Source organism: Ptiloglossa arizonensis, chromosome 5, assembly GCF_051014685.1.
Source record: "Ptiloglossa arizonensis isolate GNS036 chromosome 5, iyPtiAriz1_principal, whole genome shotgun sequence".
Taxonomy (NCBI): Eukaryota; Metazoa; Arthropoda; class Insecta; order Hymenoptera; family Colletidae; genus Ptiloglossa; species Ptiloglossa arizonensis.
Genome location: NC_135052.1, coordinates 3,982,995 through 4,559,710, shown reverse-complemented (window position 1 = coordinate 4,559,710; position 576,716 = coordinate 3,982,995). Strand labels below are relative to the sequence as shown.

General features: G+C 42.8%; 23 protein-coding genes across 63 annotated transcripts in view; 9 read left to right on the top strand and 14 right to left on the bottom strand.

The window, feature by feature from the left end:
* Nucleotides 1–14,731: 14,731 nt before the first annotated feature.
* Nucleotides 14,732–27,275, top strand: LOC143146962 (sodium-independent sulfate anion transporter). Its single transcript, XM_076311739.1, has 11 exons — nucleotides 14,732–15,162; nucleotides 15,390–15,571; nucleotides 17,691–17,886; nucleotides 17,980–18,200; nucleotides 19,490–19,634; nucleotides 19,847–20,011; nucleotides 23,254–23,415; nucleotides 24,312–24,452; nucleotides 25,207–25,352; nucleotides 26,660–26,821; nucleotides 26,893–27,275. The coding sequence occupies exons 1-11, from the start codon at nucleotides 15,126–15,128 to the stop codon at nucleotides 27,001–27,003; spliced, it is 1,668 nt and encodes a 555-aa protein (XP_076167854.1). The 5' UTR covers nucleotides 14,732–15,125; the 3' UTR covers nucleotides 27,004–27,275.
* Nucleotides 27,276–28,765: 1,490 nt separating this feature from the next.
* LOC143147482 (uncharacterized) lies at nucleotides 28,766–37,013 on the bottom strand. The gene is made up of 3 exons (XM_076312734.1): nucleotides 36,858–37,013; nucleotides 31,214–31,345; nucleotides 28,766–28,969 (listed from the first exon to the last, which is right to left on the bottom strand). The coding sequence occupies exons 1-3, from the start codon at nucleotides 37,011–37,013 to the stop codon at nucleotides 28,766–28,768; spliced, it is 492 nt and encodes a 163-aa protein (XP_076168849.1).
* Nucleotides 37,014–38,160: 1,147 nt separating this feature from the next.
* Nucleotides 38,161–42,530, bottom strand: Atg9 (autophagy-related protein 9). 5 transcript variants are annotated; one of them, XM_076312063.1, is made up of 8 exons: nucleotides 42,146–42,530; nucleotides 41,441–41,549; nucleotides 40,805–41,124; nucleotides 40,260–40,726; nucleotides 40,000–40,184; nucleotides 38,955–39,902; nucleotides 38,504–38,875; nucleotides 38,161–38,413 (listed from the first exon to the last, which is right to left on the bottom strand). In XM_076312063.1, exons 2-8 carry the CDS (start codon nucleotides 41,492–41,494, stop codon nucleotides 38,228–38,230), a joined length of 2,532 nt encoding a protein of 843 aa, XP_076168178.1. In that variant the 5' UTR covers nucleotides 41,495–41,549; nucleotides 42,146–42,530; the 3' UTR covers nucleotides 38,161–38,227. The 5 variants fall into 5 exon arrangements, with proteins under 5 accessions (XP_076168178.1, XP_076168177.1, XP_076168176.1 ...); XM_076312062.1 differs by having other exon boundaries at nucleotides 42,203–42,530; XM_076312061.1 differs by having other exon boundaries at nucleotides 42,304–42,530.
* A 1,194-nt stretch (nucleotides 42,531–43,724) lies between these two features.
* On the bottom strand, nucleotides 43,725–61,911 carry LOC143146910 (uncharacterized). Its single transcript, XM_076311652.1, has 9 exons — nucleotides 61,889–61,911; nucleotides 58,976–59,043; nucleotides 58,517–58,883; nucleotides 55,253–55,433; nucleotides 54,339–54,661; nucleotides 52,573–52,888; nucleotides 50,943–51,508; nucleotides 49,726–50,401; nucleotides 43,725–45,096 (listed from the first exon to the last, which is right to left on the bottom strand). Exons 1-9 carry the CDS (start codon nucleotides 61,909–61,911, stop codon nucleotides 44,719–44,721), a joined length of 2,898 nt encoding a protein of 965 aa, XP_076167767.1. The 3' UTR covers nucleotides 43,725–44,718.
* A 25,489-nt stretch (nucleotides 61,912–87,400) lies between these two features.
* Nucleotides 87,401–89,395, bottom strand: LOC143147418 (uncharacterized). Its single transcript, XM_076312664.1, has 5 exons — nucleotides 89,391–89,395; nucleotides 89,161–89,359; nucleotides 88,691–88,845; nucleotides 88,496–88,609; nucleotides 87,401–88,403 (listed from the first exon to the last, which is right to left on the bottom strand). The coding sequence occupies exons 1-5, from the start codon at nucleotides 89,393–89,395 to the stop codon at nucleotides 88,238–88,240; spliced, it is 639 nt and encodes a 212-aa protein (XP_076168779.1). The 3' UTR covers nucleotides 87,401–88,237.
* Nucleotides 89,396–102,589: 13,194 nt separating this feature from the next.
* LOC143146994 (uncharacterized) lies at nucleotides 102,590–386,628 on the top strand. 19 transcript variants are annotated; one of them, XM_076311774.1, is made up of 24 exons: nucleotides 114,946–115,113; nucleotides 115,490–115,675; nucleotides 129,360–134,530; nucleotides 221,646–221,693; nucleotides 253,451–253,833; nucleotides 258,028–258,054; nucleotides 260,385–260,556; nucleotides 260,668–260,866; nucleotides 262,108–262,273; nucleotides 340,577–340,739; nucleotides 344,001–344,126; nucleotides 349,729–349,900; nucleotides 352,998–353,153; nucleotides 357,764–357,909; nucleotides 359,013–359,066; nucleotides 361,609–361,677; nucleotides 362,459–362,548; nucleotides 363,070–363,132; nucleotides 366,761–366,986; nucleotides 368,397–368,516; nucleotides 370,063–370,170; nucleotides 370,250–370,432; nucleotides 371,125–371,221; nucleotides 380,925–386,628. In XM_076311774.1, the coding sequence occupies exons 3-24, from the start codon at nucleotides 129,394–129,396 to the stop codon at nucleotides 382,392–382,394; spliced, it is 9,375 nt and encodes a 3,124-aa protein (XP_076167889.1). In that variant the 5' UTR covers nucleotides 114,946–115,113; nucleotides 115,490–115,675; nucleotides 129,360–129,393; the 3' UTR covers nucleotides 382,395–386,628. The 19 variants fall into 19 exon arrangements, with proteins under 19 accessions (XP_076167890.1, XP_076167889.1, XP_076167907.1 ...); XM_076311792.1 differs by adding an exon at nucleotides 380,044–380,152 and having other exon boundaries at nucleotides 114,946–115,675; nucleotides 380,925–381,061; XM_076311775.1 differs by lacking the exons at nucleotides 114,946–115,113; nucleotides 115,490–115,675 and adding an exon at nucleotides 102,590–103,020.
* On the top strand, nucleotides 192,976–210,387 carry LOC143146934 (uncharacterized). Its single transcript, XM_076311696.1, has 3 exons — nucleotides 192,976–193,273; nucleotides 193,317–194,212; nucleotides 210,141–210,387. The coding sequence occupies exons 1-3, from the start codon at nucleotides 192,976–192,978 to the stop codon at nucleotides 210,243–210,245; spliced, it is 1,299 nt and encodes a 432-aa protein (XP_076167811.1). The 3' UTR covers nucleotides 210,246–210,387.
* Nucleotides 263,649–290,617, bottom strand: B6 (pentraxin-related protein b6). The gene is made up of 7 exons (XM_076311806.1): nucleotides 290,335–290,617; nucleotides 280,872–280,977; nucleotides 278,053–278,267; nucleotides 272,602–272,701; nucleotides 270,746–270,960; nucleotides 267,271–267,663; nucleotides 263,649–264,026 (listed from the first exon to the last, which is right to left on the bottom strand). Exons 1-7 carry the CDS (start codon nucleotides 290,578–290,580, stop codon nucleotides 263,649–263,651), a joined length of 1,653 nt encoding a protein of 550 aa, XP_076167921.1. The 5' UTR covers nucleotides 290,581–290,617.
* Nucleotides 317,231–327,288, bottom strand: LOC143147639 (uncharacterized). Its single transcript, XM_076313049.1, has 7 exons — nucleotides 327,267–327,288; nucleotides 327,110–327,146; nucleotides 326,813–326,927; nucleotides 326,057–326,401; nucleotides 323,555–323,660; nucleotides 322,871–323,079; nucleotides 317,231–317,891 (listed from the first exon to the last, which is right to left on the bottom strand). The coding sequence occupies exons 1-7, from the start codon at nucleotides 327,286–327,288 to the stop codon at nucleotides 317,283–317,285; spliced, it is 1,443 nt and encodes a 480-aa protein (XP_076169164.1). The 3' UTR covers nucleotides 317,231–317,282.
* A 421-nt stretch (nucleotides 386,629–387,049) lies between the features above and the next one.
* On the bottom strand, nucleotides 387,050–388,926 carry Mrps22 (mitochondrial ribosomal protein S22). 2 transcript variants are annotated; one of them, XM_076311811.1, is made up of 4 exons: nucleotides 388,822–388,926; nucleotides 388,449–388,602; nucleotides 387,744–388,213; nucleotides 387,050–387,656 (listed from the first exon to the last, which is right to left on the bottom strand). In XM_076311811.1, the coding sequence occupies exons 2-4, from the start codon at nucleotides 388,540–388,542 to the stop codon at nucleotides 387,165–387,167; spliced, it is 1,056 nt and encodes a 351-aa protein (XP_076167926.1). In that variant the 5' UTR covers nucleotides 388,543–388,602; nucleotides 388,822–388,926; the 3' UTR covers nucleotides 387,050–387,164. The 2 variants fall into 2 exon arrangements, with proteins under 2 accessions (XP_076167926.1, XP_076167925.1); XM_076311810.1 differs by lacking the exon at nucleotides 388,822–388,926 and having other exon boundaries at nucleotides 388,449–388,763.
* A 1,762-nt stretch (nucleotides 388,927–390,688) lies between these two features.
* Nucleotides 390,689–393,780, top strand: Exo84 (exocyst complex component Exo84). Its single transcript, XM_076311796.1, has 8 exons — nucleotides 390,689–390,764; nucleotides 390,844–391,205; nucleotides 391,276–391,578; nucleotides 391,649–391,796; nucleotides 391,963–392,472; nucleotides 392,565–392,695; nucleotides 392,789–393,205; nucleotides 393,317–393,780. The coding sequence occupies exons 1-8, from the start codon at nucleotides 390,710–390,712 to the stop codon at nucleotides 393,485–393,487; spliced, it is 2,097 nt and encodes a 698-aa protein (XP_076167911.1). The 5' UTR covers nucleotides 390,689–390,709; the 3' UTR covers nucleotides 393,488–393,780.
* On the bottom strand, nucleotides 393,594–394,960 carry LOC143147004 (sperm-associated antigen 7 homolog). 2 transcript variants are annotated; one of them, XM_076311815.1, is made up of 6 exons: nucleotides 394,799–394,960; nucleotides 394,649–394,716; nucleotides 394,481–394,569; nucleotides 394,361–394,413; nucleotides 394,076–394,285; nucleotides 393,594–394,005 (listed from the first exon to the last, which is right to left on the bottom strand). In XM_076311815.1, exons 1-6 carry the CDS (start codon nucleotides 394,875–394,877, stop codon nucleotides 393,881–393,883), a joined length of 624 nt encoding a protein of 207 aa, XP_076167930.1. In that variant the 5' UTR covers nucleotides 394,878–394,960; the 3' UTR covers nucleotides 393,594–393,880. The 2 variants fall into 2 exon arrangements, with proteins under 2 accessions (XP_076167930.1, XP_076167929.1); XM_076311814.1 differs by having other exon boundaries at nucleotides 394,076–394,413.
* Nucleotides 394,961–395,516: 556 nt separating this feature from the next.
* Nucleotides 395,517–398,359, bottom strand: LOC143147001 (uncharacterized). 3 transcript variants are annotated; one of them, XM_076311808.1, is made up of 7 exons: nucleotides 398,221–398,359; nucleotides 397,666–397,788; nucleotides 397,350–397,591; nucleotides 396,883–397,260; nucleotides 396,525–396,705; nucleotides 396,219–396,434; nucleotides 395,517–395,978 (listed from the first exon to the last, which is right to left on the bottom strand). In XM_076311808.1, the coding sequence occupies exons 1-7, from the start codon at nucleotides 398,275–398,277 to the stop codon at nucleotides 395,739–395,741; spliced, it is 1,437 nt and encodes a 478-aa protein (XP_076167923.1). In that variant the 5' UTR covers nucleotides 398,278–398,359; the 3' UTR covers nucleotides 395,517–395,738. The 3 variants fall into 3 exon arrangements, 2 of the variants coding, with proteins under 2 accessions (XP_076167923.1, XP_076167924.1); XR_012992147.1 differs by having other exon boundaries at nucleotides 395,839–395,978; nucleotides 396,070–396,434; XM_076311809.1 differs by lacking the exon at nucleotides 398,221–398,359 and having other exon boundaries at nucleotides 397,350–397,596; nucleotides 397,666–397,786.
* LOC143146998 (nucleolar protein 10-like) lies at nucleotides 398,348–401,908 on the bottom strand. 4 transcript variants are annotated; one of them, XM_076311803.1, is made up of 12 exons: nucleotides 401,388–401,908; nucleotides 401,255–401,300; nucleotides 400,971–401,185; nucleotides 400,730–400,866; nucleotides 400,428–400,640; nucleotides 400,115–400,343; nucleotides 399,625–400,044; nucleotides 399,255–399,546; nucleotides 398,939–399,176; nucleotides 398,764–398,860; nucleotides 398,563–398,659; nucleotides 398,348–398,462 (listed from the first exon to the last, which is right to left on the bottom strand). In XM_076311803.1, the coding sequence occupies exons 1-12, from the start codon at nucleotides 401,451–401,453 to the stop codon at nucleotides 398,458–398,460; spliced, it is 2,055 nt and encodes a 684-aa protein (XP_076167918.1). In that variant the 5' UTR covers nucleotides 401,454–401,908; the 3' UTR covers nucleotides 398,348–398,457. The 4 variants fall into 4 exon arrangements, with proteins under 4 accessions (XP_076167918.1, XP_076167917.1, XP_076167920.1 ...); XM_076311802.1 differs by lacking the exon at nucleotides 398,348–398,462 and having other exon boundaries at nucleotides 398,469–398,659; nucleotides 401,388–401,907; XM_076311805.1 differs by lacking the exons at nucleotides 398,348–398,462; nucleotides 400,971–401,185 and having other exon boundaries at nucleotides 398,469–398,659; nucleotides 401,388–401,907.
* Nucleotides 401,909–403,535: 1,627 nt separating this feature from the next.
* Nucleotides 403,536–405,985, top strand: LOC143147416 (exocyst complex component 8-like). Its single transcript, XM_076312663.1, is given in 7 exon segments — nucleotides 403,536–403,548; nucleotides 403,673–403,860; nucleotides 403,934–404,085; nucleotides 404,154–404,677; nucleotides 404,770–404,900; nucleotides 404,994–405,410; nucleotides 405,522–405,985. Coding segments are annotated over 7 exon segments (1,635 nt in total). The 3' UTR covers nucleotides 405,732–405,985.
* On the bottom strand, nucleotides 405,799–407,165 carry LOC143147003 (sperm-associated antigen 7 homolog). 2 transcript variants are annotated; one of them, XM_076311813.1, is made up of 6 exons: nucleotides 407,004–407,165; nucleotides 406,854–406,921; nucleotides 406,686–406,774; nucleotides 406,566–406,618; nucleotides 406,281–406,490; nucleotides 405,799–406,210 (listed from the first exon to the last, which is right to left on the bottom strand). In XM_076311813.1, the coding sequence occupies exons 1-6, from the start codon at nucleotides 407,080–407,082 to the stop codon at nucleotides 406,086–406,088; spliced, it is 624 nt and encodes a 207-aa protein (XP_076167928.1). In that variant the 5' UTR covers nucleotides 407,083–407,165; the 3' UTR covers nucleotides 405,799–406,085. The 2 variants fall into 2 exon arrangements, with proteins under 2 accessions (XP_076167928.1, XP_076167927.1); XM_076311812.1 differs by having other exon boundaries at nucleotides 406,281–406,618.
* Nucleotides 407,166–407,718: 553 nt separating this feature from the next.
* LOC143147007 (uncharacterized) lies at nucleotides 407,719–410,627 on the bottom strand. Its single transcript, XM_076311817.1, has 7 exons — nucleotides 410,425–410,627; nucleotides 409,870–409,992; nucleotides 409,554–409,795; nucleotides 409,087–409,464; nucleotides 408,729–408,909; nucleotides 408,424–408,639; nucleotides 407,719–408,183 (listed from the first exon to the last, which is right to left on the bottom strand). Exons 1-7 carry the CDS (start codon nucleotides 410,479–410,481, stop codon nucleotides 407,944–407,946), a joined length of 1,437 nt encoding a protein of 478 aa, XP_076167932.1. The 5' UTR covers nucleotides 410,482–410,627; the 3' UTR covers nucleotides 407,719–407,943.
* LOC143146997 (nucleolar protein 10-like) lies at nucleotides 410,492–414,112 on the bottom strand. Of its 5 annotated transcripts, none has more exons than XM_076311797.1 (12): nucleotides 413,592–414,112; nucleotides 413,459–413,504; nucleotides 413,175–413,389; nucleotides 412,934–413,070; nucleotides 412,632–412,844; nucleotides 412,319–412,547; nucleotides 411,829–412,248; nucleotides 411,459–411,750; nucleotides 411,143–411,380; nucleotides 410,968–411,064; nucleotides 410,767–410,863; nucleotides 410,492–410,661 (listed from the first exon to the last, which is right to left on the bottom strand). In XM_076311797.1, the coding sequence occupies exons 1-12, from the start codon at nucleotides 413,655–413,657 to the stop codon at nucleotides 410,624–410,626; spliced, it is 2,088 nt and encodes a 695-aa protein (XP_076167912.1). In that variant the 5' UTR covers nucleotides 413,658–414,112; the 3' UTR covers nucleotides 410,492–410,623. The 5 variants fall into 5 exon arrangements, with proteins under 5 accessions (XP_076167912.1, XP_076167916.1, XP_076167915.1 ...); XM_076311799.1 differs by having other exon boundaries at nucleotides 410,561–410,666; XM_076311801.1 differs by lacking the exon at nucleotides 413,175–413,389.
* A 270-nt stretch (nucleotides 414,113–414,382) lies between these two features.
* Nucleotides 414,383–422,273, top strand: Chic (profilin chickadee). Its single transcript, XM_076311816.1, has 3 exons — nucleotides 414,383–414,575; nucleotides 419,108–419,377; nucleotides 422,134–422,273. The coding sequence occupies exons 1-2, from the start codon at nucleotides 414,465–414,467 to the stop codon at nucleotides 419,375–419,377; spliced, it is 381 nt and encodes a 126-aa protein (XP_076167931.1). The 5' UTR covers nucleotides 414,383–414,464; the 3' UTR covers nucleotides 422,134–422,273.
* Nucleotides 422,274–440,574: 18,301 nt separating this feature from the next.
* Nucleotides 440,575–542,124, bottom strand: LOC143146995 (uncharacterized). Of its 2 annotated transcripts, none has more exons than XM_076311795.1 (13): nucleotides 541,718–542,124; nucleotides 536,346–536,404; nucleotides 514,064–514,128; nucleotides 475,947–476,242; nucleotides 471,522–471,702; nucleotides 469,873–470,008; nucleotides 468,810–469,773; nucleotides 465,691–466,940; nucleotides 464,070–464,360; nucleotides 453,015–453,367; nucleotides 451,492–451,733; nucleotides 441,737–441,799; nucleotides 440,575–440,984 (listed from the first exon to the last, which is right to left on the bottom strand). In XM_076311795.1, the coding sequence occupies exons 3-13, from the start codon at nucleotides 514,105–514,107 to the stop codon at nucleotides 440,710–440,712; spliced, it is 4,095 nt and encodes a 1,364-aa protein (XP_076167910.1). In that variant the 5' UTR covers nucleotides 514,108–514,128; nucleotides 536,346–536,404; nucleotides 541,718–542,124; the 3' UTR covers nucleotides 440,575–440,709. The 2 variants fall into 2 exon arrangements, with proteins under 2 accessions (XP_076167910.1, XP_076167909.1); XM_076311794.1 differs by having other exon boundaries at nucleotides 451,423–451,733; nucleotides 541,718–542,123.
* A 21,520-nt stretch (nucleotides 542,125–563,644) lies between these two features.
* On the top strand, nucleotides 563,645–568,409 carry LOC143147231 (sodium/hydrogen exchanger 9B1). 2 transcript variants are annotated; one of them, XM_076312317.1, is made up of 9 exons: nucleotides 563,645–564,001; nucleotides 564,134–565,075; nucleotides 565,148–565,323; nucleotides 565,404–565,522; nucleotides 565,632–565,793; nucleotides 565,897–566,043; nucleotides 566,104–566,205; nucleotides 566,312–567,455; nucleotides 567,562–568,409. In XM_076312317.1, the coding sequence occupies exons 2-8, from the start codon at nucleotides 564,477–564,479 to the stop codon at nucleotides 566,600–566,602; spliced, it is 1,596 nt and encodes a 531-aa protein (XP_076168432.1). In that variant the 5' UTR covers nucleotides 563,645–564,001; nucleotides 564,134–564,476; the 3' UTR covers nucleotides 566,603–567,455; nucleotides 567,562–568,409. The 2 variants fall into 2 exon arrangements, with proteins under 2 accessions (XP_076168432.1, XP_076168431.1); XM_076312316.1 differs by having other exon boundaries at nucleotides 563,645–565,075.
* Nucleotides 567,478–567,927, top strand: LOC143147415 (dolichyl-diphosphooligosaccharide--protein glycosyltransferase 48 kDa subunit-like). Its single transcript, XM_076312662.1, has 3 exons — nucleotides 567,478–567,502; nucleotides 567,562–567,756; nucleotides 567,818–567,927. The coding sequence occupies exons 1-3, from the start codon at nucleotides 567,478–567,480 to the stop codon at nucleotides 567,925–567,927; spliced, it is 330 nt and encodes a 109-aa protein (XP_076168777.1).
* Nucleotides 568,410–568,785: 376 nt separating the features above from the next.
* Nucleotides 568,786–576,716, top strand: part of Vps13d (vacuolar protein sorting 13D) — a 15,803-nt gene continuing 7,872 nt past the window's right edge. For all 5 annotated transcript variants that reach the window (XM_076311402.1, XM_076311404.1, XM_076311403.1 and 2 more), the window contains exons 1-7: nucleotides 568,786–569,236; nucleotides 569,505–569,695; nucleotides 569,766–569,997; nucleotides 570,077–570,273; nucleotides 570,364–570,531; nucleotides 570,591–570,828; nucleotides 570,899–576,716. The exon at nucleotides 570,899–576,716 is cut by the window's right edge and continues 940 nt beyond it. In XM_076311402.1, the coding sequence (XP_076167517.1) occupies nucleotides 569,140–569,236; nucleotides 569,505–569,695; nucleotides 569,766–569,997; nucleotides 570,077–570,273; nucleotides 570,364–570,531; nucleotides 570,591–570,828; nucleotides 570,899–576,716 (6,941 nt within the window). In that variant the 5' untranslated portion in view covers nucleotides 568,786–569,139. The remainder of the gene's footprint in view (nucleotides 569,237–569,504; nucleotides 569,696–569,765; nucleotides 569,998–570,076; nucleotides 570,274–570,363; nucleotides 570,532–570,590; nucleotides 570,829–570,898) is intronic.

The window sequence follows — 576,716 nt, the reverse complement described above, 5'->3', positions numbered from 1 at the left end:
ACGAACAAAGAAACGGAGAAATGAAGAAAGAAATGGAGAAACGGAGAAATAAATGGAGAAACGAAGAAGGAAACGGAGAAACGAAGAAAGAAACGGAGAAACGAAGAAAGAAATGGAGAAACGAAGAAAGAAACGGAGAAACGAAGGAAGAAATGGAGAAACGAACAAAGAAACGGAGAAACGAACAATGAAACGGAGAAACGAACAAAGAAACGGAGAAACGGAGAAAGAAGGGGAGAAACGAAGAAAGAGACGGAGAAACGAAGAAACGAAGAAACGGAGAAACGGAGAAATAAACCGAGAAACGGAGAAATAAATGGAGAAACCAAGAAATAAACGGAGAGACGAAGAAAGAAACGGAGAAACAAAGAAAAAAAAGGAGAAACGAAGAAAGGAACGGAGAAACGAACAAAGAAACGGAGAAACGAAGAAAGAAACGGAGAAATAAATGGAGAAAGGAAGATATAAACGGAGAAACGAAGAAAGAAACGGAGAAATAAATGCAGAAACGAAGATATAAACGGAGAAACGAACAAAGAAACGGAGAAGCGAAGAAACGATGAAAGAAACGGAGAAACGGAGAAATGGAAAAAGAAACGGAGAAACGGAGAAATAAATGGAGAAACCAAGAAATAAACGGAGAAACGAAGAAAGAAACGGAGAAACAGAGAAAGAAACGGAGAAACGAAAAAAGAAACGGAGAAACGAAGAAATAAACGGAGAAACGAAGAATGAAACGGAGAATCGAAGAAAGAAACGGAGAAATAAATGGAGAAACGAAGATATAAACGGAGAAACGAAGAAAGAAACGGAGAAACGAACAAAGAAACGAAGAAACGAAGAAAGAAACGGAGAAACGAACAAAGAAACGGAGAAACGAAGAAAGAATCGGAGAAATAAATGGAGAAACGAAGATATAAACGGAGAAACGAAGAAAGAAACGGAGAAACGAACAAAGAAACGAAGAAACGAAGAAAGAAACGGAGAAACGAACAAAGAAACGGAGAAACGAAGAAAGAAACGGAGAAACGAACAAAGAAACGGAGAAACGAAGAAAGAATCGGAGAAACGAACACAGAAACGGAGAAACGAAGAAAGAATCGGAGAAATAAATGGAGAAACGAAGAAAGAAACGGAGAAACAAAGAAAGAAACGGAGAAATGAACAAAGAAACGAAGAAACGAAGAAAGAAACGGAGAAACGAACACAGAAACGGAGAAACGAAGAAAGAAACGGAGAAATAAATGGAGAAACGAAGATATAAACGGAGAAACGAAGAAAGAAACGGAGAAACGAACAAAGAAACGAAGAAACGAAGAAAGAAACGGAGAAACGAACAAAGAAACGGAGAAACGGAGAAAGAATCGGAGAAATAAATGGAGAAACGAAGATATAAACGGAGAAACGAAGAAAGAAACGGAGAAACGAAGAAAGAAACGGAGAAACGAAGAGAGAAACGGAGAAACGAAGAAGGAAACGAAGAAACGAAGAAACGAAGAAAGAAACGGAGAAACGAACAAAGAAACGTTTCATCGTTTCTCCGTTTCTCTGTTTCTCGGTTTCTCCGTTTCTCCGTTTCTCCGTTTCTCGGTTTCTCCGTTTCTCCGTTTCTCCGTTTCTCGGTTTCTCCGTTTCTCCGTTTCTCCGTTTCTCCGTTTCTCGGATTCTCCGTTTCTCCGTATCTCCGTTTCTCGGTTTCTCCGTTTCTCCGTTTCTCCGTTTCTCCGTTTCTCGCTTTCCCCGTTTCTCAGTTTCTCCGTTTCTCGGTTTCTCCGTTTTTCCGTTTCTCGGTTTCTCCGTTTCTCGGTTTCTTCGATTCTCGGTTTCTCCGTTTCTCCGTTTCTCGGTTTCTCCGTTTCTCCGTTTCTCCGTTTCTCCGTTTCTCAGTTTCTCCGTTTCCCCGTTTCTCGGTTTCTCCGTTTCTTGGTTTCTCCGTTTCTCCGTTTCTCGGTTTCTCCGATTCTCGATTTCTCCGTTTCTCCGTTTCTCGGTTTCTCCGTTTCTCCGTTTCTCCGTTTCTCGGTTTCTCCGTTTCTCCGTTTCTCCGTTTCTCCGTTTCTCGGATTCTGCGTTTCTCCGTATCTCCGTTTCTCGGTTTCTCCGTTTCTCCGTTTCTCCGTTTCTCCGTTTCTCCGTTTCTCCGTTTCTCCGTTTCTCCGTTTCTCCGTTTCTCCGTTTCTCCGTTTCTCCGTTTCTCCGTTTCTCCGTTTCTCCGTTTCTCCGTTTCTCCGTTTCTCCGTTTCTCCGTTTCTCCGTTTCTCCGTTTCTCCGTTTCTCCGTTTCTCCGTTTCTCCGTTTCTCCGTTTTTCCGTTTCTCGGTTTCTCCGTTTCTCCGTTTCTCGGTTTCTCCGTTTCTCCGTTTCTCCGTTTCTCCGTTTCTTCGTTTCCCCGTTTCTTTGTTCGTTTCTCCGTTTCTTTGTTCGTTTCTTCGTTTCTTTGTTCGTTTCTCCGTTTCTTTCTTCGTTTCTCTGTTTCTTTGTTCGTTTCTCCGTTTCTTTGTTCGTTTCTCCGTTTCTTCGTTTCTTTCTTCGTTTCTCCGTTTCTTTCTTCGTTTCTCCGTTTCTCCGTTTCTTTCTTTGTTTCTCCGTTTCTTTCTTCGTTTCTCCGTTTATTTCTTCGTTTCTCCATTTATTTCTTCGTTTCTCCGTTTCTTTCTTCGTTTCTCCGTTTCTTTCTTCGTTTCTCCGTTTCTTTCTTCGTTTCTCGGTTTCTTTCGTCGTTTCTCCGTTTCTTCCTTCGTTTCTTCGTTTCTCCGTTTCTCCGATTCTCCGTTCCTCTGTTTCTCCGTTTCTCCGTTTCTCCGTTTCGATTAAATGATTAAATGATTATAATAGTTATAATTTCTATTATAAATCATTTGAGCTATAGTTAAATTATACACTAATACTCTAAGTACATATTTAATATATTTTTTAATCTCTTTAGCCTACAGAAGAATTTTCTTTATACTATTTACTGTATATAATAATTTACACAGAATCGGAAATAAATCTAATTATTTATTTATAATAATTATTTTTTATTCACTTATTTTAAAGATTGGGATGTACTCTTTAAATGTTCGATTCATTTCTTTAATTTATTCATTAAATTGAATTAATCTATTCTTCATAATAACTTTAATAAAATTAATCCCTATAATTATATATTATAGAATTCATATTAAAATTTAGTAATGAAATATATTTTATTTGCCTAATTAATGTAATTATTGCCCCTATCATTTGCTTAAATAAAAAATCAATCAAAATAATAATAGGAGATTCATCTGTTATATTATACAAACATCTATTACAGTTATTTTATTAATAATTAACAAAAATACATTTTTAACATATTTCATTTTATATTCCATAATTTCTTTAATTTTAATTTTGATTTTTAAAATAATAAAGATTAACTCTTCTTGCTTATTTAATATATTAACCTCTAATAAAAAAAAATTATTTTATACTCAATAATTATTATGTACACAAATTTCCCACCTATAGCACTCTATATACTGAAATAAATCGTCCTAGAAACATTAATAAATTCAAGAATAAAATTTACCGTGGAAGGTTTAATTTTACATTTATTCGAAAGATGAAACATACAAAAGTTTGTACAAAAGTATTTATTTATTTTATCGCACGGTAGGGAATATCATACAAATGGAAATACTTATCTCTAATGTCGGTAAATTGTACCTGTCGCGCCATCTATTTGTGGAAATTAGAACAATTCCTCGAAAAACTTGAGCGTTTCTCCGCCAGGTGTTTTCACCCCTTAAGTGTAGTTTATCCCTTTCTCCAATAGATGGCAACCCATGTAATTACCACGTTACAGGGATTTGTAATTGCGGGTTCAGAATATATTTGCATACATACATACTATAATTCCGATATGTAGAGAAATATTCATCTATTTTATCGCACGGTTTCTTCGATTGTATTTGTTCGATCTAACCAAATACTTCAAGAAATTGATGGCTTTATAGCCATTATTTATACCGGAACATTGTGAAAAATTGTTTAATAAAGAAACGGAGAAACGAACAAAGAAACGGAGAAACGAATAAAGAAACAGAGAAACGAAGAATGAAACGGAGAATCGAAGAAAGAAACGGAGAAATAAATGGAGAAACGAAGATATAAACGGAGAAACGAACAAAGAAACGGAGAAGCGAAGAAACGATGAAAGAAACAGAGAAACGGAGAAATGAAAAAAGAAACGGAGAAACGAAGAAAGAAACGGAGAAACGAAGAAAGAGTCGGAGAAGTAAATGGAGAAACGAAGATATAAACGGAGAAACGAAGAAAGAAACGGAGAAACGAAGAAAGAAACGGAGAAACGAACAAAGAAACGGAGAAACGAACAAAGAAACGGAGAAACGAACAAAGAAACGGAGAAACGAACAAAGAAACGGAGAAACGAAGAAAGAAACGGAGAAATGAAGGAAGAAACGGAGAAACGAAGAAAGAAACGGAGAATCGGAGAAATAAATGGAGAAACGAAGAAAGAAACGGAGAAACGAACAAAGAAACGGAGAAACGAAGAAAGAATCGGAGAAATAAATGGAGAAACGAAGATATAAACGGTGAAACGAAGACAGAAACGGAGAAACGAAGAAACGATGAAAGAAACGGAGAAACGAAGAAAGAAACGGAGATTCGAAAAAAGAAACGGAGAAACGAAGAAAGAAACGGAGAAACGAACAAAGAAACGGAGAAACGAACAAAGAAACCTTTTCTCCGTTTCTCGGTTTCTCCGCTACTCGGTTTCTCCGTTTCTCAGTTTCTCCGTTTCTCAGTTTCTCCGTTTCTCGGTTTCTCCGTTTCTCCGTTTCTCGATTTCTCCGATTCTCGGTTTCTCCGTTTCTCGGTTTCTCCGTTTCTCCGTTTCTCGGTTTCTCGGTTTCTCCGTTTCTCCGTTTCTCGGTTTCTCCGATTCTCGGTTTCTCCGTTTCTCCGTTTCTCCGATTCTCCGTTTCTTTCTTCGTTTCTCCGTTTCTTTATTCGTTTGTCCGTTTCTTTCATCGTTTCTCCATTTATTTCTCCGTTTCTCCGTTTCTTTCTTCGTTTCTCCGTTTCTTTCTTCGCTTCTCCGTTTCTTCCTTCGTTTCTTCGTTTCTCCGTTTCTCCGTTTCTTCGTTTCGATTAAATGATTAAATTATTATAATAGTTATAATTTCTATTATAAATCATTTGAGCTATAGTTAAATTATACACTAATACTCAAAGTACATATTTAATATATTTTTTAATCTCTTTAGCCTCCAGAAGAATTTTATTTATACTATTTACTGCATATAATAATTTACACAGAATCGGAAATAAATCTAATTATTTATTTATTATAATTATTTTTTATACACTTATTGTAGTATCGGATTTTCGGCGTCCGCTTAGGCTTGCTTCGAGCGTAGGCCTAAACAAGATAACGTGCGCGGTTGGACTCGAGTTGAAGTAAACATTTAGCGCCGATCGGCTCGCTAGCTTTCCTGGAAGGCACGAGTGTCCTTTACAAAGGGTCTTGTGCGACGACCGAGCGTGAGAATGCATGGGGATGAAAGGAAATACATGTGGTTCGGAGAAAGTGAAGAGTGTTTAGAAAAGACGGGTGATTGGGATGGCCGAGCGTGGCCGAATGTCTGAAGTGAGAGAGACTGAGGATTGGAATGAAAGAGAATGAATGAGAATGACTATATAGAGCGCGAGAAGAACGTAGGAACACAGTATGATATAGTATGACAAAGTATGACGACGAGAGAAAGTCCGAAGAGTGTGTCGCGGACGGTATGACTAAAAAGACGATAAGACGAGACAACTAAAAGACGTATCCAGCGAAACTAACCACTGACACTACATCTAACACTACCATCATTGTAATATATAATATTATTAAATATACTTTAATATACCACATCAGAGCAATAGTTATTTGGGGGCTCGTACGGGGATAAATCATTCAAAAGGATCTCTCCTTCAGAGATCCAAGTGATAGGAGGAGAGAACGAAACAACATTATTTTAAAAATTGGGATGTACTCTTTAAATGTTCGATACATTTCTTTAATTTATTCATTAAATTGAATTAATCTATTCTTCATAATAACTTTAATAAAATTAATCCCTATAATTATTATAGAATTCATATTAAAATTTAATAATGAAATTTATTTTATTTGCCCAATTAATGTAATTATTGCCCCTATCATTTGCTTAAACAAAAAATCAATCAAAATAATTATAGGAGATTCATCTGTTATACAAACATCTATTACAGTTATTTTATTAATATTTAACAAAAATACATTTTTAACATATTTCATTTTATATTCAATAATTTCTTTAATTTTAATTTTTATATTTAAAATAATAAAGATTAACTCTTCTTCCTTATTTAATATATTAACCTCTAATAAAAGAAAAATTATTTTATACTCAATAATTATTATGTACACAAATTTCCCACCTATAGCACCCTTTATACTGAAATAAATCGTCCTAGAAACATTAATAAATTCAAGAATAAAATTTACCTTGGAAGGTTTAATTTTACATTTATTCGAAAGATGAAACATACAAAAGTTTGTACAAAAGTATTTATTTATTTTATCGCACGGTAGGGAATATCATACAAATGGAAATACTTATCTCTAATGTCGGTAAATTGTACTTGTCGCGCCATCTATTTGTGAAAATTAGAACAATTCCTCGACAAACCTGAGCGTTTCTCCGCCAGGTGTTTTCACCCCTTAAGTGTAGTTTAACCCTTTCTCCAATAGATGGCAACCCATGTAATTACCACGTTACAGGGATTTGTAATTACGGGTTCAGAATATATTTGCCTACATACAAACTATAATTCCGATATGTAGAGAAATATTTATCATTTATTTTATCGCACGGTTTCTTCGATTTTATTTGTTCGATCTAACCAAATACTTCAAGAAATTCATGGCTTTATAGCCATTATTTATATCGGAGCATTGTGAAAAATTGTTTAACAAAGAAACGGAGACACGAACCAAGAAACGGAGAAACGAAGAAAGAAACGGAGAAACGAAGATGAAACGGAGAAACGAAGAAAGAAACGGAGAAATAAATGGAGAAACGAAGATAGAAACGGAGAAACGAAGAAAGAATCGGAGAAACGAAGAAACGATGAAAGAAACGGAGAAACGAAGAAAGAGTCGGAGAAACGAAAAAAGAAACGGAGAAACGAAGAAAGAAACGGAGAAACGGAGAAATAAATGGAGAAACGAAGAAATAAACGGAGAAACGAAGAAAGAAACGGAGAAACGAAAAAAGAAACGGAGAAACGAAGAAAGAAACGGAGAAACGGAGAAATAAATGAAGAAACGAAGAAATAAACGGAGAAACGAAGAAAGAAACGGAGAAACAAAGAAAGAAACGGAGAAACGAACAAAGAAGCGGAGTAACGAAGAAAGAAACGAAGAAGCGAAGAAAGAAACGGAGAAACGAAGAAAGAAACGGAGAAACGGAGAAATAAATGGAGAAACGAAGAAATAAACGGAGAAACGAAGAAAGGAACGGAAAAGGAACAAAGAAACGGAGAAACGATGAAAGGAACGGAGAAACGAAGAAAGAAACGGAGAAACGGAGAAATAAATGGAGAAACGAAGAAATAAACGGAGAAACGAAGAAAGGAACGGAGAAACGAACAAAGAAACGGAGAAACGATGAAAGAAACGGAGAAACGAAGAAAGAAACGGAGAAACGCAGAAAGAAACGGAGAGACGAAGAAAGAAACGGAGAATCGGAGAAATAAATGGAGAAACGAAGAAATAAACCGAGAAACGGAGAAAGAAACGGAGAAACGAACAAAGAAACGGAGAAACGAACAAAGAAACGGAGAAACGAAGAAAGAAACGAAGAAACGAAGAAAGAAACCGAGAAACGGAGAAACGGAGAAACCGAGAAACGGAGAAACCGAGAAACGGAGAAACGGAGAAACGGACAAACGGAGAAACGGAGAAATGGAGAAACCGAGAAACGGAGGAACGGAGAAACGGAGAAACCGAGAAACGGAGAAACCGAGAAACGGAGAAACGGAGAAACGGAAAAACTGAGAAACGGAGAAACGGAGAAACCGAGAAACGGAGAAACGGAGAAACGGAGAAACGGAGAAACCGAGAAACGGAGAAAGAAACGGAGAAACGAACAAAGAAACGGAGAAACGAACAAAGAAACGGAGAAACGAACAAAGAAACGGAGAAACGAACAAAGAAACGGAGAAACGGAGAAATAAATGGAGAAACGGAGAAACGAAGAAAGGAACGGAGAATCGGAGAAATAAATGGAGAAACGAAGAAATAAACCGAGAAACGGAGAAAGAAACGGAGAAGCGAACAAAGAAACGGAGAAACGAACAAAGAAACGGAGAAACGAAGAAAGAAACGAAGAAACGGAGAAACGGAGAAACCGAGAAACCGAGAAACCGAGAAACGGAGAAACCGAGAAACCGAGAAACGGAGAAACGGAGAAACGCAGAAACGGAGAAACCGAGAAACGGAGAAACGGAGAAACCGAGAAACGGAGGAACGGAGAAAGAAACGGAGAAACGAAGAAAGAAACGGAGAAACGAACAAAGAAACGGAGAAACGAACAAAGAAACGGAGAAACGATGAAAGAAACAGAGAAACGAAGAAAGAAACGGAGAAACGCAGAAAGAAACGGAGAGACGAAGAAAGAAACGGAGAATCGGAGAAATAAATGGAGAAACGAAGAAATAAACCGAGAAACGGGGAAAGAAACGGAGAAACGAACAAAGAAACGGAGAAACGAACAAAGAAACGGAGAAACGAACAAAGAAACGAAGAAACGGAGAAACGGAGAAACCGAGAAACGGAGAAACCGAGAAACGGAGAAACGGAGAAACCGAGAAACGGAGAAACGGAGAAACGGAGAAACGGAGAAACGGAGAAACCGAGAAACGGAGAAACCGAGAAACGGAGAAACCGAGAAACCGAGAAACGGAGAAACGGAGAAACGGAAAAACTGACAAACGGAGAAACGGAGAAACCGAGAAACGGAGTAACGGAGAAACGGAGAAACGGAGAAACGGAGAAACCGAGAAACGGTGAAACGAAGAAACGGAGAAACCGAGAAACGGAGAAACGAAGAAAGAAACGGAGAAACGGATCAGTTCCTATTTCTTTAAATTTAATTGGGGAGGTATTTTTATTAATTAATTTAATTATTTTGTTGAAAATGTTAGTAATTTTATTTTTATTTATGTGTTTTTTAAATTTTTTATATTCAATATATATATGTTTATTTATATTTTTCATGGGAAAGGTAATTATTTTTACAAGTATATAAATAACTATTCAGTATTTAATTATATAATAGTTTTAATACATTGAATCCCTTTAAATTTTATATTTTTAAATATAGTATTTTTTTATAATTAAGTTTAAATAGTTTATTAAAATTATTGATTTGTGGAATCAAAGGTATAAATTTTATTTTAAATTGTGATTTTTTTTTTATATAGTTTTATTTTAATATTCATTAATAGGGTGAGTTTTATATTTTTAAGTTTATATTTTTATGTGACAAAAATTGATTTCATTATGCAATGATTTTAATAAATTTAAATAGGATAAAATTAAATTTTTTAATTTATTTCGATTTTATGAGTTTAATATATTTAGGAGTAGTTTTATTAATTTCATCGATGATTGTAATTTATAGGGTTGGATATATAGAGGGTGATATATATATTGATCGGTATAAATATATGTTATTATTATTTATTATATCTATATGTATTATAATTATAAGGCCTAGAATTTTAAGTATTTTAGTTGGATGGGATGGTTTAGGATTAATTTCATTTTGTTTGGTAACTTATTGGTTTTATGTAATCGAGTAGGTGATGTGTGTTTCTTAATTTTAATTGTTTTGGCTTCAGTTAGGGGTTCTTGGGAATATATATTGATTGATAGAATAGGAGGCTGTATGATTTTGATATTATTAATTTGTGGAATAACTAAAAGAACTCAAATACCGTTTTCTTCTTGATTACCTGCTGCGATAACTGCTCCTACCCCTGTTTCTTCTTTAGTTCATTCTTCAACTTTAGTTACTGCAGGAGTTTATTTATTAATTCGATATAGAAATATAATTATAATGTATAATATAAATTTTTTATTAACATTAATTTCTAGTTTAACCATATTAATGGCGGGTTTAATAGCAAATTTTGAGTATGATTTGAAAAAAATTATTGCTTTTTCTACTTTGAGTCAATTAGGGTTTATTCTAATAATTTTGAGATTAGGGTACCGAGATTTGGCTTTTTTTCATTTAATTGTGCATGCTTTATTTAAATCTAATATATTTATATGTGCAGGGGATTTTATCCATAGAATAATAGGAAATCAAGATATCCGGAAATATGGCGGTTTAGTTAAAATTTTTCCTATAAAGAGGATAATTATGATTTTGTGTTTATTGAATTTGGTAGGGTTTCCTTTTTCGTCTGGATTTTATTCTAAAGATATATTTTTAGAATATTTTTGTATGGAAAAATATAATTTAATTATTATCTCTATTTAATTTAAATATATCTCTACCTTTTTGACTATTTCTTATACAATTCGTTTGATTAGTTGGGTTTTATTTAATAAAGAATTAAATTTTAGACCTTTAGTAAATTTGGGGAAAAATAGTTATATGGTAAGGTCTATAGTTATAATATTACTATTTATATTTTTTTATGGATGAATATTTATAAATATATTTATGTGAATGTATGTTACTCCTGTGGGGGGGATTGATAAGTATATAGTGTTAAAATTATATCTAGTTGGTTATTTATTAAGAGGAATTTTTAATAAAGGATTAGAATTAAATATTAATTTAGTTAAATTATTAAAATTTATTATAAGAATATTTTGTTTAAATTATTTTTTTTTAAATTCTTATGGATATTTATTTAATATAGTGTATAAATATGAAGTTTGTGTTGAAAACGGGTGATTTGAATTAATTTATGGTTTAAATATTTATTGATTAATAAGATTAAGAAAATTAATTGAAGGGGTAAAATTTAATATTATTAATATAATAGAGTGGTATATTTTATTTTTGACAGGGATGTTTTTATTAAATTTGTATTGTTTAAATAGCTTAAACAGTGTAATATTGAAAATATTAGGATAATGCATATTTTGTATTTTTAGACAGAAATAAAATAAAAAGAATTTCTAAATCTTTTAAAATGATTAAAATCATTTTATTTCTAAATTATGAAAATATAGGTATAATTTTACTATTGATTTTTAATAGCAAATTAAGTTTTATAATTTAACTAATACCGAAGTTTATATGGTTTATAAAAATATTATATTTTCAGTATAAAGATAAATCAATGATTTTATTATACTATATATATTAATAAATATCTCTCCAAATTGGTGTATAGAATTCCATGTGGAAGAATTTTTTGTACCGTCATAGTTATTTCACGTCGTCTCTTAGCGTGTAACTAAGAGATTATGCTCCTCTCTTTATTTTCGAGAGAATATAATGACAAGAAAAAGTGACTTGAAAATCAATGGAAAAGTTTCCAAAATATTAGTCGATGAGGCGATTATAATTCCTTTCACTTTGCCGAAGAAAAGTAACGACAAGAAGAATGATATACCTTCCTCGCGAAAAGAATGTCTGTGTAAGTGTCTCTTGGCTAACTTCACACACAGTGAACGCAAAGCAGCGAGCTTTCCGTTTAAATTGATTAAAAATTCTCCAAAGTGCATCGTGTTTGGACTTATTGTTAACGAAAAAATCTCGTTAATACGTTAGAAATATCTTCGTACGTAAAGAAGAAAAATTAATGGATTTCAATTTTTTATCGAATTCGTGGTCTTTGAATGCCAGACAACGGCTTCTTACAAGGATAAATACATAGTTCGTGTCGTATTTCACGGTTCGCTCGTTCCGATGGAGATACGGATAATTATGCAACGAATCAAATCTGGCGATCGTACAACGGGAATTTACCGTAAAGCAGTGCATTGTAGTTATAGACTTTGCATGGAATCTGAATAGTCGTATTCTCTGTTGGTGTTCGTAACCTAGCTGCAGGAAGGTCGAGACGTGACTAACGAAAGTTTCGTACTTTGTGATAACCGGACATCGGATTGATAGAGTCTTGCAATGTCATCGACGGTGCCAATTTGGCACGTACCAATGACTTACGAAATTTAGATCGATAATTAGTCTTAGTAACTAGCTGATACAGCAGATATGTTTTAGTGTCAAGATACGAAGCGTTTAATGAAAGGTGTTCTCTCCCCTTACGTGAATGCGAAATCGTTGCTTATAAGAGGAACGCTATGAAAATTTTCCAAAGGGAAATTAGACGTCACTATCGATCAAACTACGTAAAATAATAGTAATGTTGTAACGCCTGCGTCCATGTACAAGACTCTGTTTTGTATAATCACGTTTACATAAATCATCTGAAGATGATTCCAAGATGTTCCAAGATGTAGGTAATTTTCTAGAATCTTCTTCAGAAGTTTTCATGCAACGGAATAACGAAATTCTGAAAACTCCCATCCGTCTGGAAGTTTACCGGAAAAACAATATTCGGAGATGCTGAATCGCAGATTACCTTGCTACTCGCATGTTTGACGATGGAGCAAGACCTTCTCGCTACCGACTGTGATTCCTTGGCAATTGCATCGATCACTACGGGACATTATGAGGAAAAAATCTCTATTGCACAAACGCAACGAACATCAAAGGCCGAGAGTCGACACGCGATGCAACATTATTACGAGAGCAAGAAAGGATTGCCGTTCGAAAAGCTGCATCTGCTTTAAAAAACGTATTACAAAGGATAGGTTCTCGTAGGGTATACATTAACCTAAGAGATGACACAGTCGGATACAAACACGCCTTTAAATATATTTATTTGTATTTTCAACGTTTCGATCTCGTTTCGTTAGGTCCTCTTCGATAATAATTAAAAGAAACGTAATATATCGTAATTCTCTAACGAAAAGAAAATGTGAGAAAATGGATATGCACTTACGTAGTCAAGAGAAAAAACAAGAGAGAGAGAGATATTTTGTAGAAAATGATCATTGGTCAGCAGTCGATAAAAAAAAGAAGTACGAAGTTAACATTCCGTTTTGAATCGACGATAAATCAATCCAGGATAAAGTTAAATGCTGTAACCCGAACTACCCTCTCGCGGTAAAATTCTTTTTTTGCACGGTTTTTCTTTACGTGGATCGAATCTTCGGAGTATTTCCCGTAAAAAGCTGTTAAATACAGCCATTGAAAAGGTAGTACTTCGCGAGATATTTAAAGTTCACGTTAAGGAATTATTTTTCTCCGCAAGTTCGTACGTTTTTCCATTACGGTCCAAATGTTTCCTTTCGCGCTTCCTTTTATTTTTAATGTTTCGTCGTTACACCAAGAAAGGAATTATATTATGGAAAAATATTCCCCATTATGGCATTCCACCATTTCCTTTATTCATTTTCCGTATTTCCGTTTAGAAAAAGCTGCCGGTTGTCCCAGTTCCTGGAATAGCTCAGTATATACAGTAGAACCTCGATTATTCGGGATAAGAAATGTTTTCGATTCGATTATTCGTGGCTTTATAACCTTAAACGTTTCAGTTCCAAGCAGCATGATCGCCCTTCTTCCGTTTCCCTGAAGAGAGAAACATGGTCTACGGAAGACTTGCTCGACTTCCAGTTACGCGATCGTGATGCAAAATAATGTGAAGTGACATCGCTAAAGGAAATAGCGACAAACGTCGAAAGCGATAAGATTGGATAAATTTCTTCTGCGGAACAATTCTTTTCATAGTTTTATCTTACTTCTGTTGATCCTGGACGAGCCTCCAAAAAATTGTACTCGTGCGGTGTGTTGGTGTATATTTAAGTATATTATGTATATCATATGTTACAGTGTTGCAGTATTATTAGTATGTCGTAGTACGAGACAGTATGTCAGAGTAAGAAAAAACGGTACGTAACGGTATGTATGGGTTAAAAGACATAATAAGACAGGACAGTTGAAAAAGCGCACCAAGACGAGAGACTTGTAAAAGACGTAAGCGACGAAGACGATAAAGACGCGTGCCGAGGGCATCGAGACGATTAACTTAGTCTCATACACAATCGATCTATCTTCAGTGAAAAGAGGAACCTATTACCAATACCACGTTTAATACCAATGATACTGCAACACTGTAACATATAATATACTTAAATGTACACCAACACACCGCACGAGTACGACAATTTTTCGGAGGCTCGTACGGTGATCAACGCTTCTTTAACCGTGGTAGTTTCATCACTCTACGGATAATAGAAGCTTCGATCTGTGGAAAAATGTTTGTACGAAAAATGACGGGAACGTACGAGAAACATTGGATCGTAAATTTATAATTTTAATGCGCGGAAGAAATATCATAGTTTCGTTGGGCATTCGGGCTTGCGAAGACAATAACACGGATGGACTATTTTGTCGGTGGCGAAGTAGCTCTCTTCGAAGTGGCGCCCTCACTTAAGGTCGACAGGTTAAATCATCGGATAAAATCGCACGAGTGCTATTAGTAACCGTTGTTGAGCTTACTAAATCGTCGAGTTGTAGCGGAGTGGGGGGACGAGGGGAGAGGGGGCGTTGATAAATACATACCGGCGGCCGGTGCCACGACGATTTATCGAGAGTATACGGAACCACGATCTTCGTTACACCGTAACGCCGTAGAAACGAATAGTGCATCGTAGCAAAATTTACGCGTTCACGCGACGCGTACACGGTTTCACGTGTCCCGGAATTGTTTTCGCATACGCGTGGATGATCGATGCGAGGATCGAGTTGCAACGGCTCGGTGCGACGATCTAAGCGTTTCATCGCGATGCCGGTCTCGCGTTGCGTTCGTACCGAAATTCTCGCTGAAATCGAGAAAAAAGAATCGTTGGGAAAAAAAGAGAACGCGAACGTTGTATCGTTTCGCGAGGTAATCGAAAATGTGGTGCGCGCAACGCGATTCGTAACTGTGAACGTTCAACGAAACATTTTCAGTGTTTGAGAGGAAGTTGGCTCTCGTTTGTGTCTCGAGTTCGCGGAAACAATTTTAAGGATGTTCCATAAAACGCAAAACGGATCGCGCGAGAAAAGTGAGTTATCGACGTTTCTCACGATCCGTAAAAATGATTCGTTGTTATAGATTTCCTCCGACGTGACACGCGTGATATCCGAGGTGTTAGCAGCGAACGATAACGATTGTGTTCGACCGTGAACGCAACGTTACCCGTTTAACGCGATTCGATTTTTCTTCGTTCTTCGTTCGATCGAGACGATTATCACGAATTAACGAAATTGTCTGCTTGTTTCTCGTTTCAAGTGTCTTGGTGCAACAGAAACGCCTGCTGCGGATACGCGAAACGAAAGTTACCGGTTTTGTCCTGGTTGACGGCCTACAAATTCTCATGGTTGGCTCAAGACGCGCTGGCAGGCTTCACGGTCGGTCTGACCGCTATTCCCCAGGGTATTGCTTACGGTATCGTCGCTGGATTAAGTCCTGAGGTACACAGCTTCGAGCAACGTAATGATTATCGAACAACACGGATTTACGCACGACAGATCGACAATTACCACGTCTTCCGGTGTATCGTAGTTAGGTACCTATCACGCTCGATTCCAGAGATGGGAAATATTTTATTGGAATGAAACACGTCGAATAAAATCAACGCGTAACGACCTATTCGCAATGTTCGTTCGATCGAACGATCGATGCTTTATTTGGTCCACCCTGGACGAATAAATTTTAAAACTGTGATCGTTATTCGACGGATCACGAACGAAAGGGTAAAAAGTTGTTTATGGGAAACTTTTAACTGGTTATCAATTTTTCTCATCTCGGTTCGATTCGAATGTGCGATGTAGGAAGTTCCGAGATGTGTTTTCTTACCGCATAACTGTTTCTCTACTATAAGTCAAACGGTTCAGGGAGTTAATTAAACGGTAGTCACATCCAGAATCCCCCAAGGGTCTAGGATCCTTACCTTATGACATGCTTTTCAACGATATTGCTGTAACGACCGGGGAGTATAAAATTATTAATTTAATTATCCGAGAGTGAATTTATACTTATTTAAGATTTACGGGGTAATAAATAGCTACGACGACCCTCTTAAATCGATAGTAACAAGATGTACTTTCTTTCTCTGGTATAAGTTAGACAGTTCGGAGAGTTAATTAAACGGTAGCCGCATCCAGAGTCCCCCAAAAGCAAGGGTTAGTTAAGTCGAATAAGAATTCGTCGCGGACAAATGAATCTCTTTGAGAAACAGTTTTAAAATATATTTAAAGAAATAATTTCAAAAGTTTTCTTCCTTTCGTTCAATAACTGCCGGATTGTATTTTTTTTTAAACGATATTTAGTATCTACAAAACCACGCGATATTCGAATCAATTTTAACACCGGTATTGAAATTTTTTTTAACCGTTCTATACAGGGTCTTCCCGAATAACATGTAAAAGCGGGCTGAAGGTGATTCCTTATGAAAAAATAAGAACTAAAAAGAATAAAATTTGGTCGATTTCGAGATAATTAGTTTAATAATGAGTTGAAAAATTCACTTCGTGTTTACATATATACGAGTTGGTAACCCTGTATCGGAATTACGTATATTGTGTCCCAAGAAGGTACAATATAAGATTTTGCGGCTCACAGATTAGGTCACTCAATATCTGCGCTCGACCATAATTTCGAACCATTATTGAGAACGTTTAACGTTGCAATATCATGAAACTCTACATTTTTAGTACAAATTATTAATAGTTATCGTACGCTCTTCGTTGTTAGAACTAATTAAGTTTCATGTTTCATTCAGACCGATTAGAAATGTGCAGAATGTTCCAAAACATGTAGGCGTAACATCAGGAGCGAATTCAGCACATTAAAATAAGAAAAATAGTTTGTACAAACATATGTCCAATATGTTTATCATACGACCTTGTTTCGAATTACAATCGTATCTGTATTACAAGATATAAAAGTTATTCAACTATCTTGAAAGAAATTTTTCGAAGTGGATACTTTCGGCTCGAATGTAATCTTTGAAACGTTTTATCATAAATCCCCTTGTCCATTTTAAGTACCAGATATCGTTCGAAATCGTTGGCAATTCTCTTGGATATACAATTGGAGTATCTTCCTTCGAACGGTTGCAGGAAGAGCACACTCACGCAAATTAATCGAAGATAAAAACAACTGTAACTGGAAAAGAAAATCGTATCCGACATACGTTTGTACGAATTTCGTTGTTTATTTTAGTGCGCTAAATTTTCCTCTAAAATTATACTCACATACATTGAAACACTCTATACTTTCACGACACAAGACTCCCACCGATTTATGATACCAGAAATTCCATAAATCGAGTCGTCTCTCCGATCAACAGTTATAGCAATAATGTTGAGACCTTCCTTTGTTCAATTGCCTGTTTCACGACTCGAGAAAAGTGTCGTAACACGAGTGAATCATACGCCACTGAACAATCTTGCAACGAGATTGTTTATCGAGTGTAGACAAATAGTAGAAACACGAAGATAGAAACGAATAACAACGCTAGAGAAACAATTATCCGTGACAAGTCCCCTGTTTTTTTCGCTCACTTGGAACGTCTTTCTCTGTGGTCAGTACGGGCTGTATGCATCTTTCATGGCGTCGTTCGTGTACATTATTTTTGGATCGTGCGAGAGCATTACCATCGGTCCAACGGCTATCATGGCGACAATGGTGCAGCCTTTGGTGTTGAATTACGGTCCCGATATAGCCGTATTACTTACATTTTTGAAAGGCTGCATCATCGCGGCACTCGGGCTGCTTCACTTGGGTGAGTGGGCCGTACACCGGCAAGACAGATTCATTTAGTCGATTTCTCCTCTCAATCGGGCGAAACGAATTGAACGTGGATCGTGGATTTCAGGTTTTCTATTAGATTTCATTTCGATACCAGTGATTGCGGGATTTACGGCGGCCGCATCGATCAACATAGCCGCGTCTCAGTTCACCTCGCTGTTGGGTATACCCGGTAGAAGCGAGGATCTCGTAGATGCATTGAAAAAGGTGTTCACGAATTTGGATAGGATCAGATACCAAGACACCGTGTTGGGCGTTGGAACAATAACGATCCTGATTTTACTCAAGGTAGTGCATCGATTACTCGATCGCGCGATTCCGATTGAGAGATCGAACGAGTGAGATTACGCGCGCGAATATCTGTATCGTGGTAACGAGTACTCGTACGGTTATCGAAACGAAACGATTAAACTATCGTGAACTACCGTCTGCTGTCGTTTCTCCGCATGGTATTAGCGGTTTAGCGCGCAATATCGATTCTCCCTTAACCCTTCGGGTACGATGAACCCATATATGCGTTCGAGGAAAGCCATCGGTGCGGTGGATGCATTCGTGTATCTCTTTAACCAACGCGAGCCTATGCTTTCAATGTAAGGAGAAACGAGGAAGGTTTTGCGGTGAATTCCTCCTGTACGTGGAGTTATCACAGCGATCGTAGGAACCTCGGTTTTATTTGTTATTATTCTACGATGTACACCGACCGCAGCGATCGCTCGATTTCGAAATGTTCCGTTTCGCAAAGCGTGTTTTCGTTCGGAGAGCTTTCCCGGTGATATTCGTGATTCAATAACGTTACAGATAATTGTGAAAATAATACGCGAGATGTTTCACGATCTTGGAATTCGAAAGCTTCACAGATTCAATCGTATTCCGAGACAATCCGGGTATATTTTTGTACAGTTGTCGCGAGAAGTAGTTATTTTTCTTACGATGCGTGGAAAATATTATTCGACGATGCGATAGTTTTACGAGGGAAAACGATGATTTACCGACGCCGATAGAGAATATAGATATCCATCTAGTCTATTCGTTCTTGGATCGTGTCCTTGTACAAATATACTCCTTTGGTCTTCTTCTTGACGTATCGTGGCAATAAATCTCAAACTCGCGATTCCGGGACAAAGGCAACGTTTTGCGGATACTTGGAACGGATATAGTGACGTGTCCACGGAAATATGCGGGCACGAATTTTTGCTTGAATTTCTAGCAATAAGTTGCTCCGTTTAAATCTCTTTTCGGAACTTCGAAAACGCTAGATTCGAAAAATGACAGGGAAACTCGATTTTCGAAACTTCAAAATGAAAATACCTCTTTGATCCTTTCCTTACGGACGAATCCGTTTCAAAAGCGTGCGGTGTCTGCGGAATACTTTATTGCGAGTTCAGCTTGTACGTTCGTCGAGCGCCTGTAGTCGTTCCCTGCACACGATTCACTGATCGATGATAATGGCGGTTCAAAATTGAAAGAAGCCATCACGTTCGATCACGGAAGAGTAATATTAAATATGGCTCCGCTACATCGTAGTAAACGCGATATACAACGAGACGATTTAACATTTTTATTAAAATTTCTACAAGAATATGCCCGGACGTCGAACTGGCACTTGGATTCAAAAAGTCGGATGGAGCGTTACTTTGGCGCGTAACGCAATAGTGGTCGTCGTAGGAACCATCATTGCATATATTTATCACACGAAAGGACTAGAACCTTTCAGGTTAACCGGTGAGGCTACATCGACGATATCGAGTTGTTCGGAAAGTCGTTTCGTGTTTTTTTTCGTGAAAGTGAAACACGATTTTCTTTGGAGGGTATAAAAATTTTATCAAATTATGTATTCTCCATTTTGGAAAACGAAATCACTTTCCGAACAACCTAATATTTTTACGCGTCGTTGCTCACCGAGAACAAAAATGAATTGAAAACGATTTTTTCAGGAACAATGGGTGAAGGGTTACCACCGTTCGCTCCACCGCCTTTCTCTATTGTAGCCAATAACCGTACGTACGATTTTGTGGAAACCCTATCGGTGATAGGAACAACGCTTTTCACTGTTCCAGTGGTATCTACGATCGAGCACATGGCGATAGCAAAAGCTTTCGGTAGGTACCGTCGACCAGGTTTACGTAAATATATAAATGTTTGCACACTTGGCGACTACAGAAACACGAGCGACGCGAGGACCACTCTCCGGCGACCAATCGGGTACGCTTTGAAACAAATGCACGCGTTCAAACGACGAACTTACGTGCTGACCGAAACGTAAAAATAAGCTTCGAGGTGGAAGTGTTGTTTTTAGAAATCCGAGTCTCAAAGGACAATTTGGAATTCCCCGAGAACTACATCGATCGAGAAGTTAGAAAATTCTAATGGAAAAAGTAGTAGTGTAGGAATTTTATTTAAGTAAGTTTGTGGTGATTACAGAATAAGCTTAAAAATAAGCTTCGAAGTGGAAGAGTTGTTTTTAGAAATCCGAGTCTCAAAGGACAATTTCGAATTCTCCGAGAACTACATCGATCGAGAAGTTAGAAAACTCTAATGGAAAAAGTAGTAGTATAGGAATTTTATTTAAGTAAGTTTGTGGTGATTATAGAATAAGCTTAAAAATAAGCTTCGAAGTGGAAGAGTTGTTTTTAGAAATCCGAGTGTCAAAGGACAATTTGGAATTCTCCGAGAATTACATCGATCGAGAAGTTAGAAAATTCTAATGGAAAAAAGTAGTTAACGTGAAAGTAGTAGTGTAGAAATTTTATTTAAGTAAGTAGTGGTGGTTATAGAATAAGAGTGAATACAGTTCTAGGATATATGTGCATTGAATGATGTAGCTGTAGGAACAAAATATTAACGAAACGCACAATTAATGACTACGCTGACTACGCTGACTACGTTGATAACGCTAACTTTTCTGTTCTTTCGCGACACGATACGCTTCGACAATTTTCCAACAACTGTTTTTGATTACCAATAACTGCCAATGACTGCCCAAACGTTCTTCTTTCGCATCTTCACACGCATTCATTCCCTTTCATTCTAATTCTCAAACTCTCTCACTCAATGCGTCTGGTCACGTACGCCGAAAGTTTCTTAGTATGGTGCTTTTGGGTTGTTCGGAAAGATTTTTGTTACGCTAGGATTTCTTTGCTCTAGAATTTTACGTTACAACGTAATAAAAATAAGATTCTAACGTAGGTAAAATTCTACCGTAAAGGAATTTTAGCGTCGAGAAACTTTTTACCCTAAAATTCATTAACGGTAGATTTTTGTTACGCTAGGATTTCTTTGCTCTAGAATTTTACGTTACAACGTAATAAAAATAAGATTCCAGTTTAGGTAAAATTCTACCGTAAAAGAATTTTAGCGTCGAGAACCTTTTTACCCTAAAATTCATTAACGGTAGATTTTTGTTACGCTAGGATTTCTTTGCTCTAGAATTTTACGTTACAACGTAATAAAAATAAGATTCCAGCTTAGGTAAAATTCTACCGTAAAAGAATTTTAGCGTCGAGAACCTTTTTACCCTAAAATTCATTAACGGTAGATTTTTGTTACGCTAGGATTTCTTTGCTCTAGAATTTTACGTTACAACGTAATAAAAATAAGATTCCAGCGTAGGTAAAATTCTACCGTAAAAGAATTCTAGCGTCGAGAAATGCTACAGTAAAAAACTTCCAGCGTAAGAAAAGTTCGACGTAAAAATGTTCAATGATATACGATTCGAGTTATGTCTCCATCCAGAGTATTAAACTATCGTCGCCAATACTTACCGAGCATAGTCGTTACGATGTCAAACATGTGCACAAATTAAAAATTCCGAAATTTTGCCTATCGTTACTTTCGTAACGCATATAATAATTATTGGGTTGTTCGGAAAGTGATTTCGTTTTCCAAAATAGAGAATATACAATTTAATCAAATGTTTATGCACTCTAAAAAAATCGTGTTTCATTTTCACGAAAAAAAAAAAGAAACGAAATGGCTTTCCAAACAACCCTCAATCGCTCTTCTTTCACTCTTCTATCGTTTATTCTTCTTAAAAGCGTTGAAAAGAATGCTCTTCTTTCACTCTCTCTTCTATTCCACTTCGAATTCTCTCCGGACAACACGCAATCTCTTTCATTCTCTCGTATTACCACAGTAGTAAACTTATTTGCACGTTGCAGCGTAATTGTAACAATCTCCTCGAAATCTATTCTGTTTCTACGGTATTGAAAACTTTCGAGTCGTCGGGTTCGATCGTTTGGTTTTCGATCGTTGACGATCGATCGACAGTGAGTAACGTCTCTTAGAGCCGAAGAAGACCTCCGAACATGCGAGTATCTCGAAATTCGACACTGAACAAGATCCGATAAGCGGGATCCAGCTTCTTACGAGAACCGCGAGCCAAGAATCTCGACTGTAAATAAAGATCTCGCTCCTCGGAGTTTTACGCTCTTTCTTAACCGGTTCGGTTAAGCTCTCCCCATCCGCTTGGTTGTGTTTCGAATAGTTAGAAAATTTCAAACAGCTTGAACATCTCGAGCACCGTAGAAGAATCTTCTTTCTCGAATTGCGTTTACTTCGATTCGCGTCTTCGGGTGAGCAACGAGTCAGATCGATGTTACACTTGCTTGTATTTTATCGTCATAGTACGTTACTGTTATTTTGCACATTAGTATTTTTATACGATCCTCGGATATACACCCGGGTATATCGAACGACCTAACGGCGCACGTTTAATTTGTTCACGTTTTCATCAAATATACAAATTTTTGTTCCATTAAATAAAACAATTCCACGTTTACCCGAAAATAAATCGCGCGCATATTTATGCATGCATTTTTCAAAAACACCATCCCCTCTGATCGATACGATCTTCAATATTCAGAAGGAGCGTCCATTGATCGAATTGGCTCGCGGGTCGCAACATTAAAAATATTCGTATCCATTCTCTGTAGGGAAAAAAATAATTCCAATTTGTATCTCTCTTTTGTAATCGGTATATTTCGTTTATTTAATCGAAGTGAACGCGTTCGGACCGATTCGATTCTTTTCCACGGTGCTCGGCACACTTAAGTCGTTCGAAATATTTAATTAGCTCGAAAATGCGTGCACACGGTTCCAAAGAATGACGTTCCACGAACGAACCCGAGAGACTATCTATTCGAATAAAACGTGATCCCGATTTATGTTCGAAATACTCTCGCGAGAACCCGGATGGTACGGTTTCGCTTTTATTCGGTTCTCGTCGCGTAACGAATATTCGTATCGCTTTTAACGAGGTACCGAAACAGTTCGATTTGAACACGCGCGATTGTACGAGCACACGAGCTACGAATGTCCGTGAATCGATGTGATTTGAGTTTAGCGATGGGAAAATCTTTGGACGCCACGCAAGAGATGCTCGCGCTGGGTATATGCAACATGTTCGGGTCCTTCGTTCGATCGATGCCGGTTACGGGTTCGTTTACCCGTACAGCCGTCAATCACGCGTCTGGAGTCAAAACAACATTCGGAGGCTTATTCACGGGTAAGTGTGTTACTTAATCATCAGATTCACTGCCGTTTAGTACACCGACGATCGAGATGGAAGATCTCCCGTCTCGCGCTGCATGGTCACCGGGCAATTAACATAAACACCAGTGGCCGAGAACGGACACGATTAGGTATCTCGATGTTACTCGAGCGATTCGATACCGGAGCACTTAATCGAGAGCCTCGGTAGGTATCGAAATCTGAGGCAGTCGCCATCGATTTATCGATACCGACACCGTGACCGTGAATCTTGGCATCGAGTAGGTGTCGACCGGTACTATCATCGAAACTATAGAACACGTGAATTTAATAATACAGAAACCTGAAATAGACGTTTAATTCATCGATCGATGATGCGTGAAACTCAATTTAGGAGACAGCAAACTATTGAGTTTAAATATGATTATTTCCCTCTGTTTCTCTTTCCAATTTTAACAGTCTGCTTTTTTTTTTTTGACGCGGAAAACACAATTGCTATTGGAATAATTTTAATTTATATTTTTAATTCGCTCGATTTAAAATTGTGTATCGAAAACGATTGGGTAGATACGAAGGGGTTGCGTGTATAGGAGAAACCGATTTGTTTCGTTAAAAGACCTTTCCTTTAACCTCTTCTCGTTGGTTTAGGGTAAATTTTTGTTTTCAAAAGTGTTTCCAGCAAAAGCTTTTAAAAGTTCGATTTCCTTCGGTTAACGTGTTTGCGAATAAGTAATCAAAGCGAATATAATCATCAAACACGATTACCTCGGTAATCGTGAATCACGTGACAGGGAATCGTGAAAAAGTAGTTCAGAGAGGTACTCAAGTTACGAAATTGTTTCGGTTTTTTCAACGACGAAGAATTTCATCCTGTGACACGATCTACCGTTAATTGTCGATGGTCTTTCACAGGTTGTCTCGTGCTGCTCGCGGCTGGCCTGTTGACCACTACCTTTCGTTTCATTCCGAAAGCCACGTTGGCCGGTGTTATTCTATGCGCCATGTACTACATGCTCGATTTCAAGACGTACATTATGGTGTGGTACGCCAAAAGTAAGTAAAATTCGTATATTTGATCGCTGTAATTAAACGACGAGTAGTCGCGATCAGAGACGTATCATCGATGCGATTCTTCTTACCAAAGTTCAAAAGAATCATTTTAAACGAAACGCTGAGTATCCTGGGTCGTTGATGAACTCATTGATTGATACAAGAATCTATTCGCCGTGGACCCAATTTTGCAAATGACCAGCGCATAACACTCATCTTCTTAACGAGGCCGTGGGAACAAGTTTCGCGTTTATCAATGGGCGCTAGGTAGAACTTACCGATGGAGTTCATCAGCAACGTACAGCGAAACAAGTTCTTTTCTTCGAGGAAACCGATTGGTTTCGTTGAAAGACTTCCTTTAACCTCTTCTCGTCAGTTTTTGGGTAAATTTTTCTTTCCAAAAGTGTTCTCAGCAAAAGCTTAAAAGTTCGATTTCTTTCGGTTGACGTGTTCGCGAATAAGTAATCGAAGCGAATGTAATCATAGGACACGATTACCTCGGTGATCGCGAATCACGTGACGATTGCACTTTAGATTACGAACGAAATGGACATGTTAAAATGACGAAAGGTACGAAACACGTACACGAAAAGCTGAAGTAATCTTTCATCGATGAAAAATTTCTGATTCGTGACCGCAGATCGTAAATTTTATTTACAATTACGACTACCGTGATCGAGATACACGATTCGAATTATTTCCCCGCTCCGTATGCTCGCGAACGTTAAAATCACTCAGAAACTTGTTTCTCTTCCAGAGTCTGACTTTCTCTTGATGCTGATCACCCTGCTGTTCTGTGTGTTTCTAAAACTAGAATGGGGTATCATTATTGGTATAGGATTGAATCTATTGTTCTTACTGTATTACTCGGCACGACCCTCCATCAATACTAAGATCGAGCAGGTAAACTAATCCAGTAAAAAGTTTTCTCTTTGTTCGTTTACTTTCAATACACTTACGGACAAAAGTTAAGAAATATGTCGTGCAAACACGAATTCTGCCATCATTTTCTAACGTATTGTTTATAGTTATTTACTTCTAATTAATGGAACGATTTATTGCACGCACGAAATCATGAAAATGGGCCAAAGAATTAAGGAACGGTACATTATATGTACTAGGTTATTTCATAAGTTTTGTCGTTTGATAAATCTTACTGAACAGTATAGTACTGGGTTGCTCGATAAATTTTGTCGTTCGATAAAACTTATTGAACAGTATAGTACTGGGTTGCTCGATAAATTTTGTCGTTCGATAACACTTATTGAACAGTATTGTTCAATATAGTACTGTTCAATATAGTACTGTTCAATATAGTACTGTGCAATGTAGTACTGTTCAATATAGTACTGTTCAATGTAGTACTGTTCAATATAATACTGTTCAATAAGTTTTGTCGTTCGATAAAACTTATTGAACAGTATAGTACTGGGTTGCTCAATAAATTTTGTCGTTCGATAACACTTATTGAACAGTACTGTTCAATATAGTACTATGCAATGTAGTACTGTGCAATATAATACTGTTCAATATAGTACTGTTCAATATAGTACTGTTCAATGTAGTACTGTTCAATATAATACTGTTCGATAAAACTTATCGAAAAACCCATTAGTATCACAATATTTACGACTTTACAAATCATACACTTCCTCATTTAAATAACAGTTTGTCATCCGTGTGATATCGCATCGACCAAGTTCGCGCAAGAGCACTTGGAACCACCGCCCTGTGATTTGCCGAGTAATTAATTTTGATTAGGGAACAACCGTGAACCCGATGGCCGTTTCGTATAATCTCATAGTTACTTTATGGAATTTCGATCGGTCGAGCAGGCTGGTCCCTTCGGAACATTGATTTTCTCACAATCAGTGCATAGAAATTCTCGAATCAATTTGATAGGCAATCCGTGTACACATAGTTCGCTCAATTCGAACAAAAAGTTTAGTTTCGTTTTTAGAGTTCATCCTCAAGAGGTTACACAAATTTCACAATTGATTACACCCAACGCGAAAGTTAAACATTTTTGTCCATTTACCGTACGTATCGAATGAAACGTGGTGCAATAATTATTATTCGTTCTCAACGAAAACGTATCGTACCGAGGCATTACTTATTAAGAGAACTCGTGTTTCGAGTTTCTTCACTTTTGTCGGTAAGTGTACGTTCGATGTGCTCGTATCTCTCAAAGAGTTACTTTCTGCGCGCAGGTAGAAAATGAAACATTAATACGCGTTATACCCGAAGAGACCGTTTCGTTCCCGGCGGCGGAAAACTTCCGAGCCAAAATAATGAAGCTGTCCGAGCAGAATCAGTGCAACATCCTCCTCGACTGTGAGAACCTAAAGAGGATCGACGTTACGGTTGGAAAGGTAAGTACCGGTATCTGGATCGCCCGAGCCACGTTATCGACGAGTGGTTCAAAAGAATCGTTATCTCGCAGAACCTGAAACTCCTGGCCAACGATCTGGGCCTTCGTGGTCAAACCATTATGTGCGTGAACTGTCAGGGCAACGTCAAAGATGTCTTGACGACCGTGGCTCCGAACCTGTGAACCGTATCGAAACGACGGAAATGCACGTGACCTGTCACGAAAGTCGAGATAATCCATTTTACGTCTCTGCACTGTGTTCAAAGGTGGCATGGATTCAATTCGATTCGGGCCTTTGACGCGATTCAATAACATTCCGATACGGCAATCTTCGCTATGAAGATTATTTGCCTAGAATTCTAGTCGCTCGAGATGTTCGAGTACGTAATATCGTTCTCTTAGAATTGATTTTCCATCCAGTGCTTCGTCTACAAAAATAACAATAAAAGCTTATCCATCGAAGAAACATTGCTATGTTTTTCATCCCGCTCCCGTTGTCGATCCTCGTACAGAAACGTACAAAATTATTCGAGTATGAAACTGCGTTCTAAGAATCATTTTTCTTTTTCTTTTTTTTTTTTCTTTTTTTGCAAATAACGCCTTCTTCGAACTTATCTACGAACTTATCTCCACTTTGAGAAGATATTCTATCGTAACTATTTTTCTAATTTTGTACAACAAAATATAGTCGATAACGACGCAAACTTCGTTAATTAAGACGAGAACAAAACTACTTGTTAATTATTGCTATGTTAACATTTCGACGAGATTTCCGGTAACGAAAGGAGCACAATAGAAATGCTGTGAATAGATTCTTCAAATAACCAAGATAATAATCGATAATTAACCAGCGAAAAATTTGAACAAAATGATACTTCCATCGTATTCTGCCCACGACAATACCAATCGTCAACACCAAGAACCTCTCAAATTGCGAATTAGTAAGCGAGAACAGTCCTATAACCGCAATGTCCTCGTATTTGCGTCTGCGTTCTACTGCAGTTTCCACTCTTGCAATGTATGCAACTCCCCAATGCAGGTATGATAAACTATTTTGTAGCCACGTTGCCAAAATAATAAAAATAAAATCAGCAATGTGGTAACATTGAAGACTACCGGGTGATATTTAATTTGCGAATATTTAAATTATTATTGTATACTACTGTACATGTAATTCTACAGGGACGAAGAAGAATATTTTCCGAATTTTTGCACACAATTACTGAAAAAAGTTCCCATACCTTGTTTCATACCCTGATTATCACATTTGTATGCTTCTTTAAATCTTCCAGGAAAATAACCAATATCGTTCGTACATTTCTTTAAATATAAATTACAGCTACGTAAGAAGAAAATTATATTCTAAACACACAATGAATTGTATTTAAAATTCGGTCGCGCAACCCCTAGCCTAGACATCGTTTAAAAGTAACATTAAAGCATTTATTCTATTACACTTTTCCCAGTGTCTCCACCTTCTCTCAATTTCATTGTTATCCATTCTATATTGCTCATCGTTTGTCATTAATGTTCCACTTCTATATTTTATCAACTAAATTTTATCAAATAAATTTCATAATAATACTTTCAGTTGCACCTCGCCTCTTGAGTATTATACGTATTTTATATCGTATTATATTATATCGTGGATACGCTTCCGCTCTTTGCCCCGAAATTTTTCGCTGTGCACACGAAACGCTAATCGTTATCGTATAATTCAGTTTTCGACCTCGCAGTTATAGTTTTTCACGTTGATCGACGATGAAGCATCTTTCGATCGATAATTTCGACGATTTTTACGCACGATTGAGTATCCGATCATTTCCGCGCTTGCGAAAAGCACAGTAGACACCGGTTCTTTAGCAACGAGTTTTATCTTTGGAAAATAAAAGGTGAATCGATAGGTTGATACACTGAAATCTTATTGAAAAAGTCGACACACGCATCAGACGTTTGTTATAATACCTGGATCGATTCGGTGGGCGGTTTCGATGTGCTCGTCCATCGTTTCGTTCTCCAGTAGTATCCAGTAACAGTACTTGCAATATCTTCGACGATGGAACTTGACGTGTGTCGATAACGATAGTAAAGTGGCAATTTGCTCTCGACATAAATTGCACTTGAATCCCAATGGTCGTTGCTCTGAAAGCTGGCATTCAAACGCTCGACTATTTAGTCTCGTCTAAGAAATGACAGAATACGGAATATTTCCGAAAAGTGGTACGAGACAACGAAGACTCGTAATAATTGCCAAAATCGATGAAAATCGGCTCGACGAAGCAGCTCCGTGGATGAATACTTTCAGAGTAAACGACGATTCTCTACTTCGATGACAAGTGCGTTAGTTATCAGTAAACGGAGATTATCGAAGACGATACGATATTGTATCGTTTCATCGTTTTATACTATCGTATAATACTTAACCGTTTTTGTGTTGTTTTGTAACAGTTAAGAGCATTCTTTGTTTCGCAGTGCGTCAACATTGAAAATTGAACACTCCACACGGGCTGCAACGAATGCAAATATTAAATATTTGAAGATATCGATGACTTAAGAAATTTAATTTACGCTCCAAAATGTTATAATTCGAAACGCGATTTGTGAGCTCGCTTCACTGTCAGAATCACGACCTATTATGAGAGAAACTAGCAGAGTTTTATTCAAGTGAGCCGCGGGCAAAAAAGTTTAAGGAACACCGAGCTGGAGAACTTTTATTATCCAAGTAAAAGATCGCTATTTACTCCTAAAGTATCGATTCGCGGGCCTACGTCGATTAAGAATTTCTTTTTCATTTATTCTGGAGAGTGCTACAAGCCTGCAAAGATTCAAACTACCTCTCAGAAACACTCTGTAAATATTTTAGTATCCAAGTATGCAACATCGCCGTGCATAAATTACAGGTAATTTAGTAAATGCAGAGTAAGAACAAACTGACGCGAAATCAAACACATTAATCCTTTAAATTGTAAACACTGTATAGTAAAAATCTCATTTAAATGTTAGCGAACGTAAGAAATTTTTCATCAATGTATTCGACTCGTTCGGAAACGAACCCTCCAGTTGATTCTATCCGTTAATTCCCTTCGTATTCTTTAACTAACTTCACTTCGATTTTCCAATAATATTCACTACAAGTTCTCTGATTTCTCACATGTTTTTCTCGTGACCTATACACGCGTACAATCGAACTCACTGCACAATTAATCAGAACATGTGAATACATGCATTTAAATTTTTACAGTAAAATAATAACTCTAAATAAATAAATACGATAGAGCAAGGTAAGAAGATTGGAGTATTTCAGAGAACTCTGTCTGTATCTTAATTTGCATTTTCCAAGACACACGAGCAAGTCTCTGGTGACTTACGGACTATAATGTATCGTACAGTGAACGAAAGAACAGTCCTGGAAGAAATTTCGTGGCGTATAAGGTCAGACGAAATTGTGCGAAAAAAATTACTTCGTACAGTCTGCGTTGTATTTTTCAATAGCACACGTTCCCAGGACTAATTTTCCCTTCTTCGTACGATACACACACATCTGTAAGTATACATAGCGCATCGTTCTAGTGCGATGCATCGTGTGTAAAATACGCACGAACGCGAGATCTCTTTGAGCTTTAAAAGGTCAGGATTACGTACAGAAACCAAAAACAATTTTAGAACTTACAGACTAAAATCTACGGTGTTTGTTCCATCATCAGTCAAAACCACAAAGTAGCGTGACGTCAAAAGGTACTTATACGCCTCGAACCAAATAATATATACCGAGTGTCCCGCGCAACTGGTAGCCATGATTCTCCACCACTGAAAACTGATTGTGAGTTATGAATCTTTACCGACGACAAAGTTAAGTTTTCCACCGATTTGTATTATCAGTGTTTGCGAACATTAGACTGTGTAGTTTACAACGCGTAATAGTATACGAGAATATACTGTGTGCTAACGTGCGGAAATGTAATCTATCAAATTTTAATAATAATTTTTAAACTACTAGATCCGGAGCATAAGTATCTCGGTACTGTTTCGTAGAAATTGAAAGACTACATGGATCGGTCTAGCTAAAACTATAAAATTCCATTTAAGAAAAAGGCTGAATCGCACTTTTCGTGTACACCGATGCATAAAAATGCAATAAAATTGTATCCAGGTTACGCATCACTCGATACAATTTCGTCGTGCCTCGTGACATTTTTGTCAATTTCTAACGATGCAATATTTCTAACGAACAATATTCTAAGCTTAACCAGTTGCACGGAACACCCCGTATATCGACGAACATCGATGTTTCATTCGTTTCCTGGTATTGTGGTATGACATTTGTATCGAGCACAATGCTCATCGAGGTGCACGCCGAATAAAAAACTATAGTAACTGCGATAAAATTACTTACGCTCGTAACCTCGCCGCCAGCGCCGTAGTTGCTCTTTTCCGAGATCACGGTGTACTGCGGTATTTTCGAGTCCGAACTTTGCTTACGTCGCAGCTGTAGTGGTAACACGATTGGGAATTTACCTTCTTCCAACTAAAAGTACGTTCTTTATTTATTAAACGCAATTTGCGGTATAAAACCGATTCTCATTGTCAGAAACGAAACTGTCCGTGTATCGAAGACGCGTACGGTAACACCTCGCACGATGTCCCGGCTCGTGGTCGCGTCGGGACATTTTGCGAGGGCGGTTACGTTTCAGGAAAGGACATTTTGCGAGGGTGGTAACGTTCCAGGAAATTGCTCCCGTTATCTAGCTCGTCCACATTTTGCGCACACCGGAGACAAGTGTTGGCACAGCGAAAAAATTCCATCGAGAATTTCTTTTCGCGTTTCGATTGAAAAATATTGATCTCGAAAGCTTCATTTCGAGACTCGAATCGACAGAACGAAGTTACGGATTATTTTCGGTAGCGAACTTTAACTTCAAACGAGAACCTTTTTGTTAGAAATGATTCATTTAGAAAGAATCGCGATTCGACGGTAACGACGCTACTCGAATTTATCATCAGACATTTATTTCTCTCGGATGCTCGAAACGAATGAAAAATAACTTGAAATGGAATAAATAGTTTCCAGTGTTCTCATTTATGTATTATTCTTCGAAGAATCGATCACTCTTATGTTACTAATCTAGAATAAAAAGAAATTACCGAACTGAAAAAGAAACTGCGAGTATCACCTAATTTTTTGGTCCGGCATCCTAGTTATCCCCCTTAAATGGTTCGGAATAACTACGGGACATTGTGCAAGCGAAAAATTGAACATTATGCGAAGGCGTTACTGTACATTCGGCTCAAACGATTCTACCCTTACCACCACAGATACGCGAAAAGGGTAGCAGAGGAAGTGATCCTTTTTTAAACGAGTTTTACGCTTTTCTCAAAACTATATTTTCAAACCTGCCCGACACGAAATCTCCGGAACTACACATCCGATTTACTTCAAATTTTATAGACATATTCTCCATAGAGTATTCTACAATCTAGCGTACGATTGTTTTAATATGTCAATTATTTAATTTTTTATAAACGTTTAAAGTCGTTTTCTTTTCGATAAAGACGATTGTTTTCTCTTCGAACCTCGACCATTTTTACAATTATTATAATTTTGGAAAAAGCCTAAGCTACATTTTAGGTAATAGTCTCTACTTTATGAATCGATAGTATTTTTTTATTTCAAACCCTCCAGTTCTTGTCAACTATGACGGCCAACAAACAATGTTTCACCGGAAGGGGTTCTGTGAACAGCGAATAAATTCGCCATTTTGTACGATTTTTACTTTTGCAAAATTCTTAAATGGAGCTGAAAGTTATATTTAGATTCTCTGAGAAGGACTACATTTTTCATTTAGTAATTGCTTGGGAAAAAAATTCGCGAAATTTACCCATTTTTTAACGTCTCCCCTTAAAGTCCATTTTCATGCGACACAATATCACGTGAAACTCACGAGTTCTATGATTGGTATTGTTATTGTCGCGAGTTAATTGCACGAACTGAATCCTCTTGAGATATATGAAGATCAGGATTAACCGTGTCGTGAACGCGCCTAGTCGGATCTGTTATCCGTCAATTTGGTTTCGATTCTGGTCCCGAATTGTTCCACGATTGAAATGAACACGTTGCAAATGCTTTTGGTTGACTAGCAATCATTGTATTTACTCTAAAACCGACTCCGAATTTCCCGTGACGATCTAGAGCGGGGTCGGTAAAACATTGAGGTGGTAGTGACACTGCATATATCTCGAAATATAGAATAAATATTAATACAAGTTTTCAGGTATACAGTGTAGAATGATATTTGGAACACGCTCGTCTATCGTATTTATATAGATGCAAAATCTGTACAACGAAGAAAATAGCTCTGCAGTACCCAAAAGTTAACTTTTCTTGTTATTTTAAAAATGTGATATAAACGCTCTTTTGGTAAATATCTTCTTGTTTCTTGCTTTAAAACTTCAATTTGAACTTTCTTAAAGAAACGCTGATCGTCACTTGGCATTCATAAACATGTTGTTAATAAAAATATTTAATTAAAGTTCACAAGTGCAGTCGGAGGCGATTGGAACGTTACAACTTTTACCCAAAAAGAGTAAAAATTGGAGAATAAGATATTAATATGACTGTAACAATGGGCTTGGAACAAAATTTTTAACGAAGAGCGGAAAAAATCCACATACAGAATTCAATCGTGAATTTGTGCAATCGTTTCGTAAAGTTTTGTTACAACAGGTTTCAACTAGAGGTAGAAAGAAGCGAATGTCTTTCGCTTGTAATTACAATTTAGTTAAATAAATGTCGTCCCGGTGTCCGGAACATTCTCTCCGCTTACCACTTTTTTATTAATATCTTGAATATTACTTGACGTACCACAATTGCTGTAGCTCAAGAATGTCAGATAATTAAGTAATACGTTTGTACAAGAATTTTTGTTATAAATGCGATAGATTTTGCGTAATGGTATTCCAAAGTCAAAGTAATAGGTTGTTGAATAAATTTTATCGAACGACAAAATTTATTGAACAACCTAGTAGTATTATTGACTCCGCTCTCCCCTACCACGAGTTCGACGAATATTTTAATGTTCCTCGAAAGTGAATCGATTCTTTGCAGTCTACAAAAAGGACCGATTTTTCAAAAATAAAGCATTTGGAACGATCGTTAATCAAGATTGTTAAACAACACAATATATTGGGTTGTTCGAAAAATCATTTCGTTTTTCAAAATGGGGGATATATAATTTAATAAAATGTTTATACACTTTAAAAAAATCGTATTTCATTTTCACAAAAAAAAAAAAAAGGAAAAAAAACGAAATGACTTTCCAAACCACCCGATACATACGAGGCCTAGCGTAAGTAAACTAATCGTCCGTTTAGAACATTTAAGTTTTTGCGATATTCAATGTTATTTGTTTTAATTAAAAGTCGTAACTTAACGTTCCGTAAAATCGGACCTTTAGAAAACGAACCCCTTCCTCCCTTCTTTCTCTTTCCGTACGTCTGTGATAATATGAACAGAATTTACGCCGTCTAAGGAGAGCATGCTTTCTATTTACCAAAAGGTTACTTGTTTTGCTGCATTTATAGTACTACGCTGCCGTGAACGTTTGAATAAGGGTGAACCGTAATCTTCTCAAGTGACGTAAATTCAGCTTACTATAGTAGTCGTGTACAGTAATTCACGCTTTCAAGGCACAATTCTTACCTCAGATTCAAGTAACGGTAAGTTACTTACTACATTTGGATTATTTTTAATTATACATTATTCATATCATTCGTGAAACACATTTAAGAATGTATAATTAGGAGTAATCCGAATGATCTGTTGCTTGGAAGCGGGAATTATTATGCATACTTTCCCGTCCATAAGTCACTAGACATTTTTCTGTCCAGCTTGGAAAATTAAATTACAATAGACGTACAATTTTCTAAAGTGATCTTATTTTGTAAAATTGTATACGTAAATTAAATTATAAGAAAAAATCAACGAAAGAGTTGCGGTGAATATTACAGAAAGGTTAGGGTCAAATAAGTTAAAATGTTAATCGATAACATTTTCGAATAAGGCGAATACATTGATAAAGTGTTAACATGCATTGTACGTTACATTTATTCAATAATTTAAAGGATTAATAAAGTTAACGCGAGCTAAAGTTTGAAATTCGTTGCACAATGTCAATTCGTTTGTACTCTACGTTTACCACGTGTACGTTGACTTATGGACGGAAGTGAATAGCGCCAAAAGTTATTCCATAGTATTTCAAACAACAATCGATACTTCTATATCTTATGTACTAAATAAAAACTACTAATCGCACAGTTTAAATTAAAAGTTGGGATTACGTTTAATTGTCCGATGCGTCATCGTTACTTCCGTCACTAGTTTTAACCACGAAACTGATATCGTAGTACATAGGGCGCTCTCAACGGTATGTCGACCAAGTTTGTAGCGAGAAGACTTGTGGCAAGAAGAAATAGTTCTCATTTACGCCTCTGTATGACGCCACTTTCATAAAAAGATTGGTGCGCCATCTACGGCAAACCACCTAACTTTGTAAAGAAATAGTTTAAACGATACTGTACTTCTCACAGCAATGATATTATTCGTTAAGAAAATAAGCTTTGGACCAATATTAATCCATAAGTAAAAAAATCACAAGATTATTTCAATGCGCGTAAAGCATAATACGGTGTACAATTATGTAAATGTATAAAGAAAAATACAATACGTGAATATGCATTGTGTATTGTATAGTATTTATTGCAAAGGATTCTTGGGCTTTGAGCATTCATCATAGAGGGCGCTACCTATATTCAAAATTAGTTTAAAATTCATTCGGTTAGTTCATTGCTAAATATTTATATCATTTCGTTGCCCATTTCTTTTGAAAATTGATTAACAGTTCAAGGATTAAACTATTGTTTCTTAAATATATATCATTACGTTTTGAGCAAGAATACTAGTCACTACTACGACGTCAGAACTATTAGAACTATGATATTTTAATTGTATAATAAGTTATTAAATATTTATAAAATACTTTTTGTTCGTATCATTATAAGAATGAATTGTGATACACGCAAGCAATATTTTGCATTTCTTGTTTACACAATATATACACAAGTGTATAAAAATGTAATGATACGTATGTAATAAATAATACATAATCTGTTTATCAACATCATCTGAAACAAAACTATATTATTATTTTTCATTTCAAATATTAATTAAAAAATAGGAATAAAGATAATTCTGAGAGCGATTTTTTTTTATTTGATCGACATAACTTTGAAGAGCATTAAAAAGTACTGGAGAGTGCATGGCATGTATGTGATATTTGTGTGCATTGTACGATGTAATTGTACTTTATAAATGAAATATCATAAAACAGCGAATTATTTAACATTTTTTTCATAAAATATTTGTAAGAAGTGTTTACAAGCAAAAATTTTTTCAAATTAATTTGTTATAAGCAAATTTTTACCGATTCTGTCCATAATAGTTAGATGTATGCAAGGCGCGAAACGCGTTGCGACTATTGATTGGTAGATACGTCACGAACCTTAGTCCAATAACAGTGGGTCTCCCGTTTGTGGCGCATCTGCGTAGTATGAACAAAATCGTTTGAGCCGGGCAAACGACGAGCGACAATTTCGTTTCGAACGTTTTCGATATACGGTATTTTTCGTAATCTCGTAGAAGCAAGTTAATATCACGGGTTTAGTCGTTGAATGAGTCCAGATCTCACGCATCGTGAATTTATTGTGATTTGTTAAAATTTCGTGGTATTCGTTTCGTTATTCGTTGTAAATTTTCCGCGCGTAAATGTGACGCCATATTGACTTGTACCGGTAGCGTCACCTTCGTTTCAAATGTTCTCTCGATGTTCTATTGCCTTATACATATTCGTCAATGATATTCGTTTCATGTCTGATTTTCGGACAAATTCGCGATTAAAACAAGCAAGAGGAAGTGTTTTGTGTACACTGTATAAATACGTCGGAAGAAAAGATGACCAGCGACAATGAACACTACCACAACTTACCTTCCTAGAATTCTGAATCGGTGGACGGATGTCGTATACGAAATCCTTTTTTGTCATCTTCTCGCTGATATTTCGATTGCATCGTAGATTATACTTTGTCGCATCTCCCGTCATCGAGTCTGCTAATGAATTTCTGTAGCCCTGGTGAGTGTTCATATTTTACAAATACTACCATTTGTTCGTCAGTCGTATGTTTAGACGCTCGTTTGTTAAACCGTGCGGAGAATTGTACGCGGAACTATTTAGATGCTTACGTAGACACATGCGAACAAAAAATTTTTCAGGTTTTATTACGAAACGTATTTATTTGTCATAATGGTAAAATTACAGATAACCCTTAAATTATTATTAATAATATTAATAGTTTTCTTTATAGAATCATATATTCTATAAAGAATATATTTATTTATAGAATCATAGAATAAGATTTTCCTAGCAAAAACTAGGTTCTTATTTATTTTTGTTACGCGTTACTTTGTTTAAAGATCATTAAAGTATGAGTCGTAGTCACTTAATGCCGTTAAAAGTTGGCAATTATACGAGTTATTGCGCAACGAGAGTGGCGCATAACAAAGAATAAACACGAGCTAAATCGTCCCTAACTGATGCTTCGCGATAACCCGCAAGCATTTTCAAGAAGAATAAAATTTACTCTCGAGGTCGTTAGTTGGACCGTGACAATGTTCAGAATATGGAAAGACGCGTATTTACATGCGATTTCTCGCGTGCCTTAGCCATTAACGTTCATCCACCGTGTTTATCGAGCAACTACATTTAACAAATAAATAATCCTTTATGCTATGGCGCGCGGTTAATTTCATATGACTAGAGAATCGTGGTATTAGAAACTAGAGTTGATATTACCACATATAAAGATTCATATTTTGCAATTGAACGCAAGAATATCCCTTTTCCGGTTGTGTTCTAAAAAAATTTACACAGCTCGTTGCCTTTTGTAACGCGTAAACAACAACGTTTCGAGAGAAGGCAACTTTGTGTTGTAAATTTCAGGCAGGAAGGATTATGATTAGTTTCGATTATTACGATAGGTGTTTCCACATTGCTAACGCTAATGTCACCCGAAACAAATGTTCTGAGAAATTTTTGCTCATAAACGTAGACGTTTTACGCATAAAATATACTCGTACTTAGGCCTTCGACGTTAGAGTAGGCATTCTTTGAAATCGTTGACCTTCCTACGCCAGTCTAGTCAAGCAACATTTCGGTATTGTATTTACATCGATAACACAGATTCTTAAACGTTGAAGCTATACTCTTGATAATAAAATAAATCACGAGGTCGTCGCAATTGTAAAGCGGATAAAAACATTTTATTTTCTTAAAGATGATGATATCACTGCACGAATTATTCAGATGCTATTCAAATGAGCGTTCAAATCATATTTCGATTCTTTACTGTTTCTTATAGAGGAATCCTGATGTAACAGCAAGGGTGCTCTCTCTTGCCTAATTTCAGGAAGCGTAGCAAGCTCCTGAACGGGGTTTCGCTGCCATATACTTTTTGTGGCCATTTCGTCATAGCCCCTTCTCTGAATCTGTAATTTCGAAGGAAAATTGAACGTTTCGGAATCGTTTTGATATCGAGGGTAGAAATTGTTTATCGAAAAGATTAATGTCATGCATACTTGTCTGTGATGAAGCTCATGCAAGTACAACGCAGACAAAGATATATCGGCAGCACTCAATTCCACCGGTGCAGATAACTCTGCAGACAATTGTTGAATCGATTCAAAGACCGACGTGCCTAGAGATTGATGCGACATTCCTTGTTGCAATCCATAAAGGAATCCTTTTTCATTGTATATTGGACCCTCTGTTTTGTTCAAGCCGCGACGAATCGCGTGCGGAAAAATATTCGACTTGACATTGAGCGATTCGTCTATCACGACAGAAGCGGACGACGTACTGGGCTGATTCACGAATACGTTGCTCGCACTTGGTATACTTTGATGAATCACCATTGTACTTCGAATAATGTTCGATACTATGTCATTGTACTGAAACGATAGAAAGAACGAAATTTTATAGATCTTGAAATTCGATAAATCGCGACTTCTCTTCCGATATGATACTTACACCAGGTCCCAGACCGGACAAGCTATTTAAACTCGACGAGAGAGGATTGATCTCGCTGTGTATACACTGCACTTCCTTCTTAGCTCTTTCCCTTAACGCGATCACAAAATTTTCAGCGTGACTCGGTGGTTTCCAGTCAGGGTTCGTTAAAGTAAAATGTATAAGGGACAATTCAGTTTTTCCATCTTCCGCTTGCGTGTATTGATTCGACATAGGAATATTAAGTTTCTCCCGGTCCACGCCGTATGGATTATCATATCCCGCACTACGATCTTCGATGGTGTTTTGTGTCACCGTTTGCCACATTGGATTTCCATGTTTTCGTACATCCATTTGCGCGAAGCTACAAACATCTCCTACTCCTGTGACTTCGATCGTAAAGTTGCGATAAAAGTCGACGATATCTAAGGCTCGTTGCCTCATATGGAAGCATAAAATGTACGGTGTGAGTAAGGGAGAAACTAATTCTTCTAAAAGATGAATTGCTCGATACTGAAATAGTTGTGCCACCTGCGCTCTCGTGGATTGAGTATGAGCATGGCCCCGCCAGCTGTCCGGTCTGTAGTGTGTATGCGCTAGGACAGCGGTTAAAAGAGTCTCAGGACACCAAACTAAATTTTCATCGGGTATAAATGCCCTTGCTCCTGCTACTATTGCACCTAGTATAGTCATGGTAGTCAACACATGCTCCACCGTTAGCACGTCCTCGTCGTATACGGTCAATATTAACAGAACTACTAATATACTTCCAGCCACGAAAACAACGTTCTTCGCGATAACGGTCATAACGGGGGATGTAAATATACTCATGTACTTTGAAGCTGGACGGTATGCACGATTTAGTCGTGCGTTCAATTCATGATCGAGTTCATTGAAGTGACGAAGATACAATCGACCATACAAAGACCACATTCTCGAACCTAAAGTTCCAGGCTCTCGCTTGATGATCTGTGATCGAGACAGAGATTGTTTCCGATATGATTATTCCTGTGACAATTAATAACATCGAATGAGACATTTGTCGGAAGAAAATAAAAATACTCACCTCTCCATAATTAAAAAAGGAATAAAGTATCTGCCATAGTAGAATCAATGGACAAAGTACAATATTCGCTATTCCGACCCACAAGATATGTTTGGACAGCGTTCTTGCAAGTTCCTGCCTTTTGTTCAGCTTCTTGTAATCTCCTTTGAGATGCCAATTGTTTTCAAACGGAGACCACGGCCCCCCTACGCAAAAAGAGTCGACGGTGAGGAGCGAGTATCATTTTTAATCGATGAGTATCTAAATATGTAAAACCTTACAAAATAAAAGCAATTCCATATTGTACTTTAGTCCTCTTGTCATGAAAATAACTTCTCCTATAATAGGGACTTTGAGCCGTACAGGCAGCAAGGATTTATTTATCATAGCCACCATGTAATTTTTAAATCTCAATATTCTATGGTATATATCTAATTCGGTAAGCTCCCTTTTATGAATACACATTTCTTGTTCTTTCTGCACTTCTCTGACTCGCTTTTGAACTTCGTGCCAGGTCAGATTATCCAAGTCGCAATCGTTGATTTTGAGAGCGGTATTAAAAAACTGTTTTATATCCCAAAATTGCGTGAAATGGTATAAAACTTTTATCAAACGTAAAATCCAAAAATTTGCGGCTACTAAAATACAAATCCACGTGATCGGATTCATAGAGGCTGTGCACTCGCTGGTTGACAATATGGCGTCGTTTATCGATGTTTTGTGCGAAGTGCTATTGGTTACTTTATTCCTAAAAAATAAACAAATCGCGTTTCAATAAACAATTATTCTTAATAATACTTGTATCGCATTGTTTGCAAAACCTTACTTAAATAGTACGGAGTAATCGATGCAATGAAAGAGAAAAGTCGAAAATGTAACTACAAAAATGAATTGTCCTAGTTCAAACATTTCTTGCAACATCATACACGCGAATCCATGCTTTTGGTGATAATGGTACATTCTTGTAAAAAAAGAATCCAGATCTTCTATGTGATTCCATCTGGCTTTGTTCCCTTCTGGTACTACATGAATTATAACGCCAGACTCTTGAGGTGTTTCTTCGTGTTCGTCGTCATCTTCTCCATCTTCCTCCTCTCCATCGTACGGCTCCATACGTTGATAACTGCCATCTAATACCGTTGTCATCTACAAACATAATCTGTTTTCAAGTCCGCTTTGCAACTTTGAGATAAAAAAAGTTGCAATACATTTATCTTTTGTAAGTTTTGCAAGAGAAACACAAAATTTGTAAAGCGTCAGATTAAAATAAACTGTTGCGACGAACAAGATAAATTTAAAAATTTTATCGATTTTACCAGAATTTGAAAAAAGAGAGTATTTTTACACGAATAAAAAAAAAAATGTACGTATAGAAGAAAAATATATTTACAAAATATCACAAGGGAAAGGATATGCAATTGGATACGTCGAATATAGAATATCCTATATGACAGAGCCTTACCGTTTTTGCTCGTCGGTTTGGCTCTACACAGGTAATGACAGTTTCTCGTTTCATTCTTTCATGTCATTAAGATTAATTAACTACCGGTCAGTGGTTGCTCCACAAGCATCTAAAACGTAAGCCACCCACCAAATCAACTCGTAGACACCATTTGAGATACAACTGGATGTATCCGTTAACTACTCTATTATATCTTAATATAAGTAAGAAAAAACAAGGCTATCGCAAACCCTTCTTTGTCTAGCATTTTCTTGCATCATAAGCAATTCCTTTAGTTCTTATCTAAAGATTAAACAAAGATGTTTCTCAATCGATTGCCAATGCAACGATGGGTCATTCTGCTTGTTTTCTCTACGTATACGAAAAACTAATATTTTCAAATATACTTTTGGAATCGATAGATTTTAAATCGCGCTTAGAAACATGCATACGAAATTACCATATGAATATCATTGAAATATAGCACTCGATGTTGTACAAATTTCGTATTACTCACAAATTACATCGATTATTTCAAGAAATACGAAACACGACATACGAATAATATTTATAATAGCTGGATAGAAACAGTCAGAAACAAGAAGTCGGTCAACCAAGTGACAAAAAATATAATCGACTCTCCGATAGGATGAGTTTCGCTTTTTATATTTTTTTTCCGAAATCTAGTCGAGATTCATTGGATATATGTATCAATGTCCAGCTTACGACGTATCGTTCGTGCGTCGAGCGTCGAGCATCGCTTTGTCTTTGCTTTAGGCTGACCTTTATTCGCCGAAAATAGAAGCGTCGTAGACGCAGCAGCGAAAGCGATACGAATGTTTGGTAACACAGCTGATCTCCATAAACAAAGCATCCTGCCGTACCTTCGTTTTTCACGACTTTCGTCGAGCTCTCCAAATTGACGCGCACTTATTCCTAACAGCTGCAAACTCATGAATCCTCACTCACATATTGACCGCGAAACGGATGATTATTCACTACTAATTTAGACATTAAATCGTTACAAGCGTTCAACCAGTTGTCCGTATCTCACCATCTTTGCTGAATTTTACTTCTATTTGTAGTTCACCTCGTTCTGCTTGTCACGAACCGTACGTTGACTGTAGGAAGCATTATCTACGCCATTATCTTCTAAACAGTCGGTAACAACGATTTCTTTGTTAACATTTATCGATTATCCGTTTAAACGCAGACAAAGTGTAGAATAAACAATTCATCGCAGACAACGTGTACGATAGATTGGAAATTCAACGATACTTTTTGTTCTACGATTCGAAAAGTTTAAGAACCCCATTCTATCGGTTCTCGGAAAATATTGCAGCAATAAGTTTTATCCGTTCCCTTAGCTTCGTGTTAAAATAAATGGGAATTGAAAACTGGCAGCAATGCGAGAGCAAATGGAACTTGAAATATCCTAACAAAACTCTAGAATACACGGAATTAACAATTTTTTCAAAGCGACAGTTATCTTGGCACTTTACTAAAATGTTTCAAATCCCATCCACTTTAATACGAAATTTACCGTTGTAATATTTTTTGAAATCGATAGGTTTAATATTGGGTCGTTCGGTAAGTGATTTCGTTTTCTTTTGGTGAAAATGAAACACGATTTTTGTAGAGTGTATAAACATTTTATTAAATTATATATTCTCCATTTTGGAAAACGAAATCACTTTCCGAACAACCTAATAGAACTACAGAGCCACAAGCACAGACGAGGTATTCTCGTCTGCATCGTAGAGACGAGTTTCTCACGTTTACTATTTTACCGACTTGGATGATTCGGTCGAGTATAGTTTCCAGACTTACAGTTTCTGAACACAGAGTGCTCTACGAAACCGTTAATTTTTCGCAAGATCGGTGCTTCAATTTACGAGACAAACTACCATTGAACGCTCACTCCATTCTACGTACTCACTCCATTCTCGTTTGCGTTGGAGCTTAGAATAGTTTCCGAAACGGTATACTTTTATTCCTACCGTTAAAACAGTTGTAATCCGATACCATCCCGTATCGAAGATATCGAACTCAACGAAATAATGTCTCTAAACGTGTTCTTCGATTCGATCCTAGGCCTATGCAACGTATCCTGTACCTCGTCGAATTTCGACCACAGAGGAGGTTATGTTCTCGGAGCTTTTCGATCGTCTAAATTAATGGCGGAACTCTATCCGTGTCGGAAAGACTACGCGTAACGAATAATTGAATTAAGCGTAAGGTGTGGGGTCCGAACAGTATTGCGGTCACGTCGATGGAATAAACGAACGCTGTAATTAATTTTACATACGTTTAATTGCAATATCATATTTACAGTGTATCGTGGAACATTGTAATTACAAAAATATTATTACGATACGACACGCGTCGTACTTGGCTGTAAAAGTACGGTACTCGAGGGGATACGTATCGTCGATCGCTTCAGCAATGGCGTAGCGCGATGACTTTCTACGGTCGACGTAGCTCGGCGTATTAAATAAAGATGACGAATCGTTATTATTCATTTTCCAATATTGTGATTGTCGCGCGCGTTTACTTCGAAAAATTCTCGCAAAACGGTGGCGGTTGCCGACGGTTACCGATCGCTCGACCGTGGTATCGCGATTATATCGTTCAACAACGCGTTGCGACACCGCGTGGACGCGCGCTGGTTTCAAGCATCGATTGATTTGTTCGCGAAATACCGAAAGTGTGACACGTTCCACCGCGGCCGAATTCGAAGAAAAAAAAAAAAAAAAAGAATACGATAACGGTGTTGCGCGTCGCTGGACGTCGTTCGACGGCTCGTTGCATACGCAAAACGTTGCTTCTCAACGTTACCGTGGCGATAGGACGGTGATCCCCATTGGCGTAATTTTGAGCGGTTCTCGGCCGAATTTTCATAGAATCAACGGATCATCTTACAACGTACACGCGTACGTAACTGTCGTCGGGGATTCGTTTCGAAGTAAATCCCGCCCGAGTATTTCCATCGCGATACGGGTCGCGAAATGGTAATCGCGGAGACATCGGTCTAATCGGCGTGTCCTCTCCGCGCAGCTGTCGAGGCCTCCTCGTCGATCGTCCGTAACCGTTTCTCGTCTAGGACGAGACTTCGCTCGTATCCCCGCCGATTTCTAACAAACGCCCCACCTCGACTCGTCGAGTCGCTCGATTCGTCCCGTATCTCGTCTCCACGATGAGGATTCTCGCCGAGTGTCTCGATGGATGTGGATATAAGCTTTCGTTGAGTCCTCGTGCACCGAGTCCGCTCTCGCGAGAACCGCGCTCCCCGGTGGTGTTTATTCAGATCGAGATACGATCTGACCGGGTCGTCGTGGCGCTATCCTGCGTCTTGGCGCCAATAGTCCACCGAGTCCACGGGTCTCCTCGTGTCTCGTGCTGGCGGCCGTGCTGGTCTCCGCGGAGGTTGCCTCGGTGGTCTCGGTTTCGCTGGAGGCATCCGGTTCCTCGGACGCCTCCTCCTGGCTGGTCTGGGCCGGTAACGGTGACTCGGTCGACTTGCGACGCGGCAACAGCGGCGATCTTCTCGGGGCCAGCGACACCGGCGACCTGGTGGTCGATTTTGGATGGACCTGTAGTCTGTTACGGTTGCGCAACTTGTTCAGGGGATTCACCGTGGTCGAGCGTGTCGGTGGCGGGCTGGTCTCCGCCGGTGCCTGGACAGAAAGAATACGGTTCTTTTTCTTTTCTTTTGTTTTTTTCCTTCTTTTTTCCCCCATTACGGGGATTGGCGCGTCGCGTTCGTGACTCGCGGTCTCGAAACACGAAACACGAAACACGAAAAGTGGTCGCGAGCCAAAGTATGCCGGCTCGTGACATTTTGCGAAAGGCCATTCGGTGAAAGCGAATCTCGGGGGGGAACTTTGACGGACGATCTCCCCGTATTTAATTGCGAGCCCGTGTACCGAGATAACCGTATCGCGTGGAATCTCGCGCGGATGCATCGAATACTCCGACGAGCACATTCATACCCCTACCTCCCTCCCTCCCAGCCCTCCAAGCTACATCGAATATTCGATTATTATGACGTTGCACGCGCGGACCGTGTCTTTCATCTCGTTTCGCTCGTTTGGTGGACGCGTACGAAATTCCTCAGCAACGTTCAAGAACGTTCCTCGTTAAATATCATCCTCCTCCCTCGATAAGTGCGATTGCTTCGCGATACGACCTATGCTTAACCTCGTCTACGAGATACGCGACGATGGTATTCCTTATTATCTTGTCAATCTCGTTCGTAATCTCGTCCGTGATCTATTTCCACTGTATTTATCGATTTTCCGATACATTTTTCAATGTGTATTCTCGTTGGTACCACTCTTCTTTTGCCGGGGAAATTCACGATTTTACAAACTATTCGGTTGTTCGGAGAGTCGTTTCGTTTTCCAATGTGGAGAATATGCAATCGGTCCATTAATAATCTTGAAAAGAGAAGTAGTAATTTCGCGATAGTCAATGTTCCTTGTAGTTAATTATTTTTGAGCTTTTAAAGTGTTCAAATTGTCATCTTTGAATCGTTAGGTCGTTATTCAAGGAACCGTTGAATTTTGCTTTAAAAGTCGAATATCTCGGAAGCAATTTACTTTTGGATGAATGTACTTCGATGCTTTGTCGTTAAAATAAATCATTCAGCCGAAATCTACCGTAAAAGACTGGATATTTCGTTTTAAAAATCGCAGTCGACAAGTGTGCGCAACGTGACCCTTTCCCAATTCCAAATTTTTTGCATTAATAGTTTTTCGCTGTCGTTGAAATTTCTACAAGTTGCTCTGTATATAAAAACATCGGTTAAGTATTGGATTGTTCGGAAGTCATCACGTTTTCCAAAATGGAGAATGTATAATTTAACAAAATGTTTATACACTCTGAAAGAATCGTGTTTCATTTTCACAAAAAAAAAAACAAAAAAAAAACGAAATAACTTTCCGAACAATCTAATATTTTGCTTTTAGTCGAGTCCACTGTCTAGGGGTATTCGTTGAAATGAATCGTCCCGGTTTGGATAAATTGGAAAAATATTATAGAAAGGGATACTCGTTAAAATGAATCGTCCCATTTATGTGGATAAATTGAAGAAATATTGTAGAAAGAAGTTTCAAATGAATCTTCAATTTTCATTTCGACACGTTAAGTCGTAACCTTGACGAGAAATAATTTCACGACGATCTTCTGTCGTCGTCTTGCAAGCATCGCGGTATTCCTTTGCCGTACACCATGGTTGTTCCTTGTACACGAAAGAGCGAGTCATTGTCCGCAAGACGAGACAGTCGAGGCGTTGAAAAAAGATGGATACGCGCAAGTACGCAAATTTCTCGCGCAAAGAGAAATCGAAAAGTTATTTACCATTACGCAATCGGAGGTTTAGTAACGGAGACGCGAGCAGTTAAATTTTTTACGCGCGCAAACTTCGCGGGCACGTGTCCCACGTGTGTAAGTGCGCGTAAGTGCCGCCACGCGATCAGCTGACTGGAATATATGTAAATGGCACGTGCCGGGAGTCACGTCAGTGAACTTTAACTAATTATACGTGTATCGAAAACGTTCGAAGCCTCGGGTTGCAAAATGGCAAACGGCTTTTCGATTTCTCTTTGCGCGAGGAATTTCTACGCTTAGGTCCGTTCAATTTTTTTCTTCTTTTTTTTTTAAACACCCTGCGTTGTGCTTCACCGCGTGAATTATAGTTTCAATCGCGAGGTCAGAGTTTCGTGTCCGGTAACGGTGCAAAAGTATCGAAATGGAGCTTTCGAGCTTTCGAAGTAAATTATACGATAGGTTGCTCGATAAGTTTCGTAGTTCGAGACGAAACGAAGCTATCAGTACGAATACAACATTTGTAATTTTTATTTACGGATAAAATTCAATCCCGCTTACGCGTATTCGCGGTACTGACGTTTCGCCAGTCACCCATAGCTCGTGTTTACATTGATCCTTGGGAATTTGGAATTTAGACGGGAGTTTCGGTCGTGTTCCGTTCACTTGGAATTTTCTTTCAAGTAGCTTCGAAGAAATTGTAAATACTTGCGTTGTTATATTATAACATATTATAAATACTTGAAGTTTCATGTAGATCCGTCGACTCGTTCGTATATTTACAATTGCGCAAAGTCGAAGCGTCGTAGTATCGTTTTACAATGGAAAAACACGAAAAAACTTATCGAACAACCTAGTATAATATCGAGTTCGAAGGGGTTAACTTCTTGCGCTGGGAAAACGTTTGTTTTACACGTTTCTTTTTCAAATACTTTAAAACCTTGTAAATCTTATCTATACTTATCCAATTAGAACCACTGTATGCATTTTTACACGCAGTCTACTCGAAACTCTAACAGAAATTATTACAAGTAAAAGCTCGTTTTGGACGAGTTAGTCACGCGAATTGGCTTCTGCAAATTAATTTCCAGCCCAAGAGGAAATAACAACCCGGTACGCGTTATAATGACGACAAAAGGAAAAAATGTAGCGAAAATGAACCAGGCGTGAAAGAAACGACATCGCGGACCGACAACCCAGTCCGAATAATTTATACTTGGTCTTATCGGAGAGTTTAAAAATGATTAAAACCGCGCAATATTTTCCGGGATATCCTGTCAAGCGCACTAACGAATCTTTCATCGAGCGATACTTCGTGCAACTCTTTGTACATCCGACCGTTTCCTTTGTTTCTTTCGTTCGTTTAATACCGTTGAGGTTAGATTTGCGTGTTGCGGTGGTAATGAATATTTTTCGTACCGGGTTTCATTTTCCAAGAACGTGACTTTGATCGTTGATCGAGTACGGCTGCACTTGACAGAAACACGACGTAACGAATTTTGCTGCAAACTACTCTTATGGTTTGTTTTGTACGCGATACGAGTCGATCGATTAAATCCGGTTAGTCGCAATGGTAAACGAACCACTGCTACGTATCGCGTATACAAGAATGCATAATAGCGACACGCAGCGGAATCGTACACGCGTAATCAATTTTCAAGATCATTTTTCCAAAAAACCGAGGCTGCGAACGGAAGAACCGTTTATCGCTTGCATATCAACGATTTACGTTCCACGGACTGTTTTTCTGCATTGCGGCATTCTACCGTTTATTTTGCGCGCAAGTAGATTATAGGTTTAGGATCGAGTTGGGCAAGATTGTAAATCGATCGTATTTGCCAAAGCTCGCCCTTTCACCTTGCCTCTGTAAAACGCAATGTTCCTTTACCTACCGATATTCCGTGTTTGTTGCTCGGTCTCTAACACGGCGATTAAAGTTGTTGGATGAAAATAAATGGAGAAGTCAATTTTCGTTCACCCGGTACATGTACACGACACCTGATGCATATTTCGAAGATTTACCCGGACCATCTAGATAACGAGACTTGTTAACTTCTCGAGTGGAAACGACCCAATCTCTATAAGCTACACTCGTTACAATGTTCTCGTAATTATTCAAAAAATCACCGTATCGAATACCAGATACTTTTCATATTTTCATGCTTCCTTTTTTTTCACGACACGAATTGAAATATTTCAGATCTCTTCGTAACAATCGCGCGCGCAGAGACGCGACGAAACGGAACGATTCGAAAAAACACGTTACTCCTTCGAAATGAATGAAAAATCGAAACAGCAGGGGATATCCTCAACTCGTAATTGCTTTACAAATCTACCGTACAAAATACCAGATCCTTTTCCTATTTCCGTATTTTCCTCTGTTGGTAATACAAGCCAAAATATATCGATTTCTTCGAAAAGTCGTTTCCTTGTTTCTCGATGAAAATGAAACACGATTTTTTCCGAGTGTATCAACGTTTCACTAAATTACACATTCTCCATTTTGGATAACGAAATGATTCTCCGAACAACCTAATATATTATTTCAGATCATTTCGTAACAATCACGCGCGCAGAGACGCGACGAAACGAAACGATTCGAAAAAACACGTTACTCCTTCGAAATGAATGAAAAATCGAAACAGCAGGGGATATCCTCAACTCGTAATTACTTTACAAATCTACCGTACGAAATACCAGATCCTTTTCCAATTTCCGTATTTTCCTCTGTTCGTAATACAAGCCAAAATATATCGATTTTTTCCGAGTGTATCAACGTTTCACTAAATTACATACTCTCCATTTTGGATAACGAAATAAATGACTCTCCGAACAACCCGATACATTATTTCAGATCACTTCGTAACAATCACGCGTACAAGAACAGCTTCAAAACGGATAAAAGATCGCGAAAGAGAGGTATTCTAAAAATTTGGTAAAAATTCAAGAGAATTGCAAGTTGAAAGCGGAGTACTTACCTCGTGAGTTTCCTCCTCGGTGCCCTCTCCGGCTGGCTCGTCGATGGACGCCTCGTCCGAGGCATCCGCTGGAGGCGGAGGCACCGTGGTGGTCGTGGTCGTGGTCGGTTGACCCGGTTTTTGTCTGAGATTCACTCGAACTCCACCAGGTTTGATGACCGGTCTGGATCCCGGTGCGGGAATCCTCGAACGAACGTTCGATTTCGGTGCGGCTGTAACCGGTTCCTGGGCGGTTTCCTTGGCCGTCTCCGAGCGGGTAGCTTCCTGACTCTCCTCGCTGGCGTTCGGTGCCGTGGTGGTTGGTCTGCCGCGACGACGATTGATGTTCAATTTGTTGAAGGTCGGTCTGGAGACACCGGTCGGTCCACCGGACGACGCGGTGGATCCGCCATTGGACGGTGCCGACGTGGTCGTCGAGACGGCCGATCTCGTTGTACCGGTGCCTCCGCGGAATCTTCCGCGTGTGTTGCCCGACGATGGTCTCTCCGCGTGAACGGAGCTGGAACTTTCCTTCTGGACCGCGTCCTCCTCGACGGGTTGCTTCTGTCCTGGACGAGGTCTCTTGAAACCGCCTCCGTTGGATCCGTTACCACCGAAACGTCCTCGCGTACGTTGGGTCGGCTCCGCGGAGGAGGCCTCGGTGGTCGTCGTGCTACCACCTCCGTTCGATTTGAATCTAAACGTGACAAGTTGTTCAATAAACGGTGGATACCGCGCCTGGACCAACGTTTCCATTCCCACGGTAGCCGCGAGGTTATTTGTGCGTTACAAATCGAGAAACAGTATAGAAGTTTTCAAATGTTTTCGAAACTGAGACACGATTCTTTTAGAGCGTATGAACGTCTATACACGATTCTTTTAGAGCGTATAAACATTTACACACGATTGTTCTAGAGCGTATAAATGTTCGTACGCTTCGTGTTTCGAAAAAACGAAATGACTCCGAACGACCCAACATAACAGAAACGTACAAGTCTTCTAGGGTAGGTGTACAGCTATCGATGTGTCTAGAATTATGAGACAAAGTTTGCAAGTGTTCGAAGAATATTGTTTCAACGGTGATAGAAACGTTGGTTCTTTCGTTCGGAGGATCTTCGGTTATTCGCGTGTTTAGAATTACGAAACAAGGTTCTTCGAACGTTTTCGAAATACGGAGACGTTATCAGGAATGGTTTAATTTCGAATCGAATGGATAGATTCGTTCGTGTGGATCGTACCGGTTACGAGAAATGGCGGGTCCCCCGATTCCCGGTCTACGGAACTTTCCTCTTCCGGCGGGTGCCTGGGTGGTCGTGGTAGGCGGTTCAGTGGTCGTGGTCGTGGTGGTGGTGGTAGTCGTGGTGGTGGTAGTCGTGGTGGTCGTTGGCTCCGTGGTAGTGGTCGTTGTCGTCGGTTCGAGAGTCACAGTGGTGGCTGACAATTCCGTCGCGGTCGCGAGATCCGTGGTAGTTTCATCGTCCGTGGGTGTCGTTCCGTCGGAGGATCCGGTCGGTTCGCTGCTGGACACGTCCACCAAGTTGTTTTGACCTTGCTGGACGAAAGCGTAGAGGTCTAACGCGACCTTGTCCATCGCGGACGGATATTCGGTGGTCGGGGTTTCGGTAACTGTCGAGGCGGTGCTCGCGGAAATCGAAGAGGAATCCAGCTCCTCGGAGTCCTGTTTCATCTCCGAGGACGTTTGTCTGTCTCTGAGTTTGTCCGAGGAGCGTGGACCGTTTTCGTTCTTGTTGTCGGTCTCCTCCGTGGATTGCAACGGTTGATCGTTGGGCGTTTCGGCTTCGACCTGAAAGAGGCGCACGAATGTCACGCTTCCGTTCGTAGAGAGACGAGCGAACATTATCGCACAGAGACGACGAGAATGCCTCTGGATGTAATTGAAATTGAACGATCGAAGCGTTCGAGATATGTTATTTCGCCAAATAACGATTGAGCGGCATCGCTATCGCGAAAGTTCAATTTGCGAACGAAACAGATGGATTTCTTCCAGCTCGTAAATTATCGCACGGGAGCATTCTACGTAGCTCCGTGCAGTCTGCATACCAGTCCTCGAATAGATGAAACGCAATCGTTTTCATACAGCTGGAGAAAGTAGCGTTTTTATTCCAAGAACTGACCTTTTCTTCTCCCGGGCTGAGGCCAAGGCTCGCGTGTATTGTGAGGAGAAAGAAAGATCGGCCCCGTAGTCGAGTGGAATGCGGTACCACGAGTAAGGGGAATGTGGGCAGCGTCGAGTAATTCTTGCCAGCTCGGGGGCGTTACGAACGCTGAATAATAGGTCCGACTCGATACATAATTCCTTCTAGAATCGATCTTTCTTTGTCCCGTCTGTATCCTCCGACGAAAAGACCGCGACGAGACACACCGAGGAGGAACGAGGCGGAAGAACGGTTACCGATTCTCGGTTTATCCGCGCGGATAATTCATCCGTTGGAGAGAATTTAAATTTTCATAGTTTTCGGTACACATCCGGGAGAATGTTCGACGTATTGGCGAGATTACGATACCGAGTCCAAACACGACCTCCTTCGGACTGTTTCACGTTACGCGTAATTGGAAGTTTCCCAAAAGTCGAATAACTTGCGATTAAAAATGGTCCGAACGAGGTCGTGTCTCAGCTCGTTTTTATCGAGAAAATCTTGCCGATCCGTCGATGATCCTCTCGCGAAGATAAAACGACGATAACAATTTTAATATTCGTTAACGGTCGAAATCGATCTCGCGAGTTTGTACGAGTTACCGGCTTTACGAATCGGCGTGTCGTTCTCTCCGATTGAACAAAAACAGCGTTGATTCCGTTTCATCTATTCGGGGAGTGTACTGAATTTTGTAAGATGATCGATCGATTACATCGGGTGCCGGGGTGCCGATTGGCCTCCTTCTGGTCGTAGGAACGGGAACGTCCTCGACTTCTTCTTCGACTGGAGCTGGCTCCTGAACTCTCTGAGGTCTGCCACGCCCTCTGCTCGCTACTTTTTCCTCGGTATCCTCGTTCGGGGTAACTCCCAGAAATCTAAGCGGACCCTTTGGTAAAACTTGAGGGAATTCCGGGCCCTCCTGGTGCGTACGGAAACTGCTGGAATCCACCAGGTCCAAACTCGGTCTGGGACGATTTCCACGTGTTCGAGACGGTTCGGTGGTCCCCGTGTTGTGATTCGAACGCGACCTGTCGACAGAAAAATGTCCAATACTCTCGTAGAGGTGACAAGGGCGCTGAGAAAGAACGACCGAATCGAATTAACACCTTATCGACCCTACCTCGAGGGCCCTACCGTTGGACGTTCGTACCTATTACGGAAAGTACCGTGAATTCGTTCTTTTCAAACTAATACACTTTATCGTGTAGACGTTGGCCCCCTATCTCCCGAAATTCTATAGAATACTATAGTTCTTCCATACCTTTCCTGTATCTATACGGTACAATACTCCCCGGATAACTGAAAATAATAGGGCCTCCGGTGTTTCAGTTGTCCAGGGAAGGTCAAGCTTTCGTTCCAATAAAACTTTAGTCCGATGAAACTTAGAATTTTCACATTTTCTCTCGACACTGTACATTTACGAAAACGTCGACAATGGATCAGCGAGATCTTTTCGTTGAAAATGAGTCACTTTCTCGGATTGGTTTCAATCGTGACCAATTCTAAGGACAACAACGACGACGATTGTAAATAAAGCTGGTCCTCGTTTTCATCGAGGAAACACGCAGCGACGAATACGAGAATTTCAATATCGGGTGAAATTCGATCTCGAGCGGGTACATCCTATCTCTCTCGCCGGTCGAAGAAACATAAACAGTGGTGGGGGATGATTTCGTTTCAGTTACTCGGGACGGACTCAGTTTCAGTTAGCCGGGTTGTACTCGGTTCGTGAGCATCCGGCGTAATTTGTTAATAAGGTGTTAAATTATCCCGATCGTAGACGATTTCGTTTCAGTTACTCGGGACGGACACGTTTCAGTTAACCGGGTTGTACTCGGTTCGTGAGCGTTCGGCGTAATTTGTTAATAAGGTGTTAAGTTATCCAGATCGTAGACGATTTTGTTTGAGTTACTCGGGACGATTTCGTTTCAGTTACTCGGGACGGACTTGTTTCAATTAACCGGGTTGTACTCGGTTCGTGACCGTCCGGCGTAATTCGTATAATATTACGAATATTATACGATATATATTACGAATATTATACGATATATATTACGAATATTATACGATATATATTACGAATATTATACGAGTATATTCGTATAATATAATATACGGCGTAAGTCGTATAATAAGGTGTTAAGTTATTCCAAATCGTAGACGATTTCGTTTCAGTTACTCGGGACGTATTCGTTTCAATTACTCGGGACGTATTCGTTTCAGTTACTCGGGACGTATTCGTTTCAGTTACTCGGGACGTATTCGTTTCAGTTACTCGGAACGGATTCGTTTCAGTTAGCAGTGTTGTACTCGGTTCGTGAGCGTCCGGCGTAATTCGTCGATAAGGTGTTAAGTTATCCAGATCGTTTTCGTGGTTCTCGAGTCCCGTGATCCGCGATGGCCGCTCGTTCGGTGCGTTCGGATCGAAAGAAAAACGAACGAAATCGAGTCGCGGTCGCGGCGACGACACTCACTCACCTCGGCGGAAATCTGGTATTCGTCGGCAGTCTCTCCTCGGACACGTCTTCGGCCTCGACCAATTGCCTGCCTCTGTTTCCGTTTCTATTCGGAATCACTTCGTTGCTCGCAGGCTCCACGGTACTCGACCTTTCCGCGCTACTGTACTTGTTTCTGTTGCTGGACGACCCGCCGCGCCTAGGCGCGGACGTCGTTCTAGAAGGAACGTCGTAAGAATTGGTGACGGCCGAGTCCGTTGAACCCGCTTTATTCTCATCCTCCTCGTCATAGTAATAATATACGTACTCGTATTCGTAGTCCTTCCCGTTCGGCCCTTTCTTTACCTGTCGCAACATCCGCGAAACAGCTCAACGTTAAGACATCGATCAATCCGCGTGGCCCACGAACGCTCAACCCTTCTGTGCGCAACCGGGTACCCGTTGTAACACGAAACGTATGGCAATTCGAAGAATCGCAAACGGTAAATCTTTGAAAAACGAACACGGGAAACGAACGAACGACTTTTCGCCCAGATTGTTTAAAACGGCTCTACAGGTGTATCATAGAAAGAAAAAATGAACAGGGAATCTACGAAGTAAAGGTAATCGTTGATACTGGAACTACCGACCGGTGAACGTATCCCTATTTGTCTTAAATCGCATAAGCGTTTTCGAAGTTAGACGGGAATTGATTCACGAGTACCATCGGTTGTCCGTTTCGATAATTGTCCACGATTATCGTGGGCAAAGACACCGTTAATAATTGAGTAATTTGAAAAAGAAGCCCGAAATAAGTGAAATTTACATCTTCGGTATTTCTATGGTTAAATATCCGATAGATCGTAATTGTATGCACGAGATACCCGGTTACTCCGATTGTTCGACAACGTTGAACATTTTAGTTGCGCACGCAAGGGTTAAGAAAGGTATGCTCACCTGGATACGCGAATTTGTGCCCGCTGGGACTAAACTGACGTCGCTGAAATCGCCGAAGTTTCGGTCGCGGAACGACGTCTCCTTGCCATCATCGCGAATGATGTTGACGGGAACAAAGTCGAAGCCGCGTGCCTCGCGCGGTGTCGTCAACACCGGGATCATGGTAGTTGGATATTCGTCGCTAAGGAGCGAGACATTATAAATTTACTCCCATCTCGTCGGCGATATCGATCCCTTAATCCTCGAACGGCGGAACCTTGGATCCGCGTTCGTCGTATCCGAGACTCGAACGTCCCAGTCTTCTTAATTATTTGCTTTGGAAGGTAACGTGGTTCCCGAGCACCGAAACGTCGCGTTCTCGAACGATGCGTTGACTCCCGCTTAATTGTCACCCGTTTCAAACCAACGAAACCATCACCACTGTTTATGTTTCTTCGGTAGAGACCCGTCGATTCGCCCGGCCGACGATTCACGAGCGAGAGCGATAAGAAACGCACGCGAAATCGAATTCCATTCACTATTCGAACATTCAAATTTGTATATTCGTCGTTACGTCTTCGCGAGTGTCGTGAACGAATCGATGGAATTTTCCCGATTAAAATAAACCGAAATACGATCTCGTTCCAAGTATTTTTAATCGTACGCGTGAAAGTGTAATTAAAATTAACTCGACGGAGGAAGTATTTCGATTTATTTTAATCGAGAAATCTTGAGTAATTTATCGTCAATATCCTCGTAACGATACACACGTTTCTTTTGCATTAGTTACCGGCGCCTCCGATATACGCGCAACATCGTTTCAATATTTTAGCCCACTCGCTCCCTGTTGCATTATCTCGCTTGCACTCGATGTATCGAGTTTACTATCCTCGTTGGACATGCATTTGGTAGATGCAGATATCGACTTTGGCCTGAGATAGGAAAGTGGTACGTTCCCCGAATAAATGTAAACGAGAAGACCCGTTCGGCGACAATTAAGCGGGGTGTACTGTATTCGATACAGTAGCGACCAACAAGGACGCGTTTTCAAGTTCTCGGTTCGCTGTCTTTACGAACGGATCGCATATACAATACGAAATACAATTGTTTAAGGTAGTGACAATTGTTCAAGGCAGTGTTTCTCAAACCGCGGTCCGTGGACCATTGACAGTTCGCGAGCTTTCGGAAGCAAAAGAAGAAAAATGTATTAAAAGTACTCGTTGGAAAGATTTTTTGTCATCGATAGTGATCCCATTAAAAGAGAAACTAGAAATGAACAAATTTGCAAGTTCGTAATAGCTGAAATTATACGTAGAATTTTATCGATATTGTTTCGTGTTTGTAAAATATTCCGCGCCTTTGATTCTGGTATTTTCAGGAACAATAAAATTTTATCGATTTTTCATTAAACGACTTTTAATGCTACTCGATTTAAAAAATGTATTCACCTTTACATCGTATTAAATAAATTGCAAAAAATTCAAACGAGACTGATATTTTTCGTATTACTTTTTGCGCCTTGTTTTGATAAATAACGTATAAAAAAAGTTTGAATTGAAAGATATGTAATTATTTCAATCGAATATAAATTTTCGCGACGTAAGCTTGATTTAAAAAAAAATTGTTTCAAAACGTATGAAAACCCTCCTTCTTTCGAGGAGGGTAAAGTTTGAGAAACACCAGTCTTGGGTTTGTCTGTATTAATCATCCGGTGAAAAGAAAATACAGAATAGAGTCGTGCAATTCGATCAGGTGGTCTTTCTCTTATGGTTGACAATAGAAGAAAGTAGGACAGGAAGAAATTGAATCGTTTAATAATGTTTAACGGTATACGACACTTTTTTCCGTAAGTACAGCGATGCACCGTGAGAGTGCAACTGCATTGTTTTTTTTTTAATCGTTTCGTTGGTTGATTTTTAGACGAATCAATTTTTCATTCTATACCGCGTAGAAAAGTAGCGCGAAAACGTTTGAGAAATTAATACGTTACGCGATATAATCGTGTTTTTTAGTTACGCGTATTTTGTGCGATGTTAATCAAGAGTTTTCAAACGAACGCCGTATGTATAATTGAAACATTTTGAGCACCTCGTAAAATGTTTAATTTTCCAAAATTAACGGTCCACCCATTATACACAGGATAACGCGAAAAAAAGAAATACGATTCCATGAAAGAACAAAATGCAATTGCAGTTTGCTAATGCACGATTGCATTGGCGGAATGAGTAATATCATAGAAAGTTAGACATTATTAAACAATTCAATTTCTTTCTCCACCACTTTCTTCTATTGCGATATTTCCCAAACTTTCTTAGACGCGGAACTCTTCTTAGCTCGCGATGTATCAACGAAACATTTACATTCTTCTGCATCCGTTTGAATTTTAAAATGCAAATCGTGCAATCAACGAAGAGATGTATTTCACGCAAAGCTATTACCTATTCGTCTATTGTCGTGTACGAAGAAGAAACATCTTAAAAATTATAATCGTGCAAAAATGACGTTGTACAATAGATAGGTAAGACTCGATCGAATTGATACATACTTTTGTCGTTCGATAAAACTAATTGAACAACCTATTACGTATCGCGTAGAAGAAGAGTAAAGATTTCTCGTTTCTACCGTGAATACATTGTTTCGTTCTCGGGTCCTAGTACAATTAAGAGAAAACTATAAAACGAAAATTTACTTTCCAACGAGTACAAAAGAAATTTCACCATCGAGTCGTATTTGACTCGGCATCCACCGTTCGCTGTTCGAGGTTTAAAACACAAAAGTATTTTTCCTTTTTTGCTCGGAATAGAGCCCGTTGGATGCCAATCGATAACGTTGGACGTGCTCGTAACAATGGACTTCGTTTTTATGTTTTCTTCTCCGACCGTATTATTTTACTCCGTATCGTTTCTTTTTCGTATCGTCTTACAGAGAAGCGTATAATTTTTACATTCGGTGATTTCCCTCTGTGCAATTTATATATATTCAGTTGTTCGAAAAGTGATTTCGTTTTCCAAAACGGAGAATGTATAATCAGATAAAATGTTTATACACTCTGAAAAAATCGTCTCCTTCTCTCCCCTACCAAAAAAAAAAAAAACACGAAACGACTTTCCGAACAACCCGATAAAATTTCCTCTTTGACCCGAATCTTTGAAATTCGACAGCTTTGAAAACGATTCGAAACGTTGTTTCGATCGAAAACGATCGAACAAAGATAACGAACGGTTCGTGAGACGAGCACCGTTCAATGTTATTAATGTTCCCTCGCACCTGTTCCCTTCCATTTACCTTACGTGGACTCCAGGAATCACGGAGTCCCTCTGATTGTCCGCGCGCGATCTGTGCGTGTCCGATCTTCGTACTCCAGTCTCCTGGAGGACACCGGTATCGCCGAAGTTCTCGAGCTCGACGCGAACTTGCCGCTTCGCGGTGGTACCGTTCGTTTTGTCATCGTCCCCGGAATCGAAACGCCTGACGGGGTCGAGATTGGCCGGCTTCTTATCGAAACTTTCGAACCGTTGGATAACTTTCTTCGCGTGCTTTCCGTCCTTCGTGATCGCTTTCCTCTCCACGTCGACAACGTCGTCGTCCTCGTCGTCGTCGTACTCCGATGGCCGCGCGACACTCTCCGGCACTTTGTGAGACGTTACGAATTCTACGGACACAAATCATCATCGAGTTGTTTTCGTTTAGCGAGCGTGTCGAGGCCCACGAGGGCCGGGCAAACGTTAAAAAGGTACACTGCACCTTCGACGGTTACGGCCTTGCTTCGAGGCGCATCGTTCGCGAGCGTGCACGCGATGACGCAACATATCCTTAAACAGAGAAAGAAAAGGTAACGAATATTAATCGATCGGATCGGGAGCCAGGGCGGCTGGTCGCTGATACGTGCGACGGTTCCTCGCCGATCGGAGAACAACGGTGTCGTCGACGAACGCGTAAAATGCAATCTCAAACGAGACGAAACCGCGTTGCACCGCGAAACGCGTGCAGACTGCAGGACAACGCTCGACTCGGTGAAAGTTCGCGGCTGGTCGGTGAGCTGGAAGCTGGGACCGACCGACTCGGCCTGTTCTCTTCGGACCGGTATACGATCTTTAATACTCGGCGTGTTTCGCGTTAATGTTGAACCGCGAAAGTTGAAAAAGAAACGTGTTCGATGGCGTCGAAATTCGTCCCTCGAATCGGGGTGAACGATTCAGGGTCGCGTCGTTTTCCCCGGTTTCGCGTACATGGTCGACTTCGAGATCCTCGGTTCAACGGTTTCGAGAATTCGATTTCTCGGAAAACTCGCTTTCGAGGCGGATCCGTCGTTTTTCTCAACGACCGCGGACCGACGACGCCGAACGGTCGTTCGTTCTCTCGTTCGTAGGAAGATCGTGTTTCGCGCACGACCAAATAATTTAATCGAAAGAAAAAGTCAAGGCCGTCTAGTAGCGTGCCTCGGAATACGAGCGCGACCTCGCCCTCCTTTGGCTCAAGGTTGCACGACCGGGTTCGCGAGCGAGCCGAAAATTTTTGGAGAAAATCGAAAGCCGTTCGATCGGCGTCAACCTTTCTTTTAAACGGGTGATCACGAGCGATGTAGAACGCGGTCGGGAGCGTACGTTTCGACGAGAACGTGTAATTCAAGTTGCCAGGAAGTCGATCGATTTCCCAGCGCGCGCGAGAAAGAGAGAAAGAGAGCGAGAAAGAGCAAAGGAGGGAGGGATTGCGAGACAATCGCCGCTCTGTGGCGAAAAAAAGTAAAAGTGCAACGACGATAAGAAGGTGCACGAGTGCGGTCGCGGGCGCGCCTGTTGATTTCGTTTGCGTGGATCCGCAAGGTCGATCGGTTACGATCGATTACCTTTGCCGACGAAGGAGAGCCGCTTTGTAAAATTAAAGCGAATACCAAGGGCCGGCTGTTTACTCGAACCGGTGGTCCTGCTTCTTCCCCCCCCCCCCTCTCTTTTCCTTTTCTTTTCTTTTCTTTCGTTTTCGGTTTCGCAACGACGATCTCCTCGCCATTCCACAAAACGAAGAAGGTCGTCTACGCTCGCGCTCGCTCGTGCGCGATCTTTTCCTCTCGTTCGACGTCTTTCCGTACGATAGAAAGTAGTCGATGGCTTCGTAGGAGCCGTGTCGCGACATTTACGAACGCGATCGAAAGGAATGATATACATATGCACACCGTATCCTGTTCGCGGCGCGTAGAAACGATCGACGCTCGCGCCGATGGCATTCGGGAGGCGAAAAGTTCGTTCGTACCGAAATTTTTCCTACCGGCGCGAAAGGTCGTGGAATAATTAAGCAGGAAACTGGTCCCGTTCGTCGCGTCGATTCCGTGACGATATTCGGTATCGAATCGTTTCGGGAATCGTTCGATCGGTACGGAGGATCGAGATCGCGGTTAGGTAGAGCGGAGAGATCTTCGTAAAGAGGATTCTCGTCGGCGTGGCCGAGACGCGGACCTAGCCGAGGAATCCATCGCGATTCCATATGGAGAAAGCTGAGCTCGCTTACAAGCAGCGTATCTACGTAAGCGTACAACGTATGTATTTACGTGGGTATCTCCAGTGGCACGAGACACTCGCGTTACGTAACCCATAACATTACCGCGAAAGCCTGTTGCAAATCCGTAAATATTTTCTCGAATCACCTACGAAACGCGATTTCGCGAGCCCCGTTAACCAGCTACGTAAATACTCGAAGATGTAACCAGTGGCCGGACTTTCTATTCAACGGAACGTCGCGGGAAAGATTCCGCAAACGCGAGCGGCCCGATATCGCCCGGAGCTGGTTTTGTCGTTTCGCGCGGAAAGAACGAAACATCGACGTTCGATACGGTCGCGCGAAAACGCGAAAGTCGAGCGTGGCCCGACGCTCGCGCGTCTTTTTCTCACCGGTACGAATCCATCGGCGGTGTTTTCTCGATTAGACCGCAGGAGAGAGTCGAACTGGCCGGTCTCGTCCAGCCACGGACGAGATGCCGTGCTTGCGGATTCGACGACGAATCGAACGTTTCCTCGCGCGAGTATCCTCGAGAGAAGATTCCTACCGGCGATTCGAATCGACGAACGAACACGATTCGTGTCGAGATCGTCTCCGAGTACACGAATTGCGTCGCGAACCTCCGTTCTCGTGGAAAGTTACGCTTTCTTTCGCGTCGTTGGTCGCATTTACGCGCCACGACGCCACGCGACGTCGCCTCGCACCGTTATCGACGAGTCTCTCGGTTTCGATCGAGGAAAACCGGCGAACGAAGCGCGGATGGGACCGATCGCGGCCGATTCGGACGAAAATTACCGAGCGAACGGCGTCGACTTTTTCGTTTCCTTCTTCTCGTCAACTCTTTCTTTCGTTTTTTTTTTTTTTATTCTTTTCTCGAGCGGCAGCACTTCCACGTTAATTAGCATTCCCACGAGACGTCGTTAACCGGCGAAAACTCGTCCGAAACGAAACCGAGAGCGCGATAACGCGTCTTCGCCTCATTGATCGTGCCACCGAGCGAAACGAGTTGCGAAGTAATTTTTAATTGGACGGCCGTGCAACGAGTCGAGTATCGCGGAACGATCCGTTTCGGCTCGTTATCGCGTGGAGCGCGATCAGGGGCAAAGAACGTATCCCGTTGGATCTCGCGGCGATTCGTCACCGATTCTTAGGGTACTCGGTACTCACAGGAGCGCTGTTTTCGGCCACATGTCGACGGGGCCGGTGTGCTTTTTCCCTCGTGGTTTTCCTCCGATTTTATCCTGGTCGAGGACGTGGAGCGCGGGCAGCTGGCCGAGTGTGTTCCGTCCGAGAGTCCGTCGGGACGCGCGGGACGTGCTCGAGGGTGTGCCGATATAAAGTTGTTCTCTCTTCCGTTTCGCACCCGGGACGGAAAAAACGCGAAGAAAGAAGAAGAAGAAGAAGAAAAAGAAAAAGAAAAAGAAGAAGAGAATGAAAATGTATCTCTGTATACGTATGCGCGGACACTGTTAGGAGATCGTTCGGTTATACGATCGCTCGCGCGATGCGACAACTCGAAGGTACTGCGAACGAGGACACGTATCGTCACCGGACACTCGCGACCATCGTTGCCCTCTCTTCGTGGCGACGCTCGTCTTCCAGCTGCGCCGAACCGAGCGCGGAGTAGGACCGCTTCGTGACACCGGGCCGTACGCCGTGGATATACGCGTACGGATGGGTTTCGCGCGCGATTCGCGATTCGCGTATACCTCTGCCCGGGTAGACGATAATCTTGTGCTCGCCCACGCTCTCTTTCTCCCTCCGTTTCTTTCCAGCGACTCGCGTCTTACTCGTGGGGCACGTAACGAGCGGGAACCGAGATAACAGATGAAAAGGAGAGAAAAAGAAGCGGAAAAAAGCCGCGCGCGGAGTAAAAGTAAGAGGTAGTCGAAGGACGTGGTGAGGGTATGAGAACGGCGGCGAATGCAGGCCTCTACTTATACGCCACCCACCACGGCCACCTGGAGTACACCCCACCAGCCCGTGAAAACTGGACACCACGTAGTCGAACTCGACTCGATATACGCGTGTTGTCGGGACTCGAGAGATCCCGACTGTGCTCGCTCGGTTACTCGCTGGTTCGTTCGTTCGTTCGTTCGTTGGTTCGTTCGTTGGTTGGTTCGTTCGCTCGCTCGCTCGCTCGCGGCGGCTCCTAAGCTCGGCTGGTTCACCGTCCGTTACGAACGCGAAACTCCGCTCCGTTTGCGGTCCCTGTTCCTACGTCTTCGAGACGATACGATCGACTCGCGGTCACCACCACCGTCGCACCTCCTCACCTTTGTTCCCCGTCGGTGATCGGTTCTCCGCTTTTATCCGACGTTCGCGATTATACGGGCTCGCCCTTTCGCCTCTCGGCCCTCTTCCACGCCACCGTTCTCAAGGATCGTCGCGTTACGCGCACAGGGGGAATTCCAAGGAGTCTTCGAATCGTTTCTCGTTCGACGCAACCCGCTTTCACGTACCGCGTGAATCACATGGTTCCGTTAATAGACGACGCTTCTTTCGCCGAGTGAAAGAAGGATGACCGCCGCCGACGCCGTTACGGAGCGCGGCGGACGTTTCGAACGGCGAAAAATACCGCAACCGGGACGGACCCCCGGTGACCGTAGCCACGAGGTAATCGAACGTCACGGTCGAACGATCGTTAAACGTATCGACGATCCTCCCGAGACTTTCGACCGGCGAGACGCCGCGAGCCGCGATCGACCGGCGCGTCTCTGTCAAGGCCCGGTAAAAGCCCCGTGAGTTCCGTAATCGTATAAACTATCCAGCCCCCGAAGCATCGCGGCGAGTACCAGAAGGTAGCTCCGCGGCGTTAAAGGTCTTTGCGTCTCGTTGCGCAAGAAGAATGTCGATCCATTAGGACCAGGCCAGGCCAGGCCAGGCCAGGCTAGCTCGGGGCATGGTAATCCGCGACCGACTGTCGACGATATCGAACGCTCTCGCGTTGACACGATTTTTTACTCCCCCTCCCCCTCGAACGAAGAAAGAAACGAAATAAAATGGCCGTGGAGTCGCCCCGTGCGAACAGGTGCCCTCGCGTTCAACGTCGCGAGCCAGAGCCTAGACTCGGTCTGTTGGGCTTCGTTGGTATGCCACGGAAGACGGACGCAACCTTGTTCCGCGCGACGTTCCAGTCTAGACCGCGGTCGTGACGTAGAATTTCGATCGAGACTCGGCGAAACCTTTCGTTCGCGTCGAGGCAAGCCGCGAACGACGTTCGCCGATTCTCGGGACGTCGATTATCCATCGGCGGGCACAGTGTCGCGTTGACCATCAAAGGACAAAGTCGGCGGCGGCGAACACGGCCTCTACGACGCTCTACGCGTCGATACACCCGCGGACCTCTCTTATATACTCGTGTTTATGTACATACGCGGGTACATAAACCTGTACATATATTTTCGCGCGTGTACCTACGAGACTTTCTCTCGACAAGGAGAGCACTCGTGCGCGCCCCTTTGCCGAGGCAAGCACGCGAAACGACGCAGAACAATGTCTTCTCTGGCGCGTTATTATAGCACAATGCGCGACTCGACCGGCATAACCCGAGGAGCTGGGCTTGCCCCGTCGATTCCGGCTCGGTGCCGTTTGCGAACGGTCCTGCGGTCCGTTCGCTGAGCGGAGCGGACCGGATCGGATCGGAGACCGTAAAGTACCGCGCGTGTATTACGATTCCGTTGTTCGTATATGGACGATGAATTAGTCCCCCGGTCGATTACCATTCAGCCTGGCGCCTACTATATCCGCTGCACCACACGGACCTTCTGCGTGCGAATCGAAGGCTAAATACGGTCGGCCATTGACTGTGCGCGCCCGTGAACGCAGGTGCAACCGTGTCTCGGAAAATTACAAGACTCACCGGTTCAGAACGGTGAACTCCGAAACGTTGCGATCGTTTCGACGAAATCGCCCTTTCTCGATTTTTCCACCTCGCGACGACCGACCGTTTCGCAACCGCCCCCGTTCGAGTCTTTTTTCGTACGCAAAACGATTGCAGCAACGCAACTGCGAGCTCACGGTATGCCGCGTGACGCATCTAGAAAACAGTTTCGCGTGGGCACGTGTTTCGTCTGTTCGGCACGCCGGATAACGGGAGACTTCGACGATACGAAAATGGCTAACCTTCGTTTCGGTTAACGATCGATCGGTACCTTCGATCTCGCGCAACGCAAACACGAGTTTCAAACCCTACGGAGCGGGTTACTCGAGATCCGCTTACCTCGGATCGACCACGCCGAGACGAGACGAGATAGATTCATAGGATTCGCTCTCCGGCTCGATATCCGGTGAGACGAATTTTCCACGAATTTTTCGCGACAGATACGCGAAATTGCCGTTTCACTGTCCACGGAGTATCGATGAGACGCGTGTCCGTTTCTGCGCACGGATTAATTATTGTTGTAAACTTCGGATCATAATATCTAGTTTGTTATAATATGCAGGGATCTCGCGTATCTGGTAGTACAGTTAATGTATATATAAGAAAGTTCGAAGAAATGCGTATACAGTGATGTGATACGTCTCGATGCGAACGACGACAGTGTCGTGTGATCTTTCCAACTCTGGACTTGGAACTCGACTGAAAAGAAAAACCAAAAGGAAAACGGCCAAACAGTCCTTACAACTGTCCTTAAAACTGACATCGACCGAGACAGTCCTTAAAACTGACATCGACATCTGGCACCCTTAAGATCATTGTTGCATTCGCTCCAACAATTATTATATCAGACACCGGCGTAGGAAAAATTGCCAGTCGGGTTAGACGCTGTAATCGACTCTCGTAGGTGCACGACTACGGAAATATTATCCGAGACTGTCCACGTATCCTCGCGCGCGAACCATATTCCCTTTTACCCAGAGCTCATCTCGTTCGTCTTCTCGACCTATCCGCGCGAAGAATATTTCCTCCGTGGATAAAATACGCGAAATCTTGTTACAGATTCGTTTTATCGGATGTAAAACTTTAAGGCGGCTCGATTTTCACTCATCGTAGGAGGTGAAATTATTGCGTTTTTAAAGCTACGTCTTTTGGAACGTAAGCTCGCGTGGCAAGGTTTCCTTAAAAGTTTCACTACCGATTGCCACACGATACTTCGATCGATATTTACGTTAGAGAGTTGAAAAGAGGAGCACCGCGTTTCGAAAAATAAAAAACGCATTCTGTAACGGTATTGGGTGCAACGAAGAGAACGAAATTATTGAGTTGTTCGGAAAGTCGTTTCGTTTCTTTGGTGAAAATGAAACACGATTCTTTTCGAGCGTATAAACGTTTCATTGATTCGTATATTCTCCGTTTTGGAAAACGAAATGACTTTCGGAACGAATCGATGCATTCGCGCTCGTTTGCGATAAATTTAATCAAAGTGTGAGACGCGTGGATGCTTGGTGGGCTGGATTTATACAGGTTCTTTTCTACACGTGGTCTAGAGCGGTCTAATATGGTTTGTGTGTCCTTTCTCTCGCGTCTATGTTGCTGTTTACAGGTTCGTGCGTCCTGTTTTTTAAATCCACGACGTTATTTACATATTTCAAAGATTTATCTCCTAGAAATAAATCACGAATTGCGATAACCGTGGTCATTCCCTTTGGTGTTTGTAATTCGGTTCGCTTTGCGAGTGCAAATTTTTCATTCCAATTCGAAAATTTCTTTCCCGAATATTTTGCCAGTAGGTTATTAGAAAGTAACCCATAATAGACTTAATTATGTAAATAGTAAGTTAAGTAGGTACGGGAACAATTTGCCGTATATCGTAAACGAATGATGTAATGGAATACGAAACTAATTACAACGTGGGTATTATTAATTTATTCGTGTACGTTCCGTGTATACGATTCACGGAAGTAGGATCTTCGGTTGAGAAATGGAATTTTCTACAGAATTATTGCGATGTTTCGTTTCTTTTAAACCTACGGAGGTCGCGATCGGTTCGATGGATACGCGGAACATTTTTCTTTAAATATATTTAACGAACACATTTCGACAATGAGCAGTTCCTATACAATAATTCTAACTAATTAACGTTAAACGTTATTTTAATCGTTTACTTTTTACTTTTCGTCGTAGACGTAACTTACCCTGTTGCAATATTTTGTTCAATAATCACGAATTAAGGACAGTGATTATAAATCGTACACGATTTAATTAAAGTCTACATTTTTCGTATATTCGTATAGTTTCTTCTAAACAAAAATTTTAAACGACACATATTTTGAATTATCGTCTCGCCGAGATATCACCCTTTCGACAATTTTTGAAAAAAGAAATCGACATTAATCTACCACACGTCTTTACTAAGACTTTTATTAATATCACAGGTAGCTCCGATCTTAGCTTCTCCAAGTTTTCATGCATCGGTGTATTTTCCTCTCTTTCGAATCAGCCACTCGGCACGGATTTCGAATTACCTTCTTAATATACTTGTCGAAGAATTGAAAAAAAACCAATTCACGAAACGCGATCGTCGAAGATCGCCCGGCAAAGGACATTAATGTGGAACACGTCGGAAACTTTCGTTCGGATTACGAGTGAAATATTGGCTCTTCGAGGGTCCGATCGGGTAGCATCTCGATGCGCGAGCCGTCTGCGAATTTTGATTCCATCGACACGTTTTCCCGCGCGCTTCGGAAACAGAAAACGTCTCGGTGCACGCGCGCACGGGATACCCGCGAAGAACCGAGAACCTTGACTGCACTTTCGCGGGACTCGAGCCGCATTTCAATCGACCTTTACGGTTCACGCGATTTCTCGATACACTTTCGAGAGACGGCGAACTTCGGGGAAAATCGGCGGGAAATTTTCGCGGCTACCGAACGAAGTAAAGGGCGTGCGTCCGCTCGCTCGCTCGCTTCCGTGTTCCTCACTCCCACGAACACGCGGATCCGGCCAGACTTTCGTATCGGAATTCCGAGCACGGGCGCTCCGAACGATTTAACGTTAAAAGCCCACACCTTCCACGTTGAGTGTTTACGCCGTGGTCGTATTCGAAGTTTGACTTTCTCCGCGTTCGCGTTCTAGGTAGCATGTGTAACTACGCTCGCGGATGCGTGCGTGCGTGCGTGCGTGCGTGCGTGCCTGCGTGCCTGCGTGCCTGCGTGCCTGCCTGCGCGGCGTCTCGTAGCGCGCGCGTCATCGATCGTCCGGAGCATCGTTTCCCAAATGTTTTTTTAATCGCGAAACGCTTTTCATCCCGCCGATACTTTCACGGAACACTCGCAACGATTGTTCTCGAACGTGACGCGCAAACCGTTCGACGATTTTTTTCGAGGTAAAGAGCTTGTTCGATTACCGAACAATTTTCGACCTTACCTCTCGAACTGTTCCACGTTTTTTCTTTCCGCGAAATAACGCGAGGAATCGATTCGAGTCGAACAACGAACAGGTGAGTCCATTCGAGAGAGAGAGAGAGAGAGAAACGACAGCCAAGTTGCACTTTGCCGACGCATCGTTGCATTTGCGAAAAGAGTAAAACGTCATAGAAAGTTAGACACTATTAAACGGTTCAACTTCTACCTCCGCTACTTTCTTTTAACGCAACGTTTTTCAAATCTTTTTTCCCACCCCGAGGAACACTTTTCATCGCTGAGGAATTTCGCCGTGCATTTTTCGCGATTCGTTGTTTTCCAAAACGAAAAACGTGGCACGTATTTTCGCGTCGAAAACCTACGTACGCGTATTGTATAATCGGACGGGAACTGAATTCGTGTTCCACGTAAAACAGATTAGAGAGGAAGTCGGAGTATATTACCGCCATTGTTTAAATGCTTTGTGCATTGCGGTAGAGAAGTTTTTTGTCCTCGTTTTTCTGCCCGTCGTGAGTGTAGACGGTACTGTAACAGTGGTCGAACGCTGCATTGTTTGCTTGTTGTTAGCTCGTCGTTGAGTTCGCATCGACGGTAAGAATCTGTTGTTTTCGCTGCTCTTGATGTAAAATTACCTGCTTTCGCTGATACATTATCGTACCGTGAACACTTTGGAACCATCGAGCGGATCTCTTAACACCGGTAGCGACAGCTAATCGTTGACACTCGTTATTCCAGACATTGGAAACTTTACGACGAATCTCTTTCTGTGAGAAACGATCGTTCCAAGTAACACGACCATCGATGTTCCGTGTCGGAGATCACATCGTGTATTTCCGTTTTCAATCGCGGTAATACTATCATCGCGCGAAACAAGGAATCTATCTTCTCCACGTGTGCCTATGACGCGTATCCAGTAATTCGTGAATTAGACTCGAGAAACGCAACATGATTATCTCCGTATGATTTATTTTTTACCCGTTTCGAATACGACAACGTAAGAAGCAAACGTAAACGTAGACAAATGGCTGGCTAGCGAAGAAATATTTAGAAAAAGTTTCCGAGTATTTCACGTTTTTAACGAAATATAATTAAACGCGCATACCGTCCGATACTAATCCGCCGCGTGGAACGTACGAGCACTCCGAAGTACCCACTATCGTGTTTCTTCTCGCTGCGGCCCGTGTGGGCCGATGAAACTGTATGAAAAAATACAGAAAGTTTCAGTGCGCGACCATTGTTCACGGTATGTAAACGGAAACGTGGCGTTGCGGCTACTTGGTTCTATTTTGGAAAATAAACTGAACCGTGTTCGTATCGTACCCGATCTGTTCGTGAGTTCGTGGCTCTCGTTCGGAGGTAATTCAACGGTGATTTTTCTTACCTATTCGATTTACAAATGTATACGTGTACGCGAATTACGAGATTTCAACAAGTAGCTCGCCGAAACCGACAAGATTTACATAGTGGCTCCTATAACATTCAAGGTTGCCGACCACTGGCCTAGATCCTCGCGCGTAAATCGTAGCTCGATCGCGCCGCAAGAGGAACGCGATTGCACCAATCGATTTCAAATTTTCCGTTACTCGACGTCCCCGTTCACGAGAAGGAATACGCGGTTACGATCGGCGCGTGCTCGATTTTTTAACTCGCCGACGGAATTCTTGCAGTCTGGCCCATCGTTTCGACTCAATGTGCACAACTGCGACGATGTTTCCACGGTCGAAAAACCATTCGAAACGCGAAAGGCGAAAAACGATCGACCGATCGAAATCACTGAGATGCGTGCACAGGGTGTTTTCGAAAGACGTTTGAGAACATCGCGGGCTTGTAACGCTCGCTAAATTGAACAAGAAATGTTTATTCAACGTAGAGATCGATCGTTTCGGAGTAAACGGCAATTTTATATATCGTTCGTTTAATTTATCCGTTTATCCGTTCGAATTACACCGATTGTTAATCGTAATTGTAAAAGAGGTTCAACGCGCTCTCCTTTCACTTTGATGTGTTTTTCACTCGTATTTGACATCTACGCGTCGATGAATTTCAAATTTATTTCCTTTTCCTACACCATTGGCCAAAGTTCGTGCAATGATCGATGACTGAAATTGGCAAGAGTCAACGACGAACGATTCAAATGATCGCATAATCGATAATCGATGGAGCGCGATTAAGTTATTAATCGTTAGTCACGAATCGGGTACACCTTTCTCTACGATTGAATCGATGAACAATACGAGGAATGCTAAGGAGATGTTCGTAAAAATGTTAAGTAATTTTTCCCTAAGTAGTCACCAATTAACGATGCGTGACTACCCATTACGAATGTTATTTGAGATCATCGATCGATCTCCGCGACGTTTGATCGTTGTTATTAACGCGATTAACTTTGATCGATCAATTACCAGCCGGCTGTGCATCATCGAAATAGAAAATCGGTGTTTACTCTGGAAAGATTGATCCGTGGAACTACGTTCCTCACGCATGTTTTATTCAGGTTTAGCGAGCCCCGCCACATGCCCGGAAAGTTTCCTACCACCTTTCGAAAACACCCTGTACACGTACTTCGCTTCCGAATCGTTCGCGTGTAAATGAAATCGAACGTGTCTGAGAGGAGGCAGATTCACGGAAGGATAACGCGATCGGAATAGAAAGCGAGCGTGTTCCTTGGACTAGGAGCATCGCTCCCGATATCGCGCAACGCGAGAGATTACACGAGTAATTATGGTACTAAAGGAAAAAAAAACACGTACACACATACATACACATAAATACACATAAATACACAGCAACGGCTAGACGGTGAGAAGAATCTGTAAACGGCAAAGAAGATACGGTACGTTCCGTTTCTACTCCGGATTCGCTTTTACGAAGTTCACTTTCTCTGGTCACGGGCGTGCTCGACGCTCAGAGTATCGGTAAGACGCGATCGCGATCATTATTGACGATTCGTACGGGCGAATGTTCCATTTACGGAACACGCCGAACGAAATTACATTAGACCGTAAATCTACCCGAAGGTATCCCCACACACGGTCAATATTATCGTAAGCGCGGTATCGAATATCGACGATAATATTGGCCGTTCAGGATCGGTATCCTGGATCGACGCGAATTTATTGAAACAATTAAGAAATATTCTCAATTAAAAAATTAAGAAATTCTTATATATATATTTTATTATATATATATTTTTATTGAGAAATAAAGAATTTCTTAATTTCTTAATTGAGAATATTTCTACCAGCACACCAGCTACACACACACACACACATGAATTTATATGTTGAATATATATATATATATTGATTCGACCGACTATATATATATATATATTCAACATATAAATTCATGTGTGTGTGTGTGTGTAGCTGGTATTGGACACTATGACAAAAATATATTGCATATGCAGGGTAAATCGTCTAAGTAACTCGCAATTAGCGAACGAATAAAAATTTTTCTTGCTTCTTTGATTTCAAAGGACCTCCAAGGCGATGAAATTGTAATATTTTCTCTATCTTTTTTTATACAAGTTTCCAAGGTGACTTTCAACTCTTTTATGTCTAACTCTGTAATTGTTTTATCCTTTAGTTAGCAGGCATCGAGACGAAAAAATGATAGATTTATTTTGAAAAAAGTTGAAGGTTACCCTGAAAACATACGTTACAAAAGAGACGTATAAGAAATTTTAAAGTGACTTTAAAACCTTACATTTAAAAGGAGATGTACAAAATATCAAATGTTATCACCTGGAAGACCCTTCGAAATCGTTATCGATGAAATAGGTTCGATTCGATCACTAGTTACGAGAATAAAATTTAGTCGGTCGAATCAAACGATGCAAATATGGCGCGAGGAGAAAAATTGCGAACTGTCTGTGCGAACCACCGTTCTTCGATGCAATTGACGCAGTATTGTCGCTTCTTTAGAATTGTTAGAGAAATCGACGAAGAGTGAAGAAATACTTCCACGACATATAATTACTCTTCGTTGAAGTTTAAAGTCAACTAACCACTCTCGACTACCAGTCTAGGTTTGTCGACCCTGATCTAGGTAGATAAAATTATAAATGCGTATTCATGAATTTCTTCGTTACACTTGAAATTGTTTCGAAATGCAAATACGAGGAATGAAAGAGGTACGATTGTACCATATTTTACCAGATTAATTTAAAATTGCAAAAGACGCGCATGTATAAATGGTTATTTGATCACTGTCAGAAATTCTGTTACTGAAAACAGTCATCAGCGGTAGACTCGATGAAATAGAATTTGTGGTGAAATTTTCTTCGGTGATCTGTGCGGTTCATTACGGTAATTATTAATCAGAGGATCAGAAGTTACGAAAAAAACGTATTCGTTGCATCTTGCGTGGTAGCTTACCGTGAGTAAATACTTTTTACACTTACACTTGGACGATTGTTGGTGTACGTTGAGAATTTTACGTTTCACCGACACGAATTCTCGTACTCGATGTTATTTAAAACTCGTATTGTTATAGTTCATTGATTTCGTCTCGATATCTGCTAAGACGTAGGCAATAGAAAGTACAGGATTGTGTATAAATGCAACGAATGCTACCATGGAAACTTGCAAGAAAGAAAGACCAATGAAAAAATGTAACATTATCTATGAATCTATATCACCTCGAAGGACGTTCCGCATCGTGGTTTCCATTGTAACAAAAATTTGATTGGTTCACTGACACGAAAATAATGCAGGTGGACGTGTTACATGGTTCGGTCTGAACGATGTTAATTCACCGCCTCGACGTATATTTCTTAAAATTATTCGAAAACGATCGCCGAACCGAGAGAAATTGAAACAGTGAGTTTAAATTAATCGAATAGAATATTCCATTGAACTTTTAAATATAACACAATTTCGTACCTTTCTCTCGAACGTTCGTAAGGAAAATGCTCGCTAAAAGTAAAACTCATCGGGTAATCTATTCACGCTGGATAACCAACCGCGGAAAAAGTATTTCATTATCTTCGTTTATATAAAGTTTATATCTAATTTCAAGATCGTTCATTTCGATAACCGTACACGATTCTACCGAGGTTCATAAAGTCGGTTTCAAGTATCGAATAAATATTTGCAATTCTCAAAATATCCAATATTTCGATTCGGTCTACGCAAATGAACAAAGTTCACTGCAGCGTGTCGCCTCGTTTTCTCTCACACGAGGAACAAAATTCTCAGAGAAATGGTCCGATCGGACTAATTCTGAACGTAGAAAGGACACGATGCGCACGCATACACTTTCGATGTCGATGTTCGTTAACGCGACGGCCACGGTTTCAGTGTCCAGCGAGAATGCAGAGTATCGAAGTGAAATCTCCAAGTTGCAAAACATCCTCTCGACGTAAGGTCGAACACGACCAGCCCGTTCAATGTTAAGGACAACCGAGAACCGGAATCTAAGATACCCGTGTAAATATCGTCGATGACTTTCGTTCTCGAAAATAATAGCTTCTTTCGGGACTTGACGATCGACGGAAACCGTTCTTTTCCTTTCCTCGTGACAAAATATCGGGCAATGGTTGTTCATTCTTTCGTTACCATCGTAGCCGTCTAACGACGATATCGTTATTTTTCCAACATCGTTGTCCCAGCAAACGACAGGTAAACGATGATGGAAGTTGAACACACTATACTTAATTAAACAAACAGTAGAGATTCGTTATATTAGATACATGTCACATAACAAGACGTTTCTAGACACAATGGATCTTGTGGAAAATACTGCGTGAAACTTGACAAGAGTCTGTCGTAACAACAGTGCCGTACTGGCTTATGCTGTTACGAAAAAAAGAAATAGACACGATCGTTATAATGCCTTGCTTACACCATAAAAAAGAATATATGTGGAAGTACAAAGTACGAAAAGTTAGAAAGTTACGAGTATCGAAGATTCACGTCCGGACAAATGCTCAGATAATTTGGGTAAATCGAGAAAGGATGATCAAGGATGAAAGGTTTCGGTCGTTTTCTAAGGGAAGGTAAAACGAGGAGGGGACGGATACGAGCAGGTAGAATTATATCTTTGTTTTACGTTTTTTCAAACTTATTTTTGCGATAGAAGTAAGTCGAAATAAGATCCTCTTTCAAAGTACGCGTACGTGTGAATACCAAAAGTGATTCGTTTTGCGCATAATTACCATCCACCGATACTATTGTCACGAAGATGTACCGAAAAATATAAAAATATCGAAATGTACGAATTTGCACGTATATACTGCTTTCGTTGCTCTTTTTCCACGGTTGAAATATATTTAGAAATTTCTCGAGAAAATAGAATTTAATTATTGAAGCGTAACATCCTTCGAATATTTTTCACGGGATTCGTAGACCAAAGGCAAGGAGAAATATCGTACATTACGCGTGTACGAATGGTGGGACGCAAATTGGAGCATACATTCGCAATGAATATAAAACGTGCACCGTTCGAGAACGTTTTCGAAATATGAAAATATTTTCACCGATCGATCGTTTGTCACCCGACGTATACGAGAAACGCAAACATACGTATACTTTATTACAGTCGTTAAGGAATTTAGGAACCGTGACTGTTAATCCTTTTTTAACGATAAATATTTCGTAACGTTAGCGGCAGTCGTTTATCACCGATGCGATGAATAGTATCGACGGATGGGCAGCTTTTTTAAAATCGTAAAATTTGCCATTAAACCGTCTAGCTCCGTTATAGATGATTGTTACTGGACGCGAGGAATGCATCGACGATAATGGTTTTCGATTTCGTTGGATACCCGCGATGACGAAACCCGTCGAGGCGCCTTGAGGAATTTCATGGAAAGCGCCTCCCATCGTCATCGATTCAACCTCCCACCGGTCCGCCGGTTAACCGGTCCGGATACTTTTTTATCCCTTTATGTTTGGGCGACCGCGACGGTTAAATTGTCATCGAACGCTGATTTTGGAAGAGTAAAAAGAGACAGCTCGTGTCGCTCACAATCGCGTTTTTTCCTCTAACATCGATCGTAGATTGAACGATGTGTCGTTCGGAGGGGGGTTTAGAAAAATGTATCCATTCTTTTTCATCGCCTGGAAGCGTTCGAAACCTAAAAGAAAATTACGAAAATCGGACATTCGGCGGGGGTACGTCAGTTTTCTATGTACCGATGCATCGGCAAGTGTACGCGGTCAAATGAAAGGCACGAGGTAACTTTCAAATATCTACAAATGTTGAAAATTCGTAACATCGAGAAAACGTAACGATCGATGCATTCACCGATCCTGTCCGCGAAACGATGCTCGATCTACCGATGAAAATGTTTTCTCACAGGGAGATCTAATGACTCTCTACCGGTTCGGTCACTTATTCGTTAACTCCGAGTATTAATTAACGGGCGTGCAAATAAGCAAGAAGTAAGCACGGTTTCTAAAGGTAAAATTCGTTACGTAGAAAGCTAATTTAAAGTATCCATTAACACGGTCCGAGACGATCACCATGGAAAAGTATCCGTGAAAGCAGTGGTTGCTTCTTTCTCCGCGAGACGATCGGTGTTATCCGTTACCTCGTGAATCTTTTCCGCGGGCATCGTTTGCGTACGATTCGGTTCGTATCGCGAGTTATTTGCTACGGTCCCAAAACAAAGGGTGGGGCATCGGTATCGAATCGATCGATCTCGCTTTTCAAAGTGCACGTGGCTCGGGGCGGTGGTCGTAGCGAAAGATTCTGCGGGCAGATATTCCGGTTTCGCGAAACCGGACATCAACTTGACCCACATTGCGCGTTGCCGATCACCGAAGCTCTACTATACAATTTCGTTACGCTCGCATCGGAGGATGGAACGACCTTAACATTGGCACACGCTCGACACGCACTGCTCGAAGCGATCGAACGATACCTAAATGTCACCGATGAAAAATTAGGCGCCATCGAGGCGGGTTGACGTCCCCCTCTACCACCTCCGGACGTCGCTTCGAAAGCGACGAGGATCCGATCGGAGCGTGTACGGTGCTATCGAAAATTCCTTTGCGAGTATACACGCTCGGTGTCGTCTCGAGCGACTTTTCAACGTTGTCCTTAGCGGGTCCTTCGCGACGCAGGCGCGTGAACGGATACACGATATCAGGGAAAGCGAATAAGGATTTCTGCTCGAGAGAAAGTCCTTTCCTCTTCCTTCTCCTCCTCCTCCACCTCCTACTCCTGCTCCTCCTCTTGGTTCTCCGCTTCTTGCATCGAGACGCTCCGTTTTATTTTCGATCGGCGGCGTTATCGCGCGTTATTTGGAACGCGATCGTTTTTGTACGGAGATTTCAGACATCGAAGTGCGCGCATACTTCGTCCTCTCGCTCTCCAGCTCGACGCAGAATCTTGCCTTGGAATCCGCGCAAGAAACACGCGGACCGTTTGATGTATCAACAATGTAACGCGGTTCGACGATCGTTTCTTAATGTCGGACGCGTTTCCAACGGGAGTTCCCAGTCGAGATACTTCGATACTCGAGAGATCGAACAATTCGAAACGAATCTGTCCGTTGAATCCCTCGCTGGCTACAGTTTTCTCGGTTTGTGGTTATACGATGTATTGGGTCATCCCATAAGTAATGTCGTGTTTCGACGGTGACTTTCCGTGAAAGAAATTAATACTTGCGTTTATTTTCGATCATCGATACATCGACCATCGGCTTCGATTACCTTTTCCTATCTATCGGTCAAGTTTCTTATTCCATTTTCGAAAACTTCGGAGATTTTCAATCAAAATACTCGTTTACCGTTGATTTTACATCCTAGCTTTTGTTGAAATTTTTTCCACTTAACAAAATGTTGCATCGACCGGAATAGATGGTAGTCGCTCGAGGCAAGATCCGGAGAGTACGATGGGTGTGGCAGAAGTTCTCAATTGAAATTTTTTATTTTTTCTACTATTATCCTTGCTGTGCGTGGTCTAGCGTTATCGCGGTGGAATAGAACACTTTTGCGATTCATTAACAATGGTCGTTTTTTCACTAACGCTGCTCGAAGACGTTCAAGTTGTTGGCTGTAAATCTCAGCCGTTACGGTCCGATTTTGCTTTAAAAGCTCAAAATGAATAATTTCTCCGATATCCCACCACACGCGCGACAAAACTTTCCGGGGACGAAGCCCTGGTTTTGGACACTGTAAAGATCATCGACCAGGTGACAGCCATTGACGTTTTCGTTCGGGATCGCAGTACGAGACCCACTTTTCGTCACCGGTAACAATCTGAACGATTATTTTGTCGATCTCGCAGGGAAGCACAAATGTTCATGCGCTGGATACGGTTAGAAACCGTCAGTTCACGTGGCACCTATTTTCCCAGTTTCGATACTTTTCCCAACTGTATTAAACGTCTATGGACAGTATTGCTGCTACTTCCTAATCTCTCAGCAATTTCATCTGTAGTTAATCGTGGCTCTGACTCGATCGAAGCTTTCAATGCCTCAGAATTGAACGCTGTCGGTCGACCGGATTTCGGTTTATCGGAAAGGTAAAAATCACCTTTTCGAAATTTGGAAAACCATCTTTGACACTTTCTGAAATTCAAAGCACGTTTACCCTACACTTCGCAAATGTTTTTAACCGTGACTAGTTGTACCAGTAGAGTACCGAGAATAAATTATTGTTATCTGTAGGGGAATTCTCCATTAACGCGTAAAACTTTAAGATCTGTGAAACGAAGAATTGGAAAAGTAGATCATAGTACTTTTTTAAATTTGTATAGCGTACAATGCCGCAAATGAAGTTCGCGCACGCTCGTTTTCAAATTCTTTTTCGAGTGAAAAATGTCGATCGAACTGCATCGAACGCAACCGATAGACCGTCGAGAGAGCACTCTTTGAGCTACACGGAAAGAAGTTTCCATAAACTTATCGCCGAGATGCGATTCAAGTGTTAATTTAAAGTACGGTAGGAGAAGACATTACTTATGGGATGACCTAATATTTTCGGGGTGAGGCTTGTTGTAGAATAGGTACTGGAGAGTGCACCGTGTCGAGTAACATGTTTCGAGGTTGTGGAGATTCCAACTGTTGAACAAGGGGACACAGTAACTCAGGGTGAGTAACAGCAAACAGAAGGCTTGGTCATCCAACGTTCGTATCAACGACGCGTATCTGACTCGTTCGATGGTTTTTATTTCATCGTTCGTTTATTTATTCGTTTCTGTAGGCACATCGATTACATCGTTTGTGGACGTTGTAAAGTATCAGATACGCAAACAAACGAGGTACTCCGAATCGATCACTTTTTTCGAGCGAGGTCGGAGCGATTTTTGTGAAATTGAAATACGTCGTGGTCCTTGTGAAATCGAAAGGGGTGTGTGCCATCGATACGTCGGTTTTGAATTTGTTTACAGAATACGGGGAACTCGCGTTGCACTCGTTACCGATAGCGAACGTTAGCGATATCTCGCCGGAAAGGAATCCGATGTCGATCGATCGCGTACAGGCGGTGAGTACCGGGAATCAATTATTGTTATCTGTAGAGGAATTCTCCATTAACGCGTGAAACTTTAAGGTCCGTGAAACGAAGAATTGGAAAAGTAGATCGCGTCCATAATGTAGTGGAAAGAAGTTTAATAGGTATATAAAGTTCTTCGATACCGAGAAAAATCTCTTAAAATCGTGAAACGTTAGGAAGATTTACATAGAAGTCAGTACTTGACGGGTTAATTATGAATTGATAAGTTATGAATTGATACGTTATGAATTGATATGTTATGAATTGATACGTTATGAATTGATACGTTATGAATTGATACGTTACGAATTGATACGTTAATTACGAATTGCCCGTTTTAGAAATTGCATATTTTTGGTGAATCTTCAATCGATACTTCTACCCTAAATGTTCACACACCCCTTTCACGCGTATTTAAGGGATTTAATTATCGGATCGAATATTCTAAAGATTATGCCAGTGAGAGAATTCCTCGAGTCGACAGAACTGGAAACATACAACAGTATCGAGAGTTCTGGAATTCAAGTTTCAATTACTCGATCGTCGACCGTTGCGAGTAAATCGCAACTTAACGCCTAGCAGAGAAATTTTTAAATCATGATTCCAATTATGTATTACACCGTAGAGCGCGTATATATTTTTATCGTCAGTTTATCCGCAGGTACAAGTGCAACGAAAAGGATTAAACGATTGCTTACCGCTAAAAGAGTGTGGGAAACACTCGTCAATGCGAGCGACGATTAGCACATTTCTGAGAAGAGAATCGTACAAGTGGTAGCAATTGTTACGTGCTAGAATAATCGCATTACGATGATCTCCTTGTCCGAATAATGTCCGAGCAAACGGATCAAACTTAGAACCATCGAACCAACTGTATTTACCCAGATCTGAACCGGACCGTGTTTGGACTTCTTTCCGTGGGAAGATTACGCCAAATACAAAAGATTCGCTAAAATGGATGTAATTTTGGAAGATTACGTCAAATACAAAAGATTCGCTAAAACGGATGTAATTTTGGAAAATTCCCCCAAATATAAATAATACGAAAAGTTCGATTCCGAGAGCACGTTGTTCGATTCAAGAACGATGCGAATGATTTCGTTTCACCACCGAACCGGTGAGAAACGGTTTCGTACGATCGAAGCTGTAGTTCGCGCAACACCGGTTCACCGAGATTGTCGAGATCCGGTTCCAATTTAATAATGTCGTCCCGCGAGGACACAATCGGTATAAGTTCGAGACGATTCGCACGAAGAAGAAATTCATTTTTTCTTTTTTTTTTTTTATAGAAGTTACGGGTTGCCGCGCGAACGTCGTGTTCGCGATGCATCCTCGCGAGCGCGAGAAGGTTCCCGCTCTTCGCCAGGAACAATAAATTCGGTTATCTCTTTCCAGCGAGTGAGCTCGCGGGCACGGGTAAATGAAGTACAATTACGAGTTATTCTCATAAATCCCGGAGACGTGTTTCCTTGGGGGACACGCGACGTGGCTCTCGGGCGAACAACGGAGAGCAGCACCAGCAGCAGCAGAGCCAAAGCGCGTTACAGTTTGTGCAATATAATGAGAAATAATACCATCGCGCGTCGCATTTCTATAATCGTTTCCTCGTTTCGTAATAACTTTCCGTTTGCGACAGCGGCCGCGTTGTCGACGCCGTGTTGTATTCGCGCGTTGACTCGCGCGAGCCAGCGGAATCAGAGGTAAGCGCGGATTCCACCGTTGCGACGTGGACGCGTCTTTCGAGAACCCGTGACGGTTGCTTTTTGAGCGTCTCGCGAAATCAGTTGTTCGGAAACTTTCTAAAATTTAGACAAGCTCCGCGAGCGTATTTACGCAACATCCTTCCGGCGACGGTGTTACTTTCGACGCCTCTCCCGGCTACACGAGCGTCGTTTGCTCGCTCTCGGGGCTGATAAGCGATCGGATCGAGGCGCACCGATCTCGAAGGACGACCACGAAGCTATACAGACAAATTTCGAATGGATCTCGACACGTATCTCCCGAACCGCGAACGCTCGAGAAGAGGAGAAGCGACGAACGAACGGGGCACGGGAGAGAAGGCGCCACGTAGACAGATAGAAAGCATCGTCGTCATTATCGTTGCATCGGCCGTCGACATCGACGACATTATCCGAAAGGTCAGCGTAGGACTTGGCCTGCCTGCCATCTCCGGACGCGGATCACGAATACACGTCCACGACGTGGCGCGCTTTTAAAAATCATTACCAGCGCCGCGCGATGCGCTTCTCGGGTCACGTAGATGGATCGTACTACAGGGTGTTCCCGAAACTTACGCCCTGAGCTTTCAGAGATCGAGTCTCGAGCTCCTTGTGCGTCGTTGTTTCTATACGAGAAAATCCGCTATCACCGAGATAGTGGTATTATTATTCGGTTGTTCGGAAAGTCGTTTCGTTTTAGAAATCCTTCCTTTGGTGTAGGAGTGTATTCCTTTGGTAAAACTGAAACACGATTTTTTTTAGGGTGCGTAAACATTTTACTAAATTATATATTCTCCATTTTGGAAAACGAAATCACTTTCCGAACAACTCGATGGTTTATTGACAAGTTGACGGTCTTTGGTGAATAATGAACAAAGAATATTTCAAACACCGCGCACAAATTCGAATTACATAAACAGAGTGCAGATGGACAGAGGCGCGAGGAAAGAGAAGAGAAAAATAAAAATATGTAAACATGGAACGATTCGTCGTCGATGGAAGAAAGAAGTTGGGTAGAAGTATCTGTAAATTTGTGGACAAAGGAATTAACGTTACGCGGTAGCCCAGAGATATATTGGATTCTTCGAAAAGTCATTTCGTTATTTTTGGTGAAAATGAAACACGATTTTTTTAGAGTGTATATACATTTTATTAAATTATATATTCTCCATTTTGGAAAACGAAATCACTTTCCGAACAGCTCGATAGATACGTTTACAAAATCCTATGTAGTCGTCGTTCGAAGCGAGGAGAAAAAGTTTAATTATCCCGGAGAGATTTTTATTGAAAATATGTCCTTCCACGAGGAGAGGAAAATTATACGTAATAATAACTACTTAAAAATAACAATCGAACTCTTACTCAATAACCAGAAGTAACGAGCGATCGAATGCTTTTCAACGATGGTGCAGCTTCGTAGCAGCTTCCATTTCAAGTTGCAATCATCGAGGATAGTACGTTCGCGGAAACGTCTTACCAATCGAGTAAACTGTCAAGAATGCAAATATTCTACGAAGACCATCGGGAGAAAATAGGAAATATTTGTATTTTGGTCGGATTGAATTACGATCGAGCGTCTGCGTAATACGTATAAATAAAACTGGTATCGACCGGTGGAAAATGTAGTTTTCATTTTTCTGCCGCGTGTGAAAACGAGGATGAACAATTAGAACGGAAAATATCTTACGGAGCTTTGAATTAACGCCACGGATAGCACAGTGAAATAAGACGTTGTAATCAGACACCGAATAATTAATTTGCTTTTACGCGAGCAAAGTTAGATGTTTCGGATGTCTAACGAAGCTTTCGACTTGAAACTCGAACGATTTGTAGAAAGTATGTTCGTTCGTGTGTTCATCGATCCAAAATCGTAGCAATATCTGCCGTAGTTTTTTTTTTTTATCGATAAAAGGGAAGGAAACTTTGTTAGACGTTCCGTCTGAAGTTCTCTCTCGTTTCGAAATATTATTCAGCAAATATTCAAAGTTTCTTGTTTATTCCAATTCGAAGTGTACTTTGGTTCGTACTCGATAAAATTTTGTTCGCATTTTTGATCCAGCTGATAACCATTTCCGCGATGGAAACGAACGTTTCGATATACTTGTGTATCGACTATTTTCGAAACAAAACTAACGATCGTATCGAAATGTAAAAATCGTGTCGTGAAAAAATATGCAGAGTGTTCTTCAACGATCGATCAATACGCGAGACGAATTTGAGAACGATTATAAATTTCTTTCCGTTCTCGTAAATTCGATCGCATTACGCCTTTGTTCCAACGTTCTGGCTGGCTGGATATGCAGCGGAGCTGGATTCTTCGTGTCTGCTACCTTGTTTACAAGGTCCTTGCCTCAAAGACCCCTATTTATTTGTTAATTTTACACCTCCCCAATTTATCTTCGCATACCGAGAATTCTCCCATCGCCAGGTTCTGTCTACATCCATTCTGTACCCTCTCACCGCACTACTAAATTTCGAGCCTCGTTTTCTCATCCTACATCCGCTTATTCCTACTCTACACAATAGGTCGCCCGATAAGTTTTATCGTTCGATAAGAAATTGAGCTATTAGATTCGTGGTTTTATTTTTCGAAAGATGGTACTACTGTTAGATGAACGTGTGTGAAGTGTGTTTTAAAGCGTATAAACATTTTATTAAATCACGTATTCTCCATTTTGGAAAACGAAACGATTTTCCGAACAACCCAATAATAACCATAATGATGCATTAGCTATTTTAAATTTCAAATAGTTTCTAATCCATTCTCCTCTCTTTGTATCGCATGTTACTTAGAAAAATTAATGTTTCGATAGAGTCGATACAATTTATCGTTGTTTGTTACAAACTTTAATTTGCGTACACTGTACGACCTGTACAAAAGTAATGGTTTTAGTACTCGTTCAATAAATATGTAACATTTCCGGTGGTGTGTTATTCAATATCGAATAGTGAACTATCACCGATACGTTTCTTGGTGATAATATTTCATTCACGTGCGTTTCCTTATCCGATACGCATAATTTATATCGAAATGTATTTTGTTTTTATCTTTTTAAAAAATAAGCACCTCGAACGAAGTACAATGCACGATAATAGGTTGCTCGATAAGTTTTGTCGTTCGATAAGAAATTGAGCTATTAGGTTCGTCGTTTTATTTTAAAAATGGTACCACTGTTTGACGAACGTGTGTGAAGTTTCGTGAAGATCTATCCATTCATTCCTACATTTACAGTTGTTCAAAGTCGAAGAGTCATAGTAATTTTTTAATAGAAAAAACGACAAAACTTATGGAACAACTTAGTTAGTATCGTGTAGATCAATCGATTCATTCGTATATGTACAGTTGTTCAAAGTCGAAGAGTCATAGTATTTTTTTAAATAGAAAATGCGACAAAACTTATCGAACAACCTAGTATCGTGTAGATCTGTCGATTCATTCGTATATTTACAGTTGTTCAAAGTCGAAGAGTCATAGTATTTTTTTAAATAGAAAATGCGACAAAACTTATCGAACAACCTAGTATCGTGTAGATCTATCCATTCATTCGTATATTTACAGTTGTTCAAAGTCGAAGAGTCATAGTATTTCTTTTGAATAGAGAAAACAACAAAACTTATCGAACAACCTAGTATTTCGACTCTGTCCCGATCGATGCAAGTTCCTGAAAGATCCTTACGCTTCTTTTAAAATTCCAACTGTACGTTTCATCGTTTCCCGTATCCAGCAACGCGGAATAGTTGTCCGCTTCTCGTCCCGAGGATCAATTTTCTCGTTGCGTAACAGCAATTTTCCGAACCTTACCATTTCACCTTGCATCCACGACCGTCGTGCGCCGATATTTTCGCGTACTTGAATTTCCACGGCTGTTTACCTCGTGACGACGGGCCAGACGCGTGTTCCTCGAGGACGAAAACATCGAGAATACGTGCTCAAGTTTCGGTCGTTCGTATCGGGAACACCGTATAGATCCGATCGCGTAATTGCCACGTAATTCGGTGGGCGAACGTCGACTAATTAATTAGGTTTCGGTGCAACGTCCGTTGATCGTAACCACCGTGTGCGGGGTGGCACGAAATAGGTGTCGAGAGCTTGCCGCGAGAACCACGGAAAAGATCTCCTCGTTGTTCGCTTTCAGTTGGTAGCCGTTGCGAAACAACCCACATCCCGACAGTTCGCGAGGAAACCGTGGCATAACCTTTAGCATAATAATAGTGGGTACGTGTGCGCGTAGCAGCGTCGTCGTCGATCGGTGGACCCCACCGAGAACAGGATTTATATCCAATGGCTGCATCGACCTCTTTGTCGCGATTAACGGATCGATCGTGAAAAATCGTAACGAAAGAGAGCGATCGAAACGGGCGACATTCGTCGAACGAAGCCGAGATCGAGTCCCACTCGCGATAGAGGTCGAGTGAAACGGGAAATTCTTTACGGAATGCCGGCTCTGTCAAGGATGACCGGTGAATAGGACACCGATCGTTTCCGATTCTTAATTAAAATCTCATCCAACCGATAAATGCACGTCGATACGTTTCAACGCGTTCTCGTCTCCCACCTGTCGCGCGATCGAGTCGATCGCGCGCGTTCTACGTACGGATTTTTCCAATGGCTTCGTTCGCAACGATCTCGCGAAAAACGCAACGGTCCGTTTCGTCTCGAGACAAATAATCGTTCGCAGAGTCGCGTCGCGGACGAAACAACGGGCACAAAGGAGCACTCTCGAACCGGGCCACGTGTGCCGCGTAGCTTGCACACGTTTCCGCCGAATTTGTTGACATTCGCATGCACCACGTGCCGATCATTCGATACAACGTGGAAAGTGTCGAGTGACGAAGATGTAATTCCAGCGTGCATAAAACGAGTCGTTAAAGAAGGAACAGAGAGAACCGCGACACGTTGGTGGACGACACCGCCATTACGAAACAGAAGTTATACGCCACGGTTGATACTTATGGTATTTATGATTTACGGAAAAAGACATTTTGAAACGCATCGGTGAAAATAACAACCCTCCCCTACCGACGCGTTGTCTTTTATTCGATATCGTGCCCGGTTTTCTTTCAATTTGTTTCATCGAAAGGAGCGGCGCGATTTCGCGTTTCGCGCGTCGAACGTCTCGAGAGAACTCTTCGGACAGAATTGGCGAAACACGACGGAAAGAAGGGAGGGTATGTTTTTTAAATGAAAAATTAACGATCGCAGATTTCACGCCGATTGTGGTCCCGACGAGAGATTTATTTCGTCGTTAGTCCACGGAAAAACGATAAGTAGACACCGCGACGATTCCGCGCAATGTGAGAAAGTTCGCTTCTGAAATTCAATAGTAGCGAAAAAAGAAATACTAAAAAGCAAACCGAGACGACTCTGCGTGGAACTTTTGCACAAGCGCTTCGCGTCCGGCGGGCATTCCGAGTTTACCTGCGCGCGGTTACCTTTCAATTCCCGTAAACTTTGTCAATTTCTCGTATTTCGATTCCACGGTTTACCGGTATACTTCCACGTCTCTGAAACTTCGTGAAAATGCAAAGAAGAGGGAATTCGATCCGCCCGGACACCCAGACCGGAGATACCGACTCCGGCGATCTTCCACGTTGATACTCGCTGGGAAACTTCCGAGAGTCCCGATCTTAAAAATCTGCATATTCCGCGATATGGATTACAACCGGAATGACTACTCGCTAAAAATAAGCGATTTGTATTCCTCGCGTGCAGCGTACATCGAACACCTCAGGAACGTCTCGTTTCTTGGAAAGATTCCTCGATCCCTGGAAGAAATAAACCCTCCGCGAGACTCGTCGAAAGAGTCGCGCGTTCCGCGTTACCGCGCAACGACCTTCCGAAAACATTTTTTGCCTCGTACGGTGCCTATTTTTGGAACTCCCTCGCGAATCGACTGGGATCTCCGCGTCTCGCGAAATCCTTTAAAAATTGCCTTTTAAAATTGAATCGAATCCTCCATCGCACAACGGGCGAACGAATCGGGCAACGATGTTCGCGAATTATCCGTACTTTTACGTTTCTTCTTTTTACATAAGGTGAAAGTAGGCAAATTTCTGTAATTATTAAACGATTACTTTATTACATTCGCGCAATCGGCGTAATTATCGTTTCGTATTGCTTTCTATTTTACATTACATAAAGATCGGATCGATCTGTGAACTTATCGCGCGATAATTTGTACAACCACGGTCGATACGACTGTTCGACGAACAATCGTGTACGTTATTCGTACGAGCTGTTGTACCGAGCGTTCGTATTGGGTGACTGTGTAGCGGTGCGGCGCGAGCGTTGCCGCAACTCGACGTGTCGCGAGATAAATCGCCACGTCTATGACTCCTTTTAGACCGTTGCGTTGGAATGGAAAAGAATAATCCGTCTTTGTCGTTGTCTTTGTCGTCGTCTTTGTCGTCGTCTTTGTCGTCGTCTTTGTCGTCGTCGTTCTCTTCCTACTCTTTGTTTTCCTTTCTTGGTCCGTCGAGTTCGCCTCGGCGTGTCCCGGCGCGTTATCAGGATCGTGACGCGACTCGGATGGTCTTTGCGAGTGAAATGTTCCTCGCGAAGGCTTCAAGGCCGACGAGATACTACCTCCTCTCACTTTCGTACCTCTCGCGCGCGATACTCGTACCGGTCCGCCTTTCTCCTCCCTCCCTTTCGTTTCTTCTTCTTCGTCTTCTTCTTCGTTTCGTTCTTTCTTACCCACTGGCGAGCCACCAGCTCTCCTCGAATTCCCGAGTCGTTCGTTTTCATCGCGAATCGCGTTCCACCGAGCCCTGCATAGATCGTCGGGCCCGATTCGTCCACCGTGAGCGTACCGTGTACGCGAATCCTCGCCGAACGTAGCGTGGAGAGGCGTGCGTTTTTCACGCGGCGTATACGTACGTATGTAGCTACGTATTTGCGCGCACGGTGGTTGGAAATTCGAACGATCGTCGAAACACGACGCAGATGAGACGCGAGAAGGATACACGGCGACGAGGCGACAAAGTGGGACGACCAGCGTGGTAGGAACGTTTCAAAGTTTTTGGGAGTGGTAGAGCCGCCGAGCGTGCCAAAGGACGAACGAACGAACGAACGAGCGAGCGAACGAGCGAGCGAACGCGCGTTTCGTCGTCGCGAGATGTATAAAAGATGAGAATGCGAGAGTGCAGATGGAGCACGCCCTCGACATTCCAACGCGGCTTGGAATTTCTCCTGCTTACATCCTACGGTGCTGCTCCTCGCGCGTATATGCAAATACGTTCCTCCGGTTCGAGAAAAGTAATTTACGAGATAAGAATCGTTCGACGCGCAACGATTCATAGACTGGTCTAGCCAAGGTTAACGTATCGAGGACATTACCGCGAGCGAACCGGGAACGCTGAAACTTCAAATGGATACAAATCGGTGTCCCGCGGACGTTAATTGTACGGTTTCTCAATTTTACGCGCGGGGAGCGGCTCCCTGGCGACTCTCGTGTCGCTGGAGCGAACGAACGTTCAAACGGACCATGTTTCCTTTTTTTTTTGTTTTCTTTTTTTCTCTTTTTTCGCAAATTTTATTGTCGTATTAATTTACATTTGTACAACAAGTACCTCGAGAGTATTCTGTGAGCGGCAGTGCCTTCTTCTATATACACGTCGTATTTTCCAGAGAGAGAGAGAGAGAGAAAGAAAGAGAGAGAGACTTTTTTGTCGATTCGTAAGACGAACGATACTTCTACCGATCGTTGACCGTTTATCGCGAGCAACGCGATCCAAATTCGGTGCCATTTCGCGCGACTTCTGTCGGTGTCTCGATCTTCCAACGCGTATCGTTTCGGGGACAGAAGGGGAGCGAGAGACGTTCGTGACAATTACCGCGTGTTCGTCATGCAAGTGGTAGAAACAAATAGAGAGAGGGAGAGAGAGAGAGAGAGAGAGAGAGAGAGAGAGAGAGAGAGAAAGAAATACGCGTCGCTTCGACGAAATATCGGCGAATCGGGTATCGATCGGCGAGGGCCGCGTTCGATTTATTTATGCCGCGTGGTTAAGAGAAGCTGGGAAATTCGCGTTTCCCCGCGAACGATCTATCCTCTGCGATAGGGCTTGGGTTTCACTTGGACCTCTTCCCGTTGGGTCTCCTCGACCTCCTCCTGGATTGGTTTGCTACCCCTGGATCCTCCGAACCTGCCGCGTCCCGACGATTTCGTTTCGGTCGGAGTACTGCTTTTGGCGCGGTTGTTGGCGGCCGGTCTGCAACGGAAAAAGAAAAAAAAAAATGGCATTCCGTTGTTAATCACTCTCCGCTTGGCCATCACCGGGTTGAATTTCGATGGTTCTTTTACTTGGGTTTGGGCGTCGTCGGTTCCGTGGCGGCTTGGGTGCCCGACGATTCTCGATGGCTGGGCCCGACTTGAGCTCTTCTCCTCTTCAACGCGGCCAACAGATCCTGATTCGATCTAGGGCAAAATGTTTTCTCTTTCGCGAGTGCCGTCTACGAAGGTAAAACGATAGGAGACGCTCTCGCGAGGCGCAGTTACCTGAAAGGTCTGACCCCTCCGCGAACTTTCTTGGTCGATTCCGTGGTGGTGGTGGGAACGTCCTCTTGCTGCTCCTGATTTTCATCGAGCTCCTCCTCGGGCTCTTCTTCGTCCTCGAGCGGTTGCTCGACGGGCTTCGCTGTGGTGGATTGCGACTGCAAAGAGCGCGTTATCGTTTTTGGTAATGTCGGTGTCTCCGTAGACGATGGAAGATTTTACCCGCGGGTACGGTGATCGTTGCCGATCCTTTACGAGTCTTAGGGGCAACGATCACGCTCGTACGTCGAGTTACAGACACGGTCGCTTCGCTCGATCCCTTTTACGATTATCGTTCGAAATTGCGATACGACAAAATTCGATGCGTCGTCTACCGTGTTGTTCGCTCGGGATTAATCTACGGTGAATTTTTCTCGCGGGAACGTACGACGAACCTCGACCGTGTATCGAGAACGATGGAATTCAGGACTCACCGTTGCCGCGGCCGCCCCCGCGCCAGCTGTCGCTTTTCTCCCGACGTTCACTCGTCCTCGCGAAGACAATAGCCCTCCCAGTCTACCGGAAGCCGCTCTGGCCGGTGCCGGGGTCACCGGCGCGGCTGGTTCTTCCTCGTAATCGTACTCCTCCTCCGCCGATTTCGCCAGGGCTATCAAGCAGCCGACCGCCACCAATCTGCAACACCCGAAAACGTATTTTTTCTTACACCATACACGTATGCAATAGGTTTGTCGTTCGACAAAAACTTATCGAACGGTACTGTTCAATGTAGTACTGTTGAATGTAGTATTGTTCAATGTAGTACTGTTCAGTGGAGTACTGTTCAATGGAGTACTGTTCAATGAAGTACTGTTGAATGTAGTACTATTCAATGGAGTACTGTGCAATGTAGTACTGGTCAATGTAGTACCGTTCAATGAAGTACTGTTCAATGAAGTTCTGTTGAATGTAGTACTGTTCAATGGAGTACTGTTCAATGGAGTACTTTGCAATGTAGTACTATTCAATATAGTACTGTGCAATGTAGTACTGTTCAATATAGTACTGTTCAATGTAGTACCGTGCAATGTAGTACCGTGCAATGTAGTACTGTTCATTGTAGTTTCGTTTAATGTATTGGATTGTTCGGAAAGTGATTTCGTTTTCCAAAATGGAGAATACATCATTTAATAAATTATTTATACACTCTAAATTTTCACCGAAAAAAACGAAACGACTTTCCGAACAACCTAATAGTACTGTCCAATGTAGTACCGTTGAATAAGTTTTATCGAACGACAAAACTTATCGAGCAATCTACTACTATACTGTTCGATAAGTTTCGAGCAATCCGGTACCATACCTTTTGTCTTTCGACGAAACTTATCGAACGAGCTGGTACGCGCACATCTCGTTGCTTCGGTAGACGCGGTTTTCGTTTCGCACACAGAATCAACGAGATCGGAAAGCGAAGATTTCGAACGATAGTGAAAGGCACGGTCGTGCACGCAAAGGATCGCTGCCAGCTAGGAAACGCTTTCCTCCGTGATTAATGCCAGCGGACCGAATAATCGGCTGCAACAGGAAGTTCGCGACAGCTCGGTTTCTCGGTCGAGGCGCGAACGAGTTTGTTCCGTGAAACGATCGTGCGCGAGAAGCTGCCGAAAGTATCGTTAACGCGCCGTACGCGTACAACGCGCTCGTTTTTACATCCGTGTGTGTTTTTTTTACATATTTAGCGTAATACGCGTTCGTCCGTTAACCGTGGAACACGCGACGGATACGAGCTTCGGTACAAATTCGCGACAATGGGCTCGCGTCGCGTGCACGTGAAAAGTCGGAAGTGTCGATCTTTGTACAGGGTGCTCGTAATATCGGTTCTACTTGGACGCGACGCGACCCAGTCGTTTGTTACTTCACGGTTACGAGCCAGACACGTGGGTGATTTATTTATTTACGAGTCGTACGGCACGCGATACGAGTTCCCAAAGATACCGTTCCAGACCGTTTCGTGTTCAAAAGCAACGACAGGGACCGGTCGACCGTATCGATCGATCGATCGAACAGCCCCCAATTTATTTCTTCGGGGCTTCTTAACCCTTTGACTACGATCCAGGTCGATAGCTACGAGACTCGAGGTGCGCACGATACGCGAGATCTTCCGCACCCTGGGTTCACTTTGCGTCCAAGTTGTCCGCGGTTAAAGGGTTAAAGAGCAAAGTTCGCGTTAATAAAGCCACAGTTCCGAAGCGATTAAAGGAGAGTATACGTTGGAAAATTAGAAACATTTTCCCGGGAACTTTCGAAAATCTCGCGTTAAATACGCTTTACAGAGTTCGAGCTCGCGTCGCGAACAGAGGCCATCTACTCGTTATCTTAAACTTGGAAGAATAATATATGTTTACAAATGGACAGTCTTTTGTTTCTTTCAGAAGCTATTTAAATACAAAGCGTGTCTTCTTGGTAGTTAATTATCCGGTTTTTTACGACTTTTGGATCGTTTTACAGGCGAGCAGCTTTTCGTCGTAATAAAATATTTACGTCTAAATAAAATTATCATTTTCGTCTCGAATTGTGTTTCGATACTGCCGGATTAATTTTCGGGGACTTTATTATCGATAAAACGTTCGCGGGGATGTGAAAAACGGTTGGTTTGTTTTAAAGATCGAGAGATGCTCGAAACTTTCGCGCATCGGAGCGTATATCGAGTCGCGCGCTAACAGTGGTTGGCATTTGTTGATTCTTCGCAAATTGATCGCGTGTAACGTATTATGTAAATGCTCGGCGACGCGTACGTGTATCAATATTTGCATAAAACGAAAGTTATCGAAAAGGTAAAAGTGATTTTTTCAACGCCGTCCACTATTTCTGACATTATTTACCGACGGATAGACAGAATTGCAGACAATTTTTCAATCTTCCACACCGTAGGATTCTTTCTTGACATTTGAAAGGAACGCGCCGCGTATCCTCTTTTCTTTTCTTTTTGGAACAAATTTCTGCTTCTCGCGCGTCTGGAACGCTACACGACGCGTATCGAATTTTCGGAACGAATTCTGACAAATGCGATTCAAGCGCAAGCATCTACGAAACGAGTACAATACTCCATCGACGATTTCGATATTTCAACGTCACGATGGATCGAAGATTAGAAATCGATACTCGACGCGCAAGAACCGAAAAAAAAAACAATACACGTTTTCTCGAAACCTGGTCGTTTGATACATACGAGAGCGAATTTCGAAACGTTCCTTCAAATTGTCACGGGTCGTTTAATTACCAGCCTATTCAACGTTTCGTCGAGCTATCGCAAAGCTTACGGAACAGCATTTAGCGTTACGTTTCGTAGCTCGAAAGAAGGAGATGGGTTCGACGAGTTTCCCCTCGAACGGCAAGAATTAATGTCTCGCGCGCGTGTATGCACATCGACTCGAAAAAGACTCGTCCGTGTCACCGCAAATGCACGCGCGTAGTCGTCGCAGTGCAGCTCGGTGCATCCACTCGCGTTCTCCTCGCTACGCTATTTATGGTAATATGGACGAGTTTCTTTGTAGTCGGTGTATATACGGCGCGAACTCGCGCGCGTCATTAACTCGGAACGACGTCGATGATTTCGCGAGTTCGGACGCGGCAGAAATATTGCAATCGGTTCGAGCGTATGGCGAAACGGGCGTAATGCGCTCGAGAACCGTGCACGGGGACCAAGATAGAAAACACTTCTAACGATAGGAGGCAACGAACCGGAGTATCTCGGCGCAGGGCAAGAAATCCGTGCAATTTACCCGCTGGGATATTAGCCAGCGTGGAGCGGGAGAGAATCGTCTCCTCGACAAAAGAGATAAGCTAGAGCTCGCGAGTCGAAGCGACACGGGACAGGCGAAACTCGTTTTCGATCGAGGGAAGGTCCGCGCGCCATTGCGAGCGACCGAGTTCCCGAAATACTTGTCCCCGAAAGGAACGAATCGAGCTCGTTTCAACGCTCGCGAATGCAGCATCGTTCGTAGAACCACGTATCGGTGTACACACGCGTGACACACGCGTACGCACGCACGTACGACACACCGACCAGGATTCAATCGATCACTTTTGCAATTTAAATATTTAAATACCGAGTTGTACCGTTCAAGCCCATTAAAATATCTATTATTGGCGCGAAACGAGCGTGAAATTTTATTATTAACTTCGCGATCGATTAACGAAAGTAATCGCCCCGGGTAATCCGTTGGACCGTGAATTTAACGCATTTATGGCATACGCGGATACGATAAATGCATGATGAATGTACAAGCGTCGCGGAACAAGTAATCGCGCGAAATGAAATATTAGCGTACGCACGATAATGCGCAAAATACGCACCGTAATCGTTGATTATCGGCAAGATCGATCGGTGAACGCAAACAACGTTCGCTGTACGCGATAGTGTATTGCAACGAAAGATCACTTGGACATTTTCTTTGGCTTCTCTATCGTTGATTCATCGATTCGGTCGCAATCGAAAGTATAATTATTTCGCGATCGATGATTAATGAGTCAATCGTGTCTGGTTGTTACGTTCGCTTTGATCGTCGTTTGCGCGATGTACGTTATTAATCACGAATATTGGGTTCCTCGATAATCTTAATCGTCGATCATCGGGTCAATTACACGGTAATTGTAATCGGTGATCATTAATTGGATTACATTTTGCTCAATATCGACACGTTCTCGTAGATAAATCGGAGTACTCGCAAAAACGAACCCTCGTGTTTAAATACCGTGCGAATATCTAATTTTCAACCAAGTTTCGTATCCGTTGTTTCGCGATATCGAATCTATCGGTCTTTGGTAATCTCGTTTCGACGAGATACGGCGAGTGGAAGAAACGTTTGGAGACCACTCCGAGAAATTTCATACTAAATCGATCTTGGTAACTTTCTTCGAATTGAACTATTCGACTTTAGCTTTCGCGGGGATTGTTCGACTCGATCGTGTGATTTTGAACGGACATCGGGTTGTTCGATACCAGGGACGATTTAAATCGAAAAACGAAAGCAGTTGTCCGATATTTTTCGAGACTCAACGAGTGCAATTACTTCTCGCAGTTCGTACATAGAATATTCTCGACGATTTAACTCGTATCGCCCATTTATTTTGCGCGAATAGTTTTCGACTATTTTTCCAGACGATCGGCGTTACGCGAGTTAACGTACTCCGAATTGAACTCGATGGATCCTCGACACGGTGTGTAAACAACAGACTCGATCTTAACGTTTACGAGTGCACTCGAGGACCACTCGTAGCCGTCACATTTACATACACTCTTGTACGCTCAAGAATACAGTGGAACATCGATTATCGGAAATAACAAAGAGACGAAACAGCCGCTACACGTGTTAACGGAAAACTGATTCTTTCTCGAAATCGAACGAGTAAGTCGGGAGTACTTGTATCGTCGCCCGATAATCGGTCTGTTCGATGATAAGATTCTTTAAGATAAACGCCTTTCCCAATTGACCTTCCACCGTTTACCACTGTACAATACACGCGTATGTGTTGTTTTGTACACGTTTCGATAAACTTTTAACCGTTAATTCTCTTCTATGTACAATAATATTTGAATCGATACAATCAGACGATACAACGTTCGTTGCGTGGATATAATAAAACGTGGAAAATTAATTTCGATTGCACGCGACGATAGATGCTTCTTTTTCTTTTTCCTCGAAGCGAGTAGCTATCGAACGGTATAGTATACGATTAAAGTCACACGTTACGATACGGTGCACCGCGTCGACGAGTGCAACCGTAAGAGTTCAAGGATCTTGTCATTTTTGACAGTGAGAAACAACGCTTGAATCATTACGGTCGCTGTTATCGCACACCGTGTCCGATATTTACTCGATGGTATTATAGAAAGTGACCGAAACGACAACAATTTGTATTTATTACGTCGACGCGACGAACATATCGACGATTCAATTTCTCACATTTCGCATTCAATTATTTTATCGCGCGTCACCGTCAATTTTTACCATTTGTTTATCGATTGCGCAATTCAAGACGTTATTATCACTGCCCTAGTTCACCGCGTAATCGCTCCCTTTTCCGGATACAAAACCAACCGCTCTTACACCGACCCTGCTACCGGATTGTGTAATTTTGCAAACAATTACTTTAATTGTGTTCATTTCTTTCGTCGCTCGGTCAGTACTTTCAAACTCTCTATCTACAAGGCTATCGTTTCTTAATATATTAATACTTGCACATTGTAAATTCCACGCGCGCGAAAATAAATAAAAGACGAGGCGTAAAATTCGTTCGCGGAATTTTTCGTTATCGGGTGGATCGAGCTCGACGATTTAACGGATTTCGATATCCAATTAGCGCGTTATTTCGAGTAACGTCGAGACCATTACCCGGGCAGATCGATTTCCTTCGAAATGTTAACCACGTTGGATCGAGAACAGGAAGAATATCCGTTGCTTCTCCGGACAAGAAAATGTCGATCGTGGAAAAACAATTTACTCGACGATCTTCGATTCGTTCGTGCACGAAGAATCACCCGATGCGATTCATCGGGCCGTGTTCGCGAATCTCGCGACTATCGCCGAACAAACGAATCGAGCGCGTGGATTTCGGTTCGGGATGGATCGAAAATGGCATCGATGGACGAAAAAAAAAAAAAAAAACAAAAAAAAAACGACGTCCATCCAGCAGGAATGGCCGACGGGAGCGATCGTGCGATCGGGGAGCGATAATTACGTGGAATCGGCAAAGCAGGCAAAGCAGGCAAAGCAGCGTGCACAGCGGACAGCCTGAGCGTTTACTCGCGCGTTTGTCGTTGTAGATCCGCGTACACCGGCTGGATTTTGACCTGTGACATTCACGTACGAAACTCACTTTCTCTGCTTGGCTCGTGCAACGCGGAGCCTACTCCCGGGATTGGCCGCGGCGATCCGTTACGACGGACGTCGTTTATACGTACACGGATACGTGACGCGGCTAACAAATGTCACGAAAACTGGCCCGCGTTTGGCCGGTACATCGCCACCGTACCGACGAAATTCGAATATTTCGTGCGTCGCGTCGTTGATATTCGTCGAATCGGTAGGTTTCCTTTGCCCCCGTTCCACGAGTCGGGGCCCTCCCCCGAGAAACGGCGCGCGGCTCACGGCGGACTCGGCTCAACGGCGGCGATTTCGAAAGCAAGTTTTCCACGTACGATCGACAAACGGTTCAGACCGTTAAAACGATTCCACGGTCAAACGGAATCGTTCGTTCTTGCTTTCTCGCGAGAATCGGGCTTTGTCGGTGGTACCCTGACGCAATTTCGCTCGGTGGGCAACCCGCGACCGCAATTTTGCGATTGTGTCACAACGTCGTCACGGTTATTCGTTTTCGTGGTTATCGAGAAAAAGCGCGTCCCGAAACGAGAGAAAGGTGGCGGGGGAGGTGTGGAAGACGGAGAGTGGGAACAGAGGAAGAAGAAGAGAGAAGAGAACGAAAGAAGAAGAAGAAGAAAAAGAAAAAAAAAAAAAAAGAAACGCTGCGCTCGTAACTTTCGATCGCTCGCGATCGCGTTCGATGGGAAGACCGCGGGTGTTTCGGTAGGCTACCGATCCTCGCGTTGCGTAAGACCGTGGCTCGTCCCGAATCGGTGGTTTTCACCCGATCGGCGTCGGTTTTTTGCGTTTCTTCTGCTCGGGCTTTCGTCCTTGCCGCGACGCGAGACGACGGCGCGGTTCCGCCGCGACAGATCACGCCGAGATGCCGTACGGAATAATGTCAAGGAAAAGCAACGGTAACCGAGAAGGCGTCGTCGCGACGTAATCAATATTTTTCATCCGAGTCGATTAATGCCAACGGGGCCCTCTCGCTCTCGCTCTCGCTCTAGCTCTGGCTCTGGCTCTGGCTCTGGCTCTGGCTCTGGCGCGCTAACTGTCGACGATCACGGGGCTGGTTAACTGTGTTTTCTAATCGATTTCCTGGTTCGAACCGGGAACGAACGGCAGTCAGCGGTAACAGCAGCAGGCAGCAACAGGCAGCGGCAGCGGCAGCAGTAGCGGCAGCAACACCAGCTTACCGTCCAGGTTTGCATAACGCGCTGCCTTTCTGCATCCTGTTATTAGACGGTCCGTTCGGCCGCGCTCGATCTTACGCTCGGTATCTCGTCGTTGGTCGCGGACCGGTAACGGAACGATCGACTTCTTCGCCCTCGAACGAAATTTCCAACGGACTTGCAACGGACACCGAATACGTACGGGCTTGTACCGCCGCTCGTAACGTTAGATAGAGTAAATACACCTTTCGATCGCGTACGAGGCCGCGACTGGCCTTGGAACGAGCGAAGCGGTCACCGACTGTACCGTAGACGGTGTATCCGTTTATCACTCGCGATCTATGGCGGGGAAAAAATCCTCCGCGCGATGGATCCGCGACGGATCTCTGCGATCCTCGACGCTACCGCCAACCTTCTCGACGACTTTCCCGTTAGACTCGTTCCGCGAGTATCGGGAGCCACGGTGGAAATATCGACGCGATTTCGTCCGGCACTGTTGCCGATACCCGATCGAACGATCCGTGAACGGAGTCGAAACATCGAGAACCAGAGTCTAAACATCGAACGATCCGAGAACCAGAGTCTAAACATCGAACGATTCGAGAACCAGAGTCTAAACATCGAACGATTCGAGAACCAGAGTTTAAACATCGAACGATCCGAGAATAGAGTCGAAACATGAAACGATCCGAGAACAGAGTCTAAACATCGAACGATCCGAGAACAGAGTCGAAACATGAAACGATCGGAGAACAGAGTCGAAATATCGACGCGAGGCGACGACGACGAGGAGGACGACGATCGAAAAGGAAAATACTCACGCGAAGAGTGCGAGCTTCATGGCGTGCGTTGAACGACCGTGGACGGGTGGGTGTCGGTAGGCTTGCGGACGGAAACCTCGTCGCGGAAGCTGCCCTTCTGCGGCTGCTGCAACGTGGAGTGGAAACGGATCGGCGGCCGACTGTTACCACGGGCGCGAACCCGCGAAGAATGAATATCGAGCGGTGTAGAAGGAACCGAAAGCACACCACTGCAATCGCGGAGGCTGTGTACTTTGGAGTGCCGAGTCGAGTTTCCCCTTCTCTCTATATATATGGCACTCTCACTCTGCCAGCAACCACCCGTGCCTGAGAACCCATCCACCTATCGTACGTGTGTGACTTTGATATATCCTTCGCGATACCCAACGTACACCACGCGATATCCGCGCCATTGTTCCCGTTCGTGGAATTCCGTTCGAGGGAATCTTCGTATCGCGTACCACCGATTCGACGACCGATCGGTCTTTCGAGACCCACCCGTGGCTCGTCTCGTTTCCCTCCGATCGGCCATTTTCTCGTTTCTTCTTTTTTTTCTTTTTCTTTTTTTTCTTTTTCTTTTTCTTTTTCTTCTCTCCCTATCCCGAGGGAAAATCGCGCGAACGAGACTGCGCGGTTCGCCTCTTCCACCACGAGTACGCGCAACTTTCCGTGAATTTCCGGCTGACGGTATCCCCGCGTGTGTTGGTACGCGCGCGCACGCGCCCACATCGTTCTACACCGTAAATGTTGCGCGATCGCGTGCCAACGGTTCCGTTAAAATCGCCGCGCGCGTTAGGTTTTAGAAAAGAGAATCCACCGGAACGTTCTCTTTTTCTCCTTTCGTTTTTTTTCCTCTTTTTTCCTTTTCTTTCTTTTTATATTTACAAACCGGCAGACCGGTGGCGAGCGACTCCTCCTTTCTCTTTCGTTTCTCCCTTTTTCTCTCTCTCTCTCTCTCTCTCTCTCTCTGACTCTTTCTCTCTTTCTCGTTCGTTCTCGCGCTCGTTCTCTCTCTCCGCCTCCGCGCGTTATTAATATTCCATAAAATTTACGACGCTGTTGGAATCCGCGAGCCGTCGCCAACACGTCTCCGCGCGGCGCCGGTTAAATCATTGACCGAATTGCCATCTTTTTCTCGGGTTGGTTCGTATCGATGGAAAATATCGTTGCTCGCGACCGGATGAATTTGGAGGCCGATCGATAACGCGCGGCCGACTGCTCGAATCGAGTCGAGCGAGCGGTTCGATCGATTCGATCACCCGGTCCCCCGAAACGCGACGCGAGAACGCACCGCTTTGGACGTGTTTTATAGTTAGATCGAGCGTAAGCGGTGAAAGTAAACGACGCGGACCTGGTACCTGGCTGTGGGCAAGAATGCCAGCCAGGCACCCTGCAGGCCCCGGTGTTGTCCTATCCTTGCCACGGCTCGACGTCCGCGCGAAACGTAAACGACCGATCGATCCTGAAAAACGAGAAACGAGGATAAAATCCATCCTTCGACGAACCGAGCGAGGATTTCGCACACCGTCCCTCGCGACGCCCACCTTTCGTTCCGTTCCTCCTGTCCAAGCTGCGAATAATTCCCGATGAATCCAGAGACGAATATCCTAAAGAAAAATAACAAAGACGTCCTCGGTCTCGAGCGTGTCTCGTCGCGTTTCGTGTCCCCACTCTTGGGATCGTTTCGAATTTCGAAAAAACGAGACACGAAATATCCACGCAACCGTGTAAATTTCCTTCGAGGAGAACAGTGACGTCGAAACGCAAATTACAAGCAAACGTAGAGAAGCACGAGTATCTTCTTTCGAAAATATTACCGATTTCTACAACAAGAAAGAAAAGAAACGTGCGCTGTCTTTGATATTCGAGGCAAAAGGCCGTTCGAATCGATCCTTTCTACGTATCGGCGTCAATCGGCAATCGACGGACGCGTCCGAGGTAGAATCTCCTTGAACGGTCGTTTTTAAATACACCGCGGATCCAGGACGAGAGGCAATAATTTTCGAGCACCAGCGGCGTGGAATGCGCGACTGTTTCAACGGTTTCCGATTAAAGTTTCCTCGGGATCGGTCGAACGTCGCGTTAAAAGCCGATAAATCACCAGGAGGCTAAGAAAAGCGTTTCTCGTTGGTTTTGTTCCCTAGGCGGAGCGATTATCCTTGAAATTCCGCCGCGTTGTCCGTAGAGGTAAAAGCAAACGTCGAGAAAAATAATTAAGGGAGAGAAGAATCCCGCGAGGAGATGCATATTCGGAGTCGCTCCTCGATTCGTCACGCGATGCATCGAAAACCACCTTCTTCTGTTGCGTTCTCTTTGTTCTCGGCGTTGGAACGAACCGCGGGTGAGAATTTATTGGATACCTCGAAGCCGCTTTTCTTTTCTTTTTTTTTCTTTTTTTCCGCCGATTGAGTCGACAGGATAATAACGAATAAAGCGTCGCGGATCGCGCGATCCATTCGGATCCAACGTTGGAAAAATGGAGCGCGGTCGGTCGTATCTGTGACTTGTGCAACGACCTGTACACGGCGAGCAGCTTGACCGAATCGCGATCGACGCGAGTACGTACGCGCAAATCGGTATCCAGGGCTCGAGCCGATCGAGATCGACGAAAATCGAACGGCACGGTCGCCTGCCTTCCTTCCTCGCGTTTCGCGAACGAGAGGTGGGCCTCCTTTGTTTACCGATAAAATCAATTCCAGACAGGTCGCTGTTCGAGCGTCTCTCCGAGTGGTCGGGCTCCGCGAGATATTCAGGATCTTCCGTGTGTAAATGTCAAGAGGTATTGCGGCAAGTACGATTACGCGTTTGCAGGTTTCAGCGCGCGATCGTCGCGCCGTGGTATCGCGGCTCCGGTAAGCGAAACGGAGAGATCATTGAAATTGAACGAAATTACGCGGTATGGAGGACGATTAGCGAGCATAGGGAATCGGGATCGAATCGTCGACGACCTTGTTGCTCGATCGCGAATCTCGATCTCGAATCTTTCGGATCGGGACCAGATCTGACCTCGATACGGTCGTACGACGCCTCGATTGCACCGGTTTGGGTACGGTCGTGGTCAACTTGTTCGTGGTCGATCGAAACCGTGGGATTCCGCGACGGAGGATTCACCAAGGTCGCGTACGATCGTCTCGTATCCATTTTGAGAGATCGGTTGACTTCGCGGCTGTTCGGACGATCCTCGTGCGCGGCAGAACCTCGTGCTGTCACCTAGCGGCGATTCTCGAAAACGCTCGAAAGGATCTCGCTCGTCGCCGATTTACCATCGTCGGAGGATCGATTTTTCGATCGAGCTGCCCGCGAGAGATTGTTCCTTTTTTTTTTTTCCCCCTCGGTGTCTGCCCTTGTTCCCGTTTTCGACGCGCGAAACGTTTCTAATGGGATCGGATTGGTTCGAACGAATTAATATTCGAGCACTTTATTGGTATGCAAATCCTACGAATACATTTCGGATATTAAAATTCAAATATGAAAGTATTCATAGATTTGCGCTATTTGAATAACGCGGATACTGGTCGCAGCGAGCGCCGGGGGACCGATTAAATTTCCTCGTTGTTATTCCACTATTCGTTACATCGGCACCGTGTTAGTTAAACACGCGTCCCGTTTCTCTTTAATTCTCGGTAATTCGATGAATATACGTAACGCGTTTACGCGAATATAAATATTATTTGCATCGATGCGCTCGATGCGTTACAAGTCGTAATAAATTTAATATCGAACGGGATTCAATTGCTCGTAATTTTCAAATCGTTCACTCGCGAAAGATATTAATTAACAACGTACATAATTTCGATTCAAGCTTCTACCGTGAATCCGAAGATCGATGTTTGTTTTCGAAGAGTTCGCTTCGATTTGTAAATTTCCAAAAATTCATACCGTGTATCCGTCCGGTACGATTATTACGAAAGCGAATAATTGTTAGGGAATACGAATAAATTGAAATCATTATCTTTCGCGCGTTACAGTCGCGATCTCTGTATTCGCGTTCGTTGTAATCGGGCTCGGTCGTTTACATATTCGTTTATTTAAATATTTCTATTGAAGATTATTTAATGATCTGTTTTAAATTTATTTAGCTTATTTAAATTTTTACATATATATATTATTTAAATATTTCTTCTCGATTATCGAATTACAGTCTTCGAACACCGAAAACCGATGTATTAATAGAATGTTTGTTATCCACGTTCCTCTGCGTTAAATATTTTCTTTTCGCGACCCCCTTCGAACGTAAAGTGACTCCCCTAGGTGTTAACGCTCCTACGCGGGAAAACGGTGTCGTAAACTTGGAAATTTTGGTTTCGTTTATTTTCACTTTGTGTCACCGTTAGACGAGGGCGTCTAAATTGGAAGTTGCATCGAGGCGTTGGTAACCCTAACTTCAAGGGTTACCGAGGATCGCCATTTAAGAATTCATTTTCATCGATGAAATTTACAAGAATGTAAAAAGAGAAGGCTACGAACGACTTCGGTATACGAACTCGAAAAGTGAACTAGTAAAAGTGATGATTCTCGACGCGAAACGAAGAGAAAATTTCATTTCCACGAAAATCTCCGTAATAAACATTGACACCTATTTCCCAATTTTCTATGCAAATACACGGTCTCCGTTACTTCTGCGCGAACGATTTACCGGGAAAATCGAAAACCGAATGCCCAGTAAAAGGGTCGTTACTCCTCGCAATATATAGCTCTGTACCGAAATTAGAATTATTTCTCCAGAAAAAGAAAAAAGAAGAAAGAAGAATAGTGTAATAGAAATTGCGTAACATAATGTACGAGTGTCGCGAAAAAAGATACAGTATCGGAGGCAAACAAGATTATAATAAGATAATGGTAATATTCGAGCGCGTCGACGTTCATTGGTTAGAAGAAAAGGTAAACGCACGATAAGTAAATTCTATCGTTCTTGCGATCTCGTCGATTCGGAGTAGACCTGTTAATTCTCTCCGTCGTTTGAACGACTTCGAGCGTGTTTCGATATCGTCGAATTCGTAGCAAAAAGGAAGGAAAGTGGCCATCGTATCGAAGACGTGGAGTCTCGAATTGGCGCGGGCCGAAGTTTGGTCGTCGGTTTCTGCCGAGCAGTAGCGCCATCCGCCGAAGGTAGCCGAGGAGAGAACTAAACGAGCCGAGGAGCTTGTCTGTCACTTGTTGCATCGCCGTCGTTGGCCTGACGTTCCCTCGCTCGCTGGTTCGTTCGCTCCGGGCCCGGCGTGCTATACTCCTGCCGTACCGGTCCACACGCTCGCGCTCTTTCGCTCGCTTCGCTTCGTTTTCTCGCGTCTCGAGCGAATCTGCGGATCGTTTACGTCGATCTTGGCGCGAGCTGCTCGCGAGAAAGGTTGTGCGCGCAACAGAATACCCGAGAGTTTCGCGAGTCGGTAGTGGTTCTCTGTTCCTTTTCTTTTTTTTTTTTTTTTCTTTTCTTTTCGGTGGTGTCGGTCCGCAGATCCTTGGAGGTCCAGCGTGTCCCCCTGCTCTCCTTTCCTCGTCTCACCCGGCTATACACGATGGTGAGTAAACAACGGAGACATTCTCCGCGTCTGAATCGTAACCACGAAATTCGACGATCGTTCGCGTACACGAGTCGCGTGGACGGCGAGGATAATTTCGATCGGATTCTGCATAACGAATATTATTCCCGAGGTTGGCTCGATTCGTCGCGACGTTACGCGGGTAACTTTGAATCGCTCGGGTGTTTCGATGACGAAACGCTTCTCGATTTCCCGGTAATCGTCCCCGTCTACCCGATGCTGGCCGATTCCGCGAAATCCTTCGGTCGGAGAGGCTGGCTGGTTCGCGACGGACGAAAGCTAGAAGAATACCGGCAGGTTGCTCGTATTCGCGGTGAATCTCGTCGCTCCTTCTCGGCCGACGAGGAGAGGGAATACAATGGCTGCGTGCATGCGAGAGGAGCGAGCGTGGTGCGTGCATGCGTGCCTGCCTGCGTGCGTGCGAACGACGAGCGTACGTGCGCGTGTGTGTTCGTAGGGAAGAAATTCGGTTCTTTCGGTGTGCTTATCGTTATCGCGTTCCTCTTATCGTCGGAAAAAGTTTGCGGTCGAATCGAGACGCGAGAAAAATACCATCGACGATACACGAACGAAATTTCGTCGCGTCGTTCTCGACGAATGAAATTTTCACCGACTCTGCGCGAACGCTACACTCCGAACCTTATCTTATCAGCGATTCCGGGTTTCTCTCGACGGTCCACTCCTTTGTTTCCTGGTCTACCTCTGCGAATACGATGGACGATGCTTTGGACTACGTTCATTTCTCGCTCTCCCTTTCTCTCGTCATTATACCTTCTTCTTCTTCTTCCTCCTCTTCTTCTTCTTCTTCTGCTTCTCCTTCTAAATCTTCTTCTTCTTCTTCTCCATCTTCTTCGTTTTCGTCTTCTCTTCTCCTGCTTCTGCTTCTCCTTCTCCGTTTCCGTCTCGGGCTACTCGCGCACGAGCGTTCCCTCGAAACCAGTTTCCAGCTGTCAGCGTCCAGTTTCTCGTACGACGCGATATACGTGTACCGTACACACGTGAATGCACACCTACGTGTCCAGGATAGCTATATGCAATCATTTTTTCGCTTCTCGGGTGCTCTCGTGCACACGCTGCACGATCGCGCGGCGGTCCCGCTGACCCACGGTAACCTCGTGCCACCGATCGCGATTGCATTCGCAACCTTCTCTTTTCGGTTTCGAACTACCTTTTTTTCTCTCTCTCTCTCTCTCTCTCTCTCTCTTTTTCTTTTCTTTACGTCTCGGGACTTCTTCGATCGAAGGACGATCGATCGCGCGTGCGCAGCGTGGCCGCGAACTGTCGTTAATCGTCGAAATGAAATACAGCAGAAACGGACGGCTCGCGCCCGGAGAAAAGAGCTCGCTTCGACCGAAATAATTTTCTCCCCTAACGAAAGCCGAAGGGCGCGCGTCTCGACCAAAATAGGCGGATGCGAGACGCGGCAAAGGCGAAGCGGGCGGGCGGGCCGGCTCGATGCTTTACGTTACCGAATTCATTCATAGAAGCGAGACGGACGAACGGCAGACAGGAAGAGACCCGTATGCGAGAGAGAGAGAAAGGGAGGCCCGATTCAAGCGTCGAGGCTTAAATTCGTCGTATTCCTACTACGAGATTTTCACGTCTACCCCACCGATCGTGTTTACTCGCGGCTGGCTGGATTTTCCACGCGGAAAGGAACACTCTCCGTTCCGAGAAATCGGAGAAATAAAAGAATCAACTTGGAAGACCACCCGCCAGTCACGAGGGGAATTCTTCCGTCTTTCCCTGCCGAAACGGCCAGTTCGGATGTTCAGAGTTTGGCAGTATTCAATGAAAGTAGCGATGGGATCGAGCGCGTCGCGACTGATCTTACTTTGCGTGATCTGTATGCGATCAAACGAACCATCGATTACATTAATCGACGCGATTCGATGAGATTCGGAACTTGTTCCCTGCAATTGACCAAAAGCGCGAAAGTAAAGTTTAGATGTAAATAATCGTTTTGAGTGAAATACTATTGGGTTGTTTGAAAAGTCATTTTGTTTTGTTTTTTTTTTTTGGTGAAAATGAAACACGATTTTTTTAGAGTGTATAAACATTTTGTTAAATTATATATTCTCCATTTTGGAAAACGAAATGACTTTTTGAACAACCCAATAGTTTTTTGGGAACAACCCGTTTCGTTTTTTTTTTTTTTTGGTGAAAATGAAACACGATTTTTTTTAGAGTGTATAAACATTTTATTAAATTATTCATATAGTAATATTATTTTTATTCTCCATTTTGGAAAACGAAATGACTTTCCGAACAACCCAAGAAATGGTTCGATAAGTTTTGTCGTGTTTCTTATTTTAAAAAAATATTACGACTTTTCGACTTTGAACAACTGTAAATATACGAATGAATCGACAGATTTACACGATACTAAGTTGTTCGATAAGTTTTGTCGTTTTTTCTATTTAAAAAAAATACTACGACTCTTCGACTTTGAATAACTGTAAATATAGGAATTAATGGATAGATCTTCACGAAACTCTACACACGTTCGTCAAACAGTGGTACCATTTTTAAAATAAAACGACGAATCTAATAGCTCAATTTCTTATCGAACGACAAAACTTATCGAGCAACCTATTATCGTGCATTGTACTTCGTTCGAGGTGCTTATTTCTTAAAAAGATAGAAACAAAATACATTTCGATATAAATTATGCGTTTCGGATAATGAAACACACGTGACTGAAATATTATTACCAAGAAACCATTACTTTTGTACAGGTCGTACAATGCATGCAAATTAAAGTTGGTAACGAACAACGATAAATTGTATCGACTCTATCGAAACATTGATTTTTCTAAGTGACACGCGACACAATGAGAGGAGGATGGATTACAAAATATTTAAAATTTAAAATAGCTAATGTATCATTATGATTATTATTGGGTTGTTCGGAAAATCATCTCGTTTTCCAAAATGGAGAATACACGATTTAATAAAATGTTTATACGCTCTAAAAAAATCGTGTTTCCGTTTTCACCGAAAAAAAAAAAACGAAATTACTTTCCGAAGTACTTTAAAGTGACTTTAATTGTACACGTATATGGACGAATAGAGAACGCGTAAAGGACATGAAACGTCGAATAAAGTTCGACGAGAAGGTTGCTCGACAATCACGAAATCGTAAGACGTTTCGAGTCCCTCGCTAGAGACGACCAAAGTAGGAGTTGGGTACAAAGTGGAGGGGTTCTCGTTCCTGGAACTTCTTCCCTTAGCCGAGTCGATTCTTCCGTTTATCCGGTCTTAGAAAATTGTCGATTCGTTACGAAGAGCTACGCTCTTTTGGGAAAAGTATGCGAAAGAGACGATCGTTGAAAGCGCGTACGATCAGGTAAAATTCTCGTGGGACCGTAGCTGCCCTAAAATGCAGGTTGCTCGATTCCCTAGCGGGACATTTTTTCGCAGGTATCGACTGGAAATATCCGTGTATACCTGCGTGTCTTCGCGGTGTTTGCGCTTCGTAGAATTTACGATCCTTTTACCGCGCATGGCCGCGTTCGAGTTTTCAAACGACGAGAACACTTTCGACGTTTTCCATCTCGCTGAAAAATAGAAGCTAAGCTCCGTGAATCCCGCGCGAACCTTTCGCGAGGATTCGCCCGATGTTTCCTTGTTTCGATTATTAACGACCCGCGCGATTCCGTGCAACACTAATAACAACGGAAAACGTCTAGAACGGAACGTAGCGAATACACGTTACCATCGACTGTAATATTTCACCTCACCGTGGAAGAGATTCGAATTATCCGTATAACAATTGCCCGGGAGAACAATGAAATTAATTGGATCGCGATATCTATGCTTACTTTTGTAAGCGGGAGATAGAACAATTGAATTTCCTTTATAGTATTTAGATGGTACGCGGAGGTTGGTAAGACTCAACAGGGGTGAATATTTCATCGGTCCATTAATAATCTTGAAAAGAGAAGTAATCATTTCGCGATTTGTCAATGTTTCTTGTAGTTAATCGTTTCTGGGCTTTTAAAGTATTCAAAGGGTCATCTTTGAATCGCTGGGTCGTTATTCAAGGAACCGTTGAAATTCTGCTTTAAACGTCGAATATCTCGGAAGCAATTTGCTTTTGGATGAATATACTTTCATACTTTTATCCTTGAAATAAATTATTCGGCCGAAATCTACCGTAAAAGACTGAACGTTTCGTTTTAAAAATCGCGGTCGACAAGTGTGCGCGAGGTGTCCCCTTCCCCAATTCTAAATTGTTTTTATCGATCATTTTTCCCCGTCGTTGAAATTTCTACAAATTTCTCTGTACGTAAAAACATCGGTTAAGTAATTTCTGAAACGTATCGAAGAAAGTATTCCAAGATTGGAGCTTTGTGGGGTACGAGGTAACCAAGATTGTAAAATACGATTGTCAACAATCTGATTAATTTTCAAATCGTGATAAAAAACTTTCTTTACGCGCTATTACAATTAGCGTAGGTAGCGAATCGATCGGGCGTCCCGTGTGTTATTCCGAAACCAGTGAAAACAATACTTACTTGTGAATTAAACATTAAAGAACACGATACGAGGTTTGAAAAAAAAGCCAGAACGTGGAGATTTGCCAGACACGGAACCGTGTACAGTGTGGTTTTTAAAATAAGTGGCCAAACTAGAGGAACCAGTATATTCTACTTGTTACACTGCTGAAAAATATCGTGTAAACACTGCTTCATAAATGTCGTTCTCTCGAGTTACAAAGTGGAAGAACTCCATCCTCCAAATAAACTCTCAAGTGCGTAAACATTAGTTGCTATTGCCGAGCTACCACAAAGTAAGATACTAATTAGACACCGAAAAATGCCAAGAACAACGGTGGTAGTTCAAAATGTACAAATCTATTCTTTGCTCCGAATTTTAACGCATAATCGTATGAACAATACGAATGGATAATTATCGCTCTACATTGATACAAATGGATAAGTATCGCTCTACATCGATACGAATGGATAAATATCGTTCTACATCGATACGATACGCACAAATCACCGCAATTATTAAAATTCGCGCGTATATTGTAATATTTTATTTCAACTGTATTTATCGGATCTCGAACGACTCGCGACACGTAAAGAATATTTTGTTCGTTCGAGGGAAAGAAATTCGGCACCGAGGAGGCTGACGTGCCAAACGCGATAATTCGAGGAGAGAATATTTTCAGTCGTACGATTGCACGACATTTTTCTATCGGTTTGAAATATGTTCGAAAAGTTTGTCCGTTTATTTCAAGAGCACTTCGTGTATCTAGAAGGGAACTCGAAACTCGACATCGAGACGAAACAGACACGGGACGCGTCGAGACAAACGCGTACCCGTGCACGGGCCCGCATTACGACGTGCATTATGCAACGAGCGGCTTTTTCCCGCGTAATTGCACGTTTTAACTCCATAAATATTAATGAAGAGCCGAAGAAACGATGCTCGTCTAGACGACCGAGCCCCGAACCGTTAACCGAGACACTCGGAGAAAGGCGCCAACAATGTTTTCGTTTTCCCGCTCGAATTAACAAACGGTGTCTTCGCATCGTATCGACAATGTGGAGCGATATTTATCCATTCGTATTGTTCACACGATTACGATCGATCTCTCGAAACTGATCTCGACAAAAATTACGACCGATTAGGGATGTACATACTTGATCGGTTGCGCGCAAATTTATGAAACTCGAAATTTACGATCTATCCGTGTGCACGCGATATCGGCCTCGCTTATTACGTATTCGTCTCTATACAATTTAAAAAACTTTTACAATTGATAAGTTGTCGAACTTATTAGAAATAAAGCTTGTATTGAATTCAATAGTATTGGGTACAGTCGTGAGAAACCATTTGTTATTTTCGTTTGACGTTTACGTCTCTGATTATCTTTGAAACTATCGAAACTGTGTAAGATAGTGTCGCAGAAAGAAAAATGATATTCGTTTAGATGAATCGAAACGGAAAGTACTTACAATGTTCGAGCATAAAATATAGAAATGTAATTCGTATGTATTATACGTGACGTATAATGTACTTCGTATATATTTAACTGGTTTAGATAGGAAAAATATGTGCAAAATTATAGAAGATGCGAAATATGTGGCGATATTTAAAAATAAAAAAGCATTCAAGGAATCGATCGAATTGAACAAAACGAAGGTACAGAACAAAGGAGAACGTCGTTACTATTTAAATAGTAATGCGGATGCGGTGAGTCTCGTGTTCGTTGATAAGTATTATACAGCCGGAAGTGTGACGTAACCAATATAACCACTGATAAGTTGTGTACTAATATCCTTTAACCCTAACTCTTACCGAACGTAAGAAAAAATTCCGAGTTAAAATGTGAAAGAAATATACGTAACAATGGTCGCGAAGAATGACAATAATATTAAATAATAATGTAATACAGAATGTACACCTTGTGTTGAAATATTACCAGAGAAAGATCACGAAAGATTGTTAGAAAACGTTAGACGTGAATAATAAACGGCTCGTTGCGTGAACGTTCAAAATTGTTTATCGAATTGTTTGTCGAACGACAAACCTAACTCTTACCAAACGTAAGAAAAAATTCCGAGTTAAAATGTGAAAGAAATATACGTAACAATGGTCGCGAAGAATGACAATAATATTAAATAATAATGTAATACAGAATGTACACCTTGTGTTGAAATATTACCAGAGAGAGGTCACGAAAGATTGTTAGAAAACGTTAGACGTGAATAACAAACGGCTCGTTGCGTCAACGTTCAATATTGTTTATCGAATTGTTCGTCGAACGACTAATACACGAATACACGTCTATATGCGTCTATACACGTACGTCTGTTCGTCGAAGCTCGATTTCGAGAATTTAACTTACGGTGATAATTACCACCCGCAAATTGCTGCAATCGCATTCATAGTTACGAGGAATGTATAAACGTTACGAAAGAAAAGAGAGAAACCCATTGGAAGAAGACGGTGGATGGTATCACTTAAACCGAGCGTACAAAGGTAACTGACATTTTATTGCTTCGTGTCGGACCGGTGCAGACGATCACGAAAATAGCATTGTTCCTCGCGAGTGTAGCGTAAACCCAGCCACGTGTTCCTTAACGATAGCCCGAGCACCATTTTCAAGCAACACGACACGCTCCACGGTGATATTCTCGAACGCGCGCGTGTTTCGATGCGCAGTCGTTTATCGACAACGAACGTGAAATAATCGTGGTTCGGGGAATATCGAACACGCGCCATCGGTCATTCATCCGTGTTGCACACTGGATATTTGCCGTATGACGAACGCTCGTCATTCGTCGTTCATCATTTCGCGAACACGAGTTTCGGTTCGTGGTTAACTAGTTTTTAAGGTGTACGATGTCGCGAAAGCTAACATCCACCAAATTGATTTCAATGGACACTCGTCTTAGTGTGCGAATAATAGACTCGTTAAGATTTTCAAGTACCACTTCGAATCACGGTGTCGAAACGTCGATGAATTATGTTCTCTCGAACCGTAGAAGCAATTGACTTTGGCTCCGGATACAATTTCCATTCGACGTTTTGCTTCTTCGACGAAGATGCTCTTCTGGGTCGATGATGCATCGTTACGTAGTGCTTCTCGACAGTATCTGCGATCTCGGTATAACTTTTTCCGATCAATTTTCTTCCACACCGCATATCGGAGATGCCGTTGACAGCTCGATCAGCTTTATTAAACATCGTTGCTCCGATTTGAAAAGACCTTCGGCTTCGATCGTTTCCTCGTAACGCGTTACGTTGTCTCCAAGTCGTGTGGAAATGCATCAACGACGTTCACCGCGATAACTTTCTTCTTGGACTTTGATATTTGGAGTTACGTGTCAATTACGCGTCGCTGGACTTTCGTATCTGACGGTACCGGGCAAATAGACACGTAGACTTTGTTTCTTTCGTTGAGCTCCGCGAATTTCAACAAAAATAAGGAAAAAATAACGAGTGTGTCGACAAACCGACCGTGTCGATCGGACCACGGTTTTCAACGTGCTTTACAGAGATACGCGTGCACGGGACACAGGTAACGCGTGTTAGATAATTAACACTCGGCGTTCTCAATATACGGGCAATTACGATTTTTATTCCCCGTCTGCACAGACACAAGTGTATCTATAATATTTTTCGTCGTATTCTCAGACACTGTGCACAACTTACTATTTCTGTATCGCAACGGACGATTGATTCTCGAAAACTATTCCTTGCTCGCTTTGCAATTATCTCTTTGGATTCGTTTCACTAATTCGCTGCTAATTCACCGAAATGAGTTACGTCGAAATTTGATTTTTTCATCCGCGCGGAATTTTTTCAAAATTCGGGGTGTGCTTTTCGGCTGTCTCGAGTTGTGTATTTACGCAGATAGTGTACACGTGCTCTATCCGAACGTGTTCGCGTACACGTGTGCGTCGCAAATTGCACGAATTAAAATACAGATCGTATTAACGGCACGTGTGCACGTAAAACGGAGACAGCTCTCCTTCGTTCGACGAGAAATTGCAAAGTCCTCGAACGTTTCTCGTTGCTGATAACGAGCCTCGAACTCGCGGCCGCGGGAAAGTGGAATTCGAGGAACGTCGCTTTCTTTCGGTGTCCTTCGCTTTCGTTTTCTATCGAACGATCGAAATAATACGCAAGCGTATTACCGCATCGATACTCTTTTACCTTCCCAGAGTTGGTTGCACAAGCAGTCGTTTACCTTGCAGCAAAATCTCGCTACGGTTTCGCCTGTGCTCGCTGTTGCTGCTCGCTCCCCGCGCTCGTTGCTCGTTCCACGTTTCGCTCGATATACGTGTACGTGCACACCGTAATCGTATTGTATTCGACCAAGCGATTCGATTCGGACGAGACAAAAGTCGGTGAACGGAACGATCGAACGTGGAGCGAAGCGGCCTTTTCGCGGGATACATTCTGTTCGCGAAGTCGAGAACGATACACGTATCCGTGTCGAGGTCGCCGGAGACTCGTTTTAAACGCGAAAGGTTATTTGAGCAGAGAATTCGAGACGATCCCGGCGAAGGAAAAAATCAGGGGCTCGTCGAGATCGCTCGAGAAGGTGGGGCGCCCGTATCGTTTCTTATCTACCGTATGCATCGATATCGCGGAAAATTTTCTATAGATACGATCGTCGAAGTCGAGTCGGTTCGTCGAGGGACAGAATGATTCGCCATCGTGCCGCCGGAAAGCGCGAGACACCTTAAATAATAGTAGCCCAGTGATCTCGAGCGAGGTCGTTTCGTTCAATCTGTCGTTCAATTTCGAACAATTCCCGCTTCTTGTGGACATTTTCCAAAACTGTTCCTTCTGCCGTTTACGTGTTCATCTGGAACGTGAATGGGTCGTTTGTTCTCTTACGTTGAGTGCATTACATCACAGGGTGATTTTGGAACCGATATCGCGAAAATATCGCCTATTTGAAAATTACTTTGGTCAGTGTACATACTTTATTCGTTTATTTACTTATTTGCTTAGTTATACTTATTTATTTATTCATTCACGGGCAGTAAATCCATCGATTTACAGAGAAAAATAAACACGGTGCGTAAATTGAAGAAAAAAGATTTGAAAAGATCGTTCGACTGAAATTTGGCGAAAGATACATTGAAACAGAGAGATACAGAGTATTTATTGGACGAAGTGCAAATGCGAGTAATAGAATTAAAATTAAGGAAACGAGAAGTGTAACTCTTTTGGATGAAAATGCCAATAAACCTGAAAGATAGCCACGGTTAATTCGATAATTTACGATTTTGAACAGAAAAAACAAGTCGGCGATAGTTCTACGAGATTCGAGTGATTTTAGATTCAGCGCGCTCGTAACTTGGCTATAATCGTGATTAGGAACATCCATAGGTGTATCTAGTTTATAAGACCCAAATCTTAAGAATCTGTGTTGCATTCTTTCGATTAACTGTTTATACACAATTTGTTCGGGTGACCAAATAACAGATTTGGTATTCAAGTATTCAAGTCGTATTCAAGTCGCGGCCTAACGAGAGTACAATATAGTAATCTAATACTACGGGTGTTGTTAAAATCGGAGCCGAAACGTTTCATAAAACCAAGCTGCTTATAAGCCGCGTTTACGATATCGTAAATACGAGAAGTAAAATTTAGCGACCATGTGAAAGTAATTCCTAAATCTTTAAATTTTATTTTAATTTAGAAAAAAAACTTTCGCGTACGTATTAAAGAGATTATTCGTTGGTTGTTTCGTGGCAAATGTTCAATATTTTTTACACATTCAAAACGGTAAAAATGTGTCACTAAGAGTATCTAAATACGCGCTCGCAAAGGAGTAATATTTGAGAGTTTGTGTTAGATAAATTCTTACGTTGTAATAATAATAATAATAATTATTATTATAATTACAGGTATTATTATAATAATCATTACTATAAACGTATCACGAGACAATTCGTAGCGGTTGCTACGGGGAACAGAAAGAAAGGAGCCGACTTACTATTTGTTTAGATGATATTTAGCGGCAATGTAAATCGTAATTTCGATACTTTACAAGTTTAATTCACCGTGTAGTGAAATCACGAACTTCCTTTTAGATACAATTGTTTAAACTCCACTTTGCCCTCTCGAATCCAATAATTGGAATATCCAGTCTTGTAAACACCTACGGTCAGGAAATGAATATTTTTCCTAGTTATTTACCATTAGTTCGTTTCACGGTATACGAAAAGCTGCCCGCGATAACAATGCACCGTAATAACGTAACTTTGATTACTTTGCCTGTTTTTTTTCTACAATGTAACCGTATTCCGTTTGTATTCGAAGGACTCTGCCCGGTTGCAATAACAGGCAATAGTTGCAAACAGAGAATCGACGCAACCGTTCGATGCAGTGATTTTTCATTCGTAATTCACCGAAAGTACCCGCGAGAAATTATTTTTGCAATTCGTTTCTCCAGCCGTCTATTTCCGTTCGTTGCATCCTTCAACATGGTTTCTCCCAAGCTTTCCCGTTCCTTTACGATTTCCTGCCTGTTCCTGTTTCAGTTGCCTCTGGAGCATCACCTAAATTTTATTCCATTCAATCGTACACGTTTTCGTCCATCTTCGAAGCAAACTTGTTCCCTCGCGTCGTGTACTTTGTATTCTCGGTACGCTGAAAGGTCCACACTGAGAAGAGAACTGTTGGCAAAAATTGAAACTCAAGGAAAAAATTCGAAGAGTTCCAACAGGAATTGTTTCCACCTCTTGGCGTAAAAATGACAACTCGTAATGGTCGAATGCACACCGCGTATTAAGAAACTCTAACGGTACAAGCGAGCCCAGAGGGCTCGAACGTTCTCATCGCGGGAAAATGAACGTCACGTGCTTGCTGAAGGTGATCGAGATTTCGGTGAATACCGATGATCTCGGTGTGCCGTTTCGCCGCAACAACTACGAATGAATAATTTCTTTCGTTTACCATCTATTACCGTTTTTCTCGAAACCGCGTCGAGTGTAAACAGTCAAGGTTAAGAACCACTGGCCACGGTCGGTTATCCGAGCGACGATCGCTCGAGACACGACGCACGATCATCGACGCGGTTTGAGAGTCACTGACCAGGGATACGACGCGATGCGTCATAAGTAAATACACCGGGCGTACCTGTAACTCGTTATCAGCGTTTAACGCACGGTAGGGACTGGCTCGTCTAGGAAGCAATTGGTGGAGAGCGTGTTCGGTTCGGTGAAAAGAGAGAATCGGTCGCGTTCCGTGTCCGTTCGCGTTCGCGATCATGCACGTACTCCGAAACCATTCTCTGTTCGTTATTCCCGGCCCGTCTTGCTCTTTCTCGCGTTCTATCCCCCACCTTCTGTTTCTCTCGCTCCGCGCGCATTACGCGAACGACTCGCAGTCAGTCAGCACAGGGGCATCGTTGACGCCGTCTCGTCCCTCCTTTTCCCACTCTTTCTTTCCCTTCTCGATTCCCTTTCGCTTCTCCCCTGCGATTAATACCTCTATCGGTCGCGTTGTTCCTCGCGATGTCCCGTAGATCCCGGAACGACGATACACGGCCGCGTCGCGATCCTCGTCCGTGTTTCTCGTACGCGTGAAGTAAGTTTACTCTGTACCGTATTCTACGTAAGGTCGATCGACGCGTGGATCGTGTCAGTGACCAGTGGCGCGCGCAGTGATTTTTCACCAAAGTACGCGATGTCGTGGACACGAGAGAAACGACCGCGACCTTCGTAACGCGTTTCGGTAATAAACCGTTTCGGTAAAAACGCACGGCACCGTTATACCAGGAGTTCTCTGCGCGATACACCGACCAAACGGAGACGCCGTGGCGATTCGATCGAGCGCGTTAATCGCCACAATTATCGATGACGCCTCGCGCTCGTCGTATCGGTGATTTGGCGCGGTTTCGTTCACGCGGTTCGACCGGCAAGCTGACAGAGTCGATGGATAAATGAAACGCTTGGATTTCCAGAGAAACTTTTCAAACGGTTAAAGCGGACGGTGTTACGTCGTTGTTAAAGTTATCGTTCCGGAGGTTCCAAACTCGTCTCCCCGTTTCGAGGCGCAGTCGAGTGCTCGATACTTATCGCGTCGAGTGCTCCTCGTGGTAGTACACAGCGATAGTAGTACCGAGTTACCGTGCGCACGCGTACCACGGGTGAGTACGCCTCTTTGAGTAAGCTTCGGTAAAAAAATGTTCATTTCGTCGGGATGTTAAAAGGTCCGTCGTTTCATAAAGGATGCGAGGGGTTGTCGACTACTATGCCAGTTTTTCTTCTTAAACGCGGCCCGTTTTTATACCCGGGAACACTTCTCTAATTAATTTATCCGTTTATTTGGCGGGAATTAGTCCTCTTTCGTACGGACCTTGAACGGAAAGAAAGAAAGGTAATTTTTGAGCTACGAATCACCCGAAAAGTACCAATTAAAGAATACATCGAAGAAGTAGGTGTAACGGTAAGAAAGACAAACGCGATTATCGGTCGACGATTAGATAAAACGTTCCTATCCGGGGCAACAAGTTCGGGATTGAGGTGGTTCGAAATATTAAATTGATTGACTTTCTCTCGCAAGAGGACGATTCGCGAAGGTGTACGTAGAATTCGCGAAAGAAATATCACGGAATCGATTCGACGATCGAGAATGTGCGTCGTTGTTAATTAATTCAAGCAACGCAGAACAGATGCAACGTATATTGCTCAACGATCGGCAAAAAGGTTATCGCGAATTTCTCCGGTCTCGGAGCCACGCGAGCTTAAACGGTGCAGAGTCGGTTCATAATTACGTCCAAACCTTTGCATCGGTTAACCAAGTGTTCGTGCTTACGAACGAAGGAACCTCTGTTTGTGTATTCTCGAGTCGATTAACGTATTAAGGGTACCCAGAAGTAATCAGCCGTTTCGATACAAAAGATAAGTAATTTTAAACAAAGAGCATTCGGATTAACCATTGACGTAATTTCCCGTCGTTACGGAACAGAGCTGGACACTTCCTAACTAACGTTTCTCGAAACACTGTTCAAAGTAACGCGCTAGTTCGTTTCGCGGGCATTCGTTTCGGATACAATTTCGTTATTTCGTTTGGTAAAATTATTTTTACAATGATACTTCGGTGTAACGAAACAACGAAGTCTCGAGAACGACCAACGCGATTCGATGATTCGATGAGAAAATAATAACGAAAAAGGAAATTCGCGTAAGAAAATACTTTGATAGTTTGCGCGTCTATCGTCCGTTCGCAGATATTCATAATTACGAACACGCGATGCGGTAATGATTTACATAAAGCAGGAATGTACAATGTGTCCAACAGGTTTCGTCCGGCTAAAAATAAGACGAAAGTTTCACGCGGTTTCGTTGAAAAGTAACGCGGTTTTTGTTCGCGAACGAGGAACGAACGTTTACGAAAACCGGATAAATATTCGTTCGTTGTGTGAACGGTATCGTTGTTGTTTCGCAGCTTATTTCGAATACTTGTTATTTCGGTTAACGAAATAATTCCGTTAAATTGAACGCGAAAACGAAACAGCGTACAATTTCGCGCGTGCACTTCCGAAGGTGTGTAAATTCAGCCATTTTATCGCGGAGTGATAAAAGTCTGTTTGTTTGGTTCAAAGCAATAAATTCGCGACGTATTCTACATCTATCCGCGTCTACGTTTAACGTTCAACCACTGCGAACGACGAATCGTGTTCGAAATAACGACTCACGAGTGCATCTGATGTGCAATTCGACGCGATCACCGGACTGGGTTCGCGTGAACCAATCGATGCATCGCGTAGAATTTTCGAAGGTTCGTGAATTTTTGAACAAGCGACAGGATCCGATACACGAGATATTCCATCGTTGGTGGATCGTTTCGATCGTCCAACCATCGAGTTGCATCGTCAAGTCGGGATGCACCGTGCTTGACTTTTCGATCTTTCGGTATCGATCTTGTTTTCTTTTCATTTTTTCACGAGCGTCGCGTGTTTCGTAACGCTCGCACGCGGAATGTCCCTGTTGGCGCTTCTCGCTTACGTAAGTGCATCCAGTCGCGATTACGCGCGGTCTTTTATTCGAACAACGGATGAAAAGTAAAAATATTTACGCGCGACGATCGTTCCAGCGAAGATCGTTCACTTCGCGCGTTCGTTATTCGCTCGACGCGAAACGTAATTTCGTTCACGAATTTTTAATTCTGCGCAACGAATAAGGGATCATCGTTGTATATTTTTTTATTCGCGCAAAGGATTTCAAAGTCGACCGGTGACCGTTCGATTAAAATTATTGTTGGCATTGTACGGTCTACGTTGTGCAAATAAATGCAGTCTGGACGTACAGAATGTATAGGAAGTAGGTGAAACGAAGTTCGTGCGAACTTACTACCGAGTATGCTTCATTGAAAAGTTCCACTCGTTCGGTGACTTTTATCAATTGTTACGTCAATTGTAATAAACGTTCGAATGTTCCTTCTGTAAGTTTTCATTCGTCGTGCCGACCGTCGATTCTCTTTCGAGTACCTACAGTATTATAAATAGTATTAATATATTTCGAATGCGTTCTTAAAGCTGGCCTTCTATTTCGATCGCATTTGAAGCAACTCTTTCGCGCGACCTCTTAAACGGAAGTCAAGAGACGTTAAATCTGGTGACACAAGAGACCAAACGGTCCGCGGGACGTCCTGCCGTAACTCGACACAGTAATGAACACAGTAAACAATAACTAAGAATTGCGTCTGTCCGCTATTCCGTGCAACCAGTCATAGAAACACGCGTCCGCGAATCTCTAAAAAATATAAAAAATATTAAAATTATTCCGTATAAGTAAAAAATATTCCGAACGTAAGTTTCGATAAATTTGTCCATCGTGTCTTTTCGATCATCCTGTACACCGATAGAAAAAGTAATTTACGCAACGAGGTTGCTTAACAACGGCCAGGAGCTGTTTCTCGATCTAATCTCGGACTTGTAACGCGAATATCGTTCGTCTCGTCGTCGTTTTATTATACGGATAAGAATTTATTATTAATTAACACTTTGCCGACCGCACGCGCCACAGTCAACTGTTCGGTTTCCACCGCGCTTGGGAAAGCCAAACAGCGCTGTCCACCGCGCATTTTTCGGAAGTAGCACGGACTGAATTTCACTATTTGAACTGAAAAAAGTTCGGAAACTAGCCATGCGGGCAATTAGGTTTCACTGCAATAATCTCGTTTAACCATTTCACGTATTATTTATACAAAACGTAAAATTAAAAGTCAGACTTTACGACTGGCATAACTTGTGCGTTGGCGGTCTTTAGAGGTCCCGAAATCCCGAACCGAAAGAACCGTAACAATAGGCAATAAGACGCCTTCGAAATTAGTCGATTTTATTATACGTCGTGCTCCATAGCAGCAGTCCGTCAGCAATCGCGAAAAAACCCGAGGCCGAGGTAGTTAACGATGACAGAAAACGAGAAACGCGTTGCTAAAGTCAATACGGGGAGATCTCCCCGATCGGTCGAACACCGACTTTCTTCGAAATGGGGAGATCTCCCCGATCGGTCGGCAATGTGTTAAGATATATATTTATTTATTTATTATACGGATAAGAATTTCACCCGTCTCTGGACGCGCCACGAAGGAAGATGCACAGGTCGGTGAAAAGACGAGAGGCGCGCCAAGCGTGCCACGAGACGCTGCAACGCTTATGCATCCTGCTGGTGGAAACCGACGGTCGGCAATCGGCAAAGGAGCTCGTTCGACCTCGCGATAGTATCTAACGACGATAATGGGATAACGAGACTCGCGATAATTAACCGAGAACGCCGGTACTCGTTGAACTAACCGCCGCGCCGGCCCTGTCAATTATTAACTCGCCCTAGACGTTCGTTTCGGATCGGCCGCGTTCTCGCTACTCTCGTTTCTCGTTTACTACTCTTTGGACAACTATTACCGGCCGATTCGACCATTGGACAACGCGAGTGCAAATTTACGATTGTTCGAAGAATTTCCAAGCGATCGGTGCACACAGCCCGATGGAACACGCCGCGGTACTTTGTGCGCGATGCGAAACGATCGCACGGTGCACGTTTAAACATTTAACGCGGAGACGGGTTAAATGTTTACCTGGACGAGCGTTTCGGACAACGAACGAAAGATAAGAATGTAATAGGTCGTTGGATGAATTTTCTCGTTCGATGAGTTTTATCGAACGACCTGATAACTTTTGTATTTGGTACTCGTCGAACGAGAGTTCGAGGTACGAAGCGAAATCTTTCAGGAATGGACGAGCGTATGTGAATCTTTCGTTCGAGTGAGACGAAAGTTTGCAGGGTTGCGAATAATTGAGAAATTTCATCAATCGTGACAACTCGAATTGAAAGAAGAAACTGTCCTTTAAAGTTCGATACCTAAAAGTATTAACCCTCGAAGGATGGATCATTTCTGACCCGTGCCAGAATCGCGCATAAATAGATTTCAAAATACAATTTCTTGTAATTTTATAATTAGTTTCGTTACGGAGAAAAAGTATAGGTTTATTGTAGAAAATTGATCAATCGTTCCGAAAAGATCGATTTATTACGTGAAAAAGAAACACCAGCGTATTTAGAAAATAAATAGTATTTCTTAATTTTCTGCACAATTTCTACACGAAATTCTATTGTTCCGAATAGAATTGTTACAAGTGTGTCGTTGACACTCTTTACACGCAGAAGTGTATTTGTTATCGTTTTTTATACAAATATAACATCTTCCGCGTTTACGCAGCTGTTGGTTGGTAATTCTAAACGTACGGTGAAACTCACGAAACAATTCGACCGCTCTGTCGAATGTCTGAAAAACGTTAAGGTCTCGAGTGTACCCACGTTCGTCCTGCGAGCGTTAATTCGAAAACGGTTAGAGACAGAAAGGAACGTTTTAATTAACGTTGAATGATCTCTGACGTCGTAAAATTTGCGCAAAATAAACGTATAATTAAATTGGCAAACGTTTCGGGTCGGTATTGGTTTGGAATTTTTGTTCGTTCGAAACGAATTATCAATCGCGATGAGAACTGGGTGGTGTGCATCGAACGATAGAAAAACGAGATATTCCGTGCGATAGAGAGATTTCTCGACAAATATATATTTGCTAGAAAAATATTACGATCGAACGAACGTATTTATACTATACTCCGTTGGTCACTGTTGGGTAAACTGTACGAGCAAGAAATATTTAATCGTAGTAAGTCGGAAAATCAATGTTGTCGTAGTTAGAAGCGATTGTCGGTTTTGTTAACGCAAGCGGATTCCTTGCTTCTCTTCGCGTATACAATTTCTAAACAAAGGATTATCTTACCGTAATCTTCTTTCAGTGTTTACAAAAGGTGTTTTATGTTTCTTCTGTATATTTGCACGTGTGCTTCGTGTTACGGAATTGCGCGTTCTTTTCAATATTTCTAACTCGGTTCGAATCGTTCGACAAACACATTTCACTTACCAATTGTATCGCTATCGATCATAATATTAACCACGTACGCTTGTAAGTTACATTAACGTATTTCGCACTATCCTAGTATTGTTTTTATCGTCGAGGAATCGAACCACTTAAAAATCGCTACTTTGGCATCATTCATTTTCCATTCACATTTTCAAAGTTTGTAAACATTTCTGTTCGACAGCCTGCGCGTATATTTCTTATCTATTAACGCGTTGATCGTCGAGTCGACTTTGTACAATTTTCCTCGTGAGAACCACTCGGAAGTTTCTCGTTAATTTACACTTTTGAACCGATACCTTTCTTTCGATTAACTTTGCCGAAAGTTTTCCCAGAGAGGACATTTACGAACACTCGTTGGAACGCTACGTTGCTCGTATTCTGCCTTTGAAAATAACGTTACGTCGATCGAGACATTCTTATCCCGTGTTCAATTTTTCTTTCTCATTGGCGTTTCTGTAACGTTCGACGAAATCTTCTTCCCCCGTGTGAATCGTACACGCGAGCTACGGTCACGGTGACAAAGTTTATCAAACTCGACGACTTGGATGTGCCGCGTGGTTGCTACGATCTTTCGAAATTGAATTTGCACTTGTTCGAGGATTCGATCGACACTGAGATCGAGAACTGCAATTCTACATCGGATTTCGAAGGTATTGGGTCAGGGTAGTAATAGCTCGAGGCAAACTTACAAAGGTTTCGACGGAAGACGCGGAGGTAGATGACGCAAGACCCCTACCACGTGGATTACACGGAATTTACGTAACGGATTCGTTAAATGAAAATTGTTGCAAAGTTCGGATTACAATATCTGGTTTATTATAATACACGGGCATCTCACCCGGTAATATCGCGATTTAATACGATGCGAACGACGAATAGTGTCGCGTGCTTTTCTCGACACTCCGCTTGCGACTAAATTGAAGAAACTGAAGGAAAGTAACGACCAAAGTGTTCACCTAACGATTCTTTTTCGGTGATGCGAATACAGTCCTTAAAATTCAAGTAAGACTGTTCGCTATCAACGTGTGACACTACTCGAGTCATTGTTGCATTTATCCCAACGAAAATTATCGTCGAAACTTTCGAAAGTTTTCCAGAGAACCGTATGTGCATATTCAGATTCGCACCCGGACGTTTAACGGAGCGATGCAACTTTGAGTTGCATCCACCGAAGGAGGAAGAAATTTAAATAGAGACAGGGTGTCCCAATCATCACCGGTCGATTCGAATTTCGTGCTATTTTTCAAACGTCGAATCGATCGATCTAAAACTCCGCATACGTCATTTAGACAGATGGGAAATTAATCGTGGAAAAGTGCACGGTGAAAGAACGCGTGAAAATTATTCAGGCGTATTACGAAAAATCGCGATCGTTAACGCTAACGATTCGAGAACTTCGTAATCGTTTCCCTCGAAATCGTGCGTCGACAAAAAGCACCGTGCAAAATTTCATCGCTAGATTCGTCGAAACTGGTTCACTTGGAAATCTGAAAAAGTCACCGCGTCTCTGTATCGCTCGTTCGAGTGAAAATGTTGCTGCTGTTGCTAAAAGTGCGAGAGAAAGCCCGGGCACATCGATTCGACATCGTTCTCAGGAACTGAACACTTCGAGGACCAGTTCGCAAAGGATTTTGACAAAAGATCTTCGTTTGCACGCTTACAAGATTCAATTATGCCAAGAACTTAAACCATTGGACCGTTTCCAACGTCGTACGTTCGTGGATCGGGCGCTGCAGAGGAAAGAAGTCGACGATGATTTTTTCGACAAAATTATCCTCGGCGACGAGGCGCATTTTCATCTCGCTGGCTACGCGAATGAACAAAATTATCGCGTACAGGGCTCGGAAAATTCACGACAGGTTGAACAATTGTCGATGCATCTAAAGCGAGTCACCGTTTGGTGCAGTTATCGGTCGAAAGGCGCGATCGGGCCATTTTTCTTCGAAAACGATGAACTGTGAATGGGAAACGATATCACGATACATTGACTGGCTATTTCTGGTATCGATCGAAAGATCTTGACACGGCTGATATTTGATTTCTACAAGATGGTGCTCTTTGTCACACAGCGAACGAAACAATGGCACTTTTGCACACGAAATTTTCGCAACGCGTAATTTCTCGAGGTGGTGATGTCAATTGGCCACCAAGATCGTGCGATTCGACACCTTTGGACATTTTTCTTTAGGGTCGCGTCAAAGGTAAGGTTTATCCCGACGATCCAGAGACAATTCCAGAGCCGAAAGACAACAACAAACGTGTCGTTGATGAAATCGATCCGAGTTCGTGTGAAAACGTCGTGAAAAATTTGACGAAAAGATCGGTGTACTGTAAAGAAAAGCCGAGGTGGCCATTTGGAGGATACCTTATTCCGTTATTAACTCCCAAGTTTGTACTTTTAAATAAAAGAAAAAGTATCGAGATTACTTGAACCGTTTCAGTTTTATTCGAAAAGTAAATCGACCGATGACGATTGGGACACCCAATTAAGAATCCGGTGTCCTCGAGTAGATCACAGAAACGAGATCTCAACCGTACAAAAACCAATCCAGTAACGCTTCGTGTGCCGTTCGACAATTAAAACCCACGTTCGTGAATTATTTATCGCTATAGAAACCACTCGTAGAAAACTAGAGAACTTTTTTATCGCATCTGGTCGAAGGAACCTCTCGAAAATAAATCGCCAACGAAAGACAACCGACCAAGTACATTTACAGACTGCTACGGACAGTCGATGAATAACATACTTCTCGATCGAGAATTCGAGAAACAAATTCGACCGACTCCCGAGACGTTACTGCACAGAACACAGTCCCTGTACGTTACGGTAGTCGACCCCAGTGTTTGCGTTACCGAGAAACCGAGGGTTGCGAAAAACGTTTACACGCGCGAGAAACTGCACGTAGATCGGCCCGGGTATACATTACGCGTACACAAATTCCTTCATCTCCGTGTCGACCGGATCAAAGTAGTTGCAAAACTTTGGTAACTAATAGCGCGGCAATTTCTCACGTTCGCCACGATCGACGGCGAAAGGTATACTTTCGATTTTATCCACGGTTTTCGACGATCGTCGCGGATCTCGAGTATTTTTCGTACCGTTCGTCGATCCAGCTGCGCGGGTACGCGCGGACAGGGCACGAGCGTGGTTTACGTAATCGATGGCGACAGCGCGTACTAGATTTTTACGATCCGAGCGCGCCTCGTAAATCAACACCGACGTATTCATTTCAGTAGCCAATATTGCGTTTCTCCCGCGACTTTCTGTTCCGCCGGTCGCCACGCGTCTTTTCGCGAAAGATGTCTCGAACGCTTGTTTCAAAATTGTTTTCGTCGCTCGCGAGAAACACATGCGTAGATACGCACGATCGAAGCGGAAGAATCGCGTCGTGCTTCTCTTCGATCCGTAGGAAAACGGCGCGGTAAACGCGGGGGCAACGAGACCGCGAAAACGTTTTCGCGCGGTCAAAGGAAGGGGAACGGGAGCGCGAAAACCGCGAGCTAAAAAGCGAGCGGAGCGTTGGTAGGCTCGTGCGCGCTCGGTCGCGTTTCGGCGCGCGGTGTCGCGAGGATCGCTCCGGAGGAAATCGACGTTACGGTCGTTGCACTTTGCGGCTTCGCGGCTTCGCGGCGATGGATCTCGTCCGTTTGAACAACGAAGAAAAGACGACGAACCGGCTCGTGGGATCGCGAGTTCTCCTGGTGTAGTTTCGGTTACGAGTTTCGACCGATTTAACGCGGTTCTCGATGTTGCACGCGCGAAAACGTAAACGTAGACCGTGCCGCGTACGATACACGGCGTGTATATAGTAGGTACAGCACGGTCGAGGCTCGTTTCAGCGGCGCGAAATAGGAAACCGAGCGAGCGCGACGCCGGGCGACATTCTTTCGGCAATAACGAGGCACGAGTCACGTAATATGGAAGTCGAGATGAACGCGCGTACGCACGTATGCACCCATGCACCCATGCACGCATGCAAGTACTCGCGGACCGAGATCGGTTTCTCGTAATCAAGGTAACGCGACACCGCCGCCGCCGACCGCGGCAGATATTATCCCGGCGCCTGCATAGCGCCTCGAAGCGGACGCGAACCTTTCGCTTCGGCCTCGAACAACACCGTTCGGTTTTGCGGCTCGTTACCGGGAACGCGGAAATTTTGCCTCGGTGCGACGAAACGCGACGCGAGTTTGGTAAGGGCCCTGTAAAAATTGGCAATCGTTGCGCAAAACATCGCGGAATATACGAGAGCGACGGATCGATTATGGTAGTCGCGAGGTGCGTTTTGACTACCTACGTGGACCTCGTGAAGGTCTGGATCGGTGCTGAACCGTGCCAAAATCACGCATAATTAGATTTCAAAGTATAATTCCTGAGAATTTTATAAATAGGTTTATTATAAGGAAAAATGTAGGTTTGGTGTAAAAAGGTTAGAAGTCGTTATAAAAATAGAGATTTGTTACAGAGAAAAGAAAAATCAGACGGATCGATTATGGTAGTCGCAAGGTGCGTTTTGACAACCTACCAGGACCTCGTGAAGATCTGAACCGTGTATAAATAGATTCCAAAGTATAATTGCTTGGAATTTTATAAATAGGTTTATTATAGAAAAAAAAATATGTTTGGTGTAAAAAGGTTAGAAATCGTTATGAAAATCGAGATTTGTTACAGAGAAAAGGAAAACCAGCATATTTAGAAAATAAATAGTATTTGTTCGTATCCTGCACAATTTTGAGAAAAAATTGTATTTATCGAACGACAAAACTTATCGAACAACCTATCAGATTCCAAAATGTAATCTTTCTCTTCGTATTTCATGAATAGGTTTATTACAGAGAAAAAATATAAAAATACAATATCATTGTAACAAATTTATAAATTGTTATTAAATAATGGATCTGTTTGGGTGAATGCAACAACAACTGTTCGCCATTCGCATAAAGTTAGGCGCTATATTACCGGATACGCGAGAACTCTGCGTATTGTAACAAACCGGACATTACAATCTGAACTTTTGCGACAGGATTTGTTACAGAGAAAAGAAAAGAAGAAGCGTATTTGGAAATTGAATAATATTTATTCATTTTCTGCACAGTTTCTACGCAAGATCGTTGACACTCGGTCATTCTGAACGTATGGAAAGACTCTTGAAATACTGCTCTATTGAATGTCTGAAAGACGACTAACGTAAAAACAGCTAACGTCTGTGAAACAAGCGACTTTTACTCCGAATGATCATAAATTACTTTCCGCCGACCTGGAGGCTCGAGTGACACAGATGTGCCACCAAGCCTTCCCGATCGGTAGAAGTTTTAGTTGTCGTAAAACTTGGGTCTCGAGTGACCCACATTCGTCCTGCGAGGGTCAGGCGGTAGGGTTTGCTCGACTCTGACTCACTTCGACGAAAATCCAACCAAAAGTGTTTCAATCGCGCTACTCTCGAACCCTGTACTCTCACACGCAATACTTCCCTTTCGTTCTAATTCTTAACCCTTTGGACTCGAGAGGAGATCCTCGATCACCACCTAATTCAGTGTACTATTTTCTATCCGGAAAAACTTCGCGGTGTTGGAATTCAAATTAGAATTTAAATATTACGTTCTCGTAGAGTGTAAACGCGCGTATGCAAAGTATACAAAAATGTTTCATTCCGGATTAATTTTACGACTCGAAGGATTTTCTCGAGGCGTCGGTTTCCGGTAGTAAAAAAGCCTCGAGTGCAAAGAGTTAACCTCCCTCGTTCGATGTATCTGGTAAGGTTCAAAATAATTCCTCAATCTGACGCCATTTCGATTGCTCGTCTTTCACACTTTAATTTACACTTTAGCCGCAAAAAAGAGTCCAATTTTTTGTTAAGAAATGAATTTTTCTAATGCAGTTTCATAATAGAATAATAGACGTAGAAGAACCGATAAAAATTTTTGAAAAATGTCGTATAGTTTGTGAGAAATATAATGTCAAATTTGGAGTATAGATGGTACTTTTAACGGAAGACATAATGTTAAGATTACAAGTAACCGATAACATATGATGAAATAAAATTCTAATAATTTAATTATATACATCAAAATGAAGTATGTAATATACATCGAATCAATAATTTTGTTATTGTTTCGAATAAAACTCTCACTTAATTAATTCAAACTCTTATTTAGTTCAGGTTCGTCATTTTATTTATTGACTATTTATTATCTCTGCGAATTCAGACTACTAAGACGTAATAAATAAATTCGATATCTCCTGGATACTGAGATATACGTGACAACAAAATACAAAAGTATGACAATTGTTTAAAATATGTATTCAATAAACCGAGTCTACCATTTTGTCTTCAGCAATTTTTATTTCAGATTGATCAGCACTGATCAGTCAGTGCTTCCATATTGATGTTTTATCATTTTTTCCGGATTTTGCCGGTTTCTAATCATTGTGCGCCATTTTGTTTTAACATTTTTCCTTTCACGCTTTGGAAACACTTCGTTCGCTCGTTTATCTCAAACACTTAACATTTTCTCTGAATCACACGCAAGATTATACGTTTTCGCACATTATCACATAGAGACTGTCTCAATCGTTAGCATTAAAGATTGCGATTTTTCGCAATTGGCCTGAATAATTCGCGCGCGTTCTTTCACTGTGTACTTCTACACGATTAATTCTCCATCCGTGTAGATGACGTATGTCAAGTTTCAGGTTAATCGGTTCGACGTTTTAAAAATAGCGCGAAATTGAAATCGACCGGTGATGATTGGGACGCCCCGTAAACAATCGAAGATACTGTATGTCGTTGGTCGCCAAAGATCGTTTACAAGATCTACGCGAAGAAAACACTCGAGGATTCGAGGAAAAACCAACAGTCTTATCTGTCATGGGACGATTGTTCGATAATAAATCATCTTCACTGATTTGCTCGAAATTTCGCGTACCGTTAGATTTGATAATTTTATTAGTTTCTTCGTAAACTCATTTCGTTTTCCAAAATGGAGAGTATAAAATTCGATAAAATGTTTATACACTCTAAAAAAAGTGTATTTCATTTTCACCAAAAAAAAAAAAAAAAAAAACGAAATGAATTTTCGAACAACCCAATATTTACGAAAATCATCACAGGGACAGAGTTTTTCGATACTGGAGGCTTTCTAAAAGGGTTTCTTCGTGGATAAAATTTGTCTCCAGGTAAACGTTTCGGATAATAGATAAACTTTCGGTGCATTACTCGTCGAATGAAAATGAAAATTTGAATTACGGGATAAAATATTTCGCAAGGAACGCGTAAAAGTCGCGAATAAATCGCTCCAGCTTTCGAGCTGGATCGAGTAACAAACACTCGTGGATTCTGCGGGCCAGGGAGCAATATCGAAGAAATTATCTATATGTACACAGTATATGTATACTTTCTATACCGAATGTGTTTGCACAGGAAAATGTATGGGAAGGAAAATTCTATTTGTCCGTTTAATTTTTAACTTTATCGCCCACATGCTCGCGGAAGATACCAGGATCTGGTGATTTTCTCATCTTCGACGTTTAACATTAGAAATTTACAAATGGAAAGAACAGCCCGTTTCTTAACGAAAAGATTAGATTATAAATGAAATTATTCGACGAGCACGAATAATAAAAGCACGGATAACGGAGATTTTACCGTGTTTACGTACGAGTGTGGTTCGAGTGTAAACTGGAACTTGTTTTTATAGATGGATGGAGGGAATATTTTGGCAAACCAATAAAGGGTTATTTTTCTACACGGCATTCGTTTCCGTCCGTGGGTCTTTGACAGCGTATTGACAGATTTGTGCAGCCGATATCGCGAAAACTCGCGCACCGAACATCGGAGGCAATTTCGTTTATATTCGAAACCACCTCTGTATAAAATGAAAAACGAAATTTATAAAACGTTCGTACGAGCCGACGGAACGTAATCGCGTGTAACGTTTTCTCGATAAATTAGAGAGAGAGAGTTCAACGAGGCACGGTTGCTCTCGGTTGAGCTTCTCGTCGATTCCGAATCGTTCGAATCGATCGTAAACGCGTAAATCCTTAAAAATTTCGTCGCAGGGTGCATTCCAACCGCGTTTCCTCTCCTATGCGCAATATTAAACCCGTAACGCGGTAAACCCGGGTACCCAGGAGAAATTATTTTACCCTACTGCGGGGAATAGGGTTATTGTAGGCACGGAGGTCGACCTATTTGGTATTCTTCTCCCTTTGTCGCGTTTTCAATAGCTCGTTTAGTTCTCCCGCGGTACAAACGAGCGTGTTTGTCTTACGCGCGTATTATCGCGAATTTGTAGCTGCGAAGGCTCCCGTCGAAAGTAAACGCGCAAATAAACAAAACGACGGGGAACGAGTAGGCATAGGAACGGACACGAGAGAATGTTCGCATGGTTTTGCATTTTAGGCGCCGTTGAGCGGTGATCCGTGGGACGCGAAAGATGGAGGCGGCGAAGGAAGTCGACGCCGCTGAGGAACCATCGAGAACGGACGTGCAGCTTGGCAAGAAGGAGGAGCCCGGGAGGATTCGAGTCCTCTCGGTCGACAAGCTCACCGTCGAGAAGATCGTCTTGGAGTCCTCGAGCGGATCCCGAGAAGTGCTCCTGACGAAAAATGAGAGTTCCAGGAAACTCTCGATAAAGTCCGAGCCGGGAAGGACGCTACCGACGCGAGCCAACGAAGAACGCAACGAGTCCACGGACGTCAAGTATCGCGCCTCGCTACCGGAAGACGCGTTCGCGTCCCATTCGAGCGTGAACGTGTCCGGTAACGCTCGATCGAGCGAGAAAATCTCGAAAGCGACCGATACCAACCACCACCAAACCGCCCGTAGCGTCGAGAGAAGGATCAAGCCGATCAAACTTACCAAGAGTCCTTCCATAGGTGGTATCGTGGTCACGGGTTTGAAATCCACGTACCCTGGTAACGCGAGGAACAAGATTCCACCGAAGGTACCCGAGAAACCAACCGCGAGGAACCTCGCTCTCTTCGCGCGTAACGAGAAGGAGATCTCGGTTGTTGACTCGAAACACGACGAGAGGTCGATCCTCGCGAGGAATCGGATCCTGGACGAAGTGTCTTCGAGGAACGTGACGACGAACGTGAACGTCGAGTCGGTTGAAGTCGCGGAGCGTAAAGAAATCGACGAGAAACCCGCCGTGGAAACGCGCGAACGGATCGCCGAGAAACAACGAGAGAACATCGAAGAGAATGGGGACGATACAACCCTCGAGGAGATCACCGCGAAGGATCGTTTAGAGAAGAGTCAGTCGAAGATCGAGGTACTTCAGCAGAACCTGAGCACCAAGATCGACGCAAACACGGCCGAGAAGTACAAGAGGAGGTTGCTGGAACTGCGGGCGAGCTGCGCTCTGAAGCTGCCGGTGGTCGTCGACGCGAACGCGAACGTGAAGCTCGTCGGTGATTTCGCGTTCGACAAGGAGTTCCTTCGCAGGCACAATCTCGACCAGAGGTTGAAGATCGAGGAGAACCGGGTGTTGGAGACCGATCTGGATCGTGTCTCGAACGGTGAACGCGGCGACGAGGAGTCCAACGAGAGGATCGTCACCGAGAGGAGCGCCAAGCCCAGTTACAGCAAGAAGGTATCCGAAGTGGAGAAGAGGTGGTCCGGGGAGTTCCTCGAGAATCGTTTGGAGCGTCGTTCCTCGGAGTCGTCCAAGTCCTCGTACGTCGAGGAGTTTGGTAGCGTTTCCTCGAGAGAGAGCGTGGGAGAGGAGCACGTCACCGACGCGGCGTTGTTTCTCGAGCAGGGAAATCGTCGGACGGAATCCGAGGAGGGTGGTGGTCGGTCCTCGATCGACGTAGACGGCAGACAAACTTCCGAGGAAGTTCTCGCGGACAGTACCGACGTCAGCACGGTCGACTCCGACTCGTGTCTCGAGGACAGAATCAAAGCGGTGGACGAGGACATCGACGAGACAACGGACGAGACCGTCGACGGAGCCGATCGACGACAAGTGGAATTCGAGCGCGCCAATCGTTGGATAGAGTCGATAGTCCCTTCGAAGGACCAATTCCACGATCGAAGAAACGAGGGGATCACCGATCGCGACAAACGCCAGCTCGGAAAACCTTCGAGCTTCTATCGGGACGCGGGACTCGGCTCGACGGATTCCATCGACTCGTCGTTCGCGACTCGGAGTCCATCGGAGGGGGACGGATACGCGACACTGATAAGAGAATTCACCATGGAGACGAGCGCGATGGCGGCCGGTTCCTCGCGAGCCAAGAAGGAGGAGAAACAGAAGAAGAAGCTCGGTCTGCGTCGACTTCTGCCCGGTTTCTTCTCACCGAAGGACTCGCGAAAGGATTACAAGAAAAAGGAGTCCAAAGAGCGTAAGAGACAGGACGATAGACACTTCGCCCGGTATCAACAGAACGGGAACTACACCAGGTCCCCGGACACCATGAACTTGAACGAGGACATCAAGAGGAACGTGAAACTTGACAACAGTCTGAACGGGTCGATCATCGAGGAGAGGCTGGACGAGATCAAGCGGGAATTGTTCCCGGATCAAGGCCCGATAACCAGCACCCCGGACCATCTGGCGCGGGACGACGATCAGAATCTTCTACGCGATCATCGAGCCGGACCACCGCGATCCTACACCACCGACTCGAGTCTCAGCTCGATCGCACCGGACGAGAGATGGAACGAGAGGAACAACGCGCATCTTGGTATATCCCCCGACATCAGGAAGTTCGAGCAGAGACAGAAGCGCGAAGAGTTCGGGCAGAGGTACGGGCAACTGGAGCGCAAGCACAGCTTGCAGGAACCGAACCACGCGACCCGCTCGTACTTCTTTCACCGAAATCACGGACCTTCCGGTCGTATCTCGGCCCCGCCTAGCGAGAGGTATCTGGTACGACCCAGAGCGATACACCCGATCGACAGACCCTTGCCAGCGATCCCTCATTCGCGCACGGAGCTGGCCAATTACGAGAACTATCTCGAGGAGCTCGAGGAGATACCGAGCCAGACACCCAGGTACGGGAAGAACGCGTACGCGTACGGTCTGACCGCAGATAAGTCCACCTACTCCAACGAACCGGGTCTGTACGAGAACGACAACGCGTCCGGGCTGATACTGAAGTCGGTCTCCGCTCAGGTGAAGATCACGCGGCAGCCGATAGTGAATCAAAACCACAGAGCGCCTCTGGTGGGCAGATCGCCCAAGTATCCATCGTCCGGGTCCAGCCAGAAGTCCGGTGACTACGCGGACTCGAGTTGCACCCCGAACTCCAGCCAAAAGAGCGAGTTCTCGCCTTCGAGCTCGAAGAGCGGCGAGTACTACTTGCACTCGCCGCGAGACAGCGGCTCGCCAACCGGCAGAGACTTGGACGACGATTGTCGCCGGGAGGGTATCTACGAGAACGAGAAATCGCCCTCGAGATCCTCCACGCGTTGCATGGACGAGCGGATCTACGACGAGAGTCCCTCGTCGGCCTGCGAGGATCGCGCCACACCCACAAACGTCGCCAAGCAGCTGGACCGCTCGATGGAGGACTCTATGGAGAAGAGGGACGCGACGCCGAATCGGAGTCCCGCGAAGAGTTTGCAGATAGCCGAGAAGCTCGACGATCCTCAAAGACACGAGCAACCGACCAACCAATCGGTTGGACGCAGTCCGGCGAGTTCGCCGAGCGGTAGCCAAGGTAAGACGGTCCCGTCGCCGGGTACGCGGGCTCTGCCGCCGTTGCGAAGGAGTCAACCCAACGAACAGATCCTGATTGCCTCGCCGAAGCGAGAATCGCCGTACGAAACACGGATACCTCGACCATCGAACGAGTCCAGACGTTACGCCGTGGAGTCACCCGTGCACATCACCAATTCCCCGCGCCGACTGCAAACGGTGAACTCTCTGGACCAGCGTGGCCAAGAACCGAGCGCGAATCCACGGGAGGATCGGTCCTTCACCGGGACCAGAATGGCCAATTTCTCGGGGCAAGGTTCGAGCGCGAACTTAACCGCGGAACTACAGCGTCCAGAGCCCATTTACGGTCACAGGGGTCAACCGGTACCGAATCAACGATCCACCTATCGGGTGAACGCGCAGAAGAAGGACTGCGAGGACAGGGTGGCCTGGGTCCAGGGACGGGCGTCCTCGCCGGCGAAGAGTCCCCAGAAACGCGGCGATTCCGCGAGAGGAGACGTCGAGAGAAACGGTACGCGGACGGAGAAGTCCGGTAGATCTGTGGATCCACAGCCAACGGAGAGTCAACGTCCTAGGCAAGGTCACGGGATTCAGTCCCAACGTCCCGTCCCGTCGCACGCGTCGGAACTTCAACGATCCAGGATCCCCTGTCAAGAGAAGAGTCAACCGGTCGCGAATACGGGACACGTGGACTCGCCGCGTCCTATTCAGCAACAACCGCAACAACAGTCGCTGCAACCAAGATCCCTCGAGGAACCGGTGTACGTTCAAAGAGTCGCGGAACCCGTATACGGGCAAAGAGGTACGATCGGTGGTGCTCTGTCCCCGTCGAAGCAACAGACGCGACAACACTTGGAGGCGTTCTACTGGCAACAGAAGGCGCTCGAAGCGCGCCGTAAGTCCGTTGCGACACCGGCGAGCGCGAACCCGAGGCAAACCGCGCGAAAGATCGATTTACCGGAGGTCAGGGAAGCGGTGTATTGGCAGCAGCTCAAGAAACTGGACGAGGAGCAACAGAGGCGGATCTACGAGCAAAATCTGATCGGGGACACCGCGGTGGCTCCCGGTGGATCGAAGAGCTCCGGGAGACCGAGCGGTTCGAGGCAAGGCACTATACGGAGTCCCGCGACCACCGATCTCTCTGTCTCTATCCCTATCGGGGATCCCGCCTCCTGGGTGGACGATCGTCGTCGACCCAAAGCGAATCCCACCGGGAAACCGCCGTTGATGCAGAGTCAAAAGGGTCAGAATCAGCCGGTGTTGATCGTCAGACCCCAACAGGCTATCCGTGATCGTCGCGAGGTAGCGACCAAGCCTTTGGATCCCGCGAGACTCGAGGCGCAGAGGTCGAAGAGCGCGTCCCCGCATTTTCATCGCGGCGACGCGCACCAGACGGTCCCGCGAAAAATCGAGGGACGTTCGATTTACGAGGAGGAGGCCAGCGACGTCGATGGGAAAACCGCACCACCGCCGATATTCAAGCGAGGTAGTCTCATAGGCGGGGAGTCCGTGGAGTACGGTAGCGTCGGAGGCGCGAAGAGAGTCAGTTTCTCGAACCAGTCCACCGTTGGTCCCGATTTGGCCAGCGGTAGCTGGCCGACGAAACACGGCACCGCGCCGGAACCTCCGACTCGAAGACACAGAAGCGAGGACAGCACATCCGACACCGACTCGGTGTTTTATCATCAGGACCGTTGCGACGCGCCACAGTGCACCGACGTCGCCGAGTACGACGCAGACAGACCGTTGCCACCGCTGCCCAAAGATTCGCCCACCAACGCGACCAGACCCGCTGTCACCAGGAACAACGCGTACGGAGACCTAGGATGGAACGCCAACCCTGACCCCAGACGCGCTACCAGCCCGATCGCCGATCAGGTGCAGCAGATGCTTCGCCAGAAGGGTGAGTGACTTTATACTTGTTCCTTCGAAACTTGGGTACGAACAGTTTCGTCCTAGCGATTGGCGCGCGTTTAGCAGATATCGCGGTGTGTTTTTTATTACATCGTCTTATTTTGTGAACTATATCGTCGAAGCATCTGCAATATTCGAATCTGATAACTCTTTATGTGGAAGTTTGAGTTTCCTGCTTCCCTGAGTGGAATTTAGAGTTTGCTACTTCCCTATGTGTATGTCAATGTTCCCTACTTCTCTATGTGGACGTTAGAGTTCACTACTTCCCTTTGTGGAAATTAGAGTTTGTAACTTCCCTATGTGGAAAGTTAGAGTTTGCTACTTCCCTATGTGGAGGTTAGAGTTCACTACTTCCCTTTGTGGAAATTAGGATTCGTAACTTCCGTATGTAGAAGTTAATGTTCGCTACTTCGTTATGTGTAAGTTAGAATTTGCTACTTCCCTATGTGGAGGTTAGAGTTCATTACTTCCCTTTGTGAAAATTAGAGTTTGTAACTTCCCCATATGGAAGTTAGAATTTGCTACTTCCCTATGTGGAAGTTAGAGTTCGCTTCTGCCCTTTGTGGAGGTTACAGTTCGCTACTCCCCTTTGTGGAAATTAGAGTTTGTAACTTCCCTATATGGAGGTTAAAGTTCGCTACTTCCCTTTGTGGAAACTAGAGTTCGTAACTTTCCTATGCGGATGTTAGAGTTCGCTACTTACCTATGTAGAAGTTAATGTTCGCTACTTCACTATGTGTAAGTCAGAGTTTGCTACTTCCCTATGTGAAGGTTAGAGTTCACTACTTCCCTTTGTGGAAACTAAAGTTCGTAACTTCCCTATGTGGAAAGTTAGAGTTTGTTACTTCTCTATGCGAAGGTTAGACTTCGTAACTTCCCTATGTGGAAGTTAAAGTTCGCTACTTTCCTATGCGGAGGTTAGAGTTGGCTATTTCCCTACGTAGAAGTTAAAATCCCGATGCTTCGCGCCGTAACAATTTATGGTCGTAAAACCCATAGATGGACCAGATACGCACGAAAGGCAAGATCCTTCCTCGGTTGTTCACGATCACGGTGTGCGTAATTGCGCGTTCGCTTACGTTTTCGAATTATTTCCCGGCGATATTTCTGCGCGTTGCAACCGTTGTTATAGGAAACAATCGAATCGCATTTCGACAGTGTCTCGAGCGCCGCGTATGGACAACGGTTTCAAAAATTTTCTCGTCTCGATGTACAAACGGTTTTACACACAAGACAATACAACGGGTCGGGTCGGACTCTGGATACCGGCACGTAGGTCGGTACATCGACACCCCGCTTTAAGGGTTAACCGTAGGGGTAACCCGAAGGGATCTGTTACGATCTCCATTCGCGTGATTGATTCGACGCGAGGCGGTGCACCGATTTGAATCGTATCGACGCACCTTCGATGCGCAGTCTTAGTTACGAAAGTCGATTACGATAATTCCCGCTTCCAAGCGACAATGGGGTAGTTTGTTCGCTCGAAAGCGAGGTGAGTTGCGATTTGTACATCGAACGATGGATATTGAGCGCGGAAAGGAAGGGAGCGAGAGAGACAGAGCCGTAGCGCGCGAGCCTCGCACTACATGCGCACGATGGCCCGAAATTTCCAAATGACGCGCATCAACGTATCAATGACCAATGCAACGTCTGCGTTTTTATATCTCTCGTTGCGTCTTGAATGTCAACGATGAATCGACTTTTCCCGAGAGAACGAAATCTGTTGCCCCGATAATAAAATTGTCGCTTGGAAGATAGAATTACTGTAATCGTACAAATATTGTCTTCGGTATACTCGCAGCGACTAATGATTTTCTACATTGTACCTGAACAAAGTCGAAAGAACTCAAACCCAAGTCCCTCGAAAGATTATCTCTTTCGATTTACTTCGCTCGATTTTCGACAAATTTCCGAACTTCGAAATTGTATTTCGTAGGAAAAAGTCCACGTTTCTAATCAATTCCGTTTCGTCCTCGTTCGTTCGCGCGTCACGGAGATTCTAAGGTCTAACGACGTTTTCTTCAGGCGCCAAATCCCGCGTAGAACGCGTTGAATAATTCGTCGATCCTTTCACCGATCGTCGAGTTGTTCGCGTATCCCCCTTCTGCTATTTCCTCGCTCTATGTTCCTACCAGATCGTAATTTTATCCGGACAAGGTGCGAACCGCGCCTCGCTGAGCGGCGTATGACCGTGCATTTCAATGAGCCCCTTAAGGCAAACCGAGCAGCATCGCATCGCATCGCGTACAAGCACGTTCCTGCGCGCGGCAGACAAATCTCGCTCTTACGACTTAAGCCTCTTTCCGATTCAACGCCGCTATGGTTTCGTGTACCAGTGTACGCGTGCCGGGTCTTTCTACGGGAATACGATTTCGCGAAACACCGGGAACCACCGCGTTTCTCCCGCGACTCGTTCGTCCACATCATCGACCGCCTTTGTCGTCTTCCGATGAACGGTTGCAAACTCGAACGCGAACTCGGGAGATTACTATCGTTATCCGTAAACGTCTCTTATCGCACACGTGTCGATCAACAACGCGAATACGTAACAAACGAAAACGAAGAGTCGGTAAACACTGTCGTTGAAACGTAATCTCGAACGTTCTCCGAAACGGTAAAAATAAAACGACAATATCCAGCGATGGGTAAAATAACGGAAACGTGAATGAAACGCGGACTGGGTCGAGTCGTTGGAAAATGTCTGTCGGAGGAACGACACGTTTAAACGAGGTAACGTCGAGAAGAGGAACATCCTAATATTCTCGCGAGAGACCTTGATTTATTAAAAAAAAAAAAAAACACTTCGAACGGGGCAGATTTTCGTCGTTAAAATTCCGCCGCTCTATCGGCAATATCCCTCGCCAAGATATAACGAAAAGTATCAAAATTTAAATTTTCATTGTGGCGAATGATTCATGGCCGCCCATCGATCTTGGCTGTCAATCGTTCGCGCGCTTGTAATTCGAGACTCGCTCTCTGTCGTCTGGCTCTTACCGGCGCGAGAACGCCCCGTCTCGTAGATTTCGAGGAAATTTCGCTAGAGCGTTCGAAACTGAGCGACATAAATTTTTTTGCAGCGACACTGAGTCAAATTTAAGGGGTGAAAACCACCCTCGGAAGTTTCGCGTCCCGTGTCTCGCGGAGTATCGTAGATACACGGGGTTGTCTTCGCGATAAATTCCGTTAGGTTTTTGTAGTCTCCGTACGAACTCGGAAAGTTTCGTCGAAACGGAGATGGACCCTTGGGGGACGTTCCTCGTCGATGTATTCGTTTACTCGTCTCGTCGTGCGATGCGTCCAAGGTCTCGACCTTGGTCCTCGACGAGAGAAAGGTCGATGTCTCGGTGAAAAAAAAAAGTGGTAGCCTCGACCCGCGGAAAACCGATTCGATTGCGTAGAAGCGGGAAACGCGGTGTTCGGTCACGGGACGTCGTTCGAGGTCAAGATTTTCTTAATCCCACGGTACGTGGGTAGGATTGCGTCATTTCGTGAGGCGGTTACTTGGCGAGTCGAGACGACGCGACGCGTAAAGACTCGACTCGACTCGACTCGACTCGACGCGGAGTAGGTACGAGCGGTCACGATTACACACAGTTGCCCTTCTAGTCAGCCACGAGGAAGGTCGCTGACCTTGCGACTCGATAAAACACTCCTAACACCGATGCACTCTTCCACCCACCGTGCCGCGACGTAAAACCGCACCGAGACGCCCACGCGATTCGAGATGTCGGTTCGTCGAAACGCTCGGCAATCGCGACGAAATCGACGCCGACCGATTCTCGGGAACCGGCGTCGCCGAAGACGACGACGACGACAAAGACGACGACGAAGTTCCATCGATATTCGCGCGTCGCGTTTTGTAAATTCAAATCCCGGTCGTCGTTCGACGATGCAGCGAAATTAAAACGAATCGCCACGGTTCCGGTAAAAGTGGGCGAAGAGAATACGCGACGAGGCGGTGTGGCGGGTGGCGGGGTTTTCCGGGTACTCACGGTCTCTGTGTCGAGTCCCAAAGCACCTTTCCGGACTCGTTCGTGCAAAATCAAACGGGCGACCTTCCTACGCGACATTAAAGTTTCATAATTTCGGAAGCTTCGCACAGCCAGCCTCTCTTGGTCGTCGTCAAAGCTCGAGACTTTTCATCCGTTGCGCGACTCTATCGGCGTTTCTTTCGAAAGGGTTTTCCAGATCCGTCACCTCGAGAGGTAGGTGTCCTCGTCGGTCGTCTTCGAACGAGCTAACGGCCGGCTAACGCTCCGCTGGCCGAAAAAAAAAGAAACGACACGGTGCCGTAAAATTTCGACCGGCCGATGCGCCCCGTTCAATATGTATGCAAATTAGCGGAGTTCGCAAACGAGAATGCAGATCCGAATGGCCGATATTTGGAAACGAGAATCGTGCCAACGATTCACGGGACGCGACGCGAATAGGGAGGAATCTCCGAGCAGTTCGAATCGCGTGTCTTCGGCACCGACCAGAGTTAAACGATCACCGATTACGCGTATCGGCGATTGGTTCGTTCAATACCAGACTGGAAATCAATTATCGCGATATACGGAGAACTCCTCGATAAAGGTCGTAAACTCCGAAATCGTTCCGAGACTTTTAACGGGTATGGTATTCGATTTCGTTCCAGGGAGTTTTTTCTTCTCAATTCGATCGTCGTGTGTAGCGTTTCGAGAGGAGAGCGAGCGAGACAGAGCAACGACCATCGAGACTCGGGTTACGTACACTCTATGGTCGAGTAACAATTTTCATATTTTTCAATCGTATCCGTGCAACGTTTTGTTTTTCAATTCGATGAATTTTCACGTCGCGCGTAGCGTTTGGTGAGAAGAGCGAGCGAGACAGAGCAACGACCATCGAGACTCGGGTTACGTACACTCTATGGTCGAGTAACAATTTTCATATTTTCCAATCGTATCCGTGCGAGGATATTACCGATGAATCCACGAGAGGTTCACCCGAGAGAAACAAAATCTCGTAAGGAATACTTTCGATTCTACGTTGTTTGAATTATTTTGGACAAATTTTTAACGAAAACTCCCCAATTTGTTAATAATATTCTCACGAAGACGCAACGACGAATATACGAGCTTCGATTTTCATTAGTGGACGAGGCTCGTTCTAGGTGCATAAGCGTAAACAGTGGTGGGGATAATTTCGTTTCGGTGAGCCAGACATTAGTGTAATTAACGTTCACCGAGAAAAGACCGGTTATTTACCGGTAAAGCGCAAATACGCGATTCTTTCGTAGAAACGTGAAGCGTATTCGCGAAAAATACGAATTATCGTGGAAGTCGTGCCGTTTGAATTGTTTCTGGGCAACGTGCGTAACGTGGTCGACGTAATTCCCGCGTGGGAGTGCGCGCGATTATATTTAACACCGTTGCCAACGCAAACGTAACGTCTTCGGAATAAATAATAAATAAACGATAAATCGATAAAATACGTAAATACGTGTATAAAGTAGAGCGCGTAATCCCTTCTAATTTTCGCTGAAATGCTCACGGGCCGGTCGTTGTAAAGGCTCGAGATATTCCGCAAACGGTTACGGTGCATCAGTGTCAACGAACGTTACCGGACAATCGATAGGTCGTACGACACGTAACGAGGAGCGAGAGTAAGAACGGGAGTAGAATAGACTTAGGAACGAACCACGCGAAGTGGTTCGCAAAATCACGGGAAAGTTCACGATCGTTGAACCGCTAATAGGAAACGCGAGTTACGTTAGCGTTAAACCAAACAACGAGGAGTTAGATATGTATACGGTGCGCAGTCCCGCGAACAACGCGGTGCAATTCCGACGTAAAATGGATAAATGCGGATGCAACGAGGTACGCGCGGTGAAATACATAATTTATTCCCACCGATAGACCCGATGACAGAGTATTGTCCGCGTTAACGTATCCGCGCGAGAGTTGCGCGCGACTCCTCCTCGCTCGACTTCAAAGAAACTCGCGAACACGTTGCACAGAAGACCCTTAAAACTCTGGCTTTTATTCAAATAGCAACCGTGGACTCGAAGAATCCGCAAGTTACCAGAACTCTCTGCACGACGTTGGCTTTACATCGGGTCCACGGTCCGCCCGCCTCGATATAGAAACCGTTCCGACCCCGTGAAAAGAACCTTGCCAAAGCTTTTCACGATGCGCTCGCATTCGAGATCGATCGATCCCCGCGTTAACACGAACACGATCACGATTACGGCTCAACACGCGGAAGATCCGTACCATCGAACACGGGGAGAACAATCACGGACCCGATTCCTGTATTTACAACGTTGAAACGTTTCTACCGAGTTGCTCAAGAGTATCGTTAGCAACGGTACACCCCCTCCCCTCGTCCACTCGTGAAATTAGTTGGATTCGTTCTTCCGTCGAAACCGGCAGAAACCCACAGAACCGAGCTCGTTCACGGAGACGCCACCAACAGAATCGCAATTTAGCGAACCAGTCTATCTTGTTTTCGGATTAAACTTGCGTTCGTTTAAACGCTGCTAGGGGGCGTCAGACCGGTACGATGATCTACGGAGAACCGGGGGAAAAATTGTTCCATGTTTTTCGCAACGGGAGCGCACGCGAAACGTTTGAACAGCATTCCGACGGAACACATTTTCAAGATTAAATTGGAAAAACTGGTGGAAAATGTCGAAACGAAAACACTGCCGGCACTGAAAACGCTGCGCCCGAATAAACAAGACCGAGTCGGTGGAACATCTCCGTAACGATTTCATCGAAATGAAATAACCGAACGCGTTATCGAACCGTGGAACCTTCGGTAGGGTGTAACGCGGAGTAAACGATACGATTTTTATTTTCACATACGAACCCCGTACCCGTGAGCCCAGTCCCTTCTCGCAAGATTGGAAAATCTTCCTCGCGGGTTCATCGGTTCGACGTACTCGGAAAAGCGCGACCTGTCGTTTACTTTGAATGTACCGGTTGTATAACTTGTCCTCGAATCCTCGAGTTAATTAATCTCCCTGCTCCAGCCGCGAACCCAACCTTTACGCGAGCCGGGTTCGGCAAAGCCCACAGGTGCGCGTTACGTGCATTACGCGATCGACTATTTATCGATTGAATCGAACAAAAGTTACACAATTTCCACGGACGCGACGAAGGAAAATTCTTCACCGATCGATACGAAAATCTTTGTCGATTAAAAAGAAACGAATCGAGAGTATTTGTCGATTAAATCGAACAAAAGTTACACAATTTCCACGGACGCGACGAAGGAAAATTCTTCACCGATCGATACGAAAATCTTTGTCGATTAAACAGAAACGAATCGAGAGTTCGACGAACAGCCGCGTTTTCTTTCGAACGATCAAGGGAACGTACTGTTCCTCGCATCGAGATCCGTCGAACGACTTACGGCAAATCTAGCCGTATAAATCTAACGCGCGAGAATGTTAATGCTTCCTGCGATAAATTACGCTTCTTCGGAGGGTTGTTATCCTCCTTTAAACGTAATTTATACGACATGATGCGTATTTATTACTTAGCCCGTTCACGAGTCACTCTGCTCGTGACCTCGCCTAGTACGTATCGCGTGTTAATTCTTCTCGTACTCTCTCGCTCTACGCCATAATTATTTATCCTTGTACCACAGGGTGCTCCGCCCGTCGAATAAATAAGTCAACCGGAGGTTAGATTTTATCCCATCTTTGGTCGTACCCCCGCCTCCTTACGTGCCTTAATTAAATTTTATCCGAATATACGCGCGTACGCTTGCACACCATAACAGCAACGATGATATCAAAAACGTTGGATCGCGTTAAGATCGATCCGTAATCGAAATCGATAAAGAAACGATCGAAAAGAATCGAACCTCCCCCAAAGAGTTACGCGCCTTAATTACACTTTATCTCGATATATTATATTTCCATACCTTAGCAACGATGATAATATTGGATTGTTCGTTTCGCTTTTTTTTTTTGGTGAAAATGAAACACGATTTTTTTAGAGCGTATAGACATTTTATTTAATTATACATTCTCCATTTTGGAAAACGAAACGACTTTCCGAACGACCCGATAAAATCGACACTGGCCCGCGACCAAAAATGGCGAACAAACGATCGGAAAACATGGAACCTCCCCCAACGACTCACGCGCCTTAATTACAATTTACCTCGATATACTTTCACACCTTACCAACGACGATAACGGTAGGTCGTCCCGTAAGATCGTTTACACTTCCTGGGATACGTTTCGTAAACGCACAGAGCTGTAAGGAATCGGGTGACCGTAAAGAGCATTCGAAAGCCACGGATCGTAACGTTGCAAGAATTTTCCGTACAATACCCGGTAAAACAAGAGCGAAACGAGTGTCCATTTTCCTAATCTTCGGCGAGTTCCGAAAATGGAATACGGCAACAAGTGCGGGAAATAAAATTTGCGTCGTTTACGAAGAAGGTGTTCGCATCGGCTCGTACGTGCAGAAAGCTGTTCGGAAGGGAAATTCGGTCCGGAGAACGAGCCACGGGACGAACGAGGATCCGATTCGTGATCCGGTGAACGAAACGAGGAGTTGTTCGGCGCGAGAAACGACGCGAGCGTTGAACGCGTCAAAAATCGTGTCCACTTGGACGTTCGAAGAAAGCGCGAACGATGTCGAAATTGGACGTTCGAAGAAAGCGCGAACGATGTCGAAATTGGACGTTCGAAGAAAGCGCGAACGATGTCGAAATTGGACGTTACCTTCGTAGGTGAGATCGAAACGTGACTTCACACGGTGGAAGAACAAACGACGCGAACTCACGCGACGACCCGGTAAAAATTTCGAGCGGTCGTGTCGAAGGGCCTGGAGACCGATCGGCGATGGAAATTGGTAAACAAACGAAATCGATTCCGTCCCTTCGCGACCCAATCGAGCGACGATTCGTCCGGCTGGAGGAAGGACAATTTGTCGAGCGATGGTCGGGAGTAAAAGTAATTCGGGCGCGGAGATCGCCTGTTCTCGTTACGCCTGGTAGCCTCGGCCTAGGGCTCGGAGCATCGGTATCCGTGCGATGCGTCCCGAAACGCGGCCACGCACCCCACGCACCCCACGCACCCCACGCACCCCACGCACGCACATCCCTCGACGCGCGTGTGTTCGCCGCGGCGAGCTGCGGATACGGGGTCGTGGGAAACGCGGAGAGAGTTCGGGAAAGGTCGTGGAAAAACGGACGAATGTTTTCGGAACGGCGAGTAGCGAGGGCATTTGGGAGGATGCGTTGGTTGGCAAGGCGGGCGCGTTCGGGATCGATCCCCGACTCCATTCCCGTGACGTCACGTACAGGGAAGATAGAGAAGGAGGGAACGCGCGCGTCCGAGGAAACGGTGACGGAGAGAGGGACCGGGAACGGGAACGAGGGAACGAAAGAGAGAGCGAAACCGAGAACGAGAGAGAGAACGAGTGACAGAGAACGAGCGAGAGAGAAAGAGAGAGAGAAAGGGGTAGATAGAAAAGGAGAGAACACGCGCGTCCGAGGAAACGGTGTTAGAGGGAACGAGAACGGGAACGAGAGAACGAAAGAAAGAGAGAACAAGAGAGGGGTAGATAGAGAAGGAGAGAACGCGTGCATCCGAGGAAACGGTGTTAGAGGGAACGAGAACGAAAGAAAGAGAGAAAAACAGAGAACAAGAGAGAGAGGGGTAGATAGAGAAGGAGAGAACGCGTGCATCCGAGGAAACGGTGTTAGAGAGAGGGAGAACGGGAACGAGAGAACGAAAGAAAGAGAGAACAAGAGAGAGGGGGGTAGATAGAGAAAGAAAGAACGCGTGCATCCGAGGAAACGGTGTTAGAGGGAGCGAGAACGGGAACAAGAGAACGAAAGAGAGAACAAGAGAGGGGTAGATAGAGAAGGAGAGAACGCGCGCGTCCGAGGAAACGGTGTTAGAGGGAGCGAGAACGGGAACGAGAGAAGGAAAGAAAGAGACAGGGAAGGAGAGAGAGAGAGGGGTAGTGCTCGCGAAGGGGTAGTGGCTCGGCGAAAGGGGACGAAGAGGGCGAAGAGGGCGAAGAGGGTGACGGGGGCGTGACGAGAGAGGGGTAGGAAAGAGGAGAGTGGCGTAGCGCCGGGACTCGGGCAGATCCCGGCGACGACGTTCCGTTCGGCGGGTTTTCGACGGTGGTGCCGCTGCTGCTGGTGCCTACCGGCGTTGGCGCACCCTGCGAAACGACGCGTAGGTAGTAGCGGTCGGTCGCGGTAGTGGTGGTGGTGGTGCGATGATAGTGGTGGTGGTGCAACGCCACCGGCGGTGGTGGTGGTCGTAGTTGCGGTCGTATCTTATTTTCGAGGTTTCGGCGTATATCTTGGAAGGCTCGACGGACGGTGGTGGAGGAGGAGGTGGAGGTGGAGGTGGAGGAGGTGGAGGAGGTGGAGGAGGTGGAGGTGGAGGAGGAGATCTCTCTTTTGGAGAAGGGGGAGGAGGGTGTTTACGGGATCGATCGCGACCTTCGGGGACGCGTGTTTCGCGAGGGGAGGAGCACGCAACCGATGGCAGTGCGGTGATCGTTCTCGGAGCGACGCTCCTCGCGGCGGCTCGGAGAAAACGCGGAGAAATGAGCCCGATTCGGGGTACCTCGAGGGTGGCGGTGCTACCGCCGAGCCGGTTGCCCGTCGAGCGACCCGCGTAGTCTGGTTGCTCGTTACGAGCCGGTCGCGTCCGATCTCGCGTCGCGAGCTTTCGTATTCCCGTTCTCGTTTTCCGATCTCGGGGAACACCGGTGTGGAAATCGTTCGGCGCTGCACAACCGTGTCTCCGTATCTCGCGCGTACGCGTACCCATCGCGGGGTCGTCGTCCTTTTCGGACGAGGACGGAAACAAGGACCGTGAACGGATTTCGTGCTCGAGTTTCTCTCTTCGTCGGGATTCGTCCACTACGGAGGTGGAGGAGGAACAGTTTCGAATCGTCGCGTCGTGAAACGTTTTCGACGTTGGTGCTCGTTCTTCGTCGTTTCTCGAGAAACTATCGAACCGATCGCGAAGAAAAGGCCAGTTCGGACCATTGCAACGCATCGTGTCCGTAGTCGGTTCGTCATCGGTCACGACCTTCGCCGTGCATCGTCGTCCCGAGTAGCGAGAGCTTCGTAGGTGTTCCGAGCCGGATTCGCGCGGACGTCGCGGTGTTTCGGTGCACCGACCGTTCGCGAAATTTTAAAGACGCACGTATCGTGGTTGTCGTCGGTGTCGACGAGCGTCCCTCGGTGCGCGAGAAGAAATTTCCGCGGGACCGTCTCGAGAAGTCTTTCGTGAAAGGGTTCCCCGGATAGATCGGGGCGCTCGAGCCGCACACGGTTGCGAAGTACGAGGCGAGCTGGCTTATCGATCTCGAGCATCCGTCGGAACCATGAGCACGATACACGTGATAATATTGCTCGTCTTCTTCCTCTTGATAGTTTTCTTCTCCCTGTTGCTCTTCTCGTTCTTCTTTCGAGTGATGTTGTCGTGATACGAGTTCGCTGGACGTGTTTCGGCGACCCGCATCGGTGGTGTTCGATCGCCGGTAGAATCCGCTCCCCGCGCCCGTTTCGCTCCCGCTCCGTTTCTGTTCGGTCTTTGAAAAATATCCCGAGCATCGTGGAATCCGCGCGCAACGAAAAACGAACGAACGGTGCGGTACTCGACGTCGTGAACTCCGGCGTCGATTCGTTACGATTCGCGTATCGAGGGCCCTCGAACATGCCTCCGATCGAACTCGAGAAGCGGGACAACAGAGGTCGCGCTTTCGTCGCGATTGGTCTCCGATCCGTTCGTCGACCGAGTTCTGGTCGCTGTTGGTGTTCGAGTCACGGCGAACCGTTGCCACCGTGGGAGGTTTTCCGCGCGTAAACTCGCGATTCGTGGAGAATCCTCGAACGGGCACCACTCGAAGTGCGAGCGTTCCTTTGACCCAGTGAACCGATTATTCGCTCCGCGGCACGCTCGAGTTCTCCGCCCAACCCCTCCGCGAAGCGGTGAAACTCGCCGCGACCGGAAGATGGCGACGTCACGGCCGCCGGGACGCCGCGACGACTGTTGCGTTCGTTTCTCCCGACGTCGCGCCGGTGCATCGTCCAACTGAACCGGGCGTTGTACAAATACATATATACATATATACATATACATATACATATATATATATCTAACTACGCGTATACGCGCACCGTGTATCCGCGACCCCGCACCAGGGTGTTCCGCGCACCACCTACTGCGTCGTCGTTGTTCCAACGTTCGAGTTTTCGCGACGTGGGCGAGTTGTTCGCAGATTCCGGGCGCACGGAACCGAGACGCGTACGGCGACGGCACGCGTCGTCGTCTGTGATGAACCACGAACCGAGGAGGCGGCGGGACCGCGTGGACACGCGCGCAACACCGGTCTGCGTACGCGCGAATCGCCCGGCCGTTGCGCCGCGTTCGAGCCCGAACCGCGAGGCTTGAGGGCGCGTGCGCGCGCGATTATCGCCAGTCACGCCGATCGCGCGGTTTGGCCTACGTTCGGGACGTTCAAGCGGCTGGGAAGCATGTTGACGCGCTGGAAGAGCAAGGACAAGAGCTCCGGCAAGAGCTCCTCGGCCGGTACTACCACCATCGGCAAGAAGAAACGAAAATTCGGCAGAGAAGGTAAGAATGCACGCGGGAACGCTTCTAGAGCGTAGCTTCGATCAGAAAATACCTGTACCTCTCGACCGCGATTGATCGTTTCCTCGTTTCGCGGTACATCGTCCCCGTCTACCCACTTTCCTGCTCGTTGCCACCTTTTTCGCGTTCCCGATCGATCCTCGCGATTCGTCAACGTTGGAACGCCGCGAGACCCGGTAACTGTGAACCATTCCCTCCCCCTTCCCTTACACTATCCCCTCCTCGTCCTTCTCCTGCGAGAACCGTCCCATCGATTTTCGATAAACGATTCGACGAGACGCGAGCGACCAGATCGAACCGCTCGACGATCGGTAAGGGATCGCAGTCTCCCGGAAGTTAATTAAAAATCGGAACGATCGAACCGTTTTCCATCGTCGCGCGTCCTTCCTCGGATCTCCTTTCTATCTTTTGCACTTCCGGCTCCGATTGCGCTCGAGAAGAAACGCGAAGATTCGAGCGAGATTCGTCGTACTCGGTGTCGTTTACACCCTCGAACCTGTCTACGGGGTGTTCTCGTAACGCGCGGGACCCGTTTCGGGGATGTACCTTGTAGTACACCTGTTCGAAGGTGTACGGATCCGAAATCTGGGTGGTACCGCGCGAGAGGATCGTCGAGAACGCGTGTTCGAGAAAATCGTCTCGTCTTTGGCGTATTTTGCACGATAATGGGATCTTTATCGCGCGCGAAAAGCGAAAATTTGTCACGTATGTTTCTTCGAACCGCGAGATCGTTTCAACCGATCTGATTCGTCGAAAGTGATCGTTTTCTGTTCAGTGGATTTATTCATCGATCGTCCAGCGATGCGTTCGGTGTGTTTCTTTCTTACTATTTATAAGTGTTACGCGACAGTATAGAAATCGAAGCGTGGAGCGTTTGTCGGATTTATTCCCCGATTACGCAACAACGCGTTCGATGCGTTTCTCACTATTTATAAATATTGCGCGACCGATGTAGAAATCGAAGCGTAGGACGAAAAGGAAAAGGTATCGATTGTTTCCCGACGAAAACGTAATTAACCCTTTCCGCTCGAGAGGCGATTCTCCATCGCCATTCAATTCGGTGTATTTTCTCCGATTCGAAAAACCAGGTTGGAATTGAAATTAAAATTCGATTACTCCTTTCTTGTAAGATGTGAACGTATGTATACGAAATGTTGAAATAAAAATGTTCCGTTTGGAATTAATTACACGATTCGAAGGATCTCGTCGAGGTGCTGGTTTCTGGTAGCAGACAAGCTTCGAGTGCAAAGGGTTAACTAATTTCCTTTGAAAAATCAGTGATAGATAACACGTAAGATTACAAAGGATAAACAAGATTTATTAATTCTTTTCTGAACTTTAAATATATGTTCGTACAACAGTGTTTTAATGTAACGTTTTCGTGCAAAAATTATATTTTATAATTCTCCATCTCTCAAAACAGTCTCCAACGTGCAGTTCTGGTTTTCGGCTACACGTATCGCAAAAATAATTAGTTTGGTGTCTTCCGCCCTTAATCTTTCCGTTTGAACATAAAGAACAATCTTTACTTTTTACATCTTCATAGTGCCGCGATATGTGCAATTTTCCATTAATCCTTTCTGCTTTACTAGATTCCGTTATCTCTAATAGGAGCACCGTATTGGTTCGTTAACAGATTCTTTAGACATTCAGGTTCGTCCAAAGAAAGTGTAAACTGATACACGGTCGAATAAAGCGTAAGATTAGTATTGTTCCTTGTTGTAGTGACTGAGAGTAGACATACGAGCGCAAAGGGTTAACGTTCGTAAATATTGCACGACGATGTAGAAATCGAAGCATAGAGTGGAATGGAAAAGGTATTGATTTTTTTTCGACGAAAACGTGACTAATAGTCGATAATTGACGTTTGTACGGTGCGTGATTTAAAACACCGATCGAACGTTGTACTTTTCGCGATAAAATCTCTCTTCGAGTCTCTCTTATCTCCGTTGCTGCGAGAAGGTCGACGAAGTGTACCAACGTCTTCGAGCATTATCGTTGTTCGCGTATCGATATTTACAACTAGAAACGCGGAGAGTCGGATTACAAGGATCGCTTCTAAAGGTGTCAGGACTCGGGTTTGCACGTTTCGTACGAAAAGCGAAATTCGTTCGCGCTAACTCGTATCGAGCGTGACCCGTAACGGCGCGGAGAGCCGTGAAACGAAGGAAACGGGAATAATTGGGAGGAAAAATGAGAAAAGAGGAAAGGAAGCGCGAGTAGCGAGAGGAGAATGAAAATTATGGGCATTGAAGATCCGCGAACAGACGCGTGGAGAGAGAAATTAGGTTAAAATAAAGGGGGTACAATTCGGAACGAAGGTCTTAGCCGCGCGATGAATGGTATGAATGGCGCGGTGCGAGTGGATACGAGCGTGCAAGATTTTTAAATAGAAAGATGCAACTGATATGAAAAGGAACGGGAGAATTTGGCTGAACGAAAAACTCGGGAGCACGTGCCGTGGTGTTTTGAAGTCAAGGTGCATTACGTTGCGCGTAGAATACAAAGGTGTTTCCGAGCGTAATGAAACAAATACACCGCGACGATGGATAGTCGTAACGGAGAGATTCACGAGCGTTCGTTACGAAATCTGTGTGTCTTTGGACCAGTTGCTCGAAACCTTGTTCAAAAGTTCGAACGTATATCGGTTTGGAAGTTGGTCGTGTACTCGGCTGTATCCGAGTGCTTCCGCTCGAGGAGCGTAATTTCGTCGTTAACGTTAACACGAGTTCACCGTTATTGGCCGATTGTTCAGATCGGTGAGTGGATGTGTAACGCGATCGGTGGTAGGTTAAACGTCGCGCGTGTTGCTCGAGATTCCGCGAAGCGATCGAAGACGATAGAATCGATGTTTCTTACCGACCCGTCTTCGGTTCTTCCGGTTTCGAAGGGACCGAGAGCACGAGGAAAAATCAAATGGAAACGCGACCTTGTTCCCGAGTTACGGCCATTTTTACACTACGGTAATGCGCAGCTGCTTACCTTTACAGCGAGTCCTCGAAATGGCCACCTTCGATCCTGCCGCGAGCCTGCAGAATCTACGGTGACGCGAACTTTCCCAATCTTTCAAAAGTTCCACGTATTTCTAGGATTTCTTGGCAGCCTTGCGCACGTTGACGAAGCGTTGAATATACAATTGTTCTCGGGATTTAAATCCACGGAACGAGCTCACCGGACGATAGATACCGCGCGAGACTTGTCCGTTTTGTCGGGGGAATCGTTCGTTCGAGAACCAGCTTGCTTACTCGGCTGAAATCTGACGGTGGTACACCGTCACAAACCACGCCACGCAACATCAAACGGGACTTCTTACGATAGTTCGTTCGCTCGAGAAATTTACGCGATATCTTTGATAAGTGTTGCAACGATTTCCCGCTTACGCGCGAGAAAGAGAAACGATAGAAAGAAAAAATGGGGTAGGTAGCTCGATTTGTATCCGATGCGAGACGAACACTATCGTTCGAAACCCGCGAAGTAAAATCGAACGAGATCGCGTTCAGGCTTGTTTTCACTGGTTTGTTTTCATCATCGTTGAGCGTGTATCGACGAATGACCGTCTTGTCGCTCTGGAACGAAAAATTGCGTGGAAAAAAAAAATATTGAACACTGGAATCGCGAGCAAAACGTACCGTACTGTGAGAGAAAAATTATCATTTTGTTATTATTTTTTTGTTCATTTACCGGCTTGAAGCACTTTTGCGAATAACACGTTACGTTGATTTTGAAACGACAGAGGAGTCGTTAAGTGTTTCGTTGTAATTAAAAGATAAGGATGAAAAGAAAATGAAAGAAAAAGAAGAATAGAAAGTATATAGAATTAGTTAGAGCGAGATGTCGACAATATGTAGATGCATTTATGGAGAGATTAAAAAAGTAAAGTGGAGTCGTAATTATGCGAAAAGGAAGGCATTGACTCGTTAGTTTTTGTTGTAAAAGTTCAGATTATACTGTTTTGCCTTTTTGGCAAAACGAACACACTCCCTGTTCGTCACCAACGTTTATTTACTTATTAGTTATTCGTTAAACGGGTAAATACCCCTTATGGTACAAAATTATCGGTACATCGATTACATTGATCAAGTAGAGCTGTTTACACTTAATATTCGAAGAATTTTTTGCTCGAAAATGCCATTAGTGTTGAAGAAATCGATCAGTTTGTAGTATTTGTTGATATTGATGTTAATACTACGATTAATATGATTGTAATAACCACGAGAGGTATTGTTCTGGACGCGGTAAGATACGATGTCTATTAGCAGTTATAGTTAAAGTATACTATTATACTTTAAAGTATAATATTAAAGTACAAAAGTTAAAGTATTCTAAAATTGCAGGACACTTAATAACATTGTTTAAAGCATTATAGACAAATGTAAAATCGAACGTTACTCTGTGACATTCGAGACATACCAAAATAGTCCGTGAAAGTACGCGTGTATGGTCGTAGTTGTATATAAACATTCGATATCCCAAAGAGTGAAACACCATCTGTAAAAATTTATGCTGCACACATTCGATCTTATCAATTAAGTAACGCCGATAAGGTGACCATACGATGGTACAATACTCCGAATAAAATCGAACCAGGGTACAGTATAGGAATCTTACACTACTAGCATTGCGAAAATGTTTAGAGGCACGATAAACGAAGCCAAGTGTCTTGAAAGCTTTAATAGTGATCTTGTTTACGTAACGGTGAAAAGAAAGATCAGACTAAGGTCGATCTTTCAGTATCATCGATATTGTTCATCGATGGGAGTATCGATCCATTTAACGCGTAATCAAAGATCAAGGTGTTACTCGAGTGTCTGAAACGCGTTACACAACATTCAGATGTATCGAGATATAATTTATTTCCAACCCACCATTCGGCAAGATTATTTAAATCGTGTTATGGCACTACTTAAGTCATTGTTGCATTTATTCCAACAATTTTGCACGAAACGAATCTCAAGAACCGATGTTGGATTCTGTGCAACACTGTCAGAATGGGTTCCAAATTAGAGAGTCGTACTCAAGGTGAGGAAGAATCTCCAATGCAGAGAAGAGAGTCTTGAATGTAGTTGAATTTTTTAAACTTGACGTGCGACTCGTTAGAAAATTTAAGTCATTGTTGCATTTATTCCAACAATTTTATACGAAACAAATCTCAAGAACCGGTGTTGGATTCTGTGCAATACTGTCAGAATGGGTTCCAAATTAGAGAGTCGTACTCAAGGTGAGGAAGAATCTCCAATGCAGAGAAGAGAGCCTTGAATGTTATTGAATTTTTTAAATTTGACGTACGACTCGTTAGAAAACCTAGAGTTTTACGCGCCGAGTTTTCAACGCGCAGAAAACGATCGACGAACGAAAATGGCGATGGGAAAATCAGCAATTGACTAAACAACGGGGCAAGATCGAGCGGAACACGCGTTCGCGAGATCCCTTTTCCGTCGTTTTCGGGTCCCTACGCGTTAACGTAACACAATATATTGTAAACGAAACGCGAAAAGATTTTCCAAACGCAACGTTTGCATCGTCGTACGAACCCGAGAAGTTAAAGTTACGCGGTGGTTTTTCGTTCTGGAGTTTCTCCGATCGGGTGTCGTCCGTCCTCGCAACAATGGGAAACTGGATTTCCGGTGAAATTTTCGCTCGAGAACCTTTCCACGAAATTGATAATCGAGCAAAGCGCGCGACGAACCGTACCTTCCGAAAGGCGCGCGATGGATTTCCTTCCGGCGCGACGTTTTCTTTCATCCGCGACATCCTCGGCATTTTTCATTTCGCACAATCGCGTCCACGGACCTCTTAATAATCGCCGCGATACGTATCTCGAATCAAATACGAGAAAACGAACGTTACCGTTTCCCCGTACGTAATTACCTTCTGCTCGTGGATAACATTTGCACGCACGTCGAGGAAAATAAGCAATTCCGACGAGGGACCTTTTCAGACCGCGCCTCGCGATTGTAATACTCGTACGCCGATGTTTAATTGGTTTGATATCCTCGAATGTTTCGTGCGCGCGTATATATTCGAAACGCGGGTAGATCTTCATTTCTCTCGAAGGTTCGTTTGATCGACGAACGGATACGTTTTTTGAATCGCGAATTTTTTCCACGTTTCGCTCCGTTTGTCGTCGTGGGATACAGTTCGCGTACGAGTTCGCGGTTTTTCGAAAGCGACTTGGAAAATTGATCGTCCTCTGCACGGAAATACGAGACTGATTCGAGACGATAGGAGAAGATTCTGTATCGAATCGTATAGGCTGCACGATGCAGCGCTATCGGTCGATCTACCGATCGGTCGATAATCTGTCTGAAAGATACGATCGAAATTTTTTACCCAGCATCGTAGATAAACGGATATAGATTTATTGCCTCGAGATAACAATATCGCTCAACGGTGCAAAAACTATCGCCGTACGATGCGAAATACAAAACCGGAGCGACATCGATGCAACGAAAGTAAGGAGTTGCATCAGTTGCGTAACCTTTTCAATCGGAAACTATGCACGTTTATCGATACATCTTTACGAGATATCAACCGACGAATCGTCAAGACGAAAACGTGCCCAAACACGAGCTTCTTCCGAGTTTCTTCGCTCGTCCGAGTTTGGGGAACGCGTGGACTCGTTCTCACCTGGAGAACCTCACCGATTCATCGATACTATTCGCGAGAGTTGTAAAGTTCAGATTATAATATGTAGTTTATTATAATACGCAGGGATCTCGCATATACAGTAGTATAGTTTTTCTACATATGAGAATACAAAGTCCGAAGAAACAAGTGTACAGTGATATGTCTTGACATGAACAACGACAGTGTCGTGTGGTCTTCGTGACTCTCGACTTGGAACTGACTAGAAAAAAAGCCAAAAGAAAAATAGCCAAACCGTTGACGACCCTTCCGCGCCAATACGGAGACAGTCCTTAAAACTGACATCGACGATTCGCTATCGACATCTGGCACTCTTAGGATCATTGTTGCATTCATTCCAACAACGAGGACACATACGTACAAATTATAATTTCCATGAAAAATCCTTCCAACACCAATTTCCTTGTCTCTCTACAGTACCAATGATAATTACACCGGATTAGAAATATCTACGAAGAAAGAAACCTTTGTTACGAAAGCAACGCACGTACAACGAGAACTACGAGTACGAAGAGCTTCCCGGACATTGTCGCTCGAAAATTGTAAAACTGGCAAACTTTCGCTGGGAAATTGTAAAATTGGAGAATTTTTGCTCGCAAATTGTCAAATGGGAGAATTTTCGGCGAAAGATTGCAAAATAGAAAGATTTCCGCTGAAAATCGTCGAGAAAATAGTCTCTCGAAAGCTACGGTTCCAGTTATCCCGACGTTCTCGCGGTCCTTCGGGAACGGAGATTCTTACTCGCGAGGACACATCGAAAATCCTTCCAACATCGATCTCCTTGTCTCTCTACAGTACCGATAATAATTACACCGGATTATCGATATCTACGAAGAAAGAAACCTTTGTTACGAAAGCAACGCACGTACAACGAGAGCAACGAGTACGACGAGCTTCGAAAATTGTAAAATGGGAGAATTTTCGGCGAAAGATTGCGAAATAGAAAAATTTCCGCTGAAAATCGTCGAGAAAATAGTCTCTCGAGAGCTACGGTTCCAGTTATCCCGAGGATCTCGCTCTCGTTCGGGAACTCTCGTTTCGCGAACTCGATCTTCCATCTAAACCGTGGACGGTGTCGATCGAGGGTGTCGATGATCGCGTTTCGTTGGTTCACGGGGTGGTATTTTATCAACGGATCGTAACATCGATTCGCGAACGTGTTGGGTTCGCGGGACGTTGTAAGGGTCGTGAAAGTGGAACGGGCCGAGGAGCGATTAGGAAGAGTAACGACGCCGCGAGATCGCGGTCGTTCCCGATCGCCTCGAGTTACCCGATCGAGGCGCGGTTGTTCGCGGAACGGGCTACGCCGATAACGCGAGATAACCCACGACGCTTGTCCCCGTGAACGAAGAGTTAAGAGCGAGGCGTCTTCGCGTCGGCATCGGGGAACGATAAGATACCGTCGACGGATGAAACGACACCGTAAGGAACGAGAGGGACGGCCACCGTCATCCACCCTCACCTGTCTCAACGTCGACGGAGCGTGCATCTCAGGGAGCAGGTTGACAGCCGGAGCGCGGCTACACCCTGTGACGGTTTCCTCGACGCTTGCGCGCAGGTTACGGCACCACCACCGCACCCCTCCCCTTCACCTCGTTCCTCCTTCTTTGTACCTCTGGCACCCCGCTTCTCCGATTCGCCTCGTAACGGCAGTACCCTCCACGCCTCGCCTCGCCTCGTCTCGCCTCGTCTCGCCTCGTCTCGCCTAGCCTAGCCGCGCCACTCCTCTCGCATCTTTCGCTTCTCTTCTTCGGCCGTGTGTACTCTTCTCTCTTCGCTGGTGTCCCCGGGTGTGTGCACGACCCGCGCGCGCTTCCGCTATCGGCGGTAGTTACGATACCACCGCTGGTGCTATCGGTTGCACCTAGTACCAGCAGCAGCATCGGCGGCGGCAGCGGCGGCGGCAGCGGCGGCAACGGCGGTGGCGGCGGCAGCGGCGGCGGCGGTGGCAGCAGCCTCCGCTCGGACAATCTGTCCCACCCTCTCTGACCTGCCGGTAGTGCCGCTCCTGTCGAGAACAGTTTCGTCGCGTCGTTCCGCCGCGTAAGATCGTCCCGAACGATCCTCGGGATCGTACGATCGCGCGTACGCAACGCGAGAGTTCGAGGATCGCGCTGCACCCGAACCCGAACCCGTGTCCCCTGTACACAGAGTACGGTTTGTGCGCGCCGCGAACCTGTACCGATGGCGAACTCGTACGTTACCACCCTCGAGTTCGCGAAGAGGCGGCTGCTGCCAGTTACGCGGCACAGACTCGCGTGAACGGCTGGGTGAACGGCGATCCTCGCGATCGAAGGGAGCAACTATCCGGCACAGTCGAACGTCGGGCTCGTACGACGACGTACGCGAGAGGGAGAGCGAGAGCGAAAGCGAGAACGAGAGCGAGAACGAATCCTCCCGATCGTCGAGCGAAACGGATCGATAGCCTCTTGGGATCGTACGGGTCGGCTGGTACCGATGCTCACCGAACGCCACGAGCAGTCACGGATCATCGAGCGCGAGATCTCCGTTTAACCGCGAACCACTCGAATAACGACGCCACGCCGAGATGCGTATATTCGCCTGGAGGCATTGCGTGTCGTTGGACGGTAAGGAAGTAAACGAAGTCTGCTTGAATAAACGTGCGCGACGTTTTCGCCCAATAATGGCGATCACGGTCCGCTGTCGCTAATAATCACGCGTCTATCGATCGATCTGTCGCACCACCTTTCGCGGGACCGTATCGTCCCGGGTCGCGAGTCGCGCGCGATGGATCGCGGAGAGTTCGATCGTGCCATTATTGCGCAAAACTACCGCCCCTCCTCTTTCCACCTGCAATCTTCTTCTCTCGTTTCGACGAAGCTTCCCTCGCGTCGCCCCGAGGAATACGATCTCGATCCTCCTTGTTGAACCTTGCTCGCTAGCTCGAGGACTCTTCGCCGCGATCCGAATCTCTTCTAGGAGCTTCCACTTTGAGCGTTCGTTGCGGAAAAACTTTCCGCGAGAACACGCGAGCGATTCGAATCGAAGTTCGTGTGTTTCTTCACCACGCCTCCCGCGGTTCATTTCCCGCCCTCGCGGAATTCAATCGCGCGTTCGACGCGTACGAACATTCGCGACGATTGTCTCGCGCGTGCAGCCACAGACGAGATCTTACCGCGAATTAGGACAACGTTGAATACGTCTTTTCGTCGAGTATCGAGAATCCGAGTATCCTGACGCGAAAAATTCGTTGGAAAGCGGCTGGAACCGTACCCGCGGCCCCGGTGGATTACTTTACTTTACGGCCGGCACGTATGCGCCATCCGCGTCGAAATTACGCGACAGCGGCAGTTACTTTACGACAACGACCGGAACGGAAGAGAGGATGCACTTTGCGTTTACTAGGTAAACGGCCATTTGTAGCGTACGTCGCTCCGCATCCTGGTGACCCAGTTACCGTGCGCGAACTTGGAGACCGTGACTCGGCGAGGGCGTCGGAAGATCGAAACGCAGACCCGTGTAACGACCGCCGCCTCGTTTCTCGGGATCGAACCAGAATCGTACACGCGAAAACGAAAACGGGACACGAACGTGTCCCGACCGGGTGAAACTCGTCGCGACACCACGAGGTTTACACTTTTTCGGTTGCTCTCGCGACTCGGTTTGCCGCGAAACAACCCTCTCGTTTGAATGATCTTCGCCTGGTTCCGATCTCGTGGCTGCACGCGTCTCGATTCGTTTCACACAGACACTTTAACGTTTCAGCGTTTTCGTTCGGGTACAGTTTTAGTCGATAAAGGATTCGTTTCGTTGATAAACCGTTGTTGATCGTTGAACCGTTGTTATCGTAGTTAAAATTACAGTACGAAGGTTTCGACCGCGAAACAACCCTCTCGTTTGAATGATCTTCGCCTGGTTCCGATCTCGTGGCTGCACGCGTCTCGATTCGTTTCACACAGACACTTCAACGTTTCAGCGTTTTCGTTCGGGTACAGTTTTAGTCGATAAAGGATTCGTTTCGTTGATAAACCGTTGTTGATCGTTGAACCGTTGTTGTTATAGTTAAAATTACGGTAGGAAGGTTTCGACCGCGTCCGGGTACCGACTATCGCGAGTTTTCCTTTTCTAGTTGCTTTCGTAACTCCGTTTCTTCGCCGCGAAACAAGTACTCTCCGGTGAAACGTCGTTTCCAGGACGCCCTTGATTGTTTTAATAATCCCTTTACCTCGATTAAACGTTCCGCTCTTGTAACCGTACGAAACTCGTCTCGGTTTGTTTCACGCGGACGCTTCTCCTCTGTCGTGTCGTCGTCGAGTTTCACTTTTTTTTGCAACCTAGCGTTCTTCCGTTGTTATCGATCGATCGTTAGTATCGTCATCGTTAACGAAATCACGTTACGACGTTTCAGCCTGGATTCCAAATCCGAGGTCCCGTTCGCTCGTTGATCCAGCGATCGGGTTTCTTCGTCGCGAAATCCTCACCTCGTTGCGCCATTACGATCAAACGTTCTTTCTGCGACATTCTCGATCGTTTCGATTACTCCTTTACCTTAAACGTTCTGCTCTTACAGCTGTACGGAATTCGTCTTGGCTCGTTCAACACTGTCGCTTCGATCGTGTAATCGTTGAGGTACACTTTTCGCGACGATCGATATCGACGAACCGTTACTATCGTTTTTTATTCAAATTACGTCGCTTCCGTTTCACCGAATCACGGTAAACGTACACATTTTTTGTAGCAAAAGAAAAACTATCGTTAAAACGATTCAAATTACACTACGGCGCAAAGTTTCGATTTTTGCGACACACTCGATCGTTCCGATAACTCCTTTACTTTAAACGTTCTGCTCTTATACTTGTATAAAATTCGTCTTGGCTCGTTCAACACTGTCGCTTCTCTTCGATAGTATAATCGTCGAGGTACACTTTTCGCGACGATCGATATCGACGAACAATTACTATCGTTCTTTATTCAAATTACGTCGCTTCCGTTTCACCGAATCACGGTAAACGTACACATTTTTGTAACAAAAAAAAACTATCCTCGATTTTAAAACGATTGATATTCCATTACGGCGCAAAGTTTCGATTTTCGCGACACTCTCGATCGTTTCGATAACTCGTTTACCTCGTTTAAACGTTTCTCTATCGTAGCCGCGGAAAACTCGTCTTCGACGATTCTTTTCTATTCATTTTCTCGACGTTTCGACCGCGACAGGTATAACTCGTCATACGAAATTCTCGCCACGAAACATCCACCTCGTGTGTCTCTACGATAAAATCGCGTAACGACGTTTTGGCCGCGACGAGGAATCGAAGATCGCGAGGAGCTCTTTTCCGCATCGGGAGGTTTCCTTTTCTCGTTTGCACTCGCGACCGAGTTTTTTTCGGCAGCTCCCCTAGTGCCCGATAAAATTATGTTACGACGTTTCGGGTTGTCCCAGGATATCGCGGGAAGATTTATCGAGGCGCATCCGCCTCGCGATGGGTCGGGTTAGACGTTCGCGTCGTGACCCCGTTACGGCTGACGCGCTTCGATCCCAACGTACAACCCTTATCTAAACCAACCGTCGTCGTCGTCCTCGTCGTCGTTTTCGTCGTTCTCGTCGCGACGAGTCGCGTACACCCGCTACGAACCAACGTCTCGACTCGAGGAGAACGTCCCGCGTTTTACGCGCTGACCCAATTATCGCGACGACGAATCTCTCTGTCGCTACCGACGAAAGGAACACCAGGTACCGGGTGTTCGTTCTTCGTTATCGATCGGCCGTTTCGACGAATACCTCGACCCCGCGACGTCGAACCGTAAGATCCACCGGTTTTCCAACGTATCTCGTCTTTGTGTATCTGTGTCTCTTCTCTTTCCCGCGATCGTCGTCTCGTTCAAGGTGCGAAGTACTTTTTTCGGCACGATCGAGTCGCGAATTATTCTTTTCGGCACGATCGAGTCTCGAATCATTCTTATCGGCACGATCGAGTCCCGAATTATTTTTATCGGCACGGTTGAGTCCCGAATTAATTTTATCGGCGCGATCGACTCGCGAATTATTCTTATCGGTATAATCGAGGCCCGAATTAATTTTATCGACACGGTCGAGTCCCGAATTAATTTTATCGGCGCGATCGAGTCGCGAATTATTCTTATCGGTACAATCGAGTCCCGAATTAATTTTATCGACACGATCGACTCACGAATTATTCTTATCGGCACAATCGAGTCCCGAATTATTCTTATCGGTATAATCGAGTCCCGAATTAATTTTATCGACACGATCGACTCGCGAATTATTCTTATCGGCACAATCGAGTCGCGAATTATTCTTTTCGTCGCGATCGAGTCACGCGCCTCGCGGTTGTGTCGGACGACGGGAAATAACGAACAATCTGAAAATTAATTTCCACCGGTGCGAGTGTACGGCGGTGTGACCCAGTTGCGGCAGACCGAGCGAGTTTCGATCTTGCTGGATAAATTGCGTTTGTCCCGCGCTACGCACGGACCTCCCAATTTATGCAACGTAGCTTCGGGGCTTTTGGTCGAGGTTCCGTGCCAACACGCTCGCTGTATTCGATTTCTCGTCGATAATAACGACAAGCGGTGGAACCCGAGGGAAGGAGGCGGGCTCCAGTCGGCGAATTTTCTCGTAGCGTTTGCCAATCGGTTTGCCGCTATTTTGCCTTTCCAAGTTTTCAACAATCGAAAAACCCGCGCAGCACCACCGTAACGCGAACCGTGTTACCGAACTTAAAAAGCGTCTTGCTTACGGGCACGGAAGTTCCTGAAAGTTTCCTCTGTGATCGAATCGACACGAATGTGGACTACACCTCGCCGTATACTTGGTGAACTCTAAAGCGACTAAATTTTTTTCACGACTAGTATACTCAACGATGTTTTCATTTATCGCGGACACGATTTCAAAAAATCTTCCAACGTTCGATGTTTAAGTACGTCTTTGTTTTTACGTAAGTTCTCGAGCGCGGTTTCGACTTTTTTACCCCAGGCCCTATTATTTCGTTCGTTTATCGTTTGTCGAGTATCGAGACGAATCCAACGAGCCGAGAAATACTTTTTTTTTTGTACAAAAGAATTCCTGGGGTTGCGTGTAAAGCGATATCGAAAACTTGTATCGCAGAGACGTACAGACGATTGAACGTTATCGAAAGTCTTTCGAGATCGCGCGATGAAAAAATTTGTCGAAAGTTTAGCAAAGAAATTCCATCGGTCGAGGTAGGTGGTCACTACCCGGTATACGAGCGTGCAAGGATACTTTTCGTGTTCTCGAGGCACGTTTCAGGATGCATTTTGTACGATACGACCGGATGCTCGACTTCCTGGAATTTAAAGCGCTTTCGTATTCTGCGGGTTGGTCAATTGTTAAAGGCGAAAACTGTGTAAACGATTAACGCGCGATAAGAGTTTATCGTGCGATTCGAGTTGCTCGTCGCAAACTCGTTTCGACCGCTAGCTAGTCGAGGAGCGCGATTTAATTCGATCAACGTAACATTTCATTTCGATTCGAATATACGAGAATTGTACCATGTTCCACGGTAGCTGGTGTAACAGGAATAGAAAGATAATATTTTGCCGCTGCTGCCAATATGGAACATCGCGTTCCCACCGACGTATCGCACGAATGATTCGGGATGGGAGTTTCTCCGTGGAACACGTTCCTATTTCCTTATCCGTATGAAAATCGAGATAACCCGTGCACCGCCAACTGCATCGTGAAATAATTCCATTAGTTGGACTCATCGCGACGATAAATTACCATTCGGAGATCTTTCGATCGATCGACCGTTGGCTCGCACTACGAGCCCGTATTGCACGCGATGCTAAGAACAAATATGTAAATCGAGCACAATACAGAGGCAGCGCGCAGTGTTTGCAAACAACGCTCTCGGTGGCAAATACTCACGGGTACGTTCTGCCTATTTTCCTATGCTGGCGCACGGTTGCATCAACAAGGTCGGAAATGTCGCTGCCGAAAGTGGAGCGTGTTTATATTCAAATTTAGGGTACAATCTGTCGGTGGCTCGGTACGTTCGTTTTTGTTTTGCTTTTCACTTGTCGCGAAAGCGAGAAAAACCTTCTCGCGTAAACATTTCGCGGCTGGAAAAACATTTCGCGGCTGGAAATTCGCCCGGAACGACCGCAGAAAGATTTTTCCAACTCTGGATGCAATTACGTCGCGAGATAGTTAATCTACTCGCCCGATCTCGAAGAGTATTCCCGGCTCGATCGGACGTTATCCGATCCGATCGAATGTTCTTTCGCTGGACCCGGTTCGAGGTTTCGGGAATCCACGGTCTCGGTTTCTCGCGTTTCTTTCGATGTTTCGCGTTTAATTCGCCGTTATCTGCGCGTGGCGACCAAAGAAACCATCGAGTTCTCGAACAATTCTCGCCACGGCACGTCGACCGATTTTTCTCGATTATCCATCGAGCCGAAAACGCGATCTCCTCGACCGCGAAGAATTCTTCTTTCTCGCGCAACAATCGCGGTCGGAAACGACATTTTTCTTCCAAAAGTGTCGAGAGATATCCGTACACTCGTCGAGATCACGGGGTCGGTTACGCAAACCTTTGTTACGCGCGTCTTCGTTTCGGTTGTTGATCTTCCCGCCCGGAGACCTCGAGTTTCTCCTAATCGCGAGATATACGAAGTGTACCGATCCGTTACAGCGATTCATCGCGAATCTCACCTGGTTGTAAATTTCCCAGTGCGGTGTACGGTGATCCTGGTCGTATCGACGACGAAAGACACGACCGTACGAACGTAAAATGTAACGCGACGATAATTAATATGGTCGCGGGAGAAATAAATATGGAAATGCTCGATTCGGAGTGCATCTCCGAACTCGTTGATTCGTACCTCGTTTGGAAATTCGAACGTCTCGGCGTGAACGTTGATTTTGTTCTTAACCTATTGCACTGGAAATTAATTTGTAAAAGCCAATTCGCGTGACCAACTCGTCCGAAACGAGCTTTTACCGGTAATAATTTCTATTAGAGTTTCAAGTGGACTGTGTGTACGAAATGCATACTCTGATTAGATAAGTGTGAATAAGACTTAGAAGGTTTTGAAGTATTTTAAGAAGAAACGTGTAACAAACGTTTCCATTGTAAAAAAATACTACGACACTTCAACGTTTGAACAACTGTAAATATACGAACGAGTCGACGGATCTACACGAAATTTTGCACATGTTCGTTAAACAGTAGCATCTTTAAAATAAAACGACGAATCTGATAGCTCCGTTTCTTCACGATCGACGAAACTTCTCGAGCAATCTATTACAGAGTTTTATATCGACACATTGGAATATGTCACGAGCAACCGATGGTATCGAAAAAATGTCTTCACGAATATCGTTTTTGTAAGGAGAGAGATGGACCAATTATTTATACAGTATGTTTCTGCTGCGAAACAATCTTTGTAGTATATTTTTGGATTCAATTCTTCACGAGTAAAATACACACTCTGTCTATGTAGACTGTGTCTACACAGTGTCTAGGTAGTGTCTATGCGGGGCACGATATTTTAAAGACAATAATTTCGAGATCCTTACCACGTATACGTATATACGTATCGCGTGCTCGCGCAACGATCGTCTACGATGTATTTTACGCGGTGCATTCGCAATTTCTTCGAAACTGTTTAAAAGAAAATTCCAAGTGAACGGAACACGACCGAAAATTTCGCCTAAATTCCAAATTCCCGGGGTAAAATGTAAACACGAGCTGTGCGTGACTGGCCAAACGCCAGTGCCGCGAGTACGCGCAAACGGGATCGAATTTTGTCCGGGAATAAAAATTACAAATTTTGTATTCGTCGTTGTAACTTCGTGACGGTATTGCCAACAAACTGGTAACGTTTCTCGGATGAAAATGAGTTCGAGCACGAACTCGTTAAAAACTGATTCGTACAAAATTGAACGGAATAATCGCGCGAGTACGATTCGCGAACGGAAATATTTCCACCTGGAAAAACCTCGCCGATCGTTCGATAATATTTTCCGAAAAATACAGCGAGAAATGTAAACGTTCCTTCGTGCATCGTATTTACAGACAGCTGCGTACACCGCTTCGAAGTTTCTCGCGTAATGCGAATCTCGCTCGCTCTTTCGTTGCGTTTTTTGGAGCCGATTTTTCTCGGTTGTACGAAGCGTATTGTATTAGGTCGTCCCATAAGTAATGTGTTTTGACTTTCGGTGAAAGAAATTAATACTTACGTTTATTTTCAATCATCGATACATCGATGTATTGGGTCATCTCACAAGTAATTTCGTGTTTTGACGGTGACTTTCGGTGAAAGAAATTAATACTTGCGTTTATTTTCGATCATCGATACATCGACCATCGGCTTCGATTACCTTTTCCTATCTATCGGTCAAGTTTCTTATTCCATTTTCGAAAACTTCGGAGATTTTCAATCAAAATACTCGTTTACCGCTGATTTTACATCCTAGCTTTTGTTGAAATTTTTTCCACTTAACAAAATGTTGCATCGACCGGAATAGATGGTAGTCGCTCGAGGCAAGATCCGGAGAGTACGATGGGTGTGGCAGAAGTTCCCAATTGAAATTTTTTATTTTTTCTACTATTATCCTTGCTGTGCGTGGTCTAGCGTTATCGCGGTGGAATAGAACACTTTTGAGATTCATTAACGATGGTCGTTTTTTCACTAACGCTGCTCGAAGACGTTCAAGTTGTTGGCTGTAAATCTCAGCCGTTACGGTCCGATTTTACTTGAAAAGCTCAAAATGAATAATTCCTCCGATATCCCATCACACGCGCGACAAAACTTTCCGGGGGCGAAGCCCTGGTTTTGGACACTGTAAAGATCATCGACCAGGTGATAGCCATTGAAGCACAAATGTTCATGCGCTGGATACGGTTAGAAACCGTCAGTTCACGTGGTACCTATTTTCCCAGTTTCGATACTTTTCCCAATTGTATTAAACGTCTATGGACAGTATTCCTGCTACTTCCTAATCTCTCAGCAATTTCATCTGTAGTTAATCGTGGCTCTGACTCGATCGAAGCTTTCAATGCCTCAGAATTGAACGCTGTCGATCGAACGGATTTCGGTTTATCGGAAAGGTAAAAATCACCTTTTCGAAATTTGGAAAACCATCTTTGACACTTTCTCAAATTCAAAGCACGTTCACCCTACACTTCGCAAATGTTTTTAACCGTGACTAGTTGTACCAGTAGAGTACCGAGAATAAATTATTATCTGTAGGGGAATTCTCCATTAACGCGTAAAACTTTAAGATCTGTGAAACGAAGAATTGGAAAAGTAGATCGCGTCCATAGTACTTTTTTAAATTCGTATAGCGTACAATGTCGCAAATGAAGTTCGCGCGCGCTCGTTTTCAAATTTCTTTTTCGAATGAAAAATGTCGATCGAACTGCATCGAACGCAACCGATAGATCGTCGAGAGAGCATTCTTTAAGCTACGTAGAAAGAAGTTTCTGTAAACTTATCGCCGGGATGCGATTCAAGTGTTAATTTAAAGCGGGACAAGGGACGACATTACTTATGGTACGACCTAATATATCGTTCCATTGTTTTCGGATGGACTCGCGAGAAGTAACGTCGAAGAAGACCCACGCGATCCACCGTCTCGGTTCACCACGCGTCCTGGAACAAAGTAATTTACTTGGCTCGCGCGGCCTCCGGACTGTTTAATTTGGGCCGCGATCCTAAGAGACGTGAAACTTGTAAGCCGAAGGTCTCTCGTTTCGTTGGAAGAAATCCTGTGGGAATGCAAGGAAGCGTAAACGGAGAGGCCCGGGTCGCCACGTAGAAGAGAGAAGGAGTAGGAGAGAAAGAGGGGAGATCGATGCCGCGAAAGCGCTTAGATCCGTTTTCCTTTCCTCGTACGTTCTCCCTGTCCCTTTTTCCCTCGTTTCCTGCCTCTATCCGAGCGCCCGAGTTACGTGCTTAGAAGTCTCGAACGGCTCGAACGCCTGCAGCTTTCGTTCGTTTCTTCCGATCCCAAGAGAAGAGGAGGCCTTTCCTCTTTCCCGGGGTTTCTCCTTTCGTTCCCAGTGACAAAGGATACGTACAGCCGGTTTAAAGCCACGTATCTCGTACCGGTCGGCCACGTTACTCGACGAGTGGAACGAGAGAAACGCGCGCGACGATCGTTCGGACGAAACCTCTCCTTTGCACCTTATCCGCGAAACTCGGCGCGAAATTTCCCTTAATCGAGGTTCGTTCGCGTCGATTTACCGCGCGCGACGCGCGTTACGAGCCCTGTTTTACATTGTTGAAACGCGCAAACGCTGTCGCGCGAGGTCGATAGAAATGTACATAATTTGTACACGCGCTCGAACAAATTGCGCCCGAAGAGAGCCCTCGTAGCGAGTTTCCCTCGGTAATTTTGCAAAGTGGACCGTACCGCCGTGGTCCCGAGTCGAAAGCTTGGACGAAAAAAGGAAAAAGAAAAGAAAAGGAAAAAAAAGCTCGAGGTACACCTGTTAATTTCGTTCGCGAGGTCCCTTTCGCGAACGTCACGGGACAAATTAGCCGCGGGTTAAAGGTACGCGAACCCCTGACACGAACGACGAACGCGAGTTTGCGAGACCAATGAAGGAGAGAGGCAGCTACGGTATCTCGAGAACCTACACGGAGCTGGAGTTTCGCGGTCGAGTTGTTCTTTTTCCGTTAAATTCGAACCGAGGCGAAGACGGTCGATTTGCCGCGGAAAGAGAGAGAAAGAGAGAGAAAGAGAGAGAGAGAAAGAAAAAAAAGAAACGGGGAGAGGAGGTGACGGAAGAATTTTTCCTGCCGGTTTGCTCCTCGAAGGTCTTTGATATTTCACGGAAACGTTGCGACCTACCTCGGGGGTACCACAAAGCCTAGTTACTCGAGCGAAATAGGTCGAGTGTCCCGCGACCTGTGGACCCGCTCGTAACTCTGTTTGGAAATAAATCATCCCCGGGTTCGCGATATTTACCCACGGCAGCTGTTTTTTCTCATTTCGCTTTGACGACGTACTCCGCGATCCACTTTCCAGGAAACGGGTACCGTCTAACCAATGGCAATTCAACCGTAGGAATGTTTCTCGTTTTCTCTCGTCCTTTACGTCCGTGGAGTTTCCTTTCCATTTCGTTAACAGGACGGCGCATCGTCGCCCGTCCGTTTCGCTACGGAGAGAAAATTGATTCCCCGTGCAACGGGCGTTACGTTGAATTTATTCGGCGACGGGACGTCGGACAAACGATCCCGTTCATAATTGACAACAACGCCGATGGATGAAATATGAACGGTCGCGGCGAGAGACAAACAAGCTGCGGGGCTCCGGTTCGCCTTTGCTTGTTCTCGGTGGAACGGTTTTTTCAACGGTGGAACGGTTTTTTCAACGGTGGCACGGTCGGTTACAGGTACTCGGTACATGGAAAATACACCGAGACCGTGTACTTTGAACGGTAACGAGAACGCTGGTAATAACAATCAACGAAAATGTCGGCCATTAGCCACAGAGATAGAGGACATTTGTCACCGATACGGCAAGTGGAAGTGATTCCGATAGAGATCTACCAACGAATGGGCCAACTTCCGACACCTGGCCGAACTCGAAAGACAAACTAATCCTGGATACAACTAGCATTGTTCGCCAAGTTCTCGATGTGAAATAATCGAGCCACGGGAACATCGCCGCGACGATGGAACGCGATCGGTACGAACGCTAACGATTCGACTCGATTCGAGAACGATACCGTAGAGTAAAATATACGTATAGGAAAATATGCCTGTTCCTCGATTATAATAATATATTCCCCGTGAATTACAGATGGAAATACAGGGTCTGCGCAAGGTCACAACGCGTACAAAAGGAAAAGTCAAACCCGCTCGCACCGCGGAACGCACACACGTTTTCTCGAAAACTCTTCTTAAACTTTTTCTCGATACCGGTCGACTCACGTCCGTATCGGTCGCTGGTTACATTACAACTCATCTTTCGTCTTTCGTGCTAGGCTTCAATGAGCTATCGATTTACCGGAACGGTCGCTCACTCGATCGAAACTTCGCGCGATTCGCTCGCGCAAAACTCATCCCTACGATACGAATGTCTTCGGAGTGAAAATTTCAGCGTAACAATTGTATCGAGGAGATTGAAAAAATTCGTTCGCGGAGAAAAATACTTTCGTAAATCGTTTTTCTTTCCGATTTACTTAATACTTTCAAACTCGAAGGAGCAATACGCAATCTGATCCCGATTCGTGCCAATAAGTAGACCATCGTGCAAACGGATCGAACGATGTTGTACTCGATCAACGAATAAGGTCTTTTCGTTCCCGGAATCGACTGTTTTTTTACAGGAAGGGAAGAACTGTTTATTGCTACGATAAATACAGAACGATTGAAATCGTTCGTCTCGAGCCAATTAATACGATATTTGAAGGCCTTTCGACTCCGTCGACTTTCGAACGATCTCCGATTCAACGCGAACTTTACGTATCCATAAATAGAAATTAACCATAAAATAGTCGTAGGAAAGGGAAAGTATATTATAATAAAAGTGAAAAAGTGAAAGGAAGAACAATAACGGCACGAGTGAAAGTGTTGAAGTACCATTATGCAACGAATACGACTAATAAATAGCTTATTTAAGACTGACATTTGGTCGTTCGATCTTTTCTATCTCGGGCTGCGGTTGAGCCATTGATACCCCGTGACGAGAACTACGAATCTAGAGTAAGAGAGACAGATCCGTAACGAGGGATACTCGCGTTACGCGTGTATCGGTGTCAGCCAATACTGTGAAATAAAATTTTCGATATTTTTCGTTGTATCTTTGCGAGAGTATCGTCGCTACATCGAGAAGGTTTTCTCGGTGAAAACGAATTCAGACACGAACCGACTCGAACCGTTTTTAATTACACTTTACGCTCGAATCGCTTTCGAAAAATGCTTTCGATTTCGTACAATTGAAAATAGTTCCGTTTAGATCGTATTTCGAGTTATTTTCACCGGGAAAATCTCCATCGATAACGCATTCCCGACGACGCGATGACGCGTATTTAATTTTTTATTTTTATTGTCGCGTTTCGGTCCCACGTGCGCTTTACCGCTCGTGCGGAATAAACATGTACAGCGATAGGTAGATGGTTTCGTTACACGAATCCTGTGTAAACATCGTCGCACGAAAGCAGAAATTACTCAAGTGCTTCCGCAAACTCTATGGGATCTGACACTTCGTAGTTGCTATAGTCTTCGCCCGTATCCCTCTTGTCGTTCTCGGTCGGGACTGTCGCGCGAATCAACGGGTGCATCGCGCTAAATAAACGTAAACAGTGTTGGGAAACGAAGTTGTATTGGTTATACGAGGAAAACTGTATCAGTTATCCGGAGAGAAATTCTACCCAATTATCCGACGAATACTGTATCGGTTTTTCGGAAACAAAATTGTATAAGTTATTCGAGGGAAGGTTGTACGGTTATGCGGGAGAAAATTGTGTCAAGTATCTGGGAATATTGTATCAAGTATCGGGGAAAATTGTATCAAGTATCCAAGGAAAATTGTATCAGTCATCCGAGGAAAAGTTGTATCAGTTATCCGGGGAAAACTGTATCAGTAGTTATCCGGGGAAAAATTGTATCAAGTATCTGGGAATATTGTATCAAGTATCCAAGGAAAATTGTATGTGTCATCCGAGGAAAAGTTGTATCAGTTATCCGGGGAAAAATTGTATCAGGTGTCTAACGAAAACTTGCATCGGTTATTCGGAGAAACAATTGTATAAATTATCCAAGAAAAAGTTATATTGGTTATACGAGGAAAACTGTATCAGTTATCCGGAGAGAAATTCTACCCAATTATCTGACAAATACTTGTATCGGTTATTCGGAAACAAAATTGTATAAGTCATCCGAGGAAAAGTTGTATGAGTTATCCGGGAAAAAATTGTATCAGTTGTCTGACAAAAACTTGCATCAATTTTTCGGAGAAACAATTGTATAAGTTATCCAAGGGAAATTGTATCAGTCATCCGAGGAAAAGTTGCATAAGTTATCCGGAGAGAAATTTTATTAGTTGTCTGACGAAAACTTGCATCAGTTATTCGGAGAAACAATTGTATAAGTTATCCGAGGAAAAGTTTTATCGGGTATCCGGGGTAAATTGTATCAGTTATCTGGAGAAAAATGATATCAAGTATTGGGAAAAATTGTACGAATTATCGGGGAAAATTGTATCAAGTATGAAGGGAAATTTGTGTCAGTTATCCGAGGAAACGTTGTACCAATTATCCGGAGAAAAATTGTATCAGTTATCTGGAGCAAAATTATATCAGTTATCCGATGAAAACTTGCGTCAGTTATTCGGAGAAACAATTGTACGAGTTATCCGAGGAGAAGTTGTATCAATTATCCGGAGAAAAATTGTATCAGTTATCCGATGAAAACTTGCGTCAGTTATTCGGAGAAACAATTGTACGAGTTATCCGAGGAAAAGTTGTATCAGTTATCCGGAGAGAAATTTCACCATGTCTGACGAAAACATGCGTCAGTTATTCGGAGAAACAATTTTACGAGTTATCCAAGGAAAAGTTGTATCAGTTATCCGGAGAGAAATTTTACCACGTCTAAGGAAAACTTGCGTCGGTTATTCGGAGAAACAATTGTACGAGTTATCCGAGAAAAAATTATATCAATTATCCGGTGAGAAATTGTATCAGTTATCCGACGAAAACTTGCGTCAGTTATTCGGAGAAACAATTGTACGATTTATCCGAGGAAAAGTTGTATCAATTATCCGGAGAGAAATTTTACCACGTCTGACGAAAACATGCGTCAGTTGTTCGGAGAAAACTTGTACAAACGATCCGCGCGAAAATTGTATCAGTTGTCCGTTGAAGAATTGTGTCGGTTGTGCGAAACAGAGGAATGTATCGGATATCGAAGGTAAAATTGCATCGGTTATCCGGGCAACGTAATTCGTTTTCAGTAACGCGTGTAAAGCGCCTATATTTACCTTCACCGAACACTTTGATGCTCGCGACCCAGTTACAAGGTCCCCATCGGCGCGTACGGAACCTGCACGCCGATATTCGTCTATGCGCGTCAAAGTTTCGTCCCACGAGTAACGGCGGCATAGTCGATCGGTATGCCGATGCACCGGTATCGAGGCGTCGGTGTCGAGGACGGTGCGCCGGCTCGAATCCTCATGGGACGTTGTCGTTTGTTTTACAAAGCGCTCCAGGCAAATTACGTCGACGAATCGACGAGTCTCGCGAGAGAAAACGAGAAAAGGTGACGGGACGAGGGAGAAGGTGACGGCAACGAAAGGGGATCGTTCTTTATTCTCTCCGCGGGAGTTTTCTGGATGCAGTTGCGCGCGACTCGACGACATCCTGCCAATTTCTGCCTCGGCTGTCCCCTATCCCTAAACTTTCGGAGAAGATTGTTCGCCGCGCAGACAGCTTCGCAAACTTCGACTCTTGTCTTTTCGTTCGCGCTCTGTCGCGATTCGAAAAGTTTCACGAGGAGTACATATTGGAAGTTCAGGGGGGCGAAATGTATTCGCCCGTTACGATGGTGAACGATAAAAAAAAATATATATATATAGAACGACGACGTTCGTTTGTCGTGTTTCGTAAAGACGAGAACTCGAACGATCCGTCCCGACTAGACGTACCTTCTTCGTCGAGCTCCTATTTGTCCGCTATATTCGACGTCTTCTTCCCAGCCGAGACAACCGAGCGTAATGTACAAGCATCGAGGCGGAACTGTGTGCAGAACTGTAAACAGAACTGTGACAAGGGGAGTGTATTCAAATTCTAGGCGACGATGAGTGTAAACGAACTGTGGAAATTAACTCGTACCCTGCTAACCGTTTCGCCAGAAGGCTCGCGATCAAACGAACAAAAAATCCTTTCGGTTGAACGCTCGGAGTAACTTTGTTAACAAAAATTGAATCTTTCGTCCGGATAAAACCATAGAAAACTCGAGAAACGAGAACTTCGCCTCGTTTGCAAGAACTTTGTCGGGGAGGTGGTAAAAAAAAGGGTCCCGAGTTCGAAAATATTTGTATTTCGGTGTATTTCGATCGTCTCGTTCGGTATCGCTTAGTCAGCAATTATCCGTTTCCTTTCTCTGTCTTCTCGATCCGGAGAAACTTACGAAACAATAGAACAACGTAATTAGAACGTCTCGTATCGACACGAAATACATCGCGCGGGTAGTATTCGATCATAGTCGTTTAGCGAACCAGGAACGATACAAGCTTACCTAGAAGATAAAGATAAAGCGTAAACGAGAAACTCGTACACAGCTCGTCTCGTGTGTCCCGTGTACCAGTTTCCGATCGGGTCTCCGCGTTCGTTCGATGTTTCCACGGAACGATCGACGCTGCTCGCTAGCGTCATCTTTGCGATCCGTGTTACACGGAGAAAGAACGATCGGTCTCGAGTGAAGGGGAACGTGGTACCGCGGCTAAGTAGAGTGAGGACAGTCGCGTGTAATTTTTGCCAAGCCGCAGGCCTTACGAGGTCTGACCGCAACGTCTGACCCGATACGACTCGCAATTATTTCCAAGAGCGATCCGCATCGCTCCTCTGACAAATGGTAGACTCGTAGCGAGTGAACTCGAGGTCCATTCGCGGCGGATGTGCGAACGCGTTCCTCGGTGGGTTATCGCGTCGAGAAAGGAGGAGAAGAGGCGGTGGAAAAAGGGGTGGGTCGGTGACTCTGGCGGGGTTGAGGGGTCAAACCGAGGTCGGGGTCGGGGTCGGGGCTGTGGGGCAGGAGAGATGAGGAAGGACCGCACCCACCCCGGTTTATCGACCGGGTTACACCCTTAGCCGGCGTTCTCGCAAATTCTCCTCCTTACTTACTTTTTCCTTTCCCTTTTTTCTTTTCTTCCGTTCGTTGCACGCTTCGTGAACGCTCGCTCGCTCGCTCGCGCTCGCGCGAGGATGCACACTCTGTTACCTAGATCGTCGAACGGTTGTCTCCTCGGTCTCCTCGTTCGCTTTTTCGCGTTTCTCTCCGCGTCTTTTCTCAGGCTCGGCTGGTTGTACCCGGCTGATCGCGCGCAGCTTCCGTGTGTGCACCAGAGACCGGCAAAGTATCCACGGATTACGTATCTACGTACGTACGTATTTCGGAACACAACGAACAAGAGACGAACGACTCTCCGTCTAGCGCGCTCGTTAAATGGAAATTAGAATTTGCCGTTCGAACGTTCCAGCGGAATCGAGTTTCAGCTTCGAACGGATGAAACTTTATCGAATAAACGTCAACGGGTAAATCGTCGCTGTTTTTCAATCGGCGTTCGTTCTTCGGAATTTTAACCATTTTCGCTATCGTACACCGGCCCGGAGCTCGATCGTTCTCGACCGATACCACGTGCGATACTCTCCTGATTGAAGAGTAGAACGCGTTACGAAGTTCTTCCGGCCACTTTAAGGTCGTATGATCACACGACGAGATACACAAGTAATCCCTCGAGCTGTCCGGATCATCCGAACCGACGCGTTGTTCGTTACCGGGCGTGCGGGACGATTTCCGTGACGTATTCGCGTGCGCGTTACTACGATGATGCGATTTCGTTTCGCGTACGTGCAAACAAATCGTGTACGCAACGACGACGCATTATTCGGAATATTCGCTCCGCGGGTTTAATAGATTTTGTTTGTACATACGTAAACGCGTGTACCGCGTTAAATAAAATTACTACAAATTTAACGCGCACCGCGAGCGACGGTTTTCCAGTTGAACGGTGGTCGCCGAGCGCGTTAAATTATATCTCGTCGGGAAATACCATGATTTTCCGTTCTTGTATCCATCGGGCGTGTTCGTCGGGTAACTGCGAACGCGCGTGTGCAATAATCTTTTCAATTAGGTTTCCACCGCCTCCCTCGACTCGCGTCGTTGCAGAGAACCGGGTTGCATTTTAGATACGGTAATTTTGTGCTTTCGAGCGGCCATTTTTGCAACGGAGATCGAATCGCGATTCGACTCGAGTGACTAGTTAGACATTTAGATGTCTAGTTTAGACATTTTTCCTTATTTAATTCATCGAGTTTCCCACTACCCGACCGTAACTATTCGCCAAGAACTTCGTACGTTCTCTTTTGAACGTAAATCATGGAAGTAATAATTTCGTTCATCCGGTCGGTCCAAATTAAATTTCTTCTCGTCGGCAAAGTTATTACTTCTCCATTTCTTCTTCTCCCGACGAATATGCTCGCGTGCAAACCCGGCAACGAAATTCCTCGTGTTCTTTCATCGATATTGGTTGTCTCTTTATCCTTCTTTCGTTTTTTAATCGTTTGGAATACATCCGAGCGGACGTTATTATTCGCCTCGTGTTCTTCCAATAATTCACGCGAATGATTTCACGCGTCTTAGAAATTGCGCGGTCTACGATACTTTCCAAGTCGAAATCGCCGATTTCCTCGAAAACGGGCTAGTCATTTTCATCTCGAACCGACATCCGTAAGAATACGCAACCGTGCTCGCGATCGCTGGTATTGCATAAACGCAAACGGTAATATCGATGACTCTCCTGTTCGAATCCAGTGTACAAAGCGTTACTCGAAACCGACCACGAAACGGGGCCATCGCGAGTTTAACGAACGCGATCGAAGGATCCGTCCAGTTCGAAGTGATCGATCGATATTCGAACATTTTTCTCCGTCGTGAGGATCGGATACGTAACATTTCAAATACCGTGGATGTATTTATTTACGTTTCCCCGTGCTGGAAAAAAATGTTTTCGAATAGAAACAATTGATTTCGTCGACGTAATACACCGTTGCGCGCCACGCGTTCGAAACAATCAATATCCGTGATCGACGCGATAACTTCTTCGCGTCGTGTCGAATCGAACAATCGAAGGGTTTTTCTCGCGAATATCGTCACCGAATCGGAATCGAACGGGAATAAAGACTGGAGAATCGAGAATGGAAAAATTTCCTTTCTTTGAGAGGAAAAATTGTAACTTCCGCGGACAACGAAAAGGGAAGAATCTTTTTTTTTCATAAAAGTAAACGAAGTGACGTTTACTTTTATACACGTGTCAAATTTCGAATCGATCGGCCCATTGGTTTCCGATGTATCGCGTCGACGAGCTTGGAAAAATGTCGTTTCATAAAAATAAAAAAAAGGGAAAAAAAATGAACCGATTTTAAAGTTCCGATCGTACGGTGCTCGAGTAATACGGAGAGTTCGGTTCAAAGTTCGATAACGTTCCCAACTTTTCGAGTCGCGCGGCAATCTGTTCGAAATTATGTTTCTGAGACTTTAATCCTTCGTGGAATGTAAAAAAAAGAAGATATCGATCCTCTGGAATTTCGTACCGGGCGCACATCTTGATTCGAGGTTGCGTTCTTGCGATGCGAGAACGAAGTCGAAAGCTTCGGGCGCGTTGCGCGTACGCTCGTCGAAAGTTTCGCGAAACGCTCGAAACGGAAACGAAGCGCAAAAGTATCTACAATCCAACGCCGGGGAGAAGAGTTAAATCGACACGAAATTTACGTACGATGAATTTCCGTGCTTTGGTCGAAAATCTCGGCTCGTTCGTCGACTCCTTGCGAACTATACGTGGAACAGAACTTGCTGACGCAAGCTCGGACATAAATTTCTATAAATTTCCGTAAAGTGCTAATCTAAAGGGATTATCGCACCTCGTGTTATCCAGAAAGGCCAAATCTTCTTGCCGAATGTTCATGGAAGAAATTGTAAGAATCGTAAGGACTAAAAAAAAAAAAAGAAAATCACGTCGAGTTTCCCGCGATACGTATCGCTCGCGTGTTTAGCCGCGAGTCCTTTCCTTTTCCTTTTTAACGTCGCGACGCTGCTCGACGTTCGCGGAGGTTACGAAGCGTTCGGGAGCCGAGAGGGACGAGCACGAAGGGTGTACTTTTTTACCTTTTCCCTGAAAACCCGAGTGTTTGGTCTCTCGTCCGAGTCTCCCTCGTTTGTTTCCTCCTCGTTTATCGTAGTTCGCGCAGATAAGCTCTTTCGAAATCGTTGCGGAGAAACGTTGCGCGGATGTAAACGACTCTCTCTCCTACCTACCGTGAATTTATATCATACTTTTTATTAATAACCCTCGTGGGAAACTCTCGTCCGGGAAACTTATTCCGAAAACCTCGAGTTGTTCCGATACGAGCGCAATCGTCACCAGCTGTACCGATCCGTGCAATACAATTTAAACATTTCTCCAAGTCGTAAATGATGTTCGCGCGATAATTTTTCTTGGAATACAACCACTTGGACCGATGCAGCCCTTGAGAAGTCAAGACACGTGGGATAGGGTCGTTATCCACTTCGATATTTTTCGTTTGGTGTCCCGACGTGACCGTTATGGTTCAATCAGTCGTTTATCGCTATGTCTCGCCACATGACTGTATTAGCTTCTACTATTTAAATAAACGTTCCATTTACTTTTCTCTTGCGTTCGACAATTCCATTATTCCACACTTTTTCTTCGAGTTTGCGGCGATAAGAGTTCAGTTAGCGTTTGTTCTCGTTAAAGATGCTCTTTTGAGTTTCGACTCGACCAGCTGGGACTTTTAACGAGACGAGTGTGATTTTTCGGAAGCAGGAACGGTATTGTAAAACAATTAACGAGAAAAGATATTGAAAAACGGTTTACTCGGTCAAACCCGTGGCAGAAGCGCGAAATCAACGCACGTTGTATAAATTATTCTTCTTCGATACCATAGGGATAACTGACCCGGTGAATTGTTCGATAACTTTTGTTGGTTTTTCCATTGTAGAAGGATACCATGACATTTGGACTTTGAACAACTGTAAATATGCGAACGAGTTGATAGATTTACACGAAACTTCACACATGTTTATCGAACAGTATCATCTTCAGAAAAATAATTTCTTAGCGAACGACAAAACTTATCGAGCAATCTATTATATACAATCTTATTGGATTGTTTTGGGGTACGGTAGATGAGAATGAGGATTAAGAATATTCATCAAACGGTTGTATCATCTTGACACTTCATCGAACAGTAGTACCACCTTTGGAACAATAAAACGACGAACCTAATAGCTCCGTTTCTCATCGAACGACAAAGCTTAACGAACAACCTGTTATTTTCTACCGCGAGTTGGACTGTATTAGTAACGAAGTAGCCCCGCGATAGTTTCGTTGGGCGTCGATTTAATCACGCGAACCAATTCGCAGGAAGGAAGTATTTGTTCTGGTACAACGTAAGAACGAACTTCGATTCAAGTATCCTGTCAATCGTTTTACGCGATTCTCAACGCGAGACATATTTCGACAGGACGTGACCACCTAATTCTACAAACTTAATTTTTTTCCATAACCATCGACGTATCAAATTTCTTTCTATCGCAAACCGGATAATTTTATCTATCAGTTAACAGGTATCGAGACGAATCCAACGAGACAAAGAACAGACGTTCTTTTTCTATAAAAGAAATTCTAGATTCCCGCGTAAAAAAGTTATAAGCGAGTTTAAAAACTTGCACGAAAGGAACGTAAAACAAATCAAACGTCGTCAGCTCGTAGGACGTTCGAGATCGTAACGTTTGCGATTAAAAAAGTTTTAATTCGCCGACTAGGTGGTCCATTCTGTGTATCACGGAGTTAGAACGCGATGTATAGTAACTATGCGGTCGATCTATTTCGAGTGTTGTCCGAATAACTTTTGCCTAAAAGCTTCCTCGAAGTTGTCGAGAAAAACAATGTATTTTTTCCTCCGTCCAGGATCTCATCGAGAGCTCTCGGTGCGCGTGGTAGATGTCGAAAGTCAATCGGAAAGTTCTTGCAAAGTTGCCGGTGGTTGTCTGTTTTGCTACACGTGGTAGCCAGGACGTTTAAACATAACGAGACAAACTGACCCTCGGTGTAGCGTTCCGTGACTCGAGGTTTACGACGAGTCTTTGTTATCGAGTTTAACCCTCGAACGACGTTCATTCTGATTCGAACCCAAATTCATTAATTCGTGGGGGAGACCGCGGTCGGTAAAATACTAAGGCGATGGTAACACCGTAAATATCTCCAAGTATAAATATTAATACGAGTTTTTAAGTTGTTCGATAAGTTTTAGTCGTTTTTCCATTGTAAAAAAATACTATGACGCTTCAACGTTTGAACAACTGTGAATATACAAACGAGTCGATCTACGTGAAACTTCACACGTGTTCATCGAACAGTAGTACCATCTGTAGAAAAATTAATTAATACAAGTTTTCAGGTTGTTCGATAAGTTTTAGTAGTTTTTCCATTGTAAAAAAATAATGTGACGCTTCAACGTTTGAACAACTGTGAATATACAAACGAGTCGATCTACATGAAACTTCACACGTGTTCATCAAACAGTAGTACCATCTGTAGAAAAATTAATTAATACAAGTTTTCAGGTTGTTCGATAAGTTTTAGTAGTTTTTCCATTGTAAAAAAATAATGTGACGCTTCAACGTTTGAAAAACTGTAAACATGCAAATGAATTGACAAATCTACATGAAACTTCATACATGTTCATCAAACAGTAGTACCATCTGTAGAAAAATTAATTAATACAAGTTTTCAGGTTGTTCGATAAGTTTTAGTAGTTTTTTCCATTGTAAAAAAATACTGTGACGCTTCAACTTTGAACAATTGTAAACATACAAATGAATTGACGAATCTACTTGAAACTTCATACATGTTCATCAAACAGTAGTACCATCTTCAGAAAAATTAATTAATACAAGTTTTCAGGTTGCTTAGTAAGTTTTAGTCGTTTTTTCCATTGTAAAAAAATACTGTGACGCTTCAACTTTGAACAATTGTAAACATACAAATGAATTGACGAATCTACTTGAAACTTCATACATGTTCATCGAACAGTAGTACCATCTTTAGAAAAATAAAACGATGAACCTAATAGCTTCATTTCTTATCGAACGACAAAACTACTACATCTATCGTATTTGTGTAGATGCAAAGTAGACATTCGTGTAATGAACAAAATAACTCAAAAGTTAACTTTTCTTGCTATTTTATAATTGCTAAAATATAATAACGTAATATAAACGCTCTTTTAGCAAATATCTTCTTGTTACTTGCTTTAAAACTTCAATTTGATATTTCTTAAAGAAATGCTGACCGTCGTTTAACATTCATAAATATGTTGTTAATGAAAATATTTAATTAAAGTTTGCAAGTGCGATCAGGGTCGGTTGTAACGTTACAATTTTTGTTCAAAAAGAGTAAAAGTTGAAGAAGAAGATGTGGCTGTAAGGATTTGAAACACTATTTTTAACGAAGAGCAGGAAAAACAAAATTTTGTCGATAAAAAACAAAAAGACAAATCCATGTACAGAATTCAACTTTGAATTCCTAACCAATTACAATTTAGTTAAATAAACATCCTGATTTTCTAAAATTAAACTTATGTTACTATCGTCCCCGTATATTTTCTCCGCTTGCCAGTTTTTATTATGGATGTTACTTGACGTTCATCGAACTCGCTACTGCTAAAAAATGTATAGATAATCAGATAACACGTTTGTACAAAAAATTTTGTTACAAATACAAAAGCTTTTGCGTAATCGTGTTTCAAAGTCGAAGTAGTACTACTGATCTCGCTCTCTTCTATTCGAACACGTGGATTTTGATCGTAGTTTAACGTTATTATATTTATCGATTTTTTATTTCAACGTCTATAACGAGCACGAAAATTGTTGTTTCGCGATTCTGATGTAAACGTTGACTCGAAACTTAACCGAAATCGACTCGACGAGGATTAGATTATTAATTTCGTCTCGAAAATAATCGTTTCGAATTCTGACTCTTACAAGTGAGCATATCCGCTTCGTGAACTCTATCCTGGAAACTTATAAAATAGAATTTTTGAGTGTGCTAAACATTTAAACAAACGTATAGAAATCCTTTGATCGAGACCGAACACCGTGCCCGAGAAACGGGAGAAATCTCGCTGCGCCAGAGATGACAAGAATGAAAAAACATTGATTCATGGATTGTACACCGCCATCGATCAACTATCATCGATATTAGTCAATTCGTCGTCGATAAAACATCATCGTCGAAACAATTGCGCCAACGATATATTTCTCGCACGCGGGCTCCGAGCATACACGAATGGCTCCACATCGATGAACAACGATGTTCGATCGTTTATATTATTCAACGATGTGGACGCGGACGCATAGATAACTATTTTTCGCTCGTGTTCTTGAACCGTTGAATTGACCGCTAAATCGAATAAATCCGAGGTTGTCGACTATGCACGTACGCAGTTTAACGAAGTCTTAGTTCACCTACTAGGTTGTTCGATCAGTTTCGTCGATCGATAAAACTGCAATAACTAAGAAACTATAACGAACTATAATAGGTTGTTCGATCAGTTTCGTCGGTCGATAAAACTGCAATAACTAAGAAACTATAACGAACTATGATAGGTTGTTCGATCAGTTTTGTCGATCGATAAAACTGCAATAACTAAGAAACTATAACGAACTATAATAGGTTGTTCGATCAGTTTCGTCGATCGATAAAACTGCAATAACTAAGAAACTATAACGAACTATAATAGGTTGTTCGATCAGTTTCGTCGATCGATAAAACTGCAATAACTAAGAAACTATAACGAACTATAATAGGTTGTTCGATAAGTTTCGTCGTTCGATAAAACTTATTCAACAGTATAGTAATAGGTTGCTCGATAAGTTTCGTCCTTCGATAAAAGTACTACATTGAACAGTACTGTTGAATAAGTTTTATCGAACGACGAAATTTATCGAACAAGCTATTATAATTCATCCAAAGAGACGAGATAGATACCAGGTACCAATGTTTATATTAACGCCTGTGCGAATAGTTTGTGTCTATTTTTTTCGAGCTCCAGAAACGACTCTCGCTCGGTTGTAGAGGATTTTTTTCTCGGGTCAGAATAAACGGAACGGTTCGAAAAAACAATTGCGACTGCAATTATCTAGTCGGGATAACTAAAGTGGCAAACGAATTATCAACACAGATAAACTTTTTCAATCTCCCCGTAAAAACATTCAAAGTTTCCTGCATGTTTGTATCGTCAACATCTCCCTCTCTAACTAATTCTATACTTTTCTATTTTTCTTTCTCTTTTTTTGTTCTTTTTATCCTTACTTTTTAGTTACAACAAAACGCTTAACGACTCCTCTGTCGTTGTCGTTGAAAAATCAATTTAACTCGTTATTTGTAAACAGGCTTTAAACCCGTAGATACGTAAAATAATTTTCAATAACAGTAACAACAACTTTTGGAATTCATAACCGCTTGGCTCAATTCGAACGGTTCGATCTTTTTTAAACAAATCGAACCGTATACGTTATAGTAGTAGTATCGGTTCAAACAGTGATTCAAAATAAACTTTTAATAACAAAAAATTATTTCATCTAACTCGTTTCGTTGATTCTAATATTATCCTATATTTATCTTATATTTCTTCAAGAAGTGATTACCCGAAAACATAGTTTCTTCGTTATGTGTGCCATTGATTGTACAAGTCATTCGATCGTATCTCAAATAATTTAAATTACAAAAAAATAACAATTAAGATTTAAAAAAATATTCTACCCAATCATTGGGTCCGAATATTGCAACCTGCTCTGAACCGATCTCTAGTCTCGTTGAACGAACAGGATCTATTAATTCGACGAAAAACCAATCGATGGGAGATCCATGGAACATCTTCGGTTTCGATACATCGGTCTATGGACAACAATATTATATCGTTGCCATTCCCGGGTCGCGCGCGTCGTTTGTTTTCCAAAATTTAAACCGCGAAGCGGAGTGTCTTCTCCCGTTACCGAACCATCGAGTAGTCGAGATCGTTCTCGTCGCGGGGACCAGCCACCGGAAGCTGCGAGCTATCGAACCGAAGCTTGGATTCGCGCCAACGTTCCCGCTCGCTAGGAGCCTGGCTCTTTTCAGTCCTTTGTCCTCGTTCGCAGAGGTCCTTCGAGAATATGATCTCCGACGTGCCTCGTCTCGCCACGCCTCGGCTCGCCAGAAGACCGCTCGCAACAGAAGAGAGAGACGCGAAATAAAATACTGGCTGCGGGTTTGGATGCCTGGTGGTCGTTGGTTGCCGCAGACTTCCGTGTCGGTTCCAGTCTCGCACGGGGACCGCGTGAACTGTTACGCACCGATTTTAACTAAACTTCGTAATAGAAGTCGACCAAATTTAAATACACCACTTCTCATCGATACACTTGGCTTCTGTCAACGTGCTCGCTCTTTGAAACTTAATCCGAACTAAACGGAAAACTTTGGAAACGCGAACAATTTTTCAGTTCGTGTATCGTCAAAATGTTACACGTTTAATCTTACACGTAGATCGCGAGAAGTGTTACGCATCGATTTTAACTAAACTTCGTAATAGAAATCGAGCAAATTTAAATACACCACTTCTCATCGATACACTTGGCTTCTGTCAACGTGCTCGCTCTTTGAAACTTAATCCGAACTAAACGGAAAACTTTGGAAACGCGAACAATTTTTCAGTTCGTGTATCGTCAAAATGTTACACGTTTTAATGTTATACCTAAATCGCTAGAAGTGTTACGTACTGATTTTAATCAAACTTCCTTGTGAACGCGTTTAGTATCGACAAGTTGTCGTTACCGCGTAAAAGAAACGCTCAAAATTTAAATACACCTACCTTTTATCGATCTATTAGGTTGTTCGAAAAGTTTCGTTTTTTGGTGAAAATGAAACACGATGTTTTTAGAGTATATAAACATTTTATTAAATCGTATATTCCCCATTTTGGAAAACGAAATGACAACATTTCCGAACAACTCAATGCGTACATTTTGTCGACGTACTCGCTTTAAAAGATAATCCGAATCGGACCAGAAATTGAAAAATTACCGACAGCTTTCCAGTTTACGTTTCGTCAAAATGTTCCACCACGCTGCTGGTTAATGCTCGATGGAGTCTACCGAGTTTACGACACGCCAAAAACGATGGTCAAAGTCTTCGTGAAACGATTGTAACTTTCTTATCCGGGCATGGGACGATAGTCGAGTAATATTTGATCGAGTCGTAAAGCTGGTCGACGAAGACACTACCGCTAACTCTGTATGGAAAAGCTATGGGTTCTCCGTGTCGAAACGAAAAGTCGCAACGGTCAAAAGTTGCGCAGCAACGATCGTATATCGATTGTTTTTTGGCGACGTGCCGCAAATCCGTAGATAATGGTCCCTAAAAGTGTTGTATTTCTCAGCGTCGAGAATGCAGTATTCTGCGAAGAAAGGGCGCGTTCGAGCGTACGTTTCGTACAATTTCCTTCGTGAAAACGCGTGAAATTTTCCCCGAGCAATTTCCAGACGCTGTCTGCCAAAAGATATCGTTCGAAACTTGATAACGAAACGGCGAGTAACCGGTCCTGTTTCGAATACTAAACACAACCGTTGGAACTCCACAAGCAGCTGAAAATATACAATAGAGAAATTTTAGCGAGCATCTTACGCAAACGTTCGGGAATAAAAGTTTCGCGAGAGGGTCGTTCGCTAAATTTTATTTTGCAACCTAAGTGAACTTTTTCTCGAACGTGTAGACTCGAGCGACTGTGTTAAACCCGGGGTTTAAATTCGAAAAGTTTCGTGTGCCGAACGAGCGGTTAGATAAGTTACTTGTTTGCATCGAATCGCCACGAAACGTTACTCATCGGGTTTTCACGGACACTGGCCGTAAGTTTCACGACCTCCTGTGTAGTGTTCCGTGTTAATTTCTACTGGAAACGTCCCGAGATCCTCAACCTTAAAAGGTTCTTTCGTTGGATCGTGCACTGGCAATCTTCGGCGAAAGAAAATCTTCCGAACGTACGAAACTCGTCTTTCGAACTTTGCGACGCAACGAGAGGACAAAGGAAACGGAGAAGGTTCCGGTCTATTGTACCAGCTTTAATCGTGGAAAAACAATATGTTACGGGGACGCATCGGGTAGAAAAAGACCCGAGGAACACGCTAGGGTGAAACGAGCGTGAGCCGAGTCTCGCCCAACGGTGACGGGAAACGATATTTCACGAGTTTACGCGAAAAGGAAGTTAATCGCGAGGACCTTCACGATTTAAACGCAACGGATAAACCGTGAACCTTTCTCGACTTTTTTCGCGGGAAATTTGATGTAATTTCGTTGATCGTCCATCGGTGTTTCGAACGAAAGATCATGGGGAACGAACCGTGGATCAAACGAGCAGGTGTTCGGACCCAAAAATCTTTCCAGGTGTCTGTAGTCGCTGTACAAGTGAAATTAGGTTTAATGGATATTCGAGAGAGCTATCAATGACCGATCGAATTTCGAGCCACGCGAAACAACGAGTTGCGAATAATTCCCGTATATCAGCAGGTACGTGACCGGAGAAGTTTATAAATACATATTCGTGATTAACCCTCCCGACTAATTAAAACTGCAATTCAGAGCTCCGTGTCGGAATCGTTTCCGAGACACATTCATATTTCGCTGATCGTGTTCACGGTCGAGTCCTTCGTTTTTACACCTTTCGTTGCGCACGTACGATAGCATGACGGGAAACGGATCATCGTTCGATCATCAGCGATCAACGTACCCGCATTCTCGTCACTGTGAACGAAACTGTGGGATTATGGAATTGTTTAGCACAAGAGAAACATGTAAATAGGACGTTTATTTTTCGATAAATATATTACAGTCGTGCAGCGAAGTATGGTTACGAACAATTGAACAGATTGTATCGATCGCGTCGTCGCATCAACGGAAAAATAGGAAAGCCGGTATCGAGCTCATCCACCATTCCTTCACTTCTCAAGTACTGCATGGTTCAATGTCGTTGAATTCCAACAGAAACAACCGTAGATGAAACGTTCAAAAGAAAACATCTCGGTCGACGAGAAGCAACGAATACTATATACCCAATCGTGAACAATTTTAACGAGAGGTTTAGAATAATTAAAAATCGATTCAAGATGTTAATTGTTTCGATGTACGCGCACGTGTGTCTTGTTTCGAATTGTTCTTACAAACCAAGAACAATGACTCGTACTTTCGTACACGATACGTCGATATAGTTATTAATCCTTTGCACTCGAGGCTTGTTTGCTACCGGAAACCGACGCCTCGAGAAAATCCTTCGAATCGTAAAATTAATCCGTAACGGAACATTTTTATACACTTTGCATACGTGCGTTTACACTCTACGAGAAAGTAATATTTAAATTCAAATTTGAATTCCAAACCGTCAAGTTTTCCCGGATCGAAAGTAGTACAGTGAATTAGGTGACGACATCGACGATCTCCTCTCGGATCCAAAGGGTTGAACAAGTATTGTTGCAAAGTTCAGATTATAATATGTAATTTATCGTAATACGCAGGGATCTCGTGTATCCAGTAGTATAGTTTTTGTGCATATGAGAATACAAAGTCCGAAGAAACAAGAGTACAAAACCTTAAAACTGACATCGACCATTCGCTATTGACATTAGGATCATTGTTGCAATCATTCCAACAGAATTGTACCAAAATCACGCATTAATAGATTCCAAAGTACAATTCCTTGAAATTTTATAAATAGGTTTATTATAGAAAAAAAATGTACGTTTGGTGTAAAAAGGTTAGAAATCGTTATAAAAAGAGAGGTTTGTTACGGAGAAAAGAAGAACCAGCATATTTAGAAAATAAATAGTATTTGTTCATATCCTGCACAATTTTGAGAAAAAATTGTATTCATCGAACGACAAAACTTATCGAACAACCTATCAGATTCCAAAGTGTAGTCTTTTTTCTTTGTATTTCATAAATAAGTTTACTATAGAGAAAAAATATAGGTTTGGTATAAAAAGTGGAGACATCGACGATTCGCTATCGACATCTGGCACTCTTAGGATCATTGTTGCAATCATTCCAACAGCGAGGACACATACGTACAAATTATAATTTCCATGAAAAATCCTTCCAACACCAATCTCCTTGTCTCTCTACAGTACCAATGATAATTACACCGGATTAGAAATATCTACGAAGAAAGAAGCCTTTGTTACGAAAGCAACGCACGTACAACGAGAGCAACGAGTACGACGAGCTTCGAAAATTGTAAAACTGGCAAACTTTCGCTCGCAAATTGTAAAATTAGCAAACTTTCGCTCGCAAATTATCAAATTGGAGAATTTTCGCTCTTACGATTTTTCGGCGAAAGATTGTAAAATCGGAGAATTTTCGGTGAAAGATTGTAAAATAGAAAATCGAAAGCGGCGGTTTCAGTTATCCCGAGGTTCTCGCGGTTGTTCGGGAACGGAGATTCCATTCGCGAACTCGATCTTTCGAAAACCCTTCCAACATCGATCTCCTTATCTCCCTAAAGTACCAATAATAATTACACCGGATTATCGATATCTACGAAGAAAGAAACCTTTGTTACGAAAGCAACGCACGTACAACGAGGGCAACGAGTACGAAGAGACATTGTCGCTCGAAAATTCTAAAACTGGCAAACTTTCCCTGGCAAATTGTAAAATTGGGGAATTTTTGCTGAAAAATTGACAAATCGGGGAATTTTCGGGGAAAGATTGTAAATTTTGTAACTTTTACAAAAATTGTAAAGAAAGTGAAATAGAAAATCGAAAGCGGCGGTTCCAGTAATCCCAAAGTTCTCGCGGTCATTCGTAAACGGAGATTCCATTCGCGAACTCGATCTTCCGCTATCGACATCTGCACCCTTAGGATCATTGTTGCATTCGTTGCAACAAGTATGTTGACCGACTCACGCTCGATGATCTAATCTTCTTCGCAAACCGGACGATGTACAAGCTAGAACGAACACATGGAAGCCGTTTGGTTTGATCGCCCACGTTGTACAGAACTCGCGGTTCGTTGGTCGGTCGTTCGCGCGCGTAAAGACGAGTCCCCGAGGAAGCGAGGACGAGGAAGGGAAACACCTGGGCGGGGTGGAACGAACGACGCGTCGGGCTGTAATCTCTGAAACAGGAGGAGAGGAAACAAATCCTTGCGGTCGTTTCCGTTCGGTTTCGAATTTCGCGGCCGAGGCGTCGAGGGGCGAGACAATAGCCACGCGGAGAAAGAGGGAACGGGACAGATAGGCGGATGCATAAATCGAAGGTAGAGCCTCGTCAGCGTTGCTCGCGAGGAACAACGAACCTCTCGCGAGCAACGAGATAAAAAGACAAGGAACCGATTATTTCTCTACACCCCCGCCGGTTATGAAACGACCGGCTGAACGAGCTTCCGTTCGGTGACGAAAGTAAAACGAAGATGATTCAATTGCGACGCAGTTGACGCCAATTGTCGGGCCAGGAGAAACTACGCACATGCGTGCCGCAAGATTCCACCGCGACGGCGCGGAACGTTCGAGGGTTATGCGATTCGGAAAATCTCCTCGTGAACCGTGAACTCGATGAGCTCGAAACGCGGGAATTTCACCGGCCTCGAATTCCAAATTTCGAAGGAAATCGCGGCCGGTTGCGCGAACGTTACACACAGCGCTCGGTTATCGAATTATGAAACTTTAAACGTATTTTTCTCGCAACGTCCACCACCGTGTTTTAAAACGGTGTACACGCGATAACTGTTAAATAGATTAACCGATCAACATCGAAATTGGCGCAAATATTGTCCGTAACGTCCCGCCCGCGCCGGGTCACCGGTGGAGATTTAAATTTTTGATTTCGTTTATTATTTATGGAAACAAAGCGCAATCAATTTTTCACGAGATATTAAATTTACACCATTGATCCTTCTTTCTTTTTTTTTTCTTTTTTTTTTTAAAAACAAAATTTGAAAAATATTCGAATCGTAGAACGCTCGATGCGTGGACACGCGTCGGGCTGCCAGGATTTACGCGAAACGACAGCAACGAAGCGAACGTTCGATCATTTTGTCGAACGAACGCTCTCGCGTACGCGTGTTACGATTAAAAAATACTTTGCAATTTACCGCCAGCGCGCCACCTTTCACCACTTGACGGACCCCTCTGATCTTTTACCTTTAAAGCGATATTCTCGTTCAAAGTGTGGTTTTCTGTCTTTGAGATTTAACGCGCGCAAAGTTATGGCAGCGTTTTCTAGACGATGCGTCGAGTTTTTCGCCAATATTTTCCAGTTAAGAAGAACTTAATTTAAAGATATCGCGCATTCCGTAGTTACCGCTGCGAAGTGACTTTAGTGTTTTCAAAATCGTACGAACCGCCTCGATTCGTGAGAAACGTTTCGAGCTGACGCGACTCTTTAGAATATTTATTCTCGGTTAACTGTACCGGGAGGATGTAATTTCACTTGTGTAAAATTGTCACGGTAGACAAATCGTATTAAATCTTTCCTCGAACGTTCGTTATTTCGTACACGTGCATCGAGACACCTTTCTGGTGATTCGTCCCTCGAGAGATCGAGAAATGTGTTTTTCCAACGATTCTGTGATTTCTCTTCGAGCTTCGGGACCTCGATTCGTCCTTTTCTTCGGCACGGGTACTCCTTACCCTGCTGTTCCATAACAATGATCTTCTTCGACGTATTGCTTTACTTTCGACAAGGATCGAAACGTCGTGTACCAGCTACAGACGTAACGATTTATTGCGCGATAACGGTACGTCGAGTTGCAATAACAGTCGTATGGCAGTGCCGTACTGCTACTCAACCTCGCGTACTTTGCAATTATCGTTCGAACAATCGTAGCAACGACGATTCAACGAATTATCCTAGGAAAAATTGTAACGTCCGAAACATTATTTACTCTTTCACACCGTCACTGTCACCGTATCCGATCTACAGTCTCTCAAAAGCACAACGCTGATATTTTGGTAAATACGATTTTATTTCGTAAAAAGAAACTTTACGTAAACCGAGTATACACATAAGACACTAATACGCCCTTTAACAGCGAGTCCAATCTCCTCCATTGACAATAATAGCTCGACACTTCCTTACTTTCTACTAATTTTTCTATGTACGATACAGGCAGCGATCTCCATATTTGACTAATAATTTTAATATACTCTTTAAGTTTGTGCTTCGTTAAGGACCGTGTATTTTCGATCGAATTTACATCAGGGAACGGATAGCTGATCCAATACGGTGATGACGTTTGTCGCTTTCCATTCTCCACAGATGCGACTTCTGTGTTTTGGATCGTTATCTTTATGCTAAATCCATGTATTTTCGGTTTGAGGGAACCAACGTTTCACGCGACGTAAGAAGCCCCCGTTTGATACAGTCTCGACATTTTCTGTAAATTCGAATTGCGTAGATGCGCAAAGTCCCGAAACCATGTGCATTGACACTTGATTTACCAACCAGTCGAAATTACTGGTCTCAACTGCTTTTATGGTAAAATTTACATTAAATTCCATGGCATGTTTTCCGAAGATGATTTTTCTACTCTACGCATGTGATCAATTTTATAAATTCTTATTTTTCCTCATCGATTGATTTCATTTTAGATATATATATAAGGTATAGCTTAACATTACGAAATCTAAAGGTAGTTTTAGCGTTGAAGCAACCTCAAACATGCACTTTTAACGAGTGTTTTACACTCGTTCGTGCGACTGGTTTTCCATGAACAGACCAATATCGAATAGAACACCAAATTCGGAAAGAGGACTCATCTCTGAAGGCTATATCGCCCCCAGTCACGATGGATATTCTGATGAATCAACGCCAAACGACTTTCGACATATTTTTTGGAACGTAATGATTTCGATATTGTACTTCGCCATCCGACACCATGCTCTTCCAAACGACATTTCAGTCATTGTACCAATGCTCAGACCTTTTCTTGCCAAAAATATTTGTCCCTCTCGCAACGAAGGTATTAAATTTTTAACAAAAAAGTCACAGGATCGCTTAATCTTCTTCGTTGCCTATAGTTCGCTTTAAACAACGATTTGGAAAATCATCGACACTTTTCGTTTCCTTGTACCCATCTACCTACTTTTCAACAAACCGTGTTCACTCGTGCAAGTATTTTACAGCGCTTGAAAAACTCATTTTTGGCCCTTTTGCGCGACTACATAGAAAAACCGTCTGAAACCGTTTTTCGTGGGCAGCACTCGTCTCGAAAAGATCTGTTCTCGACAACGATAGAAACGAATCAGAAAGAAACTCAACCAGCGGGTATTCGAGTGTCGTACACGTTTAAATTATCACGGTTCCCACTTCGGTGGATGTCAAGTTTTGAAGATATCGCCGACACGTTCTTACGGGGCAGACTTGTATTTATACGTGTTCACGGTGAAAAAGAAGCATCGCTCCTGAAAGCAATTACGAGTTGCACCGTGTCGGACGTTTTAATCGGTCTTCGTAAGGCTTTCGGATCGAGAAAAAATTACTCGACACTGTCCTCGTTCCCCTTACTCGTGACACCGCGTTCTCCTTAACCCAGGACTTAACTCCCTCGATAGAACACTTTGAACAAGTTCGTTGAGAACGCAGCCGTAGCTGCTTCGAATTTGAAGAAAACCTTTTCACGGTTCTATATCCACTCGGTTTTCGAGAAAATGTAAAGAAGGAAGAAGAAATCGATTCTTTTGAACGAGCGAGGTAGAATAACCTCTTAAAAAAACGGAGCCTGTATTTTCGCTCGAAAATCGAGGATTCTTTAGAATTTTTCTTCGCGAACGGGTAATTGGACCGGAATGAAAATTAGTAAATATATACCTCGTGGAGTGTACTTTACCGAGACGCGTATCGTATTCTCGAAACAATTCACCGATGTTAAAAATAGTCTATCGTAATGACGCGCGTGACCTCGAGGAAACGTAAACGATAACGATAATGAAAAATGAAATTGTGAAACGCAGCAACAACGAAAGAACGAAGATTCCATAAATCTAATAAGGTACGGAGGTCAAGGTCAAGGAACGGAGCGATCGGTTAAAAATCTTGCAACGATACCAATTTATGGAATTTCCTTCGAATATTTACACGTACGGAGTGTTCCAAAACCGATAAACTTTTTCGAAAACTTTGTTCCCGAGATACTGAACGTGAAGCGATCCAAATCACGAGTAAACGTACGCGTTCGAGCTTCTCGATTTTTAACGATAATTCCATGTTCAAAACTACGCGAAACTGTCTTTGTATCGTGTTTAAAATGGCCAGATCGAGCAAATAGACGCGCATCCATTGACCGTATCTACCGAATATCGACAAGGTCGTTGCTAATGCTAACAGCAGCTTCCCGGATGTTTGCTATCAATTGCTCGCGCGTATCAGGTTTTCGATCTCGATACACCCTGGACGTTTCGCTGTTATCGATACACCGCAGAAACACCGTGCAAACGAATGGTTCGTTTCGACGAACACGAGTACAGTCTCCCGATCGAACAACAGCGCGCATTAGTATTTCCGTCCGTATCTCGAAAACGAAGGTTAATCGATCCACGGCGCGTAAAAGGTGATTCTAGAAACTGAAACAAGCCGTGGATCTTCCCCGAGCGAAGATACGAAAATATTTACAGGGAACAACAGTCCCGTGCGGGACCCTCGTTCGATGTATCGTAAAGTACAATATTATGTTTCAACGATCGCGTCTTAACACTTTGGTGAACGTTATTGGTAAATGTGCTCGTAGTCGATGGCATTTAAACCATCGTGAAAATTCAACCTATGCGTGGTCATTGTTGATAAATTACTTTCAAAACGTTTCACGTATCGCTGTATTCTTTAAAGTACACGTTTGAAAAATATCTTGTAGTTCGTTCAATAATACGTTAATTTATAGTCGCGAGAATATGCGAAAATGTAATTTTCTTCATCGTCGTCCATTATTTCGTTAATTATAATAATTGTAGATCGAACGTAATACGGATCTTTATTTTTCTTTTCAAATTCTTCTGTCTTGTTAATATTCTCGACTTTCGGTTAAATTTCCACGACTTCGACTCGTTTCCAGAATCGTTTTCATATCAGCTTTCGATTCATCTTTGCATTTCAAAATTTCAAACGATACGTTCATTCGAAAATTCGATATATTCGATTTATTCGCGATCGACTGTCCATTATTAGATTCAATCTACGATTGTTTTGTATTTTGACGCTCGACTACTGTTTATCAGTTTTGTTTATATTTTCAATACTGGTAATCGGCTCTATCGAAAAAAAAAACGTACATATCAACCGTTTAATACCATTCTAATCTCAAAATCCTTTCATTTTTCTTTCAATTAATTTTCCTTGAAAAAGCAGTGATACGTAACATTTAAGATTACGAAAGATAAACACGATTTATCAATTCTTTTGCAAACATTAGATATACGTTCGCACATCAATGTGTTTTAACGTAACGTTTTTATGTAAAAATTATATTTTATAGTTCTCCATCGCGTGGTATCTTTCAAAACAGTCTCCAACGTACAGTCCTGTATGTCCTTTTCGACTGTATCGCAAAAATAATCAGTTTGGTGTCTTCCGCCCTTAATCTTTCCGTTTGAACGCACAGAACAATCTTTACTTTTTACATCTTCATAGTACCGCGATATGTGCAATTTTCCATTAAGCCTTTCTTCTTTACTAGATTTCGTTATCTCTGATAAGAGCACCGTATTGGTTCGTGAACAGATTCTTTAGACATTCAGATTCGTTCGGAGTAAGTATAAACTAATAGTTGAATAAAGTGTAAGATTAGTAAGATTTCCTTGCAGTGGTGGCTGAGAGGAGACATACGACCCTAAAGGTTTAATATTTAAAACTTACCTTTGTTAACGGTACACACTATTTCGGATCCTTGCTTCTGTTACTAAATTCATTGAAATTTCATCACGTGATCTCAATTAGCCAATCACCGTTGAAATAAGAATTTTTGTCGTTCACAGTATTATCATCAGGGACATGAAACTGTATATACCGAAAATGGAAGTATAGGTTTATTTTATACGAATTTGTTATTACTTCTTAATCATCGGATCTTTGCTTCTGTTTCTAAATTCATTGAAATTTCACCACGTGATCTCAATTAGTCACTCATCGTCGGAACAAGAATTTTGGTCGTTCACAGTATCATCATCAGGGACACGAAACTGTATATACCGAAAATGGAGGTATAGGTTTATTTTATACGATTCTGTTGTTGCTTCTCAATCATCGGACATTTATATTCGAAGAGGCTGATTACTGGCTAAGATCCGACTACTGGCACATTCAGCCTACAAAGAACGACGAGAAGGATCAATTCACGCGAAAAATAGGCCATAGCATTACGCCATAGTTCGATTTAAGAAACAAGGTGTCTTTGAAAGATGCCTCAACGCTCAACGAAAAAAGCTACAGCCCGTCCGTCCCTAGACCCACCGCGTACAACGCATCTCGGTTGGTTCTTCCAGATACTCCGACAAAGAGCGTTCGGTTCGGTTTCGTTTCGTATAATGGGATTTCGGGTGGATAAATGCAAGAGAAAGAACGAAAGAGACGAAAGGAGATCGATATTTTTATTAGCCGAAATTATCCGAGCGTCTGTACCCGAGGCCGGTTTCTTCGACGACTGCGTTGAAAAAGAGAAACGTCGTTCGAACTTGGAAGCGACGACCGGAGGGACCGGTAATCCGGGTAAGAGAGATTCGACCTGGAGAACGCGAAATAGAGGAAGAGCCACGGACGGTGGCGGATGCGGAAAGAGAGAAGAGAAGACGGAATAAGGGTGATTGGACAGCTACGTGCGGCAATGGAGGACGCTCGGGCGCGCGAGAGTGCGAGTCTGTAGGGAACACCGAGTGCGAGGGAGTGCGAGGGAACCGCGGAACGCCGCGGCGACGCGCGGAGAAGAAGGGGCGCGGGTTGAGGGGGACTGGGGTGGTGGTGGCGGTGGCGGTGGCGGTGGCGGTGGCGGTGGCGGATGGCGGATGGGAAGGGGGGAGGGGGAGTAGAGGAGGGTTCGCGGTGCAAGCTTCTAGGGAGCGTCGGTGTCAGTGTGCACGCGGACGCCGAGTCGGTTGGCTCCGGGGATATCGCGTCTCGTCTGGTCCGGTCTCGTCTCGTCTCGTCTCGTCTCGTCGGGTCTCGTCGCGTACGGAACGAAACCGAGGAAGAAAAGAAAGAAAGAAAGAAAAACGACCACCGACTCGCGCAAAGTTTCGAACCGGTTCGAACGACTCGGCCGCGAAGGATCGATCGGATCGATCGCGAGAGAAAGAAAAAGAAATATACGTTCGCGATAGAGCGCGTTCAGCGGCGCGCGGCGGTTGGTCGGTCGCGTTGCGTTCGAACGTCGTCGCGATCGAACGGAGAAAGTGCGAGTGGTGTCTTCTCATCGGTACCGATTCAACACCGGCGTCACGATGCGCGAGAGGAGCTGGTTCTCGCAGCGAGCAACGCGGAGTGCCCCGTTCCCGCGCCAAGATATTTACGGACACGGTTCCCCGTTCGATACCCAGCGATAAATCGATAAAGGAGAGAGATACGTACCGCGTATTTTCGGACGACCGGTCGAAGGAGGTACCGGGCGCCGGGCGCGTACCAGCTACGAAACGCTTGGAAAATGTAACTAGACGAGCCGAACGAACGGTTCCGCGGTACCAGAAACAGGTTCTGCTTCTCTCGCGGACTCCGCCTTTCGTCTTCCGCCGGCCTGCCCTGCCAACTTTCATCCTTCCCCCCGCGGGGTATTCCATTAAATAATAGCGCGTGCAACTCGCCAAGTATTCTCCCGCCCCTTCCACCCTGCCCGTCGTCGTCCTCGTCGTCGTCGTTCTTTTGTGCGCGTTTCGACGACTCTTCCGCTTCGCGTCGCGACGTCGGAGCCAACGACGGACCGTTGTGAAACGATTTCGCAGCCGGTCGATTCGATCGGTGGGGTTGCTCGAATTGGCGCGCAAATCGGTATCTCGAGTCAACGTGATCCTCTCGTTCGATTCGCTCGGAGACGTTTTCGCGTCGTTTCGCGAAAAAACGCGGCTACGAGAGGGGTTAAACGTTTCCACGAAGAGGGGAGCGGGAAACGTCGTACGCGATTCAACGAGCGTCCTTGACCCGACGAAGGCGTATCCGTGCCGCGAGCGCGCATCGGCGTCGATTCTCGCTCGTCGCGCGTTTCTCGCTCGTCGCGCGACTTTGGTTGCAATTAACGCGTTACGGAGGACCAAAACGGATCCGAAACGCGACGAGTTTAATTGCGCGGAACCGGGGTAAAAGGCCTCTCGGGCTTTTACTTTTACGTTAACCGTTCGGTTACCTTTTACCGCCGATCGAGGCTGGCTGGCTTTCGCAAACAGCCTTTGACCGGCCTCGCCTTTGCGCGCTCGTTCCATTCCGCCCCGACACAATGCGTCTCCGCACTCCACGATTTTTCGTAATAAAGACCACGCGACGCGAACCGGCAACTGTGATCCTCGTTCGCGGGGCGTAGATAGAACAGAGAGAAGAGAAACGAGAGAACGACTCGAGGGAGAACGTACGTAGACGCGGACCAACGCCCGATCGGTGTCTTCCGTTGCGCTCGCGCGTTCAAACTTTTTTAACCAACTCCCCCCACTACACTCCCCGTGGAAATTCACGAGGACGGTAATCGCCGCGCGGCGTAAAAATAAACTCTTGAACGTCCCCACGGGGGTAAACGACGCGGCGCGTTACGATTGTCCTTGACCCGTGGAAAGCGCATTCGGGTGGACGCGAGAGCTGTGCAGACTCGCGCGCGGGCGCGCGGGCGCGTGTTCTCCTCGTTCACGCTCCAAAAAGTTCCGACGTGGCCGGTCGATTCGATTTAAAAAAAGAACGCGTCGGTCGTAGCAGGGGCGGCGTCGAAGGAACGTTAAAACCGAGCGTGAGGAGCGCAGCCGTGGGTTCCGGCAACGGGGTTGAGGTATTTCCGAAATCCGCGTCGAGAAATCGGAACTCACGGTCGGTTCTCTCTTTCCGTCTCCTCTACCCGTGACCCGTACGTACCGCGCGGAATCGACCCGGATCGACCCAGAATACGAGAGATACCATTATCCCCGTTGACTAGGCGTTCACCGGGAAGCATCGAGCCGTGGAGGGAGCCACCCCGCTCGCGCGTTCCCCTTTCGCTTCGGAAATTAATTAGGCGTCGTCGCGATGAAACGACGCGCTGGAGGAAGAATCGGTGGGGAACGAAGATCGCTCGGTCGCGAACTCGCGATTGAAATCGACGTCGGACCGAATTGTCGCGCGTCACGATACCGTGTCTATCCGCGAGGAGGAGGGTGACGGTCTCGAGCGATGCGGAGCGACAGGGTTGTTAATTACTGCCGCCACGGCCCCACCGGGTGGCTGGGTTGGGTTTTTCTCGTCGGTTTGCGCCGCGATTCGACGAAAGAGTAAACGGCGTAACGCTCTGTCGTAAGCAAAGAGCGTCGCGAGCGAGCGAGCGTCGTCGGTTCGAATTTTATAGAAAGGGACTCGCGACGAGCGTGTACCGTCGCTGCGAGTAAATGAATGGCAAAAAGAGACGACAGAGAGAGAGAGAGAAAGAGAGAGAGACTCGCTTTCCGTGGGTGTACCGGACCGGGATCTAAAGAGAGTCGCGGCAGTTGGCGGCGTCGGTGGCGACGACGCCGGGCGTCGTGCGTCTACCGACGCGATCGACGCGATCGACACGTATACCAAAGGGAGCGGAAACGAAAGCTTTTCAACCGCGAGAGACGAAAGCTCCGTACGCGTTTTCGTACGCGAGCGACCACGATCCTCGTTATCCTCGTTATCGTTGATTCTCGTTTTTTCCTCGTGCACTGGAATCCTCGTCGAGTGTCTCGCGATGTTTTTCACACGCTCGTGGAACAACGTCTGTCCGCGCGATACCATTGTTCCTTTCGTTCGTCGCGAAAGTAGCCCAACGATCGCGACATTTGTCGTTTAATTGTCGCTCGAGAGAGACCAGACGAAGGGATTTTTTTTGCCTCGTACGAGGAGCGAAGAAGAACTTTTTTATTCTCGTAAAGTCATCGAAGACACGGTTTGGCACACCGGCGAGTCGTTCTGCGTAGCATCCGTTGATTTCTGTACACTTTTGCCAACGAATCGGGGGGACTTTTTTTTCTTTTCTTTTCTTTTTTAACGTCGATACCGTGAAAACTCGTGTGCCAGATTCGAGCCAATCGCGCACGAACTCTTCCATCTGCGCGTGTCGTCCATATTTCTTGGACAATTTTCGACGGCTGGGACGCGAAGGGGGGATTTTTAAACCTTGTTCCAACGATCGACGAAACGCGAGCACGTCGCCGCGCACCAGAAACAAGCGACGATGTTCCCGTGAACGTCGAAACTCGAAATTCAACGAACGCCAATCTAGACGATCGACGATTCGCTCCAATTTTCGTCCGATAAATTCGTTGGAAAAAATGTTTCCTTCGAAACGACGTTGCGTGTTACGAAACGAGAACTTGGCAAAGGAAACAATGGGGGACGAGAGAAAATCAAAAGTGGAACGTAAACTTATAGTTTATTTATTTTATTATTTGTTTGTTTCTTTATTTACTTATTTATTTATATATTTACTATTATTTATCATTATGAACGGGAGCCAGTGAAATTAACGTACACAGACGTAAGAATAATTAAAAGTGTACAGAAAAATGATACAAGAAATCTGAGAGGACGCGTTACGGATAATTCTAGCCATCGATAGGATTCTTCCGATAGGATTCGTATTACCGGGATTGTTCCCGAAGAAACCCAACATCGAGTAAGAAAATCGTATTTGGCCCGAAGCAACCGTTCGGTTCTATCGACTCGAAGGTAGCGGAATAATTTGCCTCCGCCATTGAGTGCTTTATAAAGGAAGTTGTCCAACTTTCCGCGAGTTTACAATGTCTGCGTATCGAGAACTAGTTCGTAATTACGACTTTTGAAAAAAATAAAAAAAAGAAGAAGAAAAAGAAGAAGAAGTCTTATCCTCGGTACCGCGATCGCGCTACGCTTCGACACCGTATCGATCGGATCGGTTTCACGATTTTCTCGATCGGAAGTCGAACGGTTCGAATCGAGTGTACGTTGACCCCAACACACTCGTTCGTACTACCGCAATAGGCGCGTTTCGACTTCCGATCGGTAGAACCGATCTACAATGACGCCAGCGCGCACGTATCGTTGGAACTTGCCGGGAAATATCGCGGGTTTCGAAACACGAATTCATCGAGCGGGAAAAAACCACGAGAAAGTAATTCCAAGCGCGACGATCCACGATCCTTTGCCATCGTTCCGAAAACAATCGCGTCCCGTGACGCAATGGTTTTTAAACGTTGAAAATTACACGCATCCGCGTCCGACGTAATCGTCGATTCGTCTTCCGTTCCAGAAGTGCGTCGTTACTCGGAAAGAGTCGAAACAGGGTCTGGGATGTACTCTGGGTGAATTACAGTTCCGATTGTAAAATTACGAGCTTCGAATACTTCGAAATTCGTTCCGAATCTAAACGAACAAACGGAGACGTGTCCTCGCGACGGTGGGAAATATGTCATTTCGGTGAAAAATCGGTGTAAATGCGCGTAAAATCGTAAGTCGTATTAAAATTTAAAAAAAATATTTTTAGACTGCTCGTTTAAACGTCCAAGTTATTTTTTATCGTCGCTCTGTACCGAGTGTTCGAAAGATCGAGCCCGTATTTGGTTTCCGAGGAAACTTATCGAAGAAATAAAATATCTTCGATTCGTAGACGCGTATTGTTTATCAGAGCTGGAAGGTTAAACGTGGAAAACGATATTTCGGAATATTTCCGAGAAAATATGTTTTTAATTGTCCGGCGTGAATTCCCCTTTAATTACTCCAGAATTCTTGGCTTTGTTATCGTGGTACTTGTTGTTGGAGTAACACTGGGGAAAGAAATCGGAGAACGTCGGGTCGTTTCAACCCCTTTTGAATAGCAAATGAACGCGTGTTTCGGAACTTGTATCGCGTACCCCGCGATTCGTAAATAAATAAATCAAACAAATAAATAAATCCCAGGCGCGTCTGTTTCGCAGTTGCGAAACAACGAACGATCGCGTCGCATCGTAACGAGACAACGAGCGATCAAACTACACGGTAAAAATTTTCCAAAACACCTTGAAACCGGTCTCGTTTCGTCTTCGTTTCGTTTCACGTGCAACAGTCTCGAAGGAACTCCTCGAAGTGTTACGTTTACCCCGACTCGAGCGGTTGAAAAATAACCGGGAACGAGATCGCGCGAAGTAGCAATATTTTTTTTTCTGGAACGACTCAACGATTCGACCCAGGTAGTTTCGAGAGTCGATGTATACGAGCTATGCGTATTGTCTCGCTGGGTACGCTTTTGAACTCAATCCCGGAGATGATCGAGGAACGACGCGATATCAGCGAGTTCGCGGCCTCGCGAGAACCGAACGACGCGACGTAACGGGTGTTGGCGAAATCGAATCGTAGTCGCTCGATTCGTCGTGCTGTACGTTTCTGGTCGTTGGTACACTCGTCGTCGTCCATCCTGTTCGCCCGTAGCATTCAGCGGCGTTAACGATCTCTTCTAAACTACTCGTAGAACCCGGTGAGGAGCCGCGCGGCGCGGCGCGTCGCGAAGACAAAAAGTATAGTAGTAGCGTCGCGAACGAGAAAGAACGGCAGCCGGTAAGCGGAGTGGTCTCGTCTCATTTTGCTCTTACCGCCTCGTCCCTACTCTTCCCTTCCGCTCCTGCTGTTGTTCCTTTTCGTTCCTTTTCTTTTTTTTTTTTCTCCTCGTGCAACCCGCGCCTCCACCTCCTCCCACTCCTCCTCTACCTCCTCCTCCGCCTCCTCCTCTTGCCCCGGCTAGGCTTTGTCCCTCGCGTTCCTTCAGCGACTCGACTCCCGACTCCTCTGTCCCGCGAATAGGGCGTCGTCCCTTCGTTGCCTCGGACGCTTTTTCCCAAAGCCTTGGTTAACCCATTGGCATCAACAACCGTCCCCGAGACGGTCAGAGCAGTTAGGTCCATTCACCGACAGTCATCCTCTCAGACGGTCGCGATATCATTGTTGTTTCGTAATTATTTTTCCTTCGTTGCTCGAGTATTGACTGTACGCATTTGCACAGGGTGTGCGTCTTAACAGATTCATGACGACTCGACCCTACGCTGGATCGCCATCGTTACGCGTATCTACGTCCGCTCGACGCGTGTCGCGAACAGAGACGAGCAACGTTCTCATCCGGATAAAACTTTCGAATCTATTCGTTGAAAACGAAAGAAAAAAAATTTGAATTTCAATTACGCGACCGAGATATTTCACGAACGACGAACAACGTTTCGTAACCGTCCGATCGAGCAAACCACCCGAATGAATCGCTGTATTCGTTGCTTTTATTCGAATAAAATTTGACTCGACCCTGGTTACGGGCCACGCCGAGCGGAATGTTTAGAACGACGACAGGGAAAAACGCGACGCGGCGAGGGGTTTTTTTTTTAAACAATTTTATTCGCCCGAGTGGTCGCGTACTGCGCCGTTTTACACGATCGAAACGGTTCTCGTTGTCGCGGTTCCCGAAATACAACGAAGAAACTCGAAAAACAACAGACGCGTCGATCGATTCGGATCTAGAAACACAATTATCAAGAAGCGCGAACACAGGTTACTATACGACACTTGACCCTCTACGGAGTGCTTCGCAGATGTCCAAACCCTGTGGAAAAGACACTCTTTCTTTTCGAAATAATATGTAAACACTTATCCGTAAAATTCCTCGAAGCGAGGAAAATATCGAAAACGTGTAACAATGCTCGATGGTAATCTGGTTCTTTGGTATCGTCGAACCGTAGATACCATTATCTACGAGTCAAACGTAACGTTCGATTATAGCCATCCGTGTAAAATTTACAAAATTTCAACTCTCACGAGAAGTGTTCTTATCTCGAAGAGGAAGAGATCGGGCGTACTTCCGACTGGCACACTGCCCGAAGGTAATACAGGTTGAACGTTCGGTGATAAAGCGACCGAAAGAGTAAAATCGCGCGTAATACGACAACGCAGACCCGGTGCTGGTCGGCCGGGACCACGGATACGCGACGTCGTTCGTTACTCTTCGTACTATGCGGAATCGTGGTCGTTAATCGTGGTCGTTAATCGTAGTCGCTGGATGGAAAGAAACGAGGGTGGAGAAGTAGATGGTAGGGAGAACGAAAAGAAATCTTTCTGGCTGGTCGTTTCACGGTGGACGGGTTAGTTTCGTGATCTCGTTACATCCGTGGGAAAAGAGGAGACGGGCCGTCGGTTGCACGAACGACTAAAAAGACCGGTGGAAGTGGCACGAGCAGGCGTAAGAGGCGGCAACGAAGTTAAGCTCGAGGAAAGCCTCGTCTCCAATTATCCAAAGTCTCGAGCGTCGTGTACGTACGTATACGTGTCGCGAGCCGTATGTACACTCGGCATCGGGCCGCGGCACCGAAGACGATGCCAATCCTGCCACCTAATTGTCTCCGGAAGAGACTCTTTGATATCAATTTCCAGTCTCGCCCGGCCCTCGGTTCTACCCGCCGCGCCCTACTCGAACGACCTCCGCCATCTTATTCCGTGGCAGGATACCGCCGCGTAACGACGAAACTCGATTCCAGGGTGTTTCGTTGCATAAAAAATTACTCTTTGTCTCCGTGGATCATCGAACGTTTCGACGTACGTTCGCGTGGGTACTCGACGACCAACGCGCCGGAAAGGGAACATTCTTTTCGCGCGAATTTCTACCGCGTGGAATACCGAATATTCGATATTCGTTGAAAAAATTTAATCGAGTTATTTTAACGAGAAATTTATTTTCGGTAGTTTTATTTATAAATCTCGTATTCAGAGGAGATAGATCTAGAATATGAAATAGAATTGTGATCGATAAAATTAATTATAAATACTCATTCACAATTTTGGTAGTTATTTCTGTGTCACGGTATTTAAAGTAGTTTAGGGGTTTAGATTGGAGGATTTTACTATTGTTCGATAACCGGTAGGTAGGTTGGGTAACGTCCAAATGTAACGATGTTGGTAGATTACCGATTGGTCTTCCAAAGTTCAGCGATCGGTGCAGGGGGATCGATGGACGGATAACTATAGTAGATTAGTCACCATATTAGTGACAATAGCTCTTAAAGACGTGAGAAATGTTAATACGTAACGCGATACGGTATAACGTGTACGGAATACGGAACAGTAGCGACGTAATTCGCGCGAAAGTTACAAATTCCTTGACAATTACCAAAATCGACGCAATACGTTCTAGAAACCGGTGAAATTCATTCGGAACGATATTGTCAGACTTCTAATTTCTCTCTGCCCAAAGAACACTAGTTTGCGTTCGATCGACTTACAAGCCGAGAATGGCGCCAAATCGAACTCGGTCCGTTAAGAAATGGACGAATTTTGAGTATTGCCTCTAGCAGAGTTTCCATCGATTCCAAAAAATGGTCGTGCGTGATCGTTTGTTTTTATAAAATGATGGCTGGGAAGAGAGAAGGGTATACATTTTCCTCGTTGTTTTCTTCGTTTGGGAGTTACGGGCTATTAAAAGGAATAACTATAGTAGCTATAACCTACTGTATCCTACTTTATATTTTATTTCCGGGCAAGGTATATCGTTCCTGCTCGAGAGTGTATTTAGATGCGATTTTCCCGAGTAATTCTTTTCAACAACGTGAACACTTCGAGTGTTACCGGAACCTTTTCATCGCGTACATTTCTCCCGAGAGATGAATTCTCCTACATCGAAATACGTTCGGACGTATTTTATTTTCAACGTGTTGCACGATCGGGGAAAAAAGGAAAGAAGAAGACGTTCGTCGCTTCTTTCCCAATTGGTAAACAAGAAAGATCGCTGGTTTCGTTTTCCTCGATTGGAAAATAGACGTAACGTCGATCATCGTGCTGTATCGACTCGGAGGCTTGCCGCGCAATAAGTTACACAATTTCGGTTACCGCGTACGAACGACGACTCGAAAGAACGAGTCGGCGGGTTCCTTGAAACCTGTCGCGCGACGCCGCGACGCCGGCCGCACGGCTATGGTTGCAACTCGGTGTACGTAATACACTCGTCTTGCGTTAAATCGTTGCCTCGGGTACAGCTCGCTCGAGCTCGCTCGCGGGGGGATTTCAATCGTTCGCCTCTAGAGGCGGAGGTATCGATTTCCACGGGAAAGAAAAACCGGCGAGAGTAAAACGATACGTCGCAGGATCCGTACAAAGACCGTTTTGTCGTTGCTCGAGGGTAGAGAGAGCTTTCGAGCCGGTTAAAGCGTCTTCCGATGTACGATAGGCACGCGCGGCCACCGGAAGCGGCAAGGAGAGTCTCCCGCGTCCGCGAAGAGCGTCCTGCGCGTCGCGAGATGGATCAACCGGAACCGACGAATCGGATTGCAGCCCACGGAGTCTACGTTGCGTCATCGATCGTATACTAGTCACGCACGCACGCACGCACGCACGCACGCACGCACGCACGCACGCACGTACCAGAGAAATTAATAACGCGTTCTCTGGTCGATCGCAATCGGATATTAGCACTCCGTTTCCAGATCTCGATGTAACGCTAAACCGCCGAATAATATCTCGGTTAATTCGCAGAGCTCGTCGGTTAATTAACGTACCGGTTGGCGTTACACCGGACCGTTGATCGATCGTTCGGTTTCGTTCGAACGTTTTCAACGGGGGCCGCTATTAGCCGATAATTAACGTTATCGCCGTGTGAACGCGAGTTTCGCGGTAATCGATGAAAACCGGTTACGGTTGGGTCGCGATATCGCCGTCTTCTGTACCGTTTCTCGCACAGGCTCGCAACGACGATCGCGTCGCGAATTCGTTCTCGCGCGAACACCGGCCCTCCACGACGAGTCGAGTTTCGTTACCCTCGCCTCCTCACTGTTTCCTCCCTTTGTGCGCCTCTCGGCCGATTCGAACGCGGAAAGTCGCTGACTCGTGCGGAGACGTCGGTTGTTCTCTTCTACAGTCGCGAACTCGAGCTTAATCGCCACTTAACGATCACGTGGCCGCGCTTCGTTGCGCAATATCTTCTCTTTCGTCCTCCTCTCCCGATGTTAGCGAACACGGTCGCCCGTAGTTGTTCGTTTTCATCGGTCCCGGATCGTCGCGTTTCGCGCGACCGCTTACCCGTGGAACCGCAGACGCGATCGTTCGTCCGTGAGATAAGTTGCACGGTTTTGATACGATACGATTGTTCCAACGATAATTGGATAGTGCACGGAGTGGGATAGCCGAGTCGTGCAACCTGTCGCGTCGTGCAGTCCTATTGAACAGCGATACGATCCTGTCGTACGATCGTGGTTCCAGCTCGACGTATGTTTCGCTGCGACTTGCGTCGGTTACGGGCAATTTTAAGAGTCGCGCCTCGAAATCATTCCTCGTTTATCGGAATACCTTCTGCGAGGAAATAACGCGAAGGATCTTTTTCGCGATAATTATACGCGTCGAAGTAATAAGCGCGATCGTTTTAACGTCCTAATCGGAGTATAAGTTAGGACCGTTGAAATACTAGGTTGTTCGAAGATTGCAAAGTATATCGGTGATGAGATATTGGAACACCGATATAGGTGTGTTATAGCATCTTGGAAATATTGCATTCTCGAGTGAAATATTCTCTTTTATTGTTGTTGAGAAACTTAATTGTTGAGAAAATACTAGGTTCGTGACTAATGTTACAAGTGTTGCATATTCGCGAAACAAGGTTGCAAGATATATTAGGAGATATTGGAACACCGATAGGTGTATCATAGCATCTTGGAAATATTGCATTCTCGAGTGAAACTATCTCTTTTATAAATTATCGACAAAATACTAGGTTCGCGACTAATGTTACAAGTGTTGCATATTCGCGAAACAAGGTTACAAGATAGGTTAGGACTGCTAAAAATACTAGGTTGTTCGAAGATTGCAAAGTATATCAGTGATGAGATATTGGAACACCGATGGGTGTATCATAGCATCTTGGAAATATTGCATTCTCGAGTGAAACTATCTCTTTTATAAATTATCGACGAAAATACTAGGTTCGCGACTAATGTTACAAGTGTTGCATATTCGCGAAAGAAGGTTGCAAGATAGATTAGGACCGCAAAAAATACTAGGTTGTTCGAAGAGTTTTCCAAAATGGAGAGTATATAATTTAACAAAATGTTTTTACACGCTCCGAAAAAATTGTGTTTTATTTTCACCAAAAAGAAACGAAATGACTTTCCGAACAACCTGATATATCGGTGATGAGACGTTGGAACACCGATAGGTATATCATAGCATTCTCGAATGAAACTATCTCTTCTATAAATTGTCGACAAAATACCAGGTTCGTGACTAGCGTTGCAAGTGTTGCATATTCGCGAAACAAGATCGCAGGATACCAGATTGTTCGATAAGTTTTGTCGTTTGTTCCCATTGTAAAATAACACTATGACACTTCAACGTTTGAACAACCGTAAATATACGAACGAGTCGACGGATCTACGCAAAACCTCACACGTGTTCATCAAACGATAGTACCGTCTTTAGAAAAATAAAAGGACGAACCTAATAGCTCCATTTCTTATCGAACGACAAAACTTATTCGACAACCTATCAAGTGTGACGAGCTTCAACTTGGAAACAGATCTGAACTAGTTTGTTAAAAACCAGTAGGCTTTTGTACGCTGTCTTTGAAGATATTGGGCATGTTTATATTTATTGGAAGATATTTAGTTTGCTCGGGTACTCGGAGTTTTAGGCTGGACAGGTCGTGTTTGTATTTACTCGAGGTTTAAACAGGATACAGTTGTCTTCGCGTACGACGTGTCGTACGATAAATCGTTAAATTCGCGACGTATCCCTTTACGGGGCCTATCGCGCGTTCGCGGGATGAATTTCGAGCGCAACGACGAGAGCTCTCAATTAGTTTGGCCCCGAGCGAGTAATCGCAATTAACGGTAGAAGGGTCGGGGCTTCTGTCCACCTGAAAGGACTCGACCCGCGATTCGTTTCGTCTCTGGTTGTAATCTTACTCGGCGTGTGTGGATTTTAAATTTCGAAAAGCCCCGGAGCAAAATTAATACCCGTCGTGGTGCGCGGGCACTTCCAACGGTGTACGAAAGATATTAAAATTAAACGTTCGTCGCGAATACAAAGAAGAAAGTCTTCCGAGAACATTTTTCCGCGAGCGTACTATTCTTTCCGCGCGTTTCGAACGAACTCGTTATCGCGTTTATCGCCGAGTTCTATTTTCCGCGCTCGGTTCGTCGGTTTACTTTCGTTCCGTTAACTTTTTCGCGTAGAAAATTCAACGAATCGCTTCCCAGCGATCGCGAGATACAATGGACGCGTAAACAATCTTACCGCGAAACTATGCAAAAGGAACGCGCGATATTGGACAGAGTGTTCCCACTGTAACGATTTTTATCCACGTATCGCGAGACTGGAACGTCGTCGTTCTTTAAAACGGGACGACGTATTTTCGTAAACGCAACGCCGGGTGGCGTTTAAAAAATTCAATTCCACGGCGTGCGCTCACCTTTGATCGACTTTGAACGTAGTTGCTTGGACAAACAGCGATTCGTTTCGTATTTGTAATTTATTCCCGCGCATCGGAACCACGGCCCACTTCCGGATCGTTCCACGGTTACCGAATCACCCTCTGTAAACCATCACGTGCCTATAACCGCGATCCGTCGAACGTACCCGAAACGGTCCGTAAACGAAGAATTTTATCTGCCGTATCCACGTGAGAGTAAACGGTTCGGAAACATCGTTTCGAGCCGGTCTCGTACGCGATAAGACTCGCGAAACGATTTCGCGGGGGGGAAAAAAAAAGATTCGTAAGGAACGTAGTCCTGGGAAAGTTTCGCGCGAGATAAAGTTACCGGTTAGCGGAACTTCCATCGGGCGAGGTTGCAAACGGGTAATTTCGTGCCGGTCGTTTCTAACGTTAAAGAGCGACCGACCGTTATGGTGGTCGATGGTCGCAAGGGTGAGCGTTCGCGCGCGCTTAACCCAGTTTCGAGACGAATTTCGATTCTGGCTGCTCCATGGTCCATGGAAATGCCGCGTGGACGCGTAGTCGCGCGAATTCCAGGAACCGAATTACATCGAATTTCAAGCGGCGGGGGTAGCAGGGCGGTTGGGTTGCGAACGTCATCGCCACCCTCCGGGTTGACCTCTCCCCGTTGGTCTCCGGGTGTAGGCGGTCGGCCCCGCGAAATGCCAACTCGCGTAATTGCGAAATTGCCATCGTTGCGTTCGCCGATCGATTTCCGTGAGAGCGAACCGATTCGTTGTTCCTACGGGCGGACCGGGCTACCAGTTAATTTCACGTTGCCCCGCGACAGGATCGTATTACGTGCCCGTAACAACCTTCTATCCCGTGCACCGAGGTTGCCCGTTCATATTTTTCAATTTCGTTTACCGCGACGCGATTAACTCGATTTTACTTTCCGCGTACCCGTTCCCTTTATTCCATCTACCTGACCACTGGCCGTCGTCCCGTTGCACACGACCTCTTCCTATTTCGGTTTAATTATTTTCCTACGCGAAAGCGAACCGCGCGACAGCCCTCGACCCGGTTTCGTCGTCGGACGCGAATCCAACGCTCGCGCGCTACTCAAGTGTATGGAAAATGTATCGAGATACGGGAACCAATCTCGTGATCTCGCGAGACGAAGAAAACAAGGAAGACACGCCCCCGAAAACTCTGTTCGCTGCCGCGCGTGTACCTTTGCTTTTACGAATCGTTACTCGAGATCGGACCGAGCTTAAACGCGACCCGCTGAGACAATTAATTTTGCGCATCGTCGGATTTAACGGCACTCTACCCTCTCAATGTAATTACCAGCGACGCATGGCTGTTCACGGTTCGATCGGTTCGCTTCTCGAAGTCACCTCGCGAGGAATCTTCGCTTCGAAGACTTTGCGTTCCTGCGAAATTTGCTGGTTTAGCGACCGCCCCTGTTACTCGTTCTCGATCGAACGTGCGCGAGAGTGTACGAACGTCTACTGGTATTTTCGATCGAAAATCGAGGCATCTTTGTCATTTTTCTTCTCTCTTCGATGGGACGGTATTGGATAGATGATCGATAAATACGTCTCGCGTTACGCGATTCGATCGAGTGTACGTGGAAAATTGTTTTTTTACAAACGATTCTTCTTATTCGAGATCATATCGGGATAGAAGTTATCCAACCGGCGAAAAAGATTGTTAAATCGGATTGGATCGGTTGGATCAGCTCGAAGTGAACGTTTTAAGAATTAATTCTCCGCGATACTCCACAAATTGCGCGTCGAGCCACTGCCAAAATACACGATCCATCGGGTTGAATCGAATTTTAAATATCCAAACGGTGACAACATTTCCAGTTGTATCCTTTCCTGGAATCGATGCGTCCGCTGATCGGTTTTACACAAGGTGGACGATTGTACGCGTTTAACGCAGTTATACGAATACAGATCGTATCGAAACGAGGAGTAACGGGTACACAATTGCTTTCGATCTGTTCCGAAACGTATGGAATTCGTTGTAAAAAATTGAACGTCTCGAAAGATTAAAGCTACGAATCTGAACGCACTCGTTATCGCGTCGTGAAAGTTCACATCCGTGTAAACACCTGTTACGATCGATACGATTCTCCGGGAATGTCACTGAACGCAACCAGAGAACTTTTGCATAATCTGGTTCTTGTAAAAATATTTAACGCGTGTCTTCTTTTCTATCGACCAACTTCGACAGATGAAAACCCTATCCGGGTCGAAATCGCGGAAAATATTACGTACAAAAGCATAGAGAAGTTTACACAAAAGAATTGTATATTTCTGAACGATGAACTCAGCTTCGTATGTAGCTTTCAACGATCGGTGCTAAACGCGAAACAATTTCCTTTTTCGTTCTCGATTACTCGTTAGTGATTCGACAACGAGTCGTTTCGTTCGTTCTCCTATATTTAACGTCTTCGTAGTATCGTGTTTACGGTACCGCACGTGCAAGTATTCGTTTACCGCGAGATACGAAATACAAGACGATAAAGCGTGACCAAAGTGCCCAACAGTTTCGAGAAATGGTGGGGACGAGTTTGTTCCGATTCGCGATACCTACCCCGCTTTCGAGCAACTCGCGGTCACGAATTAGTCGCTCGAAAGTGGAACTTCCCTTATCTTCGACTACGGATGAAAAATTTTCCTACAAACGATCGGTTTGATGTCGATCGGGTCGATTCTTTGTTTCTTTCGAAAAAAAAACGATACGTTTTACCGTTAGATACTCCGTGGTGTATTTTTCGTTTATCCTCTTTCATTTAACGTCTCTGCAGCCGTACCTACCCCGCTTTCGAGCAACTCGCGGTCACGAATTAGTCGCTCGAAAGTGGAACTTCCCTTATCTTCGACTACGGATGAAAAATTTTCCTACAAACGATCGGTTTGATGTCGATCGGGTCGATTCTTTGTTTCTTTCGAAAAAAAAACGATACGTTTTACCGTTAGATACTCCGTGGTGTATTTTTCGTTTATCCTCTTTCATTTAACGTCTACTGTAGCGGGTTCAGATATTCGTTTACCGCGCGAGAGAAAGTACAAGATAAAGCGCTCGAAGTGGCCGACAGTTTCAAGAAATGGCGGGGACGAGTTTATCCCGATTCGCGATACCTACCCCGCTTTCGAGCAACTCGCGGTCGTGAATTGGTCGCTCGAAAGTGGAACTTCCCTTACCTTTGTCGACGGATAAGGCGAGGTGCTTTCGAAGTGACCGACAGTTTCAAGAAACGGTGGGAACAAGTTTGCCCCGATTCGCTATACCTACCCCGCTTTCGAGCAACTCGCGGTCGTGAATTGGTCGCTCGAAAGTGAGAATTCCCCTACCTTTCTCGACGGATGAGGCGAGGTGCTTTCGAAGTGACCGACAGTTTCAAGAAATGATGAGAACAAGTTTATCCCGATTCGCGATACCTACCCCGCTTTCGAGCAACTCGCGGTCGTGAATTGGTCGCTCGAAAGTGAGAATTCCCCTACCTTCGACTACGAATGAAAAATTTTCCTAGAAACGATCGGGTAGATTCTTTCTCTCCTTCGAAGAAACCGATACGTTTAATCGTTCGATACTCCGTGGCGTATTTTTCGTTTGTCCTCTTTCGTTGAACGTCTACCGTAACGTGTTCAGATATTTGTTTACCGCGCGAAGAGAAAGTACAAGATAAAGCGCGCAAAGAGGCGAGGTGCGCTCGAAGTGACCGACAGTTTCAAGAAATGGTGGGGACGAGTTTGCCCCGATTCGCCGTACCTACCCCGCTTACGAGCGAATCGCAGTCACGAATTGGTCGTCCCAAAGGGGGGAGTCCCCTGCCTCGCGAAAAGTGGCCGGCGGCAGACGAAAGGTTTTCCCCGAAACGATCGGTTCTACATTGATCGCGTTTGGCCCTTTTTCACCCTCGAACGAACGAACGAACGAGTACATCTCGACGGTTGGTTTCTCGTCGCTCGGCGAGCGGGACTCGCCGTAGAAGTAAACATCGTTTTCCATCAGTTTGACCGCGTTTCGAAGGTGGCAGAGGATACAGCCGGGGCGCGGCGGTTGCTTCGATCGGTCGTCGAAATCCCTGATCGCTCGTCGGACAATCTACCACCCCGTGTCGATGATCGATCGTAGCGGGCGTCGTGGCGGGCAACGAGCATCGTGACGATCGTCGTCGTCGTGGTCGTCGTCGGTAGAGAACCAAGTGGCGAACACCCTTTTCGAGAAGTTCACGGGAATACCGCGTACGGGACAAAATGTGCAGCAAGTGCAGTGAGTGTTGCCAAGGATCTAGACACAGTGTGGACGCTAGCCCCACGTCAGGATCAGATTCCGAGGCCTCAGGTAACCGTAGCGGTTTTTTAAAGATCTCGCGCGGCTCAACCGACCATCTTCCTCGAACGCGCGACTCTGTTACATATATACACCCCCCACACCCCCTTTTCTATTTCCAACGACACGTCGACGCGCGAAATTATTTCTAGTCACCCGGTGGAGACGCGATAACACGCGCCCTGGGGTAAGTAACGGTTTTTATAGGTGATATTTCGTTCGACGAGTTTATCGTCCCTTCTCGATCCTCGACCGTGGTCCTCCGCAGGTAAGGTGTCAACGGTCGAAGGATTTACGTCGGTCCACACTTTCTCCGACATCTTGTCCCTGTTCTCGAAGAGACTTTTATTCCCAACTCGGACAAGTTCACCGTCATCGATTTTGCAGCAACTACCGAACCGCGAGACACCGGCTCGGCCCGTGCCCTTGACCATCTTAGAAATTACTCCACCGATGAAAGAACATTTCTTTTTTCTTTCTTTTTTTTTTTTCTTTGCACGGTAGGGTGAACAAGAATCTCCTCGATAGCTGTAAGAAACTTAGGGTGGATCTTCCGAGCGTTGTATTTGATTCGTTGTATTTAAACAGGAAGGTCCTGTTCCGCACGGCTCCCAAGTGCACCGAACAAACCGATTTAACGCCGGTGCAGGGGTTCGTTTCCCTGGTTCGCGATACGATACCGTTCGAGGCTTTGAGAAACGAGTCCTTTGGGAAAAACGTTCGTTCCGAAATTTCGTCGACGTTGCAGCTGGCTTTATAGGGGAGTCGGATGACTCACCGATAACCGTGCGCGTTCTCTAGCTCTTGACTATTTAACCCCTTACCTTACGACTTAAGTTTCGATAACGCGTGTTATAATCGACGACCTATAACTGAATTTTCTTCTCAAAGACGTTACACAAAGATTTCTTTCCAATATTACCGTAGAAATATATTTCAACGTACGAATGTGGACAAGATTCTTGATTTTTATTTTCGGTCCGATTTACTTACCACGTATCTCGCACGATATTGTAAGCGAAAGGATTAAGGTGCCCAAGTTGAGTTATAATCGACGATCTCTAATTAAATTTTCTTCTCAAAGACGTTACACAAGGATTTCTTTCCAATATTATCAAAGAAATATATTTAAACGTACGAATGTGGACAAGATTCACTCCTGAACAGATCGATGCTACGAGACACGCGTCGTCCAATTCTCCAATGAAGCTGTACTGTCGCGGAAACGTCGGAATGTCTTTTCTAAATGACACGGTTGATACCCGGAAGCCTGACAATATCTGTAAGAACTCGAGCCGTGAAAGCCTCGGAAATAACGTGTAATCATAGTCAAGTGAAACACAGTTGAACAATGAAATATACAAGGTGCTCCCGAAACCGAGAAACTTCGTCGGCGTATTTGAGAGCTTTCCCTTGTTCCGAATAAAAAGTATCGATACGAGACCGTGGATCGATTCCTGTTCGTTCTCGAGACGTGGAAATCGAAACGATACCAACCACTAGTAATCGGACTCGATCGAGCTACTTAACCGTTAGCGATAATCCGAAACTGTGCAGAAGTTGTCTTTACACCGATTCGCGTAAATCGTTGAAAATTATATCCTCGTATCTCTGTGGGCGCAAATAGACGCGTTTTCATTGACCGCATCCACCGAATATTCGCAAGATCGTTGCTAATGCTAGCAATAACTTCCTCGATATTTGCTATCAATTGCTCGCCCGTATCAGGTTTTCGTGCTAAATACGCGTTCAACGTTTCGCTCTTGTACACCGTGGAAACGAACGTTTCGCCTCGACCAGCACGGATATAGTCTCCTAATCGTACAACTGCGCGTATTTGTATTTATGTCCGTATCTGAGTTGAAAACGAAGACAAATCGAACCACGATACGTGCAAGGTGATCTTGAAAATTGAAACGAACCCTGGTAGCTCTTTTCCCATAAAAGGTGCAAGAATTTTCGTAGACGAAAATGTCTCCCACGTGCGAAACCATCTTTCAACGTATCGTATAAGTATTATCTTCTCGAACGACGAGAAAAATCAGTTTACTTCGATTTATAAACTAATATTTCGTTTACTACGATTTAGTTCGTTTAAAAAACAAGTGCACCGAGCAGGAAAATTATGTCATCAAAAGGTAGCCCCGCCTGGGGGATTCAACGTTTTCCTCTATGAATTTTTTGTATCTTCGCTTGGAAAAGAGCTACAGCTTGTCCCACTTTCTAGAATCACCTTGTAGAACATTTTTTGTTAAAAAGTTCGTCGAGTTCGTTCTGAAACACACCGTTTAATGCCTATGAAACTCTACTAAGAAAATGCGCACAAAATAGATGCGCTGTCCGTAAAATTTTAACCGTTGTCGATGCCTACGGAGGAGACTAAATTATAGATCACGTTTATGGTTGACACCTTGTTCGAAGAGGACCGCAACGTGGGTCGAAAGTGTAATATAATAAACGTGTATGCAAAATATCACCGTGTAAACCGAGCTACTTACCACGCCTAAGCGTGTTTACGCCCACCTTTCTACATCCGAGAGCTGGAAAGATGACTCCTGAATTAGGAGGAATGTAGTAATGTGTAAGAGAAACGTGGCAGTTACGAACAATTTTCACTCAGTCGCAGATTGTCGAAGAACGAGTCGCGATTCTTTCCAGAAGTCATCTTCTCAGCTCCGAACAGTATTACAAGGATCTGGAAACATTTCACCTGAATGAAAGGGAATGTGGACAGCAACGAGAAATCTCTGCTGGATCGTATATTTTCGAAAGACGACTAAAACGTCCGAAACGAGTCGCAATTCCTTCCAGAAGTAATCTTCTCAGCTCCGAACAGTATTACGAGGATCTGAGAACATTTCACTTGAATGAAAGGGAATGTGGACAGCATCGAAATATTTTTACTCGATCGTATATTTTCGAAAGACGACTAAAATGATTTCTACCAGAAGTAATCTTCTCAGCTCCGAACAGTATTACAAGGATCTGGAAATATTTCACTTGAATGAAAGGGAATGTGAATACCATCGACAAATTTTTACTCGATCGTATATTTTCGAAAGACGACTGAAATGTCCGAAACGAGTCGCGATTCCTTCCAAAAGTAATCTTCTCAGCTCCGAACAGTATTACGAGGAGCTGGAAACATGTCACCTGAATGAAGGGGAATTTGGACAGCATCGAAGAATTGTTATTCGATCGTTCATCTTCGAAAAACGACTAAAATGTCCGATACGAGTCGCAATCCTTTTTAGAAGTAATCTTCTCAGCTCCGAACAGTATTACGAGGAGCTGGAAGCATGTCACCTGAATGAAAGGGAATTTGGACAGCATCGAAGAATTGTTACTCGATCGTTCATCTTCGAAAAACGACTAAAATGTCCGATACGAGTCGCGATTCTTTCCAGAAGTAATCTTCTCAACTCCGAACAGTATTACAAGGAGCTGGAAACATGTCACCTGAATGAAAGGGAATGTGGACAGCAATGAGAAATTTCTGCTCGATCGTATATTTTCGAAAGACGACTAAAATGTCCGAAACGAGTCGCGATTCCTTCCAGAAGTAATCTTTTCAGCTTCGAACAGTATTACAAGGATCTGGAAACATTTCACTTGAATGAAAGGGAATGTTGACAGCATTGAAAAATTGTTACTCAATCGTACATTTTCGAAAGACGACTAGAACGTCCGAAACGAGTCGCAATTCCTTCCAAAAGTAATTTTCTCAGCTCCGAACAGTATTACGAGGAGTTGGAAACATATCACTTGAATGAAGGGGAATTTGGACAGCATCGAAAAATTGTTACTCAATTGTATATTTTCGAAAGACGACTAAAATATCCGATACTAGTCGCAATTCCTTCCAGAAGTAATTTTCTCAGCTCCGAACAGTATTACAAGGATCTGGAAACATTTCACTTGAATGAAGGGGAATGTGAACAGCAACGAGAAATTGTTACTCGATCGTACATCTTCGAAAAACGACTAAAATGTTCGATTCGAGTCGCAATTCCTTCCAGAAGTAATCTTCTCAGCTCCGAACAGTATTACAAGGATCTGGAAACATTTCACTTGAATGAAGGGGAATGTGAACAGCAACGAGAAATTGTTACTCGATCGTACATCTTTGAAAGACGACCAGAACGTCTGATCCGATACGAGTCGCTCTTCCTTCTAAAAATCATTTTCTCAACTCGAGACAGTACTTTTTCTCCACAAGTTTATGTATCCCCGCATGGCGATTCAAACTCATAATCGTCGCTTTCGGAATCGATCTCCGCGAGGTATCCCCGTTCGTGAAAAACTCTAAAGTTCGCGACGATCCGGTCCTGGACCCCCTCAAAATTTTCAGTCGCCATTATGGGATTAAGATTTCGCGACAAAGAAACCGGTAGGCGCTCGTGTTTGGTATCTCCGCTCCGGTCCCCGGTCGGCGTCGCGGCGCTTCTGGCTTTCGTCGAAGTAAAAAACTGGCTCGTGAGATGTCTCGAAACGCGAGGATTTTGAAAGCGTATCTCGCGCGCCCACTTGATCTCCGTTTAACTCCTTTCATTCGGGCGTTCTTCTTCCGGTGTAATCTGCACTCGGGATCCCTGCGGAGAAGAACGCGGGCGCGTCTCGTTCTTTTCCTGCGGGATTAACTAACGCGATACTTTTCTCTCTCTTTCTCTCTTGTTCGCAGCTCGCCAGTCTCCAAATGAACTTTTAATCTCTTGGTTCGAGCTCACCGGCTGCACCGTCTATTTAAGTTAGCCCCTCCGCGAGGCTCTGTTATCTCTATGCGACTTCAAAACACGGTGTAACTATAGTCCCCCCATCTATTATTCTTTCGTAAGAATAGTTGGAGTAAAAGTCCAACGGGATGGATTGCGGTTCGTCGAGGAAGTTAACACTCCGATGGTCGTTGTCGCGTGTGCGTCACTTTACCCTTTCAACCGTTACGTCACCGTTCGTTTAACTTTACGTCGTGTTTGTTTAGGTTTTAGACCTCGTACTCCCGTTAATTCGGGGTTAAATTTAATAACTGTGTCGTTTCTTTCACCTCGAATCTCAAACTGCGCGCTACACTTTCTCTAGCGTTTGAAACCTCAATGGTGATTCATTTCAGCTCACAAATGCACGTTACGTACGTACGTACATGTTTGTGTAGGTGTACGAGTGCATAGATTTGTATTCGATAATTTTATCGTTTTATCGCGGTTCATTTTCTAACTTCCATAATCGTTCATCGCTTATCTGTCAAGGAATAGATAGATATAAACGCACGCTGTAACGTTTGCTTCTACAACCACCGCTTTTGTATCAAGCGGTAATTGCAGCTTCGTTCTTTGCATGTTCTCGAGTAATTTTACTCACCGAGAGTCATAGAGTTCACAGCGCGGTTGACGCTAACTTTCCCCGTTATCTGTGATCTCTTTCCAACTTAATTTCTCGTATTATTAACCTGTACAACGAAATCGTTCCATTATTATTATCATTGTTGTTGTTACATTACCGTATGCACGTTTTTATCTTCTTAGAATAAGACGTTTAACGTTCCTCGAACGTTCTGAAATATTCCGTCGAAATAGTTAAGTCCCGTTCGTTTCAAACCGGTGGATGCTACGTCGTCGGAAACATTTTTCATTTCGTCGGTATAAAGTCAAACAGGTTCGCCGCAACTTTTAGTTTCTATAAACGTCACCGTTTGAAAATATCCGGCGGTAAAAATTCCCGGAGAACGTATCCGCCAATTCTCTCTTCGGCACGTGCAGCGACATCGACGAGCCATGCGAATGCTTTATTAGACTTTGAGATATCACTTCCGCGTGTTTGAAAAATGTGTTTTTAAATTTCCGATCGCCATCCTTTGCCGTAACGTTTATTCTTCGAACACTTACAGCTCCGTCAATTTTTCGAATTTCGACTCAAAATTTTACCAATATATTCCTGGAGCTACGAATCGATCGAAAATGAAAAAGAAAAAAGAAAAACAAATGTTTCGCTCGCACGACAAAAGAAGGACACCTTTATGCGCGAAAATGTTGCTCACCGAGTCACAAAACGATATTATTAATTATTTCTAACGGAGTGCAACGAAACGAATAAAATATCGATACGAACGAACGCATTCGTCCGCCATGTATTACCGAAACACGCCGGTCGTTGTACGCGATCGTAGAAAACGAACGAATGGATTCGGGTCTATCGTATACGTCGCATAAATTTCGTCGTTCGATATATAAATATATATATATGGATACGTACCTTTAACCTTTTTCGTATCTGAATTTTTCCCACTTGAATGAAAAAAACTATCCCTCGAGCGACGCGAGTTGCTCGGTGCTCGATAAACGTAAATCGAATAAAAGTCGACGTTATCGAGTCAATGTTAATAATTGCAATATTAATCGACAGAGTGCAATATCATCCGGTGACGTCTTTCCAACGAGAAAATTCGTCCGAATGCAAATTAGCAAGTTTCAAACGGCACGGGACGTGTAACGCGTTTCGCGATGAAAATATTATTTTAAAGGCTCCTCGGTGCAACGTCTCTCTCTCTCTCGCGATGCACCGTGTTACATCAGGGTATCGTAATAATTAATCCCGTGTTTCTTTCTCGAGTAACGTCCAAAAGAAGTAGCGAATTACCGATTCGTGTTCGTATATTATTGAAGAATGGAAAAGTCTTTGCGAAGCTTTTCAGGGGAATTGCATCAGGGTCGTGAGTTTATTGAGGCAGTCTCTTTAAAAATAACCACCCGAGGAAAGAAATCGTCTACTGTAAAATAACAACGCTCGATCGAAGCGTGGAACTGATCTTCGAACACCCTGTATTTCGAACGTTTTCGACGGACATACTACCGGACATACATACCGTCACGAGAAACGCTGAGACACTTGTTAAATGATATTTCCCGCTCAAAAATATTCCAACTCGGTCCACGGGTACATTCGAATATACCGTGGGTATCCGAACAGACGTCACCTGGTAGGAATTGCGAATCGTGTCGTACATATTACTCGAATATTAAACATTACAGTCCACATTCCCCCGACACGCGGTACCAACGTTCCTCGTGATACCTCGACGCGAAAAGTACTCTGCGAAAGATCATCTCGCGCGTGGATCATCCACAAACGTTGAATGCTCATAGACCTTCACCGAGCACGATCGACCTAGCGAAAGAATTAACCCAGAAGTCGTTTTCCCAATTCTCGGCCAGACGCCATCTCGGTGACTGTGAAAGAAAAGCTAGCGAGAATTTACCGTAAAATAATTATTCTCCGTGACTGTTCAAAGATACATTATTGTAAGAGCAAACGCGTGAACCGTTTACCGGTGACCGATACGCGGAACCGGGTAGGTAAAACACCGATGCACGACTTCCTGTTCCGGCACGCCACGGTTCTGGCCGTAACGAGAGTGTTCGTGACGCGTAGGTACGGCGAGGAACGAAAGAGGTTCGTTCGGGCGGCACGAAAACATCGACTGTACCGTAAACAGGGTTACGAAGGGAGGACATCGTGTCCGTTAGAAAGGGTGGTCGGTCGAAAGGAGAGACGAGGAAAATGCTCGTGGCTCTCGTACGCTCGGTCTAGCCTCGAGTGTATCGACGTCCCTCTTTTTCCCTCTCTCTTTCTCATCGCCGTTGCAGCTTGTAAATACACGGGCCTTTTGACTTTTAAATTCGACTGGATTTTCAGGGAAGTTTGTACGGGGGCGTATTTTCACGCGGAGGTGTTTGTAATGGAAATTTGCCGGCGTAAGGCAGCTCGAGCTCGATGGCCGTCGTTTATTTTTTCTTTCGTCGAATGGTCGGGTCCAGCCTCCGGCAAGGAAGCAAGGCTCTGGCCGATTCCTCTCGCAGGACGACGTATCGCGTCGAAGGACGAGTTCGTTCCGCGAATCGGCCGGTCGAGGCTCGGGAAAATGGGTCGACGGGGCGTAAATTTAAATTCATACCTCCCGCGTGGCTGAGAATGCGGAAGTAGCCGGTACCGCTGAGCGACGCGACACGCTGGATATCCTTATAAATTTACACGGCCGTATAGTCCGCTACGGCTCGACCAAGACCAGCAGCTCGCGTCGTTCGCGATCGTGAAATATGCAGCACGCATATACGTCGCGCTAACCTACACCTCGCGCGAGCGGCTCTTTGTATTCGCCTCGCGAACTTTTCGAAGGTTTCGCCGCCCCTGTCGGCCCGCGTCGACTAATTTCTCAAAAAGTCAAAGCGAAGTTTCGGCAACGTATTGTCAGCTCCGATCACGATGGCCCCTAGGGTATTCCACGAGGCTCTCGCCAGGAACCGACGGTCTTTCATATTTTTCTCATCGTCGATACAGTGGGGTTTTTTTCTTTTGTCAATAATGTGGAATATTGATTATAGACGAATGATGGTTGTTATTATTTATTATTAGAGTATGCGAGTAAGTACAATGCTTTTTGACAACTATCGACAATGACTCTCGACTAAAGATGTATCCCAGAATTTGGAGCCTAGGTGACTATGTCACTAGGTGGTCTTTAATATTTTTCTCATCGTCGATACCGAGGGGGGGGGGTTTTTTTGTCAATAATGTGGAATATGGATTATAGACGAATGATGGTTGTTATTATTTATTATTAGATTATGCGAGTAAGTCTATCGTGACTAAATTTAACAGTTGTCTACAACGCTTATTGACAACTATAGACAGACAACCGTTAATGACTCTCGACCAGAGATATACCCCAGAATTTGGAGCCTAGGTGACTATATCACGTGTCTACAGGATGTTCCAATCGTCACCGGTCGATTTGAATTTCGCGTTATTTTTAAAACGTCAAACCGATTAACCTGAAACTCGACGTGTGTCATCTACACAGATGGGAAATTAATCGTGGAAAAGTACACGGTGAAAGAACGCGTGAAAATTATTCAAGCGTATTACGAAAAATCGCGATCGTTAACGCTAACGATTCGGGAACTTCGTAATCGTTTCCCTCGAAATCGTGCGTCGGCAAAAAGCACCGTGCAAAATTTCATCGCTAGATTCGTCGAAACTGGTTCACTTGGAAATCTGAAAAAGTCACCGCGTCCCCGTATCGCTCGTTCGAGTGAAAATGTTGCTGCTGTTGCTAAGAGTGCGAGAGAAAACCCGGGCACATCGATTCGACATCGTTCTCAGGAACTGAACACTTCGAGGACCAGTTCGCAAAGGATTTTGACAAAAGATCTTCGTTTGCACGCTTACAAGATTCAATTATGCCAAGAACTTAAACCATTGGACCGTTTCCAACGTCGTACGTTCGTGGATCGGGCACTGCAGAGGAAAGAAGTCGACGATGATTTTTTTCGACAAAATTATCCTCGGCGACGAGGCGCATTTTCATCTCGCTGGCTACGCGAATGAACAAAATTGTCGCGTACAAGGCTCGGAAAATCCACGACAGGTTGAACAATTGTCGATGCATCCAAAGCGAGTCACCGTTTGGTGCAGTTTTCGGTCGAAAGGCGCGATCGGGCCATTTTTCTTCGAAAACGATGAACTGTGAATGGGAAACGATATCACGATACATTGACTGGCTATTTCTGGTATCGATCGAAAGATCTTGACACGGCTGATATTTGATTTCTACAAGATGGTGCTCTTTGTCACACAGCGAACGAAACAATGGCACTTTTGCAAACAAAATTTCCGCAGGACGTAATTTCTCGAAGTGGTGATGTCAATTGGCCACCAAGATCGTGCGATTCGACACCTTTGGACTTTTTTCTTTAGGGTCGCGGCAAAGGTAAGGTTTATGCCGACGATCCAGAGACAATTCCAGAGCCGAAAGACAACATCGAACGTGTCGTTGGTGAAATCGATCCGAGTTCGTGCGAAAACGTCGTGAAAAATTTCGGGAAAAGATCGGTGGCCTGTAAAAAGAACCGAGGAGGCTATTTGGAAGGTATCTTATTCCATTATTAACTCCCGAGTTTGTACTATTAAATAAAAAAAAAGTGTCAAGATTACTTAAACCGTTTGAGTTTTATTCAAAAAGTAAATCGACCGGTGATGATTGAGACATCCTTCGTGTCGAGTTTACACCTGACCCTCTCTCTTTCTCTCGCGCACACCTGACACTCAACCCGTCCATTCGTCCCATAATTTACAATACTACAATAATTTATCACATTAACGCAAATCTTCTTATCCAGCGCGTATCGACAATTGCCATTTTGTTCCTGCAACGCGTTTTGCCTCGTGCTTACCACGCTTCGTGTACCACTCGTTAATATTCCAACTCGGAAACAGAAAACCGTTCCTTCGACAGTTGGATTCGTAGGTTTTCGAGCTGCACGGAAGATCGTATTTTTTGGAAATCTTTCATCCTGTCCGAATAGGTATCCACACACGTTTCGTTCGCGATCGAAGAAAAGCGAAACGAGTACAGTTAACGCGTTTCGGTTGGTAAAATCGTTTTTCCTCCAATTTAGAAATCGAAACCACTATACGTGAGTCTCCAGTCTTCACGAAAGATCGTGTCTTTCAGAGATTATATCCGTAGTTTCACCTACGATGATCGAAACAACGTAGTTGCCTCGTACTCGCCAGATTCCGCTTCGTAAATCACTCGTTCGCATCCCAAGTGGGACATCGTATCCCTACTCTTTCGTCTCTAAGATTGTTTCGACCTGTTCGAAAAATGATTGGTATCGATCGATTGGAAAATGTCCATCGGTGATAAATCACACGATTCCATCGACGGTATCTCCGCTGGTAGACGCAGCCTCGCTCACGTTAAAATTAAAATCGACAAACGTGATCACGAGATTCCCATGGATTCGCGATGAGGTCTAGCGATCTATAATATTTATCGCGAGTGCATCGCTCGAGATTTCCATCGAATTCCGCGCGAAATCGTCGAAGGGACATTCTTCCGTGAGATTTCGCACGTTACATCATCCGCCCCATCCTTCGTCCGAAACTCGGGCAATGTTGGCGCGTAAAGTTCCCAAAACTCTCGGAAGAAGGGATTACGGTTCTCGGGTAAAGTTCTGGGTAACACGCTCGGCGATTAATTTCGAATCCGGTTCGCGTCGCGGCGCTGCAAACCGGATACCGCGTACGACGGGCAAGGTCGGGGTGGATCCGAGGCGGAGTCGTTCGTTTCCGTTTTCGGTGCAACGTGTTCTCCTCGATGGCTCCCGATGATGCTAATGGATGCGTATCTCCTTTTTCTTGTTGCAGAGGAAGAGTGGAATCCCGATGGCAAGGGTCGACAGTCCAACGACACCGGTGAGTTTTCCCGTTTCACGAGTTCAAAGTCGTCCCCGAGCGTACACCACGGTTCTGTTCACCGCGTCGATCCTCTCGCGAAAATAGTAACTGGTCGAGATTCAGGGATTTATTATCGCGCTGGTCGATCCGTTGCGTCGCCACGATCTTTTCTTCCTCTCGGTGGCCGCTCTTCAAGTAGACGCGTTACAAGCTTAACTTAACCCCTGGAATCGGCGTGGCGTCTGTTGGGTTTCCTCGGTTCGTGTTTCAGCGTATTCTCCCTTTCGGCTGCTCTTCGACGCGTGAAAGCGATACCGACAACCACCTACTCCCCGTTCGTCTCCTTGCTAGCTTCCCTCGCGTTAACTTCGACCCCATGGCCACACGCGTGTGTGGGTCCACCCTCGGCCACGTTTCTTCGACGTCGTTCTCCGAATCGGTCTCCACCGCGACGTGGACGAGAACGATTCTCGGGACTCTTTCGAGGAAAGATTTCTCGAACTGGCGCGAACGTAGAATTTTCTTTTACGGAAATTTCGAACGGGGCTGCATCGTCGAAACGAGTCGACCGACAGGTATCTCGGTGAAAATTAAACGGTTTTCGACAGCGGAGCGAAACGCGTTCCGAAACTGTCGATCGATTCGCAAGTGCGCGCGCGTTACGAAAGCTTCGTTACCGACGAGTACCATTCGCGAAGACCTCGTCGAGTACGAGAACCGGGCATTTGAAAAATATCAGACAGACCTCTGTTTACTCGTTTTACATCCCTCTTTGTTTCGTCTCTTTAATTCCGTTCCGAAAATCACCGGAAGAAAGTCGTATCCCGAATAGATACAATAGATACATAGCTGTTTCGTCTTCGCGAAATTCGACAAAAGCTAGATGAACGATTTGTTAAATTTTCACGATTCTTAACGATTTTCCAAGTTCCAGGATTTGGAAATTTTGTACCAATTCTTTCGTTACACCGAAACGTACCACCTTGCATCTCGGATTAGGTCGCGGAGAAAAATCACGGGTATTTTATCGGCGTAAATCTCGTAAAAGTAGAATATATTACTCGTATATTCGCGAGGCAAATACTCGAGTCTCGTAAACAGACATTTTGGGAACCAATTTTCCCCGCAGACGTTCGGAATAAATGTATTCCTTCTTTCGCGACGATAAAACACTCGCGCGATTTCTCGAGGACCTAATCCGTATTAAACTGTAAAACACTGCGTTCTCTGGGGGGTAAATACACCCCCCCAAAGGTTCACGAAACGCGGATTTATTTCGAACGTTTTCCCGTATCGTAGATATTGCACGAGACAGCATCGATGGATGAAACTTTTCGAGGGTTGGTTTCGCCCCTTGAACTTGATCGTAGGTAAACAAAGTACGCGCGCGCTATTTTTGAACGCTTTAACGACACGCGACGTTTCGTGAAACGATTTCCGTTGAAACGTTGCAACTTCGATTCGCGACGCCCTCGTAACTCGAGTCTTCGTGTCGAGTGAACGATATTTCTCATCGTTTCGCGAACTCGTCGAGTTTCGTGGAAATTTGCACATCGCGACGGGAATGGGGGATGTTTTCTTGGGGGAGGTTGGCCGCGATTCGAAATTTCCGATCGCGACAACGCGACGACGCGATCGTGTTTCCATTATGCGTGTGTAATTCGAGCGGCACGCCGATCCAATAATCGAATCGGACGCCCTTAATTCCGAAAAGCGGATTTCAAAGCGAGCGACGCGTTCGAACGATCGTGTCTGCTGCTTCCTCTTCGCTATCCTCTCGTCGCGGGAGATCTCTCCTGCTAATTTCGTGCTTTTCGTTGTTTTTCCTGAAAATTTCGCGCTTTGCGTGTTTCCCGTGCAAATTTCGTGCTTTCCGTGCAAATTTCGTGCTTTTCGTGCAAATTTCGTGCTTTTCGTGTTTTCCCGGCAAATTTCGTGCTTTTCGTGTTTTCCGTGCAAATTTCGTGCTTTTCGTGAAAATTGTGTGCAAATTTCATGCTTCTCGTGCAAATTTCGTGATTTTCGTGTAAATTTCCAGCTTTTCGTTCAAATTTCGTGCAAATGTCGTGCTTTCCTTGCAAATTTCGTGCTTTTCGTGCTTTCCGGGCAAATTTCGTGCTTATCGTGTTTTCCGTGCAAATTTTGTGCTTTCCGTGTTTTCCGTGCAAGTTTTGTGTTTTTCGTGAAAATTTGGTGCAAATTTCGTGATTTTCGTGCAAATTTCTAGCTTTTCGTTCAAATTTCGTGCAAATGTCGTGCTTTCCGTGCAAATTTGGTGCTTTCCGTGTTTTCCGTGTAAATTTCGTGTTTTTCGTGAAAATTGTGTGCAAATTTCATGCTTTTCGTGTAAATTTCATGCTTCTCCTGCAAATTTCGTGATTTTCGTGCAAATTTCGAGCTTTTCCTTCAAATTTCGTGCAAATGTCGTGCTTTCCGTGCAAATTTCGTGCTTTCCGTGTTTTCCGAGCAAATTTCGTGTTTTTCGTGAAAATTTTCTGCAAATTTCATGCTTTTCGTGTAAATTTCATGCTTCTCCTGCAAATTTCGTGATTTTCGTGCAAATTTCGAGCTTTTCGTTCAAATTTCGTTCAAATGTCGTGCTTTTCGTGCAAATTTCGTGCTTCTTTGCGCGAACACACCCCCCTCGAGTCCGCGAAGCAGAGAAAGAAAATTGTCGTTCGAAGGAGAGAATCGATTTAACGCGTGGGTATTCCATTAGCGCTCGACAAGGAAGCTTTTTACGAAGCGGTCGAGAGACTCGTCCAAATTGCGCGAAAAGGAGGACCGGTCATCGAGACGCGAGAAGTATTTAAACGCGACCGAAGAAGCACCGAGGATACGGTTCCCAACACCGAGAGTACACTATATTATCGAGCCATTTGCTCGCACGATCTCTCGAGCCACATTCTGCCGCGATTGGAGATAGAATTGCTCTAATCTAAGTAGGCGAATACGATTCAGTGTCGAACGTAAGGTTACCGTTCAGAGTTCCCGATAGCTTGTACCGCAGTGTTTCTCAAACCGCGTTTCCACGAGAACCGTTTCAACGAAGGGAAACTTTTCCAGGATCCTCTGAAATGGAATTAAACGATGCTTTTGAAAAGAATTTTTTCCGATTTATTTTCAAATCCTCCCAAAAAGTATATTAACTTTTTCAAAGTGTATTTACCTTTTCGTCGGTTCGAACGGTTCTAGGATTTTTTAACCTCGACCTCGACCCGTTACACTTTGTTTACGAAAGCAATGGGAAAACAAGACAGCAATTGGCCACGATGTGTTTCGTACAAATTACGAAAAAATAATCTCTTCCATCGACTCGGCATTAAAACATTTCACGACATTTTACGGTTTAATTTTCCACGGGAGGAATCTCCGGAAATGTTTACTTTTAACTGAAATTAAACGAAAAGCGTTGAAAATGTTATAAATACGAAACAACGTCGTCGAAAGTATGCAAAGAATTTCAGCCGGTCCAAACGTTCGAGTTTTCGGTAGGTTTTCGGTTTCTTTTCGAATATTTTCACCGGTACACTCAACGTTTCACTTTGGAATTCAAAAGATCGTCGAACAACGAGTGAAGAGCACCGGGACGGGGTTGGTAAACGAGATCGAAGATCAATAATTGTAAAAACAAATTCTAACGTAAACGAAACGCGCAACGAAATTAACGAAAATTCGTGTTCGTTCGCTCCCGAGACGTATCTACTCGAAACGTGCATTAGGTTCGAAGCGATTGCGTAATCAATTAACGAACGAGAGTGACAGACGCCGAAGCGTTTCGGCAGTTATTGCATTATACGCCGTAACGATGCTACGTCGTCGTCACTGACTCGCGATAAACTCGCAGTAACGCTTCGACTTCGCTCGTTGATCGATTATACGCTAGTATCGAGGGTAATGAACATTTCGAGCGTATACGAGAGCAAATTGTATTCCGATCGACTTCCGACTCACGAAAACTGATAATAACGAGATTTCGCGCTATCCCTCGCTCCGTGTACAGGGTGTATTCTTCGAATTCGATCGTTACTCTTCGAACGAAAGTTACTCGACAGTCGCTCGACTCGCTCGGATTTTTTAAATTTTCGAAAACGTTCCTTTTACGAAAAGTAGAGGTCTTTTAAATTTTTTTTAAATACCGTCCTGTGTTCTTCATTTTACAGATTTCTAGCCGACCGAAAGTCGACTAACTTTCGTCGAAAATATCTCTTCGGCAGATCAACGAAAATAGCTGAGAAAATTGCCAAACTTAAAGATTATCGTCTCTGTAAGAATAATGGGTTGTTCGATAAGTTTTGTCGTTCAATAAAACTAATTGACCAGTACTGTTCAATGTAGTACTGTTCAATAAGTTTTATGGTACTGTTCAATATGGGTACTGTTCAATAAGTTTTATCGTACTGTTCAATATGGGTACTGTTCAATGTGGGTACTGTTCAATAAGTTTTATCGTACTGTTCAATATGGGTACTGTTCAATAAGTTTTGTCGTACTGTTCAATGTAGTACTATACAATAAGTTTTGTCGTACTGTTCAATATGGGTACTGTTCAATAAGTTTTATCGTACTGTTCAATATGGGTACTGTTCAATAAGTTTTATCGTACTGTTCAATCTAGTACTATTCAATAAGTTTTATTGTACTGTTCAATGTAGTACTATTCAATTAGTTTTATCGTACTGTTCAATATGGGTACTGTTCAATCAGTTTTATCGTACTGTTCAGTGTAGTACTATTCAATAAGTCTTATCGTACTGTTCAGTGTAGTACTGTTCAATAAGTTTTATCATGCTATTCAATATGGGTACTGTTCAATAAGTCTTATCGTACTGTTCAATCTAGTACTATTCAATAAGTTTTATCGTACTGTTCAATGTAGTACTGTTCAATAAGTCTTATCGTACTGTTCAGTGTAGTACTGTTCAATAAGTTTTATCATACTGTTCAATATGGGTACTGTTCAATGTAGTACTGTTCAATGTAGTACTGTTCAATGTAGTACAGTTCATTATGTTTTATCGTACTGTTCAATGTAGCACTGTTCAATAAGTTTTATCGTACTGTTCAATAAGTTTTATCGAACAACATAACTTATTGAGCAACCTGGTATCTATTCGGAGATAAACCGATGTAGCGTACAATTCTAACTCGAAATTCGTGAAATCTAAACTATGGAATTAAGATCGATTCCGTGGGCAATCTCGTGATCGATCAATTGGCGAGCCACTCTGCCCAATGCGCGTAAAATGCATCCGCCAATCGGACGTTAACGGTATCTCGCTCGCTCTGCACGGTTTCTCGTCGTTTATAGTCTTCGTTGGTACACAAAGGCGAGCGTGCCGGAGATGACAGCGCGCAAATTTTACACACAGAAAGGAGCTGCAAAGAACGTACCCCAAGCAATGGCTCGCAATACGCGAGGAATCCGTTATTCGACAGGAACTATGCTATTAATCGTTAACGATCGATCGCGAAATAACCGTTCTTGAAAATTCTCGTCATCGAATCCGAATTCTACGTTGTAGAACTGTCGTGTTCTCCCTAGCTCTCCGATAAGCTCGCTTCTCGAGTCGCGACTCGATAAACTAGCGCGGGCACGTACTCGCCTTGCTATTTACTTTTGAAAATTAAAAAAATGAAATTCTCCGTGTAAACAGTTGCCATCTGTTCGAAAAAGAATAGTAGAGTACATACCGGTGACGATGTGGCACAGTGATTCAAACCGGTAAAAATTCTGGAAGAATTATAAAACATTCGTATGTGGTATAATTCTCTACTTCGGTATTGGAACAATCTGTTTTGAAAATATCTCCTCGCTAAATTTAACATTTCTCTCGAGAATATTCCATCCGGCTCACTTATTCGTTCGATTCTCGAGTTTCGCCTCGATTCGATCGCGATATCGCGATAAAATAATTGCGCGTGAGTGCTCGTCTTGCTACTTGTATTCAAAAATTGAAAATAAAAACTGTTCGAATAAACAACTACTCCTTGCTCGCAAAAAGAATTCACAAAGCACCGATCGATAACGGCGTAAGCGTCGAGGAGTCTCGGTGGATACGAACTCGATTGATAATCCGTGGTTCGTTTCGACGCAACCCTATCAATCGTCAGCAACTAGTAACGCTTTTCGAAATTTCTCGTCGCTGAATCCAAAATCCATTTGAACATCTTCAACTCGGTGAAATGATGCGAGAAGGTACTCTTTACTTTCGAAAATTAAGAAAAAAGAAATTTTTCGAGTAACTGCCCTTTTCTTGAGGAAAAACGAAAGAAAATAAGAAAGGAAGCACACTTGTCGATGAAAACGGAGCAACCAGAAATCTCAGTACAGACTCGATTGATAATCGAACTGGCGCGAGAAGGTACTCTTTACTTTCGAAAATTAAGAAAAAAGAAATTTTCCGAATAACTGCCCTTTTCTCGAGGAAAAACGAAAGAAAATAAGAAAGTAAGCACACTTGTCGACGAAAACGGAGCAACCAGAAGTCTCGGTGGATACAGACTCGATTGATAATTCGTGACGATATCAATCGTCAGCAACTAGTAACGTTTTTCAAAATTTCTCGTCGCTGAATTCAAATTCCATTCGAACATCTTCAACTCGGTGAACTGGCGCGAGAAGGTACTCTTTACTTTCGAAAATTAAGAAAAAAAGAAATTTTTTGCCCTTTTCTCGCGGAAAAACGAAAGAAAATAAGAAAGTAAGCACACTCGTCGACGAAAACGGAGCAACCCGAAGTCTCGGTGGATACGAGCTCGATTGATAAAGCGCGGTTCACTCGGTCGGTGCGAGAGGTTCGCGTTTCGAAGCGCGCGCGAGGTCCGGACGATACACGGCGTCCCGAGCGGAGGCGTCTCCCGGTCGACGTCGACAAGATGGCGCGACGGGACGCGATCCGTCGCGAGCGTGCGAACGACGGACGGCGTCGCGATGGTCGCGAGTCGTCGTGGGCGCCCCCGGTCGCCGGTGGACGCCGGTCGAAGCGAATCGCGTGCCAATCTTTTGAAACGTTTCTCTCTCGCCACACCCTACCGGCCAGTTTCCGAGTAAAAAACGTGCGCGCGCGATCCTGCCACGCGTTGCATTCTCTCCACCGTGGATCCAAGTGTCGCGTCCCGTGGGTGAAACAACGTGCTCTCGCTCGGGGAACTTTCAACGTCGTTGGCAACGTAATCGCGCGTCGGTGTCCGTTCGGTATTCGTCTCTATAGATTTATCGACTCGTCCACCTCGTGTATCTTTTATTCTTTTCTCCCGTTTCGATCGCATCGGGATCTTCCTGTGCGCGCGCGACGATGCACATCGAGCACTCGCACGGGGAACGATGACGCGACCACGAAGGATGACACCGCGCGATCTTTCTGCTGCGAAGGGACGAGATGCGGATCGAGGACGACCACCGTTCCGTAGGTGCGATCCTTGCGTACCAAACGGAGGATTCTCCGTGAAACGTTGTACGGTCGATGACCAACGCGCGTTCTCGCGTAACGAGGATCGCGATGCGTATCAGACCGATCGAACCGTTCTCGGATCGTACTCGCGGAGCAACGATACACGCGCATCGTCTCGTGGGCCGATCTCGGTGCGTGAACGCGCTCGCCGGCGGTGTTTCACGGTGTCCATTCTTCTGTAGGCGTCGCACGGCGACGCTCCGCGGATCCTCCGGCAACTAATATTGATTATAGAAGCGGCGGTGGCGGCAGCGACGGCGGTGGTGGTGGTGATGGTGGTGGCGGTGGCGACGGCGGTGGCGACGGTCGTGGCGGTGGCGGCAGCGGCGTTGGTGGCGGTAGTAGTAGCGGCGGCGGCGGAGCCAGCGAGGACGATGGTCGCGGTGCTTTCGTTCGACTCGATTTGTCCGTCTGTCGGCCGGTCACCGGCAGTGGTGCACGCGCCTCGGGAACGATAAGTGCGTCGCGAGGAATCCTCGCCAATTCGCTCGTGCACGATCGCGTCCGATCGGTCTCGATCGCGTTTGATTGCGTTTGATCGCGTTCCCGTGTACGCTACGGGGCGAATAGTCGCGTTCTCTTGCGCGTGTTCCGCGGTCTCGTAACCGAGAGTGCCGACTGGCGACGAAATGTAAGTAAGCGGGAATCCAGTGGCGGGCGACGCCGACTCGCGATCGAGCCGGCCGGGCATCTCCGCTCGGGACTCGTCCTCGAGTTTAATCTAGGGTTCGGTAAGTAAGTGCACCGATCGCGAACAACCTCGCGATATTGCGTCGCGAGACGCCCAAAGGCAAACAGGTAGTCGTTCGAAGACAAGGTCCGAAGACAAGGTCCAAAGACAAGCTCCGTGGAGAAAGTCCTCGACGCGGTGCGGGTTTCGCGAATCGCTCGGCTATCGCGGAGGACGGTACGAGGAAAGTCTCCGCTCGATTCGAGTCCGATCGATGATTCCCTCGCGTTCTCTCGACCGTGGTTCCGATTCGATTCCATTTCCGGCGTCCGAGAGAGTACCGGCGGACGCTCCCCCCGAGCACGGTGTATAGACGCGCGTCGAGTGCCCCGCGACACGTGGACGACGCGATACTACCACCCAGGGTCCCAGAGTGCGCCGTGTACGCTAAATAATAACGCAGAGGCGCGTCCTGCTCGCTCGCTCGTTCGCTCGCGCGCGCACGCACGTGCACGTGCCGCGGGAGGTTTCCTCTACCCCGGAAATCCATTCGGGTCTTTCGAGAAACGATATAGATTTCTTTCTTTTTCTCTCTCTCTCTCTCTCTCTTCACAGGGCACGCGCTCGATTCGGTGCAGCCACGTACGCACGTACGCACTCGCGCACGCGAGCACGGCACGCACTCGCGCAACGACACGCACACCGGTGCGCGCACGAGACGCGGACGTGCGCGCGTCACGTCGGGCTATATAGGTATCTCTGGGTTCGCAGCTACTTGCATCGAGAAACGGGGTGGGCGGGAGGGCGGGAGTGGACGAGGAGAGGGTGAAATTAAGGGAACGGCGAGTGTATACCACCCTCTGTAACCCCGGACACCACCCTCCCCCTTTTCATTCCTCTCCTCTCGCGCCTCTGGCGACTCTTTCTCTCTCTCTGTCTCTTTTTCTCTCTCCTCTCGGCGCTCTCCATCTGTCTCCGGACCTCCTTGTTCTTTGGTCCTTTTTCCTTTTCCTTTCTTCTTCTCTCGGCTTTCTTTCTTCGCCCGCCGCTATTAATGCGCGCATTGTGCATCGCCGACCGACGGAGGGTACCCCGTAATTGCTCCGGTCGCGCGGTTAATCCGCGTACGCGGTTTCGATCGTAGGTGGTTCTCGCGACGCGCAGAAGCCCGGTACGCGTTGTCCATCGCGAAACGTGTACGCACGGACTCGGTTCGAGGGCCTCGTTTTTCAAACCGTACCGCGACACCCGCGTATCTCGCTCCCGTTTCGTACCGCGTACAATTACGATTAATTAACTACGGCCGGTTCGCTGAACTTCTCGCGACGAACGGACGATCGCTCTTACGCACGGCTCGAGCCGACGCGATCCGGTTCGGGTCGTTTCGGCGATTTTTGTACCCGTGTCGTTGACGAACGGGGAACACGCGCCGATTCGTAAGTATGTTCGACTCGCGCGGAGATTCACGACGTTGACTCTCGGCTCGAGCACCGAAAGACCGAGGGGCCGCGAGAGCGAGCAGACGGAGGAGGCACAGAAGCGCACTTTCGTGCGTATTTTTGGCCAACGATAATCGATAAACGGCCTCCAGACTCTGTCGGAGAAATTATTGTCCAACGTGACGGTGAACCCCCAGTCGATACCTACAGGGTGTCTCGCGATAAGCAGCCACGGGGGACCTATACCGGGGTGATTACCTAGGGTGCGATACCGCGCGAGAATGTGCATCGAGTAACGTGGATTAAGATTTTTATTTCATCGCCAGGCTTCGTTTCCGTGGAAATCGATGTCGAAGCTCGCTCGATGGGGACGCGAGCGCGTATTTCGCCGACATTCGGCTCGGCGAATCGCGCCATAGATGTGTATCGTGTTCAAGCGAAATACACCGAGGTAATAATTTACGACCGGAGATACTATTTCCTGCGAGTTTCCCGCGGTAGACGGGGAGATGGATTTTATCGAGACGTTTTTTCCGTGTTTATTTTCTATTTCTTTTTTTTCGAGAGAGAGAGAGAGAGAGGGAGGTTCGAACGATTCAATTTTCCCCCGTTTTTGTGAGTATCGCTTCGCACGAGATTGCACCGAGTTGCCGACACCCTGTGCATTCGAGGTAGTTGCACGTCGTTCGAATTGGTATACCAATTACTCGTATACTTGCGTCGTATACTCGAATGGTATACTATTACTTGTACACTTGAACTAGTATACTTGCGTCGTTCGCATGAAGTACACTCCAGTCCGGATACCCGAGTATTCGATCGTTGTTCGTTGTTCGCGCTACGCGAAAACGTGTTCGCGATCGAGCAACGAAACGTACGTCGTTCGATTCACCTGTTACGTCGTTACTCGGATAACGTAAAAGCGGTGTTTAAATATTTATTCGTTGCTCGAGCACGACGATACGCGTTCCCGAGCGCGTGGAATCTCGCGCGGTGTTTGTCATTCCCGGGGTATTTGTCGTATTTTTACGCGGGCAGCGCGGTATTTGTTGCGTTTTCGTGGCGCGTACTCCGTTATTCTTGCCCATCTAACTCGTTCGGTACGGGTTTGGCATCAATTAAAGCTCGTTCGAGCCGCGCGGCTCTACAGCGTAGAATATTCCGAGCGCATTCGCATCGGAAACACGCGCGCGCATACGCTAACGAATAAATATTTTTCTACGCGTAGGGCGAATTCGAAAGAATTCGAACACGAGCTTGCTCGAGAAACGTACGAATTTTACTCGCGGATCAATTTCCGCGCGCCTCTAGAGTTCTTCGAACGTTCGTTCAGCGCGATGGCGATGTTCTAGGGAGGAATCGGTTTTTGAAATTTTATTCGCGCGAGTATTCGATCGAATGGCGATGTTCACCGGAGGAATCGGTTTTTGAAATTTTATTCGTGCGAGTATTCGATCGAATGGCGATGTTTACCGGAGGAATCGGTTTTTGAAATTTTATTCGTGCGAGTATTCGGTCAGATGGCGATGATTGCCGAAGAAATCAATTTTTAGAATTTTGTTCGCGCGAGTTTTCGGTTAGATGGCGATGTTAGCCCGAGGAATTGGTTTTAAAATTTTATTCGTGCGAGTATTCGATCGAATGGCGATGGTTCCCGAAGAAATCGATTTCTAGAATTTTGTTCGCGCGAATCGTCGGTCGAATGGCTATTTCCACCGGAAGAATCGGTTTTTAAATTTTCTTCGCCGAAGAAATCGATTTTTAGAATTGTACTCGCGCGAGTATTCGGTCGGTTGAAGATGTTCGCCGGAGAAATCGATTTTAAAATTTAGTTCCAGCGAGTATTCGCTCGGATGACGATGTGTCGCCGAAGAAAACGATTTTCAGAATTTTGTTCGGGCGAATCGTCGGTCGAATGGTTATTTTCACCGAAGGAATCGGTTTTAAAACGTTGTTCGCGCGAGTATTCGATCGATCGACGATGTTCGCCGAAGAAATCAATTTTTAGAATTTTATTCGTGCGAGTATTGGGTCGATTGAAGATGTTCGCCGGAGAAATCGATTTGAAAATTTGGTTCCAGCGAGTATTCGCTCGGATGACGATGTATCGCCGAAGAAATCGAGTTTTCGAATTTAATTCGCACAGATCGTCGGTCGAACGGCGATGTCCGCTGGACGAACGTTTGTTCCTTGGATCGGAAATAAAAGTTTATCCGAACGAAAAACGTTATTCGTTGTTCGTTATCTGGATAAAAATACGGCCCGATATCGTATCGTAGGAACGGTGAACCGCTGCTCTCTTCGTCGAGGCGAGTCGATAGGCGCGCATCCTGTCCGGATATGTTCGTTTTATGGATTCGCGCGATTCCCTCGAACCGGTGGAATCGTTTTTTTTCCCTCGAGCTCGAGAAACCGGGGAACGATCGGATCGCAAAATCGTTACACCGAAACGGTCCGCGTCCCCTCTTTTCTCTTCAATTTTCGCGTTAATTCGACATCGTACGCGCGTTATCGATCATTGTTCTAGGGAGGAATCGGTTTTTTCAATTTTATTCGTGCGAGTATTCGCTCGAATGGCGATGTTCACCGGAGGAATCGATTTTTCAAATTTTATTCGTGCGAGTATTCGGTCAGATGGCGATGGTTGATGAAGAAATCGATTTCTAGAATTTTGTTCGCGAGAGTTTTCGATCGGATGACGATGTTAGCCCGAGGAATTGGTTTTCAAATTTTATTCGCGCGAGTATTCGCTCGAATGGCGATGTTCACCGGAGGAATCGGTTTTTGAAATTTTATTCGTGCGAGTATTTAGTCGAATAGCGATGTTCACCGGAGAAATCGGTTTTTGAAATTTTATTCGTGCGAGTATTCGGTCGGATGGCGATGTTCACCGAAGAAATCGATTTCTAGAATTTTGATCTAGAATCGATCATTCCTCCCTTGACGCCAGACGTGGAACATCGTACTGAGATCGAGGCGGTCTCGATTCCATCGACGCAACTGTCACGGGACCGTATCGGTACGACGAACAAAAATATAAACACTATAGTTTCTTTCACTCGCGCACTAAAATGCACGGAATCGCAACAGAACTACTTAAATAAAAACGGCTTAACTAATTCTTTCCTCCGTAGAATAATTGAATAGATACCGAAATTCAAGGCTTTAGGCGAATACCTCCGTAGAGAATATGCGACTAGCGAAAGTGACTGTTTCAACGAAATACTTCCGTAGAATGTATAGTATAACGGCGAACCGGCGTAATAATTAAAAGGTGCGTGCCGGGTGACGGACAGAGATTCACACTCGACTAAGGTGGAACAATCGATGCTAATTTGTTCAGAGGGCGGCGGCTTATATACATGATTTTTGGTTATCGGTGATCCTGGTGTTTAGGCTTCGTGGCGGTCTTATCGGCGTATTAGGTGGTCCTCGCACAACCGTGACGCAATTTCGATAGCGCGAACGGTACCGAGCGACTAGCTCGGTTAGGCGAGGCGGAAAAAAACCCGGTCAAAACTTTTCCCCGCTTAATCGGCGCCGTTCTCGTCGGAGAGATTAATACGCGGCGCCAGCTCCCGTTTAGTCGTGACACGACTCGTCCTCGTCGTCCCGAACCGTGTACCTCTCTCTCTGTCTCTCGCGTAGCTTTGGACTCGACTTGAATCCGACTTGGAGCGTTTTTTCCCCGCAGCGGGTCGAACGAAAAATTTTCTTCGACCAGTGCGCCGATGTTTGCCAAAAAAAATCGAGCAACTCGTGCTTGACAAGACGAGAAAGATCGCGGGTTACCGCGACGAAATCTTCGACACGGTGAAAATTTATCGGCTCTGAAAACCGCGAGTCCAACTCGTGCGACAAGACGAGGAAGATCGACGCGGGCGCGGTTATCGCGACGATATCTCCCACACGGGGAAATTTATCGGTTTTACAATGTATGAAAAAGCGTGTCGATTCGGTCGTCGTGGCAACGTGGAGTTAAAAAAGAAACATCGTCGAATGATGTGTGTTTAGCGAGCCACGACGAACAGCTTCTACCGAATCGGGTCGAATCGCTTGCCAAGAACCGACGAAAATGAAATTTCCGACGTCCCGCTCGCTGCGCGACAACTTCCCCAAAATTCGAGTACTCGGTTCTCGAGTATTCGGAATTTCATGAAAATACTCCCGTTATCGTATTTTCTTTCGACACGTTTCTCCAAATTTTCCGCACGCTCTCGTAGATTTCTCGATATTTAATTTCGTCGAAGACAATCGCGCGATACCGAAGAGTCAATTGCCGGGTGCAAGGTGTCGTTAAATTTAGCTCACGAGAGATCAGCGGGTTCGTCACGAAATGTTTTCAATTTACGTTTATTTCAAGTAACGTTCGCCCGGTTAGATTCTTAACGCAGGGTAAGATTCGTTTGAAATTCGGTGGTCGTGAAACCATCCTACGTTCTTGACACTCGGGACGTAGCAATGTCTCGTTCGACGATACTCGTACGTTGCTTGTCTTTCAACGGGTTTCCATTTCGAGACTCCATTTCTCTGCACCCTCTTATGGCACATTCCTCCCCGGAAAGAACTTCTCGCAGATGGCCTTCTTTCGGTTACGACTTGATAACTTTCCCTCGACTAAGCGGGACCACGTCGGTCCTGCCACCCTCTAGCGCTCTGCCCTGAATCGTGGAATTTATATACATTGTTTCCACGTCCCTTATTTCTCGCTGCTTCGGAAACCAGCAAACTTTCCGCGAAAATCGGCGACGAAGACGTCGCGGGTGCTCGCGAACGCAAATTCCATTTGCCGCCAGCAATATGCATCCGTTGCACCGTACGCGATGCACGAATTCCGCGTTCCAGTCTTTCGGTGTGGAGATCGTGCGTTATAAATCTCAACCCTTTCAACGCGACGATTTTATTCCGAGAACATTGAAAAAAACAAAAAACAAATGTCTTTTACTTTTGTTACAATTTATCGAAACACCCTGTGCTTCTTGTGCTTCTTGTCGTGACCCGATTAAAGTGCACCGTGTTCTAAACTTATTCCCAGTAGATCGCGAATAACAAAAATGATGCATTTACTCGATCTGTTTTGTACGAAGTATTCACAGATTTTCAAAAAATTCCAATTTTCGGTATCGCGATTTTTCTCGGGGCAAAAAAATTCGCCAACGATACCGTTTATCGTTTTACAGTTTATGCTGCAAATGTGCCTCGACGTTGTTAAATACTTCTAGACGCAAGTATCCTATTCGTAGGATACGTTTTAGCGTATCGAACGAGAAAGAAAATATTCAGAGCTCCTTGATTTGCAACGTCACGCTCCGCACAGACCCCGCTTACGAGACAATTCGTCGTTCTTTGTTCGTTATTTAAACGCCGATTCGTTATTTGCGTCTATTCGTTGCGAACGTAATCGCACCGAGGATATAAATTCGTCTTCGTCGTAAATTATGGCCGGTGACAGGTCCTCGGCTACGAGTTAGCTCTTATTCGGGCGGGAACGTGTTAATTCGGGTCTTGTAACCGGGGTCTCGACTCTCGCGGAGAAAGTTCGGTCCCTTGTCGTGGTCGATGCACAATCGTTCCTCGTGTGATCAATCAAGATGCGTAAAGTGTGGTGGTGTTTCGTAAAAAGTCTTTATTCGACTTCGACTCCCTTCGACAAAATTCCAATAAATGATCTCTGCCGCGGTTCGCTTAATATTCAACAACAAGTGACCTCTGTCTCGCTTCTCTCGCGTCCTATATTCTCGCGCTCGTTCGTTCCCTTTCATTCTAATCTTGAACCTTTCTCACTTCGTGCATCTGGTAAACGTTCAACCAAAATTCCTTTGTCCGGCGCTGTCTCAATTGTTCGTCTTTTGCACCTTACAAGGGGACCTTACGTTTGTGGAAAAGCTTTTGAAACGGTAGTAGATGCAAGTTATAGTACATGGTACATGCTTTAAGAAACTCTAATGGGTTTCTTCAAAATGAGCCTTCGTTTTCGAGATATTTCGATTTAAAGTTTCATATTATACGTAATAAATGAATTACTCGAACCTTTCTGACAGGGCAAGTTTTAAGTAAGTCGTTACTATTTTTTTCGCTTTAGTATAATTTTGAAATGCAAAAACGAATCTGCAAGTAATAGAAAGTTTTTATCTTTTGCGTATGGTTTTAAAATCTTCTCTAAATGAAGGTTATACATATAAATCTTTTGTTAGTTTGCCAGATTTACCAAAGACGAGAACTACATTTGTATAAATTTGAAGCAAGAAATCTATTTGCCTTTTTACTATTGTAAAAAATTCATTCTTTTTGGTAGGTTCTTGTAAACATATAAAAGAGTATACGGACACCCTTCCTAGGTACACGAGTATTATCGTCGTTTTAACAATTGTTCGGAGTATGTCCGAAAACAATTAGCGTCGATAGTGGCAATAGGAATAACCAATATAGAATTTACCTGGTAATGTCTAATACGAATGAATAATACAGGAAAATGTATACAATGTACACTGCTATTTTACTACTGCGTTTACTTTTATATTTTATATTAAAAATTTAAAATTCGTCTTAATATCGATATCGTACAGAATCGACATGGAACGCAAAAATAAATCACACGCATCTTTGCATTTGAAAGTTGTACTAAAAAAGAAAATACTAACGAGAGGTCGAGATCCCGAGACTTATCCAAAACTTGCTCTGTTAAAAAGATCGAAGTAATTTATTATACTATTCATTTATTATACGCGTATCGAACTTTAAATGAAAATATCTCGAAAACGAAGTCCCACTTCGAAGAAACCTATTATGGTTTTCTGATACCAATCGTCTACCGTAACGTGCATCTATTACAATCTTTACAAAAGCAATATCACCTGTTCGTCTATCCCAAATACTGTAAAATTTCAGATTATAATAATCGATTTATTACAACACGCATTGCGAATACACCGATTGAACTTTATGCGAATGCCTAACAGTGTCGTGCGCTTTTTTCGACTCCCTACTGGCAAACCGACTCTCTCGAAAACTGAAAAACCATTCGACGAAACGAACACAGTCCCGAAAATCCAGCAGGGCTCGTTCGTCACCAACACGTTGCACCACCTAAGTGATTGTTGCGCGTATTTCGAACACGAAACACCTCACATTTTCACCGCGACACACGCCACGTTCGTTGCCGCACGGCAGCGCATAAACAATCGGAAACACAATCTCACTCGTCGGCCAACAGTGTCGATCGTTACGAAGATCGTCTACACTCGTATCTCGTCGCGTACGAAACGTCGCGCGATTTCGATACGATCGACTACGTCGTTTCGAAGCGCGCAACAGTTGAATCCGAACGCGAGGTCAAGGAACCAAAGCGGCTCGCGTTAAACCGGACAACTATGTTGTCCGTCGTGGTAATTGAAATCGATCGGTTCACGTGCACACGAGCAAAGGAAACCTTGATCGCGCAGGATCGGTGGTCGTCCAGATCGAGTTCGATCGATCGATCGATCAAAGGACGCCCGATGGACGCTCGATTGCTCGTTCAGAACCAACGTTGGGTATTTGGTAAATTGTTTCGCCAAAAGCGACCGTTGCACACTTGGCTCGCGACGTTACTCTTCCCACGCTCGTTCCTTTTTTTTTCTTTATTCTTTTTTCCTTTCTTTTTTCCGACATTTCTCGTTGCACCGTGCAGTCGTCCACTCCCTACGGACCGACTATTTTTACGTTTCCTATAATTAACCGAGTGGTTGTTTTCGCGTAGGTGGCCGTCTAGTCGAGAGGGGATATTGAACTTGTAAATACGCGAGAGCACACCGACCGTACGAGCGTGTTCCGGTTATTTTCGTTTGGCTTATCGAGACGAATTTACTTACTCGACCGTCCCGGTTATTTCGAGCTAGGAAAACGACGTGGCCCAATTCTCGCGGTGCTCGACACGATTGAGAAAAAAAACCTACGTCCTTTCTCGTCGATAGGAAACAAAGAGAGGTCCGTCGAGCACCTCGTGTTACAAAGGAACCGCGCGAACCGTAACGCTCGGATTTTAACGAAACTTTGCGACGACGAAGGGAAAATCGAAACACATATTCGAGCGGATTTGAGACACTGGAGATATTTCGCGTAATGGATCGTTATCGTTGATCAGTGCGCGAAGAATACGCGAATACTAACGTTCTTTCATGAAAGAATCGATAGCTCTCGGTGTCTAGGGTTTTCCAGCTTCGTAATCGTCCCGCCAGGGGTTCGAGTCCCACCGTGGTTGAATTTCGTTTTTCCTTCCATTCGGTTTGAATTTACGCGGTAGATAAGATTTCGTTTACAGTTCCCCCGGACTATTTTTTTGTTCCTTTTTCTTTTTTTAAGAGAAAGTGCGTTCAACGAAACAATTTCCCCCGCTGTTTCTCCGAGAAACGTTTATTTTAACGTCAAATGGTATGCAGAGTTGTTTCTTTTATCACCGTTTCTATATCATCGTTGATAGCGATACTTTTATTACACGAAACGGCTCGAGAAACTATCCGCAAATCGTTACTTTCCGTTTCTATTGTCTCGACGATTCTAAAATTAGAAATCGTAGTTTCCAAGAACGATCGTTTCGATAACAATTTAATCTCTTTCGCGTCCGGTAATTGTCGCGCGTTCCAGACGCAAAGCTTTCGATGTTGTTCCGTTTCCTTTAAAGAAAATGTTAATCGTTAAGGAAACTATCGTTCGAAGATCTCATTTTCCAAGAGTTCCTTTCGCGATCGTTCTCGCCCGTTTCAACGTTTCGCGACCTCGACATTACGCGACTCGTACCGCTCTATTCTTTACTCGCGTTCGTTGTTTCTTATTTTTCTCGCCTTTTTTCCGTACTGCGCGTTATACGAGTCGACCACGTACCGTAACATTCCGGCAACCTTGAAAACACACACGCGATAAATGACGTTTCCGTGCTAATAACGACTACTTATTAACGCGGTCCAATTTCAGAGGAATCCGTTCGCTCTGTCACACTCTGTGTGTGTGTGTGTGTGTGTTGATCGTTCCCGTTCGAACGAATCGAATCGAAACGAACGAAATATCTCGCGTTTGAAGATCGATATTCCAGTACACGAAATATCGTTCGATTCTCTACCGATCGGCAAACTTTCGTTAAAATCGTACTCGTGAACACACGCGCGATAAATAACAATACAATCGTATCGAACACTCCTCGATTCTCTGTCCGATGATAAAGTTTCCTTAAAATCGTACCTCGAAGCGTGGCGAAATTGGAAACCCCCTTGCGTACCGTTTATGGTTTCTATTCCTTCTTTTATACCCGTTCTGTCCCAAATCGTGACCTCGATCCGTAATAAATTACCAACGTTGAACGTACACACTCGCTAATTACAATTACGTACAAACGCGATACGATTGTACGTATCCACGATTCGTGGAGAAAATTTTCATTCGAAAATCCGTAGCTTGGTGCAAGCGGGACGAGCTCTGTTCGCGAATCGAGAACCTCGATCGATTCCGGCGCGCGAACTTCATCGACGATATGTATCGTGGATTCAGGTACGGTCTGTGTGTATTTGCTGGCCGCTGGAATCTTATCTGCGAGGACGAATTATCGAACATCCGAACGTTAGATTAGATTCGTCGAGCAACAGACGAGGAGGTAGAGGGCAGGCGCTCGTTGTTCGGTGCGCGTCGCTCGGTCGGCTACTCGTCGCTATTCTGAAAATAAACGCGTTCGAGGATCTCGCGGTGTCGTGGTTGCCAGTTCTGGTCGTGTCGTCGTGCGCGACACTTGGAGTTTTATCGAACCGGTCGTATCGGCGGGAGAGTATCGTGCGCGGTACGTGATTCCAGGATAGTCGATAGTTGTGCCCCTGTTCCCTGCGTATCGTCGACTTATCGAGTGTTTTCTTTTTTTTTTTTTTGTATTCGTTCTACTTCTTTTTCTTTTTTTTTTTCCACGTTAAAAACGCGTCTCGTTCGGTGATTTCGAGGGAGAACCCTCGAACGGTTGGAAGGAAGACGAAGATTTCGAGGGTCGGGCGGGAAAAATCAATTTTCGCCGTTTCGAGGCTGGAGGGAGAACATAACGGGATTGGATCGGCAAGGGTTGTCGCTGATCGATATTCTCGTGAAGCCGTCTCGTTTAATTTCGACTGGGTTGTTACCACGGACTCGGGGCATCGGTTGTCAAATTTTTCCTCGTCCCTCCGATAATGGATTTCGTCGCGAGGTCGCCGCGTCTTCGGGGGCCCCGGAGATAAGTCGACGTTGAAAGGGGGACGGTGGGGGCGACGTTTCAATTTCGCTACCCTCGCGTAGACCCGGTGTTTCCGCTCAGCCGATAAACCGACGATGAAAAATAATCGATAGATAGAGAATCGTGGTGGGTTACGGTGCAACGAAACGTCGGAGGAACCGAAGAATCGCTCGCTGGGCTCCTCGAGAAACGAGCGAGTCGCTACGAGGAAAGGGAGGAGAAGCCTCGTCGGTTCGTATTATCGTTGATTTTCATCGTTAGCAACTGTCTCGCGAGCTTCGGAATGTTGCCGGTTAATTCCCAGCCGCGGTACGAAATTCGCCTCGAGTTACGTACCGCCCTTCGGTTACATCAGCGACCAAACGACGCGAGGATTTGCACTTAGCCTGTCGGGATAGAACGTAACGTCGATATCTAACGGGGACGATTCATCTCCGAGAATAAAAAAATAAAAAACGTATCGTTGAAAAGTTCCCGCGAAATAATACTCTCGATGTATCTACTCGAATGATCAATCGCTGAAAATACAAAAATAAACGCGCGGTTCGAAAGTTTATACGAAACACTAGCAGCGTTGGTATACCTACCGAGTGATCGATACTAAAAATACAAAAATAAATGTACGATTCGGAAGTGTGTACAAAACACTTGCTACATCTACGTAGCGATTAATACCGAAAATACAAAATAAATGCGCGGTTAGAAAGTTTATACGAAACACTATCGTTGGTACACCTACCGAGTGATTAATACCGAAAATACTAAAATAAATGGTTAGAAAGTTTATACGAAACACTAGTAGCATTAGTACACCTACCGAGTGATTAACCCTTTGCACTCGAAGCGTTTTTGCTACCTGAAACTGGCGCCTCGATGACATTTTTTAAATCGCAAAATTAATGTGGAATGGAATATTTTTATTTCAATACTCGGCATACATATGTTTACATCTTAAAAGAGTGTAATACCTAATTTTCAATTTGAATTTCAAGTCACAAAATTTTCCCGAATTGAAAGAAGTACACTGATGAATCGAGTGGTGATCGAGGGTCTCCTCTCGAGTTCAAAGGGTTAATACTGAAAATACAAAAATAAATATACGGTTGGAAAGTTTATATAAAACACTATTATGTAAAACACTAGTAGCGTTGATACATCAACCGAGTGATTAATACCGAAAATACAAATATAAACGTACGGTTGGGAAGTTTATACAAAACAATTGGTACATCTACGTTACACATCTATCGAGTAACATTGATACCTATACTTGGCGATTAATACCGAAAATACTAAAATAAATGGTTAGAAAGTTTATACGAAACATTAGTAGCGTTGGTACACCTATCGAGTGATTAGTACAAAAATAAATGTACGGTTGGGAAGTTTATACGAAACACTAGTAGCGTTGGTACACCTATCGAGTGATTGATACAAAAATAAATGTACGGTTGGGAAGTTTATACGAAACACTATTATGTAAAACACTAGTAGGGTTGGTACACCTACCGAGTGATTAATACCGAAAATACAAAAATGAATGTACCATTGGGAAATACGTGGGAAACACTACAACGCGTGTACGCGATAACGTTCCTCGGGGCCCAGTGAACGAATATAGAAGTAATACGCGAGGTAAGTATTCTTTTCTACGTTGATACGCAAGAGCAAATAAATATTGCGGAGATACGCGGAATACGATTAATTCGGTCGACGTTTCGGTTATCTTCTTCAGAGGCTTGTCCGGATACAAGAAAGAGACAAAGGAGAGTGCAAATACGATTGCATAGGTGTAGCCGAAACGAGGGTGTGATGTAAACAAGAGTATACGGAAATTATGTACACGATAACAGTTTTTAAAGTGTACAAAAATACGATTCAACGAAGCGGACGCATCTAATCGATACTCGTTCATTTTGATTTTACAATCGAGATCTCTCGACGAATCAACGATGCGTAACCTAATGCGAGAATTTGAACAGAAAATCACGATTCCGTGAATCTTCCGTCTCCAAACGTGCTGTTTCAATTTTCAATCCTAGAATCGAACGATCCTATAATTTTTGTTCAATTATAAGTAAATTCGCATGGTACTCTTCTCTTCTGTCGCTCGTAATTCGATGCCGTATCATTTTTCCCGCGTTTCTATTTTTTCACGCGTCCCTCTCCTTCCATATAATCTTACCCGAGTAACAATAACCACGTCTTTATTGCACCATACGGAAGAAAATACACACGCGTACGGAACGATGTAAAAGGCGAGCCTCAGCTGCGCTGTTATTAAGCCTAACCTCTAGCGGTACGGAGACGAGTCCAAGAGTCGAAGATTCACGAACAGATGTGTGTAATCAACGTCGGGTAAAAATACAGAGGAATAATTCGATATGAAAATAAACGCATGGGGTGTATCGCGTCTTAATTTTGTTGTACCTGTGCAATCGTGCTTGCACGTACACACGAAGAGACCTCCAAGGTAGAGAAACATCGAACGAAAGAATCGTGGTTCGTCTATCTCTCCAATTTTTATTCATTCCTAAATATCAACCGAGAGAAATAGTCGCATATTTCGTCCGTGTCCTCGCGATTATCGACTGCACAGAGACTGTGTCCCTTTTTTTGCGAACCGGTTACGAATTTTTCAACGCACAGTTCGAAGAGACGGTATACGGCGAAATTGTCGCGTTAATTGTTCCATCCTAGAGACGCGTTTTCCGCGAAGCTTTCGCTTCAAAGAGGGCCGTGCATTTTCTATTTAATTGACATCGAGCGACCGAGATGGCCGTTCTAACGAAGAAACGCAATTTTACCGTTTCCAACCGCGGCGTAGCTTTGATGTTCCGGATCGTCGTCCTCCTGAAGCATCCAATCTGTATATTCACGGCGAGACCACTTTTCTATGGAGAGTAACAGACCTTTTTCGCATAACTTGATCATTCGTGATGCATTTAAAATGCCTATAAACACGCACAAAGCGCCGAAGCAACGCGAATCGAAACAACCCCGAACGCGTGCGTACCGTGGTTGAAAGTTAAACGTTTCCCGGAATAAATTGTATTTTTCGCGAGAAAATCTAAATTTACATATAGAAACTAATGCCCGTGTACTCGTGCGTGGAAACTATATCCACGACGCGTATCGTACCTTTGCCACTCGGTTCGTTTTTGTAGATTAAATAGAAAAAAAAAAAAGAAGGAAATTCTTCCTCCGTTGGTCGCGCGATTCTTGATTTTTTCGGTGCTGGGAGCGATTCAATTTACTATTCAAATTTTCCTTTCCCGAACGTAATGTTTATTCATTCAACGTTTCGACCCACATCGGGCCCTCTTCGCGATTAATTAGACACGTAAGTCGTGCTTATTCCGCAACACAAAGAACCGAACGAGATCAATTCCGCGAGATCGATGAATTATTATGCGCGGCTCGGAAATAAATTACGGCTCGCGTTCACCGGTAAACTCTACCGACTCGTGGACACGCCGCAGGGGTATATTTCATCGTTTCGAAGTCGAGAAAATTGCTTCGAATTACATTCGCGCGCGCTCGCGGACACGAAGACCGCGTACGTCGAGACGATACCGGGTGGGCTCTTCCAACTCGCGCTGTACAACGCTTGGACCCGTGGGCGTGGTCTCTCTCGCGAAACCGTTCGCGAGGATACTTGGAAACAATTGTACAATATTACACGCGTATGTATTGGCTCGAAAGTAATTTCCAAAATGGAGAATATATAATCGAAAAAAATCGTGTTTCAATTTTCACCAAAAAAAAAAAAAGAAACGAAATGACTTTCCGAACAGCCCAATAGTAAACAGTGAATTTAACAAAACTGGATTTTCCTACACAATGTACTAAGTTGTTCGACAAGTTTCGATAAAACTTAGCTTAGTACTAGGTTGCTCGATAAGTTTCGTCGTTCGATAAAACTTATTCAACATAGTATAGTAGGTAGTACGTTGCTCGATAAGTTTCATCGTTGGATAAAACTTATCGAACGATCTACCACGCATCAATGAGTTACGTACGATGCCTGGAACGGTACAAAGAAATAACCGTCTAGCCCGTAGCAACTTTCGGTGATTGTTGACACAACGATACGACCGTGTCTCGTCCTCAACCAAGGGTTAACGCGCGTACACCGATTTCGCGTTCCGAGAACGCAACAATTCCACCGGTCTCGCGGAAGTTGTCCAGCATCGCGACGAACCGGTGTTTCGGATCGGGAACACCTCGAAAATCAGCACGGTTGCTAAGCCGGGACATCGTCGTTGTAAATTAAACCGTCCGTATTAATTAAACGGTGAACGTATCGAGCAGAAAATTAATCCGTGGCGGGCCGAGCGTTTCCCGGAGCAACGGCACACGCTACGCCGAGTTACAAAGTTGTCGGACGCCCGGTGTTCCGCGCTCGTTCTCTAATTACGGATTCCGCGTTGTTCGCGACGCAACCGAGCGCCGCTGTTGCGAGATTCGCGCGATCGAAGTAACGGGCGCGAGAAACGATTCGCTGTTACCGGTCTCCGTTAGCTACGACGCGTCCCGGTAGGGTTCAGGGCGGTGAGCTTTCGACGAAACGCTAATTACGAGAGACTCGTTTCGGTCGAAGGTCGAGTCGGTCGAGGCAGTCGGTACGAAGCTCGTCAAGCTGGAAATCGCGTAGGCGGTACGAATGCGCGCGTACGTTTGCTCGTGTACCGGAATTCGAGGCTCGTCGTTAATTGGACGTCGGCGAGCCGAGCGACGGCCGGCCGGCAGCCGCCCGCTCGGCGACCCACTTTCGCTTCGCGAGCTTCCAACGTCGTCGTTCCGATTAAACGCGCCCGGCTTCGTTGTTCAGCTTCCACCGTCGGTGTTGCGTGCCGTCCGAATTGCGAACGCATACGTTACGCGTTGATCGCTGCCACGAAAATAGTTCCACCATCGGACGGGACGCGTCCTCCAGGGATACGGGCTACGTCGACGACACCGGACGTTCGCCACCATCTCTCGATAACCCCGACTTTACCGAAAATGCACGAGTGTCCCGACCTCGATCATTTCTTTTCGCCCGCGGTGCGAGAAAATAAAGCTTCGACGCGGGATAATTTATTCTCCGAAATCGAGAGTTAGAATTTATCGTTCGAAGTCGAGCTTTATCGCGGGACTTTTCGAAGCCTCTTCGTCGAACGAATGTAAAAATCAGAGCAGACGTGGGAAAATTTATTCTCGAAAACGAGATTTAGAATCTATCATCCGAAGTCGAGCTTCATCGCGAGACTTCTCGAATCTAATTCGTCGATCGAACGTAAAAATCAGAGCAGACGTGGGAAAATTTATTCTAGGAATTGAGAGTTAGAATCCATCGTCCAAAGTCGAGCTTCATCGTGGGACTTTTCGAATCTAATTCGTTGATCGAACGTAAAAATCAGAGCAGACGTGGGAAAATTTATTCTCCAAAATCGAGATTTAGAATCTATCTCCCGAAGACTCTCGAGTCGCCGAGTTTCATCGTTGGACTTTTCGGAGCCTCTTCGTCGATCGAACGTAAAAATGGGACGAAACGTGAGAAAATTTACTTGGAAATGTTGGAATTTTTGGTTACGGGTGCGATTAAATAATTGCTCGATATCTCTGTTCTATCGATAAATCAAATTTTATTAATATTCCGGAAGGTATGTCTTTTGCGCGCGTTTTTCGCGAGGTCGGTTTTCGGTAATATACAAACTCTTAGTTTGTTTAATGAACGTCGCGTAGAATAGAATCTTCTAGAAGATTCCAGAAAGACACGTATATCCGTGCATATATTTATATATACATTTGTATATACACGTACATACACATACCTACGTACGGCTACCAGAGGTTATTTTCGTTGTATCGTGTTTAAACAGTATGGAAATTCAACACGAAAATTGTATCTCGATCGATTTGGTATTTATCTTTCAAATTGGAGAATCCTCCCGATGGGAATCGAAGAGTTTATCTTTACACCTTCCGAAGTCTTTAAAACGTTCGACGAACGTGCAACAAGGGACGATGCGCGCAATATTTCCTTTTCTTTTTCATTTAAAGAGCATCGTAATTGTAAGAATCTTCTCAATGCGCATTCCGTTACATCGACGACTTTCGAGTCGACGATTTTCATCGTTCGAATTCCCGGTTACTCGATTTTTCGTCGCTCGATTTCTCGTTACTCGATCTGTCGTCGATCAATTTTTCATGGCTCGATTTCTCGTTACTCGACCTTTCGTTACACAATTTTTCATCGCTCGATTTTTCGTTACTCGATTTTTCGTTATTCTATTTCTCATCGCTCGATTTTTCATTGCTCGATTTTTCGTTACTCAATCTTTCGTTACTCAATCTTTCGTCGCTCAATTTTTCATCGCTCGATTTTTCGTTGCTCGATTTTTCGTTACTCGATCTTTCGTTACACAATTTTTCGTCGCTCGATTTTTCGTTACTCGATTTTTCGTTATTCTATTTCTCATCGCTCGATTTTTCGTCACTCGATTTTTCATTGCTCGATTTTTCGTCGCTCGATTTTCCGTTACTCAATCTTTCGTTACTCAATCTTTCGTCACTCAATTTTTGATTGCTCGATTTTTCGTTGCTCGATTTTTCGTTGCTCGATTTTTCATTACTCGATCTTTCGTTATACAATTTTTCATCGCTCGATTTTTCGTTACTCGATTTTTCGTTATTCTATTTCTCATCGCTCGATTTTTCATTACACGATTTTTCATCGCTCGATTTTTCATCACTCGTTTTTTCATCGCTCGATCTTCCGTTACTCAATCTTCCGTTACCCAATTTTTCGAACTCTATTTCTCGTCTCTCGATTTTTCGTCGTACAGATTTGCTCGCTCAACGACGAATCAGCAGCGCGGTAACGGTTCAGAATTTCGTTGCCGGAGTACGCTTCGAAGCATCCGCGTATTTACAGTCGCGCGTTCCGTCTTCGTCCGGATCGAGCATCAAAGCGTAACGATTACAGCCGCGCGTCTTCCGCGGGAAGAACTTCGCTTCCGGTAAACAGTCGGAACCTTGCGCAGCTCCCTCGAGGCAACGGTCCCCCGACTCGGCGAGGCAACGAACGCGATGCGTGTGTCTCCGGCGCCTGGTGATCGCACGTGCTGCTCTCGAAACTATTTCCGGCCACTTCCGCGAACTCGTTATTCTCGACCGAGTTTACGCGCAACTTTCTGCCAAATAGGTCGGATCCGACGGACTCTCGCCACTCCTCGTTGAAAATCTCGCGATTCTTCGCCCGCGAGAAAGATTTCCACTCCTTTCCAAAAATATTCGAACACTTATGGGAAATCGTACAACAAACGATAAACAAAAGTCACTCCGATCTTTTGGAGTTATCGCCAAGCTCGTTACCTCGGAATGCAAGGACATTTTACGATAAAAATGTATCACCGCTTACAACCAAAATAAATTTTCTTCTCATTCAGACATCCACTTTTCGTTTAACAATATCGTGCGAAATACGTGGTAAGGAGATCTGTCGTAGGTAGAGAATAATTGAAAATTGGAGACGAAACACTTGGTGGATTTACTTCTCTGCTGGTACATATATAATACAGAACTGCTCTCTCTTGAAAGAGTTGCATACGACCAAGGGCTCGCCAGCAAGCTTAATGGGTTAGCACAAGTGTATACAAAAAAGGACAATATCGCTCATCGTTCGAACGAGTATTCTCAAGTGTGAATATATACCGTGATTATCGTCTCTAACAAAATCGGACCGAATCTTGTCCACGTTCGTACGTTCGTTGTATTTTCTTGAAAATATTAGAAGGAACTGTTGCTAAAAATTTTCGAGAAAGAAATTTAGCGAGGCCAGTGAGAGTCGCGACCGATCTTGATATTGATTGCAACACGCATTATCGAAACTTAAAAACTTTTTTAAGTAGAAATTTTTCTACTGTTTTCGGTAATATTCGATTCGGAGACGTTGAAAAAGTTCGAGTCGTTTTGTATCGAGAGAGACGATCTGGAAAAATCATCCACACCGAATCGCACGGATACGCAAAGTCGACACCGTGCGTGTTCGATAAATGAAATGCAATAAATGGGTAACGTAATCGCGCAAATGGCAAATATATATCCCAGCGTGTGCTTTCGTCGGTACGATGCGATAAAACTAGTAGAAATAATTAAACCGGGGTCGATAATCACGTTTCGTGTGCAACGAGCAGACATCCCGATACTTTTCGAGCGGAATGTACGTAGGATTTTTACGGACGAGGACCTTAAACGTTTAATCGCTACGTTCGAGTATACTCGAGCCCGAGTAATAATATTCTAGACGCTCGAGATGAACACCGAGTGTACAAACTGTTTGGTTTTCGCCAACGATTTAAATTGTGTTCGCGAAATTGCGAGAAAGTTACGTGGGATAAACATATTGGACTTTTAGAACGGTTCGTTGATAACGATTACGAAGAAGAATGGCTACTAAGAGGAATGGCTACGTTGTAGTATAGAAAAACACCGAAAACAAATTTTCGATTCAGAGAGATTTCGTTTCAAAATTCCAAGTGACGAAGTAACGAAAGAATCTACGAGAGCCTGTTAGAGATAACAAAGAAACGCGAATGAAAAGATTACAAATAGCTGCTGGTGTATCGCTAGGGAAAAACGTTGACAGGTACTGTTGAGCGACGTGTGTTAACAAAATCGAACATCACGTTTGCTGACCAGATTGCACGAAAGTACAAGAGCGAGCATTCTATAATTGACATCGTAATGAGCCGTTAAAGACCACGATGCGTCCCGTTGCAGGTAACTGACCCCCGAGTTGGCCCGCTACGGTTACCCGAGCGTACAGTTCTCACGCTATATTATTTGAACGAAGAGCGGGAACCGGAACGTTGGATCTCGTGCTATTTGAATGGTGGCCATTTATAGCTCTAAATTTAAGCAACGACTATACACCCGGAATTTCCAATTCCACGCCATAAAATCGTTTACCGTGCGTACGTATATTCCGTTCACCATTGTGCGCTCCTTTTGTCCACCTCGGGTTTTTCAGAACAAGCGGAATAAAACGAACGATCGTTCGGATTTTACCTCTCTCTCGCGTTGGATTTTCAAGCGAGCTGCAGTCTCTCGAAAGGGCGGTGGGGTACTTTGGTATACGTTCGACTTTCATATCGCGCGCATCTGTTTCCCGTAAACCCGCGAGCGCGTGTTACGAGACGGCGTTCCGCTCCGTTTAAGCCGAAGTGGCACACTTACTGCGCGAAATCTCGCCGTGAAGTATTACCGGAAACGTGCAGAAATTTCGTCCACGATGACCGGTCGCTGATAAATCGTACGGTGGTAAAACTGGGGAACGAAACCGCGTTGTACGAATCAGGAGCGGTGGTACGATTGTCGTCAATGGCGAGCCGCGTAGGCGTCTATTTAACGCGCGGAATTCCATCCGATCTAGGAAACGAACAATCGAGGAAGTAGATCGCGTCCGCGGTACACTACAAAACCAGTTTAAACGGATGCACCGAGCGGCTCGAATTACCACCGTGGACGAGAGGACCGAAATAATTAAGCGGTTCTGCGTTAAATTTAACGCGGATTCGATTAACGCCGAGAAAATCCATAGTACACCCGTTCTTCCGAAATCGTTCGCAGACCACCCTCGAACAATACATGCGCGAGAGGCTCGGCCTCGGTGGATGGTATCGCGGTCTTTAACGGCTCGTTACGATGTCAATTACGTATTTCGAGGTTGTTGGAGATAATAAAGGTTGACCGTGTATTTCGTAAAGTAAGCATCGCGGAATACGATCGTGTTTCCCAGATTTTGCGAAACGACGTTGGACATTCGAAAGATTCGTCGACGAGGTTCACGCAACCTGTCCCTGTCGACTCGGAAGAAAATCTCGTTCGAAGAGTCATCGCTACGATCGGACAGTTCCGTGGTTAACCAATTTGCATCATCGGTCTGTTTAGGCTGCCGCGTTCAAACATCAGCGACGTCCAACCGACGACCGACCCGTATCACCGCGAGCGGTTCATCGTATGTGCAGTAACGAGCATCGAAATTATTTATGGAGTTTATTAACGATATACCGTTTAAAACGATTAATACACAATTGTCGTTTTTCTCTGTTCAAATCACTTGAGAAGAGATCTTTGAGTGATCGATCCCCGTACGAGCCCCCAAATAACTATTGTACTCGTGCGTGGTTTATGGATATATGTATATTTATTATAAATAAATTGTGATAATAGTGTTAGACGTAGTGTCGGTGGTTAGTTTCGCTTGGTGCGTCTTTTAACCCTTTCAACTCGAGAGGAGACCCTCGATCACCACTCGATTCAGTGTACTTCCTTCAATTCGGGGAAATTTTGTGACTTGAAATTCAAATTGGAAATTAGGTATTACACTCTTTTAAAATGTAAACATATGTATGTCAAATATTGAAATAAAAATATTCCATTCCGTATTAATTTTGCGATTTAAAAGATTTCATCGAGACGCCAGTTTCAGGTAGCAAAAACGCTTCGAGTGCAAAGAGTTAATTGTCTCGTCTTATCGTCTTTTCAGTCTTCGGACATACTCTCGTCGTCATACTTTGTCATACTTTGTCATACTTTGTCATACTGTGTCATACTGTGTCATACCGTGTCATACTGTGTCCCTTAACGTTCTTCTCGCGCTCTATATAGTCATTCCCATTCGTTCTCTTTCGTTCCAATCCTCAGTCTCTCTCACTTCGGACATTCGGTCACGTTCGGCCATCCTAATCGTTCGTCTTTCCCAAACACTCTTCACTTTCTCCGAACCACATGTATTCCCTTTCATCCCCATGCATTCTCACGCTTGGTCGTCGCGCAAGAGCAAGACCCCCTGTAAAGGATACTCGTGCCTTCCAGGAAAGCTAGCTGACCGATCGGCGCCAAATGTTTAGTTTACCTCAAGTCCGTCCTCGAGCGTTATCTCGTTTAGGCCTACGCTCGAAGCAGGCCTAAGTGGACACGGAAAATCCGATACTACGCAATATTATGTAGCAAAATATTTTTTTATAGGCTCATAGTGGCAGTTTGAAAGATCTTCACAAAAGAGTAAAACTTATTTAGAATACACCGATGTATATTAACCCTTTGCACTCGAAGCGTTTTTGCTACCTGAAACTGGCGCCTCGATGAAATCTTTTAAATCGGAAAAATTAATACGCAACGGAACATTTTTGTTTCGATACTCGACGTACATATAATATGTTTACACCTTAAAAGAGTGTAATACCTAATTTCCAATTTCAATTTCAAGTAACGAAATTTTCCCGAATTGGAAGAAGTACACTGAATTGTGTGGTGACCGAGAGTCTCCTCTCGAGTTCAAAGGGTTAAACTAATGGAACCAAAAAGTTCTCAGAAATGGTTGAACGTACCAGTTGCAACTGGTAAAATGGGAGTCGTAGACTCGCGGATTATTCCGCGCTCGGTGATAGTGTACAGTCGCTACTCGCGTATTATTCCGTGCTTCGATGCAAATGTGTTGAAAAAAAGAAAGAAAAATTCCTCCCGATTCCGGCCGGCGCGAACGAACATCGCGCAATTCGAGCCTGGCGTGTACTCGAAACGGAATTCGAAACCAGGAAAATGTTTACGTAAACCCCTTTAATTATACGCGGTACGAAATACATCGTATTTCAATTTCACCGAAATCCCTGACACCGAGCGCCGAGAGGTGATCGATTTGACACGGAATGACCCATTAACGGGAAAACAACGCAGCGTACATCCGCTGTTATACTGTCAACAGTTGTGACATGCGGAAAAGCGTGGACGAAAAGAGGAACGGAGGGAAAAAAAAAAAATACCATACGTCGTCGTACGTGCGAGTGTTTAAACAATAGTGGCCTGTATCGAGAGCGAGAGAGAGAGAGAGAGAGAGAAAAATAGAGAAACTCCCCACACCCCCGAAATTCCCCTGTAAATCCCCTGTAAATCCCCGACAATGGCTGCAGAAATAAAAGAGACTTTATTACTTGTTTCAGGTGGGTCCGGCAGGGGGGAGGGTGAGGCAGGCTCGAACGAAATTCCAATCGGGAGGAGGGGCGGCGGCGGTGGCGGTGGCGGCGTGGGTAGTGGAGGGGGCGGGAGCGTCGGTGGAGGAAGCGTGTTGGGTGTTGGCGGAGGCGGCGGAAGCGGAAGCATCGGAGGAGGCTCGGTCGGCAGAAGCGGGTCCGGGGGTGGCCGGTCGAGGGACGAGCCGAGGAGGCACACCCTCGGCGGCGATCACCAACCGTCCCTGCATCATCAGCAGTTCAACGCGGGCCAACAGCTACACCCCCTTCATCCCCATCATCCCCATCATCTGCCGCCGCCGCACGGCCAATACGGTACACCGCCCTCGCGTCACACCACCATGGATCTCGAGGTGAATCGTTGCCCCGTAAACATTTCAATTACATACGTATCGACCATCTCTTAACGTTCTCCGTTCTCTCTGGTTACTGAGCTGTTCTTGTCTCGACTCCTGGTGTGACCGGGCACTTCTCGAACGTGTCGCCGAGAACTCGGTACACGACGGAACAGTCTCGACGATTGCGAGGTACACGCGAAAACCTGCGATCGATTCACGCGCGACGTATATCGGGGACCACGATCGCGAATCGAGTATCGTTGCGGACAAGTTGTTTGCCACGATGATCTACGGATAACCGGATACGAGGAATCATTGGTGAATCAGTCGACGCGTGACCGTCGCTCTTCGAGCCAGAGATCGAATTCAAATTTTCATACTCGTAGTTTCGGCTTGGAGAATCAACCGACGACTCGGCGAGGATTTGCTTTTAATCGCGCGTAGTCGAAATCGTTCGAGACGCGATTCGAACGAGGTCGCGATTTTCGTCGATCGACACACCGATTCGAAGACTCCGTTTTTCGCGAGCTACGAAGACTCTGGTATAAATAATTTCGTTCCTTGTTAGCGGTTAGCGCGCGCTTGCTTATCGCCGCTGGGCATGTAAAGCGAGACTCGCTCGACGATGGTCCGTCTCTCTCGCTCCGCCCCCTTTCACTTTGCTCGTCGAACTGTACACGACTCAGCCTCGACCCGAGATAACCGAAACACTCTGGAATCCGATTCCGATTCGATTATCCACGGATTACCGTGATTGTAAAGTTCGCGGGGGGGAGGTAGTTGCGCAACCTGTCGTACGAAGCGGCCATGTTGGACGTCGGTATCGCGGCTGGCTTCGTAGTTGCGACTCGTGGCCACGATACAACGATGAACGATTATGGTCCCTGTACCGCGAAACGCAGGTCCTCGAATCGTCGAAACTATGCTTCCAGAGTTTTGATATCTCTTTTTCCTACTTCTTCTTCTACATTTTTTCTTTCTTTTTTTTCTTCTCTCTTTCTTTTCTCGTCTCTTCCTCTCCCTCGTTTCACGTGCACCGGTATCATCGAACCGCGGGGGCTGGGGAGCGTGCTCGGACGTTCGAACGGAATTCCAGGCAAGAATATTCAACGACCCGTGGGTATCGAAGGGGAAAGAGTCTCGAGTCTCTCGCGGGATACGAGAAAGTCCCCGTAAATCTCGTTACTCTCTTCCGCGTCGGTAATACAAATTAGCGGATCGCGTGCGGCGATTACGTAAGGGACGATCTTCGTCGAAGCATCCGGCGACGGTGAATGGCTTTAACGGATATTCCGAGGTCAAGAACCGAGCGTAACGAAGGGAAGAGGTTAATTAAGCCGCATCCACCTACACCGTCCTCGTTTCTCGTTTCTCGTCTCCTGTCGACGCTACGAGAGCGACCGTTCGTCGAACGCGACTATTTCGAGACACGCGTCTGTCCATGTTCGGTGTACGGAGGTTCGTCGATGGCTCGTTAACCGTCACCTTCGCGAGGTGATCGAACTCGAGTTCATCGGGCAGACTCGCGACAGGTTGGCCGTCGGGGTGAACGTTTCACTCTTGCGTGAAACGTTCGTCGACATTGTCGCGACCCGGCATCGAACAGTTTCGGTAGCCAAAATTAATTCGGTCAACCGTATTAAAATTACACGTGCCTCCGTACACGATCGAGGGCGCGTCTCGTTTCGAAATAATTCTCCCTCTTGGTCACCCTTTTTCGTATCTCTGTTACTTGTTCACGCATTTATGCATGTAGATGTGTACGACGCACCGATTGCGAGATTTCAAGGAACGAGTTGCCAAAAGTAAGACACACGGTCTAGGTTCCGTACCGTTCGAGTGGGAATACCACTTGGTCTAGAGCCACGAGGAGACTCGCGGTCAGCAACTCGGTGAACACTGTGCAACGTGCCGACGAGTCGTAAACCGGGATTTCAGACGTGCCAGATGCACGTTGGATGATGTAACACGTTGGTCTTCGCGCGTTGCTCACCGATGTTCTTGAAACGGATCCGTGTATCGACGCATAGAAGAAATAATAACCTTTCGCGTATTCAGCGAGCAACACCGTTCCGGGAGTACCAATCGCGATTCTAAAATTCCACCAATCGCGCTACAAGACGTCTAATAATACTCGTCTCTAATCTTAAAGAGTTCTTCCGTTTCGCTACACGCTCCAAGTTTTTCGATCGAAAACGTCCTTGTACGCAGAACTCGTGTTTCGACTTTACGATGCAACGAGAGAACCAAAGAAACACACCCGGTCGATGTTCCATAGCTATAATTAGACGAAAACGATACGTTGAGAGAACGCGATCGAGGAGCGTATTATTAATTAAAGGCAAAATCATCACGGACGGAACGACAGAAGTCTGATACTTGAATTTTGGAAAAAGCTTTACCGATGACAAATCGAAGACTCGCCTTTTATCCTGAACGTGGACGGTCATGACGTACTAACGTACCGATGAAAAATCGAAGACTCGCGTTTTATCCTGAACGTGGACAGCTGTATCGTACCAACGTATAATATATCTTGCGATTCTTGTTGTTAAATATCTCGTGAATTATTGTCCACGCTTACCACCGAACGCGTGTCAAATATTACACGTTCTTCGTCCACCCGCGAAGTTTTTTCGTTGAAATCCGAGCGTCGAACATTCAAACACGTCCTAAGCAAACACGTTCGAAACACGCGGATTTCGCATCAAGGAGTCGTACATTCGTTCTAACCAGTTACGGCGACGTTGTACAGGGTCGTTTCGTAAGTTTTTCCCGTTTTTTCGTACGTGAATTTTTAACGCCGTGTCACGCGTACACAAACGTGGCCCTACCGGTTCAAACTGCGAAACGTTCATCGGTTCTTCGTGTTCGGTTCTTTCACTGCTCGTCGAAATCAGTTTCAGCGAGATAGTTAACGTATTCGAGCAAACGCGAACGTAAACGATTCATATTTTGCAAGAAGTGTGCAGGTTACTGTCGAGGAAAAATATACGATAACGTTTACCTTGAAACGAGAATAACTCTTTCGGAAGAAAAATTTCAACGATTCGAGCATACTGAACGCGACTGTCGCGTTTTTGAAAGATACGTCGGTGAATTAATTTAACAACGAACGAAAAACTGATCTTGGCTGTATCTGTTCACTCGTTAACGGACCGCAAACTGTAGATTACTTAGTACCAGAACTACCGACAGATTCCAGTGTATTAAGATGTTCTTCGAGCAAAAGGAGGAACTTGTTTAATCGATTATACGTCCAGAATAAAAAAGATCGTAACGTCTTTTGAAAATGTGCTACGGAATTTAAGGTAAATTTCTTCGTGAAAGCAATCGTAATCGTTTCGACTGGTCGGTGAATCTAGTGTCAAAAAAAGAAAAGAAAAAACACACGAAAACTTAGAAAATTTCCCGATAGTCGGCAACGTGTTATCGCGCACGTAAATCGCACGTGCATTCTCTGGCATCGATTCGAAGAAAATAACCGACCGGTGCATCGTTGCGGGGTAGTTTCACGACCTCGAAAAATTCGTCGCGGAGACCATCGTTCCGGGTTTACGCTCCAATTTTTTCCCGGTGGCCAACCACGAAGAAAATCCTACTGAGTAACGCGAACAAAGCGTCGTCCGCGTCAGCCCCCGCGCGTTGCCTACGTTTCTTATTGTATGCCGTAGCTTTATCGCGTACACGTGGCGCGGCTCGATTTTATATATTATCGTGCACCGACACGCCCTCCTGCTCGTTTCTTCTCTCCCTCCACGTTTCTTTTTTATTCCATTCGTGTGTTTGTTTTCTCGTTCCGGCTTCCACGAGTCGTTCGCGAGCGTTACCAAGAATCGTACAATCCCTCTGGCACACCTATTCGCCGATAACGCGATCGTCAACTTTGTCCGATCGTTACGGGAGAACTGATCGATGAAAATTCGAAGAAACCGTGCGACGAACCGAACATCGAGGGTACTCGATCGCGCGAAGTTGGCGATCGCGCGGAAACTTTTCCAGGACTCTCATCAGAACCGTGAGAAGCAGTCGACGATACTCAGGAGTCGATCGATCGATCGCATGCCCGCGATCGTGTCCTTTCGCTCGTACATCTCACGAGAGTACATCACCGGCCGAAAAACCCCAATTTTTTCTGTTCCATGCATATATACATCTAACTGGTTTACTTGTGTGTGTGTGTTTCGGTGTACGCGCCGCCGCTAACAGATGGGGACCAAGTCTCGCCAGAGAAAGGTAATTTTTCGACACTTTTATTTTCCGTCCCCTCCGACGCCTCTTGTACCGTTTCGAATCGCACGAGAGCATGCGACTATTTTTCATCGTCTCTCGTCGTTGCCATAATATTTCCCACTTGGAAGGGGAGTCCACCATCGTGACGAAAGGTTTTCTCTCCAATCGGAAACTGGGTTCGCGTTCCCGTAAACGGAGGTGAGTATGAAGAAATCGCGAAGGATCGGGGCTTTCTGACCAGATATTTTTACGATACACGGTTTTAAATATTCTCGACCGGTGTATCTCGCGTTCTTCGGTTTTTATTCGAGAGCTTGGAAAGTACACGGATGGAGCGCGAATATTTGAGGGTCGTTGCGACAAGATCAATGGGAGGATCGACGTGTGTTCTGGTTTGATATGTTTGCGAAGGTGTGTCGTGTATAGGTGAACGAGTGCTCGGTGAATCTTTGACAGAGAAATTTGGAAAGTTTCGAGTAGACGAAACGGTAACGAAACCACCAAACTTTGCCTGTCTCGCGGAAATTTCAGAACCATTAAACACACCTGCTACGACCCTCGAATAGTGGATACGCGTAAAGTGAACCGTACTGAAATCTCGCGATTAAATTTTGAAATTTAATTGTGGTTCGAGTTTCGGATAAAAAACGGCACGAGTTCGCTATCCGAGAGCGAAGCACGGGCAAACTTTGTGGGAAAATTGTATTTATTAACGGAAAACACTTGATTCCGATAGACGGTCCATTGTTTCGGAAATGTTGGGCGATATGTTGTAAAATTTTATCGTTTCGAGCACACCGCCCTCATCGTTGTTTACAGAACCGATATTCTCCGTAATGAACAAACAAACGGGGTTATTACAAAAGTAAATGTACGATTTATTAAATCGGTGTTACTTGTAATTGTAAATTCCCGAAAAAGGTTTCGAATTGTTTCTTTGAAAATATAAAAACCGACGAAGGTTAAGTTGAAGCGTTAACAAGTGTTACTTAAGTTTATTACTTAACAAAATAATGCTTCTCGTTCGGAATTCGCGCTGAAAAGATAGAAATATATGGATCTTTTTTATTGCAAGAGCAATATTGCAGAACCGAAAACAATCTCGAGACATTCTCACTCCACACCTACGTTTCTTTTCAATAATACGATAAACGTTACATCACAGCATTCGCCCAATTAATTCTTAGATCAACGTACAAGATTATCAGTAACCTAGATAAATTTTTACAATTATTACTATTGTTTATCACATACGTATTCCGCTTAGCATTCTCTAGTTTCCAATTGTCTCGAACATGTATCATTATCTTCGAGAGGGTCTACATCGATTATCGAAGCGACGTTTCAATCAAATATCCACAATATTGCTCTTACGATCACAAATATACCAATTTTTATCGGTACAATTTTTATCCTACTTTCGAGAAACGAAACAAAAAACCCAATATCGAATTCGAACGATCTTTAGCTACACGACCAAACGCATCTGTCGATAAAAAGAACAATATTTCCGATGGTCTTAATTATACCGTTCATAGTAACATTGACAATTATTTCCTATACAAATCGCTGTCTAGAAATCCCTAACGTTTCGTGGTTGGTTTGTGCAATCATTCGTGTACTCGAATCCTCATTCTGTATTTAAACAATCTTTAGCTACACGACCAAACGCATCTGTCGATAACAAAGGTCAATATTTCAGATGGTCTTAATAATACCGTTCACAGTAACATTGACAATTGTTTCCTATACAAATCGTTATCTAGAAATCTCTAACGTTTCGTGGTTGGTTTGTGCAATCATTCGTGTACTCGAATATTCGTTCTGTATTTAAACGATCTTTAGCTACACGACCAAACGCATCTGTCGATAACAAAAGTCAATATTTCGGGTGGTCTTAATTATACCGTTCACAGTAACGTTGACAATTGTTTCCTATACAAATCGTTCTCTAGAAATCCCTAACGTTTCGTGGTTGGTTTGTGCAATCATTCGTGTACTCGAATACTCGTTCTGTATTTAAACGATCTTTAGCTACACGACCAAACGCATCTGTCGATAACAAAAGTCAATATTTCGGGTGGTCTTAATTATACCGTTCACAGTAACATTGACAATTGTTTCCTATACAAATCGTTGTCTAGAAATCCCTAATGTTTCGTGGTTGGTTTATACGCGTGTAAGGCTGCGATTCGTGGCCCAGTTCCGTCGGAAGAAACGCTCTTTCGAACGATAAGGACTCCCCTCGTTCCACATCGAAAGTGTTCACCGCTGAAAGGACAGCGGGGGACACCCACGAACGTAACGTTGATCGAGATCTTTTGTATTTCCAGTCGCCTCTACCACGTGGGTTTCCACCTCCCTCTTCGACGATGTTGTTCGATGACGACCCGGGCATCATGTCCGAGGTGGAGACATCGAGCACCGGATTCCGACGGGGTGGCAAACAAAGAAGCAGCCTCCCCGTCGTACGGACCCCCAGCAAAACTCTGGAGCGACCACTAGGTAACTCAACACCCGCGATAGAATTAGGAGCGTCATGTTGCTGCCTTGCTGCTCCGTGCCCTTGTCGGACATTCCTGACGAAACGATGCGTTTCTGTGGACGATTCCTTAGGTCTAGTGTTCCTGCAGTATAGGAACGAGACGAAGCGGGCGCTTCTACCGAACGAAATCACAAGCATAGACACCGTCAAGGCTCTCTTTGTCAGAAGCTTCCCGAAACAACTTACCATGGAATATCTAGACAGTCCTCACGTCAAGGTTTACATACACGATAGCAACAAGAACATGTTCTACGAACTCGAAGATCTCAGGTACTACTGTCACGCCATCTTACAACCGTAGCGCCAATCTCCGTTTAACCGCTTCGCCGGTGAATCGTTTCTTTTTCTTTTTTTTTCTTTCTCACGGAGTAAATACAAATTGAAAGTTGATCGAGAAAGTATCCATTTCGACGATTTTGCTCCGTTACGTCGATTCGATCACGAACATCGAACAATTCTAACGGTTGTTTTTTTTATACATCGATCGTGCGCGTGTACCCGAAGAGGTTAGATGCAATCTTCGAAAGACGGTTTTCAGATTTTTCGAGCGCTCGAAACAACGCACAGGGTGTCCGAGAAGTGATCGCGAGAAACGAATCCACTGATTTGGATCGATGGCGTTTCTACAGCTCGCAAAATTCATTTTGAGTTCGGAAACGGAGATCGAATCTTTTCGTCGATTCTGTTCCGATCGAGAGAATGGAGATCTCGATAGGGGAACCATTCTCTCGCCAAAGATTGCCAAAATTTTAACCGATCAGATTGCACAGGTTTGTTGCACCAAACTTTGAATACCGCGTTACGTGCACACACGTATGCTCGTTCGAACTCTATAAAGAGTACAGAGAACTATAAAGCGACTAACGAACCACCCCACACGCGGACAAGGTTTAATGTAAAATAATGAGAGATACAGTGGCCGAATTGTGTCGCCCCTACAACTGTGCGCGGTCTAATTGGCCGAGTCTTTAACGATCCCGCGCGAGACGTCGATTTTATTTATTCTTGATGCGTTTCTTCGACGCGCTTTGTTCTCGCCGAGCGAAACCCTCGGTGGAATTAATAAAACCAAAAAAAAAAAGGTATTCAACTCGTTGGATCAAAATGAACTTTGCGACTGACATCTCACGACGAGATCTCCATCGAGAATCAAATGCGCGAATCGAGTAGTCCGTTTAACCCTTTTCACCCGATCCTCGATCGCCACTTGCTTCGGTGTACTTTCTCCAATTCGGAAAAACGTCGTGGTTTGGAATTGAAATTAAAATTCGTATCGCTCCTTTCTTCAAAGATGCGACCATATGTACACGAAATGTCGAAACGAAAGTGTCCCGTTTTAAATTAATCACACGATTCGAAGGATCTCATTGAGGTGCTAGTTTCTGGTTGCAGAGAAGCTTTTCGAGTGCAAAGGGTTAACACGATCCGTAAAGATTAAAGCATCGTTCGCGGTTCGTCTCTCGCGACGATACATATACGTATCGACGTAGGTACGTCCGTTTCGATTTCAGATCGCATCTGAGAGACATCCGAGACCGCAGCGTCTTGAGACTCTTCGAGAGCTCCGACGGTGTCCCGGGGATCTCCTCGCTACCACCTCACTGGGAGGACCAGAGCTACTTCAGCGAGCCGGAGTTCGACAGCGAGTACCAGCATCAGCACATTCACAAGAGCAAGGTGAGTAATATAAATGTTTACGTAGAAATTTATTGCCACGGTGGTCGTTTCGTTTCGTTTCATTCACGATTTCGAGATACACGAGACACCGTTGTTGCTCGCAGCGATCGTTCTTGCTCTCAGCGTTCGTTGTTGCTCTCAGCGATCGTTGTTGCTCTCAGCGATCGTTGCTGCTTTCAGCGATCGTTGTTGGTCCTAGCGTTCGTTGTTGCTCTCAACGTTCGTTCTTGCTCTCAATGATCGTTCCTGCTCTCAGTGATCGTTGTTAGCTTTTAACGATCGTTGTTGCTCTCAGTGATCGTTGTTGCTTTCAGCGATCGTTGTTGCTCTCAACGTTCCTTGTTGCTCTCAGCGATCGTTGTTGCTCTCAAAGTTCCTTGTTGCTCTCAGCGTTCGTTCTTGCTTTCAACGATCGTTGTTGCTTTCAGCGATCGTTGTTGCTTTCAGCGATCGTTGTTGCTTTCAGCGATCGTTCTTGTTTTCAACGATCGTTGTTGCTCTCAGCGATCACTGTTGCTCTCAGCGATCGTTGTTGCTCTCAGCGATCGTTGTTGCTCTCAGCGATAGTTGTTGCTCTCAGCGATAGTTGTTGGTCTCAGTGATTGTTGCTCTCAACGTTCCTTGTTGCTCTCAGCGATCGTTCTTGTTTTCAACGATCGTTGTTGCTCTCAGCGATCACTGTTGCTTTCAGCGATCGTTGCTGCTTTCAGCGATCGTTGTTGGTCTCAGCGTTCGTTGTTACGCTCAACATTCGTTCTTGCTCTCAATGATCGTTCTTGCTCTCAGCGATCGTTGTTGCTTTCAACGATCACTGTTGCTTTCAGCGATCGTTGCTACTTTCAGCGATCGTTGTTGGTCTCAACATTCGTTCTTGCTCTCAATGATCGTTGTTGCTTTCAGCGATCGTTATTGCTCTCAGCGTTCGTTCTTGCTTTCAACGATCGTTGTTACTTTCAGCGATCGTAGTTGCTCTCAGCGATCGTTGTTGCTATCAGCGATCGTTGTTGACTCGTGGAAAAATGATATTCACCGTGAAGCGTCGGTTCTCCCCGTGGAACCCGAACGACGGACCTATAGTACACTATGTAAATAAATACGATTCGGTTTCTAAGCGGCGATCGGAGCTTCCCCGTGTAATCGACACCGCCGATTCTAACCGATGCGGGCGAGTAATCGCGTAATCGAGCTATCGTTCGAGATTCGTTGACCTCGAGCCTCGCAGCACGTAGGAGAGAGATCCTGTGTCAGCGATAGTCGTCGACCGAGAGCTGGCAGCGAACGTAAATCGTTTCGGGGTCGATGACGAGTGAAGTCGAGTTCGCTGAACGGAAACTGCGCTACGGGATCGTCTCCTCTTTCGATCGATTGCTCGTTGTTAGAACGCTTTGCACGCCTGCGCGGCTGGTAGATGGAGAGCACCCGAGTACAGTTTCTTCGGGACCGATCTCCATGCCATGATCAACGCCTTCGTGAACGGTTCATCGGCGCATCCGTCGCACACGTCCATTATCATCCTGACCTCGGCCTCCGCTGGTTCCCTTTCGTCGTCCTTGTTCTCGTACTTGGGCAATTGGAGACCGAAGTTCGCCAATCCCGAGAAGTACTCGTCGTCGAGACCTTGAGAGAGATACGCGTCGTCCACGATCAGTCCGTCGCCCAGCTGCACCAATCCTCTCTTCTTCTTCTCCGATTCTCGTTTCTCGAGTTTCTTCTCCTCCGAGTCCTCGAGTTTCGTCTCCGGTACGAACGTTACCTGAAAACACAGCTGTTCGTTAGAATCGGAGTATCGTTCACCGACGAGAGACTTTTCTTTTGAAATTTTACGTGGTTACGCGGTTATCGACAACAGGGAATCGTTACAATTAATTCGTTATCGTATTTTGTCTATTATTTTCATTTTTTCCAGTAAATCCGGTAAAACGTGTTCGTGTTCCTTGATATTAACTTTCGAAGAGAGCATCGGGTCGAACTTTTCTACGAAGCACCTCGTACTTTGAACAAATTAGGATCAGGATTAGTGAGATCGGTACGTTGCACTCGTTGCACAACGAAGCTCGAGCCCTTCGCTAGCAGATACGAGCGGAAGATTTTCTAACGCGTGTTACGGCAACTTGATCTCTCTTGGTTAGCGAGCGGGTTACGTCGTGTCTTTTAAAGAAGAGTTTGCATTACGTAATGTCTCTTATCTTTTACAGAGTAGAGGGAAAAGTTCGAGGAAAAGATCGTTTGTTTCAAAGGGAGAAATATTCTGATAATTGCACCTTTTATAAAGTGCAATATCTTATCTTTTCCAAAGAAGAGGGAATAGTTCAAGAAAAAGATCGAAAGATCGTATATTTTGAAGGGACAAATATTCTGACAATTGCACCTTTTATAAAGTGCAATATCTTATCTTTTCTAGAGTAGAGGAAAAAGTTCAAGGAAAAGATCGTTCGTTTCGAAGGGACAAATATTCTCAAAATTGCACCTTTTATAAAGTGCAATATCTCTTATCCTTTCCAGAATAAAGGGAAAAGTTCAAGGAAAAGATCGTTCGTTTTTAAGGGACGAATATTCTAATAATTGCACCTTTATAAAGTGCAATATCTCTTATCCTTTCCAGAATAAAGGGAAAAGTTCAAGGAAAAGATCGTTCGTTTCGAAGGTACAAATATTCTGATAATCGCGCCTTTTTTCAAGGTCCTCGATATTTTACAAAATGGAGCAACACGTCGCGTCTGGTATTTTTCTCGGGTTCGAATCCCAAAAGTTTGTCGTTACACCGGAATATTATAGATTTTAGTGTTACCGACTCAATTTAACTACTACCTGACCCGACTTTGATGTTTTAGAAATTTTCAAGTACCCGTGTATCGCAAGCTTTCGTGTTCTGATCTAACGATTGTGTACGATCTGGTACAATCGTTTGGCTCGTGAGAGAACAAATTTAATAACATAGAATATTTTAACCTTCAAACGATATTTGTTGTAAGATCACTCGAAGATCGTATCGTACGCGATTAAAATTATGAAAATTCACGAGTAATTTATGAAAATACCCATGTTCTTGGAATATGAAAAATATACCTCGAAAAAGATACATTAATATTCTTTCCCTCGAAACGAAACTATCTTCTCCTTTGTCTTTTTGTCGTACTGTCGAATGGAACGAAGATACCGTAAATGCTCGAGTTAGGGGAAACGTTCGATATGTGCAACGCCTTTGCGATATCGCAAGGAAGCTCAAGCCGAGTTCTGACGCGTTCTTTCCGAGTTCTAATTGAGTTTCAACGCGTTCTCTCTCGATTCTCCTCAAATTCTACTCAGACAGTGCGAATTTGTGTGTTACGTTAACACCCTTTCTCTCGAGATACCGAATTTTAATCGAGTCTCGATGTGTTCTCTCTCTCTCTCTCTCTCTCTCTCTCTCTCTCTCTGACTCGATTCTCCTCGAACAGTATCCAGACAGCGCGAATTTGCGTTACAAGAACGTTTCTATTGTCTGACAGGTAAGTTTCCTCGCGGTGGGAGTGAATCGCGTTTGCGACGAATGCATTTCCTCGTGGAATCGACGAGTTATCTATGACTGAGTTAGAAAACAGAGAAAATGTCCGCTTTCCCTTCTCGGTGACGTTCTGAAATTTCTAGAAATCGGTTAACCGTTAACGCGTCACGTTCGTAGGGTCGTTCCCTCTTCGAGAGCGCCAGATTACGTTGTTTCGACGACGATAAATAATTATAGGCGATTCAAGGGATCTTCGAAAACCCCTCGTTCCGATCAAGGTGAAAGACCATTCCGAGACGTGGAAAAATGGATAAATTTTCCGAATTTTTTTCCCTGGTAGTTACCAATTGAAAAATGTAGTCTCTTTCAAAGTACACAAATATGACTTTCAGCTTCGTTTCACAATTTTGAGAAAGTAAAAATCGTAGAAAATTACGCAGTTATTCGCTGTACCCAGAACCCCTTCTGGTGAAACGTTGTTTGTTGGCCGTCACAGTTGACGAGAACTGGGAGGTTTGAAATAAACAAATTTTGTCCATTCGTAGACTGCAGACTGTTATCCAACATGTAGCGTGCGATTTTTCGAAAATTTTAATAATTGTAGAAACGGTTGAAGTTTGAAGAAAAAAGAATCATTTTTATCCAAGAAACGACTTTAAACGTTTGTAAAAAATTAAACAATTAACATATAAAAAGAATCTTACTCTACATTGTGTAATACTCTAAGCAGAATATCTCTATAAAATGTCAAGTAAATCGGATATGTAGTTTCGTAGATTTCGGAACCAGATTGAAGAACATAGTTTGAAGAAAAATGAATAATTTTGATCCAAGAAACGACTTTAAACGTTTGTAAAAGATTAAATAATTAACGTATTAAAAGAATCTTACGCTACATTGTGTAATATTCTAACCAGAATATCTCTATAAAATGTCAATTAAATCGGATATGTAGTTTCGTAGATTTCGGAACCAGATTGAAGAACATAGTTTGAAGAAAAATGAATAATTTTGATCCAAGAAACGACTTTAAACGTTTGTAAAAGATTAAATAATTAACATATTAAAAGAATCTTACGCTACATTGTGTAATATTCTAATCAGAATATCTCTATAAAATGTCAATTAAATCGGATATGTAGTTTCGTAGATTTCGGAACCAGATTGAACAGCATAGTTTTTAGAGAAACTAAAACTGCAACTTCGCTAAATGTTCATAATATCAAAATATCAAAATATCAAAATATCAAAATATCAAAATATCAAAATATCAAAATATCAAAATATCAAAATATCAAAATATCAAAATATCAAAATATCAAAATATCAAAATATCTTTTTTACATAACGTTCCACGCACTTCGAACTTTAAGAAAATGAAAAGAAAAAAAAGAAAAAATTGATTTGTACGACTCGTCAGGGCGATATCCCCCCATAATTGCACCGTAATAAAGTTCGAGATTATCGAGGCGCACGCGAGCGAATTTCCGTTTCTTTCGACGTGTCCGCTCACCTTGTCGTCCGAACGTTCACCCTCTGTAACTTGTTCCGTTTCTCTCTTCTTCGTCGATTTCTCCGAGACCGTCGAGACCTCGAGGCTCGAGTCCAATTCCCCGCTCGTGGTTCCATCGCTCGACGAGTCCTTCTCCCTCTTGAAAAGATTGCGATACGGACCGTCCGCGAAATTCAGCCCCGCTCCGCTCAGTCCATTCGTCGGATGCAGGCCCGCGGCGGGCTGCAGGTTGCCAAAGAATTGGGAAGATTGCAAGGGGAACGCGGACGAGATGGAGTCGGGATTCACGGGCGGAAGCGGCTGTAGCGGTGGCTTCCGGGGAACCACGCCAGGATGCCGCAGAGTGACTCCACCCTGAACGATCTGTAGCGGCGATCCAGGGTTCAGTTTCACCTGAAAATCGACCGACTCTCAGCCATCCGTGTTTGAAAGATCTTGGTAAAATTTACCGATATTTACTTATTTCGAATTAAGTGGTCGTATTGCTTCGCTCGATTTAAATTTAATTCGTAAGATTGTTGTTAGATTGTATTCGATAAATACAAGGTTGTTTTTTGTCGTTTTTTCCAATGTAGAAAAATACTATGATATTTGAACTTTGAACAACTAAATATACGAACGAGTGGACAGAGCTACACGAAATTTCACATATGTTCACGAAACAGTAGTACTATATTCAGAAAAATCAAACGACGAACCTAATAGCTCCATTTCTTATCGAACGATAAAACTTATCGATCGATCGATTAAACGATTCTATTATTATTTTATTTCGTTCGATTTTAAATATATTCGTAAGATCAAGAATAAAAGATTCTGTCGCGTATTATTTTGTTCTATTTAAAATGTATTTGTAAAATCAGGAATAAAGGATTCTGTCGCGTATTATTTCGCTCGATTTAAGATATATTCGTAAGATCAGGAATAAAAGATTCTGTCGCGTATTATTTTGTTCTATTTAAAATGTATTTGTAAAATCAGAAATAAAAAATTCTGCCGCGTATTATTTTGTTCTATTTAAAATATGTTCGTGAAATCAAAAATAAAAGATTCTGTCGCGTATTATTTCGCTCGATTTAAAATAAGTTCGTAAAATCGGAAATAAAAGATTCCGTCGCGTATTATTTCGCTCGATTTAAGATATATTCGTAAAATTAGAAATAAAAGATTCCGTCGCGTATTATTTCGCTCGGTTTAAGATATATTCGTAAGATCAAGAATAAAAGATTCCGTCGCGTATTATTTTACTCGATTTTAAAATATATTCGTAAGATCGGAAATAAAAGTCGCGTATCACTTTGCTCGACTTACAGTATATACGTAAGATTCTATTATTATTTTATTTACGTAAGATTAGGAATAAAAATCTCCGTCGCGTATTATTTTCCTCGATTTAAAATATCCCCGTAAGGATATATTTATTATTAACCAGCTGGCTTTATTCCGTGCCGGCACAAACAGCGATATTGTAACTGGTAGTTACGTATTTCGTTGACTCGAGAACGCGACGATTTACATAACGATACCAAGATTCTAAGATTCTATTTTATTCGTAATAACACGGAAAGATTTCGAAAGCCGTTTACTTATTTCCTTAACTTTGGCCATAACTACGAGTAGCGAATATTATAAATTGTGAAAAGAAAGTTCACCAAATTGGATAAGAGCTATTTGCATTTTATTTCGAATTCGACTGGCCAATAGTCTTAATTTAGATGCCTTAATTCTCTGGCCAATTGCATTTACCCGTGTTCCGCGCGCAAATGTAAATAATCGTAAAAATTAAATAACAATCAGCGTAGAAAATGAACGCGCGCAGTGACGGCGTCACGTTCTGTGCGATCTATTTTGAAAACACTTAAAACGATGGTTCTCGAGTACCACTGTACGACGATTTAATCGCTGGAATTCTTCCCGGCGCCATAGTTGAATTTTCGTTACTCGTTCGCCGTCGTTTAAGGGGTTAATGGTCTTGAGAGCAAATCAGACAAGATTATTTAAGAAATTACTTGGACGTTTCGGCTCGCGTTGAGAGTCTTCATTAAGAACAATGCCCCGAAAGAATGTTACCGAATTGTTCTTGAAGACGGTTCTCAACGCGAGCCGAAACGTCCGAGTAATTTATTAAATAATTTCCCTCGATTCGCCCCGGACACCGTTAAAGGATTGTATTCCATTCCTGATATTACGAATATATTTCATTCGTTTCATTTATGCACGGGATTAACCCGAAGTTAACGTTCTCTGAACGAAGTTATTGAACGTGAGAAAGTAGATTTCATTAATGGGGTCGCTACGAGCAAGTTTAGTTCTGTACATTGTCGGTCTGAAACGAGGTAGAACCTCAATTATCGCAGGAAAACGGGCCTGAAAATTCCTGCTATAATCGAGGTTCGTGCAATAATCGTGCAAACTACCTATGATCGCTATTAACGGTTATTTTCCGCGCCAACTTCGATCGTTGTTGCTGCGTATAAACCATTCCTTCCACCCGTCAACGCAATGCAACGAAACTCGATAAATTCTATTTTAATGTCGGAGCTGCGTTCGCGGGAATACTTTTGAATACTCCATGGTAAGTAAAAAGATCGAACAAGAAATCGTTCTTCTAATAGATTGCTCGACAAGTTTCGTCGTTCGATAAGAAATGGAGTTATTAGGTTCGTTGTTTTATTTTGTTCGATGAACCACTGTTTGATAAACACGTGTGAAGTTTCGTGTAGCTCTGTCCACTCGTTCGTATATTTACAGTTGTTCAAAGTCGAGGTGTCGTAGTATTTTTTTTACAATGGAGAAAACGACAAAGCTTATCGACCAACCTAGTATGTACGAGAGAAAAGACGATAAAATGATAATTGTGTGTCTAGAAACGCACAGCTTGTGCTGTCTAGAATGCAGCCTATCGTACGAACCTACTCTGCGATCTTTCCAAGTCAAAATGATTTCTATATCGAGTCGTCTTTGGACTGTAAATGTCCCCACAGTTCTAAACTCTTCGAACGAAACTTTTAAAAGACTCTTGTGATTGTAATACCCTTCGAGGTTGAACGATGGAATCGTAAACGATTCTTGGATGTCGAATTAAATCTACAATGGACAGCAGATTGTCGTTAATTCCAAAAATGAAGATAAGGACGAAGGTATTCCTTTTCGTACGTTACATTTTTTTAACGAACATCTAGTTTTCCGGTCATCCGGAGCTCGAAACATTGAAATCGTATTGCAACGAATGTACCAGGTTGCTCGATAAGTTTCGTCGTTCGATAAAATTTATCGAACGGTACTACATTGAAAACAGTACCGTTAAATAAGTTTTATCGAACGACGAGACTTATCGAGCAACCTATTACACTCGTTTCAGAATTCACTCCACCAGTTTCAGTCGTCCTTGAATAATAAAATTCCGCAGCTCGGGAGAAAGGTGACTAGAAATACGTAGAATACGCGTATTAACGGAATGCACGATGTGTCTTACCTGTGGGTTGATTTGTCCCCCGGTGAGATAAGGATTTTGCGGTAGCGGAGGTTGTGTCACTGGCGGACGAGGCACCGGTCTGGGCGTGTTGTTGGTGGTATCGTGTTCGTAATGGTGTGCATGATGGTGTTTGTGATCTTTGTGAGCCTTTCCAGCCGACAGGGCGACCCCGTACAGTTGAAGCATCGTCACTTCCCCTAGATAACCGCCGGATCCTGAAAAACGATGGTTATTTTATTCCATTCACCAGCTTTATTCCACCGTAATGGAATACGTGGCGAACACGATACAAAAGGAGGGAAAATGAAATAAAATATCAGAGATTGGCTACGATAGAACGAAAGATCAAAGTTCACCGATTAAAACTCTAAACTTGAGAAACCGATTCACCTACGTTGTAAACTGAACACCGTTCCCGACCAATCTGTCGAATAATTTTCGCGAACGTCTCGTCGACATATTTGTATATATTTTGTACGATGCGTTCAATTTCCAAATAATCGCTCGCGAAGCAGGTGAAGACTTTTCACAGTTTACGACACACTTGACGCCATCTTCGAAGCTTTAGTTCATTTCTTCGTCCGATGGTCGTACAATTAAACGTACATAATTATATTAAATGCACGGAAACTGAATTATTTAACCACGGCTAAGTGGGCACAAATTGACACTCGTTGCATTGTGTTTAGCTCCGGTGCAAACAAATGTCAACGTAGATACTTGTTCGTAGTATGTCGGTGCAAGTGATTAAGGATAAGACGGACGCCTAAATGCTGCTAACAAGGAGACCACCGGAATTGTTGCGCGCCAGTTTTAACGAAACTTCTAATTGGATTAAAGAACAGTTTAAATTCTTACATAAATTAAATCTCCGTAATCGTTTCTTGCGTGGTGATTTTTGTTTCATTAAATATTCTCTTCAGAGAAAAGGTAACTAGGTTTCAACGCGACTTTTCCGCGCGTAAAGAGGATAGAACGCTTTCTAAAATATTCCTTTCTAGCAACTATCGCTGAAATACCAATTTAACGTTTCACGTATTCGGTATTTGTCGAGTGTCCGTTGCTAGTACCGGACAAATTTCAATGGAAGCAATGATTCATCGTTCTAGGATTAAAACGTACGATCGTTGATCGCTCGTGACGATTCGATCAATCGTATCGGACGAAGTTCGTCTTGATAAAACGTTATTCGTTGTTCTTAATCGTCATTGGTACGGACAAAAATTACACCGAGTAACGAAATATTTGTCGGTACTTGGTCCATCTACAAAGCTGCGTTGCAATTACCGTGCAACGTTTAGCGCGGTCTTCTCGCAAACGCGACAAACGCATACGGAAAGAGAGAATTATGGAAAATGGGGGAGAATAAAAATAACAGCGCGCTGAAACGAAGCAGAGGATTCCGAAGAACGTGCATCGAGTGGGATTGGCTCGAAGTGGTAACAAGATGGGTAAAAAAAAAAAAAAATATCTGAATTTTCAAAGCGTGGTAAACGGGATGGGCAACATTCGGTTCGAATAAAAAACGAATAAAAGCAACGTACGGAAATCGATTCGCGACGTTCGTTCGATCGTATCGTTAAATTTTCATTCGCTCATCGTGAAACATTTCTGATGCAAATTCTGTATCAACGAGCAACGTATCAAAATTCGTTCGTCCTTCTTTGTCGCGTCTCTTTTATCGCTCGCTTCGAGCGCGAGGCTGCGTGGAAACAGTTTCTTTGTTCGAACTCGGTCGAATCTTTTCGATAATCTTCGCGCGCGAACGAAAAAGTTATTCATTTTATTCGTTGGAAATTCGTTACCGGATAAATGTTCTGCCCATCTCCGCGTCGAGATAACGATCGAACGCTTACCCTGAGGTGCTCCATCGCCTTCCAAAAAGCCTCCACCCAGTTGTCGTTGTTCCTGTCCCGTGATCGCCACTCCACCCCCTTTGATGACGTGCCCGACCAGCTGACACGACGAAAGCAAACGTGAGCGAATTTAATCGTTCGCGGCGGGCAGCTGCTGTTAACGCTTACGTGTACCCGCCGATATGCAGGGATTTAAATTAGTTTCACGTTCGAACGTTCGTTTCTTCGCCGAGCAGAAAAATTGGGTCGATTCTCCCCCCTCGCTCCCCCGCGTATCGCTTTCGAGTAGATTTTCCACGTTTCCCCTCTCGGGTTCTTCGTCCCCTCTATCTAACCCGCAACCACGGGGTGTGTATACCTTTTTTTTGCACAAATCTTCTCGAACCGATCGAACGAAACGAATCGACGAGTAACGATACAGACTCAAGAATCACACTTTGGTACATTCGAGGAAACAGCTTCCTTGCACTCGTTGAACTCGAAACACGGATACAGGGTACCTTTTTCGTTGCAACGTTCTCGAGCCCTACGTGTAGTTTTACACATTTCACACGTGGTTTAGAAATTATTCGAGACGCTCGATTCGAATGCTTTTACTTGGGAAGTTTCGTAGAAGGTAGCGTTCTCGAGCCCTACGTGTAGTGTTACACATTTCACACATGGTTTAGAAATTATTCGAGATGCTCGATTCGAATGCTTTTACTTAGGAAGTTTCGTAGAAGGTAGCGTTCTCGAGCCCTACGTGTAGTGTTACACATTTCACACGTGGTTTAATAATTATTCGAGATACTCGATTCGAATGCTTTTACTTGGGAAGTTTCGTAGAAGGTAGCAACGAAACGTCGATCTCGAGCACATAACCTTCGATTATGCCAGATGATGGCACTCTACCATTTAGTTTCAGTCACGAACCAAGAAAAGAATAATTCTACCGGTCTCTCCTCCTGTTATCGAGTCGTCGAGCGTGGAATATAAAAGTATCTCGAATTCTGGTATTCGATACTGTTTACCCTTGGGTTATTTTTGCTGCTGGAATTTGATGCAACTTCATCGGTGATACAAAATTCTTTCCGAGGGTTTAGTCCTTAACGTTTCGATTCGTTCGGAAGTGTTTTCGTTATTTTGGTCATTTGTCGCATGGAAAAGATTGTATCCGTCACGAGACACGGTACCCTTTTTGTTCTTCGTCGCGTTTCCTTTATCAATGACGCGCACCTTTATGAGGTGTCTTTTTCGCACGAATCTTCAAAATTGACCCAACAAAACACTTTTATAAACAGTATCTATACAGTCTCTAGTTTTTCAATCCGTTCGAAAAAAATTCCATTATTTAATTTTACTCGTCTTATAAACTCCATAGACGACGTGTACCCCTGTGGAGGAGTGCTTTTCGCACAAATTCTCGAAACCGACTAAATAAAGTGCTTTTATAGTATCTATGTAGTCTAGTTTTTCAATACGTTCGAAAATATTCCCATTATTTAATTTACTCGTCTTATACACTCCATAAACGACACGTACCCCTGTGGAGGTGTGCTTTTCGCACGAATCTTCGCTAATTGACCTAACAAAACGCTTTTACAGTATCTAGTCCTTAGTTTTTCAATCCGTTCGAAAAAAATTCCATTATTTAATTTACTCGTCTTATACACTCCACAAACGACACGTACCCCTGTGGAGGAGTGCTTTTCGCACAAATTCTCGAAACCGACTAAATAAAGTGCTTTTATAGTATCTATGTACTCTAGTTTTTCAATACGTTCGAAAATATTTCCATTATTTAATTTACTCGTCTTATAAACTCCATAGACGACACGTACCCCTGTGGAAATGTGCTTTTCGAACGAATCCTCGGAACCGATCGAACAAAACACTTTTCCAGTATCTAGTTTCCATTCTTTGGATTCTTTCGGAGGTATTTCCGTTACTTCCGTTATTCCCCGAAACAATTTCATCCACCGCGAGACGGTGTCCCCGGGTACTTATCGCGTTCTCCGTATCGGCAATGAGTACCCCGTCACGTGTTACGTTTCTCGGTGAAATTCTCGGTAACCGATCGGACAGAATGCTCTAACCGCGTTTCATCGTCGCATGTTCCATTCGTTCGTAGATATTTCCGTTGTTCGTCGCGTCGAATCGATTCCGTCCGTCGCGAATGTCCCGAAATAAAACTCTCCGTTCGCCGTGCGTTCTCTCAGCTTCGATTACGTTCATCCGTTTATCGCCTCGACGCGTACAGTCACCGGTGGTTCGCGATCGTCGTGATTCCACGTGTATTTTTTTTTTTTTTTTTTTCGATAACCACCGAAACCAATAACGGTAGACGGAACGATCCCGTTCGTTCTCGAACGGGTCGATTTCCCGTAATCCCCGTCGATCCCTTTCGAAGTACGCGATTCGAGAAAACCACGAGAAAACGCGACCGATTTCACGGTACAGGTGGAACCGATCGCGTCGATTATCGACGAAGAAGCGACTTTCGCGAGAGTAAGGTAAAGCCGGCCGCAGATCCGCGACGAGAGAATTCCACGCGCGATTTGCATCGCTCGGGCAACGAGACACGCGCTCTTACGCAACAAGCGGAGAAACGGGGAGGGGCTCGTTCTAGCATCGCGGAGAAATGCGTCGAGCGTGGAATCCGCCTCGGAGCGGACGTGGTCGTCGCGGTCGTTCCCAAAGATCGACTTTCTACTCGTTTTGGCGCGTGTCGCGATGCCCATACGCGTGTATATATAACGGCCGACTTTCGAGAACTCTGCGGTAACCCGCGAATACTATATATCCGGGACCCTGGCATTGGTCGATCGGGGACGATGATGCGCGGCGCGTGGTGTCCCGCGATCGTAACGCAGCGACGAGAAAGCGTCGTTTTCTGTTCTCGTGCCGCGGAAGTCCTGGCGGGAATTCGAGTTTCCACCAACGAGAAGCTCTCATCCCCCACCACCGCCGCCCGCGAAACACGAACGCGATTGGTGGGGGACACGCGACCCCGTGATCTTTCCCCGAGAGAACGTCGCCGCGAGAGGGAGCTCGGTACGTACGATGCGAAAAACCGTGCACGTTCCTTTCGCGTCGCTCTTATACGCCCACCTTTTCATTTTCCGCGAAACGATCGCGGACTGCGTTGCACTTTCACGGTCACCACCGACACGGAGAACGCGAGCACCGCGGCGAACCTGCTCGATGATTTCTTCCATTCGAACAAACGAGATTTCGGCTACCACGCGTTCAACCCTTCCCACTCGAGGTTTCTCTGCTACCAGAAACCGAAGCCTCGAGACAATCCTTCGAGTCGTAAAATGAATCTGGAATCGAACTGTTGGAACGAATGCAACAATGATTCCAAGAGTGCCGGATGTCGATAGCGAATGGTCGATGATAGCGATAGCGATGGAAGGGTCGTCAACCGTTTGGCTATTTTTCTTTTGGCTTTTTTCTAGTTCCAAGTCGAGAGTCACGAAGACCACACGACACTCGTCGTTCACGTCAAGGCATATTAATTTTTACACTTGTTTCTTCGGAATTTGTATTCTCGTGTGTATACGAAAACTATACTACTGGATACGCGAGATCCCTGCGTATTATAATAAACTACATATAATTTGAACTTTACAACAGGAACATTTTTATATACTTCGCGTACATGCATTTACGCTCTACAGGAACGTAATATTTCAATTCCAATTTGAACTCCAAACCACCAAATTTTCCCGGATCGAAAATAGTAGAGTGAATTACATGGCGACCGAGGATCTCTTTTCGAGTCCAAAAGGTTAAACCGAGTCAAGACCTAGGGGGATGGAAATTATCCTCGTCTCGCGAACGAAATACTCGATCACCGAAATCAATCGACTGAGATTGCACGAACCTCGAGAAACTGCGATTTTCGGACGATAATCGCGAGATTCGAATGAAAATTTCACCGATTCGCGTAACCTTCACCGAAAGTGAAATTTTCGAGCGGACGTTCGCTCGGCGAAAACCACCTTTCCTGTACGATATTTTTTGCTCTTAATTTCGATCGAAATGAACAGATATACCGAGTAATGGGATACAATGTATCGTAGGAGGAAAGAAAGATCGAACTTGTGAGATATTGGATTAGAATATCACTTGGGTGTTAAGGGGGTTGTTACGGTATGGTATCCCGTGGTAAATGATCCATTTTGTTTGTATTTTCTAAAATACTTGGGCGGATGAATCTACTAATAGTAAGTTTCCCATAGAATGTTCGAAAGATGATTATAGCGACGTAAGTGGACTCGTGAAATCTAACTGGGATCTGCTCAAGGTTTCGGGTGATCGCGATAATATCGTGCCTCCGTGAAACGTAATCGATTTCGTTCGCGTTTTCGAAACATTTCGAAAGTTTCTAAAATAATATTCCGGAGAGAATTCTATTGAACGTGGTTACACTCGAGGAATCTAACCCAGACCTACACGAGATTTCAAAGGGTTGCGATAGTATCGTGTTCGCGTGAAATGTAATCGATCTCGTTTACGTTTACTCGAAATTTGGAGCGTTCAAAGTTTCTAAAACGATTTTCGAAAAATAAATACGAATAACGTGGGCTCGTGAAACCCGACCCAGATCCACTCAAGGTTTCGAGGCACTGCGATGGTATCGTGCTTCGCGAAAAATAGTCGATTTCGTTCGTATTTTCCAAAAAATTTTATCGACTCGGTCCAGATCGGACCTAACCCAGACGTACTCGAGTACTCAGTAGTATCGTTTTCCGTGAAAAATAATTGATTTCGTTCGTACTTTTTGCAAATTCGGCGTTGAAAGTTTCGGAAACGATATTCGAGGGAGAAATACGAACAACGTTGGCTCGAGAGACCCAACCCATCTCTACTCAAGATTTCGAGATACGATAATAATATCATGCTCCGTAAAAAATAGTCGACTTTGTATTTTTTGCAAACTCGGCGTTAAAAATTTCGAAAACGATATTCGAGGGATAAATACGAACAACGTTGGCTCGAGAGACTCAACCCATCTCTACTCAAGGTTTCGAGGCACTACGATGGTATCATGCTCCGTAAAAAATAGTCGACTTTGTATTTTTTGCAAGTTTCGAAAACGATATTCGAGTGATAAATACGAATAACGTTGGCTCGAGAGACCCAAATCCAACCCATCTCTACTCAAGGTTTCGAGGCACTACGACGGTACCGTAATCCGTGAAAAATAGTCGACTTGGTATTTTTTGCAAATTCTTCGTTAAAAGTTTCGAAAACGATATTCCAGAGCTAATTCCATAAAACCCGAGTAAACTCCGTAAGACTCCCGTTGGTCTTGAACGCGACGTTTCGTGGCCCGATCTTCCCGAAATTGATCGCATTCATCGAGACGCGTGCAAGCGTTCATCGCGTAGAGTGCACCGATACACCGAGTGCTTGTAACCGAAGGATTAAGGCGAATAGTGGAGATCGGTGGTGCGCGCTTACCCTGTTGTTGAACCCGCGACCTACGCGCTCGTCGTTGACCCAGATCTGCCACTCCCCGGTACGGCCGTTCCAGCTTTGGCAGGAGTGATACCACTTGTTCAATCGCAGCGGATAATTCAATCTGTACAAGTTGTGGCCGTCGATGTTCATCATGTAGTAGGAACTTCTGGCAGTGTTGGCCACCCAAGAGAGTATCCCTCGCGGTTGGTCGCCGACTTGAAATCGAACGTGAAAAAAATTAACCGAGAAATCGGGCCGAGTATCCAGCCGGAGCGTTGCGGAGGCGTTGCCGGAGGAGTGGTGGTTGCTTGTTGTATTCGAAACGAATTAACGGGATTGCGTCACGATATTCATCGGTTTGTTCGCTCGCGAAACTCGCATTCCGTGGAAATCCAAACGTTCGTACGATTACGCGATCGTTGAAAATTTCGAATACATTATAAATTGTTTGCGCGAAATTACTAGGTGGTTACGAGCCAGGGATGCGCAACACGCGATCCACCGAATGATTGAACATGCCCCATGACCCGATTCGAACGGAACACAGGACTCTGTTAACTCTGCCGCTACTAACGAGGGACGCGTCGATCGATCGATGATCTTCCAGTTTCACGAAAGTCGGTATACACGCGCGACGAACCATTCGTAAATATTGAACGCGCGTTTGTTTAGTTTCTTTATCGGACGATGTTTACCCTCGAGGGGTGCAAACTATCCTCGATGGAGTAAACGAAATACCTATTCGATTCGACGTCTGAACGAGGAACAGAGATGGAAAGAACAACGAATGTAGAAAAGTTGTAGCTTTTAACGAGCACTCGCGAGGTAATGCGAAAAAATGAAGAAACGATCCGAAGGTGAATTTTTACTCGACCGTGTGATCGCTCGTCGCGAAACACAATTTTTTTTTTTCCATACTAGACGTCGAAAGTACCGGCTGTGGAACGTTATCGTAACGTAACAACGAAACTATTTATGTTAGCAGCTATGGTAGATTATCTTGGAAACACATCTCCGGTTTAAAAAAGAAAGTAAATAGCTTGGCGTGAGTTTAATCGTTTACTTTGTTCCAATCGTAAGTGAGCATCGCGCTCGTTTCTCGACGCGATATTTCATGTTTCCATAATTTGGTCGCGAATAATTTAATTCGTCGGTGCGCGGTGTAGTTTCTCGTAGCAGTGTCGTTGGAAATAATTTACCCGTAAGTATGGAGAAAAAAAAAAAAGTGAAAGAGAACCGAACTCCGAACACGCACGGTTCACGGAAGAATATCCGTCGCGGAGATCGTTCCATCGAATTTCGAAGTAAATTTATGCTCGCGACGTGCTCGTGATTCGATTACTCCGGTTAAAGTGCAAACGTCGGTGAGAGATGTTTGCGTTTCAATTACACGAGGAAAAATCGCTTCAGTTATCCAGAGAATATCGTGATCTTCCTTTCGGGGAGTTATTTTCGAGATTATCGAACCAACGCTTGGTTTCTAACGCGTTCGTTAACCCGTATTTTATAATCCTCGAACAATCTTTTACCATAATTACATTTTTACTTCGAAGCGAAGAATCTATCGAATTAACCAAAAAATAGGAGAAGTCACTATTCGAGAAGAAATGTAAAAACCACAAGATAGGAATATTCTTCCAAAATTAACAAAGAATGTAAAATATTCGTTGCTTTGTAAATCGATAAATTTTTGGGCATGCTCGAGTAAACTGCAAACGCGTTAATTGAGCTCGTAGCAATATTTAACCTTCAAATGTTACGCCCGAGTATACTCGATCGCGAGCGACGACGTTCATTCGGATGCTAGAGTTAAAGCGAGTAACAAATACACAAACTCTCAACTTCTGTGGACAATTTGGTGAATCGTTATTTAATTTCGATATACGCAGGTGCGTATATACGTACACGTATCTCAACGTATGTATATACGTATTTCTGTGTATCCATATTTTTGCATAATTCTGAAAAGATATAAAATCAATAGTAAAATCAATCGAACACGTATACACATTTCTACGAGCATAATTCTCCAAAGATATAAAATCAATAGTAAAATCAGTAGTAAAATCAGTAGAATACGTATACATATTTCTGCAAGCAAAATTTTCAAAAGATACAAAATCAATAATAAACTTAATGAAACACGTATACACATTTTTGCGAGCATAATTCTCCAAAGATATAAAATCAATAGTAAAATCAGTAGAATACGTATACATATCTCTGCGAGCATAATTCTCAAAAGATATAAAATCAATAGTAAAATTAATGAAACACGTACACACATTTCTATGAGGATAATTCTCAAAAGATACAAAATCAATATTAAAATTAATGAAACACGTATACAAATTTCTACGAGGATAATTCTCAAAAGATACAAAATCAATAGTAAAATTAATGAAACACGTTTCTGCGAGGATAATTCTCAAAAGATACAAAATCAATAATAAAATTAATGAAACACGTATACACATATCTACGAGGATAATTCTGAAAAGATAGAAAATCAATAATAAAATTAATCGAGCACAGGGACTTCTCCCACCATCGATCGACTCAATGGCGAAACGCTTGCGTTTCGCACCTATGGTCTCGAGGGACGCGCGCGATTGCGAAACGGAGACGCGCGATTCGTGAAACCGAGCCGGGGAAGGGTTTTCGTTTTCGATACGGTCCCGCGCGATGAATCGCACGGATCGAAAAGCCCGGCGAACTTTCGCTTTCTCGTATCCCGTTCACCCGTACACGGGGTAGAATAAAAAAAGTGAGGAAGAGGTGAAAGGAAAAAGGAACAGCCACGGCAACCGTGATCTCACCTGCGTACGAAAACAGAGGATGGTCGTTCGTGTGATTGTTGAATTTGGTCCACGAGCACAGCGTGAACTCCTTCATGTCCGGTAGATCGATCTTGTATTGGACGTACTGCGACCGGGAACAAAAAACAACGGAAATTACGCTCGACGGTACTCCACGTCGATCTCTAGTTTCCCATCGACGTTAATTTAACAACAACATCGATTACCGATCTCCCAGACACGGTCTGCTCCGATTACGCGCACGCGTCGAGTTTCGCGCGTAATTCTTTCCGCGATCGTCGGAGCGGGTCTCGATACAAAAATGGCCGTGCCGTGCAAACCGACAACTCGCTGGCGCCTCGAGCTCCTTTTACAGCTGCACGCGCGCTACCTTCTTTCCGGTTTCCGCCAGGTGATCGCTCTCCCTGTCTCAGTCTCGGTAGAGAATGAATAATTCTAGCCCCGGTTTTAGGATTTCACGAACGTGTTTCGACTAATCGTTTACATCCGATAAACCGACAAATAAGGAAGGTGGTTCGTAGACAATCTTTTCAAAACTCCGCTATGTAATTTCTATCGAACGTTTATATTTTACCCGGTCCAGTCTGCTCAATTTTATTACGATATTTTAATTCGTACGGAAGTTATGGCTTCGATCGCGTGGAGCTCTACCGTTTAGATCGACGAAGAAAGTAAAGAGCGATTCGTTTAAAAGAACAAAAAAAGAGTTTTCCAATCCGCGTCAGTGTCGATTACTTTTTATTCTCTTTGTATCGCTTTAAAGTCGATCGTTGGATTTTTCGTGTTTGTATTCTTGTAATCATTAGGCGAACAATTTTCCGAAATAAAATAAAACTTCTCTTTCACTTCGATCGATTTGATCGTTACCTTCCTGTTTCCCGGAGAAGACTGACCCGCGCGATTGCCCGTAACTTGTACACGAATGAACATTTTTGTGGTAAATTTCAGTGAAATTTGTAGTTTCGTTTGTACATTTTCACGCAATAAGAGTTTGTAAAAATCAGTAATCGAATATCGATATTAATCTAAACGATTTTTCTCGTTTAGAGAAAATTTCCAGTAGCTACTTCGATGTTTATTTTTCGTCCCGTCGATCGGCTCGAAATTAATTACTCTCGAATTATGCGGGAACATAGCAAAAGAATTCGTCAGGCGGATAAACGATCGGATGTTACACAGCCGCGAGCAAGAAACCGGACGACTTAATCGATTCCCATTTCGGAAGAGTAGTTTCCGTCTTCCAGACTCGTTGCGCAACGTTCGAGTTTCACGCAGCGATCGTGTCCACGCACGAACGAGGCTCGATCTTTCGCGCGGTTTACCAATTTCACTGGAACAAGGTCTTTGCCATAATTTCCTACTCGGTGGTTGTTACGCACCCGCGTTACGCAACACGGGGTATCGCGAAAGCTACGAGAAATCGTTCGATGGCTGGAATCGCTCCACATTGTCACCCGTGTGGGCGAAATCGTCGCCGGTAATGCGAGACAAAGCTCGATTCCCACTAGCGTTCCAGAGAAACAACGTTCGAGGAACGATCGCACGGATGCATCGTGCGCGTTAAACGAGCACGTTCCGATAAGTGTAGAGACCGTTTATCGAACTCTGCATCGGAACGGTCGAGTACTTTTGTGGTTGAATTATTCGGTGAACGGAATTCGAAAAATCAATACTCGAACTTAATTCGAAAACTCAAATACTCGAACTTAATTCGTAAACTCAAATACTCGAACGTAATTCGAAAAATCAATACTCGAAGTTAATTCGAAAACTCAAATACTCGAATGTAATTCGAATACTCAAATACTCGAACGTAATTCGAAAACTCAAATACTCGAACGTAATTCGAAAACTCAAATACTCGAACGTAATTCGAAAACTCAAATACTCGAACGTAATTCGAAAACTCAAATACTCGAACGTAATTCGAAAACTCAAATACTCCAATGTAATTCGAAAACTCAAATACTCGAATGTTTGGTACATCGATGAATTATCTGGTAATTCGTAATATTCAAATGGTCAAACGCTTCGATGATTGATGTATTCGGTACTTGATGTATATAATTCAAATACTCAGTACTCGAATATTTTAGTAATTCGTAATACTCGAATAGTCGAACGCTTCGATGGTTGAATTATTCGGTACTTGATGTATATAATTCGAATACTCCAGTACTTTTAGTGATTTGTAATATTTGAATAGTCGAACACTTCGATGATTGAAGTATTCGGTACTTGATGTATATAATTCGAATACTCCAGTACTCGAATATTTTAGTGATTCGTAATACTCGAATAATCGAACACTTCGATGGTTGAATTATTCGGTGAAATATTCCAATACTCGAATATTTTGTGCAGCGATCGAATATCTGGTGTTTCTAGTACTTGGATGGTGCAACGTGGACTATAAATTATTATCCTTGAATTCGTTGTTACCTCTTTGAGTTTTAATAACATTTAATATTCCAACACTCGATTCGAATATCGGTATTCAAATTTCGAATATTCGAACACTCGATTCGAATATCGGTATTCAAATTTCGAATATTCGGAGCTTATTCGTAGCATTCGAGTGTCTATGAAACATTTTAACATTAAATTATCGCGAGGCTGGTTGTATCGATCGAAGATCGAAACACGATCAGCACCATCTGTGCATATTGTTCGGAGAAAGAAAGATTCGTCCTGAAAAGTATTGTGAATCGCGATCGATCGCAGGTTTCAGTCAGCCTTCGTAAAGTCATTAACCGTGCAAAAAGTACTCGACGCCATCCACGTTCTTCTTAGTCATGGTACCACATGATACCACATTCTCTATAGCCCCCGACCAATCTTTCTTTCTTCGTACAATAGCACGCTTTGAAAAAACTTGTCCGTACAACCATAAATGCGTACGCGCTTCGACTTTCGATTGTTAGACTTCAGTTACATGCGCAATCCGATTGACAATGAGTCCAGATCATTTGTCTAGTATAGACCGGATCTTTCGAATCCTGTACGACTTACTAATATTTAGCAAGATCGCACATTGTTCGAAACATCCATTTGTTCGGTTCGTTATACCATGGTTTCATAGTAAATGCGATAACCACGATCAAAACATTTTCTAACAAGGATTAAGTATCTCCAGAGAAAGACGAAGAAAGAGAAAGTGAAAGGCGAAGATTGTATTTATTTGTTTGCGCAATGCCCTCGAGGTTAGATATAAAAGCAATTTATGGCCTCAGGTGCATCCTCTCGCATTGAACACGGTAGCCAAAAAATTTCGAAACATTTTCAAACAACGTTAAGATATCGCTGAAGAAAGACGAAAAAAGAGCAAGCAGGAGACGAAGATTGTATTTGTTTGTTTGTGCAATGCTCTCGTGGTTAAATGTAAGAATAATTTATGATCTTGGGTGCATCCTCTCGCATTGAACACGTTAGCCAAAAGATTTCGAAAAATTTTCAAACAACGTTAAGATATTGCTAAAGAAAGACGAAAAAAGAGCAAGCAGGAAACGAAGATTGTATTTGTTTGTTTGTGCAATGCCTTCGAGGTTAGATGAAAGAATAATTTATGACCTCGGTTGCATCCTCTCGCATTGAACACGTTAGCCAAAAAATTTCGAAACATTTTCAAACAACGTTAAGATATCGCTGAAGAAAGACGAAAAAAGAGCAAGCAGGAGACGAAGATTGTATTTGTTTGTTTGTGCAATGCCTTCGAGGTTAGATGAAAGAATAATTTATGATCTTGGGTGCATCCTCTCGCATTGAACACTGTAGCCAAAAAATTTCGAAAAATTTTCAAACGACGTTAAGATATCGCTGAAGAAAGATGAAGGAAAAGAAAGTGAGAGACGAAGATTGTACTTGTTTGTTTGCGCAATGCTCTCGTGGTTAAATGTAAGAATAATTTATGATCTTGGGTGCATCCTCTCGCATTGAACACGTTAGCCAAAAGATTTCGAAAAATGTTCAAACAATGTTAAGACATTGCTGAAGAAAGACGAAAAAAGAGCAAGCAGGAAACGAAGATTGTATTTGTTTGTTTGTGCAATGCTCTCGTGGTTAAATGTAAGAATAATTTATGACCTCGGTTGCATCTTCTTTCATTGAACACGTTAGCCAAAAAATGTCGAAATTCCAAACGACGATAAAATATCGCCGAAGAAAGACGGAAAAAGAGAAAGCGAGAGGCGAAGATTATATTTGTTTTTTGCACAATGGCTCCGATGTTGGACGTAGAAGCGAGCTATACGGTCGTAGGTGTGCCCTAATTTCGTTCGACGAAAACGAGAAAGGAAATCTTTCCCTCTTTCCGGCGATTAATTAACGAGGAAACCAAGTTCTGCCATTAGTTTCGGATGAATGGACATCAATTTGAAACTTCGTCGTGCGGTACGATGCGAGCTAGACCGTAAGTAGTACACAGTTATGTTTACATTAGGTCTCGGTCGGTCGCGTGATCATGACCCGAGACAAGGGTGGAGGAACAGGTCCTTGGCAACGAGCAGTTCAATAAGAGAGTCTGTTTGCGTTCAACGTCCGTAACGGTCGATAGGGGCCACGGACGTAACGATTTTTCGTACAGTGATCTGTTCAATTATCGTTCGAACGCTCGTATCGAGGATAATTGATACGTACGAGTTATATATGTATAACTTGTCACACTGCGCGGCCATATCGAATGGCAATACAGCGCTACGGTATAATTATCGTTGTAAGTCGATATTAGACTCATTAGGGAGTAAATCGTTACGCTTTCGATGCCTATTAGCCGCGAGATCGTCGATACCACCGTACTAGCGAACATGATCTTGCTCGTACGCGGTAGTTCCCGCTTCGGAGCAACAATCGCTACCCCGGATTCAAGCAACGGAACTATCCCCACCACTGATCACGTTCTTTCGAAGCTAACGATTCGTCAACCGGTACGACCCCAAGACACAAAGCGAGAAAACCAGGTACACAGACGTCGTCGAATCGATGAAAATTAAAAAATTAGGTTATCAAATTTTGGTAACACTCTTGGTTAAAGGCGAAAATCGTACGATCTGCTCTGGACGAGTATTTACCGCGTACAAATTGATTCGATTCTCCAATTGATTTCTTCGACTCGAGTAAATTTGTTTTTAATCGTTTTTAATTCAATAATTGTGACACAGCATCTATTAAGAGTCTCGTATCAATCGAAATCGTCGCTGGTCGACCGTTCACTTTACCTTGATTTACGTCTCAAGATGCAACAATGATTTTATTATTCCAAATCGTTCGTACCGTGGAAAAAGCACCGGTGAATACTCAAAGACACTCGTAGGAATCGATAATCGCGGAACGAGCGATCCCGTTCGATGAGATTCTCAAGGGGCGTTGATTTTCGAAAGACAATGGTCGATTCTCGCTGTCGTTCGCGTTATTATTTTCAACGCGAGCACTCGTGTCATAGGACACGTTCAGTTGACCGCGTGCAATCTCTGAGATATCGTCTCGATGCAATTTCTGCATCGAATTATTCATAATTCATCGTGCACGAGGAAAATGGATAGTACGTAAGAAATCTTCGAATTTATCTCCGTTCGTTCGAAAGTAGCGATAGAATTTCGTTTCGTAATCAATTAACTACCGGAAAGAGAGGAAAATCTCCCTTCCTGTATCCTCCGAGTAAAAGCAGGATGCATTTATCTTTGTTTCGTACAATTTCTTTCTTTGTCTTCGTCCAACGACAACGCTGCCAATTCAAAACGCTGACCAATCTCCGAACACTCCTGTACTTCGAAATACGATACCGAAGTACGTTTTCTCGCTGCACAATTGAACGTGCCAATGTACAAACCGCTCCTCGAGAGTATACTTCCGACAATGACTACGATCGCGCCACAGCGATCGTGCAAAAAGCAGCCGAGCATACGCGCGACTTATTGCTAATTAGCGGTTACGTAGCACGAACGAAGCAAGAGCGTACTTAAGGGTGTCTCGACAAATACGATCGTTTAACCGTCAGGTGCATTCTCTCGACACGCGGAGTATACACGCCCCATTGAACCCGAAGCGTGGTCGTCGCTCGAGCATCACGATGCCTTCTTCGACACACCGATTGAACCGGAAACGTTTGCCAACGAATCCGATCAATCTTTGTTCTTTCCGATTCTCGAATCTCCCGCCACGATTATTCACAATTAAGAATACAAGATTCTGTTCCACTTGAACCGTGCTGGCAATTCCTGACAGTGGATCCGATCAATTTTTATTCTTCCTAATTTTTAAATTCCTCGCTGCTGCGATTATTCACGATTAAGAATTTCGGACTGCGTTCCAGATACTTGAACCGTGTTACGAATTTTTGGTCAACGGAATCGGACTAATTTTTATTTCTCCTGCTTCTTAAAATTCTCGTTCTAATTATTCACGATTCAGAATGCCAGAGTTTCTTCCACTCGAATCGAGCGAATTTTTGACAACAGAATTGGACCAACTTTTATTTTTCTACTTCTTAAAATCCCTGCTACAATTACTCGCGATTAATAATACCAGATTTTGTTCCAATCAAACCGAGCGAATTTTTGACAACAGAATCGAACAAACTTTTATTTTTCTACTTCTTAAAATCCCCTCTACAATCACTCGCGATTAATAATACCAGATTTTGTTCCAATTAAACCAAGCGAATTTTTGACAACAGAATTGGACAAATTTTTATTTTTTCTACTTCTTAAAATCCCCGTTGTAATTATTCACGATTTAGAATGCCAGAGTTTCTTCCACTCGAATCGAGCGAATTTTTGACAACGGAATCGAACAAACTTTTATTTTTCTACTTCTTAAAATCCCCTCTACAATCACTCGCGATTAATAATACCAGATTTTGTTCCAATCAAACCGAGCGAATTTTTGACAACGGAATCGAACCAACTTTTATTTCTTCTACTTCTTAAAATTCCTGCTACAATTACTCGCGATTAATAATACCAGATTTTGTTCCAATCAAACCGAGCGAATTTTTGACAACAGAATCGGACAAACTTTTATTTTTCTACTTTTTAAAATCCCTCTACAATCACTCCCAATTAATAATACCAGATTTTGTTCCGCTCGAACCGTACTGGGAACGATTCGACACCGAATTTGCGAAATGTGTATTGTTCCCAGTTTGAAAAATCCTGCGTACTTCCCCCCGAATCGTAGGAAAGGATCCTCCTCTCGAAAAGGAAGGATCGCCGCGGTAGAAAGCGATCCGTATCCCGCGATTTCGCGACAGCATCGTGCACTTGAACGTGGGCCGTGCATTCCTCGCGATGCGATAAGATCGTCCGTCCGCGCTTCGATGCATCCCGGAGAATGTCTTCTTCGTTTCCTCTAACCTTGATCAAAAAGCAAAGTCGGTCGATCTGGTTCGAACGACGCGGAGGAAGTGACTCGCTCGCGTGTCGTTCGCGTTTTCTCTCGCTTTCGTTGCCAGCTTGGCGCCCGCCCGGCGAGCCGATTCGTGTCATTTTACACCGGGCGCCTCGCCTCGTATCGCGCGTGTTCTCGAGCGTGACGCCGCGTGCTCGTACACGGCACGCAAGAAGCGAGGAAATACCGCGAGCAAAGCAGGAAGCGCATCCCGAGCGAAAAGCGCGGCGTTCCTCGCGGAACCCCGTTATCCGTTGATCGTCGACCTACTCTCGCTTCCACGGACACAGTAGAGAGCTCGGTTTCCGTCGATACGAAACACTTGGACAATTATCGAACACGAGTATCGCCCGAGACACCACACCGTAGAGGAACAAACCTAGCAAACATCTAGCAAAAACGAGCTATCGAGACCGATCTCGACACCGGGGCGTGTGTGTGTTCGTGTCTATAATTCAGAATCCGCTCCGGTGAAATCTCAACCGTCCGCTGGAAATTTAAAATACTTGGGGCGTCTCTGATAGATCGGAGATAATAAATCTCTATCGCGCGGGAAATAATCTATTCAACGTTTGATTAAATGATCAAGGGTATCGCTTAATTCGAAACCAACTGGAGAGATACGAAACTCGTCGACGGAGGTTTTCAAAACGTCGAATCTTTTGAGCTCGTTCAGAACGTAACGAGTGTCCGGTATATTTGTTTGCAACATCGCATTGCATATGTAAAATCGACATAGTTACGACACTTTAAACGAGGCAGCGCACCGGCGAGAACTCGTTCTGCCCGAGACCCCCTTTAAAGTTCGAATAACTTCTTCTCGGTTACGTGTTTTTCCACTCGATGTGCACGATATCTCGCGTACGATTCAACAGATCTTATCGAGGAAAATAGTTTTTCGAGCATATCTAAATTGAGCACGATTAAAGAACAACGTTGAAATCCGACGTTAAATTGGTATTTCTTTCACTGAGCGTTCGTTTTCGTTGCTCGTTGTTCGTGAAGATCAGAGTCCGGTATCGTAAAATCGGGGCATTTTTCTCGAGCTGGAAAATATGCACGTAGCGAGTGCAGGTTTCTTTCATCGCGTTACCGGAACAAATGGACCGTACATCGATTTTCTAGCTATAAAAAGTCTAAAACTTTATCTTATAGTCCGAACGAATTCTCAATAATTCACCTTACCTCGAGATTTGCATTCTAAAGCAAACGTGTCTCTTCGATTGTCTAATTTTATCGTGACCCTGTATGCACAATTGTTACAAAGGGAACTATCGTTTCTTTGAACAGTACCATCGATACCCTTCTATACGACAGAAACGAGCAATATACAAAATTATTTCGAGGTTTTCTTCTAGATCTACCAAACTTAGACTCTATTTTCAAATATAACAACACTCTAGATATCATAACTAGTGAAAAATCGACTTTGACGCGATCGTTTCAAAGCAAACTATCGTCTCGCGAAGCAATGTGCTCGCTATACTCTGTGACAAGAACAAACGATTTATAAACTTACTTCAAAATTTGCTTCAAACGTCTACCAAACTTAGCAGTCTCTATTTTCAAATATAACAACACTCTAGACATCATAACTCGTGAAAAATCGACTTTGGCGAGATCGTTTCAAAGCAAACTATTATTTTGCGAAACAATATGCTCGCTATACTCTGTGACAAGAACAAACGATTTATAAACTTACTTCAAAATTTGCTTCAAACGTCTACCAAACTTAGCAGTCTCTATTTTCAAATATAACAACACTCTAGACATCATAACTCGTGAAAAATCGACTTTGGCGCGTACGTTAGTGTTTGGTAAGGTTCTCGTTTCAAAACAAACTACCGTCTCGCGAAGCAATATGCTCGCTATCCTCTGTGACAATAACAAAAGATTCCCAAAGTGACATCAATATTTACTATAATCGTCCACACGAATGATCAGAATCTCTTCCCAGAAATCGAACGTTCCGAACATCGCGACTTGTAAAAGGAATGAACTTCAATCACGACGAACTCGTCGAGACGAGTCGTTCCGAGGGAAAGTATCAGATCGTTGTACGTGTTCCGAGGAACTATACCTCGAAGTACAGCTGCTGGTTCATCAAGACCTTGTAGAGGGCACACCGGTCGGAATCATGCTGGCCCAGCAAAGACGAGCTCTCGAGATCGTAGAGGGACTGAGCTGGCGCGGTCGCGTAAACCGGAGCATCGTGATGGAGAACGCTGCTGGAGGGTGTTGGAAACGCTGGTCTCCAGGCGGTGGAGATCGCGTGCACCCTGGTCCACGCGAGCAGGGTGCACAACCATAACAGAACTAGCGTCATTTGGTATTATTCGGGGCGGCACGCTCTCCTCGACCGATCTGGAACAGAAGACCATCCCGTGACGAAACGAGAAACACGAGGTAACAAAGATTAAAAAAAAAAAAAGAAGAAAAATAAAAGAACAACTGCAAACAGGAAGTATCGAAGGGATTGATCGCGTTTCGTTAAACGTTGGCGTTGTTACGCGCCGCGGATCACCGTATTGCGAAATTTAATTCACGGCACCGGAACGATATCGCCTAACCGGCAGCGATAAAAATCAACAAATTTCCATCGATCGCCGCTTGGAAAGCTTCGCGAGCTGGTGTGCCAATCGTACGAAAGAAATTCGAAACAACCGCGACGAGCGGACCGAAACTCTCGATTCGTCGTCGCGGGTCATCCTCGCGACGAGAAATCGAAGAGTATCTATCAGTTTGAAACGATACGAAGTGCTCACCGCGATCGAGGAAAATCCATTTCTCAACGTACGTACCGTACGTGATCCACGATCTCGCGTTTTTTTTCGCGGACAACGTTTAGGCGCGAACGTTCGACGAGTGCCTCGAACGTTTGCTGTGTTTTATCACCGTTACGTTGCTGCGAACCTTATTTTGGTAAGAAGCGAACTACGAAGGAAATCGTCCGAACGTCGACCAGTACGGAATAGAGAACTCACCGAGAGGTGATTTCAACTATCACCGTTGAAATCCGCGCGATAGAGGGAAGCAGATCCTCGCTGTCTCGAAACAGAAAGGTAACTGTCCGCTCGTTCTGCTCGACGTAGGCCTCGTAAACTCGTAAGAGGTGTGCACACCTCCTACCCGCTTCGATTCGCCTTCTTTACTCTCTCTCTCTCTTTCTCTTTCTCTCTTGTCCACTTGCCTTTCAGACTCGGACATCCTACGAGCCACGGTGGTGTGCAGGATGCACAGCCAGCTTCTCGATTTGTCGACCGTCGATTATAAGTTTAACGACTGGTCGTTCGTTTAGAAGTTTATTCGACAGCTCTTTCGTGGGAAAATTACAACGTTAATTAACCTGGAACTGAGTCGTGAATTTTCGTTACTATGTGAATCACGAAGGATATTTGAAAAGGTCGCGACTTGCGAATGTAAATACGTTTCTTGCTCTCTTCTTTCTATTAATAATTTTTCGCTATAATCTCCTCAAAGGTTAATGCACCTGGGCCAACGATACCAAAACGTTCGTGTACCTTCTTTGTAAATCGATTCGTCGAGATCCGTGGAATAACCTTCCATTGCTATTTCTTTCTTCGAATTATTTATAGAAATATTCCCGATTTAGACGAGTGGTATCAATATCGTGAATTTTAATAACGATGATCAAAATATGACCGATAAATTACTATTACCATTGTAAAGGGGACATTTGCCGTGTTAGTTTACTATGTACGAGTTCGAGTAATTGTACAGTGAGAAATCTTGAATAAAATTAATCTAAAGACAAAGTAACAAATAACTAACTAGGTGTACGACGAAGAATGAATCCATGTACGAACAAATAAAGCAACGATGTTTGTGTCGACCGATAGAATTCCCGAATGAATTTAACGAGCTCGTGGAAAAGTATACATTATCTCATAAAGTATTAGGTGTAATTTACGTTACACAATTACCGTTTGAAGCGAATTCTAATTAAATATACATGTCGAAAGAGCCTGTAACGAGCATTTAAATTAATTAGTCGTAAAGCAGTTGGAATACAAAGGCCGTTAATAACTCGACGAATATTGAAAATCGCGCGCATCGAAAGTACAAAATATTGAAGCAATTTAATACGCGATAATAATCGCGATCGGTTCTGCGTCCCGTTGTAATTTTCAAATTTAAATCGCGTAAAAACGTAAAAATTTACCTCGAATACTCTCTAACAAAGAACGGTATTCAGGCTGGTGCAGAGACCGCGTTGCATTAGCATATCCCGAGTACGAGTATCCAGAGAACAGAACGGTGCAAAACTCGTAGATTTATAAAATCAACAGAGATACGTTCAATAAGACTCGAATATTTTAAGGAATTGTTACATATTCCCTTACCGTGCCAAGAGAAGCTTAAAGACGTATTAACACATTCGCGAATTCGTATACCCCTCTCAGAAGTATGCAACACGATACGCACCAAATATTACATTTCGAGAAAGTTGTACGGCTGTTTTTAATTGGTTTTTTCTTTTTTTTAATTTATCGATCAAATTTGCACTCGTTACCGAGAAAGAACGATTATTCGTACCCGATCTACTTTAATGTAAAATTCGAGCAAAACGTTGTAACGAATTAATTTCATTTATTTATCTCAATACCAGTACGTTTACTTACCGTGTCGCGGAAGATCTCGTTTTTGTAAACATCTACAAAGGTAACGAGCGTTCCGTCGTATGGTATTAATTAACAGACAAGGTCTATGACGTTCCGACGAATACGGTAAACGCGACTCCGGAGTCGCTTATTTTATACAGAGCACAATTAATTGTACAACGATTGCACGAATGTATTGCAATGTACATTAGTACGATGGGAACGTGTTGTCGTCGCAGCGAGCTACGAATTTATTTATTATTCGGTTGCAATAAGCGCCTACATCTTCCAATTTTATTTGGGAGAATAGCCTCGTCGAGTAATCGGCGTATAATGCAGCATCAGTGTAAGAAAAACTTGAAAAATTGTTCACAAACAGTGTCAAACGTGAGTCTCTAGGAACCACAGAAGTAATATCGATTCTGTAATAGAGATAGTTGTCCATTATAGTCAATCGAGATCTGTTGCTTAAATTACTGCATAACCGCGATAGAAAGTTTATCCCGGAAGCCGAATAGTTGCAGCTTTTTAGCAATAATCCCGTGGTTAACAGTGTCAAAGGTGTTTTTGAAATCGGTCTACGTAACGTCAACTCGCTGATATACGAAACGGTATCTCGATGACTGTTTTACGATCAAAAGGGGGCACGAAAGAACGTTTTCAACGTGACGAATAATTTAAACATTTTTCTCTGTTTAGAAATTCTCTGTTTAGAATTCGATAAGTGCGAGAGTATATCTATTTTCGTATCGTTTTAAATATTACACGTCACGTCGTATTATTTAGTGAATGCTCCCGTTCTTAGATTTTCATTCAATGAGAATCGAATCGATCGAACTGAAAGAAATAAAAATATTTCGTCTATAAATCTCAGGGGCAAAAATTTTCCATTTTGTTCTTTTGGATCAGCGTCGTTTAAAAAGTTTGAAAACCGCTGATTCAGAGTAGCTGACACATAATTAGTAAGTTCTGTTAAATGATTAAGCCTCGATCTACGAAAGAAATTAACAGCCCAAAAAATATGTACAAAGGTTAACTGCGCAAAACTTGTCTCGAAACACGATCGAATCTTCAAATTCGACTTTCAAACTTTAGTAATCGTTGTTCGAGTCTCAATTTTAAATATCCATTCGCTTGAGAGTTGATTTCTTTTCTCCGAACAGTAAACAACCTTGTGTATACTAGGTTTTTCATCGTTCGATAAAACTTATTGAACAGTATAGTACTAGGTTGCATAATAAGTTTCATCGTTTGATAAAACTTATCGAACAGTATAGTACTAGGTTGCATAATAAGTTTCAACGTTTGATAAAACTTATCGAACAGTATAGTACTAGGTTGCATAATAAGTTCCATCGTTTGATAAAACTTATCGAACAACCTATTAATTAATAAATTCTATTAAATACCTAAGCCTCGATCTACGAAACAAAATTTTTGCAAAAGGCTCACATCCGACGATTAATAACCCAAATAGTATGTATATAGTTATACTGCGTAAAAATTGTCTCGAAACACAATTGAATTTTCAAATTTGATTTTCAAACTTTGGTAATGTTTACCAAAGACTCGTTGTTCGAGTCTCGATTCTAAATATTACCGAAAAAAGAGCGCCACGATGAGAACGCTCCTTTCGCTCGAGAGTTGATTTCTTTTCTCCGAACAGTAGACAACTTTGCGTCGATACGGTGCATACTAGTTTTTTTAACAAGTTTCATCGTTCGATAAAACTTATTGAACAACCTATTAATTAATAAATTCCATTAAATGCCTAAGCCTTGATCTACGAAGCAAAATTTTTGCGAAAGGCTCACATCCGACGATTAATAACCCAAATAGTATGTATGTAGTTATACTGTGCAAAAATTGTCTCGAAACACGATCGAATCTTCAAATTCGACTTTCAGACTTTGATAATCGTTGTTCGAGACTCGATTCTAAACATTACCGAAAAAAGAACGCCACGATGAGAACGCTCCTTTCGCTCGAGAGTCGATTTCTTTTCTCCGAACAGTAGACAACCTTTCGTAGATGCGGTGCATACTAGGTTTTTTAACAAATTTCATCGTTCGATAAAACTTATTGAACAACCTATTAATTAATAAATTCTATTAAATGCCTAAGCCTTGATCTACGAAGCAAAATTTTTGCTAAAGGCTCACATCCGACGATTAATAACCCAAATAGTATGTATATAGTTATACTGTGCAAAAATTGTCTCGAAACACGATCGAATCTTCAAATTCGACTTTCAGACTTTGCTAATCGTTGTTCGAGACTCGATTCTAAACATTACCGAAAAAAGAGCGCCACGATGAGAACGTTCCTTTCGCTCAGGAGTCGATTTCTTTTCTCCGAACAGTAGACAACCTTTCGTAGATGCGTACGCACGAACGAAACGACTCGCGTCTTCCGATCGCGAAATTCGAACCGATCGAGACGATTCGACCGTCTCTCGATTTCTTTCCTCGATCATGCAGCGTAGAAAGTTCACGATGTGCGTTAGGGCGAGTAATTGCGAAATTTCGGCCAGTATGTCCGGCTGTGGATGCCGGTCGGATGCCCGGAGGTTCGGGCAAGTGGTTCGAGGTCGACTGCTCGAAAAGTTCTTTTTCGGAGCCGGTGCGCTGCGATCGTTGTAACCGTTTTCGATGTAGCAACACCGTTCCTTTTTCCCCTCTTTCTTCTTCATCTTTTTGTTTCTTGTTTCTCCTTTTTTATTCCGCGGCGTTTGCACCCGCTCTCGAAGTTAACGAGGAGAAAATCGGAGCAGACGACCGTCGTTTACGGCTTCTCACGAATACCGTTTCCTTCGATTCGATCCAGACCGTAGACCGTATCTCGAACTACGACCCGACGAGATCGAAGTTCACGATCTACGTTTGCACTTTCACTCTTTCTATAATCGGTCGCTTCCTGTTTCGAACGACAGGCCGAAGTTTCGCGTAATCGTAGCGATCGTTTACCCGAAGTGGCGAGCGTAGATCTTGAACGCTCGATTAAATTTGCGCGGGTATTCGCGAAACCGGGTCAACGCTCGAATTACCGACTGTAAAGGTACTCGTATCGCGGTATCTGTGGAATTAGATGGGAGTGGGGTAAATTAATTTACGAATTACAATTGATTCCCCGTTTCTGCGAGCTGTCATCGAACACGTCGACGAAAGCATCGTTCACGATCGCGTAATTTTAAGAGAAAGTTTCAAACGGGCGACATTGACCGCTTTGGTACTTCTGTAATCGTAATCGTGATACTGGTGCCATTAGCGTGCTGCAACGGAACTCGCGATCCGGGCGATACTTTGATTCCTGTTTCGAGCGATGGAGTAAATTTCGCGTAATCCGATCAATTATCAAAGCGGTACGCGCACCCTCCGCGGCTAATTAAATTTACTCGAGTACCCGAGAAACCGAGTTAAAGTTAATCGCGCTACTTGCGCTATTAGAATGTTTCGGTTGAAGCGGGTTAAGCGCGGTTTGAGTCACTTCGCTTCCTGTTTAGAGCGACAGAGTTAGTTTCGCGTAATCCTCGCGATCTATTATCAAAGTGCTACGCGTACCCTGCACGCCTAATTAAATTCGCGCGAGAAACCGAGTTCAAGTTAATCGTGCTATTTGTATCGTCAGGGCGCGCGGTTTTAGTCGCTTTGCTCCACGCTGGTTTTTCAAACCTAACCGTTGGAATAAAGTATCTTAGTATCGGTGATCCGATACCGAGTAATCGAATGTACAGGGTGTTGTACTTGTCACGGCCATCTGAAACGTCTCGTTTCTTTCCGATCCACATGAGGAAACATTCTTCGTTCGAAAGGGGTGGATGTTACTAGATGTTACTATTTTAATAAATCCTCGAAACGATATTCGACAACTTCGATACGTTTCGAAATTAACGAGTTGCCGTGTTTCTTCGAGTACAATTCACTCGAGCGGAGATACACGAATTAGAAAATGATCAGATGTCGTTTAGTTCGCTCGTGTTATCGTCGTCCCCTTTGTTCGATTTGTGGAAAGAGTTGTAGAGAGAAACGAAAGTTTTGATAGTTATTCGAAACAAAACTGTAATTACACAATCATACATAACATAATCTTGTTTCTATAGCATACCCCTGCTTTGCGTCTCAAAAGTCAACGGATGAACGCAATTGTTTTCGAAACGATGACGAAAGAACACGAATCATCGTGTTTGGATCCTTTCTCGCTCCTACACGCTCGTGACTCGACGAATCGAAGCTTTTAAAACGCGCAAATATTTTCTAGAACGCTCGAACGAAAAAAGAAACAAAAAAAAAAACAACTGACTTTATTAACACACCGGGTCGACGTTTGTTCCGCGATCGCCTTTGGCAGAGTGTGACATTTAATCCTGCACGTTATTCCGACTCGGGTCTCGTGAAAGTTAAATAATTATTTCCTCGAAAATGATCCCAGGTAACGGGCGGTCGTCCGAGCCTCTATCGGCTTTTGGAGTGGAATTTATTAAAGCGTTTATTAAAATTAGAAATTGCAAGAAAGAAGAAGCATTATTGCGCGAGTCAGGCTCGTGATTGCGGGTCAAAGGGTTAATGAAGACCGACTCCGTAGGCGGAAAGATATTTAGGGCGTTTTTGAAAGGTGATCGAATACAATACAGGCTTGTAGTTCTCGCTAAATTGAATAAAAAAAAAAAAAAAAAATAGACGCGCTTAGTCAGCACGGGTCCGTGGACACGAGAATTGTTTCGGAGTAAACGACGATCGTTTATTTCAATAATGTAACTTGTCTCTCGGCGTTCTTTCATTATGTACAATGGAACGACGTTTCACCATTATAATCCGATTACGAGGAACGTTCTATAAACAGTGTGTACATACGCTGTTACATTGGCGGCGTATGTAGAAAAGCACTGGTTACTACGAAAGGATTGATCCGCGTTCCTAAGTTGAGTAAGCATTTTTTATTAGCTTCGCGAGCACCAGAAGTCCCGCGGTGTTTTAAATCGCCATTCAAAGACACCCTGTGCAGGAAATTACGAGATGCGTTCGTTTTCCGCGCGAACGTTTATTTCCACGCGGTGTGTACCTTCTGTGAAACGTTCATTTCCAAAAATTCTACAAAAATCCCACTCGACGAGTACGAAACTGTTGATCGACGTGTACGAATATTTCAATCACGGTTAACGTATCGTTAGACGTGGTCGTTTCCGAAGAAACGAATGTTCGTTCTTAATTTACGATGTAACGTTTCACAGTCTGAATATCAAAGTTTGAAAAACGGATCCGTTCGTACGAGTGAATTACTTTTTTCCACGTCGCTCGAATTTCGAACGACCCTCGTATTTACTCGGCTAAGAATAATATTAGTATCCATTTCAGCCAGCGTACGATAAAACTGATAAAACGAATCTTTTCTGCGTGCTCCATTTCCAATGGTTGCGCGATGCTTTAAAGAAAAAAAGAATTGTACTTACCTATCTCAAACGTTGACATTCGTACCGCGAAGTATTGAATTGTAAATTACAAAGAAATAATAACATCTTCAACTTTTCTCTGTTATTTAATTTCGAAGCTGGAACTCGCAAAGAAACATCTTCTCTATCGTACAATTTTTTTTCGTTAATCGACACCGTTAATTTCGTTTTATTTTTTCAATCGCAGAAATTTACGTACGTCCTCGTTTCAAGTACAATATTTTAGAAAATCGACCGAAGCTTTCGAACAGTTTCTGGTAATTATTTAGAAAAGGGGGTGTCTCACCGATTTCGACGATTTTTGAATATGTTGTAGAAATCAACAATTTGAACTACTTCTTCGATATACGTATAACTGTCGCTCGACCTTAGTTTCTGACATTTTTCCTCAAAAAGATCCTTACTACTACATTGAATTCTTTCTATAAGTACGCGTTTGTGACTCTGTATGCGTCAGCTCACGATTACTACTTACCTCTTGTTTCTATACAACGTTATGGCGATCAACGATCAAACGGGTCTAATAGGTTGTTCGATAAATTTTGTCGTTCGATAAAAATTATTTAACAGTACTGTTCGATGTAGTACTGTTTCATCGAACAACGAAACTTATTTAATAGTACTGTTCAATGCAGTACAGTTTCATCGAACGACAAAACTTATTTAACAGTACTGTTCAATGCAGTAGTGTTTTATCGAACGACGAAACTTATTTAACAGTATTGTTCAATGCAGTACTGTTTCATCGAACGACAAAACTTGTTTAACAGTACTGTTCGATGTAGTACTGTTTCATCGAACAACAAAACTTGTTTAATAGTACTGTTCGATGTAGTACTGTTTCATCGAACGACGAAACTTATTTAACAGTACTGTTTCATCGAACGACGAAACTTATTTAACAGTACTGTTTCATCGGACGATGAAACTTATTTAACAGTACTGTTCAATGCAGTACTGTTTCATCGAACGACGAAACTTATTTAATAGTACTGTTCAATGTAATAGTGTTTCATCGACTGACGAAACTTATTTAACAGTACTGCTTCATCGAACGACGAAACTTATTTAACAGTACTGTTTCATCGAACGACGAAACTTATTTAACAGTACTGTTCAATACAGTACTGTTTTATCGAACGATGAAACTTATTTAACAGTACTGTTCAATGTAGTACTGTTTCATCGAACGATGAAACTTATTTAACAGTACTGTTCAATGCAGTACTGTTTTATCGAACGACGAAACTTATCGTGCAACCTAATACTATACTGTTTAATAAGTTTTATCGAACGACAAAACATTGAACAATCTAGTATCTACTAACCTACCTGAATAGACGAGTAAATAAAAAAACCTAACCCGAAACTTACTTAAACCGAACTATTCCACCTAGTAACTAATTTAACGAATTAAATTCGGATTAGGTTCTTTTATTCCGGTTGCCGTTAGGCGATCGACTACTCGTTCGAGTTTTAAAGCACACCCGTTATACGTGTCCAGTACCAGTCACCTCCATGCACTATAGAAACCATAAACAATCTGCGACTCGACGCTTACACACACACTGCCACAAACACGTAGCTATAAACAATATTCATTGTATCAGTAGCAATAGTTTTTTGCAAAGATCTCAGCAACTAGAGCTCTGTAATATATACAGAATTTTTGTTATATGTTACATGTTATATGTTACATGTTATATGTTACATGTTATATGTTACATGTTATATGTTACATGTTATATGTTACATGTTATATGTTACATATTATATGTTACATGTTATATGTTACATGTTATATGTTACATGTTATATGTTACATGTTATATGTTATATGTTACATGTTATATGTTATATGTTACATGTTATATGTTACATGTTATATGTTACATGTTATATGTTACATGTTATATGTTACATGTTATACGTTACATGTTATATGTTACATGTTATACGTTACATGTTATACGTTACATGTTATATGTTACATGTTATACGTTACATGTTATATGTACAGAAAAAAGTTGTTCGAAATGTTGATTTTTACAACACGTTCAAAAATCATTGAAATCGGTGAAACTCCATCGTTTCCGAATAATTACCACGATTCCCTTCGAATAAACATCGACGATCCCCGCGAGATGAACGCGAAGAAGCGTTGGGCGTCGATGAAGACAATACGCGTGGTAATAGCGGAAGTTTCGAGAGACATTCGACGGAAGAAAGTATCGGTCGAGTAAACGGATACGCGTCAAGTTGGCAGCGAGTGGCGGAGGAGGAAACCAGCTCGGTGGAATAACAGCACGACACGTTCGTTTCGAAAAAATCTCCGACTCTTTTTACCCTCTCCACCCTCCTCGGTCGCCTTTCTCCCTCTGGATCTCGGACGTGGACGTCACCGTCTCGCGAGATCTCGTCGTCTTTGTTCACCGTCGTCTCGACGTCTCCTTTCTCCGTTCAGGACCGGAAGGAAGAACGGAAGGAAGGAAGGAAGGAAGGAAAGATGAAGCGACGGGACCCAGCGAAACGATCACTCCGCCCGTAGAAAATGAAAGTCGATTCGAGCGTGTAATTGTCGCGAGGCACAGTGCCTCGAAAGCGGAAAGAAGTTCAATTTTGTCAATGTTAAGAAACGAACTTTTTCAACGCAGTTTCCCGGTAGGACGATTTTTGCAAAAACTGGAAAGAATTTTTGAAAAATGTCGAGCAGTTTTTGAGAAATATAATGTCAAAGTTCGAGTACGGAACAGGTGATACTTTTAGCGGAAGACATAACGTTAAGGTGACGAGTAACTGAGAACATTTAACGAGAACAAGTTTTGATCGTTTAATTATATACGTCAAAATGAAATATGTAACGTACATTTTAACGTACAATCGACAATTTTGTTATTGTTTTCAGTTGAATGCAATTTTCAGAAAAGTGCATTTTTATTTCACTTTAAGTAAATATAAGTTTCCAGCGTCAATGAACGGTAATACGATCAATTTTTCCGATATCTGTCAGAATCTACGCTTCGATAGTACGTAGTTAAATGTTTAAACAAATGAATATTTCTTTCTCGGAAATAATTAGATTTAGTGTTTCGTTGCTCCACCGTAAACTTCTCGAAACTCTCGATCGATTTGATTCAACTCTTCATTGAATATTTATTGTCTTTATGAATTCAGTCTACTAACTCGTAATAAATAAATTCGATATCTCCCGAATACTGAGATACGTGACAATAAAATACGAAAGTATGACAATTGTTTAAAATATGTATTGAACAAACTGGATCTACCATTTTGTTCTCAGCAATTTTTATTTCAAATTCGTAATCAGCTACCTCGAAAACATTCCGATACTAATTTTGATGCGAATCAGTGCTTCCAAATTATAATTCTATAATTTTTTCGAATATTCGATTATTCTTAATAATCATTACGGATTTTAAAAACACGATTATATGTATCTCGATTCAGCCTCGAGAAAAAGTATCGATACTGAAACGACCGCTGGCGATTTTAGAGAACGGACCAATTAACATGTCCGCGTAATTGTCTCGTTCTGAAAATGATCGACATAAATACTAGTGCCGCGCAACGAACGAGCGAACCGTGTGTGACGGGACTTTTACGTGTCACTTTGAAAAATAAATATTTCAAACGAAAATAATTTCAACCAAAGATTACCAAAGAGACGAATCTTTTCAACTAAGAAAAGATTCTATTGTCACGTGAATCCACACGACTTTAACACTTCCTTGAATCATGGTAAAGAAATGTTTAACAAGAGACCCAAGTGTTCGATTCAAAGGTTAAACTTAGAGTCTCTGGTTTATTCGTACGTGAATAATTTCGTACGTTTCCATTGTAAAAAGATCAACTTCGAACAACTGTAAACATACGAACGAGTCGACAGATCTACACGAAACTTTACACACGTTCATCGAACAGTAGAAGAACCATCTTTAGAAAAATTATTTCTTATCGAACGACAAAACTTATCCAGCAACCTATTACATACAATCTTATCCTATTGGATCGCTTTGGAGTACGGTAGGTGAGAATTGCTATTAGGGCAAAGTTTAAACGATGTCATCCAGGTATTGTCATTCCTGGACTATGAGTTGTTTTTGGTGAATAGCAAAGGGTAAAGTTCGGCTGATATCGTTTGATAAAAGATAATATTTAAACGATGTGTCTCTTGATGCTTCACACGTGTGAATCACATATGTACACCAATCCTTCGTATAATCGAAACGATTTTTCCGAGATTAACTAGACACGCCGATACCCACGAGGATACGTTTGTTCGACGCGGTGAATACAGGAAATTGCATTTGGAGAAATTTATCCGAGAATACGATCGAAAGTTCATAATTGTACTCTTATCGATATTTAATACAGACTAACGCATTTGCAGTACAGAGTGGGTAAGAAAAAGTATAGTTTCGATCACTTGTTCGTAATTATTGGAACGTAACTCTCGTATCGGAGTCAAAAACTGCGAGTATCGAAAAGAAGGATGAGATTCGCTGAGAAAAGTGTATCGCATCGAGGAAAAGAAAATATATTTCTGAAAATACGAATCAATGTTTTATACGATAGTATGCATAATTACAAATGGAAGAAATGGTGTAGAAATCGACGATGGAACGTTATAGTAATGAATCGTAAATAGTGGAAACGAAAAATAGAATCGAAAAACAGAGAGCCATTATTTGCGATGAAACGCAAATCTATTTTGCTTTATTTAACTTTCGATCCAGTTTTCTCTTTCACCGCATTATCGAGTCACGTTGAAAGAAGCAAAATGTCTTTGGTTTTATTAATTGTCGATTCGAGTTACACGATTTCGTAACCGACGATATTGTTGCCCATCTTCTCTTTACCAGAAACATTCACCGTTCGAAATAACTGTCTCCTACCGAAGTTGATACGTTGATTTATACCGTGATTGGTAAATCGATTTCGTTTTGCTCCGAAGACGCAAAATTGAGAAATAATTTAATCGATGCATCGTCTCGTCCACCGAGCAAAAGCTCGCGATGCACATTAGAAAGCATCGGTCGTCGAAGATGCGCAAGAATATCGCGAAGTAAACGTACGAAGGTAATAATATTTTGTAAAAAATACGTTAGACTCGGTAGGAATTTGAATTTCCAGATGCACTTTCTCGAGTATTCGAAATTCCTTCGCGCGCGATTAAATATCGATGAAAAAATATAAATACACGGGTAGAATCTGCTTAGACATGCAAGCAACCGCTCCGAATCGAATTCTACGCAAGATCTAAGTCTCGATCTTAACCTCAGAGTCGGTGAAAGTCTGATTCTCGAGGATTTATATTGACCGGATGACCGTCAAATTTTACATAATATAAAATAAAGAACACTTGTTCCGATCAAGGTTTTGTTTACATTTCCTGTCTCTTTTCGCGCGATTTATCCACCGTTGAAAATTAATATTTGTATATAAATCGCGAGCGTGCCATCGACGTATCATATACGAAGAATTTCACCTTTCGTCGCGTATCGTAAACTGATAAAAATATTTTTCGATACGTCGTCTTACTCGGGGAAAAAATTGTTTCACGTTGCACCACTCGTTACTTCGAAACAAGTTTTCTTACCACAGAGAATGTTTCGTCTCGCCAAGAACAATAAAGACGTTTCAAATTAGAAAATCGGTTTTCCTAAATTACCCGAAAACGCAATATGTAAAATTTGATACGTCTGGAAGCGATGTTCCAGATAAACGGTTCGTAATCAAAACCGTGAAAGAAATCGATAAAAATGAAAGAGATCGTTAGCAAAATTACACGATCCAATAGCAGCATCGATCGCAAAATGTCCAAAAAATGAACACGATAACAATCGACAATTTGCTAAATCATAAAGAATAGTGAATGAAATTGATAAAATTAGAAAGATCATTGGCAAAATTACACGATCTATTGAATATTGTTCAAAAAGTCATTTCGTTTTGCGAAATGGAGAATATATAATTTAATAGAACGTTTGTACGCTCTAAAAAAATCGTGTTTCATATTCACCAAAAAACACGAAATTACTTTCCGAACAACCGGATGATAACAGCATCGGTGTAAGAAAAATTCGTTTCGAAGTTACGTGTCCGAGAGAAAAAGCTCACTGCGCCCTGATGGAGGAACTAACATCGAGACGAAATAATTCTAATATTATGGAACGATTCGAATCGCTATTAACGATTTTAAAGATCGAAAAGGGGGGAAAAATTGGGTTTAGAGCCTCGACGGTTCGAAAGCAGCAACCCATGCGCGAATCGATTCGTTAAAAGCGATCGATCGCGGTGCCGGGAGGCAGGTTGCCTTCATTTTTAACCCAGATACGCCCCGCGGTGACACGCGTTCTTTCACGATTTTTATCGTTCAGCGTCTCGTTCTTTGATCGATACTCTCGAGTTGTCTGCAATTATACGCGCGCGCTTTAACGAGCGGCTGCTCCCCGTTCGATAATTATCGCCCAGTCTATGGCCGTTGCGTAAATCGATGCTCTGGAAATTTATTTATTTATTTATTAAACGGCTGGTAATTCTTTATTTTCAATAGGTCGCGCCACTCGCGTATCAATGCATTGATTGAACAGTCGATCGGAGAAATCCGTAGGATAATGTGCGAGAATGGACAGAGAAAAAGAAATAAGCGAAGAAACGAAGACGAATTAATAATCCTACGTATTGGTGGAATAATTAATCGAAGAATTTCATAAGATAATATACGAGAATGGACAGAGAAAAATGAAATAAGCGAAGAAACGAAGACGAATTAATAATCCTACGTATTGGTGGAATAATTAATCGAAGAATTTCATAAGATAATATACGAGAATGGACAAAAAAAAAAGAAATAAGCGAAGAAACAAAGACTAATTATGTTGATACGTATTCATAATCCTACGTATTGATACAATAGAATAATTAATCGAAGAATTTCATAAGATAATATACGAGAATGAACAGAGAAAAAAGAAATAAACAAAGAAACAAAGACTAATTATGTAGATACGTATTAATAATCCTACGTATTGATACAATAGAATAATTAATCGAAGAATTTCATAAGATAATATACGAGAATGAACAGAGAAAAAAGAAATAAGCGAAGAAACAAAGACTAATTATGTTGATACGTATTAATAATCCTACGTATTGATACAATAGAATAATTAATCGAAGAAATTCATAAGATAATACACAAGAACGAACAAAAACAAAAGAGATAAGCAAAGAAACGAAGAAGAATGATTTAGATGGTAGATAAATATATAAAATATATAAAATTAAGTACGCTGATTAATTAACAGATTTAGGGATTCTAGAGTATCGTAATCGGAGCTATGTAAATTACATGTACGAGTTATGGTTACGAGGTGATCCAGTTTAGATGTATAAAAAGTGAACATAAGTAATGAAATATTCCTCAAGGATCGATACGGAAAATAAAAATTGATTTTCTCAGGCACCTGGGGTCATTAATATCATTGATCGTTGACGTTTCTACGCGCATTGAGAGCGATCGGGTCAAGGAGAAGCAAAGATCGTCTTGCTCCAGTGACCGAACATTTGGCAATATTAAAAGATATCGAGTTCCTTAGACATCGTTATTCGAGTTCTTTATATGTAGATTGATAATACGCTCTTTGTGGATGTTCAACTATCAGCATACAAGGAGTATTCACTTCCAGAGAGCTCTCGAGCGATATCGTTGATGAATAAATTTCACAGAAACGATCCAAGAGTCTCACGAAACTACGGAAATGGATACAATAGTTTACTTAATGTAAAAATTTGGTAAAGTAAATTTAATGAAAAATAACTCGAATTCGTAGTAACGATAATTACTTTCCACCGATCGAAAGAAACAGTGTAGCAATGATCTATAGGTCGATTTCCGGCCGCTACGACATCCGTTTACCAAGAGCGCGAGCAGGGCCGGCGCCATTGCTGTTGGTAACCCCGTGCAACTGCTAATTTACGCGACCATCCATTAACTTAAATTATACATAATTAAAAACGAACGAAACCAGAAATTCTAAGTTTAATGTGCGGACGTGGCTAGATTAATACGATCGTGCGATAAAAGTCACATACCTTTCATGAAACATTCTATTACGGTTAAACACACTTCTTATTGGTCTTGTACGTGTATTTTTAATATTTCCAGCCCCGAGCCGTACTGTTCGTTACCTGTTCGATAAGTACTGCTTTCGTCCTGCTTGCAATTTTCGCCAGTTTATCCTTAACAATCGCCCGAAAACTTTCCTCGGGGAACTTCGTTACTCGGAACCGGAAAATATAACATTGTAACGTGTAAAATTTGTACTGAATATTTCATTCAACGATTCGAATTCGAATTTTAATTCATTTGTCCGAATGAACGACTTGTCCCATCCCTGCTCGTAATTTATCACGACGTGTACACGACATCGTAAGAATTTGCAACAAATGCCTTGGTATACGTCGAAGAAACCGAAGAAATTCGTATCAATGATTAACGAATATGAAACGTCACGAAGTTACAATTTCTTCGGTTTCGTCATCGTATTTGATCCAGATTTGTAACGCGTATTGGACAAGATTTAATAACGTTTCCTTACGTAACAATATTATTGGCACAAATGACTTGTCAAGCTCGAGCACCGTTTCTTTTTTAAACGTACTTTCTCCCTTCTCCTCTGAAACCTTCACGAATCGATTCACGCGACGATGTTTCGGGATCGTTGAAATCGATCAACGTTGCAAATAATCAATCTTTTTAATCGCTAGGATTCGTCCTTTTTCGATTCGCGTGGGGCCGATCCTGGCCGCGCGACGCTGGAATTCGCGCAAAACAGGAAGCTCGGTATTTAGTCGATTAACCGGTTAATAAATACCTTTATTGCGGCGGCACGGTAAAACGATACCAGAACGTTACGCTAAAACTCCTTTCAAGCGCTAACACGAAGTCGCTCGAAAGCCCAGGCGAGATTTATCGAGCGTGTTGGGCGTTTCCTGGGGCGAAACACAACGCGTCGCGCCGCTCCGCGCCGCGCCGCGCCGCGCGTCGTAATATCGGCCGGGATTACGTGACGAAGACCCGTTAAAAGGGCCGAGGAACGACCATAAAATTTGATCAGGCGAATTTTCGGTGAAAGTGAAAGCAATTCGACGAACCCGGAGTCCGGTGAAACCGAAGTTTTCTTCCGTTTCTCGTCGTTGTCGCTACACTCGGTTTTGTTTACGTCGAGTCGTACTCCTGGTGGAATTCTAGCGGCAAAATATGATCCGGGAGTAAATAATACGTTGTTCGATAAGTTTCGTCGCTCGATGAAACTTATTAAACAGTACTGTTCAATGTAGTACTGTTCAATATAGTACTGTTCAATATAGTACTGTTCAATATAGTACTGTTCAATGTAGTACTGTTCAATATAGTACTGTTCAATGTAGTACTGTTCAATGTAGTACTGTTCAATGTAGTACTATTCAATGTAGTACTGTTTAATGAAGTACTGTTCAATGTAGTACTATTCAATGCAGTACTGTTCAATGTAATACTATTCAATATAGTACTGTTGAATGTAGTACTATTCAATGTAGTACTGTTCAATATTGTACTGTTCGATAAGTGTTATGGAACGACAAAACTTATTAAGCAATCTAGTATCGTTGCAATTGCTGGAAAGTGTAGTCTAGAGCCTTCTGTACCTGTCCTCGACAACTCGAACGCGACGAGATGATTAATTATTTCGAATGAAACCCACCTGGTGGAATTGCGTTAAACAGAAACGACTCAAAGATGATCATCCTTGCAACTGTTAGGGACTAGAGTCCAGAGTCTTCGATAGTTTTAATACGACGAGACACCCAGTTATTTCGACTCGAAGCTTCCCGATAGCGGTGAGCACGAGGGAGTAGATATTTTTAGATCGTGATCTTCGAATCGATGCGGGTTATAGATGTTAAAACCTCCGTTACCCGTGTACGCCATGACGCAAAAGTCTCGCTCGTTTGTACGTAACTCTATCAACAAAAATCACTCGAGACGGGAGGTCCTTACAATTACTGGAAACTGAATTTCGTGATTTTTTCCAACCATTCTCGGCAATTCGAACGCGACGAGAGGTCCAATTATTCCAAATCAAACTGTACTAAACCCACGGTGGAACTGTATTAAACTCCAGCGGCGATGATCACCCAAGAATAAATATCTTTTCAATTGCTAGAAAGTGAAGTCCAGAGTCTCCCGTACCAGTCCTCGATGACTCCAATGCGACGAAAGGCTTAGTTATTCCGAATCAAACCCCCCCTGATGGAATTGTATTAAACTCCAGCGGCGAAAATCACTCGAGAGTAAACATCGTCGCAACTGCCTGGAGACTGGAGTCCAGGGTATTCCGTAACCCGTCCTCGATAATTCAACTACGACAGGAGGTCTAGTTATTCCGAGTGAAACTCCCTGGTAGCTCTGGATACTAGGGGATAGATATTTTTAGTTCGTGATCTTCGAATCGATGCGGGTTATAGATGTTAAAACCTCCGTTACCCGTGTACGCCATGACGCAAAAGTCTCGCTCGTTTGTACGTAACTCTATCAACAAAAATCACTCGAGACGGGAGGTCCTTACAATTACTGGAAACTGAATTTCGTGATTTTTTCCAACCATTCTCGGCAATTCGAACGCGACGAGAGGTCCAATTATTCCAAATCAAACTGTACTAAACCCACGGTGGAACTGTATTAAACTCCAGCGGCGATGATCACCCAAGAATAAATATCTTTTCAATTGCTAGAAAGTGAAGTCCAGAGTCCTCCCGTACCAGTCCTCGATGACTCGAATGCGACGAAAGGCTTAGTTATTCCGAATCAAACCCCCCCTGATGGATTTGTATTAAACTCCAGCGGCGAAAATCACTCGAGAGTAAACATCGTCGCAACTGCCTGGAGACTGGAGTCCAGGGTATTCCGTAACCCGTCCTCGATAATTCAACTACGACAGGAGGTCTAGTTATTCCGAGTGAAACTCCCTGGTAGCTCTGGATACTAGGGGATAGATATTTTTAGTTCGCGATCTTCGGATCGATAGTGCTTATGGACGTTAAAGTCTCGGTATCTAGAAACGTTACATAGTAGTATTCCACAGAGAAGGAAAGATCGACTCTGGGTTGAATGGAACGCAACGAAAAGATATCGCGAGTAGCGATGGGATCGAGTAACGAGTAAGACCGAATCCCTGCTGATTAGATTCGAAGCTTCTATAAGTATTTCGAGAAACGAAAGTGGTATTTCTAAATTCAAGACTCGTATGAATATTTTTCTCGACAGACGAATAAATTTTTACAATCTACACGAACAACATTTCTTACACGAAAATGATCAAACGAATATTTATGAATTTTCCTGCTGAAATACAAATTTTATAATTTTCTAACGGTTCGATTCAATATTCTAATAAATAAGCACGTGATCAAACGAATACTTAGGAATTTTCCTGCTAAAATACAAATTTGATAATTTTATAACGGTTCGATTCAATATTCCAATAAATAAGCACGTTGTCGTTTAATCGCCACCCGATACAGCTCAACTGTACTCGAAACTCGTGTAAAGTATGAAATGATCTCGGGTCACGGTACTTTGGAACACACGTTCTTGAACGATTACCAAAGTTTAGAAAATGTAGCAAAGAATGTTGGTTTATTTTCTCCTCCGAATAAGAACATCCCCCGAGGGCTCCTTTTCGAAAGCATCTTGTATTTCGTTCGCTTCCACGGTGTTGTTTCAAGGTTAAAATCGTACGGCGAATATTCCCAACTGGCCTCTGAACGGCCACATCATCGTCCAAACTGCTGGTCATCTGACCTGCAATAAGTCTAGCTTTATAGAGATCGTAAATGTAGCGATTTGTCTTACGATGATGCGCACATCGAGTTGTAACGATGTTCTATGACAGGGCCGTTGAGTCCATTCAACGCAGCTGTGTCATGAAGCAGCTCGTACAACCCCGCGTACTCAACGATTATACACATTCGAACGATCGTATCGTAGATGTAGAAATTATTTGCAACGGTTAACGTTCAACTGGTCGTATCGTAGATGTAGACATTATTGCGTCGTGATTATAAAATTATTTCTAACGATTATCATTTAACTCGTCGCGTCGTGACTATCAAATTATTTGTAACGACTATCGTTTAACTGGTCGCGTCGTCGATGTAGAAGTTATTTGTAACGTGGATATAGACATTATTTGTAACGATTATCGTTCAACTGGTCGTGTCGTGGATGTATAATAGAAATTATTCGTAACGTGGATATAAAATTATTTGTAACGACAATCATTTAACTGGTCGCGTCATGGATATAAAATTATTTGTAACGTGGATATAGCAATCATTCGTAACGACTATCGTTCAACTGATCGTATCATAAATGTAGACATTATTGCGTCGTGGGTACAGAAATTATTTATAACGATTATTGTTCAACTGGTCGCGTCGTGGATGTAGAAATTATTTGAACGTGGATATAGAAATCATTTCTAACGATTATCGTTCAACTGGTCCTATCGTGGATATAGAAATTATTTCTAACGATTATCGTTCAACTGGTCGCATCGTGGATGTAGAAATCAGACCACGAAAATTCGTCGATAAATATTGGTTTGTTCGAAAAGTAATTTCATTTTTTTTCTGGTGAAAAAACGAGACACGATTTTTTTATAGCGTCGAAACATTTGATCAAATGATACATTCTCCATTTTGGAGAACGAAACCACTTTCCGAACAACCTAATACGATTCACCGGTTTACAGTGAATGACTCGAGATGCACACAATCGGATGAGTTTTCATGGTCAAAATCGGTAGGTTAGACGTTCAAGGGCCGACATAAACGGACGACTTGTTGTCCGGTCTCGTAATCACGTCGTTGCGAAATACTCTCGAGCGGTGAAAGTTTCGGGATACATCCTGGTCAAAAGCATCGGACTCGACCGAACGGATGTAGCATTTCTTTCGTTGCGCAACAACGCGCATCTGTTACACGTAACGTTAGTATCCACCAACACGAGAGCCATTATGGTCGAGCGTTAATAGTTGTGTCAGCTCTGGACGTTTATCGCTTGGAAAACACTGCGGCGACGTACGAAATTAATCCCTCGAGTGGTCTACGGACGCAATAATCTATTATTAGGAAATCTCTGTCCATTCCGGAACATTTTTCTCGGGCAGCTTAATCGTGTTACGTACGATACGCGAAAACAAGACGAAATACGCAATTGTACCGATTCTAATTACAAATTCATTTCTCATGCGTACAATACTCGATCGTTCCTCCGCTGATTTTTTCATTTTATATTTTAAATATTTAAAAATAATCAGAACGATACATCGACAAATTTATATTCCTTTTTTCATCCGACGACCGTGTTCGAGTTAATTTGAACACAACGGTTAAACGGTTAAGGAGTTCGATCAATTCCAAAGTGAAATAAAAGTCGATTTTTCTAGGCATTTTCTAAAACGCTGCATACAAGATTGTAAATAATTATCCGTAGCGACGTCATCGTAGATCGACGAACTGTTCGACCTTTTTTTTTTACTCGAAACCATTTTCGGTCAAGCGTAGCCATCCGGTCTCGAGTAATTTTTCCTTATCGTTAGTTGCACGCCTTACGAGAGTTCCCTGAAACGTCTGACCCAATACGTTCCGCAATTCCTTTCGAGACTAATCTTTCTCCAACATCGATCCAAGGATGTCCCGTCACCGGTCGCAAATCGCTAATCGCACTCTCGAGCATCGAAAGGTGCACTCGAATCGTTTCCCCCGATTAAAATTAAAAATTCACCAAAACCCCGTTCAATTGTTTGCGTTTGATTACCTCTGCAGCGTGTCCCGGCGCGTTAAATCCGATATACAGTAAAACCTCGATTAACCGGGGATTAATTATGCAATTTCTCGATTATCCACGGTCTTGGTTTACCAGGGTCTCGATCAACCGGGATAATTGCTGTTCAAAACCAGTTCGAGGATAAACGTAGAAAAAATGAAAAAAATCTCCCTAAAGAAAACGATTCGACTAACGACCGTGTTTGACGATGTTTGAAGCGAGGAGACGGTACATTGGAAGTGAATTTTCATGAAAAATTCGCGGAAACGACTACGAGTGGGCAATTAACGAAATTCCATTTGAACGGATATACGTATCGGTCGGTATTTAAAAGTAAACGTATCCTTTAAGAACGAAAAGCTCGTTTCGTACGGGAAAATACGTTTTCGATTATCATCCGTGTGTCGTCTCCCTCTCGCGAGTAAACCGATTAATCGAGATCCTGTTTAACAGCTTTAATATTCGATCCGCGGTACGCGGTAAAAGTGTCTATCTTTCCGGTGCTGAAATTTCATTCTCCATCGGAGTGTAAAACCGGCGCGTAATGTGTTGAAACGCAAACAAGTCGTACACGACTTCACGGGGTATTCCAGAGACCGCGGAGCGGTTCACGAGTTTTGTAATTTGCCCACGGATGAAAAAAATAGCCTACATAATCCGTGCTCGGGACTGGCGGGTTATCTCGACAGAGCCGACGGAATCGTTTCGCGGGAATGTGCCCTGGCTAGGACACGCGTACAGCGAAAAAGAAACGCACTTGCCCTAGATGGGCGTCACGGATGCAGAGGCCGTGTAATGGCTCGTTTGCGCGTAATCCGTGAGAATCGTTGCGAAACTCTTGTCGCGAATCGACGACGCGTGGTGTTGTCGTGCCGCGTCGCGTCGCGTCGCGACGACGTAACGGCGCGTGGCATTGTGTTCCACGCGCGGCTTTCCGCAACAACTGGCGAAAGTGCTCGCGAATCATTTAGGGTGGAAACAACTCGAAGACGCTGCGAGCCGCGAGCTGCATCGCCCGCTCGATCTAATTATTTACGAATTATTCGGATGCGGGGATCCCATCGCGGGGAGGAAACGAGAGCTACCGCGGTTAGGTGGATCCTCGACACCGTATACTCGCGGCCCAGGGTTGTCGTTTTCTACAGAAGGACTGAAATATTCGGTTGTTTGGAAAATCGTTTTTTTTTTTTGTGAAAATGAAACCAAGAGTGTATTAGTTAGAAAATGAAACCAATAGTGTATTAGTTAGAAAATGAAACCAAGAGTGTATTAGTTGGAAAATGAAGCCAAGAGTGTATTAGTTAAAAAATGAAACCAATAGTGTATTAGTTTGAAAATGAAACCAAGAATGTATTAGTTAGAAAATGAAGCCAAGTATTAGTGTATTAGTTAAAAAATGAAACCAAGAGTGTATTAGTTAAAAAATGAAACCAATACTGTATTAGTTAGAAAATGAAGCCAAGAGTGTATTAGTGAAAAAATGAAACCAATAGTGTATTAGTTAGAAAATGAAACTAAGAGTGTATTAGTTAGAAAATAAAACCAAGAATATATTAGTTTGAAAATGAAACCAAGAGTGTATTTGTTAAAAAATGAAACTAAGAGTGTATTAGTTAGAAAATGAAACCAAAAGTGTATTAGTTAGAAAATGAAAGCAAGAGTGTAGTTTAAAGTGTATAAACATTTTATTAAATTAAATATTCTCCATTTTGGAAAACGGACTGACTTTCCGAACAACCCAATAATTATGAACGTTTACACGGAACGTCGACGATGTTTCCACTGAGCGTACCGAGTTAATGAAAAGTACGAATAAATTGTGTAACAAAGTGTACAAGTGTGAGTTCGATTTTCGTCCTTTTCGCAGGATATAGATTTGGGATTTGGACTTTGTTCGATTTGGTAGACTGGTACGGAACACGATCGTGCTCTCGTGGTAGTTTTATTTCTTTTTATTTTTGTTTAAGGAGGGATACTGCTCTGAGACGTTAAAAATGGGTAAATTTTACGAATTTTTTTTCTAAGTAGTTACTAAATGAAAAATGTGTCTTTTTCGGAGAATATAAATATAACTTTCAGCTTCATTTTACAATTTCGCGAAAGTAAAAATCGTACAAAATGGCGAAGTTATTCGCTGTTTCCAAAACCCCTTGTACCGAAACGTTGTTTGTTGGCCACCACGGTTAACAAGAACTGGGATGTTTGAAATAAAAAAATTTTGTCGTTTCGTAAACTAGAGACTATTATCTAAAACGTAGCGTATCATTTTTCGAAAATTTCAATAATTGTAGAAATAGACGACGTTTGAAGAAAAAGCAATCATTTTTATTCAAAAAAAAAAAAAACGATTTTAACCATTCATAAAAGGTTAAATAATTAACATATTTAAAAAGTCGTACGCTACATTGTAGGAAACTCCATGGAGAATATTTCTATAAAATTTCAAGTAAATCAAATATGTAGTTCCGGCGATTTCGCGTTGACCAGGTTGAAAAATATAATTTTAAAAGAAACGTAAAACGAGTTCATTTGTCGCTGCAACTTCGCTAAACGTTTGAATTTTTAAATATCATTTCGACGTAACGTTCCACGCGCTTCAAACTTTAAGAAAATAAAAACAAAACGAAAAAAATTCATTTCTTTGACTTTTCAGGGTGGTGTCACCTTAATAATCAAATTTAATAGGTGCAACCGAATGCTTCGAAGTTCTATACAATCGAGACATTTTTTGCCCAAAGATTTCGAACCATAATCGAACTTGACAATGCTTTAAACGTATTCGTCGGATACATCGTACCAACTCGATGCACAAACGTTCCCAGCGAGCGTTTCATACGAATCGAGTATTCGGTACGCGTACTCTCGATGTAAACCAGTCGAGAGTATTCAACACCGTTACATAGGCGCCATGCGAAAACTATAAACAATGTCGCCTATTGACCGACGATCGTCTTTGTTTACAGTATGCACCTACTTTGGCCCCTTTCTCGAAAAACAACTACCAAGTTGAATATACACGGATACCACTCGTCACCGAATCGAACCATCATCGTGATTCGTTTTCTTTTTCATCTCGATCCCTTCTCGAAAGGACTCTCGATCTACCAATATTTGATCGACCATCGTCTTTGTTTACAGCATGCACCTACTTTGGCCCCTTTCTCGAAAAACAACAACCAACTTGAATATACACGGATACCCGTCACCGAATCGAACCATCATCGTGATTCGAACGTTTTCTTTTTCGACTCGGTTCCTTCTCGAATTGACTCTCTATCTACCAATAATTCATTAGTTGCAACTATTCGCGAGACCAGAGTAGAAATCTGCTTCAATTTGCAGCGATGACTAGCGATTCGCGCTAGTACTTCAGACTCAATGTCATCACTGGCGTTCACTTCGGTGTACATACCGTTCACTGTTCTTCCGTTAAAGAGAACTTAAACAAAGCAGATTAAAATATACCTCTGAAAAGAATGAAAAATATCAAAAGATATACTTATCTTTGAATTCGTGAATTGAATTTTTCTTCTATTTATATTCCCCAAGTTGAATTACCGGGTATTGAGAATCGTATTTAATCGTAACGACGTGTAACGGACTAAAAGAGAAATTCACATTTATCGCAATTAGACTTCGATAGTCGTAACAAGTATACCGAATAATTTATATCTCGCGCTGTTATCCGTGTTCGAAGATATACGAGATTAAAGGCTGGTCTCAAAAGAGGAGAAATTTCACGCAATTGCCACTGGTTTGGTACAAGTGACAATTATACATTTTCTCGACGGTTCACAGATAGTTAGATACGAGATTGTTTACTCCGCGCGAAACATTTTATTTTTCTCTTCGATATGGTTCATCTTGCTTTTAAAATGGAAGGTTAGTCTGTTTTTGAAATCGACGCTGTATCGATTCTAATGTTGGATCGTGTACGTATACAATGTTTCAAGATTTATCCGTACAATTTGTAAGCAGTATTGGATCACACGTTTCGGTCAGCCTCAACGCAATCTACTTATCGACAGAGCTCTCGTTAACCGATAATTGATATTTCTCTCTGTAACACGTACAAACGCAAAAACGTAATTTTCTTCGGTTTCTATAATCGACGAAATTCGCTTGAAACGTAACAAGAACGTACGCATCTCGAACCGTTTCTCATAATTCCACTCCACCGTGGAAAACTTGAACAGTTACTAGAGACAATTTCTTGAATAATATACTCGTCATTGGTGAATTCAACGATATTGTACCTATACGAATAAACGGATAAATTCACCGCGAACCGTTTAAACGACCAAAGATCCGTGAATAGACAAATTTATTAATATTTCAACACCCGCCGTACATTCGGTCTCAATCGTTCGCATCGATTCGTTCCATCAAAAAACAACACCCCCGTTGAACTCGCATCGATAATTCTCGTCATCGTTTCGCTTCGAACGTGACCGTAACCCTCTTCCAACACACATGCACACACACAACACACGCGTGTCATCGCATCAACATTTCTTCGTATCGACGATCCGAGCCGAGTTCGCGCGAACCGGTGAACACGCTCGCGCAATGTCGCGACCGCAACGTAAAATGGCACTCGCGTTGCGTTTCTTTTTCTCTCGTCTCGATATCGATCTGTCCTCGAGTTTTCTACCGTCGAACGTTCGTTCGAGTTTTTCCGAAGATTGCGCGGGCGGTTCGGCTCGTTTCGTCCAGATATTATCGCCGAGCGAGCGAGTAATCGAACAATGGCGTTACCATTTATCCAAGAATCACCAACGATACGATTCTCCGATATGTATCTAACGTATATCGTGCACCAAATAGAGAAGATTCTCGCGATATCCTTCGAACGAATCCTGTTTCCAAAATATTTCGATCCACGTTGGTACGTCGATATAGTTTAACGAGAGATTCTTCGGTGAAATGGCGCGAAATGGTAAAACTCGTCGCATAGTTTTCGTATTCGTTGCTGGACTCTTTACCGGTTTGAATCTGGAGCGATCTCGAAACGAATACGGCGAACGTGAACGTCGTTCGTGGAAAGGTTTCCGGAACGTTGCTCAAAAGTTCCCGCAATGGTTCTTCACGTTCTTCAAAATGGCACCGCCGAACACGCGAACCGGAGTTCTCGTCCACGATATCAGCATCAAAGGACCGCCCAGGAAAGGGCTACCACGGCCGATCTCGCAACGAACGTGCGACAATTTCACTAATTGCAACCCGAGGGGGATGAAGTTTCTACCAAGCTTGGACCGTGCGATTCTTCCAGCGAGTAACCAGGGATTGATCGTTTCACTAGCGAGCTCCGTATCTCTCGAGGATGTCCTCGGTTGCAAGGACGCGTATCGGCGTACACGTCTACCGTAGATCGACGGAAAAACCGCGTAGATCGTTCGCGTTCCCCGAGAAACGTCGCGTTGCATCACGTTCGGTGGAATTCGGGCAAAAAGTGGGACCGTGGCGTAACTGGAGACAGAGCTAGGCATCGAGATCGCCTCCACGGAGGATTCTCGCTTATTGTTCCTAGTCCGTGGATCGAAGGCCGAGGCCAGAAGAAGGTTGAACCCCAACACCGAGCCCTCGATACCGTCTTCGAGTCCTTTGTCGAAGTCTGTGTACTCTTGACCCACCACGATGTCACCACCGCTGGGTATTACGTGGCCCACTGTCTGGAAACGATAGATACACGGTTTAAGACGTTGTTAAATAGCCACGATGGTAATAGTATGCTGGATAAATTTTATCGTTCGATAAGAAACGGAGCTGTTCAGTTCCTTATTTTATATTTTGTGAAATTTTACGCTCATTCGATTAATGTACATCTTCGAGGATCGTACTTTCACCGACTCTGAGGTTAAGATTAAGATTTAGATCTTGCGTACAGTTCTCTGTGATAAGAAACCTTGTTTCGAGGTAACGAGTGATGCAACGTAAAACAATTTTTTTTCCCGAGTAAGGCGACGTATCGAAAAATATTTTTATCAGTTTACGATACGCGGTGAAAGGTGAAATTCTTCGTATATGATACGTCGATGGCACGCTCACGATTTATATACAAATATTAATTTTCAACGGTGGATAAATCGCGCGAAAAGAGACAGGAAATGTAAACAAAACCTTGATCGGAACAAGTGTTCCTTATTTTATATTATGTAAAATTTGACAGTCATCCGGTCAATATAAATCTTCGAGAATCAGACTTTCACCGACTCTGAGGTTAAGATCGAGACTTAGATCTTGCGTAGAATTCGATTCGGAGCGCTTGTTTGCATGCCTAAGCAGATTCTACTTGTGTATTTATATTTTTTCATCGATATTTAATCGCGCGCGAAGGAATTTCGAATACTCGAGAAAGTGCATTTGGAAATTCAAATTTCTACCGAGTCTAACGTATTTTTTACAAAATATTATTACCTTCGTACCTTTACTTCGCGATATTCTTGCGCATCTTCGACGAACGATGCTTTCTAATGTGCATCGCGAGCTTCTGCTCGGTAGACGAGACGATGCACCGATTAAATTATTTCTCAATTTTGTGTCTTCGAAGCAAAACAAAATCGATTCACCAATTATGGTATAATAAATTGCTCGATAAGTTTTGTCGTTCGATAAGAAATGTAGCTATTAGATCCGTTGTTTTATTTTTCTAAACATGTGTGAAGTTTCGTGTAAATTTATGAACTCATTCGTATATTTACAGTTGTTCAAAGTTGAAGTTTCGTAGTATTTTTTATTTTTGTCATAATTAGTACATCGAATATCACTTTGTCATATATTTGTTTATTCACGGACGGGGAGAACTCTTTGCACAAAAATCAAACGAAAGCGTGGAACCATTCTTCGAATATTCCTCGTGGAGAACAGAGAAATCGAAAAGATTCGAAAAGACTTTTACCATTTTGCAATCCGAAACTTCGTTACGGAAAAAATTCTTTTGTTTAGAATTCTTTGCTACGTCGTCAGTTGGAATTGTCCCATTGTATCTTATTAGGATCGATAACGATTTCTGAGACCGCAAATTGGAATGGACGTTTTATATTAGCGATCTCGCATTTTTGTTAACACCCTGTACAAATCGCGAAAGTAACAACGCGATTAACGTAAGAAACGTGAAACGTATAGGAGCTGTTTGCAATAGTTCTTGCTCGACGTAATTGAAATTGGAACGAAGCAATAAAGGCACCAAGGAGATGTAGATTATTGCTACAATTGTTTGTCAAATTGCATAATCCATCGACAGGATCTGTGTGTTTGTATTCGAGAGGTATAAAACTCGGATTGAAACAAAGGGAATTGCTCGATCGTTTTTTCCGAGCTATTCATCTCGTTTGCTCGAGTAACTGTGAGCTCTCTATACGAGTATCGAGTATATTGTATAGGAGAGCAAGGTGGAGACATAATCCTTCTGTCTTCGATGGTATTAATTCGTGATAGACGTTTACGAGGCTGTAGGTGTGGTTGTTGAAAGACACGACAAGATTTATGGATGTACAATTATAATTCAATATCGAAAGTTATTAAACAAAAACGGTATCCATTCGATACGTATACGAATGTATCGATGCATGTTTAATATTTCGTGAAAGTGTCGGCTACGTACTTGGCGGTTTCTCGAAAGTATCGCTACATATTTCATACTTTTACGAAAGTATAGCCACGCATTCGATTTTCTACGAGAGCATTGCTACATGTTTGATACTTCTACGAAACTATCGTTACACGTTCGATGTATTCTTTGAAAGTACGGCTACGTATTGTTCCTTGAAAATAACATTAAACAGTTGAGTATTCAAAGAATGCAACATTGTTGCACGATGTTTCGTGGTTCTACGTTTCTTTTTCTTTTTTAATCGTCAAGATTCTTCTCATCGATACAATTGTTTCTTATTTCTTATACATTTGCAACGTCATAGTTGCCCACTCGGTATCGCGCGAAATTATCGATCCATTTGTTTCCAAAGTATTCGTTCCGAAAGTATTGCTATCCGAGATGTATAGAAAGTATAATATCTGAAATTTCGTTTCCCCCTCGATACTTCCTGCTATATACTTTGCTATTGAATCGCTCGAGTACTTTGGATGCCTAATTGCATCAGTTCCATCGCCATTGTTAAGGCCTGCATTAAGGACACGTGGCTGAGTTTACGCTACGTTCGGGAGGAACAATAGCATTTTTTAGATCGTTGCTGGCCCTCGGCTCTGATTCGTTATGTTTCATAACAGATTCACGACGGCATAACTCTCCAGTGGCTCACTGGATGATGTTCTCATTTGTCGGCATGAGTCACCGCGTCGGTCATTGCTTGATGTTGCTATTTGTCAACGTGTGCCACGGCTGGATCACGATAAGCAAAGAGTTTGGGGCAACAGCACAGACAGACGCCGTACAACGGGGATTTTTATTGCACGATATTTTTACGTTTTAAGAGAAGGTAAACAAACATTTTTACGATTGCCTTCTCTGATGAATACTTCCCTTTGTATCCACAGTACCGTGTATGCGCAACGTACACGGTTTTGAACCAAATTATATCATTGTTGCAACATCGACTTTTGTTTCCTTCTCACGGATTATTATCCAAGATTGTTACACCGCTCGTTCGGTGCGAATTTTTAAATAAAATGATTAAACAGTAGTGCAAGAAGTCTAAACCTAGATTCGAAGCGAATACACCGACCCGACAGAAGGATTAAATATTATACTACTGTAAATATTTATATACTGTAAATACTGTAATGTATATTACTCTATTTTACAACGTTAAAAATCAGAATTCAGCGATCATCGTCGTATTTGATCATTTTTTTAGACAAAATCGCTTCTCAGGGTAAGATTCCAAACGATACTCGTTAAAAGTCTCCGAGCGCGTCAGAGTTTGTGACTTTTATCGAGAAGTTGTTCTGTGTCCCTCGAAACGCTGTACCCAAAGACACGCATCGCTCTCGAACGTCCACCGAATTCTTAGAAATCGTTGCTCGGCTGTTGGCATCGATCACGAGTTGTCAATTCGTACTGTCAGCTGTCAGAATTTCGAGAAATTTCGCGTCTCGCGAGAAACTGTTTTTCGAATACATCGTACTGTTTGCCCAATAACTCGACCCAATTTCCTGTTGCCCGAATTCCAATGGATAATAATCAGCCGGCGGCGGTTTTCCCTTGGGCGAGGGTGGTTGCCCTGTACCATGTTCAAATTCCATTACGAAATATAGAAATTTAACAAGGGACGTTCAACGAACACGGTTCGACGAGATATGATTTAAAGTGATCGCTAAAGATCACTTTAGCGATTGAGAAAATGATCGATCGTTAGAGTCACTCTTGACGAGTGAAGTACGTACGAATCGCGGGGGTTGAACGGACTTTTTTCAAAACGAAGAGGGCAATTGTAAACGCGAACGAGGAACGTTTGGGAGGATCGAGGCGACGTTCGCGAACAGTGGCGAGGAATGAATAGATTCCAAGACACGTGACATGGATATGCAACACGCGCGCGTGTGCCCGTGTTTGCGCGAGAGAGAATAAAAAGTCCGGCACGATTGAGGATCAGTTAGCGAGTCGAATTGAGAGTCTCTCGAGTCACGATAGTTAGCGTGTTGACCCGCGAGTTACGATCGTGTGGAAAGACACGTCCTATTCGCCTCTTCTCGCGTAGCTTTTCGATCGTTTGGATTTAATCTCGAGCAGTTCGTTTCGATATACTTTTTCCTAATAACCCTGATACGTTCTTCTTGTCTTTTTCGATCCATCGTATCCTCGTAATGAATTTTCTACAACCGAAGCTGTTGTAACAGACGTTTTCGGGTGATCGATTCCGCTGTCGTAATAAACGTCATTGAATGACTCTGCTATTGTAATAGACGTCATTGAGTGACTCTGCTTTTGTAGTAGACGTCATTGAGTGATATTTTCACGAGTCTTCCGAGTGCATCGGAATGTGTCGAAACACGAGTTCCGGTTGTAAACGAACACAAGTTTCGAGATTGTGGCCCCTATAATCGGGACTTGAATTAAGTGCGTTTCTTCGGGGCGTTTTCTATCCATCGTGTCTCTGTGGTATATTGTTTTTCCTCTCAATGTACTATAAAATTACATACACGAGTGCCATACATTCGGGACATTTTTAATCCAAAGAGTTTGAGTGTACAATCGGACATAAAAATACTTTAAGGTTAAAAACACGAGTTTGGAACTTTTTCTACCTAACTTTAAGCGTATAGTCGAACGAAAGGTTAAGGTTAAGAACAAAAGTCTCTGCCCCTTACAATCCGTGTTGATTATGATTTCTTTTCGTATAGGGTACAATACCAAACACTGCTCACAATCGATACTTACCTACTAATTCTTTTCAAAGAAAACATTTTAAACATTAAACGGACTCGTACAATTTTCTTATTCTCCATTTTCGTCCCGTTTCGAGCTATAGAATCTCCATGATCTTCGTACGGTAAATTTTAACCAACGACGTACACGCATGCAAGTAAATGCACTCGAATTAATTTCCCAATGCATTTTTCTTGAAAACGGAGCCACCGTTGCAATTCTTTCATCTTTCAATATTTTCGACATACATCTAGCCACAGAATCTTCCCCAATCCCCTGTACCACGAATTTTGACCCACTTTGTATATCGTGCAACAGTTTACGAACCTTTTCCGATCGGCCTTGAACCCAGAGATGTCCGTTGACCCACAGAGCGTAGAGACCGGCCTGGTTCTCCCAGCTCTGGCACACGTGATACCAGCGATTCTCGTGAATGTCGGTCGGTGTCGCGAACACCGTCGTCCCACCGATTTCCAGATGGACGCTCCTCCCATGCGACGATATCCACGCTCGTACTAGACGATCGCGCTCGTTTTCTGTCGGAAGCGATCAACGTTACTCGAACGCTCGTGCGTTCGTTCGCTCGTTCGCTCGTCTCGGGAGCGGTTCTTTCGTTTCGCGGTAAAACTCGACCGAGATCGAGCCAACGAAAAACCAACAACGTTCGTCACGATCGACCGATTCTCCACGCGGCGAGAAATTTCTATCTCGACGACGATTTTTTCGCGTCGATCCGGCAAATTGCTACCGCGCGCGTGTGTTCGATCGATCGCGATCGTCTCGTACCGCGAACGGATCGTAACGAAACAAACGGGATATACTTTCTTTTCAACGTTACTTACTCGAGTACGAGAATACGGAATGAGAAATTTCTATCTCGACGACGATTTTTTCGCGTCGATCCGGCAAATTGCTACCGCGCGCGTGTGTTCGATCGATCGCGATCGTCTCGTACCGCGAACGGATCGTAACGAAACAAACGGGATATACTTTTTCTTCAACGTTACTTACTCGAGTACGAGAATATGGAATGAGGGTGCGTGAGATCGTTGGACTCGAGCCACAGGCAGAACGTAAACTCCGTCAGTTCTGGCACAGGTAATTCCCATCTTAGGAACTGCGGACACACCGATCCTCGTTAACGATTCGAGATATTCTACTTGTCGGTTTCAGACGCTCGCGTTTCATTCACCCTGCCGACATTCGGTGCGTTCACGTTTGCCACGAACGACGCCGAACGAACCATTTCGACAGACACGCGCTCTCAACTCCACGGATTCTCGATTGGTAATCTGTGTTCGTCTAAAACGGAATTCCCCGAGTTTTTCCACCGCACGAAGCAATGTAACTCGACAGGTGTCTCTCCAAATTTGATTCTCACGAACGCACCGATTCTAGATAATGACACCGGTCTCGACTGTTCGGGTTTAATCGGTGCGACCCGCCATGCGTCTACACCGGTCGTACGACGAGGAACGAACGATTGCAACATAATCTACACCGTTAATTAACCGTAGACGTATATCTACTTCGGAATTCCTAGAACTGGTCTCCAAATTTGAATCTTAAGGTCCGTTTGGATACACCGGTTCTCGTTAACGATCCCAGATTCTACTCGTCGGATTCCAGACACTTGGGTTTAACGGACGTAATAGCCGTTTATATTTACTGTTTCGACGGAATCTTGTCAACTGCACCGTTGATTACCATTCTACGTTCGTCTACATCAGGATTTAGATTCTCCGACCGCGATCCAACTTGGACGGAGCTACGAGAAGTCCGCTAATCTCTTCGAAAGCTTCGTCCCGTCGAGGAATCATATTTTATCGTTCGAAGCGTATTCCGCGTTGATCGTTGGCTCTGGATCGATTCCAGTTGGAAATGAAACCGAACGAAAATCAATTATACAGAGCGTATTGCTTTTCGGTCGGTCGCGAACGAGATACGCGATAGCGAGTAATAATAGGTTGTTCGATAAATTTTCTCGTTCGATAAAAATTTATGGTATTAGGTTGCCCGAATCCTCGTTCTTATCTACCCCAAAGCAATCCAATAGGATAAGACTGTACGTAATAGGTTGCTCGATAAGTTTTGTCGTTCGATAAGAAATTATTTTTTTAAAGATGATACTATGCTTTGACGAAGGTGTGCAAAACTTCGTGCAGATCTGTCGACTCGTTCGTAGAGATGCAGTTGTTCAAAGTTGAAGCGTCGTGGTATTCTTTTACAATGGAAAAAACGAGAAAACTTATCGAACAACCTAGTTAGATAGATGTCTTCTACGTGACACCTTGGTTGATTGAATGGCGTTTTTCAAACCAGGTGTGCAAAAGCAAAGCGTTTTAGAGATCGAGGGGCTATTCATTTAGAGCTTTCTAGCGATCTCCGCGTCTTTCTAGAGGCCTCGACATTCTTCTAGAGGCATCTGTATTCCACGGTTATCTTTAAGAGATCTCCGTGTCCCTTTAGAGGCCTCTGTATTCTTCTAGAGGCCTCTGTATCCCTTTAAAAGCTTCCATATCTGTCTAGAAGCCTCTCTATCCCTCTTAAAGCTTCCGTATCCTACCAGAGGCCTCTACGCTCTCCTAGAGGCTATTATATCCTTCTCTGAGAAACTTTACGCTCTTCTAGAGGCTTTCGTATCCCTCCAGAGACTCCCGATATATCGAAACAAAAACCACGTTTCGTGTGAAAATATTTTTCACCTTAATGAAGAAATACTCACCGATTTCAAGCGATTGCAAACTTCGTTCACCCGTGACGTTCCCTTCAGATGCTCTTAAAGAATCAATGTTCTCGTCCCATCGAAACTACCCTAACCGTTACACCAATCGCATACATTTTCCAAGTTCAACTCGCTCTTTCGTAAAATTTACGATACATTATCGTATCGATAATGTGAAATATTGAAATACTGGCGCGGTACTCGAATAACAACCGTGTCCTTCCAGAACCATTCGAGAAAAGAGTTTCTCCAAATTCCCGATTATAATTACCTTCTCTTCTTATAATTACCTTCTTCTTTGACGCGTTGCGTTATCGAAAAACAAACGCGATACGTCTGCGTAATCGAAACGCGCGAAGTTGTACCTCGTTTCGTTCGTTCGTCGTCGTTCTCTAAATACACGAACGTTGCTCATCGAGAGCACGCTCGAAATCCCCTAATGAGCAGCTATTACACGCGGACCGGGTCGTGTAATGCTGCGTTTGCATAATTGATACCCGGCCGAGACGCTCGAAAGTATCGAAAGTAGGTAGACGTTCATTGCCAACTCGTTTCGTTTCGAGGTCGCAGACGTTGCGGTCGCCAACGACTCGTTGCGTTTCCTGCTCGTGGAACGCCTCGGTCAAGATTTTACCATCGTGAGATAAAAAGCGATCGGAACGAGTGGCGGGGGGTTTGGAGTGTACGTAGCGTACGCATCGCGTGCACGTTTTCCGGATTTCGCGGGCAACAAAGTAACCAGCTTTCTCGGCTTTCTTCGGCTCGTGCGCGACGATGGAGTCTCTCACCTGTATGTATCCCTTTTGAGTGAGTTGTACCTTGTGCATGGGTGTTCCGCGTTGCCTGTACCGATTCTGTTCGGTCGTGGTCGTGATGCCCCGACACGTGGACATCGTTAAAACGAGGAGGATGAAACTTACAGGACCGAAGACCTTGCCTCGAAGAGCGTTCGTCGGCATCTCTGTCACGATTCGTTCATCCCTTCCCACCGGAACACTTCGATCCTCGTCGTCCGGTGTATCGTCCTCGATTTCTTTTATCTCTTTCGTCGTGATTTCTACTTCACAAAGACCCCCAAGGTTCGTTTCGAGACACTGGCTCGCGTTCGTGCGACGATACGTCTCCTCGGCTACCTTTGGACGAACGGATTCGCTCGAGTACGGATTGGACGCGTTGTTCTCCTCTTCGATCGGTTAATTGACGGTTATTCGAGCGTGTGCTCGAAACGAGTGCTCGAGGAGGAGAAACGGGGCCGGTACCGGCGGACTGTCCGCGGGAGTAAACAACACTAAGTCCGGTGACGGAGCGAGTCGAGTTCGGGCCCGTTACGAGAGCGGGCACGCAGAATCGGGCAATGGAAGGGTTGAGCAGAAAAAGGAGGAGGAGGACCTTGCCACGGATGCCAGTTAACGAACAGTGCGGTCGTTTAACTCGAGCACGTGATTACCACCATTTCCTTGTTTCCGCGCGACCCCGAAATTCACATCGAAGGAGGTCTCCGATCGCGCGCGCGTACGTCCGCGAGAAATGAAATTCTGGCGCACCTTCGCTGATTTTCCGTTAGTTACGCCTATGCGTCGAATGCACAGTCCGATGCTCGCTAACCAGATGCACGACAATCGCGCAGGGTTTCGCGCAGTGACACCGCGAGTTGTCGTCCTGGAAGTTTTCAGGGGATATTTTCTTCAACTTCGAACTCACAGGAACAACGTGTTTTCTTTTATGAACCCTCGAAATATGGATTGGCGAAAGCAGATTCTTTCCGACCGTCGAAGTGTTCACTGAATTGCAACTCGCGTGGAGCGATTACGAGCAACTCGACGGGGTCTCATTTTTGTTACTCAATGATCAGTAGATGAGTAACATGGAACGACAAAACTTATTTACCGAACGACAAAACTTATCGAACAACCTGGTATAAGGGTTGTTGTTTAATAAATTTATGTATTTCCGCGAAGAAATATTATCTATCGGTATATCTACGCACCGCGCGATTACGAGCAACTCGACGGGGTCTCATTTTTGTTACTCAATGATCAGTAGATGAGTAATATGGAACGACAAAACTTATTTACCGAACGACAAAACTTATCGAACAACCTGGTATAAGGGTTGTTGTTTAATAAATTTATTCATTTCCGTATAAAGAATTTATGGGTATACCCGTAAATTCGAACCTGAATCTTCTCGGTACCTTCCACGAGTATTTCGAAACGTAACACGATACTACGCGAAGATCGTTAATTGTCGATCAGAAATGCACGCATTTTTATTATTGGCAAAGGCAATCCCACATCAGAGTTTATTGCACGACGAATAGCGCGAAAGAGAGAGTGAAACGAAGCAATAACGAGCGACCGATAGAACGCATTGGCGTAGATGTAAACCTAGAATATTAATCGTCGACGATCAAAATTCTTGGATCTTTCGTAATATAATTCCGGTTGTAGAGAGGCATCGAAACACAACGAGGCGAAACGATAACCAGCGACGAGTAGAACGCATTGGCGTAGACACAAGCTTGCAAACAAAAATCTCGTACCTTTTGTAGGACAGTTTTGATAAATTCTACTTAATAAAGATTATCGTTAAGCGCGAGTATTACAGTTAAATGAATCCCGTGGAACAACTCTACCGATATTTTAACTACTGCAGTTGCCCCAATTTTCATCACTTTTTAAAATCCTCCCTTAAAGTGCACTATTTTTTTCTCCAAACCTGTGTCGGAGATACCCTCAATTTTATAATCAAACACGAAGAATTTTTAAATGTACTGTTTTGTACATTTCCCGCGAATACAAAGATTAAAAGGGATTGGATGGAGCAAAGACCTGGACTTGGTAACTTCCGATCTCTGCGTAGTACTTCCTGGTGTAATATTACTTGCAAAACGTACTTGTTCAAAACGAGAAAGTTGTTACGCTAGCAGACAACTCGCGTGTCTGGTGTAATATAGAATAACTGGGTGAAGAAAAAATAAATAAAATTTAAAAAAAAAGAAAACTTTAGAATCCTACCACCGGTGACAGTCACAGTCCCCTCGATCATGGTCGTTAAAGTTCCGAGAAAAGAAATCGTAAACGACCCACGCGCCTTTTGCTCGACCAATGCTCTCCGTTTCCGAGCAAACTCGAAATCGAGTAGAAAGCAGCACTTTCAAGTAGAATCGAACTCTGTTCCATTACAATTGATACTCCACGAGCACCGAAAAGTTTACATCTTGCATGTGGTATAACAACGATCCGAACGAACGAGTATCGAGTACAGATTCGAGTACAGCTCGTACGAAATTCTTTCGAGCTACTCGCAAACGCATTTTCGAATCTTGCATGTTTCGAAATCGATTCACCCTCGAATCTGGGTATCGAAAACTGCTCGTACAAACCTTCGTAAGCACAATGTTCGACGTCGTTTCGGTTAACGAGCTATAAGACTGTCCGACACCCTATAGCGTACCGTGTGATGAGGTAAATACACTATCCTATTGCAAATTAATATAATGGAGCCACGTTAAGATCGAGGTACGTTCACAAGGAATATTCGATACTGCGATATTCGCCAGTATTATGGTTCATTGGAAGAGTATAGCGAACGAGAATTTAATGATGTCTACAATAACCTTGTTCGAACGGAGCGGAGTCGATTGTAACACCGGGATGGTATTACAAGCATTGTAAATATCTCGAAATATATAATAAATATTAGTACGGGTTTTCAGGTATATTGTGTAAAATGAACGCGCTCGTCTATCGTATTTATGTTTATATTAGATGCAAAGTAGACACCTGTACAATGAAGAAAATAGCTCCGCGGTACCCAAAAGTTAACTTTTCTTGTTATTTTAAAATTGTAATATAAACGCTCTTTTAGCAAATATCTTCTTGTTTCTTGCTTTAAAACTTCAATTTGATCTTTCTTAGCGAAATACTGGTCTTTGTTTAACATTCGTAAACATGTTGTTAATGAAAATATATCATTTGATTAAAGTTTGCAAGTGCGGTCGGGGAGCGAGTGTAACACTGGCAGTCGGGGTCGGTTGTAATGTTACAACTTTTACTCGAGCAGAGTAAAAATTGAAGAAGAAGATACTAATATGACTTGGAAGAAAATTTTTAACAAAGAGCAGAAAAAACGAAACTTTCTTGACAAAAAACGACAAGAGACATATCCATGTACAGGATTTAACTTTGACTTTGTGCGATCGTTTCGTAAAGCTTTGTCACGACAAGTTTCAACTAGAGCTAGAAAGAAACGAATGTTTTTCACTTCTAACTAATTGCAGTATAGTTGAACAAGTATCTTGATTTTCTAAAATTATACATATCCCCGTACAGTGTTACTAGATGTATATTACTAGACGTGCAGCGAAATTGCTGTGGCTCAAGAATGTCAGATAATTATGTAACATGTTCGTAGAAGAATTTTTGTTACAAATGCAATAGCTTTTACGTAATCCAAAATCAAAGTGTTACCTCTGCCCCTACTCTTCCCTAGCTATCGAAATCTATCATTTTCAAGGCTAGAAAGTGATGAAGTTTTCACTTTTATGTACAAAACAGGGAAAAATCGTTGAGGGGAGAAATTGTTGGAGATAGTAGGTCAGTAGTCATGAAATTGAAAAGTTCCAAAAATTAAACGTATCCAACGTTTCGAGTATTTTGCGGTTATCGGTTTATGACACGGTCTGCCCGAATCCAAGACTCGTGTGTGTTTGACGAAATATTGGGTTGTTTGGAAAGTCATTTCGTTTCTTTTTGGTGAAAATGAAACACGATTCTTTTAGAGTGTATAAACATTTTATCAAATTACACATTCTCCATTTTGGAGAACGAAATGACTTTCCGAACAACTCGATAAAACATCGCGTCTTATTTCTAACTATATCTAAACTTGCGATGTGACACATAACGAATGAAAAATAATTTCTCACGAGTGGCGTACGAACCCCTGAAACGTAGGGTTGAAACACATGAATACGTATTGAACTCGATCTGGTCGCTACCGATGAAAAAGCTTCGAAAGATCCTTTGAATTCTTGTACACGTTAATATACGGTGATTTTGAGAGAAACAATAGCTCCGTCCACGACAATTCGGTATTTAATACAAAATTGGAAACAGGAACTACCAACGTTACGATCTCCACTTAGGTAAGAAGCACGGTCGCAAGATGCCATAAGTGGGGGACGAAGCTTTCCTCTTTTCCAAACACGGCGATCGTTCCCTCGGGCATTTTGCTTTTTCACTTTGTCGGTACAAGCGATATTCCTTTCATCCTAGAATCGTGATAAATTTTATACCAACGTAATAAATAAAACGCCATCGAACTCCACGTGATAAATCGTTCGTGTCCGCGCAATTCTGCAGCTGTCGTGCGAACCGTACCGTCTGTTTCTGTGTTTCGTTCAACCGCCTCGATAAAAGTCACCTGAGACAAGAACGCGCAACATTGGAATCGTTCGTCCGTATCTCGCGAGAATCGTCGTCCAAACGTTTCTAAAGAGTGTCCCAATCATCACCGGTCGATTTCGATTTCCCGCTATTTTTAAAACGTCGAACCGATTAATTCGAAACTCGATACATGTCATAGGCCAAACGTTTCTACAGAGTGTCCCGATAATCACCGGTCGATGTAAATTTCGCGCTATTTTTAAAACGTCGAACCGATTAATCTGAAACTCGACACGTGTCATAGGCCAGAGTCGAAGACAACATCGAAAGTGTCATTGGTGGAATGGATACGAGTTTGGGCGAAAACTTCGTGAAACATTTTGGGAAACGATCGGTGGTCTGTAAAAAAAGTCGAGGCGGCCATTTGCAAGATATCTTGTTCCGTTATTACCTGCCAAGTTTGTACTTTTAAATAAAAAAAAAGTACCAATATTACTTGAACCGTTTAAGCTTTATTCGAAAAGTGAATCGACCGGTGACCATTGGGACATCTTTTATAAACGGTACACACGTACGAAAGGTATTCATCGTACGCGAATCACAATACATGCATTTGCCGTGCAAACGAGGTCTTTGTCGCATTACAGACCCACGACGGTTTAATGCATTTTGGAACCGTTTGAAATACTTAGCGAAATCAACTCTACGTTCGGATAATACGCACCGCAAATTCAACGATGCTTGCGCGAGTCGATGGTCATAAATTAGGAAGCGCCATTTGCCTCCGATAGAGTTCGCAAAGCCGATTATTCGGCAAATGGAACTTCGTTTGCGAGCAAATACTATTTATTTAACAATAACAGGAAAATATGGATCGATTTGGAATTCAACGCAAGCGTAAATGTTTTCCACGTAAACAGTGGAAGCGTTTGACAGTGTTCAAACGTGTCGTTCGTTGTTTGTACGTATCTAGTCTCCGAGTATTTCAAAGTGTGTTTAGTTGTAAATCGATACGGTGAATTGTCGATCGAGACGCAAGATTATTGCGGTACTTTTTCATCGAACTCGATTCAACCTGGTCAAATTCAATCTATCTCTGAAAATCCACGGAGGAATATCTACCATGAGTCGAGATGTCATCTGACAGGAATCGTGTATCGTATTGGGTCAGACGTTCGGTAGAGCAGGCAAAAATTGCTCGTTGTTGTCCACATTTTCTTCAATAAGAATCTTTCCAGCTCAGCTATACTTAGAACGATGAAAATTTGGTTTCTTCGTTACGTAACACCCACAAGACCGAATGCAACCGTTTTGCAAGAAGGCTGCGAAGAAACGTTACGCAGAAAGCCAATTTTGTTCCACGGAAATCGTCCCGTGACATTACCACAATTCTTTCGCCACATGTGGGCCTACGATGCGTCAACTGACGTTGAGAGCCTGGTCTCTTTCCCAGAGAAAGTCAGCTGATATTCTCCAGCTGTTTCCAAATACTTTTAAAACGGTTCGCAGTAATTGAGTGCTGGCTCAATGGAATAGCGATTACGGAGATAACGATTTTTCTGTGAAAAGCGAAATTCTACTTTTCCCCGACGCCTTGCCCCTCCTCTGCCCGTTATTTCCCATGAGCGGGGCAATAACACCTTTAATTAACTGGAAATATGGGACAGAGGGATTCTCGTTCGAGTACTCGCCGCGAAAAGAATTCATTCGCTCGTTGAAAGAAAACATTGTTATTGTTATCTCGTGTTGGTCATTTTTTCCCTCGAAAAGTCGTACGGTGAAAATATCGTCGTTTTTACATTTTCGTTTCGTAACGATAAATCGATCTTTGTTAGTTTCTCCGGGGATACGATCCTAGATCTAATCCTACGTTCTCGACGATCCCGAAAGTTACTTGGTCTCGACAGACGTTGTTCAACTACCCTGAAACTTTGTCCATTTTCCGTCTTTTTCCTCGATCCTTTCCCTGACCTTTCTTTACGAGCTCCTAGTCTGCCACCCATGACTCCTTCCCACAATTTCTACGTTTCCTGAACATCCAATCCCGTACTAACCGCTCCCAATTTTGTTCTTACTAGCTCCTTTACCAATTATTGGGTTGTTCGGAAAGTCATTTCGTTTTTCTCTTTTTGGTGAAAACGAAACACGATTTTTTTAGAACGTATAAACATTTTATTGAATTATATATTCTCCATTCTGGAAAACGAAATGAGTTTGCGAACAACCCAATAGAAACGAGGCTACAAGATTCTAGCCCAATCCTCGACGACTTTCGCGATTATTCCTTCGTCCGTGTTTATCTGAGTTATATTTTTCTTAAATTAGAATAAACCATTGCCGTTACTGTGCATTGTGTGCAGTTTTGTACTCCTTGTACTATTCAGAGCTGGAAAGAAGGTAAGCAAGACGGTCCCCCGCTCGCCTGTCCCCACCACACGATTAAGTATCATTTGTTTGCGAAAAGAAGGCACAGTGTGTTTACATCGATGTCCCTAGTCCGTTGCCGCTTAGACGATCACAAGCGAGAATCGTCATTGGCCGAAAACGGTGACGAAGATCGACGACGGTTAAGTTACAGAGAGAACGAATTTGTAGCAAGATACATTGGCGTAGCCTTCAAGTAAAACCTCAAGTATTCATAAACAGAATAATTTGCTTAGGGTTTAGGTACTATCGCTAATTCAATAAATTGCTCGTACTGAAAAGATGAATAGAATTTAATATGCGTAATAATCGTCAATATTTTGAAAATTATTTACAAGGAAAAGAACTAATTTGTATTTATTTTGTAGTTGTGCTTGTTTTAATTTCAGTATGACTTGTTTTTGTGTAAATTGTAATTATATAAAATTTATCTGGATAGCAATGAGCATAAGCGGAATTATATTATTTTTAATGAATACAAATTAGTTCTTTTCGTTATAAATAATTGTCAAAATAGTAATGATTATTACGCGTATTAAATTGTATTCATTTTTTCATTACGAGCAACTTATCGATAGTATTTAAAGAGGAACGAAATCATTCTGTTTCTTAATAGCTAACATTTGATTAGAAGGCTACGCCAATGATATAGTATTCTCTCTCGCTCGATCTAGCTACGATCCCCGTCTTCGGCCAATGGCGATCCTTGCTTGCGATCACACGAGACAACTGACGCACAGTGGCAACTGACCACGAGTGTCGATGTAAACAAGTTACGCCTTCTTTTCGCGACCGAATGGTACTGTTCGTCCGCAAGAAGAAGGCTAACGAGAGTTTTCATCCCTGCTCTAGTTTACAATCTACCAGCTCCTCTACCATTGCACGCATTGTCGATATTTGTCACCGTCCTCGACCAATAACGATAATGTGCACGATGGTAGAGAAACTAATAAACTATAAACTAGAGTGGGGAACTTCTCGGTTGCTAACGAGTGTTTCCATCTCCACTCCACTTCATAGTCTAGATTAGAACAAAGACGAAGATTGACAGCGAACAATAACGACCATGGGTGCAATAGTACACGCAACAGTAATAGTGCAATAGTACACGCAATAATAATAGTGCAATAGTACAGGGGAATTAGTATATTATGAACCAGAATTGGGATATAAACACGTCAACCTTCTTCTCGTTACTGGCGTTGGACGGTGACGAAGATCGACAGCTTCCAATAACGGCCATGCGTGCAATAGTAGGGGAATTAGTAAATTATGAACCAGAATGGGGATGTAAACACGTCAACTATCCTCTCGTTAATGACCTTAAACGGTGACGAAGATCGACAACGACCAGTAACGATTATATGTGCAATAGTACACGCGATAGTAATAGTGCAACAGTACAGGGGAATTAGTATATTATGAACCAGAATGGGCATATAAACACGTCAACCTTCTTCTTGTTACTGGCCTTGAACAGTGACGAAGATTGACAGCGACCAGTAACGATTATATGTGCAATAGTACACGCAATAGTAATAGTGCAATAATACAGGGGAATTAGTAGATTATGAACCAGAATGGGGATGTAAATACGTCAACCTTCTTCTTGTTACTGGCCTTGAACAGTGACGAAGATTGACAGCGACCAGTAACGATTATATGTGCAATAGTACACGTAATAGTAATAGTGCAATAGTACAGGGGAATTAGTATATTATGAACCAGAATGGGCATATAAACACGTCAACCTTCTTCTTGTTACTGGCCTTGAACAGTGACAAAGATCGACAGCGACCAATAACAACTATGCGTGCAATAGTAGAGGAATTAGTAGATTATGAACCAGAGTGGGGATGTAAACACTCGTTGGCGTTCTTCTCGCGGACGAACAGTAGTATTAATAGATGCGACCGCTTTGGCTAATAGTACGCTATCACTGAAATAGTGTGTCAGTAGAAACGGAACTAAACCGTTGTGACCAATTGAACTCTCGTTCCGCAATCTCGTCGTCTTTCCAGCTCCAAATAGTACATCGGTCGCGGAAAACTATTGGATTGTCATGAAAACTCATCCGATTGTGTGCCTCTCGAGTCATTCACTGTAAACCGGTGAATTGTATTAGGTGGTTCGGAAAGTCGTTTCGTTTTCCAAAATGGAGAATATGTAATTTAATAAAATGTTTATACGCTCTAAAAGAATCGTGTTTCATTTTCATCAAAAAAAAAAAAAAACGAAATGACTCTGCGAACAACCTAATAATCTGACACGCGACACGCATCAAACATTACGTTCGAGACCCTTTGAACGTTTCACGATTGCGCGGGAAACGATTGCAGCGAGTGCTTCTTCGTGTTCGTTGGGAACGCCCTAAACTCATCGACTGCCAAGAACCAGTTCGTACGATAGATATTGTTCCTTTAAAGGATCTGCTCGAAATTTCCACCTTCCGTTGCAGTCCGTTATTACCAGCCATATTCGTCCGATTGTAACTCGTCCGTAAACTGCGTCGAACTGTAAAATGACTCGGCTTTTGAAGCACCTTACGGCTACACCCTTTCGCTCGTTTTCCAAAGATAGCCGCTCTTTCGAGCTATTCCATCGTTACCATTCTCATCGTACTATTGTATAACCCTCGTTATTACGCGCCGATTCACAGTAAACGCATCTGCTATTATTTCTCTTTCCTTTTGTCCCGCTTGAAACATTTTAATTGCACGCTGCAACTCTCTTTCCGTTTGCGTTATCTTATCGTTCTATAAAGTTTAAACCAACGGTCCGTGCGTAACCGTTTTTCGAAACGAAAAATCAACACGAAGCGACGTGTTCGTCGATACGAGCCTCCCGTCTCGAAAAATCGAAAGTTTCCCCACTTTAGCCCGGAACGTTTTGTTTCCATTTTGTACCGCTTGCGGTGCACAGTTTGCACTCGTTAAAATCAGGCCGTTGAATGGTTCGATTATCGTATATTTCGACAATTTGCATCGCGTATCGACGTAAAACGTACGTTCACCTTGGACTGCGAATCACATCGAGTCGTTCCGCGTTAAATCGATCGCTCTCCGTACGAACTCGGGGTCAGGAATTTTGATGAAATTGAAATATGCCGTGAACCGTGTAAAATTGAAGAGGGAGGTTGAGTCATCGTTTTTGCGGTTTCGAATTTGTTTCAAAAATACACCACGTCGGAGAAAATGAATTCCTATCACGGGAACCATCAGCCTCGTCGCGTTCCTCTTCTTTTTTTTCGATTTCCATCGGAATGGATCGAAGCCCTTTTGGATATAAATTTTCTTTTCAATCGAACAGACGTTTTGAACACAGTTTGCCCGAAAGTCTGTGTTGAAGATCTCGTAAAAATATGGTTCGATTCTACGATAAACTTCCTTTCTCGAACATACAATTTACGGATATTACATACGGATATTTACTCGGACGTTACAATTATCCGAGTTTCATCCCGAGGCATTTCTCTCGATCTCTGCGCACGCTCTTCGAATTTGCGTAAAATCGCACGGTTCCTGAACCCAAAGGCGTAGGCGTTGGAATTCGCGATCGATTCTGCCGTGTTTCGCGACTTTCCAAGGCTCCGAGCGTTCTCGTCTCTCGATACGGTCGCAGGACGCGAGAAAAATTTATTCGAAGGTAGAAAAGAGCGAAAGCGCAACCACGAACGATGCGAGTTTGCGCAATACCTATGACGAGAACGATTGCGTAATTTTCGGCGCGGATCACGAGATGTTAGATAATGCTGGAACGTTTCAAAATTTCATCGCGATGCAAGCTGCCGAAAGTCACGACGCGCGGCCCCAACCGGGCCGAAACAGAAGAAAGAACTGTTATTTACGAACTGGATCCACTTTCGAAACGGCGAAAGCCGTGGTAATCTAAACTCGCGATACGTATTAAAAAGAGAAAGAAAAACCCGATAGAGAGCATATTTAGACGTAGGTCTTTATACACACTCGAAAAACCAGTTTGCGAAAGTAAACGTTGCGAGAGATGCGCCCCGCGACTAGATTAAGCAAATCCTTTATATAATTTCACGTTCTTGCGTTACGCGTAACGTTTGTCCCGTATGATTTACGAATCGTAAAATCACCGTGAAATCGGGAGGGGCTCGTGAATTACCTTGGAGGCCGAACTCGTCTAAAAAAATCCGAGACGCGATTCACAATAAGCCATTCGAGTACCGAAAGCGAAGGAAAATCATTTTACGACCGAAATCGTACGTATGTATTCTCTTTCTTCATTTCGTGCTATTCGAACGTAGTTTTTCAGTTTCTCCTGGTACAATTCCATCGATACGATTCCTTTTCTTTTTCTAATTAATTCGATCTATTGAAACAGTAAAATTGTACGTAATGCAGGGATTTTAGGTTACGAATGAACAGTAAGCGTTTCGATCGATACTGTATACTTAAAAAAAGAAGAAAAAAATCACTCCGTTGCGAAACACTCATTGTCAGATTCTTCCTCTTCCGACATTTCTGCCGGAAGAAACAATTCTTTAATCTCTTTTGAATGCGCTTTGGATTCTTTGTTGCCTTTCTTCTCGAGTCCGGATATCAAAGGGTTCGGGCCGAGTAGAAATCTATTTATAAATAAAATAATTACATAACGCTCGACAGTGGGTCCGGAGCAACAATTTACCCTTCTTACGGTAAATTTAAGGTTCTTTTCAATAACGATTGAAAAATCGTTGCACTGTATCGCGTTCGTTTTTGAGTGAAAAATAAGTAATGGAATATATTCGATCGTTACGATTAAAAACTATTCGGTGATATCGAAGAACAATTTAGAAAAATAAAATAATTACATAACGCTCGACAGTGGGTCCGGAGCAACAATTTACCCTTCTTATGGTAAATTTAAGGCTCTTTTTTGAGTGAAAAATAAGTAATGGAATATATTCGATCGTTACGATTAAAAACTATTCGGTGATATCGAAGAACAATTTAGAAAAATAAAATAATTACATAACGCTCGACAGTGGGTCCGGAGCAACAATTTACCCTTCTTACGGTAAATTTAAGGCTCTTTTCAATAACGATTGAAAGATCGTTGCACTGCATCGCGTTCGTTTTTGAGTGAAAAATAAGTAATGGAATTATATTCGATCGTTACGATTAAAAACTATTCGGTGATATCGAGAGACAATTTAGAAAAATTCAAATTCCTATTTGCCTCGCTGAATTTTACGCTTCGGTCTATATTAGTTTCATTGCCACGTGAAACGACACGATGCCACGGTCTCTGCTTTTTTCGTTACGTTTTCACTCGTTCAGTATCTCACGCGAACGCGCTTCCATTTGTTTACGATTCTTATTAACGAAACTAATTTGTAATGCAACACAGTCGATACGAAGAATTTGACGAAACCTCGAGTAAATATGCGGGAAACCGCTTTATTAATCGTATAAATAACAATGAGAATGAAAAAGAAATTAATTTTCCACACTTGGTTTCAGAATTTATTAAAACAAAAGCGATGAAAATTATTTACGATGAAAATAAAGTTAATTGGATATTGTTTTTACGTCGAACGATTCGCTGTAAATGTTTAATCGGAAGTAAAAAATTATTCGATTTCATTGATGACCGGTTTCTTTTTTTTTTTTTTTTTAATACGAACAATCGAAGGTAGGATAGAAACGTAACAAGATTTACGTAATTTTTTGCGTAGAATCCGACGGCGAAAGTAGTAACTTTCTCTTTAGTTTTTCAAGGTCGTGTCAAGGTCGCTCTGCGGTTTTTAAACCGAACCCTATATTTTTATTTTCAGCGCTACGAAACAGTAGAAAGTGACGAATGTAATTATCGATAAACCGATTGCTCGAGAAACAAGCATCCGTAATGTACTAAATACAGGAAAGAAGATCGGTCTTCGTAAGAATTTTCAAGTCGTTGACAGTCCAATTACTTCAAGTACCACATTCCTCTTAAATCGGGACCGAGCTTTCTCTCCTTGGGATATACCTAGCGGTAAACTTTTTCAAGGATTGGGTTTTGCATTATGCATCACTCTGGATTTAATAATTTCGAATTGGTCTATCTCGCGGTAATGGTAATATTTGTTATCGCCCGGTATCGCGTAATTACCGTAGTGCACCTAGCAACTCTCTATCGATTCGTTTCAGCAACAACTTTAATTAAAATATTCAAAGAACTTCGATGCTACATCTACCATTTCGCGTACATTCTACCTTCTAGCGATTTGTCGATTACTTTCAATCTATTCTATCCAGATCGCTTCTTGCTACCAATTTCGATTTCGTCGATGCTAAGTTGCACAATCTTCCTTCCGGTGTTTTTGCAACATCGAGATATTAGTTCACAATCTCCTTTCGGTCGCGTATCGATGGCTCGTTATCCGGAATAGATCTTTAGCTCGTTAAAATTATTCCACGACGAGAAGAAATGAACGTTCCTGGACCGAATCCTGACTCACAGTTTAGCTTTTGTACATTCGAGGAAAAGTGGAGTAAGGATAATAAAAGAATCTCGCGATATTCTCTGAACACGTAATACACGCGATACTTTTGGACTCTTTAATCATTTCGATACAACAATTCTCTCCATTAGAACCTAGATGAACGAGACGTCGCGAGAAAAGTGAAAATATTGCGCGAGAACAGTAGTCAGCGCTTAGGTTTAGGTCTTGCGCCTGAAAACAGATATTCTCGCGATGATTTTTAAAGAAGGAACTTTTTTCTGAAACATGACACTAATTTATTAAAAGTAGACATACATACCAGGTTGTTCGATAAGTTTTGTTATGTTTTCCATTGTAAAAAAAATACTATGACACTTCAACTTTGAACAACTGTAAATATACGAACGAGTCGACAGATCTACACGAAACATCATGTAGATTCACAATTCACAAATGAATTGACAAATCTACATGAAACTACACGATCTTATCGAGCAACCTATTATATCGAGAAACTGCATGTAACTATTATTTCTGAAATCTTCAAAAAATTATGTAAATTAGAAATTTTCATTCAATAAATCGGGTAAATCCTAAACGGATTTAAACACTCGGTAAGAAGTTACAAATGCACTTAGGTATATAAAAAATCATAAGGATATAAACAATACATATTTTGCATTGAAATTTTACACGCATAACAGGTTGTACGATAAGATTTGTCGTTCGATAAAACTTATCGAGCAACCTAGTACTATACTGTTCGATAACTTTCATCGAACGACAAAACTTATCGAACAACCTAATATTTATAAAGACCACTGTAAGACTGCGAGATGCGATCGTTGTAAGATTTTAAGGCCATGACGAACTCGTCGAAAGGGTTAATATCGCGTTCGTTACGGTCCTTGTGTAGAATATATTCAATTTTGTTGGCACTGTCCAAATGTTGCTCCGTTGTAAATGGACCAAATTCTGAATTACAAAATAAAGAAACGCTGCTCGAAAAGGACTCTTGAACATTTCGTCTAACGGATTCGGTGGGTTTTCTGTTTCAGACGACGAAGAATTCGACTTCCGTGAGCAGCGGCTACTACGTAGGAGGCAGCAGTACCCTTCCACGTGGAGGGCAGATGATGAGGGCGTACAGTCCCGCGGCGTCGTCAGTTGTCGGTGGACCGACAGCGACGCCGACACAACCGAAGCCGCTCGCCACTCCAGGTACACGAAAATACACGAACGTCCGACGTACGCTCGAAGAAGCGCGCGCGCGCGTGCGCATGCGCGTACGAACGCGATCGCGCGCGACTGGACGGGACGGGTACGAAAATCGTGTCGGATGACTCCAAACTTGGAGCGTGGCGAGAAACTCGTTGCTACTCGTGCCTGTACCACCCACCATGCTTGTCCATGCTCGTCCATGCTGTCTCCCGTAGATTCGAGCGCCAATGGGATCGCTACGATCCGTCCAGTAACCACCCCACCCCTCCACCCAACCCGAGTGTTATCGTACGTACGTGTCGTTGTCGAGGTGATCGCAAAACCCTAGCGAAATCCAGCTTCGCGACGAACCTTTGCTCGCTACGATCTTGCACGCCTAACTGTTAACGAAACAACGTCGAAAGACTCGATGGTCCTTACAACCGATGCACCTGCTGCGCATACGCTTCTTCTCCTCGACGAAACCCCCTACCCTCAGCTTCTATCGATCGTTCACCCTCGATCGAACGAGTAGCTCCGTTGCCATCGTCGAACGATTAGGTACTCGAAGACGAAGGTCGTAGACCCCCTCGTCGTAACCTAGGGCAGGCATGCCTAACTGGGGTTCCCAGACGGGTACTTGGCCGTGGAGAGAGCCGAGGGTAAACCTACGAGGAATTACGTCGTAGCTGGAAATAAGGAGTTGGGTGATCGACTGTGGCTAGAAAGTCGCACACCTGAGGACACGATCATCGTTCGTGCTGCTCGAGGGTCGTAATCCACGATACCCCTTCTGTTTCATCACAGGCTTCTCGCTAAGGTACTTTGCTTCTGCGCGGCATAGCTGCGTGAAAATAGTATGCCTTCGATCACGCAACGTAGAAATTTCCTAAGCAACTAACCTCTTCGGAAATATTCAATCCGGGTGCAATTAATCTGTGCACGAGCCACCGTTGAACGATCGTGATCTGCCTCCGCTGCGTTTAAAGTTTAATAGAATCGTCGTCTGGTCCAGTTTCGTTTCGAATACGAGACCGCGCGTTCGGATACACAAAATTGAGTCAACATCGGTGAGGAAGGTTCTTATCGATGACAGTTGGATATTTGTCAAACGTTGGATTCGAAACGTTCCGAACGACGAACAGCTTTCGAGGTTTGGTTGTATCAGCTTTTCGTAGCTACGATTCCGTCGCATTCGAGGTTTCTCGCGATATTCTAAAGCACATCTTTGAACGCACGCTCGCTTTACGTACACGCTCCGTATTCGTGGAAGACCCCTCGTCACGTGACCGTTACTCACGGGGGCGTGGCTTCGTTCCCGCCGAAAGCTACAGTCCGTTGTGCTGAAAATCGCTCACCACTTCTCGCTTTGCATTAATTTCCATAAATGTGCATTGCACACGATTGAACGCAAGATGTACAATTTTAATAACAGAAAATTTTTATAAACCGACCGTACGTACTTGGGTTCAAAGAATCCTTTTTTTTAAGTTTTACAAAATTTTGCGTCTGTCTCCCGCATATTCGAGATAGTAACGTACAGTACCGGCCAAAAATTTTGGTACACCAATTGCATTTACATTCCGCAGTGAAATCTGAACCGCAAGGTCGAATATTTCACCATGTCTTAATCCTTGGACATTATTTGTACGATTGTACTATTGCCAGGAGAAAGATTCATAGCTTCCCCCCAAAAAAATTAACTTTCCACGACCAATATCGCTTATGGTATCACGTGTCTACAATGTAAATATTTAGATCCACGCTTGTTCATTTATTTCGCAAAACATGCCAACGGAGAAGCTGCAAAAACTAGTTTCGCGAATGCCCAAATGATGCAAAATATCGATCAAGAAAAGTGGTTACTTTTACGAGCGGAACGTTCAATAACATATAACATTTCCATAGAAGGAATCTCAACTGTTATAATTTACTTTCATAATTTTTTCTATCCACGTGTCTGAGCAGTGTAACAAAACATTCGCGTTACGTTCCTCGTAAAAATGAAAAACTATCTCATATATTGATACACGTACCCAAACTTTTGGCCGGTAGCTTATACAAAGTATTTCGATATTCGTTTCAAGGTGTATTTTGTGTATCACGTTTCGTAGACATCGACGAGAAGGCGGTTATTTGCTTCCCGCTCGGAGAAGTGCCCTCACGGGCAACGTGTGTTGGGCATGCCTGACCCGGGGCAACGCAACCGTACTCGTTCGAACGTTCGAAGCAACCGAAAGACAATCCCAAGCTTTAAACAGCCCCGCGCGAATGCAAACACTTGTCCCGCCTATGCATCATCGGAGCGTTCGATCCCTCCTCTTGCGCGCGCAATCCGTTCGATCGACGATCACGGAAGGTCGTCTCAGCTCGCGATTCGCGATCGAGTCGGAAAGTCGACGACGGTTCGTGCTTCTTCGTCTCTTTGCTATGACGCAACGGAAGAGTGCATGTGGCCGCGGTGTCACCGACAGGGACAATACCGATCGGGACCCGAAATACAACCGTGACACTCGGTGTTCGGTGTATCGTGTCCACGATCAAAATGGCGTACGGAATCACCGAGCAAACGCGCTCCAAAAACCAAAGATCATACACACCGCTGGCCAAAAGTTTGGGACACTTACGATGAAACTTATTCTCTCCTCCGTTCGAGGCACCTTACCTCGATCTCGTCACGAACATGGACAATTCGCGAATCCGACGCGCTGTAAAATATTAGATTGTTCGGAAAGTGATTTCGTTTTCCAAAATGGAGAATATGTAATTTGATCAAATATTCGTACACTCTGAAAAATCGTGTTTCATTGTCACAAAAAAAGAAACGAAATTACTTTCCGAACAACCCTATAATTTTGCAGTCTATCGTTCCTCGAACAACCTTTTCGTCGAATCCTCCTTCGAACTTTGTCGCTCGAACGGTTCCGTGCATCCTTTCCATCAGTGTTTCGATCGCCCGTAACGTCAAATACACTTTGGAGAGTTGCTCGCGCGTCTATAAAGAACACGGTACACGGATCAGGGAACGTTGATAAAGTGATCGTTTGTGATTCGTTTCTGGATCGAAAGAACCGAACCGTTGGTGTCATCTTTCGCTAATTACGTTGTAAAGTGTAAGAAAGGTGGTCCCAAAGTTTTGGCGGGCAATGTAGACGCGTTGATTTACGCTGTTGCACTTTTACCGAGCGAATTAGCAAGGAACTAACTCGGGGAGAAACGCGACGTGCGCCGAAACAGCTGGGTACATTGGTTTTTGTTTGGTTTTTCCGGATGGTTGGATAGGTGGTGGCGGGGTGCCGCCGGCCAAGCCGCTTCGCAGCTTCCAGTACGGTAAGAGTTTCCTTGGAAGCCTCGGGGGCTCGGCTCGCTTCTCTAGAGACAGCTCGGTCTCCCTCTATAGTATAGCAGGTCAGTAGCATCCTTACACATCCCTCGGGAAGCTTGCTCGGTACCCCCATCGTTGCTCGCGACAACTGGCTCTGTCTCACCGATTCGTCGACTCTAATCGCGCGATTACGAAACCGCGGCGATCATTCGATAACTCGGTGACCCTCGGAACACGTTTTCGAACGACTTGACGTCCAAACCGACGCCCCGAGCTCGAGGAGACTTCGAACGGACGATTCTCTCCGTTTCTCTCTGTCTGACGATCCGCTCGTAAAAGGACCTGTAATGGAAATCGCTTTCGAAACGGTAGTAGATGCATATGGTACGTTGAGTATGGAAATAGCTTAATAGGATTCTTCGAAGCGGGGCTTCGTTTTCGAGATATTTTTATCTCAAGTTTAATACGATCCAAGTTCTGGATGAATCGGTAGAGGGAGTGACTACGAAGCTGTCGATAGTGGGGATCAAATCCTCCCAATCTGTCGTTGATATTTGTTTTTTATGTAGTATAACTTTGAAATGCAAAAACGAATCTACAACGTAATGGAAAGTTTTTATTTTTTACGTATGGTTTTAAAACCTTCCCTTAATAAACGACATAGATATCTTTTGTTAGTTTTCCAGATTTACCACAGGTGACAACTACACTTTGTGTAAGTTCAAATTTATTCTTTTCGCTAGGTTCTTGGAAATATACAAAAGGGTATACGAACACCCTTTCTAGATATACGAAGATTACCGTCGCTCTAACAATTGTTTCGAGTATGTCCAAAAACAATCAGCGTCAATAGTGGCAACACGAATAACCAATATAACGATTAATAAGAATGAATAATACAGGAAAATATTTGCGACATATATTTCCATTTTACTACTTTATTTGCTTCTGTTTCTTATATTAAAATTTTAAGGTTTTTCTTAATATTGATATCATGTAGAATTGCCATTAAATGCAAAAATTAATCACACACATTTTTGTACATTTCAAGGTTGTACAAAAAAAAAAGAAAAATAAACAAGAAGACCGGAGTTCGATCCCTCACCAACAAAGCTTCGTAGTCACTCGCTCTACCGACTTGCTCTGTTAAAAACATTTAATTAATTCACTTTCTATTTCTGTATCAAACTTTAAATAAAAATATCTCGAAAACGAAGGCCCGTATTGAAGAAACCTATTACGATTTTTTGATACTATGTCAGGACGGAGAGTATCGAGGAAAATTCTCAGCGAGTGCTCGCTCGAAGCGAAAGAAAGCTCGAGAATTCACCGAGATCGATTCCAAGACCCGAAAACATCGATCGGCGATGCGCTCGATCGACAGAGACGCAAACGGAGGGATTAACCCATTCGCAACGACCGTGATCGCTGGGCCTCGACACCCGGCGACGAGCGTAAGGCCCTTTCTCCCACCTAAGCGACGCGATCGAGACAAATTTCGCAAGAGAGAGTACCGTGCTGAGATCGTAAATTGCCAACGAATCGAACTAGTCCCATCTCGAGTTACGCGTATCGGGTGACGGATATCGAGAAAGAGAGGCATCGAAACAGAGCGAGACGAAGCGACAACTGAGCGACGACTCGAACGAACGCATTGGCGTAGAACTCGAATATTACTGTCGATGGATCAAAATCGTTCTCGTATCTTTCAAAGTAGAATCTCGATAATATAATTATCGATGGATCAAAAATGTTCTCGTATCTTTCAAAGTAGAATCTCGATAATATTACTATCGATGGATCAAAAATGTTCTCGTATTTTTCAGAATAGAATCCAGATAATATCACTATCGATAGATCAAAAATGTTCTCGTATGTTTCAAAGTAAAATCCCGATAATATTACTATCGATGGATCAAAAATATTCTCGTATCTTTCAGAATATAATCCAGATAGTATCACTATCGATGGATCAAAAATGTTCTCGTATTTTTCAGAGTAGAATCTGGATAATATTATTATCGATGGATCAAAACTATTCTCGTATCTTTCAGAGTAAAATTCAGATAAATTCTACGCAATAACAATTATTGTCAAGCTCGAGTATTGCGATTAAATGAAACCCGTGACACAATTTCTTATTAATGGTTAAGGTGCCGGACTCTCTCGCATTTTAATCACTCTTTAACATCCTCCTTTAAAGAGGCCTAGTTCTTTATGTCGTTCAGTTTGCAAAGACTTGGCAATTTACGATCTCTGCACAATGGTCCCGGAAACCGTGCGATTCGCGTTTTTCGAATTTCAAATCGCTCGCTAAAACAATCTCGATAGAAGAGAATGTCTCGTTATATAATTACGTTGTGTATTCTTTTATTAAAAATAACAGACGCAAAACAGTGATCGCTATGGCGCCTTTAAAAGATAACAAGAAATTTTAGTCCTACGCGAGGAATAAGAACGTCATGGGAGATTTTTCGAGCTTGTCGCACAAGCGAGATCATACATCGACGTACGCGAAGAAAATACGGAGAGAGCCGTGTATGGTAAAAAAGAATAATAAATAACGCCGGGGAAAATTTCACGTTTCGTGCTAAGAACAATATTTTACTTGTATCGAGAATAGTATTTCATATTTTCTTCTTATCGAGGACAATGTTTACGAGTTTTACCTTGCATGGATAAATAATCATCCGTTACGATATTCTTATTACAATGAGACCAATCGCCAGGCGATCAGTTGCATAAAGAACGCGTCGTAGTTGTATCGGTGGATTCATCGTTTTTTCGTCGTTTAGGTAGAAGAACGGTCCGAGAGCGAACAAACAGTCGCGCGACCATCTCGAGCGATAAAAATAAAACAAGGCTACTGTATTTTCTTGATAAGAAAATCGTGAGCAATGCGTTGCAACGGTGTCGAAAATTGCTACCGAAAACGATCGAGAATCTTTTTTCATCGTCCGTCGCGAATGGGTTCACACATCGAACCGTTCCGTCGAGACGAAAGTTGCGTCTTCGTCGTGCTAAATATAATATTATTCGATCGAACGGGACGCCGCGACACCTTCGAAGACACAAAGTATCTTGCGATGTACACGTAACCTCCCACATATGGCATACAGTAATTACAGTAGAGCATCGCCGTCAACCCTGACGTATCGTGTCCGCTCCCGCCGTCACTGCAAAATTCGTAGAACTGTTTGATATCCCGTAAAGCACGCTCGAATGTTACGTCTTTGTCTTCTCGACTCTAGCATCGGCAACAATCGCGCGCGCTATTCGTCGGTTTCACCGTGCACTGACGCGCGGTGCGTCGGTTCCACCGTGCACCGACAAACGGTTCGTCGGTATCACCGTGCACTGACGCGCGGTGCGTCGGTTCCACCGTGCACCGACAAACGGTTCGTCGGTATCACCGTGCACTGACGCGCGTTTCGTCGGTTCCACCGTGCACCGACAAACGATTCGTTAGTTTCACCGTGCACCAACAAACGATTCGTCGGTTTCACCATACCCCGACGTGCGTGTTTCGTTGGTTTCACCGTGCACTGATGCGTGGTTCGTCGGTTTCACCGTACCCCGACGCACGGTTCGTCGGTATCACCGTGCACTGACGCGCGTTTCGTCGGTTTCATCGTGCATCGATAAATGGTTCGTCGGTTTCACCGTGCACCGACAAACGATTCGTCGGTTTCACCGTACACTGACGCGTGGTTTGTCGTTTTCACCGTGGACCGACAAACAATTCGTTTCACCGTACCCCGACGCGCGTGTTTCGTTGGTTTCACCGTACACCGACGCGCGTTGTTCGTCGGTTTCACCGTGCATCGACAAACGATTTGTCGGTTTCATCGTGCACCGACAAACGATTCGTCGGTTTCACCGTGCACTGACGTCCGATTCGACGGTTTCTCCGTGCATCGACAAACGGTTCGTCGGTTTCACCGTGCATTGACGCGCGTTTCGTCGGTTTCATCGTGCATCGATAAACGTTTCGTCGGTTTCACCGTGCACTGACGCCCGGTTCGTCGATTTCACCATGCACCGACGCGCGTTTCGTCGGTTTCACCGTACGCCGACGCACAACTCCTACGACACGATTTTTCGAGAATGGAGGAGAGTTGCAATACATGTACCGTTTATAAAATTCGATCCGGTATCTGTTATGTTGTAAAAGTTCGGGTTATAATATTTGGTTTATTATAATATACAACGGATCCCGCGTGTCTAGTAATACAGTGATTTAACTTTATGCGAATGACGATCAGTAATGTGTGCTTTTCTCGACTCACTGCTTGCAACTGACTGTGGAAAATTGAACAAGAACATAACAACCTTTTCGGCAAAATGAACACAGACCGTTCGTCACCAACACGTGGCACTGCCTAAGTCATTGTTTCGTTTATTGTAACGTGTTACGGTACGTAAACAAATATCGAAAATGGCAGCTCGATCTTCCGAGGCAAGCCTTCTTAAAATTGCGCGTCCTTCGAAAGTAGTCCATTTACAGATGAAAATAATTAAAAGTATGACAACGAAAAGGAAACGTTTTACTAGAACGTATTTTATCGATAAATAAACAAAGTTAACATACACGATACAATAAACAGGAATTGTACCGACACGAGGTACGAACCTTACGATGGTACAATTCCGGAATAATTTTTAGAAAAATATTTTACAACGAACCTTTACAAAAACGTAAACGCATGGAATATTCGCAAAAATTCTATTGGCTTGTTCGGAAAGACATTTCGTTCACCAAAATGGAGAGTATATAATTTAATAAAATGTTTACACACTCTAAAAAAATCGTGTTTCATTTCAGTAAAAAAAAAAAAACGAAGTGCCTTCTCGAACAACCTAATATCAATAGACTCGGATTTTCAAAGTGTTTGCATCACGAACGACGAAATTTATAGGTAAACTTTTTATTACTCGGTCGTTTCGCTGAATAAACACCACGTGGCGATTGCATCCGGCAATAAAAGGAATAGAAAAAGAACGATTCGGATGACCGGTACGGATTAAGCAACTCTCCTCTACTTGCCGCGCGGGGCATGTCTGTGTTCTTTCTTGCTAGCGACTTTCCGTCGGGCGATGGTTGAGTCACGATGGCGGTAAAAGGCGCAGACCTGTGACATACGCACGCATACCTAAACGACCGTTTCACGATTACGAGACAATGGTTTTTATCACCTTTACCAGCCCCGAGCCGATCACGGCAATGTCTCGGGTATTGATAAAATTTCAATCGGGAGTCGTACCCGTCGCTGTTTATGCTCCTTCAACTCGAGGGTCGTTTCCAAGAATACTATACTAGTACACGAATACGTCGGCTGACCGAACGCGGTCCCATTGTACCCCGTTCTATTGTCCTCTTCGAACGGTCCGCTTGAAAAAGAAAATTCTCCACCGGTAGTTCGCGTATTGATGGATAATTGGCGGTACCGATTTTCGACCATTATACGAGCACGCCATCGCAATCGTGCAACGGAAAGTCGTGGATAATACAATAGAGAGCTTCCTCGCGTCGCGTAGCGATGTCCTCGAGCGCTCGAGGACCGTTTCGGCTCCGAAATTCGCGCGGTGATATTTCTTCTCGTACGACGAAACGATTCGCGAACTCGACCGTAGGCAACGATGCTCCCACGACGTCGAGTCGCAGTAACGTTTACGATTCTACAGATCGATTGCACGGGGAAAGTGGTTACATGAGCAGTCCCGAAAGAAGCGGAGGCGGAGGCTCCGGACCCGGAAGATACCCACCTGGACCGTACAGCGCCGGAAGCAGCTACGAGGACTCGTACTACGCGCAGTACTCGGGAACCGTAACGCCCGTCATCGACGAGGAAGCCAGGTAACCGGTGTTCCGCGATGTTCATCGAACGTTCGCACCCACGTTCACCGTAAACGCGTAATTCAGGCCCGATTACAACGGTAATCGAGCGATTCGCAGCGAGAGCGAGGTCTCTTCGACAACGATTTCACGCTTTGACGAATTTCCTCGCGAACAGTCTCTTTCGACGGCCGTTCAACGACCCGTGGCCTTATCCACGAGAGGGAAGAGTAACCTGCCGTGCAAAAACGGGTCACAGAAATTCGATTAACTCGTAATTGCGAAACGATGTTGACGCTCCGTGGACCGAATTTCACATCGTCTATCGCGAAAGACGATATTTATCGCGCGATCCGAACGCGCGGGAGGGACCACCGCGTTCAAAACCGCTCGAGCGTGCGTGAATTATGAATCTCTTTCGATAGTCGCGTTGCGGCACGAGTTCAAGATACGGAGCAGTGATCGACCATCGAACGATCATCGAAAAAGTTCACGACCTCGCGTGTACGAGTATTTACATTTTTATTTTTATTTTTATTTTTTTTTTTTCCTTCCCGTTTCTCGATACGATCTTCCGTGCAATTGGCGCGTTTGCCCCGATTCGATTCGTCGAGATTCGAGATTCGGACTCGTTGCACGTTACGTTTCTCGCTTCGATGAGGATCGACGGTCAAGAATCGTTTCAATTTAGAATACGTCGACGGGTGTAACATCGATCGAAATTCGACGAATATTGTCTCTCGGGATGATCAGTGCGCGCGTTCGCGATGAAACGCGCTCTTTTTCGAAGCTTCGCTTCCATCTGTTGCCGAACGAAGATCAGACGATGGATCGCTCTCGAGCGTAATCTATTTTCAGAGAACGAGTCGAACGTTTGTAATAGAGTTCGATTCGTGAGTAATTGTACCGGGAGGGTAGGAAATTTTTAAACAACCCTCGTACGTATCCAAAGATTGAAGAACGAATTTTCCGTCATAAAGACGAGGAAAGGATACACGGTACAAAGAGAACGCTCTCAAAGACGTATCCGTGTGTACCTGGTTCGGTAATTGTCTTTCAGACAGGAGCCAAAGTGGTCGTACATCTGTGAAACAAGATGTACACGGTGGCTCGTAATTCGTGATAGAAACGAGGTCAGGGGGATCTTGCGGTTTCGGATAAGACGAAAATCGAGAAATTGCATCGGAGGGATGATTTTCGAGGAAAATGTACTTGAAAATTTCGTTATACATTATACGTTATACGTTATTGATTGTTCTTTATACGTTATACGTTATACGTTATACGTTATACGTTATACGTTATACGTTATACGTTATACGTTATACGTTATACGTTATACGTTATACGTTATACGTTATACGTTATACGTTATACGTTATACGTTATACGTTATACGTTATACGTTATACGTTATACGTTATACGTTATACGTTATACGTTATACGTTATACGTTATACGTTATACGTTATACGTTATACGTTATACGTTATACGTTATACGTTATACGTTATACGTTATACGTTATACGTTATACGTTATACGCGTGCAGCTAATTTCTTTGCTCTCGATTTTTGTATTATTTCGTGCAACAAAATCTTCCAAAACCTTGTCTCTGCCACGAATTGCGGACCACCTTGAATAAATACTGTTCTCGTTCGTTCGTACGCGTAATAAATGCGGTGTCGAATATTCTGTCGAATAGAACGGGAAAGAACCGCCCACTCGCGACAGATCTTTCATTCTCCCGTCTATACACATTCGCTGACGCGAATTCGTTGCATCGTACGAACAAGTGGCTCGACTCGTGATAATCCTCCCACGCGACAAGATTCTCGCCAAAGCGGTTCGTAATCGGTCGAGATTCGCGAGAGATTTATTCCCAGGATTTGATCGACTGTCTCGTGAGAAAGACTCGCGTGAAAGACAATCTCGACCGAACTCGTGGGAAAACTAGCCGGAAACCACCGTGTACGAGCGAGTCGCTTTAGGCGCGTGAAAATAAGAATATTTCCGTAACGCTGAATTGACTAACTTACGCGCGTATTGCGCGAAAGAAGAGCAAAGATTGTTCGTTTGTATCGTGAATATACTTTTTCCGTTCAATTATTGCGCACTTGTGTAATTTTAAAAGATTTGCTTCATCACTGTTGTATTTCGAAAGGACAAGTTGAAGATAATTTTAAAAGATTTCCTTTATCACTGTTGTATTTCGAAAGGACCAGTTGAAGATCATTTTCAAAGATTTGCTCTATTACTATTCGACTCTGTTTCGAAAGGACAAGTTAAAGATTATTATTTTTTTTTCTTTTTAAACCGTAGTATTTCGAACTACTTGTCGAAAATTGAAATCCAAAACCGTGTTCAGGATTAAATGTAAGTACACCAGGTACGCATCGGAATCTTACTTATGGTCGCAGCTGCATCCCAGTCATTAGTAATTCTACGCCGCAACGCGTCGCGCTAAAAAAAAAAGAAAAAACAGCGTTAGAAACGAGAACAAGAAGCGTTAGAAACACAAGAGCGGGACGGACACTTTCCTCGCTGCGCTATACAGGGTGTATCGTGAGACACGTGGAATCCACTTCGGTGGTGAATCGGGGTCACGAAAACGATAAAGAGCAGTTCGCATCTATTCCTGCCCGTTCGTAAATCGTAGCCACCGTTTGACCTCCGACGATTATTCTCAATCGTAAACTAGCGCAACTGACTCCAATAAATCGTCTCTGTGCAACGATCGATAAGTCCTTGGGGCAACCTTGTCCGTGCTATATTTTACAAGTGAAATTATTCGAATCGGGTTACGCTTACGGAGACGAACAGCTGGACGTTAACGGGGTAAAAAAAAAAAAAAAGAAAAAAAAAACAAAAATGTGCTATAACTTGGGAAGAAGGTCAAACCGGGTGCACGTTCGCGCGGGCTTTATTTTCGCGTTTTTGTGTCCCCGATTCGTGGTCGAAGCGAGTCACGCGTGTTTCGACGAGCTGTGTAACGGAAAGCGGGGAAACGTGTCGGTGAGAGCGTCAAACGGGACAAAACCATCGCGTTTTCGCGCTCGACTCGCTGCCGCGTGTCACCGTGGATGGCTGATAGCGCGGATACGTCTATCTCTGTTGTGGGTGGTGCAGCGATACGGAACTGTTGGAGGAATCGTACAGCCTATACGGCGTGAAACCGCCAGGTCGTCCGCCCTCCGGTCCACCGCGATCTCCGTTTCCTCCAGGAGCGCCACCACCTTTGCCACCCGGTGGTCAAAACTACGACGCTACTCGGTACCGAGCAACATTGTATTCAATTCGATAGAGCCGCGACTACCGATCGCGGTGCTCCGCGAACGATCGCCACTGCTGTACTGCGTTCGTCGGGGAGTGGGGAGACCGATTACTGCCATTCGAGGAGAATAAGGCCCAACTCTCCTCCCCTCCGCAAGCTTCTAATTTGCGCTTTCTACATCTCCGCAAGCTTCTAATTTTCGACCGTAGAAAACAAGGGACGAAACAAACCTTGGACATTATTATTATTATTATTATTATTATTATTATTATTATTATTTGTAAACGGACGGAAGACTTTTAAATATAACAATTGTCTCTTGAAGATCTGTAAAGATCCACAGAAAACATCTAATACTTATTATCGTAACATTTCACTCGGTTACGTGTCATTTGAAATAACCGTGAGATATATCATTCGAAGGGACGATTTTCCTTCGGATCGGTTTATTCGTATTTCAAATCGAGTAATTGTCCGTTTTATTTTTGACTCGGTGAAATATTTTCTCAAATATTCTCCAATTCGAAGAAGTTAACGGAACTGCGCAACATAGGTGAACCGAGTCGCCGCAAACCGCGAGGTTAGAGCGTCTCGAAACTTTTTCAAACCATCGACCTATGCATACATGCAACGAGTTGCACGAATTGCTAGCGAAAAAAAAGAGAAAAAGTGCTCCGTTGGTAGCCACGGAATATTTAAAATTCAAAATAGGTTATCGATCCAAGAACTAAACTATTGTTTACTAAATATATATCGTTGCATTTTAAAAGCACATCCCGGTACATGGAAATTATGTATTGTATATTATTCGAACGTTGTGTACACAAAATATCGTATATTTTCTGCATCGAATTGTACGAAATAAATACGAGGAATGTATCAAAGGTACACATTTCGTAAATAATTTCACGTTCGAATGGAGAATTTGTTTTACAAGTTAAATATTCCGTAGCTATTGACGGAGCGTTGTTATTTTGTTGCGATTCGTGCGAATTGTCGGTGCAGAGATTAGTCGTTTCAAAGGGTTTCGACGATACAGCGAAACTACGGTTTACGTCGCGCAGTTGTACTAACGCCATCTAGCGTGACGATTAGAAGCTTGCAAAAGAAAGGAGAATGCATTCGGTCGCGCTGCATTTTCCTCGAACGACACGAATTAACGTCACCCCCTGTCCGAGTCGCAAGATTTCGCGTAAAATGAACCACGTGACCGCGACAGTAGATACCAGAATATACACGAGTCATTATTTATTCACAAGTGACCAGCAACGTATCGTTTTACAGTTTTACGATGAATAAATCGGAGAAAGTTTCGAAGATATCGAACAAGGTAATACGATGAAAGATGAATTTAAATCTCGAAAATGGAAAAGCAACCGACGCTCCAATTGTTGTTGAAAAAGCAACTTGAACACTCGATCGTGTAAATTAAACGAGAAACTGTTTTCGTGTCAAAATTAATATTTATAAGGGTATATTTTCCATCGTATCGTCCAGCTTCCGCGTTTCCTCGACAAGCCCCGCCCCTCCCGACCGTAACGCGTACCCCATTTTTCTGCATTTATTAAATTTACCGCATCCGAGGATAAATGTCTCGTAATACCTAAATATTAAAATTGCGTCGCGCGGAGCTGCCTCGCGTTTAATTCGTATAAGAGGTTTTACGGCGATTAAAGTTAGGAGATTCTGCTGATCGAGAAGTATAAAAATTATCGACAAAGTGTTCAGCGAGGCGTGTATCCACGCTCTCGGGAAGTTATTCGTTCTTAGTGTTCAACGCGAACGAATTATTCGATAATCGTAACGAATAACGCTGGTTGGCTCCCCGATTCCTAGATCCAACACTATTTCAACGAAACTTACCTTACCATCGATTCAACTACCGTTCGCCAACAGTATTCTAACGAAACTAACTCCGCTATCGATTTTTCAACGGTCGAATCTTTGTGCGTGTTTCGAGGCGCCTATGGCGTCGTAGCTACGGTGTGTTACGCCAATGGACGCGGCGCTCCAATGGGAATGTACACCGGGGGTCACGTGGTTTTGTTTACGCGAATCGTTCCGTGAGTTGAACGGACTATAGATCGAATGCGCTTGCGAATGAGTCGTCCGTAGATTCCACGGCTACCGTTCGCGGGGAGTTCCGAGAAGGATGGAACCGATACGATGAAGAATTCATCGGGCGGGAACGAACGCGTTTGAACGCGAAAGAGAAACGATCGCTTCGTATAATATGTTGACGGAAAGTGAAAAGCGGCGCTTCCCTCGGATCGGTTTACGTTCACCGAAGCTCCCTTGGATCTGAGTTATTTATATTCGTCCGTGCATCGACACGGCAGCCGTGCGGCTGTGCGCGCGGATAATATCTCGCGTTTCGAGTTCATCGATCGACGCGAGCGTCGATTCCATTGACCCGGGGGAAGCTCGTTCACTCGCTTCGAGACACGAATACTGCTACGTTCGTTCGCGACCGTTCGAAAAAGTCCAACTCTCCCCGGAACGCGCGTCGTTTCGTTCAATGCATGTATAGTATGCGTCGAAGCATGCACCCGAGGTTTTCCTACGAAACGGAAACGCTGAATTCTCGGGGATTGGGCGAGGAATATAGTTGCGTACATGTAAACGCGTTCAATCGCGCTCGGCCGCAGAGTGCGAGCAAACGAAAGAACTTAGCTCGCGGTTACGCTACCAGCAATTTCGCGCCAACTAGCGATCCGGTTGGTGGTTTGATTCACCGATCTACGGTGTACCATGTACGAACAGTTTTTTTTTTTTGTTTTTTTTGCTTCTTTTGTCGCACAGATCTCCATTTATTTACTCCTTTCGCTCGTGATTCTTCAGTTTTTAACCCTTGGAACTCGAGAGGAAATCTTCGCTGACCATTTAATTCAGTGTACGATTTTCGATCCGGGGAAACGCTCGTGGTTTGGAATTCAAATTGGAATTGAAATATTACGTTCTCGTAGACTGTGAACGCGTCTATGCGTTTAAGTATATAAAAATCTTCCATTCCGGATTAATTTTACGATTTTAAAGGATTTTCTCGAGGCGTCGGTTTCTGGTAGCAAAGGAGCCTCGAGTGCGAAGGGTTGAAATCGAGGATCTTGAAATTCGATACACGAGTACGTTGAATTATTTGAAATCCGTCTAGATATCCGATTCAAGATTCTGACTAGAAAAATTTGTAAAGATCTGTATTGGAATTTTTAACGCGCGTTAATTTTCCATCGAGATGATAGATCGGCTCTTTAAGACGGTGGAAAATTGAGAAAATACAATCTTTAAGATAAGGTCGTACTTGTCGCGCACGTTGTATTATCTCACGACGCGCTAAACTGGACACTTTAACGTAGAAAAAGAAACTTTGAGAACTCCAATGCGGTAACGATGCTTTAAATTGTTGGAATTCGTTGGAGTTCGATCAAGGTGCTCGACTCGATGCATCGCGAACGAAACTGAAAATTGTTGGGAAAATTGATCAAAACTATCGAGAAAATGAATTGATCGTTCCCTCTGGTGTACGACGTTTCATTGATTTAACGACAGCCAAGTAACGTCGTTCGTAACGTCGCAATTAAGCGTCTGCCCGTATACTGTATATTGTTCGAAACAATCGTTGAAACAAACCAGTCGCGTGTTCGCGCGACGTCGACCAAGTAGACACGGGTCTAATTACGATAAAATCAGTGTCCCCCTTTGCTACACTCTGCGCGAGCCGCTTGTACGTTATATAGCAGATCGGTGGAATGCAGCATGCCGATTAGCGATTGTAAAGAGAATGCATATGGAGCGCTTTTGTGTACAACGTCCTGCCGTCGTAGTTATGTTTATCGCGAGTAATGGCGAAACTGACCTTGCACGGGACACCAAATACAGTAACTCCGCGTTAAAATGTACACGTATCGGGTCCACTTCGGGAAGCTTTAACGAGGAACGATAGAAAATCTGTTCCTGGAATCGACTTTTCGTGTCTCGGGCCGAAAAGTCAGCCACGTGGATACCATCCAACCGGAAGAACGAACGCGATACGTACACCAAGTGTGGTGTATATATCCACGAGCTTCAAAGCGGTGCCGCGCGCGTGTCAGCGTGACAGTCGCTAATGCAACCTAAAAGCTTTTATAATTCTCGTTGCATCTTCGCGAGAGTATTATCAACGGATTGGGGAGAATCTTCCGATAAAAATGAGACCAAACACGACCTTATTCGGACCATTTCTCCTTATACGTGTTACGAATAATTTTCGAAAATGTTTTCGTTGCGCGTAATTGAGAATAGTTCGGATAATATCCGTGTTTGGTGTTAATTTTGAGGGAACGAAGTCGTAAATATGAGAAATTTTAATCCGCGTCGGCGGTGCAGCGAATGGGAACGGTTCGGTACGTTTTATCGGGGTACGAACGCGACGTTTTAACGAGGAGTTACTGTAACGACGTTGCATCGTTGTTACGTAGCATATACATATATTATACGTATCGTGCATCCCGTGGAACATCCTGCTTCGTCTTAAAGACGCGTTGGACTCGATTAAATCTAGAGAGCGAACGACAAGCAAGGATCGCGACTACTCTGCTCACTAACGACTGGTTTTCCCCGTTCGTTGCTCTAGGATAAGGGTAGAACACATGGAGAGACAGCTAGCCAACTTGACCGGACTGGTGCAGAAGGCTTTGACCCACGCGCCGCACACGAGCCCGTCGCCGCGCGATCACTTGCAAGTTCCCGCGACTCGCGATCCGTACGCGAGAGGGCCAGGTACGTTGATCGCTACGATTCCTACCACTCTACACTCTATATTTCCACAGTTAGTACGCGCTGTCTCCGGTTTCTCTCTTCTCTGCGAAAGGAACTCTGCCCCTTGGTTAACGCCGCGCAGTTTTACTTTGCCGTCGTCCCACCCCCTACGTCCCAATTTACCCATTCAGCTTCCGTCGCTCCCTCCCCGTTTCTTTCCCAAGTCTGTTGAGTTTCCGTCTTCCGATTCGTCTCGACGCGCGAGGAGAAAGAACGAAAGCGCGGCGGTCACGGACCCCCCCACTCTCGCGACACTCGTCGTCCCGTCACGGACGAATCGATCGACGCGTTTGTGTCTCGATTCGATCTTTCGTCGCACTTAGACGCATTAGAAGCGTTAGCTCGTTTCGTTGAAAAGATTTCTTCTGCGACGCTTTACCGCCTCTATCTCTCTCTCTCTCTCTCACACACTCTCTATACTGTCTCCCAGTTCTCTCTCTCTATTTCTCTCTCTCTCTCTCTCTCTCTATGCGTGAATGTTCGTCCGTCCATCCTTTGCTTTCTTCTACGTCCGTAACGAATCGTCCGTTCGTGGTCCCCCTCTACCCTTCTCTCCCGTCCGCAGTCTCCATTTCCCCCACCACCCACGTTTTCTCATACACCGCGCGACTCTCTTCCGCTCTCTTTTAGATACTTACGTTTTAGGTGATCGATCGGTTTTACTCGCGGTCGAAGGGAGCAACAGACAGCCACCGATCGGGCGTCGTTTCTCGTAGACGCTGGCTGCCTAGGTGCGCCGTTCTCGAGTCGCGTATCTGCGACCTCGATTAGATGTAATCATTACGTTTTATACCGTAGGCTACGCGGTAGCAGTGGTACCACCGGCACAAACGTAGCTCCGAAAACAACGGTTCAATCCGCCGCGGAACGTTGCGCGTTAATCGAACGATGTAACTCACGTCTCTCTCGTTACGATCGAAAAGTTCGCGGTGTTTCGCGCGCGAAACACCCGAACGGTGTTCTCGGCGCGTGGTGTACCACTGCTACGTGTCGTAACGCGGTTTGAAATTTCCTGAAACCCTGCTGTACAACTGCTTTGTTATTCCGACTGATGCGCACACCAGGCGCCGGGGACGAGTTCGACAAACATTCTAGCTCCAGCTCTGCCTCATTGCCAGGTGTGTCTCTTCATCTTCTATCTTCTATATTCTATTTTCCTTCGAAGCACTGTGACCAGTCTAAACATTATTATACGTCTGTACGTCTGTACAGGGTGCATCGAAACACGTGACCGTAACATGGGAGCAACCTCGGCACGCACGAGTAACCAAATATGTACAAATGTTTGTCCCATTTCACCTTGTTACCTATTAGGTTCTTCGGAAAGTCATTTCGTTTTCCAAAATGGAGAATATATCATTTAATAAAATGTTTATATACTCCAAAAAAATCGTGTTTCATTTTCACCGAAAAAAACGAAACGACTTTCCGAACAACTTAATATTCACAGGTAGTTTTGTATCTCGATAACGAGGATTATTTTTCTTTCACATTTTCTTCCAATATTTACGCGTAACGAAGATCTTGCGGTAGTTATTATTAGATACGGATTAACGATCATAATCGTTGTTATTGCCTCTATTGGGTGAAATTTTACACGCCATAACAATGTAACCTTCACCGGTTGCGTAAAAGCGATCGAAAGTCGCTTCTATACCTAACCTCGATTCTCGTTACGAACTGAGCCGGCGTAATCGATTCCGCTTAACCACTTAATATCAACAACTTGTATCTCGTACGTGAATTTAACGACTATTTGTAAACACTTTCGTAATCTTCCATAAATCGATGCGATCTATTTCCTGGATACGAGCGGTGAGAGAAACAGTTCTGGGATGGTGGACATTTGAAATGAAAATGGCGGATTGCGTAAATCCAGTAAAGGCAAATACGCATTTAATGTACTTTTAATGTGAACGTAATCTACACCTCGGTTTAGTTGACGAGATAATTACTCAGTGGGACGATTTCGAAATAAATGAATCGAAATTACAAACGAATGGGTGAAATGGAACAATTGTTCCTACAAAGATTTATCATTACTTTTGTGCGTCGAATTCAACCCTGAAGTTACACCGACATGTTTTGTTTCACTCTGTATACATTATGCAAAGATGTCCCATTTTCCTCATCTTTCCACGCCATAACGTAACAAACTGTTGGTGCTCCGAACAAACGTTTCGAATAAAATTTAATCTGGGTAGAACATTCTACGGTCCGAACAACTCTGTTCCAGCTACTGACGTTTCAGAGATCTCGAGGTTATCTCCGTTGTTTTTTTTTTTTTAAACGAGATATACTATTTTTCAACTGGACACAAATTCTGCAATAACAAATTCGGTCGTTCGAGCTCGCGTACTTACTCCGAACCCACAATTGTCTCGTGTCGTCACCGAATAAAATTGGCTGACCCATATATTGTAGAAATCGCCAGTTTCGCTAAAAAATAAAACACGATTCGATAAAGAAAAACAGAGGTAGCCTTGATACGTCAGAAGTATCTACAAGTGAAAGAAAATTATACCGAACGTAAGATGTCCTCGCCGAGAGAAACTAACTTTCATCGAAATCGTTTCTTCGAGTAAGCAGTAGTTGCGCGGATAATGGACGGAATAATTGAAATGGGACACTCTGTATACGTAGGATACCTCGCAGAATGTAGCATTGGCAATCATGGGGGATAATTCGTATAGAGAAGTAAATGGAAAATGTGAAATAAAATTATTTCGCGCGAGGCATCGTTTTCGAGGAAATCGATTTTGAAGATTCATCGAACACAGCTACACGTACGAGTAGAGCGCTGTCTGACCAACGCGTCTGTCTGTTACTCGACACTTCTACTTCGGTGTCTGTTCATGAACGTAATTGTATGATAAGTTTCGTCGTTCGATAAGAAATGGAGCTATTGGGTTAACTTCTTACTCAGTGTTTAAATCCGTTTAGAATCTGCCAAATTTATTGAATGAAAATATGTAATTTAGATAATTTTTTGTAGACTTCAGAAATAATAGTTACGCGCAGTTTCTCGATATAACAGGTTACTCAATAAGAGTAATTAGGTTCGTCGATTCACTTCTCTAAACACGGTACTACCGTTTGATGAACACGTGCGAAATTTCTTGTAATCGTTCGTATATTTACAAGTGTTCCAAGTCGAAGTGTCATAGTATTTTTTTACAATGGAAAAAAAACGAGAAAACTTATCGAACAACCTAGTATTTACGATCGTACGGTATTATTCGTTTTCCTTCGATATTCTTGTCTTTCGATCGGTTAAAATCGATTCAAACGGACAATACCATCGTCGAGGTTCTCAAATCGCAACGCAAGTGGAATTAACGAGTAACGGACGAACCGCCATTGGGTTCAAGTCTCGTGATCGCACGTGATCGGGCGAATGATCGAAATCGATTCCCACGAAAACGCGAAACGTTTTCCTCGCGAAAATATTTTCCTTCCGCGTTTTCCGTTCTCTTTCTTTTCATGAAAAAATCACGAGACAACACCCCGTCCGCTGTTACTACATTACACGGACCACGCTGCATAATATACCTATGTGTAGTGCCTACGTATCGTTGCTACATTTATGCATAACATTTTATAATAGTGCCCTACGTTTTACCACTGTGATTAAAACGGTTCTCCTTTGTAAAATTTAAGTGTCTCAACCTGCCGTTACAGATGACTCGTACTTAAGGACTGACGTAAAACCACCAAAATTAGGCAAAGGTGCGGTTCACAAGATATACACGTTTCTTCCTTAACACGTACACCAAGCGTAATCGCCGCCGCCTCTTTGCAGTAGTTAGATGTTTATTGTGTCCGTCGTTGTCCGCACTGCACGCAACTCTCTCTCCCTTTCTTTCTTCGTTTTCTCTGTCTCTCTTGTCTCGCCTACTTTTCCCCCTCTCCACTAACTTTTGCCTCTTTCATTTCTTTTTTTTTTTTTGCATCTTACGTGCACAATACGCGCATCTTCTAACAGCACTTGGCCGGCGCCGACCCCGTTACTTTCGTCGCTTTTATCGGTTTCAGCCATCGGTCGATCGGTCTCTCGCGCTTAGAAATATAACACCCTCAACCCGTGTCGGTTATTCCGCTCTCGAGACTCTTCAGTTTGCTTTCGACCGATTTTTTTTTTTTCCGCTCGACACCGCCCGACGGGCTTTGTAAGTTACACAAGAAATTAATTCACCGTTTACGAAACGTATCGCCGGGATTACCTGTTTTTTTTTTTTTTTTTCTTTTTATCATCATTATTGTACAATTATTCTCTATTCAAATGTAATTTTTATTCTCGTATTTCTTTTTCTGCCCATCCGTACTGCTGAATCTTTCGTTCTGCACAAAAACAGCTCGGCGCACATTCGCGTAACGAATCGAGCCTGGACGTTTAGCACATCTTCCGTTTCCGTTTTGAAATCTTTGTCGCGCGCGCGCACGCTCTCTCGCTTCACGAACCCTAAGCGGCACCGAATCACAAAAATACGCTGATCAACATCTATTCCAGACAAGTCGGTGTCGTTCGAAAAATCAGTGTCCTTCAGCGACGAGCCGCCGGACATGAACTCCCCCAAACAGCATTCCCCGCAGCACGCAGGTAACGGTTCATGCACATTGCAAATATATAACGATGCTAAGCACGCTCCTCTCGGAGAGAATCGAACTACAACGTGTTTACAAGCCGTACGAAAATTGAGAAATGAAAAAAGAAAAAGAATCAAAAGAAAAGAAAATTAGAAAGAAAAGAAAAAGAACGTTGGAGCGTCTCTCGTCGGTTTCGATCGAACCGTTTCGTTCGCTCGTGAAATCTGTGATTTCTTTTCGAATTCTATCACCGAAGTTGCGGAAAAACCCGATCGTTTCGGGATCGTTCGTCGAGCCGGGTCAACGACGTTCTTAATTTTAATTAGCGCTCCGAACGGACAATTTACGAGCGATTTCCCATTGATCTCGCGGTAACCGTGAAAATCGATCGGGCCGACGATCATCGTCGCTCCACCGTTCTTCGACGAGACGTATTTTGATGCCTTTAACGAGCGATAAAAACACCTCGTCGGAATGGTTAATACTAACGCAATAATCTCTAACGACTTCTCGTGCAATGCCTTCCACGACTAGCGGACACAAAACCAACGAAACCGGCGATCAAATCCTCCACGTTGCCGAGGATGTCTTCGCAAGGTAAAACTGCCTCGTGTTTTTTACGCTTCTTGTGTTCCTTTTTGTGTTCACGTCGCTACCGTCTACCAACCCCCCAACCCCCACTGTTCCGTTCCATTACTTGTAATTGCATCGATGGATCGTGTCCGTTAGCCCCCTTCCCCGATACTCTTGTTATCCCAGCCCCTCTCCTTCATTTGTTTCGTTCGGTTTTCGGTCCGCAATTGCATCGACGATTCCGGGGGTACCAGTGTGTGTAACACTCGTCGTCTTCTTTTATTTTCAATCGTTCGTAACAACACACCTTTTAGCAATCGGCGCACTCGAATGCCGTCTAGCCCTTAGATGGTCTTGGGAAAGTGCGACCGAGTCGAGGAACACGTGAAGCGTCGTTACATAAAATGACGGGAAAATTTGTCCCGTGAACGGAATTACAAGCGACACGTGGCTTCCCGTTACAAAAGACACGAACGAATAAACGAATAAACGAACGTATAAACGAACGAACGAACAAACGCTTTCCGATGTGTCCCTCGACTCGATCGAACGGTACATCTATATTTATCTTTTTATATATATATTATGTATATGTATGTGAATACGTCTAAGTACCATAGTTGGAGATTTCTTCGGGACAGAGGATGTAAACACGGAGGTAAAACACAATCCGTTAAAATCACCGACGCATGATCGTTGTCGTCCGACGATGTTCGCATTCATCTGCCCGTTCATCCGTTCCGTCTTTCTTCCTGCCGCGACTTCCATCATCGAGCCAATAAAAATCGTGACGATAAAAACTGACAGCGAAATTGTACCATCCTCCTCGCCGCTCCTACCCCTCGCGCCGCATCACCCCCCCTCGCCCTTTGATCGTGCGAAAGGCGTCGCATTAACTACGTGGTAACAAGTGGCGTCAGCCACCGGATTCGGTCGGTCGACGACAACCTTTCGAGTCCTTAATGGAGTCGTTATCCACGATCCGTTCGGGGATATGGAGTTTGCATACCAACGAAGCGCGACGATCTTCTCGAATCGTCCAATTAATAACCCAACCCCCGCCCAACCCCCCTTCGTCGCCGCTCCAAGTCACGTTTCTCCGTTCCCCGTTCCGATACGACATACAGAGTGACACCACTGCAAGCTGGAACGAGCTCTTTGTGGCTCTTTTACAACCGAAGGTACAACAAATTGACACGAACGAGGGAAGTACCGGGTTGTTCGATAAGTTTCGTCGTTCGATGAAACTCATCGAACGGTGTAGTACTCGGTCGCTGGTACTACATTTTGTCGTTTATCGAACGACTAAACTCATCGAACGATCTATCGGATAGAGAGAGAGGGAGAGTTATGGAATGGCTGCAATGGGCACTGTATTTTCATGATTTTTTTTTCTTTTTCCTTTTTTTTTTTTTTTGTTTTTCTTTCGACGCAACGCAAATATACACACTTGCACTCGCTTCTTTGAATCTTCTACGATCTCTGCTCACCGTTCCACGTATAAAAGTATCGTTTGATACGACATTGCGAAAATTTATCGAGACATTTTATACTTTATATTCGGAAATCGGTATTTTTCGAGACGATTGTGGATCGTAATGTGCGCGTGGATTTTTAAGATTAATTTTCTAAGATCGTGTATTTCGCGCACCGAGGCTTGTTCCTTTTAAACGTTTCTCGCGAAATTTACCGGTAACCTTGGATTTTGTCATCAATGTCGTATACGTTTTGTGTAAAAAATTATATTAAAATACATCTGTTTACATTTAAATGAACTTTCACGGTGGAAATAAATCGATAAATATTCTCGCGATTATTAAAATTCGCGTACGTATTAGAATCTTTCGATTCGTTTAAATTTACCAGCTCCGAAGTAACACGGAACGCGCGAAGAATATATTTTTTACAGAAAGGATACAATTCGGGATCAAGGAGGTGAAAAAATTATATTATGAAAAGATAGTCCCCCATTACGGCATTCGAGGTTCTTCTGTATCAATTTTTTATGTCTTCGCTTAAAAGAGAGCTATAGTTCGTCCCAGTATCTAAAATCACCCTATAGAGGGTGAATGAGGTCGGTATCTGTAGGGAGAAAGAAAGATCAGTGCCAGGTTAAGGGGAATGTACTACCATAAATAAGAGGAGAGTACTGGCAGCGTTGAGTAATTTTTACTTGCAATTAAACGCAGGCCTTACAAAGGTTTAATGAAACGTCCGACACGGTACGAATCGTGATTCCTTCTAGAACCGATCTTTCTTTCTTCTATTCGTACAATCCGGTACAAGGGAATCACTGTGCAGAAATAAATCGAAAATCTAGAATGAAATTATTTAGCACGGTCCTTTTTTCGGGAAAACGAACAATTTATAATTACATTTGTGAAAAATATTTTCCAAAACGCGCTCGAAATAATTACAATCGAGCAACTCTAGCATTATTTTGATGTACAAACGTAAACTGTTGATCATCAAACATGCAATACGATTCGGTCAAACTCGTTTGGTTACTATCGTTCGGTAAATGTAAACGCACTTTGACGAGCCTGTCTATTACTCTTTATTTCTAGTTGCGTGGCCGTGTCCAAACATTAACTATGATACGATATTATCCGTATCCTATCAATACTGTTATCTGCTCCAACCAGCTACAATCGATTAATGCAGAAAATACAGTATCACTGTCAATGTTTACAAACACAAATAGAAGCAACGAATAGACGCGTTAGGCAAAATTGAAACATCAAAGAAACACTATAGTTTCAAAGAACGGCTAAAAATAAAAGATACGTTTTCCTTTTGCTGCGAAAACTCAAGTTTTTTAAGGAACGAAACTATTCCTAAAAGTGCCACCCTTTGATGTTGTTTTCAAAATTACCAGAGGTACGAGCAAGTTTTTCAAACAAATCCTTTGTGATTTTTAACGAAAAATGCCACGTGCCACGCATCGACAAAAAAAAGTTAATGAAAACGTCGAAAAACCAGTTTTACCGCCTTTATCCTAATATTTTCAAAAGACGTCACGTCAAAGTACTTTTACCTTGTACCGATATTACATAGGTGTTCAGAACGTCCTTTGGACAGTCTTATCAGTCAATTCTTTTACTTCCTTATAAATATTTTCACCCGATCCGTACAATGTTACTTCCCTTTGAAAATCATAAAAAATTTCTTTCGAAAGTTTTCGTTTATATTCGATCGCCTTGAAGATAGTACCGGGATGCCGAAAGTTCGGAGAGTAAATTCGCTCTTCCTTACACTGGAAAATACCCCTATTTTCCACTCTAGGAAACTCTGCAAAGTTTTATCAAGCCCGGTGGAAGTAGACACTTGGCGAATGTTCCGCGTCAGCTATACGCGCATAACCGAAATCGATATTTTCGTAAACGAAGCTCTAGGATGGAAACAATTTTGTTTCGAAATTTTCCATTTCTTTTTGCACACGAAATTCCATTCTGTGCCCGGTCGTACATCCTCGTCCTCGTTCACCCTGTACATAGCAAGAATATCCGAATCGGACGATGGACGATTTTTGCGATGGACGGATTAACGGGCGGAAATCCCAACGCTTTTACCCGTACGTGTGGGCAAATTGTGTACGCGAACCACACGCACAAGGGGCGGTGTTCGTTGAAACTTTGTCGAATCGTTTCAGAGAGAGACAGGCACAAGCCGACCCCGCCGCCAAAACCGGCGGCGCTGGTCGCCGGTCAGTACGTCTATCGGGACCTGGCCCTGACACCAGAGATGTACAATCAGTTGCGAGGGCTGCAGAAGAAGGCGAAGGATCTCCGACAGGAGGTTAGAAATCTGAGGCGCATGTCTCAGGCGCAGGCGCACACGGTGCGCGAGACCATCCGGGACACGTTCATCACGATCAGGTGCGCAGGAACCGGCGTCTACGGTCTAATCGTCCTAGCCTCGAACAGAACCTAGAGCTTCTCAAACTTTTCCCCGTTTAAGGCGCTATTAGTCGCTCGCCAATTTCAAAGAGTGCTCAACAGTTTAATAAGTAGTCGCGTCGACTTGATAACAATTGTGCAACGTTTTAAGGGAAAGGGATCCTCCGACGTAGGATATTTAACGTAGTTTAGTGAATAGTCGAGTTTGAAGAATTTAATAACAAGCACGTACTATTTATAAGGGGAAAAGAGATCCTCTTGTTTAACGTAGTATATCGAGTAGCCAAGCCTGAACGATTTAATGAGAAAAACGTTTGAAAGGAAAACAGAGAGATTTAACGTAGTTTGTCAAGTAGTCGACAATTCAATAACGATTATGTAACGTTTCAAGGAAAGAAGAGATTCTCTTTCAGTGTATATTTCACATTCTGACGACTGCTCGTTTCGCGCAAAGATTGTTCATTTCAGTTCAACGAAGGCTTTTTTAATCCGGAATTTTTTTTCGGCATAAGATTAGACCTCGGATAGCTTTCTTGGCCAACTGTCGTTTAGAGATTTAAGTAATGTGTACGATGATGCTATAAATGTTATTGTAAGGAATCGTAAATGCATATTCGGTAATGTACGTGAGGTGTGAGACTCGAACCTAAGCAAACTTAATAAGCTCAGTGGATGACGACGTAGCGACCCAAAGAATAAGATCAAGTATACTTGACAGCGGTCGTCAGAGTGTTGATAAAAGTTTTCAATGTTTGTACGTTCCACCTCAAAGATATAAAACATCCTATAGCGTACAGGATGCTTGGAACTAGGATATTAGACACACAGAATGTTTAGTTTAGGAACCAATGTCAATTTCTTGCTTGCTCTAACGACGTTGCATTGCAGAGCCATGTTGCATTGCCTAAGTAAACTTGATAAATTCGGTAGATGATGACGTAGCGACCCAAAGAATAATATCGCATATATTTAACAGCAGTCGTCAAAGTGTTGATCAAAGTTTTCAATGTTTATACGTTCCACCTCAAAGATATACAACATTCTATAGCATATAGGATATTAGACACATAGGATGTTTAGTTTGGAAATCAATGTCAATTTGTTGCCTGCTCTAACGTCGTTGCATTGCAGAGCCATGTTGCATTGCCTAAACAAACTTGATAAATTCGATAGATGATGACGTAGCGACCCAAAGAGTAAGATCGCGTATATTTGACAGCAGTTGTCAGAGTGTTGATCAAAGTTTTCAATGTTTATACGTTTCGCCTCAAAGATATAAAACATCCTTTAGCGTACAAGATGTTTAGAACTAGGATGTTAGACACATAGGATGTTTAGTTTAGAAACCAATATCAATTCGTTGCCTGTTCTAACGACGTTGCATTGCAGAGCCATGTTGCTGTCCGGTGGAGACGCAGCCTGGACCGGTGGAGACGCGGAAAAGATACGACTGAGCCGCGAGGAAGACCTCTACAAGCAGGAGATGCTAAGGCTGGAAAAAGATCTGACGTAGGTTTCCTCTATCGCAAAACGTTCGCGTGTACGCTTACACAGTTTTATCGCTAACGCGTGGTAATGGTATCTGATAAAGTTTCAGCGAGTCCCCTAGGAGTACGACATCTACGTCGTGTATAATTCATACTTTCTGAGACATTTTTATCTATCGTAAAATATAGCAATAATATTTACGATCGTCACGATAAATGGAACACCCTTTTAGCAGAAATATCGTATGTTTCTTTTTAGCGTATAAACTGAAGGAAAATTATGACTCAATTGGCGTTGATTTTAATTATTACGAGGCTTGATAATGACCGTTTCCGTTACGTATAGAATAACCATCAATTTAATAAATGTTACATCATTTGTTATATCATTTCGTATAACGTCTATGGAAATTAATGGTAACCGTATACGTAACGAAAAAGACGACGGTTACCGAGTTTTATATTAATTAAAATCACCGACACCCGATACTTTATTTCAATTTACATCGAATCCCGTGAAAGTTTAACAGAAACCGTACAACAATAGCTACAATCTATCAAACTCCATCACTCTGCAAAAACTCGCTGGAAAATGACGGTTACACGTCGGAATCTTTATTGGTTAGATCCATTTGCAAAGGTTACGGCACATCATAAATCTGGACGACGAAGATAGTAACGTATACGATAATTTCTCTTTCGATCGTCAGAATCGAAACCATCGGCTCGCTCAAAAGCGTTGAAAATGTATCGAGAGCGAGCGAGATAGAGCAACAACGAGCGAGCCTCGCATTACATAATTGTCAAACGACCGAAATAAAATTTTGTACATATATTATTATATCCTTCCGACAGTATCGTTGATGCAAGGTTTTCTCAATGTAAACGAGCTCAAACACGATCTTATTCGAGGTTCGAGAATTCAAAAATCAACCGTTTTACGCATATTTAACCATAGTTCGAACAAAGTTGTGTTTGGGCTCATTTCCATCGGATAAACCCTATCGATTCGTCGGTAATGCTGTCGTAAAGACATAATGAAAGATATGCGAATTTTAATTTCGACTATTGAATGAAATTCGATTTCACGTGCACGTCTTATCGCTCTCGCTGAAGATCATTGGTACCGCACGAGCTGTATAAATTAATACGATAATAAAATCTGTGTAAACAGATTTGGAGATGATTTCGTTGCACGAATCCCGGATAATATTGGTTTGTTCGGAAAGTAATTTCATTTTTTTTGGTGAAAATGAAACACGATTTTGTCAGAGTGTATAAACATTTTATTAAATTATATATTCTCCATTTGAGAAAACGAAACGACTTTCCGAACAACCCAATAGTTTCCCCTTCTCGAAGACGAGAATTATCGTATATCGACCAGAAATTACGCGTGAAATATTCCGCTTCTCGATGCAGTCGAATCAAGTGAACTCGTGATAATCGACTATCGAGTTCCTTAACGAAGACGGTTCTTCGTGTTATAGTCGATGTAACGAGCATAAACGTCGATGAATGTTTCTCGTGCGAAAAAAGTTTCCCAAACGCGTATTTAACAATTTCAGCGAGCTAGAGAGCACGGTGGAGGAACTCCGTGGTAACGTCATCAACAGGAAAACAAGAGTCAATATGTCGGATGTGGAGAACATGGCCTTGATATTGAGCAAATCGAGGTGAGCGAAAGGGTCGTGTCAACGATCGTGAGAACGTATCTTGAAGTCGCAACCGGGTGTAATTATTCGTTTCTCGTAGCAAAACGGTGGCGGATCTGAAGCTGCGATTCCCGAGTCTCCAAGAGGGCATGAAGGGACTGCTGAGCTCGGAAATGGAGAAGGTGGTGCGCGAGGAGAAGTTCCTCAAGGAAGAACCCGAACGATTGGAGTCCGCGTTGAGACGTTGCAAAAAGCTTACCGGTACCCTCGTGACGCTCAAACGGTACGCAAAGTTCGACCCCGATTGACGCTCGAGGCACGCGATACTCGAGCGACAATAGCGTCAGATCGTAGGACGCGCATAATTAACGATTCTATTTGGAAACGCTGCTTTCGTTTACCGAAACATCCATAGGGAATCTTGCGCCTATCCGGTGCCGGTTCAATCGGTTTCGACCCATCGATGGCTTTTCGATATCGATGTGCACCGACTTCGAGTTCCGATTTTTTTGTTTTCTTGTTTCCCGATAATTTTTTTACACCCGACAACTCGGTTAATTACCGAATTCTAATCTTTCATCGCGCCGAGAAACAAAAATCCATTATCCGAAACTCGGTTAATTACGTTTCTTCGCTTATTCAATTGCGCTGGAAAACTGAAGCTCGTTCTCGGAAACCCGGTCAATTGGGATTTTTCATTTTTGATCGCACCGAAAAACAAGAGACCGGTCATTTATCTGGAAAATTACCGATCCGAAAATTGTACTCTCGAAGAGGATCGCGTGTTCAGAAATGTTAAGAATCGGTGAACGCGATAAGTGTCGCTCAGTTCGTTCAACGAATCGAAAGAATGTTTCTCTCGACCACGAGGATTCGAATCTGGCGACAATGTGCTCGATCCCATCGCTACTATTCATCGATCGGCGAATGGGTTCCCTCTTTAAACGGAGAACGTTTTGTTCGTGTGTTTCGCAGCTTGGCGTCGGTGCAGGAGCAGCGATTACCAAACGCAGCGAGCGTGGACGCCGAGGAGACGCCACCGATAACACCCACGTCCGCTCAACATTCCAAGGTAACGCTTCATTTGCCCCGCTCGCTCGCTCGCTCACTCGCTCGCTGTCTTCTCTTTTTTTCCACCCCTTTCAGTTTCTCACTATCTCTCTCGTCTATCCAATCTATCTTAACTATCTATCTATCTGTCTGTCTATTTATTTATTTGTCCGTTTTCCTCCTAACCCGACCACCCCCGCCCCCTGACCCTAGGATCCCGTTCCACCTCAATACCCGGCCCAACCCCCTGCCCAGAAGTTCTTCCTCGGCTAAATCCGCTCCAAAAGTACTGCCCGGTGCATGGAATACTCCAGAACGATCCCTGTCCAATTTGTCGCGCTTTTGAAAATCTTTGACCCCCTTCCGGGAAGGAAGAAACAAAAATAAAAGAGAAAACATAGAAGAAAATGAAACGAGAAACGTTCGATTTTGATCGAGTAAATTCGATCGATGATTCGACGCGGAAAGCAGAGTAGTCGCACCTCGTTTAGAAAACAATTCATTTGTCTTCCCATACGTGAAAAGTGTCCCTCGTGCGACCGTGCGTTTCGAGAAACTATCGCAAAGTCGAGATATACGTATTTCGTTGCGCGCGTGTCGCGCAATCCCGCTTCAGACCAGAGAGACGATAGTCGGTCGCTAAATACAGCGACGAGGGTGACTCCGATTGAACACCCTGTCACGGGAATGGGTCAGCCTCGCGCTTGCAGAGGCCTCGAATTTCAACGAGATATAAAACTAGCTAAGAAATTTGAATGCTCTCGCGATTGGTTCGCGATTGGTTCGCGATTTGACGATATTTACAGTGTCGGTACGCGGAGCAACGTTATTGCGTTCCATTCTATCCTGCCACGGTAACAACACCATCGATCGTTCGGACGAAACGAACAATAAACGAGGTATAAACCAGCCCGTGTGGTTGTTGTTTCGTTGAAACGTTTGCCTCGGTACAACTGTTACTCGGATGAATCTACGTCGGTTCGATTTCTAATTTCATTCGTTTATTCGTCGCTCGAAAGATCGATCCGGATAAGAATACCGGTGGTCTTTGCGAGAAACAACAATTGGAGACTGTTCGAACTATGAATAACGTCCGAGGCAGGATTCGCTGGACATACCTAACCGGTAAATCCAACCGAGTGTATCTGGAACGAAACACGAGGACGTTGCTCTTCGAACCGACGCTACTCGTTACACGTAAGAATACATTTCCAAAAAATACGAAGACCTCTGCGAAAACAAGCTGCGAATCGCGGCAATTAGCTCGCAAATTGATCGAAAGAGCAATCGAAAGCCCCGGGGGAACCACAGCGCGAGTCTCTCGGTACGTTCCGTTCTTTCCTCGCGCGGAACCTCGAGAACAGTAGACAACGTCGAAGACACCAATCCACGCTTTGTAGATCTCTCTTGGCCTAACCGAGTAAATAATACGATGTGTGGTAATATTTGCAGTGACGTGTATCAAGTCCGACCACCGCTTACCCCCGTATCCTATTATGCTAAAGAGCGCATGCAACGAGTGATATAGAATTTTGTCTACTATAATAATAATAATAACAACAACAACATATTTACCTACCTTTTTTTTTTTGTATTCGTGTACACGTACTCGTATACTCTGTATGCGTTAACTGTATATACATACGTGTGTCCGTGTGCGCGCGCAGTCGTGGATTCGAACGAAGTAAAACGCGCCGGAGGAACGATCGTGTCGCGTTCGATCCAATTTTCCAACACCCGCGAAATTTCTCGCGGTAAAGCGCCACACCCCCGCGAGTTAGGCGATATTGGACGAGTTCACGAGCGGTCCGGAGTAACGATCGAATCGGTGGTTTCCTTCGTCCTTGGACAACGGTAATCGGGCACCGTGCGCGTGGTTGTGCACCCCGGTTGTCTCGAATTTTCCAAATTTCCACGGTTCTCGCGGAACTACGTGCCGTTCCTCCTCCGTTTCGAGGATCTAGAAAAAAAAAAGAAAATGAAAAAAGGAAAAGAACCACTTAGCTTCTCTTGGCAGTCGGATCCCATCGATCGCGACACCAGCAACCTCGTTCTTGACCCACTGGTCGGAGCTCTCCGAGTCACGATCCTTATCGTTCCTCGGTACACGAAATCTAATGTAAACCTTTCCTCGACACGAAACGACCAGCTCGCAAACGAGAGAGAGTTGCCAACTGCGCGAACTCGTTTCGACGAGCGAGCCCTTCTCGTGTCCACGCGGACGATGCGTCTCGTCCGTCGAAATTTTGGTCGTAATCTGTTCTTGTTGCAAAACGAGGAATTTTGAGGGGCGGGAGGGGGGGGCAACGCGAGGTCTCGTTCGAGTACGCGATTCTTCGACTCTCCCTTCTTCGGAACGAAAGAAAAACGATTCGAGAAAAGAGAAAAAAATGAGAAGAAAAAGAAAAGAAAAAAAAAAAAGAAAAACTTGGACGCGTTTCCCAGACGAAGCGCGGCGGTCCAGCGAAACGGTATCGGCGTCGCGAAAAAAAAGAAAAAAAAAAAAAAAAAAAAAACAAACTTTCCTCCAACTTGTGTCTCTGTGTGACATGGACCCCTCCACCCTGATCAACCCCCACAACCAATATTTTCAGTGTTTGCTGTGTCCCGATAGTATAGATATTTTTTATACATTTAGCGTGTATGGTGTGACAAACCGTGTCCCGGTCGTCGACGCTCGTCGACGGGAAGGACGAGTCGGATCGGTCGCTCGGGGCGATCAAGCGAATCCGCGAGTGCCGGCGACCGTGTTTTGTCATACCATAATCAGTGTTAGCTGTGACTTAAGGATTGTTAAACGAAAATCTGCGTCGAGGAAAATCTCTCGACGAGAGATCGTCGACGCGCCAGTTTTGTTCCCTTTTTTTGCTTGTTCGCGAGAGAGAGTCTCTCGCTCTCTGTTTCTCTGTTTCCGATCATACGAGCGAAGCGAGAGGTTTTGTTACGGTTCTAACGTTGCTCAAAGTGTCTCTCTCTTCCATCCTGGTACGCGTAATCGCGAGCGACACTGGGTTACTTACGCAAAAGGAAGCTCTGTCGCGTCATGTATAGTTAGTCGAGTCGTCGATTCAAGAAATATATATATATAAATATCTCTCTCTCTCTCTCTCTCTGTCTCTCTCTCTGAATTTTGTCCTTTTTAATAAAATCTATATAAACGCAGGTTACAGGCTACAGAATAGTGAAAATGATATTAATTTTCTAGTATGGCTGGAAGTGGAGTACTAACTTCAAGGAGGCCATACAGACCAGTCACGAGTAATTTTTTACTGATTCATATTTATAAATTATTAATTATTATTATTATTATTATTATTATTAATACTTCTACTTATTATCATTACCATTATTATTATTATTACTATTATTATTATTATTCTGTACTATTTTATATACTATATATATCTATATATATATTCACCCATGCGCCCACCGTATCACACGTAAACGATCCACACATACACACACGTATACATATGTTTATATATATATATATACATATACATATATATATATATTCGTTTTTTTTATCGGTATGATGTCTGCCGCACAAATCGTCATACTGTTTACAACTGTTTATCCCTCGCGATGCTCGAAGCATTCCGTCAAGTTCGCCGAACGCTGTTCAAAATACGCGCGCGCGAACGCAAAATTTACGGAAGGGGTAAAAAAAAAAAAACTAAAAACTTTAAACAAGAAGTACACGAGACCACGGTCGCGAAAACTTGACGGAATCCTCCGAGGGACTCGCAGCGAGTCCTGCTGTCGTTACACTGTGACATACTCTCTTTACCTTGTATTACCTCACTCTCGACGCGTGCTTGTTCCGTGAATCGATTTTCATTTCCGATGCAAAAGTGAAAGAAGAAAAAGAAAAGAATAGAAAAGAAAAAATAACCACCGCAAAAAGATTCTCGCGAGGCAACGAATCCGCGAACGCCCGTACCGCACCGAACGCGTTCAACGCGACAAGCAACCTACTACAACGAACGAACAACTTTTCGTCCCGCGTTGTCTTACGTTGTTTTGCATCTTACCGGCCACCTAGAGCTTGATCGTTTGTCCCGCTACTCTCCCAGCGCTTCTGAGATGTTATCCGACACACGTTTTTACGACAAAAAAAAAACAAAAAAAAAAAAACAAAAAAAAAAGACGCACGAAACTTTTTGTCACGAAAAGTTTGAAAAGCGCGCGCCAATCCTCCGCTCTGTGCTACGCGGCTACGCGCTCTCACTTGGCCTTCTCGCAAACTTCCTTACTCACTGTACTTGTACTTTGCAGAGTTTTTATCCTCTTTCTCTCTCTCTCTAGATGCATACAATTTTTGCGACTTGCAATAGTTTTATTAAATCCGTTAGTTTCCACTCGAGCTGCGGCGAACGTCGTTTCGGGCGTCTCGTTCGGGGAGCGAAGGAAAATGGCCGCCGCCATCGCGGTGGGGGGAGGGGGGCGGGGGTTGGTCGATCGATCGAACTAAATTGATCCTTCGATCATCCTTGATCGGAGCCGCGGGAAGACGGAAGGAAAGAAAATGGTTGAGATCTCGCCTCGTCAGACACACTCGTTCCAATCCATTTCTTATAGTAAGGTGTAACGCCGCCACACCCGCCCCCCCCCCCAAACACCACCCGCCCACCCCGCCCCAACCCCCCAAAACCCCGTCTGTTTTCGATACACAAGGTTTACATTGGATTTCCACGAGACTAAGATCACGGCCACGACGACAAAATTTCACGCGATCGTCGTCGAGATGCGCAACAGCTCAAGAGAAAAAAAAAAACAACCCCGTATCCTAGCCCCTCACCAGCCCGTAACGTCACCATTGGATCTACGGGGAGAGAAGAGAAAGAATTATCGATCGCTCGCGTTGTCGGGGACCCGCGCGAAACGATCGCTCGCGGTCTACTAGAAGTTGGGGGACTCTGTCTTTCGCTCGATATCGATCTTTCGTCGTTAATCTTCTCGATCGATCGTGCATTGGCTTCGTAGGAAAAACGTCCGCGAACGTCGTCAACGAACAAACGGTCCCCGAGCACGCGACGCGCAAGGTAGGTGATGCGCATAGGGGGTTACCATCCGTGGATCTCGAGGAAAGAGTACGAGGAATCGATATTGTAACGTTAGGTGATCTTGATGCAACCGAGTCTCGAGTATTAAAATTTACGGAAAGAATAATGTACGTGCACAGGACGCTCATTAAAAGACAATGCTTCGGGAGGAGGATAGAGAAGGCGTATAATTTTGTTACGCACGTGAAATGTAATTTCCGATATATTACTTTTATCGGCGTAGATATACAGTTTCGATCGAATGGCCAGCGTCGCAGATCAAGCGACGTACCACAGGAAACAACCGTGCGCATTGCGAGTAAATATACCACCGAAAGTGGTCGATGATTAGAGCTTCAACGAAACTTGAAACGTAGAAACGATAAAGTAATTTGGGTCGGACGATTTCATTTTTGTATTTCATCGTTTCGAGAAGAATACATTTAACTTCGACGAGTGAAAAGTAAGAAAAGAATACGGGTTGGTAATCTTGGGTGCGCGTAACCTCGAAGCACCGTCGTGTCGCGACGCGAGCGCCGCCGCTACACCCGCACAGACCGACGGTTGACGGCTCAATGATGTTACGCGCACCTAACTTGCGCATCACGTGCTTAGGAGAGGATCGCTAGCGGCGTTCGTCATCTACAGCTGTACAAACGACTTTTTTTGTAAGCCAGTTACCAAAGCCACAGACGTAACGGTTTTTCGTACAATATTCGAACAATAATCGTAAAATGTATCGAGGTGTTGTATTTTAAAAAGGAAAGACAGATCAGTCCCGGATTAAGGGAAACGTGTACAGTAGTTTTGCTTCGGACCGACCAAAACGTCCGATCCGATACGATCGTTGAATTACGTACGACTAGAATTGCAACTGAACGTATAGCTGGATAAGTTTAACAAGATCCCCGAGATAGTAACTTGGAGGTGAAAAATTTGGCGAGACACGAATAGACCGATGTAAAATCGAGTCTACCGATCTTACTCAACGTATCGAGCTGTACGATTCGTCGTAGAAGGAATCGTTAAGTCTATGGCCCGTATTATACCCTGTCTAAGAGCACAAAGTCGACGCGAGAAAGAAATCGCAGATTTAGTTTTTCCAGCTTCTAGAACCGTCTGTGCATTTGCGTACACGTGTAGCGGCAATCGTTGGCGTCCCAGACGCAAGAATGTTCTTTTTTTTTTCTTTTTTTTTTTAAATTCGGACGTTCACAAAGGGTTCCAGTTGCTCGTCCAAATTGTAGAATTTTCCAGTCATTCTGTGGATTTCCCCATGGCACTGTGCTTGGCACGCGCGTTGCTCGATCGTCACCACCCATGTAATTTTCATCCTGGTTTTTTTTTTCCGGCCATTCGAGTCGTCGCTTTGTTTTCGATCCTTGTGGAATTGGTTCGCAACCGTTGTCGCACCCCCTCCCCCCTCACCACCCTCATTGCTTCCTCGTCATCGTCTTCAAATTTTCGTTCGTCCGTTTCGTTCCCGTTGGTGACGGATACGGATCGATTCGACGCGTCCTCTCGGTAACTTGTACGATACACATGTTTGTATACACACGCTCCTTTCTCTATTTTTCTTCCTTCCCGTCTCTCTATCTCTCACACTCTGTCTATTTTTCTGTCTGTCTGTACTCTCTGTCTGTATACCGCGTATATACATGCGCGTACGTATAGCTCGACGATTTGGAAACGATCTCCTTGGTGGGAGAACGCTGCTCCGCCCCTCTTCTCCCACCATGCGTCCCCGTGAACTCGATTTGTCCTTCGGTTCCTCGACGATAGGATTCCACGCGCTGTTCCAGTTCGAACTGGAACGATCTCGTGTATTTTATTCGGTTGTCCGGAAAGTCATTTCGTTTTCCAAAATGGAGAATATATAATTGAATTAAATGTTTGTACATGCTAAAAAACTCGTGTTTCGTTTTCACCAAAAAAAAAAACGAAATGACTTTTCGAACGAGCCAATATTTTTACTTTTATTTAAACACGTCGGACGCGAAGAAAATAATTTCACTACTTTAACGTTTCGTATCTTTCGAGTGATTCGAGCTACAGACTGACGTTTAATTAACGTCACCCCAAGTACCGTTAAAGTCGAATAATTGAAGAAAAGAATACAAGGTTGTGGAATTTGGTTCGAAATATATATATATATATATATATATATATATATATATATATATATATATATATATATATATACATACATTGTACGGGAATCGCGCGATATCGCATTTCTCGTCCCCACCATTCGTCTCACAACGCTGCAGGCCACTCCCCCGAGGATCTTTTCCAAGTTGTCGAGCTATACGCGCGTATTGGTACGCGCGTGCGCACGATACGCGCGTACGTACGCGTCCGTTTGACTCTCGAGGCCGTCGTAAATATACTGCCTTACTATAAGGATTGGACCGAAGGTTTTGACTGTGAACCTTTGATCGACCACTTGTCCATATATATGTACCTCTTTTGTTTTCGTCGACGACAAGTCGTCTATACTCGAGCATGTTTTCCTACCGTGTATATACGTAAAGAAACGCGCGCGTACTGCACGCACCGATGGGACTAATACCGTGTAGACACCGAACGACAATCTATCGTTTTGTATAAAATTCTTGACACGAAAGTATCCTCGTACATCGATTTTCCTTACCGATTTTTTCGTAACGATTACCGATCGACGTCCCGATATTGCGTAAACCGAGTTCCCATCGTAAACGTGTAAAGAACAATAAACCTAATCGGTACGAAAGAAACAATTGCGAACGGTTACCGATTCGATTAATTTTACCGATTCCGTAGTTCCTCGAAACTGTATCCGCGCGCATTGCTCGTTTCGTACTAGATTCGATACTCTCGCTTGTCGTTTCCACGTTTACGACATCGTGGATGTTTACTCGGATTTACACGGACATCGATCGGTATCGATCGCGAAAGAATCGTTTGGAAAAATCGTTGCACGCGCACTGGCTTCGGAAAAAAAAGAAAAGAAAACTTGTCCATCCCGATTCTAACGCGATGACGCTACCGATCGATAGAATGCTATCGATTACGCGATCCGATCGTCGATCGTTAGATTTGCGGCGATACGGAGAATTATTTTTCGCGCCAATGGGCGTGTCTCGGATTTCGATACCTTTCGAACACTTGCTGTCGAGTACTTCGGTACGGAATCGTTCGACCATCGTCGATACGCGATCGATCCCATCGACGACAGTACGCACGCGCAGCAGCATGCGGCATGTATATATGTATGTACCTAAGTAAGCGCGTATGCTGTACATGCGTGTAGGTGTGTGAAAGTTTGCCGTGCACGTTCGACTTAGCGTTTAGCCATTGCATGCCGTTTCAAGCCTTGTTTCTACCGAAAAAACGACCGGTGTCGATGTTTCGGGTATCGACGAGAATAACGGGAACGGTGCTACGATAACGAGAACGAGGACGACGACGACGACGTCGACGACGACGACAAGAGCGACGACTACGACAACGTGGACGGCGACAACGACCCCTTCTCGTCGAAGTTTTTTCATTTTCGTCGATGCGTACGCGCCCACGGTTTTACCTTGTTTCGTTCAATTTTCTCCATCGACGAAGAGAACACCGATCGACAGAGAAGCGCGGGAACTTACCGCCGGAAACCGCGACGACGCCCACCGGCCCACCGACGTCACCAGCGACGTCGTCGTCCGCGCGAACCGCGAAGAGAACAACCGACACCGGCGATAAGCGGTCGAACGGCGCAATTCTTGATTTTGGAGTTTTGATTTTTGGTTTCTCTGTTTCTTTTTTTAAGTTGACTAATACTGGACAACAGTCGATGCCAAACGTAAAAGAGCCCCAAACGAGTACTGACTTGTAACACGCACAACGCACACACAAAACGCTATAACACCCGACCGCAGGTAACTATCTTAACGGAAGTAATTACATACGTATTTATTACACGTCATCGATTCGTCTATGTATATTCTCCGCGATCACGACTCACAATGTATCGACTCGCATCGTTCGATCGATTTGCTTCTTCATCGGCCCTCTTTTTTCTCGCCTCTCTTCACCGTTGTTTTTTTTTTCTCTCACTCTCACGCTATGTAACCACCCGGACCTAACCACCGTACCTCGATACCACGGCCAACCTCCAAAACCCCCCGAGAACCCAATTCAGCCGCTCACCATGTTGTTTCACCGGCATTTTGCATGCGAACACATCGCGCACATTTTACTATTACCAGCATGACGTAGACGATAAGCGAACGATCGTTATCGCCTGGTCGTCGTTCGAGGAGTGGCGCGTCCTGGTATACGAGACGAACCCGTTCGATCCTCGAACGGGTTAACGGAGCATCGTCGTCGTCGAAACGAGCGAAACGACGAACGGGTAACGTGTCCTCCGTATACACAGGACGTCGCCGCGATCTCGGCGACGCGATCCCAGCATCGTCAGAATCGAGTAGGTTGTCCCGCGCGCAGACGCATACGCGATTCTGACGATCGCCGGGGAATCCCGAGCGAAACGCCGAGCTCGCGACCGGGTACGCGACGAACAGGCAAATCCACGCGGGCAGGGTTTGCCCGCGCGACTCGTCCCGGAGCGAGGTGGGTACAACGTGTACCGGTCGCGATTCGCACGATGGATAAGCTTGGTAACCGGAAACGTAAACGTGTCGAACGCAGGCAGCTGCCCCTGTGCCAGCGGAACGCACTGTCGTGGGGTCAGCGAGCGTCATCGGGGGAGGGTCCCACCCTCACGAGCCACCCACCGCCCATCAGCAGCGTCCGGAGAACGCACTCGACGCTCTGCTAGACGAGTTGCAGACCTTCTCGAGGCCGAGCTCGCAGCTCGGCCACGTACCAGGCTCGACGACGATCCTCTCCGAGATGGGCAGGTCGGGGAGCAGAGAGACCACCGGCGCTGTCCCGGCCGGCACCGTGACGCCGGGCCGCGCGCCTTGCATCTCCGACATCGGGAGGAAGGGCAGCGTAGACTCGTCGAGCGGACTGTTGACCGGCGGTACGGCCGCGAGCTTGACCACGGGAGCTCAGAACGCCGCCGGGACGCTTCGCAGGTTGCACTCGTACCCGTCTAGCTCGGACACGGACACCTCGCCGCCGATAGCGAGACTCCAGGTGTCGTTACAGGAACAGCCCAGTTTGCCCGTGTTGCCGCAGGGTTTCGTGCCCGGTCAGAAGCCACCGGTTCCCGAGAGGAACGCGGAACTACTTCAGCTGGCAAGCGCGAGAAGGGTACCGCCACCACCGCCACCGCGCACCAGCTCCAGATCACCGTTAGCCAGTCCCACGAGTCCCCAGCTACCCCCTAGGAATCACGCGTGCAATCTACAAAGCGGTAACACGACGCTGCGCAGGCCGCCCGCGCGCACCAATCTACCAGCGAAGGAGGGGAAACCACCGATGGCGTTGCCAGCGGACGCTAACAATCCACCGGTTCCCGTTCCAGTTCCCGTTCCCGTTCCGGAGCAATCGTCGACGCCTGTCGTCACCACGGTGCTCCACAATTCCTCGTCCTCCCAATCGTCCATCGTGTTGTCCGCAAGCAACTCGAGCTCGTGCGAGAGCGTGAACTCGCAGGAGGGAGTGCAGAGCAAGAAGGGCAGACAGGAGCAGCTCGAGCAACGACACCAGGAACTGCTGCGCAAACAGAAGGCGTTGCAGGAGCAGTACGCACGGCTCCAACAACTCCAGAGGAACACGGCCGGTCTGACCACCGTGCCACCAGCACCCCCGGATCTTCTGAAGAAGACTGGCTCCGAGAGCAACCTGCTGGTCAAGATGGGATTGGGTTTGAGCGCGGCCAGCTCCGGATCGCTCACCAGTCTCACCGCGAAGCTGGCCACGTCCCACGAGTCGTCCGTGGACGGTCATCAACCGCGACAGGACGAGCTGCTCGGTGAGCAACAAATCGAGACAACCGCCACGGGCAAGATGGCGAACTCGACGGCGTCCAACGCTTCGACGATCGTTCAGCAAACGATCACACCGTCGAACGAATCGAACGGCGGTCAAGGGTCCTTGGTCCCTAACGCGACTTGCCCCGGCGGTGTCAGCAGCGTTTCGACCGTGACGTCAGTCGCGAACGCCACCACCACGACCACCAGCAAGATCTACGAGACGGATATTCTGTGACCGAGAAGCCGCTCCCTGATCGGCCACAATGTCAACGTGGCCGCCGAGGTCGTGCTCGCGAGTTAACGCGTCCAGTCTCCTAAGCGAACGGTCCTCGTCGATCTTTTTTACATCGAGATGCACCAACCAGCCGACCGAAATCACGCGCGATGCGTCGTCACACCCGATTATTTACACCCGATACGATCCAGACCAAGATGCATCGCGTCCAGCGACCCAATGGCGCTGCTGAGAGTCTCGGCAACGATGCGTTTCCCTGACCACCGGGAGATCGATCGGGAGTCGTTATCGACCAAGCGAAGACGAACGGGAGAACGAACGACCGACCGCGGTACGCGAATCAGTATTAACGAAGAGAATAATCTGTGAACCGCGATACAATGGACGCGTGAGACGGTTGTTGCGTTCGCGAGCACGATGGAAGATCGATGGTCCGGATTGGCGGTCGTCAGCGCCGCCTCGATCGGAAAGTAGAGTTACAGCGTAGAGAACTTAGCGTGTCACGCGTAATTTATAATATCGATTATCGTAATTAACGGATATAGTATTAATAATCGTAACGAAGGTAAACGCGGTCCGAACGCGCGATAGAGGCGTTTCGATTTTAACGCGGCCCGTAACAAGGTCGGGGATTTTACACGGAGGTTTGCCCGTGGCTTCGATCGTTTCTCTCGCGAGGAAGATCATCCGTGAACGATCGTCGACCAAATGAAACCTCCGCGTGTACGAGGGTCTACTTACGATTAAGATAAAAAAAAAAAGAGGCGCGTACACCGGGAAACGTTCGTTTCCGTCGCTTCGGGGAAGTACAACGCGTTGAACGTTCACCGATGAGAACGAGCAAATTGATTCGCAACGGGACGAATAGGTTATCTCGATAGCGAGACCACGCCACGAGGATTTCTTATCCCGTAAATCGACGATCGATAACGTATCGTAAACGCGAAATCGCATTTTATGGGCGAAAATGAATGTCTCTCGCATTGTAAACATCGCTCAAGGGCATTTGTCGTGACATCTCGCGATATGTTTCTTTCCTTTCGTACGAGCTTCCAGTTGCGCGATCGAAACACCAGATGACGTTGAAAGAGTCACCGTATCCCCGATCGCACCATGGAGCATCGTTTAACCTCGCGGGACGCGACCATGACTAACCTGTGCGCAGCGACGAATGGCACGATTTGGTGTGAAGTAACACTCTCTCGTAGCTCCGCGATACTTAAGGATTAAAGTGAATCGTGAATCCTACCGCGAAAGCCAATTGATTGTTAAATGTCGTTAAACGTAGCGGAAATAAGATAAGTCCGGACGCGTAAGTATTAATTATAACCTAAGCGTTACCACGTCGAAGTTAGAAGCTGCGTAAACGAACTGTACGAAATAGGACGACGATCTCTCGACCGTTTCGTGAAATAAGAATTTTAAAATAACTCGTCGAGGCTACGATCGAACTATTGTTTATCGAATATTTAACTTTAAACATCAAGCAGGTATCGATAGAGCATTGTTATTTCGCAGCAGTTTTTGCGACTCGTATGTACACAGATCGGTCGTGCGCGTTCGAAGTTTCTCGAGGTTAAGGTTCCTGCGTCGTGCGATCGAGGACGCATGCGTGAGAGCCATCTCGTGTACCACCCGCGCAACTACTACGAGCTTTGCGAGAAGTCGAAGGGGACGAATCGCGAGGATTCGCGAGGTTATTTTTCTGGGGAAAAGAAGGTGTTGCGTATCAGCGTGCCATATTCCTCGCAAACGGCAAAAATGAATGCGTTCCGGTGTACCTTACGCCGGAGGTCGAGTTTCTATCCGAGAGATCGAGACGACTCGAACAATCTTTCGCAACGATTGTGCCAAAAAAAAAAAAAAAAGAAAAACAGAGAAAGAAGGAGACGAGCATAAATTTACAGACTCCGCGTCAACGACCACGATTCGTCGCGTTTCCTCCGCATTTTCGACTCGCGACTCCGGATAAACCTCGGCCCAATCGCGAACGTGGTCGTGAAAAGTATTACACGTGCATACGAAGTATATTTACTATATCTACCGAGGGAGGAGCGAGATATTTCTATATACGAAGGAAGAGCAAGGAGATGGTTTATATTTAAACGAATATTTAAGCGGATAGTTAGGTAGATAGACCGAGCAGACGCACGAATGTATGCTCTTCGATCTTAGTACGCGTTAATTAATCGTTAAAGTCGAACTACTTACGAAACTTTCGCGATCCACGAGGGGCGAAAAATTTTATCGTGTCTAGAAAGTATCGTCCCTCTTGCTCCTGGTGTATGTAGGTATGTACATACGCACAAAGTGCAGCACGATGAAGGAACGAGCGACAACCGGAAATACCTTGGTCGAAACGCGAGGTATCGATTCGCATATAACGCGCGAAAAAAAAAAACCCGGTCGCGTTCCTCTCCGTATTTTTCCTGTAACCTTAGCGGTATGAAAGGTTCGTACGTTTCTAGGTAGCTTTAATTAAAAGTAACGACAACAACAATAACATCATCAACAAGAACAACAAGAACAACAACAGCAACAACAACAGATGTACGAAACAGAGAAACGAAAGTCGATCGACGTAACGAGCAGTCGATCGAAACACTCGAGCGAAAATGCGAAGGAAGAAGGGGGGAGTTATCGTCGTTTCGAGGAAATCCTGAGAACCGATATCGATTCATCAATTTTTCGACGGACAGAGGCAAAGATTAAAAGGAACATTGCTCAATATTTACCAATCGAGATGCAACAGCGAGTGCCGCGACGCGTACGGTCGCGACACTTGAAAGAGGCTCGTCGATTCGTTCCAGTACACGCCAAACTCGAGCCCAGTTCCTTGCTACGTGAATTTACAACTCTTCTCTTTAAGTCGGTCGTCGGGTTTCGAATTGTTGTACGTCGAGGCGTACGTTTTGGAACGTGTCGACGAATCTCACGGCGCTTCGCGCTATAGAGATTCATTCATTCCTAATTCGCTTAGCCGATTAAATTGATTCGCTTGGATCGCCGCATCAGTTCGTTGATAGAATGTCGCGGTTTGTCAGGGGCGAGCAATCACAAGTTTCTGTCACCATTCGCAACATGCGCGCCGTCTCGCGGCGAAAGCCGCAGACACGAGCTCTGGAAACCAGACGCCACGCCCCGACGGATAAGAAAGAAGGATTCGACCTCGTTCATCGTCGAGTGCTCTCAACGGACACCGTGCGCGTTCGTACTTTGTCATCGAGAAATCTCCCTTTTCTCAAGAGCGAACAAAGTCGGAGCAGCAAAGTCGGCGTCGATTCGCCGAAAAAAAAAAGAAAGAAAGAAAGAAAGAAAGAAAGAAGGGTGTTCGTGCTTCCCAGCGCTCGACAGAAATCCGAGATATACCTATATAATCTATACACGCATATTTTGCTTCGAGAGGCCTAATAGCCAATAGATTCGAATCCGTGCTTTCCCTTCGTTTTCCCTTTCGTTAGTTTGCGCATGCACGCGCCCGCCGTTTACCTTTCTTTGATCACCTTCTCGATAATATAATAGTGGATTAGTAAGGTTTCGTCCGCCACGCGAATAATCGTGCTCATATTTGTTTTCTACGTACAGCCACGAAACGCATCTATATGGAAGTAATAATTAAATATTTAACAATAAGAGTAATACGAGTAAGAATATGGATAATATCGAGATGATCATCGATCGCTAATACATATTCGGTTCAACGAGTGTTTATCGAGCGAACAATTAACGAGACGAGGACGGTACACGATCCCAACGAACAAACATTTCTCGTTCGATCGTTCGTTCGGTCGAACCTGTTCCATTCACGACAGTAGGTACTTACACGCGATCTCCAGCTGCATTGCTTTTGTACAAAGCTGCTTTCTCTATCGATGCACCTTCCGTTTTACATCGCTTCGACGCCTCTCTTCGTTCATTCGTTTATTTATTTCAGGGACTCTGCGTTGCCACTTTAATTTTACGCGCGTCCATCTCCCAGAGCCCTCACCTCCCGCCCCCCGAGTAACAAGTTTCCTCGAGAGGTGCGAAAGAATAACACACGCCACACCACCGGTCGACCGCGCGTCGCAAAGCGGGACCCGAATCAATTCAGTTTCATCCGTAACGTTAGCCGACATTGTCGATACGTAATGTTTTCCGACGATCCTGTACGCCAAATCGAATTGACTTGTTACATTTGTAAATGTTTGTAAGTACTATCACGTAATAAAATAATCTATACAAATAAAACGCAGTTGTATCTGTCTTATACTTGAAACGTATCTATGGTATAATCCGAAACAATCTTGAAGATGCGTCACGTCACAAAATTCTTAACTGGAGGGTGAAGAGGAGTTGTGGAATATTGCATCAACCATAAAGTGTACGATATCCCATGCAGTGGGATGTAATGTAAGTTGTTGCAAATTAAATTTTAACTCTTTCCTTGTATTTAAATTTCCGACAAAATAGATAACCGAGATGTGCACCCGAGATGTCGACCCTTTCCTGCCTTTAATATACTCGACGAAAATGAATCGAAGTAAAATACTGTTGATTTGGTCTACGAAAAATAAAATAATAAAACCGTTACATATCAGAAAGATTTAAATTCCTTTTTGCATTTAAACAATATTTATCCTATTTCGATCAGCGTCGAATAGTTCAGCTAGTTGATTAAAATAATTGTCAAATATTTCGTGGGAATTTACCCTTTATTATTTATTTTTGACAATCATGTTCAACGTTTAAATGTACGTATAAATATTAAAAAAATTCTATGGCGCAAATTTAATTTGGTTGCGTTTCCAGCTGCTCCGTGCTGACGTTCAATCCGTGCGCAATTCGTACACCCTCCTCAACTTCCCGCTTTGCATTTTGTAGCCTCGTATACGACGAAACGGCAGCTTCTAGATCCATTCGCTTCAACGAATCTAATGTTATATAACGATTTATCAAGCCCATGTCGTCCTCGTCCTGTACGTTCACCGCCGACTCGGCTTCGGGATGGATTATATGGTAAAGTTGTATCAATAATACGGCTTCGTCTATTCTGTTACTTCCAATTATGTCTATTAATAAATTATCAATATCCTCCTCCCAAGCGAGGTAAAACACAAACGGGCCAAAGTGCCTTGTGGATCGCAAAGCATCGTATTCCTTATGTATATGTACGTATTCATAAACTTGTTTAACAATCCTGTGATACTCCAAATCATCCGGCTCAAATTGTATACAAGCACAATTCAAGATGAACTCGTACTCTTTTCTTTCAAGTAGATTCTATAAAAAAGTAAATGATTTGTTTAAAGTACATAGCAGCAATTCCATACATGGTAAACTGTACAAAAAACTATTTCGTTTTCTTACAAAGAAGTATGGATCATGAAACATCTTTGGAACTTCAATTTGCTTGCCATCTCTAGGAAAATATAACTGATTCATTCGATTCCTTTCTCTATTTAATGCGTGTCTTAATGTACCATCGGGTTCTCTGACAACTATTAATCTGTTTTTGTCACTAATTCCATAAGATATGTCGGTGATCATGAAATTTGATTGGCTATAACCTTCCAAAGTATCATCTTTGGATAATACTTTAATAGTATCTGGCTGCACCTTTACTACAGGTGGCATTTGCAAGCGTTTATGCAGATTTAACAAACTCTTTTGCTGTGCTTCTTCAAGCTCTTCATTTGTCATAAACTTAAATTGTGGAACTGTCAAGGGAATTCCATCCTTTCGTGATCTAAAGATCTTCTTTAAATCAACACGCGTTAATTTTGTTAATAATGTTTGTACTTCTTTATTAAAAAACAATGGCGCAGGATCGTCTAATTCTATAAAATAACGTAAGTTCGTGAGAAGCATCCCTAACAATCAGATTTGGACGCGTTTAACACAATATGTACTCGAATAAATTCATATATCGTATAATGTTACTTTAAACAAAAAAAGAGCACTATCATTTTAGATTCTTCTTTTAATATCAAATAAAATTTATTTGCCTCTATTTCAAACATAAGTAAATATAACCTATAAATTTGGTAACATCGAAAAATGAATCGTACTTACTTTCTTCTTTAGAAACGGACGAGCAGAATCGACAACTCCATGTCGATTGCACATAAAATCGTCTTAAAAACAAACTCATTCGATGAGACATCATGATTGGTATTTACAACAACTTAACCTCAAAAACGAAAATTCAGGTCTAACATTGCCACATCTATATATTAAGAAGTATTTGCTGTATGTATCTACAGTATGTTTCATAAGACAATGAAGTTGAATATAAACAGAGGATGTCACGTGATAGAAATTTCATTCGTTCACTGTATCGACAAATTATTCTAACGAAAGATGTTTGCAAGTCCAACAAAATACATGAAGCTGCTTGTTCATACGACCATGATTTAGTTATATGATTTTATTTGAATTCACTTACTCGAATCATAACCCTTGGTCAACATTGACGAGTATTCCCCGATTTTGATTCGTTCCCGTTTTGCCATGTTTATTTTTTTTTTCTTTTAACTGGTTCGTTTATTTTTTTCATTCCTACCTAATTGTATTCAAATGTTAACCAATTTTATTTTTTCTTTATTATAAATGTTTTTCTTAAAGCTTAGATAGGTATTACATTGAACGAAGAAGATTTATACTAAGCTAACACATTTTCTATAGACTTTAGTATAGAATATTTTGCTTGACTATATACTTTTCTTATATTTATATAATGTTTTTTTATAACTCCTAATTCATTATTTATTGTTTTAATTTTCTTATCGTATCTTGCTTGTATCACATTTATTAATTTGGCTTTCTTAGTTAGATATTTCCTTGAATGAAGAGAATTTAGTTGTCCTGTCTGCGGAAACTGCCGAAATTAGAAAGACCCTCTCTCTATTGTCAAACGTTCTAAGTCATCTCCATGCGAGCAAAAATAGGGCACTTGTTTCGGTGTCGACCATCTCGCTTTTCAATCGGGTTAGTAGAATTAACACCACGATTCGCATCGCATCTCTTTCAATATTGTCTTATTTTGTTCGATGATATAATTGTTTTATGGAACTAAACGAGGAAATTGAAGAGATTTTGATTCCTTCTATCTCCTGGGTTTAAAAACCTTAATTGTAAAGTATGTAAAAGGAGATAGATGGAATTTTTTATTCCATCTATCTTCCTTCGAGTATCCGCTTCCAACAACTTTCTCGCGATGAGACTTGATAATTGGTATTACGGGCGACAGAGGATTGTTCGTCACGGACACAATTCGTGTTCGTTACAACAGTTGTTGTAACATATAAGAAACTCACGAATAAGAATGTAACTCCGATGCATTTCAATAAATTAATTTCAAATAACTTGAGTAGCTATCTTTTTTTTTCTTTGCTTCCATTCTCTTTATGTGATCCTAATTTATAAGACATAGAAAAATATATAAAAGTTGTATACGTTATTTGACCTTCTTTAAAATATAAAATACGTATTACAGAATAAAGATTTGAGAATAAATGGGACTTGTATTAGACGTCAGAATAGTTGTAATTTTAAAATTATTCTTAATTTTATTTTTCTAAAAGGTTCCAAGTTTCATCCGGGAAAGTGAATTAAACTTATTAATACAATATTTTCTGAGACTGATAAATTTGATAAAACCACAAACGATGAATAGGAATGAATTTTTTACGTTTACTATCTTTACCGACTTGGATACTTCAGTTGAATATAGTTCCTAGAAGCATCATTCTTAAACGAAGAAGTCGCCCCAAATCCACTAATATTTTACGAATCGGTATTTCTCTCAAGATCTATGTTATATCTTATCTGTGACTCTAATTGCTAGCAAAATAATTAATTCTCGTAGAGTTTAGTTTTCATTTCTAAATTTATTAGTATTGAATTTTTATTGTAATCTGAATCGAACACGTTGAAAATTACACGGAACAGTAACGTGGCTCACAAGCCTTTAATCTGTGTGACACGTAAAAACATTACGTACAATGTCTATCTTACATTTTCATTTGTACCAAAGTAACCCCTAGAAATATGCAGCTACGCTACTATTATTTATCGTAAACAAGTAATATTGAGGATTTAGAAAATTCATATGAATTGTAACTGAAAATTGTTTCGAACTGTTCTCGTATTTGTCCTAACAAATGCTTGAAGATTATTCGATACAAAGGTAGAGAGTTTCGAGATAACGTCGACGTTGTTTCAAGGCGTAAGAATAGGTGTCCTTCTAATATGGCCACTAGATGGCTATAGCATTTGTCATTCCATAAAATGAATAATCTCTGACACACCAGGGGACGAATATTTTTATTACGATGGCCGATAGTTTATCAAAAGTCTTTACAACCGAAGATTTCAATCCCGAAAAATGTAAGTACAATTCCTCGAGCAAACGAAACGCTTGTAACTGCAATAGATTTAAAAATGTGATCCTTTGATTTTCTTTCAGTTGTGAAAGAACTTAGCGCACAATGCGTCGGTGCAGACGAATTGAGGCAACAACGAGCTAAAATTCAAGAGCTTGCAAATAATACATCTGCACAGCTAAAGCGTAATGTCTATCAAAACTATATGCAGTTTATAGAAACTGCCAAAGAAATCTCGCATTTGGAAAGTGAAATGTACCAATTGTCTCAATTATTAAGTGAACAACGTTCATTATTGAGTACATTAGGATCCACCAGGACTACAGGTGTTATTTTCGAAGATTTATCAGAGTCACAAGTGGAAGATGCCAACGACTCTACCTCCAAAGAAGAAGAACAGAAACAAAAACTGATGCAGCTGCTAGAAAATGTAGAAGGTGCTATGGTAAGTTAATAAAACATCAATCTTAGTTAGACACAAGTATCAGAAAAAAAATTTTTATTCAATTTTGTAGAGTTTAGCAGAAACACCTGGCCGCATGTGCTTGCACGAAGGTTCTTTGCTTGAATTAGATTCATTAGAAGGGACGCCGTTAAAAAGAGTTCACGCATATTTATTTAATGATGTTCTATTGATTGCCTCTTGGTTGGCAAATGGGAGCAGGAGAGGACCACCCAGATTTAAAATGCAAGCAGTTTATAATCTCGAAAGTTTAGCTGTTGTTAATGTTAGAGACCTTGGAACTGTGAAATTGGCATTTAAACTTCTAGCATTTTCCGAGACAAGAGTATTCCAATGTGCAACTGCAACAAGTAAAGTTAGTGTGTTATAAAAGCAATACTTATAAAATTCTAAAAAAAAGATTTAAATCATGGTTTATTTTACAGAAAGAATGGCTAGATAAATGTGAACAAGCGAAAAAAATGAAGTTGGCTGAAGACAATCCGACGAATGATGCTCCAGATAATGATAAACGATCAAAAGAAGAAAAGACAGCACCTTCTCGATCAATGTCTCTTGATTCCAATACCCTGGGTATGTTAGACAATTGTAAAATCCTATTGTTAATTAAAATTAAATTAAATTAAATTAAATTAACTTAAATTAAATTAAATTAAATTAAATTAAATTAACTTAAATTAAATTAAATTAAATTAAATTAAATTAAATTAAATTAAATTTTTCAGTCGTTCTTTTGTAGGTATAGACGACGAAGATTCGGAATATCATGAACCTCCACCAGAGTGGATGCTAGAAGTTGCAGAAGACCTGGATTCTTGTATAGCTCAACGTCACTTTGAAGAAGCTTATAGCCTTTTGGAGAAGGCAAAAGCTTATTTAAAGGATGTTGAAACTACACCACTTTTACTTGAAATTCAGTCAAAAGTAAATGATAGAGGACGATCGCTAGTTGACGTTTTAACAAAAGAACTTGAATTAAGCGCAGAAGCAAAATCGTTACAAGGTGGCGGTTTAAGAAGCGCGCGTCGCGTGGTAAGACTTTTGATACAACTGAACAGAAGCGCTCAAGCATGTCAATTGTATTTACGGTTGTGTAGTGCCGTGCTAAAAGCTCGTTTGAAAAGAGTTAAAAAAGAGGGTGCCATTGCACCTTACGCAAAACAACTTAGTGCAATCGCTTTTAGCAATATTGTGGAAATCGCAAAAGAATTTCTAAAAATTTTTCCACAATCTACAAACTGCACATCTGGTAATTGAAAAATAATATAACCGAACGCTAACCCATACCAGAAACTATTTAAATTCTCTTCTTACTTGCTTCCTTTTTATGTTCATATTCAGGTTTGGTCGTCTGGTGTAGTCAAGAAGTGAAACATTTAACGACGCATTTGACTAAACAACTTTTTACTCCACAAGTGTCTCTGAGTACATTGGTAGAGTGTATAGTCTCTGTTCGAAGTCATTGCGATCAGGTATGGCATTTGTATCGACATTTTTACCATTAATATAATAATTTGAATAAACTATTGTGTGACATGCACTACCAAAAGTTGTTTTATTCTTAGTTGACGCAACTAGGGATGGATTTTCGTTATCAGTTAGATGGTCAGCTTAGATCTCCGTTAGCTAAAGCTATACAAGAAGCAGGCGAAAAATACATCGATATTGTAAAAGTGCATATAGCCGAAGACAGTTGGAGACCGACCAATTTAGAAACGAGCAAAAACGTTCAAAATCTATTATCCGAACTGGATGATCTTGGGATAACTGTACCATCATCTTATATAAAAAATGATCGTTGGATAACATTGACCGATAATACTTTAGCTTTCTCGAAAATTTATGTCAGTCTCTTGGAGGACTGTCTCAGCGTCGCTACACCGGAACTCATGGCTACGATAGATGCGGTTTTAATATCTGTAATGCAAATTCAAGAACAGCACATAGTTGTGTCGATTACAAATCCAAAATTAAAGCAAAAGGTAACGAATATTTTACCTTCCTTTCATATCATAAACTAAAGAAATTTCCCTTACATACCCTTATTGTCGTTTACATTAATAAATACTTTCTTTTTTTAACTGTGGATTTAGAAACAACTGGTTCGCGATAATGCAACTTACCTCCGGGATGTTGTAATTATGCGAGGAGTAGAACTATATAAATCAGCAACAAATCAAACCTTCAAGAAATTGTTAGTACTGAAAGAGCAGATTGTTTGCGACAACTTGTTACCTCCAATTACGGCAAAACCTTATCCTTGAACTTCGATACCAAAGTATTCACCTGCGGAATACATTTAACTGCATCGGAATATATAAACATTATACTGTATATAGAGGTGTATGCAAAAAAAATAGAACGTTTCAATCCGTTACGACGGATGTATTATATTGTACATATAAGTCAGTTTTAACTTTTTAGTAAATACATGTACTGAATTGGAAAAGCAAAACTTCTTTTCCATTTCTATCGCAGGTACATAAATAATACTAATGTCGAACAAATGAAAACTGCGCTACAACCAAATGAATACAAACAGCTTTATGAAAACGCTCGACATATCTTGTACATACATTGTCACACGTCTAACACGAAATATTTACAATTTAAAATTGAAAAGAATATCCAATGCTTATTAAATATAACGTGCCTCGTTATTTTGAACTTTTATCTTTACAATTCGACGTGTCTGTGCCCCCATCTAATTTTCTCTTTTTTGCACGTATATCCGCCAAAGTCTGCTCTATACTTCTCTGATCTTTTTTATTTTCACTGGGAACTAAAAAACGTATGTTACGATTAACAATACAAAATTCTTGTTAGAAACAAAGTGGTACATATCTACTTACCACAGCCATAACTGCTATTAGCTTCTGTTTTTTTGGCTGCTTCTAAAGCAGCTTCTTTTCCTATTAAGTGTTGATACTTATCCTTATAATAACTATTTGGTACAAAATTGTCTTTTCGTTTTTTAGATTTTGAAGCTTCTATTTCTTCTTTAGCTCGCCTTTCTCTTTCTTCGATTAGCCTTTTTCCTATTTCTTCATTCCATTCTTCTCCTTTACGTAATACATTTAATTGGTCTTCTGATGGAGCATACTCTCTCTTAAAAATCATAATATGTCGATCAATACCTTCTTCGCCAAAGGAATATGCCCATACATTTGCCACTTCGGCTACATCATGTCTACGATATAAAAAGATACCAAACTATTATTTTGCATATGATTTAAATGATATTTTTTCCTATGTACATTATACTTCTATGGATTTGATCCATTGGAGGGAATTTATATTCCTTTGCAACATCATCTTGAAGAAATTTATTAATTTTTCCTTCCACCTATAGTAACATAACAACAGCGATAATGCGTGTATAACCTGTTTTTACGAAAATGAGTTGACAGATAAAAAATTTAGACCTTCTCTCGAAAAACTTTTAACTTTTCAGCTTCTGCTTTTTGATGCTTTTGATATTCTTCTTTCTGTTCTACAGAAAAAAAAAATTATTTTACGAATATTAAAATAAGTACTCGGAAAATGCATGAGATAGGTTAACAATTCTAACTAACTTTTCATTAATGCCTTTTGTTTATCACTGATTGCAGGAGGCTTGTCCATTGAATTTAAAATAGATCCCAGTAAATCCATAATTTTACTTATAATTGTCTCGATAATTATCACCGAAGTTCCTTATAGTCCCAATGATTTTCTGCAAGATAGAAGAACTCGGAATATAACTTACATATATATATATATATATATATATATATATATATATATGTAATGAAAGTTCGCTAGCATTTCTAAAACTATGTTTTTACTGTTAAAACAAAACTTTGTGAAAAAGAAGTAACTACTTTTAAAAGAATCCCAATATGTCTTTTTTTGTTCCACAGTTTATTACCGTACAAAATTAGATTCTTTCTTATTATTTTTTAGATCATTATCTATATTTGGCAAGACACTTCAATTCCGATAACTAAAGTCTTTCAAAGCAATTTGTCAAAAATTATAAGACTTACTAGCAAAAAATGATTACCGGACAACATAAATAACCTAAGCTATTTTTAGTAATGTTATTTCATATATGTAGTACAAAGATGCATTTGAATAGGCAAGAATAAAAAATTAGCAATATTTTTTCGAATCCTCCTGTTGTTGAATATTGTAACTTTAAAATTAAATAATACACGCCACTTGTCACTTTGCCAAGTTTTTTGGAATTAAACAAAGTAACACACACAAAATTTAATACCAGTTTTATGAAATAAATGCAGTAATGAAAAAATATATTATAAATTAGATATATTTATACATACATTAAAAAGTTCGAGTTAATTTTCATTAATTTCATCGCAATATAATTTTTCATGAATAACAATTAACTTAAATAAGTTTTGGGACAAGGTAGATGTTATTATATAATAAAAGGTGACTAATTACATCTGTAAAATGAAACATATACAGAAGGAAGTGTTTTGTATAATTGAATTCAGCGTTGTACAACGATCACAAAAATTGGCACTGTCCTAGCGTGAGAATTAAGATGCTGCTTATAGTCAGTAGAAGACAAAGATATCTGCCCGTGATCGGTACTCTGAAAAGTCTGGCGCACATCTTCAATGACGATGTGTACAGAAGTATAGTGTCAAGATCCTCGCCCGGTGTGCATTGATAAACGAATGGTCGTATGCGCACTTCGTGTCCGATACTTTGAATCATGGAGCATGCAGTAGTCAAACGAGCTGCCTATCAAAAAACGAGGCAATCAGTTTTAACCTGTTTTTGTTTCCTTTTTAACGTTTGCTTCACACATGGCCCATTGCCTCGTAATACGCACATGATGCACAAAAATATATTTAAGCTTCAATTGTACATTTCGATCGATATATGTTGAATACTTTTTAACACGGATTACACCAAATTTTAAAAACTTTTAAAAATACAACATAAAAATTATAATTAATTGTGCTTCATTGACGAACGTACTTGAATGAAAGGAGCTATCGATATTAAAATCCATAGTATCACGTTTACTATTCCAATCCACGTGACAGGATTATTTTGCGCGTCGCTATTATCATATTGAAGCAACCAAATCGCTCCTGCGGTGGCCCATGACAAATTTACAACTGTATAGATACATACAGCTGGACCCAATTCATCATTGAAATATTTTAACAGTTTCTTAAATTCACAGATTTCCTACAATGTACAAGAACATATAAACGGTTTTGGTTTCCTTTAATAGGAAAAAAAAAAAATAGAGAAATGCATAAAAGATGTTTTACAAACCCTCATCCAGTCGATAACAGGTGATGTATGATGAAGCAATTTCCCACGAAGAAAGTACAGATGTGCCAGTAGAAGTTGCCCTTGTAAGCAGTAACTGGTTATAATTGTTCCTTGAACCATATCGTGCCACAATGTGCATACGATTAAAAATACTTTCAATGTTATTTTTACTTGATATGGACTGTGTAAAAAATAAATTTGAAAGAAGTGCTAAATAATGTAATGCATATAATAAAAATAGATTTCTTGAATTATAGACCTGAACACACCAATTTTGTGATAAAAGCAATACGAATTAATTACTATGCAAAATCAAAAATAAACTTAAATTGGCTGAAACTTATGTTAAGAAATTTACCTTTTTTCTAGCCATTGAAACATGATGCTTTCTCTGGCCATCAAAACATTTACTGTAATTAATGCCATAATTATCCATACAACGCTCAATGCTATAAATAACCACAATATTTGTACAAGTTTTCTTTGGTTTCCTCGATTCACAGGATTTGATGAGAGAAGAAATGCTCTCTCCATTAAATTTTGTAGTTGCTCATTTTCTTTAACACGGAACAGATACACAGTGTATAAATATGCTACTAAATGCAATATACTGGGTACAAAGTAGCTAAATACAATATTTCCAAAGCAAATTTTTTCTTGCATATGTTCCTCATTTGTGTTTGGTACAATCTGAAGTTCCACCGGTAATGTCTTATAGCAAAATCCTCTGTCTCTTCTGAGAAGATAATTGTATATAGTACGTATTCCAATTAGGTTTCATTTATATAAAAATTGCGTTATGGGCACAACAGATGATAATCATACCTAAAGCATGCCATGTATTGTAAAACATATCCAATGCACATAAATATTGTGACTTGAAAAGTATGAAAATTTACAAGAATACAATAACAAGAGTAACGATCAGAATCATCACTGCTCATAGGTCTCAATCCCATTACTCCTAATAACCTGAGATATGGCCTTAATATCTTATGTTTGCAATAATGAAGAACTGCAGATGTACTAAGCATTTCGAAATCTGGCATTTCAGTGATTTCACCTACCTATTCTTAAGAAAATTATATTTACTGACTTTGTAATTGGTTGTGCCAAGAAGTCATTCAAAATTATATCTTACTTCTGTACTTTGCATTTGTAAGTCTGATAATCCAGATGGTGTAAATTCTTGTTGTTGTGTTGTTTCTTCATGATTTGGTCGAGGAGGATCTTTTCCATTTTTTGATTCATTATTGGAACTGACCTGTAAAAAGTAACATCAACATTGTTATGTAAATATGTTATTGGTGTTGTTTCTTTAGACTTTGTACAATGGTAAACAACATAAAGAATATATATTATAACAACTATTTAACGTAATTACATTATTATTAATATAATTTTTACAATCCATTTTATAAAGAAGAAAAAAGAATTTATGAAACACAAAACCTTAGGCTTTGAAATTAATTTGAATATAATCGACAGACCTTCAAAGTCAAAACAAAACCGTGATTGGCTCGAGCAAAATTATCACCTTGAATCTCTATTCAAATACAAATAACAGCTGAACATTTCCAAGATTGAAATTCGATACTAACACACTTATACAACAAAAAGAAGTTGCATTACTGTAGATTGTAATGCGATACGTGATTAAGAAAGTGAAGATTAGATGCAATAATGGAAGACTCACCAATGTCATTTTTCGCGACAGACGAGTGCAATGCTTTTGAACTTGAAAAGAAAACATTTGTATCGGCACCTCTTGTGATTCACCCTAACGTATGAATTTAATTATATCAGTCTTTTGAGATGACACTTCACCTCTGTCAAGATATACATATGCATCGCGTCGAAACAAATTACTTTACTCGTGCCACAAGCAGTAACTTCTAGTACAGGATATTGGGAAAGAGGAGGTCACCGTTCCCTATACTAACGTAACGAAAAGAACGTATAAAAGTATTATTTACTTTACAAAACAAAATTGTTTACTATTTAAAAAGAAAATCAATGTACAACAATAAATATTAACGTTTCTTTCTGTACAGGTTTCCTGCTGGTCTCAGAAGATGTTTATAATCCTTCCCGTGCCTTTTTACTTGTAATTTTGCGCGGCCAGATTGTTTTTTCTGCGAATAAATATATGATATTACATTTATATATAAGAAATAAAAAAGTTTTGTTAATGGACTATATAGTGTGTGAAATGCATAACCATTCGTTAAAAGAGTACCTTTCCAATGATAAAAGTCATTTCTCTATTACCACGTAAACCAGAAACTGTAACATTATGAGCCTCTTGATTTTTTAGTCTGTCTCCCAAACTAGCCCTTAAAAATAGAAGAATAATTTTAAAGTAATTCAGTCTTGTGTCATTGTTATTTTTTCTCCTATTAATATAAACATACTTATTTTGCTTTTTGGCTATCGGCTTTGCATCCTTGAATTCCACGTGGTCCTTGATTTCAAAAAGCCGAGAATGATTTTCTAAATTCTGATCGTTACTTTTTACGCTTTCATCTTCCTCCTCGTCTTGTTTTCCAATTTTTTTAATCAATCGATATTGCCTTTTTACTTCTTTCACCCATGGTTTTTCATCGTCTGAACTACTATCGTCATGAATAAAACTTTCATCGGAACTATTGTCTGAAAATATGAGCTTTGCCATTGAAATAGTTTATCATGAGATTATATAAAAGTATAATAATTATACAGATCGAAAACCTTGGTTTTCTTCGTTGTCACGATCAATCTCCATTTTCTGTCGGGACTCTTCTTCAGCTATTCTAAGTTTCAACTTCCGTGCTTTGCTTTTGTCAAGCTGAGAAATAACAGGATTTAACAACGAATACTCTTCCGAATTTTTGTCCACTTGAAAATCTGGATTACTGAACAGTGCTTTGAAACGATCGTCTTTAAGAAGATTGGAAGCGCTCTTTTTCTTTTTCTTTATATTCGTTTCATCGTCCATTAATTTAAATGCAAGTTCTTTATTTACACTCGGTAGTTTTTGAATCTATAAGTACATACAAGTATGAATGAAAAATATTACATATTATGTCCTATAAAATGAATGACTAAAGTATAATAGTACCTGTACTCTGCTGCCACAGGTTTCTTGTATTTTTTGTTGAATTCTTTTTTTCTTATAAACTTCAAATTCGAAAGGTTTCATCACATCTCTAGCTTTTCTATATAATCGAATATCCATAAAATACCCATGCATGTAAGCTCGAAGAAGTTTAGTGCCTTTTAAATGTGACAGACCTAGTTCATCCAATTCTTTCTCAGTGACAAATTTGTAATCGTCGTAAATTGTCTCATAATTTAATTCCTCTAGTTCTTCTGTTAGATTGTCCAAGAAACTGCACCAATAAGGAGCTGGTCCAAGGCTGGGAATGTAATAGGTTTGCATTTTTGTATTTTCATTAGCGATTACGAACATTCCAGTATTTGGAATAATGCACATATCGTTAAAATCATTTTGAGCTTCTATCGACGTGTACAATTTACCCTAGAATACACAATTATTATGAAACTATTTCGAAATTTTAGTTAGTTTTGTTTGTTTCTATTCTACTTACATTATTTCTGTCCCATATTTTCACAATAGAACTATCCATAGAATAAATCATATCCATTTTCTGATGAAACTCTATATTCTTAATTGGTAATCCGTACATATGGTCCTTTATCAAAAAGGGTTTGCTGGAACGAATGTCATATAATAGTATCTGTCCAGTTGACGTACCCACACCAAACGTCAAGCCTCCTTGAAACTTTAAACTAGTAATCGCCGGAACTGTTTCTAATCTATACAGTATCAGAATGGATATTATATTTGTAGAAAAATACAGTGTTTGTTTAAGCATTATGGATTATAATATAGTATCTTACTTATTGTCTTGTCCAACACAGTATAAAGCACAATCTAAAGTACCCACTTTGCTTCTTGTTCGAGGATCCCATGCTTCAATTTTTCCTTCTTGAGTTCCAACAGTGAGAAGATGATGTGATGGATTTATTTCGCATTTATTTATTGACATTGATTCTGTCAAGAATGATTGCAAAAACTGTCCTCTCTCAAGATTTATTCTATAAATCTCATTACTGTAATACAATGTAATCTATTAATGATATGTATCAATTAAATGTTGTCTTAAATAATGGTTACAGTTAAGAGTATCTAAGTAACATACCTATCTCCCACTACAAAAAGATCACACGATGGATAATGATACTTTATATCTCTCCCGAAACGTGGTACTCTGAGCCTATAATATTTACCATGGGCAACGTGAAATTCAATACTTCGATCGCAATGTAAAAATACCAACTGTAACGTAACAGAAAATTTCATTAATTAAATCCGCTATTAAAACAAATAGATATACATAAATATATATATATATATATATATATATACATATACACATGTACCTTACTGTAATCATCCGACAATATATCAAAAGCAACAACCTCTGAATCAAAACATCTTTCAAATTTTAATGATAAATTCTTTACATCAAAACACTTTACACGTGGTTTATATATTCCTGTTGCTAAAATATATTGCCCATCTTTCGAAACATTAATAGAAGTACTAATTCCGGGCATGTCAAAGTCCTGAATAAGTTCAATTCGTCGACGTATGTCTATCAAAAAGTTATAATTATTCATATATTGTTTATGTATGATTGTATTCCGTATATAACGTCACTTACCAACATTTTTTTTTAATAAACTTCGCCGTTTACGTTCCGATAACCACTAACGAAATAAAAGTTATCGATCAAAATGATTAATATCGGAGTGTCGATGAAAAAACATTAATAAATACAACGAATGATACTTTACCTCTGGAAGAGATTTTCCGGCACTTAAATTATAAATTTTCACATCGTTTGGACAAGAAACTTGCATCGTGGCCAAGGATATTTGCAAACTTTAAAATCTGTCATACCTGTCGTTCATATTGTTCGAGAAAGTAAAATCTAAACGAGAAAGCACGTGGAGCGTTGTTTTGGTAAGAAAGGGAGTATATTTCTTGTTTCTATGAAAGGGATCGCCACAACATACTTCGCTCACAATATGAAAATCACTAGACAAAATAATATTCCGATGAAACTTCATCGATTGATTCTTACACGCCTCTTTGTCTTATCGGTGGGAAAGTTTTTAGTTCAGAATGCAAGACACACAGTTTTCTATTTAAACGTTTACATAATCTGCGATTGAGCAAAATTAAGCTCGTTTCAATGTAGAGGAATCATAAAGTCGAGCATTTCAAGATTACGCATACGCCTTAAACGTGAATGATAGTTGGAAGGGTGAAATTACAACTGAAATACTTATATTAAATTGGAAGGAGAAAAGAAAGAAAAATAATTTCTCCGATTATCGACCGCTTCTCGATAGATAGCAACTAAGATACTCGATATCTCGATTATTACGTTCAGGAGTTGGTAGAACTGATCGCTAGTCAATTACCGTCCAACTATCGAGAGTGGGGAGAACGCGATCCTGCGATAGAGGGGGTGTTCGCGGGGCGAAGGGGCCCAAGCGGGGGCCAAGAGGGGCTGCGAATAACCGCGAAGGGATAAGGAGGGGTAAAAGAGAAGTGTGACCGGCGTTCAGCGCATATAGGTAGTCGTGAGAGGAGTCAGTCGGTGACGGGTTGTGTCTCTAGTGCCGTAGTGAACAGTTCGGTCGAGCCGCTTGTGTTAAAAAATGAGCTGGCAGGATTACGTTGACAAGCAGCTGCTCGCGTCTAGGTGTGTTACCAAAGCTGCGATCGCGGGACACGATGGCAACCTCTGGGCGAAGTCTGAAGGCTTCGAAGTGAGTAATCGTTGTATCTCGATCAACTAACGCTTTAGAGGCTTATTATTATTATTACTATTATCATTACTACTACTACTATTACTACTTTAATTTTTAATAATAATAATAATATTATCATCATTATTATTATTATTATTATTATTATTATTATTATTATTATTATTATTATTATTATTATTGTTATTATTGTTATAAGCTGACCGACAAGAGGGAAAGTAAGCGCTGAACACACGTCAAAAAAATCTAATCGCATCATAGCCTTTCGCGTTTCTCGACTTCTCTCCGCCTTCTTTCTTTGTTGATCGCTGCGGTCGGTCGACACCATCGAACGTCTTTCTTCGTTTCTTTGCCGTGACTATATATCTAATACATACGTATATGCATAGATCTATGTATACATATATACATATATATATATATTTATATACACATATATACATATTACATATATATACATACATATTAGAATTTCGTTCATCGGACGATCGACCGAATTCATGGGATCAATGTATCTTTCAATACATTCCTCGATAGTTGAGATCGAAACGAGTTTTATGAACAACGACGAGTACCGGTCGGTTTCATCGTCAAAAATATGGTGCCACGTAGCCATTCGTGCGTCTTAATTTTCCGGAGCAAAAATAATATCCTCGAATCCATCTAAATCGACAAACCCTTTGGAAAGTTCCGCGTGTTGAACCGGCATGATCGTACCTGGTACTACCTAGGCCGCCGATTAGACCGGAAGCATACGAAAGACTAAGCCGGCTGAATATATTTTCGACTCGTCACCGACCAATAGAGCGCGACCTTCCCTTTGTCGAAAAATTTCTCGAGGAATATTGTCAACCGCCCGAATGTGTCTGCAGGACCGGCCATCGCAGATTCAACGTGTAAATTGCTTAGCCGGGTAAAAGAGATTTTTGCGTAATAAGTAAATGGATTTATTTCTCCCAATATTTTCCAAGAAATCGATTTTGTTCGATCAGCTCTGCGTGAAATTGGGTGTGGCGATATTCGCCGCAGAAAATTTTGCTGGTCGAACTTGAACTGCTTTCGACTAAGTTGAACATCGCTGCCTGCCGTGCACGTTGTCGCTGCTGCTCATGGAAATGATGGCTCCTATTCTTTTCAGTTGCACCGGGTGGGTTCGTAATATTCATGGTCACGCTCGGTACGCGATACTAGATATTCGATACTCGAAGCACGATATTCGTTAAAACTTTGATCAAAATTACGAATTTCATCGTAACGAAGGATGACTCGTTTCTTCAGAAGCGGTTCTTTGCTATGAAGAGAATCGCATAAAGCTACTTACGTACAACGCGTGAATTTTTTAGTTACCCAGGTTAAACATTTTCACGAGTCTAACAAAAACGTGTTAGTCGTTGTTAATGTTATTGACCTTGGAAGTGTGAAATTGGCATTTAAACTTCTAGCATTTTCCGAGACAAGAGTATTCCAGTGTGCAACTGCAACAAGTAAAGTTAGTGTGCTATAAAAGCAATACTTATAAAATTAAAAAAAAAAAAAGATTCAAATCATGGTTTATTTTACAGAAAGAATGGCTAGATAAATGTGGACAAGCGAAAAAAATGAAATTGGCTGAAGACAATTCGACCAATGATGCACCAGATAATGATAAACGATCAAAACATGAAAAGAGAGCTCCATCTTGATCGATGTCTCCTGATTCTAATACCCTGGGTATGTTTGAAAATTGTAAAATCCTATTGTTAAATAAAATTAAATTAACTTAAATTAAATTACATTTTTCAGTCGTTCTTTTGTTGGTATAGAAGACAAAAATTTAGAATATCATGAATCTTAACCAGAGTGGATGCTAAAAGTTGCAGAAGACCTGGATTCTTGTATTGCTCAATGTCACATTGAAGAAGCTTATAGCTTTTTGGAGAAGGCAAAAGCTTATTTAAAGGATGTTGAAACTATACCACTTTTACTTGAAATTCAGTCAAAAGTAAATGATAGAGGGCGATCGCTAGTTGACGTTTTAACAAAAGAACTTGAATTAAGCGCAGAAGCAAAATCGTTACAAGGTGGCGGTTTAAGAAGCGCGCGTCGCGTGGTAAGACTTTTGATACAACTGAATAGAAGCGCTCAAGCATGTCAATTGTATTTACGGTTGTGTAGTGCCGTGCTAAAAGCTCGTTTGAAAAGAGTTAAAAAAGAGGGTGCCATTGCACCTTACGCAAAACAACTTAGTGCAATCGCTTTTAGCAATATTGTGGAAATCGCAAAAGAATTTCTAAAAATTTTTCCACAATCTACAAACTGCACATCTGGTAATTGAAAAATAATATAACCGAACGCTAACCCATACCAGAAACTATTTAAATTCTCTTCTTACTTGCTTCCTTTTTATGTTCATATTCAGGTTTGGTCGTCTGGTGTAGTCAAGAAGTGAAACATTTAACGACGCATTTGACTAAACAACTTTTTACTCCACAAGTGTCTCTGAGTACATTGGTAGAGTGTATAGTCTCTGTTCGAAGTCATTGCGATCAGGTATGGCATTTGTATCGACATTTTTACCATTAATATAATAATTTGAATAAACTATTGTGTGACATGCACTACCAAAAGTTGTTTTATTCTTAGTTGACGCAACTAGGGATGGATTTTCGTTATCAGTTAGATGGTCAGCTTAGATCTCCGTTAGCTAAAGCTATACAAGAAGCAGGCGAAAAATACATCGATATTGTAAAAGTGCATATAGCCGAAGACAGTTGGAGACCGACCAATTTAGAAACGAGCAAAAACGTTCAAAATCTATTATCCGAACTGGATGATCTTGGGATAACTGTACCATCATCTTATATAAAAAATGATCGTTGGATAACATTGACCGATAATACTTTAGCTTTCTCGAAAATTTACGTCAGTCTCTTGGAGGACTGTCTCAGCGTCGCTACACCGGAACTCATGGCTACGATAGATGCGGTTTTAATATCTGTAATGCAAATTCAAGAACAGCACATAGTTGTGTCGATTACAAATCCAAAATTAAAGCAAAAGGTAACGAATATTTTACCTTCCTTTCATATCATAAACTAAAGAAATTTCCCTTACATACCCTTATTGTCGTTTACATTAATAAATACTTTCTTTTTTTAACTGTGGATTTAGAAACAACTGGTTCGCGATAATGCAACTTACCTCCGGGATGTTGTAATTATGCGAGGAGTAGAACTATATAAATCAGCAACAAATCAAACCTTCAAGAAATTGTTAGTACTGAAAGAGCAGATTGTTTGCGACAACTTGTTACCTCCAATTACGGCAAAACCTTATCCTTGAACTTCGATACCAAAGTATTCACCTGCGGAATACATTTAACTGCATCGGAATATATAAACATTATACTGTATATAGAGGTGTATGCAAAAAAAATAGAACGTTTCAATCCGTTACGACGGATGTATTATATTGTACATATAAGTCAGTTTTAACTTTTTAGTAAATACATGTACTGAATTGGAAAAGCAAAACTTCTTTTCCATTTCTATCGCAGGTACATAAATAATACTAATGTCGAACAAATGAAAACTGCGCTACAACCAAATGAATACAAACAGCTTTATGAAAACGCTCGACATATCTTGTACATACATTGTCACACGTCTAACACGAAATATTTACAATTTAAAATTGAAAAGAATATCCAATGCTTATTAAATATAACGTGCCTCGTTATTTTGAACTTTTATCTTTACAATTCGACGTGTCTGTGCCCCCATCTAATTTTCTCTTTTTTGCACGTATATCCGCCAAAGTCTGCTCTATACTTCTCTGATCTTTTTTATTTTCACTGGGAACTAAAAAACGTATGTTACGATTAACAATACAAAATTCTTGTTAGAAACAAAGTGGTACATATCTACTTACCACAGCCATAACTGCTATTAGCTTCTGTTTTTTTGGCTGCTTCTAAAGCAGCTTCTTTTCCTATTAAGTGTTGATACTTATCCTTATAATAACTATTTGGTACAAAATTGTCTTTTCGTTTTTTAGATTTTGAAGCTTCTATTTCTTCTTTAGCTCGCCTTTCTCTTTCTTCGATTAGCCTTTTTCCTATTTCTTCATTCCATTCTTCTCCTTTACGTAATACATTTAATTGGTCTTCTGATGGAGCATACTCTCTCTTAAAAATCATAATATGTCGATCAATACCTTCTTCGCCAAAGGAATATGCCCATACATTTGCCACTTCGGCTACATCATGTCTACGATATAAAAAGATACCAAACTATTATTTTGCATATGATTTAAATGATATTTTTTCCTATGTACATTATACTTCTATGGATTTGATCCATTGGAGGGAATTTATATTCCTTTGCAACATCATCTTGAAGAAATTTATTAATTTTTCCTTCCACCTATAGTAACATAACAACAGCGATAATGCGTGTATAACCTGTTTTTACGAAAATGAGTTGACAGATAAAAAATTTAGACCTTCTCTCGAAAAACTTTTAACTTTTCAGCTTCTGCTTTTTGATGCTTTTGATATTCTTCTTTCTGTTCTACAGAAAAAAAAAATTATTTTACGAATATTAAAATAAGTACTCGGAAAATGCATGAGATAGGTTAACAATTCTAACTAACTTTTCATTAATGCCTTTTGTTTATCACTGATTGCAGGAGGCTTGTCCATTGAATTTAAAATAGATCCCAGTAAATCCATAATTTTACTTATAATTGTCTCGATAATTATCACCGAAGTTCCTTATAGTCCCAATGATTTTCTGCAAGATAGAAGAACTCGGAATATAACTTACATATATATATATATATATATATATATATATATATATATGTAATGAAAGTTCGCTAGCATTTCTAAAACTATGTTTTTACTGTTAAAACAAAACTTTGTGAAAAAGAAGTAACTACTTTTAAAAGAATCCCAATATGTCTTTTTTTGTTCCACAGTTTATTACCGTACAAAATTAGATTCTTTCTTATTATTTTTTAGATCATTATCTATATTTGGCAAGACACTTCAATTCCGATAACTAAAGTCTTTCAAAGCAATTTGTCAAAAATTATAAGACTTACTAGCAAAAAATGATTACCGGACAACATAAATAACCTAAGCTATTTTTAGTAATGTTATTTCATATATGTAGTACAAAGATGCATTTGAATAGGCAAGAATAAAAAATTAGCAATATTTTTTCGAATCCTCCTGTTGTTGAATATTGTAACTTTAAAATTAAATAATACACGCCACTTGTCACTTTGCCAAGTTTTTTGGAATTAAACAAAGTAACACACACAAAATTTAATACCAGTTTTATGAAATAAATGCAGTAATGAAAAAATATATTATAAATTAGATATATTTATACATACATTAAAAAGTTCGAGTTAATTTTCATTAATTTCATCGCAATATAATTTTTCATGAATAACAATTAACTTAAATAAGTTTTGGGACAAGGTAGATGTTATTATATAATAAAAGGTGACTAATTACATCTGTAAAATGAAACATATACAGAAGGAAGTGTTTTGTATAATTGAATTCAGCGTTGTACAACGATCACAAAAATTGGCACTGTCCTAGCGTGAGAATTAAGATGCTGCTTATAGTCAGTAGAAGACAAAGATATCTGCCCGTGATCGGTACTCTGAAAAGTCTGGCGCACATCTTCAATGACGATGTGTACAGAAGTATAGTGTCAAGATCCTCGCCCGGTGTGCATTGATAAACGAATGGTCGTATGCGCACTTCGTGTCCGATACTTTGAATCATGGAGCATGCAGTAGTCAAACGAGCTGCCTATCAAAAAACGAGGCAATCAGTTTTAACCTGTTTTTGTTTCCTTTTTAACGTTTGCTTCACACATGGCCCATTGCCTCGTAATACGCACATGATGCACAAAAATATATTTAAGCTTCAATTGTACATTTCGATCGATATATGTTGAATACTTTTTAACACGGATTACACCAAATTTTAAAAACTTTTAAAAATACAACATAAAAATTATAATTAATTGTGCTTCATTGACGAACGTACTTGAATGAAAGGAGCTATCGATATTAAAATCCATAGTATCACGTTTACTATTCCAATCCACGTGACAGGATTATTTTGCGCGTCGCTATTATCATATTGAAGCAACCAAATCGCTCCTGCGGTGGCCCATGACAAATTTACAACTGTATAGATACATACAGCTGGACCCAATTCATCATTGAAATATTTTAACAGTTTCTTAAATTCACAGATTTCCTACAATGTACAAGAACATATAAACGGTTTTGGTTTCCTTTAATAGGAAAAAAAAAAATAGAGAAATGCATAAAAGATGTTTTACAAACCCTCATCCAATCGATAACAGGTGATGTATGATGAAGCAATTTCCCACGAAGAAAGTACAGATGTGCCAGTAGAAGTTGCCCTTGTAAGCAGTAACTGGTTATAATTGTTCCTTGAACCATATCGTGCCACAATGTGCATACGATTAAAAATACTTTCAATGTTATTTTTACTTGATATGGACTGTGTAAAAAATAAATTTGAAAGAAGTGCTAAATAATGTAATGCATATAATAAAAATAGATTTCTTGAATTATAGACCTGAACACACCAATTTTGTGATAAAAGCAATACGAATTAATTACTATGCAAAATCAAAAATAAACTTAAATTGGCTGAAACTTATGTTAAGAAATTTACCTTTTTTCTAGCCATTGAAACATGATGCTTTCTCTGGCCATCAAAACATTTACTGTAATTAATGCCATAATTATCCATACAACGCTCAATGCTATAAATAACCACAATATTTGTACAAGTTTTCTTTGGTTTCCTCGATTCACAGGATTTGATGAGAGAAGAAATGCTCTCTCCATTAAATTTTGTAGTTGCTCATTTTCTTTAACACGGAACAGATACACAGTGTATAAATATGCTACTAAATGCAATATACTGGGTACAAAGTAGCTAAATACAATATTTCCAAAGCAAATTTTTTCTTGCATATGTTCCTCATTTGTGTTTGGTACAATCTGAAGTTCCACCGGTAATGTCTTATAGCAAAATCCTCTGTCTCTTCTGAGAAGATAATTGTATATAGTACGTATTCCAATTAGGTTTCATTTATATAAAAATTGCGTTATGGGCACAACAGATGATAATCATACCTAAAGCATGCCATGTATTGTAAAACATATCCAATGCACATAAATATTGTGACTTGAAAAGTATGAAAATTTACAAGAATACAATAACAAGAGTAACGATCAGAATCATCACTGCTCATAGGTCTCAATCCCATTACTCCTAATAACCTGAGATATGGCCTTAATATCTTATGTTTGCAATAATGAAGAACTGCAGATGTACTAAGCATTTCGAAATCTGGCATTTCAGTGATTTCACCTACCTATTCTTAAGAAAATTATATTTACTGACTTTGTAATTGGTTGTGCCAAGAAGTCATTCAAAATTATATCTTACTTCTGTACTTTGCATTTGTAAGTCTGATAATCCAGATGGTGTAAATTCTTGTTGTTGTGTTGTTTCTTCATGATTTGGTCGAGGAGGATCTTTTCCATTTTTTGATTCATTATTGGAACTGACCTGTAAAAAGTAACATCAACATTGTTATGTAAATATGTTATTGGTGTTGTTTCTTTAGACTTTGTACAATGGTAAACAACATAAAGAATATATATTATAACAACTATTTAACGTAATTACATTATTATTAATATAATTTTTACAATCCATTTTATAAAGAAGAAAAAAGAATTTATGAAACACAAAACCTTAGGCTTTGAAATTAATTTGAATATAATCGACAGACCTTCAAAGTCAAAACAAAACCGTGATTGGCTCGAGCAAAATTATCACCTTGAATCTCTATTCAAATACAAATAACAGCTGAACATTTCCAAGATTGAAATTCGATACTAACACACTTATACAACAAAAAGAAGTTGCATTACTGTAGATTGTAATGCGATACGTGATTAAGAAAGTGAAGATTAGATGCAATAATGGAAGACTCACCAATGTCATTTTTCGCGACAGACGAGTGCAATGCTTTTGAACTTGAAAAGAAAACATTTGTATCGGCACCTCTTGTGATTCACCCTAACGTATGAATTTAATTATATCAGTCTTTTGAGATGACACTTCACCTCTGTCAAGATATACATATGCATCGCGTCGAAACAAATTACTTTACTCGTGCCACAAGCAGTAACTTCTAGTACAGGATATTGGGAAAGAGGAGGTCACCGTTCCCTATACTAACGTAACGAAAAGAACGTATAAAAGTATTATTTACTTTACAAAACAAAATTGTTTACTATTTAAAAAGAAAATCAATGTACAACAATAAATATTAACGTTTCTTTCTGTACAGGTTTCCTGCTGGTCTCAGAAGATGTTTATAATCCTTCCCGTGCCTTTTTACTTGTAATTTTGCGCGGCCAGATTGTTTTTTCTGCGAATAAATATATGATATTACATTTATATATAAGAAATAAAAAAGTTTTGTTAATGGACTATATAGTGTGTGAAATGCATAACCATTCGTTAAAAGAGTACCTTTCCAATGATAAAAGTCATTTCTCTATTACCACGTAAACCAGAAACTGTAACATTATGAGCCTCTTGATTTTTTAGTCTGTCTCCCAAACTAGCCCTTAAAAATAGAAGAATAATTTTAAAGTAATTCAGTCTTGTGTCATTGTTATTTTTTCTCCTATTAATATAAACATACTTATTTTGCTTTTTGGCTATCGGCTTTGCATCCTTGAATTCCACGTGGTCCTTGATTTCAAAAAGCCGAGAATGATTTTCTAAATTCTGATCGTTACTTTTTACGCTTTCATCTTCCTCCTCGTCTTGTTTTCCAATTTTTTTAATCAATCGATATTGCCTTTTTACTTCTTTCACCCATGGTTTTTCATCGTCTGAACTACTATCGTCATGAATAAAACTTTCATCGGAACTATTGTCTGAAAATATGAGCTTTGCCATTGAAATAGTTTATCATGAGATTATATAAAAGTATAATAATTATACAGATCGAAAACCTTGGTTTTCTTCGTTGTCACGATCAATCTCCATTTTCTGTCGGGACTCTTCTTCAGCTATTCTAAGTTTCAACTTCCGTGCTTTGCTTTTGTCAAGCTGAGAAATAACAGGATTTAACAACGAATACTCTTCCGAATTTTTGTCCACTTGAAAATCTGGATTACTGAACAGTGCTTTGAAACGATCGTCTTTAAGAAGATTGGAAGCGCTCTTTTTCTTTTTCTTTATATTCGTTTCATCGTCCATTAATTTAAATGCAAGTTCTTTATTTACACTCGGTAGTTTTTGAATCTATAAGTACATACAAGTATGAATGAAAAATATTACATATTATGTCCTATAAAATGAATGACTAAAGTATAATAGTACCTGTACTCTGCTGCCACAGGTTTCTTGTATTTTTTGTTGAATTCTTTTTTTCTTATAAACTTCAAATTCGAAAGGTTTCATCACATCTCTAGCTTTTCTATATAATCGAATATCCATAAAATACCCATGCATGTAAGCTCGAAGAAGTTTAGTGCCTTTTAAATGTGACAGACCTAGTTCATCCAATTCTTTCTCAGTGACAAATTTGTAATCGTCGTAAATTGTCTCATAATTTAATTCCTCTAGTTCTTCTGTTAGATTGTCCAAGAAACTGCACCAATAAGGAGCTGGTCCAAGGCTGGGAATGTAATAGGTTTGCATTTTTGTATTTTCATTAGCGATTACGAACATTCCAGTATTTGGAATAATGCACATATCGTTAAAATCATTTTGAGCTTCTATCGACGTGTACAATTTACCCTAGAATACACAATTATTATGAAACTATTTCGAAATTTTAGTTAGTTTTGTTTGTTTCTATTCTACTTACATTATTTCTGTCCCATATTTTCACAATAGAACTATCCATAGAATAAATCATATCCATTTTCTGATGAAACTCTATATTCTTAATTGGTAATCCGTACATATGGTCCTTTATCAAAAAGGGTTTGCTGGAACGAATGTCATATAATAGTATCTGTCCAGTTGACGTACCCACACCAAACGTCAAGCCTCCTTGAAACTTTAAACTAGTAATCGCCGGAACTGTTTCTAATCTATACAGTATCAGAATGGATATTATATTTGTAGAAAAATACAGTGTTTGTTTAAGCATTATGGATTATAATATAGTATCTTACTTATTGTCTTGTCCAACACAGTATAAAGCACAATCTAAAGTACCCACTTTGCTTCTTGTTCGAGGATCCCATGCTTCAATTTTTCCTTCTTGAGTTCCAACAGTGAGAAGATGATGTGATGGATTTATTTCGCATTTATTTATTGACATTGATTCTGTCAAGAATGATTGCAAAAACTGTCCTCTCTCAAGATTTATTCTATAAATCTCATTACTGTAATACAATGTAATCTATTAATGATATGTATCAATTAAATGTTGTCTTAAATAATGGTTACAGTTAAGAGTATCTAAGTAACATACCTATCTCCCACTACAAAAAGATCACACGATGGATAATGATACTTTATATCTCTCCCGAAACGTGGTACTCTGAGCCTATAATATTTACCATGGGCAACGTGAAATTCAATACTTCGATCGCAATGTAAAAATACCAACTGTAACGTAACAGAAAATTTCATTAATTAAATCCGCTATTAAAACAAATAGATATACATAAATATATATATATATATATATATATATACATATACACATGTACCTTACTGTAATCATCCGACAATATATCAAAAGCAACAACCTCTGAATCAAAACATCTTTCAAATTTTAATGATAAATTCTTTACATCAAAACACTTTACACGTGGTTTATATATTCCTGTTGCTAAAATATATTGCCCATCTTTCGAAACATTAATAGAAGTACTAATTCCGGGCATGTCAAAGTCCTGAATAAGTTCAATTCGTCGACGTATGTCTATCAAAAAGTTATAATTATTCATATATTGTTTATGTATGATTGTATTCCGTATATAACGTCACTTACCAACATTTTTTTTTAATAAACTTCGCCGTTTACGTTCCGATAACCACTAACGAAATAAAAGTTATCGATCAAAATGATTAATATCGGAGTGTCGATGAAAAAACATTAATAAATACAACGAATGATACTTTACCTCTGGAAGAGATTTTCCGGCACTTAAATTATAAATTTTCACATCGTTTGGACAAGAAACTTGCATCGTGGCCAAGGATATTTGCAAACTTTAAAATCTGTCATACCTGTCGTTCATATTGTTCGAGAAAGTAAAATCTAAACGAGAAAGCACGTGGAGCGTTGTTTTGGTAAGAAAGGGAGTATATTTCTTGTTTCTATGAAAGGGATCGCCACAACATACTTCGCTCACAATATGAAAATCACTAGACAAAATAATATTCCGATGAAACTTCATCGATTGATTCTTACACGCCTCTTTGTCTTATCGGTGGGAAAGTTTTTAGTTCAGAATGCAAGACACACAGTTTTCTATTTAAACGTTTACATAATCTGCGATTGAGCAAAATTAAGCTCGTTTCAATGTAGAGGAATCATAAAGTCGAGCATTTCAAGATTACGCATACGCCTTAAACGTGAATGATAGTTGGAAGGGTGAAATTACAACTGAAATACTTATATTAAATTGGAAGGAGAAAAGAAAGAAAAATAATTTCTCCGATTATCGACCGCTTCTCGATAGATAGCAACTAAGATACTCGATATCTCGATTATTACGTTCAGGAGTTGGTAGAACTGATCGCTAGTCAATTACCGTCCAACTATCGAGAGTGGGGAGAACGCGATCCTGCGATAGAGGGGGTGTTCGCGGGGCGAAGGGGCCCAAGCGGGGGCCAAGAGGGGCTGCGAATAACCGCGAAGGGATAAGGAGGGGTAAAAGAGAAGTGTGACCGGCGTTCAGCGCATATAGGTAGTCGTGAGAGGAGTCAGTCGGTGACGGGTTGTGTCTCTAGTGCCGTAGTGAACAGTTCGGTCGAGCCGCTTGTGTTAAAAAATGAGCTGGCAGGATTACGTTGACAAGCAGCTGCTCGCGTCTAGGTGTGTTACCAAAGCTGCGATCGCGGGACACGATGGCAACCTCTGGGCGAAGTCTGAAGGCTTCGAAGTGAGTAATCGTTGTATCTCGATCAACTAACGCTTTAGAGGCTTATTATTATTATTACTATTATCATTACTACTACTACTATTACTACTTTAATTTTTAATAATAATAATAATATTATCATCATTATTATTATTATTATTATTATTATTATTATTATTATTATTATTATTATTGTTATTATTGTTATAAGCTGACCGACAAGAGGGAAAGTAAGCGCTGAACACACGTCAAAAAAATCTAATCGCATCATAGCCTTTCGCGTTTCTCGACTTCTCTCCGCCTTCTTTCTTTGTTGATCGCTGCGGTCGGTCGACACCATCGAACGTCTTTCTTCGTTTCTTTGCCGTGACTATATATCTAATACATACGTATATGCATAGATCTATGTATACATATATACATATATATATATATTTATATACACATATATACATATTACATATATATACATACATATTAGAATTTCGTTCATCGGACGATCGACCGAATTCATGGGATCAATGTATCTTTCAATACATTCCTCGATAGTTGAGATCGAAACGAGTTTTATGAACAACGACGAGTACCGGTCGGTTTCATCGTCAAAAATATGGTGCCACGTAGCCATTCGTGCGTCTTACTTTTCCGGAGCAAAAATAATATCCTCGAATCCATCTAAATCGTCAAACCCTTTGGAAAGTTCCGCGTGTTGAACCGGCATGATCGTACCTCGTGCTACCTACGCCGCCGATTAGACCGGAAAGCATACGAAAGACTAAGCCGGCTGAATATATTTTCGACTCGTCACCGACCAATAGGGCGCGACCTTCCCTTTGTCGAAAAATTTCTCGAGGAATATTGTCCACCGCCCGAATGTGTCTGCAGGACCGGCCATCGCAGATTCAACGTGTAAATTGCTTAGCCGGTTAAAAAGAATTTTGCGTAATAAGTAAATGGATTTATTTCTCTCAATATTTTCCAAGAAATCGATTTTATTCGATCAGCCCTGCGCGAGATTGGGTGTGGCGATATTCGCCGCAGAATATTTTGCCTGGTCGAACTTGAACCGTTTTCGACTAAGTTTAACATGGCTGCCTGCCGGGCACGTTGTCGCTGCTGCTCATGGAAATGGTGGCTCCTATTCTTTTCGGTTGAACCGGGTGGGTTCGTAAAATTCATGGTCACGCTCGGTACGCGATACTAGATACTCGATACTTGATACTCGATACTCGATACTCGAAACTCGATATTCGTTAAGACTTTGATGAAAATTACGAATTTCATCGTGACGAAGGATGACTCGTTTCTACAGAAGCGGTTCTCTGCTATCATGAGAATCGCATAAAGCTACTTACGTACAACGTGTAAATTTTTCAATCACCTAGGTTAAACATTTTCACGAGTCTAACGAAAACGTAGATAGTAAAAGCAAATTAAATCTTACTGCGTGTCAATGATTCGGATATCGAAGAAGGTGTCCGAACGTACATAATTGGATAATTTAGCGTATTTGATCAACGAGTAAATTTCGTTTTGTTCCTTTGCTTTCGCCAAACGGTCAACGGTAAGATCGTTTAAAATTGCAAAACCGTCAGTTCCAGAAAGGTTGAGCTCGATCGGTGCGCCATCCGCGTTGCATTTAAAAAGCTGTTGCGAATCCTGTCGGTAAATTCTGAGACCTCGACTCGATGCGTTAACGAAACGAGTGTAGAAACTGTAGGGAAAATCGAATGAGTGGGCGGGTGCGAGATATGAAAGCGAATTTTTCTTTGGTTCGCCATGCTAGGTTTCTTCGATAAAAAATATACAATCGTGATCGTATATTCGATATTTTCTTTAATCGCATATTGTTTTAGTTTCTCACTTGCGAAATACGATATCGCAACGTTCGATATAATTTGTCAACCGTGTACGGTGGTGTTAATCCATTCCAAAATCTAAAAATAGCTGCGAAACGCGTTTTAAGCGAACACGATGTTTTTGAGAAAGAACGACGCAAGAGAAACGCGTTCGGTTACGAGGCGGAGCGCTGTTCTTTCTCGGATTCGACGAAAGCTTTTATGCGGACGGTGAAACGCAGAGATAAAGGTCGCCAGCTGCAGAGCATGGCCTCGCGCGCACACTTTCCGGTTACGAATGCCAAAATGGCGATGCCGGCCGGCCGGCAACCTCCCACAGTGCCGTGACTCGAATCATAAAGAGGGTGCCCCGGTGCCCGGTCGAGTCATCGGAATCTTTTTTCACTTTGTTTCGTGCTTTAATATTCCTTTATAATATTTTAGTTTCCGAGTCGTGCAACAAGAATATAAAGTTAAAAAAAAAACGGCACCTTTTGACACAATTTTTTTTTCCGATGAAGTCACGTCGAGCGATCGTGTCGAATCGTTCTTTGCATCGTTGTACCTTTACAATCGCGACGTTCGTTCGAGATTTCGAAAAAGAGAGGACCCCGGTGTCACGTACGTTGTTTTTTTTCCGTCCTTTTTAGCGCGACGCAATATATTTTGCATCGGGGATCACTTTAACGCCATTCTTGAGAATATTGGTATCGAACTAAATTCGAAACGGTATTGTTTTCGAAACGGAAGACGAGTCTTATTTTAACACACGGTCGATCGTTCATGAAAAGACGAAGGATCAGCTGGACTACGGCCTGATTAGTAGCATACGTATCAGTCAGTCAATCAGTCAGTCAAAGCTCTATATTCTCCGTAAAGTACTTCAATTTGCTGTTAATGTAAATTCTCGTCGGTTTGCTAGTTCGTACTTGAAATTAGCGAGTCACGGTTTCTACGTGACCTTGGGATCGCGTTAAATTGCCGTTAAAGGTGTTCTTTGCTCTTTCGTCTATGTAATGATATGTTTTCGAGTCATGTATACCGAATACTCGATCGGTATACGAGGTCGGCAACGTACCGTTATCATCGGCGTTCTTCAACGATCCTTGTACATTACCGAGCGTCAAACAATCTGGGTATAGGTATTTCGGTTCGTTAAAGCGACATAATACGATACAATCTAACTCGATTCGATCTAATAGGAGATAATTTAACGCGACCTTGAACCACGATAAATGTATCTGTTTGCAACCGTTTAACGCACGTGATTCTTCCCGTTGCTCTTCCTTATCGATAATACTTCCATATACTAGGTTCTAGGGTTATTTTGCACATTCATGTAGAAGGTTAAGGAACGAGTAATTGTTTTTTTTTTCGATAGAAGGAACTACGAAGAGAAGATTCGTTGTACACGGTTAGAAAAACTTCGAATAGGAGGAATCTCGACTCGCTAGTAATTCCCTCTCGAGAGCAAAGACTCTTGGTCTTTTTCTGGCCGTCCTTCGTTTGACCGCTACACACCGTAGAAAGGAGGTCACGTTAGAGCTATCCGTGCGAGGATTCGCATTGTACGAGATCTGTACGATCCTCACGGTCGGCAAGATCGTAATTTTCTTTCGTCACTCTGTCCTATCGATAATTTTAAGGGTCGACGTTCGCGATCGATTCACCGATACAAAAATAATGCACGAAATAGACGAGGGCAATTTGTACACGTCATCGATAAACGAACGATGAGTCAAGTGCGCGCGCGAGATCGCGCTTTAAGGACTTTTGCGTGACCGTCTTCTCTTATTTTTCTTCGCAAATTCCGGAGAAAGTAACAAAATGCGCTTGGATTTTTGTCTTCAATTTTACGCGTTAAATCAGGAAACGTTAGAACCGCGATATATTCGTACTTTTATCTAGCTTTGATAAACAAAAAAATAGCACTACGGATACACGATGTTCGTGTATACGCGAATTATACAGACGGGAAGATCTGTTGAGCAAAACAAACAGAGTTATCGTATTAGAAAGCTTTTCCGTGACTCGCAATAATAATACCGATCATCGTGTAATCTATCGTTACTAAGGGGATAATAAAACCACATTGAAGACAACGTGCATTTTTTTTGCACAGAACCAGTATTTATCTCTATCCTCGTATCGGTAAGCGTTTGAAAAATTGGCGATAAAGTGCGTGAGCGGCGTAATCGTAAACGTGTGAAAAATGTCGCGATCGAATCGTTCTCGGTTATCGTCGCGATATATTCGTACGAGTGTATCATTTCGTTCATATCGTTCCGAAGGCGGAAATTCACGAATAAAGAGAACAAAGACGATCGTTAATGTTCAACCACTTTCACGTCGCGTATTTCCTTCTCGCTGATGCGAAGGCGTGCGTCGACCGGGTTTCTTTGGTAACCGAACGAACTCCGTGTCTCGTTTCGTCCGAACGGGAACGTGAACGCACGCTGGGGGGCGCAATCGTCGAAATCGATCGCGAAGATTGGAAGTCGTTCACCGGATAGAACGGGCCCGAGAAAAAATTGGTCGCGCGTTTCTGCGAATAGAGAGCGCGTCGGTCGGTCGGTCGGTCTGACGGGCGGGCGGGCGGGCAGGCAGGCGCGTACTCGGATGTTTGCCGGTTCACGGTCTAGTAATTGTTTTCCCTTTCTGTTCGTTGTCTTTGCGCGAAAGCGAACGCGTGTCACGTGTCGTTTGTGTGCGCAGGTAAGTAAAGAGGAGCTGGCGAAATTGGTCCAGGGATTCGAGGAACAGGATATTCTGACGTCGTCGGGCGTCACCTTGGCCGGCAACAGGTACATTTACCTGTCGGGCACGGATCGAGTGATAAGGGCAAAACTCGGCAAGGTCGGCGTCCACTGCATGAAGACGACGCAAGCCGTAGTCGTCTCCCTCTACGAAGACCCCATACAGCCACAGCAAGCCGCGTCGGTCGTTGAAAAACTCGGCGACTACCTCGTGTCCTGCGGCTATTAGGTTGGTATACCGCTACGCATATACATACACTTGGCTATGCGCTCAAAATCGTCCACCATCTTTGTCGTTGCTTTGCTCGCAAAACCGTGATACACGATCGGAATTTTTTGCGGTAGACGACGGAACTAACCCTCGCAATACCAGCGGTTTAGGTGATGACGGGAGAGGCCACGTCTGGGTTCAAACTGACCCGTCATTTCATCTTTCTCACGCATATATTTCGAACAAAAATTCCATTATTTTATCGTACTTTCTTAATTTTCACGGAAAGTTGTACCGTCGGTATAATTGAACGATGGAAAAGTTTCTCTGAGTCCGAAAATACCTAGGTGTGGTACGGCGAGGGTTAATCATTCGTGGGCCGACAACTTCGGTCTAGTAAGTATTTCAACATAGCAAAGTTTGTTTTAATTTTTCATTGACCGTTTCACGCGCCGGAGAATCCAATTTTTGTCAATTTTTCGAGTATTTATCTCGGTACGTGTTATTCCGATACAGGTTCGATACCATCGTTTGATTTGAGAATTGTCCATCGCGTTGCATTCGCGGAAATCTTTAATACAGTTTGCGTTCTCATTTGCAAATCGATTCCATTAAGTAGGCGAAGTGAATATCCTGAATAATGCGACGTGTGTATATCTATATATACAATGAACTATGGTTCGTACTTGGTTTATTTGTGCGGGCATGAATAAAAAAGTATCATCGCTGTCGCGCATATGTGACGTTGGTTTCTCAGGAGAATTGGCGCGTCACACACGTGTGACGCATGATAGCGAACCTGTAAATATGCATAATACAAGTAAGGAGAATACCTCTTACCGACAGTCAGCCTGTCTATCGAATTTCAGGATTCTCTTATCTTAAGTACGCGTGGTCTATTAGTCTTCCGCATTTTTCGTTAGTTAATCATCCCGTCCATACATTTTCGTCGCATTATTTAATCGCATTTTTAGTCGCAAAGAAGACGAAATAAAGTAACTCGCGATGAAAAATAGAAATTATCGACTTTTTTTTTTATCGCAACCGAGAAAAATATTTACGCGAAAAAATAAATATTGTATTCGAATAATCGATATGAAGTTTTACGCGTAATCGAAAGCACGAATTATGAACCAGGAAACAAAATTTTGTCTTGTTCTAATGCAAACGAGGAACAATTGGAATTGATATTATAGAATGTATTTAAACGATCGGTGACTAGACCGAGATTTAGTACAATCGATTCTATCTACAGTAGACTTGGAAAATTGTAAAGGAAATTCTACGAAGCTTCGAGTTTATATGAAATTAAATGAAATTAACGTTTTAATTTCTGAAGCAAACATTGACTGAACAATATTTTTTTTACGCAAAAGTTTTACCGCACGATTGTAACGCAGATGAAATATTTTTGCATTGATTACGAATGCGTGTTATTCGTATTTAGAATATTTTATGTAATTTTATAATACGTAAGTTAACGTGGTGGACGATTTTCAGTGTACAGATGTCGATTGCGCGTATCGTGCACGATGACGCAAAATTTCAAAACGAAAGAGTGGTATGTTCGTTCGAAATAGGATTTTTGGCGGCTGAACCAACGCGATCGAAGCAACGAACAGAGTTTCGGCTTAAGAAACAAATATAAAGAATCGACAAATTTTAAATGTAAACTTCCATTACAGTCGAACTGGTTACACACTGTAAAAAGCCAAGTGTAAAAAGATTTGAAAAATGTAAGTTGAACGTCCATTATGACCAAGTTGGTCGTGCATGGTATACGATGATTAAATCTGAATCATCAGTCATCGTATGAAAGAACATAACTTAGTAACGGTATCGCCAATTACACCTATTTAGAAACGTATGTTGCAAGGTTAACGTTACACTCGTTCGTTACAGTTATATTATTTTCTTTACTATCGGTGTTACTTTCCTCGTCGTAATTCTTTTCTTTTCTATGATAAAGATCTCGTATATTTCCAGGCTGGAGCGCTGTTACGGTAATTTTGCTCGTTGATCGTGGAAGTTTTCGAATTCATGTATTTCATTTTCGCGGTACAATGTTCGAGCACAGGAAATTTCTCAGTGGAAGAACGCAAAGTATGAAACTTCGTTTCGTAATTTTCCTCGTGTTTCTTGGCTGTGAAAAATTCCTATTTTACGTTTCGTTTCGAGATCTTCGGTGGCTATAAATCCGCGGTACGATTTTCTTGTTACGATCGGTTTCTTCGTTCACCTCGCGATCGACGTCGATCGACTTCCTCGCGCGAATTTCGAAGCCGCGTGTAGCGCGTCGAGCGATTCAAGTCGAAAAGACGTCGTCGTCTCGCGCCTACGAAGCGTCGCGTACGAATGAATCACTCCGCGCATAATTTCAGTCGACCGCATTGGCCCGATATATCGGCCCGTCGCGATGACTAATCGCGCGCGGCGATACGTTCGCGCGTCGCGAATCGCGAATCGGGAACAAATGTTTATCTTCGGTAGCGTTCGCGACAAGAGAACAACGCGCGGAAACGTGTCTTTTTTAAAAGCCACCGAGACACTCTTTTGTATTTTTTTTAGAACACGCTGTCGCGTTTTAATGGTTCTTCTCTTTCTCTCCCCCTCCCCCCTCCCCCTCCACCCCACTTCTTCCTTTCGACCTGTCTATCTATCTTTCTTTTTTTTCTTTCTTTATCTCTCCCCATTGCGTTAAGACGATCGATCGATCGATCGATCGATCGCACGACGATACTAACGCGGGACGTGTTCCGGTTTTTCTGTTTCAGTAACCTCTGGGACCCAACACAAATATCTAATATTAATACTAAACGATACGATCGATTATTTTACTGAACAGCGAATGGAATGCGTCATGCCGCACGAGTCGCGCCGGAACTGCCGCAAGCTTGCCGCGCGACACTCGATGAGAAGCAACAATAATAATAACAACCATCACCACACAGCCAACAGCTATCATACTCCAGTCGTCGTTCTCTCCTCTTCGATTTGACGCGACATTCGGGAACAAACGCGCGCGCGATCTCTGACAGTTGTAATACGCACACACGAACCACACCGATACATGCGTACAGAGCCATACACACACACACACACGAACACGTACACACGTACACTCGCACGCACGCACAGCGCCGATAGATTTGGTAAACGGCCGAAAAACACGATATTGTACGTAACAGCGATCGATGAACCGGATATAACGTTCGTTTCTTTGTTTACGCTTCTTCTTCTTTTTCGTTTGCGCGTTCCACGAGCGAGATGGTATCGGCAACAACAACAATATCATCGAGAACAAGAATTACAATTCAAAGACGATTCGATTACGACTTTCCAGTCGCGAGTAAGCGCAGTCACGTGTACGCGCGCAAGCAGATACACTCGCTTAACACGAGCACACGTGGACTAACACACATACACAGATACCGATACATACATACATACACGCACACAAACATACACACACGAGCGTGCGATACACGAATCGCTCGTACGATGCGCGAAACGACGTAAGAAGAATATATATATATATACGCGTAACGCGTAATAACAACAGCAACAATAACAGGGAAAAACGATGCACGTCGTTCTTTTTCGCGCGAACGAGCGGGGGCGAGCGTCGGTTCGTCGACGGAGGGACAACAAACAAACAAACAAATACACACAAGCATGCATTAAACATAAGAAATAACGATAATAAGTAATAGTAAACTATTGCGTTAGGTTTACAGTCTTTTTTTGTAGAGAACGAAAGGTTGCGAGAGATAGGATGGGTGAAAGACAGCGAGCGCCAGAAATAGCGAGAATCGAGAGAAAAAATGGAAGTCAAAGACAGAGAAAAAAGGGCGTAAAAGAGGAAAAAAAAACGAGTGCTCGAGGGAGTAACCGGCGAGTTTGTGCGGGTGGGAGAGAGAGAGGAGAGCGAGTGAAAGAGAGGGGGAGGCAGAGAGCAGCGCGGAGAAAAAACGATGGCGTATACACGGTGCGGGAGGAAGAGCGTCGCGACACTGTGGATTAAACAAGGAGAGATACGAAGAAGAAGGCAAGAGGAAGAAGAAGAAAAAGGAGAAGAGGAAGAAGATGAAGAAGGAGAAGAAGAAGTAGAAGACGACGACGACGGCGACGGCGACGAAGAAAAAGTAGAAGTAGAAGACAAGAGGTGTCTGGAGGTGTGCGAGAGTGCGCGGTGGAGGGATGTTGAGAACACCGAACGACAAAGAGCAAGAGGATGGACGCGAAGGCGACGACGACCGCGTTGATAACGACACGACGACGATTACGACGATGCAGGCGAGCGTGCGGCAGCGGGTGAAAACGGGACGGATTGGCCGCAGTCCTTGGCCGCCTCCCCCCCCCCCCCCTTACCCGGAAATCGATACAGTCCTTTTAGCTATTTACTGTCTTTTATTATTGCTATGTGTAAGAAGAATAAAAACGACGAACGATGTGTCATAATTGCCGAGACTTTTATCGATGAGAGGGTGAAACGAAAAAAAAAAAAACACGGGAGGGGCGTGATAACGAGGGATGGAGAGTCGCAAAGGCGTAGATCAGAACGATGGTATACGCGAGCGCGCGCGACACGCATACAGAGAAAACACACAATATACACGATATTGCGAAAGTCGAAAGACGAAGCGTGTACACGGTAGCGATCATTCTCTCGTTCTCTCTCTCTCTCTCTCTCTCTCTCTCTCTCTCGGTGTCTTTCGATTCGGTTCGAAACATTACGAATAATTTACGTTCGCGCGTTTTTCTTTTATTTTTTTTTTTGCCATTTCTTATCGGTTTTTTTTTTTTTACGCGAGGGAAATCGTCCGAAAACTCCTCCGACCCCTTGGGCTGGGATCGGAGCGAGTGTGGTATTCTCCGCAACCGCAAAGAAAAACCGTTCTCCCCCTCTTCTTCTCTGTACCACGACGGTGGCCTTGCTCCGCCGCCGCTCTTCCCAGGGGCCGTACGAAGGGCGGCCGTGAGCCCCAATTTCACGACCGCCTGCGGCCCCCACAGCGCTCAACCGCTAGCGCGGAGCCACCATTTCTTCTTACCGTGCGTTTTCTTCCTTCTTCCTTCCGGTCGTCCATATTTCCGCGATTTCGATTAAAGGTGAAAATCGTTTATTGGTCAGAATTATATATACACATATATATGTATATATACAGACATTATATACATGTATATATACATACATTATATGTATATATATGTATGTATATATGCATAGATAATATATATATGTATATATACATATATCGTGCAATCTCGCTCTCGTTGCCCGCGAAATGTAAACGTTATCGATCCTCCCACCCTCTCCCTCTCTTCCACGTAAATCGGAGTCGGAGCCCGAAAAAGGACGAGAAAAACGAAAAAGAAAAGAAAGAAAGGAAGAAATCAAAAGAAAAAGATTTCAAGAAGCGACGCGTATCGGTCGCGCCGCGTGGACGCTTCTCATTCGACTTTGCGCAGCCTCGTACACGTTACACACCGAGAGACACACACTTCATAGCCGCACATCCATACACACGACACGACAACACGACACGACACGACACGATACCGCTACCACTTATTATTACTATAATACTACTGCTACTACTATTACTATAATTGGTTGCTTGTCGATTCGTCTGGCGTCAAGCAGCAACCCAAACTACTATGTAACGATTTTTATTGATAACAAAGAAAGGAATAAACATTGAAATAATAATTATAATCAAAGGTAACTCCCAGGCGTCGTCCAACTATTCGCATCAGTCTCGCTTTTTTAGGTTTCTCTTCGTTTCCTTCAGGGGATGGTAGAAATCGATCATCCCCGAACGTGTTTCCGTTCGATCGTGTTCCGTTTTCCCGCGGAACCCGCCGTGCGGTGAAACCGGACGGCGAACCACGGAGTGACCGACGAAAGGGACGTGGAAACGGACGCGAGCGCGAACGAGAACGAAAATTGGAAGCAAGCCCTAGAACGGATATACGACACGACGGTTGATAACCGCGCGAGACTTCTGCTTCTTGAACGCGAAGAGAGAGTGGGGGCCAACGGGGAAGCTCCCGAGAAGAAGGAAGGCGTAAGGGGGAAATGGAAGGCGTAAGAGAGAACGAGAGAGTGCGAGAGAATGAGGAGAGTACACTTGTGTCGGTTAAAATATTAGAATATAACATTGTAAAGCCGATATATAAATACCATCCTCTCAAGGGTTCTTTTGCATACGTCGACAAACAGTTTCGTAACCGTAACAACATTAATGTTTAAGAAGAATAATAAATTTGTATAAAGCGGTGCAATTCAAGCGTTTTGTTTTCATCCGAATAAGCGCGCTCGAGTGTCGTGCGCGTTGATAAAGATAGTCGTACGTAAAATTCCTCGCTTTACCACCGGATGTCGCGGTCGTATCGAACTTACGATAAAACGCTACGTCTCTTCCGTTCGTGGCTCTGATTAAATCGCGGGTACTTCTTCGACCTCTTCTTCTCGCGCTGCGCGTACTACAGGTCGACGAATTTTGCTCGCGCGTATCGTCGTTGTCTCGTCGTATATTTCGACGGTTCGCGGACGAACGTTAAATTAGAACGCGCGAAATACGTGAACCGAAGTGATGGGGCTACGTCGATCGTTCTCCCGTTTTCGTTCTATTAAACCACTTGATCGCCGCGCCCGAGTCAACTCGGGCAACACAGTCGCCGAATAAACGAGCGAAACCACGTTCAACGACCAAATTGATAAAGAGTCAAACGAGAGAAGACGTATCAAATTTGGAGCAGGAATTTTTAAATAGTATACCTCGGTAACTATAAATATATTAATACTCCTTACGCTTCGGTCTTTTTAAATATTTTCAAAGCGACGTAAGAAAACATTTTCTTATTTTTCTTCTATTTAAACCGACCACCCGAGACCGGGTCAACGGTTGAAACGATTTCGTTCTCACTTACCTGGTAAAGCACGTTCAATCTCGAGTTTCTCCGTTCCGTTCTCCAATAACGCGTACCAATATACAATGTCGTTTAATTTATTTTATAAACTTTTATTTCATTTATTGGCGGATCAAAACGTGAAATAAAACTCTTTACAAAATTACGGAGATTTACATAAAAATCGCTCTCGCTGACTCCCACTCTTTGAAAAAGTGACGTCTCGAAAGGTCGCGAACGAAATGTTCGTTTCTCGAGCGGCGTTCGCTCTCTGCTCGTTTTCGGTTCGTTCGAGAACGATTCGTCGATTCTCCAGGCCTCCCCCGTATTCACCGGAAGTCACACGACGCGAAACTTTGCGCGAGAAACGAAACGCCTCGGACCAAGAGGAAAGCGGCGCGCGACGATACATCGGACACGCGCGTTCCAACGAGTCAATGGCGTAACCTGTAAACGCGTAACTTTATCGAGAGAATTTCGACGTAGCTTTGAGTTACGAATCGATCGATGAAATTGTCGTCGATGTCAGCACCGAGTCATCGGGCGCTTGATTACTCGTACGACTCCTTGCGTAGCAATCGAAACGCGATACAAGTCTTACAATGTACAAGTTGAACGCGGTTTACGTTCACCGTTTTCTCACGTCCCTTCTTCTTCTTTTTCTTCCTTCGAGCGATAAAGCTATCGATTTTGTACTAAACCTTTCTTCGCTACTGGAATCGTCGACCACCATTGGGCCCCTTCAGGGACGACTTGCCGTGTCAAAAATAAAAGTAAAAAAAAGAAAAGAAAAGAAGGTTCGACGAACCGATACCAAATTAAACGAACCCAGTGACGTATCCCCGAGGGTCCCAAAATCGACGAAAAGAGTTATCGTTAAAAATTTGAAAGCCTCGTCTCGTATGGTTTTATTCGCAGACGCGCGTAAAGAGTTCGATACAAGATTCGCGTCTCGCGTTTACTCGCTTCAACATCGATGTTTAAAAAATGTTAAACGGGACCTCTGTATTTTGGTCTCGCCCCGGGCTCCACCGGATAAATAATCCGCCACCGTATCTATCCACGACGTTCATCGATCTTGCAACGATGGTGTGCCCTGCGTTATATGATTCGGGAAATTTAATTACGAATATTTATTCACAATACTAGTGGTTACTTCCATGTTACAATATTTAAAATAACTTAAGAACTAAACGTACACATGTGTGCCGGTATCCCTGAAGAGGTTAGCTCTACCCTCGCGCTCTCGATTCTTCTACCCGTAAAATCGTACAACTATGGCGGAGTTTCGATCGAATCTCCGTCCCGTGACTTCTTCTTCTTCTTTTCTTCTTCTTCTTCTTCTTCTTCTTCTTCTACTTCTCCGGTTCATTTATTGTTCGCGCGTCGTACTCGTGTTTCGCGAAAGAAAACAAAATGCGTAAAAGACGCGCCCAACGATCCGGCCTTAACATCGACTCGCAGCCACGCATACGAAATCGTTGTCGTTCGATTTGTTCGATAACGCCTCTGGTATCCGTACTCCTCTATCGACTAGACGACGAATTGACGATCGCGTTTACATCGTGTAGGTAGGTAAGTGGACTGCGGATGCTCTTAACGATTCAAGCGCGTCGGAAGATGATGGGAACGCGCTGCGTGAAAATGTCTCCAAACTGTTTCGTGCTACGAACACGGAACGCGCGGGGAACGACTAGGATTAAAAAAATAAATTACAACGGCGACAAATCCGTAAACCCAACAACAATCGTGCGTTTCGTTTCGAGCGTTTCTCGATCGACGACGAGACGTTGACGAATCGTGCGTTAACTATGCCCCGTTGATTGTCGACATTCTTTTCCCGACGAATGAAACTCTCCTCCGAAATAGGCATCTCTCTCTCTCTCTCTCTCTCTCTCTCTCTCTCTCTCTCTCTCTCTCTCTCTCTCTCTCGCTCTCGTTCTTCACCCCCAACTTCTCTGTTACACTCACGACCGTGCACTCGTCATTTGGAGTCACCTTCACCGTATTACTTTAGGAGACACGTGTGTACGTATATGGATCCCGATGTGTACTTTACGATCCGCGTTCCGTTTTCATCTTCTCGTGGAAACGTCCATAACTCGTCATCTCGAACGGCACACGACCGTTCGATCTCGAACCGCGGATTCTTTTGTATAAGGCATACGGTTTGGTGCTTAGCTTCTACTTATCTACGATCTCCGAATTCGTTACTCATTAATCGCATCGTTCGCATCCTGCTTGTCGTGTCGTCCATACACGCGAACGTTTCGACTCCATTCCGTTCCATTACCGTCCGTTCTCCTATTCCGTTTTTGTCGCGCGTTTCTTCGAGCGCCGAACTGTCTCGATGACGAATCACCGTCCTCGTCGCTGGGAACGTCGAACGTTACGGAATCCGTATCGTTCGACGACAACGGCGACGACGACGACGACCATGACGACGACGAAGTCGGGAAGAAACTCGATCGCCCCGCTTTCCTGTTTCTCGACGAACTCGACCACGAGAACAAAAGAAATCGGGGAAAGACCGACTATTCGCGGATGGGTACGTGTTTACGGTGGAGGTTTATGTATTGCGCGTAAAATGAGATACCACCTTCGGCGAATGTTGCTTTACGAACGTTCGTTTAATTGGCATTAAATTTCAGTTAGCATTTTAACCTTTATTAAACTACCTTTAAACTTAGAGTCTTATCAGGTAGGTGTTGTCGTCGCGTACCAACGGATGTACGACAAAGCGCGGCCAATTCTTGTGGCTCCCGTAACTCGTAGCGCGCGGCGTCGTGGCCGCCCGATGCTTCTCGAATGCCCATTCTCGCCGTCCCGGTGCCATCTTCGATCGAACGATGATCGCGGAACAGCTCCTTCCCTATCCTTTCGCGTTCTTTTTTACGTATCACCCGCGCAATCGGTTATTTACAGGACTCACTGTACACAACGCTGTAGCAAGACCGTAACGCGCGCTACACCATAATAATAAAACCGCATGGAAAAAGCAATGTCGCGCGTTTCACGCAAACCTATTTTCGCGGTCGACGCGACGTTTCTCGTTTCTCTTGTCTTCCATCGCCCCTACGTCTAAGCGCAAATACTCGCCGATCGGTTCCGTAGGTCGTCGTTCTCATCGACTCTCGTACGCGCGTGACCTTCCCCGCTTACAAGCGACCGATCTTTCTTCACCGTTTCGATGCGACGAATTCTTCCCCGCTTACGAGCTTTTCATCGCTTCGGTGCAACGAATTCTCCTCGAGTCCACGCGATCGTCTTTCTCCCCGCTTAGACGCAACGAATTCTCCTTGCCTCGATGCAACTACCTTTTCCCCGCTTTCGTGCAACGATTTTTATCCAGCTAGAGACAACCGGAGTCATTGCTACCCTTTTTTTTCGTCGATGGATCGACACTGTTCAATTTGGACTATTTTTAATCGTACGTATGACAAAGTAAACTCTAATTTCAATTATTGCTCTAGCGAGACACTTTGAGGATATGCCGGTTAAACGTTTAGTATCAATTTATTCCTTATTAAAATGGACAGTGGAAATTCGTTTTATTAAAACGGACACTCTTTGCGTCGTTCGTAAATGTCGGTGTAAGCGATTTCTCCTCCCAAAGTGTAGGTGTATTCGACCACTGGAAAATATTAACGTCGATGGAACACTCGGAAGCTGTTAAACGAACGTTGGAAGAACGTTGCTCGAGATACGACCGAGAACTTCGTTCGGACGATGCCTAGAATCGTTCGAACGATCGAGAAATCCAAAGGAGGATATTTCGACGAAGCGGCTATTTAAGGAAACAGATAGAAAATTATTTTATAGTCTTGACTCGTGTGCAAATTTTACATATCTTTCTCAAAATGAAGTAAGATGCTCCAAATCGGTGTTTCCTTTGGTGTAGATCGTCACTCACTGACTGGTTTCGGATGGGTTACGATAAATATTAAAATACAAGAGTAGTTTAAACGTTCGTTAGAAGAGTTTTGCATTGTAACCGATCGATAAGTTTACAAACTAGCTAAATGTAATCGATTAAAAAATTGAAAGTAGTAAAGTTACTCTTCGTTTTAAAATATTCGTTACAAGAGGTCGCGAAAAATTACCATTTTCGAAAGTGGATCGTCGTCCGTAAAAGTTCCGAAAACTACTCCGAATGATATATGTAAACAATTCTAATAATTTGCGATCCTGAACTTTCGACCGGGGGTGTGTACGTGCAACAAACGGTACGATAAACTTGTCGAGGGTTGTATCGAAATCTTGATTCGGGATAAGAAAGGTCGATGTCTGTGAAAGAAAGCTGTACCTTCCCCGCATATTTGCAAACCACTGGAACCGATTAGGTCGCGTACAAGCGGGGAACTCTGTATTCGGATGCAATCGGTCGCAGGAGAATCTTCGAAACGGAAGAGAGAATAACGCGCATGCGCTCGCGCTGTCGATACGTTCGAGGCAAGTCAAGTGAAAAAGCACGAGAAACGTTCGATTCGACGCGTCGCTAAATGTACGCGGAGTACGTGTCGGTCCGAGGGACCGTAGGATATCGCATCTATAAATCGGTCAATCTATCTAACGAACAGCAAGAAACGATAAATATATTTCTGTACAGGTCGAGCTCGACACGCCGCGAGACAGTCTTTGGCATTCAAGCGACTCTCCGTACGATCGACTTTGTCAAAAATCCGAGGAGAACGTGTTACGTCGAATCCAAAATTATTCTAAATATAACTTTGTAGTTTATCGTTATTATCGCCACCATTCGTTATATTATTAGCTATATGATCTCAGTTGTCTATATATATTATTAATAATAATACCGATTACCAATAATAGTAATTAATTCATTCGTTAATTCGTAATAATAATTGTTATCGTTTCGTAATGATAATTCGTTATCGTGCGCACGTATTGGCGTGTAACTGCATTTCTGCATACGTGTATAATGCTTTCGGTAGTAGTACCAAGGTATCGATAATGATCATAATAACAACAACAACGTTACTGATGATGATAATGATGATAATGATGATGATGATGATGATGATGATGATAATAAATAATAATAAATAATAATAATGACGATGATGACGGTACAGACAGTGGTGATTTGCAAATAGAGACGATAGAGAAAAATAATGTCCTCTGTAGTAGCGGTAGTGGTACCGGTAGTATGCAGTTGGGATGACAATAGTGATGATGATGATGATGGTGGTGATGATGGTAATAATAATAATGCTAATAATAATAATAATAATAATAATAAGACGAAGAAGAGTGTTATCATCGGTGATGATAATGATATTCGTAATGATGATAATAATAATAATCATAATAATTATAGTAGTAATAACAACAACAATAACAGCGCCAGCGTAATGAAAATAATACGAATATAGTAACGCGTTAACGTTTCCGGAAAGTTATAATCGTATCGATAATAATGCGTCGTACGATAATCGCTGTTCGTTCGTCGCGATTTGCTTACGCGCGAGCGCGCATTTCTACATGTTTCCTACGCTCTTCTCCCCGTTGCTGGTGTGGTCACACGCCGCCTAACGCAAGTATATATGAAATATTCCAATACTTTGAATACAGGATATTTTATACTTTATTACTCGCTCACTAGAACGTATTCGTCGCGCGTTAAATACAAAAAGGAAGATGAAAGGAAACACTTAGAGTTCGGTGCTCGCGATCACGTCGGCCGGTCGGCGGGTAGGAGGGGTGGGGGAGTGGATCGATCGATCGTTTCGTTCGATCGATCGATCTTCGCGCAGGTCGATCGGTCGAGTGGCCGCGACCGCCGATCGTCGATGCGTCAATAAGAAAGCCGATTATTGCATTTTCTTTCTTTTCTTTCTCTCTCTCTCTCGTTTTTTTTTTCATTTTTTCTTTTTTTTTTTTTTCGGCATTGCTAATCGAGTAGCCGCCCGTTCCAATCGACTGATCTAACCTTCCACATCCCGATGAGATTATTACGACTTAACCGATGACACACACACACACACTCTCTTTCTCTCTCTCTTTCTCTCTGCAAAGTAAAAACTCCTTTGAATCGAAAGCCAGCGTCGTTCGATGGAGTCTCGCGAATGCGGTTCGATCGTCGAAATCACCGCTTCTCGTCGCCTCGCGCGAGCTAAGCGGCCGCGATCCCCCGATCGCCGAGGGTATCTCGGGCGTCGCCCGAGATGAAGTGAAACGAATCGAAATTATCGAAACTCGAATCGCGACGCGAACTTGACCGAGCGCTCGACGAGACCTCGCGGCACTCTCGGTGACACGTTTTGCTCGTAGTGTTCCTCCGTGTCGTTTCGCGGTTCTCGAGCGCGTTCAACGAGCGCGCAGGGATAAGTCGCGCGAGCGAAACGAAATTGAGTGAAAACGACACGACGACGATGATGATGATGATGATGATGATGATGATAATGATGATTACGGGAATCGGGAGTGGGGTGGGTGGGTGGGTTGGAATAATCGTAAACCGAGGAAGAATAATGAGAAACGTAAAGATACGCAAAAAGATTTACCCACGGGCTCCGTCGTACTTGTTGTTTCGACGACACCGTCGTTGTCTCCCCGTCGTGATTGCCGATCGGTGGACTAAAAGGTCGACGAGATTGGACGAAGGAACGCGAGCGAACACGTTGCTGCTGCTGCTGCAGCTGCTGTTGCTGTTCTGCCGCCGGCCGGTTCGGTCGCGAAGCTGGCACGAGGCTCACTGGACGATACAGCAGCAAGTGCTGTTCGCCAGAGTACTCGTAGCGATGCGTTGCTGCCGACAAGGGTGCTGTTGTCTCGACGCGTGTCTCTGTCGTTGGTAGCGCGTCACCCTGCCGCACCTGGGCTATTGGTTTTCCAGCGAGTAATGGCGCGACCTCTTCCAGAAACCCTTGAAGAATCCTTTCTTCTTAGGCGCGTCCCCGCATTCGGCGGCTGAAACGTAACATTCACAAGATTCTCTTGGCTCGCGCGAGCATAGTCTTCTTCCCTTTCCCGTTGATACGGTACCGCACCGGAGACGGACATTTTTTGGGAACGTTTGGACATTTTTTCACGCGAGGAAGCTATCGTGCATCGTTGCTACGGGGAAAAACGATACGCGAGAAATGTAATTCGATCGAACGACAGACCGGTGAAGGAAATTTGAAGAATTTTCCCGCGCGTTTTTGTAAATTTTAGGGCTCGCGAAAGGAACAGATTCGCGGATGTAACAATTTTTGGCAGAGGAGATAGGTGTCTACTTTGTATCACGATTGTTACCAAGGTGAAAAGAAAAAGGCTCTGTAACGTACATCGAGATGAAACCTAATCCCGAAAATATTGCTACAACGAGTTTTTATAGGACGAAACGAAAGAAACGGACAAATTTAGGAAGAGTTACACGCAGAGTTGGCGTACATGCCCGATGGAGTAGATAAATAAAACGGTAGTGTCTGGTTTCGGTTGGTTATGTTTAGGTAGTGCGCTCCATTCTTATCGCGCGTCGAATCGAATTTCATTTACTAATGGAAATGAACATTTTTTAAACTTCGCGACACGTTCGTGGCATTATCAACGATGGATAGGCGGGGTTTTCCCGATGAAAACGAGTCCAAACGCGATCCGATTCGGACAATTTTTCATTACGCGTAATTGGATGTGTTTTTTTTTTTAAGAATCGATCGATATAATGCGAATTATTAAAATTCGTCCGAAGGAGGCCGTTTCGGGAGTCATTCTTATCGGGAAAATCGCAGCTACCGGTTGATGATGCTCTCGCGACGATACAATGACAAATGTACAAATTGTAATTTTCATTAAAGACTGAAGTTCGATACCGTGCGCGTATCTCGACGCTCTGAGCCAGGTCGGAAACACAACCGGTATCGAAGACGATTCTGATATTTCGTTCGAGTACGGATACGTTGTTTCTCGTATCCGGGGACCACCGTTGAGAATCGGTGAACCCCCGCGCGCCTGGATTTTTACACGCGTTTCCAATGGCGCCTCGTATCACCGTAACTACTGCGCGTGAATTACTCGATGGCACGCGGGACGACACAGGGGCGAGAGGAGTACCTCGTTCGTATCCGCCATTGATACTTTTCTCGTTGCTCGGTTCAGTTAGCACGTGGGGCTTCGTTTGGCAAATGATACGCCAGATGCTATAAATAGCGAGCCGATTCAAAATTAGACCCGCATTCCTTCCACGTGCCATAAATCGATCCACGCACAGTACGTTAGTCGGTCGAATTCCGGTATAAAATTCACGAACGCGTTTTCGATGCGCCGCGCGCCACGAATATGCGAGAAAAGTAAAAATCGATGTTACCGACCCCCCAAATGAGAATACCCCTTTAAATTAAAGTTACCTCGTCCGAAAGAATCACCGAAGCTACGCCAAGGGCTGTCACGTATTTTAGCCACGTTTTTACTCTCGCTATATGTTAATAGGGGAAGCGTTGGCAATTGTCTGCCGCCTGCATAATAATCGACGGTCTTTCCGGCCATTGCTTCGAATCGACGGACGTTGGAGCCACATCGACGCGTCGCGATCCATGCCCGATTCGATGAAATTGCCTTCCGCCCGGTAGGATCGTTCCTTCATCGGGCAATGGACTCTTTTACGATAATTTCCCGACGACGCTGAACCTGGCCGCGCGGAAGATCATTGGAGGGCTGCCCACGGCTTTTCGTGGACCGTCTTTCTCGTTGGTCTTTTCGCGACAAGGACGATCGATCGAATCTGGCGGCAAACCTCCTGCGAACCTCTTGGAAACTTGGATCGCGTACGAGTCGTTTGATCCTTTCAACTTTGTGGGTCTTTTTCGCGAGAAGAGGGATTCGCGCACAGTATGTGTCCGGATATTCGGTTTGTCCGTGATTTTTGGCGAGCTGTTTTCTTCGCGAAACGGAAAATCGATCGAATCGGTGAGAAATCTCTTGAAATTTTCGATTGTATACGGATTGTCTAGTCCTTTGAGCTTTGTGGATCTTTTTCGCGAGAAGAGGGATTCGTGCACGCAGAGTACGTGTCCGGATACTCGGTTTGTCCGTGATTTTTGGCGAGCTGTTTTCTACGCGAAGCGGAAAATCGATCTGCAGAGGACCTTTTGTACGGATCGTCCAATCCTTTAACTTTGTGGGTCTTTTTCGCAAGAAGAGGGACTCGTGCACGCAGAGTATCCGGATACTCGGTTTGTCCGTGATTTTTGGTGAGCTGTTTTCTTCGCGAGATGGAAACTCGATCGAATCGGTGACAAATCTCTTGAAATTTTCGATTGTATACGGATCGTCCACTTCTTTGAGCTTTGTGGATCTTTTTCGCGAGACAGAAAATGGATCGAATCGGCGACAAACCTCTTGAAACTTTCGATCATATACCGGTCGTTTGATTCTTCTGGTGCCGAGGGATTCGTACGCGACGAAAGTTTGCCGAAGGTTTGTCCGTGAAAGAGATCAGCGAGAAGGACGGTCGAGCAAACCCGTGGGCAAACCTCCGGCGATCTTCCGGGCATCCTCGTTGCGTACGGGTCGCTACACGATCGAAACACGGTCAAGGGATTCTTTCGGAGAACGGTCCACGTTGTTCGACTAACCACGCTAGACGCGGCTCGACCGTGACTCGGCCCTGACACGACGACAGTATGCCAAGGCGATCGTGACGATCGTGCACCGCTTCTAACTGCCGCTGATCACGCACACCTACACCTACGTTCGGCCGAGACACCGAGTACGGTGTTCGCTGAGAAATTGTCGCGATTTTTCACCGAGAATTGTCACGTGGTTGTACCACCCCTCCCCCGCGTTAACTGTACCTCGCTGGCTCTCGCTGTCCATCACTCTCGACCCCGATATACAAGGTGAGTCGACTAACTTGACCACCTTAAATTACTCGCGAAATGTTTGCCGTATGAAAAAATATTACCGGTAAAAGTTGCACGGTACCAAGGTAGACACGCGTGGACAACGGATCGGTTCTTCGCTATCTCGCTTTCTTATCGAGACGCGACGATCACCTTGAGTTTTATTAAACGCGTGGCCGACGCGTTTCATTTTTGAACGCGCGCACCAAGGTACGCGAGCTCGAAGGTATAAATAATTACCGAGAAATTCGGCAAATAATATCCGACCGGGCCACCGTAGCCAGAGAGAGTCGAGCAGAATGGTTCGCGATCAACGAGCAACGTCCCCGAGTATGCAATTTAATTAAACTCGAGTTAACCTTCGTATCTCGATGAAAAAGCGAGATATCGAAAATCTGATGTTGCGTCACTTCCGCTTGCAATATTTTCTTCGTAAAGTTTACAGTTTTGGAATAATTTAAGGGGGAGGGGACGAGGATGAATGACTCACTTTGTAGACAAAGGCGAGCAGCCGGGCAGATAACCGCGATCAAATTTCCCATTAACGAGTTTTCACGGTGCACCGTAAGTGTATCGGGTATCGAGTATTTAAACAGGGAAACGATCGAGGTAATTAATACGGGTACACGGTTTTATAGGTACCGCGGTAAAATCGTTAATTGTGCTCAGTTACCAATTTTGCGTTCTTCCGGTTCATCGGAATAACGAAACCGTAGAAACAGTGAATATTTAACAGTAGGAGTAACGGTGTGTCGCTCCCGACTCTACCGTTGCTCTCGGCGCAAGAAACTCTGAAAAAGCATTTTTTTCTGAAAAAAGAAAAGTCTGGCAGAATACGAACACCGGATTGCGTTGCGCTATAGGCACCACTGTTTTACATATTTCCGCGATACACGAGCACATCTTGTATTTCTGTTTTTAATCGTAGCAACGTTGGATCTTCTCTCTACGTGCACGAAATTTCTCGCGTATAAATATTATCTCGATCGACCACCGGTTATTACGTTACAAAGCAGCGTTGGTCGGTGGGTTCGTCTACGCGACGAATACCGGCTCGAAACAAAGAATAATGTTTCTTTGTGTCGTAAACGAGAAAAACTTTTGTACAGGCAGTTAGATAGACGGTAACTAAATATTGAGCACGATACTCGTCTCGCGCGATGTTTTCAATAAAATTCAATTAAATCCACGCTGTACGTATTCCCCGCGCAGATGGCTATAAATATTATCCCACTGTACGCGAAACATGTGCATTTTAATGTACACTCCGGTATCTTTTTTCTCGTTGCAGCTGCGAGTGCGGATAAAATAATAACGAAAAGGTGACGTATAGATTCAGGGTTTGACCATTTTTTCGTACGATTTGTCGATGAAAATTTCATTATTCCTATCCGTTTTCTTTCACCCTTGGAAAATTGATTCGATCGTACTCCATTGTACCGTGTTCTCATCTCTTTGAGGAACAAACAAGCGGAAGAGGTCAGAGGTTTATCGTCTATCGTTTATCGTTCGATAGATCGACTTTGTCTATTACAGTGGAATCGGGAGTAGACGCAGCGGCGTCTTTCGGTAACGGAGTTCGCGTCCGTGTTCGTCAAGACTAACGAACGGATGCGGAAACGATGGACGGACCGACGGAAGGAAGGAAGGAGGGAAGACAGACCCGTGGAGAGATGTAAAGCGAGCGAGAACGAGAGAACGATGCGTACGGATCAATACCAATAGCGCGCGGGCTATACAACGTTTAGTAGACGCAGATACTTGGGTGTGTCTGATCTCTGCCGCGCAGCATCGCGGCTACCACGGGACTTGAACCTTTGATGTCTCGGTCTCGTCAAAGACCGCTTCTCCACCTTCCATCTAACTACCACTTTAGCTTTCGAGTACGGCAAATTCCTTCTTTCTAGTGACAATTTTTTGCACCGTGCACGAGGAATCATTCCTGCCATTGTTTCGTGTTCATTCAACGCGTCAAAAACTCGTCGACTCGAGCGGTCGACGATCCCTCGCGCGAGATTTCGGTAAAGGAAGACAAATTTTCGATATTCTCCAATCGTTTTCGTTACATTTCGACGACGTTACCGGATAGATCGCCGAGATCTCGGTGCGAGCCGTTTAATTAGTAATGGCTATTAAACGCGTTCAATTATTGGTAAATTTTACACACGCTTTCGAATCTTACAAATACGAGAGTATTTGTAAGCCTACAAATCCTCGAGCAAGTTCGTGTTCGGATTCATTTTCCTCGGGAAAACATCGCCAATTCATTGGTAATATTCACGCGAGGGTACAAGGATGAATCTTAGTGAAATTTGATCTCGAAACGCGTCCGACCCCGCTTTGAGGTTTTAATCGCCGTATGCGCGGGTAATGCCAGACTCTTTCCCTGTTGCTCCGTCTCGCTCACAATCCTCCGAATCCCCTTCACTTTCCTCGAAAGGGGGAGGGGGTACACGCGGCGCTCGACCTCCTCCTCCTCCTCCTCCTCCCCTCTCTTCACTCGAGATACAAATCGCTACCTACCCCGTTTTCGAGAACTCGGCTCGCTTTTGTTACTCGAAAATGGAAATTACCGTGTCTCGTTTCGTTTTCTCTCGATACGAGCTTCGACGATAACACGATTACCGATCGGCGCGTACTTATATCGCGGTGTCGGTGTTCGAACGACACACTGTGCGAATCTAAACGAAATTCGCGAACGGTTGCGACTCGATTAGCGGGAATCGATCGTTTTCGATCGTCACGGAACCGCGTGTTGACAATCGGCGAGAGAATTTTTGTTTCATACGTTACAACAACAAGCATTACACGAGAAAATTGTTCTCGACTCGCAAACCCGATCGACGGAACGTTCGCGTTGTAAATAGGGTTTGATCTCTGCATCCCTCTCTCGGTAAGCGGTAGTTTCCAAAAATAATCGGGGCATATTAATAGACCCGTTAGATACAGATGGGAGGAGGCGAGGCGGACACCGGTTAAACCCCCAATGAGCGAGGAGAGGGACCGGGTATTTTCGAACGCTATGACTCTATAGTTATGTTACGCGTAGCGGTGCACGCGCGTGCACTAAATTCGGTCGCGGAGACAGAGAGCGGTAGGTAAAGCGATCGTTCGCGAGAACCGACGACTGAACGAGGAACGACGCGAGGCACAATGGGGGGTACGTAGCAAATGTTGCACGGTAATTGATACGAACAAAAGTAATCGTAATAATCGTAATCGTTAACCGCTAGCTCGATTGGACGGTCATTTATTTGTAATTTATTCGATTCGTTCAACGACTTTAATTATCGTATCAAGGAACAGAATAGAGAAACGATATACAAGTAGGATAGCAGTATCCCTCGATACAGAACGAGAAATATTTTCCGTTCCATTCTATGGAAGCAAGGGGAAACGACAAGGTAAGCGAATACAATTGTTTCGCAACCTGACCCAAAGTAATCATAGATATTAGTCGTCATTAGTCAGTTTACATTTTGCCCAAGATGCCACAGTCGTAACGACCCATTTCGACGAAACTTTACCGGAAAGTAATCATGTCATCATTGGCTCAAAGTAATCATAATGGTTATCGTTAGTCGGTTTACATTTTGCTCAAGACTACCACAGAGATAAAGATCAGTTTTGACGAAATTTTACCGAAATGTAATTACCAATTACGTTGTACCGTAAGAAGAAATTCTTGGACGCTTCTGTCTCGAAGCTGAAATCGCACGGAGAATCTTTCCAACTGGCCATACACATGCATCAACATGTTGTTCATGAAACCGGCAGTACGCTGGTTACCGATAGAGCCGAGGATCGTTTCGATAGCATCGGTACATTTACGTTTGTAATTGATACTCTTTCATCAAACCGTTCTGAATGCCTTCAAACGAGTCGAGACTCACACAAACCCGTGACTATCTTATCGATCGCTATCGATCAATCAAGACTCGATACCCGTTTAATTACAAACACGACTCGTTAGAGGTATGCGATGCGACCGTGATTATCAGTCCGAGCGCGAAACATAAGTAGCTTTTTGAAGTTAAAATCTGACAAAGATTCGATATCTCTCAACGTTATGGAAAAGATGATTAATTAAAGGATAGGTTAAATTATCGATGACAATAGTACCAACGATTCGAGAGATCGTTCGAACTTACAAAGCGTAAGAATCTTTTTACAAATTTTCATTTTTACACGACCACGATGAATGTAGATAAAAACGTATTTTCTTTTAAACTAAACTTTAGTTTTCTTTTTATTCTTCGATCACGATCATTTGTCGAATATTTCGTAAATTTACTCATTGCGCGCGCGGTCGTGCAACATTCGTCTATAAGGTTTCGTTAAGATCGAGCGCCACGTTTCGCGCGATTTCCTTGTAAGTTTCGATCGCGTCAAAGTACAAGAGACACGGCACCGTGTTGCGAACGTGTTGGTCGTTTCGACGTTCAACGCCCGCCCTATCTTTCCGCCCCGCTCCAGACCCGAGCGGTTAACGAGAAAACCATCGGCAGGCAGCAAGGTCGCGGAGCGTGCTCGTAGCGCTGTTGCATCGCGACCCAAACGCACCCGCCCATACGGTCGAGACGATTCGGCTTATTTCGGTACCCGGGTCGTGGGTCGTCGTTGACAATATTTCGACCGTTTCTTAACGCCAGCTCGGCCAAACCGAAGTTTATAAATAACCGCTAGCCGCGTCGTCTCCCTCCTGGAAACCGAGTCCTTCCAAGTTACCCACGGGACACTCGGTTCAACGCGAGCACCGAGACGCGAAAAGGAATCAAAAACATCAATGGCGTCTCGAGGTGTGTCGTAGAGCCGAGGTGCGACGATTCGGGACGAGTCGTTCGCGGCGACCACTTTTATCCTACCTGTAGAATTAACCTTTAGTCTAGTAGATCCGTATAAAAGCGAGACGAAGGTATCTCGTCGAGATCGAGACTCGTACGTAATTCGGGTACCTTGAGCTTCCAGGGCTCTCGGTTCGTCCGAGAATCTCGGACGTAAACGGAGATCCCGATTGTTTCGAGACGCTCGGTTATTTATTTGCCGGTGTGACGGGGAGGAACCCCTTTCTCGAAGAATAAAAACAGGCAAGGAGAGAGAAAAGACTGAAGAAAAGAAAAGAGATCGTGACAATGGGTAACGTGTCTGAACGAGCAAACGAGATGTGCGTACGCGTACGGCTGGCGAACAATTGATAAGAGGAGGAAGAAGATGAAGAAGAAGAAAAAGAAAGGGAACAAAAACGAAATCAGTCGCGATGTGCATGCAGATACGTGTGCACGTTGTTCGTAGAGAAACGAAATGATCATGCGCTCGGGGCTGGACAAGGGTGAGACGAAAAATTCGAGACGAAAGTAATACTCGTTACTAAAAACAATGCACAAACGGGGTTCGAAAAGTGTCTAGCGACCATGCAGAGTACGGTGAGATTCTAGAATGTGAATTGGTATCTTGGTTCTTCGGGGATGCTCGAGCCGTGCGGAAATCTCGATTGATCCGAGTGTTTCTCGGTGTTATCGAGGATCTCGGTTCTCCCGAGTCTCTCGGTTGCGATCGAGGTATCTCTATCGAGAAACTCCGTCCTTCGATCGTAACCGATGGATAAAAATCAACTCACCGGCGTAAGGGCCACACGGCGACGCGTTGTCCTTTCCACTTTTACCATCCTTGCTTCCGCTTCCTGAAACAGTCGAGCAAAAGATTCGACCTGCGATCATTCGTCGTTCGTATCGGGCTTCTCCACATTAAAGCCGCAAGGACGCTTTGCACGAAAAAGCCAGCCATTTTCTACGTACGAGCATAGATAACGAATGCGATACAAGTAAAAAACAGTAAAGGCGCCCCGTACGATTCTCAGGGTGGAACGATCGAGTCCGCGGGGCCTCGAACGCAACAGTTAAAAGGTTACGTACAAGTGCGCGAGTTCCTCCTGGAAGCTTGCCAAATAAAAGATCGAACGGCTGTCGCGAACCAGGTAACGACCGTGCTATTATTCGTCGTGGCGATTAACGTTTCCGTGTAAATTACGAGCATCTCGTTCTACACGGAGGAGACATCGATGCCGGGTGGGTGAAACTATGAAAATCGGCGACCGAATTGGCCGATTTTTCGATTCTCGACACCGACTCGATCGTTCGGCGGACAACAGCTTAACTAACGAGCATGGGTCGCGTTTCTCTCGACCGCGAAGCATCAAACGCGAAAAAGAAACAAATGGAGGAAAGAAAGAAAAAGAAAATAAAACAGATCGAACGAAAGGTACAGAGAAAGCGCAAAGTGTCGGTTTTATATAAACGTCGATAAACCGAGGCGCACAAACGGCTAGAAGGAAGACCGCGCGCGTGACAATGCCGGCGCGCGTTCAATAGCAACGAACCTTGACGATAACTTTTTCCCTTTCGTTCAAGATCGTTCGCGGCGATAAACTTTGCCAAAGACCTTTATTATATTCCCGGCGAGTTTATTCCGCCACCGGTGACTTCCACGTTCGCGACTCTATTTCTGGAAAGATATTAATAACCTCCATCCCGTTTCACCGGCTGGCATGGCATAGCACGGAATGACAGAGTTCTCTTTGCGGACAAAGTTTCGTGGCTACTTTAGAAATCGTCCGCTTCCCCCGGGTTTTTGATATTTCGGGCAAACTCGAGACCGTGGCCAACGCTTTCGACGCTAATCGTGCTCATTTTCGGACACTTGGCTGGAAAATCGAAACGTAAGCGCACAGCAGGCGGAACAAATATAGCGATCCACTTGAGTCGTGTACGAGCGGATTGTGAACCGATACCCTTGTCGGTAACCAAATAGATATCTCACGGCACGATGGCGGTTCGTTGGTTCAAGGGTGGCAACTATCCCTCGCTACCTAGAACGTTTCCTCTCTTCGGTGCGTTCGAGCCTCAACTTCGAAAGTTTCGTTATCCCAAAGAGATCCCTTCGCGGTTACGAATAGTTGGCGCTTCGCAGTCAAGGGCGCTACCGTCTTGGCATCTCGCGGTTTCAACGCGATCGCTGTATTTGTTCCATCGGGTGTACGCGTTCGCGCGAACTCGTTCGAACCCCGAGGCGACCGATGTCGCGATGAACGTTTCTTCGTACTTGCCGCGGATACGTCATCTTTATCGACGTCCGAGAGAGCTGACACTCGCGAAAGTCATTTTGCTCGCGTACCCGGAAACAATGAACGCGACGAAGCAAACACCGACCGAATTTAACGCTCGAGGGAAAAGGAGAACTGGAAATAACGCGAATCTACCCTGTGACCGAATCGAGGGAATGGAAAGACGCGCGTATCGGTCGCGAAACGTGAAACGTTCGTTTCACGATCACCGAATTGCGTCGTTTGTATCTTTCAACGATTCTAATCCGCGCGAAACCTTGAACGGAGCTTTTCGACGTTTGCACGGACGCAACGTATCCGCGGAATTCGTTGCGCAATAACTAATTTTAATTCGGCATCGCCCACGATCGAGCACGAGTATCGATGACAGAGGTACGTTGAAACCGTGGTTAGCGAAAACCGAGGGAAACCACGTTTAACGTTTAAGTGAATCCAGCGTACGATTTTTCAAATATTTCGACGGACGACGTTCGAACCGGCCAGGATGGTACGTGTCGAGGAACGTTCGACGATGTAGAATGATATATTTACGAAACTGTCCTCGCGAACACCGTCTGTACAAACAACGCAAAAGTACTTGGGTGTCATCGACGCGATCGATCGATTTACTTTCCCACTGACCGATACCGCGAGTATCGTCGAGGAAGCGAAATTGTTATCGAGAATGCGTCGAAAAACGTGGGAGTACATGCAAGTTACAGAGAATTGATAACCAAATGGCATAACGTAGAAAGAAAAAAAATAATAGCAGTTTCCGTTGTACGAGCGATAAAATCGGGGTTAGATAGCAATTTTTATCTCGTGCGAAGGCCGAACCTCGCGCACGTCGCGAGAAAAAGAGAATAAGATATAGACGCGAGAGGAATAAGATACACCGAGACCAAACCGAGATAGAGCGATACAGAGCGAATCTTGCGTTGCGCGCGTTCAATGGCCGAAACTGCTGAACGATTCGTAACGTAAAACAAAGGGAATCGGATTCTTTTTTACTTTCTGGAAGATAACCCCGACACGTACAATCTTGACGGTTGTTTCTTCACCGCTGTAACACGAACGTGCTTCGAAGATTATTAAAATACCCGAACTTTGTTCGAGCATTGAACGTTCGGTAGGAAAGTGTTCGAATACTTTCGTGACTCACCGCGTGCTTTCTATCCGACGTCACTGCACGACGATGACTGTTCTCCGCGTAACGATCAACGGAGAACCGATCGATCGGTTCATTGACGTGTAAAACCCGAGCCGTTGTTTAATCAGACGCGTCACGCGATACTGACACGTAAGTGGATGAAACGAATTCTCGTATCGTCGCACGGAATATGTGCCAACGATCGGTTGGCAAAGGAAGGGAATCGGTTACGATTTTGCAAAGCTAGCTCGCGCATGCTGCACTAGGGGTTGAAGATAGCGAGAGCGGTCGAGAACAATGACGCGTGTGCTCCGACGTTCGTTGCCGGGGGTGATTGTTCACCCTCGAATAAATCAATAAGTTCCTGGAACAACCGATGCACGCTCTTTCCAACGGGAGCGAAACCACCGTATGAATTTCATTTCCGAACATCGATTCGTAACCAATCGTTCTCGAGTGCATTAATATTACCGTGCGTATTACGCTCGGAGGCTTTCGGTGAAAAACAAGCTACGTTCGTATTTTGATTCGTCTTTTACCGAATGAAATGTACTATGGAGCTAAAGAATGCAGATCGGTGAAGACGGGCGTTGCTCGAAGGAAAATCTATCAAGTTGTTCGGAAAGTCGTTTCTTTTTTTTTTTTTCGTGAAAATGAAACACGATTTTGTGTAGAGCGTATGAACATTTTACTAAATTATATATTCTCCATTTTGAAAAACGAAATCACTTTCCGAACAACCCAATATTTTTTCGGTTTTTCATTCTTCAACCGAACGTTCGCGCGAGTTTTCGATACGTCCATCGCAATTTGACGAACCTTTTCACGGAAACTCGTCTTTCGATATAATTTAAATAATAAATAATCGAGATTTGGAATTTCGTTCTTCAATTTACCAAAGTATTTTCTAACGATGGTTACTTTCTCTCGATAGCATTCGCTCGACTATAGCTCGGAAACTTTTGTCGAGTCTCCGTGATTGTTTCGGTGCAAATGGTCGAGCGAAAGACAGAAATCTAATTTCCAGCCCGGTTTCGAGTATTTGGAAAGTCTCGAGGGCTCGTAAATTAGGGAATCGTTCTCCGCGACACGTTGAAACCAGCTGACGCTTCGGGACGTTTAAATGTTCACGGATTGGCCTGGCCCAGAACGACCACCCCTAACTCCGTCGAGCACAGAAGGTGCCGATAAGCAGTCCCCTAGCTTTTGCCTCCCGTCACGGATCAACCTCCCAGCTCCACGAAGTACACTCGTCCGGCTTTTCGGAGACAATGCTTCTCCTAAGATAAGCAACCACTTCCGTTTAGGCGATAAGTCGGGCCTGTTTTCTTTTGTTTCGGAGGTAGTGAACGATTACCGATACGGAAAACGGAATTCCTTCGGGATCTTAACGCACAACACGTGTCCCGGACGCGACAGTGAACAAGGGACGTCTATGACGCGGTGATTAGGTATCTGCGCGTGTAACGTCGAAAAACGTCCGATCTGTATTGTTCGTACGTGTTATCGGTATATGCGTTCTATTTCTTTCTTTTCTATCGGTGTACGTTCGCGATACGTTTCGCGCATGCACGCCACGAGGCTGCGCGTTTCCTCGTGAATCACGCGAAGACCTTTTCGTCCGTGACCGTGAAAGTGAAACTTCGACGCGGCACGGGGCCATCGACTATCGAACGCACGCGTCGATCGATAGACACCCGGGACCGAACGAGACGCGAATCGGATTTTATCGCTCGAAATTTGTACGAGGGGGTGGCGTTACTCGCGCTACACATTAACCCTTTAAGGACGGGCGTGGCGAATAAGGCACGGTGTACTTTGTCGTTTTAGAGACGGGTGTGGCCGATTGATTCGTACGATACAAATGCTGTAATTCGATTGGTGCATGGGCGTGGCTTGCTCGTCGGTGCTCCAGGTTCGATCGGTTCGATTGAAATTTTATTTGCATAAATAGCGGTCTTTTATCTCTTTTGCGTTTGTTTTCACCGGATAGGGTACGCTCGAGATACCCGTTCGTTCCCGATGGGTCGAGGTGGCGAAATTAACCGAGCATCGAACGTTCTAACGAGAAATACACACGATGGGTGCAGCGAACAAAACAAGTAGCGAACGAAGCGTAATGCTACACGCTCGCTATCGCACGACGCGAGAGTAGGATTACGTTGTTGCGTTGCGTCAAACGCGTGACGGTGCAAAGTACATTTCGAATCTTTGCGATGCAACCGTGCTACCGGTGTCGATACAATGAACGAGAAACTTTCGCCAACCCGATCGAGCACAGTTCGCGCTGACGCAAGACACGCGTTCAAGAACACCCGGTAGATCGAAAGCGCGTTTCACTGCTTCTCGTAGCGGTGTAACGAAATACGGAGTGCAACGGGCCAGGTATAATTAGAAATATGCCGGCAGGAATGTTCTTAATTTATATTCACGAAAAACCTTTCGGTCGCCGCGTGGGCGTACGAAGCACCGAAACGACGCCTTCGACTCGAACCGGATATCGCTTTCGATGGACACATCGCGGCGCTAATTGTAAGCCGAAACCACGAACGCATCCGACAACACCGACGACCAACCTTCCAGGGTGTATTATACTCGAAAACGAAAGACGTTCCTTTGTCAATTCTTTACCTACCCGCTATCGACGATATCTTTCTTCGAACTTTGTATATGTATTTACAAGTATTCCAGAAAAATATATTATTTTACGTTGAATTTTGCTCTCTCCGTTACTACGCGTTGTGCTTTCGCGTATCGACACCGATTTGTGTATTCTTTTTTTTGTCTCCGTTACAGTGAACGGTTAATCGAATCTAAGAAAATCGAAAATTCTAGTGTTTCCAATTACGTTAAAATTGCTCGAGAGTTTAGAAGAATCGATGGTCTATTAACGAGAAGCGATTGAAGGAAGCCCGATAAGTTCGTAGTATCGGTCACCGGTGACCGCCGCGGCGCTCAACGAGTTAAATGTAGAGTAGGTCTGGGTTAGACGAAGATGAAATCTAACCCTTGAGGACCGGTCGTGTCTTGTCGTAGGAACCATCCTCCGTCCTCATGAAATATTCACCGACTAACTAACTATCCAACTAACTAGGTGAAGATGAAGAGCCACGTACTGCTGGAAGAGAGGTATCGCGATACCGAGAAGATACGTATGATAACAAAGTCTGACGTTTAATTGTACGGACGATAGATAGGAGAAAGAGACGATTGCCCACGGGTGCGACGAACATTGGTCGGAGCGATAGACGACGACGGAACGAGCTACGAAGCGCGTCAGGATCTTGTAGTCGCGTCGGCGAAAGCAACGCGGCCGGTCGATATTTCTTTTTGTCGTCGAAGACGAACGAAGTGCGAGAGAAACGGCCGAAAGGGAAAGCGTGGAAGCGGAGAAGGAAGATAAGAGAGTGGCGGAGAGGTGGCGGGGGTACGGTAGGACGGTGTGGGCGTTGGTTCGCGTTCGAGGAAAATAATAAAATCGGACGACCACGGTAAAGAGAATTCGTCAAGTACGGTAAACGTGGTTCGGTATTTTCCAACGGGTCGTGAGACTCTCGCGGTGAACGATCGACCGTGATGCAACCGGCTTTGGTAGGGGCGGCGCGTTCGGTCGGCTGGAGGGTTGCTAGTTTGCTAGACGGACTAGCAGACGGGAGTAACGATTGCCAGCGCACCCCCCTCCCGTCCCTGTGTGCGACGAGCTAGTCACCCCTTCCGGCTTCCCACGTCACTGCTCCGCTACCAGCCCGCCGACCAAACCGACAACTTACTAACCGACCCGAAAACATCCCTTCGCTGGTCAATCGCCTTCGTCTCGTGACACCACGATACACCCCCTCCCGTCCGCCCTCTCTCTCTCTGTCTCTTTCTCCCACGTCTTAACCGATTCAGCTACGTCTGTTCGTCCTTTCGTCCGTTCTGCCCTCTTTGTTTCTCTCCCTTTCGCTACTCGTACCATCCGATCGATTATTTTTAACATCCACGTTCCGAACAGCGACTTTTCCGTTTGGTTTTTCCTTTCGACGAGAGCGGTTTTCGTTCTCCGAACGGAACGCGGGATTTCGCATCCGAGTCGAGCCGAGCCGGCCCGAATCGAACCGAGTCGAACCGAGTCGAGAGAAGCATCTCGCGCTTGCGCCTCGCTTGCATAGCGTGTCGCGTTCGAAGGCGTTTCTTCTACCTTCCGCTATCGCTTATCGTCGCCCTATCTCCGTAAACGATACGACAGAAAACCACACGATTGCGTTACTTTCGCGACAAGCGCTATGTTCTCGCACCGCGTTCTCGTCGGGGTTTTTATAGGTTCGCGGTTCTGATCGAGAAACATTCAGGATCGGTGGAAAAATGCAAATACCACGAAAAATCGTACGAAGGACGCGCGCGTTGTGCCGTTGCGCGAAAGCTCTTTTTTTCGCATCGATACGGCGACGTTCTATAAATAACCGACAGCGATAAGGCTCGACGCCTAGGGTCGCGCGCGCATTGTCCTCGCGTTTCGTTGCTCGATCGGTCGGACGGTGGACAAAAAGAAACGAGCGAATGCGACGTGAAACGTTCGTAGCGTAGGAACATTTCCATAAATTTGACAGCCATGGAATTTCGATCGTTATCGGCGAACGAACGACGCGTTCTCGCGGTCGAAATTTCGGTCAACGATTTTCCGTCAAATCCGCGGAAGCGGGCAGAGCAGCTAGAGCGAGCAACGCTGTCTCTCCGCGCGGATAAGTATTGATCCGCGCGCGCGGCGCCGTCTTCTCCACCGACGCGACCAAATTCTTCCTCGACGGCGAATCGTTCGGGCGCCTCGTCTGGCTTTTCGAAATTAACGGCGGTCGTTGCGAGCGATCGATAAACATTTCTTCCCGAGTATCGCGAACCCGACGCAGCCGGTAAAAACACTTTTTCGACGAAAAACGGCGAACAAACTTTTCTGTCGCCCGATGACGAATCGATAACGTCGAGCATTGTCGCTCGCGTTAAAAATTCGTTCGAGCATTCCACCCCGCCTATAGTCCGAGCGAGAATTCGGTCTTTCGCGACGTCGCCGGTTTTCTAGCGAACGTTCAACGTTTATCTTTCCCAGTATGTATACCGGTTCTTCGACTGCCCCGACCGGCGCGACGGCGCAACGTTGCGCTATTCGAAAGGAGAAGAGCACCACGCACACATCCCGTCCGCGTTACAAGACTCGAATAATCGATGGACGGGGGCGTTCGTTCTATAACGTCGGGTTCGACGTAACGACAATTTCTTTAAAACTCGAGGGACGGAAAATTACATTTCGAGAATCCTGCTTCGAAAGAAAATAGAGGGCGCTAGGATGCTCGTTCGTTTTGAGGAAGCAACGGAAGCGAATGGCGGCGCATGGAAATGTACGGAGCGAGCCGCGGTGTGTAACGCGGAGGAGGTCTTGTTTCTCCATACTTCTCGCGTCGCTCGCTGGGATTTTCAAGGTCGGTTACTTCGGTGGTACGAACGAACGTGTAACTGCGACATCTTCGCTAGGTGGTGCCACCGTACGGGCATGCGGTAACACGTGGCTAGCCGGAAACTAACCCTCGCGGTCGCAAGGGGCCGCCACGTCACGGAGACAAAGTATCTCCGATTTTCTCGAATCAATTCCCGGACGATCGGATCGAAGGTTTTTCTTTTTGTTCGATATTTTTTACGCGTCGTCCGTTTTTTAAACGTTCGTCGCGACGCGATAAGGGAACTCGGTCGCGGCATTTTCGAGCATCGCGGTGTCTTCGAATCGTGTCGCCATCTGTCCGCAACGTTACGAACCGTAACGTCGAAATTATTCGCGTTGTGCGACGAAAACCAATGACGAATCTTTTAGGAATTAACAGCGCTTCTTTCGCTTGGACACTGTCCGACGCTGGATTCTCCACAACCAAGGCTCACGATCGCAACTTGCGATCGTCGATCGATTACGGGCGCGCGTTTAAACTTCGAATCGAGCATGAAAAGTTTACGGAGCTCTACAAGCTTGCCAAACCATTCGATAGATAGCAACAGAAGAAACGTCGTAGAAAAGAAACTGACAGAGTGTAAAATCATTAGAGCGAACAAGAGAAACATAACTTGCGCACATGTCTGCATAAAGTAACCTCGCAAGGAAGAAACTGGTCTTCGTCTCGGATCGGTGCGTACTGTGCGACACGAATCGCGACAGTTTCTTCCTTACGATTTTTACGGAACACATCGAACAAGATGATATATATATATATATATAGAAACCATACAAAATATTGAAACAGATCGGCTACCCAAGGAGTACGATAGCCAGAATAAATACGGTGGCGCTCAAGTGCCACGAAAGGTCACGCAAGAAACAAGTCGGAGAAACTTTCCGCGCGTTACGTTACGAGAGGTTACAGGTGGTTATCCGTAAAGGTCGACGCCGTCCGGAAACTCGATGCTGATGGTTTTTTAAATGACGACGCGATAGGCGATCAGCGATTCGATTCTCGCGACAGAAACGACGACCTCATCGATTTTTTGGTTATCGCTCCGATCGAAACGAACGCGCACCGTGGACGAGTGACTTTGCGATACGTTTCGTATAAAATTTTTCGGTTCGTCGCGTAAAACGAGCCTCGTGCGCGCGTGTACGCGACGAAAATTGTGCTCGGGAACGCAGCGATACTCGATAAACTTGAACGGGACACCTTAACGCATCGAATCGGCGAAAGAAGTTATCGATCGTCATTTTGAAAACCCTTTCGCGGCAATGCTCGGTTCGCGAGCGTGTTTGCGTCGCGAGACGCTCGTTTCGTGGTCCGCGTTTACTTCCCGATATTCCACTCCGTATACGGAATATATATATACATTTAGGTCGCGCGCAGGTAATACGCGTACGGATGATTCGAGCTCGAATGATCGTGTCACGGGACCAAGAAACGTCGGATCTCGCAAGGCAAACAGAGCTCGCTCGAAACACGAGCTGGCCTGGCGAGTCACATCGCGTCTTCCAGAGGCCGCGATCGCGTACGCGATCGCGTTCGCTGTTGCGACCGCGGGCCCTCGTAATAGCGCAAATTCCAGCGCTTACCTTTCTTGATGAGCAAGCTAGTGACCCTCCGTAGCGCCTCGCGAGTGCTGGAGGCGGAGCTGTGCTTACTTTGGCCGAAGTATTTGTTCGGTGTGATGTTCGTGGGCAAAGTCAACGGTTTTCTCTGGTCCCCGGTGCCTGCTAATCGTGCGTCGTACGCGTTGTTCAATCGTTCCAAATGTTCGATCGACGCGGGCCGTGGTTGATTCGCTTTCCTCGTGGGGTACCATCCGCGATTCGGTCCGCCCGCCAGTCGCAGCAGTTCCGTGCCGATTATCGCCTGCTCCAGACCCGGATTGTTTCTTCGATACCTGCTCGCAAACAATTTTACAAAAATAACTCGAATTGACCATGGAACGATACATTTCTTAATTATTTTCCAGTACCGTAGATAGAAAGGAAAAAAAAGAATAGAAACGCAAATTTCGTTGTCTCGTATACAAAATTATTTAAAACATCAAACGGTATTTACTTTTAACGAGGTAATTGCAGAAGGAACCGTTTCATCGACGATTCTCGTACCGCGCGTGCGATATTTCGCGAAGGACTTCCACGGTCGTCCTTCGTACTCGTGGATCGTTTCACGGAGGACAACCACGGTTGTCCTTAGCGGTGAAAGGGTTAATTGCAACGTACTCGGAACGGCCTCTTATCGCGGTACGCGTTTCTTTCGATGAACGTTCACGTTGGCTGATTACGGTCCTCGTGACACGTTCTTCGTTACCCACGTAACCTACATTTGCGAAACGCTGAACCGTAACGAAGCCGAGTACCGATGCGATCGCGCTGTCACGTGTCTCGACGAAATATCGCTTTTTTTTTTGCAAGGAGAACTTTGCGTCGAGACGACAGAGCGGTCGGTCGCTCGACTCCAGTTCACGCGGGAAACTGGAGAGCCGCGCATGCGCGTCCGACGCGTCGCCATGCTTGCGCCTGCGCGGAACGCCAATTTTAAAGCGCCTCGATCGCAGCGTCGTCGACGACGCGTTACTTCGTTTCGTTCGCATTCTCCCTTGCAAAAATACGAATCCGTGGACACTTCGCGATCTCTCGTTGCTCTCGTTCGTATCACGCGTTTCTCAAATTAGGTGAAACGTGTCGTAGCGATTTTTCGAGAAACAGTTCAATCGTTCACGATTTCTCAGCGCTCGAATGTTACTTTCGCTGTCACGTCTCGTCGAGGAGCAGCTCGAGGAGCGTGTACCTTCCACGCACGTATCGACTGAACCGTCGTGCGACGAAAAGTCAACGATACGCGTCTCGAACCTTATGCCCGGTGTCCACTGGAGAGTTTTGCTCTCGAAAGACGCATCGAGAGCTCACGTGTTCTTTCACAGGGACACACGGGAGCTTTCGAGTGTAGAGGCAACTGCCATAGTAGAGGCAATTGCCAGTACGAATGCTCTCTCGCTTTCTGTTGTAAAAGAGCTCTCGATGGCAACTACACTCGAGGGGATGGAACTCTCGAGTGGACAGCATTACCGGCCGGCCTACCTCGCTATGCGTGCCTGTGCGCGTGCGCGCGTGCGTTTCACGACTTTCACCGAAATACGATCCTCGGGATCCGAGAGACGTGGTTTTTACGATCTTACCCAGTGGTAGCCGTGGTTGGGGCGTACCAACCAGGTTGTCGACGCGTCTGAGTCGGATTGCTCGCGTGCTGAGGCGTCCTGGGAATGTCGCTTCCACGGGCGAAAACTGGAGTTTCCGGAAGCGAGCAGGAGGTCTGCATTCCGGAACCGGTCGACACGTTACCGGTGGTTCCGCCGCTACCGCTACAAGCACCGTTGCTAGTTCCGTTTCCTGCGACATTGCCGCTACAGCCAACGCCGTTTCCACCGGTGGAGCATGGTTCCGCCGAAGGAGAGTGTCTCTTCGTGAACGGGCGTCGCCGCGATGGTCCAGGTAGATCCGTGGGAAGAGTTCGTCGTTCCACGGGTATTTGCTGCAAACGATCAAACGGATAGACACAAACCGTAACAGGACGACGATCGTCGAGGATATCGCTTCGCCGAAATTTACAACCATCCGACGACCTAACGTATTCGTATCTTAGGATAGGCTAACTTTGCGTAAAAATCGAAGCAGAATTACGTTTCGATCGAGTTGCATTCGCACGGTGATGTTACAACGCTTCGAACGAATGCTCGTTAGTTATCGATACGCGAATCACGAGTTGAGAATTTTCTATCGAAACTGTTCCAAGAGGACAATCAATGAAATATAATGGAACGAGGTTCGGCCATGTTTTGTTTTCATAGTTGCCGTCCGCTCGAGCCGAAGAAACGCAAACACTGCCGATAGAACAACAAATTTCATCGATACTCGAGACATTGCCGTGGCACGGACGTGCTCCCGGTACAATAGAGGACCCTGTTTCGCGAACACTCGAATAGACGGCTTGTATTCCGCTATTCGTGTTTAGATTCGTACAATTATTTAACGCGTTTACCCGAATGCCGAACCACGAGCGGCATTTCTTCGAGAAAGATCGAATCGAAATTTCGATGCAAGAAACAAGACGATATCTGCTAAAAGAGAGTTTGTATCACAATTTTGAAATACTTTTTGGCTACCAGAGAGCTATTTTTGTACAATTATTTTCATACAGATCGTCCATTTTGCATCTACATATATACGATAGACGAGCGCGTTCCAAATGTCATTTTACGCTGTACACCTGAAAACTTGTATCAATATTTATTCTACATCTCGAGAAATTAACAATGTTACGCGAGTCGAGAAAGACATTTTGGAACAATTTTTAAATAGGGTCCTGTGAAATTTATTTGTCCGCTCTGGTACGGAATAATGAATAATTTGCATTTTCCGACAATAGACGGTAAACGCAAATATAATATGACGTTTGTCGTAAGAACACGGATTTTTAATTCCCCGCTGCACGTGCACGTACTTCGTCGAGAGTTGAAAACCGTGGTCTCTATTGTACGTAGAGTCTCTTGTGTCGCGTGTACACGGGAAAATTGTATCCGTATCTCAATTTGCATTATCCAAGTCGGACAAGCAAGTGTCCCCCAACTTACGAACGACCGCGTACATATCGTGCATTATTGAAAAGCGAGTCGGACGAGACCTCGAGACAACTCGAATCGAAATGATATCACAGACCTTCGAAAGGTTCAATTTCTGCGACAATCGTGTCGGTTGAATCATTAATTTCGATGTATCGAAGCGTTTCGAATTCATTCGTAAATCGTAGGACAAATTAAAAAAATCGGCCAAATAGCTAATAGTCGCGACAAAGAATAAGTTACTGTTACTCATCGAGCATAAATGTGATTTTAGAAGGACCACTGTTCGATAAATTTACATTTACCGGTATTTAAGTTCGTTCTATCGTCGCGACACGTTTGTTCGAACAGAAGAGGTCCGAGGTGTAGGTGTTTTGAAAAACGATTGCTTTAAAAAGCTTCGAATGGTCCGCGGGAACAATGTAACGGTCGATCTTTCCTTCGTAATAATAATAATAAAATTACGAATAATAAAAATCTGACGATTCTATAATGAAATTCATCTTTCTTCCCGAGAGATTAATTATCAAGGTTCTTCAACGTTTAACGAACGCAAATTGGACGACAAGATAACAATGCGTTACGGTCCGTTTCTCTTTAGTTGAAAGTTCTCGAAACGTCTCTTCTTGGTTACCTTGTAACGATTAATTGGACCCTTACTCTTCGTTCGTTTTGTATTTCGTATACCAGACTGTTTCCGATTAAATCGTATCGTCTGTTGAACGTGTTCCGGTACAATTCCCGTTTATCGAATCGATGGTATTTTTTTCCGTTTGGCTCGGACGTTGCGAGTCGGCCGGTTAAAATTCTACGAAAAGTCGAGCCCGATCGTGTTCGCTTTACAAGTGCAATTCGAGCTTTTATTTTGCTCTCGATCGACGGTCTCGAGAACCGATCGTTGAACAAAATTGCCAATATTTGCGACAACGATACGATCGATCGAACGTTCCATCGGCCCCGTGTCTTGCCGGCAACTCGACCATCCGCCGTGAAAATTGCAAACGTCAACGGCTTCGAAATTATGTCCGTTCTACCGCAGATCTCTTCTGTTTCGGCCAGACTGGTTTATTCCAGTCGAATCTCGCCTTCTTCGACGCGAACGATTGAAGCTTTTATTGAACGGAAAAACGTCATTCGAGTCGAGTGCATCATCGAGCATCGCAACCAACGAGATTTATACATATCCTTCTTTTTCTCTCGTTCTCCCTTACTCGCGAACAAAATCAAATATTTTAAATATTCGTAATAAAAAAAAAAAAAAGAAACATTCGAAATGTCGTTGAAATCTATGTCGAGGTAAGATTTACACATATCCTTCTTTTTCTCTCGTTCTCTCATACTCGCGAACAAATTCAAATATTTTAAATATTCGTAATAAAAAAAAAAACAAAAAAAAAAAACATTCGAAATGTTGAAATCTATGTCGAGGTTAGATTTAGAAACTTCTCTCGTAATAAACGTTGATTGTACGATCTTGTAAAGTTTGTATATTGCAAACGTTTGTGTGGTAAAATATTTACATATGAAAAAAAAAATTATAGTGTTTCCGAAAGGTGATTGAAAAGTTTGCACGCTTATAGTTCTGGTTGAATCGAACGAGAATACTTCTTTATAAATCTGGTCGTCCCACGATCGTTCTTGACTCATCGCTATTACAAAATCGCGTTACGAACAGGCTAGAATCGTTGCTATAAATTCACTCGGCGAGCTACAGCGACAGAACACGCTCGTAACGTAATTAAGTAATATCATTGTAGCGTCTATCACTCTCGGTTATATTAATACATAATACGGAACAGGTTATTCCTGTTTACTGAAGTGAATAAATAGAAAATACTAGGGCTACGTTGATGGGAAGATCCAATCGAGGTAAACAGCGATGTTCTATTTCAATGACGCGAGTTATCTATCATTTTATTACAGATACCGTGATCAAATATTTATCCAATGTAAATAGTAACATACCGGATGTTTCCACTGAGGTAAGATACTTGTGAAAATAAATCCAAGCTCGACCTTATTTTCGCTATTTCTACAAATCGACGCTTCCTCCTCGGAAATGTTTCCTGCAAAATTCCCTCTGCTCGTTTTTCTGCCCCCAACCGATACATTTCGGACTTACCGGTCACGCGGTGACACTGATTCGGGACACGTGAGGTACCAATGACGAGATTCGCGTTATCACCTCTTCTCTTTCGCGGTACGTTTCTGACCGCGTGTTCCACCGAGCTCGTAAATTGCATTTTCCCGACAGTAATGTTATTTCGCGCGATACGAGATCTCGATCGATAGCTGCGATCTGTATTCGATCGTTCGGTGTCAAAACTCTATCCAAACATACCGATCGTTGAATTCCAATTCCATTCAGGAGCATCGTAGTCTGCCGTATTACGGTTGTCGTGCAACCGAAACGTTGCACAACGTTTTTAGAATTTTGTAAATAAAAATTGTTAGAGAATCGGTTCCCGATTCGCGCAGGGACCTTTCACAGGGTCCACTGTGTTACGGTTGTTGCGGAGTTGGAACGTTGGATAGTGTTTTTGGAATTTTGTGAATAAAAATCGTTAGAGAGTTCCCCGATTCGCGTGACGCGCAGCGATCGATATTTTACCAATGGCGGAGGCAGTTGTATGGGCGGTTGAGTTTCCAATCAATAATTACCACAGGGCGAAAATCGAAATAAAAATTCCAACCACGAGCATCAGAGTCTATTGTATCATGGTTATTGCGAAGTCGAAACGTTGGATAGTGTTTTTGGAATTTTGTAAATAAAAATCGTTAGAGAATCGGTTCCCCGATTCGCGCAGGGACCTTTTACAGGGTCCACTGTGTTACGGTTGTTGCGGAGTTGGAACGTTGGATAGTGTTTTTGGAATTTTGTAAATAAAAATCGTTAGAGAGTTCCCTGATTCGCGTGACGCGCAGCAATCGATATTTTACCGATGGCGGAGGCAGTTGTATGGGCGGTTGAGTTTCCAATCAATAATTACCACAGGGCGAAAATCGAAATAAAAATTCCAACCAGTAGAATCAGAGTTCACCGTATTATGCTGTATCGGCTGAAACGTTGGATAGTGTTTTTGGAATTTTGTAAATAAAAATCGATGACGGAGGCAGATATTAGAGTGGTTGAGTTGCCAGGGAGCAATTACCACGGCGCGAAAATCGAAATAAAAATTCCAACCAGGAGAATCAGAGTTCACCGTATTATGCTGTATCGACTGAAACGTTGGATAGTGTTTTTGGAATTTTGTAAATGAAAATGTACGTAGAGTCGGTTCGCGCGGTGCGGTTCGCAGCGATCGATATTTTATCGATGGCGGAAGCAGTGGCGAGGGGGGCGGGTGAGTTGCCACGGAGCAATTACCACGGCGCGAAAATCCAAATAAACTTTCCGGCGAGTAATGACCAGTAAGAAAGACGAGTGGCACGAAGGTCGAGGAGCGAGAACAGTCGGCGTTTATCGAGCCAATACGGAGCGTCTCGAGTCGGTGCGCCGCGTCGATGAGCGGTCGGCCGACACAAACCCGTCAAACCGAATGGGTTTGAAGAATGCTTCGCAGACGTCTCGACGACTCCCTTTAATTGCGCTCCGTCGGTAGCATGGCCCACCGAATCGAGTCGAGTCGAGTCGAGTCGAATCGAGTCAAATTACTAGCCGCTTTTGCCGGGAAGCACAACCGTTTAAGGGAAACCGTCACGGGAGAAACAGATCCGGTTACACTCGGAGTGTCCATGGAAAACGTTCGTTTGGAACTTGTGGTACGGTAATCTGCGGATAAACGAATCGAAATCGAGTCGTCCTCGGTGTCCCGATTATCCGAGGAACGTCGAGTTTTTCGTTCCGGAAATGGACCTCTCTCTTTCCTCACGTGCCGTGGAACCGTAAACAGCGAGATGGACCGGAGTAAAAATTCTCTCTCGAGAGAAGGCCGTAAACGTACAAGGACGTTTATCTCCACGAGAAGGATTGTTAAACCGTAGCACCGAAGCTACCGTCCGGAGTGCAAGTGCGTCGATGCTTTCGTTACGTATTCAATTTTCCACGAGAACGGAACGCGTTCAGATGGGTAACCAAGGATACACCGGCGGAGTAACATCCGTCCGCGATACTCTCTTTCCCCCACCGTAACCGACTTTCCTGAAATTGTAAGGCTTTGTACACCCGCCAGAAATAAAGGATATGTATCTTCTTTAGCTACGGTAACCCGAGTTTAGGCTGGGGTGAAACTACCCTTCGAACTTGTACCGCCCGCTACCTTCAAAATGATTAAACTTAGAAGGAAGTTTTTTAATCAAATTCTTTACGATTTTTCGACGAAAAATAACACGCACACATCGCCCGATAAAACGAACGAAAATGTACACCACACTTTTACCGTTCTCGCTCTCGACAGTTTTGAAAATTAAACCTAACGATCTCTTCCTCTTTTCGAATTCGCAATTACCCGCAACTGTGTTTATGTATACAATCATAATTGAAAACGCAAAGTTCGCAATTGTAGAAGTATTCCATCAACAGTAAACGGTCATTTGTAATAAACGGAGCGTGTTTACGAGCGATTGTTCGTCTCTCTCGTTCATTTTTATTACCGATACACCGTGTTCCGTTTCGTTAAAAACCGTACAAAATTTGTCCAAAAGATCCCTTTGCGGATCCAAGGGATAACATCGAATGGTCGAAAGTTACCGAGAATAGTTTCGTTTCTCAAATTCGTATTTTCGCGGCGTGAAAAGATAAGTATCCTTTATTTTCGTTTGATGAAAATCGGAGTACAGGATCCACGGGTGCCACCCGCCGAGATATCCGCTTCTGCGCGGAAAGTTTCTACGCGGAACCGGGGGATCTGATAACTTTTTTGGCCCAGTGTACATTGTTAGCGACTGCTGCCACCGAGAGACAGATGATTTTAAGATTTCACCGGGGGACTCGGTTTTCAACGACCTGTCCAATCTTCGAGGGTAATTTCTATGCTACGGCGGCGGTGGCGTCGACGTCGGTTGGGGGCGACAGCGCCGGCTAGACTGGAAAAATTCCAACAACGAGGGTATTCCAGATTCGTTTGAAGCGTAACCGCTGTTTCGAACGAACCGAATACTTTTCAAACTGAAACTCCGAAAGGGACACGGAGATGTATTCGTGCGTCGCACCGCGGCCACTTGAATACCTAACGAGTCTCAACGAACCTAGATACGTGCTACGCGCATACGTACAGGTATGCTACGCTACCCTAACTCGGATCCGTTCCCGGTTTCTAGTTCCCCTTTCGAGTATTCGTTCCGGTTTCTTCTCGGAACGTCGTTTACGCGAATTTATCTCGCGTGCGCGTGCTAATGGGTAAAAATACGTAAATACGTGAACGCGGCGAGTACTTGGCCGATGAGATCCGAGCCGGCTCGAAATACACGCGAATGTTACCACGGATCGGTGTTTCTCAAATGTTTGCAACCGCAGCCCACTTGCGAGCGGCGCGTAACTCGAGCGGGCCATCACCTACGACCCTACTCGCCGATCGATCGTATTTTACCGGCAAAAGTGTGTTTCGAGCCGATTCGAGAAAGTCGAGTTCGAACCACGGTTGAGCCAGCGATCTACTTTTCGGTTTCGTCGGTTCGTAAACGGAATTCGTTCGTGAATCGAACGTTGGTTAGCGTACGTTTGAACACGAACGCGAAGGAATCGTGACGTCGAGCGTATTTTCGAGAGAATCGAGCGGATACGTCCGGTCGTGTCGGTCCGGCTCGGTGGTCCGCAAGATGTACCAACCGGGGAGCGTAGCTTTGGAAAATGAAAGCAGTCGTCGTAAACGAGTTCCACTCGAGGCCATCTTGGAACGTACGCGTGCATACGCGGATCGCGAGTATATTACTCTATCGCGAGAAGACACGAGCGAGCTGTTGTTCGTCGAGCAGGCTATAGTTTCTTTATCGCGCGAGTTCGCCGAGTCCTTCGTTCAGGGGCGCTTCTTTTTGTTCTACTCTTAACCAGTCGTGCGTCCCCTCCTGTTTCTCCCTTGCGCGTCGACCACCAGCAGCACCAGCGGCAGCACCGGCAGAAGCAGCAGCGGCAACGGCAGCAACAGCAGCAGCAGCAGCAACGACTGCACAGCTCTCTCGCGAAGGGTAGATACGCGATACGTGTATACGTTAGAGGCTGTACGTCACGCGCGACAAAACGATGGGAAGCAATCCTCCGCTTTCATCCTCTATTCTACTCTTTCCATTTGTTTTCTCTGCATACCCCCTCCCCCGCCCCTCCCCCCGTGCCGTTCTCTTATTTTTTTTCAACGCTGTTGGCTGAATCCGATACGTCGAGGGATCCTAGCGCGCGCAAACGCGTTTCTCGCGGTAGAATGGAACTATGCGGCAAAACAGAAAACTCGCTACGAAGAGACAGACCAGACCGCATCCGATACGAAACGCGCGAAAGGACTTGTTGAAAGCTGCCCGATGATACGAGAACTACGGCTTATGTATTAGCGGCCGTGGTATCAACGTGAAACGAGACGACGCGGACGGGGTACCGACGACGGTATAAATAAATTCGCATCTAGAACTCCAACGGATCGTTCCGTCCTCGGTGTCCGGACATTTCGATCGAATCGAAATATGATTCATCTTCGTGACGTTACGGCGGATTTGAAAGTCGGTTTTCGAATCGTTTCAACGACACTGGACAAAGAATACAAGGCGTTCGAGTTTCGCGATTTTTGAATATCTTAGATAGAGTACATAGAGCAAATGAATTTTTGTCTCTGCGATAATTCTTATATTGTGAATTTCTGGTCTTGGACGCGTTTTTAATAATCCAGGAAAAAATATGGTGAAATTATGGGAGATTTAAAAGTCGTTTTTCAAATAATTTGAACGACATTGAACAAAGAAAAATACAAGGCATTCAAGTTTTGCGATTTTTCAATATTTTACACAGAGAAAATAGAGCGAATGAATTTTGATCACCGAAACTATGGAAGTAAATTTTTGTCTCTGCGATTATTCTTGTATTGTAAATTTCTGGTCTTGGACGCGTTTTTAATAATCCAGGAAAAAATACAATGAAATTATGGGAGATTTAAAAGTCGTTTTTCAAATGAACAAAGAAAAATACAGAGCGTTCAAATGTTGCGATTTTTAAATATCTTAGATAGAATAAATAGAGCAAATGAATTTTTGTCTCTGCGATAATTCTTATCTTGCAAATTTCTGATCTTGGACACGCTTTGAATAGTACCGGGAAAATTACGAGATATTTTAAAGCAAAATAATGTTATCTCTAGCTTAGTAATGAAAAAAAAAAAAAATGTTTGTCACGATTTTGAACGGTATCGAAATTCCTAAGGTCGAGTGTAAGAAGTGAGCAATTTGGCGCGTACTCTCGTGCTGTTTCGTACTACTTGATGCGTTTGTGTAAACTATATTTCGTACAAAGATTTACCAAACTCTATATTTTACTAGCTACTTTAATTTATGCTACGTTCTCATCGACGTAATTATTGTTGTATTTTATATACCGTACACTCTTATTTTCACTCTTCCCTTCCTTAAATTGTTTCATATTATTGCATTTTTATCATACTATTTTCAAGGTTAGCTGTACCTCGCCTGTACTCATTTTTACTTTCCCGGATCAACTTTTCATTCTCGATTTCTTCTTTTCTTTTTCTCTTTGCACGATTACTTTAATATATACAATTGTGGTATTTACCACGTTCGAGCTTTTCAAGTTACAATCGTTTCTGTGCTTCGATAATTTTAATTACAAATCGTGCTGCCGCAACTGATTCCAACGAACTGTTTACCATGGAACGCTTTATACCTTACGCGTGACTTTACCGAGTGTTTGTAAACAGTTTCATAATATTCCACGAATTACTTCATTGAAATAGTGCCAGTTTCCCCGGCGGTGGTCGCCTATTCCTTCGAATGTTCTACTTGACTAACGTCTAGCAGGAAAACGTTCCGTGTACAGGTGGCTTGCCAAAAGAGCGTTGCAATCAACAAGATCGTACGTTAAATGCATACCCGCTCTTTGCATTTCAAATACAAACTGCCGCGGCACTGTACTCGAAACGTTGGACGCGTAGCTACTACTTCTATTCGGAAAGTAAACCAAAGTGATTTATGGAATACTATATGAAAGTGTTTGCAAACAGCCGTAGATAACGTACAAAACCCTCGACCGTGGAGTGCAATCGGATACGTACGCCGAGTTCGTAACGAGAATAATCGAAATACAAAATAAACGGTGAATCGAAAACAAGGTCGAACGATGCAAAAGTTTCCTACGAATTTCTTTCGTTGTTTCTGAATTTTCTCTCTCCGTTTAAGAGTCTCGAACACACTCGCGAATCTTTATCAAACAAATCTTTCAGTTTCTTCGTACTTCTCTATTTTTTTTTTTATTTTCACTCTTCTTATTGTACACGACTTTCGCTCTCTGTATAATTCGATCCAGACGTGCCAGTCGGGTCTCGTTTTTCACGCCATTTTGTACCCGTATATTTGTTCTTTTTATAAAATTATTCCGCCAGGTTGTTCAATAAGTTTTGTCGTTTTTTTTCCATTGTAAGAATATACTACGACACTTCAACTTTGAACGACCGTAAATATACGAACGAGTAGACAGATCTACTACATTTTCCACGATCTAACGAAAATATCATTTTCATCGTGAATCTTCATTAATCAAACCTTTCATTTTCTTCGTATTTCTCTATTTTTTTTATTTTCACTCTTCTTATTGTACACGGTTTTCGCTTCGGATCTCGTTTTTCACGCCATATTATACCCGTATATTTGTTCTTTTTCAAAATTATTACACCAGGTTGTTCAATAAGTTTTGTCATTTTTTCCATTGTAAGAATATACTACGACACTTCAACTTTGAACGATCGTAGATATACAAACGAGTCGACAGATCTAAATGAAACTTCACACGTGTTCATTAAACGCTAATACCATTTTTAGAAAAATAAATTTCTTATCGAACGACGAAACTTATCGAGCAACCTACTATTAAGCTATTCGGAAAGTGATTTCGTTTTCCAAAATGGAGAATACATAATTTAATAAAATGTTCATACGCTCTAAAAAAATCGTGTTTCATTTTAACCAAAAAAACCGAAACGACTTACCGAACAACCCAATACATCTTGCACGATCTAACGAAAATATTATTTTCATCGGTCTTAGTTTCATGGCTTTATTAGTTCATGGCCTCTGGTCATGGGCGTGTATCACGGTACACGATGCACAAAAGTGAAAGATTCTTTGATAGGCTCGAATGAACGAACGATGAGATCAAAAAATGCTCGTAAAACCCATCTCGTTTTCCAAAATGGAGAATACATAATTTAATAAACACATTTAATACGCTCTAAAAAAATCGTGTTCCATTTTAACCAAAAAAAACCGAAACGACTTACCGAACAACCCAACACATCTTGCACGATCTAACGAAAATATTATTTTCATCGGTCTTAGTTTCATGGCTTTATTAGTTCATGGCCTCTGGTCATGGGCGTGTATCACGGTACACGATGCACAAAAGTGAAAGATTCTTTGATAGGCTCGAATGAACGAACGATGAAATGAAAAAATGCTCGTAAAACCCACCTCTCGTCTGGAATTGCTGGTAGCGGGTGTGCTGCGTCTACCACGCGAGAATCCAGCGTCCATGGATCTGGTGTTCAGAGACGTTTGGTGATCCTTGGAATCCGTGGAAAGATTGGCTGGTCCGCGATGCGGCGGCACCCTGGGTCTGTACTCCATCGTTCGATTGGTGTTGTGAGCTTTCGGTTTCGTGGTGATCGCAGCACTCTGCTGACCAACATCGGAGCTCTCCTCGTCAGCTTCCTCCACGGGTGAAGGTGGTAACGGAGGAAATTCGAGAACCTCGACGCTCACCTGCAAGCATTTACCATCGATCGCGATGGACCCATCGATTCGACGTGGGTGTCGAGTGCAGCGAACCATCGTCCTAATAACAATCACAGCGATCCCCGCTTCTATGCCAACAATTTCGTTCCCTATGAACGAAACAAAGTCATCCGAATTCTCCGTATCGGTTTATTTCACGCGAACCACCCGAGACGACGCGAAGATCTATAACGACGATCATCGAAACACGGAAACGAACTTGGAAAACTCGAACGAGATACACACCACGATTGTACGTGTGAAAATAAGATGCTGCACGGTGAGATCAGAATTCGTTCCGAGGCGTGCCAAAAATCATCGGACGATTTCACCGCCAACGAACTTCGGGAAATGTTCAACAAGTAATTTCTTCAATTTTTCCGTACGTTACCATCGTTGTTCTCGTCATTCTTAGGAGAATTAAACAGTGACAATATTCGAAGGACGAGTATTTTAATTACGGTTTCTTTCTTCTATACAAACATTGTTTCCGGTTTCTTGTTCCGGGAGAATAAAAATTTGTTCTTTATATTCGTTGTAATTTTGCGTGGATGAAAATGGGGTAGGTTTGAAAACAACGATCGTAACGTACAGGAAAATTAATGAAATTAACACGATCGCGGGGAGGAAGATTTATGATAAATCGTACGTCGAGTTGTTACGTATCTATCCAGTGTTTTCCAAGTCGTGGTTAGTAACGAAATCGGACAATAATTTCTAAAGTTCTGTGCGAACGAATTCACTGTACGTACTTATAAAAACTATAAACCGAACTGTTACGTTTTTGTGGCACGAAATTTTTCCATCTGAGATGAAAGGTCGATACTTGGAACAAAAAAAAATCCCTACAATCCTCGTGGACATATAAGCGGGGTTCATCGTACGCGTTTCGAACGAAACATATTTTTCACGGCTTTTGGGATTGTATCTGCGCGGTAGATGCTTGAAAAAAAAAAAAAATACTTGAAAAAATCTTCCATCGTTACTACAAAATCGATCTCGATTCTTTTCACTGTTCTACGCAACCGACCAAGGGATCATCACTCGCGAAAGACACTAACGGACGCATAGTAATGGAAAATTACACACACCAACGAGCAACTTTGCGCGCTCCAATTGGCCGAAACTTGAACGATCCTTTGCGAGAAAACCGATCGCGAGTTGGTAACACGCGGCTCCTTTCGAGCCCTATCTCGTCCTTTCATCGACGAAAACGTTGCGCGAACGTTGACTCCGAGACTGATTGGTGAACCAATCTTCCAAAGCCGTGAGGAAATATTTTCACGCGTAATCTTCGGTGTGCGTCGCTCCAGCTTACCTGAAAGTCCGGATTCTTCGAGTCCTCGAGAATGGCGTCGATCACGTTCTCGATCTGTTTCTGATCGTTCTTGTGGCACTCGACGCCATTCTGTCTCGATCTTCTACCCGAGGAGTAGACGCCAGCGTCGGTCCCGTTTGTCCTCCGAGCGTCAAAGTCGGTTTCGGGGCTGGTCTTGGAGGCGTCGGAGTCTACGTCCGAATCGTGTCGTTTCCTCGGGCGAGAATCCGGTAGACCGTCGAGGATCTTTCGTTCGTTCGGTTCGTTTTCGAGACTGTTCCTCTTAGCCATCATCTTTGCGTCCCCGTTTCTCCATCGTTTGCTCTCCGAGTACGACTCGCTGTTCTTCACGCTCTCGATCTCCTTGATCGCGTCGCTAACCTTCTCGAGTTGACGACGATTCTCCTTGAGGGCTTTCTTCACGATCTGGTCCTCGATCAACAGATTCACCGGTATCTTCGAGGCGAGACGTTGATCGTTTCCGACACTCGTGTTCGGTGATTTCCTCGAACCAGCACCGAGCGGTTCTTCGACGATTTTTCCAGCGGGGGCGGCGGAGGAGGCGGCGGTGGCTACACCGACCACGGTACCGATCTTCGACGCTGAAAGAGAAACTCCGTTACACTCGTTCGGTCTGTCCTGATGACGATGGTCGATGTCCGCGCGACGTTGCTCCTCGTTGGACGGTGACAACGGGATCGAGAACGAGACCGAGACCGTGGCCGGTGCCATTGGCGACATCCGGACCAGCTGGACACCCTCTCGCGTTTTATCCTTGTCCGAGACATCCGAGGTTTCTTCCTCCTCCACGGTTACCTCCAGCTGTCCGCGATTTCCGGTCTCGTCGTTGATAGCCGGGAGGGAGACGACTCTCACCAAATCGGGCGGTACAGGCGCGGCGAATTCCGCCGGCGGTTCGTTCATTGGTTCCAGTTTGCCCTCCCTGAGCAGACTTCTGATGTTGTCGAACGTGCTCGAGTATCGTTTCACGTCCGACAACTGATTCTCCTCGCCGTTCTCGAACGACAGGCTTCTGGTTTTCGTCGGGGCTTTCGGCAAACCCGTTCGTTCCTTCTTTCGACCGCGACGTATCACGTAGGTGCCATTCTTCGTCAACTCCTGCAGCCGTATTTGATCGAGATCGTTCGTCGAGGAGTCCGAGTACGGGGATACAAGATCGTCGTCGGTGGTCGAGAGACGTTGATCCTGCCAATCGTCGAAGTCGCGAAGCTTGGACGCGGATCCGACGCCTGAAACACATACGTAACAGTGAGCGACGATCAACGACGATAACGTCCCAAACACGATCGATACGAACGAATCGAATCTCGGATCGTCCATGGATTCTCTCGTAACGATGCAGAGTAATGGATCGTCGATTGGAGTAATCGCGCTGATGCATCGCGACGACGCTACAAATTTTCCGCGGAGAATCCAACGAGACGAAACTTTTCGTTTATTTTTAGTTTCGCGTTTCGAAGGTTATTTCGAAGTCAATTCGATTCTTTTCGATGGTATTATTGTACTTCTTTGCGAATACTTTGATATTGCAACTTCGAAAGTAGAATATAATTGGAATGTGTTTTTAGTTTCGCGTTTCGAAGGTTATTTCGAAGTCAATTTGATTCTTTTCGATGATATTATTGTACTTTTTGCGAATACTTTGGTATTGGAACTTCAAAGGTAGAATATAATTGGAGTGTATTTTTATTTTCGAAGGTTATTTCGAGGTCAATTTGATTTCTTTCGATGGTATTATTGTACTTCTTTGCGAATACTTTGGTATTGGAACTTCAAAGGTAGAATATAATTGGAGTGTATTTTTATTTTCGAAGGTTATTTCGAGGTCAATTTGATTTCTTTTCGATGGTATTATTGTACTTCTTTGCGAATACTTTGGTATTGGAACTTTAAAGGTAGAATATAATTGGAGTGTATTTTTATTTTCGAAGGTTATTTCGAGGTCAATTTGATTTCTTTCGACGGTACCGTTGCACTATTTTGCGAATAGTTCGATAAACGAGGAACCCCTTCGATATTGGAACTTCAAAGCTAGAATATAATTGGAGTATATTTTTATTTTCGAAGGTTATTTCGAAGTCAATTTGATTCTTTTCGACGGTACCGTTGCACTTTTTTGCGAATACTTTGGTATTGGAACTTCGAAAGTAGAATATAATTGAAGTACAGTTTTATTTTCGCGTTTCGAAGGTTATTTCGACGTCGATTCGATTCCTTTCGACCGTACCGTTGAACTTTTTTGCGAATACTTCGATAGGCGACGAACAACCCCTTCGATATTGGAACTTCGAAAGTAGAATATAATTGCAATGTATTTTCATTTTCGCGTTTCGAAGGTTATTTCGAGGTCGATGTGATTTCTTTCGACGTTGTACTTTTTTCGCGAATATTTCGATAGCCGAGGAACCCCTTCGATATTGGAACTTCGAAAGTAGAATATAATTGCAGGTTCCGTGGTCTCGGTTGGACATAGGTGTATTATCGATTCCGCGAGTGCGTCCACGCGATAGAACTCTGCAAGTAGATGTACACCGGTGTAAGAATTTCTCTCCCTCTTTATGCAAAACACGTGGAATGTGTGATTTAAAGAAATCAATTCGACCTTTGAACGACTTCAAAAAACCGAGATCCCCGGAAACCGAAATTCTAAACTCGCGGGTACGAACGTGTTAATCTCGCGTTGAGTGCACCGAATCGAACGACCAGGAGATGTCACCGAGTTCGATGAATAAAGTTAATCCGTTCCAAGTTTTATTTACTCGACCTTAGAAGGAGAGGTTCCCGAGCGAACTACGCTTTAATTATTCAATAGACGTTTGCACAGTCATGGTGTTTGAAATATTGAAGTTCGTGGCCGAACTTCGTCGCGAACTCGTCTATTGAAAATTTAAACGCTAAATATCTCCTGCACTATTAACCGTCTACCCCCGAAACACCGTGTATACGTCAGTTTCGGTATTTCGGGTTACGTCACGGTGCAAAAGTCGATCAAAAATTTAGAGTCTCGTTGGTCTACGTCGCCTCGTGAACGTTTCGAAACCTTTCACGAATCGGTCACGCGCGACTCGACGAAAGATTCGATCCCGATGAACACTTACTGGACACGTCGCTGCTCTTGCGTCGTCTCCTGCCGATCACCTTGGTGCTCCCCGGAGCGTACAGGGGATCGTCCTCCAACGACACCTCCCATGCGATCGAGTGTCTTTTGCTGATCGGCGGCGGTGGTGGCAGAAGCTCCTCCAACGAGTCGTCGGAGAATCGTTCTTCCTCGGACTGTGTCCGGAAATCGGTCGAGTTTCGCGTGGAGAAGTCCGAGTTCCGCGTGGAGAACATGTCGGAGTAACGTTCCTCGGAGCAACGATCCGAGGTCGGTGCCGAGAATCTCTCGTTGGAGTCGGCTCGTGTCGGCAGCGAGAACGACACGAAGTCCAAGTTACGGATCGAGAAAGGATCGGAGGTCGGTACGGATACGCGATCGTTCGAGCTGGCGCTGGCCACCGCTATCGAGAAGTCGGAATGAAACCTCTCGTTCGAGTTCGAGGTCGAGTTCGCCCTGGAAAAGTCGGAGGAGTCGCAGGTGGCGCGCATCGAGAACCTCTCGACGCTGACCGAACTCGAGCGTGGAATCGAGGATCTCTCGGATTCGGAGTTACGGGAGAATCGTCCCTCGCTCGAGTCCGAGTCGTTCCTTCTCCTTGCGTTCTGCTCGGATCGGTCGTGATTCATCAGTAGTCTGTCCTCGACGCTGCTCGACTTCATCATCTCGTTTTGTCGTTGCTTCCGTAGATGCGAGGTACGGTCGTTCTCGAAGCTCTGTCGGTGGGTCTTGGTGTCCCTGTCCGGTCCCTCGAGTCCCTCCTCGTCCGAGGAACGACGGCGTACCTCGCGATGCCTTTCGGCGGCAGTCGGGTTGGTCCTCGGCGGGATCCAACCGAACGAGACCTTGCCGTCGTAGGGAAGGCTGGCGAATTTGCTCGGTGGACTCGGTGGCTGTGCGAGTTTCAGAGGGTCCGCGTTGTTGCCGTTCTCCCAACCGTACGGTCTCTGGTGTCGCGTCTTCGGCTGCGCGAAAATTTACCATTTACCAGCAACCGGGCGCGCAAACAACGGAATCGCGACGGATCGTAAGAACGGAGAATATACGAGACGCGCGGTACTTACCAGGGTCGTTTGAGTGGTAACCGCGCTACCGTTTCCGTGTCGTATACTGTCCTCCATGGCCACCATCCATTGTTGTCGCCCGCTCCGACGATCCGAGGAATGGCCGCTCCTCTTCGAAGAGTTTCCTGGCGATACCCTGTCGACACACGCGTGCACACATTGCGAGCGTCGCTCGAGTCAACGATTATACATCGTACGTGTATACATCTGTACCCGAGCTACGGAATCGTTCACGAGAATCGCGGGAATCGCGAATCGATCGACTCGGACTCGAACGCGTTCGAGTACCGATACGTTCAAGTACAGATACCTTCGATTACGAATACGTTCGCGTACGAATATGTTCCAATACGAATACGTTCGAGTAGGAATACATTCGAGTAAAGATACGTTCGAGTACGAATACGTTCGAGTACCGATACGTTCGAATACGAATATGTTCGAATAACGTTCGAATACGAATACGTTCGAACACGAATACGTTCAAGTGCGATTACGTTCGAATACGAATACGTTCGAATACGAATACGTTCGAATAGGAATACGTTCGAATACGAATACGTTCGAATACGAATACATTCCAGTACGATTACGTTCGACTACGAATACGTTCGAATACGAATACGAATACTTTCCAGTACGATTACGTTCGACTACGAATATGTTCGAATACGAATACGTTCGAATACGAATACGTTCCAGTACGATTACGTTCGACTACGAATATGTTCGAATACGAATACTTTCCAGTACGATTACGTTCGACTACGAATATGTTCGAGTACGAATACATTCCAGTACGATTACGTTCGACTACGAATATGTTCGAATACGAATACATTCCAGTACGATTACGTTCGACTACGAATACGTTCGAATACGAATACGAATACTTTCCAGTACGATTACGTTCGACTACGAATATGTTCGAATACGAATACGTTCGAATACGAATACTTTCCAGTACGATTACGTTCGACTACGAATATGTTCGAGTACGAATACATTCCAGTACGATTACGTTCGACTACGAATATGTTCGAATACGAATACGTTCGAATACGAATACGTTGGAATACGAATACGAATACATTCCAGTACGATTACGTTCGACTACGAATATGTTCGAGTACGAATACATTCCAGTACGAATACATTCCAGTACGATTACGTTCGACTACGAATACGTTCGACTACGAATATATTCGACTACGAATACGTTCGACTACGAATACGTTCGAGTTTCGAGACGCTTATAAAAAAAGCACAAATCGAGCGGATCGAGACGCTCGAAACGACCGATCGACCGGTTCTCGACTTCCGTTCTATTGGCATTCCATCGACGACGAATCGAACGAGGGGCATCGCGCGTCTCTGCTTTTTTGCATCGACAGCTCCGAGGAGATAAATATTTCTACCGAGGATGCCCCCGAAAGGAAAACGATCGATTCGTCGCGAAAAGAGTCCCTCTCCGCATTCCTACCCCAAAGTGTTCGACTTCCAACCGAACCGTCCTCTCGATTCGCGTCCGAATCGGACTAAACCGATCGCTCGGTCGTTCGGTATGTGTCGATCGGAGCGACACTCGATCCTCGAATTCAACGTTAACCACTACCCGACGCGTCTCTTATCGCTGGTGATAAACTTACATCGGCAACAGAGTGGAAATGATTCGCTCGGCTTCTTCCGGCGGCGGTGGGAACTCCTGCGTGGGCATCCCCGCGGGATCCTGCGGCTCTGGACAGTCTGGAACTGGACGCAGCGCTACCAGGGCCATCTTTGCCTTTCGTCCATTCATGCTCATGTAACCGTCGTCCTCGGATTGGTGTCCTGTCGGCACACCGCGCGGTTTCACGCTTGGGTTCCTACTAACGCTCAAGGGACGCGATGCACACGCTCGACGTACAAAAATTATAATATCGTTACAACGAACGGGAGCGTTCGCACCGGAGGAGACGCCACGCTTAGGTGACCGCGCGTAATCGTTCACGAGAACCTTACCTCGTTTTTAGTCACGTCCGACAATTTTCGGTGCGACTACGCACCGTGTATTACGAAATAATAATTACCGATAATTAGTGTTGTTTTCAAACAGGGAATCGTTTCGTGCTGGATACGACTAAGGTACGAGGATGAATCAAGGGGGGACGTCGACCCCCGAGTCGAGACAATCGAATCTTCTTTTCTTTTCTTGTTTTCTTCAAGCTCGAAGCGTGCAGTGTTACGTCAAAAGGGTATTTCGAAATTCAAACATTCAACGAAGTCGCAGCGAGAAATATACTCGTTTCACGTTTTTCTACAAACGTGTATATAATGTATTCTTCAAACTGGCCGACACGAAATTTCCGGAACCACGCGCCCGATTTACTTCAAATTTTACAGAGATATTCTGCATAGAGTATTCTACAATCTAACGTATGTTTTTTTTAAATATGTTCATTATTTAATTTTTTACAAACGTTTAAAGTTCTTGTTTTGTTTTTTTTTTGGATAAAATGATTGCTTTTTCTTCAAGCTTCGACCGTTTCTACAATTAGTAAAATTTTCGAAAAATCTTAAGCTACGTTTTAGATAATAGTGTCTAGATTACGAATCGACGACATTTTTTTTATTTCAAACCTCCCAGTTCTTGTCAATTGTGGTGGCCAAGAAACAATGTTTCACTGGAAGGGGTTCTGGGAACAGCGAATAACTTTGTCATTTTGTACGATTTTTACATTCGCAAAATTGTAAAACGAAGCTGAAAGTTATATTTACATTCTCCGAAAGAGACTGTATTTTTCATTTGGTAACTACTTGGAAGAAAATTCGCAAAATTTACCCATTTCTTGACGTCTCGGAGTGGTGTCCCCCTTAAGAAGGATACGAGGTAAAACGAATAAAAGAAAAATATCGAGAATAATAAATTTTCCCTCGGCGTAATAATCTCGCGAAATCTGCCGGTTCGATTTTCCAAGTCTACGGTTATTAACGATAGAATTGAAATTTATCTTCAATTATCCGAAAGATCGTTCGTCTTTGATCAATAGTCAGTCAGAATGAAAAATTTCGGAAGAGAATGCTGGTCCCTTACTTTCTCTTCTTTCGTTTTCGTTTAGATAGAGTCGTTGGTGCCAAATCCTCGCTGGAATCTTTCTTTCGTAATCTTAAGATTGCATCGACCCGAAGATCGTTGGCAACCATGTTAACAACACCGATCAACGCGCGTTGATTTACAATGTGAATTTAATCGTTGCTTTATACGTAGAATTAAATCGGAATAAATGAAAATGAAACTTACAAGCTTAAGAAAAATTCTAGTAACTTTCTACAAGAATTAACATCGCTCAACATTCTTACGAGGTCGTTGCTCATTCGATACGTCTCTCTTACGTTGGAAAGGGACACGACGATGCATTCGAATGAATTTTTTATTTCGCAGATATTGCACATCGTTTCGTTTTCCTTTGTAATTACGAAGGAGCCAGATCCGTGTACCCGATCTTCGATCTAACGTAATTACCGTTTCAAACACGACTCGGTGAACAGTCGAACGCGCTAACGCGCGTACATTCCGCTGCGTGGATATTCGCGAGCAAAGGGATAAATAGCCAACTTCAAATTACTCCTACTTCTAGTCACGTGTCTCGATTTTGCGCAACAAGTCGCACGAATCGAACACGAAACAACAATAGGCCGTCCGAAAGTTCGAACTCCGCGTTAAATATACTTCTTCGCGTTTCAGGAATTATCTCCGACACGTGCTACGAATATTTTGTACATTTCGTTTAAACGTCACGTATCGCGCGTTTAATGTACAAGTGTACGCAGAATTTTGCACACGTTGTACATTCTTCCTCTTTCGCCTCTCTTGGATCTTACCGGAGATATTGCAACGTATTTTACATATTTCGATGTACAAAGTCGTCGTACGTCGAAACAATGTCGTCGTACGTCAGCGAATATTTTCCTCGATGGTTGAAAATAATTCACACGAGAACGATAAATTAACCCGGTGCAACGAAACAACGAGTTTGAATTACGTTCGCGACGAAGCGTGGACTCGCGGTTCGATCACTCGTGCAACGGTAGTAGCTTTACGATCGGGCTCGTGTCGTAGCGGCTTCATAAATAATACTTTAATCCTTGGACCGATAACCTACTTTAAACTTTAAATGTCGCGGAGTTATCGACAGAGCATTGCGACTTGTTGCGCCTAGGTTAAACGTTCCCGATGGTTAACGTCGGTCCGTTTCGCGATCGGTGGTGTAACGATTTCGCGGGGTTCTGTCGCGCATGCGCGGAGAAATTTCGCGCGCGCGAGGTCGCGCAGGAGTGGGGGTACCGTGAACCGAGCCAGTTGTTCCTACGACGGAACTAATCCGTGTCGCCGGCTGTACACTCGACCCGAACGACTCTCTCCGTGGTTTCGTAGACGCAAGGAAAGCGCGGGCCCTTTGATCGGTGACGCGAATTCTACCGACAGCGGAAAGGCGAGTATTTCGCTCTACGCGCGTCTCCGTACGAACGGAATAATTCGAACCGAGTGTACGAGTTATCGAAAGAATATTAGATGTATTATCCAAAGAACGTTATACAAAGAATATTATATAACGAGACGATCGGGGACGGATCCGTGGTTTTGGATCGACGGAGATTTTTGTAAACCTGTTGCGATATTTACTCGGACCGTAGAGGTCTTGACGAGATTTGTTCACCGTTCTCGTATACTTTTCGACGCGAGGATTAAAAAGTTCAACGAGAGCTACGTGTCGCGAACGATTGTGAAAGTTTCGGCCAATGAGATCCCGTCCGCCCTAACAAACACAATACAACGGGGTAGACTGGGACAAAGTTGACCAAGGGACCCCACCCGTTCACGGCGCTAGTGATGCATAGTAATGGGAGATAAAGTGGGCGAATCGCGTCACGCCTACGAGCACCCCGGCGCGCTCTAATTGGCCCCAGACTTTAACTATCATCGGTGAGAAAAGCAATCGTTCGCGACACACGGTTCTTTTATCAACTTTTTTATTCACTGGTCGAGCGCGATGCACGGGAACGAAAATAAAAAATTGAAACCAGCTTTCAGAGGGTTTAAAATAAATTTTTTTTAACCGACTTTTTAAACGAATCTCCAACGATCCACGAGCGTAAACTCGTGCCCGAAAGCCGAGGCCGAGTATTTATTTATTTTATTTTATTTTTTTTTTAACTTTTTTTCTTTTTGCATTCCGCGCGTATCCCACGGAGCGCGATCGCCGCGGAAAACGTCGTGGTCGTCGTCGTCGTCCTTTACCGGGAATTAAACTTTTCCGTTTCTCGCTTTCCCTTAGCCAGCAGCAAATCTTTGGGAACGATCGCCGTTGCCAAAAGAGGTCTCCGTCTGGTCGAGGAGCCACCGATTACACGGCCGCGTCTGTGAATCCGGTGTAGGTGGATTCGCGGACGTTCCAAAGGAAGAGTTGGTAATCAAAAATGTTGGACGGTTTTCGCGTTGAATTACGAGCGGGCGGTTCTCGAGCGTAAGCTTCCCGGTAAAGTACTCTATTTCACGGCGTCCTTACCTCGGTCCCTCGGGCGAGCTGCCCCCCGCCGCGTTACGAAAAAATAGAAGCCAATTAGCGAAATAATTACGCGCAAACGGGTCAAACACGGTGACGTTGTTTGCGCACCGACGATTAAAAGCGAACAAAACGACGCCGTGGAACGATGCTTTCTTTTATCGTTCTTTATAGGTGTACCGCTTTCTGGAAGAAATACGCGACGAACGAACGAACGAACGAACGAAAGCGTGCGCCCTCGATTGTTCATTGCGTCGGGATCGTTCGATCGGATCAAAGCGAATCACTGGATACGGTTCGTTCGGGTTTGGCTCCTTTGGTTAAATCAACAGCCTCGTCGCACGCTCGCTCGCGACCGAGACGATTTCGAGATTCGTGCGCGAGCGAGCGAACAGCGCCGGAAAAGGAGAAGACCGACCGGCTCGGGGATGAGGAATCAAGGGGAACCGGGAGGAGAAAAAGAGAGAACGTTGGAAGGAGAAGTGAAGAAGAAGAAGAAGAAGAAGAAGAAGAAAAAAAAAAAGAAAATACCTAAGGACGGACTCTCGTCGTCGGGCGTGAGACCAATACTCGGTTCCGTGCTGCTTCCACAATCCCCGACGTCTCCGCCGCCCCTGCCTCCACCACCGCCTCCACCACCGCCTCCGCCGCCGCCGCCACCGCCACCGCCACCGCCGCCGCCGCCACCGCCGATGCCGACGCCGACGCCGACGCCAACGTCGACTTCGCCGACACCGCCTCCGCCGCCCTCACCCTCTGTTTCGTGCTCGTCGTACTCTGAGAGCACTTTGTCCAGCAGCTCGATCGATCGTTGCACATCGTCACCTCTGGAACAAACGTATCGTTCGATTCTATAGCGATTACGCGTAAGATCACAGGTATATGTCGCACGTCGTACGGCACAGAGATCGTTTTCATTGGTTCTCGTTCGTACGACGAACAAGGTTCGCCGTTACGGTGGGTCTCGCGGCCAATTTATTCGGCACACACTTCGCGATCGCCATCTTTCGCGATCGATGTCTAATTACCGACGTGCGTGCTCGTACGTTCGCTCGAAAGAAACTCGCACACATTGTCAACAGTGAGACTTTGTTATCGACACGCGTACTCGGGCACTCGTTCGGAAGATACTCGTGTACACTGTCAAGAGTGAGACATTGTTGTCTATACGCGTACTCCGGCACTTGTTCGAAAGATACTCGTGTACACTGTCAAGAGTGAGACATTGTTGTCAACACGCGTACACGGGCACTCGCTCGAAAGAAACTGGTATACACTGTCAAGAGTGAGACATTCTTGTCCACACGCGTACACGGGCACTCGCTCGAAAGAAATCGTGTACACTGTCAAAGGTGAGACATGGCTACTAATATACGTACTCGTGCACTCGTTTGAAAGAAACTCGTACACATTGTCAAGAGTGAGACATCGTTCCCAACACGCGTACTCGTGCACTCGTTCGAAAGAAATTCGTGTACACTGTCAAAGGTGAAACATAGCTACTAATATACGTACTCGTGCACTCGTTCGTAAGAAACTCGTGTACACTGTCAAAGGTGAGACATGGCTACTAATATATATATACTCGTGCACTCGTCCGGAAGAAATTCGCCTACATTGTCAAAAGTGAAACATTTCTACCAAAACGCGTGCTTGTGCACTCACTCGAAAGTAACTCACTTATACGCCACAAGAAAGTGGCTTGTCAAAAGTGAGACACCGCTACGAATGTGCGTGCTGGTGCACTCGTTCGAAAGAAACTTGCGCACCCTATCAAAAGTGAAACATTGCTACCAATACACGTGCTCCTGCACTCACTCGAAAGAAACTCGCGTACACTGTCAAAAGTGAGACATTGCCACGAATGTGTGTGCTCGTGCACACGCTCGAAAGAAACACGTACACATTGTCAAGAGTGAGACATCGCTCCCAACACGCGTACTCGTGCACTCGTTCGAAAGAAACTCGCGTGCACTGTCAAAAGTGAGACATGGCTACTAGTATACGTACTCGTGCACTCGTTCGAAAGGAACTCGCACACCCTGTCAAAAGTGAGACATCGCTACTAATATACGTACTCGTGCACTCGCTTGAAAGAAACTCGTACACATTGTCAAGAGTGAGACATCCCTCCCAACACGCGTACTGGTGCACTCGTTCCAAAGAAACTGGTGTACACTGTCAAAGGTGAGACATGGCTACTAATATACATACTCGTGCACTCGTATGAAAGAAACTTGCGTGCACTGTCAAAGGTGAGACATGGCTACTAGTATACGTACTCGTGCACTCGTTCGAACGAAACTCGCACACCCTGTCAAAAGTGAGACATCGCTACTAATATACGTACTCGTGCCCTCGCTCGAAGGAAACTCGTACACATTATCAAACGTGAGATATCGCTACGAACCGGTTCGTGCACTCGTTCGAAAGGAACTCGCGCACCCTGTCAAAAGTGAGACATCGGTGATCGCCACGTCGCGCATCGAGTTTCGTACGATCGAAAATCGAAGCTTTCGCTTCGGTACGGATAAGTTTCTTTCGAGTCGCTGCGCACGGGATAGATCGCGAGAAGATCGATCCGCGGAAAATGGCGATAACGGCTGCAATTGTGGCAGTTCGCGATAGAACCGACACGTGTTCCGATACCATCGATACACCGTTTACGCGCCAAGTTTGTTATTCCTTTGTCGAAACGTTCTAATAGAGAACGCAGCTCACCGATTTATCGCGCGATACCGGAACACGGATAAAACTTTACTCGAACAATGAACGACGAACGAAAAACGGATATTTATTCTTCGACGAACGAAAGGGATAAACGGTTGCGTATACATTTGATTCTTAGCGCGTGATCTTCATCTTGACAAGAATTTTACCGATCTCGGTTCAAAATTGGAATTATTCGAAACATCGGTATTTTCCTGTAAAAACATACCGATACCTTTGTAATACCGAAAACAGCAAAACCGAGATTACACCGAATCCAGAATACTACCATTATTTTTCTGGTTTCCGTTTAATCGATACGATCTACGGGTAACTTCTTCGAGTGTACTGGGTTGTTCGATAAAACACAACGGTACAGTATCGTATAGCTCGATAAGTTTTGTCGTTCGATGAATCAATTATATACGATAATATATAATATAATTCCAAAACTATAGGAACGTACGTCTACGAATACATTGTACGCAACGTTCGAAAAGAAATGATACAAGAAGAACGAGCCGGGTTTGATATTTGCGCAAGAAAGTACATGGTAAATAAAAAATAACCATATTCTCGTTGCGCCTTTATTGTATCAAGATTGTACGCGAAAGGAATTGAAGTTACCTCGTACGATTAATTTGCATAATGCACGCGCGTCGCAGTATACAGAACCGTGTTGGTAAGTTGCAATTAATCGTGCGGGCGTATGGCCGACAGATTTTTAAAGTCGTTTTTATCGATAACGGAGAAGGTCGTAGAAATTTTCTTCCAACGAGATGCTCGCGTGAGATAGGGTAAATATTCCGTAGGGGATAACCACGCGACAAGTTCTCAGTGTGTACGGTGTATTTTCGGACCTCTATTCGTACGAGTTGCCACGAACCTAGCCGGAAAGATTTCGGTATACGTACCTACCATCGGTATTTCGTGTTTCGGTGTGAGTCTCTGGTGCCATCGCTAGTGGCAGTAGCTGGATAGCGATGGCTGGAGGAGGTAAGGTACAAATCGAGGGAAGGAGAATAGGGGAGGAAGATTGCCTGGCTCTGGTAGAAGGTGCCAGAAGGGGCAGAGCACCGAGAACGCTCACAGGTCAGGGGAAGCTAGAAGGGGTAGCAGATGGCGGGAGGAAACGGAGGGTAGTGGTGGAGACGGAAAGCAAGGACGCGGGGGTGTCTCGACGAGCAAAGTTGCGAGGCGGCACCGACAAACCACCCTGCGCGTACTGACGCAATGCGGTCTTTGCTCGCCCGAGACGTAATCGCGATTGTTAATTACCGCGGAAACGCGACCGTCGACTTTCGTCATCGAGACGAGTGCAAAAAAGCCCGCGTTTTGTGCCGTCTAGTCATCGATTACGGTTCTTCTTTCATCGAGAATCGCGTATGCAGTCGCGACTCGTTTCATCGTGGAAAGGGAAACCGCACGACCATCGCCATGGGCGCCAGACCGATCGAACCGCTTGGAATCTGTGTTTCAAATGAGCTTTCGAACGGGAAAAATCACGGAAATCGTGAAGCGTACGGTATAACCTTGAAAATAAAAGTTATTTTCGACAACGAATCTCGTAACCGGCTCGACGATATTTCTCGTTGATATTTTACCCTCGATGTTCCAGAGAGTAATATTGCAGTGACAACCGGATATAAATACAAATTACGGATATAAAATAGTCCGCGACGGTCGCGTATTAATCCAATGACGGAACGAAATTAAGTTAAAACTAGAATCGGTTACAAACTTACGCGGTTTATTTATTTTCGATCGATTCGACACGATAACGTAACCTTCAACCCTCGTGAATCGGTGTATCACATTCGACGAAATTGATTTCAGACGGGCTGCGTTGCAGAGTATATCATTTAAGGATTTTTCGATAACAAGAATTGTAATCCGTTATTTCATTGTCTGGTGGGAAGCTAGAAGTATTTCGGAATAATTTCCAACCGAAAGCAGGCAGTTGTCGGATTTTATATTCGCAAAGCATTATTTCACTCGGGGCGATCCTTGTGAAAACGCAAAGTCTGAAACTTGGAACCCAACGACAACGCGGTTAAAAATACAGGCTGGACCAGAATGTGCATTGTTCGCTTCGGAGTAAATTGTGATGTCGTTCTGGTCCGTAAAACAATGCAAACAATCGGTCGAAGAACGGATCGTTTCAGCAAAAGAATAGCTGTTGTGGGTAATCGCTAGGAGCAACGTTTCGAAATCGAGCGCGAGCTACGTGCACCGCTCAACCAAGTTATTCAAGACTCATCAAGGCTTTCAAGACCCATCAAGACTTTCAAGACTTCCCAAGACATTCAAGAACTTCTGGTTTCGGATAATATTCCAGGCGACTCATAATCGTGAACGTTTCGAATCTTTTCGAAACAGAGATTCGAACTTCGGGGTGCAGATCAATTTCTGCATTCGTATTTCCCGTACTTCGATTCGTACAAATTTGATCGCACGGTGCTCGAAAACATTTCTCCGAGCGAACGGACAAATTTACCAAAATTGGTTACACAAATACGAATAAGTGATTACGAATCGACCGAAAAATACAGCAATAGACGCCGAACGTTACAAACATCCCTGTACGAATAAATCCAGACAGAAATATATAGGCATTTACGTACACAGGGAATAAAATACACAGTTACCCCGTATATTAATAACACTTATTTACAATCCCTTGATTCTCGACACACATTACACGTGTCTCGTGTACGCGTTCGAAACTTTAATAGGTACTTGCGACGGTTTCTTTACCGCTATTCGACTCGCTCGTGTAACTCGACAAGTTTAACCCTTCATTGTACAAAGTTTATTTTATCTTTCGGAAGAGAGATTATTTCTCGTTTGTTTGTACATTCGCGAATTGTTCAGACAGAATTCGGAAAGCTCCTGCGAAAGTTTGTCTCGTAAGAAAATATTCGGTCGTTCGAGAAGTAATTTCGTTTCTTTTGGTGAAAATGAAACACGATTTTTTTAAAAGTGTACAAACATTTTATTCAATTATATATTCTCCATTTTGGAAATGACTTTTCGAACAATGTTACGTTCAAATTTCGAGAGATTTCCTCGGTACACTATCCTATACAGATACGTTTCTACTGGATCTTCAATTGCATACGTTACACGATTCAGATTGATAAGATCCCGAAGGTAATGGCCCGAAAGAACGAAAAACTAAGCCTACAAAGTTTATTCTATCTCCCGAAAAAGAAATTATTTCTCGATTGTTTGTACATTTGTGAATTATTCTATAAAGCTTTTCTCGTAAGAAAATATCACGTTCGAATTTCGAGAGATTTCCTCGGTACACTATCCTATACAGATACGTTTCTACTGGATCTTCAATTGCATACGTTACACGATTCAGATTGATAAGATCCCGAAGGTAATGGCCCGAAAGAACGAAAAACTAAGCCTACAAAGTTTATTCTATCTCCCGAAAAAGAAATTATTTCTCAGTTGTTTGTACATTTGCGAATTATTCTATAAAGCTTTTCTCGTAAGAAAATATCACGTTCGAATTTCGAGAGATTTCCTCGGTACACTATCCTATACAGATACGTTTCTACTGGATCTTCGATCGGATACGTTACACGATTCAGATTGATAAGATCCCGAAGGTAATGGCCCGAACGTGAAAGAACGAAAAGCTAAGCCTATAGCCTGGCACTGGATGCGCCGCTGGCCAGAGTCCCCCCCACCCTACGATCGTGTCAAAGCCGGGTCACCGTGGGGGGTTTTTTAACGGGTAGGCTCTACACCCGGTATATTTCAGGTTGCGGACAATCCTACGCGACTTCCGACCAAGAGGTCGGAAGGGTCTTCAGAAGATTCCCCTTCACGCGAAAATAAAAGGAAAAAAGTGGCCTATGGCCTAGCCAGCGGGTGTAGTCCGACACTGTTCAAAAGAAGCGAGACTTTGGACGGATGAAAGGGACTGACGTCGAATCCGTGTTCAGGAATCTTATTTAATTTGTCGAGTTGTACGTTTCGTTGTTCGTTTCACGGTGAACAACGACACGAAACTCCGACTAGCAGCCGGAGTGTCTCGTAATTACGGCCAACGACCGAGCGTGCAACCGTTTCTCGTCCCTTGGTTCTTTCTCGTCGGACAGTTGAGCTCGTTCGAGGCAACGTTTCGATCGGAACGACGTGGAAACGCGTAAAGTAGCAATGGCGGAGCAAACCGAAGGTTGGATACGCGTGCGGGCAGGAAAACACGGGGGTTGTGTAGCAACGAAACGTGTGAATAAATAAGCACGAGACCAAAGGGAGGGAACGAATTCGAGGACGGACCCTTTCAGGAGTTTGCCCAAAGCAAAATGTTCTAGCCGCGAAACAAAGCACGGAAATTCATCCCCCGTTTCATTCTTTTCCTTCGTTCCCGCTTCGCTCGCTTTCCTCTGTCGCTTCCGTGTTCGGCTTTTCAACGGCGGCACGGAACAGGCCGTTGTCGGACTCGTTAACGTTTGATTCATTATTCAAGATCGTAATTGGCCGAAAGCTAAGCGGGATAAGGATCGTGAATATTTTTTTTCTCTTTCCTCGTCGGACCATTCTTACGGTCCTCTCGAAACTTTCCCTCCGGCTACGAGTCTATCCTGCACCGATGCATTCTTCCTGCAACTCGTGTCCCTCTTTCGTCGTCGTCGTCGTCGTTGTCGTCGTCGTCGTCGTCGACGTCGTCGTTGTCGTCATTCTTCGCAGACGTTTCCAACGAGTCGTTTTTCATCCCCGCCAAAGCGCCGCGTCTCGTCGCCAAGCGAATCCGTCAACGTTTTTGGCCGGTCAAAGAGCGTGAAACGCTGGCTCACCATCAGAAATGGGATCAGGTTCAATACGTGTTCACCAATACTCGTGTATTCGTATAACGAGCTCGAATACTATTTGTTGTAGACTTAAGGTTAAAAAAGACACACACACACGCAGAGTTTATTAGTGAAATGGTAATTTAACTAAGGATAGAAAATAAGAAGTACGATTATAGAGCGGATGAGTTCTGTACGATGTCTGGAACGATACTTTGGAAACTGAGAATCAAAGGAGGAGACGGTTAGCACGTTGCAGAATTCAAGTGTTTACGTTTGACCTCACTATCGTCAGGGTTACAACCTCGGAGACGACAATGCGTGAGGTTGTTCGGAAAGTCATTTCGTTTTTTTTTGACGAAAATGAAACACGATTTTTTTAGAGTGTATAATCATTTTATTAAATTATATATTCTCTATTTTGGAAAACGAAATGACCTTCTAAACCCAATATATCGTTGTCCTTCGAAGTTATAACGTAATGGTAACTCGAAGATAACGCATGTATTAATCGTCCACGAAAAGAAGGCACAGCGTGTTTAAGTCCTCGCTCCGTCATTGGCGTAGCCTTCTAATCAAATGTTAGCTATTAAGAAACAGAATGATTTGGTTCCTATTTAAATACCATCAATAAATTCGAGCGAGAATTAATTCGTATGTAAGGTGCAATGGCGTAGGCTTCTGATAAAAGAGTCAAGTATTCGTAAACAGTTAAATATTTTGAAAATTATTTATCGCGAAAAGAACTAATTCATATTCGTTAAAACTAATATAAATCCGTTTATACTTATTTCTATCGAGTCAAACTCTGTACAATTAAAATTTACACAAAAACAAGTCACGTGCCTTCTTTTCGTGGGCGGATAGTACCTGCACGATTCGAAAATGATTCTTTCGAACATCGAAATAATCGAATCGATTCGTTTCTACGCGCGTAGTAAAACACTCGTAGAAGTTTCGTTACTTACAAGCTACTCGAATCCGTCGCTACTCGTCATCGAAATCTGTACACAAGTGAGAAACGAGAAATCTTGTTCTCCGTTTTTTGCGTTTCTTGAAACGCACAACGATTTATCGTACGATAATTTGTACAAGTGTGGTTCGTACGACCCTTTGAACGATAATTGTAAAGAGTGCGAGGTTGTTGTACACATCGTGACAATCATTCGTACCGCTCGAGGGGCATATGGTCCATGTTGCTGTATCAGTTCGTGGTAACCCTTCTTCTCCTCGGTACGCTTTTAAAATCGAACAAACGAAAGAATCGACTTGAGAGATCTACCGCCATTTTTCCTGTCGAGGGGGCTTATTCCACCCCTTGTTGCCTCGATCGGCAGTTCCGATGTTCAGAATTCGGCAACGTTCGATGAAAATAGCGACAGCATCGAGCGTGTCGCGGTGCATACTTTGCACCGTTTTGTTTTTATAAATTATAAAAACATATATAATTATTTGTTTTTATAAGTATAACTTCTTCCATGAAACGAAGCTTCTACGTTCAATTTATCAATACGCTTCGATACGTACCGAACTCTGTTCAAACCCGAACGAAAAAGGCAACGGTACAATTTCTATAAATAATCATCGAAATAAAATATTAATAATAATTACGTATATTAAATTCTATTTATTTTTTTCACTGCGAACAACTTATCGAATCAGCGGTAGTACCTAAACCGTGAGCAAATTATTCTGTTTACGAATACTTGAACTCTCTTTATAATATTTTATGATACTTGAACGACTCTTTTATTAGAGTTTACGAACGAGTTAATATCGTTCGTCGTTTTTAAATATCGTTAAAACGGATCAAATATTAATACAATACATTAGATATTGTATCTACTTACACGTAGATAGATAAGTAGATAATGTGTAATATACGTGAAATAGTAGTAACAATAATCGCGATACGAATATCGAGAAATATTTGAACGACGAGTTGAACAAAATCGGTGACAACGTTGTTCGAGAACCATAAAGCAAAATGTTTCGAATATCTCGCTAGAAACGATCGAGTCGATGGGAGCGAAGTAAAGAGTGGGGGCTCTCATCCCTCGCACTTCTTCCCCCAGCCAAGTCGATTCTTTCATTTACTCGACCTTAGTTGTCGCGCGGCTTACTATATCGATGCAACTCGACGTACGACTCATCGTACGATAAATCGTTACGTCAACGGCCCTATTACTCTTACCAGTCTCGAACATTGTAGCGAAGTATTCGAAACATTCTACGATTTCCGTGGCCATCGAACAACGTTTCTCGATCGCATCGTTGTTACTCGAAACAATACTCGCAGATACAATAAATGCGTCTCGAACGAAGAATAACAAACAACACGTCACGTTTCATTTTTACAATTATTCTAAATATATATAGCTCAACGATGAACTCAAATTCAATACGAACCGTAGGTATTTATCTCGCGTTGCACGATATTGATTACGACAAATGCGAAAGAACAATGGAAGACGTGTGAACCAACGATGAAAAAGAACGAGTCGATATTTGACGAAAATAATCAATTCTGCGTTAACGTCGATTTATAGTGTATGATCAAGTAAAAGCGGGAAGATCGAGTTTCTCGTTTCGAGAACACGATATTCGACGAAACAAAAAATTCCAGCGGTGCACTCGACTCCATCGCTACTTGCATCGAACGCTACTAAACTCCGAGCATTCGGATCACCGAACAAGTAAAAGAGCGAAGAGATGCCCTTAAACGGGTATTCTGGTTCGAATGATCGATTTCAAGATGGTTTTCGCGTCGAGGTTTCGCGTAGCTATTTATTTAGGATTTCGCTAATTGTGAATCGAATTCTCGCGCAATTACCTCGAATACTCCGCGAAATAGAGACCCTCGTGTAAATCGTGTTTCAAAATTTCTGCTCAATCGACGATACCGATCGGTCTCGGTTCTAATTATCCGAGTATCGTGGCCATCGCCCGAATCGCGATAAATAACGTGGAATAACGTTCAACGAGATCACGAGTTTCGAAAGTGTAAAACTCGGTGTCCATCGTTGATTTTCCAACTTTTATCAACCGTGAAAAGAAAATCTCGTCGCAGAAAAGGTAGGAAAATTACCGAACCGATATTTAACATCTGCGGGGGTTACGAGCTCGTTATTTTTACGGTTGTCGATAAAAACGTTTAGAAACGTACGAAATGAGAATTTTTCGAAAGTGCCGCGCTAGAATATCCATCGTATCGATCGACGTCTTAGAAAAGTCGATGTTTTCGTTGATTAAGTCGTAGATTTGCCACGAGCCTCGGCCACTCTGTTTCGCGATGTTTTAACAGTGCCCGTAACTTTACTCGCTAATCATTTTTCGTTTAGTTCCGGAGTGCACCGATTTCGGTTTCCTATACGCTCGAAAAGCTTACCAACGGAAAGTTGCACGAAACTATCTAAAATAATTATCGCGGTTAAGCGTTGTTGCGCCAACGACGAAACAACAACCGACACAGTTCCGTAACACTGTTCGCGACGAATAGAGTATCGAACGTTTGAATCGGTGAAATGAATACGAGATTTCTCGACATCGTACGACGAGTAATTTTCACGAAAAAAAAACAAAAAAAAAAACCTAAATCAAATGATTGTTTCTTCGATCCATGTTTCACTGGCACGACGTGTACGTTGGAACGTTTTGACTTCCAATTGGTTGAAACGCGAGGTCGGATACCGGTGTCGATACCTATCGACATCACCCGATGACTTTGGTACACGTTTGGGACTCAAAGCTGTTCGAGACCGGGATACGAATTCGCTGTACACACACGCTGGTCTCCTCTATGGAAAAATCGGGGACGGAGTAGAAGCTTCGCGGAATCACGAAGTTATTGCTCTACAGGATAGAATTTTTCCGAAAGCGAGGAAAAAATTGCTCCGAAACAATGGGAGCGATACGTCGACCGACGAAACCGCTCGTTCCTACGACCAGATGCGCGTCAAAGTTTTTCGCAGATAAAAATCCCATATAACGAATGAAAGTTTTTTATCAGTTTTCGATAGATTTTTATCCGTTGTTCGTTCGATGAAAATTAGAATTCGGGTTACGGAATGAAATTAAATTTCACCGCGCCAGGGGGGAGGGGACGAAAACGTATTCGAGTAACGATCCAATCGATTGAACCTCGGGTGTACATTGCTGTGTGTTGTTTTACACTCGACGTTTATTACTCGAATAAAGTTTTGCGGAGTACTCGCGAACGTCATCGACGTTAGTTGACGTACGCGTGGAAATATGGCGCGATAATTCAATGCTGGTAGGTAGGTAGATAGGTAGGTATCTATCCAGTTATATATATATATATACACATATATATACACAGACTAGGAACGTGGCAACGTGATTGCGTGCTTCGACATTGCCAACTACGATCACCGCAGATGCTAATAACGTCCCACCTTCTCGTCCCCGTTGAGCGTAATCACGCATTAGCTTGCCAGAAAAAGAACTTCCGTTGCGATCGCGTCTCCCTTCTTCTTGAATTGAGGAAGTACTCTGGTCTAGAGGGTCGGAAAAATCAATCCTTGAATCATTCCACGCTTCCAACGAACATAAATGGAATCGAACAGCGATAATCCTGGCAACTGCGTTCGATACGATCATTTCAAACCCACGTTTTTTTTCTTTTTTTTTTTTTTTATATCATTATTGTAGCATCGATCGATTCTCTTAGTTGACAGTCGTGTCGTTACAGACGTCAAGCATTCACCGTTTTCCCCGAAGAGAACCAACGACCGTCGGTCGATGTCAAATATATATTTTTCTTGCATCGTTCGACGAGACAAATTTAACAACGCTTCGTTTCTCAATTTAATTACGACCACACTTTCGCATTCTTCTCGATACGATCGAATGGAAATAAAAGTCTACGAGACTGAGAGATAGAATATTTTTGAAGTTCGTTGCTGTCTTATCGCGCGGATTTTTTACAATGTTTTTCTACACTCGAGAAGTTTAATACAGTTCCGATACTGTGGTTTCGAATAATGCTAATTTATCTTTGATTATTACTTTTCCATTTACAAAAAAAAAAATACGTTCCGCACGTTCGATGGTTTTCTTTGTACTTCCAAAATCATCTGGACTTTCACGCGAGTTTCAGCGTTAAATTAACACGAATCGATGATCGACGGTGATTTCGTAGGTATTCCGTGCTCGATCAACGATCGAAACGTGATCGAACGGGATCTCTTTGACAACGAGAGAGCGAGGACAAACCCAACGATTCGGTCTCTCCGAATTGGAGAAATGTAAAAGAGGGCAAAGGAGCAAATTTTTCAACCAGACCGTTAAATTCTCCAATTACCGAATCATCAATTATCTTTGCAAACGAACCGATCGATCCAACTCCGTACGAAACGCAGTTAACAACGCGTCTAGCCTCCTTCCACGGCCTGAAATTCATTCTACGGAAAATGGTCCCGACCCGGGAGACGCGCTGTTCCTAGATTGCCTTGCAATTAGGACTGTTTACGAACGGGCTAGGTGCCGTTTTCGATTAATCAAATCCAACATCCTCGGTGCAAATTCAATCCTGCGCGCCCCCTGGTGTCAGCAGCTTTTCTCGACGATCCAATCGGTGCTCGCCGACGACCGTCCACCGAACTGAATGGAAATTATTTGAACATTCGTTTGCGAATCACGATCGATCTGTCGTCACGTATACTCAACGTTACGTTCGTGGACGATTGTTGACTTATTTTCATCGAATCGCGCGTCACCGATCGTCAGTGCCCTCACGAATGTACAATGAGAAATAAAAATAATTGATCGTTACGAAGTCACGATCGATTACCAGTAGCTTCAGGAATGTACATTGAGAAATATAAAAATTGATAGTTACGAAGTCACGATCGATTACCAGTAGCTTCAGGAATGTACATTGAGAAATATAAAAATTGATAATTACAAAATCACGATCTATTGCCAGTAGTTTCAGGAATGTACATTGAGAAATAAAAAAATTGATAGCTACAAAGTTACGATCGATTACCAGTACCTTTAAGAATGTACATTAAGAAATATAAAAATTGATAATTACGAAGTCACGATCTATTGCCAGAACCTCCAAGAATGTACATTGAGAAATAAAAAAATTGATAGGTACGAAGTCACGATCTCTTACCAGTACCTTCACAAATGTACATTGAGAAATAAAAAAATTGATAGCTACAAAGTCACGATTGATTACCAGTACCTTCACAAATGTACATTGAGAAATAAAAAGATTGATAGTTTCGAAGTCACGATCGATTACCAGTACCTTCACGAATGTACATTGAGAAATATAAAAATTGATAATTACGAAGTCACGATCTATTGCCATTATCTTCACAAATGTACATTGAGAAATAAAAAAATTGATAGCTACAAAGTCACGATTGATTACCAGTACCTTCACAAATGTACATTGAGAAATAAAGAAATTGATAGTTACGAAGTCACGATCGATTACCAGTACCTTTACGAATGTACATTGAGAAATAAAAAAATTGATAGCTACAAAGTCACGATCTATTACCAGTACCTTCAAGAATGTACATTGAGAAATATAAAAATTGATAGTTACGAAGTCACGATCGATCTGTCGTCGCGTCTACTGAACGTTACGTTCGAACTGGACGGTTATTGACTTATTTTTATCGAATTAAATCGCCAGTAACCTCACAAATGTATACTGAGACATGTAAAAATTGATAGTCACGAAGTCACGATCGATCTGTCGTCGCGTCTACTGAACGTTACGTTCGAACTGGACGGTTATTGACTTATTTTTATCGAATTGAATCGCCAGTAGCCTCACAAATGTACATCGAGAAATATAAAAATTGATATTTACGAGCGACGTTTATAGATTTGTGATAACAAGCGCGAGGGTGCCAGAAATATTATTATACGCAAGTATAAATGTAGATATCGTCACGAGTACACGATATAAGTCTTGATCTTTGGCGAGCAAAGGCCGGGTCATTTCGATCCGCTGCACGCATCGGTATATTCCGTGATCGGTTGTCGCAGCGGGGATAGTACTATACGCGATTGGTGAGTTGACGACCGGAAAGAATCTGGGTCTGTCCGATTGTTTCTAGTAGACTCGGTGCGATCGTAAAAATAATATGTGTATCGGTCTAGAGTTTCGTATCTAGAAATAAGAACAAAGAGCAATAAGAACGAGAGAAATAAGAACGCGTGTCGACGAGCACGTTTGTAAAAATCGTGCAACGAGACCTTATTTTCTCTATAGAATGCAACGAAATGTAACAATTTTACCAAAATCTTCAGTTATTTCGAATTGTGAAATTTGGCGCGAAAAGTTCTTTTCGCGCAATACTTGTATCGAAAGTTCGACGGTGAATCAAAACGGAACGTCCATCGTTCGAGAATCGAACCCGAAGAAACTTCCCAAGTCGAACGAATACGATCGTAAAAATGTGAACGTGTATCGAGCAAAAGTCTCGCTCCTAGAAATAAGATCGTAGAACAGGGTGCTAGATATTTTCTCTGTTACATTGCACCGAATGGTAGTAAACATACGTTATCAAAATTTAACGCGAAAAGATCGTTTCCGGCCGTACTTGCATCGAAACTTTGACGGTGGATCGAAACGTAGGTGTTTGAGAATCGAAGCCAAAGAAACTTCGTAAGTCGAGTGGATATCGACACAGCGAGACAGAGAGAGATCACGTAAACGCGACCACGGCCGTCAAAGTGTTGACTCGAGGCTGAGATCGAAAGACTGCGCTGTGTCGCTGAAAGCTGGAAACTTTTACGTTTTTCTCGAATCTATTATCCGAGACTCTCGTACGTTGCATAGAAAGTGTCGATCCGTGAACTTTACGAACGATCGAATAATTTTGGACAACAAAATGGAGCTTGGACAATCGATTTATCAATACCCTTCGATACATACTATATTTCATCCAAACGTTGAACGAAATGGCGAAGGCACTTTTATATTGGTTTGTTTGTCGAAAAGTTATACTTTTTGGAGCTTGGGCAATCAATTTATTAATACATACCCTTCGATACATACTATATTCGATCCATAACGTTAAACGAAAAATGTGAAGGCACTTTTATACTCGTTTGGTTGTCCAAAAGTTATACTTTTTAGACAACAAAATGGAGTTTGGGCAATCAACTCATTAATACATACTATATTCGATCCAAACGTTAAATGAAAATTGCAAAGGCACTTTTATACTCGTTTGGTTGTCCAAAAGTTATACTTTCTGGACAACAAAATGGAGTTTGGGCAATTAATTCATTAATACATACTATATTCGATCCAAACGTTAAATGAAAATTGCAAAGGGACTTTTATACTCGTTTGGTTGTCCAAAAGTTATACTTTCTGGACAACAAAATGGAGCTTGGCCAATCAATTTATCAATATCTACCCTTCGATACATATTATATTCGATCCAAACGTTAAACGAAAAATGCGAAGGCACTTTTATACTCGTTTGGTTGTCCAAAAGTTATACTTTCTGGACAACAAAATGGAGCTTGGCCAATCAATTTATCAATATCTACCCTTCGATACATACTATGTTCGATCCAAACGTTAAACGCAAAGTGGGAAGGCACTTTTATACTCGTTCGGTATAAAATTGGTTCGCGTTGCTTTCGTTGGCTAACCGTTACGAACGATCGGATAATTTTCGACATCGCCTCTGCCTGCAACTAATTTGCGCGGCAACGGACGGATTATAATTCCGAGCCTCGCGGTCTCGAACGACCCCTCTTCGAATCGATCTACCGTCCCCTCGGAGTCTCTGTCCAGCAGCGAAATCAGACTGCGGAAGATTGCGAGATTACGCTCGGTTGCCAGACCAGAGAAGATTCTCTTGGACCGAGTTAGTTTTCTCCGCGGAGAAGGATGAAGATCGGGAAGTTAGTTTTCACGGCTTATCGACTTGGCTTCGAGTCGCGTCGGGGAGGGAAGACGGAAAGTCTCTCGCGCTTATCCTCGCGATGCGATGACCTCGGAGATGCTTACCTCCGCGTGTACTATCGAGGGATTACCCGAAGAGATGCCGTGTCTTTCGAATAGGCAAAAACCAGTCCAAGTACACAACCATCGTACGATAATCGAGCGAGCGTACTTTCAACCGATTAACGAAACTGTTGGAACACAACGACACTTAACCGTGCAGTACTTGAGAAGTCAAGGAATGGTGGATGAGCTCGATACTTTAGCTTTCCTATTTTTTCCGTTGGTGTGCCGACGTGATCGTTACAATCTGTTCAGTTGTTCATAATCATACTCCGATGCACCACTGTATTATATTTATCTAAAAATAAACGTTCTATTTACATTTTCTCTTGTGCTAGACAATTTCATAATCCCACAGAAACAATCTGCTCCAATAGGTTGCTCGATAAGTTTCGTCGTTCGATAAGAAATGGAGTTATTAGGAATATTTGCGAAGTTTCGTACATCGGGTTGTTCGAGAAGTGATTTCGTTTTCCAAAATGGAGAATATACAATTTAATAAAGTGTTTATACGCTCTAAAGAAATCGTGTTTCATTTTCACCAAAAGAAACGAAATTACTTTCCGAACAACCCGATAGATCTATCGACTCGTTCGTATATTTACAGTTGTTCGAAGTTGTAGTGTCGTAGTATTTTTTTTACAGTGGAAAGGAACGACGAAACTTGTACAACGATCTAATATCTCCGTCTGGCGATATCCGTCGGCATTGTCGCCAGAATTACCCATCATCGTGTCAGTGTATCGCAATTCCGTGAGTAAAGAGACGGGAGCGAAAAGTTATCGTTCACATCGAATTACGTAGTCATTGGATTGGATATGTTCACCTAGAAGCGTTGAAGTGTCCCGAGCGTCGTTGAAAAATCGTCCGCTACGTAACAAAGTTATAAATGGAATGAAATATTTTTATTTAAAAAATTTACGATATCCCGGTATCGCGAGTAATTTAAATAATGGACGATGTAACTTCTAGGAGGATCTTACGGAGTAGTTTCGGTCAAAGTTTCGGTTCGGTTCTTTAAGATGGTTGGTAATATTTTCTTTCCTCTCTCGTGTAAAGTTAACCCACGAGGGAAGTTCGGTAACACGAATATGAAAAAGGGAAAATTGAATCGGACGAAAATGTAGTTCAAGTGATGCTAATAAGGTGACTATTTTTTGTTTCGAAGGCGGGTTCCAGAGGTGAAAATACGCTCTCGAGGAAATTGTAAGTTTTCGCATTATCGCGAATACCCGCGAAGCCGTGAAAAATATCGAGAGAGAGTTCAATTCAAAGTTTTACGGTTATCGACATCCTGTAATGCGATGAAAATTAATTTGCTTTAAATTTCTACTTTTCTCGCGATATGTTTACCCGTAACGAACGAAGGAATTCTTGAATCTTTCCAAGGGGAAATCAATATATTTGTTTCACCGTACTTGAGTTATTTTTAATAGAAATGTCAGCCAAATACACCGCGTTATTATCAAACAGTATTTCTACTTGCATTGTCTTTATTCGGAAATTTACAAGCAATGGAGTTTATTTATGGTGAACGTTTTAAAGTTTCATTGTACGTGTAAAGTGTCGGTCACCGGTGACGCCATGGATGCTGTCCGCCATGACACTCGACGTGTTAAATAATGCTGCGACGAGAAATAAATTATCGCGATCGTTTCGGTGGAATGTACGCGACAGACTAAAAACTACGAACAAAATTATATACAACTATTTTTATCATCGTCATTGTATCCTCACGAGAGTGTTATCAATGGATCGGAGAGGTTACACCGGCAAAAATAAATCCAAACACAAGTTTTTTTCGGCTCTTTTTAATCGAGATGTTATCGAGGTTATCTCTAGCCTTTTTTGCACGTATCGGTTCGATACATTCTATTAAATAATCAATAATACCTTTACTGAGAATCCAATAGTACTTTCACAGTAGTATTTTAATATAATAGATGTATCACTAATAAGATATTATTAGGTCATTCGGAAAGTGATTTCGTTCTCCAAAATGGAGAATATATAATTTAATAAAATGTTCATACGCTCTAAAAGAATCGTTTTTCATTTTCACGGAAAAAAAACGAAATGATTTTTTCCAACAACCCTATATTCTTTAACATATTGATATAATTTTTAAAAATCAAAAGTACGATAAAGTAAAAGGCAAAATAAATTTTTCTCTAAAATCATAACTGTACCTAAAAAATGGGGACATAGTTTCAATTCTGGCTGATAATCCAATGTTGCAATGTTTCTTTATATTTTTTACAAATGGAACTAGAAATTAAGATATGTATTTTATTAACAAAAATTTCGGAAAGAATCTTATAAAGCTGACGCTTAAATAATACTACCTTCGATTCTTTCGATGTTGTTTCCTCGAAGCTCGTATTTTTGCACACACCCTTCGCCACGATTATACCAGGCGATTGAAAGTTCGCCAGAAATAATTTGTCTAAATAAATACCAGTACGATTAATAATAGTCCGAGCTACTGTTTGGACTCATTTTCGTCGGGAAAATCTCGACAATACATTAATAATATTCTCGCGAACATACAGAACGATGAATATAAAAATACTAATTTCCTCTCGCTCTGTCGCGTTCCCTCTTTTCATCGAGCACAAGCACGTGCTGTGTAAACTCGACTTCGTACAAAAATTAAAAAAAAAGATCAATTCTTGGAATGGAAACTCTACCTTCCTCGGTTACACGAAATCGAGCAGACTCGACCGGATTTCCTTCAACCGGGGAACCATTAGGTTATTCGGAAAGTAATTTCGTTTTTATCAACTATTACTAAACTAATAGTACGTCGATCGAACCGCACGACGTACACCACGGATCTGTAAAGTCGATCAATTAACCCGTAGACACGTGTCTACGGTAAAAACGAAAACACACTTGGACAGATCATAGGTAACGTTGAAATCGAGACTACTCGATTTGCAAACGAGGCGCAGAGGAACATATTGAAAGACAAAATTATGCGCCAAGTACTCGTGTACTTTATCTTTGTCGGTTGCTCTTATATTGTATTAGATTGTTCGAAAAGTCATCTCGTTTCTTTCGGTGAAAATGGAACACGATTCTTTTAGAGTGTACAAACATTTTATTAAATTATATTACAACCCAATAGTTTACCGTTAAACGATTGTCACGGTTCATTCCATTCATTTGAAACGGTCTTATTAATGTAGCCAAGATATTAGATTCGTGCATCCTCGCAACAACGTGGCACAAGAAACACGATTGACGAAGGAATGTAACTAGTCGAAAAGGAATATTTCCATAAAAAATTAAACATTGTTCGTATCGTGCGAAAAAGAGAACGAAATCACACTTGGACAGATCATAGGTAACAGAGCAACATATCGAAAGATAAAATTATGCGCCAAGTACTCGTGTACTTCATCTTTGTCGGTTGGTCTAATATTGTATTAGATTGTTCGAAAAGTCGTCTCGTTTATTTCGATGAAAATGAAACACGATTTTCTTAGAGCGTATAAACATTTTATCAAATTACATATTCTCCATTTTGGAAAACGAAACGACTCTCCGAACGACCCAATAGTTTACCGTTAAACAATCGTCACAGTTCATTCCATCCATTTGAAACAGTTTTATTAATTGACTGCAGTTTTATTCCGTGTTAAACGCTCTTTTTTCTTTTTTTTTTTTTATTTTTACTTTTCAAAAATTTCTATTCGAAGATAAACGTTCGTTTGTCTATACTCGTCGAAACTTGTAACCTCGTGACTTTCGTTTAGAAAAGTTGAATAGCCAAGGTATCAGATTCGTGCATCGTCGCGAGAACGTGTCACAAGAAACACGATCGACGAACGGATGCAACCAGCGTCGAAAAGGAATATCTCGACGATAAATTAAACATTGTTCGTATCGTGTGAAAAAGAACGAGCCGATACGTTAGAACGTTTCGCCACGATTTACGAAACGGAAGCGAGATGCACGATTTCGTATGCTCGGCAGTTGAAAAGCGGTCTGCAAGGGACACGAGTACTGTACTTGGTCGTTCGCGGATAGAACGCGTTAGCAGCGAAGAAGACAACGTCGTCCGATCGATCGTGCCAAGTTATCGGAGGGTCGTGTTCGCGTGAGCGGGAAAACGGGGTAGGGAGCCGGAGAAACGAGAAAAATTCGAAAGATCGATAACGCGCCATCAACGAGGATTACGTTAAGCTTGAATTTCATTTCGACGCCCCCGCCGTTACCGACACTCGACAGAGACTCCTGACAACGATATTAGTTTCAACCCGATAATCTGCTCGAGCCACTAATTTCAGCAACGTCTAACGCGCGAAATTGTTCTTCACGTGCCGGAGTTTACGTGGAGGAGCGTCGGATACGCTTATCGAAAACCGCGGCTACTTCGAGACGTTTAGCAACCTACTTCGAACGTACGATCGCCGAGATTAAACAGAAACGCTACTCAACGTTTAACTCGTGCATCCAACTATGCAACGCCTTCTACGAAACAGTACCACCGCCTGTGACGATAACGATAATAATAATAATAATATCATCTCTGCGACGCTGTAAAGAAAAGGTGTATGCACAGAGTGGTGTTAAGAGCGTGGTATAGCTTCGCTGCCATTAAGTTTAATCCAGGGATGGGGGGAACCTTTTTACACTGAAAGGCCACAATTTATTTAAGCGAGGTCCTATTAGGCTGCATACTGAGAATTTAATACACAAAGTGATTCTAAAAACTGGGACAAGCTGCGGTTTGCTTCCTCCCGTACGTGGATACGAAAAATTGATAAAGATTGAAGTCGAATGCTGTAACGAGGACTATCTTTTCGAACGGTGCAGTTCTTTTCTTTTTTTTTTCGGGGTATACCGATTCAGGTGCAATACGCGCTTGCACCTTCGTTTCAAAGGAAACCACCGTTCCGATTTGACGCGAATCGATCGCGTCGATTCCGTGTTAAACGATCATTTTTTTTCTCTCTTTTTATTTTTACTTTTCAAAAATTTCTATTCGAAGGGAAACGTTCGTTTGTCCATTCTCGTCGAAAGTTGTAACGTCGTGACTCTCGTTTAGAAAAGTTTAACGCGAACGGTTTAAGTGGAACCCGTTATGAAAGTTTCGTAACTTTTTCGAGTTCCGTATAAAGGCATTAAGGATGCCATTGAAAGTGGAATACTTTTGGAAATATTTCATACTTTACGTTGAGAAATTACTTAATTCCGGCACGTGTCCGAACGTATCATCGTTCCGTGGTAAATATTTTCTTATTCGCTCGGTTAGAAATTTTTATCGGGTATTTAAGTTTCAGCGGCTGTTACGTTCCGGCGATTCGTTTTAATTCCACCTGTCGTGATATCAATTGAAACAAAACGCTGGGGAAACGTTTCGGCGTTTAATAAATCGCTACGTGTCTGGCCCCTATAAATTTTTCACGCGTCAACGCGTCAGTAATAAATACGGACATCTATGCAACTGACTGCTTACGTTGTCTCTGCGTTTATATAAACAACGGTATTACGGGGACGGACAGTTTGCGCAGCGACGCGTAACGTATCATGTTTTATTCACAATTGCAGAAGAATAGTTCGAAATCTGTACGAGGTTTTCCTCGCAAAGTGAAACTAATACCCCGAGTGCGACAGTTACCTTTTAACGAGTTTTCGCACGGAAGTAGAACTCGAGGTACAAATATAGAGTTTAACGCGTAAACGGTTAATAATTTAAGAAATTCAACGCTCTCCGGATAAGTGAAACGAAATCGTGTACTCGATGATTCGGTTATCCGGGGAAGGTCGAGTTCTCCCTTCAGGGACCAAGTTTATCTCAAAACGGAGCCCATTTGCGTCATCCGATTAATAAAACGAATGGAACAGAGGAAAAACGAACGGTTTCGGATTACAAACGTTCGACTGTTGCGATCGAGAAACATAAAACACGAGCACGGGATAATTCACCGATCGAAATCAAAATTCGTGTATTCTTTGCTGCACCGTTCCAAGATTAGCACCAACGGATCATTCTTTCAACGAGTGAGAGTATAAACGCTACCCGATTGGGAGTATTTTCAAGTAACACGTGTCGTTCGTTTCGCGCGAAACTAAAAATAATCCGGAAAAATTTCCACGTATTTTCATCCGTCGATGATACTCCCGCGAATTCGTATCGATGGACAGAAAAAAGAAAAAGAAAAGAAAATTGTAATTTTCATTATCGATACGAGAAAGCGACCCGACAAAGCGTCGTGGAAATCCCATTATACGGCACGAGAGGGAATAGCCTGTCGTTGCTCCGTCGAAGGGTTCGAACGACTCTAGAAACTGAAGGGAGGCTCGAGATCAAAGACTGGAACGAACGCGCAAGTACGGAGTCCGAGAACGAAGAGCGCAAACAACGACCTTGAGCTTCCCAGACGTCGACTCATCGAGAGAGGTCGATCGACTCTCCTTCGGTTACCCTTCGGAAAGGAAAACGGAAAGGCCTCTGTGCGAGAGAACGAGCCAAATACGCGGTTGCGTGTACCGCACGTAACTACGGTAATATCACGGTACACAGGCGTTCGAGTAGTGAGCGTTCGTTCGCGCTCGCGCTCACGCTCACGCTCAGGCTCACGCTAACGCGCGCACGTGCACACACAGTGCGTGAAAAGCGGAAAGCGGGGGAGAAAGAGAGAGTGAGAGAGTCGTCTCCGGAGCGGCGTTGTGTATTATCTAATTCAGCGAATCGGTGAGTATCGAACGGCGCAGTTGTTTCCGTATGTGGGTCAGTGGTCGATACGCGTGTCCGGCGTCGCACGGTACAGCGCGGTGAGGTGAGGCGAGGTGGGGTGAGGTGGGGTGTGGTGAGGTGAGGTGAGGTGAGGTGAGGTGAGGTGAGGTGAGGCGAGGTGAAGTGCGCGTATATAGGGTACAGGCGCATAAGCGTATAGGCGTATAGGCGTACAAGTGTATAGGCGTATAGGCGTCAAGTTAGGCATCGCGATCGCGCGAGATGCTCACCGTGTACACGTAGGATTCGCGTATATTTAATCGTTCGCAACGAATCGTTCCGTATACGGAAGAAACGCGAACGTATAACGGTTTACGACACTCGTCGCTTAAAGATAGAATTTTAGCACGAGATTGAAGACACTGAACCATCCTCGCCACTGTTTACGTTTCTTCGGCTCCAACAACAACGCGTCGACTGGAACGGTCGGGCATCTGTGAAATTAAAAAACCCGAGGCTGGCCGAGCCTCAAAGCGGTTCCGTGCGCGGATCGGTGCTGGCAGCCATTAACGCGACTAACGAATTTTAGGTTTCTCGTTGTACCGTTTCGGGAGTGTTCTCGATGGATCGGTGAGATTTTCTCGGTGAAAATTAACTCGTACACGATCTTATTTAGTTTAGTTTTAATTATACGCGGTCGAGTACGGTTTTATTCGATTGTTCGGAAAGTCATTTCGTTTTCCAAAATGGAGAATGTATAATTTAATAAAATGTTTATTTTCACCTAAAAAAAAAAAACGAAACGACTTACCGAACAACCCAATAGAAACGTTTCGAACGAATTACAATGTATCTCTTTTCGATGTATTTTTTTCGAACGGATTAGAGTTCGAACAATCGCGAGAACGTATTCTCTATTGATTTTCGATTGAAAAATAAACGACGGTCCCGATTTTCGATCTCTGCGCGAAGAATCTATACCGCGGGGAAATTGGAACGAGATTGGTCCTGGAGTTCGAAAAAATTAATCAAGAAGATGACACAGTTGGTTCGGACGATCATTTTTGCGCAAGCTGGCCTCACCGACGAGAATAAAATTTTACATCGTTCCCTAACTGTTTGGTGAACATCTTGAGATGCGATAGATTCACGTTTCGTCTATGATATAAGGAATCGACGATTTCAATTTAGAATCAATAGCACAGTTTCGTTCGTTAACGTCAATTGCTTTTTATTCTATATTTACTTAGGATTTTATTTCTTTCCAAAATGTGAAATTAGACACACGTGTATAATATCGTCCGATACAATACATCTCCCTTGGGAAGAAAGAAAATATTTTTTGGCAGCATTTAAATAATCTAGGAACGAGAAAGTTAAAACTTTTTCAGTTATCCGAGTACATTGAAAATTTCTTCCTCTTCTATTGTAACTTTATGTGTCCGGGAACTTTGAAACTAACTCGGACAGTTTATTTTACGGTGAATTTATGTAGCAGTTCAACTCGCCGACCTCTTGGTAGACCAATTACGATAAATTTCCAAAGAATCTCGTGCTGAATCTTAGGGGAGCAACGTTTCCGATCTGCTTTCCAAGATCCTCGTACTCGCGGTCTTTTGCGTTCTCGATTCACTTTTTATCCCATAAATGGAAACGTCGAAAAGAGCCAACTTTTTGTTTATCGAACCAAATTTGGTACGTTTTTATCGCGAGACCGAAACAGCGGTAATCCGTTCACGATAAATTTGTAAACACTTGTGAAACTTGATTTACGATCGACGTTAATATTTTCCAAAATAGGGGGGAGGATTCCCAACGATTCAAATGGGGCGCGAAAAAAAGGAAAATTAAATACCGAAAAATATATTTACGCAACATAAACATCTATTCGCATCGATACATCGATCATTCGTGATCGTTTTAATTATATTCGCTTAACGAAACCCTTTTTGTTAAACGTTTAATATAATTAATTCTAAATGAACTTGTTTCGATTGATTTCTGATTGAAAGTCTCTGATCGTAATCAATGCTTGCAAAACGCCCGTACCAATAAGTAAATTACATTTACTGTATATTGAAAATTGTACGATACGGAAGAACAAAATTCGAAATCCAACTAACAACGACCATCCACCCGTTCCTAAATTATTTGCAACTATGTAGTTTCGATCGGAAACTTTCGAAATCAATCGAAACAAGTTAATTGGGAATTAATTACATTAAACGTAACAAAAAGGGTTTAATTAAAACGATACATTAGCGCAGACACCATCCCCCCGTTGTATCATTTATTTGCAGACGAAACAAAAATTTCGGCTCGAACGTGATTAACGAGTCCCCGAATGTAATTTTAACCGACAAAGCCCGTTAAAATAATTGCGCCCTGTAACCAGCCGAAGTAAGGTCATCGACCCAAATCGCGATGTCGATCGATTAAAAGGATGCGCGATTGATCCGACAGTTCTTCGCGAGTGCATTAGCATGGGCGGGGTATGGGTGTGTCGAATCATACCGTACCATACCTTCGTCCATTATTAATAGCCGCGTTGCATCGCTGCCCGCGACTACCGCTGCATTTACTTCAAACTTGGGCCGAGTGGTGAAAAGCAGCAACGATGGTGCGGAACGACACGCATTAATAAAAAAAAGTTTCGCGATAGGGTGAAGCCGGTTGTAACCCAATCGCGAAATACTCTTCTTCGGTGTATCAGGATCGAGTTACCATTTAGCATCGACTCTCTCACGCTCGAACGAAACAAAATTTTATCAACCGGAGTTTCTCCAACGAAATAACCGCCGGTTAATCCATCGTGTAATAAGGTCGCAACCCTTCCGGCGAACTAAGTAAATCGCGTTAACGCGTCAGCCAATGCCCTAATTGTATCCAGACGCAGCTCCGGAGCTCTTCATCGAATTATCGTCACCGACGTGACTCGGTAACACGGCCACGCGCAAATACGACCGATCACGAACTCGAATCATTCAATATTTCCGCATTTAGGTATGTGTACATTGTAATGGGTTGCTCGATAAGTTTTGTCGTTCGATAAGAATTGGAGCTATTAGGTTTGTCGTTTTATTTTTCGAGAGATGGTATTACCGTTTAATGAACATGTGTGAAGTTTCGTGTAATAGGTTGCTCGATAAGTTTTGTCGTTCGATAAGAAATGGAGTATTATGTTTGTCGTTTTATTTTTCGAAAGATGGTATTACCGTTTGGTGAACATGTGTGAAGTTTCATGTAGATCCATCGACTCGTTCAAAGTCGAAGTATCATAGTATTTTTTTACAATGGTAAACAACAAAACTTATTTAACAACCTAATATGTATAAATGATAAGGAAGTCGAATCATTCAATATTTCCGCATTTAGGTATGTGTACATTGTAATGGGTTGCTCGATAAGTTTTGTCGTTCGATAAGAATTGGAGCTATTAGGTTTGTCGTTTTATTTTTCGAGAGATGGTATTACCGTTTAATGAACATGCGTGAAGTTTCGTGTAATAGGTTGCTCGATAAGTTTTGTCGTTCGATAAGAAATGGAGTATTAGGTTTGTCGTTTTATTTTTCGAAAGATGGTATTACCGTTTGGTGAACATGTGTGAAGTTTCATGTAGATCCATCGAATCGTTCAAAGTCGAAGTATCATAGTATTTTTTTTACAATGGAGAAAACGACGAAACTTATTAAACAATTTAGTATGTATAATAGATCAGGAAGTTAAATTATTCAATATTTCCGCATTTAGATATGTGTACATTGTAATAGGTTGCTCGATAAATTTTGTCGTTCGATAAGAAGTGGAGCTATTAGGTTTTATTTTTCGCAAGATGTTATTACTGTTTGATGAACATGTGTGAAGTTTCATGTAGATCCATCGACTCGTTCAAAGTTGAAGGATCGTAGTATTTTTTTTACAATGGAAAAAACAACAAAACTTATTTAACAACCTAATATGTATAAATGATGAGGAAGTCGAATCACTCAATATTTCCGCATTTAGATATGTGTACATTGTAATTGGTTGCTCTATAAGTATTGTCGTTCGATAAGAAGTGAAGTTATTAGCTTCGTCGTTTTATTTTTCTAAAAATGGTATTACTGTTTGATGAACCTATGTGAAATTTCATGCAGATCCATCGATTCGTTCAAAGTCGAAGTAACATAGTATTTTTTTACAATGGAAAAACGACAAAACTTATTTAATAACATAGTATGTATAACATCGCTCAAAAGTTTGGAGCAACCTTCGATCTTTGAAATAAACGAACCTTTTTATCGCAGGTAAGGATAATAAACTATATTTACGGAAACATTTTACGAAACATATTAATTTCACGTGTCACATAATTATAATTCAAGAACAATTTGAGTCGAGAACTGTAATTGTACTTGGATTTAGATATTTTATCGCTGGGAATTCTTAACAATGTCTGTGCGTGAACTGCTCCAAAAGAGTGAAAATTCGATTTGTTAAACAGTTGTTCGATAACGGACGGCTGGTGTTATTTGTACGCGAAACAATATCGAAATCGAAGTAGTTAATCGATCGCCAGAATAGACGGCAAAATGGTCGACACTCGAGAAACATTGTGTTTCCTCGAGAAAGAGCAGTTTGTCTGGATTTTCTAAAGAATATTTACGACGTGCAATTTTTATCTTACATCGAACGCGAGCAGTGTTCTTTCAATGCGCGAATATAAAATTTTGAACAAAGCGCGTACGCGTGCGCAAAGAAATTTTATTTCTATAAAAAAATATTCTACGAGCTCGTTCTTGTCGAAGAATGCTTGAAAGTTTTGAACGGGAGTATAGATTTACACGTACCGTACAATACCTCTTGATCGTTTTCTTAACGTTCGCAGGCAGCTTCGCTCGAACAAAAATTTCAATGGAACGAATGAAGATTTAACGCATCGATCCGCTATTGCGTGAATTTGATTTTATCTTTCAAAAGAGGGAAACGATTTCATACTTCTTTATACGTCCATGAATCAACCGATACTCGAATCGAAGTAATAGGCGCACGTAATTCGTTCGTTGTTATTCTATCTCGTTCGCTCTCGAAGTTAACAGAAATTGCTACGTGTACCCCTCTCTCGAATACACTGGACGATCAATTTTGTCACTTGAAAACGGGAATTACTATAGCCTCGAACGAACCATCCAAGTTCTATCTCGTTCGTATTGGTTGCTCGAGATTCGTTCGCTGCTGGCCTCCGTGCTCGTTAATAATCTCGGTGTCGTTTGAATAAAGTGAATTCTGTCAAAGTGTCACAGGTTCGGGACAGGACTACGACGGAGAAGTATATAAAATTTGCTCGCTCTTATCTCCCCTTGGCACGAGGCTCGCTCGCTTTTGTATACGTGCATTCGAAACAGGAGTGCGAATACATAGTACGAGCAACTCAGCAACAGCGAAAACGAGTCGGATACAGTTATTGCTCGACCGTTGGGCGTGTTTCGCGTATATTGCTCGTCCGACTGAAAATCGTTCGAATATAATCGTATTTGGTATCGTTTCCATCGTGACGATCCCTACGATGCGATTGATGTAGTTTTTTAAAAGATAAGAGAAGTATAAGGTAATATCGGTGTAGCGATTCCAGCAAGTGTCGCGAATAATTCCGTAGCATTACGACAGAGAAGAATCGTGACACTTTGTCGCTACAAAGGAACACACGTGCCAAGTCGAGCCCGTAGAGATACCATGGGAGTTGTAAACGATGACTTCGCCTTTGTTGGGTAATGAAAACAGACGGTAGATTCGCTACTTTAGCATTGTAAGGGGAAAGAAACGTCGGTTAAGGAGGTTGAGAAGAATACGGTATCGTGAGTAAGAGAAACATTGACAGTGTCGGGTAATTTTTGTTCACTCGCAGGCTTCACAAAGGCCGACTGAAACGTCCGGTCCAATACGACTGACAATTTTTTCCAGGGCTTATCTTTCGATCTCTCGTCCATACTTGGGTTTCTCGCGTGAAATCGACCGAGATTACTCGCAAGCTCTCGCGTCTTCTTTCCCAGAGAAAAAGTAATTATTCGTTTCTTTCGTGCACCTCGTGCGACCAAGTCTACGCTAACCTAGTTTCGCGAGTACAGACCGGGCATCTCAGTGAAAGCCATCCTACAGGTAAAAATCAATTTTGCTTTACGCTCGTTTTGTGCCGCGAGTACTTTCCTTCGATATCGATGCTCTCTGCTCTACCGGCGCGCATCAAAGCAATCGCTTTTCTGGCCAACTTTGGTCGCATCCGATGCTTCTCGATATCACGATCCTCGACAAAAGATGCCATGGTAACGCCTTAGCGAAAATCGCGACTACTTTACCGTTGCATCGAATCTCCTTTCGATGGGATTTTCTTTCTTCGCATAACCGAAAGGAAAGATTCTTTTCCTATTTTCTGATATTTTACAGCCTTAAGTAGATTCCACGTATCCATTAACCAAAATCTCGATTCCTTTATAGTTGCTTGAAATCTTCTTTCGTTGCTTAATCCTCTTCTTGTTTTCTTCGTACAACCTAAAAGAAACATACTTTTCCTATTTCTTTCCATTTTACAACTTTGACTCGATTCTACGTGTTCGGTGTCCCCTCGAATCCCGAATAACGAATCTCTCGTCGTTCAACGAACTCGTAAGAAAATGCAAGCAAGTGTAATCGATTTTTTCCACGTTTACCTTGGTATTGGACGGACTTTTGTAAGCCGTGGAAATTAGGCGCGCGTAACGAGAACCAGTCAGAAATTTATCTGGTACGCTTTCAGGCCCGAGGGTGATCACGTAAACTAATACCGTCGAGGAACACCGCGCTGCCACCATTACGTTCGATGTAGTTTACCGCGATAGAAAGTCCGTAATACACGGTATCGCGGTAGCGTTGACAGAAATCCACGCTGCTTCTTTTTACGCTAATTTTTATACGCAACCACAGCGAACCGTGTACAAAAATCCAAACCACCGCCGCGATCAGCTTCCTTGGCGATATTTTTCTCGCATTTAGCGGTATGTACACCGATACGAGACCATTTTATTACAATACGTCAATACCGTTTCTACTCTCTCCTCGCTTTTCTTTTCTGATAATAATTATTACGCGACTTTGAAATTCGACACACCGAAATCGATATCTTTATTTCCATTTGTTTTCGTATATGTCTTTCATTCGTTTTCTATATTATTTTTTTGTTTTTTGTCTTACGAATATCTGGAGAGAAATATTTTAATAGAAATGTTCGATTTGCATTTCTGGTAAACTTCGTTTTCATAGTAATTGCATAGGTAATTTAGTCCTCGCATCAGGTAAAGTATAAATTAATTATCGAAAGTATCCAATATAGATTTTTAAGATATACGTACAAATCGAAAAATTATTTATGTACAAACTTAACCTTCCAACTCTCCAATATTGAATATCGACAGTTCGATATATTTTTCCGTTTAGAATTATAAATTCTTTGAAACGTAGTCCTCCAATTCTATCGTGTAGAAATTGATCCGCTCCTTCGAGAGATATTGGACATTTTCACAGTGAATAGGATAAATTTAATAACAATTACAGCACCTCGTTAAATTCTTTCGATATTCTATTTATCACTTTTAGGAATCGTACCTTGTTTCAAATACTTTCAAGCGTTATTACACGAACGTGTATTTTCTCGTTATCCATACTTCGACAAGATTCGCTAAAAAATTCACGCCCTATAGAATTACCTCGTTGTTAATAATTTCCCGTTCGCGGGACGTCTCGAAACGTGAAATTTCTCGAAGGCGGTGAAACACGAATACATATACCGACACTCGGAAAACTTCCGTGACGTTCGAGTGCTTTCGAAAGGCGTTCGAATAATTATTCTCATTACGCCAATCGCGAGGCAACGTTCTTCCGTTCGCAACGATTTTAAAAATAATGTTCCGGGAACGTGACGCAATTAATTCGCGCGAAATCGTGTCGGAGATTCGCTTCTCTGGAGAGCGGCGATGTTCCTTATCCAGTACATATTCGAATTGTGTACAATACCGTTACGAAGGCTGGCGAGTTTCGAGGATGGACGTAATATGAACGGCGAAGCTTTCCGGGATAATGCAATTTCTAACGTCTGACAGGATTTTCGGTGCTGTCAATTATCGAATAAAGCGACACTCGGTTATACCTGTCCTAAGTACGTGCACCTCTGGAGGGCGTTCAACTTGCTCGATACATAGCCGGCAGTGAATTTCGACACCACGTTGGATTGTTCGTCGTTGAATTTTCGTTCGGTGAACTGCCCGTAGGAAATACGTACCTTGAAATACACTGAGTCACAGTCAAAATCGTACATCACATATACGAATACGTTTCGTCTCGTGAAAAAGTTCAGGAAAGATATGGGGGGAAAATATCACGAATCTATATTGTAAATGTATCTATATTTATTATGTAGAAGTATCAAAAGGAACAAAGTTGTCTAAATATAAAAAAAAACAAAGTTACTATAATTATCTGGAAAACGTCTCACAGCTAAAATCGTACATTTGTAGAAAAGTGACCAACAATTTGTTTAAATGAAAGATATGGGGGAAAAAATATCATGAATCTATATTGTAAATGTATCTATATTTATTAGGTAGAAGTATCAAAAGGAACAAAGTTGTCTAAATATAAAAAAAAACAAAGTTACTATAATTATCTGGAAAACGTCTCACAGCTAAAATCGTACATTTGTAGAAAAGTGACCAACAATTTGTTTAAATTAAAGATTAATATTTGTTGGGTGCCCACGACTACATTCTACCGCACGCAATCTATTTGGCATAGATTTTACCAATTTTTCAGTAAAACTGGCTTCAATTTTTCTCCATTCCTCCATTGATACCCTTTTTAAATCATTTTTATTTTTAATAGTACGTTTCCGGATTCTAATCTCTAATTCGTTCCAGACGTGCTCTATCACGTTCAAATCAGGTGATCGTGGAGGTGCGTTTGGTACTTTAGGGCAATTATACAGTACCCACATTTTGGCTACATGCGATGTGTGTTTGGGATCATTGTCGCTATAAAACTTGAACGAATTCAAAATCCCTAATTTTTCGGCACTGTCCCTCAAATTGTATTTCAAAATATCGATGTAATCATATTTATTCGCGTTACCTTCGATAAATGTTAAGTTACCCACTCCGGCAGCGGACATGCAGCCCCGGACCATTACCGATTGCCCTCCATGTTTCACGGTACTGTTTCAATTTTGTATTTCAAACTCCTCATTTGGTCGACGCCACACCGTAATTTTTCCATTCGAATGAAATACGTTAAATTTACTTTCGTCCGTAAATATAGTTTCTTTCCAAAAATCAAAATCTTTGTATATATATTCTCTTGCGAAATCTAGTCTCTTTCTTCTATTCTTCTCGTTTACAAGAGGATTATTCCGAGCTGTACGACCGTGAAAATGATGTTTTCCGAGTATTCTTCTTATTGTTTCTGGATTTACACTTTTCCCTAAATATGTTTCTACTTCATTGGTAAGTTTAGGTGCACCGATCTTCGGATTCTCTTTCATTTTTCGTACTATCCATCTTTCGTCGTACGCGTTGAACTTTTCGTTTGGAGCTTTTCTTGACGCATCACTTATTCTATTTTCGTTTTGGTATCGTTTTACAATATACCGAACAGTACTGCCACTTCTACCAATAATCTTCGCAATTTCACGATAGCTTTTTCCACTTTGAAAATTTCTTACAACTATTTGTCGCTCTTCTATCGTTGTCTGCTTCATTATTACTATCTTTCTCTTTTTTTTCAACTACGAACCTTCTTTTTCAACGAAAATTGGTCAAATCTATGCCAAATAGATTGCGCGCGGTAGAACGTAGTCGTGGGCACCCAACAAAATATTTCTCTTTAATTGAAACAAATTGTTGGTCACTTTTCTACAAATGTACGATTTTAGCTGTGAGACGTTTTCCAGACCGAATCATAGTAACTTTGTTTTTTCTTTTATATTTAGACAACTTTGTTCCTTTTGATACTACTACGTAATAAATATAGATACATTTACAATATAGATTCGTGATATTTTCCCCCCGTATCTTTCCTGAACTTTTTCACGAGACGAAACGTATTCGTATATGTGATGTACGATTTTGGCTGTGACTCGCTGTATATACCTCGCGCCGTGTCGCGTCGTCTGTTCGTAAACGCGAGTGACGAATTTAGCCGATCGAAATGCAATAATTTCGATTCCGCGTAATTTCCGCTCGATAGCCCGATGCCTAATTAAACGTACAAATTCCCGAATTCACGACTCCACGCATTGCGGCCGGTGGATCGATCCCCTCATAATCGCGTACGTTCAATTTCGACGGGGGATATTGGTCGTTGGTCGTTCGACGGAATTTCTATCACGGATCGATCGGCGAACTAATAACGGTAACGATCGGTGCCGGTCGTTTCCTACCGTAAAGAAGTTCCCCAACTTTTACATCCACCGTCGCGATCGTAGAGTTGAATTCAACCCGATACCGAACGATTTACAATCCCGAAACCTCGTTAGATATTCCCGAGCATTTTAATACCGATTCGCTCTTACGCGTATAATTTCACTTCCAATCTATTTGCTTAATCTCGGTTTTAATTTCAGTTATCAGTTTCGCTCGACGATACACTCCGATGCGTATTACCATCGGCACGAATTCTTCGGAATCTTTCGCGAAATATTTCAATTTCTGATCTCTGTCTCGCTCGAGTGTTCGTTAAATTCGTTACGTATCCGTGAGATATCGCGCAACGGTGCTCGGTTCAATTCAAATAAATCGGAGATTGACCTTGACGAATCGTTCGATCGGAGAAATGAAAAAATTCGACATTTTTCGCTTTATCTTTGTAACAATCGTAACGCAAGGTTCTTACGATCGATACGACACCAAACACGCGACATCGATCGGATAAACATTATTCGTAACGAGTTCGCACGTCCCAGATAGCCAAAGTAATTGACCAGTGGTAACATTATTTTCATTTCTACCGTGTTTGGACTCGTTTCGTTCGAGCGAACGTCACCGATGTGTTTAACATCGTTATTACCAAGATGAAACGAACACTGTAGAAATGAGAATTTTCGTAATTAGACGATTCATCGTAACCAGTTGCCGCGTTTCTTTGAAGCGTTCGAGGCTCGATCATCCCTGCTTGACACGCTTTCTTTCTCGCTCGGTCTCGCTATATGTGATCGCTATCTTTGTTCACAGGATCGTATTACACCGAACTCGAGACACCGAACAGTGGAGGAACGGTGGAGATGGTTCATTGAAATTTAGGCGAGACAACTCTATTGAAATTTAAGCGAGTATTACTGTATAAGGGTGATTCTCTTCGCTGGAGGCCGAAAAGCAGAAGCCGACCGATCGTAACTTTATAGCGACATCAAAGACCGAGACCACGGTGGACGACACAGCAAGATATCGGGGCTTTGATGTCGCTATAATGTTACGATCCAGAGGATCGCGACTACTGTTTTCGGGTGAGAAAATCACCTTGTAACAACTGCTTAAGAAGAAACACCAGCGATCCAATTCTTTTTCTCTCTTTCTTATTATTTTCTTAAAGTTTAATGCGTGTGGAATGTTACGTCGAAAAGATATTTCGAAATTCGAACATTCAACGAAGTTGCAGCGACAAATGAACTCGTTTCACAGTTTTTCTCCAAATTGTATTCTTCAACTGTATTCACGTGTCCGATTTACTTCAAATTTTATAGAGATATTCCGCGTAGAGTATTTTACAATGTATCGTACGATTTTTTAAATACGTTAATTATTTAATCTTTTACAAACATTTAAAGTCACTTTTTTGTTTGGATAAAAATGATTGTTTTTCTTCAAACCTCGATCATTTCTACGATTATTAAAATTTTGGAAAAATCTTACGCTACATTTTAAATAATAGTCTCTAGATTATGAATCGCCTTGCTTTTTATTTCAAACCTACCAATTCTTGTCAACTGTAGCAGCCAACAAACAATGCTTCACCGGAAGGAGTTCTGGGAATAACGAATAACTTTGCTATTTTGTACGATTTATACTCCCGCAAAATTGTAAAATAAAGCTGAAAGTTATACTTACACTCTACGAAAAGGATCACATTTTTCATTTAGTAACTTGGAAGAAAAATTCGCAAAATTAACCCATTTCTTGACGTCTCGGAGCGGTGTCTTCAAAGATACGTATACGAATCAATAATCATTTCGAATAAAAACGAGAAACTGGGACCGTTTACCAAACTAGCAACAAAATTGTTTAAATCGTGCAGTATACTTCTAAACGTATTCCATCGAGATGAAGTTTCCAAATACCGAGTAACTATAACTCGACTTTAACGCGTTTGTGCGCACTGTCGTTCAAACGAAATTTTTCTCCAGAGATTCGCCCAACGGATACGTTGTTGCTGTCAATTTTTATCGTCAGTTGTTCCAGTTATCGAACCCATTTACCGTAACCGTGTTTCAAACGCGAACGTGTACAGATGTAACCTATTTACCGTAACCGTGGTTCAATCGAGAACGTCAATCGTTATCGATCGCTATCAATCGCTACATTCGTTCCGCGAATTAAAGCAAGACCGGTGTAACCAAAGGAACAAAGGTAGGTTGTCTCGTCCGGAGTGTTTCCTTTAACGATTTTTCAACGAATGAAGAATCGCCCGGTAACGAAAGGGCTAGCAACCGTTATTCGTTCGACGATTAAATTGAAATATGGGAGCGTTGACGAACAGAACGAGGTGGAAAAACGAATTCAACCGGTGAAACCGCGCTTCTCTGGGAGATTACGGTCCTCCGAGTCCGCGACTGAACAAATCCATTGGGTTTTCGAAATAAAAAGCGGCACTCGGCGCTCTTCTGTCCTCCTCTTTCCACCCGGCTGTCTGTTTCTCTCTTTGTTCGACTATTTATCCGTGGAGATGGAACAAGATCTTTTTGCGTCAATAGATGATAGACACGATTTGCAAGGACGATCGGCAACTGACCGAGCCTGAAAAGAATCTAAAGAGCGGAAGCAGACGCGCATATCCACCTCGCTCATAGACTCTACGCAGAGTATCGGTCGGTACGCAACGCGACTAGGAGAGTTATTCACCCCGAATCGATCCGCCCGATTGTCGAGCCGATGAAAGCCGCCCTAAGTAGTTAATTGGTCTGCTGCCCCATACAGCTACCCTCCACTCTTTTCCTCGTTCCTCGTTCCCATTCCCATTCTCATTCCCGTTTCCTCTCCGTGAGGAGCAATAACTGATAATTAATCCGTACCGTTGCATCGGCGCATTAATCCGATCACGGAAACGGAAGAACGTATTCTTTTCGTCTGCTCGCTTTCTTCGAGGCTGGACTAGACGAAACGAGACGAGACCAGACCAGACGAGACCAGACCAAACGAGACCAGACGAGACCAGACGAGACCAGACGAAACGGGACGAGACGAAACGCGAATCAAAGCATTTGGCGTTAACGAACCTTTGAACATCGATATCTCCACGCAGATGCTGCAACAACGGGTGGAATGACCTTAACGAGGTCGTCTACTCTGGAGGTCGAAAATTTACTCTTTCTTCGCGAATCAAAGGGGAAAAAGGAAAAGAAACGAGCGCTGTTTATCTTTTTCCAAATTCCGCGCACGTATTCGTACGCGATTGCAGCTGCGCTATTAATTGGTTCAAACATTGATCCAACGTTTACCAGGCACGTAATAACTGACCCAGGGCGCAGGTGAGCACTGCACTAGCCAATCGATTTTTCGCTGGTAACTCGAACAATACCTTCTTGCTCGCTGAAGAAAAATTCTTTCCATCGAGTTAACCCTTTGCACTCGAAGCGTTTTTGCTAACTGAAACTGGCGCCTCAATGAAATCTTTTAAATCGGAAAAATTAATACGCAATGGAACATTTTTGTTTCGATACTTTACGTACATATGTTTACATCTTAAAAGAGTGTAATACCTAATTTCCAATTTCAATTTCAAGTAACGAAATTTTCTCGAATTGGAAGAAGTACACTGAATTGTGTGGTGACCGAGGGTCTCCTCTCGAGTTCAAAGGGTTAAACACGATTGTTCAATCAAGCACGAACTTAACGTAGCTACCAATATTTAGATAGATCATTTGTTGGAGAATACAGTTGATGCAAACTATAGTAATTCGATGTTTGTTGCGTACGAATTACTCGTGCAAGGTGTCGATCGGACATCGTACTCGAATCTCGACTTTCGCGATCCAACGATACGTATCGTAACAATGGGTGGTAATTTAATACACGTATTAGGGTCACTTGCGAGTGAAAAATTCTCGTCGTGGGGGGTAAGCTCCTCGAACTCACGCTCACTTAGCCTCGTACAGGGGTGTCGGACCCCGGTGTCGAGGGGTCCGCGTCGTAGTTAGGCCCAGAGGGTCTGCCCGCATGGGACGGTCGACTCGAGACGTCGTACCATGGGTTTACGATACGGTGATCTCTATTGGACGATAAAAGGGCACGTGTTCCGGCGAAAGATGAAACGTTCGTGACAATGAGACGACTTCCACGGTCCTAGTTCCTCGATTAGTTCGCTGGTATACAAACACGACCAGCAGATGTTTCCCAAAAATGGGGGCATTTAAATCCCCAAAAATATCGCGTTCCTGGTACACGTATCGTGAAACACAGACAGTCTTTACCCGAGAGCATCCGGCTTTAGCGATGAAATTGGGATCGCTGGTTCACCGAAAAAGACCCGTCTATCCGAGACGTATCTTTCGAGTTTCTGTGTTTGCGCGAGATTCGAACGCGACTGGTGAAGAAAAAAGAAATGATCGATTCCCGGGAGGAAAAGAACCGTATCTTCCTCGGATAACTAGTCCGGAGCGGATACGATTTACGATCAGTTTCGCGGGGATTACGGTACACGGCGAAGCAACGATTCGTCTTTTCTAACCCAACGAGACATCGGACGCAGTCGGGGACACGGATCCGACTTCTGCGTTACAATACCGTTTACGAGGTAAATTTCATCGAACACGGTACACGATTATTCATCGTAAACGGTATCGCGACAACGGGTCCAATCGAGACGGTTCTCGATGAAAGACGCACACTGTCCGACGATACTCGCGTCTTCCATCGATCTCGAAAGTCGAGCGTATCGTGGTCGGTGGTAGCCTAACCGTTGATACCGCGGTTGGAAAGAACTCGCGTTTCGTTGCTCTTTCGTTCCTGACCTGCTTCTGTACCACGGATCGAATCGATCGTTGGCCGTAGCCGACCGTAAGACGACCGCAGTTTCTTCTACACCGTGCTCGCAAGAAATGATAATCGTTGCGCGATCGATACCACCGCGATCGTATCGCCGTGACGTTTTAGAAATCGAGAAACGGGCCGGCGCTGGTGGAGATGCGTTTTTTTTTTGTTGGGAATCTACTTACTCTGGAGCAGGATTTCTCCAGCGTTGCGTTCCAAACCACGCCATCAGGCATCGACCGCCCCTGGCCTGAAACATGCGAAGCATTCTGTAAATTTCGGTCGTACCTTTCGACGAAATGTTTATACGGCGCGCGGGTTCCTTCTCGCGCCCTTAGGCGGAGACGAACGCCGTAATTCGGCACGCTCGGTGGTGGGCCAATACGATCGCGTCTCTCGAGACGGACGTTTACACTTATTATGTAAGCAGCGAAATGGCACCGCTAACTCCGACTAGATCGTGCATATTTCAGTAAAGTGCTCCCACTCGAGACTCGCTCGTGTTTTTTTCCCAGTTGAATCCCTTCAACTACACTTATCCGTTGCTGGAGAGTCGCCGAGCTCATTCCACCTCATTCCTCCTCCTCCTCCTTCTCCTCCTCCCTCCCTAACTCACCCTCTCGCTCTGTTCTTAGTTGCTTGGCACAAAATGCGTTATATACTTTAGCTTCTTCCTATTTGTCCGTCGGACCGATGCGCAGCTGTTTTCGCTACTTCACCGTACCCACTCGACGGACAACGCGACTTGTTGCAAACGAACGCATCGTTGAGCAGCAAAGTTTCGCTACGTCTCGGTGCAACGATTTACCGCGTGGACCCGAGAAGTTGATCCACCAGGGATACCAAGGGTAAGGGGTTACCTCTTCTCGACATCGCTCGTAGATCGAGCCACGATAACGTTCGTGTACGCCTCGCTCGGTAGTTGTGTTAGCATCAAGACCGAACAAGGGCGTACTTGACTCCACGGTGCGCAATGATGCGTAGTTGCATCGGTTCGGTTTTACATCGATAAACTTACCACGTAACGAGTCGCGCAGGGACTCACGTTTACCGATCTTTCGAAACTTCTTCGCGTGCTACGTATTGCACGAAAGCTTCGCGATCTATCCAAAAGCTAACGTACACGAATCGTCGCGTGATTGAATATTTGATTGGAATGAAAATTCGAGAAAAATTTGAGGAAGAGTTTTCTTACGTTTAAAATGTACAACATTCGCGTACATAGTCCGATCAATGTATTTGGGATCCGTGACCGGATCGTTGAGCCGGTCGGGGTATTAATAGGTTTCTCTGGAGCAGTTTGAAATTCTGAATACAACGCATCGATGATACGCTATCGAGCGATTTCGATATCGCAATAGCGTTCAAAGTGAATTATTTCTCAAAACCAACTACTACGTTATTTTATCCTCCGTTTAATTATTTCGCTTCGCATTGTTGTTAAATTTAGATTTAAACTCGTTTGTTCTACTATATCTATCCTTTTCGAAGTTTCTTGTATTAAATTTACCGCACAGTTTCCAATCCAGACCTTTGTCGAATATATCCTTGGTAGAAACGGCGCAGCGAGAAAAATGTTCAAACGTGTAACTTCGCGGCGCGTAAAAAATATATATATATATATATTTCGTGTTAAATTAGCTTTTAAGTTAACCTACTTAAACGTTTGAAATTCGAGGCTCGTGCGACGTATGATAGCAGCCGCGCTATTAAATTTTTAAACGCGCGGGCTGGAGTAGCCTTAATCCGTAGAGAAAGCTTCAAAGAACTCGGTCACACTTTTTCGCGAATCGTTAAAAATGTGACTTCGGTCTCGGTGTATTGAAAAGTGTGAATTTGTTCGTCGTTTCCAGGTTGCGGAAACCACTATTCGATCGATCTCGACTGATATGGAAAAAAAGAAACGTGCGAACTCGTATTTCAAAATCCGTGACATCGGGTGCAAAAAGTGATCGATTCGTCGCGAGACAGCTCTGTTCTATCCGGTACGGGTACCTGGTCTGCGGCAAGGACGGATAAGGATGCATTGATACGCGTCTGTGAGACAAAATGGTGCCTCGGTTACGCGACGACGTTTTCACGAGGATCTCGCTTAAACGAGGGGGCGTTACGAAAACGGTGTGAAAAGTTACGAGGAACAAGACCCGCGTTCCTTTCGGAGATCGACTCCTCGGCTCCGTGTACCAGATCCGGTGCGTTACGTAGTTACGTACGCTGCATCGTCACGCGCGTATTAATACGCGTATATACGGGCCTCACGGAAGAAGAAGAGCCACGAAATCACAGCGGTAGATCGGTTAGTTATGAAAATTTTTTGCGAACGCAGCAGAGCGAATCCGGAGAGGGACTCGCAGCTTCAGCAGTATTACGGGTGCTGCTCCTCGAAACGCGTAAAGGGTGGTACCCGTTTTTCCTTTTCCTTTTTTCGTCTCATTCACTCGCCCCGTCTCCGTTTCTCCTGCCCTTTCCGTCTCTCTCCGGTACCCCCTCCCCGCCCGACAGTATCTGTCTGTGTTCGCGCTTCTGCTTCTACTCCCAACGTCGCTATCATCCCCCACTCGCCATTCTTTCCCACTTTCCCCTTTCCCTTTTCCACGTTTCACTTCACAACCACGCTCACCACCCCCACCTTTCGTCTCCGTCTATCTCTTGCTACCTCTCCTTTGCCCAGGCTCTTCTTCTCCTACTCGTTCTCCCTGTTTCTGACCTTTTCTATTCAAGAGACGGGATTGCAGCTTGCATATTTTACGAGACCAACCTCGAGCCGTGCTCTCCTCTCTATCCATCCATCCATCCATCCATCCACGATGGATCCGTCTGTCCTTCGTCGGCACAACCTAACCTTGTACTTTGCATCGGACTGCCAAGACTTATTCTCTTTCTCTCTTTCTCCCTCTCCCTCTCTCTCTCTCTCTCTCTCTCTCTCTCTCTCTCTCTCTCTCTCTCTCTCTTTTTTCTTTCTCTTTCCATCTTACTTTCGACCGAACGTCTTCTCGTAGTTTCTTTCGAATAGATTTTAACGATCCGAACGAACTGTTTATCGACAGATACACGATTCCCTATTTGGAAAAAATACTAAACAATGGTTGTCTAGGAATTGCATTCTAAAGGACCTTATTTTGGAAGGATCGTACACAAGTAATCCTCGATTAGCACTTGTACCGTGTAAACTTACTTCTCGAATACACTTGTACCGTGTAAACTCACTTTTCGAATACACTTGTACCGTGTAAACGTATTTCTCGAATACACTTGTACCATGTAAACGTATTTCTCGAACACACTTGTACCGTGTAAACTTATTTCTCGAATATACTTGTACAATGTAAACTTATTTCTCGAATACACTTGTACCGTGTAAACTTCTCGAGTACACTTGTACCGTGTAAACTTACTTCTCGAATACACTTGTACCGTGTAAACTTATTTCTCGAATACACTTGTAATGTGTAAACTTACTTCTCGAATACACTTGTACCGTGTAAACTTATTTCTCGAATACACTTGTACCGTGTAAACTCACTTTTCGAATACACTTGTACCGTGTAAACGTATTTCTCGAATACACTTGTACCATGTAAACGTATTTCTCGAACACACTTGTACCGTGTAAACTTATTTCTCGAATATACTTGTACAATGTAAACTTATTTCTCGAATACACTTGTACCGTGTAAACTTCTCGAGTGCACTTGTACCGTGTAAACTTACTTCTCGAATACACTTGTACCGTGTAAACTTATTTCTCGAATACACTTGTAATGTGTAAACTTACTTCTCGAATACACTTATAATGTGTAAACTTACTTATCGAATACACTTGTACCGTGTAAACTTTTCAAATACACTTGTAATGTGTAAACTTACTTCTTGAATACACTTGTACCGTGTAAACGTATTTCTCGAATACACTTGTACCGTGTAAACGTATTTCTCGAATACACTTGTACCGTGTAAACTTATTTCTCGAATACACTCGTATCGTGTAAACTTTTCGAATACATTTGTAATGTCTAAACTTACGTCTCCAATACAGTTGTATTGTATAAACTTACTTCTCGAATACACTTGTACCGTGTAAACTTATTTCTCGAATACACTTGTAATGTGTAAACTTACTTCTTGAGTACACTTGTACCGTGTAAACTTACTTCTCGAATACACTTGTACCGTGTAAACTTATTTCTCGAATACACTTGTAATGTGTAAACTTACTTCTCGAATACACTTGTACCGTGTAAACTTATTTCTCGAATACACTTGTAATGTGTAAACTTACTTCTCGAATACACTTATAATGTGTAAACTTACTTGTCGAATACACTTGTACCGTGTAAACTTTTCAAATACACTTGTAATGTGTAAACTTATTTCTCGAATACACTCGTATCGTGTAAACTTTTCGAATAGATTTGTAATGTCTAAACTTCCGTATCCGATACACTTGTATTGTGTAAACTTACTTCTCCAATACACTTGTGCCGTGTAAACTTCTCGAATGCGCTTGTACCGTGAAATTTCACTTCTCGAATATTTTCTTAGATGTAATTACCAATCGATTACTTTCAGTGCACCACGAAATGCTCTATAATAGAATTCGATCGTTGGATAGAGGTCATTGTGCGACAAAATGTGTCGAACGACTATTAATTTTGCGCTACCGTCGCCACTATCGTAGCGTGCATTATATACCGGCTTCCCCGGGTCTCTGAGCGATATCACTATCCGAGACCAATAAACGTCTATTTATCTATCCATCTACCTTTTGGTACTCGCTCTTCTATGGTCGCTTATCTCCGTATCGTTAGACGGGCGCGAGCACTACCGAGCAAATTTCACCGCTTCGAACGTCGCCTTTGGGCTTTGTTCGACGATCGATACGCCGCGCTCGTAACGGACGATTCTCCTCGAAACTATAACGAATCGATCCCGCTTTCGCATACCGTTTAAAGCTCGTGGCACCGACATTTCCATTTTCATGAAAAAAACTTTCCAAGGACGTTCCACGCGGCCATACTCGCGCAATATTCAGCGATCGAAACGGCCAACAAGCTCTTGTTCCCCGAGGGTCGATCGACGCGCGAGCGAGCAAACTCGTTCGAAACATTCCGTCAGGGGAAATCACGCGGTCAAAAATCCAGTTGACAGTTCACGAAGCGGCCTCGATACTTGACAGCTTGCTAGTAGTCGCTGACTGTCTCCGTTTCGACCAATCTCCGTCCGACGAAATCAAATTGTCGTGTAAAAGCGCCCGTGTCTGCGCCACAAAACGAGATAAATATATGGGCCAAGTCTGCTTCGAAAGCGAGGAGCACATCGAGGGTAACTCAAACTGGAACTTTCGTAACAATTCCGTGCACACTGTATTCAGGTTGTATAGAATTCCCTCCAACAGGGGACCACGTGAAACGTTACACGCCGACTTTAACGTTATTTTTACGTTTCTACTTTTTCCACGTGAAACAAGCGAGACACCATTTACACTAGGACATCGGGACACTGGCAACATTCCGACAACTCTCGCGTCGAGAGTTTCAAAAGGTGTAAAAGTATTGTAGATTCGGGCGGGATTGAACGATACAGTAATTCTCGCGTTCGAGTGGCAATTTTTATCTATCGTTCTTCTTTGTTTCTTTTTTTTTTTTTAATTATAATTTGTACATTCGTCGTATTCTCGAGACTGGCGGTGGATCGGTGAAATTTTCTCGACGAAAATAAGCTCGAACGCTCGACGATTTAAAATCTCGTAGAACCATCGATGCTACTTTCGCAATGGTACAACGAAAAATATAAAAAGGTTTCTTTCTCGTTAGATGCTGATGCACCAGCAACGTCCTTTAAAGTTTCGGCCATCGAGGATGCGAAACTCACTCTCGTTGGATCTCGTACACGATCCTGCTCGGATCGCTTTCAAACGAATTGGCAGTGTGGATTTTGTCGCTAGAAAGTGGAAATTCCTCTTCTCGAAAATAGAGCGACGAGTTAATGAAACTTCGTGGACAGACGAGAACCGACAAATATTTGATCCATGTTCGGTTTTTTCGCCTCATCGTTCGATAGTTTGCGAGATACTCTTTTAAAGAAATGAAAATATATAGGAGAAGTGTAACAATCGTAAATTTTTGTTAATAATCGAAGTAAAGTAACGAACTGATAAGCCTCTGCGCCATTATCATCTGTTCCAATAGTTTCTTAACAATATTGTACAAATATCCTACAAATGTTGGAACTTGGGCAAACTTTGTTGTTAAATATCGCGTAAACTATCGATCGTTGATGCAAATAGCCGCACATAGGACAACTATTTTTCCGTTCTCCATCTACCTGCAAAGTTTCATTAAAATCGATGTACAGCACTTCGTGTACCCTCTTGTAAGCTTTGTACATAATTCGACGAGACATCGCTCCTAATGGACGGTTCGCCCCCTTGCACCCTTCAACGCCAACCTTACCACCTCCTCCTCGTTCACCTCCTTCATCGCCTCTTCTGCTTCCATCCACGCCTCTTTTTCGCACGATACGAACAATGTTTAATTTTTTATTGAAATATTCCTTTTCGACTAGTTACATTCCTTCGTCAGTCGTGTTTCTTGTGCCACGTTGTCGCGAGGATGCACGAATCTAATATCTGGGCTACATTAATAAGACCGTTTCAAATGAATGGAATGAACCGTGACAATCGTTTAACGGTAAACTATTGGGTTGTAACATAATTTAATAAAATGTTTGTACACTCTAAAAGAATCGTGTTCCATTTTCACCAAAAGAAACGAGATGACTTTTCGAACAATCTAATACAATATAAGAGCAACCGACAAAGATAAAGTACACGAGTACTTGGCGCAAAATTTTGTCTTTCATATGTTCCTCTGCGTCTCGTTTCCAAATCGAGTAGTCTCGATTTCAACGTTACCTATGATCTGTCCAAGTGTGTTTTCGTTCTTACCGTAGACACGTGTCTACGGGTTAATTGATCGACTTTACGGATCCGTGGTGTACGTCGTGCGGTTCGATCGACGTACTATTAGTATCCGTAAGTGTTGGACTGCAATCGCACAAATGGCGTTTCGTTCCAGCGACCCGCGTTTCTCGCCGTAATCGCTCTCACTATGTTAGTATAATCCACAATTCCGATAGTGGGACCAGCTCGTTGCCTTCTCGAGATTTACGATGTTCGAATTACATGCTACAAGAAACGTTAACGAATACTTTCTACGAATCAGAACTTTCGATAATTCGACCGGATACTCGAGAACGAATACTATCGGGTTGTTGGGAAAGTCATTTCGTTTTCCAAAATGGAGAATGTACAATTTAATAAAATATTTATACACTCTGAAAAAATCGTATTTCATTTTCACAAAAAAAAAATAAAGAAACGAAAAGACAACCTAATAGGTGTTCGATGTCGATATAGAAACCATTTTGACTTCTTAGAAAGATCGTGGTGTAAGTTTGTATGATAGGCTGCACAACCTGTGTGTCTCTAGACACACAATTATCATTTTATCGTGATTTTTCTCCAACATACTAGGTTGTTCAATAAGTTTCGTCGTTTTCTCCATTGTAAAAAAAATACTATGATACTTCGACTTTGAACGAGTCGATGGATCTACATGAAACTTCACACATGTTCATCAAACGGTAATACCATCTTTCGAAAAATAAAACCTAATAGCTCCACTTCTTATCGAACGACAAAATTTATCGAGCAACCCATTACAATGTACACATATCTAAATGCGGAAATATTGAATAATTTAACTTCCTGATCTGTTATACATACTAGGTTGTTTAATAAGTTTCGTCGTTTTCTCCATTGTAAAAAAAATACTATGATACTTCGACTTTGAACGAGTCGATGGATCTACATGAAACTTCACACATGTTCACCAAACGGTAATACCATCTTTCGAAAAATAAAACGACAAACCTAATACTCCACTTCTTATCGAACGACAAAATTTATCGAGCAACCCATTACAATGTACACATATCTAAATGCGGAAATATTGAATAATTTAACTTCCTGATCTGTTATACATACTAGGTTGTTTAATAAGTTTCGTCGTTTTCTCCATTGTAAAAAAAATACTATGATACTTCGACTTTGAACGAGTCGATGGATCCACATGAAACTTCACACATGTTCACCAAACGGTAATACCATCTTTCGAAAAATAAAACGACAAACCTAATACTCCATTTCTTATCGAACGACAAAACTTATCGAGCAACCTATTACATGAAACTTCACACATGTTCATTAAACGGTAATACCATCTTTCGAAAAATAAAACCTAATAGCTCCACTTCTTATCGAACGACAAAATTTATCGAGCAACCTATTACAATGTACACGTATCTAAATGCGGAAATATTGAATAATTTAACTTCCTGATCTGTTATACATACTAGGTTGTTTAATAAGTTTCGTCGTTTTCTCCATTGTAAAAAAAATACTATGATACTTCGACTTTGAACGAGTCGATGGATCTACATGAAACTTCACACATGTTCACCAAACGGTAATACCATCTTTCGAAAAATAAAACGACAAACCTAATACTCCATTTCTTATCGAACGACAAAACTTATCGAGCAACCTATTACATGAAACTTCACACATGTTCATTAAACGGTAATACCATCTTTCGAAAAATAAAACGACAAACCTAATACTACAATTCTTATTGAACGAGAAAACTTATCGAGCAACCTATTACGCATCGAGGAATCTGCGATTGATGTATCGATCCTATATTCTTCTAGCTTCGAATCGTTCGGTTTGGACAGCGATATTTCTTTACGACCAACGAATCTTTTTTACGATTTGCGCCCAAGTATTGCGTATCGAGGATGAAGTTCAACCAGCCGTGAACGAAGTCGTAACGAAGAATTTGGGAGGACGACGATGACCAGTTACTCCGAATCCGAGCATTTGCACTCAGACGTAAAATAAACGTAACGCAGCCTGTTTCCCAAAGGAGCAACGAATGGTAAGAGTTAACCGGAATCGACTGCGTCAGTGGCGTCTCTGACGTCGATAGCGTCGCGGCGCCGGCACGACGCATCGTATACCTAGCTATCGCTCCGTCTGCGAAAGATTCGTCGAATTTCGGTAGGAAAATGAGACGGAAAGCGAAAACGGCAGGTCGTGGAAGTAAATCGGATTTCGAATGGCATCCGCAATATCGAAAATTCCACTCCGGCTAATCCTAAGATGGGGGAACTCGTTGCTTCCAAACGCGTTCCCGCGGGGAAATAATCTCCCCGCTATCCGCTGTTACCCGGTCGGCCATCTTAGTTGAATTCACCGTCTCCTGGATAACAGATCGCATTTTACCCCACCGGATAACTAATCCAGAGTTACGCACATCGGTGCTTTTGTTTGCTCGCCGCGAACGACGACTCGGTCTCGAATTTCATCCGTTAATGAAAATTTACATTTTTATACCACTTTCATTATATTTCCCCGACGGTATTATCAACGGATCGACGAGATCCCCCCGATAAAAATACACCGAGACACGAGCTTATTCGGATTACACCTAAACCTCGATTTACACGGTAAACAAATTGCACAATTTCGTTTTAACGCGGTCGTAAAAACACAAAGGATATTAAACGATAGAGTTACCGGTTTAACGAGGCGCTTCAAAGTGTATCCTCGTTGATGAAATTTGGAGTGAATTACGGGAAGGAATTGCGCGAGTTTCGCTAATCGTCGACGTCTTTGGCGAGGAAATTCGAAAAAGAAGAATTCGACAGAAAAAAAAAAAGAAAAACGCGTAAAGAGCGAACTCGTGTACAAAAATCGTGGCCACGTTGGGTTCGATACGTCCGAAAACAGAGAATGGAAACTCGTGAGCCACCTCTTCGTTCTCCATGATTCGCAGACCGTTACCAAAGGGAGTTTCGGTAGGTTTCTTTGAAAAAATCGCTCGTGAAATTACGCCCGAGTGTTTTGATACGCCCTGTACCGCGTCAGACAACGAAATTTGCAACGCCGACCGATTCCATACTCCATCAAGCTCTCGATCGAACAACCGTCTTTCTTCGTTACCGTCGGTCCAAAGTCTTTGAGGGTAGTGTCGTGTCTCGTACGACCTACTTTCTACCATTTCCACAGCGCCTACGTGCCAGCCTTCGACGATAACTTTGCTCGTATATTCGCTCGTTCCTACCGGTGATCATTTTAGCGCGACAAAAGATTCATCACCGTCACCTCTGGAAAAAACTGAACCCGTCCGATCGATAACGAGCCAGACGGCCACCTATCGATGCGATCGATTCGGTTTACGCGGTTCACGGAAAAATTGAACGGTGTGTTTTCGTTGTTCGCGAACAGAAACGGCAATGGAGCAAGACGGATAAACAAAGGGAAACGAGGCGACGGTTAAAACGACGGAGAACCAGACTGCCGGGATCAAGAGAGAAATACCAAGGGAGGGGAGAGGGGAAGTGTGAGAAGGGTAAGTGAGAAAGAGAAAGCGAAGGGGAAGCGATGGGAATCTGGATTCCAGGGCGTCACTATGGAGACTTCCAAGTCGGAGCGAGCGAGCCTGGCATTCAGGATCCCTCGCGACGCTCGCGACTCGTCTATCTCGATTCTCGTTCCCGTACCATCATCCCAATTCTAGTAATAACATTGCGAAGCGCAAAGCGTTTCTTCTTCTCATCCGATTCAATCTTTCACCCTCCTCGCGCGATTCACCCTACGTCTACCAGCTCATCGATAATTTTCAAAAACCTTCGTCGCTGTGGGCGACGAGAAACCACGTTGCATCTTATTCCGTACACTGATCATCTTTCCCGAATCGATCTCGTTACCGATACAATTTTACGTCAAGTTACGTCCTATCGATATTAGCGACTATTCGATAAATTTGTTTCTTTCGAGTACCGGTATAATCGTCGAACGTTGACGTCCACGGAACCGATGATAGAGGGTACAGTGGCGTAGAGTGGATAGAAGAATAATAAATATTCCTCGTGACGGAGAGTCGATCCGGTACACCAGGTGGACTCGTCCGGTAAGGTTTGTTGTTACACAGGTCTTGAATGAAATTCGAAAATTCCCCTTCTTGTTTCGAATTTTCGCACGTAGATGACTACCCCTCGGATATCTTCTTCTCGAAGTTACGATATAAATTCTCTTAATATCGGTAACCGTTGAAACGATTAATCGTGTCCATGGCAGGATCCGTTAGAGAGAGGTAGATCAAACCGAGAGATCCAATCAGCAGAACTGAGACGAATCGCATTAATATCGCTCTTTGTGTCGGGATATTGCTTATTATTATTACGTTGTCCACGGATTGGATTGAATCGATCGGAGTAAACGAAAGAGAAAGATGGCGAAGAGCAGAGTGCAGAGAACATTGGCCATCGAAGTGTAACGAGAGCAGTACCGATACAACGCTCGGTGTTCATAGACGTGCAAACGAATAAACTCTCCTCATCGTCGTCCTATATCCGGCGGCGTACCATTCGGGGCTGTCGCGCTAGGGCACGTTTCGCATGCAAAATCGACGCGACGGACCGAATAACCGAAAAGAGCGTTTAAAAAACTCCGCGCGCTCTGTCTCTGTCGTGGATCGATATCTGCTTCGGAATCAGCTCGAACGAGAAACGATAGGTGTCCGGAGGAACCCCGATACGACCTTCCGTTTTCACGAGCTGTGACACAGTATCGTCAGAGAAGTTGTCACTGGCTTGGGACCAAAGTCCCGAAATGAAAATTGATCGTCGTTAATTCATCAACGCCCTCCACCCTTTCGTACCCGGTAGTCGGTCACGCTGAAAGTTGTCCATCATTCTGGCTCACCTACTCTTCGCCATATAATACGTTATATATGTATATATTGGCTCGTTCGGAAAGTGATTTCGTTCTTCAAAATGGAGAATATATAATTTAATGGAATGTTTATACGCTTGGAAAAAATCGTGTTTCATTTTCGCCAAAAAAAGCGAAATGACTTTTCGAACACCCAATATTAATGATCATTACGTATATTAAATTCTATTTATTTTGAATACTTGACTCTTTTATCAGAAGCCTACGCCAATGCACCTTACATACGAATTAATTCTCACTCGAATTTAATGATTTAAATAGGCGTTTAATAGAAATTTAAATACGAACGAAATTATTCTGTTTCTTAATAACTAACATTTGATTAGAAGGCTACGCCAATGAGATGGCAGAATTCTTTTCGTGGACGATTAATACACGCGTTATCTTCATGTTACCATTACGTTATAAACTTCAATGAAACGAAACGTTATTTCTTACGAATAATATTGAAGGACAACGATATATTGGGTTTGGAAGGTCATTTCTTTTTCCAAAATGGAGAATATATAATTTAATAAAGTGTTCATACACTCTAAAACAATCGTGTTTCATTTTTGCCGAAAAAAGCGAAATGACTTTCCGAACACCCAATATTAATGATTATTACGTATATTAAATTCTATTTATTTTTTCATTGCGAACAACTTATCGAATCAGCGGTGGTACCTAAACGGTGAGCAAGTTATTCTGTTTACGAATACTTGACTCTTTTATTAGAAGCCTACGCCGATACACCTTACATACGAATTAATTCTCGCTCGAATTTAATGATGGTATTTAAATAGGAACGAAATCATTCTGTTTCTTAATAACTGACATTTGATTAGAAGGCTACGCCAATGACGGAGCGAGGACGTAAACACGCTGTGCCTTCTTTTCGTGGACGATTAATACACTACCATTACGTCATACCTTCCATAAAACGAAACGTTATTTCTTACGAATAATATTGAAGGACAACGATACATTGGTTTCGGAAGGTCATTTCGTTTTCCAAAATGGAGAATATATAATTTAGTAAAATTTTTATACACTCTAAAAAAATCGTGTTTCATTTTCATCATAAAAAAAAAATGAAATGACTTTCCGAACAACCCAATATAATATCGTAGGAATTTTATTTAGTAAGTTAGCAATGGTTATAATACAAGAGCGAATACAGTTCTAGGATACACGTGTATCGAATAATGTAGCAGTAGGAACAAAATATTATCAACAAATCGCGCAATTAATGGCTACACTGACTACGCTGTTCCTTCTTTGCGCGACGCGACGTGCTTTTCTAACAAGAACTCTCAATGACTGTCAAAGACTAAAAACTCAAGACTGTCCAAACGCTCTTCTTTCGTATCTTGTATCCTCGCACGCATTCATTCCTTTTCGTTCTAATTCTCAATCTCTCTTACTCAATGCGTCTGGTCACGTACGCCGAAAATTTCCTAGTAGCTATCTCAATCGCTCTTCTTTTACTCTTCGCTCCCTCGTCTATTCCAAACACTTCGGATTCTCTCTGGACAACACGCAATCTCTTTCACCCTCTCGCATTACTATTGGGTCATTTCGTTTTTTTTTTGGTGAGGATGAAACACGATTTTTTTAGAGTGTATAAACATTTATTTCGTCAGAATGAAACACGATTTTCTTTAGAGTGTATAAACATTTATTTGGTGAAAATGAAACACGATTTTCTTTAGAGTGTATAAACATTTATTTGGTAAGAATGAAACACGATTTTCTTTAGAGTGTATAAACATTTATTTGGTAAGAATGAAACACGATTTTCTTTAGAGTGTATAAACATTTATTCGGTGAAAATGAAACACGATTTTTTTAGAATGTATAAATGTTTGTATGTGTATAAAAAAAACGAAATGACTTTTCAAACAACCCAATACAATATTATACATAACGGAGCATCTCGCAATGGGAAAGGGGGTACGTGAAAAAAACGAGGACAAAGCAGTTATTTTGTACGATTAATTTCCTTAAGGGGGAACACCACAGTTAAAACAATCGAATTTGTTTTTCATTATTTTCTTAAAGTTTAAAACGTGTGGAATGTTATATCGAAAAGATATTCCGAAATTCAAACATTTAGCCGAAATTGCAATATATAATACAATTTTTGTAATAAGTTAATTATTTAATTTTTTACAAACGTTTAAAGTCGTTTTTCTTTTTGGATAAAAATGATTGTTTTTCTTCAAACCTCGATCATTTCTATGATTATTAAAATTTTGGAAAAATCTTACGCTACATTTTAAATAATAGTCTCTAGATTATGAATCGCCTTTCTTTTTATTTCAAACCTACCAATTCTTGTCAACTGTGGCAGCCAACAAACAATGCTTCATCGGAAGGAGTTCTGGGAATAGCGAATAACTTTGCTATTTTGTACGATTTATACTTTCGCAAAATTGTAAAATGAAGCTGAAAGTTATACCTACATTCTCTGAAAAAGACTACATTTTTCATTTAGCAACTACTTGGAAAAAAAATTCGCAAAAATTACCCAATCTTTGACTTCTCAGAGTGGTGTCCCCCCTTAAAGAAGTACTTCAACCATGACGCAATTTGTGGACCCATACAGAGCTAATTTCAACTAACAATTTTCCATTGGATTTATACAATGCAAAATCTCCCTCCATTGTTTCTCCGGTTATAAAATATACCATCCAATCCATACACTTATCTTTGCATCTTCCTGAGAAAAATGAATCGAAACACGACCTTACTTGGATTATTTTTAATTTTACGTGATTGAAATTTTCGTAAAAGCATCGTGAAATTAAAAATAGACCAAATGATGTAAATAATAACGTTTACTCCTTTTCGTGGGAAAAACCTCACCGATCCATTACCGATAGCCTCGTAGAGATACAAGATGAAAAATATGAAAATGTTAAGTTTCATCGGTGGATAATTCATCCTGCACGCGTATCTTATCGGATTCGGTTGCAAACTACCACAAGTTGATAATCCGATACTCGCTCACTGTTGAGATCCATCTTCCCACTTTCAACGAATTCCAATTACTTTTCTCGTAGAGCAACGTGTCTACGCAAGAAAAGAGGTCGATGCCGGGAAAGAATCGCTACTTTCCTCGGATATATGGAAACGAGTGGAACCGTTCGTTGGCATAAAGTAACGGTCATTTGTATAGCGTACGTGCTGTTTAGATACATATTTAAAGACGCGTCGTGAAACGACCTCTTGATCCCCCTCGAATGCCAAGACACAAGGATCTCGTTAAATTCAAATTTCACCTCGTTACGTTGTACCCGAAACATATTTTTCGTTGCAGTCGTATCTTCATGGCCGTCTATTCTTGTTCATCGATCGACTCGAAGGAATTAGTTTCGATGCTCTGCGCAAACTCGTGATCACAATGATTGCATCAATCGCGGCCACCCTCACGTTCGCGTGAGTTCAAACGTATAACGACTATCGGTCACTCCAGTGCCTAAATACGTGACTTTGAAAATTTCATGTGAAATTTAACATCGCGATCGAGTGTACCCCGTCTTCTTGAACTTACGAATCCAAATGTTCGAAAATAGGAAGAATTCTGTTCGTAAACGTACAGATCGTACATACGTGGTATACGTAAACAAGTTTTATCGCCTGTCGCGCGAATAATTTTTTAAAACCATCGATACTGAGATACGATAAGCCACAAGATGCACAAGGTAGATGTACATTGTAGAACCGGCTGTGTTGCGAAAAATTAAGGGACAACGTGAATGAAAACTGCTTTAACCCCTCGGGCACCTCGGTATGTACGTACTCTAAACTGTTTCACGAACCTTCGTTAGCGGTCGACGTTAGTACTGCGTACTGACCCAGCGTAACCTATTTATATTTCTTCCTTTATGAATGAAACCTTATTGCCCGAAGGCGGTGCAGTAGATATTCATCCTTAACTTTTTCATATATACAATAATTAGATTGTAGTCTACGTCCTCTTGGTATTAACGTGAACTTACGTTCAATTTAATTTTCAGATAATTGTTACTTTTAAATACAGTGAACACCTAGATCCAAGTTAGAAACATTTATTATAAATAAACGATAATACACTTTCACCGACTGTTTTCCTACTCAATTCGGTCCCGCAATTCACGAGCATCGGTTTCAACTTTGTTTTTCACGATTGTTGAACATTTTCATTTTCATTAATGAACGAAGTATCGATCTCGACTACGTGTCCCTCGAGTATCGCTCTCACCTGGGACCGTTGGTCGCGGAAACATAAACAACGATAAAGAGGGGGACAAGTGTGATTCCATTGGTTCGATCCAGTGTAAAAATTGTCACTTGTAAGTAGGGTTGATTCTGTATTCTGTCGGTATATAGTTTTGGTTGTGGTAGCTCCATTTGTGATTATTAGTTCTTTTTATTCAAATACGGTACCGAAAACCGTATCGTGGAATTTCAATTTGTTGGAAACCGATTACAGTTTACGCGACAGTCTCCAACATGGCGTAAACTGATTCTTGGAATATTCGTCATTTTCAATAAGGAGAAACATATTTGCGATTCGGAATATCCTATTTCGTTCTCGATCGAACGAAATCACTACACGCAGCAAAAGTATTGTTTGGAAAGTGATTTCGTTTTCCAAAATGGAGAATATATAATTTAATAAAATATTTATACACTCTAAAAAAATTGTGTTTCATTTTCACCAAAAAAAAAATGAAATGACTTTCCAAACAACACAATATTATCCGTCCGCGAGAAGAAAGCACAACATGTCGCTCGTACGATCGTAAACAAGAATCGCCATTGACCAAAGACGACGAGGAAGATCAATGGGGACCATAGCGAAACCGAGTGAGAGAGAATACTGCACCATTGGCGTAGCCTTCTAATCAAATATTAGCTATTAAGAAACAGAACGATTTCGTTCCTGTTTAAATACTATCACTGATTCGATAAATTGCTCGTAACGAAAGAATGTATACAATTTAATATGCATAATAATCACTAATATTTTGGAAATTATTTACAGCGAGAAGAACTAATTCGTATTTGTTAAAAATAATATAAATCCGCATATACTCGTTTCTATCTAGATAAATTCTATATAAATACAATTTACACGAAAACAAGTCGCGTTAATATAACTTTTATCATTCGTGATGTAAGAAAATGTGAAAAAGGTTACGCTCGTTTTAATTTTAGTATGACTTGTTTCCGTGTAAGTTGTAATTATATAGATAGAAACGTGTATAAACGGATTTATATTATTTGAAAAATATTAACGTAAACAGTGTCAAAATATTAACGATTATTGCGCATATTAAATTCCATTCAAGTAAGCAAATTATTCAGTTCGTGAATAACTTTACTCTTTTTTTTAGAAGTCAATACCTTACCTACGAATTCATTCTCACTCGAGAACGTTTTTGAGTAAATGTGTTACGTTTTTGTGTAAATTGTATTTATCTAGACTTTCCAAAGAACCCAATATTTCGCGGTTCTTGCGCAACGACGTTCGCCAATGAAGTGCACGCGTATTTACAGATCTCGAGTAATCGTCGCACGTGACGTGAGAAACGAAAACCATGAGAAAAGGAAAATACATACCTGCGACGTGCATGTATCTTAAGCGTGTATTTACATCCGTGGTGACGTTTCTGTTCCCGTTCGGGTCACGTATTCGTTGTTACATCGGTATAATTTTATTCACCGTTAAACCGTGATCACTTTATGCCGGTAGATAACAACTCGTTATCGATTCGTTGCATTCTATCGACGACACACGATAGATCGAATTCCCACGAATTCGAACGAAGAGCGCGCGAACGAAGACAAAATACACACACGGTTTGCCCTCTGAACAAGAATCTCGACTCGAAAGGTTTTTCCCACTCGCCGCGAACGAATTTCCGCGAGGAATGCCTACAGTTTCAGGATAGACGACTCTCTCGCCGACGAGATAGGTGAAGCGTAACGTTACGTAACAACACCGATAGAGAAAGTACGAAATCAAAGTAGCAAACCGGCAAGATGAATTCTTTTACAAATTCCGTATCAAAGGCAGAGTGGCTGCTCGTCCATCGTTGGTTCAGCCGCGAGCGAGCAACACAAGGGTCTACGATGCTTCTACGTTTATCTATGTATAACACGTGGAGTGCCGTGGCGGATGTCCGTGCTCGACACTTTAACCTTACACAGTTTCCTTTAAACCAGTTAATCGAGAGAAACGGTCAACGTTTGTATATACTTCTCGTTTAATCCTCTTGGAAGTTTATCACTTTAAAGAATATTTCGCCGGGTGATATATTTCGACGAAACGTATATACGGAAATTGTATTCCGTTTCGGTTGAAACGGCGAAGAAAATGCTTGGAAAAATGCTTACTTTATAATAATGCGCATGATAAAAGTTCCGTGGAAACAGTTGTTTCGAAACATTTATTACCAGCCGGCTAATCCACGATGATGGATACGACGCAGAGAGCACACTGGATTGTAACGTATACGTAACATTGTGAATACTGTGCTTACGGAGTTTCACCGTTGGACGAGAAATTCTTTTTCGTTCTTACGTTGGATAAATTCTATTCGGAGACGAAGAATTTCATCTCGAAGTGTAAAGAAATTCAATTTGCCCGTTCCCATCGGAACTTGCAACGTGAGAACTGTTATCGGGTTATAATTAGCGGCTCAAGTAGTTTCATAATTGTTCCGATGCCGCGTTAAAGTGTTATTTATCGTAATTACGATCTAATGCTTGTGAACTTCCGAACAACGTTAATTCCATCGGTAACGCGCTGTCAAATAATAATCGCGGCGTCGTTGAGGTAGCGAACTTTTTCTAGTTTTTACGTAACGATAATCGGGACTAATAACGGGGCTAACCTTGGAACGCCCATGCGGTGTTCAGTACGCGAATGGAAAAACTTGCTTGGCACTCGACGTGTTAATTCGATAGACAACGATACCGTTCCAAGTGTTAAGAATACAAGGGCATAGGTGTCGTGTAAACTCGCGTCACCTTTTTCCATGATTCGTTTTTTTTTTCTTTTTTTTTTTTTACACTCGCGCATACAACTTTACCGATACCCACGCTGAATTCAAGTTTGACGTAAGCGAGACGAAAAGAATAGCTAACGCAAAAACGGATACAAAGTGAGCGGTATCTCATCGGATAATGGTTTGAACGTGTGCTTTCTCTTTCTTCTTGCCCCCTCCCGCGCACGTACACAACTGCGCAGGCGCGCGCGCCCGCGAAAGGAACTGCGGTAGCAACGTCGGTGCAATATCGTTCCTCGTCGAGGCGAAAAAGGATGTTTAAGAGAACAAAGTTCCGTCAGAAAATGGGGAGAGAAAGGTGGAACGAATCAAACGACTTATCTCGCGCGCGCGCGCGCAAAAAAAAAAAGAAGAAAATAAACGGAACACCGAGCATCGAAAGGCAGACGAGAAATACAGGGCACGGCGTTCCCACATCTTCCATTCGCTGTACCGACGCCGAGCGAGTGCACGCGAGAGCGGGACAACAGCATACTCACATCCGTGTCTCACAGTTTCGTTCACCATCGATGCCTTACGCTCTACGGTTTTCTTACATCGCGCGTTATTCGTTACAATCCGCTAGTTCGCTAAACAAACAAGCTCGATTCTTATCGGATCGAATAGCGAAACGAACAGTTTTTTTTGCATCGAAACGGAAGCCGCGTCGATGCACGAACCGACCGTTTCTTATTGCTTTATGTTTCAATTACGCAAATTAGAAGAAAGTGTACATTTCGAACCATGGTAATTGCGTAATACGCGGGCCCGGGTACACATTCGAGAGCTGTCTTCGGACCGAATTACGAATGTTGCGCGTGGACCGCGGCAAAAATAGAAGAAGAAGAAAAAGAAAGAAACAAACGAAATGTAGCGATGTCGGACGAAAGCACTGTGAAAAGCTAGACGCGTAAAGGATTCTTCCGTTCATCGTTTAAATTATTTTTCAAAGTGTACGAATTCTCGACGCCGAAGGGCCTACGACCGTCTGAAATATATTTTCACGAATAGACAGAGGCCGTACAGAGGCAATCTCCAAATGGTCGGTACGTTAAGGGAAAAATTAAATAACAAATAAAACGTTCGTAAGTTTCTACGGCCGTCTGCGGAGGTATTCGACACTATTCAAATGTAAACAAAAGTCGGCGGTATCGTTGCTACGGAAGGTTCCTCCAGGTTGCGCGCTCAAACCGCTATTCGATATATGTACAACGTATGTACACTAACCGCGCATCGAAAAAGCTTGTTGGCTTCCATTCGTGCGCATTAACTCGACGCAAACGCGACTCTATTCATTAAATGCGTGAGCAGGCTGCGCCGTATATGTGCATCCAACAAATGCACCGCGGTTGGCTTCGCGAAGGGTATTTCGTTTCTTCTTCTTTTCCTCCGACCGCCATCCCATTCCGTCCCCTTCCACCCCGGCTACTCACATCCCAAACATACGCACCTTTCTTTCTCTGTTCGAGACTGTCGCTGTTTCCAATACGGATAAACCTCCACGATCGCGCCCACAAGTGCCAACCAACTTTGTCGCTCGGAGAGCAAAGTAAACGTTAACGATTCCCCGAAAAACCTAATCGTTCGTACTTCGGCCACATTTTGACGGATTTCCTCCGTTTAAACACTCGACCGGTACGAACCGACTTTACGGCAAGTTGGCCATTCGTGCTCGAGGTATGGCTTGGGGTCGACCATCGATGCGCAGAAACAGACCCAAACAAAATCATTCGACCACGAACCAAAACGTAGACGCTCTCGGTCTACAGGTCTACAGGTTAAGCTCAACGATAGAGCACCGAATCTCGCTTTTCGTATCGTTCTGGATTGTTTTTTTTTGTTTTTTTTACATCATGCAAAATTAATATCCTATTATTTTTAACTGCTCGTACAGAAATCGTTGCACATCGACGATGGAACAATGTTTCACGTTCGATTGGCAAACTTCTTTCCACGTTGGATTATCCGCAACGGTTTCTGTTCGACTACGCTCGGAGAAGAAACATTACGCTTCATAAAAATTCGGTCTATGCTCTTTGTCCGAATTTAGGCACGCGTATAATTGGGTTGCAAAGTATTTTGTTCCTTGCGATGTAACTTCGCACAACGGCCCGGTGTTATAACGATTTGAAAGCTGAATTATTTAATCGTAGGAACAAAGTAATCTGCATATTTATCGTGCTAGATTACAACTACCGTTCGTCTACTATTTCGCTTACTTCCGGGATACCGGCACGCGCGTGTACGTTCGGTTCTTAAGTTTGTTTTACATATTGTGACACGAAATGCACGACTGAAATTTCAAGCCGATTATCAAACTCGAGTAACGGAGAAACCATGGACGAAAGGTTGGTAAACGTTACGGGTCGATATAGCTTTGAATTTTTATTCGTACCGTGCACAAAGTAATTCGTCCGTGAAGAAATCAAGTACGCGATAGTAGGCGGTAAATCTATCGGAAGTACTATCGATTGAATGTCAAAGCGAGCACGCAAACGAGTAACTGTTAACGGTTGCTTGCGAACAACTCCAACGATTAGAAAACGGACCGAGTATCGGCTGCATCTTTGCGTATCGATTCGATCCTTGATAAATGAACAATAGATACCCGCGGATACACGGATATACGGATTTAAAGTGGGTGAGAACGAAAGGGAGAGAGAGAGAGAGAGAGAGAGAGAGAGAGAGAGAGAGGAGGAGAGGGGGACAGACAATTTCAGTACGAGAGAACTCGTCCTAATAATAACTCGTGCTCGAAATCTTCTCCATCCATCGTTCCACGTGCACTGGATCGTCGAGTCGACCTAATGACCTAATGACAACCGACGATTCTTAACCGACCGTAGTGTATAATAATAACGTCTCTCGTTCTCGTTCGGGAGCGTTCTTCTTTAAACTCATCGGTTGAATTTCATTGTTGGAAGCAACGATTTCGTAGACGTACACCGACAGTAAAAACGAAAAACCGATAAAACGATCGATCGAAACGTACTCCGAACGACGATTGCATCGAACGACTTTTTAATCGTCGATGACTAATCAACGAAAACTACCTTTCGAAACTGTATTATCAACGATTTACATTACGTACGTGAGATTAGTGTATGGTGTTTTTCGTCGCGTCGGAATCACAATATTGAATTAGTTATTTACATACAACGAATTGGCGTTCCTAAGTTAACGATGAACTCATCGGTGAGACGGATCCGAAAAAACCTCGCCTTCTAGACGTAACAATTTACCGTACGTTATACAATACCGGTTGATACGATTGTTCGAACGATAATTATAAATTGTATGGCTCTTGTTAGACACGAACAGCTGTTGCGATCGATGCATATTTTTAACCCGTGGTTGGTATCGTTGGGTCACCGATGTTACGTTAAACTTTCTACTCGTTTCGTATTCTTCCGTATGGTTACCGATATAATTAGCGTTTTCTGAAAAGTCCGTTGTTCGTTGTTCGCGCGTACTCCGTGCAACTGTCGTCGGTAACGGGTCATGATCGACCCCGCGGTACCAAGTACACGGGCAGATGTACGTCACCGTACCGATTAAACGTTAATATACATATCTCGTTCTTACCTTAACTGATCCACGCAGCTCTGATCGTAGGATCCATCGTTGCCTCGAATAACGTCGTTCTGGAATAGAAAAGAAATCCACCGATTAAACCCAGTGTCCGCTTCGCGTTCAAGAACGGAGAATTTCGTGGGCGGTTAATCGCTAAAATGAGAGAGATCGTCGGAAGTGTACACACGTACATTGGCTTGGAAAAAAAAAAGAAAAAAAACTTGTCCGTATTACCACAAATGCGCTGGAGACGTCAATCAGCCTACACGTTCTACCGCGTTCAACCAATCGGAAATTGAAGCGTGTCTAGACGCGTGTGGTAGTAAGGTCAAGTTTTTTTTTTTCGATAGCTGGTGTACACCCGGGACCATTAATTATTGCCAAACGCGTCCCCTTCTCCTTCACGGCGAGCTTCTAGCTTCGAAAACGTATACCGATACTCGTAATCTAAATACGAGTGTCCACGAAACAAGAACGATACTCCATCGACAGGTCTATCGTATTTAAAACTTATAATAGATTATCGATCCAAGGGTTAAATCGGTATTCGTCGAACGCTACTCGTTTCGTTCTAGGAATAAAAAAACACGGTATTACAAGCTTTACGAATACCCTGTGAAACGTCAATGCTCCCACGATTGCTCCGCAATATTAACAGAGTTTCGATAAGTTATCGATCCAAGAATCACGCTGCTATTCGTTAAACGAACGTCGTCGTTTAGCTCCGAGATTTTGTAACTTTTCAATATTGGGTTGTCATTGGGAGGTCATTTCGTTTCTTTTGGTGAAAATGAAACACGATTTTCTTTAGAATGTGTAAGCATTTATTTGGTAAGAATGAAACACGATTTTCTTTAGAGTGTATAAACATTTATTTGGTAAGAATGAAACACGATTTTCTTTAGAGTGTATAAACATTTATTTGGTAAGAATGAAACACGATTTTCTTTAGAGTGTATAAACATTTATTTGGTGAAAATGAAACACGATTTTCTTTAGAGTGTATAAACATTTATTTGGTAAGAATGAAACACGATTTTCTTTAGAGTGTATAAACATTTATTTGGTAAGAATGAAACACGATTTTCTTTAGAGTGTATGAACGTTTATTTGGTGAAAATGAAACACGATTTTCTTTAGAGTGTATAAACATTTATTTAATGAAAATGAAACACGATTTTCTTTAGAGTGTATAAACATTTATTTGGTAAGAATGAAACACGATTTTCTTTAGAGTGTATGAACGTTTATTTGGTGAAAATGAAACACGATTTTCTTTAGAGTGTATAAACATTTATTTAATGAAAATGAAACACGATTTTCTTTAGAGTGTATAAACATTTATTTGGTAAAAATAATGAAACACGATTTTTTTAGACTGTATAAACGTTTATATGTGTATGAAAAAAAAAAAAACGAAATGTCTTTCCGAGCAACCCAATGGCTTATCGACGAACACATTTTCACGCAATACGTGCGCCGTAAACGTTTCGAGAACGAATTCTGTTACACTTGACTCGTATTTTGTAAATTTTATTCGAGCGACAAGTAGAGCGTTATAAATTGAAGGAACATCGTAACGTTTCAGCCGCGCGACAACTAGAAACTTGTTGCGAAGGAGAAAGAGATACGATTGGCGTGCTGCGTTCCCCTCAAACGGCAAGAATTAATGGACCCGTGTGCAACGTATACGGTGGAGAGAAGAAGAAGAAAAAACAAAAAGCAAAGAAAAAAAAAAAACCAGCAAAGAAGAGAACTGCCGAGCATTCCGCCGATAACGCAACAGAAAAGTTTAACGAGCGTTGCTGCGGGCAACGCGAACAACGTACGTGCAATAACAATTAGGAACCGAGGGTAACAGATGTTGGGCACACGCACAGAGTGCGTGCTCAAGGACTAGGGTCTGGGGACTTTTTGTTCTCGATGCGCCAAACACTTCGCAGGGGTTCTATTTGTCTCTCGTTAAACGGACACGTCGCAGACACTATTTACCCGACGTGTCGAGGTCAAAATGGCATCGTTCGAACAAGAAATCTCGTCGAATGCAAATAAATCGAGCACTCGATACGGAACGGGACATTGTCGATCGAGTCGAGCAAAAGTTTCTCGTTTCACGTGTGTGTATGTATGTACGTATACGTTCTCGATTTTACAGCTGCGGTCACAATAGTTTTCACAAAAAAAAAAAAACAAAAAAAAAGACATAAATCGCCGCGTGAAAATAGGAAAGTACGAGTTAAACTTGTTAAACGATCAAAGGGCAAGAATTTAGAATATTCCGTTTAGAATCTTCTATTGAAAAAGAATCTATTAAAAGAAGAAATTAAAAAATATGATACACGAGAGGAATATTAGTAAATTCGCCGCGTAAGTTTACCGATAATACCATTTTCTGCGTTAATTAAAAATCGGAGCGATCCGATGCTACGTTATTTCATCCGAATAATGTTACCATTCGGAGTCGTTGCTCTTGTAGTGAATAAATAAAAAAGTGATAAGGGAAAACGGTTATACAAGAGTATCATTCTTGGCAACACGATTACGTCTCCCGAATTCTATTACAGAACTCTAGGAGCATAACCATGCTTTCGATACGTTATATAATAAGGTACGAGTTCCGGGTACAGTTGGTTAATATTAATTAAGTAAGAATATTAACAATAATCGTAACATTGTTATCAATTGTATGACAAACTTAGTCGTTACAATGTTTCATTCGTTATTCGTTTACAAATAAAATAATAACCGTAATCGATATCCTCGAAAACGGAGCATCCTGCGAAACATTTCTGTTCCACGTTTTCAGATTATTTTTGCCTCGATCGCTGCCTCTCGGTTATGTTACTCATTGCGAAACACCCTGCATAAAAGAGACGATTCGACGAGGACGGGTTAAAAGAAGTAGCAGCGAAAGCATTTTATGATAGCTTGTGCCTGACGGCCGACCGAGCACGCTTTCCACGCGACTAATTTTATCCGCTTTTCTTCGGTTCGCGCGTAACTCTATCGGTGTCTAATTCGTCTCTATGCTCGCGTTACGCTGACGTACCATCGACGATTCACCTTTCGGAACAAATCGTTCGAAAAACAAATTTCGATAGTGCGGAAAATCGACCGAAGCGAGGAAACAAAGCGGTCGATATGTTGTATCGTATTAACGAATATACGATTCTTCTTCGTTGGGAAAGATTTTCGTGTTGTAATTTTTCGTCGAGAACGTCGATTATCAAGGGGAACAATAATTTCAAGTTTGCCCGATAATATCAACGTTTCGTCCGGTCGGTGAAGAGAACTTAATTAGATCGAACGAAAAAGCGAAATTCCGAGACAAAAGGCGTCTCCGATTTAAAGAACGGTTATCCCACGAGACGAACTCTCTTCTTTTTCGCACCTGCGATTAGATCAAGTTAATTAAGAAGAAATCCTTTTCTTGTACGACTTTCTCGAGTGTCCGTTCTCGAGACGCGAACCGCGGGATCAAAGCGCGAATTTTCGATTGCGCGTCGACTCGTATCTAAGACAGGCGGCCTTGGAATGAAGGAAGGAAAAACTACTGTTACGATATTAGGCGCATAGTTACGCATCGAACGTGTTGCGAAGTACGGGGAGGATACGGTAAACTCGGTTCGAACGATTCTCCATCGATATTGCACAGATGCGCGGAAGGCGCGAACCGCGTTCCGGCTTCTGATTGGTGGAACGCGCGTCACCGATCTTGCTCCGCCAATCGAAAATCTCGCGCTTTTCGTTCAACCGTGGTGGTACGTATAAAATCGTTTGAACTGTGCGTTGTATACACAGACGATTTTAAACGCCCGCCTGTACCCAAGAATAGCCCGAGTGAATCGGGTCACGTTCAATGCTTGCGTGTTCTTTTTTCACGCGAGGAAGACGCGACACCGCTTCGCGTACGATCCATTCGAGAAGGAGAGAAACATCCGTGCTAAATTCGACCCTCGCGTTGTTTACGATTCAGTTGCGTAGCATCGCGCAACGTAACGCCTCGTCTCGTCACAAATCCATAAAGTGGAAGAATATGTGTACGTATATGGTGTTTGCGTAGTTGGAACGCAAGTGTTTTCACCCGAAACGAAGTTAATCGACAACGTCTCTTTTTCGGGATAATCGGCGCTGGGGCCGCTCCTCGAATCGAATAAACGTTCTCCGCTGAAAACGGACTGGTAAAGAGGAGAGGACAAAAAGAGATTTTTCGCAGAGCGCCGCGCAACAGCAGGGCTGAGAAAGTATATTCGCTCGTGTCGATGCGATTTTAATTAATTCGTCTCTACGTCGATCTTGCCGGGAAATTAAATTCAGTACGGTTCTAAAACTGCGCGTCTCTTTATGTTAGCCGCGAAACAATCGCGACGAGAGAAGACGATCGCATAAATTTTGAACGCGGGAAATGTGAATCACCGCGATTACTATGATGGTGTCACACGGCTTGCGCGTAATTGGATTACGTAAGTCTGTGCATAGCTTAGGACCGTATCTACGGCTGACAGCTGACAGAGAGCAATAGTAGCGACGAAACCAGTCGTCGAAGAAACTCTTGTTTCTCATTCTTTACCTCCTTCTCCTCCTCCACCACCTCCTCCTCCTCCTTCTCGCCCCCTGGCCCCCTGCAGTACTTCTCATCGATCAAAGCCACAGATTCTCAAGGATCTATGAAATTAGAAGGAAGCGATTATCCCTTAACCCTTAAAAGTCTACTCCGGTTGCGAAGATCGTCCACTGGCGTTGCCCGTGTGTACCGTAACTATCTTGGACACGAGCTTTTAACCATTGAAAATAAAACGAACGACAATTGTTGCGTGGTTCCAATGAGTTTACCAACCAGAGTCAATGAGAAAAGTTGGAAACAAAGGTAACGCTGATTCGCTGTATTTAATCGCCGCTTCCTTTTGGTTCGTCCAGATGTGAAATTATTAAGTAAATATGAGTTCACGAACCTTGACACAAATCAATATTTTATAGCCATACCGGGATGACTCGATATTTATAACCATACTATTACCCGAGTTACGAGGCGCGTTATCGCGTAAATATTGTTTGTATTTCATAAAGGTGGTATCGCATACTATAATTCTGGTACCAATGTGTTTTGCGATCCGCTTGTACAATCGAGCGAGCGAGAGAACTAATAGAACGCGACAGCCATTTCTCGACATAGCCTCGAAATTTCCGATGAACATTAAACGACTATTATTTTGAAATCGAAACGAGACATCGGTTGTGAATCACAGCAGGTCGGTGATCCGTCGGTGCTTTTTCTTCATTGACAAGCTTATTCGATCGAACACAACGCGAATAATCCTATTCTTACGTTTCTCCCCAGGATTAACAAGGGGTATAAATCGAGACAAAATATAAACACGGCATACCTTTTCAACGCGACACTCGCGCTTGTACAACCCTTAAGACACGATGCGATAATCCAATATGGCAGAACACACACATGTCAAAACAAATCACCGAATGGCGCGGAATGACGCGACGCCGCTACACAACTTTACACAGGCACACGTTCGTATTCACTTCACCTAAACGCCGGATCGATAATGTTTCGGAAGGATTTTTGGTATACCCAGATATGTTGTTACTTGAATTCGCGTACTTGACACAACACCGCTCTTCGATACTTTTGTCCGGCGTGTCGGAACTACAACTATAATGGCAATAGCAATCGTAAACGCAAAGGGCGCACAGTTGCTACAGTGAACTATATCCAAAAAAGACACTTACGCGACGAAGCTTTGTCGGTGACTGGCAACGCGAGTCGCGTCCCGTCTCGTCGCGCCACTCGTCGGCAACTTCCTTGCGAAAAGAACCGAACGCGCCCGAACCGACATCTAACACACCCGAGAGGAGGCGCTGCCTCTGCCGACGACATTTATCGAAGCCACAGTGACGCTCAATTCGAAAGGTTGTTTCTTTTCTCATATTTTTCAATGATTATATTTCTTTCCTTCCTGCTTTTTCTATACTCTTGTTTTTCCTTTACCTCGAACGATAAACTGGCCTTTCTTAAATCCACTCGATCGCTTTGAAACTCCTTTGTCGAACGAAGCTTCGAGCACTTATCGAACACAACGTATTTCGCTCAATCGAAGATTTACGATTTATCATAACGTGCAACAAAAATTTACCGTTTTTTAACTTCTGAAAGGAATTGACTCGTTTGTGATATTATTTCTTCTTTCAATTAAACTTCAGCAACATTTACAAACGAATAGCAGTATTGATCCCAATGAACAGATTGTGTTTCCTTAACCTTCGTATCACTAAACGCAAGAAATTGAGAAGTAGTTCCAATAACGCGTGCAATATCCGCAATGTATACTATATGATCGTTCAACGTCATGATGCATACGCTTTAGGCGGTCCCATCGAGTGTTAAATATCTTCTAAGGAATTTCTTTCGAATAATATTAAACTAGAAAGGAACAATGCATACAAAAATGGCTCTTTTGAACGCAACGAGGTAAACGGATTAACTTGATCCGATTATCGTTGGTACCGTGGAACAATGCAAATTCGCATTCGGGAAAATTTGTCGTTCTATTAAAAAAATGCGAATAGAAGAGAATAAAACGGCGGTAAAGTGGCTAAAGTGCGGCAAGCTCGACAATTTTGAGCGAAATGGTCGTAAAGCCGCAAAGCCACTAGTGTGCGGGTTACCCGATGAAACGGGTCACTCGAGGTTAGGCGGCCTCTTAACCTTCAAAGGAACCATCCTGCTACATATATATAGAGTGAATATTTCGAAAGTACCGCCGTGGTTCTGGTAGATTAAGGCTCATTCTTCTTATTTATACTCGATGATACGTAAACCGAGATCTCGGAGAAAGAAATATTGTAGAACCGAGGAGCTAAAATAGCGCGTAACCGAACGAAATTTCAATCTGCGCAGCCGACATGAATCATCGTCGCGCGAGACGTTTCAGAAGAGAATAAAACCGTCATGGTCAAGAATGAGTCAGATACATACTCGTAAATGCGTGGTAAGTTGTGGATAGTTGAATTTTGCTCGCACGTTCACGATATCAATCTCCCCGGCGTTACCTTTGACAGTGATATCACCGCGAAAAAATGATCTATGTAGCAGTTTCGTGTGAAGTTCGTTGCGGTCGTAGGAAAATATTAAATGTACGTACACGATACATTGCCTACATTGTTTTATCAAGTTGGCAGCTGATTTGTTCGTTTCGAGCATCCTTATCGTTAAGGCACACGCAAAACAGAATAAAACAAAACGATGACCGAAAGATACAACTTTCACGCAGACTTGGTGTGCCTACGCGAATGACCGATAGAACTTCGCTTCTCTAGTTCAAGAACAATTTTCCTGGGAAACTTCCCTCGAGATGCATCTCCTCGTATCATTGCCAAGTCGATTCAACCACGTTATCGATTCCTTAACCTTCTTTCCCGTGTAATCCGCTCCAACGATGAACAATAAAGACGACGACACTCTCTAGGGTGCATCGAACGTATACATCGCCGTGTACCGAAACGTGTCAAGTGGAAGACTTTATAGCTAAATGTTCGTAAAAAGTATAACGATGTATGCCGTTTCTGGAGTCGCTGGAGAAAGTTCAGTATCGTTCGTTGTTAAGCAATTAATCATTTGTAGACTATCATCCGGCTGGAGACAGTTCACCGTTTCCTCTATCTACCTACGCACCATAGTCTTCGTCATGCTTCCGTGTAATCGAGTGAAACTGACTTTCGTTGTCTCTCGCAGAACGATGACTTTTCTCGATCTCTTTTTACACCGTGTGCTTAGACGATTATTGTGGGTGATTTTAAATAAACTTCATACACCGAATGTCGATAAAGGTTTTCGACAATTTTCAATACCTCCTTAAAAACAGGGACTTTTCCGTCGTAGCGAAAAGCCAGTTATCCTCGTGTTTGTGCTTTTTGTATGTTCGTTTTAACATCTGAAAACCATTTTCAATGACCATATATTAAGGCCGATCTCGCACAAAAGCCTTTAATAAACGAGCAGTCGGATAGTTATAGGTACGCGAGGGTTCCACGAACGCACGCGTCCGTGAGTGGAGGGTTTCAAATTCATATAAATACAGGGCTGCAACCGAAGGGAAATTAAAAAATTTTTATAAGTGCACTTTGGTAAGTTTGAACCATTCGCAAACGTCTGGCATTGCTGAAGTAGATTTAACCAGCTCCTTTGTCATCTTTCTAAGGTAGCTTTACCAGCTCCCTTGGCCATCGTTTTCGAGATACGTAGCTTTAATCAACTCCTTGTCTAGTATTATTTTTGAAAAATACATTACATCTATTATTCACTGTCTGAATGTAATTCTATTATATAGTATCGATTAGAATCAGACCTTATTTCACAATCCATTAGTTTCGTTATAACATCAGCTAATCTTACTTGTCACGTTTTATTGTGTCCCATTCAGTTTTATTTATTATATCTACCAGCATAGTTCTTCATACGAATTAACACATTCATAAGTGTCTGGACATAATTACTACAGTTCGTTATATCATATCTATAAGCGTTAATGTCAGCTCAAGTCAGAATAAATGTAATTATTACTACAGTTCATTATATCAAATCTATAAGCGTTAACGTCAGCTTAAGTCAGAATAAATGTATGTATGTGTTTGTATATATTATACGTACATGCATACACAATATTACAACGTTACATTATTAGGTATTGTAGTATTATTAATTGCATTCGATCGTTTAGTCGTTGAAAAGGATAACTTCCCAGGAGTGTGTACTTGGATGCGTCGTAAAGAAAAATGTTCAACTTGCTGCAAGAACGAGACGCAACGTTAGCGAAGATCAAAATGAACCCCATGGAGTTTCAATCGTGAAACCTCGTACTCGACTGTCTGCTCTTGGTTTGTTCCATCCTGTCTCGCTCTGTCCCCTTTTCCCTTCTTCTCGAGCTCTTCTTCGAGGACGCATACGTGACTGCAATTTTGATAAGTCAACAAAATTTACCCCATGGCGCGGTTACCCCTCACCGTGTAACGTTCTCCTGTTACACCGTGAAGGATCCTGCATGTTCGAAACGTCACGTCGCTCGTATTTCCACCTGCGATCTCACGTACCGTTCTGTCGATACGCGATCGTAGTGCCCGATATTTTAGTACGTAAACCCGATGCACGATTCAATCAACGCCAACTCGTGAATCGGTTGGCACGGTGTTCGACCTATCGGGCGATACAGCGCCGACATTTTCATCGGCCGAAGAATTCCGTCGTCTTCGTCTCGAAATGCGCGTACAAAACCGATGATGGTCGACAAACGTAACGACGCGAACAACTAGCGGGGAAATCAGAAAACAATGTCGGTCTCGAGAATCTTCCTTGCCAGGCAACCTTCGCAACAACCTGGTGACGTTGCAATATTCCTGCACCACGCGCCTTCGACCATACACAAAAGAGTTATTGTCTAACTCTAGACAGCCGTAGGGTCTAACGGTCCTACGGTATACCGAGTTCGTTGCATCGTGTAGGCATGATTTACACACAGGTCCGTTAATTCTTGCCGTTTGAGGGGAATTCTGCATACTAAATACATCCCCTTCCCCTTCGAAACAAGTTTCCAGCTGTGAGGAAACTTAAACGTTAGATGACGTTTATCATTATGATTCGGGAATGAGTTACCTTAGACGTAAACTACACATGACAACCCATTGACGATTCTGAGACACTTCACGTTTCTAATAGGTTATCGATCCAAAGTGTAAATTATTATTTGTTAAACGAGGACACGAGTACTTTGATTTCTACCTCCAGTATGTTTATTCTCTTTTTTACGTATGATTTTTTACGTACTTGCATCTCTCGCTGTTCTGTACTTATACGCGAGTATATTTTGTTTAACTTAAATTAACCTTGAAATAAGTTTTGAAGTTAATTTTAAATTAGTTTTAATTTAGTTTAAGTTGATCTAATGTATTTACTGCTTTTTCTATTCTGATCATTTTACTCGATCAATTTGCACTTTTAATAATTGGTATACATCAACTGGTTTCTTTTACATGCCTCGATAATCATTCTCTATTTTCCTAATTCATCGTTTCTCTCTTTTTCGTCCTCTCTCTTCGTACGTATCAATGTAATATTTACAAGATTGTAAATTAATAAATATTATCGTAAAAAGATTGATTCGCTGGGCTTGGAAGCTCATTGTAATCTTATTCCATTGTTTATCGTGGAGCATTTATGTAACACTTACTAGCAGTTTACGGAAGTTTTGTAAACTGTTATTAATACCCGTCCGGTCGTTTCAATGTTCAGATCCAACGATACATATTTATTAAATACTAACCCATTCATCAGTTTGAGTAACACCATCTAGCGTTTCATCCGTGCTGCAATCGGAAACTTGTCGAGAAGGTGAGGGAATGCATTTGGCGTACCACATTCCCCTCAAACGGCAAAAATTGATGAACTCGTGTGTGCACACGAGGAAAATAATAACGAACCAGGTGTTTGCAGTGGACGTATAAAGTTGACACGTACTTCGGAGGGAAAAATCGAAAAAAGAATGGGCCGACAATCACGTGCAAACGATATCGCTACGCGAGAAATAAATGCCGCGCAGTGAAACTTGAATGGTGATCGATCGAATCGAAAAAGGAGCGAATCAAAGGAGTCGATCGAAATCGAAAAGCAGAAGACGGAGGAGAATGAGTGGCGAACCCTTTAATCAGTTGCCGACGGTACGTTAGCAGCTCGCCTTGAAGACGCGTAGCCAGGAATATCGACCGAACTGACCCGACCCGACCCGACCCGACCTGACCCGACCCAACACGACTCGAGTCGAATCGACTCGACTCGATTCAACGCGACTCAACCTTCTCCATCCGCCGCTTCCCGTACTCCTCCCGACCGTGAGTCTCGACGACCCCGTACCCACCTCTCGTTCTCAGTCTTCAAGTTTTTTGCCACCGTCTGGTTTACCTCCGCTCGCCGCTCACCGCTCGCACCCTAGCTCTGCTGACGTTTTGACGTAAAAACCGCGCAACCTTCGCCACGCAAGTCAAATCTACAAACTCTATACCAAGTTGATCAACGTCGCCGGCACGCTTACCCTTTCCAACATCGATGGCTCAATATCAGCCGCGGTATCACCATTGTCTTTCGACCATCGTGCCGTTTTATCTTGCACAGAGTGTTTCTCCTCTATTGGAAAACCAACGATCTAAGTCGGGACAACGATCGAAACCGATGGAAAAACTTGAACGCGTACACGAAGAAGATGGAGGACAAAACCGGTCGTAAATGGATTCTGATCTGTACTTTAGCCTCTAATCAATTCCACGTTTACGAAGAAGAAATTTATCAGCTCTGTCTGCTCGAGCAGCCTGACCAAAACAAGGATACTAACGTGTACAGTGACACGTGTCATTGTTCGAGTGTCTCGCGAAGAAGAGCGTACACGGTGTTAATGAAACGATTATTCGTAATGCGTACGTCATCGTAGGTATCTGCTGTGTACAAAGATCGATATATATATATACACAATATATTATTTTATATGATAGAATATTATACAAACGTAACACTATCGTTTGATCAATTATAAGACCGATGCGTTAATATTTTGTATTATTTGATATTATTCTAAACGTTTTTATTACTCACACTTGAACAAGAAATTCCTACAAGTATTCTTTCAATAAGATTTTTATATTGTTTTCTTTCCATATATTCTCAAGTCGTCTTCATTTGTATACCATTCGATAATCATCGATCGTGTTCAAAGTTGATAACGCTCTTTTATATCAACCTCATAGGTTTCCAATAGGATTATGGTGAATGGTTTCATAACTCGAGCGATTAAAACAAACAAAAAATATTAATTCTGGAAATAATATTTATAAATAACAATTACTTTTTTCACTACTATTTACAAACTTACAAAATTGATCAAACGCTTATCTGAACATTTATTTCCCGATTTATACTTTCGTCGTCAAAGTCGAACGACAATATTCTGAGGACACTTTTCGTCGCAAGGTCATTCATTGTAAACACGTATCCTTGAATCTCAACCAGTAGAAATTCCAGGTAAAACATCAAACGCAGAATGCAATTGGAGAAAAAAGATAAAAAACTGTGTGTAGATAGGAGAACGAACAAATGTGTAGATAGGTAAGTGTATAGATAGACGGAAATAAAAAGGTAGATTGGTGATAGAATATGAGGGAGCAGGCAAGGTAGAGAAAACGAACCTGGTTACATCCACTGCGACGAGCTTGGCAAGCTTGCGTGCGCCCTACATGAGTCACCATGGAAACAGAAAGGAAGCTACTCAAACCCAGGAATTTCACTCAAGGAAAGCTCGGCACGGTTCTGCGCTTGCAGGATGTTTCTAAACTCGCGTCGTCATGGTTTGGCGCGGATCTTGCGGGAAAATTGAAAAAACCCAGGGTAGACAGAAATATGCAGTCGCTTGTACTTAAAAACGTACACCACTCTCGTTTATGCATCAGTCTTCATAAAATATACCATATACATATCTAAAACACACCTTACCATCTGTTTTACTGTAATAGCATACAGTGCAACCTAAAATATAATATTATAATAAACAATACAAGTGAATGACTTTTTTAGTTTTGAAAATACAAAAACGTATCAAAGGTATAATTTGCATAATTTTAATCATTAGAGTTCGAATGCGTTCGAACATTTTTGGGAGTTACTCTACCTTCGATCGAAAATTTATAGGTTATTGTTAAAGGAGAATTTTGAAAAATGACTATTAATTCGAAAAACGCGATTATAGAAAACCTAATTCGCATCTAGCATCGCGACAAAGAAATTATTATTAGTTTATTATTATTATTTGAATATAATAATAATAATAATAATAATATTAAGAAGAAGAAGAAGAATGGGAGAACCATTGGTTTCAAAATAATTAGTAGAAAATATTCGTACAAAATAAGAAACATACAAAGTGATTGAAGAAATGATAGTAAGCGACATATACAAAAAATCGAAATACGGAGCAACAAAAATAAATGGAAATAGAATTCAATGCAAAGCAATCAGCAAAGTTCTTTCGAATGTATGCATTGAGTTATAGAAAAGATCGATAATGTAATCATTAATCAGTATATTACAATCAAATTTACCATCCAACGTGTGATGCAGTTTCAGATATAATAAGACACATTGTCTTAGATTATTAACAGAAACGTATAATTTAAATACATGTAATAGTTTGAGAATAGTCTGGACTTGTAATGCGACCGCACAATACCTTATATACAAACAAGATGCTGAGCATTTCTCTCGATTGCTCTCTGTTTCTCAAGAGTCGTTAGACTCAAACGAGACAACATTAATTCATAATTACGACATGTTGGTAGAATAGGACAATTCGTACGAAGAGTAACAATACGAAGGAATTCTTGTTGTACTTTCTCAGTAAGATAAATATGTTCGTTAAAATACAAAGACAAAACTAATGAAAAATTCTCCAAACGAATACATACACACAAAAGAATAATACAGCATTGTAGATGCGTTTACTGTGGAAGACTGTCCAAAAGTATACCAAATCGTATTAATTTGTTTCAGACCAAATAAGATCAAACGGTTTCAGCATTATTCGATAAAATTTGATCGTCGACACGAGCACGTAAGTGTATTTCGACAAGCACTGTTTTAAAGACCAACGTAAATACCGGATGACTACGCCTATGTCGAACAGTTGAACTCATCCCTAGCCCCTAGCCACTGGAAGCACCAGGCCTGACGGCGATGTTTTCAAAATCGTATTACGAGGCCAGACAACCGGAATTACGTGGATTAACCCCGGAGCGACACAAATTTTCTTCGTTCGTTTGCCTCTTCCGAATCGTTCTCACGGTAGAAGATTTAATAGCTCGAGAAATTTCGAACGCGATAGAAAACGTCTCCGAAATTACGATACAAATTTTACTTTATTACTCCAAGTGCGAGACACGTCCTCTTCCAAACGTTTCATTATCTCCGGCGAATCGTTCGGCGCGCTATTGTACCGTAGAATTCAACTAGCTACCGAATTATTGAAACGAAGACTCGTCAACGTTCTCGAAAATACGATTTGTTCTCGATCGTCGCACGCATTAGCACATATCGCGTATCGGCGACAATTAAACGACGAGTCTACGTTTTCACGGGAATTATTAGATTCGTCGTTTCGACTTGGTTGGAAAATCTCATCGGATTTCGGTATCGTACGAAAAGAATTTCTTCACCGTGGAACCAGTTCCGTTCGAAAATAAATAAGTCGGTGGATTACGCTGGCAGCGCATCGACTCGGAAAACTGTCGATGTCTCGCGACATACGTGTACCGGCATGGGCGCAGCGAGAGGGGTTGAACGTCCGCTCGCGCAATCTCTCGAGCGTCTCGACGACACCAACGTTTTCTCGGTCCGCGTTCCAGTCGCGAAAATTGATTCGCGTTTTCGATTTACCGTTCGACCGAAACGGTAACGAGGGCGACGAGATAGGGTTAAGATAACGAAATTAGATAAGTTAAAATCGCGCGAGAACGGACCAGACGAAGACCAGAAAGTGATAAGATGGATACGCCATCGGGGGCAGGTGGGCGATGAAACGAGACGCGGAGAACGGTTTTTTCGCGCAGTGTGGAGAACAGAGGAACGACGGATGACGAGTGCAAGGAAACTCTCCAGTTACAATACAGCCACGTCACACCCTACTCGTGGACGTGGCTCGTGCTTCCCCTTCATGGTTTCGCGACTCTTCAACCCCTTTGCACAGCCTCTTGTTACACGGTTACCCTGCCCTTCCCTCTTTAAGGCTTCGTTTAGGATGGGGTTACCGGTCGTTACGGCCAGTTTCGAGGGTACTCTTCCCACGCGCACGACATGAAATACGGACCCGTACGCTAAGTAGGCGCATCAAAAGAAGAAAACCCCTTTTCGCTCGTTCTTTGCTTTCTAACCTCGTCTTGTTCTTTCTTTCTATTTCTCTCCCTATCTCTTTCGTTTCTACCCGCTCCCTTTTCGCCCCTGTACTGATCCAAATTGTTGTTAACCCTTTCGCTGCAGCAAAAGCTAAAGCTATCATGGCTACACGAGGAGGACCGAGCCGCGAGTTCGTACATTGACGCGGAAAGGGTTTAGAACTTGTTATTTCGTCGCATCGTGCGATGTACGATCATTGCATAAATTGTTTTAAACCGACGACGGAAGCATCAATGACATTCAACATTTAAATACGTTAACGTAAGTTCTTTTCAATACTCGGCTAATCTTTATTTATAAGTATGAATTATTTATCAATGACTATAAATAGAATTCAAGCATTTTCGATGCAAACGTACGTTCGTTAACGAAGAGAAATAAACTAGTGACCTAATCGAGGATTCGACGAACGATTTTAGATTTTATTCAATAGGAAATAGATACCCTTTCGCGTGGCTGGTTATTAATTTTTCCTTTTTAAATAAAGAATATGAAATACGTACAATCGCGATGCGTATAGGCAAAGAATATAAGAAACGTAAAATTAATAATAAAGTTAAGCAACGGTTCCGTATTATACGACAACGTAATTTCGTTTCCCATGGCAACTGATAAATGAATGTCATTACGATGTAGTAACTTATACTTGCCACATTGACGCTTAGGGCGGGTATAACGCCTAAAGCTGGGTTTAGAGCGAAAACCAAGTTCCGACAAACCTTCGGTATCAAGCTTCGGGCTTTACTAACCATCGCTAATCATACGTTGCATTGCGCACATAAATGAATCGCCTTGCGTTTCAGAACGTGACAGAAACGATTCAACGATTACAAAATTAATTAGCTAAAACGTGCAAAGGGCATCTACCGTTGATGAACCAACGTACAAACGAACAAATTTAACCCGTTGTGTACGATATTATGATTTCTCCAAAATTGATGTTTCTCTTCTATACACGTGTATACGAAAATACTTTCTTGCATCGGAGAAACAATGTTTTCACGATAACAAATATTTTTTATTCAAATGTAAATTTTTTATTCGTGCGTGCTACAAACAGAACATTGATAACAGAGATATCTAATAATATCGAGATACTTGCACAGCGTACGGTGTAAAATCAAAAGTTTCTGTAAATATTTTCAGTTTTATCGAATGGAAATGGAATATTTCGAGCCAGAAAAATGAAGCGAGTTATCGCCGAGTGTAATATCTACTTTTTTTTTATTCCTAATGCGATATAAAAAATGTTAGAAAAACTAACGATGCACCTTATTCGGCTCTCGATTTCGTATCTTAGAAGTTACACGATATTCGAATAGATATTTGTATCTGTGAAAAAATGTCTTTCGAAATATCCTCTAAATAGAATACTGGTATTTAATGGGTGAAATGCGCCGACGTTAAACACAGGTTGAACGAGCAATCGGGCGAACTTGGAAGAGGAGACGCGCAAGGGTGACTATGTAGGCGTTGCGTGCATTTTCGACGAGACGAAGAGGAGAACGATGACGATTTTAAACGGCGCTTTTCCGTGCGATCCCGTGAAAATCACCGCGTACTTTCAACTCGCAAAAGCGTTCCGTTGAAGAAACTTGGCGAATTTCCAAACTCGAAAAAAGATTCCTGTTGCTTCGACTTTCTCGTTTCCGCAACGACGTTTCACTCAAGTTCAAGGACGTCTGGCCGGTTGTTCCGTTTCGTCATTTTCCACGTAACGTTTGTCGCAGAACATCGTGCAACAATGAAAATGAGAAACAAAAACAAAGTGCCGGTGTTCGAAACGCACCTTCGAAATTATTCACACCTGTTCCTCCTTTCGACAACGAGTCATCTTGCTGACAATCACCTCACTAATGAAATCTATAGTATAACTTAATAAACAGTTTCAATCATAATTCCTAACGTGGATTTTCAGACTTTCCCTCAGGTTCGATCAATTTGTTTCGATACCGTATTATCGCAAAATTGGTCGAGCTACGCTCGAACGAACGATTTGCAACAAACAATACACGTTTGTTAATCTTATCGTCGTGATTAATCCCATTTGCAGCTGATATGAATAATTAAAGAACGAGACACGATTGTGTGAAAATGGAACGTGTCGTCGAAGTTTTATTTTCCCTCGAAAATAAACAACAATCCTCGAAACAATCGAGGCCAGTTGTTCGTCACGTTCGATCGGTTACGAGCGTGGGAAAAAAATACGAACCGCGACGACAACCGATTTATAATTAACCGAGGCTAGTTAGCCGCGCAAAATAGTTTAGCCTGACGGTGTTTGCACATTGTCATTATTTGATGGTCGTCTCGCGACGCGAGCGCGCGGTGAATTGACCGGCGCGGCGCATTGCGACAGTTTGCCGTAAACCAGCTGACGGATGCATGTAAATTGTCCAGAAATAACGTGCGCGCACTTCGTTCCCCGCAGCTTCGCGTCAGCATTATTTCTTATCGCTACAATTGTTATGATATCGTTCGCCTCGGGGATCGTGTTTCACGGGTAGACGGACAATTATTTTCCGAAACATTATTCAATCGAATACGTTCACCGATCGAAAGAAAGAAATGCATCACCGCGATGCAAGCAACGCGAGGCTTCCCCGCGTCAGGATTAACGCTACCTGTATACGACAACGTCGCTGCCCTGATCATTACCGTTTCGTATTCGCTCTGTCCAATGTATTGTCCGCACCATCCCGACCGCATTTCTAGGACAAATACGCTCCAGACGATATCTTCGTTAACGTGGTAAATCTCTTACTCGACCGTTGCCATTGGTTCACTTCGTATTTAGCTACAAATAAGTTTCACGCGCTGTTCTCGCGAACAAACGAATTATCGCAATGAAAGCGCCGTACATCCCGAGTTACGATGGATCCGTGGCGTGTTTCGATACCACGGACACATTTACGTTCGAAATCGACATTATCGTATCGAACCGTTCCGAGAAACGTCTTCGAACTGTTCGGGGATAATTGAGTTACATCGAGTTCGATGAATGTTTAACGACATCAAGAACTCGTTAAGAACGTACTCGGTGTCTTTTCGAGATTAGAATCCGATGAACTTACCACGGTTGATCCGTAGTAAATCGACGATGACGTTAATAATTTTAGATAACGAATTTGATTGTTCGTCATCAAAATGAATTTGATATTTTGAAAACTAATTGTTATACACATTTCTCTTTGTAACATATTCCATCTTGGACTATGGAGTAATTAGCGAAGAAAGTCATTTTTCCATTTTCTAACGGTTCGAATTTTTATCATTGAATCAAGGGATTGAAAAATCCCGCAAATATACTACGTAATAATTTACGTACATTATTTTGTTATCTTGTTGAAGTATCAACGATATTTGACGCTTAAGGGGTATTTTTTGTTAATACAACTTATTTCGACACTGGTTTAATAAACCAAGTAAAAGAATCTCGTCTTCTGTTGCATTGCTTCCTCTATCAAATCTTATATTTTCGTGTTCTTTAATTTGTAATTCTTTCATAACGGTGTATAAAGTCTTAAAATAAGGTAAGATAAAATATTTCCATAGTCATATTATATTCATTGTATCAATAATCGCACAGTACAATGGGTACAGTTTATTGCAACGAAAAATATAAAGAGAAATAACTAAATAGGAAAGATGTAATTTTTAAACATTACGAGAAGATTTCATAAGTAAATGTTAGATCGGTATTAATCCACAATTAGTAGTTATTAATATTAATGAGTGTGTAGTTGGAATAGTTCCATCGCTAGTTTCGATGAAGTTCGTCCGGCGATGTCGGGTCGCGACTTAGGCATTCGAGGACATCGAGGGACAGAAACTTTGTTTATTGCCGTGAGCCTCGTAAACAAGAATTCCTGAACAGCTGGGTATCAAATGCAGCTAAGTCTCGACATTGGTCTTTTCAATGGTTATTAGTTGCAAGCTGGTTTCCATGAATCCCAGGACAATGCATTCAAGGACAAACAGAAAAAGAACATTGTGTTCCCCTAGAAAATAGCATTCAGAGGGTGGTCTACACTACGTATGGCTACCATCGGTGCAAACAAACCTATCTTCGCATTATGAAAAATTGAGCGATAAATTCTTTATTGCGCGAATAAAGAACGCCTGTATATGCATGTATATACATACATATATGTAATCGAAGCCGCCGGCTGCAGATGTGCAAATTTTTTCTGCGCAATGGCGGATAATTAACAAGGCGATGAAATCGATTGGTCGAATATGAAAATTTTGTTTTTAATATTCGATGATATTCGAATTCTTTAAATTAAAAGGTATTCTCAAAGCACGAAATAATTTTAAACTATTCACGGTCCATATAATGCATATGGAACGTTATATTACACATAATTCGGTGGTCAATGAATTATTTAAGATTCTCATGCTGGGAACAGCACGAGAGATGAAAATTATGGCCCGATTGGATTCTTCTATTATATTATCTAACGTTTATTTATGAAATGTTCATGCAATGTTTAAAAATTACTTTCCTATTTAGTTATTTCTCTTTATATTTTCTGTTGCAATGGACTGTACCCATTGTACTGTGCGATTATTGATATAATGAATATGATATGATTATGGAAATTATTACTTCTTTTCAACCACTTTCTAGAAGAAGTTGATACGATGAAAGTTTCCTCAAGGACGACTCATGCCCACGAGGCGGTACCGTATGTAATGTATCGTGTCCAATCATATTGTGTAAAAATGAGGGTAAAGTCAAAGGCTGCTTTCAAGCACAACATTGAAAACTGCCAATAAGAGAATTTCTGTAACACTGCAGGCGACAATTTTGAATCGCATAAAGTGTTGCAGAATCAATAATGTGCATTAAATTCTAGATCACTTTGACTCAACTTGTAGCTATTTTGTCATAACAGTCGACTATCGTTTTATTACTCTACCATAAACAATGATGAATCGACACGTACGAGATGCGAAATATGTCACGTAATAATTTATAAAGCTCATGCAATGAAGAACCAAATTGGGTGCACACAGTATGTCCGCAAATATACCGAAGATTGCACACGATACGTGTACACATCTATTTACACATTATACACATATAAATTGATGACCAAAATTGAACACACTTTGTAGAATTTAAAAAACGATTTAAATACACAATATTTTATTCCAACCAATGGCGCGTAACATAAAAAATGGCCTTAATAAATTTTACACACTGCTGGTTTTCGCGTATTATTTAATCGTATATGTTCCAACGTTATAGTTTCGAAATAAAATATTAACGTGCTTGCAAAAATATATAGTGTTTTCAGTTGTTTTTTCACTATATATATGTATAGCTCCCTTCGTTATCGTCGAACAAGATATTAAAAAATGGTAAAATAATGCTAAAAACACAACGGTAGCCAAATTTGTTACAAAACCTTCTTTCAAAATTAACAAATACATCTGACCTTTTACAACGAGTATAAATGACCCGACATTCCCATTGTTGCTAGACGCATTCGGTGTCCAAGGGTTAATGTCTGATTCTCGTCGAGCATAAATAAAACGATACTTTCTCGGTGAACATTACGCGCGAATGTCGTCTTTAATTCTCGAATCGTAAATATTCGCACGAGGTGTTAATTCAACATGTACGGTACGCGTGGAACATTGCGCGTACCGACCCGACGAGCGAATCGTAATGATTTTTGCGAGAATGGGCGAAAGAACAGACGCGTTGGAGGCAGACCACGCGGGATGTAGCCACAAAAGCGTAAGGTACAAAAGTAGAAATATTCCTTGCCTTCCCGTCAATTTTCGACAGGAAGAATGCGAGTGGTGCTAGCAAAACCCGACGAGTCCATTAGCCGTATTCGACCCGGTCTACGTAGTACCTGTCGCTGTCTTTTACCGATTCGATATTTGCATTTTAGAACAAACTTGTGCTACCTTGAACCGATCGCGTCCTCTCTGTCCTTTTCCTTTTTCCGTGCGTTCAACCCAATACCGTTATAAACAATTGACGTACCCGTTAGCGAGAATTTATCGAGAATCTCCCTTTGGAATTTCCAGAGAGTGAAATGCACTTCTCGTAAAAATACTAGATTTTCCTATAAGCTTTGTCGTTCGATAAAACTTATTGAACAGTACTACATTGAACAGTATTCAATGAACAGTACTACATTGAACAGAACTACATTGAACAGTACTACATTGAACAGTATTCAATGATCAGTATTGTCGTTCGATAAAACTTATTAAACAGTACTGTGTTGTTTAATAAGTTTCGTAGTTCGATAAAACTTAGTGAACAGTATTGTACTAGGTTGCTTAATAAGTTTTGTCGTTCGATAAAACTTATTGAACAGTATTCAATGAACAGTATTCAATGTACAGTATTGTCGCTTGATAAAACTTATTAAACAGTACTACACTGAACAGTATTCAACGAACAGTATTGTGGTTCGATAAAACTTATCGAGCAACGTATTAATAGAGTCACTGGAAAGAAATGCAAGGAATTTAACGAGACATTGAGTCTAATCGAAAGATCGAAATCGACAGCGATATAAGCAGGAATAATTTGAATATAATACCTCGGGATTGTACGGCTTGGCATTGTGCATGTTACATTTGGAGAAAGTATTTAATTTTTCATTCGTTGCGACCATACTACGATCGATCGCGATCGTACGAGTTTTAGAGACACGCGAATACTGTGTTCTATCGTAACGTATAGTTGACCACCTCGGAGAAAACATCTCGAGGAAAACATCCGGTGGAAAACAACTTAAGGTCGAGCAAATGAAAGAATCGACTCGGGAGACCTCCAACCATTTGCTCCATCGAGAGAAATTCCTCTTGGTGTCTTGGTGGGCAGTTTGATTGCTCAGAGTTTGGAAGCATTCAATGGAAGTAGTGGTGGGATCGAGTGCATCGAGTGCAATATTATTTCGATCGAACGAACCGTAGACACTAATTTTCTGAATGCGTTTCAATATATATCGAACTTGACTTCAACGCCGAACGAAAGTATGAAAGTGAAGTTTTTATGCGAATAACCGTCATTACATGCGATTTACCATGCTCCAATTGCTCGTCAATATTGTTCATTGTTTCTAAATAGTGTTGACGCGAATAAAATTTTAATACGATACAGTACACACATAGATAGAAGTGTTTCACATATTTTGCATTTCATCGTTACTAAAGTGTTATTAACGAATCGGCGATGTGTTCTCGATGAAAATTATGTTCACATCGTTTGCTTCGTAAGTACGAAAATAGTTTGTCCATTTCTTTAAAATGGAAAACAAATAAACGCCAGAATCTTTAAACGTATTTTTGTTTACACTTCACTGACATGTATTTCCCATAAAACACTATAGAATCGAAACGACAATTTTGAATACAAATTTCGGTGCACAAGTGTGTTTCACTTGCGATCCGTCATTTCGATCTCAATATTTATAACAGTGAAAAAACAATGATTATTAACAATACCGGGTTACAAGTAACTACGTTAATGTATCTAAAAAACGAAACGTCGTGTTGTAGAATGCATTGCAGTTGGTGAAACCAACGGGAACGGTGCATTACTAAACACAATCTTTTACGTAACATCGTATTAAATTCGAACAGAGTTTTCCATCGTCTTGAAACGTAATCACCTACTGCAAACGGCTACGAAGTATACCTTTGAACGATGTTCTCGATGCGAGAGAAATCATCCGTCTTCTCGTCCGTAAATTCGCGATGGCGATGCTATTATTAGTCTTCACGTAGGACGCTACGTAATCCCGACCAATAGTGGGATAACCTTTCTCAAAATGTCTGACCGCTAAATTAGAATTCCATCCGGAAGCATTCTATTCCGTTGTCCGGTGTACGCTCATCGTTTAGGGGAGAGCGGGATCAGTAGCAATACTTTGACTTTGGAACACGATCGCACAAAAGCTATCGCATTTGTAACAAAAATTCTCGTACGAATGTGTTATCTGATTATCTGACATTCTTGAGCCACGACGATTTCGCTATACGTCGAGTAATGTCCAAGATATTAATAAAAAATGGCAAGTGGAGAAAATGTTACAACATTTGTAACACAAGTATAATTTTAACGATTGTACACAGGTATAATTTTCGAAAATCAAGATACTTATTTAACTAAATTGTAATAGTGTATGAAAAAAAGGCAAAATTAGTATTTTGGTACATAGAAAGGTAAAAAATTAAAAATAGAAAATAAATAATAACGATCTTTTTTCTCTGTTATTAAGCGCTGCAATTATGGAAAATATGTATAGTATGTAATTCGTTTTGGTCAGTGATCATCATTCTTAGTGTGATCAATCGTTACAGTTGCAATATTGCACCCATTCCTCATCGGGTTTACTTTTATTACAGGATTCATTGCACACCGGACAATAATAACTCTTTGTTTCCTTTCTCTTTTCTTTTGGTTTTTGTATATTTTTGTTTGTTCTTTTTCTCACATTCTTTTTTAATTTTTTTCTTTTTAGATGAATCGGTCTATACAGTAGACATTCGCTTCTTTCTGCCTCTAGTTGAAACCTGTTGTGACAAAGCTTTACAAAACGGTTGCACAAATTCAAGGTTGAATTCTGTACATGGATTTGTCTCTTCATTTTTTATCAATAAACTTTTGTTTTTTCCGCTCTTCGTTAAAAATTGTGTTCCATGCCCTGTAACCCATCGTTGCACGCACATTAGTATTTTCTTCTTCGACTTTTACTCTTTTTGAATAAAATTTGTAACTCGTGAACTTTAATTAAATATTTTCATTAACAACACGTTCACGAATGCTAAGTGACGATCAACATTTCTTAAAGAAAGATCAAATTGAAGTTTCGAAGCAAGTAAACAAGAAAATATTTGCTATTTTCTTCATTATACAGATGTCTAATTTGCATCCACATAAATAGACGAGCGTGTTCCAAATGTTATTTTACACTAAAGATCAAATCGAAGTTTCGAAGCAAGTAAACAAGAAAATATTTGCCAAAAGAGCAAACATTACAATTTAAGTTTATATTGCAAATTTTAAATACAATTTCATAATACACTTCGTATTACAATTTTAAAATAAAAAGAAAAAAGTTAACTTTTGGTTACCGCAGAGCTATTTTCTTCACTATACAGATGTCTAATTTGCATCCACATAAATATATAAGCGTGTTCCAAATATTATTTTAATTAAAGATCAAATTGAAGTTTCGAAGCAAGTAGACAAGAAAATATTTGCCAAAAGAGCAAACATTACTATATAAGTTCATATTGCAAATTTTAAATACAATTTCATAATATAGTACACTTCGTATTACAATTTTAAAATAAAAAGAAAAAAGTTAACTTTTGGTTACCGCAGAGCTATTTTCTTCACTATACAGATGTCTAATTTGCATCCACATAAATATACGAGCGTGTTCCAAATGTTATTTTACACTAAAGATCAAATCGAAGTTTTGAAGCAAGTAAACAAGAAAATATTTGCCAAAAGAGCAAACATTACTATATAAGTTCATATTGCAAATTTTAAATACAATTTCATAATACACTTCGTATTACAATTTTAAAATTAAAAAAAAAAAAAATTAACTTTTGGTTACCGCAGAGCTATTTTCTTCACTATACAGATGTCTAATTTGCATCCACATAAATATATAAGCGTGTTCCAAACGTTATTTTAGACTATACACCTAAAAACTTGTATTAATATTTATTCTGTATTCCGAGATATTTACGGTGTTATTACCGGGCCGGTGTTAGGACCGATCTCGCTCTCCCCTACATTTAGTTAATTCCCAACTTGCCGAATAACGAATCTTACGAAAGAAGTATGGAATGGGAAGGGTGCGAGAGACGGAAATGCAAGCAACGTGAATTCGCGTTGCGTTGCCGTCGCGGTGCCGATACCCCCGCTTCGAGCCCAGCCGCCGGCACAGCCGCCCAACGCGAACGACTACGGTTAAAGTGGTGTTGGTGGTAGGCGCTGTTCGCGGTAACGACAGTGGATGTGTCGGTGTACGGAAAAGGATCAATGAGCAGGTTCAATAACCTGAAATCCACTTGACGTCCGACTACCTATTCGTACGAGTGACTGCGTCGCTTCAACAACCAAAATAGATATTCATTTTCCAAGAGTGCTATTTTCCCAGCCAGACACAAATCCAATACCGCTGATTTAAGTGCTCCGTTCGGGTCTTTGACCCGACGCCGGCACATGCTCGAATTGCTCGAATTGCTCTCGCGCGTTCTCCCCGAAACCGCGTTAAAATGTCTGTACAACGATCCGAGAAACATCGCCGCTGAAACGCACTATCCGCCGCGTTTCAACCTTTGACAATACCCATTACGAAACAAGAGATCGCTGCACGATCGGTAAATGGCCGTGTTTATCGGACCGACGAAGAGCCGGCGAACGCAAAGAAAAGAAAATAATACGAACTCGAGCTATGCTATGCGTGCACGTGCGTATACGTGCATGTGCAAGTACTTCGCTTATGGACAGGGATGAAAATGATTAGAGCACTTGACGCGCGCATAACCTTTGCGCAACACGAGCGAGAAACGCGCCTATTTATTCGAGGCGAGATAAGATGTCGCGAATGTCGAATCGAGAGACAACGCGGTATCGATTATCGACGATTTTTCTGGCGTTCGATACGTTCGAATTGTTTCGAGCGCGGACCACTCGAGCTCGACTCGAGAACGAAACCGATCGATTTTCGTAATCGTAGCGAGGTTTAATGTTTCGATCGAAGTATCGAAGTTTCCCAACGAGTGTGAATTAATTCGTGAATGCATTCCGGAGAGAACGAACCATATTCATCGAGAGGTTAAATGGGCCACAAGCAGCCAAGAGGAGTCAAGAGTAGCATATAGGGGCAAGAAAGGGTCAAGAAGAACTATAAGGGGGCAAGACGATACGTGTAAGTAAAGGGGATAGAACAGACAACGCTAGGATGATAACGAGAAGGAATAGACGACGGTACACCTGAACGCGTGTACGACGAATTAACGCGAATCGTTGAACCGCTCTCGTGAGCCGTAAATTCGATGGCATTACGATTCTTCGCTTCGCGGAGATAAGAAACCCTGCCGTACTCGTTAAGAAAGATGAAGTGGAAAGTAGAATCGTAACGCAACGAACCGATCGAAAGAACTCGTGATAAATTGCTCGCGCTAAGCGTCAGATTCCGATCGACTCTACTAATCAACTTTTCGATATGCATCGGAACTTTCCCTCGTAGCGAGCTACGTCTAGGTCTACCATTCATGCTTTGCCACGCTCCAGTGTCGGGAAAATGTTTTCTGCACGGTGAAAAATGCAGTAATAGAAAAGAAGGGAAAAGGAAATTAACGGGCTCGTACGTAGAGCATTAAATCGTTCCGTTCTAAAAGAAAGCTAGACCCGTCAAAAATACCTGTTATTTAAATATTATAACAGCTTGTCGATCAAATAAATTAGATCTTTATTTGTTAAATACATACTATTGTATTTTAATGTATTTGCATACAAGCTGCTTTAATGAAATATTAAAAGTATTGTTTATGCGTAACAAAATTTATTCCCAAATGAACGAACTTAAAACGTAATGATACAATTTTATTTATGAATAAAATCCTTAGATTGATCATTTATTTCCAAAGAAAAGGAGTAATGATATGGTATAGCCATCTAGCGGTAAAGAGATCGAACTACCTTCCAAAGCTAGTTGGGTCTAACAATTAAACATGCTTACTAATTTCTATGCTAAAAAAAGAAAAGAAAATTTATATTAAAAAAGCATTTCACTCTGAACTTGCTCGTGGACTTATCGATAAGGTATTTTTAACAGACATCTGACATAAACGAACTGTTAGCTAATACTTTCATTCCTTTATGTGTATATATAAAAACTATTCGCCCATACCCAGTAAGAAACAATAGCCTATCACAATTTTCACCTAGAATCAAGCAGACCGATAAAGTAGATAGTTACTTTTTTAGTGGATGCAGCGCCCTCAACATCGGATCGACTTTGTTTCTTTCGCAGATCAGAAGCATATATAACAGAAAAGAGGTTCAATGATACCGGAATTGATATCGCACAATCTGAAATACCGACCTTGTAAAATATTACCGGATTTCGAGCGACCTCTTCGTGTAAGAAAGATAATTTAAGGAACTACATTGAACTGAACTACAGAAGTCGATAAAGGTAGAAACCATAAAAAACATGTCACTCTACATCATTTGTAATTCTATCAAATCTACAGGTCTCAAAAAATAAATAATATAGATGTATAGAAACAAAGAAAATAAATAAAGCAGTCAAGAAAAAAAAATAAATTAGAGTGGTCGCCAATACTGATCATCGGCTATCAGTGGTCAGTACTGGTTACCAAGAGGTTAACTAGTATCCATGGCAGTCCACGGATGCATGCCAAAAATGCATACATCAATTCACCTGGGAGGCTCCCAGGAGAATGAAATTTTCGGCAACTGGGGAATCTATATGTACCACCAAAATGACAGTTACTTCGATTGCCTTTGATCGATCTAACCGAATATTTCAACAAATTGATATATTATGTTCTCATTTATACTAGGATATTGTTAATAATTATTGAAGATCGACGATTTCAATGAATGTTTGTTCCTCTACGCGATTGTTATAACATTCTGATTCATGTAAGCAATATTTTGCATATTTTATTTAAATCACATTCGTACGAATGTATTAAAATGCAATAATACATATTTTATAAATAATACGATTATCTTGTAAAAGAAATCTGACGTTATTCCGATTGAATCTGTCAGTATTAGACTAAACAATCGAAGGAAGAGATAACCTCAATGGCGTCGATAGATTTGGTAATCAAAAGAAGAGGGAAACGGTTAATGAATTTCTCTTAAAAACAGCAATGCACTGTATCGCACTCGAACGGGAACCAAGTACACTAAATAATTGGTTTTATCATATTCGAGTTGTGAGTCAATAAAACGGCTGGTGTCATGATACCGATGATTCGTTGTAAATACGAATATGCATTGTCCAAGAACAAATTCTGGTTAACTTTATGAAAAAAAAAGAAAACGAAAGAATCCAAATATATTTGTCCCTATTTAGACAAAGAGTAGAAGTCTCGAAAAGTGAAAAAGAATGGAAGAATACGATGATGATAGTGATGACATTGCCGACATAACCTGTTGCCATCAAATGACATTCTGTCATCCTCTAATACGAAATATCATTGTAACGAATCCCGTGTTCAAGAACTTCAAGTTCCAGTTGACATGGGCAGACTTGTTCCGGTTAGGAATGTTCACATTACTGGTGTTACTCAGTTGGACAGTTTTGTTCTTAATAGCAGGCGATACAATGCTTCCATGGAAAGATGGTTTTAGTTTGTACTTTCTTGCAATCTTTGCATATTCTCTCGGTTGGAGTTTGTCATACATTCCTTATTTGAACCTTCCCCCGATGTTGGGGATGTTACTCGCCGGCTTAATTGTTCGCAATACTGGACTCTACAACATTCGCCAGGAACTTGGCCTGTCTACAACCGCTAAAATCAGAACGTTTTGCCTGACCTTTATCATGATACGTGCGGGATTGCAATTGTCGATCACAACTTTAACAAGGCATCCAATACTTATATCAACATTGGCCACTGTTCCCTGTTCGATTGAAATGTTTGTTTCGGCTATATGTTGCAAGGCTATTCTATTATACTCTTGGGACTGGGCCTTCATGACCGGGTGAGTTTGGTAATCAAAAGCAAATGGTTTTCCCTTTTATTTTTGCTTATCCTTTATTCTTCTTTATCCAAGGGCACTACTCACCTGTATGTCCCCAGTGGTGACCCTCAATGGCATCCTAACTCTGGCTGAAAAAGGTTATGATGAAGACAAAGGACTGACAACTTTGCTTTGCACTGCTGCTTGTATTGAGGACGTGCACATTCTTTCCATATTTGTTGTCTGCTACTCGATTGTTTTTGCAAATGGTAAGTGCACACCTCGTTGCTGAGCTTTTGCCACTACCAGGCCGCTTAATAATTTCTAAAGTAAAATTCGAGCATTCTAGGCAAAAACTCTACCGAATGGTGGTTTCACATACCAGCCGGTTTCCGAGACATTATAATGGGCACCCTGGCAGGAATTATCTTAGGAGTTTGTTTCATCTTTGTTCCTCATCGTAGTCACGTGAGTGTTTATTTTTGCATTGATTTATTAATCCAGTGCGCAATATACATCCCAGTTGCTTTTTGTCTCCTAATTTCTCATTTATATCAATTGTTCCACTATAAATTAGAAATACGCGACCTTTTACCGCATGATCGAGTTGGTACTTGGAGCTCTAACGTGCACCATAGTTACGACGACCCTAGCTATTTCGGGTGGTGGGTACATTGCTAGTGTTGTCATGTCGTTTATTGCCATCACTGGTTGGAGGGCCTTGTCCACATCTTTCAACGTAAGTATTTCTACCTAATGTGTTCTATTCAGTGCGACTCTGTATAAATGAAATGTAGACCAGCGATCTCCGTTATCTTTTACTCCAAACTTAACATCCTTAGACGGTGGTTTTTAGACAAGTGGCGTACTTCCTGTGGAATGTAGTACAACCGATTTTTAACGGTGTTATCGGTGCTGATATCGACTTCTCTGATTGGTATTTGCACAGATTCGCACTTCACCTAGTGTGCATTTTCATAGGGCTGATGGTAAGTTGTTCCTGGATCGATATTTGATGGCTTTGTTTACAATAAATTTCTATAAAACAGACACGAAGTATTGTTACCTATGCAACGACTCTGCGGACCTCGTTCACGTGGAAGGAACGACTGTTCGTTGTTGTGGCTTGGTTACCGAAAGGCACACTACAGGTACTTGTTCCGCAGTATTGCTAAATTGCATTGCATCCAGCATACGAATCGATAACATGGAACGCTTTCGATAACGCGGAAGAAATTCATCGATTCAATCTTTAAGGCGGCTTTGGGACCGTTGGCCTATGAGCGCGTACACAACAATAAGGATTTTGAGAAAATTGAAATGGCTCTCGACATCGTCAAAATATCCGTCGTTACCATTTTACTAACAGCACCACTCGGTGCCTTCCTCATGGCTTTTACCGGACCGATTCTACTCAACAAAATAACCATCGAAGAACAAGAAAAGCAACATCGATTAAGCTATTTGCGCATACTCAGCCTTCAACCTGACAATACGAATCTAAAAAGAAGAAACAAATCTTCCTCGGATTCACCCGAATCCGTGTAAATCGTTTCAATACGCTGTCTGTATACCTATTTAACTACGATACAACAACTATCCTCCTTTATCGAAACAATCGATTAAGAACTCATCTATCTTCTCACTCTACTTCCTTCTATACCTGTAAACTGTCTTTTATGCTTTTCGACCTTTTCCTGGAACAGATGTACAGCTCGGCAACTTAAATATTTCCGCGGTGAAGAACACATAGTTTTCTTTTCAGTTCCGACAGTGGCAATATTCACTTGTTAAATTTAAAGTCCCTATATATTATTTAGGGACTTTATAAGTTCTATTTTTGCGGTTTACTAAAAGTGAACCACAAGTTGCGGTTTCACATGACACTTCCGATAAAGATGGAGTTTTTGTTTTTTTACGTGTTGTGTACGAAGCTGCTAATCTAAGCTCTAGGCTCGTAGCACAAACCGATATGTCTCGTAGCAACTGATTATGTATGATACACAATGAGATTTGCAGATATATTGGCATTCTTGGCAGTCATAGATCATTCAAATTACAATATTTCTGATAATGGATTTTATACCAAAATAGTTACAAAATTTTTAAAGTCGATAGATGCTTTTATCATTGTTAGAAACAAAAATGTACAACCCTTACTTTATTAGGGGATTAAACTAATTACTAATATAAACAATCTTATAATTTTACATCTATTAACAGCATCTAGTTGGCATATTTATACAATTTACAGAATCCTATAAAGGATTATCCGCATGCAGTCGTCAAGAATACACTATTACAGCTTTTTAAACTAGAAATAATACAAGAGTTCTATTTTCTGATTTCGTGTATTTCTTTAACAATGAAGCTTTTATTAGTCTCATTCAGAAAGTTCAAGGTAAGGACAACTTTGAGAAAGGATGGTCTCTAATCTTTTTCAAGCATGTATTCTTTTTTCATTTGTAATAATATCACAATAATTATGTATTTAATAAACATTATAGGTGGATATAAACAGAAATATGAGAAATTTGGAAATGAGATTGTAGCAACAACAATCGTACAATGGGTCTTCAAAGAAAAGTGTGCGATATGTATTTCTTTTATCCATCATCATAAAGCTGGAGAATTCGAACTGCCTGAGGTTTATATCATAATGGATGACGTCATCTATTCTATTGACATTCAAAAACTGTCAGGCAATAAATGGATTTCTTACAAATCGAACGATTTGCAATTAAAACTTGTTCCTACCAATAGGAAACAATTGTTACGAGGCAAAATTTAAAATCCCTGATATCTATGGGCTTTATCAGTTTAAAGTGGATTACACTTGTATAAGTCTGATTCATTTGTATAGTACAACATAAGTGTTGGTCTATCCTTTGCAACACACACAGTATGAACGTTTTATACCAAGTGCATTCCTTTACTATATAAGTGCTAAGCTATGCAAGTTTTTGATGATGAGTGGTATATTTTTATCTTTGCTTGTGTTCCTATATTACAAAGAGGGCATGAAACCAAAGACTGAATAAATATTTTATGATTATAAAAGTTTACAATCAATTAAAACAAATATAGTATGTCACTTTCATAATATGTACTTTGAAGAGAAGAAGAAAATGTTAATTAGATATTAACAAAGTGGTAAGGATTTATGACACACGGATGTGTATGTAATAAAATCTTTATATTTACTTAATGAAATGTTGAAAATTGAGAGGTACAACTTGTTTAAATATAAAAAGTATGAGTATGTGCACAATCTGTCTGCACAAACTATTCAAATTTTTTTTGTACAATGTTAGGTATCTTTGAAGAATATTTTTATGATTACTATAATAAATGGAAACAAAGAAATGTAAATAATTGTATTAATTCAATTTATTGAATGTGTAATCCAACGATCAATGCGTGAGATTTTTAAAAAGAACTTTTTCATTGGTCAGTAAAAATATATCGTTTGTATACTTTACACAAACCTGAATTGCATGAAATGGCTAGATTCGAATTGTTCGTATAATTGGAAAAATAAGAAACAAATTTTTCTTTTTTTATTGTATAATTTGCGACTTTTTTCGATTTTTCAAAATTTAAAAAATATTTAATGGATGATCATGAACGCATTACCTCGACAGTCTAATAATAATACATATGACAATATATCTACGTAGGCTACAGTTAAATTAAAGTCTTACGCTATATAAAAATTAAAACAGAAAAACTACGTTTCAGTAAAGAAATCATAAATTTGGAAGTTCCATCGGCAATGTCGAACCAGTGTGTAACAGTTCGAACCGGCGGTGTGTGATCAATGAATCGTTTGATATGACTTCCAGTGTTAGCAGAGAGTTTCAAAGTTTTCACTTTGAATGCAATAATCAATGAACATAAAAAATGGTCATTTTATTTAAATATAATTCTATCTTGTCGTTAGTACAGTTTATGAAAGCTGTTACTTCGTGAATTTCGAAAAATTGAATAAAACTTGGAGAATCTAACCTAAGCAGTTTATTTATGCCTACTTTTGTTTGTACGCTCGTTTTTATAGTTGTTAAGGAATTACCCAATTTTTCAAAATGTTGGAAGGACTCGTAGCCTGGGTGTTGAATAATTACCTCGGAAAGTATGTCGAAAATCTGAATACAGACCAATTAAGCATTGCTTTATTATCAGGTAAGGTTATGTTTCTGTATTGAATTATATTTGTATGACTTTGCGAATGAATTTGTACTAGTATATGTTATTGACAGCATTTGTTTGTTGATAATATTGTTATAATTTTGTTCAAGTCTTTATGATTTGTCATCTATTATATTGTAACTTGTTGTATACTTTATCAGAATGGACTTTAAGACCGATCTTTATCAGACATAAATTGCTTGTAATATTAAGTTCCTCTTAGAATTAATATTCATGTTTAAAATCATATATTCTCTATCAGGGGAAGTTGAACTAGAAAATTTGCCTTTAAAAAAGGAAGCTTTACGTCATATTGGATTACCGATTGAAATAAAAGCAGGTTTTATTGGTAAAGTCAGGTTGCAAGTACCGGTACGTCAAATAAGAACAGCATCATGGGTCATAGTCATAGAACAACTTTATTTAGTGGCAGGACCAATAAGTTTAAGCGAGGTACATATATTATAATTCTTTTATATTATTTGCTATTCTATGTATTTACCTTTAAGTGTTAAATTTACAGTTTGATAATGAAACAGAGGAACAGGCAATTCTAGAGTATAAATTAAGTCGATTAGATTCTTTAGAAGCTAGGTGGAGAGCAAATACAGAACTTGATCCTGGTTATTACGCTACCAGTTACAGTTCTTGGGTAAATTATGGCACCTCCTTAGTAACAAATATCATTGAGAATTTGCAACTTAATATTAAAGATGTCCACATAAGATATGAAGATGGGTTAACATTGTCAGATGGTAAAAGAATAAGTTTACTTAATTGAATATGAAAATTGTGTTACTAATAATACAGGTGAAAAATGGTTTTACTTTATAGATAATGGAATTGCACTTGGTATAACTATAGGAGCTTTAACTGCTCAAAGTTGCGATGCTAGTTGGATACCTGGTTCAACTTCATGGAATCTTACAGATGCTTCTTTTAAACTTATGGAACTTGATAGACTTTCTGTGTACTGGAATCATTTAAAATCAGACGAGTTTTTTGGTTCTTTCAATCTCGGTGATTTAGCTGTATATATTTATTTTTATATAAACTACTTGAATAATATTTTAAAATAAATTGATGACAAGTTTCTTTAGTAATACTCATTTTCTTGTTAGATTGCTATGAGCGAGCCAAAGAACATAATAAAAAAACACATTTTATCACCTGTTAGTGCAAGAGCACATATTAAAAGAGATAGATCCGAACGACCATTAAGATCTATAAGTAAACCAAGAATTATTGTAGATCTTCTTTTGGATGATGTTCCATTATATCTTACAGATGTAAGTTGTTAAATTAATGTGTATGTATTAATACGGAGTATTAATAATTTTTTTATTAGGTACAATATGAACAAATAGTTATGTGCATAAAAGGTTTAAAAGATATAGATCGCTGTAAGCAACAGAGACGCTGTCGTCCAACAGTTAGTGTATCTACAGCACCTAAGGAATGGTGGAAGTATGCAGCACGATGTCACATTGGTACAGAAGCTCTTAAATCTAAACTATGCTGGGCAGAAATGCTTCAAAGAGGCAAAGAAAATATCTTGTATGTCGAGACTTATGCTAAATTACTAGGTATTTAATTAAAAATTATATAGTCTTTCTGTTTTGTGATTTCTTGTTATTAAACAATATTATTTTGTAGGAACACCAACTAGTACTTTATCTACAGATATTAAACAGTTAAAGGAAAAGGTGGAACAGGAGAGAAGTTTTGATGAACTTAGGGTATTAAGAGAAATAGGAATGCAAAGAGCAAGGCCACCAAAACCTGTTCAAAACTCAAATGCCAATGCACCACAACTTCGTGGAATCCTTGAACAATGGTTTCCACAGTGGTGGGGATGGTATTCGAAAACACCAAACACACATACTCAGGGTACATCTTCCACTTTTGATGGAGAGCTTCTGGATGTTTTGGCAGATACTATAGACGATGATACGTTGTTGCGTCGCGATACTGTATTTGGACAATTTAATTTCATGTTATCAAAGGGCGCTGTTTCTTTGTGTACAACAAAAAACAACAATGAAAATACCAAAACTGTAATAGAGCTGCAATTCGAACGAGTAAATTTAAGTTACGATTCAAGACCTAGGTCTGGATCTCATAAATTTTTTATTAGTTTAGGAGCATTGTATTTGCACGACTATCTTACGGAAAATTCAACCTTTCCAATTTTGGTACAACCCCAAGTAGTATCCTTTGCAACGTCTCGGGCACGTAGTTCTACGGAGAAGTTAACGAGTCAATTGCCCCAGCATTTGTTTGAGATGACTTACGAAAAGCGACCATTACACTTGAATGCTGATCATTCCTTACACGTGAATTCAAAATCGCTGGATATAGTGTATAATCCCACTGTAATATACTGGCTTATAGATTTTATGTACAAGCCACACAGATCATCATCCAATCAAAGATTTCAAGCAATGAAGCGTAGAACACGAAGGCAACTTATCAAAAATTGGGAACAGATTTTGGAAGGAGACTTAGTGTACCGTTCTTCTTGGGACCTGCAGTTCAATATATCAGCGCCCCAAATTTTGTTGGTTGAAAATTTTACAGACTCTAATGCTGCAGTCGTAGTGGTTGATTTTGGTAAACTTCATTTATCTAACTATGTACAAAATAATGAAGTGGTCATAAGGTTAGGTTCAGAGACAAATAGCGATGACGAGGAAGAAAGATTTGAGACACCTTGTTCAACTCCACCCGGAAGTCAAGAAAATGGTTCTGTTCAAGATTTACAAACTATATCTGAAACAGCATTGCACCAAAAATTGTACGATCATTACTCTATTGATTTGGTTGATTTGCAAATTTTAGTAGGAAAAGTAAAAGATAACTGGAAACACGTACGAACCAGAGGAATGTCCAGTTTACATGTTTTGGAACGTTTCAACATATCATTACAAATTGAAAGACGTGTTTTTTCTACGTCGGATCCAAACTTTCCATCTGTAACAGTATCAGGAAATCTGCCAAGATTAGTGGTACATGTTAATGAGCAAAAGGTTGAGGCAATTAGATTGATGTATACATTACTTTCAAGTTTCTCCAAGTCCACTGAAATTTCACAAACTGATATGGTTAACATAGAACCTGAAAGCCCAAAGAAAGAAGACAATATGGACAAATCTATAAGTCACGCAGTGATGGTTCAATTTATTATTGATCAAATGACCTTTGAACTGCAGTCTAGAGGTCGCAGCGTGGCAGAATTGCAAGTCTCTGGAGTTAAAGCTGCTTTTAGTAGAAGAACAGCCGATGTCAATGTTTTCTTGTCTGTACATGGGTTACTTCTTGTTGATGCTCTTCAAGAATTTGGTCCTGATTTTGAGTTATTAGTAGCTAGTCACAAACATGTGGGAATGGACAGCATATCTGGAAGCTTAAGAGACTCAGAACCGACATCACCTGTTTCACCAGTGTCTCCAGGATCTCCTGATCCTACTTTACCAAGGAGATTAACGTCTCCGATCGCTCTGACCAATGCTTTATCTACATTGGCAAGTAAAGTAAAGAATCCTCAGTCTCCAAGAAATAATTCATTAATTGAATTGGACAAGATGGACTCTGAAGCCTTAATTGTCATCGAGTTGACATTGGTATATGACACTTTAGAAAATTTGAGAGTTGCTAATATACAGTTCAATAACTTAGACATCATCGCCAATCAAGAAACGATAGTAGAACTGATGGGTTTCTTTAGGAGGATATTTCCATCTCGAAAAATGAGGCCAAATATAGAAAGACACGAATCGCTTTCGAATCAAACTGTAGAGCTAAAAGTTTCAAATAGAACAGAAATAACTTTTGACTTTCATAGATTGAATGTTTTACTTCTGCGAGCAGTAATGCATGATAATCACTTAGTAGGTCAAAAAATTGCCACTGCTACAATGTGTGATGCCCGAATACAGGCGACATTGGCAGTAAACACTTCAATCTCTGGATCACTTGGAGGTTTGCAAGTTTTAGATCAAACTTTGACTGGCAAAACACATCAACGGATTGTCAGTGTTGGAAGAGATCCTATTGCAGATCCGCCTCAACAGCCATTGGAACATTTTAGTGGTTTATCTGATCAGCCAGAAGCTTTGCGATTTTCAGCAGATCGTTGTACCAAATCATGTACACAACAGCAGGACGGAATGGAGACCTTAATAGACTTAACAATACGTATAGGCAGTGTATGGTACACACATGCTCCTCATTTACTCTCTGAACTACGTTCTTGTGCTGATGAATTTAAACAGTATTTGAAAAATCTTGCTCGCCAGATCAGTGCAGCCGCTACAGATATGGCTATTGGTTTAGTTAACGCGGAAGATTGGTCAATACCACCACGTAGGCGTTTGCCAAGTTTATCTATGGACTTGGAAAATCCAGGAACCTTATCTTTGAAGTTAGACATACTTCTCGATAGTCCTGTATTGGTGATACCCCGATCATCCCATAGCCGTCAAGTGTTTGTTGCGCATCTAGGTACTATGTCTTTGCAACATGAGCCTCATCTTGGGTCTATGGTCAAACACAAGTTAACTTTGGAAGTCCGAGACATGAATATATACTCTCTCGAAATATCTTCCAATCTTAGTCAGGTTCATAGTAATCTACCTCAGAGAGCAGAAGAAATGTATTCTTGCAAAGAATCTGGTAAGCCAATCTTACATGATACTGTTTTAAAAATTGTAGTTGAGAAAGAGAATACATTAGCCCAAAGCCCCAGCTATTTTCTCGATGACTTCTCGAGTAACCCAATTGTTCAGGTTCATGGAGTCGTGATGACGCCTTTGAAAGTATCTTTGTCTCGAGGTCAGTATGAACAACTGTTGGATACAATAAATAGACTGTTTTCAATGCCAATTACAGTGCCAGTTGTTCAGAAATCACAAGTAATGAACAAAGTACCGAATTACTCAGACAAATTTGATCTCTGTATTAAAGTTTTATTTGAATTGCCCACTCTGAGTATAGAATTAAAACAAGGTCTTCTAGAGCAACCATTAGTCGAATTATCTATGAGGGATTTTGTTGCAAAATATGAGAAGTTACAAAGAAATGAATCCACTATTCAGGTTGCTCTGCGCTCTTTACTTATGGAAGATTTGTTATGTCCTATTGGTTCACGACATCGATGTATGATGCAATCTTCAGCACCAACTCGTGCGAAGCTTCCTACTGGTGTTTCTAAATCTTGTCCAAATTTTGCATTCATACAGCAATTTAGGAGTGAATTTGGGCGGGGAAGTTTGCCCGATAGATTGGAAACTGATACGTTGTATGGCACAATTCCTGCTCATTGGCGTAGAAAACCAGTGTCATTAGCGGATACACCGAATACACCACCTCCATCGCCTGGTGCATCTACAAGTGAAGAAAATTTAGTACTTATGAGTATCACGATAACTGAACCAGATTCTGATCAGCTGACAAAGAATCAGTTTCGTCAGAAAAGTGTGACTGTAGACTTTAATTGTTTGGATTTGGTGATAAGTGTGGAGTCTTGGATGGTGGTTTTCGATTTTTTTGGATTTGCAGGACCATCAGGAACTAATACTAAAGTTACCATGCATCAGACCTCTATTGATATGGATCAGTTGGAGAAGGTAGACAGTCTGCCTTTACAATCAGAAACTGAAATAGAAGTTAGATCGTTAACATTAGTATTAATACAGTCAGAGAGAGAAATTGCAAAGGCCAATGTGTCCAATGCTAATATGCACATTTTAAAGGCAAATGGAAAGACAAAAGTATCAGGATCCTTAGGATCTATGTCCTTGTTGGATCTGACACCACATGGTAGATTTTACAGAGAGAGGTTCTTATCCTCAGGAAGAAAAGCTCTAAATTTTCAATATTCTAGTTATGTAGACACTGAAAAACGACCTTACGACGCGCAATTAAAACTACAAATGTCTGCAGTCCATTATGTACATACTCAGAGATTTGTAGCAGAACTTCAAGCATTTTTTGGTCACTTTTCTCAACTTTGGACTATCATGGCGAATTTAAGGGCTGGTGTTGGAGCTATTATAGATACCAATAAACGAAGTATGAGATTATCATTAGAACTTCATGCGGGTGCACCTGTAATTTTATTGCCAGTCAGTTCTAGATCTGATGAATTGATATTGTTGAACTTGGGAGAACTCACTGCTCATAATCAATTTGCAATCTCTGAAGAGATACACAAGTGTATGTTAGATATAATGTTTCTGGAATTGGTAAATATGGATGTTTATGCAGCCAAGAGAGTAAATTGTGATGATCGAAACGAAAATATAGACACTTTGGCGGTCAGTGGCTTTCTTATCAAGAAACTTGGATCATCTTTGCTCACAGAAATGTGCCACCTGAAGTTACGTATTGAAAGAAACTTGGACACATACATTAGTAGAGAAATTCCTGACTTAAGCATACATGGGACATTGTCAACAATGGATTGTGCTTTAGATCCTGCTCAATATATGTTAATTCGAGGTCTCCTCTCTTACAATATTGGAGAAAACTTAGACGATTTGCGACAATTTATACAAGACTTAAATCAAACAGTTGAATATTCCATAGTTAATGTAGATAATAGAGAAAAAATTTGGAAGAAATCATGCATAACTCTTGAATTAGTAAACGTCACTGTTAAGTTACATCCAAATCATAATATTGCAGCTCTAGCGTGTATTAATTTCATAAAATCTAGACTGACTCTGGATTCACTAAGTGACGGGTCACAAGATATAGATTTGGTATCTCAAGAGATATTGATCACGGATATGCGATTTCAGGATGAGCCTGATAGTAGTCAGTCCAATGTTTTCACAAGTATTTTGCAGCCTTTAAGAAATTCTAATAATGAGAACCGTGTACAGGCTGAAGTACATCACAGGAGACGCAAGGCAATGTCAGCAACAACTATTCTCGTGCACAGTATGCGTTTGACTGCTATACTGGATTGGTGGGAAGCGGTAAAAGATTTCTTGATACTAAATTCTCCAGAACCAGAACCTATTCTTGGAATGATACGAGTGACTACAGAGAGTAATCAAGAAAATGAAAATAATACTTCAGATATGATACCACTTGAATTAAAAATCAATATCACGGATTCAGAATTAGTCATCGTAGAAGACACATCAATTCGTGATACCAATGCTGTGATTCTAAAGAGTACAGCTGTCCTTTCATATAGGTCTGTCCCTCAAGAAGGAGAAAAACCACTCTCCTGTAATTTATCTCACTGTGAACTGTTCTCCTGCATTCTAGGGCTAGAAGAAGAGACTGCTCTCTCTATAATTGATCCTGTAGGGGCTAGTTTAGACCTAACACAGGACAAATGTATGGAAGTACAACTTCAGCCATTGTGTGTGAGATTGAGTTATCACGATGTAACAATGTTTTCGAGAATGCTCAGTTCTCTTCCAAAACAGACTTTAGTAGCGAAACAGCGCTCAAATGA

Bases quoted from the DNA above. Each gene is read 5' to 3' on its own strand.
- LOC143146962 (XM_076311739.1), top strand. From the start codon at position 15,126: ATGTTCCATAAAACGCAAAACGGATCGCGCGAGAAAA. The intron at 15,163-15,389 runs GTGAGTTATCGA...TCTCGTTTCAAG, and splicing joins AAACGGATCGCGCGAGAAAA to TGTCTTGGTGCAACAGAAAC. The intron at 17,887-17,979 runs GTGAGTGGGCCG...CGTGGATTTCAG, and splicing joins ACTCGGGCTGCTTCACTTGG to GTTTTCTATTAGATTTCATT.
- LOC143147482 (XM_076312734.1), bottom strand. From the start codon at position 37,013: ATGAACACTCACCAGGGCTACAGAAATTCATTAGCAGACTCGATGACG. The intron at 31,346-36,857 runs GTAAGTTGTGGT...ACGTACTTTTAG, and splicing joins CGATTCAGAATTCTAGGAAG to TTGGAAGAAGGTAAATTCCC. The intron at 28,970-31,213 runs GTAAGTAATTTT...TTTGAATGCCAG, and splicing joins CTGGCGGCGAGGTTACGAGC to CTTTCAGAGCAACGACCATT.
- Atg9 (XM_076312063.1), bottom strand. From the start codon at position 41,494: ATGAAACGAGAAACTGTCATTACCTGTGTAGAGCCAAACCGACGAGCA. The intron at 41,125-41,440 runs GTAAGGCTCTGT...TTATGTTTGTAG, and splicing joins CAAACCGACGAGCAAAAACG to ATGACAACGGTATTAGATGG. The intron at 40,727-40,804 runs GTAAGGTTTTGC...TTTATTTTTTAG, and splicing joins GATTACTCCGTACTATTTAA to GAATAAAGTAACCAATAGCA.
- LOC143146910 (XM_076311652.1), bottom strand. From the start codon at position 61,911: ATGTGGCCGAAAACAGCGCTCCT. The intron at 54,662-55,252 runs GTGAGCATACCT...ATGTTGCGACAG, and splicing joins GCACAAATTCGCGTATCCAG to GTAAAGAAAGGGCCGAACGG. The intron at 51,509-52,572 runs GTAATCGATCGA...CGCCTCTTTCAG, and splicing joins TCGGCACCCCGGCACCCGAT to GTCGAAGCCGAAACGCCCAA.
- LOC143147418 (XM_076312664.1), bottom strand. The intron at 88,846-89,160 runs GTGAGTCCTGAA...CGCTCTTTGCAG, and splicing joins CGGGGGCGGCCGCGGCAACG to TCGCAATCCACCACAGCGAA. The intron at 88,610-88,690 runs GTAACTGCGCCT...ATTTTGCCCTAG, and splicing joins GGAGGGGTCAGACCTTTCAG to ATCGAATCAGGATCTGTTGG.
- LOC143146994 (XM_076311775.1), top strand. From the start codon at position 129,394: ATGGAGGCGGCGAAGGAAGTCGACGCCGCTGAGGAACCATCGAGAACG. The intron at 221,694-253,450 runs GTGAGTTTTCCC...TACTTGTTTCAG, and splicing joins TCGACAGTCCAACGACACCG to GTGGGTCCGGCAGGGGGGAG. The intron at 366,987-368,396 runs GTGCGCAGGAAC...GTTGCATTGCAG, and splicing joins GACACGTTCATCACGATCAG to AGCCATGTTGCTGTCCGGTG.
- LOC143146934 (XM_076311696.1), top strand. From the start codon at position 192,976: ATGCCTCAACGCTCAACGAAAAAAGCTACAGCCCGTCCGTCCCTAGAC. The intron at 193,274-193,316 runs GTAATCCGGGTA...AACGCGAAATAG, and splicing joins AGCGACGACCGGAGGGACCG to AGGAAGAGCCACGGACGGTG. The intron at 194,213-210,140 runs GTAACTAGACGA...CGCGTTTCGAAG, and splicing joins CTACGAAACGCTTGGAAAAT to GTGGCAGAGGATACAGCCGG.
- B6 (XM_076311806.1), bottom strand. From the start codon at position 290,580: ATGACGCTAGTTCTGTTATGGTTGTGCACCCTGCTCGCGTGGACCAGG. The intron at 280,978-290,334 runs GTATAGTTCCTC...TCCCGGTCGCAG, and splicing joins ACCAGCAGCTGTACTTCGAG to TACGTCCAATACAAGATCGA. The intron at 272,702-278,052 runs GTAAGCGCGCAC...TCGTCGTGTCAG, and splicing joins GTCGCGGGTTCAACAACAGG to CTGGTCGGGCACGTCATCAA.
- LOC143147639 (XM_076313049.1), bottom strand. From the start codon at position 327,288: ATGAGACCCCGTCGAGTTGCTC. The intron at 327,147-327,266 runs GTAATCGCGCGG...TCGGTAAATAAG, and splicing joins GAGACCCCGTCGAGTTGCTC to TTTTGTCGTTCCATGTTACT. The intron at 323,661-326,056 runs GTGAGAGACTCC...GTGTGTCCGCAG, and splicing joins CTCAAAAGGGATACATACAG to TTCCTAAGATGGGAATTACC.
- Mrps22 (XM_076311811.1), bottom strand. From the start codon at position 388,542: ATGATGTCTCATCGAATGAGTTTGTTTTTAAGACGATTTTATGTGCAA. The intron at 388,214-388,448 runs GTAAGTACGATT...GTTATTTTATAG, and splicing joins GTCCGTTTCTAAAGAAGAAA to AATTAGACGATCCTGCGCCA. The intron at 387,657-387,743 runs GTAAGAAAACGA...ACTTTTTTATAG, and splicing joins TTCATGATCCATACTTCTTT to AATCTACTTGAAAGAAAAGA.
- Exo84 (XM_076311796.1), top strand. From the start codon at position 390,710: ATGGCCGATAGTTTATCAAAAGTCTTTACAACCGAAGATTTCAATCCC. The intron at 391,579-391,648 runs GTTAGTGTGTTA...TTTATTTTACAG, and splicing joins GTGCAACTGCAACAAGTAAA to AAAGAATGGCTAGATAAATG. The intron at 392,473-392,564 runs GTAATTGAAAAA...GTTCATATTCAG, and splicing joins ATCTACAAACTGCACATCTG to GTTTGGTCGTCTGGTGTAGT.
- LOC143147004 (XM_076311814.1), bottom strand. From the start codon at position 394,877: ATGGATTTACTGGGATCTATTTTAAATTCAATGGACAAGCCTCCTGCA. The intron at 394,570-394,648 runs GTCTAAATTTTT...ATGTTACTATAG, and splicing joins TAAAAGTTTTTCGAGAGAAG to GTGGAAGGAAAAATTAATAA. The intron at 394,006-394,075 runs GTAAGTAGATAT...TACGTTTTTTAG, and splicing joins TAATAGCAGTTATGGCTGTG to TTCCCAGTGAAAATAAAAAA.
- LOC143147001 (XM_076311808.1), bottom strand. From the start codon at position 398,277: ATGTTTTCTTTTCAAGTTCAAAAGCATTGCACTCGTCTGTCGCGAAAA. The intron at 397,789-398,220 runs GTGAGTCTTCCA...TACTTTTTACAG, and splicing joins TGTCGCGAAAAATGACATTG to GTCAGTTCCAATAATGAATC. The intron at 396,435-396,524 runs GTTTGTAAAACA...TGTACATTGTAG, and splicing joins CTGTTATCGACTGGATGAGG to GAAATCTGTGAATTTAAGAA.
- LOC143146998 (XM_076311803.1), bottom strand. From the start codon at position 401,453: ATGCAAGTTTCTTGTCCAAACGATGTGAAAATTTATAATTTAAGTGCC. The intron at 399,547-399,624 runs GTACTATTATAC...ATGTACTTATAG, and splicing joins CCTGTGGCAGCAGAGTACAG to ATTCAAAAACTACCGAGTGT. The intron at 399,177-399,254 runs GTTTTCGATCTG...TCATATTTTCAG, and splicing joins TGACAACGAAGAAAACCAAG to ACAATAGTTCCGATGAAAGT.
- LOC143147003 (XM_076311812.1), bottom strand. From the start codon at position 407,082: ATGGATTTACTGGGATCTATTTTAAATTCAATGGACAAGCCTCCTGCA. The intron at 406,922-407,003 runs GTTAGTTAGAAT...TTTTTTCTGTAG, and splicing joins ACAAAAGGCATTAATGAAAA to AACAGAAAGAAGAATATCAA. The intron at 406,619-406,685 runs GTACATAGGAAA...TTTATATCGTAG, and splicing joins CAAATCCATAGAAGTATAAT to ACATGATGTAGCCGAAGTGG.
- LOC143147007 (XM_076311817.1), bottom strand. From the start codon at position 410,481: ATGTTTTCTTTTCAAGTTCAAAAGCATTGCACTCGTCTGTCGCGAAAA. The intron at 409,993-410,424 runs GTGAGTCTTCCA...TACTTTTTACAG, and splicing joins TGTCGCGAAAAATGACATTG to GTCAGTTCCAATAATGAATC. The intron at 409,465-409,553 runs GTATGATTATCA...TTATCTTCTCAG, and splicing joins CAATACATGGCATGCTTTAG to AAGAGACAGAGGATTTTGCT.
- LOC143146997 (XM_076311797.1), bottom strand. From the start codon at position 413,657: ATGCAAGTTTCTTGTCCAAACGATGTGAAAATTTATAATTTAAGTGCC. The intron at 413,390-413,458 runs GTAAGTGACGTT...ACTTTTTGATAG, and splicing joins TTTATTAAAAAAAAATGTTG to ACATACGTCGACGAATTGAA. The intron at 412,845-412,933 runs GTATGTTACTTA...ATTGTATTACAG, and splicing joins CTTTTTGTAGTGGGAGATAG to TAATGAGATTTATAGAATAA.
- Chic (XM_076311816.1), top strand. From the start codon at position 414,465: ATGAGCTGGCAGGATTACGTTGACAAGCAGCTGCTCGCGTCTAGGTGT. The intron at 414,576-419,107 runs GTGAGTAATCGT...TTGTGTGCGCAG, and splicing joins CGAAGTCTGAAGGCTTCGAA to GTAAGTAAAGAGGAGCTGGC.
- LOC143146995 (XM_076311794.1), bottom strand. From the start codon at position 514,107: ATGGCGTGGTTTGGAACGCAACGCTGGAGAAATCCTGCTCCAGA. The intron at 476,243-514,063 runs GTAAGTAGATTC...CGTTTGTTCCAG, and splicing joins TGGAGAAATCCTGCTCCAGA to AGGTGACGATGTGCAACGAT. The intron at 441,800-451,422 runs GTAAGCGCTGGA...CGACTGTTTCAG, and splicing joins TAGCTTGCTCATCAAGAAAG to GAAGCGGAAGCAAGGATGGT.
- LOC143147231 (XM_076312317.1), top strand. From the start codon at position 564,477: ATGGAAGAATACGATGATGATAGTGATGACATTGCCGACATAACCTGT. The intron at 565,324-565,403 runs GTAAGTGCACAC...CGAGCATTCTAG, and splicing joins CTCGATTGTTTTTGCAAATG to GCAAAAACTCTACCGAATGG. The intron at 565,794-565,896 runs GTAAGTATTTCT...TAACATCCTTAG, and splicing joins CCTTGTCCACATCTTTCAAC to ACGGTGGTTTTTAGACAAGT.
- LOC143147415 (XM_076312662.1), top strand. From the start codon at position 567,478: ATGGTCTCTAATCTTTTTCAAGCAT. The intron at 567,503-567,561 runs GTATTCTTTTTT...TAAACATTATAG, and splicing joins CTCTAATCTTTTTCAAGCAT to GTGGATATAAACAGAAATAT. The intron at 567,757-567,817 runs GCAATAAATGGA...TCCTACCAATAG, and splicing joins TGACATTCAAAAACTGTCAG to GAAACAATTGTTACGAGGCA.